General features: G+C 42.1%; 3 protein-coding genes and 1 non-coding gene across 12 annotated transcripts; 1 reads left to right on the top strand and 3 right to left on the bottom strand.

The window, feature by feature from the left end:
• Positions 1 to 20,955: 20,955 nt before the first annotated feature.
• On the bottom strand, positions 20,956 to 21,030 carry Trnat-ugu (transfer RNA threonine (anticodon UGU)). The gene has a single exon. It is a non-coding gene; the product is annotated as a tRNA-Thr (tRNA).
• A 114,969-nt stretch (positions 21,031 to 135,999) lies between these two features.
• LOC126481682 (H(+)/Cl(-) exchange transporter 4) lies at positions 136,000 to 539,511 on the top strand. Of its 9 annotated transcripts, XM_050105618.1 has the most exons (19): positions 136,000 to 136,076; positions 306,575 to 306,603; positions 403,056 to 403,105; positions 470,382 to 470,572; positions 502,471 to 502,568; positions 502,649 to 502,778; positions 504,435 to 504,467; positions 505,418 to 505,444; positions 506,114 to 506,463; positions 514,867 to 515,028; positions 529,494 to 529,641; positions 531,268 to 531,407; positions 531,525 to 531,707; positions 533,447 to 533,661; positions 535,725 to 536,074; positions 536,778 to 536,988; positions 537,161 to 537,324; positions 537,411 to 537,624; positions 538,379 to 539,511. In XM_050105618.1, the coding sequence occupies exons 5-19, from the start codon at positions 502,491 to 502,493 to the stop codon at positions 538,467 to 538,469; spliced, it is 2,496 nt and encodes an 831-aa protein (XP_049961575.1). In that variant the 5' UTR covers positions 136,000 to 136,076; positions 306,575 to 306,603; positions 403,056 to 403,105; positions 470,382 to 470,572; positions 502,471 to 502,490; the 3' UTR covers positions 538,470 to 539,511. The 9 variants fall into 9 exon arrangements, with proteins under 9 accessions (XP_049961575.1, XP_049961576.1, XP_049961577.1 ...); XM_050105619.1 differs by lacking the exons at positions 136,000 to 136,076; positions 403,056 to 403,105; XM_050105620.1 differs by lacking the exons at positions 136,000 to 136,076; positions 306,575 to 306,603; positions 403,056 to 403,105; positions 470,382 to 470,572 and adding an exon at positions 502,160 to 502,317 and having other exon boundaries at positions 506,120 to 506,463.
• Positions 237,404 to 266,989, bottom strand: LOC126481684 (lysozyme c-1-like). Its single transcript, XM_050105626.1, has 2 exons — positions 266,715 to 266,989; positions 237,404 to 238,554 (listed from the first exon to the last, which is right to left on the bottom strand). The coding sequence occupies exons 1-2, from the start codon at positions 266,981 to 266,983 to the stop codon at positions 238,323 to 238,325; spliced, it is 501 nt and encodes a 166-aa protein (XP_049961583.1). The 5' UTR covers positions 266,984 to 266,989; the 3' UTR covers positions 237,404 to 238,322.
• On the bottom strand, positions 307,516 to 319,327 carry LOC126481685 (lysozyme E-like). The gene is made up of 2 exons (XM_050105627.1): positions 319,024 to 319,327; positions 307,516 to 308,153 (listed from the first exon to the last, which is right to left on the bottom strand). The coding sequence occupies exons 1-2, from the start codon at positions 319,284 to 319,286 to the stop codon at positions 307,949 to 307,951; spliced, it is 468 nt and encodes a 155-aa protein (XP_049961584.1). The 5' UTR covers positions 319,287 to 319,327; the 3' UTR covers positions 307,516 to 307,948.
• Positions 539,512 to 545,225: the final 5,714 nt, after the last annotated feature.

The following is a 545,225-nucleotide window of genomic DNA, read 5'->3' as shown; positions in this document are numbered from 1 at the left end:
TCATAAATGAATGAAAAAAAAAATGCTCACCAGCCTAATTAGGCACATTAATTTGGAAATATATGTTTAAGAAAACTGAATATTGATTATTGAAGTTACTTTTGTTGAGATTTCCTTTTGAATAGAAACAGGATACAAACTGACACAGTGCATTCTGAATTGGGTGTAGCAGCAGTTATGAATAATGCACACACCAGTAAATTATAGGAAGTAATTTTGCACCAAGTTCACACTGATGACAGTTACACTCAAGAGCATTACTTAATCAAATACTGAAATGTTACTGCATGTAGTGCAGAACTAAATTTGGACATGAGGGGCTTTTATTTTGACTGGCATGGAAAAAAAAACACAAAGTAAGATGAATAATATCATAAATACACTGTTTAAACTTCTCTTACATATATCAGTTTTCCTTAGTAACAGTAATAGTTCATTTTTTCTTAATAGGTGCGTAACTGAATTCGATAGAAATAAAGTTTACACAGTAACCGATGATTCCGTCGCCATTTCAAGTTTTCCAACACATTCTGGGTGTACCAGTAACGCTAACCATAGCGCAATCATTTTGTCGTCTTTAGTAATAAATTTTCCTGCCGTGCTCCAAAAAACGGTAGGCCTATCTACAAAAGATCAAATCGTGCACCATCTGAAAGAAAAGCCTGTTATTAAGCAAAATGTGGAACCTACACAACAGAGTCCGTGTAAAATAAAGTGTGCAGATATCGTAAATAGTGTTTCTTCTTCAGTAATAGCTCAAAAACACAAATTCGATATCCTACTACAAAACGATGGTCATTGTGAAAAACAAACTTCTGCTGCATACAATAAATTTGCTCCCAAGACCGCAAAGTTAACACAGGTTCATAGTTATCAAAAAAGGTTACCGAATGTGCAAAAACAGAATATATCTACACAGCAAAACTATGTTTCAAAACCTTCTAGCCCCAAAACTGTGATGAACAAAAAAATTTGTGTGCTTGGTGACAGTCATGGACGTGGAATTTCAGCACTATTGAAAGATAAATGTAATTTAATGGTAATAGGTTTTGTGAAGCCAGGAGCGCAGTTTTGTGAGGTAAATAAACTAACAAACTCTACTGATGTATCTCACTTAAGTAATTGTGATTTTGTCGTGCTTCTAGGTGGTTCAAACGATATATATAGGAATGAAACAAAAGGGTTTGCAAAATAAATGAAGGAATGCTTAAACAACCTATTACATACAAATGTACTCATTGTTAACATTCCTCATCGTTATGATTTGCCTTCCTGGTCCTGTGTCAACCAAGAAATTTGCATTGCAAACAAACTGATATCAGAAATATGTTCTACATTTCATAACGTAGAGATAATTGATACATACAATTTAGGAAGAAGATTTCATACAGCTCATGGACTACATTTAAATATGTTACGAACAGACCAAATAGTAGAAAAACTCCGAAATCATATCCTGAAGAAATCAGCCCCAAGTATCAAGATCGCCAAACAACCACAAATTACAAAATGGTTTAGGCCAAAAACAGAAGCTTTGATGGAAGCAGAACTGTGTCAACCACTCAAAACCATCTGTGCTACTGAAAATTGCGTGCAAGAAGCCACACACAAAATTAAAATCTCGGCCAATTTTTTAGGGTAAGTGCTGTGTCAGAAATACCTTTAGAAAAGAAATTAATTAAACCCTTAACTGAAAAGTCACAATGTCCATCATTTCTTGTATTACACCATAATGTCCAGTCATTCAGGAATAAGATTCAAATGCTGGAAGTGTTACTTCAGTCTCAAATAAATCCAGATGTAATATGTATTACCGAACACTGGCTGTCTAAAGAAGAAATTCAGTCAACCTCTATTCCAAGGTACTCATGAACAAGCTTCTATTGTAGGAATTTCTCCACACATGGCGGTACTGCTATATTTGTAAAGGACCAGATAAAATTCAGTGAGGTAGGCCTAAATGAACAGATTGCATTATCTGAAGATAAGGAATTTGAGCTTTCTATGGTTAAGCTGCCTGAACTAAACTATATAATTATAAATGTATACAGAGCACCAAGTAGTAATATTCCAAATTTTATGACCAAATTAGAAGTTCTGCTGAATAGTGTCAGCTCATTAAATATGAGAATAATACTTTGTCGTGATTTTAACATTGATTTATCAAAAAATAGTAATGCTAAACTTGATTTGTTAAACATGACCAAATCCTTTAATATGATCCCCACAATACACTCTCCAGCAAGATCAACAGAGCATACTGATTCAATAATTGAACAAATTTTCATAACTGATACTGGTTGCAAATTCACTGGCGAAGTACTGAGCATGGGATACAGTGACCATGATGCTCAGCTACTGAGCGTTGACATGGAAAATAGTAAAATCAGCCCCAAAAAAGTAATTCAAAGAAGAAACTTTTCAGATGGCAATATTAGGATTTTTAACTTCCTATTAGCTAAGGAAAATTGGGACAGTGTTTACATGCAAACAACTGTTGATAATATGTTCTTAAGCTTCCATAACACCTTCCTTTATTACTTTAATACAGCATTTCCTTTTGAAACAAAAACTTCAAGCAATCAAAATAGAAAGTCGTGGGTAACAAAAGGAATCAAAATTTCTAGTGAGAGAAACAGATTTTTCCAATATTGCTCCAAAAAATACATAGTCACTGAAGAATTTTCTGACTATTGTAAAGCCTACAAAAAAACTTATCTTAGAGTGATTAGACAGGCAAAACTTTTATGGAATGACAATTTCATAAGAAACTCTTCAAACAAAATGAAAGCTATGTGGAAAGTTATTAAAAAAGAAGCTTTTAGTTCAACACCTAAAAAGGAAACCATTTCTCTAACACTTAATGACTCTAAGGTCACAGATCCATACACAGTTGTAAACAACTTCAATGAATATTTCACCTCACTAGCAGAAGATCTCATTCAGGCAAACTGCAAGGTATCGTTCTTCAATTCCACCAATACGTCAAACAGCACTAATGCTACAATGTTTGTTTATGAAACAAACCCTGATGAAATGATGAACATAATAAAATTGTTACACAATAACATCTCTAGTGGCTATGATGAAGTACCTGACCTCATATTAAAGGTGTGTGCTCCCCATATAGTAAAGCCATTATCAACCATTTACAACCAATCATTAAAAACTGGCATTTTTCCAGATGCTCTCAAAATAGCTAAAGTCTCACCATTACTAAAGAAAGGTTCCCCTGATTTAGTATCCAATTATAGACCATTATCCATATTAAGCATCTTTTCAAAAATCCTGGAAAAACTTTATGACAGGCTTATAAATTTCATAAAAAACTAGGCACCAATCAGCATTCAACAACATGGTTTTAGTAAATCTTTATCCACCCAGACAGCAATTTTTGAACTGTTGAACCACATACTGAAATCAATTGACCACCATAATATAGCTGCAGGTATCTTCTTAGATCTCTCTAAAGCCTTTGATGTACTAGATCATAAAATACTGCTTGCTAAATTGGAATGAAGAGGAATAAGAGGTGTGGCTCACAACTGGCTATACCTACAAAACCACAGACAGAAGGTATCACTTCAATACGATATTAATGTACAGAATAAAATAAATAACACAGTTTTCCTCTCGGAGGAAAAACAATAAGATATGGTGTTCCCCAGGGTTCTGTTCTAGGGCAATTACTTTTCCTCATTTACATAGATGATCTTGTTGAACGTATGAGCCCACAAAAAACTATCCTGTTTGCTGATCATACAAGCATAGTGTTGACTGGATCTAGCCCTGAATCCCTTCAGACAATATCTGATAACTCTATGAAAAAGCTTTCTGAGTGGTTTAACAAAAATGGCCTAATTGTTAATAGTGGGAAAACTGTATGTATCAACTTCCATCTAATTCCCACATCCAATCAAAAAGCGATCCAAGTAAAATTAAATAATGATAAAATTGAAAATGTAAATGCAACAAAATTTTTGGGTCTATGGGTCCAACAAAATTTAAAATGGGACACACATATAAACAACTTATCAAAGAAACTCTCATCATTGTGCTATGGACTAAGAATACTAAAATCTACTACAAGTAAATCCACACTAATGCAAGCATACCATGCGCAGTTCCACTCATTGCTCCCCTATGGAATCATCTTTTGGGGAAATTCAACTCACAGCACAAATATATTTAAACTACAAAACAGAGCACTGAGGATAATCTGTGGCCTCAAAAAGCTGGAATCCTGTAAATGTCAATTTATAAAACTTAATGTTCTAAGCATCCCACCCCTATTCATTCAAGAAACAATCCTATTCACCAGGGAATACCTCTCAAGAACAGGCAAATTAATCCAAAACAATGATATACACGCTCATTATACCAAAGGGCAATCTAACATCCACCAAATTTTTTCAAGGACATCATCATACCAAAAATATATAACTCATCTGGGTGTCGTATTACACAATAAAATTCCAGAACAAATAAAAAATGCTCCAGATCCAATATTTAAAAATAAACTAAAGGCATTTCTGACAAAGCACTGTTTCTATTCAGTACAAGAATTCCTGGAAATGAAAAATTATAAAGTTCCTTTGTAAAATACTGTGATTAGAGTAAAACATTCTGTAGGCAAAATAATAACCTAATTTCTACTATACACAACTATGTTTCAGTTTCACTTCCCAAAATTTTTCAACTCGCTTTTTGAATGTACAAGTACACATTCTATTAGTATTAAAACTCAATTGTCTGTGAAATCTCAATGTTAATTTCATGTTTAATGTAGTTTTTAAATGACATTGTCCTTCTGTTGTGTTTCCAGTTGACATTTTCACTATTCTGTAATCTCAGTGATTATTTGTGTAAATTTAAAGTAACACTACATTGCCTACATGTTTCTTAGTTCCCCATGTAAATTGTTTGTATTCTCTGTATGTGAAGTTACTATATTCATCAATGAACAAATTTGTGTACATTTTTTTAAATGGCAGTCCATTGCCTATTTTTTTTCTCCGAACTACATATTTGTTAAGAAAAATGACTTGTCCTATATCATGTGTACTTTGTACAACATGTGATCCACAGGATAAATAAATAAATACAAATACAATACAATACAATACAGAATATGGTGGGGACGCATAATAACTAGTATAGGTTCACTAGTCAACACTCTTTGATTATTACATTAGAAAAAACTAATTCAAAAAGATAATCATTCACTTCACTTGAAGTAGTTCATAGTTTACTTTGCAGACAGTAAAATACAACACTGGGCTTACTTAACTTAAAAAAAGGAACCATTCATGATAGAAATCAAAACCACACTATTTTTGAAAATGAGCATGATTTATTTGCCTTTTTATCACCTGTGAAGCAGGTATTCTAGACAACAATATTTACGCAATCTTGCACTGTAATCCTAAACAACTATATTTTGTAATAAACTAAAGATACTTTAGCAAAAACCTATCCAACTTCAGAATGAGATTTTAACTCTGCAGCGGAGTGTGCGCTGATATGAAACTTCCTGGCAGATTAAAACTGTGTGCCCGACCGAGACCCGAACTCGGGACCTTTGCCTTTCGCGGGTAGAGCACTTGCCTGCGAAAGGCAAAGGTCCCGAGTTCGAGTCTCGGTCGGGCACACAGTTTTAATCTGCCAGGAAACTATCCAACTTCACTTTTGTGGTTTTAGCTTCAACTTTTACTACTCATTTTACATTAGGCAAAAAATTACTTTTAAACTCTTGAATGCAAGAATTGTTCATTTCAATCAGGATACTTGGTGTTTGTAGCACTTAAGTGAGGACCCTGCATAGGTTCGTGATCAGGATAGAAAATATGGTTCTAGACATGAATTTATGTTTTAGTGATTATTATTAAAACAACACACAAATTAACTGGTCCATGCCCATATACATTACTGAATGTATGAAGTTAGTGAAGCAGTGGCGAAGATTGGTGGCAAGTGACATGGCGGCTAACTGTAGTCACAGCTCTTGATGTTCGAATGCTCTATATAATCTCTTTTTGGCGTCAGATTTTCAACATATTAGAGCCATTCCTTTATGCTGAGAATGCCAAATAATAGCCAGATCCACATCCGAAGCAGACCCTTTATAAAGCAGCTTCCTATTGCCTCTCTTAGTACCATCAAAGTATACCATGTTACGGCTAGCCACATACTGCGTGCCATTCACATAAAGGGGCCTCTCAGTTCGACCACCAAAACCACCTTTTACATCGCGCAGTGCCACAGCTTTTACATGTTATAAATACAAGTTCCCTAAGTATGAACCAGCTGTCAATAAACATTTTCTTTTTTTGAACATACACATATTAAAATAATTTATCATTTTAACATATCCTATTGCTTTTTTCATACATACATTACAAAACTCTAATTTTCTTGCCACAGATCAAGGAGTTCAAATAACACAAAATACACACTTCATAATTGCAGATAGACAGTTACATAATATAAACCTACTTCTAATTGATATAAGTGTTACAACCAGAGAGATGTCACAGATTGAGTCCCATAATGTTCAGTTTTGTGACCAATCCTATTTCATACATATCTGGATGATCTGCTAGTTAAGATAAATCGTGCAATTGTTTTCATAAGGTTAAAGAGACAACAACTGAATAAAATTTTAGTAATATTCTTCAAATAATTAATAAACAGTTCTCTGCACATGAACTTTCTCGTAATTTCAGTTCCGTCCAATGAAAAAAACAACTCAACAATTCAGTAAACACATTAATAAGAGTCAGTGAATAGGGCAGAACATATTACATATTGTGTGTACACCATGTTGAAAATCTGAACTTGAAGAAACATGTTGTTGTGCTTCTAAAACAGCTAAGTTCAGCAATATGATTTCTTCATAAGACTACTCGGTTTTGTAACAAAAAATTGGCATATTGATATATTTTCTATAATTCAACTCACTGATGTCTTATGGATTATTTTCTGGAATAACTCATCAGTTAGAAAGAACAGATTCTATAAAAGTGATCAGTTAGAATAATATGTAGTGTTCACCCATACTCATCTTGTGTATGTCTTTTCAAGACATAAAGCATTCTACCTGCACCTTCGCTCTGTTTCACTACTGACATTAGTCATAAATAGTCTATCACAATGAGGAGAATAGTGGTGTCCATGCCTACAATCTATAAGAAGAAATTACCATTGTTATTTGTTACTTAATCTGTCAATGGCTCTGAAAGGTATTCAATGTGCAATCACAAAAATCTTTCACCAAGAGCATAAAATGTCTGACAGATAACAAAGTCAGTTAAAATCAAATCTGAAAACATTTCTTCTGGACCACTTCTTATTTTACAAAGATAAATATTTATCTAACAATAAAAGCATTTCTAATATAGCAGATTGTCATGTAGTTAAATTTGCATTCATTCATGAGTGCCAACAAAGGCTACTATTTTCATTTTTCTTAATGTAACCCTCTTTGGAGTTTTGTAAGTGGCCAACACAAAGAAATCAAACATATAAAGCTTGTAAACTGACGCTTTCCACATTATTTTGATAAGTTTGTGAAGATTTAATGCAAATTATCTATGAGACTTATAAGTAATTAATTATTGGTGTCAGCAACATGACACACAGTCAGTAATGTGTGCAAAGGCAAGTGGATAGATAAAGTGTAAAATAAATTGATACTACATGCCTGTATTTACATATGCATCTATACTCAGCAGTTCACTATGAAAAGCGAGGCAAACAGTACTTCCTACTGTATCACATATTAAGATTTCTTCCCAATCAATAAACATCTAAAGTGTGCAGCTCAAACATAACAGAATGACCTTCTCATGCCAAAAAGATTGGCCATATGAGGCCCAATTCATGCTTTTGACATGACATCCTGAAAGTTGTGGATCAAAGTAGTCAGACTGATGCAGTATTTCTTGACTTCCGAAAAGCATTTGATTCAGTGTCATGCCAATACTTAGTAACAAAACTATGACTGGATTGGGGATTTCTTGGTAGGCAGGATGTAGTACATTGTTTTCAATGCAGTTGTGCCCTATGTGCAGGTAAAGCAGACTATGGGCACTGACAGGATACTGGGAAAATGCAGTCTATCTACAAAGGAAATAACTTACAATTTATTCATGTGACCTATTCTACACTATTGCTCAGATGTGTGGAACCTTTACCAAATAGAACTAACAGGAAATATTCAACATAAACAAAGAAGGCCAGCAGGAATGGTAACATACGGTTGTTTGACTCTGGGAGAGTGTCATGGAAGTACCAAGAAATGTGAATCAGCAAATGTTTGGAGACAGATGCCAATCAATATTAAATGATGGATCTAGGAATATGTTTGGAGCACAGCACTGAATGCCAGGGAAACACAGACTGTGGGAAAATGAGAATGGAAGAAAACTCAAGCATGTGGTGCTACAGAAGATTGTTGAAAATTAGGTAGACTGATAAGGTAAGAAATGAAGATGTTCTCCAGATAATCAGCAAGGAAAGGAATGTATGGAAAACACTAATAAAAAGAAGGAACAGGATGGCATGACATATGTTAAGGCTTCACAGAATAACTTCCATGGTACTAGAAGGAGCTGTGGAGGGTAAAAACTGTAGAGGAAGACAGAGACTGGAATATTTTCAGCAAATTACTGAGGACTTAGGTTGCAAGTGCTGTTCTATTCTGGGAATTGAGGGTCTTGATGATTTTCACCTGTTACAGGCATTGATACAGGCAAGATATCGATCCCGGGGATTCCAAGACTTTCATGACTGTTTTAATTTCAAGTTTGAAGTTGGATAACAAACAACAAAAAATTCTTTTTGTACAGCACAATTGCAAATTACAAATTTTCAATTTTTTTCTTTTGGTTACACTGTGAAACCTTGCTTCTTGACAAATTTAATGAATCTAGGTTAATGGGAAGTGCCCCTGTAGATTTTGATGACTTGAGTTTGCAAATATCAAAATATGAGACACAAATGGCCGTATCTTTAAACTGCAGTGACTTAGAAGCTTCACTTTCTTTACATCCCCAAGAGACCATAGACCATATTTGACATAAATTTCAACTTGATATGTCTACCCATTCCTGAGAAAAGGGGGGTTTTGAACAGTCTTTCAGACAGACGGACAGACAGACAGACAGACAGACAGAAAAATAGGTGGATAATGAAGTGATCCTATAAGAGGTCTGTTTCCACTGATTGATGTAAGGAACACTAACATAATTTAAAGTTTTATCTGTGCAAAACAGGGAAACTTTTTACTCTTAGAAAAAGCTGTTTGCTCTTTGACGTTCAAATTGTATCATATTTGCAAAACTGCTTTTATTGATTTATATATTCTATGTAATATGATTCAATGTAATGAACACAATGCTTATAAATCCTCAATGTTTTTAACCCATACTAATGCTGTTAAATGCAAAAGTAGCTCAGCCTGTTTCATTTTCACAACTCAACTGCTGAACTGGTTTGGATGAAATCTGGTGTGGAAGTATCTTGAACCCTGAGGAAGAACATATGCTACTTGGTGCTCTTCTGCTAACCCTGAAAAATTCATGAAATACTTGAGGATGATGAAAACATCAGATTTGCTTCCTCCTCAGGTGAACCAACATGAAGAAACCATAAATGCCTCATTTATATAATTTTGCAACATATCACCTAAAGAGGATAAAACACACAAGTAAACAGAAACTGTACACAGCTCAGCAGTCATTACCTCCACATCTAATTTTATACTCTGAAAACCACCATGAGATGCATGTAGAGGCTACGTCAGATTCTATCAGTTATTATGGTTTCTTCCTGTTCCATTCATGTATGGAGTACACGAAGAATGATTGAATGAATGCCTCTTTGCGTGCAGAAATTATTCTCATCTTATCTTCATGATCTCTATGTGAGGGATATGTAAGGGGTTGTAGTTCATTCCTAGAGTCATCGTTTAAAGCCGCGTCCTCAAACTTTGTTGATAGACTTTCTCAGGATAGTTTACATCTGCCTTCAAGTCTTCCAACTCAATTCCTTCAGTATCTCTGTGACACTCTCCCACATATTAAACAAACCTGTGACCATTCATGCTGCCCTTCTCTGTATATGTTCAGTATATCCAGTTAGTCTCATCTGGTTTGGGTCTCACATACTTGATGATTATTCTAGAACTGGTCGCACAAGTGATTTGTAAGCAATCTCCTTTGTAGATTGATTGCATTTTCCCAATATTCCACCAATAAACCGAAGTCTATCACCTGCTTTTCCCATGACTGAACCTATGTTATCATTCCATTTCATATCCCTACAAAGTGTTAGACCCAGATATTTGCATGATTTGCCAATCCCAAGTGTGACTCACTGATATTATAGTCATAGGACAGTACATTTTTTTCATTTTGTGAAGTGCAAAATTTTACATTTCTGAACATTTAAAGGAAGCTGCCAGTCTTTGCACCATGTTGGAATCTTATCAAGATCTGGCTGAATATTTATGCAGCTTCTTTCATATAGTAGTTCATTAAAGGTAACTGCATCATCTGCAAAAATTCTGATTTTACTGTTCATAATATCTGCAAGGTCATTAATATACAACATGAACAGCAAAGGCCCCAACACACTTCCCGGGAGCACAACTGAAGTTACTTCTACATCTGACAATGGCTTTCTGTTCAAAATAAAATGTTGTGTCCTCCCTACCAAAAAGTCATCAATCCAGTCACAAATTTCAGTTGATACCTCAAATGATCAAACTTTTGAGAATAAGCATAGGTGTTGTACTGAATCAAATGCTTTCTGGAAATCAAGAAGTACAGCATCTACCCGATTCCCTTCATCCAAAGCTTTCAGCATGTCATTTGAGAAAACTGTGAATTGGGTTTCACATGATTGATGTTTTTAAAATCTATGCTGGGTGGCACTGAGGAGGTCATTCTTTTAAAAATACCCCATGATGTTTGAGCTGCTCAGAATATTTTCTAAGATTCTTCAACAAATCGATGTCAGGGGTATTGGACGGTAGTTTCGTGGATCACTTCTACCACCCTTTTTTCTAGATGGGTGTGGCCTATTCTTTCTCCCAAGAACTGGGCATATTTTCTGTTCAAGAGATCCGTGAGAGATTCTAGTCAGAAGACGCACTAAATCAGCCATAAACCCAGTATAGAATCGGACAGGAATTCCATTGGGCCGTGGAGCACATTACACCATAGATACAACTTAATAAATATCATACAACCCACAACCAAAAGTAGAATGGTATTTTCCTGTAAATCTAGTGTTCAAATGAGTAATATTAAATAAAATGGTGGCTGTGTTGTATTGTATGGCAACTAGCTCCACAGACAATTAAGAGATTAGAAAAATATAGGCTGAGATAAAAGAAATTATTCAGAAGATAGTTAAGGGAGATGAAAATGCAATTGTCATTGGGGACTGGAATTTGATAGTAGGAAAAGAAACAAAAGAAAAAGCTGTAGATGAGTATGGATTGGGGGAAAGGAATGAAAGAGGAAGCTACCCAGTACATTTTTGCACAGAGCATAACTCAATCATCAATAACACTGTTTAAGAATCATGAAAGAAGGTTGTATATGTGGAAGAGACCTGAAGACATCAGTAGTTTTCAGATTGGTTATGTAATGGTAAGACAGAGATTTCCCAACTACATTTTAAACTGTAATATATTTCTAGGGGAAGATGTGGACTCTGACCATAATTTATTGGTAAAGAACTGTAGGTTAAAACTAAAGACATTATAAAAAGGTAGGAAATTAAAACCTGGATAGGCTGAAAGAACCAGAGGTTGCTGAGAGTTTCAGAGGGAGCTATAAGCGACGACTCATGAGGACAGGAGAAAGGAATAGAGTAGAAGATGAATGAAATAGTGAAGGTAGCAGAGGTTAAATAGGTAAAAAGACAAGGTCTAGTAGAAAAGGATGGATATCAGAGAGGACATTGAATTTCATTGATGAAAGAAGAAAATATAAAAATGCATCCAATGAAGTAGGTGAAAGGAAATACAAGCATCTCCTCCCACACAGGCCACGAAGGCTCAAAGGTACCAACTGGCCACCGTGTCATCCTCAGCCCACAGGCATCACTGGACGCGGATATGGAGGGGCATGTGGTCAGCACACTGCTCTCCCGGCTGTAGGTCAGTTTCCGAGACTGGAGCTGCTACTTCTCAATCAAGTAGCTCCTCAGTTTGCCTCACAAGGGCTGAGTGCACACCACTTGCCAACAGCGCTCGGCAGACTGGATGGTCACCCATCCAACTGCTAGCTCAGCCTGACAGCGCTTAACTTTGGTGATCTGACAAAAACTGGTGTTACCACTGCGGCAAGGCTGTTGGCAAATACAAACATCTGAAAAGTGAAATTAACAGGAAGCACGAAATGGCTAAGCAGGAATGGCTAGAGGACAAATGTAAGGATTTAGAAGCATTTCACTAGGGGAAAGATAGATAACATCCACAGGAAAATTAAAAAGGCCTTTGGAGAAAAGAGCAGCAGCTGTGTGAGTATCAAGAGCTCAGATGGAAAACCAGTCCTAAGCAAAGAAGGGAAAGCTGACAAGTCGAAAGCTGACAAGTCGTAGAGGGTCTATACAAGGAAGATGAACTTGAAGGCAATGTTATAGAAATGGAAGATGAGGTAGATGAAGGTGAGATGCGAGGTATGATACTGTGAGAAGAATTCAACAGAGCACTGAAAGATTTAAGCAGAAACAAGGCCCCAGGAAAAGACAACATTTCATCAGAATTACTGACAGCCCTGAGACAGCTAATCATGTCAAAACTCTTCCATCTGGTGTGTAAGACATATGAGACAGGCGGAATGCCCTCATACTTAAAAAAGAATGCAACAATCCCATTTCCAAAGAAAACAGGTGCTGCCAGGTGTGATCTACCAGTTTAATAGGTTATAGGTGCAAAATACTAACACGAATTCTTAACAAAAGGGTGGAAAAACTGGTAGAAGCTGACCTCAGGGAAGATCAGTTCACATTCTAGAGAAACATATACAGAAAGCTTTTGACAATGTTGACCGGAAGATTCTCTTTGAAACTCTGAAGGTAGCAAGGGTACAATACAGGAACCAAAAGGCTATTTACAACTTGTACAGAAACCAGATAGCTGAAGAGTTGAGGGATAAGAAAGGGAAGCAGTGGTTGAGAAGGGAGTGAGGCATGGTTTCAGTCTATTGCTGATACTGTTCAATCTGTACAGTGAACAAGCAATAAAGGGAACAAAAGAAAAATTCAGAGTAGGAATTAGAGTGCAGGGAGAAGAAATAAAAACTTTGAGATTTGCCAATGACATTGTGATTCTGTCAGACCAGCAAAGGACTTGGAAGAGCAGTTGACCAGAATGGACAATACTTGAAAGGAGGATTTTAGACGAATACCAACAAAACCAAAACAAGGCTAACTGAATGTAATCAAATTAAAGCAGGTGATGTCAAGAGAATTAGATAGGAAATGACACACTTAAGGTTGTAGATGATTTATGTTATTTGGGCCAAAATAGAGGCTATAAAATGTAGACTGACAATGGAAAGAAAAAGCATTCCTGAAAAAGAGAAATGTGTTAACATCAAATATAGATTTAAGTTCTGGGAAGTCTTCTCTGAAAGTATTTGTATGGAGTGTAATGATGTATGGAAGTGAAACATGGGTGATAAACAATTTCCACAAGCACATAATGGAAACAGAATTGAGGAGAAAAACAAATTTTTAGCACGACCTGACAAGAAGAAGGTATCAGTTGATAGGATACATTCTGAGACATCAACGGATCATCAATTTAGTATTGGAGGCACTACGAGCTGCAAAAATTGTAGAGGGAGACTAAGAGGTGAATATAGGAAGCAGATGCATAAGTAAGTAAGTAACGGCAGTTACTCGGAGATGAAGAGGCTTGCACAGGACAGAGTAGCATGGAGAACTGCACCAAACCATTCTTCAAACTGAAAATCTCAACTTGTATCTCTCAATAAAGATGCATCACAGAATGGCAGACAATCATCAATAGTTCCATTCACCATGTGGATTTACACAGAAGGCACATGATAACAAATAAAAAACATGTTATTTTAAATTGAATTCAGTCAGCGTATTATACTGCATTAATTGCAAGCAACTCAAGAGTCTCTTAAGCATTTTCTTTTTTAAGTGAGAGTCCAAAACAAGCTCAGAGCAGGAAATTATTGTGAGTTTATGATCTGCGCAAAATCTCATCTATGGCAGACAAGCTTAAGATCTGACTCCACACCATATTATTCGGACAAGGTCTACATATTCATTATCTGAGGCATTCTAACGTGAGAGTGTGTCACAAAGATGCTGAATGAACTGAACTGGCACATACAGTAGATGCAAACTATTCTGAGAAAGTTTTTTACATAGTTTCAAGAATTAGTTTTAAGTGCTGAATCAAGGAATGTACTATAATCCTTTACATATTACTCCCCTAGGGATTGTGAGGACAAAATTAGACTAATTACAGCACTGTAGAGTTATCCGTGTGTGCTCTCTGGTGGCCAGTGAAGCTGGCTATAATAGGTCAGGATGTAAGATAGTTCACCTTCTAGGGTGTAGCTGCAGTGGAAGGTGTAACAATGCAGGTTGAATTAGTCCTTTTATTCCATAGCAATTACAGTAGTGGGGACTGAGTTGGAAAGGCAGTCAGTGGCCTCCATGATATAGGTGGCCATGACCAGTCAAGTGGACCAGTGTCATCTGTAACCCACCGGAAGGACGGTGCCTGCACATCCCCACAGGTGATGGTGGCAGATGGCAAGATGCTGCTATCAGCACAATGGAACTAATGACAGTTCAGAAGTGGCACCATGTGGTGCACGGCAGAGACAAAATGTGTGACCTGAAAGAGCTGGCCTGGCCCCATTGCTCAGTATGGCATGTGCCAAGCCAGGTGGGATCAAACCGTGACATCCAGCATGGATGATGATGGTGGCATGCACTGGCTGATGTACAAAGATAGTGTTTGCTGCTCAAGTGGTGATGGCTGGGCAGCTAGGTCATCCAGAATCAAACACATAGTCTGCCAGGAAGGGGACCAGCAGCAGATGATAGTTGAACAGTGGATGATCCGAAGATGGAAAGGCATCAAGTCAGCAGCATTCAGACTAAGGACAGGCTGCACCCTGCAGCTATTGTCTGTCAGTGACAGCTTGCTGGTACAACTTAGAGAGCAGAGGGGTGTAGGCGTCTCCTTTTGATTAGCAGCTGGTGATGACTGCATAACTGAAAATATCTGTGTCAATTTGGCAGTACATATGCAAGCTGTCTCTGTTGACCCATTGTGGACGCAGGACAGCGACTGGCCAAAATTTAACAAAGGAATTTGCCAAACAGCCATGCAAATTGCAAAGTTATTTTATTTTTACTAACACTTTCAGCAATTCAATATGCCATCTTTAGGCCCCATCTGCACCTCTAAAAAATTACTGATATTGGCATACTGGAGCCATCTGTTTCTGGATGTCCTGAATTCTCGAGCACTTGAAAATTCACAACATCTAGAAACAGATAGCCACAGTACACCCATATCAGTAATTTTTGAGAGGTGTATGTGGGAATTGCCAAAACTGGTAGTGAAAATAAAATAAAACAACTTCTCAATTTGCATGGCTGTCCGGCAGATTTCTTTATTAAATACACACACTGGGTTGGCTAGTGTTTCTGAAATGGCAGCAGTCCTGGTGGTAGGTCTAAATAGGCCTGAGGTGCCACATACAATCACTGGGCAATTATGACAACATTTGCCATACCTTCACCATCATGTCAGCACCTCCACAAGCCCTGTTAGTGCTGTAAATCAATGCCTCCTTTCAGAAGAGCTGACTGACATTCTCTGCATTCTCAGATCACTGAATACTTATTCTTGCATCAGGATACCTCATTACTGAGGCATATTGCAATACTCTCCTTATGACATCATTTTGCTGATTTGGTCACAAGAGCCATTTGATACACCAGGCCGAACCACGGTGTAAAACCTCTCTCCCCTTTGGGAAATGCAGTCCACCAGATTGGCATGCATTTACATTTCTGGAGAAATCTCACAACACATTTCATGGGTGACATATGTCCAGTGACATCATATCCACAACTTCGTGCAGCCCTTGAGATCACATCTTACCCTTCAGTATAAAAAGTCTACTCAACATCATCCAGCTGACTCTATGCTCTGGCTATTTACCACTATGCCATCTCATTTTTTCCTGATGCTCGAGTGCCTTAGTGTTCATCTTCTACACTTACTTCCACACATCCTTTAATGTTCTAGAAAATTTCTGTGGGGTTCCTTGTTTCTTCCTACTTTTAGCTTAATATCCTCAAATAGTGATGGCATGTTCCTTCCATATACTGACTCACATAGAAACACTATCATGCACCTTTGAACTGCATGCTGCCATGACATATGACAGGCACAGTGGCTCCAAATTTCACAATTGAAATTCACCCAGGGATAAGAACTTATCAACTAAATGAGCATTTGCAGAATGTTATGGAAGAAAAGTGTTAATTATAATGGAAACTATAAAGCAGTTTTTATTCATGTGGGGACAAATTCCTTTTGAAGCTACAGTCAATACAAAGTCATTGATGAAACAAGAAAGGCGATCAAAACAGCGAAAAATGTATTTTTGATATCAAGTACAATAGCAAACAGCATCATACATAGAAGATCGACACTGATAAAGATGGAGACGACATGAATTGCAGTGACAGAGAACTGTGTAAGAGTCAGGAACAATATTGGTAGTTCTAAATAAGTTTATAACCACATATTGCTTGACACAGGATGGCCTGCATCTGAACAGGTTAGGATCTACAAAATTCTGCAAGAAGTTTACTGACAGGCGCAGAATAATAAACAGTAAGGGAAACTAAATGTGAGTAATGTGAGTGACATGCTGCCTAAAGGAATAAAAGGTAAAAATCCAGTGAGAAAAGCTACTCTTAAAACAATAAGCAACAGTAAAAAGCACATTTTTGATATATGTAAATATAAATGGCATACATACAAAACACATAAATGGCAGAAAAGCAAAAACTGATTATCTACAATTTTTTATAGCAAGAGCCAGCGATATATCAGTCCTTCGCCCAAATGAATATTGGCTAACAAAAGATGACATAAAAATCCTTAATTAGGTAACTACATTGTAGTCAGTAGTTTTTGTAGTAGTAGAAAAATTCGTGGGTGCTCCTCCATACTTATTAAAAATTCTTTAAGACATAAAGTAACAGATGACTTTAATTTTCTAGGTGATGAGGAAATATTTGCAATTTGCCGTATAGAATTAGGGAGACAAAATATTTTAATAATTCTGATACATAGAATTCCATGTTAAGAAGTTATAGAAGGATATCTGTTTAAACAAAGGAGTCTCTTACATGTATGTCACATGGATGTGGATGGATGATAGTGAGACATGGCCATCCTAGTTGTCAGGATAGTTTTGGCTGAAATTCAGAACCAGATGGTTTTGCACATTCAAAAGGGAAGTTTCATTGGTTCCAAATATGGGGATCAGATGTTTTGCACTCTGCAGTGACAGAGGGCTGCTGCAGTTGGACTGAGGGGCATATTGCCCAAAATGAGGAGGATCTGGGAATAATGCCCAGTCAGGCAAGAGGCCGTTTCAGTGGTTCTGCCAGTCCACTACATACATGTTCCCATGTAACCATTTCCAGCCCTTCCACTGGCTGGTCGAGGGGCACTTCACACGTTCCTAAGTCAGCAATGTCTTTGGAATAGCACCCCCTGTCAGCAGTACCCACCTTGTGAATGTTACCCATGTGAACTGAGTGTGGGTAGGTGTGCACTGAGTTACATCTGGTACTGCAACATCCCACCCTAACCAATGTTTCATCATAAGATGAAGCTCTAGACAATAAAATACAACAAAATAAAATATTGGAAAATTTACCTTCAGTATTTCCATTAATCCCTTGGTCTGACTGCTCACCATGCGCATTCCATGCCCCATCTGTACAAAACCGGTTATGGGTGTTAATTTTAATTTACCAAGTACTATAGACAGTAAAAGTTAAAAGCTCCCTTGGACAGTTGTCTGATATTTAGTATAGGGACTTGATGTAGAGGAGGGAATAATGAATGTGAAGAAATCTTTTAAAGAACTGACAAAAGGGACAAGGGTTACAGCAGTTTTCAGTTTTAATTTTCATGTAACATTATTAAGTAAATTTCATACAAGAGTAGTTTGCCCATGTAAATAAGACAAAAATAGACCGAAAGGGGCTCTTTGTTTTGGTTTGCTTTGTTAATGTGTTGCTGTCAGAGCAAAGGCAGCACCAGGGTGGCAATGAAAGACAGAGCTGAGGCGGCAGCGTGGTGGCAGGCGAAGTGTGTTAGCTGGGCAGCAGTTGCCTGGTGCACGGCAGTGCCTAGGCATAGTAATGGAGGGTTGTGGTCAAGACCAACAATGCTGGTGCTACCCAAAGAACAGTCAACAAGTGTGACAACAGGACTCGCAAAAGACTGCAACACTCAGTGAAGGACCTTTATGAGCAGTGGTGCATAGGAGAAAGTCAGTACGAAATGGGAGGAACTTTACAGCAATAGTGCCACAAACTATTTGTAGGTTTCAGTAAATTACTGAATAGCAGTTGTGTCACTAACAGAATTGCACTCTATCAAAACTACTGTTTGGTAGTTTTGGTACTGAATATAAAGGACGTAGTAAATCACAGGATTGGTAACACTGGTATGAAAAGAAACATAAATGTATGTGTCAGAGGGAAAATGGGTATCAAGAATTGATTGATTGATTGATTGATTGATTGATTGATTGGGAGAGATTATGGAACTAAATGGCAAGGTAATCAGTCCCACAATTCAGAAATTACTTGTGTAACATAGAGGAGTCTGCTAAAAGTGGACTGATTCAGATAGAGGATCAAACTGAAGAAGCTAAAAACTTGCGCAGCAAAAGGTATAAAAGGGTAGGCCAAATCTAAAAACTCGAAAAACAGAGGAACAAAAGGGCAGTCCTTGCAAGGGGGTTGCTCATCGATCCCAGATCCAGACAACATAAAGAGAAGCCCCAACCACAACCACGCTGCCTGTGCTCCAGGAGTAAAGCAAAACCTTGTAATTGAAAATAAAAACCACCTTCACACAGGAAACTGAGGACCAGTTCAACTACCAATGAATCTGGAAGGCTATTCTTAGTACGAAGGGCCAAAAGAAAGGGACAGTCAACCAATATATGGGATACCGTCAGTCGAACTCCACAGCCACATTGTTGGGGTGGCGCACTGTGCAAGGGAAAACAATGGATGAGCCAACTGCAGTAGTCTCCTTGATTGTGTGGAGTTTATGACTGAGATCACCAGTGCACCAGATGTCATTCTACTTTCAGGCAAAGAGAGATTTGATGTGTATCTGTATATCTGTATCTGGAATAATGAAAGGAAATGGGGGTTAAGTATCTGCTTCTCTAGTCAAATGGTCAGCCAGTTCATTTCCTGTGCTGCCAACATGACTTGGGACCCCAAGAACGACAACTGAACAGGAGGCATGGCCAAGGGCAGAGAGAAGGCCATGGATAGCAGAGACTAAAGGGCAAAAAGAGTAGCATTGGCTGCTCATTGAGTCAGTACACATTAAAATGTTGTAGAGAGGAAGGCCTGGGTAACAAACTGGAGGGCCCTGTGAATGGCTAGCAGCTCTGCTGTGAGCACAATACATGATCCCAGCAGTAAATGGTGTTCCACACCAGTAGGAGATGTAAAAGCTTATCCTGCCTTATCTATAATTTAAGAACCATATGTGTAGAAGATGGTAGCACCCTGCAACTCTTCAGAGATGGAAATACAAGATGCCAAATATCATAGGGGCAGCAGAGACCTTAGGGTCGTGGAATAGGTCAGTCCTAATTTGTGGTCTAGGCACCATCCAAGGGGTGGGGGAGGAAATACTTGGGACACATTCCTGTGAGTTGAGATGGAGATCCCAACAGAGGGATGTGAGATGCATTCCAGCCAGCAATCCCACCCAAGGACGGGTATCAGGAGGGAGACACTCCTTGTTTGCAAAGAGGATGGGGTACATGGGATTGCGAAAGAAACCAGGAGTTGGCTCCGTCATACTTGTAGGGGGGAACCCCTCTTCAGTGGGGAGACTGTTGATGGAACTAGTGTGGAAGGCACCGATAGCCAGATGTGCCCTATAATGATGAACAGGGTCATGTAGTTTCAGAGTAGAAGGAGCCGCTGAGCCACAAGCCTGACAACCATAATCCAGTCTGGACAAAACCAGAGTGCAGTACAAATAGAGAAGAGTAGCACGGTCTGCACCCCAAGATGTGTGGGCCAGGAGGCTGAGAGCATTAAGCTTCCACATGCAGGCAGTCTTCAGGTGGAAGATATAGGGCAGCCACATCAGATTTTTATCAAAAAGGAGGCCCAAGAAACAGAACTGTGCTACAACATCCAGGTGCTGGTTGCCTAAATAAAGTTCTGGATCAGGCTGTACTGTGGGTCGACGGCAAAAATGCATAACCCACGTATTGGAGGGAAGAAACTGGAAGCAATGGGAAAAGGCCCATACAGAGGTACGTCAGATAGCATCCTGGAAGTGGTGTTCAGCAGATGCCACCGAGTGGAAGTTGCACCAGATGCAAAAATCATCGGTTGCACCAGATGCAAAAATCATCAACATACAATGCTGGGGTAACCAGAGGCCCAACAGAGGTTACAAGCCCACTGACAGCAGTGAGGAAGAATGTTGCACTATATATATATGACGGTAGTATCTGTTCCCGAAAGAACAGTTTCCGTGGATGACCATGCAGCTTTGCTAGAAATGAAACGATAATTAAATAGACACCCTAGCTGCAAGCAGGCGTTGATACACTTCATTGGGGACATGTTGAAAATGTGTGCCCCGACCGGGACTCGAACCCGGGATCTCCTGCTTACATGGCAGACGCTCTATCCATATGAGCCACCGCGGGCACAGAGGATAGTGCGTCTGCAGGGACTTATCCCTTGCACGTTCCCCGGGGAGCTCAGATGGATAGAGCGTCTGCCATGTAAGCAGGAGATCCCGGGTTCGAGTCCCGGTCGGGGCACACATTTTCAACATGTCCCCAATGAAGTGTATCAACGCCTGCTTGCAGCTAGGGTGTCTATTAAATTATCATTTCAAGAATGTTGCACTTAACACAGAGCCATGTGGAATACTGTTCTCCTGCATCCTAGGGGTGCTGGGTGAAGTGCCGTGGGATAAACACTAACAGATAAAAATTGGAAGGAGGCCACAAAAGCCCCAGTCACAAAGGGTAAATAAAATGTGATGGCACCAAGCCATGTCATATGCCATATGTAGGTCAAAGAAGACTGCAAAGATATGTTGGCATGTAGCAAAAGCCTGTTGGATTGCTGTTTCCAGTCTGAATAAATGGTCAATCGTAGATTGTCCTCCCAAAAAGCACACTGGTGTGGGGACAAAACGCCACAAGATTCGAGTACCCAACATAATCAGAAGCTAACCATCCTCTCGAGCAGTTTACAACATTAAGTTGGTCAGGCTAATTAGTTGGTAGCTGTCAAGGGACACTGGGTTCTCCCCAGAGAAGACAAATGTGAGCCAACTGTGGTTGAAGACCCTGAATAGATGTTGCCTCTGGGTAAGATCCAAGTGTTGAATCATCTTGTTGTAGATGGAATCTGGGCCTGTGGCTGAATCATGTGAAGAGTTGAGAGCCTGTGAGAATTCCCTTTCAGTGAACAGTTCATTATAGGCGTCAGCTTGGCAAGGGTTGAAACAGAGGGGGGTGAGGGGTTCTTCAACTCATCATTTCCACCAGAGAAAGGTAGCAGGATGGTGAGAGGACGTCGATGCTATCACAAAGTGTGTCATGAGGTTTTCTGCAAGGACCAATGGAACAGTACACAGAGCGCCCTGTTGGTAAGACCCTGGATAGTTGGTTTTCACTGTTGCCCAGAGGGGTATTGTAATGGGACACCCTCCTCGAACACTACCTTTTTTTACAGAAATAACCGATACCATGTATTATATTGATTCTTGTTTAGGTGAACATTATCTCGGCTGTTTCATTGAAAGAATTTCTTATGATTTTGTATATGATGTGTTATATTTCAGACTAAAATGTATAAAAAGAAATTAATTTGTTACACTATGTACATGCAGTTAAAATTCTACTTCTTTTGGAAATGTTTGAAACTACAAAATGTCTGACATATTTAAAATTCCTATTATTAATTGCACGATCTGATGATGATTATAAAATTTATTTTTCGACTCATTTTTGTAAACTCTTGGAATAATGTGAGTGCCGCAGAATGTAAGCAGTTGCGGGCACACCTCTGATGGAGACAGGCGCATATATCTGATCGACACTAACAATGTAATTTGGAATAGTAAGTGGAAATTGTAAAAATGGTGTGATATTTAATGTGACAAAGAATAAAATTCAAGAAATATACAGGCAAATCTTCATCAGTTATTTAATCATTAGGAACTCACAAGGTCAAGTCAAAATTTCAGCCGCAAGAATGTTCCCCTGGACGCAAGACTTGGAGCCAACAACTACAAGAGAAAATGAAGATAAGTAAAGTTTTTCTTTTGTACATCTTATGCTTCTCTAAGCTTTGGAAAATAATGAAGCGACTAAGAGAAAATTAATGGTCGTGTGTGGGATTATAGTATGGAGCTTGAACCAAACCTGGGATGAAGAGGCATACATCCCCAGGGAGGAAACAGTGTTCCCAGCATTCCTTTTTACCCTGCTCGATGAGGTAGTGAGCCTTGGCACAGTGACAGTTAAAAGCGATGAGGTTAACCCGTGAAGGGTGTCATTTAAATCATTGCAGCACCGTCGGCAGTCCTGGATAGCGTCTGCTACACCTTGGTCCACCACGGGTGCCAGTTGATGATGTTGGGGACCTGTGGATAGGGGGATAGCAGTGCCACCAGCATGGAGAATATTGTCAGAGATGTCTTGTGTGACCGCATCAATGCAATCCAAGAGAGAGGTGTCAAAGTGCACAGCAGATACATATAAAGGCCAACTGGCTCTGCAAAATGTCCAGTGTGGGGGCCTGTCTGTCTGGTGGTAGCAGGCGAATCATAGAATCACTGGAAAGTGGTCACTGTCACAAAGATCATCATAGGGTGATCAGTGTAGCGAAGTCATGAGAGCAGGGGAGGAAATCATGAGATCAATGGCAGAAAAGGTGCAATGAGTGGCACTGAAGTGTGTAGGAGAACTGTCACTGAGGAGACACGAATCAAAGTCCATAGTAAGTTGGTCAATTAGAAGACCCCTAACGGTTAAAGTGGCACTCTCCCACAGGGGTGGTGTGCACTGAAATCCTCAAGGAGGAGCTACAGGGTCTGGAGTTGCCATATTTAGGTAGACAGTTCAACATAAGGAAGTACCCTACCTGGAGGGAGCAAACTTTGCAAATGGTGATTACTGGGGTCGTTCCCACTTCCAGGTTGGTCATATTTTCGATGAGCCTCAGTATAAGATATATGATCCAGGGGCTTATGCTCTTATATCTTCTTTTCTTTCTTGTAAGCTGGGCAACCTGGCGAGTGGGAAAGTGGTGGTCATGACAATGTACACACACAGGTGGTAGAACACAAGGGCTTCCTTCTTGGAATGGGTGTCCACAGTCACACTACAGGTATGCCGTACAGTAGGGAGACATATGCCCAAACTGCAAGCACCAAATGCAGCTCACAGGTGGAGGGACATAACGGGTTCATGCCACACCTGTAACACAAAACTTTCTCTGGGAGAATTAGAATAAAGGCACTGGTATTGAATCTGTTGTCCTTACGACCTCCCTGCAAACATTGAACAAAATGAAAGCCACATAACCCCAGATGAGTCCGGAGTTGATCAGTTCGAAGGATGAGGTCACTATGCAAAACCACTCCCTGGACAATACTCAGAAATTGGTGAGAGGTAACAGACACCGGTACATCGCCAAGATGACCAAAAGCACAAAGAGCTGCAGACTGGGTGGCAGAAGCTTTTATCAATAGGAAGTCAGACTGCATCTTACTGACAGACTCCACATTGCCAAAGTTGTCCTTAATATTCTCCACAAAAAACATGGCTTTGTGGCTGTAAATGTATCCCCACAATCCTAGTACAGACAAAGTAGCAGGAAAAGTGTTTCATGCCAAGACGGCAAGCCTAGCCCTCCTCCCAGGGTCTAACCAGGGAAAGGATTGCTGCAGGGTCATATGAAGCAGCTTTCAATAATCCATTGCCACTTGAAGAGACAGCTGTTGGAGAAAGGCCAGATTTATGCATCTTGATACGCTTCATGCACCAAGCATCCACCCTGATATCATCCACCCCAATCAGGGTCTCTCCCGATGGGTGACACCCAGCCACAGCTGGGGCCATCTGGCACAGCACCCATTGCTGGGAGTTCCAATGCTCCAGGATGACAAGCAACCACTCTTTGGCACACATGGGGAGGCAACAGCTCAGGTGTCAGCAGTGTGATCCCTGTGTTGTTAGGGGACTCAGCCAGATGGGTACATTACAAAATGGTTCAAATGGCTCTGAGCACTATGGGACTTAACTTCTGAGGTCATCAGTCCCCTAGAACTTAGAACTACTTAAACCTAACTAACCTACGGACATCACACACATCCATGCCCAAGGTGGGATTCGAACCTGCGAACGTAGCAGTCGCGCCTAGAACTGCTCGGCCACTCCAGCCGGCAGTACATAACAGCCCCATAGACTGGCTACATGTGTTTGTGACCTAGTGGGGTGGATGCGGGCTACAGCAGAGATGGAAGAGGGGAAGGAAGGCGGAAGAGAAATCCACGGTGGAGACACTAGGGAGGGAGCTCCTTCTCAAATGGCTCACATTAGAGATAGAAAATTTAGAAGTGAAGACCAAACACAAAAGGGGATCCACAATGCCAAAAGCGATGAAAGAGAACAGGCAAGAGGAGCAAAACCACAAGGAAGGCTGGGAACCAGGTGGATAGCCAGATCAACATAAATATGAACACCAAGAGAGGTGAAAGAGTGAGGATGAGGAGGGAGGGGCACAGGAAGGAAATGTGGCCCAGTAAGGAAGAATGGGCTGCAGTAGCTTGGGGGCCCATGTGCACCACACTCAAATTCATGAAGGAACTGAAAGCCCCCTGGGGGCAGGTGCAGATGAACCCTTTTTGTTATCTGTTTATGTTTTGCGCATAATTGGAGCTGTACATCATTCAGCATTAGTCCATTGTGCAATTTATACCCTCACAAAATATAAACTGAATTTCAGAAGTAATTCTGCTCAATTGCTCATTCTAGTCCTTTACTGTCTCTGACAGAATTACAATCTCACTGGCAAACCTCAAAGTTTTTATTTCTTCTCCCTGGACTTTTAAATTGTACTCCAAATTTTTCTGTTGTTTCCTTTATTGCTTGCTCAATATACAAACTGAAGAACATCAGGGATAGGCTATGGCCCTATCTCACTTAATTCTCCACCGCTGCTCCCCATTCATGCCCTGTTGACTCTTATAACTGCCATCTGGTTTCCATATAAATTGTAAATAGCCTTTTGCTCCCTGCATTTTTTACCTCCACCACCTTTGGAATTTGAAAGAGAGTATTCCAGTCACTATTGTCAAAAGCTTTCTTTAAATCTACAAATGCTATAATCGCAGATTTGCCTTTCCTTAACCTATCTTCTGAAAGAAGTTATAAGGTCAGTATTGCCTCATGTGTTCCTACATTTCTCTGGAATCCAAACTGATCTTCCCCCAGGTCAACTTATACCTATTTTTCCATTCTTCTGTAAAGAATTCATGTTAGTATTTTACAACCGTGTTAGTACTGATACCTCAGTAATATTCACACCTGTCAGCACCTGCTTTCTTTGGAATTGGAACTGTTATATTCTTCTTGAACTCTGATGGTATTTTGCCTGTCTCATCTTGCTCACCACATGGAAGAGTTTTATCATGGCTGGCTCTCCTAAGGCCACCAATAGTCCTAACTGAATGTTGCCTACTCCTGGAGCCCTGTTTCGATTTAAGTCTTTCAGTGCTCTGCCAAATTCTTCACACAGTTTCATATATCCCATTTCATCTTCATCTACATTCGCTTCCATTCCCGTTAATATTGCCCTCAAGTACATCTCCCTGGTATAGAACCTCCAGACACACCTACCACCTTTTTGATTTCCTTTTTTTGCTTATGACTGATTTTCCATTTGAGCTCTTGATATTGATATAGGTGGTTCTCTTTTCTCCAAAGGTCTCTTTAATTTTCCTTTCCCCTGGTGAAAAATGCTTCTATATGCTTACACTTTTCCTCCAGCCATTCATGTTTAGCTATTTTGCACTTCCTGTCAATCTCATTTTTTAGAAATTTGTATCCCTTTTCACCTGCTTCATTTACTGCTTTTTTATGTTTTCTCCTTTCATCAGTGAAACGCATTACCTCTTGTGTTACCCAAGCATTTCAACTAGCCTTTGTGTTTTTACCTACTTGATCCTCTGCTTCCTTCACTATTTCATTTCTCAAAGCTACCCATTCTTTTTCTACTGTATTCCTTTCCCCTGTTCTTGTTGATCCTTCCCCTATGCTCCCTCTGAAATTCTCTGTAACCTCTGGTTCTTTCAGTTTATCCAGATCCCATCTCCTTAAATTTGCTCCTTTTTGCAGTTTCTTTAGTTTTAATCTACAATTCATAACCAAAAAATTGTCCACATCTGCCCCTGGAAGTGTCTTACAATTTAAAATCTGGTTCTGAAATCTCTGTCTTTCCATTATATAATCAATCTGAAACCTTCCAGTGCCTCCAGATCTCTTCCACATATACAATCTTCTTTCACAATTCTTAAACTGAGTGTTAGCTATTATTAACTCATGCTCTGTGCAATATCTACTAGATGGTTTTCTCTTTCATTCCTTTCCCCCAGTCCATATTCACCTACTATTTTTCCTTATCTTCTTTTTCCTACTATCAAATTCCAGCCTCCCTTGACTATTAAATTTTCATCTCCCTTAATTATCTGAATAATTTCTTTTACCTCATCATACATTTCTTCAAAATCTCTTCATGTGTGGAGCTATTTGGCATATACACTTGTACTATGCCAGTGGGTGTGGGCTTCGTGTATATCTTTGCTACAATAATGCATTCCCTATGCTGTTCATAGTAGTTTATCCACATTCCTATTGTTTTTATTCATTATTAAACCTACTCCTGCATTACCCCTATTTCATTTTGTTTTTATAACCCTGTATTCACACAGACAGGCTCAACAAAAAGACCGTCAAACAAGTAAGCTTTCATGCTGCGCGGGATTAGCCGAGCGGTCTAAGGCACTGCAGTCATGGACTGTGAGGCTGGTCCCGGTGGAGGTTTGAGTCCTCCCTTGGGCATGGGTGTGTGTGTTTGTCCTTAGGATAATTTAGGCTAAGTAGTGTGTAAGCTTAGGGACTGCTGACCTTAGCAGTTATGTCCCATAAGGTTTCACACACATTTGAACAACAAGTAAGCGTTCAGCTAAAAAGGTCTTAATCCAAATTAGACAACATATATCCACACACTCACACAAATGCAACTCACATACATGACCACAGTCTTCGGCTGCAGAGGCCAGACTGCAAGCAGCAGTGCATGATGGGAGAAGCGATCTGGGTGGTGAGGGTAAGGAGGAGGCTGGGGTGGACAGGGGGAAGGATAGCAGAGAGGGGTGGGGGGCAGTAAAGCACTGCTTGTGGGAGCCTACAGGGATGAGCTGTAGCAAGGGTAGGGCAGCTAGGTGCAGTCAAAAGGTCAGGAGGAGGGGGCATCAGACAAGGACAGAAGTAAAATGACTGTGGATGCGTTGGTGGAATAGAGGTCTGTGTACTGCTGGAGTGGGAACAGGGAAGGGTATAGGTGGGTGTAGGATAATAATGAATCCAGGAGGATTATGGGAATGTAAGACATACTATAGGGAGAGTTTCCACATTTTCTGTTCAGAAAAGCTGGTGTTCGTAGGAAGGATCCAGATGGCACAGGCCATGAAGCAGTCATTAAAATGAATGACATTGTGTTGGGCAGTGTGCTCAGCAACTGGTTGGTCCAATTGTTTCTCGGTTATAGTTTGTCGATGGCCCTACATGCAGACAGATAGCCTGTTGGTTGTCATGCCCATTTAAAATGCAGCACACTGGTAGTAGCTTACTTTGTAATTCACATTATTGGTTTCACGGGTAGCCCTGCCTCTGATGGGATAGCTGATGCTTGTGACTAGAATGGAGTAGGTGGTGGTGGGGGAACGTACAGGGCAGGTCTTACATCTACATGTATTACAGGAATATGAGCATGAGGCAAGGGATTATGAGCAGGTGTTGTATAGGGATGGACTAGGATATTGTGTATGTTCAGTGGGTGGCAGAATACCAGTTTGGGAGGTGTGGGAAGGATAGGGGGTAGCACGAGTGGTAGTCGAAACTCTGGCATAGAAGGTGATTCAGTTTCTCCAGTCCTGACTGGTACTAATTCATGGGTGGAGTTCCCCTCTGTGGCCAGACAATGGGACTTGCGGAGGGAGGTGGTGGGTGACTCGAGAGATAAGGTACAGGAGTTCTGTTTATGTACAAGGTTGGGAGGATAATTACAGTCTGCAGAGGCCTCAAGTGAGACCCATGGTATATTTTGAGAAGGACTGCTTGTCACTATAGATGCAATGACCGTGGGTGGCTAGGCTGTCTGGAAGGGACTTCTTGGTATGGAATGGGTGGCAGCTGTCGAAATGGAGGTTTTGCTGGTGGTTGGTAGGTTTGATATGGATGGAGGTACTGATGTAGCCACCTTTGAGGTGGAGGTCAACAAAGAGGAAAGTGGATTGTTGGGTTGACGAGAAGGTGTTGAGGTTCTGAAGGAATGTGGGTAGTGTGTCTTCAACCGCGATCCAGATCACGAAGATGTCATCAATGAATCTGAACCAGGTGAGGCATTTGGGATTCTAGGTGGTTAGAAAGGATTCCTTTAGATGGCACCCGAATAGGCTGTCATAGGATGAGTTAGACTTCAGGTGAGGTTCGGGGATGGGCCTAAGGATTTGAGGAGAGACTGGAGATCCTGCTGGATTTCTGGAATGGGGTCACTGTGGCAGGGTTTGTAGGTGGATGAATCTGACAGCTGGTGGATTCCTTCTGCCAGGTAATCCTTATGATACAAAGCAACAGTGGAGGAGCCCCTGTCAGCAGGTGAGATTAGAAGGTTGGGATGAGTTTTTAGGTGGTGGATTGCAGTTCTTTCTGCAGATGTAAGGTTAGCAAAGAGGAAACAGATGAAGTATGGGAAAACAAGATGAAATACGAGGGAGCAGGCCGATAGTGAAAGGCAAAAAGAATTGAAATCAATGTGAAAACACAGTGACATCAAAGAAAAAAATAAATAAAAATATTGTAATGTGGGTTGCAGGTCTGTGGACAGATAAGAGTGAAGAAGGGGGACAGCAGATGTGACTAGATTACGTGAAGTTAGTATGTGCAAAATGAAATAATAAGGGAGAATGAATGGGGGGCGGCGACATGTTGGCAGTATGAAGTATAAGTTTGTGTGGCATTGGACGGTGCGGAAAATAACACTGGAAAATACACGAGAGTGATCAATTTAAAGGTCTAAAATTAACTATATTGGTGGGAGTAATGTGGGACATGAGATCTGCACCAACAATCAGTTGGGGTCTTGCAGCTGTCTCTTGTGTGCAGATGACACAGTTGATACAAAGGTTCCCTCACTGGTTATGAATCACAGCGACTACTTGGGTGAGGTGGGGGGGAGTACGCCTCTGCCAGTTGTCTGACTCTCCCACCTACAAACTCTGCCAGGGTGATACCATCCCAGAAGTCCAAAGTGACTTCCAGGCCCTGCTTAAAGACTTAGGCCCTTCCCAGAAGTTCTCCCCTGAACCATTTCTCTCCTCACCCTCTGACACCCCATGCACCCACCTTCTACATGCTCCCCAAGATCCACAAATGGAAGAGCCCTGGACATCCCATAGTAACTGGTTACTGTGCCCTTACTGAAAGAATTTTGGCCCTCACTGACCAACACCTCCAACAACTTGCCCAACATCTAGCCTCCCACTTCAAAGACACCAACCACTTCCTTCACTGTCTCTCCACCATCCTCACCCCTTTACCTCCTGGATCCCTAGTCATCACAGTTGATGCCACTTCCCTATACATCAACAAAGCACATGCTCATGATCTTCTCGTTATTGAACACTACGTATCCCAATGTTCTTCAGAATCGAAAGCCACCTCATTCCTCATACACCTTGATAACTTTATCTTAACATATACCTATTTGAAGGGAAGGTATACAAAAAAATCTGTGGCAGGAAATCATCGTAGCCTCCAAAACCCCCAAATTCCTAGTCTGGTTGAGGTTCATTGACAATACCTTCATGATCTGGACCCAAGACCAAGCCTATCCTAATTCCTTCACAACCTCAACACCTTCTTCCCCATCTGCTTCACTTGGTCCTTCACAGCCCAGCATGCCACCTTCCTGGACATTGACTTCCTACTCTCTGATGGCTCCATTCACACCTCTGTCCACATTAACCCCATTAATCACTACCAGTATCCGTGTTCTGACAGCTGTTATCCCTTCCATAACAAAAAATTCCCTCCAAAACAGATTGACACACCTACAATGACTAGACTCCCTTGTCCAGTATGCTCAAGACCTCACAAAGGCAGGTACTGTCACCAGACCTAGTCCATAAAAAGATTTCTGTACCATATTCCCACACACCCCCAATCCTCCACCACCCCCAAGAACCAGCTACAAAGGAGTGCCCCCTTTGTTACCCAGTAGCACCCCAAATTAGAACAACTGAACCATATCCTTAGTTAGTGCTTTGATTATCTACCACCATGCTCTGAAATGAGGGACATCCTACCCAGGATCCTTCTCACCCCTCATAAAATGGTGCACCATTGTCCATTCAACCTGTACAACTTCCTAGTCCTTACCTATGCCACTCCCAATTCCAACCCCTTGCCACAGGGATAATTTCCCTGTGGAAGACCCAGATGCAAGACTTGCCCAATACACCCACCCAGCACTTATTCCAATCCTGTCACTGGCTTATCCTACCCCATCAGAGGCCCAGGCACCTGTGAAAGCAGCCATGTCATGTACCAGCTCTCCTGCAATCATTGCACAGCTTTTTACGCTGGTATGATTAGCAACCAGCTTTCTCCCAGGATGAATGGCCACTGCCAAACTGTGACCAAGAACAAAGTAGACCATCCTGGGGCACAACATGTAGTGGAACACAACACCCTAGATTTCAATGGCTACTTCATCCTACCCTCCACTATCAGCTTCTCTGAACTGTGCAGATGGGAGTTCTTACAACACAGTCTCTGCTCCCAAAATTGTCCTGGCCTCAACCTACAGTAAGCTACTGTCCCCTCATGGACCACCCTACAGTCTCTGTCCCCTGTGTCCTATCACCTCCTCCCAATTGACCCCCCCCCCCCCCACTCTCATTGTGCTCCACCCTCTACCAGTGCCACCAGTCTTTTCCCCTCTCAGCTGCTTTCCATTTCTGCTCCCCACATCCCTGCCCTCGCTTCTCTCAGCCTCCTGATGTCATGGCAGACAGCCTTGTTTGGTCACCATCAAGTCCCTCCACACTTTATAAGGCAGTGGTGATTCCTCTCTCCCACCCAAACCCTGATAACCCTCTCTTTTTTCTGCCACCATTCCAGAATGCTGCTACTGCTTGACCTGATACCATTGCAGTCTGGCCACAAAGGCCAGAGAAAGTGGTTATGTATACATGAGATGTGCTTGCTTGTGTGAATGTTTTCTTTTCTGAAGAAGGCTTTTGCTAAGCACATAACAAGCCTTTCATTATACCTTTTTGCAAATCAATGTGTCATCTTTATGGTAAGCAGCAATTTCTCTTTTTGTGATATTGTTTATATTACAACCCAGATTTTCCACTGTTTAAGTTAAACAGTCTTGCATTCACGTTGACAATCTTGTCCTACAGAAGTGACATGCACACTAGAAAAATTGCTTACCACAGCTGCTTTGACTCTACTGTCAGATAACAGAACAATTTTTGGGGGGAATGCAAGTAGTGTAAATAGGATATTATCATTTTAAGACACTATTATTAGAAATATGTGTGATATTTAGCCTAGGGATTTATGTCTCCCTTTATTCAGGGAGCTATGTATTTTAACTATTTCATGTATTTGTATTTATTAATTGTTTATCTTTAAGCATAATAATGCAGAATTACTTATAAAAGCATTTTCAATACATGTCTGGTACAAGAAACAAAGATGATTTCATGCTACTGTCTCATAGATTAAAACTCTACTCCCAGACTCCTCAGTACATGGCTACGAAAATTTATAATTACAGGTGAAAAACTTTCACACTATGGAACTATGTTTTCTAAAAAGAAAATTACATGTCATTCTAGTGCAACAAGGTTTCCTTCAGTCATAGAATTTTTAAATGATGATACAGATTTCTCTGTAGAGCAATGTAATAAACTGGTACAGATGTTTGTAAATTTATATTAATTTCAGTTTGTTTTCACACATTGTATGAATCTCATGTATATTATTTATACTGAGAAGTCTCCTGTACATTAAATCAATGACTTATGTATGTACGTAATGAGATAATAAAATTCTGATTTTGATTCTGTAAACATCCCACTCCCACAATGGACTAACTCTTAGTTTTTGAATAAGGGCACAGTTGTTTAACTCTGACATGAGGCTGGTGCCCTGATCCATGATTATCATTTCAGCAACACCAAACTTCAACAACCAGTTGTTTACATTGCATTGCTTAATTGCATTACTGTACTCCTTGCTGATTCAGAATGGCAATCATTGGGACATCACATGAAAAATTGTCTATAATAGTCATAACATAGTGGTTACCCACTGGCGTCTGTGTAAATGGAACTAAGATATCTGTCCCAATCATATTGAACTGCTGATGACTCAAATCTGCAATTTCTCAAATTCCAGTCCATATCCTGTTTCTGTGTCCTCCATCAACAACATCTGCCTTTTCTACGATCCATCATCATATGCCCTCCATGTCTAGATAACACGTGGTCATGTGTTTCATTCGACATTTCATCCCGCAGTGTTGCAGGCACTACAATTTACATCCCAAGCCTCACTGTGCTACACAAAACCCATCATGAATGGCAAACTGCAGCCGTGTTCTGAGTAGCTCATAGTCTGTGTCAGTAGACTGTGCCTTCTGCCATTCAGCAAGGTTACAAGCAAGTAATAATTCTCATTCTGGAAAGTAATATCACGACACCAACCTTCCTGTTCAGTTCATCTGTGTTACCTGTGAATCACTGCAAAGTTGGATTAGTTTAACTTCAAAGCTCATCGAATCAGCTTGCTCGAAGGGTCTCTTAAACCTAATAATCATTTTAACACTGTGTGGTCCATGACTACTTTGAATCTCTTGCCATACAGATAACACCATTAGTGGATAATATCGTATATAAAACTTAGTATTTCATTTTCCATGGTCAAGTAATTCTTCTCAGCCTTATTTAATTGTTGTGATGTGTTAGTCACTGGGTCTTCTTTACCCTCCACTTCTTGGCTTAGATCACACCCTACTGCCTGGTTGAAAAGCATCACATGAAAAAATAAATTACTTTTCATGATCTCGGGATACCAATACTGGGCTAATTGTTAGTGCCCCCTTCAACTTCTCAAACACAACTCGATATTCAGCTGTCCACTGGAACTTTTCATCTTCCTTCAACAACTATGTCACTAGTCTTTCACTATCAACACATCCCATAACAAATTTTCTATAATAATTAGAGCTAATCCTAAAAATGACTGTAGTGCTCCAGTCATCTGTGGTGCTGGGATATAGCACACTGCATGGTATCAACCTTGCATTGGTTTTTACACCAGCCTGGCAAAACACACATCATGGCAGCTATCTTCTGTTAATGGAAAGTGGAACTTCTTGATTTTTCAACATCAGGTGTGCAGAGTGCACCTCTTCAAAATTTCTTCCAGTTTTCATATAATTTCCTTCATATCCTTTGAAAACATGATAATGTCATTCACATACATGATGTGCTGATGTGGCTTTAAACCTCTTTACACACATCTACCAACTTTTGAAACCAAACATAATTCACTGATAGCGATGATGTACCCAAGGGACTTAAATACAGTCTTTGGCCGATCCTCTGGCACTATTAATTGATGGTAACCATTCGTCAGGTTTATTGTGAAAAAGTATTTGCACTGACTTGAGTTTTCCAGGTCTCTGTAATATTTGCTATCATATATGCAGCCACAAGCATTTTAAGATTTAAATGGTGGTAATCACAACAGAAACTATACTTGCCTGTACTGTATGAGAGCTTTTTGAGTACAATAACAACTGATCCTCCCCAGAGACTATTACTTTCTTCTATTATGCCATCATTCAATTGCCGGTTAAAAAATCCTCCATTACTAGTTGCAAACTATAGAGCACTCTACATGGTTTCCAATACACAGAAGATTAAACCCCAGTCAGAACATCCTATGCTATGTTATGGGTGATACTAGCAATTGTCCAAGAGGATTGAACAAATCCATAAAGTCTACTGATGGCTAGCCTGTCATCTCCTTTCAAATGCTCAATTTTTGTGTGTAATGCAGCTGTACTGATTGTTTGCTTAGTTATGGCTGAGCTCCCCACTTGAACGGACTTCTCTGTCCTCATCTGGAACATTCAAGCTGGCAACTAACAATCCTTTTGCTAAAGTCACTTCATAAGCACTGACATTGTCCACAATGCTAGGAACCTCATGTTCCCCATCTACTTCCTGTGGGTGCACAATGCTCCTCCATACAACACATTGGGATATACTGTATCTAATACGCCACCATCTACCAATGACTCTACCGCAAACAGGAATTAGTCAGTAGGTTTGTATCTACTCCCACCCAAAGCTACTGCCCTGTGCCCTGCAGCGCCTTATATTAAGTTTTAATGATTTTGCATGCAGTTTAGTTTGTTCTATCTTCATGACAGGAGAGTCTTGCAACAGTGCGTCATGGGTAACGGTATCTCCCAGCTTGAACACCTACATAGGACAATACTTGCATACTCTCTCAGAACTGTTTTGCTCCTGTACAAAAACCTAGTATCGCCTAACCTAGCAATGGCACATCATTATTTCCTACCCCACATAATCTACAATGTGGAGGGTCCAATCTCCTCTTACTCAAAAGGTCCACATTCACCGCAGACATGTGAGCCCATGTTTCTAACAATAACTTAAGATTTTCACCACTTATTATGGCAACTAAGAAACATTCTACCTTTGCATACATTTTATAACATTGAAACTTGTTGAGAATACAGTACAGCTAATTTGCAGTCCCTGTTGGTGTTTAACTGCTGATCATTTTGCCACTTCCCATTCTGCTTTTTATTTTTACAATCCTCTTTGTGGTTCACAATGACTCCATACTTATAACACTGTGGTTGGCAAAGCTGCTTCTGAATGTGGCTCACACACCCATATCTGTAACATCATATTTCTGAAGAGAATACACCCCTTTTGTCTTCCATTCCTGTTCCCTGCTATCTTTCCCCAAAAAAAGGATTTTCAGACTGGCGGCAGATGAATCTAATAAAGGCATGTTCATACTGTGCGAAGCTTTACCTTAGCTTACTCCTGCCAATTCCTTGTGTATCTGCATGTTGCTTGCTTTTAGAGCCTCTACTTTATCTACCTAAATTTGAAATGTATATAATAGAGGGAAACATTCCACGTGGGAAAAATATATCTAAAAACAAAGTTGATGTGACTTACCAATCGAAAGCGCTGGCAGGTCGATAGACGCACAAACAAACACAAACATACACACAAAATTCTAGCTTTTGCAACCAACGGTTGCTTCGTCAGGAAAGAGGGAAGGAGAGGGAAATACGAAAGGATGTGGGTTTTACGGGAGAGGGTAAGGAGTCATTCCAATCCCGGGAGTGGAAAGACTTACCTTAGGGGGAAAAAAGGAAGGGTATACACTCGCACACACACACATATCCAACCACACATATACAGACACAAGCAGACATACTTCGAAGTATGTCTGCTTGTGTCTGTATATGTGTGGATGGATATGTGTGTGTGTGTGTGTGTGCGCGAGTGTATACCCTTCCTTTTTTCCCCCTAAGGTAAGTCTTTCCGCTCCCGGGATTGGAATGACTCCTTACCCTCTCCCTTAAAACCCACATCCTTTCGTCTTTCCCTCTCCTTCCCTCTTTCCTGACAAAGCAACCGTTGGTTGCGAAAGCTAGAATTTTGTGTGTATGTTTGTGTGCCTATCGACCTGCCAGCGCTTTCGATTGGTAAGTCACATCAACTTTGTTTTTAGATATAAATTTGAAATGTCATTCACAATGAAACACCATTTGTGTCTGACTCTGTGAAACCTATACTCACAAAAAAAAAAAAACACACACACAGTAACAGAGAACAAAGACAATAATAAAACAGCCACTCGCAGTAGCAACATGCCACTTTTAGTCTTTCTGTCTAATCAACATCCACCTTTACACTATAGTGTTACTACATGTGACACGCAACATAGCATGCTGTGGCCCAACAGACTGCACTTCGAGCATCTTACTGGCCACATTCCAGCACAGTCTTCCTAGTCTTCCCTACTATTTTCTTGGAATTGAGAAAGACAGGCAGGTGGCTCAATCCTTACAAACTGCATCTTCAAAAAGTTCCTGTGACAGTCAGTTTCCTCAAGTGGACTCTTGAACAAAAACAGGAGAGGGCAAAAAATAATAAGTCCACTCACCAAATCCTGTTGTTAGAGCTGACGATGACATCCATGATCCAGCTGTTCATAGCAGCTGCAAACTTCTAACACCACTCATCGAGGTCCCAAAGTACAAGCTCTACAGTGGTAAGTGAAGCTTAGTCCTTTTATTCCATAATAGTTAAGGAATGGAGACAGAGATGGAAATGTGGTCAATGGCCACTGCAACGCAGGCAGCCATGGTTACTAAAGCGTGCTGGTGTTAGCAGTAGCTCACCAGAAGGCCCGTGCACTGCGTGTCCATTCAGAAGACGGTGGCAGCCAGCAAGGTGCTGCTGTCAGCGCACTGGCACTGACATTGATTCATACCACGGTGCCTAGTTACTGACACACCTTGTTATGCCCTCCTTATAACATCTTTTGCTGATTTGTTTGTAAGAGTCATTTGCTATATCAAACCAAACTGTGATATAACAGTGTGCTCACAGTTGCTTTTAAGCAATCATCCATCATGTGCTCCCTATGTGAATTGAACAGGAAGACATAATAACTGGTGCAACGGAGGTACTGTCTTCAATGCACTTTCCAGTGATTTGCAGAGAATGCATGTTGATGTAGAAGTTGATGTAAATGCAGAAAAGACAAGTCACACATTACATTATGGCTGTAACAAATGTGTGATAATTTTCTCTCTTCCAAATAGACTCTATCAATGCAGGACTCACTGTTCATGAATAGCTCAATACCACTTTCTGTCAATATTTACGTAATTCTCAGTTTTTGCTAGAGTTCTGCTTTTTATTGTATTTACTCTTTCTTTCTATTTCTTTATCCTCTTGAATAATTATGAAAGTATTCAGTATGCATTTTATGTAAAAATATATGCACTATGAGAAACCAGTCATCCATGTAACTCAACTTTAAAAAATCATAAAAATAACTGTTAATATCAGTACAGGTTATATTTTCAATATCAATGGGACTTCCTTGGAAAAATCACATCTGACATAGGTGAACCTTTGGTGGATTCTTTCTGCGACAGTCTGTATTTTTTCTCTGAGTCATAGGGAGTCTGTGTTATGTGCTGGTATTGTAATGGACTAATAACAAACATTTCATGTTATTAATGTAACTTTTTCAAGATTTTGGCAAGATATATGCAAAGATTTGTGGTCTTTATGACCATGACAATGAAGTTCATAGTAAAAAGTGTGGAATTTCAAGAAAAGTATTTCAGTAATTTTGTACAAAACCTGGAACAACTTTGAAGTATCTGAATGGAATTTAGCTTCCCCTAGACATTGACATTGCAGGAAGATATGTTGAACTGCTTTTTTCTGTTTTATACTAGTGCTACTGTTACAATTTTCATCTGAGTGCAAAAATGTGATTTACATGTAATATGCAGTGCTAATAATTCATCTTTACAGCTGATTATTAACACTAGCTCAACAATAATGGTGGCTTTATACATGGAACTTTTCTGCAGAAACCTGTGTTCCAGGGCTTAAGTAACATCACCCAAAAACGTTAATCTTCACTGCCACAGCTGGAGGATGATCCACTTGTTGCTGTTGTCTTCAGTTCAAAGACTGGTTTGATGCTGTTTTCTACACTAGTCTATACTGTGCAGGCTTCTTCATCTCTGTGTAGCTACTGCAACTTCCATCCATTTGAACCTGCTTACAGCACTCAAGCCTTGGTCTTCCTCTAAAATATACCTCCCCTAATGCACAAATTTCCACCCATTACCAAAATGAAGATTCTTTGATGCTTCAGATTGTGTCCTATTAACTGATCCCTTCATTTAATCAGGTCATACCATAAATTTCTTTTCTCCCCAATTCAATTCAGTACCTCCACAACAGTTTATTATCTATCCAGCTATCTTCAGCATTCTGCTGTTGAACTACATCTCAAAAGCTGCTATTACATTCTTATCTGGACTGCTTATCCACAATTCACTTCTGTACGATGCTGCACTCCAGGCAGACATGTTCTGGATAGATTTCCTAACACTTAAATTTATATTTGACTTGTGAACCTGGCAATGCTTTACAAATGTTAAATATGCATGAGCATTTGATATGTATCCTAATCTCCTCGTCCCCTCTCTGTCCATCAACCCCTCTCTCTTGCTGTCTGTCTCCTCTTTGCCCCTCTCAATTTCCATTTCCCCCCCCCTCCCTCCCCCCCACCTCCCATCTCTGTCCACCTCCTTCCCAGCCCCCCTTTTGACTTCTTTATTGTTATCGCAAACAAAACCTAGATTGGGAGTTGAAGTCACTTAAAGTGAGTGCGTAAATCAGTTGGGATCACTGGTATACAAAGTATGAGAGAGACTTCTCTAGGTGCTGGATCTGTGAGGAGAGTAGCTTCTACAACAGTATTTCACATAGTTTTAATCTGTGAGTGAATAGGATACAAAGTTTCAGATGATTTAGGTTCTGTAGTAGTATTATAGTCAGAGCTGGTAAGAACAAATATAGCTTTCCTGTTTTATGTTAAATCCGAGGAATAAAACAAAACAGCAGATTTTGTGTGTGTGTGTGTGTGTGTGTGTGTGTGTGTGTGTGTGTGTGTGAGAGAGAGAGAGAGAGAGAGAGAGAGAGAGAGAGAGAGAGACAATTTGTCTAATGGTTTAAATGTCCCACAATCGCAGTTAAAACTGACTCTGAGGAAGAAATCAAACCCATGCATTTTCACAGAACAGCATTTTCTTTCTCAGCAGACAGTAATAAAAAACCTATGCATTGATGTTTAAAAAATACATAGCCAGCATCTGTCAGAATGTTTATTAAATTATGATGTCAAAGTTTTAAATATATTGGTCAAGAACTTTTTGAGATTTTTGCTAACAAGTTTCCCCTTTATAAATTATACTAGCCTCTTCCCCACAGCTTCACTCACAAACTTGTTTGACATATATTATTATTATTATTATTGGTGTTTTGCCCTTAAAGAGCGCATTTGGACTAAACTACATGGCCAGTTCCTTTTGCTGCCTTCCTTGCTGCCCAAACTTACCTCATTCGCTCGCTGTGTTTCTGTTTCCGGTCCTCTGTCCATGCTTCTTGTCGGCTTTGTGTCTTCGGCTTCATCTTGATTGCCTTTTTGGTTGCCCATATTTCTTTCATCTTCTGGCTGTGATCTTGCTTGCATTCTTCGGTCCATTTTATGCCTGTTCGTTTGTCACATTGTATCTCATGTAGTTTACTTTTCTTAATGATGTTTCTGAATTTTATTCTGTCGTTTATTGTGTCTGTTGTTATGTTGAGTTGGTTCAGGTCGTTTTCTACCTCTGCCACCCATTTGTTGTTTCTAGTGGTTACCCAGTCAAAGATCTGTTTGGTCACCCTGTGTGATGGCATTCTGTATAGGTGTCCATAGAATTGTAGTCTGCGTTTTCTAATCATTTCTGTGATTGTCTCCGTATGTTTGTACAGTTCCTCTGTAGGTTTCTTGATCCATATTCCATTGTTGTTAGTTGCGCCAAATATTTTCCTAAGTATTTTCCGTTCTACTTTTTCTAATTGTCTGATACGTATATGCCCTAGGATTAGTGTGGTCTCTGCTGCATATAGTGCCTCGGGGAGCACCACCGTGTCGTAATGGCGTAATTTGGCTTTTTGTGAGATAGACTTCTTGTTGTAATGATTCCACACTACTTTGTATGACTTGTCCAGTTTAGTCATTCTTTCTTCGTTTGAGTCTCTGTTATGTCCACTCATTTGTAGTGTTTCACCGAGGTATTTGAAGTTTGCCGTTTTGTAAATCGTGCCATACTTTATGTTCAGAGATGAGAGTTTCTTTGTGCTCCTAAACTGTGTCTTATTGTAAGAGATTTGTAGTCCAGTTTTGGAAGCAATTTCGTGCAGTTTGGCAGGACGATAGACACACAAACAAACACAAACATACACACAAAATTCAAGCTTTAGCAACAAACTGTTGCTTCATCGGGAAAGAGGAAAGAAGAGGGAAAGAGGGAAGGATGTGGGTTTTAAGGGAGAGGGTAAGGAGTCATTCCAATCCCGGGAGCGGAAAGACTTACCTTAGAGGGAAAAAAGGACGGGTATACACTCGCACACACACACATATCCATCCACATATACAGACACAAGCAGACATATTTCAGGAATGTAAATAAAACTTAATGGGGTCGTTGGCGGGGTGTTGTGAGGGTGGCATGGTATTAGAAGGTGGAAAGTTTAACATGGGTTGAAATGAAAATGAAAAATAAAAATAAAAAAATAAATAAATAAATAAAAAATAAAAATATATGGGGAGAGATAAAGGGGAACTAGAAAGCAACTGGAGATCTGGTATGAAAAAGGGCGAAAAAGTGTTGGTTAAGTTGATCCTGTGGTGAACTTGGGTTGGTAGACAACGATATGCATAAAGGTTAGGTGGTTGTGTTGCCACCAAAACACGTTAAAGGGTGGAGAAATTCGGGAAAATTTCGAAAAAACTACGTGTAAATGTATTAAAAGGAGTGGTGTTGTGGTGAAAGATTACGAAAAGGGGCTAACAATTGTCTGACGAAGAAATAATGACGTTAAAACCTGTGTGGAGCGGCTAAAAATGATCAGTGATGTGCGAAAAACGGAAGTGGAAAAGTTTGTCAGTGTTTTTTTCAAACTGACTGTACATTTATATACCACATATATTGAAAACATATCTAGCCTATGTCATCCGTATGTTTCTTAGAGTATTGTGAAAGAATTTGAAGTAAGTTGGTCAAGAATTTTTCGAGGTTTTTGGAAATAATGTCTTATCTTTATATAGTAGTATACAGGCTGGTGATAATTAAACTTTTGCTACTTGAGAAGACCCTCATGAAAAATGAGTGAGCGCAGGACAATGAAACTTTTAGGAAACATTTCTAAGGGCATGCGGAAGATAAATAATGAATAAACTATTGCAAGAAACATGTTTTAATTTCCACATGAGAGAGTAACATTTGTTAATTGTATACCATGTTTACATTCCACATTATAAAATTTGCTCAGTGTAATGACCAACTGCACCCACGACAGTCTGGAACCACACCAGGGTTTGCTCTACTGCTGCTTTCGAATGGTGGACTATGCAATGTTCAGGCATCACAACACAGCACGTGCACTGCGTGGGCGATCACACATTGTGTCCAGGTGGGAGGAGGCCATTTTGACCCAGTTACGGATTGCACACTGCCGGTTCAGCCACCACCATCTGCTGACGGCTGCGCCGGCGCTGTTCTACCCATGTGGGCAATTGCTCACGGCACACCACATTTTAGCGTCCTGACCAAATTTTAATACACTGTGCATTGATCTTGGCCTGCCATGTACTCTGGGTGAAATTTTAACGGATGACCCAGGAGCAGCTGCTCGCTTTCTTCATTTTATCCACTTGACAAACCTGTCTGAGGACATTTGATTATGCTGTTTTCTTGCCTGTTAAGGTGCCTTTTATAGTGTTGTCCTTTTTAGTTGCTGTTTTAGCATTGTGCCTCGCAGTGCATTCATAATTTAGTCTGACCACTGTAGTTGTGCGGAAAAAAAAGCAGTAGTGACAGCAACATTTTCAATAATTTGTGGCGCAACTGACTGTTGGCCTCTCCCAGGAGCAATTCCCAAATAATCAGTTAATTCGAACTTACAAATCAAGTTCTTCAACACCGATAAAGAAAGAATCTCTCCGTATTCCTTTGATGCATCGATATTTGTGAAGAGTGGCAGCATTATTGCTGTTGTTTCGATAAAACAGCTTTATGAGTAAAGCCCTGCTCACCTTGTCCAGACCCTTGTTGAATATCTGGAGCTGTTGTGCACACAGATGTTTGTGTTTCGGCCCTATGTCATCATATCAGTACCGGTACCTAACAGCAAGTCATGACACTAACATTATCAATGACACAAATCCTGCAGCACAGCACACAGTCTAAATATCATTCCTATAAAGTTGGATACCCATACAGTGAATAGTTTTTCATTTACACTGGCCCAAGTAGTGGAAGTTTATCTACAATTACCCTGTATATTATACATAGCTCACATTTGTCTGAATATTTATTAGAGTAACACATAAAAGTCTGAAGCAACACACTCATGAAATTTGAGATTTTTGGGAGTAATGTTTCCTCTATATATGTATTACATACATTGAACAATATTGTGGAAAGGAAAGTTGCTACTCAGCATATAGTGGAGATGCTGAGTTGCAGACAGGCACAACAAAAAGAGATTGTCACAAATATAGCTTTTGGCCAGTAAGGCCTTTGTCAGAATTAGACGACAAACACACACATACACACTCGTGCAAACACAACTCACAAACACAACTGCCATGTGAGTTGCATTTGCACGAGTGTTTGTCATCTAATTTTGATGAAGGCCTTACTGGCTGAAAGCTACATTTGTGACAGTCTTTTTGCTGTGCCTATCTGCAACTCAGCATCTGCACTATATGGTGAGTAGGGACTTTCCTTTTCACAATATTGTTACATTCCATCCTGGATTTTCCACTGTTACACATGTTTAATAAATATATAGCTTATGTCTGTCTGAATGTGTATGAGAACACCATGTAAAAGTTAGAAGTAAATTGGTTGATAACTTTTTGAGATTTTTAAATATGGCACTAAACAATGACTCAGCTTTATGTGGTTGTATAGATATAAATGTTAACAAATTCCTGTTTATCATAAATGGTTTTTCCGCTATTGCTAGTCTGCAATTAATATCCTCTCCATTTCACCTATCATATGGTTTTTGCTATCCAGATATCAAAACTCACCTAATACTTTGAGTGTCTCAGAATCTAAATTTAAATGCTTGGGCATTGCCTGATTTAACACAATTAAATTCTATTATCCTGATTTTACCTTTGTTGATGTTCAGTTTATAACCACTTTTTGAAACACTATCCTTTCTATTCAGCTGTTATTCTTCCCACCTCTTGTAGGGAAGCAGCACACTCACGCCTTATAAAATTCACATCAGTCTTTCCATTCTGTGCCAGCCTAGTCCACTGTAACTAGCCCTGATGTCATAAATGTTGCGCAATACTTTAAAAATCAAGTAAATAACCTGAAACGTTTCTAGAATGTCAGGAGTGATACTAAATCAATGTGTGTTGAATATCAGTTCAATACCTTTAACCATTTTCGAAATTTGGACATTTTTCTGTAAAAATCATTGGCGCAATAGAATAGAGCTAGAAACTTAAAAATTTATATTTAGATTTTTTTTCATAATAATTTAGTAGAAACAGTATTCTGGATCTCACAAATTAAAATCTTAATTGAAATTCATGATTTTCTGGTTTTTGTCTTAAAAATTAAGGAAGCAAGATAGATTAAGTAGGCGAATAAATAAGGCTAGGATGTTTAAATTTAAGTAGAAGGGAGATCCGCTATAATCATAAAGATGTGAGAAGTTTCAACTGAATAACTATAAAACTATAGCGATAGCGTATCTCCAAAGGGTAAGTTCAGAGCTCGTCTACTGCGTGTAGTGTAATTAAATTAATTCTCTCGCCCAAAATATTTGACTTAGCCACGTCACACTTTTATTATGATTACTTACCTGTGTGCTGATTGCACATTTAAATTGAGAGCTTCATCGGCCATCAGCAAAGGAAGCAATGATTTATTCGATAACTTAAAGTGGTGCATTACTGGTCCAGCAGCTAGCCGGAAGAGTGAATTTGATCAGGCGTTCCCTTACCCGTCCGCACTGCGGCTTTATACATAAGAATGCTGCGCGAGAGAAAAAGGCCCCAGTTCTCTCCAGATGCTGATTAGCGCACCACCTGTGCCGGGAGTCGCGTCGCATCGCGTCGGTATCATTGCTATAAACAGCCTCGGATGCCGTAATAAGTTACTCCGGAAACGCGCAACCATGAAATCATTTTCAAGTGAAGTGTTAATTCTGGGATGACTTTAATAATCTATCTTCAGTTTGCGTATGTCGTATTTTCACGTGCCGCCGCGGGACAGGCATTTTACCATTATTTAGCGTGGCGTCTGATGAACATTATCATCAAATTATGGCGAGCATTCACTTAAACATTTAATTTGAACAGTTATAGTTGCATCAGTGGATTAGACTCTGAACTGCTCTGGTAGTTGGATTGTGTGATTTCTTTTTGGTCTGTGACTTTCAGAATATAGTGAACATTTTAGAGAAAATGGTTTTTGATTATGAATCCCAGACAATCTCCTAGTTCCTCAGAGCTATAAGCTGTAGCTATAAATGTATTTCTCAGATGAAGTGGGCACTAAGAATTCTAATTACAGGCTTCACGTTTTGCTAATCACTTTCTGGTTGCCAATATCGTAGTTAGAGAGCCGGTGTTGAGAACGGCGAACAACAGCAATAAATAAATAAATAATAGGCACATTTAATAACAAAAATATTTCACCTGCCGCCCCACATATGGTGCATCGGCCGGGAAATGCATCTTTTCTACATTACATTCCACATTTATACAAATTATTCCACCCGCCGCCCCACATATGGTGCATCGGCCGGGAAACAAAAAAAACTGAGTAAAAGTGAAAGTGATTATTTTAATATTCGGATTCGGGAGTGAAATGCGACATGCAACTGAGTAATAGAACAGTGAAAGTGTTACGTGTGTATGTGGACGACGCAATTGGATTAACAACGCAGGTGGATTGACGGAGCTGGCACTGAGTCTAGTGGCGCTGCCGGCATCGTGAGAAGCCAGTTTCGCCTCACCGCAGTCGTCCGCCAGAGCAACCGGAGCCGCGCCTGCAGTTGCGGGCCACGCAAACACACAGCAGCCGTCTAAGTGCCGTCTGCAGTTCAACGCGCCGCGTCACATCAGTAATCCTGGTACGCTGCGCCGGCAACGCCATACGTTGTGCAGAAAGAACTAAGTTAAGTGAAAAGCTGTCAAAAATTTTACTAACCTGCACTAAAAGACTGTCGGTGATGGAACCGCCAGAAGAAACTGAGGTTAAACTTAAATCAGAACCTATGTCTGTTGAGGGAACTGTAAATACAGTCAACGGTTCTAGTGTAAATATGCATGAAAATAGTAATGTTGAAGTGAAATATGAAGTATTGTCTCCTGACAGTAGTGTGAAAAGGGGCAATGATTCAATAATAGAGACCCCTGTAGTAAAGCAGAAATCAGAAATTGTTAATTTATTGGATGGTAGTTTCTCTGATGACTTAAAAATGAAACAGTCATCAGAGATGGTAGAGTTTATGAAGGAGAAGTTAGATATGACTGATCGATCAGAAGTTTCATTTAGTTTTGATGATTCTGGTATTGGAGCTAGTTTTTTGTCACCTGAGTGTGATAAAAAACCAGCTAGTGAGCAACCCAAAGATACTGGGGCTATGGATTTAAATGTAATATTACAAGCAATAGCTGCCAGTAATGCTAGAATGACAGCTGAATTAAAGCCTGAAATAAGTGAACAGGTCAAAAGCAGTAATGCTGAATTAAAGTATGAGATTGTGGCCAGCCAAACTAATTTTAATAAACGATTGGAGGTAATGGACAATACCTTCAAGGCAGGTTGCAATAAGTTGAAAGAGGATCTGGACAGTTTGAATTATAAAATTGATTACAATCATGAGGATATTAAGAAAAAGGTTGCTCAACAATTTTCTGAAATGTATAAAAAAGTAAAATCCAAAGTTGCTGAGGTTTGCAAAGACTTCCAAATGGAAGATGCGAAGCTGGAGCACAAGTTAACAGAAAAGATCGAGGCGGAATCTGAACTGTTCTCAGATAGGTTTAAAGATGTTAATATAAAAGTAAACATATGTCAAGCAGAAGTAGAGACAATCAAAACTGATACTACTCATATTGTGCAAAGAGTAGATAATGTTGAAATGAGAGTAGAAAATATTAGTACTAACATTGCTAACATTGCTAACAAGTAGCTTCAGTAACTTCTGGTAATGGTAGTATGCAACAAATTGTAGCTGCAAACACCGCTTTTATCGGGTGTCGGCAGTTCTTGCGGTTCGATCCAGATAAAAATATCCACCTGCTAGATTTCTGGAATGATTTTGAAGATGTGGTTCCATCAACTTGGTCTGAACGAGAGAAAGTCTCATTTATTAGAAGCCATTTAGCCGGTGACGCCATGCGTTGGTCAGCTGATGTTATGTTGAAGTGTAAAACATTAGCGGAATTTAAAACAGCTTTCATTAATGAATATTGGGCTAGCAATAAGCAAAACGAAGTGTTGAGAGAATTTTGGAGTGGAAAACGCTTCAATGTAGGCAAGAAATCTATTAAAGAGTTTGCCAGGTCATGGATCTCGCATTTGTCACATTTGGCTGAAAGGCTAAAACCTGAAATGATAATACTAGGTCTTGAAGCCAAACTGCCATGGTATTGGCAAACTAGAATTATATCTGCCCCTAGAGACAATCTTGATCATTTCATTGAATATTTGGAACTTGTAGAGCGTGTGGCTGCTAATGAGGAGCAAGCATTTAATAACAGAAATGCTAATAACACTAGTAGTAATTTTAAGAACGAGCAGAATGGCAATGTAAACATCAGAACAGTAGGTGGTCGCCATCCTAAGAGAGGTATGAAATGGAGAAATAATTATCAGAACCAACAATGGCATCCAAATGATAATAATTTTGTTCCGAACAAAATTATGCAGGTAAACAACAGTGCGGAAAGCAATGCTGTGCCAGTTAACTATAATGGAAATAAAGGAAACAGTAGTAGGCCGAGGCAGGAAAACTAGTTCCCATCTATGAGGACACTGGCGCTCACCAGGCGGTTATTTTTCCTAAGCCAGTAGTGACAGTAATTGGTAAGACAGATCAGAATACTCTGACTGAACATGTGGATGAGGGGTCGGTAGCATCTAAGGATACAGCAGAAATATTAGATCACTCACAGTATTTAATAGATACCATGTTAGAGACGCTTTCTAAATGGGAAGAGAAAGAGAAGGCGCAGCAGTGTAACTGTAGGTAAGAGCTACAAAATACTGAATTGTCAGGTGAAGAAGCAGAAGAAATTCATGCTTATATTTACGATCAGGATGATGTGCTCTTATCTAAAGTGCCTGTGCAGGATGTTGATACTGTACTAATAGATTTAGGACAGGAGGTAAGTGAGAATGTAGAGGATAGCCTGTTGGGGGTCGATGAACCCAGTAGCTGTGACCAGTTGTCACTTGAGAAGGAACCCGATGATAATAGTGAAAGTGGTTTAGCTGTAACTAGTGTTATGCCCAGTCTGGAGGTGCAGAATCGCTCAGACTACAGTAATTTGGGTCATGTTCAGCAAACTAAATGTAATGAAGTCATGCGGTGTTTCGATTTGAAATTAATAGACCGACTGGAAAAGGCAGCTGAAAATGTAATTCAGGAAACCCCTACACACTTTGACCTAAATGTAATGAAGACAGATGTCTATCACTTTAGTTGGAGACAAATCCAAAAGGAACTATTGGATGAGTTTGAGGAACCACCTGTACAACCTAGAATAAGCCACCCTATAATAATAGTGAATATGTTAATGTACGTTGTCTCTTAGACAGTGGAAGTGAGGTGAGTGCGATATCTCAGTCCTTCTTTGATGCATTACCTGGTAAAGACAAGCTTACAGTAATGAGGGTATCAGGACTAAGAATAATTGGTGCTACTGGCAAGGTGTCAAAAATGGTAAAGCAAGAAGCTTTACTGCCCTTTAACATTAATGGTAATTTAATTGATCATCCATGCTTAATTGTAAACCATCTCAGTCTTGAGGTTTTAATTGGCATAGATTTCTTGTCGAAATATCAGAGTGTTGTTGACTTTGAAAGAAGCCAGTTAAAATTGGTCTTTCCGATAACCAGAGTAATTATGGTACCTTTTATTGATAAACATGTAGTAACTAATGATGAAACTTGGGAGCTGCCTATACGAGTTCTGAAAAATAGGAGATATTGGGACGAAGGTGTTAACCTTAGTAAAAGTAAGCTAAACACATTAGAAAGAAAGAAGCGTCATGATGCAAAAGCTGTACCCACCAGTTTTGAAATAGGTCTGTTATTCCTTTTCAAAACCAAGGAAAAATCAAAGAAAATAAATGCAGAAACAAAGAAATTCATGTTCGTATACCAAGGACCTTTCAGGATCACAGGAAAACCACATGCCAATGCATATAGGCTAGAGTACCCTAAGAGTAAAAAGATATTAGGTCTCAGGAACGTGATCGACCTAAAGAAGTTCATAGGTAGTGAATGAATTCTGTAGGGAGGAGGTTGTTCTGTAACCTCTACACAGTGTGGCAGCTGTGCACTCCCAGCTGTGAGAGATCTTCTTTCTCATTTCAGATCTCACTCACTCTTCATCTTTTCTATCCACCTAAAATTTCGACCTCTTCTTTCCAACACATTAAATTTTCCGTTATGGTTATCAAGCCAATAATAAACTAATGAATTCTATAGCGAGGAGGTTGTTCTGTAACCTCTACAGTGTGGCAGCTGTGCAGTCCCAGCTGTGTGAGATCTTCTTTCCCATTTCAGATCTCACTCACTCTGCATCTTTACTATCCACCAAAGTTTCGACTCCTCTTTGCAATACAAAAATTTTCCGTCATGGCTATTAAGCCATGAGTTCTGTAACCATTCTATCCACCAATTAGTGAAGAAAATACCTAATGTGACAAACCTAACAGTGACATAAACAACAGAGAAGTATGATGTAATTAAGATACAAAGGTATTTGAGTAACAAGTATGTATAGAACCATGGTAATATTTATTATAAGTACAAAGTTGTTGTTTTATTGGAAATGGTCCACCAACAGTAATTTAAAAAGATTTACAAATTTGTGTACAAGCAGGATCTGAAGTGGCAGTGAAACCTATTGTATGCTGTAGAGCTAACTAATTAATAGTAAAAGAGATTGCTTAGTGTTATGAAAAATATGTAGATAAGTTGTAAGAATGAACTCACCTTGTGTAGCAAGGAATGGCAGTATAATAGAATTGAACAGTGTTTGTGGTTGAGACGTGAAGGACACGTCCTTGAAATATTTATAAGGTTGGAGCTGGCTGTTATTTGGTGTAGTGTGTGACAGAACACACCTACACGTATTGAGGTTATGAGTTAGAGGCGTGAATGTGACCATAGGTACCCCTACGTTAGATGAGACAGAGCAGCTCATGGTGTCCTATAGGTTTAAGGAATTTAGCATTACGCTTGTCCATAATTACTTAATGCACTATAGTGGTAGGTCGAGAGAGACTACCTGAGGTTTCAGCATCCGATCGAGTGGAAATGGATTGCCACGTGAGCAAACTGATCAGCTGCAATACACTACAGATATGAAATAAATGTGCTATCCTAGGCGTTAAATGTTAATAGAGTGAGTGTTAAATAAGTACATACACTAGCAACATAATTGAGTAACATAATGGCAGACGTGAAACATTATTTATAGCTCAGCATAAATACACTTCGATGAAGTAAGTACATATTGCAGATGTGAAACTGACACAGCAGCAGAGGACCAATAAGTGGATTTAGTAGTCAACTAAATGTAGTGTGTTTTGAACACACAGAACTGTACTGTTACCACAAGTTACTCACATGTACAAAGAGGCTGAGAAGACAACTGCTAATCAAATATACTCATACTATCTCTAAGAATAAGGTAATCGAAGATGAGTCAGCTAAGTAAATAAAATACAAATGTATCAAGAATTTACCGAGCATTGGTTCAGTGTACCGGCCCAGAAATAGTAAATTGAAATTAAATAGGATTTATGATTGTATGTCTTGAGCATAAATTTTCTCTAGTACGTGACTAACGGCGTTTTGAGCCATTTGTTTATCGATGTTATGACAGTTAAGTAACTGCGAGAGTAAAATTGAAAAAGTTCTGTTAACCTTGTTCCAGTAACATATTGAAAGATAAAATGTATATATCCCCATTTCATTGAGACCTACCCTTAGATATTAAGTGATCAGAGCCTGAGGCACTCTTTTGTTTGTTCTACAGGACAAACCAGATAATGGCAGCCTGGTAGCTATGTGAAAGCGTGGAGTGACTTGGACACAACGCACAGTGACCCCTCCCCTTTCCCCATGTAATTTAGAGTGAACGTGAAGGACGCACACCATTGCAACTTCCCCTCCTCTACCCTTGTGAATGGAAGTGTAGAACGCCAGCCAAAGCGGCTACAACCACGTATGTAAAAATGAAATTGTCATGATTTGTGAAATTTTCTTTCAGGTTTAGAAAAGACTGCTAAAATATAATTATATGTTTATGTATCATGAACAACTGTGTTATTTTCTTTGAATTTGTGTATGTAAAAATGTATTTAATGTATTTAAGGTTTTCATAATTTTACATATTTTATGTGTTTGTCTGTCTAAGGCAATATGTATGCAAAAGTGTTTCATTGATTTTGCTTAAATTTTGAGTGATAATGTTGCTTAAGAGGCAGTGAACATGCCAGCAATTTAAGTAATTGAAGTAGGTAATCAGTTTTCTTGTAATATTTCTATATGTTTACATTTCAATTTTAATTTTCATAGGGAGTTAAGCCTGCTTCCCTTTTTGTAATTAATTTTTTTTCTCCATTTACATTCAAAAAAAAAAAAAATTAAGTAGAGGGTGATGTAGGGAAGCAGCACACTCACGCCTTATAAAATTCACATCAGTCTTTCCATTCTGTGCCAGCCTAGTCCGCTGTAACTAGCTCTGATGTCATAAATGTTGCGCAATACTTTAAAAAAAAGTAAATAACCTGAAACGTTTCTAGAATGTCAGGAGTGATACTAAATCAATATGTGTTGAATATCAGTTCAATAACTTTAACCATTTTCGAAATTTGGACGTTTTTCTGTAAAAATCATTGGCACAACAGAAAAGAGCTAGAAACTAAAAAATTTATATTTAGATTTTTTTTTCATAATAATTTAGTAGAAACAGTATTCTGGATCTCACAAATTAAAATTTTAGTTGAAATTCATGATTTTCTGGTTTTTGTCTTAAAAATTAAGGAAGCAAGACAGATTAAGTAGGCAAATAAATAAGGCTAGGATGTTTAAATTTAAGTAGAAGGGAGATCCGCTATAATCATAAAGATGTCAGAAGTTTCTACTGAATAACTATACAACTATAACGATAGCGCATCTCCAAAGGATAAGTTCAGAGCTCGTCTACTGCGTGTAGTGTAATTAAATTAATTCTCTCGCCCAAAATATTTAACTTAGCCACATCAGACTTTTATTATGATTACTTACCTGTGTGCTGATTGCACATTTAAATTGAGAGCTTCATCGGCCATCAGCAAAGGAAGCAATGATTTATTCGATAACTTAAAGTGGTGCATTAATAGCCCAGCAGCTAGTCGGGAGAGTGGATTTGATCAGGCGTTCCCTTACCCGTCCGCACCGCGGCTTTATATATAAGAATGCTGCGCGAGAGAAAAAGGCCCCAGTTCTCTCCAGATGCTGATTAGCGCACCACCTGTGCCGGGAGTCACGTCGCGTCGCATCGCGTCGGTATCATTGCTATAAACAGCCTCGGATGCCGTAATAAGTTACTCCGGAAACGCGTAACCATGAAATCGTTTTCGAGTGAAGTGTTAATTCTGGGATGACTTTAATGATCTATCTTCAGTTTGCGTATGTCATATTTTCACGTGCCGCCGTGGGATAGACATTCTACCATTATTTAGCGTGGCGTTTGATGAACATTATCATCAAATTATGGCGAGCATTCACTTAAACATTTAATTTGAACAGTTATAGTTGCATCAGCAGATTAGACTCTGAACTGCTCTGGTTGTTGGATTGTGTGGATTCTTTTTGGTCTGTGACTTTCAGAATATAGTGAACATTTTAGAGAAAATGGTTTTTGATTATGAATCCCAGACAATCTCCTAGTTCCTCAGAGCTATAAGCTGTAGCTATAAATGTATTTCTCAGATGAAGTGGGCACTAAGAATTCTAATTACAGGCTTCACGTTTTGCTAATCACTTTCTGCTTGCCAATATTGTAGTTAGAGAGCCAGTGTTGAGAACGGCAAACAACAGCAATAAATAAATAAATAAGTAATAGGCACATTTAATAACAAAAATATTCCACCCGCTGCCCCACATATGGTGCATCGGCCGGGAAATGCATCTTTTCTACATTACATTCCACATTTATACAAATTACTCCACCCGCCGCCCCACACTCTGACAGAATTACAATGTTTTTGTATGTCCATCCTTCTGGTTGGAAGCCTTGGGGACCATGGCCATTCACTATTGTAAGAAAATGAAATGCCTACAGCCATCCTTATGATCTTAGTTATTGTGTAACTACCAGTTTTGGTGCTTCAATGCATGATCTTCAGGCATTATTTGATGTTGAAGGGGTTATCACAAACCATATATACGCAGCATCAGTGGCCAGCATAACTGGTTTATGCAGACTATCTGTAACCATGATGTCAGCACACCAACAATCAACTGCCAACTCGTTGTCAATGTCGTCGGCAAACCTCAAAGTTTTTACTTCATCTCCCTGAACATTAATTCCCCTTGCCACCATGACTTAAATGAGTTTGGTAATATTCACTGCCTTCTTTGGCATTTGAACTATTACATTCTTCTTCAAGTCTGGGGGATTTCGCCTGTTTCATAAATCTTGCGCATCATGGAATAGTTTTTCATGCCTGACTCTCCCAAGGATTTCAATAATTCTTAGGGAATATTGTATAGCCTAGTGGCCTCATTTTAACTTGGGTCTTACACCCCCCTCTCAAATTGTCACAGCATCGTATCTCCCATCTAATCTTATCTCCTTCCTGTTCCCTTCAGTTTCATTTCCCCTGTATATACCTTCCACATTTCAGGTTTCCCTTCTTTGCTTAGTACTGGCTGAGCTCATGACATTCATGCAGAACTTTTCCTTCCTCCAAAGATCATTTTAGTTTTCCTGTAGGCAGCATTTGTCTTTCCCCCAGTCATGTAGACTTCTACAGCTGCACATTTGTCCTCTGGCTCTCCCTGTTTAGACATTTTGTGCTTTTTGTTAATCTCATTTTTAAATGTATTTATTTCCTTTTTGGTGCTTCATCTACTGCATTTTTAGATTTTCTCCTTTGGCTACCAAATTCAATATCTCCTAAATGGACAGATTAAAAATCTATTCGCCAAGCAGAAGCAGGGGAATACACACACAAAAAGATTTAGCTTTTACAAGCTTTTGGAGCCAGTGGCTCCGTTTCTGGCAGAAAAGTTCAAGGGGAAGGAAGAGGGGTGAAGGAAAAGGACTCTAGAGGTTTAGGGAAAGGGGAACAATTTAGAAAGTCATCCAGAACTCTGGGTCAGCGGAGACTTACAGGACAGAATGAGAAGGTCCACTACGTCTCTGAAAGCTTGTAAAAGTTAAATCCTTTTGTGTGGGTGTTCCCTTGCCCCCGCTTGCTGAGTAGATTACATTACATTAACAATAATTGATCATTTTCTTTGCTAAATTCAATATCTTGTGTGTTACCCAAGGATTTTTACAAGGTATTGTCATTTTGCCTATTTGTTACTCTGCTGCTTTCACTATTTAATCTCTGAAACCTACCCATTAATATCCTGTTGCATTTCATCTGCCTGTTTGAGTCAATTTTTGTCTAATTTTTTATTTGAAATTTTCAGCAACCTCTGGTTCTTTCAATTTATCCTATTTAATTTATTAACTTTCTGCAACTTCTTTAGTTTCTTCATCTTCATAAAAAAAATGCAGTAAAACTTCACATATAACCACGGAAATGTTTTTTAATTTAAAATATGATTCCAGAGTCTCTATCTTACCATTATATAATCTATCTAAAACCTCCCAGCTGTAAGCTCCCCCTCTTATCTTCTTGCTGGATAAAATTCTGATTCTCCTCTGAAAGTGTGGACTGTATGAGGATTGAGCACAGAAATTTTAATTTAGGGTATGATCATGTTCTGCCAGGTTGGTTAACAAAGAAGTCATCAAATACAGAACAAAGGCTGTGTTTATTTTAACAGTTCTACCCCATTTGCATAATATACCCATTACAGCCATCATTAAATTCTTTAAAGGCCATGCCACTAATATATTGACAGCCCTACATCTAATCATACTAATACATTCTACACAGTAAATGCACCAGACCAGTGCAGCTTGTTCCAGCTACGAGCAGTGAAACAACCGCCTGAAACTTTCTATATATATATATACGACCTTCTTTCATGATTAATAACAATAATAAAGGGATATATTGCTACTCACCACAAAGAGGAGTCATTGAGTGGCAGGCAGGCACATTGAAAAAAGAATGCTACATATTATTAGCTATCAGACTAAGTCCTTTATCAGACATAGGCAAAACAAAACACGCACACATTTACACATGACACTCACTGATCTGTAGCTCACACACACATGGCCACTGTCACCTCCAGACATTAAGGCCCGACTGCCTTAGAACACAGAGATGACAATGGACATTGTGTGTGTGTGTGTGCGTGTGTGTGTGTGTGTGTGTGTGAATGAGAGCGCGCGTGTGCACCTGGGCACACACATGTCCTAGCTCATAGACTGTTAAAGAATTCAAACGAAAGCTAACAAAGTTTTCATTCTCTTTTGTGTTCCTGATGACGACTCCACACTTCTACCATTCTGTGAGTTGTATAGTTTATCTTGAATTATTTATGTTCAGCCAGAATTTTCCTAACCATATTTACTATTTTCTTATTCTTTGTTAGACCTGCTTCTGTATTACCCCTACTTTATTTTGTATTTATAGTCCTGGACTCGCCTTACTGGAAAGTCCTGTCAGTGCACTTCACTAATTCACCCTATATCTAACTTCAGCCTATCCATTACCCTACTGAAACACTCTAATCTACCACATTAGAGTCTAACATTCCACATTTCAACTTATAGAGTTCTAGGTGTTTTTTCTTGCTGATAACGTTGATCTGAGTTGTTCCTGGCTGGAGATCTGAATGGGGGAGTAATTTACCTCCAGCACATGTTACCCAAGAGGATGCAATGGCATCATCATTAAGCCATACAGTAGAATATAAGACTTTTGGAAAAATAATGGCTGCATTTCACCTTGCTTTTGGTCATTTGTGGTACCAGTGTAGCAAGGCTACGTTCGCTAATGTTACAAGGCCAGATCTGTCAATCAACCAGACTGTTGTCCCAACAGCTACTTCCAGGAACAAAGGTTTGTCTGGCCTCCATTGAAGGTGCACCTATTGTACAGTCACCTGTACAGATTAAGCACTCAAGCCACCCCACTGCATCAAGCTGCATGGGTTGTGGGGCTCATACATCATAGTACGAAAATAGTACCTACTTCATTATGTGTAACAAGTATAAATAACCTGAATTAGTCATCTCTAACTGATAATGTATTATATCTAAAAAGAAAGATGATGAAACTTACCAAACAAAAGCGCTGGCAGGTCGATAGACACACAAACAAACACAAACATACACACCAAATTCTAGCTTTCGCAACCAATGGTTGCCTCGTCAGGAAAGAGGGAAGGAGAGGAAAGACAAAAGGATATGGGTTTTAAGGGAGAGGGTAAGGAGTCATTCCAATCCTGGGAGCGGAAAGACTTACCTTAGGGGGAAAAAAGGACAGGTATACACTCGCACACACACACATATCCATCCACACATACACAGACACAAGCAGACATTTGTAAAGGCAAAGAGTTTGGGCATTTTTTGGGCAGAGATGTCAGTCGGGGCGGATGTACAGAGGCAAAGATGAAGTTGAAAGACAGGTGAGGTATGAGCGGCGGCAAATTGAAATTAGAAATTAGCGGAGATTGAGGCCTGGCGGATAGCGAGAAGAAAGGATATGCTGAAGGGCAAGTTCCCATCTCCGGAGTTCTGACAGGTTGGTGTTAGTGGGAAGTATCCAGATAACCCGGACGGTGTAACACTGTGCCAAGATGTGCTGGCCGTGCACCAAGGCATGTTTAGCCACAGGGTGATCCTCATTACCAACAAACACTGTCTGCCTGTGTCCATTCATGCGAATGGACAGTTTGTTGCTGGTCATTCCCACATAGAACGCTTCACAGTGTAGGCAGGTCAGTTGGTAAATCACGTGGGTGCTTTCACACGTGGCTCTGCCTTTGATCGTGTACACCTTCCGGGTTACAGGACTGGAATAGGTGGTGGTGGTAGGGTGCATGGGACAGGTTTTACACCGGGGGCGGTCCCGGTGTAAAACCTGTCCCATGCACCCTCCCACCACCACCTATTCCAGTCCTGTAACCCGGAAGGTGTACACGATCAAAGGCAGAGCCACGTGTGAAAGCACCCACGTGATTTACCAACTGACCTGCCTACACTGTGAAGCGTTCTATGTGGGAATGACCAGCAACAAACTGTCCATTCGCATGAATGGACACAGGCAGACAGTGTTTGTTGGTAATGAGGATCACCCTGTGGCTAAACATGCCTTGGTGCACGGCCAGCACATCTTGGCACAGTGTTACACCGTCCGGGTTATCTGGATACTTCCCACTAACACCAACCTGTCAGAACTCCGGAGATGGGAACTTGCCCTTCAGCATATCCTTTCTTCTCGCTATCCGCCAGGCCTCAATCTCCGCTAATTTCTAATTTCAATTTGCCGCCGCTCATACCTCACCTGTCTTTCAACTTCATCTTTGCCTCTGTACATCCGCCCCGACTGACATCTCTGCCCAAAAAATGCCCAAACTCTTTGCCTTTACAAATGTCTGCTTGTGTCTGTGTATGTGTGGATGGATATGTGTGTGTGTGTGTGTGTGTGCGCGAGTGTATACCTGTCCTTTTTTCCCCCTAAGGTAAGTCTTTCCGCTCCCGGGATTGGAATTACTCCTTACCCTCTCCCTTAAAACCCATATCCTTTTGTCTTTCCTTCTCCTTCCCTCTTTCCTGACGAGGCAACCATTGGTTGCGAAAGCTAGAATTTTGTGTGTATGTTTGTGTGTCTATCGACCTGCCAGCGCTTTTGTTTGGTAAGTTTCATCATCTTTCTTTTTAGATATATTTTTCCCACGTGGAATGTTTCCCTCTAATATATTCATATCATTGATAATGTATTACAATTATTGACATGATTATTATCAAGCACTGACCAGGAAATACAGAAATTCTCTGTGAAAGCATTTTAGATGACTAGCTGTTGCCACAAGGAAATATATCACTGCACCATGATGTGTGCACCCACCACTTTCTGTTGCCATATACATTTACCTCGTTCATTAACAGTGTTCTATATTATATCAGACTAACTGCTGGAGTGCAATTGAAAAAAGTGTAGTAGTTTTGTTTAATATCCTCAACTGGGGAACAGAATGAGAAGACTTGGTTATCTTGTGCATCAAAGAAAAGAGCAATATGCAGTCACAGTAAGACTGTGACGCTCAACTTTTTGATTACTGGCAACCAACCTACCTGGCATGTTTTTCTGGCACTTGCATGTCAAACACTCACGGTACGAAGTCCCCTTCCAGAAAGGATGACTATAGCTTCATCATCCAGCATTTCTTCTCTGTTCATCATGATGCAAAAAAAAGTGGATGTAAATACCATACTTCATGCTGGTCGGCCAGGCAGTCAAACAAAGGAAAAAGTAATAAGGACAATGGCTTCTCAAGGCATAACACTACAGCCAACAGTTATTTGGAACTATCAACAGTAGACTGACTTGTAGCAGATAAAGGATGTCTCCAATGTGGAACCTCATTTAACTATAGCTCAAATACCACGAGTTTGTGACTAACAGATTGCAGTGATAAGGGTCAGTGTTGCCAGAATGCAGCCAGCCATAATCCACAAGCTCTGCATGTACTTAGAAAACAGCAATATCAATCACAAATGGGTCATTTCATGTCAGTTCAAGTACACAACAGAAAGAGTGCCAAAACTGTAACCTTGCAGGAAGGGGAGGTTTGAAATTTAGACATCTTAGATGTTATTTTAGTGCTTTTCTGCACACTTTAAAAGTGTGAATACAGCATTTGTAAAGGTATAAAATCAAGTTCTACTGTACCACTGCTCAAAATCGTCAGTAGTTGTTGTCTTTTTTTTTTTTTTTTTTCAGAGGTACTGGTTCAGAGTACCAGTGGGTACAATCACAAATTAAGCACTGGTACTGAGTAATCATATGAAATAATTTTGCTCCAGCACATTTCATTTTAGTCTTACAGCTATGCCAATTTTCAGCAAACTTGCATTTTTTGCTACACCCAGGCCATCCTTGTTCACTGGGCTGTTGTTTCTTAAATAACCTTACTACAATCAAAAATCACATAATCATTCTGAATGATATCATACTTTTGAATTCTATGTGATGGTTTTATAAAAAATACTACAAATTTCAGAATATGCATTTGAAGTGAGTAAAAATTTTAGCAATATATTTTTGCCTTTTTTAATTAAAATAATACCTCAAAAAACATGGATTATCAGCATAATGAAAATTTACTACAATGACAAAATATTTTTAAAACAAAGCTAGGACAAGCTGTCAAGAAAAATAATAAAATTGATGGCTTATCCATTCCTTGTGGGAAAAATAATTTTTTAACATTTTGTATGTGTTAAAAGTTAAATGAAAATATAATTGAATTTATACTTTGAAACAAGTACCAATTACTGTACATTTCTTCGAGGATGATGAAATACTTTTTCCAACGGCGCTATCCAAAACTGGCGCTGGGGCAACTGCGGTGAACAGGGGTGAACAATGGCTGCAGTGATGTGTATTGGCCAACAGACATGCAAATGTTGAGCAACTGACTGACCAGATGATGCAAGGGTCTTCCAACAGTGTCTGCTCAATGTCCTTTTAGCAAATGTTGCTGTGTATGGGCCACAGTAGCAGCTGCCTGGTTCATGCACCCATACTGACTGCCGTTCATCAATGCTGAAGACTGAAATTTGCACACCACTGCTGCAACTGGACATCCACTGAATACTGACAGATGGCCTTTCAGATGAATCACATTTTATGCTCCAAGGACAAATGGCTGTTGGTGTGTATGGCACGAAATGTCTGAGGGCTAATATCCTGCAACAATCATCGGAAGGGTCCACGCCAGAGGGCATTCCTTGGGTGATCTCATCATTCTGGAGGGCACAATGGATCAACATATGTATGCTTCTATTCTTGAGGAACATGTCCACCAACCCCATATGCAGTTTGTTTTTCCTTGGCATGATGGCATTTACCAGCAGGACAATGCAACGTGACACAGCTTGCAGCGTAAGTGCACAGTTTGAAGAGTGTCAGGATGAGTTTACTGTACTCCCCTGATCACCAAACTCCCCAGATTTAAACCCAGTCAAGAATCTGTGGGACCACTTATATTGGGCTGTTTGTGCCATGCATCCTCAACTGAGAAACATAGCGCAGTTGGACACAGCAATGGAGTCAGCATGACTCCACATTCCTTTCGGAACTTTCTACAACCTCACAGACTCTTTCCTGCATGTCTTGCAGCAGTCCGCACTGGAAAAAGGTGGTTATTTATGCTTTTGACAGGTGGGCACATTAATGTGACTGGACAGTGTAGTTCAGTTGTTTACTTTTGGAGGATCACAGATGGAAGAAATAAAGTGTTGTGTTGGACAATTCACTTTAATAGAGTTGCACAAATTTACATATGTGTTAAAAAAAAAAAGGAACTGAAAATGTAACTGATCTTACTGAAAATAAAAATCCTTAGAGGAGAAAAGTTAAAATTGCTTCAGAGAGTATGCTGTGCTCCAATAAGGAAACACGTCTTGTGTGAAATATATCACTAGGAACTGTAACTATAGGGTAGTGTTAAAAATACTTAAAAGAGAGTAAAAGTGAAATTTTGTTACAAACAATGTTTGCAATGTAGATGTAAGGTATTTAAGTTCAGTGAAGGTGATTGTGTTGATAGGAGTGACAATGTTTCTGAGACTGCAGGTGCTGGCTTACCACAGGAAGAAATTAATAGTGTACTGAGGAGAAGTATTGGAGAAATTTAATTCATATTTTACAGACACAGGCTGTCCTCCATCAAAACTACATTCTGTAAGTCATCGTAACATCATAAAGAAAGAGAAAATTGGAAAACTTGGAGGAAAATGTGAGGAGCAAAACTGAAATTATTCTTAATGTCATGCTTCTGTCTAGGGAAGACCAAGTACCTTAATGAGCCAAGGATATGGACAAGCTCGTTAACCTCATAGGATATAAAATAGGGCCTGTAAGTGGAATCCGCTGCTTCAGCTCTTGGCCATTCCTGCCTTGATAGGATGGAAACACAGTAAAATAAAGGGAACTTCCAATATCAGTGATTACACAGCACATCAAGCAAGTAAAGTGGGTAAAGAAAAGGGATTCCTTGAAGAACCTAATCATTCATATGAAAAAGGCTGACAACATAAATAATAAATCTTGTGAAAATTTTTATTAAAGTGATGAACAGTCTTGAGTTATGCCAGGTATGAAAGATGCACTAATCATACAAAGAAAACAGTACAAAATAAGATTTATTTTGTCTAATTTTCATGAAGTAGCTCGAATTTCAAACAGGAATATAATGATTGTAAGATGGGTTTTTCTAAATTTTGTGAACTACATACAAAGTGATGTGTTTTAGCTGATGATACACACTTAGGTGTCTCTGCATAACCCACCAAAATGCTATGTTATTACTTCAGGGTGCACATGTTACACGCAGTCATAATGACATCATGAAGCATGTTAAGAACATGAATATGTTAACAACCAAGTAGTGAAAGCATTGCAGCAAATACCCTCCAAAACAAAATCTCATGGCTTTATTTATAACAAAAAATTGATTTCATTGATATTAATATTTTCTCAAATTTTTTCTGATCAGTATGAATACCATTCTTATGTTTCTACATCGGCATGCGTAAGAAATCAGTGAATAAGTGAGTAATGGTATGTAACAATATTGTGAGAAGGAAAGTTGATACCATGTAGCGGACATGGTGAGTTGAAGACAGGCACAACAAAAAGACTCTCACAATTAAAGTTTTCAGCCATTAAGGTCTTCATCAACAATATATATATATACACACACGCACACACACACACACACACACACACACACACGACTGCAGTCTCAGGCAACTGAAACCACACGGTGAGCAGCAGCACCAGTGCATGATCGGAGTCGCGACTGGGTGAGGGTAAGGAGAAGGCTGGGGTGGGGAGGTGAAGGGATAGTATGGTGAGGGTGTCAGACAGTGAAGTGCTGCAGGTTAGACAGAAATAAAAAGACGGGGTATGGTAGTGGAATGACGGCTGTGTAGTGTTGGAATGGGAACAGGCAAAGGGCTGGATGGGTGAGGACAGTGACTAACTAAGGTTGAGGCCAGATGGGTTACAGGAACAATTCAGAAAAGCTGGTGTTGGTGGGAAGGATCCATATGGCACAGGCTGTGAATCAGTCATTGAAATGAAGGCTATCATGAAACTTCCTGGCAGATTAAACCTGCGTGCCGGACCGAGACTCAAACCCGGGACTTTTGCCTTTCGCGGGCAAGTGCTCCACCAACTGAGCTACCCCAGCACGACTCATGCCCCGTCCTCACAGCTTTAAATCCGCCAGTACTTCGTCTCCTACCTTCCAAACTTCACAGAAGCTCTCCTGCGAATCTTGCGGAACTAGCACTCCTGGAAGAAAGGATATTGCGGAGACATGGCTTATCCACAGCCTGGGGATTGTTTCTAGAATGAAATTTTCACTCTACAGCGGAGTGCGTGTTGATATGAAACTTCCTGGCAGATTAAAACTGTGTGCCGGACCGAGACTCGAACTCGGGACCTCTAGAAACAACTTCTGTGAAGTTTGGAAGGTAGGAGACGAGGTACTGGCAGAATTAAAGCTGTGAGGACGGGGCACGAGTCGTGCTTGGGTAGCTCAGTTGGTAGAGCACTTGCCCGCGAAAGGCAAAGGTCCCGAGTTCGAGTCTCGGTCTGGCACACAGTTTTAATCTGCCAGGAAGTTTCATATCAGCGCACACTCTGCTGTAGAGTGAAAATTTCATTCTAAAAGGCTATCATGTTTGGCAGTGTGTTCAGCAACAGGGTGGTCCACTTGTTTCTTGACCAGTTTGTTGGTGGCCATTCATGAGGACAGAGAGATTGTTAACCAACATCCTACATAGAATGCAGCACAGTGCTGGCAGCTTAGCTTGTAGACTACATGACTGGTTTCACAGGCCTTTGATGGGATAGATGATGTTAGTGACCAGACTAGAGTAGGTGGTAGTGGGAGGATGTATGGGACAGGTCTTGCATCTAAATCTATTACAGGGGAATCCCTTACCTAATCGTTCTTACCCCTGTAATAGACCTAGATGCAAGACAGAGAGCCTCCATAGACCACTAGACAACAGATAACAACCACAGAATTTTTTTGATTTCTGTGAAACAAAGTCAGTTTCCACCTCATCAGTAAAAGGAAAGTAGATGTAATTCATTCCATTCTTCAAAAGTGATTCATGGGTGTTCAGACACTCCCTGCTCCCAGATGTTTCTATAACTTCAAGCTACTTGTTTCTAATGGCAGCACTGAAGGGAAGAGAATCTGGTCTGATGAAAAAACTGTGTCTGACATTCAATATGAACAGTGATTACCATTGTATTAATACATTTGAAAATCTGTGCCCTAATTGTCATATTGCTTCCATGTATTACTTGTGGTACTTTGGGATGGTGTCTACAATGCATGAAGATGAGGAAGAGGTTGGTGTACGGTTCCTTCATCCTAAACATCATTTTCTTGGCCAAGTTAATTGATTAACCTACTCCCCATATACTTCCAATGGTTGATTCTCCATGCACAACATCAGCAACAATGTGTCAGTTTTCAAAGGGTTGAAAAAACTCAATGAAGAGGACAATGGCAGAACTGCAAACAAGATTTTAAAATAAATGGATTACTGACTTCTGTCAAGGTAATAGAATTAAATTTCATTTAAGTTTCCAAACTTGTTACACTATTTTAATTATATATATTTAAATATTCAACAAATGCACTCAGTACCAATGATAGGAAAACTATTTAGTGCATTTTAGGGTTTTAGAAAAATAAAAATTAAAGTAAGATTATTTTTCCATTCAAAAGATATCAAACAACACAAAATATGGTAATATGCTTTCACACATGAATTAATATCAAAACATTTTATTTACTGATTTAATAAATTTTAAATTGATATGTAAAATTCATATCTGCATCTAATTTTTAACACATAGGCCTATAAAATAAAAAAGTTTGATTTTCCCCACAAGGAATAAATAGGCTCTCAAAATTTCACTGTTTTCCTTGACAGACCTCATGCTAAGGTTTGGTTTGAAAAAAATATTTATCACTGTAGCACATTTTCCTTGTTGTAATTCACATTTTACTGACATGTCAATTTTGCTTAAAAAAAAAGGGGGGGGGGGGGAATAAAAAATATGTTGAAAATCTTTTTCTGGATTAAAATAGATATAATGAATTCAATGGCATTTTTTAATAAAATCTTCATGTATTTGCTAGTGTGTAACAATTCATAATTATTGCACAGTTTTTGAATAAAGCATAATTTTGTAAGCAAAAGAGCGTAGTGAACTAAGGACCAAGGTGCAGCAGAAAAGCAAATTCGAGGAAGTTTGAAACGGCTATAAAATTAACAAAAAATGATAAAGGAATTAACAATCTAGGAAAAGATAGATTGTTACTTACCATAAAGAAGACTCATGAAGTTGCAGACAGGCACAATTAAAAGACACTTATGTAAAGCTTTCCGCCACAGCCTTCATCAGCAGAAGAGAAACACACACCATTCACATACACAAGCAAGAACACCTTGTGCCCAAGGCTGTGGCCAAAAGCTTTATGGAAGTGTCTTTTAATTGTGCCTGTCTGTAATTTAATGTGTCTTCTTTATGGTAAGTAGCAATCTGTCTCTTCCTACATTGTTGATATCCTACCTAGAATTTCCATTATTTGATAAAGGAATTATGTATACCATGTTTCATCAAAATCTGAGATTGAGTGGGCGTCAAATGCCTTTTTTATTTGTATTGACATTGGACAACCCAAATTTATTTTAATTGACATATAGTGTGTAGTAATTTCTATGTAAGGTGTCACTTTCTTGTGAAGCAAGAGAAAGCTTAACATTATGACTTTGTGGCGTAGAGCACCCTAAATATCGATATTTGTTCTGTGCGTAAGTGTGCTATCTTTGAGGAGAGGGCTTTGGGAGGATGTTGGACGCCAACGGCAGTTAGCCTCTGGACTTGTATCGGTGTAGAAGCTAAGTGTGAATAAATCTGTATCTGAGTGAATTCTAGTTGTTTACCTACAACTATTCCATATCCCCTCACTGGTGACCCCGTTTTTGTGTAATACGCGTCCGAGTTACCGCCCGAAGGTTATTTCCGCGCCTACCGCGTCGGGTCTCTCCGCGATCGTGAGGGCCTTTGTTCAGCTCCAGACAATGGCCTTTCAGCATTCACCGCCGCCCGGATTCCAGCACTCCTGCCGTCGTAGTGAACATGCCGCAAGAATCTTTGGAATCCTTCAGCCAGAACATGCAGTGGAATTCATCGAATGCCGCCAGTTTCTTCCAACCGCCAACAGTCGTGGACTCTGGCTTTGTTAGCCTGGACCTTCCCATGTGTTCTCCACAGAGTGTTGGTCAGAACATTCCTACTCCTGTGTCGAACACACAATTCAATACAGTTCGTGGCATCGAGCGAGGTTTTGCTACTTTGGAAAATCCAGGAGTAAATTCAAACTCGAATCAGTTCCCGCCACGTGTGTATCCTTCCGCGCCGGCTAGTCAACAGGTGTTCAATGCTCGCCGAACAGCAAATATCACACCGAGTGTGCATCCTAGTGGACGTGTGTGGGATCCTTGTGTTGCTTCTAATCAAGTCAACAATTCTGTGCTGGACAGTAATTACTCCGACATCTACAACCAGCCCCACCACTCATGGTCAAGTGAATACTGTGTGCATAACGGACATTCACCGGCGTACTTAAGCACTTGTGGTTTCTCTCCGAGCTACCACGTCAATGAGAATGCACATTCTGACTACGATCCCCACACCGTTCGAGCATCCGTCGCTTCTCAGCTGCCCCCCCCCCCCCCCCCCCCGGTGTCAAGTGAATTTCGCGATTCCCGCATTACAGGACGCCAATAATTCGGACTCGCAATCTTCTGCATGCTCTACTTCCGTCCGAAGTAATAGGCGCACCTCCGCAGTGACTGCAGTGCCGAATCTGCCGAAATTACCGGACTTCAAACCCGCTCACCCGGAGTTCTGGTTTAACCTGGTTGAGCAAACATTCAATGTCTGTGCTTTGGACGACGACGCACGCTTCGCCTGCCTCATGAACAATCTTCACGACCGCGTCGATTTAATTTACGATCTGGTCAAAGCACCCCCCCCCCCCCTAGCAGGGAAGTATGCTGTGGCGAAACAGACGATACTGGAGCGTGTCTCTAAAACCAGGAGAAAAAATTTGCGACAGCTCATCTACGAAGAGCGTCTCGGCGACAGGTCTCTGGCCCAGCTGTGGCGGTGCATCCGTCTTCTCGTCGATGAGCAAGTTATGCCTGATGACACGCTCACAGAAATCTGGACTGAAAAGCTGCCTTTGCCTGTCCAGACTGCAATCTCTGCGTATGAAGATAGGCCAGTAAATGAACGTTTACGCGCCACCGACAGAGCATACTCCGCCAGGCAACGTGAGCTCCGTTCACTGCATTCTGGACGTGACCGCACTAAGACGCTTTCTGACGCCACGCCCTTGTCTGGTGCTGCTAATAACAAGTTTGTTAAACTAGCCGCCCTGCCTGCACCTTCAACTCCCCACAACGACAGTGGAGGAGGAGGAGGATATTAGTGTTTAACGTCCCGTCGACGCAACGACAGTGCATTGGTCTCTGTGGAAGACTCTGGGGCACATACTCCGTCACCTAGCAACTACCCACAGGAGCACAGGCCCACCCAACCTTACTGTTCTTCCACGCGAGATTCGGGGAGTAAGCTCGCAAATGCCAGTCACCGTGTTCTTACCCAAACTCCAACCGCAGGAAGGCTACGGTGCCACCTCCTGCGATGTAAACAACGGGCACCATCCCACGTTGCACTCCGTTTCGGACAATAACAGTAAGTGTGGTCGAGTTTATATTCACGATTTACGATCAGGTGTATGTTTTCTGGTAGACACTGGCGCAGACGTCTCTTTGCTGCCGGTTCGCCTAGCAACCAATAAAGTGCAACCACACAAAACAGTACTTCGTGCAGTGAACTTGTCTACCCTATAGTGTTTGGGTTCCACTTTGTATACAGTGAAACTTTCGCCCGAGTGCAAGCTGGAGTGGACGTTTCTAGTGTCAACAATTGAAGAACCTATTCTCGGAATTGATTTCCTCAAGCACTATCAGTTGTCACTAGATTTTGTGCAAAATACTGTGTTTTACCCCCCCCCCCCCCCCCCTTAACAAACAAACATATTCCTTTTGCTTCGCCGAGTGACAGTTCGGCTAACACCAAACATGTGTGCTGTGCTAAGAAGTGTGTAAACCTATCCTTGGAGCTGCAATCTTGGACAAACAAGTGGCTAGTGGAGTGCGCCAAGTCTTCGAAGTTGCGGATGGAACGTACGGAAATGCTGCGGCATCTCCGCGACATACACCACGAGTTGGCCTTCACACAACAACGCCTCGCGGCACTACTAGCAGAGGACTCGTCGGCTACAGACAAGGTCAGTCCATGCCAATCTGGTGTTCCGGTGCCCGCGCACGTTAACGACAATGTTGTGAACTCTGTAAACTGTGTCAGCATCCCCTTGTGTAATGATAGGGTATGCCCAAGTGCTCATGCTCCTTGCGTTCCGAATGGACAATTAACTTGCCAAGCTCGTGGCAATGAACTACGGCCATCTGCTGTTCGGCCACGCCCACTCGTGCCTACAGCACTCGTAGCGGCACGGCCCGCTACCGAGAACCAGTGTACCAACCTTGCCCATGTTAACACGTGTGCGGCCTTTACGCAGTCTACGATCGGGTGGCACACCTGTACTCCCGTGCCCTCAGCACCACAGCTTGGCCCGTCCGCCACTGCCTGCTCCGCTTCACGGACATCTGACGGTCGTGCCGCGCCACGTATTGCAATAGTCACTAATGGCACAGTTCATCAGTTACGTCTAACCGATGGGCCGCCCATATCGCAATGCCCACACCGCCTCAAGCCGGAATTTATGAAAATTGCAAAAGAACAATTGGACGATCTGTTACAAAAGGAAATAATTGAACCTTCTTCCAGTTGCTGGGCTAGTCCTATCCTGTTTGACCAAAAGAAAGACGGTACTTGGCGTATGGTCGGAGACTATAGGCGTTTAAATGCCCGCACCATCATTGATAAATATCCGGTCCCACACATTGCAGACTTCAATCATGCACTCGCAGGTGCAAAGTACTTCTCTGTTTTGGACTGTAAGCACGCATTTCATCAGATTCCTATGGCTCCGGAGGATATTGAAAAGGCTGCCATAACCACTCCCTTCGGGCTGTTCCAATAATTTATGCCGTTTGGGTTGAAAAACGCCCCCCAAACATGGCAGCGTTTCATCAATCAAACTTTATCCCATCTAGACTTTTGTTTCGTATACATGGACGACATATTGGTTTTTGCTTCTACTTTGGAACAGAGTGAGGAGCATGTTCAAGTCGTGACAGATATTTTAGCAGCCGCTGGTATTGAACTGAACAATAAAAAGACTCAATTGCACCAGTCATCCGTCACATTCCTAAGTTATGTTGTGTCATCGGACGGCCTGATACCACCACAGGACAAGATCAAGCCTGTTCTCGAGATGCTATGCCCTCAGACCTATAGGGAATTACGCAAGTTCATCGGAACAGTTAATCATTACCGGAAACATTTGCCAGCCGCTTCTGCGGTGCAGGCTCCTCTCACAGATGCTCTCGCTGGCCCACAAACTTCTGGCACCCGCCAGGTACCATGGACACCAGACATGGACAAGGCATTTAATGAACTCAAACAGCTGTTGGCCTCCGCTGTCACTATTGCTCACCCACGGGCGGACGCCACAATGTTTATCACTACTGACGCTAGTGACAATGCTATCGGCGCAGTACTGAGTCAGACATACAACGATGTTACGACCCCCCTGCAGTTTTTCTCAAAAACTGCTAAACAACGCGCAGAAGAAATACTCAGCATTCGACAGAGAATTACTTGCAGTTTACGAGGCCATAAGACACTTCAGAACTGATGTTGAGGGACGAGATTTCTATGTGCTCACTGATCACAAGCCGTTGGTTCCTGCCATAAAAAACCCTGCGGCTGATCCGCCCCCACGACGCTTTCGTCACATCGATTACATCTTGCAATTTACAAATGACATTCGCTACATCCGAGGAGCGGACAATGTGGTCGCTGATTTTCTCTCGCGTGTTGGTGCTGACTTAACGGACCTACCTCGGTTGCAATCGGCAGACCCCGATACCATGCAGTTAAATTCAGACCACAGCTCCTCTCTCCAACCGGTATGCTCTACTTTCCCTGGCATATCTGACTTAGAGTGGTGTGATGAATCGACTGGTATGTTGCGGCCATTCATTCCTAAGCCCCTTCAACGCCAGGTCTTTGACAAACTACACACATTAGCACACCCTGGTGTCAAAGCTTCCACCCGTCTGGTAGCTGAACGGTTTGTCTGGAGAGACATGCGCCGTGACTGTCAGTCTTGGGCAAGGGCATGCATGGTGTGTCAACAGAACAAAGTTTCCAGGCACACTTCTCCACCCCTTGGCTGTTTTGCCCAACCGCCAGGCCGGTTTCACCATGTTCATGTCGACCTTTTAGGCCCTTTGCCCCCCTCCGAGGGTTTCCGTTACTTGTTTACAGCTATTGACAGGATGACTCGGTGGGCTGAGGCTGTGCCTATTCCGAACATTACCTCTGAGACAGTAAGTCGAGCATTCTTAGATTCGTGGATCTCTAGATTTGGTTCACCTGTTTACCTCACCACTGACCAGGGGCGACAATTCGAGTCTTCAGTTTTCTCTGACTTATGTAAAATGTGTGGTATTGTCAAAATTCATACTTCTGCATAACACCCCCAAAGCAATGGGCTTGTCGACCTATGGCATCGCACCTTAAAGTCTGCCCTGCGTTGCCATGACTCACTATGGACAGAGGCACTGCCCTTCGTGCTTCTTGGCCTTTGTGCGACTTTCAAGGAAGACCTCAAGGGTTCCGTAGCCGAGTTTGTGTATGGCCAACCTCTGGTTTTGCCTGGAGAATTAGTCACTCTGACCCCACTTCCACGGCCCTGTGAACTCCCTTCACTTCTCGAACGGGTGCGCTTGCACTGCGGCAAAATTCAGCCGCCACCTCCAGCTGCTCATACGCACGCTAGACTCTTGTTAGTACGTGTTTCTCAGAGACGACTCAGTCAAAGCCCCGCTTCAGTCGCCCAACACAGGTCCTCACAAGGTCGTCAAACGCTCTGAGAATAACATGGATCTCCTCATAAAAGACTCTGTAACCACGGTCTCACTCAACCGAGTGAAACCAGCTTTCATTGAGCCTCAGGTGAACCTCCCTGATTCTGCCCCTATTTCTCCCACTCCTGCTTCGAGCGGCCATCCATCTTCCCATACCATGCATTCGGGTATTGATTCCCCACAGCGTGCTTCTCTGCTGAGCACTGCTCCTTCTCCGCGTTCATCTAATTCGAGTGGCCAATCTTTTCGGGGCTTCACTCCTCACAGCCCTCGCAGTCGAACTGCCAACCACTCGGATTCTACCATTGTGTTACCATCTTCGTGTGACAGCTCTTTGTCACGCTGTTCAATCCACGCTGGCTCCTCGTTGCCTTCGGTCACGCTCCCTCGTCTGTCAGCTGATCGCCTGAGGTTGTCTCCCGCGCAGTCCAGTGCACCTGCCACCCCCCTCTTAGCAGATGCTTCCCCCTGCCATGGCTTTCCCACACCTCCCTGCCTCCCTACCACTGCTCGTACAGGTGCCATCCAAGAATTCACAACACATGTGCACCCTGATGACATACATAAATTATCAGTTGTCGTAGATGGCGATACAGTGTGTGTGGTACTTGCGTGTGACAATATTGAGGGAGGAAGTGCAGAATCTGGTGTGGTGCGCCATTTTAAATTGAGCAGAAGTGCTGCGTGTGGCAATTCGCGTGCCTTTTTTAGGCCTTCTGGCAAGGTGATTCTCCGCCTGCCGGCTGACGAAGTGCTACACCTCCACTCCAGGACGGGACGTCATCTTCAGCCGCCGGCGTCGCTTGCTGACTTCACCGTCGACGTACCGGGATTCACCCCCCGGTCTCCTACTAGTCGACTGCTTCCGCCTGACGCAGAAGAACTGTGCGTTACCTTCCTAACTCTCCCCCCCCCCCCCTCCCGTTCACAGGGACGTACTCCATACAACTATTCCATATTCCCTCAACTTGATTAGAAAATCAAAAATATCCCTAGAAATGTGTGAGGTGCCTCAGTAAAATTATTAAAAAAGTCTCTGTATCTGGAGTTTTCACTTTACAAATACTGGCATAGACAGTGAGGGGTATGGAAAGGCACCTGCCTCCCCTACACCCATACAAATCAATTATGATATTTGCAAACTGAACTCACATCTTGCCCTGCCACTCAAGCAGACATCAGTCAGGTATCAGTTTGAAGAGCCCAGAACATTTAAGCGATTTTGAATAGCAGTAAGTATACCTGAGGTATCAACGTTCGATACCACACTTAGGGGTTGCAGTTATCAACCAAGGTCCGTATTAGCATTGTTGGACCCGTGAGTAGCAATCAGTGGCGCTAGCACCGCTCTGCAGCTTGTATCAAGTTTCTAGTGAGCTCTTGTCCACTCTTGCTCGGGACATCAAGTGGTAAAGTAGCCTATCCTTCAGCTGATAGGAAGCAACCTCTAACAAGGCGCTAAGTAATGAATGGCCTAAGTGAGGCCTCAATAGTTATCTGTTTATAATTATATGTATGTGGCCAAGAAGAATCCTGTACAACCAGTTAAGTACAATATATATTATTTTTTAACAACAGCTTCTAATTATTTTAGTCGTTGCAGATCCAGACTATTCAGCCAGCACCTTATCGACGTTACTGACAAACTTGTTGTGATTTATATGTTTCTATTTAGCATTGGCCACAGTCAACATTGGTAATGACTCGTTCGTTATCATCATAACAATACCCACAACTATTAGTCATGAAACTTCTGAAGTACTTCAGTGCCTTCCTCCTTACAGCAGATTAATCTTTGAGTATCATTCTACTTTCAATCATGAAGCTTTTTCTTATGTTACCAGCAAATGTCAAAAAGTAGTAAAATGTGAATATAGAAAGTATTCAAATGTATCTGAAGCTTACCTGCCAGACAGCACAATAATGTGTACAAATCTCATACAAATGATGGTCTCTCATTTAACTAAACGGCAAGTAAGAGGTATTTATTATAAAGTGGTGGCATTAATACACATAAATATTGATAAACACAGTTTTCCAATAGTTTTGAGTTTTATTCCATAAGAACTTCTGCCTCATTTCCTGCACCCCTCCTCCTTCCACAAAACTAATATGAGTTGCCTCCTGTTCCCCCTAGCCCAGATCCTGGGTACATTTTTTTAAAACCTCCAATTTTGCACAGCCTGACCAATTGAACCGCTCTATAATGTATTCAGAAATGCACTTTGTGCTTTCACTATTCCTAGTATTTATTTAACTAAGATTTGGTTGAACAAGGTAAGATGTATGAAATGTGAACCTTTGGAAATAATGAAAGAAATTTAAAATGGTATTCAGGTGTGTTTTTCTACTGAATAGACATATAACAACAAAAGTAAGCTATTTGCCTATTGTTTGTGCTTCACTAAAAATATAAAAAATTAATTGGGGATAAAATGTGAAATCAAAATTTATGAAATTGGGTATTTCTGACAAGTATTCTATTCTATACTGAATTATATCATTTGTACTATTCTATATTGAATGGTATCAAAAAAATGTAAATGGTTTCATACAAAAATTCTGACAGGTAGTTTTTAGACACATAGTAATCACAGCTGGCACATGGGAAGGATACTCCTTAGCAAATTGCAGCAATATTGCATCTACATCCTGTTAACAGGTTACATGAATCGCCAAGAATTATGTTCTCGCCAGCATAAATGGATGGGGAGCTGTTCCATTAAACATAAGCATATAAAGAAAGCTATGTCACTTACCAACTTGACTGTAAATAGCAGTTCTGGAATACGGGTAGCCCCCTTTAGTACGGAAGTGAGCTACTACCTATTCTGCGACAGTCACTCCACCACCTGAATATAAACCGTGGGAACTCACTGAAATCTTGTAAAAGTAAGGCTGGCACGGCACTTGAGGACATTATTTGTCGTTCAGCTGGACCTTCCTGACAGATCTTAACTACATGTTCGAGATAGAAATTTTCATCTACTCCTCATGTGGTGAGTGGTCTACCAACAAAACCATCTGAACATACATATGTGACTCAAAGCTTAATTTTAGTGCAAAGGCTTTTTCATGGTGAAGCAGTGACAGCACATAATGATATTATGACATTAAATAAAAACAATCTCAGTTTCACTTGCAGGCCATTCACTGTATTACTACCAATGCATATTTAATGACATTTCTGTTGTTTTTAACAAATGACATTGTTTCCACCAGGCTGTTGTTTTAAAACAGTCCTTCATTAGATTCAGAACTCTGTAGGTCTTTGTTATGTGGAAATATGTCTTGGAGAAAGTTTTATATTGCCAAAAAGTGCCACTGATCCTCACTGTCCAATGTTTATTGCCTTGCTGGGAAAGAAGTGTACACACAAGCTTAGCCATTACAGTATTGTGAGGTAACAGTTGAAAGTGACTTCTTCTGCATGGGCACCACAGCCTTGATAAATTTAGACAACTCTGTTCTACCCAGTGTTATTTCAAAATAATATTTTATTAAGCACTACTATGAGAACTGTTCATTCTTAAGTGCATAATACTCTGGGTACATCAACCTCAAAAGCAGTATAAAGGGTAGTTTGGAAAGTTTGTGGAATCACCAGCAGATGTCAGTGCTAGTGCAATGAGGTTCCTGTGTAATAACAGGTCATCCTTTATGAATAAACATGTGGTGCATCAGTGCTCTGGGTAAATGTGAGTTGCACAGACATCTCTCTTTTGTTTTTCCCAAGTAGTAAATTGTGAAAATGGAAAAAAATGAGAGACAAGCAGCATTTAAGTACTTTGTAAATAAAGGTATGAAAGCAAAACAAATTCACGGTGATTTTCTCTTTCATATTCAATTTTTGCCAAGAGGGTAATTGAGTTCAAATTTGGTCAGGACAGCTTAGATGATGATCCACTTAGTGGTCAATCAAGACGCATCACAATCCCAGAAATTATTGGAAAAGTGCATAAAATGATAGTGGAGATTCACGGATAGACAGCACAAGAAATTGCTGAAGCTGTAGAGATGTCATCTGAATATGCATATCACATTTTAACAGTGAAATTGTATATGAGAAAATTATCTGCTAGATGGGTGCTGGGACTCTTAATGCAGGATCAGAAACATATCAGAATGAATGCCTGAATAATGTTTAACCTGTTCTCAAAGCAACAAACAAGATTTTTTTTCACAGGTTTGTGACCACAGATGAAACGTGGCTATATCACTATACCAAGACAACAGCAGAAGCAGGGAAAACACGTAAGAAAGCAAAGGCAATATGATCAGCTCAAGAGGTCATGGCATCAGTTATCTGGGATGTGAAAGAGATTCTGTTGACAGATTATCTTCCCATTGGTCAAAAAATTACAGAACTTACAATACTAACCTCCTGGACCAACTACAGCAAAAGATAGGCACAAAACACCAGGCTTGGAAAGGAAGAAAGTCATCTTTCATTGGGACAATGCACATACACACACACACAAAAGTGTTGTTACCAAGGCAAAAATATACACAGTATATACATGCGAATTGGTGCAACACTCATCTTTTTCACCTGATTGAACCCCATCAGAATCTCATCTCTCCTCCAAGCTCAAAATTTGCTTCAGTGGATGGAGATTTTCTTCAAACAAAGAACTGACAGCTTAAATTGATGGGTATTTTGCTCACTTGGAGCAATCTAATTTAGGAGACGGGATCAAGACACTGGAACATTGCTGGACCAAGTGCACTTGTGTACAGGAAGACTACACTCAAAACTAAAAAGCTTCGCTGAGGTAAGTTGTATCTTTCTATTCCACTCTGAGAATTTTTCAGACTACCTTTGTAAAAAAGGAATCACATGCCATGTACAGATACGCATACTGGGGTAGTCAATGAACTCAATCTTGGAACAGTTATCCACAAATCACACTTACAGTGAGGATACCCATTCCGAGGTCATGTACTCTGACAACCATTCTATGTGTAATAATGCATGGAATGTGATACCTGTTTTAACTACTTATGAGGATGATGTATCCACATCTACTACACACTTAAAAATGGACAATGCTCAAAACTAGCTAGTAGTGCTTAATCAAGTATTTTAAAATAACGGCAGATTGAAAACAATATTATTGTTTAAATTTATCAAGGCTTTGGTGGCCACCCAGAAGTTAGTTTCAATTGTTATCTCACTAATATTGTGATGACTATGTTTGTATGTACACTTTATTGCCAGCAAGGCAATACACATTGGATTGTTGGGAATTGCAGTGGAATTTTTAGGGAATTTAAAAATTTCTCCAGGACTGATTCATATAACAAAAACCTACAAGTCATGAAACTACTAAACTGTTACAGTAAATGCATTTGGAATGCATTTTAAGTGACAGGACAAGCAGGTTGAAACAAATAGGCTGCTATTAGCTCGGTCATTCCATGGTAACTCACATTACAAAGTGATGTTTATATTATAAGTTTTGGACAGTTACCAGAAGGAAATGTTTCTATTAAATATTTTTTATGTCTCAAAACATACTTTATACAGAATGCTCAATAAACCTATATCACAATAATTGTTACATTACTATATTTATAAAACCAAATCTTATAATTATTCTTGGTAACTCACGTTACATTTCCAAGAAATGGCTATTGCATATGACAAGGAAAATACAAAAGTCTGCTCTGTTTTATGTGAACATTTCTTGTAAGTTTTACACACAATACCAGAAGATCTTATAACTATTTTAAAAAAAGTTACAAACATTTAACCTCCAATAAAATAAATACTAAAACATAATGAACAGGTAACTCGCGTTACAACATATGGTAACTCATGTTACATTGCCACAGATCACAGTCAAACTTGAAATAACCACAGGAATTTGCAACACTTGGAGGGTTCGCTTTTCTTTAGTGTAATATATCTCATATTTAATTTCAGGCCACTTTCAAAACTTCCCATCTTTCATCATAACATCAACTTTAAACTCACCATTTTCAATTTTAGTAACATTACCAGGAAAATATGAATTGTCATCTACATGTATATCTAGTGATTTTTCTGTTCTGTTAGTGTTTCCCTCTGCAGCTGATGAAGTGGTGTGTCCTACAACTTCATTAATATATAGTTCCAAGTGATGAATTTTAGAAATGCTCAAGAAAGGCTTGCAGTTCTTGATTCAGGCCGAGAGATGTAGTTTTTTGCTTCTTTGGCTAAAGTCTTCTTCACCCATAAGAACTGCTGTCACTTTAGGAGAAGAACTCAACAATGCTTTTACAAAATCTGTTGCACTGTTTACAACACATTTCCTGCTTTTCACACCAGAGCAAACTTGGCATTTGACAGACCCACCAATTCCATCCACTAGCCACTTCCCATGAGAAGTTGGAAAGTACTTCCATGTAATTCTTTTGGCATGACTCTTACTTACAACTCTTATAGCCTCTGCAATATATCTGTTTTCAAACTGGGGAGCAGGACCATCTGACCAGATTGTAACTTCTCTAATATTTTTTTGGTAGTTCTTCAAGATGAACATTCTTCACAGTTGATGTACTACCTAGGCTACATACATAATATGCACCAAAACATCTACCACATAATGTAGGTTTTCTGAACTCATCTCTTGAGTTTCAGTTTTTATCAAGAAAAGTTAGCTAATACAGTGTCTGGCTATGCTAAAAGTCAGATACAGGCGCAAATAAGTATCTAGGATTTGTGCTTGTATGGGGGTGGGGTTTTCAGGTAATTAGTTTCATGGAAGGGGGTTGGTTGAAGGTAACAAGAACAATTTATTACAACATAAGGTTCAAACCTGCTGAAAAAGCTGTGTTTATTAAGTACTGAACTTATTAACGTTATCATTTCATAAAAGATACTTACTAAGTTTGCCTGTAATGTACTTAACTGAGTGGGTATTATTTGTATGATATTTGCACACATTTTCCTGTCAGGTATGTGCCAGTAGCATTGAGATACAAGTGACCAACATACGTTTTTATGTTTACATAGAATTAGTGGTTTTGCCATTGGTTGGTTACACGAGAAAAAACGTACTTAATTTTAGTTACAAGGACACTAGAAGCTTTTAGAACTCAATATCCATTACATGTTCTCGCCTTGCAGGTAAGTCCTCGTCGTTCTACCAACAAATACGTTTCAAAATGGTACTTAGTAATCGTAAACCATCTGCACAGTTTCGATCGAGAAGACACCAAAATACAAAATATGCTATGTAAAAGATTGTACAGGGTTTATTTGACTGAATTGGTGTCTTTGTCTGTGTGGTGAGGCAGGTTGACAACTTTGTATGAGAATTTTTTGTCTTTTTTTCCCCTACACAGGTTGGGGTGGCAGCTGCTTCCCCTGCAAATTTGCCTCATTGCTTCCCCTGCCGCTCGCTGAGCGCAGGTACGCCCGTATTTCATGGGGCATTATCATTCTACCAGATGTAGCGACGCGTCTGTACTAGATTGTTGTTTATCAGGTACACACAGTTTGTTCCTTTAGGTAGCCTACTTGACTAACAATGTTTCATAAAGGTTTCCTTTGTAGCTTTCAATCCACTTTTTATCACGTCTTTGATGTTGCACAAAGATCTGTTATAACAGAATTATTTTGAGTTCATTCTGTCAGAGTAATTGTCAACACTTCCTGCAGAAGGCTCGTTGAAAACTTGCATTCTCAACTTTGAAATAACTTAAGGAAAAAGAATAATTCCCAAGCACTTTTTGCCAAAAGTACAAAGTTACCCATCGCACATTTGTGTCTTGTAATAAACTTGAGTCAAATACTGCACTGTAATAAATTTATTCGGATACGCATTCCAGTCTTGCTACAGAATAATAATTGCCAATAACTTCAGTTTTAGTCAATGACTATGAGAAAATCGCAAAAGGAGACTAACATGAATCAACACCAAAACGAAGCCGACATAATGTTATAAAAAGTTATTTGACTGATATCCTCCTCCAACATGGCACTTTAATATTGTGCGATAATTATGAACATTGAAAATGGTGTTATTCTATTCAAATGCTTGAACTGTCCCTAAGTATGAGTGTCTTCATTAATTCAGCTTGCAATTCCTGAGTCGAACTATATTATTACTACAAATTTAAAAAAAATGTTTACAGACATCACGTAAAGTTAACAGTATGTGCAGCAGATTTACCCGTCATAATGATGCTACAGCAGATCATATTCTACTTACAGCACTGAATTTCATATTGCAGTCAAGTCCTTCTCGTTTGAGTCCACAAATATGTTTCAAAATGGCACTTAGAAGTCTTAAAACATCTGCAAGTTTCAATCGAGAAGATGCCCAAAGACAAAATATTCGGTGTAAAAGATTGTACAGAGTTATTTAACTTTTACATCGACATTTGATTACCATTACAAACAACAAAGATAATTATGCTATAAGTTCCATGACAACTTCAGTTACAAAAAAAATAAAATAAAAAAAAAAATAAAGAAAGAAAGAATCGTAGTATCTTCTAGAGACTCCGCACACGGAGCTACTCAAAACAAACTAGTTGTTGACGAAACTCATTAACGAGTCAGTGACGAGTCACAGTCCACGTAACGGAATGGGGTGTCGCACACGGTGCTACTGATTACTAACCACTCAGTAACCACCTGGAAATCAGTTAGAAACTACTCGACGTGTAGACTCTGAAATGACTGATATCGCTCAGTTTCTGCGTCTGACCCATGGCGATAGTGCTCCGTTCGTTAACGAAAATAAACGATCAGGCGGCGAACATGAAGTTAGAAGAGGAAGTTGAAAAACATGCTGTGTTATAACACTCGAGGAAAGGACGAGACTGAAAAGGCGTGAAGTGAAACTACCAAAAATTTTAATATGCCAGTTCCGAAATCTTTCATTTGAATGTAGCTAAAATTCAAGGGCGTATTTCCATTGCCAGGGCGGGGCTGCTCGTGGCGCACTAAAATAGATTGCCAAATAATTCCTGAGATCATTTGCAGGAGACGTTCTGTTTATTGTCAGGTTTTGCGCTTTCTTTTCTGATGTGTAGCGAAGAGCGCTTGGTGGACCACTGTTTTCATGTTCCAGTCGAGAATGTTTCGCAGTTAAGAACGGTTGCTGCTAAGCTTCCATGTGAGCTCGATTCTTACCAGTTTTTACACTCGCGGTCTTTCCGCGTTATATGCATACAAAGAAGGAATATATATTGGTAGATCGCCTGAAGGGTAGTTGAAATAAATCTGAAATTTATGACATGTCTCTGTTATAATGTCACCAAATTGTTTGAAATCAATTCAAAAATTTTGCGCACACAAGACTAAGAAGTAGAAATAACTATTTGAATAAAAAACCTTAAAAACCGGACTGAAAGGTATTAAATAATCTCTCCTACCCCAGCAGAATACGCCACACAGATTTAAATTTATTGAAACTCTCCCTCTTCTCCCCTCAGTTAGCACCCATCATCAATAATTCTGTTTCGGTAAATGCTGGGGGTGACGTGAACATAATAAACAACATACCAGTACGATACAATTATTTTTATTAGTGACTTGATCAGTTGCATTTTAAGGGGAGCCGGAGGTGCCTATGCTGCCCATGTTAAAATCACTAAGTTTGACGAACATTTATGAATAAACTACCAAATAGAAAAATTTGAATTTTTTTTTTACTTATAGAATGGTTTAGTAATGCAGTTATGGCAGAGGGATTTTGGAGTATCTTTTCTAGTTTCCTTCCAATTATTTTTTTTATTAATGACCCAAATTTTTTTTACAAGTAATTGCTTTATAATTAGACTGAAATGAAACTACTGAACATATTGCCAAATGGCTGTGTTACAATGTAAGTTTGACCACTAGGAGTGCTGTATAAAAATTTCATCTCTCTAGCTTGAGTGGATTTTGAGAAAATGTTCCTTATATTCGAAAAATTCTAATTTATGGGAAATGGCTATCAAAGTTTCTCAATACATTCCTGCACTATAGGATGGATTATCAGGATCTTCTTCTTCATCCTCCAAAAGCTTCCTCTTCTGTCTTCTTTTCTGGCCTGTTGTTCCATCATACTTCATATGCCTTTCTCTTCTTTCTGCTCCTCTTATCCTTTCTCTGTCAATATTTCTTAGTGCTCGTACAGTGTTCACCCCAGCTGTAAATCCTAATGCCTTCAAAACTTCACACTTCACACTGTTCCCTTGGTTGTAGGTTGCTATTGCATCATAAATGCCAAAGTGCAGTGTTTTTATGCTTACAAACACCCTTTTAGGAATCACTTTCCAAATCAAATTGTTTACGCTCTCATTAGGATTCTGCGTCTTTCTGTGTAGACATTTGTGTAACAATTCTGGCTGTGCTAAGTCATGAAAAATTGGTTTTATTGCATTTATCACAGCTGCTGGCAAACCATGTTTGTGATCATAGTCCTTTTTTGCATTATATTTGCACCAGGAATCTTTTGGGCACAGGCTGTGTTGAGGGTATTCATTGGAAGAGGCAGTATGAAGGAACAATGCCCACACTGCTTTTCGCATGCCACTAACATTACTAGTATTTTGCCTTATAGCATACCCATAGTATCTCTGTAGACGTTCAATCACCTCATCAGTAAGCCTGCCTCTCCCTCCTATTGTCTTTCCATCACTGAGCTTACTTGAACCCAAAGTTTGTTTGAGCCTTCAAAGCCGTGCACCCATACGCTTTTGCACATGCCCAATGCATTCTAACTTTTCAACTACAAATTCATTTCCATATGGTTTCAGTTCCTCTATAATCTTGAAACGTTTGGAGTCACCATCCCCAAGGTAGTATTTGTACCTAATGTCGTATCTGGGAACTGAACGTTCAAAAATTTGTTTCACTCCATCCACTTCCATTGCTCCACTTGATCCACTAAAATTTGCCTCACAGGTTTCACTGTGCTCTCCTTTGATTTTATTTTTGCACCTACAATGTTTTGATAATATTGCAACATCTATCACTTTTGCACTATCACCACAAGTAGCAGTTACAACCCCATTCAGGGATTTATGACCCCACTTTTGCCAGGAACCATCTAATGCCACTACCAAATTCCTAGAACCACCGCTCATTTATACAGATTCCTCCACTGCTTCCTTCATGGTTTTCAAAGCCACATCTTCAACAGAGGATCCTACCAGTTCACAGTAGTACCCAAATTTGCTTGGAGGCGATGGCAAGTTCATAATACCACAAAACAGTTTACCAGCAGCAGACCCTTTTCCAATGGATCGAAGACCATACACAAGTCGAACATTCACATCGAACATTCACATCAAACACTCTAGATCGTCCATTTTCACCAAAGAGACTGGCATGTGAATTGTAGAAAGTCACTTGATACTTGCAACATGCACAGATTATCTTCATCTCACTAGCTAAACCAAAGTGCTTTGTTATCTCTAGTTCCACTCCTACACTTGAACACATTTTGCACAGAACACTTTCTTTCAGCACAGAAGATAATAATCCAGTATTCAGTACTTCGTTAATATCATCACTGTCACTAACATATTCACGAAATCTGTCACTTCCACCAGTCAGCTTCTTGCTAGAATATGTCACGGGACTATGGCCGGCCATGTGTTGCTTAGCAGAAGAACGCACTGTTTCAGTAATTGTAGTATCGCAACTTGGTATTAGTGTTAATTTTCTTTTCCCTACGTTCTTCCTCTTCTGGGTCAATTCTAGTGTCCGATACAACCCGTCGGCTTTGACCAATGACGTGATACGTGATGTTATTTTGTTTGTGCCGCAGATTGCTGTCTATGAACGTTAAATGATTTCTCTGGATTTCCACGTTACGCACGTATATTAAAAATTCGATGTAGATTGTTTTGTTTTCATCCCGTAATTTGTTTTCGGCATCTTTTGTTAATGAAAGTAGTGATTTATAAGTACTCGTGATTTATAAGGTCTTGATTTCTGACGCTGTTCGTTATGGATGAGTCAGCTGTTTTTACTGCGAAAATTCTGCTGCAGAAAATGAGTGATCGTAAATCAACTATAAAATTTTTGCAATCATTGGGCATCATTGCTGAATTTTGCAAGTGCAGTGTCTGTGGAAATTATATGGTTTTGACGAAGGTTGCGTCATCACGAACTTCCGACGAATTTATGTGGAGGTGCAGAAAAAATAACATATAGAGATCCATACGCAGGGGGACGTGGTTCGAAAGATCGGGGCTGAATTTAGAAGTAATTGTCATGCTAACCTACTAATTTTGCTAAGAATATTCTTGTAAATCTGTCATGCACGAAGCAGGGGTTTCGTGTGGCACTGTAGTCGACTGGTTTTCGTTTTGTAGAAGAGTCTGCGGGGAATTTATGAAGTATAGGGGGTCAGGGGGGGGGGGGGGGGTCAAGGGTTATAGTTGAAGTAGATGATTATATTTTGGAAAGAGAAAGTACGAAAGGGGGCACGAGGTTGTTCGGCTTTGGAATAGTAGTGTCTGGTCAGATTGTGCTAATGTTGTATTTAGGGTCGTACCAAATCGGACAAAGGAAGTATTGACATCTTTAATAGAGGAATATGTGGAAGAAGGTTCTGTAGTCATGTCAGATGGGTTTGCTTCGTACAAAGGGTTGGGTGAAAGGGGTTATCACAATATTCAGTTTAAAGATTATAAGACGGGGGCATGTACCAAAACTATCAAGGTGTATTTGGGGGCTGCAAAATCTGTTGTCGGGCGGGGAAAGAGAAAGATTTGTGTTGCAAGGCCATTTAAATGAATACTGTTGGAGGAAGAGTATTCCTAAGGGTTATTGTTTATTTCTTGCTTTTATGAAAGTAGTCAGCAAAATGTACAAGCCTCGTTTTGTTAGTTAGGTGTTGATGGGTCTGATACTTTTTTCTTATTTTACGTTGCGTTTTTTTTTTATGTTACTGTATTGTGCAAGTGCTACTTTTTTGGTTTCTCTGGAGGGAGGTTTCTCTGTCGTTTTAATATTTTCTAGTTACAATGGTGGGCCCAGGGGTATTGCTGTGTCTTTGCCGGAGGGTTTATGTTATTGACTCGTGGTTTCATTTTTTTTTACTATTTTACAATTTTGCGTCTGATTGAGAGCCGGTGCTAGGGGAGAACTGATTTGGGTGGTACCTCATTCGAGCCTGGCAGTTTGTGTTTCTTATTATTTTTTTCATTAGTTATTCTGGATTTTGCTTCTTTCGTTACAGTTTGACCTTCTAACATTATTATTTCTTGTTATGTCCATATTTCGTTCTTGTCAGCCTGGATCTTTGACTCGTTTGGAAGTTCATATGCGGTAAGATTCTTTTTATGTAGCCACTTTTATGTTTTCCTTTTCGATGTTTCTACTACACTTCTCTTATTTTTACTGCCACTTCTGGTGTACCGACTTTACTGAGTGTTATTTGGAGCTACTGTAGCTGGTGTGACTTTCGTGTAGTATAGTTATCGGTTGCAAGGTTTGGTCATTTTTGCATTTTATTTCTTTGCGTGTGCAGTAATGTGTGTAAAGATTTTCATTTTTGAAAGTCTCGTCGTATTCTGTAGTTTATTAACAAGATCATTTTTTAAGCACGTTTCTGATATGTTATGAGATTTTTGCGCAACAAACAGTAATATTGGAATCGGTAACTAGAAATGACCTCCTACATAGGTTGCTTCTAGCTACCGCTTCCAGCTATTCGACGGTTCATTATTTAGATATTTTTTGCAGTACGTGTGTAAAATATGATATATGCACTCGTAATTGTCCTCGTGTTCTTATTTATTCCAGTCATCTTCAACTCGATTAAATGAAAATCGCGCGTAAATAATAGTCGCGTTAAATGTATTATTTCGACGGCATGCTACATTCGTTTGTTTAAGAGTATGATCCGTTCCATTCATAGATTGTACATTGCAGCATCTTTTCCTTACGTTTGACGTCATTGGTCAGAGCCGACGGGTGGTATCGGACACTAGAATTTATCCCCTCTTCTTATATACACGGTTACTAAAACGTGGCATCGTAACCAGAACAACGCTTTACACAAGAAGTATAATACTACAGGCGCAACACTAAACTAATTCGAAACGGTAAACAGCTAAGAGACGATGTTCCGCGCTCTTAGCGCTTCATTTGTCACAGAAAACAATGTGGCCAACCCTTGCACACTCACTGTATGCGTAACGTAAGGCCCAGAAAATCCCAAGCAGTTCGCCAGGAAGTCACGAGAGGGTGTTAAATGCATTCAGCGGCCGCTCATTTCCTCTGCAGGCGTGGGGGAAATTGGTGAGAACTCTACTTCTAGGGCGAGTAGAACAATAATTCAAAGTTTACATTAAAGAGAAATGTTCCAATTAATTTCCGGTAGCAAAAAAAAATCGTAATTTTTTGGATTTGACCACCTCCGGCTCCCCTTAAGCGTATTCTGACACTTGTGGGAAGTATCTTTCGCGAAAAATACTTGTCATCATTCGTTCATTTCCTTTGCATTTCTTGAATTAATATAGTTTCACACTATTAATCATCCCCCTAGATATTGTATATCGCATTTAATTTATCTTCAGAATTGCTTCTTACTCAGTCATATGATTTTTCCATTCATATATATTACTCTAACTCATATACACACACTGTAGAGCCAAAGAAACTGGTACACACCTAATGTGTAACGCCTGAAGTAGTGTTGGAGGGAACTGACACCATCAATCCTGTAGGGCTGTCCATAAATCCGAAAGAGTACGAGGGCGTGGAGATCACTGCTGAACAGCACGTTGCAAGGCATTTCAGATATGCCCAATAATGTTTAAACTCAGAAGAGTGTTCCGGGAGCCACTCTGTAGCAGTTCTGGATGTGTGGGGTGTCACATAGTTCTGCTGTAATCGCCCAAGTCCATAGGAATGCACAATGGACATGAATAGATGCAGGTGATGAGACAGGATGCTTATGTGCGTGTCACCTGTCAGAGTCGTATCTAGAGGTATCAGGGGTCCCATATCACTGCAACTGCACACGCCCCACACCATTACAGAGCCTCCACCAGCTTGAACAGTCCTCTGCTGACATTTTGAATCCATGGATTCATGAAGTTGTCTCCATACCCGTATAAGTCCATCTGCTCAACACAAGTTTAAAGGAGACTCGTCTGACCAGGCAACATGTTTCCAATCATCAACAGTCCAATGTCGTTGTTGGCGGGAGCAGGCGAGGCGTAAAGCTTTGTGTCGTGCAGTCATCAAGGGTACATGAGTGGGTCTTCAGCTCCGAAAGCCCATATCGACGATGTTTCGTTGAATATTTCGCATACTGACACTTGTTGATGGCCCAGCATTGAAATCTGCAGCAATTTGGGGGAGGGTTGCACTCCTGTCACGTTGAACAATTCTCTCCAGTCGTTGTTGGTCCCGTTCTTGCAGGATCTTTTTCCGGCCACAGCAATGTCGGAGATTTGTTGTTTTACCGGATTCCTGATATTCACAGTACACTCGTGAAATGGTCGTATGGGAAAATCACCACTTCATCGCAATCTCAGAGATGTTGTGTCCCATCGCTCGTGCACTTCTATAACACCACCTTCAAACTCACTTAAATCTTTATAATGTGCCATTGTAGTAGCAGTAACGTATCTAACAACTGCGCCGCTGGTATCTAGTCGCTTCCTATGGTCCGAATTAGGCGACTGCTGTTCCTTTCTCGATCTTTTCTGGTTGCTGGTGTGGCATCTCTGGTGGATTGTCCTAAAGCTACTTCTTCAGATTTTTGAGGTAGTTGACGGCTTCCATGTCCACATGGGCAGGTATCTTCCTGCCTGACCGCCATTTCTCCTTCATCCAATTTTCTGAGACCCAACAGATGTGTTTCCAGTCGTCAGGGGTGCATAGCGGATTGGCATTGCTAATCCGGAGCTCCTTCCTCGACTCTACTTCATACAAGATGCCACAAGGTCGTATGGTTTGTGCGGAAGGGATGTCCGCTAGGATGAAAGGATACGGGTTGTCCCTATGAGGGTACATCCCATCCCGAAGTGACGCTGCTATCTTCTTAAGAACAGGCTGCACGCTGCGCTCGTCAGGGAGCGGCAGACACTCGCGCAGTTCTTCTTCTTCCGTCTCTGCCTCGTCGTGTGAGGAAGTCTCGGTTAGCGCCTCTTCTTCTTCTGTCCGCCGGGCAGCTTACGCAACGGGAGGAAGAGCGGGCGTCTCCACGACCGTCAGCGTCGTCTCGGCCTGCCGCATTTCTGCAGGGGGCGGGGCTGTGGGCGTCTGGATGGTGGCGTCCACCCCCACTGGGCGCCTCCCAGGGGAGACGGTGGCAGGGACAGACGTCTTCTTGAGAGTTCGCAGGTCGTCACTCAGCTGTTGCGGCTGTGAGCTCTTTCTGCATGGCGGCCCCTCGGCCTCAGAAGCCGCTTGGAAGTCAGCCAGAGCATCATCGATGTCAACTTCACGATGGCGAGGCCCGCTTCCCTCACAAGAGAGGTGGGGGGAAGGGTAGGGTGGGGGGGGGGGGGGGAGGGGCGGCTAGTCGCCAAAGATCGGTGCATGGCGTAGGGCGGCATCATGATGTCTGAAGGCTTTGATGTAGCTGCAGCTGCCTGAGTTGACCTAGTAGATAGTGTCGGAAGTTCCATGCGGCTTTTCGCGGATGATGCTGTAGTATACAGAGAAGTTGCAGCATTAGAAAATTGTAGCGAAATGCAGGAAGATCTGCAGCGGATAGGCACTTGGTGCAGGGAGTGGCAACTGTCCCTTAACATAGACAAATGTAATGTATTGCGAATACATAGAAAGAAGGATCCTTTATTGTATGATTATATGATAGCGGAACAAACACTGGTAGCAGTTACTTCTGTAAAATATCTGGGAGTATGCGTGCGGAACGATTGGAAGTGGAATGATCATATAAAATTAATTGTTGGTAAGGCGGGTACCAGGTTGAGATTCATTGGCAGAGTGCTTAGAAAATGTAGTCCATCAACAAAGGAGGTGGCTTACAAAACTCTCGTTCGACCTATACTTGAGTATTGCTCATCAGTGTGGGATCCGTACCAGATCGGTTTGACGGAGGAGATAGAGAAGATCCAAAGAAGAGCGGCGCGTTTCGTCACAGGGTTATTTGGTAACCGTGATAGCGTTACGGAGATGTTTAATAAACTCAAATGGCAGACTCTGCAAGAGAGGCGCTCTGCATCGCGGTGTAGATTGCTCGCCAGGTTTCGAGAGGGTGCGTTTCTGGATGAGGTATCGAATATATTGCTTCCCCCTACTTATACCTCCCGAGGAGATCACGAATGTAAAATTAGAGAGATTAGAGCGCGCACGGAGGCTTTCGGACAGTCGTTCTTCCCGCGAACCATACGCGACTGGAACAGGAAAGGGAGGTAATGACAGTGGCACGTAAAATGCCCTCCGCCACACACCTTTGGGTGGCTTGCGGAGTATAAATGTAGATGTAGATGTAGTTGGCGGCGTGGACACCGCCGCAATTCAAACTCTTGGCAGCCAGACGACGCGTCTTGGGACAGGCGCCTGTACACGCGCCTGCGCGCACTTCAAACTCGCAACCGTGCCCTTGCGACGTGCCCCATGCGTTGGCACTTACAGCTTTCCCGCAAAGTGTTCTTCGCTTTCCGTTTGCGGCCGCGATCGTTCCCGACGATTTTCATATGAAATTCAAGCGCGGCAGCAAGCTTGCCTCCCTTTCCACATCCGGCTGACGAAGTATGGGTGACGTAGGCGATCGAGTGACGCAGTGATCCGCAGCGCCCGACATATGTTGTCTTATGTAGGCGTTGCCGACCCCAGCGCTATTTCTTTCTTTATTGTATTTCAATGCCCCATATGGAGCGGGCTGGCAGCAGCATAGGCGCCGTTCTTCAGCCGAGAGGCAGACAGTAAGTATACAACACGGAGACGTGTAAAAACAACAGAAAGGAGGAAATACGGTTCAAATGGCTCTGAGCACTATGGGACTCAACATCTGTGGTCATCAGTCCCATAAAACTTAGAACTATTTGAACCTAACTAACCCAAGGACATCACACACATCCATGCCCGAGGCAGGATTCGAACCTGCGACCGTAGCAGCCGCGCGGTTCCGGACTGAGCGCCTAGAACCGCTAGACCACCGCGGCCGGCTAGGAAATACGGCGAAACAGACATATGAAAGGGGAAACATAATAGAAGGTAGCGTAAAAACGGGGGTGACTGGAAAAATGGCGATGAAAAGCTAAAAACTGTACATAAAAAACCGCACACTGTGATGATTAAAAGAAACGCAAGGCGAGGTATGGCCGGAGTATAAAATTAGCGACGGGTGGCGTAGCACATAAGTCACTGACAGCAACACTATGTACAAGTCCACCACACAATTAAAATCACAGATCTTGACGTCATGGGAGAACAGCATGAAACCTAACACTGACGTAGCACACCGATGACGATGAACAAACTAAGAGGATCTGCCAGGGGGATGGAAACGAGGGAGAAGGGAAGAAAGGGGGGAGGAGTGATGCTAGAAAGGTGGAGAAAGGCGGGGAGCGCTCCGAAGGGGGCTGGGGAGGGAAGGACGTAGGAGGGGAACGGTCGAGGAGGGGGTACAGAGACTCATGGGGAGAAGGGGGAAAATCTGCTCTGGGAGGAAGCGAGAGAAAAATGGGGTGCCATGGGGAGGGGGGGGGGCAAGGCCAGGCTACAGTTGGTAGGAAGGGTAGATGTCACAGCAAAGTTCAAAATCCGTGAGGGGAGGTGCTGGAAATTGCCCTGACGAAGGAGATGGAGGGTGTGCACGTGGAGAGAGGGAGGGAGACAGCGATAAAGATACAGCAATAGGTTGGGGGGGTGGGGGTGGAGAGGAAAGAGGAAACCAGGGGGTGGGGGAATCAAGCCTGCGGACAGTTCAAAGGATGCAGATACGTTGGAGGAAAAGGAGGAGGTGGGGGAAGGGGATGAGGTTATACAGGAGTCGTATGGGGGAAGGAAGGCGGATACGGAAGGCAAAGTGGAGCGGATGGCGTTCAAGGATTTGGAGGGCCTTATAAAAGTGGGGGGGAGGGGAGGGGAGATCCAGGTAATGCTGGAATAACAGAGGATCGGATGGATGAGGGATTTGTAGGTGTGGAGAATGGTGAAGGATGCAATCCCCATGACCAGCCAGGCAGGAGTTTCAGGAGGCAGAGGCGGGAATGGGCTTTCTGCTGGATGGTCAGGAGATGAGGGGTCCAGGTGAAGTCACAGTCGAGGGCGAGGCCAAGGTACTCAGGCTGGGGGTGAATTGCTCAGCTCTAGACACATGTCTTATATAGGCAGCTCTAGATACATTTCTTATATAGGCGTTGCCGACCGCAGCACCGTACTCTGCCTGTTTACATATCTCTGTACTTGAATATGCATGATTATACCAGTTTCTTTGGCGCTTCAGTGTATATTTTTGTAATAGTTAAGGCTTCTTTGTTTTCATCAGAATCACGTGCAGTATTATTTGTTTGCATTTAAGTGGTGCAAACGAAAAAAATACATTTATAACTTGCAAACTTTTCAGCCTGTTACAACAATCGAAACATAATAACTTTGACGATGCAATCCAAGGTCAACTCTAAAGGTAGTCTTATGTGTGTTGGAATGTGTGTGCATAATAGCATTAACATGTAAATATGTTTTTCATGTTGTAAGCGTTTGTGTATCATGTAAATGAGACTGGAATGGTTAACCATCCCAGCACTCGCCAAGACGCGGGGGGAGAAACCGTGTAAAAAATTACACTCAGGCTGGCTGGCAAAAGCGGTTCGAAGCGACAGAGAATCAAATCAAGACAGCTCCCGCCTTCCCAAGTCTTAGCACACAGCAATCAGACACACTTTTAAAATAATGCCTTAAAATTAGTCAATTGAATTAGGTTACAACATCTTGTGCCCATATTCTAATAAGCTGTGAGCTCGATGTTACTACGAGCACAAATATATTTCATCTAATTACCTTAGGGGAACGTTATAATTTTCCAACATTGGATCTTTAGATACTTTTGATTGATTTCATAAAACACAAAATACATAGAAGTGCATTGATTTTTAATGAAAGCGGAAGACATTATTTAAACATATTTCAGTTACAAGAGAAGTCTTAACAATTTAACTAAACGGCAGAGATGGTGACACTGCAGATTGTTTATTTAACAGTGTACTTTTGATTCAAGTTTGAAAACACTATCTGCTCCATATTCTTCGATTTCAGCCGGTTCCTCCTCTCAGTACAAACGCGTGTGGCCATCGAGAAAATTCGCTCCGAGGGGCCGAAATGGACGGAACACAAATACTTTAAGGCAGCGCCACGCAAATGTGGCATGGACTCGTGGTACTTCTTCCAAAAAATCAGTGGAACAGGTTTATTCTCTACGCCTAGGTGCTTTTTGGAGAAGTAGAGCTGCATGTCCTCTAGAAAGTTTGTAAGTTTGCTGATATTGACTCATTTTTGTTTTTCTGCGCCATGAAAAAGATCGATATGTTCTTCTTCATAACTTGTGTTTCACTATCTTCTACTGGAGTCACCAAACTGTCAACCCAACTTTGCCATTGCTTGGAGTTTGGCTAATCTCCGCTGTTAGCTTACTCACGACGTTTTGAGAACTTTCAGCTACTCAAAAACCACGCTTCTGAACGAAAGGTCAGCACTAATCGCTTTGGCACAGATGTCGGTCCTGTCTTCTTGATAAAGGACCATCCTTTTTGAAACGGCCTCCAGTAGATGTTCTCTCAACGCAGTGCCTACCTTAGTCGTTGGGGCTGTTGCTGTCACTACTCTTTGGCACCTTTTAACTATTGGAACTACAATGGTGGCTGATTGTGGACTGCTCGCCGGGAAGTTCTTCTGTTATCTCGAAGAGAGGTTCCAGTAGAGGAGGGCAACCTTCTAAAACGCCACACATATCGGCAGTCAAAACTTCGCAGCTAACACATGAAAATGTCATTATTAGTGTGTCTTTGACCAACATTAGGCGCTGCATCATAAGAAACGTAGATTTCCACCTGCTAATCATCTCCAGTTTCGGCTTTAACTGTTTGTTGTTCAGATGAACTTGGCAGTCTACCAGTTTTACTTTGGCTACCGTACTGCTTTTGAAAAACCCGGTGGTCCTGCGATGTTTCTGTGCCATGGAGCTTAGTGCCGCCGATTCAAAGTGGTTGGACACATCTGACACTGCAAAATTTTATGTGTGAGTAGCACATCCCAAATGAGCAACATTCATTTTGCTAAAACTTTCTCTGGCTTCCAGCCGCGTCCAGTGGTTTAAAATCCACGAGCTTTCAGCCGAGCTCTCCTTGGCCATTGTCAAGTGGTGACTGTCGAACGATCGCTGCTTCCGTCCTTATATAGCCGCGCTGTCTTCAGTGACGTCACTGGTGCTCGCTCATTCATTTTCCTCGTTACAACCACCGTAACACGTCCGTTGTCAGCGACAAGAGAAAACACCCATTCAGAGACAATCGTTTTAACGCTCTTGGTAATGTTTTCGAAAGTGTGCCGATCGATGATGCGCACAGTGGCCAAAACAACAAACTGCAGCTTGTACTGGTCAATAAAGTGTGCTGTCACTGTTGACAGCACACTTTTGGTAGCTGGTTACGGGCTTTTGTTGAAGTTTCGAGAACATACCTTCACCGAGGAGTCAAGCAGTATATTGCTCCCTCCTACATATATCTCCCGAAGAGACCATGAGGATAAAATCAGAGAGATTAGAGCCCACACAGAGGCATACCGACAATCTTTCTTTCCACGAACAATAGGAGACTAGAATAGAAGGGAGAACCGATAGAGGTACTCAAAGTACCCTCCGCCACACACCGTCAGGTGGCTTGCGGAGTATGGATGTAGATGTAGATGTAGAAAGCCCTTGTGTAATTATGTTGGTCCACATGCCCTCAGTCAGTGCGACATCTTTGGTTTCAGCCAGTATATTGCCAAAAACCTACCTAATTTCGAGACAACTATTACTCAACGGTTTGTTAGTCAGGGTCTTACTGGGTGACAAAGAATACCGCCGTTCTAGTGTCTTAACTGGGTTCATAAATTTGATATCATCAAGCAAAGAGAACAGAAGGCGACACTCAGCCACAGTATCAACTAGCAGGTTGTCAATCTCTTTAATTTTACTACTACGTAGTTCTTTTAGCTTAATGCTACCAAAAATTGTCGCCTGCTTTGGTTTTTCTCTAGACATTTGTCGGACTACAGTACTGGACGATTAGAGAGTTGGTTTGCTACTGTTGTTTCAGTCATAATACTTTTTGGTATCGGGTTGTACTCTTGACATACCTGCGCTTCATCCGTGAACGTAGCAGTGCCAACAGAGGACAGGGCGGCGCACATCGGGCAGCCAGAGATGGAAGGGGTAGGCATGGTGCCAGTAGCGCATGGGACGAGTTGACTGCCTGTCACATCCTTTGACGTGTTATCATGAGACGCAATGTTTAAGAACTGATGGTACTTCCTTTTCAAGTAGTCCATTTGGTTACTGGATGAGCCGTGAAAACGTATTTCCTTTTTTCCAAATCGTACAGACTGCAACGTCTTATTCAGTTTTTTATGTAAAATTTCCACGCAATGAGCGTTTCGGCATTTTGATCCAGAAGGTCACTATAACGCGGACACGCCATTAATAAACACGGACGAAAAACTGAACTAAAAGCTAGTGCAAAAATCGGAACGACAGTATTACCGACGACAGGCGATAACAGAGTCCGGTCAACAATAATGATTTAACAGCACCAAAGCGATCTATTTTTTGCTTTAAGAACTGAATGCACCGGTAGCCAGGCGAGTCGCTCCCAGGGTGTTAGAAGGGTACGAATGTGGCTACACTGTTACAGACTGTTTGCAGTACTACCTTCAGATAGGCCTAACTGTGAAACTGAAGTACCAATGTGTGGATCTGAGTAGTACTTCTTCATAGCCGCGAAATACTTCACAGATTGTAAAATGTAAACAGCGTTGTGTGCAAGGGTGTAATTTGTACGTATGTAGCTGATGACGTAATTTTCTGTATAAAATATTTACCTTCCACACAAATAAATGGCTGAATAAGTGTTTAAGGGCTAGATTAAAATGAGTTTTAATTTGTAGACATCATACATTTTCTGTAATACGGATGTAAACTGTAACTAAAGGTCGAGCGGTTATAGGCGCTTCAGTCCGCAACCGCGCGACTACTACGGTCGCAGGTTCGAATCCTGCCTCGGTCATGGATGTGTGTGATGTCCTTAGGTTAGTTAGGGTTAAGTAGTTCTGAGTTCTAGGGGACTGATGACCTCAGATGTTAAGTCCCATAGTGCTCAGAGCCATTTGAACCATTTTTTTGTAACTAAAACGAGGCAAAGTTCCTTTCTTCTTCATATATATGGGAACCATTACGCTCTCTTTTGCACCCCTAATTAAGGCTGCAATACAACCAGTTTTCCTCGGATTGGTCCTGGTTTTGAGAGCATCCAGAGGCGCACTGGCGTGATTTTTATACAACTGTTCGGCATAAACCCGATCTTTTTTCATGTCTGAGGAAATTCAGTTGTTCCAGGTGCCGTTAACGCATAGCTAATTAAGCCGAAGTATCGCTGGGGTAGACTTGCTACCCATTAAATTACCGACTCGAGACAAAAGCTTCGAAATCCCCGGACATCTAGGTCAAATCGGATTATTTTGCCGGACACACACAGGCTGTAGACGATAAGTTGTAGACGATGCATCACGAGGAGTGAGGACATGAAAAGGGGAAATGTTTCCACGCTTGCGTTTCAGTGCTGACAACGCCAGCGGACGCGCCTCCTGTAAGCAGATACAAATTATACACGAAAGGATTTGTGAAAGCGCGTTATAGAGACTTTCTTGTTCAAATGTAGTATTCATTTGCAGTAAGGAATATGAATGTAAATTAAGTCAATTCAGTTGTCTGGCGGGCGGTGTGCAGTCGCAGTGCATGCGATCGCCGATTGTCGGCGGCTTCTCATTGCCTCAACAAAGAAATATGGAAAATGCAGGGTATTTCAAAATGACCTGTAGAACTTTTATCACACGAATTTCAAAAACGGGGAGGGACAGAAACGGCATAATGTTCATACACACCTAAGGTGTGTAGCCGCTTAACAGAGTTCAAAGGTGAGCATACGTCCTAGCTCTAAATTCGCGACACATTAAAAATTATGGTATTGCAAAAAAAAGTGTTAATTAATGTCATAAATGCAATTTAATTTTCTACGAAGTGTACTTTAATTTATATTTTATTAATAACTTCTAAGACGAAAGAGTGGCAGCAGACATTAGTATTTATCCGTGCCGTAAATTTTCTTCAGCATGTCTGTATTCCTTAACAGCATTTTAAAACATTCAACTCAATTTTCATCATAATTCACTCTAGTCATTAACACTGCTTTCGTAGTTTCTACAAAAAATTGTGTTTTGTCACTGTTCCATAGATTACTCATCTGAAGAATACCCTCTCAGCAGCCTACAATATACTGATACAGTTACGTTATGGTGCTCTGCCTTTTATGTAGGGCTCATCGAAGTTTTTTGTCTGTACTGGTTCTCATTAAATTTCCTAGTTTTATCTATAATCACTGCGAGTTATCCCGGCAGTCTCCACATATGGCAACGAATTCACTGAATGACATGTCGATTCCTACATGTGCTTTGTAAATATGCTTTATATTCAGAAGGTTCTGTTTGAAAGTGATGATAATGTTTGCATCACTCCAGACTAACTGTTTCAGGATCCTTAAGTATGTCTGATTCAGATAATATATATTGACTTGCATATAGCGGCCAAAGCAGAAATATCTCCGGATTTTTACTTGATTTGCCTCCGAGACATTGTCAGATATGAATACAATGACTGACTTTACTTTTTCAGGTGATGAAATCTCGCTGAATGACTAGGACATTACTCCCTCAATGCACTGCAAATCTCCTGCAATAGCCGTAATTTTGGCTGAAAGAGAGTTTTTGAAAAAGTACACACATGATCAAAGCACCCCTCAGCATGCGTTAACAGTGTTAGAACAAGATTAGCCTTCCCACAACCTGAAAACCCGATGCGAAAGCATGTATATTATTGGGAAGTACTGGGACTTTGGTCTTCTTCCAGTTTCCAAGATCATCATTGCAGGATCAGTTGCTTGCGTCAAGACTCTTGTGTAGAGCTTGTTTCAACCACTTAGTCATGGCGCTAACTGTTTATTTACAGTAGGATGCAGGGTGAAAATTTTATATTCAGACATTGCAGGGAGGTGAAATCTACCCCTGAACATGGCTGGAGATGCTGTAACAAGAATAGTAAGACTAAAATTTTTGCAATATGGAATGATCATGTTTTGTGCAGGTGGGACAGAAATCATACTCATGATCCATATTCAGTACAAGAGTTAGGGAGAAAATTAATGAGGAATTCAATAAAACAGAAAGCTAGCGATGGTATCGATGAGCGCCTGGCAAAAATCATTAATAAGGAGCTGGAGAAGCGATTTGCACAGCATGTTGGCTCATCGAAGTACAACATACATAAGAAACAGTATCCACAGTACAAGACTTAGATACTACCTGAAAATGCCCAGATTAGCTTATGAGATACACTTGGCTGCCGGTTCTAAGAACACGAAGACAAAAAAATTTGCTGAAAAATGATCTTGACAGAGGTGTGATAATTTTCCAACGGAATCAAATCTTCGTTGCTTGTGTGAAAAGGAATAGTTTCGATTGATTGCACTTTCATTATGCTCCAAAATTTTTCGTGTGGTTGTTTACAGTTCGTGAGACTGTATACCCCACTGATTTCTGTCATTTTGAAGAATAACAAGATGTCAACTGACGTTGGTGCTCTGGACGGTGTTGAAAAAGATAGTTCAAACAGAGAACTGTGGTTCGAACCGAAACTTTCGTTATTGATTTTGAGGTAGCAATCCGCAAAGCTGCTCATTCAATCTCTCCTCAGAGAGAAATAATTGGCTGCAGGTTTCGTCTGTCCCAAGCTTGATAAGTTTTCTTTCTTTTTTTCTTCTTTTTATCTTATTCTAGCAACATGCCTTAGCATCGCTCGGTATCTAGAGAATATTCTGTGTGCAATGTTGACTGTTCTCTTCCTGAAAAAAACACAAATTATTTTCTGAAAGTCAGACGCTTAAGGTTTACTCATATCCGTCTGTGAAAGGCGCTCAATACTTAAATCTACTTCTGTCGCATATATTGTTTAACCTTGTATTTTGTTATTAGTCATATCAAACGACAATTTTCTACAGACCGTGAAAATCGTGCACTCTACCAAAATGACCCTCACATTCCATTAGAAAACTTCAGTGGATTAGGACTTCTTGGCAATATAATAGGTGACATTCCTCACAACACCAGGAGATGGTAAAGAATTAAAAATGTGTGTCAGATAGTGCACATTTTCATGGAGTTCCTCAGACAGTATGCTTACGTTCGTTCAAGGATTTTAGAAAGAATATACACTGATCCCAATCCAAACAGCAAGAAATACTTAATATAGAGTAATGAAATTTCCGGAATACATTTCTTTAGGTAACATGTTTCATAAATGTGAAATGCTGGTACACTAATAACCTGTGTAACCGCCAGAATGTTGAATGTAATCATGCAGACATGCATACATTGTGTCGCACACGTGCAGAATGTCAGTTTGTGGGTTGGAGTTCTGTGCCTGTTGCACATGATCGGCCAATACAGGAACTGTTAATGCTGCTTGTGGACGACACTGGAGTTGTGCATCTTCACATTTTCGTGGCGCAATGATTGTTCATAAAATTTCGGATTTGCATAAGTTTATGTGGCTGCATGCTCGAAATTTTATGGAATGATTTTGGAGTTGTCCAGTGATGTGATCAAGTAAGCCAAGACAACATGTCGAAAGTAGTAGAACAAGGGTGGCGTCAGAGCATTTTCTTAGTGTGGGTTGCCTGCATCAGGGGCAGGTATGCACTCAGGGGCAAACCTATTGTTCTCCTTTGATTGCCAGGTACTTAACCTACTGTTCTACTAAAAGGATCCTTCCTTTTGATTGACAGGCACTTAACTTATTGTCCCCCCACCCCCTCCCACCAACCTTCCCCTCAGGAAACCTCCCCCCTCGCTGCTACAGGTACACTTTCATGTCTGAGTTATTGGAATAGCCCCTCTCACTCTTAGCAATTTGATTGACTACTTAATGATGAAATTGATCAATTAATCAACCTCTCCTCTCTGGTAAACGCACCTCAGCTCCCACCCTTCTTCCCGGAAATTGGCGGGAAAAAGACTCAGTTGATCGGTCATTCAGAGGGAAATCGATTGCTGTGTATGGAATATTGTTTAAACAATTTAGGCAATGTGTGGAATATTATTTATTTCAGAAATTTAGGGGATTCAAGGCAGTGTATGGAATATATGGAAATTGGTGGCTCTTTGGTGGAGAGGAAGGATCTCATAACAGGAAATTCAAGGGTATATTGTTTATTTATAAAAAATTCAGTTTGTGGGGGTTGGATTTCTCTAGCTCATCATTCTCTGCTGATTGGAAACGTGTAGGTCTTGTAAGAAATAATTACATGGGGCAAACATGTTGCATAACCTAATGTTCAGCACTGTACTCTGGGTGTCTTACCCTAACGTTCGGCCCTTTGTTGGCATTTAACCTGTTGTACTGTTAAGTGGTCTTCCATGCCACCCATATTTCCGTAAACTATTTTAGCACCTTTGATACTGTTGTAACCGCGAACAAGCAAGATGGACGAATGGGAATGGAAGGACAAGCACAATGACGGACAACCGAGAGAGACACCAAGATCAACAAGAAAGTATTAAGCAATTGGGTCACAAGAGAGAACCTCATGAAATCAAAACAATGTCCACTCGTAAACAGGAAGTAAGCACACGCAACGTAAACACGATGTCTGTAAGCGAAATGTCAACCAACTCAACGCAAATACCAGACTGCTCCACTGACTGAGAGGCAGGCACCTAAATACATGACAGGGCATGTCGATACTGGCCACTGGGACCACGTGCTCCGCAGTGGCGCCCTCACGTTACACTCGTGACCAGGAGTGTCCGCAGTCTAAGCGCACTTTTAAGTTAATGTTGCTAAGCACCATACCTGTTTAACACTTTGGAGCAGGACGAGGATCACCGCGAGACGGATCTGTTGTTTCAACTGGCGAAATTGAGTTTGTTAAAAAAAACAAAAGTGCCTATTGGAGTATCATGGGGGGCGGGGTGGTTATGGCAGCTGATTCTGATGTAGGGTATGTGGTGGAGGCTGAACTCACATACCCTATTAGTTTGCAAGATTCACACGCCAATTTATCACTGTGTCCAGCGCACCTAGTTCCACGAGGAGGCTCCATGCCAAAACTGATGACAACACTGGGTGATAAGCGGAGATACATCATTTATTATCGTAACCTACAGCAGTGTCTCAGCTTGTGTATGGAGCTAGTTAGAATCACCCATGCTATCTCCTTCAAGCAGTCCCCCCACTTGAAGGAGTATATTGATTTGATTATGAGACAGAGAGCTTCCCCAACGTGTGAAATTTTATAAATTAATTAATAATTCAATTTTCGGTGAAAACAATGGAGAATTTGAGGGAACAACGTGAAATTTTTGTTAGAACCAAATGGGATGGGCGTTGTGGCGTAAGAATATGCACTGCCAGACCAAATTTTAAGCGGGTCACCATATTAATAAGAACTTTGTTGCTGTGGAGATGGCGAAGACTACAGTAGAGTTTACGAAACCTATTTATGTGGGGATGTGTATACTAGACCTGTCCAAACTCCAAATGTACCGCTTTCATTATGAGTCTGCGAAAACTCACTTCACAGATCCTAAATTACTTTATAGGGATACAGATAGCTTCAGCTATTAGGTGAAGAACTGTGATCCACATGAGGTAATGATGTTCCACGGTAATGAATTCGAAACGTCCTCATACACAGCCGATAATCCTTATGGTATTATCCCACAGAACAAGAAGGTTATTGGTCTTATGAAGGATGAGGCATATGGATTGTCGATTGTGGAGTTTGTAGGTCTACACTCAAAAATGTATGCATATCGCACATTGGAAGGTGCCACCCAGAGGCGGGCTAAGGGTGTGCATCGTATGGCATTGAGAGCCCTCTCTATCGGAGACTATTTGCGGTGCCTGCGCAGTGGTGTTCGTGGTGTTGCACTGCAGCCACCGGATACGGTATGGCAGACCAGTATTCAATAGAGAGGACAATTGAGGTACACTATGGTGCAGTCTAAAATCGGCCTGTCGCCTCATGAGGATAAAAGAGTCATTTGTGATGATGGGATTGAAACTCTCCCATGCTCACACTACTCACTTGTAGTGAGAGAAAGGGTAGGGGACTCTGATTGAGTGAATGAGGGAGAGAGAGAGAGAGAGAGAGAGAGAGAGAGAGAGAGAGAGAGAGAGAGAGAGATTCTGCATAGTAGTATGACCCTTTTATCGTACTGTAACTAATTTTGTGTGTGTGTGTATGTGTGTTGTGTAAATATTTTTGTGTACTATGTACATTTGTGTATACGAGGGCAGTTCAATAAGTAATGCAACGCATTTTTTTTCTGAAACAGGGGTTGTTTTATTCAGCATTGAAATACACCAAGTTATTCCCCAATCTTTTAGCTACACAACACTATTTTTCAACGTAATCTCCATTCAATGCTACGGCCTTACGCCACCTTGAAATGAGGGCCTGTATGCCTGCACGGTACCATTCCACTGGTCGATGTCGGAGCCAACGTCGTACTGCATCAATAACTTCTTCATCATCCGCGTAGTGCCTCCCATGGATTGCGTCCTTCATTGGGCCAAACATATGGAAATCCAACGGTGCGAGATCGGGGCTGTAGGGTGCATGAGGATGAACAGTCCACTGAAGTTTTGTGAGCTCCTCTCGGGTGCGAAGACTTGTGTGAGGTCTTGCGTTGTCATGAAGAAGGAGAAGTTAGTTCAGAATTTTGTGCCTACGAACACGCTGAAGTCGTTTCTTCAATTTCTGAAGAGTAGCACAATACACTTCAGAGTTGATCGTTTGACCATGGGGAAGGACATCGAACAGAGTAACCCCTTCAGCGTCCCAGAAGACTGTAACCATGACTTTACCGGCTGAGGGTATGGCTTTAAACTTTTTCTTGGTAGGGGAGTGGGTGTGGCGTCACTCCATTGATTGCCGTTTTGCTTCAGGTTCGAAGTGATGAACCCATGTTTCATCGCCTGTAACAATCTTTGACAAGAAATTGTCACCCTCAGCCACATGACGAGCAAGCAATTCCGCACAGATGGTTCTCCTTTGCTCTTTATGGTGTTCGGTTAGACAACGAGGGACCCAGCGGGAACAAACCTTTGAATATCCCAACTGGTGAACACTTGTGACAGCACTACCAACAGAGATGTCAAGTTGAGCACTGAGTTGTTTGATGGTGATCCGTCGATCATCTCGAATGAGTGTGTTCGCACGCTCCGCCATTGCAGGAGTCACAGCTGTGCAGGGCCGGCCCGCACGCGGGAGATCAGACAGTCTTGCTTGACCTTGCGGCGATGATGACACACGCTTTGCCCAACGACTCACCGTGCTTTTGTCCACTGCCAGATCACCGTAGACATTCTGCAAGCGCCTATGAATATCTGAGATGCCCCGGTTTTCCACCAAAAGAAACTCGATCACTGCCCGTTGTTTGCAACGCACATCCATTACAGACGCCATTTTAACAGCTCTGTACAGCGCTGCCACCTGTCGGAAGTCAATGAAACTACACGAGACGATGCGGGAATGTTTGAAAATATTCCACAAGAAATTTCCGGTTTTTTCAACCAAAATTGGCCGAGAAAAAAAATGTGTTGCATTACTTATTGAACTGCCCTCGTACATACATAGAGAGGGAATGTGTGGAAAAGAAAGAACAAAAAAAGAAAAAGAACAAAATTTATACATATACAGGGCTATTACAAATGATTGAAGCGATTTCATAAATTCACTGTAGCTCCATTCATTGACATATGGTCACGACACACTACAGATACGTAGAAAAACTCATAAAGTTTTGTTCGGCTGAAGCCGAACTTCAGGTTTCTGCCGCCAGAGCGTTCAAGAGCGCACAGTGAGACAAAATGGCGACAGGAGCCGAGAAAGCGTATGTCGTGCTTGAAATGCACTCACATCAGTCAGTCATAACAGTGCAACGACACTTCAGGACGAAGTTCAACAAAGATCCACCAACTGCTAACTCCATTCGGCGATGGTATGCGCAGTTTAAAGCTTCTGGATGCCTCTGTAAGGGGAAATCAACGGGTCAGCCTGCAGTGAGCGAAGAACACTTGAACGCGTGCGGGCAAGTTTCATGCGTAGCCCGGGGACATGCTGGAAAATTGGCTCATGCCACAACTGGAGACCGACAGCGCCGACTTCATCTTTCAACAGGATGGTGCTCCACTGCACTTCCATTATGATGTTCGGCATTTCTTAAACAAGAGATTGGAAAACTGATGGATCGGTCGTGGTGGCGATCATGATCATGATCAGCAATTCATGTCATGGCCTCCACGCTCTCCTGACTTAACCCCATGCGATTCCTTTCTGTGGGGTTATGTGAAAGATTCAGTGTTTAAACCTCCTCTACCAAGAAACGTGCCAGAACTGCGAGCTCGCATCAACAATGCTTTCGAACTCATTGATGGAGACATGCTGTGCCGAGTGTGGGAGGAACTTGATTATCGGCTTGATGTCTGCCGAATCACTAAAGGGGCACATATCGAATATTTGTGAATGCCTAAAAAAACTTTTTGAGTTTTTGTATGTGTGTGCAAAGCATTGTGAAAATATCTCAAATAATAAAGTTATTGTAGAGCTGTGAAATCGCTTCAATCATTTGTAATAACCCTGTATATGCATACCATGTGTGTAAAAGAAAGAAAAAGCATAAACAAAACAAAAAATATTAAAAAGCATAAACAGAAAAAATATTTGTACATTGATTTATATGTTCATACGCAATGTATGTGTAGCCTATATATATATATATATATATATATATATATATATATATATATATTGCACCATATGTGTCTTGTAAATACAATAGCTTTTAAGTTTTTCACCTAACCGCTAGCCATCCAAGTCAGAATAGTTTCTAAGTGTATGTAGCTCACAGTCGATCAGAATTGTTATTGTAAAAACCTTTGCTATTGGGGACAGTTGAAATTAGATTCTACGCTTGCACAGTCCATCAGAATTATTGTAAAAGCTATGCTACTGGGGCTGTGGAATTTAGTCATAGTAAAGAATGTATCTCCACATTAGTTTCTAGTGTATATATATATATATATATATATATATATATATATATATATATATATATATATAATTCCTGCCAGTGCTACTGTTAAAAATTCCTCCCAGTGTTACTGTTGTAGTGTGTAAGTTAAAAGTATTTCTGCATTGGAATAGCAGAGACGATTTGTACCTCAAGAATACTATATTGTACCTCAAGAACTATATTGTATTTGTGTGAACTGAATAAACCAAGAAAAAAATTAGTCACAATTCGTCTTTGTTATTGTTGTTGTTATTTACAAAAAAACCTTATCGCCTATTGCATTATATATGTATAGTATATGAAAGCTGTGCAGGTCTCAAATGACATTAGTTTTGCTGAAGATGAGTGCTATTAAGGGGGTGAAGTTTAAGATGGAAGAAAACAAAATATATAGAATGGTTGCACAGAATTACGCCTATCATGCAGCACGAATTGGGTTACGGGAGCAGGAGGCACGTGACTGTGTCTGCTTCAAAAGATATATAGCAAACTTGCCTAAAATTATATTTCCTGTGCTTAAAGAAAACCACAGACATAGCTTGTAGTTAAAACTGTACACTGTCAAAGCGGGACGAGGGTTGAAGAAAAGAACGTAGAGGTTGTGAGGTAAAAATTAATTTATTTCTCAAAGTAATTTTACATTTTCATAAGCAGACACAGAACACTATTTTCACATATCTTCTTCTTCATGTGTCGATGGAGAGAAGGACACCTGTAGAATTCCAGGTCTTGAATAGCAGCAAACTTAAAGATTCGACGCATCCATGAGATCTTGTCCTTCCCCATCATGTAGATTATGGTATCTGCGTGATCGAATAATTTAAGTGCAGTCACCATATCTCTGTAGGGTATGCCAGGATAATCCCAGTGAATTCCATGGCAGAAATGTGTTTACCACTTTGCTCTCTTCCGTGTCTTAGCACACTCACATACTTGAAAGACCTCAGTGATGCAATGCTTGCTTAGAATGTCTCTATCATTCCTGCATCTTCTGTGTACGCCATATCTTTAAATATTATCTGTCTACGCTCATCATCACAGAAACCATGAAGTAAAGAAATAGGTCATTAAAAAAGTAATAGTATCTTACTTGGCTACAGAACGTACATTATTATTATTGATTTTTCAGCTGTACACCCAATACAATAAATTTTAATTGATGGTGACTCATCAGTGTGGTATCGCGGTATCGAGTCATAGTGCTTAAAGCGTGGCTCATACTTTGGAAATAAGTTAGGTGACAAATAAAATATATATGACATACTAATGGTATAAGTTGTGTAGGGAACATGTAATAATCAAAAGCGTTCACGTGGGGACGACTCTTTATCAGTTTCATATAAATATCCAAGAGTACATTACATGTATGTCTTGATTTCACCAGTTCAAACACGCTGTAAGCAGTAACATTCTCTTTCCCTTGAATCCGTAGTTCTCAAGGTTAATTGTCGTAACATATTAAAGAAATAAGAGCTACGGAATATTTTTTCTAATGTGTGGCTACAGCTCTGTTGGTGAACAAGCAGTGTTGCACAGTCACTATCCCCCTTTATTAGCGATAACTGAAGCACGACCATATTTTGCACACTACACTCACTACCTCTCCTTAGAACTACGCCATTACCCTATTCACAGACATCCAGGACATGCTTGAAGTTGAATAACTGAACGACGATGGATCCATAGTGATTATTCAGTTACATAAAGCAGGTGCACTTAAAGACATAAAGAAAAGACTATTGCATGCTTGTAAGAAAGCATCCTTTGCATTCAGACCTATAGAAGGTTTCTACATAACATTATATTCCTCTCTGAAAATTCAGCTCCCACACACATGTTATAGGATCTGAACAGGGCTGTGTCACTAAGTCACTGTTGTTCGCACATGTAACAAACAAAATCTTTGTATGACGAGCTAACAGGCTCTTTTGTTTTTCGTAACAAACTTAATTTCGCCAGTTGAAACAACAGATCCGTCTCGTGGTGGTCCTCCTCCTGCTCTAAAGTGCTAAACAAGTACATTGCTTAGCAACATGAACTTAAAAGTGCGCTTAGACTACAGCAGCATTGCCGATCCTGCACCCACCTGCTCGGTTCAGGAAAATTAACTCCGAATGAACGTACTGTAGTATATTTTTCACTCAGAATGATTTCTTAGTCAGGAGAAAATTGTGTAATCTGGGTGATGGAAGCTATGTATGGAACGCACTGACACAAACCTTGACTTGGTGGTCTGAATATATAAAAGACGCCAATGTGTGTTAGCTGGATTTATAAGTATCGAAAATACCAAAAAGTTTCGTGGAAGTGGTGAAATCGATAAACTGAAAAGACTATAGGGCTTTTTTAAATTGTAAATACACTCCTGGAAATTGAAATAAGAACACCGTGAATTCATTGTCCCAGGAAGGGGAAACTTTATTGACACATTCCTGGGGTCAGATACATCACATGATCACACTGACAGAACCACAGGCACATAGACACAGGCAACAGAGCATGCACAATGTCGGCACTAGTACAGTGTATATCCACCTTTCGCAGCAATGCAGGCTGCTATTCTCCCATGGAGACGATCGTAGAGATGCTGGATGTAGTGCTGTGGAACGGCTTGCCATGCCATTTCCACCTGGCGCCTCAGTTGGACCAGCGTTCGTGCTGGACGTGCAGACCGCGTGAGACGACGCTTCATCCAGTCCCAAACATGCTCAATGGGGGACAGATCCGGAGATCTTGCTGGCCAGGGTAGTTGACTTACACCTTCTAGAGCACGTTGGGTGGCACGGGATACATGCGGACGTGCATTGTCCTGTTGGAACAGCACGTTCCCTTGCCGGTCTAGGAATGGTAGAACGATGGGTTCGATGACGGTTTGGATGTACCGTGCACTATTCAGTGTCCCCTCGACGATCACCAGTGGTGTACGGCCAGTGTAGGAGATCGCTCCCCATACCATGATGCCGGGTGTTGGCCCTGTGTGCCTCGGTCGTGTGCAGTCCTGATTGTGGCGCTCACCTGCACGGCGCCAAACACGCATAAGACCATCATTGGCACCAAGGCAGAAGCGACTCTCATCGCTGAAGACGACACGTCTCCATTCGTCCCTCCATTCACGCCTGTCGCGACACCACTGGAGGCGGGCTGCACGATGTTGGGGCGTGAGCGGAAGACGGCCTAACGGTGTGCGGGACCGTAGCCCAGCTTCATGGAGACGGTTGCGTATGGTCCTCGCCGATACCCCAGGAGCAACAGTGTCCCTAATTTGCTGGGAAGTGGCGGTGCGGTCCCCTACGGCACTGCGTAGGATCCTACGGTCTTGGCGTGCATCCGTGCGTCGCTGCGGTCCGGTTCCAGGTCGACGGGCACGTGCACCTTCCGCCGACCACTGGCGACAACATCGATGTACTGTGGAGACCTCACGCCCCACGTGTTGAGCAATTCGGCGGTACGTCCACCCGGCGTCCCGCATGCCCACTATACGCCCTCGCTCAAAGTCCGTCAACTGCACATACGGTTCACGTCCACGCTGTCGCGGCATGCTACCAGTGTTAAAGACTGCGATGGAGCTCCGTATGCCACGGCAAACTGGCTGACACTGACGGCGGCGGTGCACAAATGCTGCGCAGCTAGCGCCATTCGACGGCCAACACCGCGGTTCCTGGTGTGTCCGCTGTGCCGTGCGTGTGATCATTGCTTGTACAGCCCTCTCGCAGTGTCCGGAGCAAGTATGGTGGGTCTGACACACCGGTGTCAATGTGTTCTTTTTCCCATTTCCAGGAGTGTATATCCTTCATTCATCGACAAATACATAATATATTAATTGTAGTTACACTGGTAAATATGTTCCTGGCTCCCAATATTCTTGTGAGTCTTGCATGTATTTGATGATTGTAACCTCCCCACCGTAATTTTATAAGAATGAATAATAATTTTTATGGATGCTAATCGACACTGCTCTAGGCGTAACCTGCCCACAATGAAATGTACTGACAATGGCAACAAAAATGTGAAATACGCAATCTGACTCGAATGTAAATCCTTCAAAAAAAATTAAAGCCCATTCAGTGATAAGAAAATTCAATTAAACCGAAATATCGGTCTTTGGCCCTGTGTAAAACAATCAGAATTAAAGTCTTACCTCAGAATAAATGGATGTCACATATCTGCTCTTGTTGTTGCGCACCGCTTGGAGGAACTGCATTGCAAATAATAATATTCTCTTTTTTTTTTATTCTAGTGAAATTTTTCTTCAAAAGAAGTGGAATGAAATGGGAAGTGCAACGAGATCTTTACTTCAATAAAAAATTAAATTTTTGAAAAAATGCTTTTGAAATAAAAATTATTATTGGGGAACTTGTTGGAGAATAATTACAATAAATAAATTTTTACATTATCTAATGATTATATTAATTAATGGTATACCTTATTCACCATCTTGACCAGTGTTGCCGACCGCCTACATCACACAACCGCACTGGGCTGCTACTACTGACCGACCGCTCTGCATGACGACAATTAGCGTACTCACGCGACGACTACTGACAGAGTACTGCTCTCAACTAGACAGAGCTACAGACTCGCAACGACTAAACTGACAGACTCGCAACGACTGACTGACTGACTCGCCACGACTACTACTAACAGACTGAGAACCGCTCGCAACACTCGCGCGGTCAAGCGCATACTCTCTGGTCACAGATGCTACAATGCCTCGCCATCGCTGCTGCGTTACATACGTGTTTCATAACCCTCCACTGGGGGGGCAAAAATTTGGCAGCGATGGTGAGTCATTTGGACTTGCCAAGCGCGGCAAAATTTTTCTTTAACTAACAAAATTCTACAACTTACAGAATATTTAAATGTTGTGCACACGCACTAAGTACAAAATATATCAGACAAAGACAAAATGTGAATACTAAACATAGTAGCAAATCAGAAAAAAGTATATACAAATTTTTTGACAGATAAAGTGCACAGGCACTGAAAAAATTCTTTAGCATATTCAGAACAAATAAACAGACTGGCAAAAAATATTATGTTGACAAGTGTACATGCACTGAAAAATGTCTTTAGCATTTTCACAACAAATAAACATAATGGCAAACATCATGTCGACCAGTGACATAAGTGTACTCACACTGGAGTTTAGCGAATCGAAAAATGTATAACCTATGAACATAAATGATGTTACCAAAAAAAATTTTTTCTTTATGTGACAAGAATCAGGATAGGGAAGGGAAGGATTGCATCATGGTTGTAGCACTTTAGATTGCACACAGCTGCTCTGAAAGTCCATACCTTTCCACAGACGTACAACACCAAGTGACACAACTTGAAGTTCTTTTCCCATCAGAATTTATCAGTGTAGCCAAGACACTGAACTGTCGTAGTAATGTTCCATGTTTTCATTTTGGCAGTACATTACGTACACCAAACAGTGGGACCATAATAATGTCTTCATCGCTCATGGTGGTGGACAACATGTCGTGTCAACACCACACTCTTACAAGGCACACCAACGTAGAATTAGTGCAAAACCAAAGACAGTGCTCCATGATCACTAGGATAAACAGGACAAATGGACATTGCAGTAATTCAGGGTAGTCAGCTTATGAGGTGAAGGACATCAAGTCACATAATACTGACAATTACAGACTTAATTAGTAGTTTGTGGCATTCATAGCCCAGTTATTGAACATTTCTGTACCAAGTATGTAGTATTACAGAAAAATGTTCATTGATTGTTTTACATAGAATCAGTAGCCTTCTTTTCCTGGTTACAAAGCATTATGAAATAATCGCATTCTTTTCAGTTACAGAGTATAATTAAGAATCATTAACCTTCTCCTAATTACAGTTAATTAATCATTTGTCATTCCAATAATCATTAGCCTTTTCCTAATTACAGTTAATTAATCATTTGTCATTAATTAATCATTTGTCTAATTACAGTTAATTAATCATTTGTATAATTCCAGTTAATTAATCATATTAATCATTTGTCTAATTACAGTTAATTAATCATTTGTCGTTAATTAATCATTTGTCTAATTACAGTTAATTAATTGATCATTTGTCATTTCAATATAGTAAGAATTATTAGCCTTAATTAATTACAAAGCATTATTAAACAGTACCATAGTTAATTAATTATGTGTCATTCCAATCTATTAAGAATCATTAGTCTTTTCCTAATTACAAAGCATTATGAAACAGTCACATTCATTTCCAATTACAGAGTATAATTAAGAATCATTAGCCTTTTCCTAATTACAAAGCATTATTAAACAGTCACATTCTTTTCTGGTTACAAAGTATCAACATTGGAAACAAGAGCTAATCAATGGCATAATTAATCACAATTCGTGGAGTGACATTAATTATTGGCACTCAGTGGCCAGCAAGTATTGAATAGAATCATCATTCAGTATTATTCAGATTATTACGAAGTCATTATTAAAAATCAGTTAATTACAGTCAAATCATTAATAATCACAGGCATTATACGTAGTATCATTATAATAAACAGTGGCAGTTATCAGCTAGTGACAAAGCATTATTTTGAATATAGTCTCATTAAGAGGTCATTACTCAAGTGACATGCTATTCATAGTTGATCAGTATTATTCAGAATTATCATAAACTAGTGACATTATGTGGGACTGGTAATACATTTTTTTGGTAGCAATGCATTGCGTTGGGATCGATAATTAATTGCTGAAACATAACACTATTTGCTTTTGACCTATTGCAGCAAATGAGGATAAGTAACGTCATTCGTCATGAGTCAGCTGTAGCAAGATTATGTAACAAGGCAGTACATGTGATCACATTTATAAACGATAGACACAAATGGGTAAAAATATAAAAATGCAAGTACTAGAACAGGTATAATAAGTAACAGGTTTAGTAAGTGTCATGAAAAACTTCTCCTGGAAAAAATACAAAAACGGATTATTGACCTGAAAGAAGAAACGCACACTATGCTGAAAAGTAGTGAACTTCGAATTAACAGGTAGTGAAATGTGTATAAAATATGTTCCATAGCTGTCCTTTCCAAAACTTTCCGTCATCCTACTATGCAATATAACACCTGCTGTCAAAGCAAACTGCAACAAATACTTAAATAACTACGTAGCATAAATACATAACTTCAACATTATCCTCATCTGTAAAGAAAAAACTTCATTATCAATCACTTCATTATCCACATTATCATAACTTCATTATTATCATCACCTGTAAAGAAAAACTTCATTATTCATAATACCATTTCCTTCATCATTATTCATCAGTATTCACTATCATCTGCAAAAAATCACTTCATTACTCATTACATAACTATTCCTTATCTCTAGCATATTTCATCACTAAAACTAAGATGTGTAGTTCTCTCTAACAGCCTGCATCAATCACCTTGTATTCTGAAAGAAAAAATTAGTTAAGACTGCTATTCTGTGATGAGTATAGTATATTCTTGTTAATGTTTGTTAATCCTGATCCATTTACTCTTCCTCATAAAGTTATTGCATCTCCTTTCGTTTATCCCGTAGGTGAAATTCCATTTCTGTTGAATTTATTTCTTACACGCATCATTTCTTTCTGAAATTGATGAACAGAGATTAATGTCTTGCATTTAAATCATATACCCACTAAATAATGACTGGTTTATGGTAACATAATTAACCCTACAGCATAACATGACAGAAAACGTAATATGTCAAAAACATTGACAGTGTTCAAAAACAAAAATATACACAGAATAATACAATGCAGTAGCAAAAAAATGTGAAACAGTCACGATGTTGAGATGTCATAAGGCAAAAAAAAATGTCAAAGTCGACTGGTGTGTGTTATATCTTAACTATTTCATAGTGCATACAAACAAAACTGGAGTACAGTCAGATATACAAAAAAAATGGAAAATGTGCACGGTCTGATGTGTAACGACAAGAAAAGCGACCTGCTAACCTTACCTTGCCGGGCACTTGCCAAGAAAAAATACGATAATCATCAATAAGTAGTCACATAAATATAATTGCAGAAATAGTCGTAAATGTGTAAATTCATCTGGAAAAATATGCACGGTCTGATGTGTAACGACAAGAAGAGCGACCTGCTAACCTTACCTTGCCGGGCACTTGCCAAGAAAAAATACGATAATCATCAATAAGTAGTCACATAAATATAATTGCAGAAATAGTCGTAAATGTGTAAATTCATCTGGAAAAATATGCACGGTCTGATGTGTAACGACAAGAAGAGCGACCTGCTAACCTTACCTTGCCGGGCACTTGCCAAGAAAAAATACGATAATCATCAGTAATTAGTCACGTGAAATAATTGCATTAGTAAATGGCATCATAGTGTGTTGAATCATACAGTGGTTTCACTCAATAAACGGTTTAATGTTTGATATATGGTGATTGCCTTTCGATTTTCTAGTTCTCAAAGTTTCGACATGTACAACATTGGGGTGAGGGATGCTGCGAATCCGATATGGACCTGCGTATAGAAGTTCAAATTTACTGCACTCACCCTTTAATTTACTGGATAAATAATGTGTACGTACTAATATTTTCTGTCCAACGTGAAAGTCTCGGCGTCTACAAACCTGTTTTTGCTGTCTTCTCCGGCGCTCTGCGGCACTTTTGATGTTGTTCAGCGCAATGTTAATTATTTCGTGGTGTCGTAGGCGACGACTTTTGGGAAATTCTATTAATTCTTTAATTTTGTTCGGTGGTTCAACGTTTTTCAGTATAACAGTCGGAGATAGCATAGTGGATTCATTTGGAATGGAATCAATTACATCCTGGAATGAGAGTATGTGCGTATCCCAATCAATATGTCCTTTGTGGCAGTATATTCTACACAGTCTACCAATTTCCTTCATTAATCTTTCACAAGGGTTCGAAGAAGCGTGGTACTTGGATATATAAATCGGAGAAATGTTTCTGGCTCGCAACATGCGTGTCCATACACTACTACGAAATTGAGATCCATTATCAGAAATTACTTTCATCACATGCCCTACATGAGATAGAAAACGTTTTACAAATGCTTTCGAAGCAGTTTTAGCAGTAGCTTTGCGTAATGGAGTGAAAGTAACAAATTTTGAAGTGAGCTCAACAGCGACAAATATGTAGCAAAAACCTCTGTTAGTTCTGGGAATCGGACCAAAAATATCTACTGCGGCCATGTGTCTTAATTTAACAGGTATAATGGGATATAAAGGAGGAATATGTGAAGTGGTGTCTGATTTAGCTTTCTGGCAAATTTTACAAGACGCTAAAACTCGTCGTATACGTTTCTCCATGTTGGCAAAATAACAGTTCTGTCTCAGTATAAGAAAACATTTTCTTGCTCCGTAATGTGCGTAACTTAAATGAGTGTACCAAATTAGTTTGTTAACCAGTTCGTCAGGAATGCATAATAACCAATTGTTGCTGTCAGGATGAGAGCGGCGAAACAGAATGTCATTGCGTACAGTGTAGTGGTTTCTAATCGTAACATTATTCTTATCTTGCCAAAGCTGTTTAATTTCTTTCCACACATTGTCTTTGTTTTGTTCTTGTGCTATGTCCTGTAATGACGATGAAATAAAGTTTTCAAATGCAACTTGCTGAATGTACATGACACTGAAATTTGTTTTGCAGAAGTTGGTTGCTACGTCTTGCTGATTGTTGCCGAGAGAACGCGATAGTGCGTCTGCTATAACATTTTGTGTGCCGGGAATATGAACAATCGTAAAATTAAATTCTTGTAAATATAGTTTCCATCTACTTAATCTGTCGTGAGTAAATTTAGCTGAAAGCAAAAATTGTATAGCTCTATGGTCTGTGTAAACGGTGGTATGTCTGCCATAAAGAAAGTGCCGAAATCTCGTAAAAGCCCATACAACGCATAATGTTTCAAGTTCTGTAACAGAATAATTTCGTTCAGCGGGTGACAAAATGCGACTTGCAAATGCGATGTTTTTAATTATAGTAGAACCATCTTCTTCAATTTCCTGGAAAATGTGTACGCCTAAAGCGGTGTTGGAACTGTCAGTGGCAATGGAAAAATTTCTAGTAAGATCTGGGTGCGATAATAGTGGTGCATTCAACAAAGCATGTTTCAGGTTCATGAATTCAGAGTGTGCTTGCTTATCCCAAGACCAAATACTGTTTTTACCTGTTAATTGGCATAGTCTAGGCGTGTCTAAAGCAGAATGATGAATAAATTTGCGAAAAAAGTTAATTAAGCCTAAAAAACTGCGTAATTGCTTCTTCGTCGTAGGAACAGTAATGTCACGTAGAGCTTGAAGTTTTTCTGGATCAGGCGCAATGCCTTCTGCTGAAATTACGTGTCCAAGAAATTTTATGGAAGTTTTGCCAAAATGCGATTTACTGAGGTTAACTGTAAGTCCTTGTGCATGAAAAGTTTGCAGCAGTTGTTCAAGAATCAGATTGTGTTCAGACCAGTTAGCTTCTGCTATAAGAATGTCGTCTACATACGTCGTGATTCTGTCCTTAAGTTCTGTCGGAAGTATTGTGTTCAAACCGCGAATAAAAGCTGCAGAAGAAATAGTTAAGCCGAACGGTAATTTGCAAAATTGATAACAGTCGCCAAAACAGAGAAAAGCTGTATATTTTCTGCAGTTCGGATGAAGTTGAATTTGCCAAAATCCCGATTTCAAATCTAATGTGGAATAAATAGCTGTACCGTGAAATTTCTGTAAAAGTTCCTCTAGTGTCTGTGGTCGATCTGTTTCGTTAATAATAATGTCATTAATGTGACGTGAATCAAGTACAAGGCGAAGTGAGCCATCTTTTTTCTTAACAATATGTAGCGGGTTTATGTACGGACTAACTGCTGGTTCAATAATTCCTTGATCAAGCATATCTTGCAATTCTTTTTTAACTTGTTCTCTATGAATATACGGAATAGGATAATGCTTAGCTTTAAATGTATCGTGCTGTTTGATTTGAAATTCATACATAAATCCGGACATAGTACCAGGAATGTTGTCGAAAACTGGAGCTTGCTGTAAAAGAATTTTGTGTAATTGCGTTCGTTCGTCGTCTGTAATTGCACTACTCTCTTTAACTTTATCGGAAATCATTTGTATTACGTCGTAGTCCATTTCGTCTGGAGCATTATAGTTGTGTACGTACGTATCCGTTAACAATGTGGGATTACAGTCTATGTCACGTGTTGCGGAAATGACCTCTGTGCGGTTAATTGTTTGTTCTTCCGCAGATAATGAGTGCTGAAATTCTAAAGCAAGTTGTACATTTTCATCCTTTAACATTAAATAAGAATTCTGAAAATCAATGACTGCGTCGTGTTGTACCAGAAAATTCGTACCTAAAATAACGTCTGTTGTCAATAAAGGAACAATCCAAAAATTAGAGTGAAACGTGTGACCTGCGATACAAAATGATAAATGTGTCTGTAATTTAACGTCTACTCCTTTACTCGATACTGCTCCTTTCACTTTTGTTTTGCCTAAAGGTAATGTCGGATAAGTATTCTCTTTGTTGCACTCATTAAAAGTCTCCTCATTTATTACTGATATAGGTGATCCGGAATCAATTACTGCTGAGAATTTCGATGAACCAATTTTAATTTCGATAACAGGATGTGAAATGGTTTTCTGAATAACTGGTCTTTCCTGTAAAAGAGTGTCTCTGATGTCGTCAAAAGTAATTACATTTTCGTGAACAACATTTTGCGTGTCTAAGGTAGTGCTTGTATTATTGGAAGATGCGTCCTGTACATTATCTAGTCAGATTCTATCTGACGTGTTATTATTATTAGGAGGATTCTGTGGCATTTCGACTATTTGAACTGTCCTATTACTTCTTCCAGGCGTGTTACGCTCTGGATGGTACCTACTGTCGGGTTCATTCATGAGAATATGTTCTTGCGTATGATTTTGCTGTTGGTATGACCGACTGTTGTTAGATGTTCGCTGAAAATTGTCCTCATTATTTTTACGTCTGTCGTAATAGTCATTCCTATACGGTGCATTACGATAGGAATTGAAATACTGTCTTCTTTGTACATAGTTGTTTCTCTGCTCCCGTGCGTTACTATTTGTTGAACCAGGGACTATACGTCCACGCGGCGAAACATTAAAGCCTGGTTGACCTTGTGTATTCCATTGTTGGTTAGGTATGCTAACCGGCTGGTTTTGATGTTGTTGTTGTGAAACACCTCTATTGTTACCAAAGTGTTGTTCTTGTTGCTGAAAATTTTGACGGTATTGATAATTAGAATTTTGCCTGTTATTAAAGTTTTGGTAGTTGTCGTTCCTAAAACGTCTGTTATCTTTCCGATTGGAATTACGTCCCTGATCATAATTGTAGTACTGTTGTTGACCTTGGTTGTTACTCAAAAAGTTTTTGTTTACAAAAGAATAATCAGATTGCTGTACTTCCAAGAGCTGTAAAAGATCTCTGAATGCTGAAATGTTTTCTTTTTGCTGGCCCGTTAGAAGTGACACTCGTAACGACCGTGGTAATTTAGAGATGCATAGTTGTATAAGTGCGGATTCACTGTACGGTTCACTTAAGTACTGGTTTTGTTGTACCATATGCTCAAAAAATTGCGTTACACTGGGAAAATTTGAGTTTTCATAGTTTGGCAAACTAATTAGTTGGTCTTTAATTCCGCGCTGTGTCGTCTTCGACCAGTACGCTGACAGAAAAGCATTCTGAAATTCCTCTACCGAGTAACACTGTCTCGCGATCGGTCTCATACGAGTTGCCGGTTCGCCTTCCAAAAAACTGCAAATAAATTCAAGTTTATGTGTTACAGGCCAAGTCGGTGGAAGAGCAAAACTAAACTGTTGAATCCAATCCAGTGGGTGAATCTGCGTTCTATCGTTTTTGAAAACCTTAAACTTTCTCACTGACAGAAAATGTTTGTAGTCGAAGTTATCATCTCTGCATGATGGAACAGGTTCAGGATCGTAAGAGTATCTATTGAACTGTGGTTGTTCGGAATCTAAGTCCCGTACTCTCTGCAGATTACCCAAATTATACGCGCTGCGTGAGTCTGACACATGTTCATAAAGTGGCGTCTGTTGTGTATTATTAACAGAAGTGTTTTTCATTTCTGTTACTTCTTGTTGTAAATTTGATAACTTCCTACGTAACGTGTTGTTAGATGAATCGATCTCATTAATTGTCTGCTGTAAATTTTGAAATTCAGGCGTTTGGATAAATGAAACCGGTGCAGTATCGTCTGATTTATTGTCATTAGTATTTTCGATAGCATCAATACGACTGGCCAATTCATCACATTTTTCAGTCAGTATTTTAACCTGATCATCGGTTTTAGAATCAGACGCATTAATCTGTTTTTGCAACTTGCGCGTAGTTTCGCTCAGTTTTTTAACATCAGCTTTGATGACATCGCAATCCTGTGTTAGATCTAGTTGTTCAAATCTATCTGTCACTGTTTGAATATTTACTGTGTGTGTATCTGTTTTTGCTTTAAGATCAGAAATTTCATCCCGTAATTCCGCGTTCAATTGTTCTAAGGTATTAATTTTGTCGGACACTGTAGTAATATTATTGTCTACATACGTCTTCGCTTTCGCGAATATTTTACGTTTGTCCTCTTGTCTTTGTGCAGTGATTGTTTCCATGACTTGTCGTTTTACTTTGTTTTGATCCTGAATAAATCTGCGGAAACGCGTATCACTGTTCTGTATGTGCTGATTAAAGCGCTCGTTAATCTGAGTGTTCTGCTGTTCGAATTTCGCGTCTATCTTTGCGTCCATAGTGCGCGAAAGTTCTACCGTCATTGCTCTAAACTCGTCCCGTAATTGTGTAGCTTTTTCAGAGCACTGTTTGGCGACTCCGCTAATTTCGTCTCTGAGTGTATCTGTCGCGGATGTTTGCATTTCCCTTAATTCTTGCGCAACCGACTTTATTTCTTCGCTATTTTTTTGTGAACAAGCCTCAATTTCCACGCGCAACTGTTCCTTAGTGTCATGGCACTGCGCGGCAACGGCTGTAATTTGTTCACTAAGTTGTTTGAAATTTTCGTCATTATTGTCAAGTTTTTCATTTATGTGTTTGTTATCTTCCCTAAGTTGTTTGACCTGTTCTTTGAGTTGTCTAAAATTTTCGTTCTGTTCACTAAATTGTTGTTTGAGATCTTCACTCTGTTGTTTACTCATTTGTCGCAACAAAGCCATAATTGGATTCGACTCAAGGTCAGCATTTCTATTCTCTGAGCTGTTCAACAGTGGATCTGGAATTGTTTCACTTTCTGTAACCATATGGTCATTTTGAGATTTACAAAAAGGTTTGTCAGTCAAATGTATACTATCAGTCATTGTTTCGGAATTAAATAAATCTGTCGTACTTTCAGAACACTGTCCATTTACATTAGACAAATTTGTCTGTTCATTACTTGGATTTTCTAAATCGGGTGTGCTAAGCTCGGCAGCGCTCATTACAATAGAGCGTTCTGCGTCATCAATTGTCGTCAAATTAACAGACGAGACAATTGAGTTCGTTTGTTCATTATCAAGGTAAAAATCATCACTAGTGGTTGGAATGCACTGATTGGTAGTGAACGCAGGATTGTCATCATTACACTGCGTATCACATGTCCTATCGGTAAAGTCGTTTGAGCCGGTAATTTCGTTCGTAATACCTCGCGATACACTATTCACAGTCTTTCGCGGCATTTTTACAATAGTCAAAATTTTTCACAAAACAAATAAACACAATGCAAAAGCAACACACAAATACAACAAAGCAACAAATTGCCGTTGACCTGTAGAAGGAAAGTCACAAGATTAATAAAAGCGTTGCGCCAAATCCTAATTATATCTAAGCAAACAAGAGCAGATATCTGACTGTTGCTCAAAAGACTCTCAACGAAATACGATCCTGGACTGGGTGTCGCCAAGTGTAACCTCCCCACCGTAATTTTATAAGAATGAATAATAATTTTTATGGATGCTAATCGACACTGCTCTAGGCGTAACCTGCCCACAATGAAATGTACTGACAATGGCAACAAAAATGTGAAATCTGACTCGAATGTAAATCCTTCAAAAAAAATTAAAGTCCATTCAGTGATAAGAAAATTCAATTAAACCGAAATATCGGTCTTTGGCCCTGTGTAAAACAATCAGAATTAAAGTCTTACCTCAGAATAAATGGATGTCACATATCTGCTCTTGTTGTTGCGCACCGCTTGGAGGAACTGCATTGCAAATAATAATATTCTCTTTTTTTTTGATTCTAGTGAAATTTTTCTTCAAAAGAAGTGGAATGAAATGGGAAGTGCAACGAGATCTTTACTTCAATAAAAAATTAAATTTTTGAAAAAATGCTTTTGAAATAAAAATTATTATTGGGGAACTTGTTGGAGAATAATTACAATAAATAAATTTTTACATTATCTAATGATTATATTAATTAATGGTATACCTTATTCACCATCTTGACCAGTGTTGCCGACCGCCTACATCACACAACCGCACTGGGCTGCTACTACTGACCGACCGCTCTGCATGACGACAATTAGCGTACTCACGCGACGACTACTGACAGAGTACTGCTCTCAACTAGACAGAGCTACAGACTCGCAACGACTAAACTGACAGACTCGCAACGACTGACTGACTGACTCGCCACGACTACTACTAACAGACTGAGAACCGCTCGCAACACTCGCGCGGTCAAGCGCATACTCTCTGGTCACAGATGCTACAATGCCTCGCCATCGCTGCTGCGTTACATACGTGTTTCATGATCTGTAGACAACTTTTGCAGGGTTTAACTGTCAGTGCAATGTAGCGAACTGTACAAAATAATTTTGCCGCTGAGAGTTTCGTCTGCAGAAAGCAATGGCGGACTTTGCTCCCACAGTGGCAGCAGCAGCAGTTTGACAGGTAAATTCAGTGATGAATGGGCTGTCCCGTTAGGATCGCTAGGAACAATGCACCCTGTGCTATTTTGGGAAGCATTGGAACATGTCCTTCATCGCTGGACCCACACTGCAGATATGTGTCATCATGCCAGCAATGGTGCCTAGGTGAACTCGTATTTCGACAGGAATTTCTCAGGTGTCAAGTATGAAAGAGATGCCGCCAACTCATCCTTGCAGGACCCAAACTAACACCTCGGCAGCTGACGACCGTGTTGCCATTTCGCGGTGACCGACAGTGTATCCCGACTCTTGGGGACGTATGTGGAGTCGGTAGTATTGGCGTCAGGCATGAAGTGTCGGGATGTGTTTTTTATAAGTGATCTTTTGTTTAAACTATATTTCCTTCGATTTCACTGACCAATACAATGCCATAAACTAAAGAAAACTACCCCATACATGTGCAGAATATCGATTTGATTAATCTGCATAATATTTTAATGTCAATGTGGTGTTAGCGGTATAACAGTTAAGATGAGGGTGTGCGTGAGTGGGTGACACGGAGGAGAACATCAGGTTAAGTGCAGAACAATAGGTTAATTTGCATAATTTTTATGGAAAACGCAGTACAATAGTTTAAAGGAGTGGGTGACAAAGAAGAATGCTCCAGAAAAGGTGTTCAAAAGCATGTGAAATTCGAAAAGTGCACCAGAAAATGGAGAGACGATATAACTAATTACTTAATTTGGTATCTCTGGTACCGGACGCCTCAGGTTTCAAATCCGCGCCAGATGGCATGGAACTCGATGACCTCTAGAGGTCTCTGCAGCAGTCGCACCATACCCCATGGCTGCGGGCACTCCTGGCACCGAGTCTAATGTGAGGGTGCCACTGTGGAGCATGTGGTCCCAGCGGCCAATATCGACATACCCTGTTGTGTATTTAGGCGGCTGCCTCTCACTCAGCGGGGTAGTCTGGTATTCGCATTGAGTTGGTTGACATCTTGCTCACAGACATCGTGTTTACGTTGCGTGTGCTTACTTCCTGTTTATGGGTGGACATTGTTTTGATTTCATGAGGTTCTCTCTTGTGACCCCATTGCTTAATACTTTCTTGTTGATCTTGGTGTCTCTCTCGGTTGTCCGTCATTGTGCTTGTCCTTCCATTCCCATTCATCCATCTTGTTTGTACGCGGCCTGCTCCCATTCGGTCACGCCGTGTTTGCGTTAGTGGCAACCTTGTGACCATTCCTGTTGCAGTTATAACAGTATCAAAGGCAGTACAATAGTTTAAGGAAATGGGGGTGACATGGATGACCACTAACAGTATAATAGGTAAAGTGTCAACAAAGGGCTGAATGTTAGGTTAGGACACCCAGAGTACAGTGCCGAACATTAGGTTATGCGACAAGTTTGCCCCATGTAATTACTTCTTACAAGACCTACATGTTTCCAAACGGCAGAGAATGATGAGCAACAGAAATCCAACCCCCACAAAGTGATTTTTTTATGAATAAACAATATACACTTGAATTTCCTTCCTCTCTACCAAAGAGCCACCAATTTCCATATATTCTATACACTGCCTTGAATCCCATAAATTGCTGAAAGAAATAATATTCCACACATTGTCTAAATTGTTTAAACAATATTCTGTACCCAGCAATCGATTTCCCTCTGAATGACCGATCAACCGAGTCTTTTTCCCGCCACTTTCCAGGGGGGAGGGTGGGAGAGAAGGTGGGTTTACCAGAGGGGAGAGATTAATTAATGGACCACTTTAACTAAGTAGTCAATCAGGGGGGAGGTTTCCTGTGTGAGAGGGGGTTGGGAGGAGGTGGAGAGACAATAGGTTAAGTGCCCGTCAATCAAAAGGAAGGATCTTTTTAGCAGAACAATAGGTTAAGTACCTGTCAATGAAAGGAGACCAATAGGTTTGCCCCTAAGTGCATACCTGTCCCTGATGCAGGCAACCCGCACTAAGAAACTGCACTGACACTGCCCTTGTTCTACTACTGTCGACGTTCCACAGAGCATGTTGGGTTGAACAGCGGTATGTGTGTGAGTGTTATCCTGTTGGTAAACAGCTTATGCTCTTTATGAATGGCAGCACAGCAGATTGAATCACCAGACTGACATACAAATTTGCAGTCAGAGAGAGTGAGATGATCACAAGAGTGCACCTGCTGTAATACAAAATCTCACCCAAGGCCATGACTGTAGTTGTAGGTCTAGTGTGTCTAGGGTGCAGACAGGTCGGTTGCAGGCGCTCACCTGGCTTCCTTCTAACCAATGCACGGCCATCAATAGCACTGAGGCAGATCTAGCTTTCATCAGAAAACACAACAGATCTCTACTACATTCTCCGATGAGCTCTCGCTTGACATAATTGAAGTCGCAAACAGCGATGGTTTAGGGTCAGTGGAGTGAAGGCTACAGGGCGTGTGGCTCGGACCTGTCCTTGATGTACAAATTTTGTAACAGTGGGTTGTGTCGCTGTGGTGCCAACTGCTGCTTTCCAAACACGACAGTCTTCCCACTCGGTACAGCCACGTGGCCACCCAGAGCCCGGTCTTCTTGCGACTGTACCTTCCCTTGACCACTGCTGCCAACTATCATGTATAGCGGCAACCTTGCTGCCAAGTCTTTCTGCACTATCGCAGGAGGAACATCCAGCTTCTCGTAGCCGTATTGCACGACCTCATTCCAACTCGTTGAGCTGTAGTTAATGGCGTCTTCATCGTTCTGAAGGTTTTCTTGACTAACATCAAATCACTACGTCCAGGCCGGCCGGAGTGGCCGAGCGGTTGAAGGCGCTACAGTCTGGAACCGCACGACCGCTACGGTCGCAGGTTCGAATCCTGCCTCGGGCATGGATGTGTGTGATGTCCTCAGGTTAGTTAGGTTTAAGTAGTTCTGAGTTCTAGGGGACTTATGACCACAGCAGTTGAGTCCCATAGTGCTCAGAGCCATTTGAACCAACTACGTCCAGTCTTAAAGGTAACTTTCATGACCGTTATAACACATATTTAAAGCAAACCTGATTTGCATCCTAATAGTGGCACTACTAGCACCACTCTCATGCGACTGGCACGAAATTTGAAATAAACGTCATCTTTCAGATACACAAACACTCCTACCAACTTTCATTTATGTCGCACAACTTCTTCTTGCTGCTGGGATATTTTTGTGTGCGGGTGTTAATTGACTTTCTCTGCTACCTCCTGGATAGGTGATACAATAGCCCTCTCATTTGAAGTCTGTACTGATACAGTATGTTATCGACTGATTCATCAAGGCTGTTTGCCAAAACACAAAGATCTGGATTATCGAGTTTAATTATTTTTTGTTACCTGTCCGTCACCGAATTTTAGCAACAAATTTGAAAAACGTGTCTATTCAACAGATTCAAAAATATAATGTTGGTTTTAATTTCCAATATAGTCACATACGGCCAATAAAAAATTGTTAACGAGCAATTCGACATCAGTTTTGCAATACTGGTATGTCTGTAAATGCTATAGTGCAGTGATTGTAGACTGATAAGGAAAATCTTACAAAAAGTTTGAAAACCAAATTGTTTCAAAATGATTCCATAGCAGTAGGTGCAGTAGGGCCCTATAGGACAATGCGAAAGTTACAAAATTTTCAGGATAGATCTTACTTTCGACAAGAATAAACTGATTAAATATATTTTGCTCTTGCCTTCTGGAGCATCGAGTAAACATGTTTTTCCATCGTTGCTGTTTATGGATGAAATTAAGTTCTTTACTTTCATCAGGTTTCGTGTTAATATCGTTCAGTGACAATTCGTAACAGTCTATATTCGGCATAAAACTTCTGTCCTCACGACATCATATGATAGTGAAAGTCCCACGACGGGATAGCACAAATGGGCCTTACTATTCGCTAACCAGTCAGTCGATTTATCTCTTCTTTTTTTATCGATAAATTCATTATGTGGCTACGTTTTGGTATATAGGATACTGTTTCAGGTAACGCAGAAATAAGAAGATGCGATATTAGCGAATCAAGGCGGCAAAAAGTTTACTCGCAATGTGCTGTTTTGAAATGTACTGCCTTTACTTTTAACAGTTACGTCAAATTGCTATGGTGCTAATTGTAGTCTTACAAAAAAAAAAGTCTACAAAAAGACCTACGGACATATGCTAATATCTTAGGTTTCATCATCAATAAACCATCTTTTGACATTACCTAGCGCATCGTATCCAAAAGAAAAAATGATTGTGGACGAACCATAACCGAAACCAACGAAAGAGGTTCGGCGCAGCGCTGCGCCTCCATTGTGGACGACAAACAGTGCCGCTCTGCGCAACACGTTCTGTGCAGTGTCCCTACACAAAGGAAACGTTCTGTTTGTGCGCGGGTCTGTTTGATCGGCGTTCCTGGTTTTCCATTGTTAGCGCGCACGCGCACATTGGGACATTGCGGCGCAGCTACGAATAGCTGCTCCATTCTGCGCCGTTCTGCGCTGCTTTGTACTACGCGTTTGTGCTCAGTTTCGGAGCTGCGCGGCACGGTACGTGTCGTGTGGTCGCTGGTTGAAAGATAATATGCTCTCGCATTATACTTTGCGGATCTTGAGTAGCGTATTGTAAAAGAGCACGTTGTCCGTATTTATTTACTATTATCACCCTTGCTTATTGTTTACCTAAAGAAGCAAAATGCATACTAAAACATGACCACAGAACGTATCTATTGATTAAAAAAATAAATACGTTAATTGTATAACTGGTTGTTACGCTAAAAGCTCACGAACGGACAGACAGAGACCGACTAAGGAGGAGTTTAGTGTTTAACGTGCCGTCGACAGCAAGGTCATTAAAGACGGAGCATAATCTCGGAATGGGGAAGGGCAGAGAACGAAATTGGCCGTGCCCTTTCGAAGGAACCATCCCGCTATTTGCCTTAAGCGATTAGGTGAAATCAGGAACACCTAACTTTGGATGGTTGCACATGGGTTTGAACCGTCGCCCTCTCGAATGCGAATCCAATGTGCTAACCACGGCGCTACCTCGCTCGGTAGAGAGAGCGAGAGACGTTGGCTTTTATAATGCGTAAGTAAGTTCATTTTTTTACGAGAGACATTGCACTTTGAATTTGGTGATGGACGTTGATCACTTCGGAATGAAATCTTTAGCAACGCACACGCTGAAAACAATGATTTTGATCAGACAAATAACAAAAATTGCATACAAGATTGGAGGTGATTCTTAAAGATAAGATTGTATTATTAGATGATTGTATTGTATTATTGATTATATCATTAGATGGTTGTATTGTATTATAAGATTTTTGAATGCTTAGTCCTTCCTTCTCATTAAAACAAACATCAATTTCAGGCACATAACAAGAGCAGCTACAAGTTACAAACGTGCTTCTCCTCGACAAAATCTCTATACAAAACTGTTAAAGAAGATAGATTTAAAATCCGTTTCAGATGTGTTAATGATTTATTGGCTGGCACGACCGCCAGCCAGTAAATCATCAATACATCCGAAACGGATTTTTATTCTATTTATGTATGTTAGAACTAAGATGCGTGTGCCCAAACAATATTCACGTTTCTTAAAGAAAAAAGGAAAATGAAAAAAAGGAATCTAAATAAATGTCTCGTTAATCAACTTTAGTGTTTTGTGCTCCCTGAATTAGAGATGTGCGGACGACAATGTTTATCTTAATACATAAACCTTGAATTGGTATTGAAATCGGTTTTTGTTTTAATAGTTGGTGGGAAATTCAGACATTAGGCTTTGGACCAATTTACAGGAATACTGGGTGTGTAGACGGGGAATGGCTTCATTCCTGCGTCTCTTTAACTGACTTGAAACATGAATAAGTATGAAATGCATATTTTGATCCAATGAAGAACATAAAAACCATCTTTCTCACCTTCTGTTTGGAGAGAAGAGCCCTGTGCGCTTTGGAGAACGACAGACGCACGCGAGAGCTTTCACTCTTGTTTTAACTCTTTCTTTGAATCCACTCAACCTAACATTTACATTTTTGAGAGTACGTTGAGAAGAATACAAACAGACTGCCACATTCGACTGAATAGTGTCGCGTGTGGTTCCTTCTGAAAAGGGACAAAAAAATCAAAGAGAGACAAATATTCAATCAGGAAAAATTGTGCTGTTGCAAAATGGTGAAACTGGAAGTATGCACTTTTTGATGCGTGTTTCATACAAAATTTAAATGTTTCCTTTAGCTTCAAAATATTTTCTGAATAAAACTATATGCATCTGAAGCTTTTTATTATATAGTTTAATCTATATCTACACTCCTGGAAATTGAAATTAGAACACCGTGAATTCATTGTCCCAGGAAGGGGAAACTTTATTGACACATTCCTGGGGTCAGATACATCACATGATCACACTGACAGAACCACAGGCACATAGACACAGGCAACAGAGCATGCACAATGTCGGCACTAGTACAGTGTATATCCACCTTTCGCAGCAATGCAGGCTGCTATTCTCCCATGGAGACGATCGTAGAGATGCTGGATGTAGTCGTATGGAACGGCTTGCCATGCCATTTCCACCTGGCGCCTCAGTTGGACCAGCGTTCGTGCTGGACGTGCAGACCGTGTGAGACAACGCTTCATCCAGTCCCAAACATGCTCAATGGGGGACAGATCCGGAGATCTTGCTGGCCAGGGTAGTTGACTTACACCTTCTAGAGCACGTTGGGTGGCACGGGATACATGCGGACGTGCATTGTCCTGTTGGAACAGCAAGTTCCCTTGCCGGTCTAGGAATGGTAGAACGATGGGTTCGATGTCGGTTTGGATGTACCGTGCACTATTCAGTGTCCCCTCGACGATCACCAGTGGTGTACGGCCAGTGTAGGAGATCGCTCCCCACACCATGATGCCGGGTGTTGGCCCTGTGTGCCTCGGTCGTATGCAGTCCTGATTGTGGCGCTCACCTGCACGGCGCCAAACACGCATACGACCATCATTGGCACCAAAGCAGAAGCGACTCTCATCGCTGAAGACGACACGTCTCCATTCGTCCCTCCATTCACGCCTGTCGCGACACCACTGGAGGCGGGCTGCACGATGTTGGGGCGTGAGCGGAAGACGGCCTAACGGTGTGCGGGACCGTAGCCCAGCTTCATGGAGACGGTTGCGAATGGTCCTCACCGATACCCCAGGAGCAACAGTGTCCCTAATTTGCTGGGAAGTGGCGGTGCGGTCCCCTACGGCACTGCGTAGGATCCTACGGTCTTGGCGTGCATCCGTGCGTCGCTGCGGTCCGGTCCCGCCGACCACTGGCGACAACATCGATGTACTGTGGAGACCTCACGCCCCACGTGTTGAGCAGTTCGGCGGTACGTCCACCCGGCCTCCCGCATGCCCACTATACGCCCTCGCTCAAAGTCCGTCAACTGCACATACGGTTCACGTCCACGCTGTCGCGGCATGCTACCAGTGTTAAGGACTGCGATGGAGCTCCGTATGCCACGGCAAACTGGCTGACACTGACGGCGGCGGTGCACAAATGCTGCGCAGCTAGCGCCATTCGACGGCCAACACCGCGGTTCCTGGTGTGTCCGCTGTGCCGTGCGTGTGATCATTGCTTGTGCAGCCCTCTCGCAGTGTCCGGAGCAAGTATGGTGGGTCTGACACACCGGTGTCAATGTGTTCTTTTTTCCATTTCCAGGAGTGTATATTCTATCAGTTTCGAAATTTAAGAGAATGTTTAACGGTTTTGTACGTTTTTTAGTAAAATGTAACAAAACTGCTACCCTTGTTGTATGCGGCTGACTGATGGCCGAGAGAAAATTCCTAGTTTGCAGGTTAGTTGCGGAGTTCGTGTATTGGCAGTCAGGATCGTTTTCGCAGTTGGTGCAGTACGTCTACTGAGCAGATAAAAGTTACAGGGTACATATGAGCGGGTTTGAAGTCATCTGGGGTTGTGGATTTGGTGACATTAATGCGATTCTTTAAGTGTCCTCACAAAAATAAATCTACTAGTGTTAAACTGGGCAATCGTGCGGGGCAATCTTGAGGGTCACGGCATCCTAACCATCTTCCAGGATATCTGTTGTTCAGTTCTTACATGACACCACGCGCAGAGTGTGATCATCGTTCTGCATATTCGTTCGCTCCTAATGTACTGGGTGGTTTTAATTAACTTTCCCTATTTAGCACGTTATAACAAGGAAACCAACTACCGTAAGAGTACCAAACTTGGTAGCATTAATATAAGGACATGGAGAAAAGAAATACTGCAGAACCAGATCTATTGAAGCACTTTTAATGTGCTGCTATGGTACATCATACCATTACACACCGGTTCCGCTATTGATGCAGAAGGAGCTCAATATGGCACCCATCAATGTCCAGAAGAGTCTGAAAGCACAGAATTGCACTCTGCACTGCAGAACGAAGCGTGTCCTGTGTATGCTGGCTACCTCTCTTAATAAATTGCGCTTCAGATCAGCACTTGTGTGAATGTTCGCCTGGTAAACCCTGTCCTCCAGGTAGTCCCACAAACGGAAATCACAGGGAGTGAGATCAGGTGATCGTGCTGGCCAAGCATTTGGAAATGATCGGCCGATAATTCGCCCGTTTCCAAATGTGTTTCGGAGAAGCAGGGCGAACTTCACGAGCAGTGTGCGGTGGGTCCCACATTGCATGAAAATTGTTGAGTTCAATGCGTCTCTCTCCTTTAGGACGTTATGACATGCTGGCGAAGCATATCGCAGTATCACTGGCCAGTCACAATACACGTCTACATCCATACTCCGCAAGCCACCTGACGGTGTGTGGCGGAGGGTACTTTGAGTACCTCTATCGGTTCTCCCTTCTATTCCCGTCTCGCATTGTTCGTGGAAAGAAAGACTGTCGGTATGCCTCTGTGTGGGCTCTAATCTCTCTGATTTTATCCTCATGGTCTCTTCGCGAGATATACGTAGGAGAGAGCAATATACTGCTTGACTCCTCGGTGAAGGTATGTTCTCGGAACTTTAACAAAAGCCCGTACCGAGCTACTGAGCGTCTTTCCTGCAGAGTCTTCCACTGGAGTTTATCTATCATCTCCGTAACGCTTTCGCGTTTACTAAATGATCCTGTAACGAAGCGCGCTGCTCTCCGTTGGATCTTCTCTATTTCTTCTATCAACCCTATCTGGTACGGATCCCACACTGGTAAGCAATATTCAAGCAGTGGGCTAACAAGTGTACTGTAACCTACTTCCTTTATTTTCGGATTGCATTTCCTTAGGATTCTTCCAATGAATCTCAGTCTGGCATCTGCTTTACCGACGATCAACTTTATATCATCGTTCCATTTTAAATCACTCCTAATGCCTACTCCTAGATAATTTATGGAATTAACTGCTTCCAGTTGCTGACCTGCTATATTGTAGCTAAATGATAAGGGATCTTTCTTTCTATGTATTCGCAGCACATTACACTTGTCTACATTGAGATTCAATTGCCATTCCCTGCACCATGCGTCAATTCGTTGCAGAACCTCCTGCATTTCAGTACAGTTTTTCATTGTTACAACATCTCTTTTTGATCCTTCCGCAGGATCTTTGTCCCTTGAGCGCCAACCTGTTCAAAAAAGAATGGGCCAATGATGAACGTAGCCGTGAAGCCACACCACATGGTGGCAGGTTCACCATACAGAGGCACATCGTGCACAGTGACTGGAGGTGAAGATCGCCACACTCGGCAATTCTGTGTGTTCGCCTCACCCGTCAGAGAAAAATAAGCTTCGTCTGTCCATAGGATGGTCCAGGGCCAGTCATCGTCAACTTCAGTCCTTGCGAGAAAGTGGAGAGAGAAGTCAACACGTCGTTCTGCGTCCTGTGGTACAAGCTGCTGCGCGATAAAGATCTTGTACGGATAGCATTTGAGAGTGGTTCGAAGCTTCTTCCATACAGTGCACGCGCACTGTCTGACAATCAGGAATTGCGAGCAGCATTGTCTGCCGTACAACAGTGATTTCATCAACCTCCTGAGGTCGAGGCGGTCGTCGGCCTCCTCGCGGATAGACGTCCAGTTGATTCGTCCTTCTTCATCATGCTCCGTATAGCAAGTGGAATAGGAGAACCGTTCCGTAATCCTTCCAGGCGGCGATATTCTCGAAGTGCAGCTGCAGCATTACCGGTACTGTTGTTTTGATAATAGAGTTTCGTCAATAATGCCCTTCTCCTTTTGTCCAAGCTCATGTTGACGCTTGCACTGCGTCTGGTCAGGCACGCAAGACTATGAACCACGATGACTGATCAAGGCACTTGGTGGCCATAGTTGGAACTGGACGGTGACGCCGTGACGCATGAAAATCATCCACCCCATACTCTGGACATTAATGCTACCAAGTTTGGTATTCGTACGGTAATTAGTTTAATTATAACCACCCGGTCTAAACTGACATTTTCAGGGAGAGCACCTAAATTGTTGACCGTAAAACATCGATGCACCTCACCTGTCAGAGTACCTGCGAAGCAGTGAGGACTGGTGATTTCATCCCTAAGGAATCCATACTAGTCATTAATGGACCATATCCTTTAGCGACCGTCATGAAGTACCGTCCTAGGATTTTCTGTAGCACAGTAATATGTATTGAGACGGTTCATTGCATTATAATTATGATTGTGGGTTCATCAGAAAACATAGTATTTTGTAAAGCGTCCAGATGAAAATTATTTGCTGCCCATTAGGTGAAAGTAACTCTCCGATTGAATTCGTTCCTATTCATCTCCAGAGTCAGTGACAAGTGGTACGGGTGAATTTCGTTATTTGTTTATTTATTTACACGTCAAGTTCCGTAGGACCAAATTGAGGAGCAAATCTCCAAGGTCGTGGAACACGTCAGTACATGAGATTACAGCGTAAAAGTAATAACAGATAAAAATAAATGTTTATGAACCCGAAAAAGTCAGTCCATAAGTTTAAGTAAACGCAATCAACAATACAACAAGAATCAGATTATTTCTCAAGGAACTCCTTGATAGAACAGAAGGAGTGACCAATGAGGAAACTCTCCAGTTTCGATTTGAAAGCGCGTGATTTACTGCTAAGATTTTTGAATTCGAGTGGTAGCTTTTCGAAAATGGATGCAGCAGTATCTGCACATCTTTTTGAACAAGAGTTAAGGAAGTCCGATCCAAGTGCAGGTTTGGTTTCTGCCGAGTATTAACCGAGTGAAAGCTGCTTATTGTTGGGAATAAGCTAATATTGTTAGCAAGAAATGACAGCAAGGAATATATATATTGAGAGGCCAACGTCAAAATATCCAGACTCGTGAACTAAGGTCGACAAGGGGTTCGTTAACTTACCCCACTTATTGCCCGAACCGCCCGTTTCTGAGCCAAAAATATCCGTTTAGAACAGGAAGAGTTACCCCAAAATCTAATACCATACGACATAAGCGACTGAAAATAAGCAAAGTAGACTAACTTTCGTGTCGAACGATCACTCACTTCATATACCGTACGAATAGTAAAAATGGCAGCAGTAAGTCTTTGAACAAGATCCTGAACGTGGGCTTTCCACAACAGCTTAATATCTATCTGAACACCTAGAATTTTGAACTGTTCAGTTTCACTAATCATATGCCAATTCTGTGAAATTAAAATGTCAGGTTTTGTTTAATTGTGTGTTAGAAACCGTAAAAACTGAGTCTTTCTGTGATTTAGCGTTAGTTTATTTTCTACAAGCCATGAACTCGAGACCGTGTTCTATTCGCCATACAGATGTAACGCTGATACCAGAGATGGCAGCAACTTCTCGTAACCTGACATGAGAAACATTTCCATATCCTCTCGTCTAGCAGGGTTTCGTCCATCACCATCGTGCTGTCTCAAACTGCTTGTTTCTCGAAATCGTCGTTCAGAACGTAAGAACGTAATGGCCGATGGAGCTGATATGTCACAGCATAATCCATGGCTACTTCATTGGCATCGTATCGGAATCCGCCGACCGCCAGCAACATGTCAAGAAACTAGCTAGATATGTACGCTACATTTATCCAGCTATGACTACCAGATTTCGGAATGCCAACAAGAGGACATTTTCCATATTTTAGGATGAAAAAAGAGGACTTTTCTGTTGCTTAAATTTATTATATAAGAAACAAAAAATAAAAACATTACACACATCTTAAACATCTAAAACACTTTAGAATTAATGTATTTTTCATTAGACTGAATATTTTTTAAAAGTTCATTTTTACACTAATATTTAAAAAATTTCTTCCAATACAAATTTCTAAAATTAAATTTCACCATTACAACCCCTTTGACAGTATCAATAGTGAGTCTATTTCTCTCCATTGTCCACTGCGCCCGTATTAAGGATAACAACCTCTCAACACAAGCATTGTGGGGTGGCAGCGCGAAGAAGAACTGTGTAATTTTAATTAACTCGCTAAACTGTTCCTCGCAACTGCATGACTCAGCATACTTGCACCTTTGGGGCGGTTCTGATTTTCCATCATATGTGGCTGTGAATTTGGAATCTGATCAAAGCATTTGTCATCGTCAATTTTAATATTTTTATTCAACAAACGTTTGATTGATTCTTCCACGTAAGTTCACGATATATCTGAAAAATCAAGCTACTTAAAACAAGAAAATTCACAAAATGGTTCCATACATATATCCAGGTCCTCCAAACATCCTTCATAGTGGACACCAACGTAGCAGTTAAAACCCTTCACCTTCGAAGCATATCTATCATTTACCATTTGAAATAACCTTTCCTTCACACTCAAAGATATAAAATTTTCGTCTTTTCTGTGTTGAAGAACATCACGAACGGAACCCAGGAAATTCATGATATCTATAAGGAAGTTTTCTTCCTTTTCAAAGTTACCAATATAATTATGAAAAATGCCAACTAAAGATTGGAGGTTTGTTTTGTGACAGAAAGAAGGATTTCACAGCGGGAAACATCTCTGTATGTCTCTGAATAGCTGGAAATGTGACAACCATAGAGTCTTGCTATGAATAAGAAGTTGATGGTACTCTATTTCGACAAAATCACAAAATGTCTTTAGAGGCTCAACTTGGACAGTTGTTGTTGTTGTTGTGGTCTTCAGTCCTGAGACTGGTTTGATGCAGCTCTCCATGCTACTCTATCCTGTGCAAGCTTTTTCATCTCCCAGTACCTACTGCAACCTACATCCTTCTGAATCTGCTTAGTGTATTCATCTCTTGGTCTCCCTCTACGATTTTTACCCTCCACGCTGCCCTCCAATACTAAATTGGTGATCCCTTGATGCCTCAGAACATGTCCTACCAACCGATCCCTTCTTCTGGTCAAGTTGTGCCACAAACTTCTCTTCTCCCCAATCCTATTCAATACTTCCTCATTAGTTATGTGATCTACCCATCTAATCTTCAGCATTCTTCTGTAGCACCGCATTTCGAAAGCTTCTATTCTCTTCTTGTCCAAACTATTTATCGTCCATGTTTCACTTCCATACATGGCTACACTCCATACGAATACTTTCAGAAATGACTTCCTGACACTTAAATCAATACTGGATGTTAACAAATTTCTCTTCTTCAGAAACCCTTTCCTTGCCATTGCCAGCCTACATTTTATATCCTCTCTACTTCGACCATCATCAGTTATTTTGCTCCCCAAATAGCAAAACTCCTTTACTACTTTAAGTGCCTATACTTGGACAGTATATATTGAAAAATGGTTGTATATTTTCATTATTAATCCTTTAATTCAGTTTCATGGGGGTCAGTTCCGTGCTTAATGCAGTTATTAAGGACATGAGCAGGGCATCCACTTCAACCAATACCTTGTTAAGTTTAGGTTAGTAAATACGTTGTTTCCATCACCTCTTTTAATACCACCGAACATTGCATTGCAGTTAGCAGCACCAAACTCCACACATTTGTCCTTAATTTCAAACTTGTTAAACGTATCAATGATATGTGTTGAAAAGTTTCTGCAGTTTCATTTGGTCTACTTTCTATACTAAGAAGTTTAGCTTGCAGTCCTCCATTCCTGTGATCAAAGTGATGAAGTATATTCGTTATCATTTTAATATTCCGTTGGCTGCTGGCATCTGTCGAGTCACCAACAAAAGGAATGCAAAAATGGCTCTGAGCACTATGGGACTCAACTTCTAAGGTCATTAGTCCCCTAGAACTTAGAACTACGTAAACCTAACTAACCTAAGGACATCACACACATCCATGCCCGAGGCAGGATTCGAACCTGCGACCGTAGCGGTCGCGCGGTTCCAGACTGCAGCGCCTTTAACCGCTTGGCCACCACGGCCGGCAAAAGGAATGCACTCCAGATCTTTCATGATGCATTCTAGTAAATGAGGTACTAGAACTGAATTCACTATTGCTTCAGTTTTGGTACGTCCACACGAGAATTTTGATGACATGGAAGAGTCATGCAAAATTTCTCTCGACAGTCCACTGGCAGAGTCCATAGATTTAAAACTGATTTTGTGAAAAACAGTACGGTAAGCAAGAGTTCCTTCAGCAGTACTTATTTTTGTGTCCAGTTCAGACAGGGTTTTGTAAAAAAAAAATTACTCACTTTACCTGACGTACTTGCAACTCTAGCACACTTCATATGTTTTTCTGTTTTCGTGTGCACTTCCAGGTCGCTGGCGCCATGATTTGCTACAGATACATAGATACATGGGCAACAAACCGTAGATTCTGCTTCCCCTTGAACTCTTCCAGAACGAAATATCGGATATTTTTCTCGGAGTTTATCCATAAATGCACGATTCCTCCCCTGGCATGATGGGAAATTATCTTACACAAAAGTGAAACGAAGAATGACCAAAACGCGTTGTTCAGCTGTCGCATGAAAAAGTCTTCACTTACAAAACTGAACTATATTTCTGTGTCATCAGCAATATTTTGAAACTCACGAAACTTAACCAATGAGCTAAATACGGAATACGGAAAATAAAGATGCAGCTGGATGATCAACAAGTTCGCTAAAAACACGTGTATCACACAAAAACAAAGAGCACGTATACGTCACAGATATCCTTTGAAGATAGACACTACCTATGGTCGAAGTAGCTATCTCGAAACTAAAACGATGGAAACATAATTTGTACGCAATATAAATCGATGTTTTTGGTTTTCTGAGCGTAACAGACCGATTTTAAGCTGATAACAAATGGTGTAATTCAATGACTGGAGTAAAAAGTACCATAAATTGTTGACGATACGAGATGAATACAAAAATCAAAAGATCTTCATTCCCAATGCTACTCAAAGATGCGGACATTAGCAGAAATGTATGCGAAGGCTGCATTAACCGTCGAAAATGAGGACATGTCAACATAAATGCGGACGTCTGGCAACCGTATTTATCCCACGTCAATGTCCATGGCAGACCTAAACTCGTTTGTTGTGCATTCCATTCTGGAGCGCAAAAGGTACACTATTCAGGCTAATCGAAAAGGACTCCAAACAATGCACCAAGGAAGTTCGTCACTCTGTGGCACCAGCAGTTTTACATCTCGTCCGCACGTCGTTTAGAAGACACACTGAGTTGTGCTTTCAGGAAGGTGGACACTCGTTTGAACACCTTACTTAAATGAACATTCCGCCGCCAGAATACCCATCTGATACAACAAGTTATACAAACATGTTGCATCCACCCCTAAAACGTTGAGTTTTCAAGCTCCCTATCTAAAATTAATAGCTATTTGATTTAATTTGATTTGTAAACGTTGGTTCAAATACATCAGGCACATGGTAGAAAACTACAGTTCAATTTTATAAAATTGTAACTCGTTCCTCTCCTATAAAATTAAACAATGTTCATAATGCTGTAGAACAGTAACCTTTCTTATGTTTTGCTACCGAAATACATCTTTCTTTCACATATTATTTCGTGTAAGTTATAGAGGAAAAGACCTTATATGAAACAGCGTGTACTGCTTAAGTAATTCGATAGTATCTGGTGCTGTTAGTACCGGTTTAGAAAGCGAAATAATTTGGATGATACCAAGTGTTAAACTTGGACCAAAAATAGTAGCAGAGTACTTTTATGGACTCCTTAACCTTAGGACAAGCCGTGGTGGGACATTTCAAGGAAAACGTAGAGAGGGTCACCTGTAAATTTCCTGATCGTTTTATAGTAGTAAAGGGGAGATTTCAATCCACCGGTTACCAAATGGGATATGCAAGTGGTTAGGATGGCTGGTACGGACAGGGATTCGGGTGACGCCTTATCCGAAAATCATCTTGAGCCGTCATTGACAGAACGACTTGTAAGAGGTACATCTTATGTCTTGTATTTACAAAACGGCCAAAACTTTTTAATTAACTAAACGAAGAACAGGAAATAGTGGATGATAAGTCCATTATAGCTTGATATAAATACTATATATCATTTTCTCATTTAATTTCAGTTACCTTATAGAACAAAATGGGACTTCCGTAGAAATTTCATATCGGCAGTTGAGAAATGGTTTGAAACGGTAACTTGACTTTATGACTGTTCCAAGTACATAAAGGAGGAAAAATTCATTTCACAGCTATGACGACCCTAAGGTTTGCTAGTCCAAACCTTCAGGCCTTTATTAAGACACGATTAATGACCATTCCTAGATCCTTCTGCTATGTTACACGTATACACTCTGAGAAATTTATTAACTTGTTTTTATAAATGTTTCAACCTGTCCTTATTTCCCTTTCTTAGTTCCCTTAATTTTCCCATCGACTACGGATTTTCCAGCAGTCATTCTTTGATTCTATTTTTTTTCATATAGGTGAGAATCATTCCTGTTGAAGCATTCATAAAGTATGTAGAGAAGAATTACTTTTAAGTATTTTCCTGGGCAGAGAGGAATTAACACATTTTCTATATTCTTCTCGAACTTTAAAAGAGAACAAGACTGCACCTTCATTCTTCTTTTTTTCTGCTACTGTATTATTCCTAAAATTTTCTTTAAAATCTTATGGTATAGCATATGACGTGCATCAACAATCTTCATCCTTTCCGTGTTTTGCTGTGATAAATTGCAGGTACTTTTTTAAATTGTTAATTTCAATCTGTCTATTTCCATGTGTTGCCACTTTGCTATAGCACTCGGAAATTATCCAACAAGACCTTTTCTCGTACTGTATTTCAGTCAGTGGAGTGATTAAAGTTGTGTCTCTTTGTGGTGGGAAATCTATTAAGCATTTAGGTCCAGCCACGGATACAAAGGCTCTAATTTCAGTGGAGAATCACAGACATCCAATGAAATTAATTTCCTTACCGCTGCCACGTTACGTAAGATCAGGTGCTGCTGCTTTAGTTAAGGAACTGGAGTCCGGACTGGCAAGTCGCGGCCGCTTCTTGTTACGTAACTCGAGTGGGAGGGAGTGAGAGGGACGCCTAGACCCGCCCGATCCTTGCCAACTGTCAGTGGTGCGGCGGGCGGCTTCCAGTACTTCCGTCATCGGAAGACGCTTCCTGGGCTGCACGTCACGTGAGTAAAGTGCTAGTACTATGAGTAGCATTGGGTACTTCTTGTAAATAAATGTCCCTTGAATGAGCTTTTGTTGACGTCAGTTTGTGATGTAAACTAACAGAGGCACGAAGAAGACAACTTACCGGTCCACTTCAACAAGCGGAGGTATCAGGGTGGGTTACAAATTTGAGATCTATGTATTTACATTGTATTCGGATAACGACATGCTACTCAGTGTCGAATAAAGCCGCCTGAACCAACGCTGGCATCAACCGCCATCTGCTGTTAAACGCGTACACTAGGGGCCTCCATCTGTTTTCACAAAACGCCACGGGCGCCGCTGCAGTCACGTGTTCTTGTCCACACAGCTGTCTAAGGGCCGCGGCAATTGTCGAATACAAATTACCGGTACATTCGACATGTTTATGCAGCGCACACGGTGCAGGAAACAGAGATAGGGCGCATTCAGCATCTGTGAACACATGCGCATTCGCGTTCTCTTAAGCAGTAAGTATAAAAACTGTCATGTCAATTTGCAGAATGAAATGTATTTGGTTCCGTTCTTCGACACTATGACAGTACCGGTACAACAGTCAGTCGAAGTGATTGTGCTAGTGTAGAAGTCTGTGGACTGTTTACAAATAATGCCTATTGTCAGTGGGGAAAGATGATTTCAGTTCGCGACAACCAGAACTCTGAAACTAGATGTGCGGTACGATAACGTTACAGTAATCTCTGCCGACGTGAAGAAAAATACCAGTTAGTTTCTACTGTTTCATACAAAAATACTTTATACAGCCTTATTCAGTATACAAACTTGCATGCTGCATCTTATAAGAATGTATTTAAACATTCTTTCATTCTACTTCTCTTGTTTATGTCGAGTGCAGCTGTGGATCCTGTGACTTCGTCGTTTATGTAATAGTTTACGTAATTAAAGGACTAGGATGGTATTTTGTTAACCGATTAAGTAAATAACTGGTGATTGGTAGCTTAACGGATTTTGTGTCGTTAATCAAAACTTTGCTGTTTTCCGAATTGGAAAACATTGATTTTTCGGAATTATCCATGACCTTATGCAGATATTAAGCCTTTGATGTTACGCTACGTTGTATAGATTGAGTTTTACATCATGTGCCATAGCTTAAATAATAGCGAACGTCAGTTTTTTTCTCGGATGTTTTCTGTAAATTAACTGCCCGATTTCGTTTGCATGATGAAGGGAAATAATCAGAACATTCGTGATATTTTTAATGGATACGATTTGTTTACAGAAAAGTGTGTCAGGAGGTAGAGGAAGAGGACGAGTTTGTATGAGAAGAAGCACTTAAAACTCTCATCCACGCCAATTAATGTTTTCGAAACTGTTTTCTTACACTTCCTAAATTACACGAGTTTGAAAAGCCCGAAGTGATCAGGTGTGGGAAATAATTTGATTACAACTATACCTATACTCGGCAAACCACTGTGAAGTGCACGCCCGAGGGTAAGTCCCATAGTACTCCAAAATTGCAGAGACTTGGAATGCCTAGAAAACTTTTGAAGGAGTAAAGACACGTTCATATTTGTGAATAGGGAATTAGCGAATGTTTTTCCTCCAGCCATTGACTGTGTATGAGTGCCTTTGGCATTAAAAGAGGGAGTGGGTTTATCAGTATACACATTAGTCAGTTATGCAGAAAGTACGGTTGTTGCCAAACAGATCAATTTTTGTAATTAAGCGGACATATAAACATTGATAGTCTCTTTCTTCTTTTCTTTTAAATAAAGAAAATGAATAGCTTCGTGCTCAGTACTATTTCGTTTCCTTGACTCCACATAAAGCCATTTCGTCCAGATCAATCAACATATTTAAACGCAAGTAGCAACTTGACAAAGTTACTCCTTTTTTTAAGAACGTTGCTTAGAAAACAAAAAATAGCACTGCTGTTATGCCTAAATGATATTTCGTTTTTTTACTCGGTTACTAATAACAAATAAGAAAAACACCTGTTATAACCGAGACCAAACAAACACCGAAATATATCGGTTATTCAGAACTAAAATACCAGTATCGGTTTTAACCGGTCAGTTTTTCCCATCCCTACTGGTGAGTTGCGAATGGAAGTGAGTTCCTCAGAGTGCTCCCAACAAGAAGCCGAATTTTGACTCTTTTTTTGTGTGAGCATTGTTCATGAGTTTGGTCATTAGTGACTGCGAGATCTTTTGAGTGCCGAGCAATCAGACCCATTCTAACATCGCAACAATCTCCCCTTCATACTCAGTTTTAATATAATTAACCAATCGTGGGAGCTTTAATGCTGGAGGTCAGATACAGACAATTTCTGAATCACAACATCTGTCCTACTTCGAGTTTAAGCCAATCAGGCCTTTTCCACATACACACAAACGAGTTCTATTTTCCCTCTCCAGAATTTATTAATATTATCGTATGGTACCTGTTCATACTGTTTCTTACAAGGGAACCTCCCCATCGCACACCCCTCAGATTTAGTTATAAGTTGGTACAGTGGATAGGCCTTGAAAAACTGAACACAGATCAATCGAGAAAACAGGAAGAAGTTGTGTGGAACTATGAAGAAAATAAGTAAAATATACAAACTAAGTAGTCCATGGGAAAGATAGGCAACAACAAGGAAAGTAAGAGCTCAGGAGCGCCGTGGTCCCGTGGTTAGCGTGAGCAGCTGCGTAATGAGAGGTCCTTGGTTCAAGTCTTCCATCGAGTGAAAAGTTTTATTTTCAGACAGTTATTATCTGTCCGTCCGTCCGTCCGATGCGAGGTAACTGCGCCGAAGTATGGGGACGCTACGCCTAAGCAAACATCGAAACAAAACATATGTTTTGACAGAGCACAGGGAAAACTATGCGACTGTGAAACTGTTACATTCGTTTGTTGCAGTTTATGTGACAAACTCTTATGTTTTCATCACTTTTTTTTGGGAGTGATTATTACATCCACAAGAAAACCTAAATCGGGCAAGGTAGAAGAATCTTTTTACCCATTCGCCAAGTGTACAAGTTAGGTGGGTCGACAACATATTCCTGTCATGTGGCGCACAAGCCGTCACCAGTGTCGCATAGAGTATATCAGGCGTGTTTGCCTGTGGAAGAATCGGTTGACCTATGACCTTGCGATCGAATGTTTTCGGTTCCCATTGGAGAGGCACCTCCTTTCGTCTACTAATCGCACGGTTTTGCGGTGCGGTCGCAAAACACAGACACTAAACTTATTACAGTGAACAGAGACGTCAATGAACGAACGGACAGATCATAACTTTGGGAAAATAAAAAAAAGTAAACTTTTCACTCGAGAGAAGACTTGAACCAAGGACCTCTCGTTCCGCAGCTACTCACGCTAACCACAGGACCACGGCGATCCTGAGTTCACACTTTCCTTGATGTTGCCTACCTTGCGCGTGGACTACTCAGTTTGTATATTTCGCTTATTTTTTTCATAGTTCCACACAACTTCTTCCTGTTTTCTCGATTGATCTGTGTTCAGTTTTTCAAGGCCTATCCACTGTGCCAACTTATAACTAAATCTGAGGGGGGTGCGATGGGGAGGTTCCCTTGTTAGCAGAGTAAACAGCAATTCAATTAGCATGGCGACAGCCTGACGGCTGTGAGTGCCATGGTTTTAAGCACAAAGAAAACAGATGGTTCTCCTCTCACTCCACTTCAGAGATCTTACCTTTGCGCCATCCTGGGCCTAGCGCTCCCAGAGTATGGGCTTCCTGCAGGGCGGAGGACATCAAGATACTGCACGCACCGTCGTTGTTACCTCGCGACGTGTCTCCTGGCGCCAGTGGACGCACCACGTTAAAAACAGTACACAATAGCTTCCCGCCATTTAGAAGGCAAACACGGACGACACCTCTCCAGCGCAGCTAAACCCGCATGCAATATACTGATCTCAAATTTTACCAAATTCCTCCTTACTCTGTCGTAGTGACGGTGCCCGTCCTTCGAAGAGGACTGCGCACGCCTTAGTGACCAGACTCTGGGTCGCTTTCGCCTGTTCTGCTGGCCCCCGCACAACATGTAGTCAGTAGGATTTCCAGCTACACATCTGAAGAAGCCTACAGAATGAGAAATTGGTAGGGAAATTTAGTACGCTACTGGCCATTAAAATTGCTACACCACGAAGATGACGTGCTCCAGACACGAAATTTAACCGACAGGAAGAAGGCGCTGTGATATGCAAATGATTAGCTTTTCAGAGCATTCACACAAGGTTGGCGCTGGTGGCGACACCTACAACGTGCTGACATGAGGAAAGTTTCCAACCGATTTCTCATACACAAACAGCAGTTGACCGGCGTTGCCTGGTGAAACGTTGTTGTGCTGCATCGTGTAAGGAGGAAAAATGCGTACCATCACGTTTCAGACTTTGATAAAGGTCGGATTGTAGCCTATCGTGATTGCGGTTTATCGTGTCGCGACATTGCTGCTCGCGTTGGTCGAGATCCAATGACTGTCAGCAGAATATGGAATCGGTGGGTTCAGGAGGGTAATACGGAACGCCGTGCTGGATCCCAACGGCTTCGTATCACTAGCAGTCGGCATCTTATCCGCATGGCTGTAACGGATCGTGCAGCCACGTCTCAATCCCTGAGTCAACAGATGGGGACGTTTGCAAGACAACAACCATCCGCACGAACAGTTCGACGACGTTTGCAGCAGCATAGACTATCAGCTCGGAGACCATGGTTGCGATTACCCTTGACGCTGCATCACAGACAGGAGCGCCTGCGATGGTGTACTCAACGACGAATCTGGGTGCACGAATGGCAAAACGTCATTTTTTCGGATTAATCCAGGTGCTGTTTACAGCATCATGATGGTTGCATCCGTGTTTGGCGATATCGCGGTGAACGCACATTGGAAGCGTTTATTCGTCATCGCCATACTGGCGTATCACCCGGCGTGATGGTATGGGGTGCCATTGGTTACACGTCTTGGTCACCTCTTGTTCGCATTGACAGCACTTTGAACAGTGGACGTTACATTTCAGATGTGTTACGACCCGTGGCTCAACCCTCTATTCGATCCCTGCGAAACGCTACATTTCAGCAGGATAATGCACGACCGCATGTTGCAGGCCCTGTACGGGCCTTTCTGGATACAGAAAATGTTCGGCTGCTGCCGTGGCCAGCACATTCTCCAGATCTGTCACCAAATGAAAACGTCTGGTCAATGGTGGCCGAGCAACTGGCTCGTCACAGTACGCCAGTCACTACTCTTGGTGAACTGTGGTATCGTGTTGAAGCTGCATGGCCTGCTGTACCTATACACGCCATCCAAGCGCTCTTGACTCAATGCCCAGGCGTATCAAGGTTGTTATTACGGCCAGAGGTGGTTGTTCTGGGTACTGATTTCTCAGGATGTATGCACCCAAATTGCGTGAAAATGTAATCACATGTCAGTTCTAGTATAATATATTTGTCCAATGAATACCCGTTTATCAACTGCATTTCTTCTTGGTGTAGCAATTTTAATAGCCAGTAGTGTAGCTAGATACGGCAATCACTGATGTTAACTTTAACCATACCCCTACTCTCGTTGTCGCTGGGAATTAATTAGATTGGCTGCGTTTATGAATTGATTGAGTTTTATTATTAGAGTACGTGGAAGTTTTGACATAAACGTTCGCATCACAACCTGCATCCAGTAAATCGCTCGAGTTCTATGTTGGGTTGTTCCTATGGAAAGGACACAGCTGATTTCCTTCCGCATCGTCCTGTCCGAGCGGGTGCTTCGGTCTCCAACGAGTCAACGGAAAGCTAAACGCTGATCTTAAGTCCTTCTTTTTCCGTTTCCGAAAGATGATAGACAAAGGAAGTGTGTCAGTATACATTTCCAGTCACCCTTTATATTCCAGTTTGCCGGTATACATCACGATATCTCTGCGTTGTTTTTAGAGAAATCATGTGGCGGCATCGGACCCTTTGTCCATCGTTATCTCATTTCCACCATCAGAAACTACGTGGCTTTTCGGAGTAGTGTACACATTTATCTCAGTGAAGTATTCTAAACAGTAAAACATAACTGACGTACTCTGCTAAGTTCTCTCTCTCTCTCTCTCTCTCTCTCTCTCTCTCTCTCTCTCTCCCCCTCCCTCCCTCTCTCCCCCCCCCCCCCCCTCTCTCTCCCTCTCTCTCCCCCCTTTCCCCCATAAGTTTACACATTTGTAATCAAAGAAAAATTCGGAGTAGGTATTAAAATTCATGGAGAAGAAATAAAAACTTTGAGGTTCACCGATGACGTTGTAATACTGTCAGAGACAGCAAAGGACTTAGGAGAGCAGTTGAACGGAATGGACAGTCTCTTGAAAGGAGGATATAAGATGAACATCAACAAAAGCAAGACGAGGATAATGGAATGTAGTCGAATTAAGTCGGATGATGCTGAGGGAATTAGATTAGGAAATGAGACACTTAAAGTAGTAAATGAGTTTGCTGTTTGGGGACCAAAATAACTGATGATGGTCGAAGTAGAGAGGATATAAAATGTAGACTGGCGATGGCAAGGAAAGCGTATCTGAAGAAGAGAAATTTGTTAACATCGAGTATAGATTTAAGTGTCGGGAAGTCTTTACTGAAAGTATTTGTATGGAGTGTAGCCATGTATGGAAGTGAAACATGGACGATAGCTGGTTTAGACAAGAAGAGAATAGAAGCTTTCGAAATGTGGTGCTGCAGAACCATGCTGAAGATTAGATGGGTAGATCACGTAACTAATGAGGAGGTACTGAATAGAACTGGGGAGAGGAGGAATTTGTGGCACAACTTGACTAGAAGAAGGGATCGGTTGGTAGGACATGTTCTGAGGCATCAAGGGATCACCAGTTTAGTATTGGAGGGCAGCGTGGAGGGTAAAAATCGTAGAGGGAGACCAAGAGATGAATAAACTAAGCAGATTCAGAAGGATGTAGGTTGCAGTAGGTACTGGGAGATGAAGAAGCTTGCACAGGATAGAGTAGCATGGAGGGCTGCAACAAACCAGTCTCTGGACTGAAGACCACAACGACAACAACCACCCTGTAAAATGCCTATCGTGCTGCCATAATCACATCAGGAACCTTTTCACAGGAATCACCTGAGTGCAAATGACAGTTACGCCAATGCACTGCCCTTTTAATACCTTGCGCATGCGATGCTACCGCCATCTTTGTATGTGCATATCGCTATTCCAGTGTATATCGGGGGAACTTCTGCGTACCGGTTTTAACTGGACTAGCCATGGAAACAAATCTGGGAAAGTCATTGCTTCATTTAGCGCTTGAGACTGGTATGCTAGAAGCATGCCCGCAGCTCGTGGTCGTGAGGTAGTGTTCTCGCTTCCCACGCCCGGGTTCCCGGGTTCGATTCCCGGCGGGGTCAGGGATTTTCTCTGCCTCGTGATGGCTGGGTGTTGTGTGATGTCCTTAGGTTAGTTAGGTTTAAGTAGTTCTAAGTTCTAGGGGACTGTTGACCATAGATGTTAAGTCCCATAGTGCTCAGAGCCATTTGAACCATTTTTTTGCTAGAAGCATCTGTCCACAGGGCTGTTCACAGACTCAAACTGAAAACTTACCAACAATAGTGCGTCAACTAACCAGATACTGTTACTCGACGTCAGTAAGTTCTCCAACTAGCTGCTGAAGTACAGTTGTTGGACAAAAATATGGAAACACCCCGAGAAATATACGTTTGAACATAAATACAGGCAATAGCCAAGGTTTTATTTGACCACGAACGGCACCTGTGAAATGTCCTCAACACATTGCGAGTGTCAGTCGTGGTCACAACAGTGTTCTGTTTAGTGAGTGCATTATGTCGAAGCTAAGTGATTTGAAACGTGGGCAAATTGTTGTTGCTCGTATGGTGGGTGCTTCGTCAATCAAGGCAGCCATACAAGGAGAGTGGAAAAACATCATGCGCTGAGTCACAACGCGAACGAAAGTGTGTGCTGAGTGATCGTGACGGTCGATCGTTAAAGAGATTGTGACGAAAAATAAGAGGACGACAGCTGCGGAAGTCACTGCAGAACTGAAGGTCGGACTCGCGAACCCTGTCAGCACCGAAACAACACGAAGAAAAAAACTTTCTAAATCCAAGATCGCATAAATATTTCTTTATTTGCAGTGACTGGTTTCAACAGACTTTGCTGCCAAAGATCTGAAGATGGCAGTAAAGCCTGTCGAAACCAGTTATTGTAATTAAAGAAATATTTACGCGATCTTGGCTTTGGAAAGCTTTTGCCAAGAAAAACAGATCGCTCCTTGTCATTTCTCGACATGAGAAAAATCAGTCAACACGAAGGAAGTTCCACAATCAGGGAACTGCAGCAAGAACTGGAATTCCGAAATCACTCGTCTGGGACACAAATGCCCGCGATATGAAAAGTGGCAACGGAGCCATAAAATATGGGCTACGGAGCAATGGAAGACTGTCATTTCGAGGCATAAATCTTGTTTAAAACTGTTTTCAGCTTAAGGTCGACTGTACATCCAAAAAGTGAAAATGGCAGGTGTGAGGTGATGACTCTGGCAGCCATATCGTTGTATTCAATGGCCTATGGTTACTCTACAAGCTCACATTACTGCCAAGGATTCTGTGACCATTGTGGCTGATCAGGTCGACGCCGTCGTATAATGTTTTTCCCCATTGGTGGAACCCAAGACGACAGGGACCTTGTTCACACAGCTCGCATCGTTCAGGACTCGCTTTGTGGACCCGAGGATGTGCTGTCGTATATTACCTGGCCACCACAGTCGCCAGATTTCAATATTGCTGACCTTTAACGGTCTAATTTGGAAGAATACTGTCTGATAGATTGTCACTTTCGGTATCGTTACCTAAATTCGCCACTATTTTGCTTAAAGAATGGTATAAGACTCTTTTCAAACCCATACAGTACCTGTATTTATCCATTCCGAGACGTGTGGAAGCCATTTTGAATGCCAACGGTTTTCCAACGCCTTGTTATGCATGGTAATGTGTTTTTAGTGTTTCCATAATGTTTGTCGATACCCCATATGTGCATAATGGAGAGATGCTCTTTTTTGTGATGAAACTTGGCTGCATTTGTTGGGGTATGTGATCTCACAGATCAATCGACTTTGGAGTTCTGAAAATGTTCATCTGCTACATCAGAAGCCGCTGCACGATGATGAATCAGGAGTGTGGTGGACGATTAGTTAAGGGAACGTCGGGATGGTCCTATTGGAAAAAGAAAAAAGAAACACCGCAGTATATCTCCTACCAAATTCTTATTGAAACTGAGTTTTTACTCCATTTGTAATGACAAGATCATATATTGGACGTTAAAAGTTTACTCTTGTTTCCTTCGGATCTAGTTGAGTTTTTGTCTCCATAGAAGTTTTTACTTTCATCAGCGTTCACAACCCCTCCGGTAACCGCATGGATATTATGACGAATTTAGACGGAGTAGTTCAGCGATCGTGTTCCATAAAATCTAGTCATAATTTGGAACTGCTCAGAGCCTTTCGTAAGGCCTTACTCCTGATTATTGGGTTATATCCAGTACTTCCGCTGTTTCGCAATAGACGGCAGTAGCGGCAAGTGGGGTTCAGGTGGTTGCTCATAGGTGTAATACAATAAGCTTAGGCATCTATTAACATAATGCCGTAAAGATATCAGTAGATTTGTGACTGCACCATAAGGTTATTCTCGATTAAGTACGTCAACTTACGTACCCATTTCTAACCATTTGCGGGAAGTTTTAATTTTCTGGTTTAACATGAAGAAATCTGCGACTGTGGCTCTTAAAATGCTGGGTAAGACCAATGGTGAGGGAACTATTAGTGGAAGAACGTGCAGAGAATGTGTTCAACGCCTTAAGAACGTTGATTTTGACGTCGAAGACCAGCATGGCGGGGGAATACAGAACGTTTTCGTAGCTACTGAAACAGACGAAGACAGTCACAGGACATCATAATCGAAAGTAATTGATGTGTTCGAGCCCAGTACTGAAACACAAACGGCCACAATACAGCGATAGACAAGAAAAGTCATTTTGCAGCAGGTCAGTGCTCGACCCCCTGTCGCAAAACCCGTCAAAATATACATGGAAGCGTTGAAATGAGAAGTCCTAACCCTCTCGCCGTATTCTCCACAAGTTTCTCTCTCTGACTACAACCTTTTTCGATCAGTGGCGTACAGTCTGGCTGACCAACACTTCCGATCATATGAACAAGTGCAAAATTGAATCGATTCATGGATCCCCACAAAAGACGCCCAGTTCTTCCGCCACAGGATTCGTATGCTATCCGAAAGATGGGAGAACGTAGTGGCCAGCGATGGGCAATGAATCATATTTTTTTTGTAAGTTTTTCACAATAAAGCCCCAAACTTCGAGAAAATACGGCGGAAGCAAAGTTCTAGACCTAGTACAAATTAGGAAATAAGCAGCAAACTGGAAATAATCATCGCTCAAGAGCTCGACAATAAACAAGAATTGCTGACAAGGAGGTGCGGGACGTATGGGACGCAAAACAAAAACCGAAAGTGATGCGCATCAACTCCTACCGAACGTTGTGGAGAGGGGCAACCGAAAAACGCTGCAACAATCCTGCTCTGTGATGCATTTCCATAGTCTAGTGTAGTTCCATAAATTTAACAAGTTTTCTCACGACAGGTACTAATAAGATGATGCTGAAACGTTAGAGCACATGATGTTTCAGTGCAGCTATCATGGCGTAAGTTCTGAAACAAAGATAGACATCATCATCGTCCTCATCACCACAATCGGTGTTCGCCCAAAGGCTGAGTTTCACACGGTGTCCATCCATGCTCTCCTCTCTTCTCTCATCCTATTCAGATCCGCCTCTCTAGAGGCACACCCCTACGTGCGTTTCTTCTATGAGGTGTAGTGTGTGACGTGTTAAGTGACCTAACAAATGAACATTCGAACCGAGAGCTCCAAAAAACACTTGCGTTCTCATCCATCTTCGGAAAGTAAGAATTAAATGCTGCAGGAGCGTAAATAGAGCTTCCATCCAGAACCGACAGTTGTGACCAGAATGCAACATCAGACACTGACACAGACTGACGCGTCATAACTGTCAGAGAACAATAACTCCCATATTTGTTTTCATTGACTATGTATTTTCAATCTACGTGAAATGTTAAGTTCTTTGTTAGTGTAAGGTGGAAATTAATGAATGGTCAGTCCCCTGGAAGATAATACGTATGTAGCATCAATAATATATTTTCACTCTGCAATGGAATGTGCGCTGATCTGAAACTTCCTGGCAGATTAAAACTGTGTGTCGGTCCGGGACTCGACCTTGGGACCTTTACGTTTCGTAGGCAAGTGCTTTACGTACTGAATCACCCAAGCACGACTCACGACCCATCCTTAAAGCTCTACGTTAGTCGGCACTTCTTCTTTCACCTTTCAAAACATAAAGGTTCTCCAACATACTTTATGGGACTAGAGCTCCTAGAAGAAAGGGCATTGCAGCGAATAGCTTAGCCTTGGCCTAGGCAAAGTTCCCAGGTTCGAGTCCCAGTTAAGCACAAAGTTTTAATTACCAGGAACGTTAAGTATGTAGCGTATTTTCCCAAGGGACAAATGAACTGAGACCCAGAAGACATGGTCGTATCGTGCAATACTCAGTTTGCTGATATTCGATTGCATGAGCACGTCAGGGAAGACATACCCGTTCGCAGGTCCTGGTCGACCACGCCGGACCATCATAACGGAGGGTCGCCATATTGTGCACCAAGCGCGTCGTAACCCCCACGGAGATTTGTACCTGTCGTCCGGGAACAAGTAATGGACTCCGTGCAACATTCTGTGTCATCCGTCATCACTGGTCGGAGAGTAGCAGCTTCCCACGTCTAGTATGCCGTTAACACCACAACAACGGCCGCGTTCGGAGTGGCGCTGTGACCGAGAACAATGGACTGCTGATGAATGGCGTCGCATCATCGGCACGTATGGCACATGTGTGATGCTGTCGGTGCTCTCGGACGTCAACTACTTTCCAGTGCCAGTATACAGAATACCGACCAGCATTTACTACAGTTGTGGAGCTGATTGCCTCAGGAGACGATACAAGAATTTCATGAAACCCTTCCCAACCGAATTAGTTCATACGTCCAGTCCAGAGGAGGTGATAAGTAAGCTGATACTGCCAAGGTCTTTGCATATTTGACACGATTTTATGATTTCTGAAATAACGTCACATACCCTCTTAATCCGTAAAGTTTCATTTCCTTTCCTCTTGCCGGCCAGTGTGGCCGTGCGGTTCTAGGCGCTGCAGTCTGGAACCGCGAGACCGCTACGGTCGCAGGTTCGAATCCTGCCTCGGGCATGGATGTATGTGATGTCCTTAGGTTAGTTAGGTTTAACTAGTTCTAAGTTCTAGGGGACTAATGACCTCAGAAGTTGAGTCCCACAGTGCTCAGAGCCATTTGAACCTTTTGAACCTTTCCTCTTCCCCTTCTGAGTGCTTCTCTGGTCAGGTAACGCATTTAGTTTTATTCTAAATGTGAGGTTCACTTTAGCATTAGTTCTGATAATAAAAATAATTTTAATATTAGTCATGATGATGGTCGAAGTAGAGAGGATATAAAATATAGACTGGCAATGGCAAGGAAAGCGTTTCTGAAGAAGAGAAATTTGTTAACTTCGAGTATAGATTTAAGTGTCAGGAAGTCGTTTTTGAAAGTATTTGTATGGAGTGTAGCCACGTTTGGAAGTGAAACATGGACGATAAATAGTTTGGACAAGAAGAGAATAGAAGCTTTTGAAATGTGGTGCTACAGAAGAATGCTGAAGATTAGATGGGTAGATCACATAACTAATGAGGAAGTATTGAATAGAATTGGGGAAAAGAGGAGTTTGTGGCACAACTTGACTAGTAGAAGGGATCGGTTGGTAGGACATGTTCTGAGGCATCAAGAGATCATCAATTTAGTATTTGAGGGCAGCATGGAGAGTAAAAATCGTAGAGGGAGACCAAGAGATGAATACACTATGCAGATCCAGAAAGATGTAGGCTGCAGGAAGTACTGGGAGATGAAGAAGCTTGTACAGGAGAGAGTAGCATGGAGAGCTGCATCAAACCAGTCTCAGGACTGAAGACCACAACAACAACAACAACAACAACAACAACAACAAGCTGTAAAATAATGCAAACGTTTAAATCTTAATACTAATTTAACAACAGCAACGAAGAAAAGAAAATCGGTTGTGATTTTACTGAAAATTTGTTGCGTGCACCTACAAACACCGGTCACCAAAAGGGACAGAGGTATGAAATATATTCAGTATTTCGTTTCGGGAGTAAATCTCTCATGTTTTTAAATCAGCAGTCACAGTTGTGAGAAATGAGAGAGATACCACATATTGTCGAAATTTCCAGTTACACACAGTGCCCAAACTAACAGGAATGATACAGGAGCGAAATACACACACATATATTTCATAAAGCAATCATGTGTCGGGAACCCATGTTATTGGAGTGTTCTGATCACTGTTACATTACAACAGGTGTTCAGAATGAGCTCGATTAAACTCAGCGCAGAGCTGGTATCGAAGCAGGAGGAGTGCCAGGTTCGCTGGAAATTGCGTGGTGTCTGGCAACTAATTACCGCATCCGAGTCAATAGGGGTAGAATGCACCTCGGCTTTCATGTAGCCCCAGGGAAATAAATCTAATGGGGTGAGGTCCAGGTATCTTGCAGGCAAATTTACAGGTCCCATTGTTGACGCCAGTGCTACAGGCTGTTTACTGACTCACGTAACAACATCCCACCATACTTTACGGGCCATAAGACACGCTTTTCTCTTCGAAGAATTGCTTCCAAAATTCAGGTGCGTCGTACTCTGGAAATTAATTTAAAAATGTCCAGTGTTTGAGTTAAAATTTCCGCCAGTCTCAAAAGTGGCTGTAAAGGGTGGTCCATTGATAGTGACCAGGCCAAACATCTCACGAAATAAGCATCAAACGAAAAAAACTACAAAGAACGAAACTCGTGTAGCTTGAAGGGGGAAACCAGATGGCGCTATGGCTGGCCCGCTAGATGGCGCTGCCATAGGTCAAACGGATATCAACTGCGCTTTTTTAAATAGGAACCCCAATTTTTTATTACATATTCGTATAGTACGTAAAGAAATATGAATGTTCTAGTTGGACCACTTTTTTCGCTTTGTGATAGATGGTGTTGTAATAGTCACAAACGAATAAGTACGTGGTATCACGTAACATTCTGCCAGTGTGGACGGTATTTGCTTTGTGATATATTTCCCGTGTTAAAATGGACCGTTTACCGATTGCGGAAAAGGTCGATATCGTGTTGATGTACGGCTATAGTGATCAAAATGCCCAACGCGCGTGTGCTATGTATGCTGCTCGGTATCCTGGACGACATAATACAAGTGTCCGGACCGATTGCCGGATAGTTACGTTATTTAAGGAAACAGGAAGTGTTCAGCCACATGTGAAACGTCAACCATGACCTGCAATAAATGATGATGCCCAAGTAGGTGTTTTAGCTGCTGTCGCGGCTAATCCGCACATCAGTAGCAGACAAATTGCGCGAGAATCGGGAATCTCAAAAACGTCGGTGTTGAGAATGCTACATCAACATCGATTGCACCCGTACCATATTTCTATGCACCAGGAATTGCATGGGACGACTTTGAACGTCGTGTACAGTTCTGCCACTGGGCAAAAGAGAAATTACGGGACGATGTCAGATTTTTTGCACGCGTTCTAGTTAGCGACGAAGCGTCATTCACCAATAGCGGTAACGTAAACCGGTATAATATGCACTATTGCGCAACGGAAAATCCACGATGGCTGCGAAAAATGGAACATCAGCGACCTTGGCGGGTTAGTGTATGATGCGGCATTATGGGAGGAAGGATAATTGGCCCCCATTTTATCGATGGCAATCTAAATGGTGCAATGTATGTCGATTTTCTACGTAATGTTCTACCGATGTTATTACAAGATGTTTCACTGCATGGCCCGCACGTTCACCGGATCTGACGTCCCCGGGTTTCTTTTTGTGAGGAAAGTTGAAGGATATTTGCTATTGTGATCCACCGACAACGCCTGACATCAGGCGACAGCACATTGTCAATGCATGTGCGAACATTACGGAAGGCGAACTACTCGCTGTTGAGAGGAATGTCGTTACACGTATTGCCAAATGTATTGAGATTGACGGACATAATTTTGAGCATTTATTACATCAATGTGGTATTTACAGGTAACCACGCTGTAACAGCATGTGTTCTAAGAAAGGATAAGTTCACAAAGGTACATGTATCACATTTGAACATCCGAAATAAAATGTCCAAACGTACCTACGTTCTGTATTTTAATTTAAAACACCTGTTACCAACTGTTCGTCTAAAATTGTGAGCCATATGTTTGTGGCTATTACAGCGCCAATTATCACAAAGCGAAAAAAGTGGTCCAACTAAAACATTCATATTTATTTACGTACTACATGAATATGTAATAAAAATGGGGGTTCCTATTTTAAAAAATGCAGTTGATATCCGTTTGACCTATGTGAGCGCCATCTAGCGAGCCAACGGTGCTAGTGATCTTAAACTGAAAATGATTCGTGTTAGCGGTAACAGTACCTTCGTTAGTAGCTAGTTTCGTAGCGGAAAAAATAAAAAGTCTTCGTATGATGCGGACTATAAATCGAAAGTAATAGCATATGCAGAAGAACATGGAAACAGAGCATCTGAGCAGCAGAAAAGCAACAGAAAAAAACAGTTTGGATTGGTGGGCTAGTAAAGAAGAACTGAAAAAAAATGAGGAAGACTAATTGTGCAGATAGAAGACTGAAAAATGGCCAAAATTAGAAGATGAAGTGTTGAAATGGATTCAATGGCTCTGAACACTATAGGACTTAACTTCTAAGGTCATCAGTCCCCTAGAACTTAGAACTATTTAAACCTAACTAACCTAAAGACATCACACACATCCATGCCCGAGGCAGGATTCGAACCTGCGACCGTAGCGGTCGCGCGGTTCCAGACTGTAGCGCCTAGAACAGCTCGGCCACCCCGGCGGGCGAAATGGATTCAATCCCACCATCAAAATGGCATTGGAATTAATACAAAAATGATTTGAATACACGCTCGTAAGCTAACGCTACAGTGAAACTTGACAGACTTCAAGGGTGGAGTTGGCTGGATCTATAGTTGATTGGTGCTACGGGTATATGAAGCTTCATGTACTTAGCATGCGGACCAAACCCAAAATATTACAGAAATGCCACAAGAGTACGAAGAGAAAATAGCATCTTTCCATCGCTTTATTATTCAACATTGAAAGAAAACCAGTGTGTAATTAAGCCAAACAGCGAGTATGGACAAAATTATCCTGAAATTTGATGTGCTGAGTAACAGAACTGCTGCCATGAAATGTGCTAAAATTGTAACTATAAAAACAAGTGGACATGAAAAAAACGCACTACACTGTTGTCCTTTCATGTTGAGAAGACGGTACTAAACTTAATGCAGTGATCATTTTCAAGCGCAAAACAATGCCGAAACCTTCTGAAATACCGCCAAGTGTTGTTCACGCACATGACAAGGGTTGGACGGACAAGACTGGTATGAAATTATGGGTTAACAGAGGGTGAGAGAGACGGAAAGGTGCTTTATTGAAGAAGATTTCTCTTCTTGTGCTAGATCAGTTTAATAGTCATTTGAAAAATTCTGTGAAAGAGAAATTGAGAAAGGGAAATACAGAAAATGGTTCGTTCAAATGGCTCTGACTACTATGGGACTTAACATCTATGGTCATCAGTCCCCTAGAACTTAGAACTACTTAAACCTAACTAACCTAAGGACATCACACAACACCCAGTCATCACGAGGCAGAGAAAATCCCTGACCCTGCCGGGAATTGAACCCGGGAACCCGGGCGTGGGAAGTGAGAACGCTACCGCACGACCACGAGTTGCGGACGGAAGTACATAACTTGCAGTTATTCCTGAATGACTTACTTCATAATTGCAACCTCTTTATGTCTCGACAAATAAATCATTTAAAGTGTGTATGAGGTGGGAATGGAAAAAATGGTAATGGATAAAACCCAACATGAATTCACGCGGAAAGGGGCTTTAAAACGACCTACAATCAAACAAGTATGTCTGTGGGTAAAACAGTCGTGTTCTAGAGTGAGAGAAGACATTACTGTTAAATCTTTGAAGAAGTGCAGCATTAGTAACGCTTTCGATGGCAGTGAAGACCATATATTTGAGGAGTTTTTTATCCCGCCTGGATAGGCGGCGCGTGGATCTGTTCCTGTGAACTGCTTCTGCAAAATAAGCCGAGAGTGAAGGAAGCGAGTAGGAGCAGGAAAACGTGAAATACTTCGGTACTGCGATATGTTAAATCTCTTTTACTGGTGTATGAACATATACAAACAATAGTATTACTTAATTTTGCGTACAGATGAGCGCGTAGGTGCGAAGCCGTTCATGTATCAAAGCTGTTACTAGTAGTTGGACAAACTATCATTGAAGTAACATAGGCAAAGTCTGTCATGACTAGTCCCCTATGAAGTAGAAGCTAAGTTGCTCGGTCGTCTGCTCTTGATCAGCTGGGCTCAATCTGGAGCGGCGCTCGTAGAGCTGCACAGCGCCGGCTAGAGGGCGCTGTCGTCGGTGTCGGTGTCGGCATCGTAGCTATCGATACCACAAAAAGGACAACAATGACAACGAAGAAGAAGAAGGAGAAGAAGCAGAAGAAGAAGTAAGTTCAAATGACAAATTTCAGGGATTTTAAAGATCAGTTCGGTTTCATAAACTGAGACTATTTTTTTAGTCTGGCTTTGTAGTCTAATAATAAAAATGGTGTTAATGTTACTTTAAAAAAAACTAAGATGCGTCTTATAGTCCGTTGTGTCTTATAGTCCATAAAATGCGATACCTATCTCAAACGAACATTTGGTGTAACAACGTTAAGCACAATGACTTGTACCTGCTCCATTCGTGTATTACCTACGCATACTCAGTACATGCACAATACGTTTCCGACACATGATTGCCTTACGAAATATATTTGTTTTTGTCTCCTGTATCATCCCTGTTAGTTTGAGTACTGAATTTTTGATCACTCTGTATTAATCTAAATTACCATTCCATGATCGCTGACAAAAAAACATCAGCGCCTAGAATCTACATTATGACTTTTACTTATTCATGATTGTTTTCGATATCGTACCAGTAGAAGATGATAGTATTATCGAAACTAGGTGTAAGTAAATAAAGTCACACTGCAGCTTCTTGGCGGTCATGTCCTTTTTGTCCGAGTATTTCGAAATTATGGGGCACCAACTGCACAAAATATTCCCATATTCGATCGTAACACTTTCTGCCATATGCAGCGCAAGATTAATCCCACCATCCGTAAATGTTATCTGCGGAAATCACTTTGGTTTCCTATCATCCCGTTCACTGCCTGAGGTGCTGTCTTTTACTTGACAGTTGATCTTGATGCTTTCCCTGTCTGTATGACTTAAGGCTACGTGAAATGATTTTCTTCGACCTTTTTGCTTAGCAATAACCTGAGCTTCGTTTGAACTACCTTGCCACAGTTGTACTTAGTACCTAGTGAAAATCCCGTAATCGCAATGGACTACTTATTGAAGTAAGTCACTGATATAGTCTGAAACTGCAAGTCTCTGAGGTTTACGCTCCGTGTGGCTGGTGAACAGGTAAGTTAACGACGGGACTTAAAACTCTAACGTGCCTTATTCCTTCTTACCAGTCGATTATTGGTTTTAGTCATTTTCACCAACCAAACCCCACTACGAATGTGAAAAAAGCAGGTACTCCTTCGTTCAAATTGTATGTTAAATTGCGGAAACCCATATAACTTGTGTCTTGTCTTCGCACAGAACAACACAAGCGGAGGGCTAACTGTTTACAGTAGGATTATGGCTCATTCTGCAATCAGTGTTAATAATCTCTCCTTCTTTTCAAATGAAGCTATACAGTTCCAGAGACCTTTTCAAGTCTCAAACATTTATGATGCAGACCGATGAGATGAATCAAAATTTTTACCAAGGTCGGAATTCGAATCACGGCCTTGGTACAAGTTTTCATTTGTCACTTCAGTCTGCATATATATATATACTGTCTACTTTCACTGCAACAGTTCGGCCGGAAGAAGTACTTCACTCACTCAGTCCTACAAAAATCTTCACTCCATCATTCTAAGGTCTTCTAGTTCATAAACTCTGCGCAGAGTGTCTTAGGTCTTAAGAATGAAAATTATACCCTTGTAATAGGGTACTAAAACAGATACTTTGAGATAAGAAATTGATGAAATTTGATAGCCCAGAGAAGTAGCAAGTGTGACTGCCTCCTGGGCAAAATGCGATGGGGAGTTGTCCTGTAGCAAAAACTCTCCACTGGACAACTTACCGCTACGCTTCGTCTTGGTAGCCTCCTCTAACAACGTCAGGAGATAGAGCAGTATGCTCCTGTGATGGATTGCTCCTTACGTGTTAACATCACACCATGATACGGCCAAAAAACTTTCGGCATCACGTTGTCCGATGATGGTTGTGTCTTCGCCTTTTTTCGATGGTGTGGGATTCACAAGTTTTCACTGCTTTCTTTGCTCCTTTATCTCGGGGTCATACACCCAGCACTCGTCCTTGGTTATCAGGCGGTCAAAGGAGTCATTTGGACTGAACTGACAGCTGCGAGACTTTCGCTCCTACCTGCTGTAGTGTTTCCTTCCCTCGGAGTTCTGCCGTGAAAATATAAAATAGAAAATCTGATTGGGTTTTGAATTTTGATGGAATAAGTTACGGATAAGGCGGACTTCGTATTATTGATTGAGATAGTGCTGTAATTTGACCGTGCATGGCAGACCGGGTCGGCAACACTACAAAAAGCGACTGTACGGAAATAGCATCAGACATTAGTTGAAATTTACCTTATAATTTTGTTAGAAACGCAGTACTAATTACAATATAGTTTTCGTGGCTGTCCTCCTAATTCTCTTGTAGGATGACCCGTCTTTCACTGTTCTCCGTCTGTTGAAAACTTCTTCAAGTTGTCACTGTCAGGATCAATTTACAAAATCGGCGATAACCATTTCGAATCACTATTGAAACAAATTCGTTTTGTAATACAATTTTAATTTCCACTTAAAAGCATATTTAACACAGCGCCGAAAAATACACATCTTTCGTATGAAGACAACAGAGAGAGATAGTGTAATCAATTAGCTGTAAAAAACAAAACCTACGCAAAAGTAAAAAAAAAGAACAAAATTATTTACAAAAATCGGTCGCTGGCGCAGCGCTCTTCTGCGTGCGCGATCGTGAATTATGTCTTTGTATTGGCGGAGGCGCGGTAGTCAAAGTACCATTACACTGCGTTCGCAGAAATTTTCTGATTGAGTGTGAACAGTTGTGTAAAGCAGGCAACATCATTCGCAATATGTTGTGCAAGTTGTTGAAAAATTATGCATGACTTATTTTCACTTTTTTCTCTATCTTTAAAGAAATAACCCGCACTGACTGTAGAGTATCTTTTATTAAAAGTCACGACCCGTTTCGCGTGGCTAGAAGACGCATTCTCAGGTGACGTGCAGAAATAACAAAGAAAAATTATTTTGCAAAGAATCCTTAACATTGGTGTAAAGAATAAAGGGATACTGAAAAGTAGTATGTAGAACTATGCTTGAAGAGTACTCACAAAGTATGATTTCGTCCATTATAAATGGTGGTGTCAGAGCCTGCGACTGTGAAAACAATAGGTTTGTTTATAAATAACTTTTCAGCTACCAATTACTATTTTGTTTTATTCATATTTTACACCACGCGTTTCGGGAAACTGGTCCCATTTTCAAGTGTATTTGCTCTTTGTACTATGCCATTTTTACGAAATGTTTTCCGTGTACGAGATTCTGCTTTGTTTTGTTGACTTTACTGCAGTATACAGGGTAGTCCATTGAACGTGACCGGGCCAAATATATCACGAAATAAGCGTCAAACGAAAAAGCTAAAAAAACGAAACTTGTCTAGCTTGAAGGGGGAAACCAGATGGCGCTATGGTTAGCCAGCTAAATGGCGCTGCCATAGGTCAAACGGATATAAACTGCGTATTTTTAAATAGGAACCCCCATTTTTTATTACATATTCGTGTAGTACGTAAAGAAATATGAATGTTTTAGTGGGACCACTTTTTTCGCTTTGTGATAGATGGCACTGTAATAGTCACAAACAGATGGCTCACAATTTTAGACGAACAGTTTTTAACAGGTAAGTTTTTTAAATTAAAATACAGAACGTAGGTACGTTTGAAAATTTTATTTCGGTTGTTCCAATGTGATACTTGTACCTTTGTGAACTTATCATTTCTGAGAACGCATGCTGTTACAGCGTGATTACCTGTAAATACCACATTAATGCAATAAATGCTCAAAATGATGTCCGTCAACCTCAGTGGATTTGGCAATACATGTAACGACATTCCTCTCAACAGCGAGTAGTTCGCGTTCCGTAATGTTCGCACATGCATTGATAATGCGCTGACACATGTTGCCAGGCGTTGTGGGTGGATCACGATAGCAGATATCCTTCAACTTTCCCCACAGAAAGACATCGGGGACGTCAGATCGGGTAAACCTGCGGGCCATGGTATGGTGCTCCGACGACCAATCCACCTGTCATGAAATATGCTATTCACTACCGCTTCAACCGCACACGAGCTATGTACCGGACATCCATCATTTTGGAAGTACATCGCCATTCTGTCATGCAGTGTAATATCTTGTAGTAATATCGGTAGAACATTACGTAGGAAATCAGCGTACATTGTACCATTTAGATTGCCTTCGATAAAATAGGGTCCAATTATCCTTGCTGCCATAATGCCGCACCATACATTAACCCACCAAGGTCGCTGATGTTCCACTTTTCGCAGCCATCGTGGATTTCCTGTTGCCCAATAGCGCATATTATAGCGGTTTACGTTACCTGTGATGGTGAATGATGCTTCGTCGCTAAATAGAACGAGTGCAAAAAATCTGTCATCGTCCCGTAATTTCTCTTGTGCCCATTGGCAGAACTATACACGACGTTCAAAGTCGTCCCATGCAATTCCTGGTGCATAGAAATATGGTACGGGTGCAATCGATGTTGATGTAGCATTCTCAACACAGACGTTTTTGAGATTCCCGATTCTCGCGCAATTTGTCTGCTACTGATGTGCGGATTAGCCGCGACAACAGCTAAAACACCTACTTGGGCATCATTATTTGTTGCAGGTCGTGGTTGACGTTTCACATGTGGCTGAACACTTCCGGTTTCCTTAAATAGCGTAACTATCCGGCGATCGGTCCGGTCACTTGGATGATGTCGTCCAGGATACCGAGCAGCATACGTAGCACACGCGCGTTGGGCATTTTGATCACAGTAGCCATACATTAACGCGATATCGACCTTTTCCGCAATCGGTAAACGGTCCATTTTAACACGGGAAATATATCACAAAGCAAATACCGTCCACACTGGCAGACTGTCCGCCCCAGTAGCTGAGTGGTCAGCGTGACAGACTGTCAATCCTAAGGGCCCGGGTTCGATTCCCGGCTGGGTCGGAAATTTTCTCCGCTCAGGGACTGGGTGTTGTGTTGTCCTAATCATCATCATTTCATCCCCATCGACGCGCAGGTCGCCGAAGTGGCGTCAAATTGAAAGACCTGCACCAGGCGAACGGTCTACCCGACGGGAGGCCCTAGCCACACGACATTTCCATTTTTCCACACTGGCAGAATGTTACGTGATACCACGTACTTATACGTTTGTGACTATTACAACGCCATCTATCACAAAGCGAAAAAAGTGGTCCAACTAGAACATTCATATTTCTTTACGTACTACACGAATATGTAATAAAAATGGGGGTTCCTATTTTAAAAAAACGCAGTTGATATCCGTTTGACCTATGGCAGCGCCATCTAGCGGGCCAACCATAGCGCCACCTGGTTTCCCCCTTCAAGCTAGACAAGTTTCGTTCTTTGTAGTTTTTTCGTTTGATGCTTATTTCGTGAGATATTTGGCCAGGTCACTATCAATGGACCTCCCTGTTTAAAGAAACCCGCAATTTGTAGTTAGTATCGACTTTGACACCTAGTTAGCAGCGAAATTTGGAAGAACTTGTACTTAACAGTTTTCTTGACTCTGCACAAATGGGCCATAAGAAAACTGAAAGTACAAGTTCTTCTAAATTTCGCCACTACTACATATAATAATCGATAACTAACTGAAAATTGCGCGTTTTTTTAATGTATTGCAGTAGAATCAACGAGACAAAGCAGAACCTCGTACATCGAAAATATTATGTGAAAACGGCATAGTACAAAGAGAATACACATTTTAAAAGTGGAATCATTTCCCGAAACGTCTCGTATAAAATATGAATTAAATGAAGTAGTGGCACCAGTTGCCGCGCCTTTACCGTTGTGTCCCTCCCTCTCTCCATCTCCACACCCTCCATCTCCTTTCCCAACACAACTTCCACCGTCTACCACTCCCGGATGATGAGCTTCACCCTGACATCTACCCTTCCTACCAACTCTAACCCCCTCTTCCTGCCTCCTCCTCAGGACTCCCTCTCCTCCCCGTCCCTCCTTCTGAGCGGATTCCCCCTCCTACTCCCCGTCCATCTCTTGTGCCTTCTTTCAGTGTCTCTGCGCTCCCTCCTGCCCTGTCTTCCCTTTTCCTCTCCCGCCCCATGTGTCTCCTGCCTCTTCGTGAACCCACAGTTGCCCCTCCTCTCTTCATCCCGCCGCTTCCCCAGCTGCCCCGTGCTCTCCGCTCCTTTTCCATCCTCTCTGACCTTTCCCTCGGCAGGTCCCGCCTGGTAGTTTTATTCCTCGTCGTGTGTGCTCCAAGTGGGTTTTAAGTGTGTTGTTTCGGAGTGTTTTTAATACTGTGGCCAACTTTTAACCTGTTCATGCGCATTCAGTGTCTTCTCTGTGTTTAAGAATCGCCAACTGTGTTTTTTAACTTTCTGGTGACTTTTTTAACTGTTCCCAATGAACTTCTCCATGACAGTGTATTTTTACCTCCATTTTCTCCCCTTACTCTGTTTTATGTTCCCCTTTTTTATCTCCTTATGTATGTATTAATTTATTCTTGTTTTAGTTACCATGTCACTCGGCTGAAGAGCGGCGGATTGTGCTGCTGACAGCCCTCCCCTGCCCATATGGGGCAGGGGCATGAAATCACAATAAAGAAAAAAAAAAAAAAAAGTAGTGGCTGGTAGCAGAAAAGTTGTTTATAAACAAACCTTTTAGGCATCGGCGGAAGGTAAGTGTCTTAGAGTCACTCCCCATCATTCATATCAAGTGGTAAACCAATAGTGCGCCAAAAACGTTGGTCCATGTTTACAATGAAGGGGATAGCATAACCTATAAAAATAAAACCTGGATAAAAACTGAACGGGCCACACCAAGCTGTAAATTAGTAAAGGATCGAGACAGTTTCAAAGTATGAACCCAGTAAAAGAGAAGAGCCTTTACCGCGCCGTCAACAGGATGGTGGTTGAATGGTGGCAGGCGACGCAGTACTGACCGCTCAACAATGGGGCGTCAGAGGCGACGGGAACAAAACCGTCTCTATAGAGCGCTTGAAGGGTGCGGGCGCATGTGTTAAACTGCTTTAAAAATATCTAAGAAGATTGAGTCCCATTTATAAAAATAATGGAAGTGGGCAATTAAAATGCAACATAATAATGAAACATGAGTGATATTATAAATTTCCTCTTCCACAAATACAATTTAGAAAATACTGAAAGCAGATAGTTAAAAAGTAAAACATTAGTAAAGCCCGAGTGGTAGTACAAATTCCTTCTCTCACAACCACAGTACCATAGCGGTGCACAGACGCAAAGGACTGAGATGCTAAACGCTTGTGATAATAAAATAGTGGGCTATGGGAGCGATGCCTATCGGTATAGATAGTCAAAAGTTGACAAACGACCCTCGCGTCGCAGATCTGTCTGCGCAATCAATGTAGAATCAGGGAATCTTTTTTAGAGTGCAATAAATCTCGATTTCTTCTCAAATTTGCTTTCGAAATGTGGTATCCGCATATTCTTTCGGATGTGGGTGATAAAATGACAGGTTTCGCGCAAATGCGCCCTTAGAGCTGACGTTGAGCTGGAATCGTTGACGTGCTGTCTAAAGCTGGTGCCGAAGTTTCTTCCAACCCGATCAATATATTTAGCATTACAGTTATCGCAAATGATACTGTATATCCATTATAACTTAAATTTATCTCGTGTAAAAGCCAGAGTTGTACTTTTCGCAGTCAAAAATTTGCCGATTCTACTGGAAATATTACCATAGAATGGTATTCTATGGAATTTATTGTCAGCAAATGATCTTCTAATTGCAGAGGCAAGGCTCCGGAAGTCAGTGGGGCATGAGTAGTATTACACTTCGCATTGAACTTCTGTAATACATTTTTATTAATTTTACTAACAAAATCACGGATTTTGTTCAAATTATGGAAATTTAGCTGCAGCTGCCCGCAATTTAAAATAAATTTCTCACTATCGCGTCGTCTGTGAGTCTCTATTTCTCCTGCGATTCCCGGTTCTTCACAGAGAGATAGCCTGATCTGTCAGTTTGGTTTTCGTCATTTAGACTTGTTTGACTATACTGGGAGAGTATGCGCCACCTAACCAGTATGTCATATGGTGACGCATTGTTCTCGTACAATTCCACCAATTCAGAGCATGTCGATGCACCGTTATTCTCTTACAAGTGCAGAAAACGAGTTGCTGTTCAATATTCCACTGTCTTAATGGGTTGCGTCATTTTGTTCTGGCTCCTATAGCGAGTACTCGTACAGTAGATAATTACGTATCTGGAGACCAACAAAAATTAATTTTGTGAAAGGAACCATTAGTAGGCTGTTGTAGGATTAAACGCAGACGGAGGTTATCAGCTTGTGTATAATGTATTGGATCATAACTTTGTTTTGCAAATAAGGATAGATTCGAACTTGAAACTTCCTGGCAGAATAAAACCGCGTGCCGCACCGAAACTCGAACTCGAGACCTTTGCCTTTCGCCGGCAAGTGCTATACCAACTGAGCTACCCAAGCATGACTCACGACCAGTCTGGAAAGGATAGATTTATTTTACGTCCATAAAGGCAACATCTCCATGTCATGTATGCTGCGTATTTCAGTTTTATTATTAGTAACACTGCACTTATGTGATTTCTGTTTTATTGATGACTTTATCATGGTTACGTTTTATACAGGTTGCCACCAGTTGTAATTTAGCTACGGTACATATCAAACACCGTGGTATACTAAACTGTCCACAGAAATTGTTTCATACATTGTCTATGATTTCATTAATCCTTTATTACAGACTACTCAGTTTTTAACATGTACGTCTTAGATACTTGATGCACTGGTTATGTTTCATGCACCGGTGTGGAACAGTAATATTTAGAAGCGTGTAGACCACTGAGAATTGTATACCGGTGATTAGAAAAAAAACGTGCTTTGTAAATATGATGTAATGTATACAGTCTTACATTCCCATATCTTATGAATGTATGTGCGATATGTCCACGTGTCATTCGTATCTAAATTTTCTTCCACAGCTACGTCTCTCACTTTCTTCTTAAATAAAGAAATGTACATTGCCCTATTTCAACTATAGGCTCTTCCTACAGTTACACTACACCGAGAAATAAAAGGAATATGTGTAAGTGTAAAGCAGACATCGTATGCGTTTACGGTTTTATTGAGCTGATGTAATTCTATGCTATGGTTGTATGTATTGCATTGTTGATAAAGAGTGTGCCAATGTCCACCCCTCTCTGATCCCTATGGTCCTTAACAAAACTAAGATTATGTACATTATTTTATCGCCATGCCGTGTCATTTTTACAACTGTTCGTAATGTTTATTACTTGAAATGCAAACTTTGATTTTTACCATCAGTTGCTTTAAATACGTGTATTTTATGCATACCACTTTGACACCGTAACACATAGTTTATCAATGTATTTGACGTTGTAACATATGTTTCACAAAATCGGTTTTTGACATAAGATTTAATTGCACTTACTGGCACGCCAGCAATGCATGTAATGTACGCAGAGGTACAGTCATTTATCTTATCTTTGCGTTTTTTTTTTTGCTAGAAATTAGAATAGCTGATTTCTGCCACAGTCTGAATCTGGAAGTCTTGTGGTTTACAAAATGATTATTTGCTCCTAGTACGATATTTTCGATCTCAGACTACTATGCAGATGTACACTGAAGAGCCAAAGAAACTGGCACACCTGCCTAATATCGTGTAGGCCCCCGCTAGGTCGTAGAAGTGCCGCAGCGAGACGTAGCATGGACTCGATTGTCTGAAGTAGTGCTGGAGGGAATTGACACCACGAATCTAGCAGGACCGTCCACAAATCCGTAAGAGTACGAGAGGGTGGAGATCTGTTCTGAACAGCATGTTGCAAGGCATCCCAGATATGATCAATATGCCTGGGGTGTTTGGTGGCCAGCGGAAGTGTTTAAACTCAGAAGATCATTCCTGCAGCCACTCTGTAGCAATTCTACACGTGTGGGGTATTGCATTGTCCTGCTGAAACTGTCCACGTCCGTTGGGATGCACAATGGACACGAATGGATGCAGGTGGTCAGACAGGACGCTTACGTACATGTCACCCGTCAGAGACGTATCTAGGTGTATCAGGGGTCCCATATCACTGCAACTGTACACGCCCCTCACCATCACAGAGCCTCCATCAGCTTGAACAGACTCCTGCTACATACAGGATACATGGATTCACGAGGTTGTCTATGCCCTTACACGTCCATCCGCTCGATGCAATTTGAAACGAGATTAGTCAGACCAGGCAACACGTTTCCTGTCATCAACAGTCCAAAGTCGGTGTTGAATGGTCCAGGCGAGGAATAAAGGTTTGTGTCGTGCAGTCATCAAGCGTACACAAGGGACTTCGGCTCCGTCAGCCCATATGGATGATGTTTCGTTGAATGGTTCGCACGCTGACACTTTTCATGGCCCAGCATTGAAATCTGCAGCAATTTGGGGAAGGGTTGCACTTCCGGCATGTTGAAAGATTCTCTTCATTCGTTGTTGGTCCCGTTGTTGCAGGATGTTTTTCCGGCCGCAGCGATGTTTGATATCTGATGTTTTACCGGATTCCTGATATTCAGGGTACACTCGAGAAATGGTCGTACGGGAAAATGCCCATTTCATCGCTGTCTCGGAGATGCTGTGTCCCATCGCTCGTGCGCCGACTATAGCACCACGTCCAGACTCACTTGAATCTTGATAACCTACCATTGTAGCTGCATTAACCGATCAAACAACTGCGCCAGACACTTGTTGTCTTGTATAGACGTTGGGGATCGCAGGCCGTATTCTGCTGTTTACATATATCTGTATTTGAATAGGCATGCCTATACCAGTTTCCTTGGCGAGTTAGTATATTATTCCACATACTGATGAACATATGGAACGCTTTTTTCATAAGTAAGAAAGATCGCCTCTATAGAATGTAAATACAACTACATTTATGGTTAATGATATTCCACTGCGTATATATTTTAATGAAATACACGTCAATGCTCATATATTTCTGTAGGCGCTGGAAAATGACCTATAGTCGAAATTGGTCAGTCGCACAACGAATAAAGGATAACTATACAGTCTACTATGGGCAATGTTTTCTTCCGCAAAATTCTTGCAGACTGTGGACCCACATATAAACAAATAAAAGTAAATTACATAAATCTGTATTTTCCGGATGATAATTAAACCTTTATGATTACCTTTCTTAACAATCGCGAAAATTTCTTTCACCTGGATCTGAATCAACTACCTCCAGTTTGAGTACCACCGTGCAGTCGTGCGTTAGCGACTGCGCGTACGCAGGTGGTTTTTTGGTCGGTGAAATAAACAAAGTTTTAAAAATTCCCGAAGCTTATTACTCTCATAGTAAATCATTCATAGTAAAGTATAGCTAAGGATGGTCACCATGAGATAAGTAAGGAGTCAATGCGATTCTTCTTAGGAAGTTGTTCTCAAGATTACAAGTCGCAGAGGAATTTGGTGTACGGAACTGGATGTGGTGTTTTTTTTTTCAAAATTTAGGGACTGCCCATAATTCTCTGCAAAATATCGTTTACCATCTGCTCTGTTCTGTCTAATGGGATTTATTATAACCCTAATATCGTCTGCAAAACGTACCAATTCCGCTTGTTCAGTGTTAAGTGGCAGGTCATTACCATATTCAAGGAATAGATGTGGACCCAAAATTGAACTGCTTGGAACTCCATTTGTGATTTTATTGTTTTTTCTGTGATTTGCTCATAATTTATCTAAATCTGAGGGTAAACTGGAACTGAAAACTGTAAAGAGATGCAGCTGCAAGAACGTTATTCTAAGAAACTTTTGTAAGAAGCCACAAGGAGGAGGAAGTACTGTACAGGTGTCAGCTACTCTGACCGATTTGTGAACGAGTGACGGAAGTTAATGAGGAGATGCAAGCAATGAAACAGTAGTAGACCCTGAAATCGCAGCGATGAGGCATCATCAGCAGAACTGGTCGAAGGAACAAAGTCAGAAGAGTGGCTTCTGGGTGTACATGTGTGTGACCTGCTGGTGAGTTGGTTAAGGCTGACATACTTCAGCAAACGTGAAATTTCATACGGTGATAAGCAGACGACGGTTGTCTATTCAGTAAACACTTGTTCATTAAAGACGTCTCTCACAAACTTCCCATTCGATCTGTTCTTCTACATTCTTCAGCTGTGTGATTTCTTACCAACTAATGACGAACAATGCTCTGAAGTTTCCGACAAGAACTCCACGGATAACCTCTGCCCTTCTGTACCCACGTGTGGGAGTTACGCAAAGACGAGATGGATTCCAGTGGAAATGATATTGTGTTTTATGTTGTAGCTTGTAGGCTGTGGAAATGAGGCTCTCCGCAGAATCGGTATGGGAATGCGGAAAACACCGATAAGAAGACGGGGTTGGACGATAGTAGATGTGTTAAGACATCAGCGAATAACATCCACGGTAATAGAGTGAACTGCAGAGAATAAAAACTGTAGAGAAATTGGAGTGCATTCAGCAAATGATTCAGAACGTGGGTGCAAGTGCTGCTCTGAGATGAAGATATTGAACCAGGAGAGGAAGTTTTGGCGGTTCGCATCGAACCAATCGGAGACTAATACACACAAAAAACATTATTTAATAAAAACTACCTCTCCTGGAGTGTGGCATAGCAAAGAGAAGCGAAAAGTAACTTACCAGTGACACTGCCATAATAGCTAAAAGCTAAGGCCAAACAAAAAAATCAGAGATCTCTTTCTGGGTAAGATCTCAAACGCGTTGCAGAGCACGGTACAGCCTCATCACAGGATATCTGGCATACCACATTCCCGAAACATATTATGGGAAGCGCCAATTCACATATTTAAAAAACTGTAACTGAACTGGAAGTCTCTTTCACAGCAACAACACAACTCTTCGCATAAAGGACGTGTTTGCTCCTAAAATAAGATACCAATTAGGAGGCAAGTGTACATCCGGACACCGCGACGTACTGAGGAATTGACCAGTAGGTGTAGTGAGAGGCGGACCTGCCAGTGTGAAAGAAGACGGAGAGTACTGTATTGTCAGTAGAGGAGCAGGAACAGCAGACTGAGTCGATCAGAAGAGTACTGTGACTTCGAAGGTGGACTCCTCATCGGATGTCACCTTAGCAATGAATCCATCAAGGACATTTCAACCTTTCTCAAGCTGCCCTGGTCGATTGTTGGTGACGTGATTGTGAAGTTGAAACGCAGTGGAACAACTACACCTAGACCAACATCAAGCTGACCTGATGTACTGACGGACAGGGACCGTCGAGCATTGTGAAGAGTAGCTGTAAAAAATTGTTTGGAATCAGCGGAAGGAAGCGCTACCAGCAGTGCAGCTAGCACAGGACTGTACAAAGAGAATTAGAAAGAATGGGGGTACAACGGCCAATCAGCTCCTCCTAAGCCACACATTTTAGTAGTCAGTGCTAAGCGACGCTTGAGGTGATGTAAAAGCAACGCCACTGGACAGTGGGTGACAGAAAACGAGTGATTTGGAATGATGTGTCACATTATATGACGCGGCAATCCGATGAAAGGGTTTGGGTTTGACGAATGCCTCGAGAACATTACCTGTCATCATTTGTAGCGTCAATAGTGATGTACAGAGGAGGTGGTGTTACTGTATGGAGATGTTTTTACTGGTTAGGGTGCGGTCCCCTTACTGCTCTGAAGACAACGCTAAATGCAGGACGATACGAACACATTTTACAGCAACGGAACAGTTGAGAGGGGGGGGGGGGGGACAACGATTCTTTGCATCTGCATGACACTACACCCTGTCACAAAGCAGGAGCTCTAAGGCAATGGTCTGTGGACAATAACATTCCTAAATCGGACGGGCTCACTTTGGCTTCCGGCCTGAACCCAACGGCACGCCTTTGGGATGAGTTAGAACGTCCGTCACTACCTTCGCTGGTTTCGGCTGTTGAAGAAGAATGAGCTGACATTCCTCCACAGACATTCAGACTCATCTTCGAAAGAGTCAGCAACAGGGTTCAAGCCTTCATAAAGGCGAAGGGTGGACTCGCCCTAGTTTAAAGTCTATTAATAGGTGTCCGGATACTTTTGGTCAGATATTGTATGATGCATTGGGCGCCGACGGAGACGTAGAATACTTCACTCTGCCTTTGTCTCACTCCATAGGCTCCAGCTGCGGCCATTGGCAACGTTGGAGCATGCTCACTAGTTGACTGTTCCTCCTTCAGCCCCCCCCCCCCTCCCCCCGGCAATCCCTAACCCCCAATCCCCAACCCCCTACCGAATATTTATATATTCTGGAAACCATCCAATCGCTCGTTAAAATGACATTTGTTGTGTCTGCTGTACGTCAACCATGATGAAACTTTTTTTTTTTGCTTCATCAGTCTCCTGACTAGTTTGATGCGGCCCGCTGCGAATTTCTCTTCTGTGCCAGTCTCTTCGTCTCAGAAGAGCACTTGCAACCTACGTCCCCAATTATTTGCTGGATTTATTCCAATATATATTTAGCTCCCTCTAGTACAACGGAAGTTATTCCATGATGTCTTAAGAGATGGGTCTATATCTGCTCCTGGGTGTGTGTTACAATCCAATGTCTGATTTTGGAATATCTGCCTGACCATGATATATTCTAACTGAAATCTTCCCGTATCTGCTGGTCTTTTCCTAGTATACCTCCTCTTCTTTTGATTCTTGAACAGAGTTTTCGGTATCACTAGCTGAAATTTACTGCAGTACCCAATTAGTCTTTCTCCCCTCTCATTCCTGCATTCTCCCGTAACCCTATTCTTCTACCGATTCCACTAGAGCCGCATTCCAATTCCCCATGACTATTACATTTTCATCTCTTTTTATGTACTGAATTACCCGTTCAATATCCTCATACACCTTCTCTGTCTCTTCATTTTCGGCTTACGACGTCGGCATATATACCTGAACTATTGTTGTCGCTGTTCGTTTTCTGTCGATTATGATGAAAACACTCCTATCACTGAACTGTTCACAGTAAGTCACTCACTTGCATACCTTCCTATTCATAACGAATCCTACTCTCGTTGTACTATTTTCTGCTGTTGTCGATATTACTCCTCTGACAATAAATCCTTCTTTACTCTTCGCATTTCGCTTCACTGACCCCCACTAAATCTAGATTGAGCTCCCGCATTTCCCTTTTCTAGCTTCCCTAACACGATCAAACTTCTGGTACTCCACCCCCTGCCTCGTAGAACATTATCCTTTCGTTGGTTATTCAGTCTTTTTCTCATGGTTACCTCCCCCCTTGGCAGCTCCTCCCGGAGATCCGAATGGGGCATTAGTCTGGATTCTTTTTGCCAATGGACAGGTCATCATGACACTTTTTCAGTGACAGGCCACATGTGCTGCGGATACACCATATGGGACGTCAATGCAGTGCCTTCCACTGACTCCTGCATCCTCATGCCGTTGATCATTGTTGATTCCATTGTCACCTGCCCTTTAGGGGTAGTTTCCAAGGGCTACAGAGTGCCCTGAACTTCTGTCCGTTCCTCCGCCGTCTTTGACAAGGCTCTTGGCAGAATGACGCTGTATCTTATGCCACAAATCTTCGGTTGTCATTACTCATGAGTTTTATTCAAAATTTAAAAGATGGCGGGATTCTAACCCGGAACCGACGACGTTTTGATTACCAAGCAAAGACGCTACCCCCAGTCCAGGGGTGCACCGAATATTTATTTATATACTCGAAAACTATCGCAGTCGTTCGTTAACACTTACTGTTTTTGCGATATTTGCCCATAATGAAACTTATAGCTACTAGATAGCGTCACCATACCAGCACTTACATGGGAGTCAACGGTAATACACATACCTCAAAGTGTACACAATAGATAGTGGCAGCAAATTGACTCTACTGACTGGCACATCCTGTAGTACTAGGATTTTAAGCTTATAAGCACAAACAGTGGGTGACGCTTGCGAAAACTTGACCGCACAATCATTTGCTGTCGTCAAAAAAGATGGCAACTCTGAAATTATGGGAAATCTACATCTACATCTACATCTACATACATACTCCGCAATCCACCATACGGTGCGTGGTACCTCGTACCACAACTAGCATCTTCTCTCCCTGTTCTACTCCCAACCAGAACGAGGGAAAAATGACTGCCTATATGCCTCTGTACGAGCCTTAATCTCTCTTATCTTATCTTTGTGGTCTTTCCGCGAAATGTAAGTTGGCGGCAGTAAAATTGTACTGCAGTCAGCCTCAAATGCTGGTTCTCTAAATTTCCTCAGTAGCGATTCACGAAAAGAACGCCTCCTTTCCTCTACAGATCCCCCCCTCCCGAGTTCCTGAAGCATTTCCGCAACACTCGCGTGATGATCAAACCTGCCAGTAACAAATCTAGCAGCCCTCCTCTGAATTGCTTCTATGTCCTCCCTCAATCCGACCTGATAGGGATCCCAAACGCTCCAGCAGTACTCAAGAATAGGTCGTATTAGTGTCTTAAAAATGGTTCAAATGGCTCTGAGCACTATGGGACTCAACATCTGTGGTCATCAGTCCCCTAGAACTTAGAACTACTTAAACCTAAATAACCTAAGAACATCACACACATCCATGCCCGAGGCAGGATTCGAACCTGCGACCGTAGCGGTCACGCGGTTCTAGACTGACGCGCCTAGAACCGCACGGCCACGCCGGCCGGCAGTAGTGTTTTATAAGCGGTCTCCTTTACAGATGAACCACATCTTCCCAAAATTCTACCAATGAACCCAAGACGACTATCCGGCTTCCCCACAACTGCCATTACATGCTTGTCCCACTTCATATCGCTCTGCAATGTTACGCCCAAATATTTAATCGACGTGACTGTGTCAAGCGCTACACTACTAATGGAGTATTCAAACATTACAGGACTCTTTTTCCTATTCGTCTATATTTAGAGTTAGCTGCCAATCACAAATCCTGCCCAAGTCATCTTTTATCCTCCTACAGCCACTCAACGACGACACCTTGCCGTACACCACAGCATCATCAGCAAACAGCCGCATATTGCTATCCACCCTATCCAAAAGATCATTTATGTAGATAGAAAACAACAGCGGACCTACCACACTTCCCTGGGGCACTCCAGATGATACCCTCACCTCCGATGAACACTCACCATCGAGGACAACGTACTGTGTTCTATTACTTAAGAAGTCTTCGAGCCACTCACATACTTGGGAACCAATCCCATATGCTCGTACCTTAGTTAGGAGTCTGCAGTGGGGCACCGAGTCAAACGCTTTCCGGAAGTCAAGGAATGTGGCGTTCATCTATATGGTTCGCAAGATATCATGTGAAAAAAGGGCGAGTTGCATTTCGCAGGAGCGATGCTTTCTAAAGCCGTGCTGATGCATGGACAGCAACTTCTCTGTCTGAAGCATTAAAGGAACCGTTGTGAAGAAAAGGAAATTGAAGATTGGATGATTTTTTTTAAGAGTTCCGCAAAGGCTGAAGCCGTGGATTCCTGGATTAGTAGCATCGCAGTTGAGATCGCTCCCCTAATTCTGGCCGACAGAAAATCCTGCGCAGAAGTCGGGCGCGCGCCACGTCACTGTCGCTCCTGGAGCAGTCTCACGGCCCGCCACTGCCACCGACGGATGCTCGGACAAGGCGGAGCGCGTGCACGTCCTGGCGTGACGGACCAACTAGAGAGACTTCAGCTGATGCGCCAGTCCTAGGTCACCAGCCGTGGTCGCAGGGCAGCCGCTTCCGAGAGCTGCACGAGACAGGGCAGCGCTTGGCTACTGGCGCCGCCACCAACCGGCTGTCCACCGGCTGCGGTCAGTAGGCTGGAGACTGGAGGGGATCTGCGGCTTTCTCTCCAGTAGGTGCGTCTGCGCGAAAGCCCCGCTCGCGCTTCAGTCCTTTCCCCTCACCGGCGCGTTCGGCCGTCTGAAGACGACGCGTCACCCAGGTAAAGATGGCGAGTCACTTACTATGCGGCAGCATGCGGCTCTGTTCTACCCTTTCTTCATCCGTTAACAATTTCTAGTTGCCAGGTTGTAGTATAAGACCACGTTCAAATGGTTCAAATAGCTCTGAGCACTATGGGACTTAACTGCAGTGGTCATCAGTCCCCTAGAACTTAGAACTACTTAAACCTAACTAACCTAAGGACATCACACACATCCATGCCCGAGGCAGGAGTCGAACCTGCGACCGTAGCGGTCGCGCGGTTACAGATTGTAGCGCCTAGAACCGCTCGGCCACTCCGGCCGGCCAAAACCACGTTCCCTCTCTGTCTGTCCAGGTAGACTTCATCTCTCTCGACTTCTGCATCTATATCCATATTCTACAAGCCACCTTTCTGTGTGTGGCAGAGGGCACTTGTGGTACTGCTGTCTTTTTCCTCAATCGTGTTCCACTGGGGACGTGTGGGGTCTAACTTCTCACTGTCTCCCATCTGATAGCATTCCTGGGCGTTGTGACTTATGGAGGGCGTAGTTTCTGCAAAGTGTCTTCATAGTGCTGCACATTTTGGTTCCACGCTCGAGGAACTCAACGAACAAAGGGCCCCTACAGTAGCAGAAGAAGGCCATCGTGACCTTACCGGAACTTGTGTGACCAGCTTTGGATTTCGTGGGCGAGGGGATGCGGGATGTCTCCACTGCTCTCGGGCTGCCGGAATTCTGTCGGATGGAATCATCTTGTTGCACGACAAAACCCACCCCCGCACTGCCAATAGGCAAAGGCTACGATTCAGCAATTTGGTTGGGAAGTAGTGCAGCATCCTTTGTACAGCTGGGTCTTCCACTGTGTGGTTTTCATATTTTTGGTGACCTGAAGAAACGCATGCGTGTGCATCGGTTTCAGTCGGACGAGGAAGCGCAAGAGTGGGTGCGGTTGCGGATCAGTTAGGAGCCGACCGCTTTCTGCAAAACGGGAATAAATTTCTTAATGAGTGTGGTGATTAGTTTTGAGTGAACCCATTTCGTGGTCCTGTTGTGGCAGGTGTTCGGCTTTTATTTGACTGCTTCTCATACTGTAAGAATGAGATCCACTTTGTCCAGATAATCTGTTTCACTCTCGACTTCTATATCTAGGATTTCATTTGTACTTCACAAGCCTCGTTGTGTTGCGGAGGGTGCTTTCTTCTCGTTGTGGTCATTTCACGAGACGTACGCTGATGAGCCGGAACATTTTGACCAGTGCCTACTGCGAGACTGATTCCCACTTGATAGAGATGCGGCCACATCACGCGGTCAGAAAAGTAAAGAAGCGGAACGGACGCGAACGAGGAATAATTCTAGCGATATGGGCAGCAAAGAGAAAATCCACTGACATGCAGATTGTTATGCCTCGGCGCCTGAGAACGAGCATGTTGGAGACGAAAACGCTGGTCGGCTGTCAGCGTGCTTCTGTCGTGACCTTTTATGGAAAGTAGTTAAGGATGATGAAACTACGAGCAGGGGAGGAGGTGTTGTTGGATGCCTACGCCTAACCACGGACCATGGACATCTGAAGCTTCACTTGTCGAGATTGGATCATAGCTCAATGGAAATATGTCGCCTGTCGGATGAATCACGTTTCGCGTTACACCTGGTCGATGGTCGTGTCCGGATATGCCGTCATACAGGCGAATGTCTGCTCGAAGCATGCAAAGCGCCACGCACTCAAGCAATTCTCTGAACGTAATTTCTCGGAACTTCAGTATTAAATCTTTCCGTGACGCACAAAGCCTTTCTTGTTGAGTCTGCCACTGCATAACGCTCTCGCACCGATTAAATAACCCCGTGGTGAGAAGCGCCGTTTTTCGTCTGATCTTCTTTCTTTTATTAATCCAAACCGGTGAGGGTTCCAGACTGGTGAGCAGTACATAAGTGTCGGTCGAGCAAGTGTTACGTAACACACTTCTTTCGTGATGAATGGCCTTTTTCTTTTTTAAAGATTCTTCTTATGAACACAGCCTCTGCTTTCCGTACAATTTTTGTGTGGTTTTTTCGCTTTAGATCTCTCCGGATTGTTGCTCTTCGGTATTTTACGGCAGTTACTGTTTCCAGTGGTTTGTCACCGATAGTGTACCCGATCTATAGTGAATTTCATTACTTACATATGCACTATACGTAACGTTCGTTTTCGTTCAGGATCAACTGCCAGTCGCTGCATCAACCAAAAATCTTCTGCAGATCTTCCTGAAATTCGCTAAAGACGGTGGCATTCCGCTTCCTATCAGATTTTGTTTGACTTCAGTGGACCAGCGTTTCCACTAAGTTTCTTCCTTTCAACATCCTTTTCAACCAATTTTTCGCCGTTCTTGTTTGATTCAGCGTCTGTACAAGTCAAATAATTGCAATATTGGTGTTTTATGACTTCGCATGATGGTTACTTCTCTTCTGTTTCTTGATGGATCGTTTCATTCTGGATCTTAACTTTTTTTGTTTTTTTATCACTAACCCAAGGAATTTCAGATTCCGAATTCACCTACTATTTCTTGATAAGACAGGCTTGAAAAATATTTATAGCTATTGCTAAGAAATATAGCTGATAAAATGTTTTCCAGTTTCCCGACGGGATTTGAAGTACCCTAACCAGATGGTAAAAATGAGCTGCAACAGTTCTAGTAGCGGTCTTCAGGGACGACTTGGTATCTCGAGTTGAGAAACTACCAAGATAATGGAAGTGGTTAATGCTTCCTAGCTTCTCTCCATTAAGGTCCATGTCTATATATATATTCCTTGTCTGCTGACTGGTTGACTTTTAGGTCAAATTGCTTCAATTAGTGATTCCATGTACTTAACTTCTGTTGCACTTCTTTTAATGTTCTTTCCCAAATCATATGAAAAGGCATATGCGTTGAATTCATTATTTTTTGTTTCACTGTCTGTCTATGGTAGATTTCTCCTTACCAGAAAGTCCAACAATTTGTCTCTTGGCAATCTGTCGTAGGCCTTCACTAAATCTAGGAAGACAAATGCAGTATATATTCCTTTCTCCCGGTGTTTTTTCCATTACCATCGTAACAAGAAAAAGGGCCGCGTTATTGTTCTGTTATCTCTAAACCCATACAGTTCGTCCTCAACCTGTGATACAATGACGGTTCTCGAACGGTGTTCTACTATTTTCTTCATCGCCTTATGTCCGCGGAACAGAAACATGACTCCTCTGAAGTTAAAAATTCTTCCAAGTCGTCTTTGTAACGCTGCTGCAGTATTTTAGCACATTTCAGTAGTTCAGTGGTGTCTCATCCAGAAAAATTACTTAGGAGCTCAAAATTTTTATAAAACTCTTCCAAGGCTTTTTTTCTTTTCTTCAGTTCACGTATCAATCTGTCTGTAATAACCAGACATGTATTCACTTGAAAATCTTCCTTTCCTTCAAATGTAGTACTTGATCGAGCACTGCTGTTTCGTCCACTTTCAGTTAACTGTTTTTTTTCCCCTTTTTGTTGTGTTTTGTGCGTATTAATCCTAGTCTTTTCGATGTCACCGTTTTCACATTCTCTAGAATGTGTTCAAACAAAGAATCGTACAACTTTATTACAGTTCCTATATCGGTATCAACACATTGCAACAATTAATTTGTAGCATAAAATCTCTTCAATATCGCTGACCAAAAAGTTGTCATTGTCGTAGTTTCCAGATTTTGCAGACTGCTAAGCAATGCAGTCGCATAAAATCTTAGTGAAGATTTCCAAAGCTGAAGTAATTTCTACCCAGTTAAAAATGAGACTACTGCAGGCATCATGACGCCATGACCAGAGCGTTTCTGAAGGTCATTTGGCGGAGACTGAACTATTTAATTTTGACTGCAGAGTATTCCAACGGCTCGTCGAAGCAGAGAAGCCGGCCGAAGTGGCCGCGCGGTTCTGGCGCTGCAGTCTGGAACCGCGAGACCGCTACGGTCGCAGGTTCGAATCCTGCCTCGAGCATGGATGTGTGTGATGTCCTTAGATTAGTTAGGTTTAACTAGTTCTAAGTTCTAGGGGACTAATGACCTCAGCAGTTGAGTCCCATAGTGCTCAGAGCCATTTGAACTATTTTTTTGAAGCAGAGAACAAAGTGTAAATTTGATGCAACAAATGGAAAAATGCAGCCTGTTGAGGACAAAAGTCTGCCGCATACTATCCTACTAAGTTAAGGGCGTGAGCTGCACACGGAATACACGCAACAAGAGGGTTTGTTTAATAATAGCTTGTAGACCAGAGTAAGTACCAACCATATTGCTTGCATCGTCATATGACTGACCCCTGCATGAGTGAAAGTCTAAATCATATTTACTTAATAAATTAATTGATGAGTCAACTTATTCTTCTGATTTGTAAATATTTCAACAGGAAATCTATCATTTGGGAAATATCTTATAAGACAACTGATCAACGTGCGCAATATAGGGGTTGGGGACCAATATTTAGGTTCCTCGATTTCATCTGCAATGTACAGGGTTATTACAAATGATTGAAGCGATTTTACAGCTCTACAATAACTTTGTTATTTGAGATATTTTCACAATGCTTTGCACACACATACAAAAACTCAAAAAGTTTTTTTAGGCATTCACAAATGTTCCATATGTGCCCCTTTAGTGATTCGGCAGATATCAAGCCGATAATCAAGTTCCTCCCACACTCGGCGCAGCATGTCCCCATCAATGAGTTCGAAAGCATCGTTGATGCGAGCTCGCAGTTCTGGCACGTTTCTTGGTAGAGGAGGTTTGAACATTGAATCTTTCACATAACCCCACAGAAAGAAATTGCATGGGGTTAAGTCGAGAGAGCGTGGAGGCCATGACATGAATAGCTGATCATGATCTCCACCACGACCGATCCATCGGTTTTCCAATCTCCTGTTTAAGCAATGCCGAACATCATGATGGAAGTGCGGTGGAGCACCATCCTGTGGTACGTTTAGCTCCCTGCTTGCTTTATTCGTCGACTTCCGCGAGCTACGCGTGAAACTTGCCCGCATGCGTTCAACCGTTTCTTCGCTCACTGCAGGCCGACCCGTTGATTTCCCCTTACAGAGGCATCAAGAAGCTTTAAACTGCGCATACCATCGCCGAATGGAGTTAGCAGTTGGTGGATCTTTGTTGAACTTCGTCCTGAAGTGTCGTTGCACTGTTATGACTGACTGATGTGAGTGCATTTCAAGCACGACATACGCTTTCTCGGCTCCTGTCGCCATTTTGTCTCACTGCGCTCTCGAGCTCTCTGGCGGCAGAAACCTGAAGTGCGGCTTCAGCCGAACAAAACTTTGTGAGTTTTTCGACATATCTGTAGTGTGTCGTGACCATATGTCAATGAATGGAGCTACAGTGAATTTATGAAATCGCTTCAATCATTTGTAATAGACCTGTACTTCCCCACCCTTAATGTCAGAAGCGATATAAACTCTTCACACGTTTGAAAAGAAAGATATAATGTGTTCCCTTTCCAATTGTTTCCATAAAGTTCTATACGTACAGCTAGAGAAGCATCGAATTCTGCTATTAGCTGTAGTGCCATCTCGCACTGTCCCCAGTGCGTTGACCCAGACCCATAGTTGTGACCCCTGAAAGATGACCTTACAAGGAAAAGTTTTTGACCACCGCAGCAACTCGTTTTAACACCTCCCTCCAATATTTTGCTTCTGTCGCTAAGTTGAGATATCAGTTTCTTATGTATTCTCCCCACGATTCGCACTGTAGCTTTTAAAGTTAACACACATCTTCTATATTGAGCAGAATTTTCAGGACTCACCGTTTTTCACTAAATTCCTTACTGGATTTTGCAAACTGTGATGTTCCATTAAACAGTAAACGTGGGACCCAAAATACTCTGCTCTTGCTTTCAGAATATGTTAAACATAGTCTTTGTTGTTTCTCTCTGTTGCTCATGATTCTGAAAAATAAACCTTTGTTTACGTACCTCGGGAAATCAGTATACTGCCTGTACGAATTACTTAATCACAGTCAATATTATGTGTCATACAATCTTGTTTAGTGATATGACCAGAACGAATTCATTTATTATCCAGTTCGCAGGATCGTCGGACACTGAATCATCACCAGCATTCGCTTTACATGCGTCATTTGGGTCAACTGGAAAGATTTCTAATATCGGAAATACCGTACTCAGATAAACCACACGATGCACTATTTTCAATACTTTTCGCCACATTATTCTTTCTGATGTTTCTAGACTCGAGCTCGATTTGGAACTAGTTGGCTGTGTTAGATTTTTAAACAATACATGGATTTTTGCACTCTTACAGTTTCCTCTTTTTTTTAATTGCCTATCTTTCGCGAGTTTCCGGTACCGATAACAACGTACTCTTCTCCGACTGTCACTCATTTTAATTAATACTAAAATGTAAATAACATTCTAAACACTAATTAGCTGCACTCTTTGCAGTTTCAAATTAAACTGGGCTGACAGACAAGCGGCCGGCTGTTAGAATGACTGGCAGTATTTTCTTAGAATATGAAGTTTGAATGAGCATTGATGATGTCGACGCCGGCTGCCCCTATGACAGCGTTAGCAGCGTCTCCTACCACAAAGCTTAACTGCGAGCAACGCAGTTTGCGTTATTAACGTCTACCATACGAGACGGCATGACACTGAAGAGAGTGAATAATAATCAATTTGTCAAGCCATAACGCCATTTTGAAAACAAAACCTGTCCTGTGTTTGAGCAGACAGTTCATGAAACTGGAACTGATTGTTGTCAATGTTATTCAGTTCCATCTTATTGTAAGTTAGGATCCCATTCTCTTTTCAAGAGTTGTGAATAAAATAAAAAAAGAAAAAGAAGTCACCTCTTAACATCCGTTAACCCTTAAAATCCGCCGCCCTAGGCAGGTACCCAGTCGGCCTAGGCCTAAATACAAAACATGAAATCTTGTAGTGCACAAGGCTTGACCGTACCATTAGAAATAATGCATAAAGGTAAATCAATAAATGAAACAGAATATTCAGATTAATTAGGTCCTTAACTGGAAGTCTTGTTCTACAAGATCTTCTGAAACGTTTCAGCTCTTGAAAATGTCACTACGTTGTGTAAATTTTCCTATGGAAGCATAATTTCCAGACGGCTCCCTTGACTACCCTCACAGTTTCGATTGCTTTCGCAGTAAAGGATTATACATCACTGCGATAAGTCAAAACCGATAATTCACAATGATTGTGATCTTTTCGTTCAAACATACTGAAAGCTTAGTTACGAAAAATATTTAGTTTACCAAAAGCACTCTAGCCCAGTTTAAATCTTCTTCTTCTTATTATTATTATTGTTATTATTTTGCTGCTCATGCAGTCATCGTATTCAGCTTCTCTAAATATAAAAATTCGGCTAGTTCAGTAACTCTATTATTAATTTGCACTTTTCTCTTTGTAGTGACTGAATTATTTATTATTTGTGTCTAGTTGTAATTGAGTTCCGTACCTAATTTCCATTCGGTGTTGAATTTTATCTGTAGTAAGAAGCAAACGCTACAGTGTCACATGCAAAATGAAAGTCGTTTACATGTGTTCCATTAAAACAAACTACTTTCTCATTTTCTTAGTTGAAGGATATGTAATCTTTATGCAGGACACCTGTGAATAGTGTGGTGTCACCGCCAGACACCACACTTGCTAGATGGTAGCCTTTAAATCGGCCGCGGTCCGGTCTTATACGTCGGACCCGCGTGTCGCCACTGTCAGTGATAGCAGACCGAGCGCCGCCACACGGCAGGTCTAGAGAGACTTCCTAGCACTCGCCCCAGTTGTACAGCCGACTTTGCTAGCGACGCTACACTGACCAATACGCTCTCATTTGCCGAGACGATAGTTAGCATAGCCTTCAGCTACATTTGCTACGACCTAGCAAGGCGCCGTATTCAATTGATGTTTATTATGTGAAGCATGTATCATCAAGAGAGATGTTCTACAATTGTGGATTAAAGTTAAGTATTACATCATCTACGTACTTTATTTGCAATTCTCAAGACATTGTCCTGTTCCAGACCTCACGCCAGTCAGCGTGTAATTAAACGCATGCATTTCGGCCTCCTCTAGCAACACAGTGTTGGTTGGCTCTTCTGCCAAAACTACAAATACGAGTAGTTTTGGGGATATGGAATGTCCTTGAATAATTCCTTCTCAATTTTTAATTTCTTACTACCGTGACACAGTATAATGGAAACTGTACTGCTGGCTCAAATATTCTTCACTGCTTTATCATCACTGCCTTTTTTTCTCAAGAACAGTAATGAAAAGAAGCTTTTCACGAAGTATGAGCACAGGTACAGAAAAAAAACTGTTTTTGTATCGTATGCATCAGTTATACCAACGGATTCAGTATACATTTAAACAAAAAATACTCGCTATATAAACATTAAACGACCCAGACTACATACAAAGTGGGAAGACTTATACAGTGGAATGACTCGTCGCATGCTTAATGTAGACTGTCGATACAACCGGGGAAACGTCTGTTACGTCACTCATTTACAAAGTGGCTAATTCTCCGAATATCACGACAGTCACACACACTGTCAATTTAAAAGCCCCACTTGTGGATGTTATGTTTACACAGACCATCTCCACTCTGGTATCTGTTAAGCTGCACCCACCTCTCCCTAAGTTGATGAAAGCCCAGTATCTGTTAAGCTGTACCCTCACTTACCTAGGTTGATGGAAAGCTGGAATGTCAACAGCTGTGTTATCAATACGTTCGTGTTTCGGGGTTGCCGTACCTTGCCACTCACTCCCCCAAACAGCTTCGCTGCTGAAGGCAGTGGAGAGCATCTGCACTCCTTCATACGCTGGTCTTCTGGATCTGAGGCATTTTCCAGGCGGCAAGGGTTAATCTTCATGGAGAGAGACTGATTAATTTTTACAAACTTTTTAGCAATGGTTGTAAAGAACCGCAGCCAACATGAGGGTGTGGATCTGAACCACTAATGGTTTTTATAGCTGCTCCACAACAGCACTGCGGAGCCAGTGTGGTGCGCAACACGCTGCTGTAGCGTATACCAATACAAGGGATGCTCTACGGAGAACCGACGTATTTGCTCCCCTTGCACAGCCTGCCAGCTTCCTCGTCAGGTTCATTCATGTTCGTAGCTTCTTAAATGTATTGGAAAGGTGTTTATAATACGTTAGCTTTCTGTCTAATGTGACACCAAGGTATTTTGGCCTATCGTTGTACTTCACTATGCCTAGAGGACCAAACCGTGGGCTGATCTTTGCTGATGATAGACAATTACAGATGTGGAAAAGACATATTTCTGTTTTAGTAACATTAGATTTAAGTTGCCATGTGGTTACAGATTCTTAGAGTTTAGTGAGGCTGTATTGTTAAGTGTAGTTGTCATTCAGAAAGGTCTTCAGTCTGATATGAAATTGCAAGGTCTCCTCTACACTGAAATTTCCAGCACGTCAAGTTCGGCAGATTGAATAATACTGGAAAAAGAACGGAACCTTGAGGCAAACCATTGTATAGGGCGTGCCGTCTGCTGTTCTTCTCACCTCGGTGTACTTTAAACAGCTGACTGCTCAATATGTTGCTTAAGAGATTACCTAGAGTTTTACGAGGCATTGTTTTCAGAAACTGAAAGATTAGACCCTCGCACCACCTTGTACCATTAGCCGCTGACAGGTCAACTGAAACTACCTAAGTCTGAGTGTCTTCTGGTAGTCAGTTTCTATGTGAGTAGTCAAGGCGATCACTTGCTCACAGTAGCCTCTACGACGTCTAAAAGTAGCTTGTTCAGATGGTACCATAGAGTTGATTCGATCCTGTACTTGGTTTAAGATCATTCTCTCCAAGAGTTTGTAAGCGCAGCAGAGTAGAATTATTGGACGAAAGTGTTCTGCAGCTGTTCCTTCTTTCCCTGCCTTTTTGACAGCAATAATTATAGTTCTGCTGGTAATATTTCTGTGCGAATAATTTTATTACAAATGCGAACTAGCCGTGTTCACGTTGTAGGTCCACCGTACGCCAAGAATACAGGATAGAGACCATCTGCACCTGCAGCTTTTATACGTTTCGTGTGACTAAGAGCTTTCCTCTGTTCTGAAAAAAAAGAAAGAAGCTGCTAATGGTGAAACACAGCTTACTCTCTTCACACATGATATGTTGCAAATAGTAACTCCATATGAACAAGTAGATTCCCTCTTTCTGAACTTCCAAGCTAATAGATTGTCTACTGACGACAAACATATGATCGTGCAGAATATTCTGACAAATATGAGACTGCCTAGAAGAATCTGCGACTGACGAATTCAGTACGTTATATTGGACAGTGAATGTATAACGGAAACGAAAGTAACATTGGGCGTGCCAAGAGGTAGGGTAACAGGACCGCTAATGTTCTCCGTACACACAAAAAATTGACGACAGGGTGAGCAGCAGTCTAAGGCGCTCGCTGATGATGATGATGATGATGATGATGACCACTATAGAAAAGTACCGCGTTTGATGATTAGGAAAGAATGCATAGAAATTTGTTTGTTTGGCTGTACTGAACAGCCGACTGACGTGATACGATGGTTAACGGATTTGTCCCGCATTCTGTTGGAATGGAGCTTAAATCACTGTCGCTAATCAAAGTTTACATTTTCCTTACAGTCTCTAAATCGGTGAACCTGAATTCCAAGACGTATTCTTTGTAAAGGATACCGGTACTTTTCTTCTCCGTCCTTTTTCTGTCAGAGGCTCAGCCCCGTCTCTAATGATCTCGTTGCCCGAGTGACGTTAAAACATTATCTCCTTTCATTCTTGAAGTGGAAGGCATCTGTCGTTGAAGGAAAATGGTTCAAATGACTCTGAGCACTATGGGACGTAACTTCTGAGGTCATCAGTCCCCTAGAACTTAGAACTACTTAAACCTAGCTAACCTAAGGACATGACACACATCCATGCCCGAGGCAGGATTCGAACCTGCGACCGTAGCGGTCGCGCGGTTCCAGACTGTAGCACCTAGAACCGCAGGGCCACCCCGGCCAGCTGTCGTTGAAGGAGACAAATGCGTTAATGCTTCCAAAATGTGGTTTTATCGAGTCGTAACATAAGTGGTAAACTTCTAGAGGCCTTCAAATTGGTCATTGTCTAGGAATGATACTACAACACGAAATGGAACTAACACGTAAAAGCAGTAGTAAGGGAAGCGAATGGAAAATTTAATAATTGTTAGGAGAGCTCTGAGAAGGAGCAGTGCAGCTACAAAGGGGTCCAAATACAAGAGGCTAATCTGACGGATACTAGTAATCTGCCCTGTTCCGCCAGTTCGGAGAGTCATTATTCCACGAAGGTTGTCAACATTTATTCCCCCTCCTCCATTCACCTCGCGTAGCAGACATAATGTTAGACAGATCAAGGGCACGTACCAAGGTATACAGTCGTCATTATTATCTTGCTTCATATGCGATTGTATTAGGACAAAAAGTGGCATAGCTTTGGAAGGTTTGTGGTAAAGCAAGTGAGATCAATTAGACAATATTTCTTCCGAATTTCTAAAATCGTTGCGGAAAGTAGCAACTAGACGATTATTCAAGTTAGTATATAAAATCTATGACATTGGAGACGTATCATCGTAATTTCGGAAGAATATCATCCATACAGTCCCGAAAATTGCAAACACATTTAATGAGAACTATCGTCCAACAGCTCTGCATCAAAGTTACTGATACGATTGATATACAGAAGAAAGGAAAAGAAAACTGGGGTTATTTTAGATGATGATGAGTTTCGCTTTATGACTGGTAAAGGCATCAGAGATACAGTTCTGGCGTTGCGCTCGGCAGTGCAGGTAAGTCTTAAGAGAAACGTATCTTTCATAGGACTTATCGACGTGAAGTGCTCGACAAGGTAAAATGGTACAAGAGGTTTGAGATTCTCAGAATAACAGATTTAAGGGAAAGAAAAGAATCTGGAGGGAACAATAAGAATGGAAGACTGAGAGAGAAGTGCTCGGATTAAATTAGGTGTAAGACAGCGATACGCGTTTCCCATACCACTGTTCAACCCGTAGATCGAAGAAGCAATGACGCCAATAACACAAATGTTCAGGAGTAGGATTAAAATTCAGGATCAAACGTTGTCGATGATAGGATTTGCTGATGATATCGCTATCCTCGGTGGAAGTGAGGTAAGATTACAAGGATCTGTTGAAAGGAATGAACAGTCTAATGATCGTGGAATACGGATTGAGAGTGTTATATTCACCAAATGATCTTGTTTTAAAATATAAATATATGACAAGGAGTGGAGACCCTACCGCCGAAAACAGTCGGTAGAGGTGGTTTCCTAGCACGCAGCAACTCTATACGCTCGTCAAAGCGACAAGTAGGGTTAGGCAACGACTGTATCGAAATGATGGCAACACAGATTAGCAACAGTCTACAATAATTTATTGACAGTACACAACCAGCCGCTGTGGCCAGCGGTTCTAGGCGCTTCAGTCCGGGACCGCGCTGCTGCCACGGTCGCAGGTTCGAATCCTGCCTCGGGCATGGATGTGTGTCATGTCCTTAGGTTAGTTAGGTTTAAGTAGTTCTAAGTCTAGGGGACTGATGACCTCAGATGTTAAGTCCCATAGTGCTTAGAGCCATTTGAACCATGCGTTACGAGTGATTTTCTGTCAAGCTGCGCGATGAGAGCAAACGTTTTACGAATGTAAACCAAGTTTGTTTTTCTATACAAACTTAACAACAACCACGTCATTGTAAAAATGCGGCGTTTATAACGTAAGCAAGAAGACGAGGAAAATATTGCTTCCTCTGTTTTTGCGATGAATATCACACCGGTACGTGTAAATCCACAACTGTAAAATAATAAAAGTAACTAATTTTAAATAACGAAGTTCTCTTCTTGGAAATTTATTTTCAACCCAAATATTCCTTTGCCTTTTCTTTTCAAGCCTTTTATTAAAATATTAATAACACACTGAACATTATTTCTGTTTATTTGCTGTTCAGGTAAGGTAAAGACTGGAAAGTAAGAAAACGTTTCTGCATAGAAATTCGGACCCACGACCTGTGGATTACAATTCTGTACTGCTTCCGCTGCGTTAACCGCTGCCTGGAAACTAGCTAACATAAATGGCTCATGCCTCATCCGGCCCGCAACAAAAATACTATTTTCTCTAAACGCATGGCCATCTGAAGCTCTCACTTCTGTAACTTTCGCTTCTGGCGAAGCCCTGCATGTACCATAATTTAGGACAAAATCGGCGATGACGAATAGTTGCCGTCTCTGTGGCCATTGCACCTGATTGCTAGGCAACTCGGCGCTCTTCAGTGTATGACTGTGTGTCGTATCTTCCGGGAACACAGCAAAGAGTAAACCAAAGAAAGACGAAAATAATGAGGAGGAGCGGAAATGAGATTACAGATAAAAACTGGCGACCACGCAGTAGACGAAGTAAAGAAATTCTGTTACCTTGGAAGCAAAATAACGCACGACGCAAAAAGCGAAGAGAGGACAAGGTTGTTCACTGCCTCTACAAGTTAGATATGTAGGGAGAGAGCTAAAGGATATACGAGGATTTCAGCCCGAAAACCGGTTCTTGCAGTTCTTTAGGATCTGTGTTTGGGAGATCATTCCTCGCGTACCAAACAGTTCACATTTTTCGGCACTTCTGCTACTGTGTCCCGTGAGCCGAACAACACTCTGGCCACTTGTGCTGTCTGTTGTACGTGCACAGTGTCCCCTATTAGTCTATGCTGATACTGATCCCACTCGCTGGAGCAACATTCTAGTTCAACCAGTAGCCTTCCACTGAAATGACGCACAGATACTGCTCTCGAGTAGATGTACTCAAAACGGTTTCCAGACACAAATTTCTAAACCTGTGAAAATAAGTAGCACTCTAAGGAATACGTGCTGAAAGCTTCTTCGTGGATTGTCCTGAAGAAAGATGGCTTTTCCGTAGCAGTCCTTTCCTGTTTATGTACATTTTTGTCCAGTTGGTGTGATAGATTTTTGTTGTATTCACCATATTTTTTTTTACCCTTTCGAAGCTCATTGATAGGATTCATTTGTTCTGCATTTCCCAGACCGCAACTTTTCTGGCAGTTGAAATGAAATCGATTCCACCTCTTTGGGTGCTATCGCTTCCACCCATTGGCAGTTTCGTTTATGGTGTGAAGAGTTAAATCCACGTAGTAACAAATAATTGCCAAAAGCGATTCACCATTTTTTAAATTCTCCAGACGTTACTGAGAAATGCATTTTATCATTTACTTTTGATCAGTATTAAACAAACGTTGTACCTATTTTCTACAAAGCTTCCTAATGGTTGAATCTTCATCCGGAACGTATTGTACAGTTTCTACTGACAAGCGTATGATGTCAAATAGAACATACTTCTTTAACGGCAGGCCTTGTAATTCCATATTGTGAATTTGCGTTTGTGTTTGCCGTTTTGGGATTTTCAGTAAAAATACCGCACGTTTGCATTCAAGCACACATTTCTTAACTGCTGAAAACTGGATAGCAGACACCTTATAAACGTTTAATGACTCTCATCTGAAGTTAAGCCTCCAATAATGACAAAACTTTTTGCCAAATCAAGTTGTCAGGCTACTTAAATTGTTGCGCAAAAAGTACCAAAATAACTTTATCGAAAGTTTGCTGATATCAACACCACCTTTGTACCACCAGTGAACTTCTGAGCTAGCCTTCGTATTGAAACTTTGGTGTCATACAAATAACGTTACAAGAGATGCGAAACTGAAATATTTTTGCAAGGTTTAAATTCACAGCTTTAGCTCCAAGATATAGAAATGTTGTTGCTGACGGGTTTATGAGACGGCTGACTGGCTCGTTATATTTTACACCATATGTGTGAGGGGACACTTACTGTGAAACTGTGAAACGTCGCTATCATACGCTAGTCAGTAGGTACTGAAGCGTAAGACGAAAGAGGCTGAGGATCAAATAGATGAAGCAGCTCTGTGGCCTCCAATATAAGAGGGAAAATGCTAAAGTACCATTTTAAGAATAATTTCATTCATTGTCAATGTATAAACATACATCTATGTCTGCCTACTTATCAAAACTGTATGTATCGTGCTACATCATATGCAGATAGAGTAACGAAGATGTCGAGATGTGTGAATATGGAATGGACTAATAGTATATAGTGAAGCGTGTGAAAATTGAATTTGATCGGATATCCCTTCTTCTCTAGGAAGTCACACGTTACCTTCTTCTTCGTTGTCCTGCATCTATGCAGGTTATAAAAGTATGTGCTCGATCTGTATGTTCTACATAATTATAACAAATGACAATATAAGATTAGCCTAAAAAGAATGAAGATTAAGATTTAACATCTCGTCGACGACGAGGACATTAGCGTCGTAGCACAACCTTGGACTTGAGAAGGATGGGGTAGGAAACAGACCATGGCCTATTCAAAGGAAACATCCTGGCAATCGCCTTAAGCGGTAACACCTAAATCTGGATTGACGGACGGAAATTTGAACCACTGACCCTCCGGATACTAGTCCAGTGTCTTAACTCTGCACCACGTCGCTCGTTTTATTCTGTTCTGCTCTGAGACCCCGCAATTCTGAATCCATACGATGCAAATCGATATAGTTAAGCGAATAATTATGCAATAATCTTTGCATGTAAATCGTTGAAGGTGCCTAAAAAAAATCAAGTAAAACGTGTGGTTAATATTACTGTTTGTATTACATTCATTGCATCTGCGGTTAGTTGTTGATGGCTTTTGTTGTTGTTGTGGTCTTCAGTCCGAAGACTGGTTTGAAGCAGCTCCCCATGCTACTCTATCCTGTGCAAGCCTGTACATTTCCGAATAACTACTGCAACATCCTTTTGAACCTGTTTACTGTATTTATCTCTTGGTCTAGCTCTACACTTGTTAGCCACCACACATCCATCTAATACTAAATTGGTGATCTCTTGATGTCTCAGAACGTGTCCTATCAACTGATCCCTTCTTTTAGTCACGTTGTACCACACAGTAATTTTTCCCCAGTTCTTCTCATTAGTTACACAAGCTACCCACATAATCTTCAACATTCTTCTGTAGCACCACATTTCAAAAGCTTCTATTCTCTTCTTGTTTGAACTGCGTATGGGCCACCTTTCAGTTCCGTATAAGGCTACGCTCCAAATGTCTTCAAAAAAGATACCTTAAACTTAAATCTATATTCGATGCTGACAAATTTCTCTTATTCAGAAACGCTTTTCCTGCTGTCGCCAGTCTATATTTTATATCCTGTTTACTTCGGCCATCATCAGTTATTTTATTATCCAAATAGCAAAACTTACCTACTACTTTTAGTGTTTCGTTTCCTAAACTAATTCCCTCAGCGTCACCTTTTTTTTAATTTACCTACATTCCATTCACCATTGTTTTTGTTTTATTAATTTTAAGATTATATTCTCCTTACAAGACACTTTCTGGTCTTCCAGTTCTTCCTAGTACTTTCCTGTTATTGACGGAATTGATCATTGGCAAACCTCAGAGTTTTTATTTCTTCCCCCTGAAATTTGATGCCTTCTCCAAGTAATTTTTCTTTGGTGTCCTGTACTGCTTGCTCGATATACAGATTGAATAACATCTTCGATAGGCTTTCAACCCTATCTCACTCCCTTCTCAACCACTGCTTTTTTCGTGCGTCTCGACTCTTATAACTGCCGTCTGGTTTCTGCACAAGTCGTAAATAGCCTTTCGCTGCCTGTATTTTACCCCTACTACCTCCAGAATTTCAAAGAGTGTATTCCAGTCAACATTGTCAAAAGTTTTCTCTAAGTCTACAAATTCTATAGGGGAACTCGGGGCAGAACAGGATAGCGGGGCACAATGGGAAATTGCTTCTTTCTAGGATGGACAGTGTTGCAACCTGTTGTATGGGCATGTAACTATTTCTCCGAATGGAAGGGAAGTGAGGGCAGCCATTCTGATTTAGTTTGGAATGCGAGATCTAAGTGAAATGTCCGTCACGTTACCGCTTGCGTTCTAACGTTTGGTGAATTTCAACGCCAGGTAAGCTGTTTATTGTTAATTGTATACCCTAAAATGACACATTCCCTTAAAGTGCTTGGCATTTGTTATACTTTAGTTATTTAATGCGTTTAAATACGTCAGTTATTACACTACATAAAAGATGTTAACCTCAAAACTGCTCTTGGGGCGGAACGGGACGGGGCAGAATAGAATACTGTCCCGTTCTGCCCCGTCATATTTTGATGCAAGCAGAAAGCAAACCCAGCCTGGATGTTGAAACACGTCTGTATTCAGTAGCAGCGATGACGAGGCATGACAGAATCTCTGACCAGAGAGTTATTTATCGTGGATAGTCTGCGCTTGACCGCGCGAGAGTTCAGTTCAGTCGTGAGACAGTTGTGGTACGTAGCGAGTCGCGAGAGCATGTAGTTCGTTCGTGCTAGTAGCGCGCGAGAGATAGTCGGAGTTGTGTGTGAGGAGTCGGCGGGCGTCGACATGGGTCTCTGGTCAAGATTCGGGACGAGGTATATATTTTAAATAAGGTAATGAAGCAGCAATGCGCACATCTAATAATGAAATGTATGTTAACTGTAATTAATTTGTTCAAGAATTGCCCCAATAATAATTTTGTTCTCAAAACAATCCTTTTAGGAAAATAATCATTACAATTGAAACAATATTTCCTTTGCTTTTCCTCCCACAATCAATTTATCAGGTTGATGTTAACGTTAATTTTGTGGGGACTTAATATTTTTGCACATTGTTATTATCATTGAGTTTTATTACTGTGGGAAGCTAACATTTGGGTCTATTTGCATTTTTATTCAATTCATATCATTTAATAATAATTACGAGGAGATTACACTTAACAGAATAAATATTCACATTTAAAAATTATCTTTCATTTTTGCGGGAAGGTTACACATAGCACGATGCCCATTCACATTTTAAATATTTTCATTCATTTTTGCGGGGAGGTTACACTAGGTTCTATTCCCATTAACATTTAAATATTGTCTTTTCAAAATTCTCCGGGGACGTTACAATGTTCATGGATGCCAAACTCTCGCAACCAGCTATGTTCGCCGAACTACGCAGCTTTCCAGATGTCGCCCGAGGCTGTCATTCCAATCCCACTAATGTGTCAAAATACTCGGCAGACTACAAGACGAAAAGGAAAAACCGTCGTATTAACAGATTCTCCTTATAAGAAGGAACTGAAGAATGCTGTCGTACGTAAAGTAGGCCTACAGAAAGGAGGAGGGTGCACAAATAGAAACACTGTCAGGACAGAGACGTCAGGTGCAATGCACTTAAGGCAAAAATATCAAACTGTACACCCAAAAAAACCAAAACAGAGGACATCAAAGACCTTAATAAAATAAAAGGAAGAAGATGATGGAGAAGAGAGAATCAGAGAGAGAGTGTCTCTACTGTGGGGACTTCTACTCCGTTTTTAATGAGGGCTGGGTCGCATGCCAGAGTGGGCACACAATTCATGTGCTGGCATAGGCAGTGAAGATGAAGAGGAAATACTGATCTGTGACTATTGTCGAAAGGGCTAATAGTTAGTGGTTTGGTGGTTATTAAGCATTGTACATTTTTCAGAATGACATTAAAATATTCTCGTTTTTGAAGAACGACTTTTTAATTGTTTAAAATTACACATTCCTCAGTCTGAATTGCCTGTTATACAACATTTTGTCATAGTTTAATACGATATTCGTAATTCAAATTCAACGTTTATGCAATAATTTAACAAAAAATTCCCTTATCCCATTCTGCCCCGTGGGTGGGGCGGAACGGGAAATATGCAAGACTTTCTTTTAAAAATTGTAAAAAATGCAAATGTATTATTTTAAGTAATTTTAAAGTAAGGTGTATTAGGTTACACTACAAGGTGTTTTTTATTACTTTAAGAAGTGTTTCCTTGTGTTGCCTTATTTTAAAGAAATTGTTAAACATTAAGTATCCCGTTCCGCCCCGAGTTCCCCTAACTGTATGTTTGCCTTTCCTTAACCTATCCCCTAAGAGAAGCTTGTCAGTAGTGCCTGGCGTGTTGTTACATTTCTCCGGAATCCAAACTGATCTTTCCCCAGGGTCGGCTCCTATCATTTATTTTTAGACAACATAGTTGTATGGGGATAAACAGCGATAAATTTACTTATAATCAATTGTTCAAAATGACAGTCACAATCGCATTATTTATTTTGCGGCCAACCGGTTTCAACCCACGATGGGGTCATCTTCAGGGCAATTTACACTGCCCTGAAGATGACCCCATCGCGGGTTGAAACCGGTTGGCGGCAAAATAAATAATGCGATTGTAATTGGCGGCTCCTATCAGTTTTTCCATTCTTCTCCAAAGAATTTACTAGTATTTTAGTATTTTATAGCCGCGAATTATTAATCTAATAGTCCGGTAATATTCACACCAATAATATTCACACCTGCTTTCTTTGGAATTGGAATTATTACATTCTTCTTGAACACTGAGGGTATTTCGACTATCCCATGTATCTTGTACGCAAGATGGGACAATTCTGTCACGGTTGGCTCTTCCAAATATATGTGCAGTTCTGATGAAATGCCGCCTATTCCAGGGGCCTTGTTTCGGCTTTGGTCTTACAGTGCTCCGTCAGATTCTTCTCGCAGTATCATATGTCCCACCTCATCTTCATCTATTCCTCTGGCCTTTCTATAATATTCCCTTCAATTCTCTTGTATGATTATATACTTCTCACGTCTTTCAGCTTTCCCTTCTTTGCTTAGTACTAGTTTTTTCACATGAGCTCATGCTATTCGTACATCTGCTTCTCTTTTCTCCAAAGGTTCTTTAAACTTGCTGTAGGCGGTATCTATCTTCTGCTAGTGATATATACTTCTATACCCTTAAATCTGTCTCCTAGCCATTCCTGCTTAGCCATTTGATCCTCTGCTGCCTTCACTATTTCGTCTCTCAAAGTTACCCATTCGTCTTATACCGGTTAGCACACTGGACTCGCATTCGGGAGGACGACGGTTCAATCCCGTCTCCGGCCATCCTGATTTAGGTTTTCCGTGATTTCCCTAAATCGTTTCAGCCAAATGCCGGGATGGTTCCTTTGAAAGGGCACGGCCGATTTCCTTCCCAATCCTTCCCTAACCCGAGCTTGCGCTCCGTCTCAATGACCTCGTTGTCGACGGGACGTTAAACGCTAACCACCACCACCGTTTTATACTGTATTCCTTTCCTCTCTTGAAGTTGCCTAATGCCCCATCTGAACCTCGCAACAACCTCTGGTTCTTTCAAGTTATCCAGGTCCTATCTCCTTAATTACCCACATTTTTGCAATTTTCTGAGTTTTGATCTACCGTAGATAACCAATAAATTATGTCCAGAGGCCACATTTGTCGCTGGAAATGTTTTACAGTTTAAAATCTGCTCCCGAAATCTCTGTCGTACCATTATATGCCAGTCTGAAACATTCCGGTGTTTCCAAGTCTCTTTCACGTTTACAAGCTTTATTCATGATTGTTAAACGAAGTGTCAGCGATGAGTAAATTATGCTCTGTGCAAAATCCTGCCAGGTGGCTTCCTCTTTCATTCCTTTCCCCTAGTCCATATTCACTTACTATTTTCCTTCTCTTTCTTTTTCTGGTTTCAAATTCCAGCCCCCATCCCATTTAAATACTCGTTTCCCTTAACTATAAGAATAGTGCCTTTTATACATTTCTTCAATCTCTTCGTGATCAGCGGAGCTAGTTGGCATATGAACTCGTACTGCTGTGGTGTATGTTGGATTTGTGTCTACCTTGGCTACGTTAATGCGTTGGCTGTGTTGTTCATAGTATCTTAGCTGCATTCCTATTTTCTTATTCGTTGTTAGACCTACTCCTGCATTCTCCTATTTGATTTTGTATTTATAACCGTGTATTCACCTGTCCGTAAATCCTGTTCATCCCGCCACCGGGCAGTAACCGGGTCGTGATTAAATTTAAACACATTCCTATAAAACATTAAGAGAAGTACATTCTTCTTTCGTTATTGTATTTTCTGCGCTTTCTCTAAACGACTGGCGCGGATTGTTCTTCATGGCCATGGCTGATTTTCTTCCCTGTCGTTGCCTGTCCAAGCCGGTACCCCACCTGTGATGACCTCCACAGTGGCTGCTGAAGCGTGCAGCATGCTTGTGGTAGTCGGAGCCTGCCGTAGTCCTTGAAACTCGACACGTGGTGCGCCGGTTCTGAGAGCACTGTAGGTCAGGGCGGAAGCGAATGTCATCACAATACGTTCTCCATTAAAAATGACTTGCGGACTGTCTCCTACTGCAAAGTTCTTCCGTTCTGTAGCCCCGTGCTACTAAACGTTGTCAAATATTAAAATATGTGCCAAATCATGACTCGAATCATGACCTACAGTGGTATGGAAAGGAGATGGGACTTGAAGGGAATGGGACCGCAGGTTGGTTAACAAAAGAAATGTAAAGCAACGACCGTGGCACCGTAAGATGCAGTCACCTCGCTATTGCGACAATGATGATGATGATTATGATGATTTTGCTTTGTGGCGCGCTCAACGGCGTGGTTATCAGTCTCACCACTTTCTTCAATAATGATGAAATGGTGAGGACAAAACAAAGACCCAGTCCGCGAGCGGAGAAAATCTCCGATCCGGCGGGGAATCGAACCCGGGCCACCTGATCGAGAGGAAGCAACGCTAACCACTAGGTCATGAGCTGCAGACTGTTGAGACAAGAGTTTTGTTGTCACTGAGAGGAAGAGTGAGTGAAGTTGAGGGACAACATGCTGCAGTCGTTTAGGACCCATCAGTGCGGCTGTTGCGTACCTCGCTTCAGCCATCCGAAGATGTATATGTAATACTTCGACGGACACAAAAATGGTTCAAATGGCTCTGAGCACTGTGCGACTTAATTTCTGAGGTCATCAGTCCCCTAGAACTTAGAACTAATTAAACCTAACTAACCTAAGGACATCACACACATCCATGCCCGAGGCAGGATTCGAACCTGCGACCGTAGCGGTCGCTCGGTTCCAGACTGTAGCGCCTAGAACCGCACGGCCACTCCTGACTGACACAGAACGGACTTGTAACGCATGCAGACCTGTCAACAAATAACATCCTAGGTAACATACGTTGCTGCCAATTAAAACAGCAACAATGTGAGGGAGGCAAGCAACAAACGTCAAACTGGCGTGCTTGAATATGCAAATGATTAGCATTTCACTGTAGCCAAAAACTAGGTAGGATTAACGCCATCTACTTTCTGTGCATAAGGAAAGATGACGCAGCGATTTCTCATTCAGAAAGCGCATGCGTGTGTTGGATGTTTGTGAGATGATCGTGTTATGCCTCATGTAAGAAGTAGAAAGTCTTTGCATGTCTTGAAATTCAACAGTGGCAGAGACTGTTGCTCGTCTTGGTCACGGTATCATGGCTCGAGTCAGGAAATTGACTTGCTTGCCGTAAGACAAGTATCCACGCGCATAGTGTGACGGTGTCTGGTGTATGCCAGCTGTCGGCTCGGTGACCACTGACGCTTCCCTTGATTCAGCACCAGAGAGGCGCATTAACAACAAACGATACTGGAAACAGCCACATCTCGGTTCTACGTCAGCATCACGATGTGTGGAGGCTCTAGGGGAAACTAACGTTGCCAGACTGCATTTGTCATCGTCATACGGACGCTGCACATGGCGTACCATTGAGTACATTACAAGGTTATCCCTGGTTCAGTTAGGCTGAAGTTAGGACGACACACTTTGCATTGAAACTTCCTGGCAGATTAAAACTGTGTGCAGGACCGAGGCTCGAACTCGAGACCTTTATCTTTCGCGGGCAAGTTTGGAAGGTACTGAAGGAAGTGAAGTTGTGTGGACGGGTCGTGAATCATGCTTGGGTAGCTCAGTCGGTAGAAACACTTGCCCGCGAAAAGCAAAGGTCCCGAGTTCGAGTCTCAGTCTGGCAGACAGTTTCAATCTGCCAGGAGGTTTCATACAAGCGCACACTCCGGTTGTAACCCTGCGCGTGACACAGTACACGTTAAAGCCTGTGCTATGGTAAGTGAGCGGGGTTCACCTTATGAGAAATGAATTTCGTATAGATATCGACCACGTGTACCTGAATGGTGGCAAATCAGACTTATACCCACTCTGTAATAAGAATGATGCGTCAAGCAAGTTCGAAATGCAACTACACGTCAGGATGGACCAAAAGCAAACCCAGAAGATGCTACTAATGTGATAATAATACGGTCGCCAGCCAAATTAGGCATTAACTGAGTTTCTTCCCTGTACAAGTTGGTATATATTCATGCAAAACAACAAGTAGTAACACTGCATAATATAGTAGAATTTTAGAACCAGAAAATCTATTGAACTGATAGTTTCACGTTCTGTACTGATATGGAAAAACCATGAATACATAACACTACACTATAATGTAGACTACAAAACTTTATACTGTCTATTAATCTGATTAAAATCGGGCATAGGTTACCCTAGAAATATCACTTTCGTGCCACACACAAAATGTCAATTTTGATAAAGATAAAACACGGATAAATTTTGGCTTTTATATTGACTTTATCTTTTGCTGGTCAAACCAATTTGGTACACTTCAGAATTCAAATGAATAAAAGGGGGGGGGGGGGGGGGGAGCCTGAAACCGTTATGATCTCTGTTAAAAAAATATGATTACTGAATTTATTATGCGTTCAAGATTTCCAGTATATAAGTTACTACTCTTTTCATGTTATTTACTGCTCATTTAAATACCTTTATGTCTCGAAATAATAAACTTCATTACTATATCAATATTAAAGTTATCTTTCAACTTCGTTAGACCTTCGTTATTCGTTTACTGGTTCATTAACAAAACATTTCTTTAAACACCATTCTGACATAGCTAGTTCTGCAAATAATTATTATTAACACAAATTTTAATTTTCATTTTCGGACACTCGGATTGCACAACATTTGGAAAGGAGCCTGTTTAGGTTAGTTGTGAGGATAATTAAATGATGGGAAAGTTCTGGTAAAATTTAGGTTATTATTGCACAGTTCACTCTCTGATCCATACGAATACAGTACTAAAAGTTTCAACCGGCTAGTATCGATGCAGCGGTTGTCGGGCGGCAAGATGGCGAGGCACAGAGCACACATACAACCACAGCTATGGCTCTTGACGTATCGGCACTTTAATTCTTCTTAGCGTCGTAATACTTTTCCATTTAGTGCCTATAGAGTTTTGCCATGCTGTGTGGGCGTTGGAACGGCATACCCGAGGTTCAGTGAAGCTATGTCTTCCAGGAGAGCCTCCTCGCTCCAGAAGGTGTTGCTCAAACCAGCGCCAAACTCCAACTAACTAATGAGCCCGTTGTGCCGTGCAGTGCCCGTGCGCATTTTCCCGCGCTCGCCTGCCATCCACCTGTTACCGCTCCCTTACAGACAGGGTATTCACCTGAGGTTTTGCATTCTACATATCCTAACACATTGCCTACGTATGGACCAGACGCACAGTTACAATTTTAAACATCTTACAACAGTTCCAAAATTTGTTACATTTCAATTCTATCACAATATTACTTGAGATTTGACATAAACATTAATATTCACATTGAAACTTGTTTACAGTTTTCTTAACACAATGGCATGAAACAAAAAAGAAATGAAATCAGAACATCAATTATACAAGTTTATCGAAAAATCAGAAGAAAAAAAATATTATTTATATGTACGATAGTATAGCGTCATTGTTGTTACACGGTGCAGAGTGAAATTTTCATTTTGACCACTTTGCATTTCTCACGTCACTGTTCAAGTTGTCCGTGACGTTATCTTTGAACAAGAGACTGCAAGACGGCATGGGGCCGTGCTGCCATGGCATGTCTCGATACAGCGAGTTGTCGAGTCTTGCTCTGACCAGTACGTTATCTAGATTTTTCATCCATTGAAAACATGTGGTTATGGGTTTCTGAGTCAGCGAGTACGACTGATGAACAGTCGTACAGCTGAAACAGCATAGAATTACATAGCCATATCTGCCATCAAAGTTCAGCTGATGCTCAGTAGGATTGGAGCCGGTCGTACTGACAGAGAAAGCAACTCAGGGTACTAAATTTCGCAACCGATGGTGTACCCGCAGATAATCTACAAATTTAATCACGTATTCTTCCTACTGTACATTGTTATTTGTTATCCTTCCTGGTGATCCAGTTTTAATGGCATTTGTTCATACAGTTGTAGAATAAGGTCACTGTTTTCTTCTGCCGACACAATGTCGTGTTTCTGTACATGGGTTTTTTCTATGTATGCGGTATTTTTTGATGGAAGCAGTTTGAATGTCTTTTGTATCGTTACAAGAGCACAGTAGTCGATTCGTCGGCTGATTTGGTGATATCGAGCTGATGCGTTGTGTCCTGTATTTTAAATTTGTTGTAGGTATGCGTCACGACATTTGCTATATGGGGACGTGGCGTTATCATGAAGGAGCAGTACCATTCCACAACGGTGTTTTTCGACAGACATGCTGTCCCATACATATTCTTTATTCTCCTATAGATGTCTACCGCCGTTTGTCTTTCGGCAGCAAAGAAAAGAATAACAACATGTTCGTACTGTTTACACGCATTTGGTAATAACTGGGCCATAGTCCACGTTTCGGCATTTACCACACGCTCGTCAGAAAGACACGAATGCCACACTAATTCGTTGCCTACATGCCGGTGTTTATGTACCCGGATCGGAGTAGCGCTACGTTGCATATACGCTGCAGCAACGCCCCCTAACAGAAACTTCTTGATCGCCCATTATAGCTAGCTATTCTTACTTATCATGCTTGCTAAGAAAAACTCGAGAAAGAATTTCGCCTTATGCAAGAGACCGTCTGAGTAGTTCTGTTTTACCCACATATATTTCAATGTAGTTCTGGTTTACCCAAACGTATTTCAATGTTTTCTGTACTATCTTCAGTGGGCGGGTGACAAATTATACAACTGATGACAGATGCAAAACTAGCAACGTAAATAACTGATAGCATCATGTGAGAAAGAACATAAATGAAACGACTGAAGATAGCACAGGAAGTACTGAAACATGTTTGGGTAAAACAAAACCAAACGGCGGCTTGCATAGGTGGGTTTTTCCTTCACGTTTTACGAGGTTTTAGCGCGTTTGTTAGGCTGGATGGCTCAGATTTTTTTGGGTTACACTGTAGAAAATAATGCAAACGGTCACAAGTTTTCATGAAATTGTTGTATTATGCCATTACTAGTTTCTGGTCTGAGCCCAACGTCAGATGGTAGCAATGACTACTTTTACATTTGTGTCTTCCTGAAAAGCCCTCCTGTACATATTGTAGGACAAAGATTTGATTTTCTTCTACAGTCCATACTGAACTTGTGTTTAGTTCAATCATTGATTAGTATGAATTATAGAAAAAAATCTAACCTCTGTCCTATAAAATGAAAAGGAGGGCTTTTTATGAAGACACATATGTACAAGAGGTCAACGCCACTATCTGACAATGGACTCAGTACCAAAACCAGTAATGGTATAATAAAATCATTTCAAGAAAACTTGTGGCTGGTTGCAATATTTTCTATAGGGTAATTTACGAAAACAGCCTAGCTGTTCTGCAACGAAAATGGATAAATTAATGGTTTTTTTGTGTGTGAGGAGTGACCCAAATTATTCTGACTTTCTTTTAGTTATTCTTGTTTATGCTTTCTTATTTTAACAGTAATTGTTATACTGATGTGTTATTTTGGTTTCTTCCGTTTAACCTGGTCCTATATGTCACCTACATTAGTTAGTTTTCCCCTCCGATCGTTTCTAACACACTTGATGCATTTCATCTTTAGTTTTACTCTTTGCTTGTGGTCCATTACCCTTCTTGCAGTGTGAGGCTAATCTCTACTTATGACGTATCATAACACTAGAGTTTTCTCTCTTGAATTTTCTTGTCCATTTCAATAAATTTTTTACACTCTTACATTTTAACAACGAATATCTTCTTCCGTAGCTCAGTGGTAGCGTGTATGGCTGCTATGGGGAGACCCGGCCTATGTTCCCAGTACTAGCAGGGAATCTATCCTTTCTGGGAGTGATGCAGTCAGTCTCGTGGAGCTAATTAAGGTGCTACTGGATTGGGAAGTAACGGCTCCAAAGTCAAGAAAGCAGACAACTACCGAAGTGGCTGTGTCCTGACCCCACGCTCCTCCATACGCAACCAAATTACGCTATTGTCAGAGGATGACTCGGTGATAGCTCGGTTCCGATTTGCCTGTCTGAGCCAGAATGCTTGCTTTCTTTAATTTAAAAAACAACGAAAGTGAGCACATGCAGTGTCTAAGAAGTTTTTACGATGACCATTACTGTAATCAGCATACATTATGTTCTAAATTTGATGCTTGCACTTGCTCACTTTCCGAACTGCAATGTCAGCCGCTAAACAATCAGATGTAAACACATCAAAAAAAGTTTTGCATCACCTCGGTTCCGAGAGTTCCTGAACCTGTACAGAAAATTGGAATAGAGATCAACATAAAAATCATTTCCACCCTTTGTATTGCTCATGAAAACCACACATTGCATGTTGCACCAGCACACAGCGAGACCTTCAGAGGTGGTGGTCCAGATTGCTGTACACAGCGGTACCACTAATACCCAGTAGCACGTCCTCTTGCACTGATGCATGCCCGTATCCATCGTGGCATACAATCCACAAGTTCATCAAGGCACTGTTGGTCCACATTGTCCCCCCCCCCCCCCCCCCCTCAACGGTGATTCGGCATAGGTCCCACAGAGTGGTTGGTGGGTCACGTCGTCCATAAACAGCCCTTTTCAATCTATCCCATGCATGTTCTATAGGGTTCATGTCTGGAGAACATGCTGGCCACTCTAGTCGAGCGATGTCGTTATCCTGAAGGAAGTCATTCACAAGATGTGCAAGATGAGGGCACGAATTGTCGTCCATGAAGACGAATGCCTCCCCAGTATGCTGCCGATGTGGTTGCACTATCGGTCGGAGGATGGCATTCACGTATCGTATAGCGGTTACTGCACCTTCCATGACCACCAGCGGCGTACGTCGGTCCCACATAATGCCACCCCAAAACATGATGCCAATCCTTGAGCGGTCCATTCTGCATGTTGTTGGGCCCATCTGTATCGCACTGCATGATGTCGTGGTTGCAAAGATGGACCTCGCCATGGATGTCGGGAGTGAAGTTGCGCATCATGCAGCCTATTGCACAGTTTGAGTCGTAACACGACGTCCTGTGGCTGCACGAAAAGTATTATTCAACATGGTGGCGTTGCTGTCAGGGTTCCTGGGAGCCATAATCCGTAGGTAGAGGTCATCCACTGCAGTAGTAGCTCTTGGACGGCCTGAGCGAGGCATGTCATCGACAGTTCCTGTCTCTCTGTATCTCCTCCATGTCTGAACAACATCGCTTTGATTCACTCCGAGACGCCTGGACACTTTCCTTTTTGAGAGCCCTTCCTGACACAAAGTAACAATGCGGACGCGATCGAACCGCGGTATTGACCGTCTAGGCATGGTTGCACTTCAGCCAACGCGAGCCGTGTACCTCCTTCCTGGTGGAACGACTGGAACTGATCGGCTGTCGGACCCCCTCCGTCTAATAGGCGCTGCTCATGCATGGTTGTATACATCTTTGGGCGGGCTTAGTGACATGTCTGAACAGTCAAAGGGACTGTGTCTGTGATACAATTTCCACAGTCAGCGTCTATCTACAGGAGTTCTGGGAACCGGGGTGATTTCAAAACTTTTTTGATGTGTGTATTATGACATGTTGGTACCACTGCACCTGGGAATGGCCTGTATGGCCAAAATTGGCCAATCGCGTGAAATACGTGTAAACAGCGGTCGAGGTGAAAGATTCACGACAAGTATAAGGACCATATTTACAGTTTTAGTTTTCGTGTACTTTAGTGTAAATGTGTGTGTGTGTGTGTGTGTGCGCGCGAGAGAGAGAGAGAGAGAGAGAGAAAGAGAGAGAAAGATTGAGTGGGGGGAATGAGGTACCCGCACTTTATGCCAGTGTCTCTGCCACACCTCAAGGAGTAAGGATATGTGTTACTGACAGTGCTGATTCGTCCATCGGATGATGACGTAAAGCACGGCGGTTCCTCTGATGTTAGTCGAGAGGAGAAGGCTGTATACCGGCACCCAGTTTCACCCGCTTCCATTGCTTGATCCATAACAACATTATCGCAGTACTACGCCCTACAAGCACTCACCACTGTCTCCACTCGACACAGGTACGTACTTCACACTACACAACTGGTCGGAGGAAGACAACTCCACTGGGACTTGTACAGGTCGTCCCCCCCCCCCCCCCGCCCCGCTCTTCGAATCCCCCCCCCCCCCCCACCCCGTCACCGCAGTTCTTCACCTCCGCCGCTTTCTCCTTCGTAAGGGCTGATTAACTGAGTACAAGTCTGCCATGATTTGTGTATGTTACTCACAGATTTTATACTGTATTTTATCTGTGGAGGAGTACTTGTATGAGTGGAACTTCCTGGCAGATGAAAACTCTTTGCCGTACCTGGATTAGATTCTAGAACTTTGCCTTTCACAGGCAATGCTCTGACCTACTGATCTATCAATGTACGACTCACACATTAAGCTTGCAGCTTCAAGTGCGGTAGCAGCATTCTTCTACTTTCCAAGCTTTCCATTTGTATGTACTTTGCGGGGGCTTGTCTAGTATTTATTTTCAAAGCTTTACAGAACTTTGTTTAAATATTGTGAAATTAAGATAGCTGAAAGCTTAATTAACCTTTGTTGTCAGAAATTGTGCGGCATCCCTATCACATTTGGTGAACTGGCAGTGTGATAAATGGAAACTGCACGTGACATTTACGTGAAGAGTTCGCCGCTCATCAGTCATCGATTATTATGCTGTAAAACGCCTTGCGAAGTCGTGGGTGATGTATGACGAGGAAGCTAAAAGCGGAGATAAAGATCAATGCCATCCACTTTTCCTGTGTTAGCAAGAGGTCAGGGCGGTCGCAGCCTTCAACTTATTTAGATGTGTGCTGTCTTCCTGAGCGGACTTTCGTTTTGGGCGACACATAGCGGAAAAGATTCGTTTTCTTCAGCTAGTTCGGAACGACTCATCGCAATCATTTTACGAACAATTCTCTTTCTGTGCCATTTATTTTTTTTATTGTGATAAGCGGTTTCGGCCTAATTAGGCAATCTAAAATATGTCGGGGACGCCGGCCGCGGTGGCCGTGCGGTTCTGGCGCTGCAGTCCGGAACCGCGGGACTGCTACGGTCGCAGGTTCGAATCCTGCCTCGGGCATGGGTGTGTGTGATGTCCTTAGGTTAGTTAGGTTTAAGTAGTTCTAAGTTCTAGGGGACTTATGACCTAAGCTGTTGAGTCCCATAGTGCTCAGAGCCATTTGAACCATTTTATGTCGGGGACGGCAGCTATCATCAGCAACAGATGACACACGCCACGAAGTTTTGGGCTGAGTATTGGCGGTAACCACCATTCTCTTCATTCTTCAGATCTGAAGATGGCCTAATTCAGCCGCAACGAGTCATTAGAGTAAAAAGTACACGGTATAGACTGTTGGGTTTGTAAGATTTAAAAAAAAAGACGCTGTGCTGCGCTTCTGCATCATAGTAATCCTACTCGGCGTAGAGTATTTTTGCTGTCATCGAATAACTGTATCCTATACAAATGCGGTACTGTCTTGTGTGCAAATATATGCTTCTCCCTAACGAAATACACTGACGGAAAAAATGCAGCACTACGAAGGAGTTGTGCGACATAAATGAAACTCTGTATGCGTGTTTAAACATCTTAAAGATGACGTCTATTCAAATTTCGTGCCAGTCGCATATGAGTGACGTTAGTAGCGCCAATATGAGGATGCAAATGAGATTTACCTTAAATAGCGGTGGAATAGTCGTGAGCGTTAATTATCTTTGAGACTGTACGTGGTGAGTTGCTGTTAGTCAAGAGTGCCCACTGTGCGGCTGGTCCCAGCGGAGGTTCGAGTCCTCCCTTGGGCATGAGTGTGTGTGTTTGTCCTTAGGATAATTTAGGTTAAGTAGTGTGTAAGATTAGGGACTGATGATCTTAGCAGTTAAGTCCCATAAGATTTCACACACATTTGAACATTTTAAAGAATGCCTGCATCGGCAAAGACACCATGATCAACACCTCACTGAATTTGAACGAGGTTGTGTAATAGGGCTATGAGATGCTGGATGTTCCTTCTGCGATACTGCAAAAAAGACTTGACAGGAATGTAGCCACTGTACATGATTGCTGGTATCTGTGGTCACGCGAAAGAACCAACGGAAGAAGATCGAGAATGTATCGTCGCAAAAAGACTTGGGTCCGGAAGGCCACGTGACAGTACCGACAGAGTAGACAGTCGTGTTCGGTGTATGGCTCCGACTCATCGTACTGCACTGCAACAGCAATTTGAGCAGCAGTTGGCACCACAGTGACACAATGAAATGTTACAAATCGATTGCTTCAAGAAACGCATCGAGCCAGACGCCTTGTAACGTGCATTCCAGTGACCCATAACCTAGATGCGACTTCGGTGATGTCAAGCGAGAGCTCATTGGAGGACGAGGTGGCAGACGTGTTTTCTGATGAGATCTGGCAGTGCCCCGGTGCCAGTGATAGCCTTCTGTTGGTTAGGAGAAGGCCAGTTGAGGGCCGCAACCAGCCTCTCTGCGTGCTAAACACACTAGTTCTACACCAGGCGTTATGGTCTGGCATGCGATTTCGTATGACTGCAGGAGCCCTCTCGTTGTTTTCCCAAGCACCCTGTTCGCAAAAACTATACGTCAGTCTGGACTGCGTGCTGGACACACTGAAACTACACTTGGAGCTATGGTCTGGGGTGCGATTTCGTATGACAGCAGAAGCACTGCCTCGTTTAACCCACGCACGCTGACTGCAAATCTCTACGTCAAGTCTGGCGATGCGACATGTTGTGCTGCCTTTCATGAACAACATTCCAGCTGGTATTTTCCACATGGATAACGCTTACCGACGGTGGAGTGTCGACATGTTTCCTTGACCTGCTCAATCACCAGATCTGTCCCCAGTCGAACACGTATGGGACATCATCGGACGACAACTCCCGTGTCATCTACAAACAGCATGAACCCTCCCAGCAATGATCGACCGAGTGCACCAGACTGACATCCGGCACCTGTACAACACAATGCACCCAAGTTCGCATTCAGCATTACGCCGATTACACCGTTTATTAAAGTATCAGCATTTCACATCTGTAATGGCTTGTCCCCGGTTACATTTGCCTGTAGTCCTGAAATGTTAGTCGCTTAAATATGTTTGTTGCCTGGACAAATGTATTCCCGAAATTTCGTTACTCTACATTAATTATTTTGTTATTTTTTCCGACAGTCTGTATCTGATTCCATGTGAACTGTGGATGGCCACATAAAAAAAAAGACGTTTGCGGTCACGTGAATCAACGGTTGTGACACTGGAAGAGCTGGATTCAAAGTCTCAGTTGCCATTATTTACTTATTATATGTTCTACATGGCAACGGCCTTGCCGCAGTGGATACACCGGTTCCCGTAAGATAACCAAAGTTAAGCACTGTCGGGTGCTTGGATGGGTGACCATCCAGCCGCCATGCGCTGTTGCCATTTTTCGGGGTGCACTCAGCCTCGTGATGCCAATTGAGGAGCTACTCGACCGAATAGTAGCGGCTCCGGTCAAAGAAAACCACCATAACGGCCGGGAGAGCGGTGTGCTGACCACACGCACCTCCTATCCGCATCCTCAGCTGAGGATGACACGGCGGTCGGATGGTCCCGATGGGCCACTTGTGGCCTGAAGACGGAGTGCTTTTATATGTTCTACATACATACATCATTTTCTTGCGAATGCTGGAAATTTTCCTTGAACAGCCTGCTGTAGCTTCTTCCTCTCATTTCGGCCCGGGCTACTCTGACCGCCGTGTCATCCTGTGCCAATGGCGTCATTCGGACACGATACGGAGGGTACGGGGGCAGTAAACCGCTCTCCCGGCCGTTGTCGGCTTTCGTCATCCTAGAGCCTCTACTTCTGATTCAGGTAGTTCCTCCCACCAAGGAAAAAATCCCTGACAGTAGTGGGAATCAAACCCAGGCCCTCCAAATGGCAGTCTAACATGCTGACCACCGAGCTACGGAGGCGGACGACTGAGCCACTGCCCTGTTCCTAAAGACCTCGCCATCGGCGGAAACTAAACCGTAACGTGGCTTCCATAGAATGTAAAACGAAGTAATCTTCTAGTTTTTATGAAGATGAATTAATGGTAAGTCGTCTGTTATGCATGGACCAGTAATATTGATTTTTTCCTCAATGTAAATGATTTTTCGTTTTCAGTACTAAGAAACAGGGGAAGGGCTTGTACCTTTGGAATGTTTTTATTTTATTTTATTTTATTTTTGGACGTTTATAGCAGACACAATAATAAGGTATCTGATGTGCTTACATAACCATTTCATTACTTGTCTTATTTCCCATAAAATGAATCACAATACATAATCAATTTATTAAAAGTCTGTACCATAGAGATAATTCGCCAAAATGTTGTATTTGGCTCAAGGTACACTGTGGAATTGATCAAGAGCCACAAATTAAAATAAGTGGACAAGTCATATATTATGAATAGAGTGGGGTTAAAGGCGCAGCAGTCTGGAACCGCAAGACCGCTACGGTCGCAGGTTCGAATCCTGCCTCGGGCATGGATGTTTGTGATGTCCTTAGGTTAGTTAGGTTTAACTAGTTCTAAGTTCTAGGGGACTAATGACCTCAGCAGTTGAGTCCCATAGTGCTCAGAGCCATTTGAACCATTATGAAAAGACTTCATTGAAAGTAAACACAGGGCTAATAAACTGAACATCCAGAAAGACGCATATAAAAGTAATTTTTCTGGTTAACAAATTAGGCCTAAAAATTTATGTTAACAAAAATTTAAAAGCAACAAATTATTGTTATTTCCTTTAGCTTGTGTAGCATATATTGTTAATTTCTATTGCCGTATTTTAAATGTGTATTACAAAGTACCTTGCACCATGATCACTGTGCAATATCACCAACTGGCTGAAGGCACCGTTTTCCTCTCATCTCAATAAATGGTTAACATAACCTACAGTAATAAAATACTGGGGGAATTTACAGCATGCCGTGCGGTTAAAGGCGCTGCAGTCTGGAACCGCAAGACCGCTACGGTCGCAGGTTCGAATCCTGCCTCGGGCATGGATGTTTGTGATGTCCTTAGGTTAGTTAGGTTTAACTAGTTCTAAGTTCTAGGGGACTAATGACCACAGCAGTTGAGTCCCATAGTGCTCAGAGCCATTTGAACCATTTGAATTTACAGCATGGTTATTAAGATCGATTTTTTGTGCACCTATAGCTGGAATAACATTGCAGTAACAACAAAAAACTTACTTTTAGGTGAAAAAAGAATGATATATAAAGAAAATTGAAATGATTGCTCCTTGCTTTTGTGACAACAGTTGTCTACCCTCACATTGTAGTAGTCAGTCTGACGTGTGAAAAAGACTAATATGTATAAGACTGGCTGAAGGTACATGCCATCTCAAGGTACAAACCTCTCCCTTGTAATGACGAAAAACGGTCATTCCAGAAAGGTGCACCGCAAGAACACTGGTTAGTTGGTTGATTCGAGGGAGGGGATCAAACAACGAGGCCATCGGTCCCATCGGATTAGGGTGGGGGGGGGGGAGTTGGGGGGGTTGGGGGGGGGGAAAGAAGTCGAGTCGGCCGTGCCCTGAAGTGATATAGGGAAATCACGGAAAATCCAAATCAGGATGTCCGGTCACGTGTCTGAACCGTCGTCCTCCCGAATGCGAGTCAAGAACACTGCACATGGCGTAAAACTTGAAAAGCGTCACGGACGTTATGCTGTGAGAGAAAATATATAAAATAATTTCAGCTTATATTAATGAATCATAATTATTTTACAAAGTATAGGTTTAGTTCGCCGATAGATCTACATCTGCGTTCATACTGAGCAAGGTACCATACTGCGCGTGGCTTGACAACTGTGAGAACTATGATGGAAATTGTGAAAACAAAGCGAAGTATCCCACAAATTAGCTTCCGTTGACAACTAACATGACTACTGTTTCAGTGTCATCTAGCGTACGTGAATCTGATCATTACTGACGGCAGAGCCCCTCTCTTAGCAAAAACGATTTTTCACTACTTCCTCTGAAGTTGAATGGCTCACCATAGACTCGTTTTACCCTTCAAAGTACGTGGAGTCGTGGCTGGTTCGTGGACGGCACTACACTATGAACACTAACAGTAAGGAAAGAGAGGAAGGACGTACAACGAAATCCTTTCAAAGCTTTAAATAGTTACATGAACTGCAAGTTGAAACATTTAGGATTTTTCCCTTATTCAGTACCATGTAATTCAGATTTACGTGCCCAGAATGAGATTTTCACTCTGCAGCGGAGTGTGCGCTGATATGAAACTTCCTGGCAGATTAAAACTGTGTGCCGGACCGAGACTCGAACTCGGGACCTTTGCCGTTCGCGGGCAATTGCTCTACCAACTGAGCTACCCAAGCACGACTCACGCCCCGTCCTCACTGCTTTACTTCTGCCAGTACCTCGTCTCCTACCTCCCAAACTTAACAGGTTCGCAGGAGAGCTTCTGTTAAGTTTGGAAGGTAGGAGACGAGGTACTGGCAGAAGTAAAGCAGTGAGGACGGGGCGTGAGTCGTGCTTGGGTAGCTCAGTTGGTAGAGCACTTGCCCGCGAAAGGAAAAGGTCCTGAGTTCGAGTCTCGGTCCGGCACACAGTTTTAATCTGCCAGGAAGTTTCAAGTTTCAAATTTACGTGTGATCACCTTGCTGTAATTTGCTTTTTGTAACAAATAGTGAATTGAAAAATGATGTGTAACTTAATTAATAAAACATGTCATAAAAGTTGGTTGGTGCATTCGAGAGTATTATATTTTACCAGTACGAATGTTGTATTCACACTTTTAAAATGCCCAGAGAAGCGTTAATACAACGTTTTAAGAAGTCTAAGTTTCAAAAACAGCCCGGGAAGGTCACAGCATCGGTGTCTCGTTTTTACAAATCATATAAATTGGTACACCCTTTCAGAGGTTTCCAGTTCACTCAAGAATTATTTCTGCAAGAGTACATATGGAGTGCAAGAAATGATCATATTTACAGATCAATAGCACATGCTGTTCTGAGGTACCAGGTATCGACTCTTGCTGAAACACTCATATTAGCACATGGTGATACCTCCTCGGGCTGCGATGCAGCTGCTGACTTTGACATCCAGTCGCACGTACAGATGGCGAATACTGTCCTGGGATACGCTATGCCATGCTTGCTCCACCTGTTCACGAAGTTCTGTAGCAGTTGTTGTTTGTTGTTTGGCGAGTCGCGCGAGTTCCTGCTCGTCCCATCATATGCCACACGTAGTCGACTGGAGACAAGTCCGGAGATTTTGCTGGCCAGGGCAGTTGCTGCGCGTCTTGCGCAACACTCTGAGCTGCAAGGGCAGTGCGTGGGCGAGAATTATCCTGTTGAAACAACACATCACTTTCCTGCTGGAAGAATGGAAGAGAACGGGTCTAAGAGCATTCTGAACGTACCGAGCGCTGTTTAGCGTCCCCTGCAGAAACACCAAAGGTGAACGATAGTTGTAGCTTATTGCACCCGAGACCGTAAGGCCTGGGGTGGGGTAGTGTGTCTTGGACGAGTGCTACGAGACACCGCCCACCAGTCAACATCGTATGCACAAACGACTTTCACTTGCATGCTGGTCGAACCTCCTCTCATCGCTGAAGACCAAGGCGCGCCATTCCTTCTTCCAAATGAACCTCTGATGGCACCAATCGAACCGCGCACGTCAGTGCTGTGGTGTGAGTGGAAGACGGGCTAGAGGTGTGTGTGCTGTGGTAGCTGTACGAAATGCCACTGCCGCCCTTGCAAAACGATGATCCTAGCGCGGGCGTCTCTTCTGTTCTGCGTGAATCTCGTCTACGGGTGTGCGAATATTCACGTGACCACTGGTACCAGCATCGTTGCACAACCAACGCAGCACGTCCAGCTCGTGTGGCAATTATCTGAAAGGGTCATCGTCCACTCTTAAGGCCACAATTTGACCCCTTTCAAACTCGTTAACGAGTGCGTCTCCAAGGCATAGTTTCCTGCTTGCTTCCAGCTTGCACCGCAATGAGCCTTCTCGCTTTGAGCATTTCCTATTAAAGGGTACACTCAAATGGTCCTGTGGAAGCTACGCCACTATACCATCAGATGGCGGACGATGTTGAAACTATCATCAGTACATCTGATCTCCCCGAAGGTGACATATGCCACTTAAAATCGACGTCGTCTTTCCAGGTATACTATTTCTTTTCCTGGCTTTCTTGTAGATAACTGTGAAAAATAGTGCTTACGTGGTTTACATTTGTCGTCCTATAACTACATACGCCTATAAATCTTTCGTGTGTTCAGTAAAATAAGGCATAAAGTTTACTGCTAGTTTATGGAGTGTGTTTTTGTGTGTGAAGTTCCCGGTTATTTCACTGAATTTGCTTAAAGATGTACAGTCTGACCACGAATGAAAAGTGTGCCAGTCGTGACTTATGTCGTACATTGTGAGTTGTGGAGCAAGTGGTTTCACTGGGCATGTTAGATAGTGGGGAATCTAGCGGAGTCATCCCCTGCACCTAAGGATATGCAGTAGGAATAGATTAATACTGGGGCAGGAAGTGAGAATACGTGTGCTTCAGACACAGTTAGTGGATGTTGTACAGGAACTGGAAAGCCTATGGTTCAAATGGTTCAAATGGCTCTGAGCACTATGGGACTTAACATCTGTGGTCATCAGTCCCCTAGAACTTAGAACTACTTAAACCTAACTAACCTAAGGACATCACACACATCCATGCCCGAGGCAGCATTCGAACCTGCGACCGTAGCAGTCGCGCGGTTCCGGACTGAGCGCCTAGAACCGCTAGACCACCGCGGCCGGCGAAAGCCTATGGAGGGAGAGAGTGGAGAAGTGGAAATTGGAAGTTAGCTGTTGGCAGTTGACAATTGGCGTAAGTTAGGAAGAAATGCGCTTCGACTGATTCATTTTGAGTTTTGATAGTAGATTCAGTCAGCTGTCAGAGTCATGTTGACAGTAGCCTACAGTAAATAAAGAAGCAGGTAATATTCAGCAGACACCTAACGTTGATAGTAAGCTGACGTTAGATAGGAAAATTAAGAAAAAGAGCGTTCTGCTGATAGATAGCTGTCATGGAAGAATATTCCCACGGTTGCAGGAAACATCTGGTAAGATTACCAAACCACCAGCATTTTTAAACTAGATGTTAAGCTCAATAAGGTAACAGAAGAATATTCACGTCTTCTTCATGCATGTGTACAACTGCATAGAATATATCAAGTGACAGCTGTTAGAGTACATGTGTAAAGACTTGGTGGCTGCGAGACGAGTGAAGTATATGCCTGTTCGAACCTGCAAGGCAGACAGTTACGTAACTGCAATCAGCATTGGACGAGAATGATGTCATGCCCCACCTTCCTTTCCATAGAAAGCACTGTGACTGGCTCTTTCATTTTTGTGACAGTGTAAAATGTTGATTATGAGCTGTAGTCGGGAGATCTAAATATGTGCAGCACAATTGGCTTAGAAGCCCACTGATTATCATATGTGCCGACCGGTGTTGCCGAGCGGTTCTAGGCGCTACAGTCTGGAACAGCGTGACCGCTACGGTCGCAGGTTCGAATCCTGCCTCGGGCATGGATGTGTGTGATGTCCATAGGTTTGTTAGGTTTAAGTAGTTCTAAGTTCTAGGGAACTGATGACGTCAGATGTTAAGTCCCATAGTGCTCAGAGCTATTTGAACCATTTGATTATCGTATGTCCAAGAATGGTGTGTGACTTAAGAAGTAGCTTAAAACACCAAAATACTGAGCTGTTATTGGGACAGCTCAATATGTGTTCTAGCTTGTAAGCTCTCTGGTTGGCCTAAAAATATGAATGTGGCCTAGGAAAATGGTGTGAAAGGGATATAGCGTAGGATTGAGGGAGGGAAGTGGGGAGGAGGATGACAGGAGACGGTAGTGGAAGGTTAGGGGGTGGGATTGGGCAGTGGGAAAGGGTGGGATAGTGGGGAAGCTGGTGAGAGGTCAAGATAAAAGGCCAAATTTGGTCCAGAATGTCTGCTGTCCTCTTCGAAGTCTCTGAACAGAACAGGAAAAGTATACATTCCATAAAAAAAAGAAAGTCGACGTTATAATTCTCCAGCTATAGAAAGGAATTATTATGTGAGAATATTTGGCTCATTGTCGGCTATAACATAGCGAAAGCCTCGCACAGTGTTTTTACACATCCTGGACATACTGTGTTTGGGGTGGCTTCTGTTTGCTACTTGGCCCTTCTGAATGTTTGCTGCATTGGGAGATGAATTGGAATATTACATGAGGGTCGTTCAGTAAGAAATGCCACACATTTTTTTGAAAGCAGGTTGGTTTTATTCGGGATTCCATGATACCATATTATTCCCCACTCTTTTGGCTACAAAACCCTATTTTTCTATATAATCTCTGTTCAATGTAACAGCCTTGCACAAACTTTCTGGGCCTGTGTGCCCACATGATACCGCTTTATTGGTCGGCGTCGGAGCCAACGTCTTGCTGCATCGATAACCTCTGCACTACGCACGTACTGCTTCCAGCGGAGTGCATCCTTTATGGGGCCAAACAGAGGGCAGTCAGAAGGTGCAAGATCCGGGCTGTAGGGTGGACGAGGAAGACCAGTTTTGTGAGCTTCTCTCGGATGCGAAACTTGTGTGAGGCCTTGGGTTGTCATGAAGAAGGAGAAATTCGTTTGCCTATTTGTAACGACGAACACGCTGAAGTCCTTTCTTCACTTTCCTGAGGGTTGCTCAATTCACTTCAGAGTTGATCCTTACACCATGAGGGAGGACATGAAACAGAATAACCTCTTCGGAGCACCAGATGGCCGTCGCCATGATTTTACCGGCAGAGGATACAACTCTGAACTTTTTCTTCCGAGGAGAGGCACTGTGACACCACTCCATGGCTTACCATTTTTCCGGTTCGAAGTGTTGAGCCCATGTTTCATCGCTTGTGACGACATTCGACAAAAGACTGTGACGGTGAGCCTCGTAACGTGCAAGTTCTTCCGCGCAGATTGTCCTTCGTTGCTCTTTATTGTCTTCTATGAGAAATAATATAAATGAGAACAGAGAGGAACTGAACATCAGGATTGATGGTCACGAAGTAGATGAAGTTAAGGATTTCTGCTTCTTAGGTAGTAAAACAACCAATGACGGACGGAGCAAAGAGGACATCAAAAGCAGACTAGCTATGGCAAAAAATTCATTCCTGGCCAAGAGAAGTGGACTAATATCAAATATTGGCCCTCATTTGAGGAAGAAATTTCTGAGAATGTACGTCTGGAGTATACGGAAGTGATACAAGGACTGTGGAAAAACCGGAACAGAAGAGAATCGGAGCATTTGAGATGTGGTGCTACAGGTGAATGTTGAAAATTAGGTGGACTGATAAGGTAAAGAATGAGGAGGTTCTGCGCAGAATCGGAGAGGAAAGGAATATGTGGAAAACACTGATAAGGAGAAGGGACAGGGTGATGGGACATCTGTTAAGACATGAGGGAATAACTTCTATGGCAGTAGAGGGAGCTGTAGAGGGCAAAAACTGTAGAGGAAGACAGAGATTGGAATACATCCAGCAAATAATTGGGGACTTAGGTTGCAAGTGCTACTCAGAGATGCAGACGTTAGCACAGGAGAGGAATTCGTGGCGGGCCGAATCAAAGCAGTCAGAAGACTGATTGAAAAAAAAAGAAAAAAAGGGTTGTTGGCAAGGAACCCAAGGGATACATACCCTTGAATTCCCCAATTGGTGGATGACCGTGACAGCACTATCAACAAAGACATACAACTGAATGACGAGGTACTTGAATGTGATCCATCGATCATCTCGAATGAGAGTGTCCGCACGTTCCAACATTGCAGGAGTGCGGCCGGACGGCGTGCGGGAGATCGGACAGGTTTGCGCGACCTTGTTGCGATGATGACCGACGCCCCGCCCAACGACTCACCATGGTTATGTTCACTGCCAGGTCTCCGTAGACATTCTCCAGGTGCCTATGAACATCTGCGACGCTCTGGTTTTCCGCCAAAACAAACTCAGTGACAGCTTCTGGTAGGAAAGCACCTCCATTACAGACGCCATTTTGAAGCCGCCACCTATAGGAACTTCACAAAACTCTAGGGACTGACGGGGGAATATTCCACGATCTTTCACAACAAATTCTGAAATTTTTCAACAGAAATTGCCAGAGAAAAAAATGTGTTGCTTTACTTATTGAGAGTCCCTCGTACGTAAATTTCGGTTAGGAACAAAAGACAGTCCAGTCTCTAGGAGTCAGTCTGTTAATAACAGTGCACATGTCTAGACCTACAGATATGTGGATTTACATCACAATCTGCACATACAATTGTGTTTATTTGAGCTTTTGTACATTATGGTTGGTATGTTCCTGCACAATTTGTTTTCAATCATCATGTGTAATACACGTTAGTAATAATGTTGCGGACTGGCTGCGTGCACTCATTGTTTCGAGGAAGGTCCTGAGAAATAAAGCTCAGCGAACTCTTCGGAAGAACGCAGCTGGTCTGTGTCAGCTTTTGAATTTAAGAACAAAGGACCCTCCCTCTCCCGTTTGTGTACTATGTGTACAAAGTAAATGTTTTAGCACGTAGATAAGCATCGGTGCTGATCCTTGATGCGACGGGCCGTGGTGCCACTTCTCGCGGGAGGTGAGTGTACGGGGAGCCGTCAATTGCAGCCGTGGCCCGTGACCTCAGCGAAGGCTCAACCTCGCCTTGAAGCTTCCCGCGGGTGCCGGGACCTTCGCGGTCATCAAGAGCCGGCAGTGGGCGGTCTGCCGCCCGGTGCGTGCCTTCACAGGAACGCGCGCGCTCGTACGGGAGAACCTGCAGGCGCTGCACCTGCTCTACACTTCTTTCCCACACGCAGCCTGATTTTGTAAGGGTCCACACGTACTAGAAAGATGTAGCAGTTGTGATAACAACGCAGTTACTGCTTTAAACAGTCTGCCAGTAACGAAAATTACAAATATAGAAACAAGTCGTCGCGGATTCGAAACCAGCTCAAAGGCATTCGATTGTGTGAACCACAACATCCTTTTAAATAAATTAGAATTCTATGGTGTCACGGGCAGTGCTGCAAAATGGTTCAAGTCATACCTCGCTAACAGGAAACAAAGGGTGTCAGTGCAAGGGACTAGTGAATTAAGTCATCAGTCATCATCAAAATGGGAAGAAATTACATGTGGTGTCCCACAAGGATCCATCTTAGGGCCATTGCTTTTTCTTGTAGATTAATGATCTCTTATCAGTTAAGTATTGCAATAAATAGTATGTTGAGTGTAGTTCTAGAACTATCTGATAATGATATTTTCATGGATATTAATAAATGGTTTATAGCCAACTCACTGACATTAAACTTCGAAAAGTCTCACTATATGCAATTCAGAACCTGTAAGAGGTTTCCACCCAGCATATGCATAAAATATGAAGAAGAGCAGATAGAAGAGATTGTCAGTCTTAAATTCCTGGGATTACAACTTGATAATAAATTCAGTTGGGAGGAGCACACCACAGAACTGCAGAAACGCCTTAACAAATCTGTATTTGCAATTCGAGTGTTAGCAGACATAGGCGACATAAAAATGAAAAAGCTTGCATACTTTGCCTACTTTCATTCCATAATGTCATATGGTATAATATTTTGGGATAACTCTTCATGTCAAACAAAAGTTTTCAGAGTCCAAAAGCGTGTAATACGTATTATTTGTGGAGTAAATTCACGGTCGTCCTGTAGAAACCTCTTCAAAGAACTGGGTATACTAACTACTGCCTCTCAGTACATTTACTCCTTAATGAAATTTGTCCTAAATAATATATCTCTTTTTCCAACAAACAGCTCAGTTCATACATACAGTACCAGGAACAAAATTGATCTGCACAAGAACTTAAAAGCACTTACTTTAGTTCAAAAAGGGATCCACTACTCAGGAACACTCATCTTCAACAATTTTAACATAAAAATTTAGTTACAAATAAAGATCAGTTTAAATGGAGCCTGAAAGACTTACTAGTGGCCAACAACTTCTACTCCATTGACGATTTTTTTAAAAATAGAAACAAATGATGTATATATTCATACTATTAGTGTTGGCCGGCCGCGGTGGCCGTGCGGTTCTAGGCGCTCCAGCCCGGAGCCGCGCTGCTGCTACGGTCGCAGGTTCGAATCCTGCCTCGGGCATGGGTGTGTGTGATGTCCTTAGGTTAGTTAGGTTTAAGTAGTTCTAAGTTCTAGGGGACTAATGACCACAGTAGTTGAGTCCCATAGTGCTCAGAGCCATTTGAACCAACTATCAGTGTTGTTATTTCAGCTTAAAAAAAAAAAATTTACATGTTCCACATCCACGAGGATCTCCTCAGCACGGATCTATGGAACGAAAAAATAATCTAATCTAATCTAGAACTTAACGGGTTAACGATTCATCATTGTATATGAGTGAGCATTCGCCCCTCTATCAGTAAAAGTTTATCGTAGGTCACTTAAACGGCGCGGCACCCCCCCCCCCCCCCCCCCCCCCCCCCCGTTGGAGGTTGGAGTCCTCCCTCGGGAATGGCTGTGTGTGTCGTCCTTAGCGTAATTTAGTTTAAGTTAGTTTAAATAGTGTGTGAGCTTAGGGACCGATGACCTCAGCAGTTTAGTCCCGTAAGACCTTACCACAAATTTCCAGTTCACTGAAAAGTTACACGTAACGGGAAAAAGGAGCGATTCGTTCAAAACCGATTCGTTGCGTTGTAGACTTATCACACTGTTGCTCATGTCCATTAAAATTTCGGAGCATTGTATGTTATCAAGTACTGTAACATATCCTTATGATGGTAAGATACAGGGTGGCTGTAATTAAACGCCGGCCGGAGTGGCCGTGCGGTTCTGGGCGCTAGAGTCCGGAACCGAGCGACCGCTACGGTCGCAGGTTCGAATCCTGCCTCGAGCATGGATGTGTGTGATGTCCTTAGGTTAGTTAGGTTTAATTAGTTCTAAGTTCTAGGCGACTGATGACCTCAGAAGTTAAGTCGCATAGTGCTCAGAGCCATTTGAACCATTTTTTTGCAATTAAACTTCCGATACTTGAGAGGGCCACTGTGAAAAACGAGTTTTCACAGTACAGCGAAACTTCGTGAAAGCATTTGTAAGGAGACGCGGAAGAGAAATGACGAATAAACCATTGAAAGAAACAAATTTTCACTTCCAAATGAGAGGACAATTTTTGTTAATAGAGTTGTATGTTTAGCTTCCAGGTTTCAAACGTTGTGAAATGTGACGATCATCTGTATCCACTACACCCTGGAACCGCTCTAGAGATTCCTCTACTGCTGCCCGAATTTTCGAACGGTGGACCATGTAATGTTCAGCTGTCACGTCACAGCTCATGCACTGCTTGAAGATGGCACATTGCATCTATCATTCTCAGTCATGACAGTAGTAACGTGTTCAACAATTTGTTGCACGACTGACAAAAAATGGTTCAAATGGCTCTGAGCACTATGGGACTTAACTGCTGTGGTCATCAGTCCCCTAGAACTTAGAACTACTTAAACCTAACTAACCTAAGGACACCACACACATCCATGCCCGAGGCAGGATTCGAACCTGCGACCGTAGCGGTCACGCGGTTCCAGACTGTAGCGCCTAGAACCGCTTGGCCACTCCGGCCGGCCACAACTGACAGTCAGGGTCTCTCAGGAGTAATTTTCAAATAGCCAGTTAATTTGATCTTCTGAAGCTGTTCTTCTGTTGTGGTGTAGAGGGCCTCTCCATATTCCTTTACAGCGTCGATTCTGTCGAAGCGCAGTAGCGCTATTGCTGTTGTTTTACGAGTAAAGTCCTGCTCACCTTGCACAAGCCCATGTTGACTGTCTGCAACTCTAATCCAAACTGATGCTTCTATTTCAACCCTACGACGCCGCACTAGTACCGTCTCTTAATGCCATGTCCTGACACTAGCATTGCTACTAACAACGAAAAGTGCAGCGCACAATCTGAAACATCACTCCTATAACGTTGGGTACCCATACGGTAAATAGTTTTTCAGCTACACTGGCTCAAGTATGTGAAGTGTGAATCTTCCTGGCAGATTAAAACTGTGTGCCGGACCGAGACTCGAACTCGGGACCTTTGCCTTTCGCGGGCAAGTGCTCTACCATCTAAGCTACCCAAGCACGACTCACGCCCCGTTCTTACAGCTTTACTTCTGCCAGTACCTCGTCTCCTACCTTCCAAACTTTACAGAAACTCTCCTGCGAACCTTGCAGAACTAGCACTCCTGAAAGAAAGGATATTGCGGAGACATGGCTTAGCCACAGCCTAGGGGATGTTTCCAGAATGAGAAGCATCCTTTTTTTTCAGGAGTGCTAGTTCTGCAAGGTTTGCAGAAGAGCTTTTGTAAAGTTTGGAAGGTAGTAAAGCTGTGAGGACGGAGCGTGAGTCGTGCTTGGGTAGCTCAGATGGTAGAACACTTGCCCGCGAAAGGAAAAGGTCCAGAGTTCTAGTCTCGGTCCGGCACACAGTTTTAATCTGCCAGGAAGTTTCATATCAGCGCACACTCCGCTGCAGAGTGAAAATCTCATATGTGAAATGTAATTATAACCACCCTGCATTCGCATGGCAGTCGTGGGATACCGACCAACACGAGAAGCATTATTGCGGAACGATAAACCGCTCTTTCACGATTCTGGTGCTGTTGAATTTTGGCACGAATTGATTGACGTTTCTCTGTCTACAGTGCGCTGAGGTCATCAGTCCTCTGACAGGTTTGATGCGGTGCCTGCCACGGACTCCTCTTTTTGTGTGAAGTGTAGCGCTTGCACCCAACATTCTCAATTATTTGCTGGGTATATTCCACTCTCTGTTTCCCTCCTTCATTTTATACTCTCTACCACAGGACATGCTTCACCACCATTCACTGCTGCTCCTAACGTACATTCTCAGAAATTTCGTTCTCAAATTGAGGCCGATGTTTGATACCATTAGACTCTTTTGGCCAGAAGTGAACTCTTTCTGTGCTAGTCTGATTTTCATACACTCCCCACTTTGAACATCTTACATTATTTTGCTTACAAGGGAGCGGCATTCTTTCATTTCATCTACTCTATTTGGCCCCAATTTCGATGTTAAATTTATCTCTAATCTCATTCCTGCTTCTCCTCATTATTTTCATCTTTCTTTGCTTAACTCTCAAACCATTTTCTACTAATTAGACCATTCCATCCAACAGGTCCTCTAACTCTTTTTCACTTTTACTAAGGATAGCAGTGCCACCAGCAAATCTTATCACTGATGTCCTTTCACCCTTAATTTTAATCCCACTCTTGAACATTTCTCTTATTTCTGTCATTGAATCTTCGATGTATAGATTGAACAGCGACAATGAAAAACTGCATCCCTGTCTTACACCCTTTTTAATCCGACCACTTTGTTCTTGGTCTTTCATTCTTTTCGATCCCTTTGATCTTGTACATATTTTATATTACCCATCTATTCCTATAGCATACTCCTATTTTTCTCAAAATTTCGAAAATCTTGTACCATTTTACATTGTAGAATCATTTTGTAGCCGACAAATCCTATGAATGTCTGCTGAATGTTCTTAAATTTTGATTCCATTATCAAGCGCAACTTCAGAACTGCCATTGTGGTCCTTTACCTTTTCTAAAGCTAAATTGATCGTCATCTATTCTTTTGTGTTTTATTCTTGTCAGCAACACGAATGCATGAGATATTAAGCTGATTTTAGGATAGCTCTTCAGCTCTTGCTGTCTTCGGAATTGTGTGGATGATGTTTCTCCGAAAGTTTGATGATACGTCGCCAATCTCATAGATTCTACACAAAAACCTGAATATTCGTTTGGTTGTCACTTTCCTCAATGGTTTCAGAAATTCGGATGAATGTCATCTAAGAATGGCTCTGAGCACTATGGGACTTAACATCTGAGGTCATCAGCCCCCTAGAACTTAGAACTGCTTAAACCTAACTACCTAAGGACATGACACACATCCATGCCCAAGGCAGGATTCGAACCTGCGACCGTAGCAGTCGCGCGGTACCGGACTGAAGCGCCTAGAACCGCTCGGCCACAACGGCCGGCAATGTCACCTACCCCTTCCGCATTACTTGAACTCTAGTCTACCAGAGCTCTTTTAAATTCAAACTCTAATACTGGATCCCCTATCTCCTCCATATCGACTCCAATTTCTGCTTCTATCCCGTCATCAGAGACCTTCAACGTACTCGTCCCAGCTATCCACTCTCTGTTACGCGTTTAACAGTGGAGTTCCCATTGCACTCTTAATGTTGATGTCCTTGCTTTTAATTTCGCCGAAGATCGTATACACTATTCTATGTGCAGAATCACTCTTCCCGACGATAATCTCTTTTTCGATTTCTTCACATTATTCCTGCAGCTTTTCACCTTGGCTTCCGTACATTTCCGATTTATTTTATTCTCAAGTGACTTATTTTACTGTAATCATGTTTTTCCCCAAGGTCTGTTTGCAGTTACTTTCCTTACACCTACACCTGTTGTTGTGTGTACAAATTCTCTGATTGCCGTTTTTGAAGATGTCCAGTCTTCCTTAACTAACCTATCTACTGTGGAATTCATTATCAAGTATCTACAGCCTTAGAGAACTTCAAACGCATCTCACCATTCTCCAGCAGTTCAGCATTCTATTTTTTCCACATTTATTCTTAACCGTTAGTCTACTCTTCATCATTACTAAATCGTGGTCTGAGTCTCTCTGCTCCTGGGTACGCCTTTCAAAACAGTATATGATTTCGAAATTTATGTCGACCATGACGTAATTCAGTAATCTTGCCACGTCTCCAAGCCTTTTCCAAGTATATCTCCCCCTCACGTGATTTTTGAACAGTGCTTCTGCTATTACTAACCGATATTTGTTGAAGAAATCAGTTAGTCTTTCTCCTCTACGGTTGCTACTACGAAGCCCATATTCTCCTGTAACCATCTTTTCTGTTCCTTCCCCTACTACAGCGTTCCAATCCTCCATGACTACTACATTACCAACTCCCTATGTACACTGAATTGCCCGATCAATATCCTCATTAATTTTGCTATCTCTTCATCTTCTGCAGCATGTATTCCTGAACTTTTGATGGAGTTGATTTGCTGTCCTCATTATATGAGGCTAAACACGATCTTCTTACAAACAAACAACATTCAAATGCGATTTTTGATTGAGTAACCCAGTGAATAATGTTTCCTTTGTGCGGTTTCACAAAAGTGCTAATCTAGCACGTCTTCGTGGCATAGGAGCTTTAATAACCATCATAAATAACATTATTGTAATATATAATAAAATTAACATCAATTAACTATAGCTAACCTCTGGAAAGTTATAGACCGTATTCTCCGACAGCATTTCGTCGAACGGGTTTCTTATAGTCCCTGATATTAAAACTAACAAATGATATAGAAATGGTCCCGGCGGAGGTTCGAGTCCTCCCTCGGGCATGAGTGTATGTATTTGTCCTTAGGATAATTTAGGTTAAGTAGTGTGTATGCTTAGGGACTGATGACCTTAGCAGTTAAGTCCCATAGGATTTGACACACATTTGAACATTTTTAATATAGAAATCGGAATTATCTGCAAACATTTCGAATGCTTGGATAGTAATTAGACGCTGTGTCTAACGATAATGGTATCTGGCTTAATATACCTGCAATAGCAAGATAATCACACTGCGTACGCCGCAAGGTCGGCTCTTGAAGTACTGATACGGTTTCCGGAATGATTACATATCCGTGATAATATATTGAGATTCAGCATCCTTATCTTGCGTGATACGGAGTGGTTGCTGAGAAAAACTCTTGCTCAGTCAACTACTATTTAGTTGTGCGGGTGTTCGAGATTAGGCGTATAAGTACCAAAAGTTCCTCACTTTCACAGGGGCGACAGAAAAGTAGTTTTACGCTGAGGGTCATATTCTTGGACGTAAGTAATGAACAACGTGAACTTTCTACTGTACATGGTATTTGTCGCTATCCCACCGCAAATTCGCTTGTATTGCCCGCAAACTGTAATAGCAGAGTGTTATCCTTTTATATATTTCAACACTTCTTACCAGTTACGCAATAAATCTTTGCCATTAAACAGAGTTTCTTAGAGGACTGGAGCATGAATAACCAGTGACAAGTCTCCGTCTCTTTAAGATATATCGCCAAGTAAGCTGTTATGGCTGACGAAATTGTGGCTACATGTGTGAAATACATTGTGGTCAGTAATTTTCAGTAATTAATGAAAATATGGCTAACTCGCACTATGAACCAGTAGCTTATCTTTAGAGAAGTCTTTATGTAGGTATGGCTGGTTGCAGTGTTTTTCTTTTCTTTCAAGCTTGTATACTTTAAACAGGGTGTTACAAAATATTCCAAACTTTGAGAGGTGGTAGTATGGACCAAAGCAAGACAAAAATGTAAGATAAACATGGGCTTTAAAAAGCGTTCTTTAGGAGCTATGAGCACTTTTTCAGTTGCGCTACTGTGCAATACATCTCTTCTACTGCAAGCTCTTTGCTATTACGAACGACCTACAGAATGCAGTAAACAAACGAGAAAACATTCTTCTGTTCTTGTCCAGGGATGAATTACGCAGTAAATATCTGTCAGTGTTTTACTGTAAACTATGTTCACAATCTGGTTACGTGAAGCGCATAAACATTACTTCTGATGGAACCAGTACGTGTACTGAGGTTTGCGAAATAATTTTACTTACCAGCATAATAGAAGCGTACTATTCTACTCGGGAAATGGCAGACGTGATCTTCTGTTATGGTCTGGCAAACAGGAACAACCTCTAGAGCCCGTGTCGTGTATGCTGCAAAAATCCAGACTACAGACTACGATCTGCACAGTTATTCAGCCGTCTTTTCCAGTCACTAGCAGACTCTGGCTCCGTAGCTCCAAAAAAGACGGGTCGTGGCACCAGTTGAGGAGGAGGGGGTATTACAGCGAGTGGAAGAATATTCTGGAACTAGTGTTTGTAGAATTTCGGCACCTATCTGGGTTCGCCAGCTTTAGTATGGGCGATCCTGCATGAAAAGTTGTTATACCAGTATTATGTACAGCGCGTCCAAGCCTTTCGGTCACGAGATCAGCTTGCCAGAATGCAGCTTCTGGGAATGGTGTTACAAAGGTGTGGTGAATATCAACTTTTGACAACAAAATTACTGTTCGCATACAAGACAGACGCGAGATGGGACTATCAATTTTCATAACCAGCGTGTGTGGGCTGCTCCAAATTCACATACAGATGAAGAAGCAAGGCATCGGCGCAGATTTTAAATTAAATTATGGGCAGGTATTATTGGCCATAGACTAACGGGACCTTACATGGGCCTGCTACCAAACAGGTGACTGATGCGAAGTATTGTTAAGTTCCTATCGCACGACTTGCCTCTCCTGCTAGACTAAATACCTTTCCAAGAGCGACTGAAAATATGGTTCACGCATGATTGGGCACCAGCCGATATTCTCCGACACGTCCGAGAACACCTCACACAGACATTTACTCGGCAATGGATTGGTCGGGTTCCAGTATATCGTCCAGCTCTTTCCCCCAATCTTAATCCCTTGAATTTTTAGTTGTGGGAAGAGCTGAAATAGACTTGAAGTGCGACATGAAGTTGCGCAAGAGTCCTGCGACTATGGCGTAAACATAAATAGACATGCCACTGCTGAATAGGTCGCTAGAATAACTGGTCACTTGCCGTTCAAAAAGATCTTATTTGTTGACACGTTTTGGGTACAGCCCTTCATTGGGACCAGTTGAGTTATTATGTTGACAGCTGACACACGTTATAACATTAACTGCCCAACTGAACATTTAGTCCTAACACAGGAAAAGCCAAATATAACACTATACTGCGTCATGTGTTATATCTTCATACAGTGTGTTACGAATTATGGTATTACGACGCACTTAATGTTACCCGCTGGGAGGATTTTAGTAAATAGACCTTGAGTTACCTAATGGATTTGGCTTATCGAGCCTGAATTTAGTGTTACAGAAGAAACCAGAAAGCTAAAGATTGAAATTTGGGAAATGTTTTAAGTAACAAATATTGCTTAAATTAAATAAAAACAGTTGCCAGCCTAATTAGGCATTGTAATGTGAAACATCACTTTTATATAATCTGTATAGAGTTATGATAAAGGAAAGCTACTATTACTTCTTTCCCAAAGAAGTGCGATGAACTCTACTATAATCGGATGAGTGGTACAGTGATGTTAGCAGTTATAAATAGTATATGCAAGTTCTCACAGAAACAGTTAACAGCTTATTTCTTCTCAATGGTAATTACTTTGTTATATATGAATTACGTGATCACCAAAGGTTATGAAAGTCAATATAAAACCAGAAATGGATAAGGACTTAGTCCTATTTCAACAATAACTTTCCAAATAGTAAAAATATAATTAAGTCACTTGCAATAGGACTTTTACACTCATTAAGAGGTAGTATTGTTCCTATTTTTTTTATGGATAAGGGTAATTACAGTAACTGTATCTTCAATAAGCAAAATTGTTAGTGGGGAGGCTCTCAAATCGGATTTCCAATTTTCGTCTCACAAAGTACACAAAACTCAAAATTTACTTCAGCTGCAATTAATACGCGTATATTCATTATTCAAGCAGGTTTATTCATTTTAAGCAACTCAAAATTGGGGACCCTTAAACTGTCCAATACTATAAAGCAATCTACACACATTTTCCTGAGACAATTCGTAAGATGCAAATTTTGGTATTATTCTTTCACTAATTTCACTCACCTTGCATGGATTTTAAAACAGTTAATGCTGGCAACTTCCTCTGTATGATTTTAAGTATGACTTTAAGTGCATTTACACTCTAACTAACTTCAAAACAACGCGCTGTCTTATTGCCTTTAACACAACCAGTAATTTTCACTAACAGAACTTAATGCAGCAAATATTTAAAGCACAAACGCTTTGAAATAAAACAAATCAATCACTGTGGAGGTTTTCATAAATACAACGCTAACTTTCCCCCTTAACTTCAATTGAAACCACGGTATATCGACATATCTTTTTGCGTTCAGAAGTGTACAAATAGTCAACCATTTATTTTCATTAAATTTTCGTCGTCGTCGTCGGCTGATACTCGTGTCCGAGTTTTCATTTCTCTCCTGAGATTTCCTTTGTCACGGTTCAGGCGTGGAAGTGTCGTTGATGGCTTAGCAATCCAATCCTAGCGTGGAACAGGCGGCCACAGACATTACAGCTGATGGAAGGTGGAGGACGTGGCTGAGCCTGGAGGAGTTTACGTCTCTGGCGTTTGTCATTCTCCATTCTTCGACGTTCCAGCTCAAAGTTTTGAAGAGCATTTGAGGTAACTGAGCGCCAGCGACTTCGGTCTTCTGCTATTGTGGACCAGTTACTCGGATCGATGTTCAAGTTTTTCAGATTTTTCTTGTACTGATCCTTATAACGTTTGAGAGGGGCACCTCGTGGCCTTTTACCTGTGCTCACTTCGCTGTACAGCATTTGGCGTGGAAGTCTGTCATTTTTCATCCGCTGGACATGTCCGACCCATCTGAGTTGATGCCCAATGATAAGAGCTTCCATGCTATGCATTTTTGCTCTCTCTAGAACAGCCGTGTTGGATTACATTTTAACACACAGGATACTCGTATGTCAGTATTTATGTGGAGTGAATCCTAAGAAGTATCATGGGGGGAACCAAATCAAGGAACGGACACAAGTTTCACATAATTTACCTGATTATTGCAAATTAAGAAACACTTAAATGTACTGGTTCATGCTTTGACAAAATTCAGACCTCTTATAACTGCCGAAGTGATTGCACAATATCGGTGGCGAGTACATAACGGCTACTGGTCCCTCCTCTGGATGTAATTGGCTCTATTATCTTCTTCTTGGCGATGACATTTCCAACATTATAGCCTTTTCCGTTAATAGAGCACCATTTTATAGCCGTACACACATCCGAGGCCTTTCCATATTAATCCAGGTACTGGATGCCATCCTCGGTACTTGAGAAGTTCACTCTATTGCTGCTCGGACAAAACTATCCAGTAGCTAGCTGTCTGAGCTCTCTCACTTGGTGCCCAGACAGAGCACCACATCCACCTTTTCCTAGCGCGCCAACTCACTTCCGTTGCAGATGGGAAGTACTGTTGCTTTTCATTTCATACAATGCAAGTACCTAGGTATGAACAAGCATATACATAGTTGCAAGCAAACATATTTAATAAAATCCCAACATTTAAACACATTAATAAGCCAAAATAAAATAAACATAATTAAATACTACTTTTCTCCAATTAATACAAAGAATTTAAGTGGTAAAGAGAAAACATTTTATACAACTTTCCACTTTATTACAATAGGTCAAAGACATTACATAGTAAAAAATACATACTTGACGTTAAACATAATCAATCAGTACAAAATATTCACAGTATTAATTATGGTGTTACAACATGACTCCATACTTTGTACAAAGACCTTTTTTTCATGTTCTGGTGATGGGCTGTGTCCGAAACGCTTCAGTAAATAAGAATTTTTGAACAGCAAGTGGTTATCCCAGTGACTTGTTCAGCAGTGGCTTAAGTCTCATCCAGGACACTTGAAATCTTGGTGTATGCTAGCTCTCTTAATGTTGTATAAACACTACACGAATCACTGCAATGCCTGCCACCGCATTCGTGACCACTTTGGAGTTTTTCAGGGAATGCAGGAGTCCTAAGGCGTCTGACAGAAACGTGCCTTACTATGAATGGACACCTTATTGAGCACCTCCTTTAGCGATGGCTCACAAGTGTAGGTCGTATGTAACAGCAAGCAGATTATATTAGAAGCCCTGCTGTTTCACAGTAACAGAATAACGTGTTCTCTTCTGTTTACTAATTTGCTGCTGTATTCTGTTGGTCGTTCGTAATATCAAACACGTTGCAGTAGAGGAGATGTGTTTCACAGTACCGAAAATGAACAACTGGTCGTAGCTTTTAAAATGCGCATTTTAGGGCCCATGTTCAATGGACATTTTTGCCGTGATTTGGTCCATACTTATACTTCTCAAAATATGGAAAGCAAAGTGCTTCCAGTAGAAGACATGAACAAATGCTCGTAGTTCTTAAGGTGTGCATTTTAGAGTCCATTTTTACTGGACATATTTTTCTTGTTTCGATCCATACCATCACCTTTCAAAACGTGGAATATTTTTAACAACCTGTATAGACAAAATTATAGCGATGTATTACTCGCCATCAGGATGATATTACGATATATTGCGAGAGTGTTCAGAGAATAGTAATGCTACTTCTTACAGAAAAAACAAATGAAATATTCCAAATGTCTGCTCGGCGGAAAGGAAAAATTGTATGCCTTTTGGACTGTTATAGAGTTTCTAGACAAACTGATAACTGACAAGGCAAGATATGATCTCAAAAATATAACACATTTATGGCTATTTTTTTACACTCCATGTACGGAGATAAAGAAGACTTTCTGTTAGTGCACTACTGGCCATTAAAATTGCTACACCACGAAGATGACGTGCCACAGACGCGAAATTTGACCGAGAGGAAGAAGATGCTGTGATATGCAAATGATTAGCTTTTCAGAGCATTCACACAAGGTTGGCGGCGGTGGCGACACCAACAATGTGCTGACATGAGGATAGTTTCCAACCGATTTCTCATACACAAATAGCAGTTGATCGGCGTTGCCTGGTGAAACGTTGTTGTGATTCCTCGTATAAGGAGGAGAAATGCTTACCATCACGTTTCCGACTTTGATAAAGGTCGGATTGTAGCCTATCGCATTTGTGGTTTATCGTATCGTGACATTGCTGCTCGCGTTGGTCGAGATTCAATGACTGTTAGCAGTATATGGAATCGGTGGGTTCAGGAGGGTAATACGGAACGCCCAACGGCCTCATATCACTAGCAGTCGAGATTACAGGCATCTTATCCGCATGGCTGTAACGGATCGTGCAGCCACGTCTCGATCCCCGAGTGAGCAGATGGCGACGTTTGCAAGACAACAACCTTCTGCACGAACAGTTCGACGAAGTTTGCAGCAGTATGGACTATCAGCTCGGAGACCATGGCTGCAGTTACCCTTGACGCTGCATCACAGACAGGAGCGCCTGCGATGGTGTACTCAACGACGAACCTGTGTGCACCAATGGCAAAACGTCATTTTTTCGCATGTGGCCTCATCTATGAATGGGATAGAAGACACAAATCCCGGAATCGTGGTTGCCTGGTCAAGAAACGAGTGACAAAACTGCTCCCGATTTGGAAAGTCTGTCGCTAGTAAGCTCTGCACACGCTGTGAGTGATAAGGGTAGCAACAACTGACATGTAAATGCTCCACATGATCGTGTGACTTACCCTGTATAGGCGCGCCAACTGCCTGGTATTGATACTGCGGTCGCCTTCCACGTTTTCCTCGAAGTCTGGTGTCCGAACGTTTCGGGTACGTCCTTCATGATTTCCTGCTTCCTGAAACCACCCTGTCTCAGGCAAACGGCGAAACACTGTTGCAAATAGCGATTGGTGTGGTTGAAGACAGCGGGGATAGGTCTCCTGATACAACTTTGCTGTCCGACGCCCGTTACCAGTTACCTTTCCGTAAGTAAACACCACGTCGGCAACCTCTCGATTCGAATACGGAACCATTGTGTAGAACGCTGCATCACACCCACTACAAGGTGAGTTAGCAAGAGAAGTGAATCGGACACAACATTAGCAATTACTATGGCAGCAGAGGGCGCTAGAGCATGACGTATGAGGAACAGTTCCACCCTCTAGGAAGAAACCATGCATACTGTAACTGTGGCTGCATGGTACAGCGCGTATTAGATCGAATAAGAGATCTCTAGCATGGAAAGTATGCATTTCCGGACGTAAGTTCATTAGACCTTTTTTCCCGTATCTTCTCATCAATCAATCCTCAGGGTTCGTACACGGTGGAAAAAATCGTCATACATAATACACGTGTTAAACATTTGTCGAGTTACATAGTGAATATTTGGTATCATTCACAGTCTTGAACAATACGTATTGTTAGAAAGATGTAGTGAATAACACTGGTGGCACTGTACGGTATTACACTACAGGTATGTCGTGTGCGTTACGTTCTTTTTGTTGAAATTCGTTACGCATTTGAAAACATATTGTTATTTGAAAAGTATAAGCCATAGTTGCTTTTTGGAGTGCAGCGTTTATAAGAAAGACGACACACACAACGGTGAGCTTTCGAATACCTGATGCAAAATTGTCAACGATTGCGATAAGACTTTTCATCCCTGTAGCGGTTGATTAAAGTTTGCACCAAGAGTAATAGTCAGAATAAAGACGCAACTTTTCAGGCGGGCTTCCATTTTATATGGCGAGACGGTCGAAATGAAAAATGTGACTATCGGTGAGAAACTCTGCAAACCTATTCTGTTCCTGATGCAGAGGAGGGACACAGAGAGATTAACAGAGGCCACAAGCAAGTGAAGCAGTTTAGATTCTTTGTCTACTTGCCGTTCAGTTACTACCGGATAAAAAAGTGTTTTGCATGGACTGACTTGGTGTGTGCCAGGTAACGTCAGCACAGAAGCCCCGCTGTTTGCACTCTGCCTGTGCTCAGCCTTCGCAAAATAAAAGACCACGTGTGCGGCGTAAGACTTGTAATGCGTTAAACGCTGTCTCACCTTAAGCATTTCAGACATAACAGTTTGCTGTTTACCATATTTCCTTAACTCCATACAGACGGTAAGGATCGTTAAGGATTCTACTTATACGAGAAAAAACGATAAAATAATCCATAAGTGGCGAGCTATCCCGTGTTTCGACACACCTGGCTTGGTTTGTCGCAGTGGACAGTGCCTTTTCTCAGTAGCGCTGCGGTACATCGGGTGTCTGCTTTGATAAAGTGGCAATATTTTTTTGCGAGCTGTCACGTTAGCGTCGAAAGATGGCGGTGTATAAACACAGTAGGTGTTGCTGGCGCTATTCTGATGGCTATAATCGTTCGATCATAAGGTAGTTCTGAGTAGACGCGCAATACCGTACTCATGAGAGGACGTTTCACAGCATGGAGTAATAGCGAAGAATTAACCACTGCTTGTGCTGCTTAAAGGTACTTTACTGTTACTGTTGGTTAAAATCAGGGAATACTAGCTGTCATCATGTTAAAAACTGTCTTTGTTGTAGACTTACATTAATGAATACGGCTCATCGGCAGAGCAAAAGTCGACATGTTTCAGACAACATTCATCAGCAAAGCTAACTTTGTGCAGGTGGTGCTCCACAACTTCTATTTAAAAAGGGACAATAGGACAGTTTTAATGGCGTTATAATCTTTTGTCAACGTAATTAGTCATACTGGATTGCTAAAGGGAATTGTGGTTGGAATATGCAATAAAGCAGTAAAGACTATAAGTATTGGAAGTATATCTGAATGAACAGCATAGTCCAGTTATAATACGAAGTTTGTGACCTTTTACAATAAACCGACTAGGAACTTCACGCCACTCTCCCTCCAGCCCTTGCCGGCAGCGTCCTGATAGTGAACATCACTGGCTCCCAGTCGAGTGACACCGCACCTTTGCGCGTCAGCGATCTCGGTTGTTTTAAGGGAATACTGCCTCAAGACAATACCTTTTTCTTCGTAGAGATGAGAGTGCCTAGCATTAACATTTACATATGATCTTCGTCTTTAAGAATATATAAAAGTCTTTAAAAACATTAAAATGTGTTAAATTGGGTATCCTTTGCAGGCTAAAATAACACTATCTGCGAGTTTTTATTCAAGATGAAAGCCTTTTTTCTTGTTTCTTGCATTAATAAAACTGATGTCTTCCATTGCTGATGATGTTAATGAATGAGTTGGGTCTGTGGCAATAATGAGAAAACCTTCTAACGTTACGAGTGTGTAGGCAACCTAGCAATGGTACTGAGGAGAGCTGAATTTACTTGCTTGGCTGGGTGTGAGCCGGGGGACGATGACGCCGCGCAGCCACCCCAGGACAGCCTAGGTGCAGAGACAAGGAGCGCGTCGCCGGAAATGGGTAAATCTTAAGGCTGGCAGTTTGAACGGCTGTAACTCACATGATCTTTGTGCAAGAGGTGCACCAGAATTGGGATAGTGTCAGACAAGCTGAAATATGGCTTCTTACAGCTCTTTGAGAATCTATAATAGTTCACAGTCAAGTATTAATGCAAATGTGAATACATCTGCGATCTCAGACAAAACAATATTTTCATTATGGCTACCAAGTCGTTCGCTACGCATTTCTTGAATAAAAATCTCTCGGTGTACATGCCGCGTCAATTCAGCATAAAACTCCAAGCTTTCGACCACTACCTCCATGGCCGTCGTCAGGGCTAAAACTGACTGCGGTAAACTATTTTTTTTCCTTTATTGAATTTTAATTCCCCCCGAAGGGAGCGGGCTGGCAGCAGCTTAGTATGCCGCTCTTCAGCCAACAGACTTTGTTAGAAAGATGAAGAGAATAAATAAGAAAAACAGGCGATAATATCGGAGACTTAAAGAGTACCATGGCGAAAAGAAATCGTGGAACTTAAAACAAAGAACAGAGGGATGATGACGCTAAGAAAATACATACAAAGCATACAGGTAAAACAATAGACAGACAATTAAAAAAAAGAAACACGGCGACAGTCTGGTTTCTGTTCGCAAAAGACATAAAATTCACACCCAGCGACAGCATGGTTTCTGTTCGCAATACGAGAAAGACGAACAACACTGAACAGTCACTGGAACACTGCACTAAAAAGTTAGCAAATGTGACATACCACAGCCGAGAGCAGGTGGGGGGGGGGGGGGGAACTGGACAGATGATGGGAAAAGTAAAAAAGGGGGGAGCCGGGAAAGGAGCTGATGGAGGATGAGGACCCATAAGAGGGGTGGGGGGCGCTGGGCAGATGCGACAGGGAGTGGGGTAGGCAGAGGAGGCGAATACAAAAGGACTCGGGGGGGGGGGGAGAAGGGAGGTAGGGAGAGGTTTAGTGGGGAGGAAACAGGATGGAAGGGGGGAAGAGGGAGCCCAGGGAAAGGACAGAGGAAAGGAGGGGGAGTGAGGATCAGAGTTGATAGGAGAGATAAATGGTGAGAGGGCATCATCCGGGAGGGGGAGTTGATGGAAGCCACCTTGGGAAAGGAGATGTAGGGTGTAGAAATGGAGGGTAGGGGGGACACAATGGTGAAGACGTGGCAGGGGGCGGGGATGGGAGAGGAGAGGAGCAACCAGGGGGTGAAGGGGTTCAAGACGGCGGGAGGTGTAGAGGATGCGGATATGTTCAAGGAATAGGAGCAGATGAGGGAAAGGAATGAGATCATAGAGGATCCGCGTGGGGGACGGGAGGCGTATACAGAAGGCGAGGTGGAGTGCATGACACTCAAGGACCTGGAGGGACTTATAGAATTTGGGGGGGGGGGGCAGATATCCAGGCAGGACTGTCATAACAGAGGATGGGATGGATTAAGGATTTGTAGGTGTGGAGGATGGTAGAGGGGTGCAACCCCCATATCCGGCCAGAGAGGAGTTTGAGGAGTCAGAGGCGGTTGTGGGCTTTGGATTGGATGGAGCGGAGATGAGGGATCCAGGTGAGATGACGGTCAATGGTGAGGCCAAGGTAGGTGAGGGTGGGGGTGAGGCGGACAGGACGGGCGCAGACAGTAAGGGAGAAATCCAGGAGCCAGAAGGAGCGAGTGGTACGACCTACGATGATTGCCTGGGTCTTGGAAGGGTTGAGTTTCAGGAGCCACTGGTTACACCATGCAGCAAATAGGTCAAGGTGATTCTGGAGAAGGCGTTGGGACCGTTGGAGGGTAGGAGCGAGAGCGAGGAATGTGGTGTCATCAACATATTGCAAGAGGTGTACTGGAGGGGGGGGGGGGGTTGGGGCATATCTGCCGTGTACAGGAGGGAGAGGAGGCGGTAAACTAGCGAGGCTCCGACTTTTATATACAAAGGACGGCTTCTGATTGGCTGGAATACGTCACAGCAACAGCGATATGGCGCGTAGTGAATTGGTGCCCTCTGCTTCCATAGATGTAGTTTCTATCCCGCGTTGCTTGCAGCGCCATCCCTTGAATCATGAGGTAAAGTGCGGGATGTTTTCCTCTGCGATTTTTCTTTATCCAGTCCACTCTTCCAGGTGTTGCTAAGTCCATATCCGTTGTCTCTGTTAAAGTTATTATCGCCAAGTCTAATTTCACAATGAAACTCTGAATTTCAACTAACAATATCCCAGATGTTGGCATTGCTCTCATCCCAGAAAGCCACCCATCTACATATATTTCATTTATTGACTTATGACGTCTTTTATATCTCAGACATTACAATAGAACTTAATAATTAAATTGTTCATTTAAATTTTATTTTGTACTTCTGTGTATTTTATTAATTCGCAATTCTAGGCAACACATAGACTATTTGACTGCAGGATCACAGCTACAGGTTATTATTTCCATCGAATTAGCTTGGGGTATTAAAGCAGACGTGAGCGGTCCGACCCTATGTCTACATCGAGCAACTCTTTTTAAACAGAGCCGTTCATAACCCAAGTATCTAAAGTATGAATAACCGCAGGTAAAGACGGAACTGGTTCGCTCATACAGGATGCTGTCTGAAAGAGCAGTAGATCGGTTGGTAGAGGTGGACCTATTAATTGGCCCTCTAGGTCGCCTGATATGACGTCGCCGAATCTCTTTCTGTCAGGACATTTAAAAGATAACGTGTACCAGCAGCTGCCAACAGGCCCTGAAGACATGATCGACCGCATCAGAAGTGCCTATGCTGGCATTCCTGCAGAAATGCTTCTTCCTGTCTACGGTCATTTGAAAAGCTGATCACTAAGTGTATTGAAATTGACGGCGTCTGAACACTTACCCTAACTGGAAAAGTAACCGTAACATACATTAGCAACCTACAGCGTGGACAAGTCTCACTACATAAAGAGCTTCATGACTCCGATTTCAATAGCTGGTTAGTGTTTTGTGAATGGGCACGTCAACAAATGCAAAGGACCCCCACGTTCTTTGCCAAGGTACTAATTCCCGATGAGTCTACATCCACAAACCATGGTAGCTTTAACCAGCATGAGAAATATTACTAAAAACTCCGACTGAACAGGCCTCGCAAGGCCCAACGCTACTGGCCGACCGCGGTGTCATCCTCGGCCGATAGGCATCACTGGATGCGGATAAGGAGGGGCACGTGGTCAGCACACTGCTCTCCTGGCCGTTGTCAGTTCTCGTGATCGGAGACGCTATTTATCAATTAAGTAGTTCCTCAGTTGGCTTTACAAGGGCTGAGTGCATCACGCTTGCCAACAGCGCTCGGCAAGCTAGACGGTCACCTATCCAACAGCTAGACTACTGGCCATTAACATTGCTACACCACGAAGGTTACGTGCTACAGACGCGAAATTTAACCGACAGGAAGAACATGTTGTGATATGCAAATTATTAGCTTTTCAGAGCATTCGCACAAGGTTGGCGCCGGTGGCGACACCTACGACGTGCTGACATGAAGAAAGTTGCCAACTGATTTCTCATACAAAAACAGCAGTTGGCCGGCGTTGCCTGGTGAAACGTTGTTGTGATGCCTCGTGTAAGGAGGAGAAATGCGTACCATCACGTTTCCGACTTTGATAAAGGTCGGATTGTAGCCTATCGCGATTGCGGTTTATCGTATCGCAACATTGCTGCTCGCAATGGTCGAGATCCATGGACTGTTAGCAGAATATGGAATCGGTGGGTTCAGGAGGGTAATACGGAACGCCGTGCTGGATCCCAACGGCCTCATATCACTAGCAGTCGAGATTACAGTCAACAAATGGAGACGTTTGCAAGACAACAACCATCTGCATGAACAGTTGGACGACGTTTGCAGCAGCATAGACTATCAGCTCGGAGACCATGGCCGCGGTTACCCTTGACGTTGCATCATGGACAGGAGCGCCTGCGACGGTGTACTCAACGACGAACCTGGGGAGCACGAATCTCAAAATGTCATTTTTTCGGATGAATCCAGGTTCTGTTTACAGCATCATGGTGGTCGCATCCGTGTTTGGCGACATGAAGGTGAACGCACATTGGAAGCGTGTATTCGTCATCGCCATACTGGCGTATCACCCGGCGTGATGGTATGGAGTGCCATTGGTTACACGTCTCGGTCACCTCTTGTTCGCATTGACGGCACTTTGAACAGTGGACTTTACATTTCTGATGTGTTACTACCCGTGGCTCTACCCTTCATTCGATCTCTGCGAAACCCTACATTTCGGCAGGATAATGCACGACCGCATGTTGCAGGTCCTGTACGGGCCTTTCTGGATACAGAAAATGTTCGACCGTGGCCCTGGCCAGCACGTTCTCCAGATCTCTCACCAATTGAAAACGTCTGGTCAATGGTAGCCGAGCAACTGGCTCGTCACAATACGCCACTCACTACTCTGATGAACTGTGGCATCGTGTCGAAGCTGCATGGGCAGCTGTACCTGTACACGCCATCCAAGCTCTGTTTGACTCAAGACCCAGGCGTATCAAGGCCGTTATTACGGTCAGAGATGGCTGTTCTGTGTACTGATTTCTCAGGATCTATGCACCCAAATTGCGTGAAAATGTAATCACATGTCAGTTCTAGTATAATATACTTGTCCAATGAATACCCGTTTATCATCTGAATTTCTTCTTGGTGTAGCAATTTTAACGGCCAGTAGTGTAAACAAGTCCGACAGCGATAACTTCGGTGAACCGTAGACAACCCCCTCTGGTTACAGCAACTTGACCGTCAACGTCCTTGATCGGTTAACGCATGGTGTGGCATCATGGGGAACAAACACATTGACTCGTATTTCACCGACAGCGCTTTGAAAGAACGCCAATATCGTTTTTGGAATAGGAACTACCGGTACTACTGCATGTTGCTGCTCTGGACGAGCCGGCCGGTGTGGCCGAGCGGTCCTAGGCGCTACAGTCTGGAACCGTGCGACCGCAACGGTCGCAGGTTCGAATCCTGCCTCGGGCATGGATGTGTGTGATGTCCTTCAGTTAGTTAGGTTTGAGTAGTTCTAAGTTCTAGGGGACTGATGACCACAGTAGTTAAGTCCCATAGTGCTCAGAGTCATTTGAACCATTTGCTCTGGACGTTTGACGACGTATATGGTTTCTGGATGACGGTTTCCAAGCGCACTATGCAATTGAAGCTCGGGAGGTATTAGATCGTGTTTACAATGGCGGTAGATCGGCAGAGGTTGACCTACTAATTGGCCCTCTAGGTCCCCTGATCTGACGTCGCCGAATTTCTTTCTGTCAGGACATTTAAAAGATTACGTGTATCAACAGGTACCAACAGTCCGTGAAGATATGATCGGCCGCATCAGAAATGCCTATGCTGACATTCCTGCAGATATGCTTCTTTCCTGTGTACGGTCATTTGAAAAGCAGATCACTAAGTGTATTGAAATTGACGGCGTCTGAACACTTACTCTATTGGAAAAGTAGAGTGGCGTTCACTTCGAGCCACGGCCACAGTAGCATGTTGGGTAGTCCCCTGTTTTATATGTCGGAGGAATATAACGTTTCCAGCGGGATTTAGAATTAGAAGTCATGAAATAATGCACTGACCTACCCTCGCAGAATGGAGCTGGGGTCGCATATGCCATTGAATATTCAAGAACCATTGAGTAACATGTCATAAATTACGATTGTATACCCATTTCTATTTCTCCGATTACAGCGCCATTTGTGGCGAAACGAAGAAAATGTTTCAGACAGAAGTTATGTAGATTTTGCAGTAGAATAGTAACCTTAAATAAAAGAAACGGGAGTTCCCATTGAAGGTTTCAAATTTGGCCCTCGCCATCCACGTACGGGATGGAGAAGGGGGTCGAATTTGGTTGTGCTGAATGTGCCCCTCTGAGACAAACGAAAAGGGAACATAACTTTTTTTGATCCGATGTGTAGTTTTCAAGTTATTTGAGTGTCTTCAGTTAAAATGAACACCCTGTATATAAGAAAAAATTATTTTAAATTATTAACAATGACTTTTTGTGGATAGTGTATCCATCTTAAGGTGCCGTGGCTGTTACAACATCTACACTTGTCTTGCATTTGATTCCTAGGATCAGTGTGGCAACAATAATTAACTCCAGTTTAAATTGTGAGCGTCCTTAAATGATGTGAATTTGAACTGTATCACAATGCCACAATTATATAATTGTTTGTATTTTTGGAGCCATTTAACGCTGACACATTGATGCAAGGAATCACGTAACAAGACGCATGCTGCTGCTGTAGGAGCCAAATCCCATAAAGATCTATCCAGAGATACGACATTGTGCAGAATTGAAAATTATTTTTCTGAATTGTCACTGGCATGGTTATTTCAAACCTAAAGAATAATGTGTGTGTGTGTGAAATCCTATGGGACTTAACTGCTAAGGTCATCAGTCCCTAAGCTTACACACTACCTAACCTAAATTATCCTAAGGACAAACAAAAACACCCACGCCCGAGGGAGGACTCGAACCTCCGCAGGGACCAGCCGCACAGTCTGTGACTGCAGCGCATAAGACCGCTCGGCTGATCCCGTGCGGCCCTAAAGAGTAATATTTAGCTTGATGATAAATAGGTTGTGTAGGGCCAGTAAGACGTAAGTATTCACATTTGTACAACAGAACTCTACAGGAAAGATTTATTTCTGACTCACAGATCCATTTACTAAGAGCACTGCACTCAATACGAACCAAAACAGCTGTGTAATAGTGACATACAAGCTTGTGTTCTTTGATTGTTCCTGATTTTTCTAAACAATTTTTCCAGTTTTATATCACAAAATCCAAATTATTTGATTTCTATTAAAATTTTTCATTTTTCTTTTTGTTTTTTGCTTTTAGATCCCTGCGTATTTGGACAAGGCGGCCTGTTGTACGTTTTCGTTTCTTTTTATTTTCAACCTAATACTAGGAGGACTGTGTGGGGCAAAAGAAGTTACAACTGGGAACATTTTGGGAGGGGATTACTCATTCCGGCATTTGTCCGACAACCAAGGAAAACTTTTAGGGATCATTGATCGGAACTGGGGCAATGGATTTATTTGCTGCTGGAGCAATGTTATCCATTGATTCTGACAAATACTGAAAACACGTGTATGTTGTTAGCATTTAAATAAATTGTTATTTAAGCTCACATGCCATTGTTGCTGCGTAACATGTGCGGGATATTTTAAGTATGTCATTGTTATCATTAAAGCCATTCCTTTCGCCGTGGTGCTACTGCTATCTGATGATTCGGTCCACAATTCAATGTGTTGAGATACAATCCCCAATTCAATGTGCTGAGACAGAAGACAGTAACAGAAATTAACGAAGGACTGGGACAAGATGTGATCTGTCCCCATTATTGTCTTTGGCTGATATGAATCAAATAACAACAAATGGGAAGTAACAAAGACAGCTGTTACAAAAATTGTTAAAATACAAAAAAGAGCAATTTTATTGGCAGCGATGTATTCATTTATGTAAGTAAAGATGATTAACAAATATCTGTTTGCAGATTACAAAATATTTACGCGTAGTAGGTATAGTACGATAATTTTTGAACGTAAAACTAAACAATGTTTTCAACTGATAAAATACTTACGAAGATTACAATATCAATAAACATTAAAAATGAGGAAATGCTTAATAGATTTTATACCTTTAGATGATAATTTTCACAAGTTACAGTCAAAAATAGGCATAGAGAATAGTTTCAGAAAGTGAAATAAATTAAATGGTATATGAAAAATAATTTCGGGTAAATAAATGAGAAAATAAATATAAACCATATTAAAAAATTTCATACCGAAACTAGTTCTTCTGTATGGAAAAGGTAGTTAGACTCATCACCAAAATGATAATACAGGTATAGACAGCGAATAGATAAGTTTTACGTAACTTAACGTGGTGTAACTCTGAGCGGCAGAATCAGAAAGAACATAAAAAAATATGTGCGGGAGAAATGATTCGTGAAGTCTAAGTTTACCAATAGAAATGGCATAGAATGTCCTTTGGAGGCTGTAGAACAGATTGGCTTTTGAACTTTTCCATAGATGACCCAAAAGGAGAGATTCAGAAATTCCACATCGGAGATAGACTGCACACCTTGTGTGGCAGAATGGAAACTCATTAAATACTGCCAATAGCTGATGATGTTGATTGGTGATCATTATATGTAAACCGTATCTGCCCAAAACGACTCCTTTCCAGATGAGAGAGCGAGGGGTGAGGGGGTGCGAGGGCGGGGGTGGGGGTTTAAGGTGACGAAGAGGGGGACACAAAGACGCCCCATAAAATTCATCTTAGATTATCAGATTTAAAAACTGATGTCACTGAAGTAGTGCGCACTGGTGAGGGGCACGTGGCGTCCAGTGGACTGAGCGCCCGACCGTCAGACGACGTTGGCGTTGACCGGCTTCTCGAAGCAGTCGTCGACGTAGTGGTCGGCGCGGCCGCGGCTGCAGAAGCGCTGGTAGACCACCCAGGCGTTGAAGCCGTCCCCGGAGAGCCGCTGGTGCTCGCGGTAGACGCGCAGCGCGCACTCCACGTCGTCCGAGATGTCGTTGTCCACCAGCTTGTCGCAGGACAGGCCGCACGCGGTGCCGCGCCCTGGCGGCGAACACCTGCGCACCACACAGCGAGCGGTTACCAGCCTTCCAAAGACTCTGATGTGCACAGGTACACGTGACCTTGAGTGTTTGGTAGTCGGAGGGACTATTCACACTATGCAACTCTTGTTCTGCCAGTCACGGAGGGCATGTCAAGCTGTGCAGGCAAATGCTCGGATGAATCCCCCACGGTACACAAAAAAGGTCGGTATACTCTTGCAGAAGCAATGAAAACAGCATGCTAATTTTAAAAGAACACCAAACCTCCAAGATTGGCAGTGTTTTACATGAGCTCGATATTCAGCGCGGACCTAACTGTGAGATCCTGGTAATCCATCAAGGAAAGTGGGACTGCAGCCGGACACAACAAGACCAGCGGCTGTATTCGAATCTTGCGTCATTGATTCTTTTTAACACATGCTACCAGTTTCTACACCACATCTTCAGGCCCCGAACGTAACCTGCCATCCACAACCGTCTGACCTTGCTGGGCTTATTGTTACCACGGAAGGTACGGAATCCAGTCAATTTTGGCCCTCTGCAAGCGATTCTGTTCATTGCACAAGAAAACGGTTGTGGATGGCAGGTACGTTCGGGGCCTGAAGATGACGCCATGTGGTGCCGAAACTGGTAGCATGTGTTAAAACGAATAAACGGCGTTAGATTCGAATACAGCCGCTGATTTTGTTATTATTATTCAAGACTCAATGTGAGATGATTCTAACAGCTTCCCCAACGAAAATCTGTCTCCAAATATGACAGAAAATCCGAAGATATTCTGGTCATATTTTAAGTACACTAGCGGCAACAAACAGACAAAACTTTCCAGAATGAGATTTTCACTCTGCAGCTGATATGAAACTTCCTGGCAGATTAAAACTGTGTGCCCGACCGAGACTCGAATTCGGGACCTTTGCCTTTCGCGGGCAAGTGCTCTACCATCTGAGCTACCGAAGCACGACTCACGCCCGGTCCTCACAGCTGTACTTCTGCCAGTATCTCGTCTCCTACCTTCCAAACTTTACAGAAGCCCTCCTGCGAACCTTGCAAAACTAGCACTGCTGAAAGAATGGATAATGCGGAGACTTGGCTTAGCCACAGCCTGGGGGATGTTTCCACACAGTTTTAATGTGCCAGGAAGTTTCAGACAAAACTTTCACTGCACGATACAAATGGTAATATTCCCGACAACAGCGCCACTAAAGCGGAGTTATTAAACACAGTTCTCCAAAATTCCTTCATCACAACAAACGAAGGAAATGTTCCAGGAGTTAAATCAACAACTGTCAACTTGCGTAACTTAGAAGTAGATATCCTCGGCGTAGCGAAGCCGCTCAAAGCAATAAAGGCAAAACTTCCGGTCCAGATAGCATACCAGTTAGGTACTGATACAATTGCTAATACAACTGCTCACTCGACGAAATATCCATATCAAAAGACTGGAACGTTGCACAGGTCACACCAATGATCAAGAAAGGAAATATGAGTAGTCCGCTGAATTACAGACCCATATTACTGACGTTAGTTTGCTGTGGGATTTTGGAACATACACTGTGTTCGAACATTGTGGTAGGGGTCTGTTGACACACAACAGGCACGGTTTCAAAAGACATCTTACGCCCCGTTTTGAGGAGTCGGGCCTTCATCTTCTGTTGGATACAGCGGTACACATGTGTACTACTGCTTGGGGCAGTCAGTGTGAGTATTTGCTTAGTTCATTCGTAATTTTTGTCACCACCTGAGGCATATCTGAACAAACAATATCAGCTTCATTCACGAGATGTCTTCATTGTTTCTGACACTTAACTTTTATTGACTGCAAGTGCCTAATTGGTGGCTAATAATTTATATACTTCTACTGTATCTTAAAGCGTTAGTTTGCAAGAAAAACAAAATTAACACGTAAAGAATACGTAGAATAATGCAGAATCAATGTTCTGATCTGCCTGTCACCGTGACGCTAGAATTTTGAACTGATACAGTAGTACTGTCATGGATTTTTTCATTGATTTGAAACACGTCATTTTGTTCTTCCATAGAAAATTGCAACATCTGATTTAATAGGCTCACTTGGGCGAAGAATCAGAAAGTATTTTCTTTGCTTCTAGTGTCACTAAAAACAGTAGTAGAATTTCATTAATAAGTTTCCTGATCAAGCTGTTGTATTAGGCGATGACTTCAACTTTCCAGGTATAGACTGCTATCAAAACTAATGCCAGAGACAGGGATTCGTGTGACATTATTCTGAGTGTCTTGTCCGAAAATTACTTCGAGCAGATACTTAAAGAACCAACTAGTGAAGGCAATGTCTGAGACTTCTTAGCAACAAACGAGACTGAACTTTCCGGATCAGTTAACTTAGAGGAGAGTATCAGTGATTATAAGGCTGCGATAGCATCTGTGACTAAGAATATAACAAGGAATGTTAAGAAAGGTAGGACAATATTTTTGCTGAGCAAGAGTGACAGGATACAAATTGCAGAGTTCAAATGCTTCAAATGGCTCTAAGCACTATGGGACTTAACATCTGAGGTCATCAGTCCCCTAGACTTAGAACTACTTAAACCTAACTAACCTAAGGACATCTCACACATCCATGCCTGAGGCAGGATTCAAACCTGCGACCGTAGCAGCGGCGCGGTTCCGGACTGAAGGGCCTAGAACCGCTCGGTCACAGCGGCCGGCAATTGCAATGATGGCGATAAAGATGTGAAGCATAAATGGAAAAAATTCAAAAGCATCGTTCAATACGCCTTAGACAAGTATGTTCCGAGCAACATCTTAAGGGGTGGGAAAGACCCCCTTCCCCCCCCCCCCCCTCCCCCTGAAGTTTAATAGCCATGTTAGTAAAACTGCTACGTAAACGAAGAGAGCTTCATTACAGATTCAAGAGAAGTCAAAATTTATCTGACAAGCAAAAGCGAAAGTGATCGTAAGGTGAGCAATGAGAGAAGCGTTCAGTGACTTTGAAAGTAAAATTTTGTCAGCCGATCTGAGTAAATACCTTAAGAGTTTTTAGTGTTACGTAAAATCAGTATGTAGTTCGAAATCGTCTATGAAGTAACTCAGTGACCATAACGGCGCCGAAACAGACAATCACAAAATTTGAAGGCCGACATACTGAATACGGTCTTGCGAAATCGTTTCACCGCGGTAGATCGTAACATTGTACGACCTTCGAAATGGTAGATATTTGGAAAACTGATCCCGGAATAGATAAACTACAGTCTCTTTGTAGTGGAAAGGCATCAGGGCCAGATGAGATACGTGTAGGATCGTACAGAGATAATGCGAGAGAACTTGCTTCTCGTCTAGCAGCAGTTTATTGTAGGTAACTGGAACAACGAACTGTATGTAGCGACTGGAAGAAAGCGTAGGTCATTCCAGTTTTCAAGAAGGATGTTAGGACAGACGGTTATAATTACACGGCCATGTCACTGGCGCCGATCTGTTGTAGAATTATGAAACATGTTTTATGCTCAAGAATTGTGACGTTTTTGGAGAACGAAAATCTCCTCTATGAAAATCAGCATGGATTCCGCAAAATTCTGCTCGCTCTGTTCATCCATGGGATCCACGTCGCCGTAGACATCGGCGCTCAGGTTAACACGCCATGGTTCTTGACTCCAGGAAGGCATTTCAAATTGTCCCACACTTCAGTAAATAAAAAGCATGGGTTACCGCGTGTCGGGTCAGATTTGCGACAGGTTTCAAGACTTCTTTTCAGATAGAACTCAACACGTCGCTGTTAACTGGACAAAACCGACTTATGTAAATACAATTTCGGGAGTAGTCCAAGGAAGTGTTACTGAATCGTTACAGTTTACAAATATAAATGATCTAGTAGAATTTCATCCATAAAGATTTTGGGAATTGGCACGCAAGCTTTCTGCTCTCAGTTTGTCATTAGTATGTATTCTACTTTCAGCGATATGTGTGATATCCGACGTTTTCCTACTGTTCGGGTTTCTCTTGCGATAGTATTTCCCTATGCCGTACATGCTACAATGACGCATTGTGCGAGTAACAGATGCCTAATGTCAGTATGTATATGTGCACCACAGCACTTTATGATTACGGTCAGGTAGTCGAACATGCGTTTCTCCATTGTTATGTAGGCTGCAAGATGATGATAGTGTTGATTGACAATAGTAGAAAGAAAATTTGTTGTTCATTCAGCATCTTCTAGCAGATAACAGTGTCGTTCTTAATATATTACAAGGTGTGAAGCAACACTTGCGTGAAATGTTTAGTACAAGTGTACCTGCACCCAGAGAACGGCACTCTTTGCGTACGGTTTGTCGTAAGCCGTCTTTCTCTTACGCTCCTCATCAGTGTCTGAACAGAGAGCCTTACCATACATCGGCGGTGATCCGGAACAGTCGTAACTTACGTCAAACAATATCGTGCGCCAAGCGACCATCAGATGGACTCCTCTCCAATGCTGCCACCGTGACAGCAATGGCCTTTAGAATCGCCATGGCCGTCCTTCTGACTCTGCCAACAGTGGTCGGCCGTGTTAGAAGCGTCAACTGAATGCTAACTACTGGCGATTCTGATGCCACACGGTGCGAACCGAACGTTCTATGGTCCACTGTATCCTTTGAATTTAACTCCAGGAAGTGAAAGTTGCATTAATACAGTGATCCTATTTGACTTCCCACTCCTGCGTGCGACTGTTCCCCGCGGAAATAGAAACAATGAGTTCGCTTTCGTACTTTACTATATGTATTATTTTACCTGTTCTTCGTGGGCTTTAACGTGCCAGCATATATTTCGTTGTGGATGGCGCGTAAGGACTTATTGAACATCACAATTAGTTGTTCTCTGTAGACTTAACGCTAAGTTCAGCGTTCCAAACCCGTCGAAGTACATTTCGAGCTTACTTGCCACGGTCTAAGAAACTTAACGTTTCTTGACTTTCCACCTCCCCTCCACAGCGGACCACATCGTCAAGTGCTTACGGAATTCCTCAGACTGTATTTTTCGAGTACTCACTGGACTCTGACCAGTACCTGGAACTCAGGTGTTTACGCCCGTTGGCTGCACCTGAAAAGATGGTGCTAATACTCGCAATCCTGTGTGTTCAGTTTTATATGCAAGTTCGGTTACCGCAGTCTGAGTCAGACATCGTCCGTTATTGACATGTCCGAAACGTAAGGAGCCAAATGTTTGTTACACCACGAATGCTGATACTTGACAATTTTGTTTTATGTTCTTACAAAAAATCTTAAATAAAAATAAAAAAGCCAGTGAGGTCACTAGCTTCACGAGCGTTTCTCATTGCAGACGTCGACATATTCTCTGGCAGCATATTCAGATTTCTTTGTTTTCACATCAGTCACTGCGACGTTATTCGGCAGACTGTTAGAAGTAAAATCTCAGCACAGTATCCGCGATAAGCCAGCTCATGATGGTGACGCCGGAGGAGGTCGTCGAAAACTTGAGTTGTAACTTAGTTTTAACGCACCAAGGAAACCAATAGATTTTGTTCAGGGTATTTAGCGGCAGTGAGCCACTAACTATAACGCGCTAATCATCAATAAATTGATACATTGAGTTCTCCGGCGGGCAATGTGAGAGAAATATTAAAATAATGATACGGGACAGAAAGACTTATCAATGCCACAAGATGATGATTTCCTACGCGACTTTTATGAAATGTGGTGGGAATGGACTGAGCAAATAGCCAAAGAAACTGAAGAAACAAGGGAGAAGGAAATTTTTTAAGGAATTCCCAGTGATAGAGGTTAGTCAAGATGAATACGGAATAGAAAATGGGATGCCATGACGAAACAGGCGGGTGCGAAATTTCACGACAGCACACATGAAATAGATATATTAAAATGCTCAGTCGAAAAAATTCGCCGGCCGCTGTGGCCGAGCGGTTCTAGGCGCTTCAGTCCCGAACCGCGCTACCACTGCGGTCGCAGGTTCGAATTGTGCCTCAGGCATGGATGTGTGTGATGTCCTTAGGTTATTTAGGTGTACGTAGTTCTAAGTCTAGGGGACTGATGACCTAAGATGTTAAGTCCCGTAGTGCTTAGCGGCATTTGAACCATTTTTGAAAAAATTCGTGCTTGAAGATACTGCCAATGTCTGATTGCCCCACACTCACAAATGATATGTATTAAAAGATGTATTGAAAGGTATGTCGACACAGAAAAGAAGTTAAAACTACTCAGAGGAAACAAGACAACAAATCCAAACGGAATTCCTATGATACTTCTCACTGAATGCGTCGCAGAATCATCAGCTTTCCTACTTTATATTTATGGAGACCGTCTCGCATAGTGAACAGACACACTTGGCTGGTAAAGAGCGCAGGAAACTCCTGTTTACACAAAGATCCGTGGAGTTAACAATATTGCTAACGGCCGTCTGCAAAATGATCCTAGATTATAACTCGGATAATATGATATTTTCTAGAAGACAATAAGCTTATTTTAATGCGACAAAACTTTCGTAATTCAAACGCGATAGCATGTTAACAGTAGGTAGTATCCGTTTTCACATGTTTTCGAAAAGCGTTTGGATTATAGTATATTGTGTTAAGATCACACGGAGTACCTTCAGGTATGCGATTGTCTTGATGGAGTTTATCGAACTGTAAGCGTGATAGACCTAGCCGACTGAGAATGCTCAGCAGAAACGACACTGAGTACCACTGTGCCCCAAGGAAGTGTTACAGGACCAATAACGTCCTCAATAGACATGGATGGTTCGTCAGGTAGGGCCATCAGCACTGTAAGGTTGTTCGGTGACGATGCTGTTGTCTGCGGTCTGCAGCCTGTAGTCGAAAGGAAGTGCAGAATTAGGTGTACACCTTTTCCACTTCGTAAAACGAATGACAACTCTCCTTAAACGCGAATAAATACAACGTCTATAACAGAGAGAAAGAATCCGACAGTACACGATTTTAAGGTAAGTCATCAGTTTCTTGAGCTCGTCACATAATATGAGTACACTAGCTATATAGCACTCCGTCTTCAGGCCACAAGTGGCCCATCGGGACCATCCGACCGCCGTGTCATCCTCAGATGAGGATGCGGATAAGAAGGGCGTGCGGTCAGCACACCGCTCTCTCGGTCGTTATGATGGTTTTCTTTGACCGGAGTCTCTACTATTCGGTCGAGTAACTCCTCAATTGGCATCACGAGGCTGAGTGCACCAGAAAAATGGCAGCAGCGCATGGCGGCCCAGATGGTCAACCATGCAAGTGCCGGCCACACCGAAAGCGCTTAACGTCGGCGATCTGACGGGAACCGGTGCATCCACTGCGGCAAGGCCGTTGCCAATATGAGTACACTGCCTGATCAAAAGTATACGGACATGAGTTAATGGGTATTAACATGGGGTGTGGCTACCCTTCACTTTTACGATGGTTTGAACTCTATCCATGCAGTGTCTCAATGTTTGAAGAATGGCCCATACTTTCTCAACAGCAGAAACCAGAGAAGTTAGTTGGCGCTGGTGTCTGGAACGTAGCTGACTCATCCCAAGGGTGTTCCGTTGGATTGGGTTCAGAACGCAGCTATGGGCAAAGTCACTGCCTCACAGATGCTGCTTTATGACAGGGTGCAGTTTCATGCTGATACAATCAGTCATCGTCTCTGAACTGTATCTGTACTGTACGCAGCACACAACGGTGCAGAATGAGTTCACATCCTTTCGTATTTAGCGAATTCTTAAGCACAATAGGAGAAGCAAACCCTAATCGCGAAAACGTCTCCGCAGCGTAACACCGCCTCCCCCGTAATTCACTGTTGGCAGTACAGACGATGGCAGGTAACGTTCTCCGTGCCTTCGTCAAACCCAAACCCTTCCATTGGGTTTCTAAAGGGTATAACGTGGTTCGTCACTCCAAATCACTCATTTCCTATCACCCACTGTTCAGTGTCGTCACTCTTTACACTGCCCCAAGCTTCGCTTTGCATTTACGGAAATGCGTGGCTTATCAGGAGCTGATTGACCCTTGTACCCCCATTCCTTTTGAATCCCTACGCACATTAGTTGTAGTAGCTGGACTGCTGGTAGCAGTTTGGAACTCACGACTGATTCCTTCTGCTGATTTCATGTGATACAACCACTCTGCGTAGTGTTCGACGGTCCCTGTCCGTCAGTACCCGAGGTCTGCCTGCTCTTGATTTAGCTTCTTCGTTCCTTCGCTGTTACACTTAGATCAGCAAAAGTCACCTGGACAGCAGTAGAAACGTTGAAATGTCCCTGGTGGATTTGTTACTTGGGTGGTATCCACGTTGGAAGTCACTAAGCCCTGCTGACCGACCCATTCTGCAGTTCTGCCTCTCTACTGGGGACACAATACCTGCCGCTTTCTCTTACACAGGCTGCTTCACATCTCGTGACATCTACATCTACATCTACATATATATTCCTCAATCCACCATACGGTGCGTGGCGGAGGGTACCTCGTACCACAACTAGCATCTTCTCTCCTTGTTCCACTCCCAAACAGAACGAGGGAATGCCTAGATGCCTCTGTACGAGTCGTAATCTCTCTTATCTTATCTTTGTGGTCTTTCCGCGAAATTTAAGTTGGCGACAGTAAAACTGTACTGCAGTCAGCCTCAAATGCTGGTTCTCTAAATTTCCTCAGCAGCGATTCACGAAAAGAACGCCTCCTTTCCTCTAGAGACTCCCACCCAAGTTCCTGAAGCATTTCCGCAACACTCGCGTGATGATCAAACCTACCAGTAACAAATCTAGCAGCCCGCCTCTGAACTGCCTCTATGTCCTCCCTCAATCCGACCTGACAGGGATCCCCAACGCTCGAGCAGTACTCAAGAATTGGTTGTATTAGTGTTTTATAAGCGGTCTCCTTTATAGATGAACCACATCTTCCCAAAATTCTATCAATGAACCGAAGACGACTATCCGCCTTCCCCACAACTGCCATTACATGCCTGTCCCACTTCATATCGCTCTGCAATGTTACGCCCAAATGTTTAATCGACGTGACTGTATCAAGCGCTACACTAGTAATGGAGTATTCAAACATTACAGGATTCTTTTTCTTATTCATCTGCATTAATTTACATTTATCCATATTTAGAGTTAGCTGCCATTATTTACACCAATCACAAATCCTGTCCAAGTCATCTTGTATCCTCCTACAGTCACTCAACGACATCTAGTGGTCATTTCCGCATTAGACAGTGGTGCCCGGATATTTTTCATGAGTGTAAGTATTTAGGGGTAATATAGCACGAGTCGAATTGAAGTGGGACCATCATGTAAGGTATTGGGGAAGTGAAATTGGGTTTGTAGAAAGGGATCTGGAAAAATGCAGTGCATTTGTAAAGGAGATCACATACAGGACGCTAGTGGGAGCAATTCTACTTGTGCATTAATGCAGTGTCTGTACTTGATAATGTGTGCATAGTTCGCTGCAATGTTACAATGTTACTTCGGCCCTGCATGATTGTTCGAAAGAACAGACACTGCTGACGATAGGTGGGAGTATTAAATCGCAATAGCCATATAATTTACCGGATACATCAAAATTTGTGCCTGGCTGGGACTCGAACTCGGATTTTCCGGTTGTCGCGAGCGGTCATCTAAACAACATTGGCTATCCGAACACGGTTCCAGGATCCACCCAAATCTCAACATTTCCGAGCCTCCGCTTGTCAGTTATGTGATTCCCGCACAGGAAGAGAGTTATTATTATTTTTTCGCCAATTTACCTTGGCTTTGGCACGAAATTGCATCGACACAGTCAAATACAGACAAAGCCAAGGCAAGAATCACATAATATTGTGAGCGCTATGGGAAGCAGTCGCTACGACGTATGGAGACTGAGTCGGAACTGGAAGCGCGCTCGGATAGCCGAAGCAGTTGGGGCGATCGCTCGCGACAAGCAGAAAATCCGATTTCGAGTCCCGGTCTGGCACAAATTTTCATTTGTCTCCAATAAATTGCATACTTGTCGTGGTACCATATTCGCAATTTACGTATACATTTTATGAATTCCCATTGTTCAAGCATCTGGATATTGTAACAGGAGACAGGCTGCTTGGATCGTAACAAGTCGATATAGCCCAGACGAAAGTGTAACGGAGATGCTTGGGGAACATACATGAGAGTCGCTTTTGAAAGAAGACGACGGTCCTCGCGAAACCGTACTGGGTAAATTTAGAAAGAACCGATTTTCGGGGAAGACACTGCGACAGTTCTGCTGTCTTTATCGCTTATCTGGAGTAGGGATTATAAGAATAAGATAAGAGATTAGGGTGCGTTTAGAGGTACACTGAAAGTCACTTCTTCTTCCCTTTATAAAGGGCGTGGATAGGACGTAAATTAGCTAATGTCGATACGGAATATCTTCGGCCACGCACAGCAAGTCGGTTGTCGAATTTACATGTAGATGTTGCGGACTGTAGCTCGTGATGTATGGAGCAACCGAGACCTGACATTCATCCAGCTGTGGATGAAACATGCGACATCACCACCCACCTGGAAAGTAACCCAGCAATTTATTATGCCATGGAAGGCTGCATGCCTGCCATCTACGAAACGGACTGTCGTAGCGGGACTGCACCGCACCTCATCGGTAATTTCGCAACGCAGCACGCGAGAAAGCCGCAAGATCTTATGTGGTGAGACGGCTCTGGTTATACCGGAAAATGACGCACTCTAAGCTCTTACGATTAGGGCTAAGCGGAATATCCAAGAAAGGCGCTCTGCATCGCGGTGTAGCTTGCTCGTCAGGTTTCGAGAGGGTGCGTTTCTGGATGAGGTATCGAATATATTGCTTCCCCCTAATTATACCTCCCGAGGAGATCACGAATGTAAAATTAGAGAGATTAGAGCGCGCACGGAGGCTTTGAGACAGTCGTTCTTCCCGCGAACCATACGCGACTGGAACAGGAAAGGGAGGTAATGACAGTGGTACGTAAAGTGCCCTCCGCCACACACCGTTGGGTGGCTTGCGGAGTATAAATGTAGATGTAGAATATGCCATCATTGTATCCCGTTTCTTTTGATGGTTCACACATGTATCTCGAGGTTTCACTCCTACACCATGCTGCTGGAATTGATAAAGAACAGAAATGATATCTTTGAATATCTATCAGCTTCAACATCGTGATATGGTAACCCATAGTTCGATTAGGAAGTTATCCTTGCTTTCTCTCTCAGATGATGGGATGGCCACTGCTGAACTCAAAATCATCTCGTGATAAAGGCGTAAAAGACGTGATCGAAGTAGCCGCGGTGATCAATGCAGTTGGCCTTCATTCCTGAGGAAAGGGTTCAAATACTCGTCTAGTCATTCTTGCCATTCCTGGAATTCTTAAATAGATGTTCTGTTCTTTCTCGCCAGCCGGTGTGGCCGAGCGGTTCTGGGCGCTTCAGTCTGGAACCGCGCGACCGCTACGGTCGCAGGTTCGAATCCTGCCTCGAGCATGGATGGTGTGATGTCTTTAGGTTAGTTAGGTTTAAGTAGTTCTAAGTTCTAGGGAACTGATGACCTCTGTTGTTAAGTCACATAGTGCTCAGATCCATTTGAACCATTTTTGTTCTTTCTCAACATTCCCCGAACCAGTTCGAGTCTTCCATTCTCATTCTCTACTGCCTAAGTTAAGTGATCATTCCTTTTCATATCAGTTCTTCGTGTTACCATGGATGTTTACAGACGCGATAGGCTTCAGATATCGTAATCTGATAGACTTCTTTCTCTTGTTTAGTAGCTACGTTGATCTGTTGGTGAGGAGGGCCGTGCAATTCGTCTCTAATGACCTCGTCGTCTATGGGACGTTAAACCCTAATCTGCTACCCCAGTTTTGACACAATTCTACATGGCCTTTGTTGGATCCGGAGCTACATTATTCATTTTTCAGAGGAAAATAATCCACCAAACAGCTACAAATTTTTTCTCCGAATTTTATTTTTAGCCAGTTTCGGAAACGCTAAATGCTGTATGACGCCCTAGTATGACCACGCACCACACACAAGAGAACCGCCGTTAATCTCTCGGACCTTTTCACGTGTTGTGGTGGGCGCGCAGCCACGATCGCATCATACAGCATTGTGAATGGAAACAAATTTTCCAAAACCGGTTCACAAATAAAATAAGGGAAAAAACTGAAATTATTTGGTTGACACTCTCTTACTCTACAGAACTGTCTCAGTCCTTATACTGTCATCAGTGGATGATACAATCGAACAGACGAAAGCGCCCTATAATTGATTAAAAGTGGGTGCATCATGGAGTACGTACCAGGTACCTTCCCATCCGCGGTCAATGCTGGTACCGACTGAGTAGTCAAGTGTGGAGTCCCAGTCCGAAGCCCTGTTTTAATACATCCGTAGAAAGCTAAAATATAACTTTTAGCACCCTAATGCCCGTGGAGTGTTCGCCAAACCATTGACATATAACTGGAGAGCAATGAAGAGGTGCCTTCCCTTATTGGGAGTACAGGTCGCGTACGGTGTACTGTAAGCGAACGAACAGGTGTTGGATATCGGAGCCCAGTATCGTTCGATGGCGTTAGACGTATCAGGGGCCCTATATCATCCCATGTACATATCTACCAATCAATCACACGAAAATACCCCCACCACCTCACTGTACCATGGTTCAAATGGCTCTGAGCACTATGCGACTTAACTTCTGAGGTCGTCAGTGGCCTAGAGCTCAGAACTAATTAAACCTAACTAACCTAAGGACATCACACACATCCATGCCCGAGGCAGGATTCAAACCTGCGACCGTAGCGGTCGCTCGGCTCCGGTCTGTAGCGCCTAGAACCGCACGGTCACTCCGGCCGGCTCACTGTACCATGCCCTACTGGCAAGCTTCTCACGGTACTTCCGTCACACTCGTATCAAGCTACTTCCGTCACATTCGTATCCTACAGTCGAAATGTGTTAACCTGCTGCCGCGCTTTAGCCGCGCATTCTTAGGCGTCTTGCCACGGTTCGCGCGGCTGCCCCCGTCGGAGGTTCGAGTCCTCCCTCGGGCACGGGTGTGTGTGTTGTCCTTAGCGTAAGTTAATTAAGTTAGAGTAAGCAGTGTATAAGCCTAGGGACCGATGACTCCAGCAGTTTAGTCCCATAGAACTTTCCACAAATTTCCAAATTTTTTTTGCTCACCTGTGCCGCGTCTTATCGGTCCATGTTGCGTTTGTCCATATTACGAGGCGTTACTCGTACACCCGTGCTAATATCTGAGCCCCGAGACGGGAGGTGAGCAGAGATACATGACTTTCCCGTACCCAACAGTCAGAGGGTGGTTCTGAGTGGTGCAGGTGCCATTAGTGGTTGTTGTTGGTGGCGGTGTCCAACATTATTGTCAGTGATTTGCTATACTGTGACCTGTTAATCCATTACTACAGGCGACATCGACTCCCATCACAAACACGACAGTTTGATTATAACACATAATTTACGGACAGCACCTGAGGCTTTTCTGCACGCGAGGGCCGGTCTCCGGCGAAAGAGATTTTTTCCAACCCCGACGTAATGGGTCAGCCTCTCCCCCTAATTGTCCTAAATGGGTTATGGCTGGGGCCTCCATTGCTGGCGTAAATGTTCCTGACCTCCCATTATGCCCGGTATCTTCTAACACGCGTTGGGTGGGAACTTCTGAAGGTCTTGGCACGAAATAGCACCTTACAGAAGCGCTGTTAGTGAGAGCAGAAAATGGCCAACGAAAATGCCTGCATTCTGCTCAGGATTCTGTTTAGGCGGAAGGACAAAATGTTAAATAATATCGTGGAACGATTTGGAGCTCGCAGAATCGGAAACAGCCCTGATGGGCGAGGTTGGGTTTTTCAAGCATTTAACGTACGTCGAGAGTTAGTGATACTTTGTGAGCAACAAAGTTGCTTTTCAAATACGCAAAGACTGCAAGAAGCGGAAGTGCGTGTTTCTTATTGGATTTGCCATTTAGTTCAAATGGTTCAAATGACTCTGAGCACTATGGGACTTAACATCTGAGGTCATAAACCCCATAGAACTTATAACTACTTAAACCTAAGTAACCTAAGTACATCACACACATCCACGCCCGAGGCAGGAATCGAACCTTTGACCGTATCGGTCGCGAGGTTCCAGACTGAAGCGCCTAGAACCACTCGGCCACAGCGCCCAGCCTGCCATTTAGTGACACGTGCAAGTACTCGATGAAAAGAGGCATCTTAGCAAAAGCGAAGTAGCTGCCTGGACGATGATGTATTTGTGAACGAGACGGACTTAATGAGATTTAATAGAAGCCAACAAATCGAATTTGTTTCCTTGGAAATCTGAGTGTCATGTTTTTGAGAGACTGTTTTTTCCTTATGGACTTATTCCTGTTTCGCTATGTGAATACCGACGGAAGCTGTTAGTATCCAATTGGCGCAGGAACTGTAAGTGGTGTAGATGTACCAGTCCAGTGCTTGGATCTCAGAATCTTTCTGAACATAGTTGGATTCCTATAGGAGTCTAATAGGAGTAGTGAGAAGTTTAACTCTGTCTCGCTGCTCAAAGCGAGAATGGTGATCCTCATCGGTCTGTGCACGACTATGCGCGGAACCAGTATGCTTCAAAACGCTCCGCGCGAAAATGCGATTTTCAGGAGGTTGTATCTCGGCTTCTGTTGGTCACAGAGGTTAAAGGCCAAGTGTTCCGGATAGCCCTCGGCCTAGCGACCCGTTTGTATACTCAACGGAAGAACAGGAGTATAGTACCTATCCTAAAGTACAGGATCAAAATTTAAACGTTATATAGTATCTCCAGCCAGCGTCCGCAGCTCGTGGTTAGCGTTGCTGCCTCTGGATCACGGGGTCCGGGTTCGATTCCGGCCGGGTTGGGATTTTCTCTGTCCGGGGGCTGGCTGTTTGTGTTGTCCTCATTATTATCATCATTTGTGACACTGGCTACATTGGTCTGTATAACAATTGGGACTTCGTAGGGCGCTGATGACCACCAGTTAAGCGCCCCACAAAACAAACATCATCGTCTAGCCCAGTCAAATTGATCAAATCGGTTGGTTCTTTCACGTTAGTGGTGCTTTAGATGCCTTATAATCATTTGGTCTGTTCCTGAAAAAACCCAAAGAAAAAAACATAATTTTTGTGTTCCAAAAGTACGAATTGTGGGGATGGCCTCTTCTATAACTTCTATTCATGGCGAATCGTTGAAATTTTTGCTATCTGTTCTTAAGGTAATGTTATCGGGTAACTTCGAAACTTTTTTGATGTTATTATCCGTTACCGAGATCCATAGCTTCAAAATTACTGTGCTAATGCGGAAGTACGCAAAAACCGAGTTCTTGTCACTTCGCACCATGGACCGCAATTATCGAAATAACTAACCATAGAAAATGGCTCAAATTTTAACTGTACATTCGCCGTTTTCCACTTTTTGAAAATCCTTATGTGTTATGAAGGTACTTCCGAAAAGCCTTGCCGGCCGCGGTGACCGAGCGGTTCTAGGCGCTTCAGTCCGGAACCGCGCTACTGCAACGGTCGCAGGATGTGTGTGATGTCCTTAGGTTAGTTATGTTTAAGTAGTTCTAAGTTCTAGGGGACTGATGACCTCAGATGTTAAGTCCCATAGTGCTCTGAGCCATTTGAACGAAAAGCCATGATGTTTGGGTACGAAAAGGAACAGTTCTGTAATTCCTGTTCTTGGTAAATCGTTGAAAATTTTGCTATATGTTGTTAAGATGATATTCTGGGGGAATACTGAATTTTTTCCACATCATTATCCGTTACCTAGATACAGAGGTTCGAAGTTACTGTACTTGTGCACCTACCATCCTGTGGGAGTGTAAATACAGTTTTAACTGACGTAGTGAACACATCGCAAGGGTTCTGGGGTAATGTGAAGGTCTCTGAGGTCACCATTCTATTATTCTAGTCGCCATTTTTTCATCGATAAAACTTTATGGCACACTTTCTCTGAATGATGGGCACTTCATGGCTATGCAGGCTGTCTTGACCTAGAAATTGTTTGGTGCTGCCACCTGACGGCGGAACCACCTTACAAAAAATTATTGTGTCATACGAAATTATTTTTAGTTGTAAACGAACAGAGTGGTGACATGAAGGACATTTGGACGGCCTTTGAAAATAACACTGCCAAATCCGTTAATAAATATGCCGACTCCACGCCGATGCGGAACAAAGGCACAAGAAGAAGAAGAAGCAGTAAGTCGCTTAATTTGTCTCATGCGCCACACAGGCGCCTTAGTGCGTGGACTCGGCCCGTGGTCCTGGTTTCGACTTTTCCCGACGTCGAGGAACCTCGGGGCGGGACGAAAGGAGCGTTTCATGCTGGCAACCATTTCCCTCAATCGAGGAACTCGTGGTACACCCTTGACGCGGCGGGACGTGTTAAGTCCAGAGGCCGCACGACCTCGGTGAGTGGGTATCTCAAACCAGCAAGTCATGATGTGGATGATCAAAATTCTCAAACTGCTCACGGTATTCCAGGAATGCTGAGATGGCACTTTATATAATAACTTTTATCTTAATAATATGAACATTTATTTATGTGTTTGGAGAGAGAGAGAGAGAGAGAGAGAGAGAGAGAGAGAGATTGATTTTTGATTGAGATTTTTACTTGTAACTGGTACCTGAATTTTGGTTGCTGCCTCCTGAATGATCAGCTTCTGCACCAGTTGGTGACGTATTACAATTTGGAGGAAGTTATTGTTCTTTAAGGTTTAAAATATGACTCTGTTAGTTTCTTGGCCGTATTGCGGATAGCGTTGAGCCCAAGTTTTCTTAGCTTTTCATACCCAAGGGACCACTGCTGTAAGTAAATAAGATCAAACAGCAATCTGCTATTCGTGAGAAAAGGAGATTGCTTGGCACACAAACTTCCTTCAAACTACACGTCCTGCTACATCAAAATTGGTCTGTGGAGTTCAGCACAATACTATTGTACAAGAACATAATCCAATTACTGTAATTAAGAAATTATGAGGGGTTGATACTTATTGAATGAAAACTGTCTTACAATTCTGTCGATTGATAGACGGCGACGACAATGAAGTTCACCTCCTCTTCCAAAAACAAGATATTTCTATTCTTCTCTTCCAGAAAATTTGTATACATAAATATTTCGCAACTCTTCCACATACTTTACTCGTTTTTATCACTAAAATATTAATTTTCATTAAATGTAACAATACGTTCTGAACGACGGCCTAGCAACACGTCCTCTTTCCACAAGATAAAGATTAACTGTCCTCTTTTTTTAATAAATCAATTATCTTTTTTTTAGAGTCCATGCTTAAAGATTCACAACTACTGTAGTTGCTGGGATTGCGCGCTAAAGAGTTTCTTGCTGTCCAGCTGCGCTTCACTTCACTTCAAGTACTTTTTGAATCACATTTACATTTACGGTATTTACATATATCAGTGAGCTTCTCAGAATAAAATCAGGCGCAAATTAATTTTAAAAACAGCAATGAGGCACACATAACATTACAATTTAGAAGTCGATTATATTTTCGCAACCGATATACCATTCAAAATGGACCAGACGCGATGTGGCCACACTGTTGTAGGTCGCATATGACATGCATCAAAATAAACGTCTTGGAATGGACAAGCTTTCAAATGGTTAAAATGGCTCTGAGCACTATGGGACTTAACATACTGAAGTCATCAGTCCCCTAGAACTTAGAACTACTTGAACCTAACTAACCTAGGGACATCACACACATGCATGATCGAGGCAGGATTCGAACTTGCGACCATAGCATTCGCATGGTTCCAGACTGAAGCGCCTAGAACCGCTCGGTCACACCGGCCGGCGACAAGCTTTCAGTTGTGTGATCCGCAGCGTAGCTCAGTGTTGGCACTTCAAGAGTCAAGTTACTGTGCCGTTCGTTGCTTCATGCATTAGGAATGTATGTACGAGCACATGTGAGAGGAACCGGGCTTTGTTTCAGCAGTCGGCAGGCTGCTGTTGCATCAGCGCACGATTTGCATGCGCCTCTCTTACGAAGCTGGGTCTACCCCGAACGCCTTCCGAGGTCACGGCGCGTCCCCATTTCCACTCCCCAGCAGGTTCCCGTCTGCCGCAGCCGTGTCATCGTCGTTTTACAATTTGTTACCTTCTTTCACATCCTGTCTGCAAACGCCATCAGTACAGCTTTCGCGTAGACCTTCAGTGGCTACAGTCAGGACAAGGGCTTCTTGCTTGTGACATTTAGAGTAAGAAAAACGGTCGTCATCCAGGTCACTCTCTGCTGTCTTCTGTTAACGCTGAAATCAGAAATGACGTACATAATAGCAGGAACACGCTCCTCACCTTGCTTCCAGGTTCTTCAAATGGGAAGTGAACAACCTGCTTTGTGATGTCATAAAAACTGGTAGCAGCATTCTTCGTCCCAGAAAGTGTTGTTTCCTTTTTCAGCACGTTTTCCACATCTTTGCTGTAGTGTTTGGCTATTATAAATATCATGCAAAGACTAGCTATCGTTAAATTGGACGAATTTCAGAGAATATGAAGACAGACGTCTGTGCCGTTCGACTAAGTTTCGTTCATTCATGGTTCTGGGCGTTTTCTGTTTGTTCCGTAACGAATGGTTCTGAGCACTAAGGGACTTAACATCTGAGGTCATCAGTCCCCTAGAACTTAGAACTACTTAAACCTAACTAACCTAAGGACATCACACACGTCCATGCCCGAGGCAGGATTCGAACCTGCGACCGAAGCGGCCGCGCGGTTACAGACTGAAGCGCCTAGAACCGCTCGGCCACAGCGGCCGGAAAATGACTTCCGTAACGGTCACGCATGGCTCCAAGAGTGAGATTAGTAAATTCTGGTGATGTGTTGCAGCGTAAATAGGCCTTCCTATGATTCCATTATTGTTTTCCTTTATCGTAGTAGCCGTGTTGCAGTGGCCTTCAGTCCGAAGAATGGTTTTATGCATCATTTCATGGTGGTCGAAACTGTGCAAGACTTTTCATCTCTGTGTCAACTACTACAGCTCACGTGAATTTGAATCTGCTTACCACAATCAAGCACTGGTCTCCTCCCACAACTTTTCCCCCACACGCTTTCGTCCATTACCAAACTGACTTTTCCTTGTTGCATTATGATGCGTCCCGTCAACCGATCTCTACTTTTGGTGAAGCCCTGTGATAAATTTCTTTTCCCTCTATTTCGGTTCAGTACCCCTTCACTGGATATCCGTTTGCCTGTCTGATCTCCAACATTGTTTTCTAGGACCACATGTCAAATGCTTCTATTTCCTTCTTGTATGAACTGTTTATCGTCTACGTTTTACTTCCGTATAAAGCTGGTCCCGGTGGAGGTCCGAGTCCTCCCTCGGGCATGGGTGCGTGTGTTTGTCCTTAGGATAATTTAGGTTAAGTAGTGTGTAAGCTTAGGGACTGATGACCTTAGCAGTTAAGTCCCATAAGATTTCATACACATTTTTTTTCGTATAAATCTACATTCCAAACAATCTCGTAAAGACTTTCTGCGATTTAAATTTATATTCGATGTTAAAAATTTCTCTTTTTCAGAAACGCTTTTATTCATACTATCAGGCACCATTTTACGATGGACGTTCAATAAGTAATACAACACATTTTTTTTTTTTTAAAGCAGATTGGGTTTATTCAGGATTCCAATACTACATATTATTCCCCAATATTTTGTCTACAAAACCCCATTTTTCGACATAATCTCCGTTCGATGTGACGGCCTTACGCCACCCTACTGGGAGGGTCCCCATGCCCGCATGGTACCGCTCTACTGGTCGGCGACGGAGCCAACGTCTTGCTCCACCGATAACCTCCCCAGCATCCACGTACTGCTTTCCACGAAGTGCAGCTTTCATTTGGCCAAAGGAATGCAAGTCGGAAGGTGGAAGATCCGGACTGTAAGATGAATGAGGAAGAACAGTCCAATGAAGTTTTGTGAGCTTCTCTCGGGTGCACGGACTTGTGTGAGGCTTTGCTTTGTCATGGGTTGCCGTTTCGTTTCCGGTTCGACGTGATGAACGCATGTTTCCTTGCCTGTGACTATTTTCGACAAAAAATCGTCACGGTCAGTCTCGCAACGCGCAAGCAACCCCGCACAAATGGTCGTTTGTTGCTCTTTGTGGTCTTCTGTTAGGCGTCGAGCAACGCAGCGGAGAAACACACACCTTTGGGTACCCCAAATGGTGGACGAGTGAGTGAGCATTACCGACAGACGCGTCCAGTTAAGCAGGAAGTGTTTGACTGTGATACGTCGAACGCCTCGAATGGGAGTGCCCGCACGCTCCAACACTGCAGGAGTCACGGCGTGACTGTGTGCGGCCGGCCGACACGCGGGAAATTGGACAGGTTTGCACAACCTTCTTGCGGTGGTGTCAGAAGCCTCGCTGAACGACTTACTGTGCTTTTGTTCACTACTAGGACTCCGTAGACATTCTGCAGGTGCTTACAAATATCTGCGATGCTCCGGCTTTCTGCCTGGAACACACCTCCGTTACAGACACCATTTGGAAGCACACGTATAGCGCCATCACCTATCGGAAAGTCATGAAACTATAGAGGCTGAAGGTGGAATATCCTAAGGTGTTCCACAACAAATTACGCTTTTTTCCAACCCAAATTGGCCGAGGAAAATAATGTGTTGCATCACTTATCGAACGCCCCTTGTATATTTTCTCTACTTCAGCCACCAGCAGCCATTTTGCTGCCGGAATAACAAAACTCATCGTTACTTTGAGAGTCTCGTTTTTAATCTAATTCACTATCAACTGACCTAATTCAGCTACATTTCATTGCCCTTGTTTTATTTATGTTTATTTTCATCATATAAACTCTTTCAAAGATTCTATCCATTTCGTTCAACTGATCTAATTCCTTTGTCATGACTGACAGAATTACAATGTCTTCGGCTAATGTCAATTTTTTTTTATTCTTCTACTTGAACTTTAATTACATTCCCAAGTAACTCCTAGGTTCCCATCACTCCTTACTTAGTCCAAACAGTGAACAACTTCGAGGATGGGCTACTCAGTTCCTTCTTAACTTCTACCGATCTTCAAATCATTTGGTTTTTGTAAATACAGTCTGGTTTCTGTACAAGTTGCAGATAATTTTTTCGCTCTCTATAGTTTATCTCAACTACCTTCAGAATTGCCCGTCCGGTTGGCCGTGCGGTCTAACAAACGGCTTTCCGGGCGGGAAGGAGCGCCTGGTCCCCGGCACGAATCCGCCCGGCGGATTTGTGTCGAGGTCCGGTGAACCCGCCAGTCTGTGGATGGTGTTTAGGCGGTTTTCCATCTGCCTCGTCGAATGCGGGCTGGTTCCCCTTATTGCGCCTCAGTTACACTATGTTGGCGATTCCAGCGCAAACAAGTTCTCCACGTACGCGTACACCACCATTACTCTACCACACATACATAGCGATTGCACTCGTCTGGTGTGAGACGTTCCCTGGGGGGTCCACCGGGGGCCGAACCGCACAATAACCCTGGGTTCGGTGTGGAGCGGCGGAGGGCTGAAGTGGACTGTGGTAGTCGTCGTGGGGTTGCGGACCACTGTGGCTGCGGCGGGGACAGAGCCTCTCCGTCGTTTCTAGGTCCCCGGTTACCATACAATACAATACCTTCAGTATTTGAGAAATTGTATTCCAGTCAACATTATCGTAAAATCTCTCTAAACCTATGCAAATGCTATGTGTATCGGTTTATCAAATCTTTAATGGTGGTAGAAAAATGCGTAGATGTATCTGTCATAGTCTGCTGTGATGTGTATGTGCCATCGGTGATTCAGTTTAAGCAATGATTACTGATTCGATGTTATAAAGAAGGGCTGTCTAGGTGCTGTAATTAATAGTCATAAAATGTTTTAGTCACGTTTTGAATTGTCCAAGAGAAACAGTTTCTGTATAGCTGTAGTGTGGGTATACGAATTCTGAAGTTCTGGCGTAATACAGAATATGTCAGGCATTAACAAGTGTCTGGAATCGTCATCTGTAGTCAAAAGTTAAGCCAGTCTTTACTTTCATGCGTAACTGCTGTCAACAAGGGATCTCAGATCGATTCCATATTCCTAGATTTCCAGAAGGCTTTTGATACCGTTCCTCACAAGCGACTATTAGTCAAATTGCGTGCATATGGAGTATCGTCTCAGTTGTGTGACTGGATTCGTGATTTCCTGTCAGATAGGTCACAGTTCATAGTGATAGACGGTAAATCATCGAGTAGAACAGAAGTGATATCTGGCGTTCCGCAAGGTAGTGTCATAGGCCCTTTCGAATAAATACCTAGGAACTACAGTTACGAGCAACTTAAATTGGAAAGGCCACATAGAAAATATTGTGAGGAAGGCGAAACAAAGACTGCGCTTTGTTGGCAGAACACTTAGAAGATGCGACAAACCCACTAAAGAGTCAGCCTACATTACACTTGTCCGTCCTCTCCTGTAATATTACTGCACTGTGTGGGATCCTTACCAGGTAGGATAGAGGGAGAACATCGAAAAAGTGCAAAGAATGGCAGCTCGTTTCGTGTTATCGCGTAATAGGGGTGAGAGTGTCACTGATATGATATGCGAGTTGGGGTGGCAGTCACTGAAACAAAGGCGATTTCCTTGCGGCGAGATGTATTTACGAATTTTCAATCACCAACTTTCTCTTCCGAATGCGAAAATATTTTGTTGACACCAACGTACGTACGGAGAAATGATCATCATAATAAAATAAATCAGATCTCGAACGGAAAGATTTAGGTGTTCCTTTTCCCACGCGCCATTCGAGAGTGGAATGGTAGAGAAGTAGTATGAAAATGGTTCGATGTACCCTCTGCCAGGCACTGAAGTGTGAATTGCAAAGTAACCATGTAGATGTAGACGATATAGTTACACAGGATAGGGATAGAATTCAAATATAAATATTGACACTAGGAGCCAATATCAAAACCAGAAAGAAGAAATGCTGCTGAAGTGTATGGTACGTGAGTTATTATATTATACTTATGGAGCTCAGTTTATATTTTTTATTTTGAATTTATTGTGATGGTTATCTCTTGTTTCAGTCTCTTTCATATGTGAATGGTTTTCAGTGTCCGTATTGTGAAATGTCGTAGATGTGTCCTCTACCTGCAGTTTGTACCGCTGGGAAAACAATGGACCCAGGAACGAAAGTGCTAATCATTCACTCCCTTAATAACATGTCAGTCTCAGACGCCAAAGCGATTACTTGCAGTCCCGAAGAACAGTTACTTGAAATATGAAGGAGATTTGATCCTCGGGACAAAACTACAGCAAATGTTAGACCAATGAATTAAGCTGTAAGTAATTTAATGAACAACGAAGAGGTAGAACTGCTGTGATTGTATTACAAAATACGAACTCTTTCGCTCCGCTCGCTTATTGTGTATGCTGCTTTATTAAGAGCATGTAAACGCTTTTGGACATAATTGTCTTTCGGTAAAGAACTTATTCGTTGTATGCTTCACCTAATGAGTAATATATGGCGTGTCTCATAATTCATACTACAGGTTTGTAATGGTTGTGTAGGGGACTTCGTTGATGCAGTTTTGATAAGTAACACAATCCGGAAATGAACCGTTTGAACGTGAAATAAGTTTGAAGACAGGATGACTTTAAAATCTCGGGGTCGCGGGTACCCACTCAGCGGGGACGATGAACTTGCCTCTGTGCTTTACAGGAGCCCGTGGCATGGGCAGTGTTTGAAGTGCTCTTCGTCGGGTTCTCTTTTTCGTCACGAAAGACGTGCTTTTTAAAGTAGAAAGTGCGGCGAGTCCGTGGAGCACCATAGTCAACCCTTCTGGTTACTAAAGTATCGGTTTCTCGGAGCCATTGTTGTGGTCGGACAAAAATGGTATGTGCTGTCACCATGATTACAATAAGCATTGACGACCGTGCCCTCTTCAAAGTTCAAGTGAAGCATGAGACCTGAAAGTCAAAGGATCATTCGCGGACGTGTGTTCCTCGTAAGAACTGTATCTACTAATTCCTCTATGCCCCAAGAAGCCTGTAATAGAAATTGAGAAAACACACTTTATTGGTAAAGGGTTCGTAATGGCTATTGTTATTAAACTAATAACCGAAAAGCACTGAGTTCATAGAAGGCAAATATTGCCATTTGAACTTTTAGAAAATACGACAGTCACGTCCACAGAATAAATTTCTATGCGCGACTTGCCGCCATAATCGTCACCATCATTTGTTTTAGACGATCCCTGGTTTTGTTTCTGTTTCTGTTAAACACGAGAATGAAGACCCACAGAACATTACCAGTTATTCGCATGTTAGAGGTAGTTAATGTAACTACCTCGTAACGCCCACGGAGAGATTGGAGAGACCATAATCGGCTGTTACTGAAATGCGGTGATTGCGTGCTCATTGCGATAAATTACTTGGCAGGTAATTGACAGAATGAGAGAAACAGAACTAACGCGGGTAAATGAGATTACATCAAATAATAACTGCCGCCTTGTTTACGAGATAAACGCGTAAAATATTATTAGGCTCGTTATCGTTCGATAAGCGAAAAAATCAGACTGATTAAATGGTCTTCATTTTATTATACAGTGATCTGTTTCGACGGTTCTAGCCTCATCAACGGATATACCAGACACATACACATCGAATGGACGTGCAATATATTTATCCCAGGAAAGTGTGTTACGAAGATCGACTGCCCTTCAGTAACGTGCGCTGTCAAAAGAGGCATCCACAGCCACAGCTGGCTGAAGAACTGATTCTGATGTAAGGCTGCTCTATCATAGTGAAATATGAAGAATTTAAGAGGCACGATAAGGGCTATTGATATCTTCATTGGCAAATATGTAATGTTCTAGAAATATCAAATATCTTCAACAAATTATACGACCACATACCTAAAGCGGTCGCAATAGCTGTATGTCATGCTATCCTGCACTATTAACAGACACATACAGATCTAATGGCTGCAGCTAAGAAGTCCGACATTGTTGTACGTCGGCTACATAAAAGGTCACGCTTTTCTATCGATGTATCGGCCTCTTGCGATGGGAAGAATGATGATATGGAGGACCAATCGGCGATTTTTGAAAGAAAAAAGGAATAAGAAGTCTGTTGTAGTTTAGAATACAAATTTCTGGTTGCGAAGATGAAGAAATCCACTGATGGTCAAGGAGCGATGCGTATGAATCGTTAACTGAGCAGCTAAGTGGATGTAATGAAGAAAGTATGTTCGGTAGGGGAAGAGAGCCTAAACTAGGCGATCGAGGAACCTGTTATCAACTACACCGAGGCGCTAAAATGCGTCGATGTGTTATCAGAGTATGCAGAATAAAATCTGACTGTGCCGACGTTCTTTGTGCTCTCTGAACTGAGAACAGTTGTCAGGGAAAAAGTGAATGAAACACAGAAACGGAAAAAAGTCTATAATTTTGCGAAAGTGAACTGAAAGCAAATGATACGACTTACAATCTTTTCAAGTGCAGTTTTGAGGGCTTTCAAATGTAACTTGCAGCATGTTTTGAAAGTAGGAGTATCGTGTGTCATGTATGAAACCAGGGACCTAGACACGACAGAGAGGCTTTGTTCCGTCGTAGCCCTCAGTAGTTCACAACCCCACATCAGACCAGCAGTCCACCCACCCCACCGCCGCCCCACAACGAACCCAGGGTTATTGTGCGCTTCGGCCCCTCAATCACTGCCAGTTTGACGAGAAGTCATACGTGGTGATTCCCCACACCATGACGCCTAGAGTAACACCGTTGTGCTCCTGCAAAATATTGGAAGAATGGAACCTCTCCACCTCCTGCCATGTGCACACCCTGGCACAGTGGTTACCACACTGCAGTCGCGTTCGGGAGGGCGACGGTTCAAACCCGCTTCCGGCCATGCTGATTTAGGTTTTCCGTGAATTCCCTAACTCGCTTCAGGCAAATGCCGCTATGGTTCCTGTGAAAGTGTACGGCTGACTTCCTTCCCCATGCTTTCGTAATCACATGAGACCGACGACCTCATTGTTTGGCCCCCTCCCTCAAATCAACCAACCAGCCAACCAACCTGATCTCCGTGGATGTCAGCGTCAATAAAATTCAGCAACAGCCGTGTAACTTAAGATATTCTTTTTATCTTATTGTGAAAGCTACCAGTTTCAGTATTTCATTATGCCAGCTCCAGGCCGCATACGCATCTATCCACGCCTGAAGATGGCGTCATGAAATGCTGAAACTGCTAGCCTTCACAATAAAAGAAAGTAATATCTTAAGTTACACGGCTGTTGATGAATTTTATTGACATTGACGATTACTTAACCAGCCGATGTCCACTGTCCATGATGGATCGATAGAGACTGGTTTCCGTAGTGTCTGTAGTTGGTAGTTGACGGTTGCAAACATATCATCGCTGTTACAGTAGTCTACGGAAACCAGTTCATAGGTGTCCACGGTCGCAGGTTCGAATCCTGCCTCGAGCACGGGTGTGTGCAATGTCCTTAGGTTAGTTAGGTTCAAATGGCTCTGAGCACTATGGGACTTAACATCTATGGCCATCAGCCCCCTAGAACTTAGAACTATTGAAACCTAACTAACCTAAGGACATCACACAACACCCAGTCATCACGAGGCAGAGAAAATCCCTGGCCCCGCCGGGAATCGAACCCGGGCGTGGAAAGCGAGAACGCTACCGCACGACCACGAGCTGCGGACCCAAGTTAGTTAGGTTGAACTAGTTCTAAGTTCTAGGGGACTGGTGACCTCAGATGTTAAGTCCCATGGCTCAGAGACATTTGAACCATTGAAGCATAGATGTCCACGGAAACCAGTTCATAGATGTTGGCCACTGATGGGATCGTGTATACGATTGGGGTTCACCCCCTCAGCGTCAGTTACAGAATGAAGATGATGTACTGAATCACCAAAACTGGTAGCTAAAGCGTAAGTAACATCGAAAGGCCGGCTGCACGTGTTCCATTTTATTACATAGAATGTTTTGGATTCTCACCTCAGGAGAAAACTAAACAATAAAACTGGAGCCAAGTAGTCAGAAGTTCGAAGACAACAGCATTCTCATCGAATGAAAAATTATTGGGAAAAGTGGAAGTTTATTTAGAAGTAATCGAACCCGGTACGTTGTCCTCGATGGTGAGTGTTCATCAGAGGTGAGGGTATCATGTAGAGTGCCCTAGGGAAGTGTGGTAGGTCCGCTGTTGTTTTCTATCTGCATAAATGATCTTTTGGATAGGGTGGATAGCAATGTGCGGCTGTTTGCTGATGATGCTGTGGTGTACGGCAAGGTGTCGTCGTTGAGTGACTGTAGGAGGATACAAGATGACTTGGACAGGATTTGTGATTGGTGTAAAGAATGACAGCTAACTCAAAAATATATAGACATTTGTAAATGAATGGGAAAGAGAATCCTGTAATGTTCGAATACTCCATTAGTAGTGTAGCGCTTGACACAGTCACGTCGATTAAATATTTGGGCGTAACATTGCAGACGATATGAAGTGGGACAAGCATGTAATGGCAGTTGTGGGGAAGGCGGATAGTCGTCTTCGGTTCATTGGTAGAATTTTGGGAAGATGTGGTTCATCTGAAAAGGAGACCACTTATAAAACACTAATACGACCTATTCTGGAGAACTTCTCGAGCGTTTGGCATAGCTGTCAGGTCGGGTTGAGGGAGGACATAGAAGCAATTCAGAGGCGGGCTGCTAGATTTGTTACTGGTAGGTTTGGTCATCACGCGAGTGTTACGGAAATGCTTCAGGAACTCGGGTGGGAGTCTCTAGAGGAAAGGAGGCGTTCTTTTCCTGAATCGCTACTGAGGAAATTTAGAGAACCAGCATTTGAGTCTGACTGCAGTACAGTTTTACTGCCGCCAACTTACATTTAGCGGAAAGACCACAAAGATAAGAGAGATTAGGACTCGTACAGAGGCATACAGGCAGTCATTTTTCCCTCGTTCTGTTTGGGAGTGAAACAGGGAGAGAAGATATACTTGTGGTACGAGGTACCCTCCGCCACGCACCGTATGGTGGATTGCGGAGTATGTATGTAGGTGTAGATGAAGTAGTTGTTCACGTGGTCCACGGAAGACCCAAAACCCGTACAAAAATTGGGAAGCTGGCAGTAACAGTATGTCTTTGTTGTGTACCCTCGCCCCGTTATGGGTAAAATGTTTCCACTTTTGGGCTGATTGGGAAGGGGGCCTGATGCGGGCGGTGCAGCGCAGTGCGGCTCACCAGTAGGCGTCGGACATCTGGAAGAGGCCGTGGTCGAGGCTGCCGCCGCTGAGCCTGCCCACGGCGGACGTGTTGAAGAGCGACTCGAAGCGCGCGATGCACACCCAGGTGGGCACCTGGGCCGCGGGCAGGCCGTGCCGGTAGCGCAGCTCCTGCGCCAGCTCGCACCGCTCGAACGTCTTGGCGCGCACCAGCGCCAGCCACGCGCCGGCCGCCAGCGCCGTCGAAATCAGCGCCGGCAGCGCCAGAGTCTGAGGAGGTCGTCGCATCGCGTCGGAGGATGCTGGGAGACTGGTGTGGCGAGCGCGGCGCCGGGCCCAGCGAGCGGCCGCCGCAGGTGGGGGCGCCGTGGGAAGACGCGCCAGCCGCCGTGGCAGCGGCGGGGGAGGGAGCCGCGGGCGGCTACCGGCAATCGGCACTCCTCGCCGACGCCAAACTGGGCAAAGTCCGCCCGCGCACGGCTCGGCTGAATCACGAGCCCCTAAACAAACACTGTCCAGTAACCGCTCTGAGCGGATACCCTTGTCTGTCTCTTCCCCAGTCTCGTACCAGCTACACTGATTTCAGGATTCGGGTCATTTCTTTTACACTACTGGCCATTAAACTGATACACCAAGAAGAAATTCAGATGACAAACGCGTATTCATTGGACAAATATATTATATTACAACTGACATGTGATTACATTTTCACGCAATTTGGGTGCATAGATCCTGAGAAATCAGTACCCAGAACAACCACCTCTGGCCATAATAACGGCCTTGATACGCCTGGGCATTTAGTCAGGCAGAGCTGGAATACTCTCTTTCAAATTCTGAAGGTGGCAGGGGTAAAATACAGGGAGCGAAAGGCTATTTACAATTTGTACAGAAACCAGATGGCAGTTATAAGAGTCGAGGGGCATGAAAGGGAAGCAGTGGTTGGGAAAGGAGTGAGACAGGGTTGTAGCCTCTCCCCGATGTTATTCAATCTGTATATTGAGCAAGCAGTAAAGGAAACAAAAGAAAAATTCGGAGTAGGTATTAATATTCATGGAGAAGAAGTAAAAACTTTGAGGTTTGCCGATGACATTGTAATTCTGTCAGAGACAGCAAAGGACTTGGAAGAGCAGTTGAACGGAATGGACAGTGTCTTGAAAGGAGGATATAAGATGAACATCAACAAAAGCAAAACGAGGATAATGGAATGTAGTCAAATTAAATCGGGTGATGCTGAGGGGATTAGATTAGGTAATGAGACACTTAAAGTAGTAAAGGAGTTTTGCTATTTGGGGAGCAAAATAACTGATGATGGTCGAAGTAGAGAGGATATAAAATGTAGACTGGCAATGGCAAGGAAATCGTTTCTGAAGAAGAGAAATTTGCTAACATCGAGTATAGATTTAATTGTCAGGAAGTCGTTTCTGAAAGTATTTGTATGGAGTGTAGCCATGTATGGAAGTGAAACATGGACGATAACCAGTTTGGACAAGAAGAGAATAGAAGCTTTCGAAATGTGGTGCTACAGAAGAATGCTGAAGATAAGGAGGGTAGATCACGTAACTAATGAGGAGGTATTGAATAGGATTGGGGAGAAGAGAAGTTTGTGGCACAACTTGACTAGAAGAAGGGATCGGTTGGTAGGACATGTTTTGAGGCATCAAGGGATCACAAATTTAGCATTGGAGGGCAGCGTGGAGGGTAAAAATCGTAGAGGGAGACCAAGAGATCAATACACTAAGCAGATTCAGAAGGATGTAGGTTGCAGTAGGTACTGGGAGATGAAGAAGCTTGCACAGGATAGAGTAGCATGGAGAGCTGCATCAAACCAGTCTCAGGACTGAAGACCACAACAACAACAGAGCTCGGATGGCGTGTGCAGGTACAGCTGCCCACGCAGCTTCAACACGATACCGCAGGTCATCAAGAGTAGTGACTCGCGTATTGTGACGAGCTAGTTGCTCGGCCACCATCGACCAGACGTTTCCACTTGGGGAGACATCTGGAGAATGTGCTAGCCAGGGCAGCAGTCGAACATTTTCTGTATCCAGAAAGGCCCGTACAGGACCTGCAACATGCGGTCGTGCATTATCCTGCTGAAATGTAGGGTTTCGCAGGGATCGAATGAAGGGTAGAACCACGGGTCGTAACACATCTGAAATGTAACGTCCACTGTTCAAAGTGCCGTCAATGGAAACAAGAGGTGACCGGGATGTGTAACCAATAGCACCCCATACCATCACGCCGGGTGATACGCCAGTATGGCGATGACGAATACACCCTTCCAATGTGCGTTCACCGCGATATCGCCAAACACGGATGCGACCATCATGATGCTGTAAACAGAACCTGCATTCATCCGAAAAGATGACGTTTTGCCATTGGTGCACCCAGGTTCGTCGTGGAGTACACCATCGCAGGCGCTCCTGTCTGTGATGCAACGTCAAGGGTAACCGCAGCCAAGGTTCCGAGCTGATAGTCCATGCTGCTGCAAACGTCGTCGAACTGTTCGTGCAGATGGTTGTTGTCTTGGAAACGTCCCCACCTGTTGACTCAGGAATCGAGTCGTGGCTGCACGATCCGTTACAGCCATGCAGATAAGATGCCTGTCATCTCGACTGCTAGTGATACGAGGCCGTTGGGATCCAGCACGGCGTTCCGTATTACCCTCCTGAACCCACCGATTCCATATTCTGCTAACAGTAATTGGATCTCGATCAACGCGAGCAGCAATGTCGCGATACGATAAACCGCAATCGCGATAGGCGACAATCCGACCTTTATCAAAGTCGGAAACGTGATGGTACGCATTTATCCTCCTTACACAAGGCATCACAACAACGTTCCACCAGGCTACGCCGGTCAACTGCTGTTTGTGCATGAGAAATCGGTTGGAAACTTTCCTCGTGTCAGCACGTTTTAGCTGTTGCCACCAGTGCCAACGTTGTGTGAATGCTCTGAAAAGCTAATCATTTGCTTATCACAGCATGTTCTTCCTGTCGGTTAAATTTCGCGTCTGTAGCACGTCATCTCCGTGGTGTAGCAATTTTAATGGCCAGTAGTGTCCTTTAATTCGGTGGCCGAATGTCCTTGTTGTTGCCACCGTCGACGGTTTACCGAAGGGAAGAATCGTGTACGCCATATGTCTGTGAATTTTATACTCTTCGTATTTTAACTTTTTGTGTATCGTGTTGCGAAATCCCACGGCATGTGGTTGTGTAATCGTACCGAAATGATGGAAATGCATAGACTCCGTCTCAGACCGCTTAATAACCGTTACAAAATTTTAACTGCCCAACGGAATCGCTATCTCAGAAATGGTCCTTGGGGAATTGCTATAAAATCCTATTGAATGAGTATTTTTACTCAATCATCAGATAATAATAATAATAATAATAATGATAAACTGAAGAAAACTACAAGTTACTTCAAATGAAACACAAATGAAATTAAACTGATGGTTTATTACATTGAAAGTAATGACACAGCAACAGATTCAGTGACATGAATATTATAAAAAGTGATTGCATGCAATAAAGGTATTGAAGGAACTGGGGGGACGACTTTCATATCCAAGCTGCATGTTCAGTTACTGATACGAATAGAAGGCACCAAACGTTTGAGTTACTCCAGTGGCTGACTGAATAATAAATTACGAGGAGGTACCCGAAAGAAAGCAGGAATAACATTGCCGTGGACGGAGCTTGCGTAGTACGCATTTCTACCGCTAGGCGTGTATAGCGCAACTCATTGCCAAGTTCAGTGCCGCCTGTATTGTTGACGTGGCCTGTTCTCTCTGTCTGCAGTGATTGCTTTTGCTAGCGCTGTGTTGTTCTTGTTTCGTTTCCTGTGGTGACAACTTTAAGTGAACAACGCGCGGCTGTGAAATTTTCTTTTCTACTCGGTTAAAATGCTGCTGAAATTGTTTTTAATGTTGAAAACAGCTTACCAAGATGACGCTATGGGAAAAACTCATGACAAATCTTGTTCTGGACATCCATAAAATGACCGAAAATATTTAACAAATTCGAGAGCTTGTGCTCACAGACCGTCAAACCTTTTATATGGATGTTTTAAGGAAACTGTGCCACAGTTTCGTCAAAAAAAGATGTGATTCGTGGCAGACAGGAGACTGGCTCTTCCATCACGACAATGCACCTGCACACACAGCCATCTCTATTAGACAGTTTTTGGCTAAAAATGGCATGGTGCCTTTGCCCCATGCACCTTACTACTTGACCTAGCTCCGTGTGACTTATTTCCACACATGAAAAGGGGCATGAAAGAACACCGATTTGATAACATTGAAGAAGTCAAAAAAAAACGAGGAAGGAGCTGCCGGCCATTTCTAAAGATATTTGCAAAAAATGTTTCGAACTGTGAAGCACTGGTGGGACAAATGTGTTAGTTGTAATGGAGAATATTTTGAAGGGGATAAGGCTGTTTTATAAACACTTCGTAAATCTACAGCTTTAAAAAATATTCGGCTTTTTATGGGTACCCCTCGTAAAATGATGCTATCACTGGAACCGGGATTAACAGTGCTGTGGCAACGGTATGTCCCCTTTGCAAACGCCCACACATACTCTCACCAGTCTGCTGTCTGACGTCAGTAGGCGACGGGCGAATCAGAGCGTTGTTTACACATTTCCGGAAGCCTACCGAAGTGAAGGGAGCCCCACGAGGCATCTCCTCCCACCGCCTTTCTCCAGACATTCGGAGACTTGTGATTTCTCGCCATAAATGTTGAGACTACCGCCCACAGCCTTCTACAGAGCCCAACCGTGCCTTATTCCGCGAACACCGTCTTAGCTTGATTGATTGGCCAGTTCCGTGAGCCCTCTCAGGTGGCTCCTTGACATGGGTATGCCGGAACAAACCCTCTGAATGCCGTGTGGTCTTCCCTTTCACTTGCTCTCAGCTGAGTGCGAATGGAGCTGTTTTCAAGCATTCTTAGAATGAAACTGACAATCACTGCAGTTTCATAAAATACGTTCCACAGCTTTAAATAAGGTCATGAGACTTTTTGCATGATAAAACGTACTGTCCTGCCTATCACCAGTCGTAACAAGGGGCAGATGAATTTAGCATATAAATGGAAGGAGGCAAGCCAGACGGCTTCTAACCTTAGAGTGTTTTCTGAGGGGAAAAAAATGGTTCAAATGGCTCTGAGCACTATGGGACTCAACTGCTGAGGTCATTAGTCCCCTAGAACTTAGAACTAGTTCAACCTAGCTAACCTAAGGACATCACAAACATCCATGCCCGAGGCAGGATTCGAACCTGCGACCGTAGCGGTCTTGCGATTCCAGACTGCAGCGCCTTTAACCGCTCGGCCACTTCGGCCGGCTTTCTGAGGGGAGATTGAGGGGGGGGGGGGAGATTGAGGATTAGCACGCTACAACATCTGCACGCTGGCTGATCGCTGTACGAGACCAACGATTGGCCATCTTCTGCTGGATCAGAACCAGGTCCGGCACTCCTCTCTAGCGATGGAATAAACCAGTTAATTAAAACCGATACCACTATTTGAGTTCCAAAGAACCTGTATTTTTTGTTATTTGTTTGGTCTAGTATAATAACAGGCTTTTCTAAATTTTTTTCTAATAACTGGTAAAAAACTGGCTTATCAAACTACTAAAACATTTGGTTTTTAAATAAAAGTTTTTTAAAAAACGAGTAATTTATATTCGTAAGATTTCCATTGCTTTGAAATATTAGGAAAAACTGTCATTGCTATTTTAATATGTTATTCTTAAAAAATCGGTTTCACCAAGATCGCTAGTAAATCTTTTTACTGATTGCTGGTTGCGACAGATCTGTGCACTGGAGTAACTAAAACATTTGGTGGGTTGCATTCGTATCAGTGATTGAATGTGCAGCTAGGATACGGTAGTCGTCCTCCCAATTGCTTCATACCTCTATTGCAATAAATTTTTCGAATATTCATGTCGCAGATTCTATTGCTTTTAATGAAATAAAACATCAATAAATTTCTTAAACTTCCTTATCCGATGATGCATGGAGAGCTGCATCAAACCAGTCTCCGGACTGAAGACCACAACAATAACATCCGATGATGACAACACAGGTAAATAAACTTATTGAACTTTCAGATCCGATGATGGCAGTACAGATCTGTCGAAACGGCTACTCAATAAAAATATTTATAAACGATCTCGGCGAACCTGATCTTATAAGAACAATGTAACGATTCAGATTACCCCAAACAGTTGACACAGTGTCAAAGGTACTTAGCTATTTTAATAACAACGATAACAGTTAGAACCTAGCAACAAAGACGCGATATAGCACTGCGGTGACAATGCCGTACCTACCACATTGTTAAGTGGCCTATTAGACAGGAGACGTGTATGTGGAATGTGCAAGAATGGCCCCTAAACTACTTACACCGGTCAGCCAGAACATTATCACCACCGCCCTACTATCTACATAAATCCGTCCAGGCGATAGCAGCGTCACCTGGCAAGGAATCTTTGCTTTTCAGACACACGCACTGTGCACAGTGAGAGCGGTGTCCGTGTGTAGAATGGAGAAGGCGCGCGATCTGTCTGCCTGACCGAGGGCAGACTGTGATTAACCGGAAGCTGCACTACTTGTCGGGTGTTCGAAGAGTGCTATGGCGAATGTCTTCAACACGTGGCGAAACCAAGGTGAAACCACGCCCAGACGTCATGGGGTTGGGCAGCCGCCCCTCATTACAGATATCTGACGTCGTAGGCAGGGCACAGTGGTAAAACAGGACAGGCGGCGACCTGTGGGGGAGAGTACTAGGGTGTATGAACACACAGTGCACCGATGGGTCTAACGATGGGCCACCGCATCCGCAATACTGCAACATCGGCAGCTACGACTTAAATGGGCACGTGACCATCGGCAATGGACGTTGGCGCAGTGGCAGAGCATTGCATGGTCTGATGAATCTCGATACCTTCTTCGTCATGTTGATGGGAGGGTGCGAATCCGCCCTCCTCCAGGGGAACAGCTCCTTGACACCTGTATTGGGGGACGGAGACAAGCTGGCGGCGGCTGCGTTATGCTCTGGGGAGCATTCACGTGGGCGTCCATGGATCCAGCGGAACTCGTGCAAGACACCACGCGGCTAAGGAGTATCGCACACTGGTTGCAGACCACAAATACACCTTCATGACGATCATGTTTCCCGACGGCAGTGGCATTTTTCAACAAGATATTCCGCCATGACACAATGTCTGGAGTATGATGGGGTGGTTCGAGAAAGACAGTGACATGTTCCAGTTGATGTTCTGGTCCCACAACACGCCAGATCTGAACGCGATGGAACACATCTGGGATGTGATCGAACTTGGCGTCAGAGCTCATCATTATGGGAATTAGGCGGCTTGTGCGTGCAGAGGTGGTGCCAATTCCCTCCAGCGACTTACCAAGGCCTCATTGCTTCCGTGGCACGACGTGTCGCTGCTGTTATCCGTGCCACAGATGTGCATACCTGCTATTATGTACGTGGTCGTAATGTTCTGGCTGATCAGTGAGTACCGTAATTTCTCACTGTCTTCCTCGGGCATCGGTTGTATTGTAAAATGTATCCATGGCTAGTTAGGAAGTATTTTAGGAACCGCGTTAGAAACGAAGTTCAATGTTCTGTTTCCTTTGAAAATTTAAAAAGAGGAGGAGGCACAACAAATTTACGACATCTTGTAAAGAGAAAAGGCCCACAATGTTCCTTTGGAGAGAAGTAAATTTGATTGATATACATGTAGTTTTATTGACATGCTATAAGCTTGGGATGATAACGGAAGTATTAATTTTGCTGATGCTTCAGGGCGAATAACTGATGCCATCCAAAAGTGATGATGCAGGAAAATCAAGTAGTGACCTGTCGCTTTGTCCGTCGCCGCGCCCATCTCCTACACCTTGGTCGTCTTTGCTGGAGACAATGAGACAGATTTCTGCTACAGTCTCCACACATGTCGATCGAGATCTCCTACTCCTTTATTATTATAATTATTAAATCTGCGTTCAGAGTCTACACTTATTACTTGGAAATAGTATCAATAAAAACCCGAACGTCAGTTATTTCAGAAACAGATTATTCTGGAGCGGCTGTAACAGTCAGGTTAAACTAGAGACGAAAAAAAAAAAAAAAAAAAAACAATAAACAGAGTAACCGTAAACAGCTTTTTTCCAAGGAGAACTGCTGTTCCAACTCCTTCACTTCTCGCATGCTAACGCTCTGCGCAGTATAGTATACGAACAGGTCTCTGTCCCGAAGCAAAATACTGGTAAATAACATTTAAGAAAAGCAGCAGCTTTAGGCTTTCGATCAGATAGTATAATTTACTTGCTACTGTCCTGTTTGTGGAAAGTACATGTGGTCCAGGAGGCTGTGCCATATTAATGGTAACTCGAAACCTATCTACGCACTCTTACAACAATTAAGCAACTATAGTTGTTCTTCTATAACACATTATCACCTCTAATACGGTGTAGGAAAGCTTTTGGGTAAAGATGATGGAGGTGGACAGCGATCACGCATTTTTCTCTCTAAAGTAGACCACAAAGGTTCAACAATATAGAGATCTGCCGGCTGTGGTGGCCAAGGTAGACGCGACAGTTCATCCTCGTCCTCACAAAACCAGCTCCAAAAGAAGCGAACTATGTTAACAGAGCCCTGTCGTCTTGAAACACAGCATCACTATTCGGGAACAAACATTGTACTGTGAGGTGGACGTGGTCAGCCAAAGTGGTCACATAATTCTTAGCGGAAATGTGACCTTTCATTGTAATTGTGTGGCTTATGGGTTACCATCACATGACTTCCCAATTCATCACTGAACCCTCGCCATGTTTCACTCTTGGGACGTAATCTCGACCAGAAGTTGAAAACAGTGTGAACCAAGACTTATCCGACCTAACGACTTTCTTCCATTGCTCCGTAGTTCAGGTTTTATGGTTTCGGTTGTTACGTGGATTTGTATCACTGGTGAGTGAGTGTGGAATTCCAGTTCGCGCCGCAATTCCCTACTTATTGACCTCCCTTCGTGTTGTTTTGGTGCTGGCGGATTCGCTGGTGCGGCTTTCAGCTCTGTAGTGACTTTTGCACCTATCGTCGTCTTGCTTTTCGTCACAATACTCTTCACTGACCGTGCGTCACGATCACTCAACACATACTTTTGTCCGCGTCGTGACTTAACGGATGATGTTTTTCCGCTTTCCCTGTATGCGGTATAAATCTTCCATACTGTGCCTCACGAAATATCAAACACTTCTGATAGCTTGCATAAAAAGTTCTCGATTTACTTGCCACGTCAAATTCGGATAAAATCCGAAGCTTTCGACGATTGCCTCCACCGTCGTCGTCAGGGGCTTATCATCAAAAGCTTGGGGTTTTACTCTAATTCGACGCGGCAAGAAAACCGAGAACTTTTTATGCAAGCCACTTCGGCTACATTGGCTGTGGAAGCGCCGCCCATACGAACAGCAGCAAATTATCGACGTCCGATTCACTTGGCTCTGACATAATACCTTGAAAACTACACAGAACGCTGTTCCGACCACGACTGACACTTGCAATTTATTGTGGACACTGAACATGTGTCATTCGTGGTCACATACAGCAGCGCCACCTGCAGGCTTGGCTGTCACCGGCATTTATGTTGCAGCATGCATTTCTCGTGGTGTTTACGTATTCTGTCCAAACCCTGTAGTATGAGCGTAGGAGACGCAGCCTTGTACTCGTACCGAAGCGTAAACAAGGCAATGATGTGGTAGTCAGAAAACCAACAGAGCCTTAATTAATAAACATCCACAGTCACAGTGAAACAAGAAATCCACAAGCTAGTAGCATTACCAGTAGAGTTACATCACTCATTGACGTGGCACCAACTTAACCGGTCAGCACAGACGACTCGCGTACGGACTCGTACATATCATTTCGGGAAATCAGTAAAGAAAATGATAAAAAAACGGAAGACTACAAATTAAAGTCTCGTCGACGGCGAGGTAATTAGAGACCGAGCACAAATTTGGATTGGGAGAAGTTTGTGGAGGGAAATCGGTGTAGGGGTATTCGATGATGTGCTTCTATCAGCATGCTTCTGAATGCCCTATTCCTTCCTAAGGTCAGCTTGGCTTGGAAGCGCCGCCCATACGAGCAGCAGCAATTTACCGACGTCCGATTCATTTAGCTCTGACATAATACTGTGACAACTACACAGAACGCTGTTCCGACCAGTTCGCTCGTTTGCGGCTAATTTTTGCCTGTAAGATTGCATCATCCTTCTAGGGAGCGTTTGCTCCGGCAGGTACTGAAATTTGAAGTGTACTTTCGGTGCATTTTAAAATATTTTGCTCATTTGCAGTTGTCAGTTTTTTGTGGGACAATCTACTGTGGAAACTTATCACTAAGAAAGTAAGGTTTGACTATACCAAAGCGAACAGCGATAGTAATATATCGTGTTCACTAACAATCAATTCGGAGGCGTCTCTTCACGGAGTTAGCCATTATAACTGGACAGTTATGTCCAAGCTACAATACTAGAAGAAACAATAGCGTTTGTTAATCATTACTAAAGTTATCAAGGGCTGAGAAATGAGTTAAATATGCAGCCATTTGAATCTTTGATTTTTTCCCCCAACAACATAAAACGTCTGACAAGTACCAAAGCAAATTTTAAATGTAATCGGAAATTATGCCTTCCGGGCTAATTCTACTCCATAAAGAAATATTTAACAAAACTTGCAACAGAAGTAATGACAAAGATTAGTCCCTTATTTATATTGAATTTAAGACAGTGTGCAAGTTACTGTTCTGTAAATTGCCAACTTGTATCCATAGACACAAATCATTTGTACATAGACTGTAAACTGAATTGTTCTATAATGTGTTGAAAATTGTGCAAATGAACCATACGATATGTAAGTAACAGACAATACTTTCACCATTTGAGCTGTGAGGACGAAAATGTCTCTCTATTGTTTCTCATACTGCCCTTAAGAGCATGGAAAAGAACAGAGTGTGAGGAGACGATATCCTCCTGCTATCAATTATAAATATTTTCTTTCCAAACATTTATTTATTTATTCTTTCACGTCATGGGTAAGCGGTATAGACCTCCAAGCCAGTGGAAGCATAAATAACGTATCTGGCGCGCTGTTGTAGATACATTGTTGCAGCGCTTAAGAAGATAGTCGGTGTGCGAACTCGAAGGCCGCCGTTACTGGGTGTCCGCAGAGCGTGGACGTATTACACTGAAGCGCCAAAGAAACTGGCATAGGCATGCGTATTCAAATACAGAGACATGTAAACGGGCAGAATACGGCGCTGCGGTCGGCAACGCCTATGTAAGACAATAAGTGTCTGGTGCAGTTGTTAGACCGGTTACTGCTGTTACAATGGCAGGTTATCAAGATTTAAGTTAGTCTGGTGTTAGAGTCAGCGCACGAGCGATTGGACACAGCGATGAAGTGGCGTTTTTCCCGTACGACCACTTCACGAGTGTACAGTGAATATCAGGAATACGGTAAAACACCAAATCTTCGACATCGCTGCCGCCCGAACTGGAGCAACGACGACTGAAAAGAATCGTACACCGTGACAGAAGTGCAACCGTTCCGCAAAAGTGCTGGGCCATCAACAAGTGTCAAGCGTGCGAACCATTCAACGGAACAGCATCGACATGGGATTTCGGAGCCGAAGTCCCACTCGTGTACCCTTGATGACCGCACGACACAAAGCTTTACGCCCCGCCTGGGCCCGTTAACACCGACATTGGACTGTTGACGAATGGAAACATGTTGCCTGGTCTTACGAGTCTCGTTTGAAACTGCGTCGAGCTGATGGACGTGTACTAGTATCGGGACAACCTCATGAATGCATGGACCCTGCATTTCAGCAGGGGACTGTTCAAGCTGGTGTATGTAATGGTTTGGGACGTGTGCAGTTGGAGTGATATGGGACCACTGATACGCCTAGATACGACTCTGACAGTGACAGGTACATAAGCATCCTGTCTCATCGCCGGCCGCTGTGGCTGAGCGGTTCTAGGCGCTTCAGTCCGGAACTGCGCTGCTGCTACGGTCGCAGGTTCGAATCCTGCCTCGGGCATGGATGTGTGTGATGTTCTTAGGTTAGTTAGGTTTAAGTAGTTCTAAGTCTAGGGGACTGATGACCTCAGATGTTAAGTCCCTTGCTTAGAGCCATTTGAACCTGTCTAATCACCTGCATCCATTCATGTTCATTGCGCATTCCGACGGACTTGGGAAATTCCAGCCGGACAATGCGACACCCCAAACGTCCAGAATTGCTACAAAGTGGCTCCAGGAACACTCTTCTGAGTTTAAACACTTCCACTACCAACCTAACTCCCCAGACATGAACATTATTGAGTATGTCGGGGATACCTTGCAACGTGCTGTTCAGAAGAGATCTCCACCCTTTTCTGAGGCTCATGTTGGAGGCAGAAGTGTGTAAAAGTTTGACAACACAGGTAGAATGGAACGAAATACATTTACTCTCTGTAATTAAGTATAAATTACCAGTACGAAAGTTTAGAGAATAATTGTGATACACTGTCGACTGTTCCATGTGATGTGTTTAGCGTCTTTCTGGGAACAATAATTAGTCTAATCAGTATTTTTATGTGAACTGTGTTTTAACATTGTAAGATATTACCTGTTTAACCACCCCCAAATAATAAATCTGAGTGACAACAATGATTGACAATTATATGCAATGATGGGGCGGCTGGGGTAGCCGAACGGTTCTAGGCGCTACAGTATGGAACCGCGCGACCGCTACGGTCGCAGGTTCGAATCCTGCCTCGGGCATGGATGTGTGTGATGTCCTTAGGTTAGTTGGGTTTAAGTAGTTCTAAGTTCTAGGGGATGACCTCAGAAGTTAAGTCCCATAGTGCTCAGAGACATTTTTTTGCAATGATGAGTAGACAAAGTCAAACCTTTAATCAGAATGATTATAAACTCGAATATTAGTAAAGGGATATCTTATAATGCGACGAGTGACAACGGAATAACGGATAGGACAGAATAGCGGTACAGCATAAGGGAGACGACTTATAAGGGGGCGGTAGTATTTGCTTCATCTTAAGAAGAGGATCTTAATATGTAAGCCACACAGTTCTCTAGAAGTCAAGTCACGCTAGCTCATATTTACACACTCTTCCAAAAATGGGTTATCCCCACCATGACGCAAACTTTAAGGTCACCAAACATTACGAAATCTGACACTGCAACTTATACCCAGTCCTGTAGCGGTAATCGCCAAATACGAGTATAACACAACGGCCAGGGTTTTAAATACAATATATGCGGCCCATTCTGTCGTGACCACCAACGTACTCGAACAAGTATAAGTATTGCAGTTCTTGCCCGCAACGCCTGTGCTAGTGATCAGGGTCTCTGTCTTAACGTCACGGGATCACGTGCTCGATTCCCGGTCTGAACGGGGATTTTATTTGCTCAGTGACTGTATTTTTTGTGTTATCCTAATCACTTCATCTCAGCTTCATCGGCGAGCGAAGTCTGATTACTGTAGAGGCCCAGAGTAATTTTGGATTCAGTGCAGTACAGCAGAGGTTGCACTCCTGCGTACGTTTTTAATGCGTTGTTTAAGGACATTTTAACTGAGCAGAACAACTTTACGGATGGGTCGAAACAGGGGCACTCCGGTGGTCGCTCTGTTGCTTTCCTTGATCATGTTCTCAGTGTCCGACTGCCTCAAGACTTTACTGTCTTCGACGCAAAATTATATGCGATCTTGTGGACACTGGAGCAGATGAGACGTGGCTCGAGTCCTAAATTCCTTATCTGTTCCGATTCTCTAAGTGCGCTTCACTCTCAACAACGCTTGTGCCCACAGATAAAGTAGTCCAGAATATCCAGGACGCCCTCCTCGAACTGCAATGGCTGGAGAGGGAAGGAAGTGTCTGTCTGCTGGGTGCCAGGGCACATGGGTATTGCGGGGAAGCAAAGGGCAGATGCACGAGCCTATTCGGAAAGTAAGGTCCGATCTGTCGCAAAATGGAAACCACTGTGAAAATCCAAAATAAAAATGTTTTATTTGCAACAGTGAGCTACATCTTCCAGCTGCTTCTCTACATAGTTACCCCTCCGATTTAGACATTTGTCGTAGCGTTGTACCAACTTCCCAACATCCTCGTCATATAAGGCAGCCACCTGAGCTTCCTGCCAATTCACTGCGCTGGTTTAGAGCTCGATGTCTGTGCCAGAACATTGTCTTCATAGCCAGCGCTCCATGTGAACAGAGATGAAACTCAAGGAGAGTCGATTACGGGCTCTGTTGTGTGTGATCAAACACTTCCCATCCTAAACTCTGCAGGATCATCTTCATTGCCTCTGCAGAGTGCAGCTGAGAATTGTCATGCATAAGGAAACGTATGACAGCTATGTTATGTGGGCTGCATGACATCAGGCGACATCTCACATCCGGCCCTCATACTTGGCAGGTAACATTAAGGTTCTAAGCATCTTTACGTGTTCACTGTGTGCTCAGAACAGAAAGTGCATAGCTTCAACGGATTTTCACTGTAGTTTTCATTTCGCACCCCATCGGACCTTACTTTCCGAATAGCCCTCGTAGCAACCAAGGAGTCATATCGTGATCCCCTTTATGTACCATCGCCCCGCTTTTGAGATACAGTCTTTCGTCGATGGGGGGCTGAATGGCGGGAAGTGACAGACAATAAGCTGCGTCTAGTAAAGCCCACAATGCGACCTTGGGGATCCACCTTCCAGCAAGGCCGATGGGGCGACATCTTCCTTAATCATCTTCTGATAAGCCACATCACTATGAAGCACGGCTTCTTGCTCCGGCGAAGGAAATCTCCAGTCTGTGGTGATTGCGGCATACATTTTATTAGACTGTGTTTCATTTTCAGACCAGCGGTAGCGGCAGATCTGCCGTGAGACCTGCCTTCTATTTTAATTGACTTTCCAACGAATGTGGTTAGAGTTTGTAAGTTTTGTGAATTGTCCAACGTTTTTCTCAAGATTTTAGGGAGACGTTCAGCCATGTTTTTTGTAAGTGCTCAGTTAGTCACATTTACTTGTCTTTTAATCCATGTTAAAAAGCCTTTCATGGTTTCTCCATTAACTTAAGGTGTATGAGAGTGGTTGTGTGAGTGAATGCGAATAAGGTGGGAGTGAATGCACGAGTGTCTGTTGTTGATTTCATCCTCGCTGTCTACAACCATTTTAGCGATTTTATCCATATTCGTTTATTTTAAAATGTGTCAGGAGGCTGATTATCTCGCCGTTGAGCGCCCATAAAGTCAAAACACACGCGCACACACTCACACACAACGCACGACTCGCCGGAGTGGCGTTAAGGAGAAACACCTGCACCAGGCGGCCGAACAACCGTGCATTGGCTTTCCCGGCCAATAATGCCATTCATTACAATTATTTAAAAAAATACTAAATTATCTCTAGGGTAGTATCGCGAAAAGTAGAGTTTATTTAGTTTGTAAATAGGCAAATACAGTCACGGAGTCAGGCATCAGATGCTGCCAGCAAAAAAATTCAATTTACGTCAGTGTTTCAAATATCGCAGAGGTGTTCACTGTTATGATGATTAATTTGGATATTTCACAGCAAAGGTTTACTCAATGCAAAATTATGCATATAGGAAAGTTTACCGAATCAGTTTTACAACCTACAAAATCACTAAACTCTCCCGCAGTTCTGTAGTAAAATCAGTCTTGGGCGTCAGACAAATACCATGCGCGTACGCAACAGAGGAAAGTAAAAGATTTTCAGAAACCGACCACGTATGCTGCCCCGCCACAATACAGACACGTACCAATTCAGCTTATGTATACAGAAAGGCGGAACATGCATGGATACCGACTGGTAGCAGGAGCACCCAGATCGTTTGTAGTAAAATCACAAAACTGTTTCACCATTCTCTGCGAAACTAATGTAAGTAGCCCCTCTTTCTTCCTCAGCAAAGATCATGCTTACGCTTTCACAAATACCACGTTACAACATGGCGATGCCTGTTACAATGAGACCCACAGCAGCAACGACAACCGTGAAAAGGCTGAGAAATGCTGGAATGCTGAGAAATGCGCCACCGCAGATACACAGCCAGCTGTTACCAATGTAAACTCAGCATTAAGTGAGACCTAGTGGAGGACGGACGTCGGAAGTTGTGAAACATTGCCGTTTAATAAAATTGACGGAAATATTGTTTGAATGGTCACTGTATGAAACGTCCCCTTTGAACAATTATACATGACTGTGCTTAAACTGACACACAATATTTTTAGCGCAACGCAATCTGACTTTCAGTAATCCCTACAAAAGAATGGCCCTGACTAACATTAACCTATACCTTTCACAAATCACTTACCTCACAAAAATCTTCGTTACTCGAACTACTGCAATACAGCGAACGCCACTACTGCCAGCTAGATAAAAGATTCAAACTACGGAAGGCACTAACTACTGATAGGCACAGTTAGCAAATGAAAGATTTTAATAGAGAACAAACAATGTATTTAGCTTAATAGTGTTGAAAACTCATAATATACATAGCAGGTCATGACATCCAGTCTTACAAATTTCAAAACTCCGCCATCTCTCTCCCCACATCCACCACTGCTGGCGGCTCACCTCCAACTGCGCAACGCTACGCGCTGTTAACATCCAGCTGCCCACACTACAATGGCGAGTATTACAACAATGCCAACCAGCCACAGACTGCACACAGCACAGCCAGTGATTTTCATGCAGAGCGCTACGTAACGTTGCCAATAAGAAAACATAAACAGCCTACTTACAACTGTGACACTGGAGTACACAAAGTGTAACTATTCTGTCGCTGACTGTGACGTACATTTATGTCAAAATGGGATGTAGAAATGACATTTTACTAACGGAAGGTGCCGTACGGGAAGCACTGTTAGAAGAACTGAACTGTGAAAGTGACGTAAGTGACTTACCTGATGAAAGTGATTCTGAAGCTGATGCTCTTGAAGCAGTTATGGACAATGGAAAAACTGATCAGGCTGCCCAAGGCGTCAGACAGCGACGAGGAAAATGCAGCCGTCCATGGTAAGAATGGTCACTGTTGCAACACAGCTGTCCCTCATAGAAGAGGCCAACCAATTGCCGATAACATCGTTAATTCATATTACAAGAGTGTGGAAATAATGAAGGAATGGCTCTATGAATAACGGACCATCTGAGAATACCCGCGTGATATGTGCGTTTCAGTAAGTGAATAACATCTTCGTCTGATTAAACCGCAAATAAAGTCTTTCGATCTGGACCACTTTCATTTTTCCTAAAGTTTGGATACATTAATACTAATACTGATCGAAAATGTACACGACAGAGATGAAACAGAATGCGTTTAGTGCATGATAGTCCAATTTCATTGAAAAATATTCTGTATTCGGGTAATGTCTCCAGCAAATAATTGACAGTCTGCAGTGTCATGTCGCTCATTGTCAAAAAAGAAAAAAAAAATGAAAACAAAAATGAAAACAGTAGTTAGATACAACGCGATAATACAATGAGTCAAATGAACTGTACAGTTTCAGGCTGAGACTCCCAACATTAATCAAAAGTACTTTACGGTGTTTGTGTTACGCCGAAAATTGGCTGTTAGGTATTATCAGACAGTTGACGGTTCTTGATAGCTACGAAACAATTTTTAATTAAGTGCAGCTACGATTTGAAGTGACAATTTAAGGGTGCATGGAACAGTTGTTCGGATTACTAGTTTTGTAAGCAAATAAGTTTAGAGTCAAACAGAATCTGTCGGGTGAAGCAGTTTCTGTTTGTATAAAAGGAGTGCAAAGTGTTTGCAATTGTACAGGAAATCTCTTAAATCGGCGGCGTTTCAGTTACGTCGCGATGTGTAGAACGTTGCCAGAGACGCCTTCCATTCGTAACGAAATTAAGCGTCCAGACTTGTTGACGCAATACCACTACATTGTATCAGAGGCCAGCCAAATATTATGTTCCCCACCTCGACATTTGCGCACTTCATCGATTGGATAATGGCGGACGCGTCCGATTCTTCTGTTAGCTGCGTACTGACTCCTCGCGTTTTCTCTATTGTACTGCTCGTCTCTTGTCTCAACAACACTGGCCCACGCACTAAGACAACAGCAGTTACAGGGTGACATCAGGTTTAGCTCCTATTTGCATAGTCCAAGCTGAAACTCTGCGCGGTGGCTGATGGGAGCAACTATAAATTGCAGCATTACAGTAGCCCATATCGCCTTCCGCACCTATTGTCAACTTGGACTGCACGAATAGTAGCTGAACTTGATGTCACACTGTAGCTGTTTTAAAAACTACGAATGAATTACGCAAGTACACAATAAGTAACAATGCATATTAAAATGTACAACGCTACACACTCCCGATGTAGAGAGAAATACATTTTTGCTTACTTAATATCCGAAGACACACATTGTTAGCCATTGTCGGCGGGTATGTTACCACTCTGTGTCATAGAGAGATGTAATGAAAATGCGTCATTAAATATCGAATTTCCAGCAAGGTTATATGTACTTATGTGTACTACATACTGTCTCTTTTGACCAAAGAGCATGGGCGACGACCTCCCAAATTTCTGTGGGTGCATATCAATGGCGGAACGTGATATGTGTTTCCAGGGCGGTCTCGATATATTTTTTAAAGCAATAACATTTTATTTCCAGAATGAGATTTTCACTCTGCAGCGGAGTGTGCGCTGATATGAAACTTCCTGGCAGATTAAAACTGTGTGCCCGACCGAGACTCGAACTCGGGACCTTTGCCTTTCGCGGGCAAGTGCTCTACCAACTGAGCTACCGAAGCACGACTCACGCCCGGTACTCACAGCTTTACTTCTGCCAGTACCTCGTCTCCTACCTTCCAAACTTTACAGAAGCTCTCCTGCGAACCTTGCAGAACTAGCACTCCTGAAAGAAAGGATATTGCGGAGACATGGCTTAGCCACAGCCTGGGGGATGTTTCCAGAATGAGATTTTCACTCTGCAGCGGAGTGTGCGCTGATATGAAACTTCCTGGCAGATTAAAACTGTGTGCCCGACCGAGACTCGAACTCGGGACCTTTGCCTTTCGCGGGCAAGTGCTCTACCAACTGAGCTACCGAAGCACGACTCACGCCCGGTACTCACAGCTTTACTTCTGCCAGTACCTCGTCTCCTACCTTCCAAACTTTACAGAAGCTCTCCTGCGAACCTTGCAGAACTAGCACTCCTGAAAGAAAGGATATTGCGGAGACATGGCTTAGCCACAGCCTGGGGGATGTTTCCAGAATGAGATTTTCACTCTGCAGCGGAGTGTGCGCTGATATGAAACTTCCTGGCAGATTAAAACTGTGTGCCCGACCGAGACTCGAACTCGGGACCTTTGCCTTTCGCGGGCAAGTGCTCTACCAACTGAGCTACCGAAGCACGACTCACGCCCGGTACTCACAGCTTTACTTCTGCCAGTACCTCGTCTCCTACCTTCCAAACTTTACAGAAGCTCTCCTGCGAACCTTGCAGAACTAGCACTCCTGAAAGAAAGGATATTGCGGAGACATGGCTTAGCCACAGCCTGGGGGATGTTTCCAGAATGAGATTTTCACTCTGCAGCGGAGTGTGCGCTGATATGAAACTTCCTGGCAGATTAAAACTGTGTGCCCGACCGAGACTCGAACTCGGGACCTTTGCCTTTCGCGGGCAAGTGCTCTTGCCCGCGAAAGGCAAAGGTCCCGAGTTCGAGTCTCGGTCGGGCACACAGTTTTAATCTGCCAGGAAGTTTCAACATTTTATTTGTTTGTTGCTGATGTACTGCAGGAACTGGCAGAAGGCTCATTCTCGATACATTTATTTTTTTGACTAAACGTGCTTGTCACTAAGTTCAGTGTCAGTAATACCCACCTGTGATGACGATACAAACGTATGACGAATTTATCTATAGCGACTAGCAAACGAACTGCTCGTTTTCGAAAGCAATAAAGAAGCAATACTCAATATTGTTTTGCGGCTTTCCACACTCATCCAGTTATCGTGTGACGTTTGGAAACTGCGAAAATTTTTGCTTGCGGAAGAGCGTTTGCTCCACGCATCCGATCAGTAGACCCCCTTCTTCGTGCTGTTAACACGGAACACCACTTTCTTCTGAAAATGAGAACTTCCTGTTCTACTCTCTAAGCACCCGCGTCCTTCCAAGCCATTGTTGCTTGGAGAACAAACGGAACGATTACAGTTCAGATTACATGCAGATAACATCACTCAAATCGTAAACCACGCCGCTCTATCTGATTAAAACAAAAAAAAAAAAAAAAAAAAAAAAAAAAAAACAGCTACAGTACTGAGGTAGTCGGGCACAATCAGCTTCCTTGTGTTTCGGCTTATTCTTTGTTAGTGCTCAACGTCGGCAAGTAGTTATTTTAAAACAATTGTTGATGAACGGAATGGGCGTATTGTAGTGTGTCATTTGTAAAGAAGCATAAAAAAAATGGTTCAAATGGCTCTGAGCACTATGGGACTCAACTTCTGAGGTCATTAGTCCCCTAGAACTTAGAACTAGTTAAACCTAACTAACCTAAGAACATCACACATATCCATGCCCGAGGCAGGATTCGAACCTGCGACCGTAGCGGTCTCGCGGTTCCAGACTGCAGCGCCGGCGAAGCATCAAAACAAGCCGAAAAGACGTGATCCTATTCACAATACATTTTCACTGTTATTGCGGGGACTGCGTTTCACTTGGCCAGTATAACTGTCCACGTCGTGTTGTGCCGACTCCACTGTAGCTTGAATGGATTTTTAAGTTTGTTTTATATGCCCGACTTCTAAATTCACCGCACAAGTCTCCAGGGTTGAGCAGTTATTGCCCGATGACGACACGCAATACAGTTTGTTAAAGCGGAGTTCGCCGTATTAATTATGTTTTTAGATTTAATTTTATTACTCGTACAGAGACTCAACGTTCCTTTGTTTAACAGCACGTCGTCAAAATAAGTATGAAATGCTAATGTCTTTGCAATACATAATGTCGACTATTGAGTTAAAGTTCGTACCTATTTTGCCATTTTAGAGAAGAGACACCTTAAGCGCTTCTGCTTCTATAGTCTCCGTATCAAATGTTCACTAATTTCAATTTACTTCCTATCTCAGTTCAGTATTTAACGCAAATTATATATCAATGTCATTTCAGATATATTACGTCGGTTCCACACTAACGGAATAACACGTAATTGTCATTGAACATCACTTTTATTAATAATCCTTTTTCTTATGACGTAAATGTTAACGAATGATCACTATCTAGGAGGAAAGAGGGATTGATCCTAATCATGCGATAATAGCCTTTAATGAGCCCGCAATCGTTAATTAAATAAGAAGTCACGTTCAAGGATGATACGCGAACAACTTTCGTTACGTCCGTTTTCACGTATCTGTCAAAACTAATCCTGTCGCTCACAATTAAAATTAACACTGACCTTAACCCCTTTTGTCGGAACATCGAATCGTAACTATCACGTGAAAGTTTATTGTAGTCCTTTCAGATAGGCGCACAATCGAACAGCAGAAAGGAACACAAACGACTTTTTTTTTGCCAACCGAACAACGCAATGACGTTACATTACGACAATGTCCGCCCAATGAACATCTCTTTGACTTTATCTTTTCTACTCTGCTTAATTAAATTATTCCTAATTACAATTTATTCAGCTATTTAACGAAAACATCTAACAAAAAATAAAATAAATTTATCCTAACGTAAAAGATCCGTTATACCAGACAGGTAAGGAAGAGGGGGCGGCGGGGGGGGGGGGGGTATGTTACTTCGATGCCTATGCAACTTTTGAAACGAACACTTAAGTTGTAGAGGTTAGAAATTTTAATTTTCGTCTAAAGTTTTAACTACTTATTATTTTTTGATAATGGCAAGTGAGAAATGTTTATTTTTTTTTATTGTTATCAAACTAAAAATCTTATGGGTGCGCTGCACCCACATGATTATTTATGTGGGTGCTCGTGCCTCGGAGCATCCACGTAGTCGGCGCGCATGCCAAAGAGATGCATCTAATAGGTAAATGATTTTGGGAACAGTGACGCAAAAGATGGAAGAGTTACTTTCGTCTGTCCTCGAGGCTTCCTTGGCGTCGCACGAAGTTATACTTTCGACCGAGGTCTGAACCCACCAGCTCTTGGCAATGTGCAGCGCGCGGGAGCGGTGCCACGACCTCGTACTGCTCCGTGAAGTTAATCGGAAACGTTTTTGGCGGACCCGGATTAATTGTCTACTAACTACGCTGTCCAGTCATATTATATAAGCATCGGCAGCCTCCCCTTGAGCTCTGAGACTTGGTTAAAGTTCTCCCTACTCCAGTGCTCCATTATCAACATCAAAGCCACGTAGTAATACAGCTATTGTCGGAAACATTTTTACTATAAAGAAATTTCCAAAAATTCTTCAAAATAATCTTAAAAAGCTCTTCAAAAATTGATTTGAAAATGAGTGAAAAGTCTTCAAGTGACATTAACAGTATGCAGGTTACTTTATAAGGCAACACAACAGGTTTCACGCCATTACAAGATAGTCTACAAGCGATATTAGCTTTTCGCTTCATAAGGCTAGAGAGAATGTACGACGTCCCAACATTCAAATTGTAAACCGATAAATTGTGTAACCTCTTAAAAGGTTGATCATCGAATACTAAACTTGGAATTTATGCGCCATAAGGTGAGCGTCGAAAGTCTCATACTCAAATAAAATATGAGTGGTGTAATACAACACATTTTTTTCCGAAAACGGGTTAGTTTTAGTCAGAATTCCAGTAATCTATGTTATTCCTCACTCTTGGCTACAAAACCCTATTTTTCAACATAATCTCCGTTCAGTGCGACGGTCCTAAGCCGCCTTACTAGGAGAGCGTATATGCCCGCATGGTAACATTCTCTAGGTCGACGTCGGAGCCAACGTCGTGCCACATCAATCACCTCCTATCATTACAGTACTACTTCCCACGGAGTACATCCTTCATTGGGCCAAACAGATGGAAGTCGGAATGTGCGAAATCTGGACTGTAGGGTGGATGGGTTAGAACAGTCCAATGATGTTTTGTGAGCTACTCTCATGTGCGTAGACCTCTGGGAGGCCTTGCTTTGTTCAAAAATGGCTCTATGGGCCTTAACATCTATGGTCATCAGTCCCCTAGAACTTAGAACTACTTAAACCTAACTAACCTAAGGACATCACACAACACCCAGTCATCACGAGGCAGGGAAAATCCCTGACCCCACCGGGAATCGAACCCGGGAACCCGGGCGTGGGAAGCGAGAACGCTACCGCACGACCACGAGCTGCGGACGCCTTGCTTTGTCATGGAAAAGAAATCCGTTTGTGACGACAAACACGCTGAAGTCGTTTCTTCACTTTCCTGAGGGTATCACAATACACAGTACCATGAGGGAGTACATCAAACAGAATAAGCTCTTCAGAGTCCCAGAAGCCCGTCGCCAAGACTTAACCGGCTGAGACTGCGGCTTTGAACTTTTTCTTCAGAGGAGAGGTGGTGTGGAACTCCTCCATGGATTCCCGTTTTCTTATTGGTTCGAAATGATGAACCTATGTTTCATCGCCTGTGACATTGTTTGACAAAAAATTGTCTCAATCAGCCTCGTAATGCGCAAGCAATTCCATACAGATGGTCTTTCGCTGCTCTTTATGGTCTTGTGTTAGGCGACGAGAAACCCATCGAGTACACAGCTTTGCGTACCCCAACTGGTGGACAAGTGTGTCAGCACTACCAACAGAGACGTCCAGCTGGGTAACCAGATGTTCGATTGTGATCGGTCGATCACCTCGAACGAGAGTGTCCGCACGTTCCAACACTGCAGGAATCGCCGGCCGTGGTGGCCAAGCGGTTAAAGGCGCTACAGTCTGGAACCGCGCGGCCGCTACGGTCGCAGGTTCGAATCCTGCCTCGGACATGGATGTGTGTGATGTCCTTAGGTTAGTTAGGTTTAAGTAGTTCTAAGTTCTAGGGGACTGATGACCTTAGAAGTTAAGTCCCATAGTGCTCAGAGCCAACCATTTTGAACTGCAGGAATCACAGCTGTGTAGGGCCGGCCAATACGCGGGAGATCGGACAGGTTTGCGGGACCTTGTTGCCATGAGCAGACATCCTCGCTCAACAACTCGCCGTTCTTTTGTTCACTGCCAGGTCTCCGTAGACGTCTGCAAGCGCCTATGAATGTCTGCGATGTTCTGATTCTCTGGCAAAAGAAACTCAATGACGGCTCTGAGCTTGGAACGCACCTCCTCTGTAGACGCCATTTTAAAGACTGCTAACAGAGCCACCGCCTATCGGAATTTCATGAAACTATAGGGGCTGAAGCGGAAATATTCCACTATGTTCCACAACAAATTCTGCATTTTTACAACCGAAGTTGGCTAAGAAAGGAAGTATTACATTACTTACTCGTACCAAAGCTGAGTCCTTATTAAACTTAGACCTATAATGCAGTCCACATTGAAACAGGTATGCGGTTAGCACATACAAGATCTCCGCCAACTAGATAAAACATAGTTTCATGTAGACCACGAGTAAAACTGTTCGAAGACAGTGGCGAGGAAACTGAGACAGTGGCGAAAGTGACCTTAGCGAAGTTTTATTGGCGACCTTCACGAACTACGGTTTTATCCACCTGGCGGAGATCTTGTAGTGCTAACTGCATACCTGTTTTAATGTGGACTGCATTCTAGGTCTAAGTTTAATAAGGAGTCGATTTTTTAGCTCCTGAGTCTATTGTAACACAGCAGAGTTTTGACGGTTTAGACGGCCACCTTACAGTGCATAAATTCCAAGATAAGCCATTCGATGATCAGCCTTTCAAAAGGTTACGCAATTAATCGGTTTACGTCTTTAACGTTGAGACATCTTACATTCTATCAAGCCTTATGCAGTGAAAAATATTATTAGCTGAAGATGCACATATAATGGAGTAAAATATGTTGTATTTCCTAATAAAAGATCCTGCATACAGCTATTGTCGCTTTGAAGAATAGTCATTCAGTTTCAAAACAGTTTTTGAAGGATTTCTCAAGCTTATTCTGGAGAATTTTTGGTAATTTCTTTATAGTGACAATGTGTAATCTAACCTGTGCTTGACACCACTGTAAAATAGTCTGTAATTTCAGAAAAATTTCGACGTCCCACTTCTGGGCTGGAGCTTGTCCGCCTTTAAAAGCTCATAGACAGTCTCTGTGGCAACTCTCGTCGATAAAAACTACTGCAGCAAAACAAGAATTCATTGTAAAACCACATGTAAATAAAGTCACCCAAAACATCACTCTCAAATTTTCTCGGAGACAAATGAAACTCATTGCTGTCAGTGTACCTTATCCACGACCTTCACTTTTATCTAACACCACCTCCACACTCAGCTCTGAGACCCCTCTGTCCGAACAAGTTGCCGCTTAATAATTCACAACAGTCGCTGGGAAAAGCGGGAAAATGCCAAGGCAGAATACCAAGTCTGCGTCCGGGAACTCACTTCGGATTCTCTGTCTTCCGTACTGCACTCGGTAGTCTGTTTGCTCATAAATAGTCACCTACCCACGACTTCAGAAGCACGCAGCGAAAGCAACACCCTCGCCCCAGAGGAAACACGTCTACATCCCACAAGGCCCACCAGCTGAATCTCAATTTTGCGAGCTCTAAAACCGCTCCATGAAATTATTCAACGTTTCAGCCTTTCGGTCAATCACATTCATTGGCCGCATACAAACAGCGTCATTGGTCATTCTCTGTTCGCGCTAATAGCACTTCTCTACGGTGCGAGGCCTTTTAGAGAGTTGCTTGCGAATGCTGGAAAACACAGACCGCCATGGGAATTACTCGCCAGTGAGATGCACCTAGTCGGCTCCGACCACCACAGTTTAGGAGGATTACGGAAGTCCGGCCCATTATCCTCATCCGAACAGAAACTTCTTACCCCCTGCGAGCGGAAACTTACCGAGGCAGCTACAAAGCAAAACAATGTTAACACACATAGAAAGGGAGGAAATGACACGTTACAGAATCGTCAGTTTTCTGCAGGATACACACAGTAAAGATACAAAGCAGATGAAACATTTATGAAGTACCAAAACTCTTGTTACTATTTGCAGGAACGAAACAACAAGAGAGACCTAAACGTCGTGGAAGACGTGGATGAAGGGCATACGACCGCTATTTTTTTTCCAACCTCTGGTCAGTGATGAAATTAAAACCACAGCGAAAATCCGGTGAAACTTCCCTCAGATGTGTTGCGCAGTGTCTCTAGTATGCCCGTCTATAGCGTCACGTCGCACTTTTCAATTCTGAGTGCCCAGTGATCACGTAAAGATGCCTAGAAAATAAGCGTCTCCCGCAGCAGGTGAAGTTTTGCTGAGAATTTTCGCCTGATCTCACAGCCCGCATAAGGTAACTGCCAGGCGTTTCGTTCTTCATGACAACGCTCGGACACACACTGCATTTGCAATGACGACGCTTCTGCGGCGTCTTCAGTGGGGAGTGTTTGATCACACACCACACAGCCCGGACTTGGTTCCTTCTGACATCCATCTCTCCGCTCACATGAACCGCTGGCCATGAGGATAGTATTATGGCACAGACAGCGACCTGCAGACCTATGAGAGAAGTGTAAGTCGCCGCGGCGAACATGTAGAGAAGTAGCTGGAAGGTGTAACTAAATGTTGCAAATAAAACATTTTTTGATTTTCACGGGAGGTTGAAAAAGAACCCTCATATTCTGTTTATGTCGACGACCTCTGCTGAGGTACTGCAATCGATTACAGATCTGACAGTTCTCTGCTTCAGACACTCTTACAGTCTATGCCTTAACTTTTATAATCAGATATAAGTAAATAATTCTTAAACACATGAGACAGTTCTGAACGTGTTGCCACGACATGGCGGACGATAGAGCCGACATGGTTCTTTAGACGCTATGAAGTCACATGCTCAAGAGTCCAATGTTCTTCGTCCAGGTAGTACAGAGATCAGTGCCCTTAAAAATTGCTTAAAGTCCAAATTATACCGTTGTAGAATGTCATACGCAGGCTGTAGCCGTCACATTATCCTATGTGATTGCGTGCATGCTACGAACATGGTGCCCTTCCTCCCCCCCCCCCTCCCCCCTCCCCCCGATAAAATCAATGATACCGACAATCGGACTTTTTTGTAACATATTGCAAGGCTTGAGGTGTATAGCGGAGAAAGAAACAGCTAAGTTTCGACCAATGAGTGAGCTGCTTTTGTGTGAGGGACGTACATCTGGTTGTTCGCTGCCGACCACACAACACATCCTCTCGTACTTGACAGCGCACAGACTGATAGGAGATAAGTAACCCAGACGGTGCAACGCGACTTCCCTTGCCACAGCAGATGCTGTGCTCGTTAGACGTTTTATGGTTGCTATGCTTCTGTCTGATCTTCATATTGTTCGCTCTTGAATATTCATGAAGTATTTTATCTTTTGACATGAATGTATTAATTGTTTCAATATTAATTTCTGGCTCTGGGAGGCATAATATTTATTTCCACGCTCCACACCTTAGCTGGGCGAAGATAGAGTAGCTGACTCGTGACGTCGTGAAGTAGAGTGAGGTACTAGCAACAACGGCAAGACCACCTATCGAGATAATGCGCCAAGTGATTAGCTGTTGTGATAGAAACCGGAGGCATTACCTTCGGACCAGCACGGCAAAACTCACATTTTCATTCGGTAATTATTACTAAAGTATGTTTCAGATTTCATTTACAATAGTAAGGGAAAGCCCTCAATTACCACGCAGTCAAAACTTTAGTTTTTATGTTAGAATAATTGGGTAACGAGACACAGCCAAATCACTTCGCGTATGATCGCCTTCGCGCACAGCAAAGCGGTCCGTTCTACCCAGGAACGTCGTAGTGGAAGGGTCGAATAGTAAAGAAGCTAGGATTTCAGTGCGCGTCTAAAATCGCGACGCTGTGAACAAGGCATAGAGTAATTGAGCTTAGGAAGCGTAACCGGAACTGCGAAATAACAACGATACTTTCCATCATGTTCATTACTGTTGAAGGATTATGTCTGTAAATAATAAGAATGACTCATGACTTGTGTGAATGTTGTAGGCGAACATTTTTTTACGACAGAATTTCTGTGAAGATGTTTTGGCTTTATGCGATCAAATCTGAGTAAAAAAAGAAGAGTCGACGGAACTGCTACAAACTTCTGGCTTTTAAGTGCAGTAGCAGTGAGCCTTAGCCACTCATAGTGGTTCCATCACAGCCTCACCGCAAGAGCAGTGGACACACGGTCTACGTGCTGCCTCTGTGCTGGGACGAGAACATCACCTGACGGCGCCAGGTTCTTGAACATTTTTTTTAAATTTTAGTGTTTTGCTCTGATACGACAAGACACAGCTAGGCCCCTGTAAACGTGCTGCTGCTCCAGTACAAGCGAAGATAGTTACGTGCAAGGAAACCTTATTGTTGAGTAGCGACGACAGTATATACGAATTAAGCATGTGCTTATAACAGGTGGTCGTCGTAGCCTACTACACGCGCTCGATTGCTTCTACTGAGGTAATTTGACTGCCCTAGCCATCTGCAATAGCAGGAGCATTGTGATATCTGCTGTAAGTAACGAGATACAGAGCACCGTATAGCAGGTGTGATGGTTCCAGAATGAGATTTTCACTCTGCAGCGGAGTGTGCGCTGATATGAAACTACCTGGCAGATTAAAACTGTGTGCCGGACCGAGACTCGAACTCGGGACCTTTGCCTTTCGCGGGCTCTACCATGCTAAGCCATGTCTCCGCAATATCCTTTCTTTCAGGAGTGCTAGTTTTGCAAGGTTCGCAGGAGAGCTTCTTTAAAGTTTGGAAGGTAAGAGACGAGGTACTGGCAGAAGTAAAGCTTTGAGGACGGGGCGTCAGTCATGCTTGGGTAGCTTAGTTGGTAGAGCACTTGCCCGCGAAAGGCAAAGGTCCCGAGTTCGACTCTCGGTCAGGCACACAGTTTTAATCTGCCAGGAAGTTTCAGGTGTGATGGTGTACATAAACAAAGCAGTCTATCACGAAGTTCATTATGTCACCCTTAACAATGGGTACAAATTTCAATAAGTATTCTCTAATTTGAAGTGTAGACTAAACAGAGAACTGGAACTGTGTCTTACAGTTACTTAGTGCGTAAATGTATGTGCACTGCCAAACAAGGGTAGTTGGCGCCCAAGGCAAACTTCGACTACTCATCCACCTCATAACATGCCAGCTCCCCATTTTTTGTTTAATCCTTTTTGATACTTTATTGTTAATTTGTGTTGATTTCAATGAACGAATAAAGTGAAAAAGTTGGATTGTTTGCAACAATACCGTGATTTGTTTTCCACAGTTGGCTATCAATGGAAAGCCGTAACAACTAAAACAACGAACGCAAAATATACACTTTACACTTCCGTTGTGTTGACTCATTTGGCCTAACTGGAATGGCTCCACCTTGTAGCTAACAGCAAGAAACAAGCGCATTCTTACCATGGAGAAGCAGATATGGAACTGTCGCTCAACAAGAGCCCGTCCCTAATCTCCTCGTGCTTTCCTTTCATACATATCTACCTCCTTTAAATTTTACAGCCTTCCAATCTTTTCCCTTCTAATTCTTCTTCTTCTTCTTCCTCCTCCTCCTTGCACCCCTCCCCCTCGTCCTGTTACATTTCCCCCTCCCTCACATTTTTGCAAAACTGCCTCACGGAAATGGTGCCTAGGGGGCGTGCTCTGCAGCCGTTCTCTAAACACGCTATTGTATGTATATAGTGTGCCTGATATCACTCATAAAACTTTGGACAGCATTATCTTGTCAGAGAGCTATATGCCGTGTTAGTCTAAACTTTACTGAAATTTAGGCTATGAGCCAAAGACCCCCCCCCCCCCCCTGCCCCCAAACCTCTAGAGGTTACCCAGTTATACGCCTTGTACTTGCAGTCCATCTTTTGTGTCTGAAAATCAGAACATAACTAGAGTTTCTTTGGAAAAGAGATTGTAGTCTTCTTGCTATCATAAGTAACAATGAAAAGCAATGTAGGAGTATATCTTTCGCAAGAGTGTCTTGGATTCGATATTTGGCGCTACTTTATATATTTTTAAATAGTAACCACAGCTCGTTAAAAAATCCTACGTCTACATCTTCTTCGTGGGTACTCTGTAAATCACACTTAAGTGCCTGGCAGAGTGTTCATCGAACCACCTTCACAATAATTCGCTACTATTCTGCTCTCGAACAGTACTCCGAAAAAATGAACTCGTGCATCTTTCCGTGCGAGCTCTGATTTCCCTTATTTCATTATGATAATCGTTTCTCTCTATGTAGGTCAGCGTCTAGAAAATATTTTCGCATTCGGAGGAGACAGTTGGTGATTGAAATTTCGCGAGAAGATCCCGTCGCAACGAGAAACGTTATGTTTTAATGACGTCCACACCAAATCCTGTATCATGTCCGTGACACTCTCTCCCCTACTTCTCGATAGTACAAAACGTGCTGCTCTTCTTTGAATTTTCTCGATATACTCCCTTAGTACTAACTGGTAAGGATCTCTCACCGCGCAGTAGTACTCCAAAAGAGGACGGAGAAGCGCAGTGTAGGCAGTCTCTTTATTAGAGAGTTTTTTCGTAATTGTAATTCCTAGGTATTTAATTGAATTTATTGTCTTTAGATTTGACTTATTAATCGTGTAACCGAAGTTTAACGGATTACTTTTAGAACTCGTGTGGATGACTTCACACTTTTTATTATTTAAGATCAGCCGCCAATCTTCGCACTACACGATAAATGACAACGTCATCCGCAAAAAACCTAAGACGGCTACTGAGATTGTCACCTAAATCGTTTGTATAGATAAGGAACAGCTGATGCCCTATATCATTACCTTGAGGAACGCCAGAAATTACTTCTGTTGTACTCGATGACTTTCCGTCACTACTAACTGCGACCTCTCTCACTGGAAATCACGGATTCAGTCGAATAACTGAGACGATATTGCATAAGCACGCAATCTGATTACAAGCCGCTTGTGAAGCACAGCCTTCTGGAAATTTAGAAATACGGAATCAATTTAAAATCCCTTGTCAATAGCACTCAACACTTCGTGTGAGTGTAGAGCTGATTGTGTTTTACAAGAACAATATTTTCAAGATCCGTGTGACTGTGTGTCAATAGGCCATTCTGTTCTAGGTAATTTATAATGTTCGCACGCAATATATGTTCCAAAATTGTGGTGCATATCTACGTTTATGATATGGGCCTGTAATTTACTGGATTACCTAATATTGCCTTTCTTGAATATTTGTGTCACGTGTGCAACTTTATGATCTTTGGGTACGGATCTTTCGTCGAGCGAGCAGTTGTATATGACTGTTAGGCATGGAGCTATTGCATCGGCATACTCTGAAAGGAACCTATCGGAATACAGTCTGGACTACAAGACTTGCTTTTATTAAGCGATTTGACTTGCTACACTACTCCGAGGATACCTGTTTCTAAGTTACTCATGTTGGCAGTCGTTCTTGGTTCGAATACTGGGATATTCACATCGTTTTCTTTGGTGAAGGAATTTCGGAAGGCTGTTTTCAGTAACTCTGCTTTAGCAGCGCTGTTCCATTGCTACCAAGCAGAGAAGACATTTATTGTGCCTTGCCACTAGGATACTTTACACACTACAAGACTCTTTTTGGATTTTCTGCAGGGTTCCGAGACAAAGTTTGGTTGTGAAAACTATTATAAGCCTCTCGCATTGAAATCCGCGCTAAATTTCGAGCTTCTGTAAAAGATCGCCCACCGTGGGCCAATCGCCAAATTTAATCGTTCGTTTAAATTTGGCGTGTTTTTTCGTTGTTTCTGCAACTTGTTTTGCGTACCAACGAGGATCAGCTCAAGTAACTTATTTGGTATAACTCTCTCAATTGCTGTCGATACTATATCTTTGGATTCAAGCCACATCTGGTCTACCTTTACGTGATTAATTTGGAAGGATCGGAGATTATCTCTCAGGAAGGCGACAGATGAATTTTTATCTCCTTTTTTGAATAGGAGATTTTATTTTTATTTTTGGAGGATTTGAGAGTTACGGTATTCAGTGTCGTTACGACAACCCCGTGTTCACTAATCCGCGTATCCGTTTTGATCCTCGTTATTAGTTTAGTGTTATTTGTTACTAAGAGGTCAGGTGTGTTTTCCTAGCCGTTTACTATTCGAGTTGATTCATGAACTAACTACTCGAAATAATTTTCAGAGAATGCGTTTAGAACACATTCGGATGATGTTTTACGCGTATGTATTTTCGCCAGCGTATCGAGGATAAAGGATCCAATTATTATATTCCGGTTGCCAAAAATGTTCTTTACCAGTACTATCTCATAGGAACTATCAACTTCAATTTTGCTACAAGATAAACTACTGCTAACAGCAACAAACACGCCACCGACAACTTTGTTTAGCCCATCCTTTCTGAACACCGTTAGACCCTTCGCAAAAATTTCGGCTGATCTTATCTCCGGCTTTAGCCAGATTTCAGTGCCTATAACGATTTGGGAATCAGTGCTGTTAGCGCATGGAGCTCTGGTACTTTCCCAACGTAGCCGCAATGATTGAAAGCTGTTATACCGATGGTTCCTAGATCTACGTACTTCCCATGTTCGACCTGCATCCTCTGAGACTGAAACCCTTTTTGTGTTGCCCTGAGACCCTCTAACCTAAAAAACTGCCCAGTCCACGTCACGCAGCCCCTGATACCCGTGTAGCTGCTTCCTGCATGTAGTGGACTGCTGACCTATTATAAAGCGGATCCCGAAACACCACCACCTATAGCGCAGGCGAGGAATATGCAGCCTACACGGTCGCAGAACCTCCTCAGCCTCTGTTTCAGACCCTCCACTCGACTCCGTACCAGAAGTCCGCAATCAGTCCTGTCGACTATGCTGCAAATCGTGAACTCTGCTTTCATCTCGCAGGCAAGATTGGCAGCCTTTACCACTTCTGATAGTCGCTCGAAACCAGAGAGCATCTCTTCCGATCCAAATCAAAACATACTATTGGTACTTACGTGAGCTACCATCTGCATTTGGCTGCACCCTGTGCTCTTCATGGCATCCAGAAGGACCTTTTCCACATCCGGAATGACTCCACCCGCTGTGCACAGGGGGTGTGCATTGGCTTTCTTCCACTCCTTGGCAGCCATGTCTCTAAGGATCCCCGTAACGCGCCTAACATTGGAGTTCACAACTACCAATAATCCTAACCTCTGTGACTATCCGGATCTTGGACGCTGAGAGGTTTTCTCTGAAACAGGACAAGAGACTGCATCTGGGTGAGGGTCAGCGTCAGTCAAGACAGCACTTAGAATCTGTTTGTCAGCCTAACCGGGGAGGCCTTACATTCGGCCCCCTGGAAAGTCTTTCATCGCCTACCACGCCACAAGGCGACCTCCCACGTGACCACGAGTGAGGGGTCAACTTGGGTGAGTCCCCACGGCCGACCCATAAAAGTGATGCCCATCCACTGCAGCCTCAGGCTGTGTAACCGCAGCCATCACAGTCTGTAGCTGAGAGCGAAGTGTTACCAACTCAGCTAGCATCCGCACACAGCAATCACAGTCCCTATCCATACTAGAGGCCGCACAAAACTGCACAAGACAGACAGAAAAGGAGTATCGACAAGCTCTATGGAACTCTACTGTAGACACTGACAAAATTGCAAGCACTGTGTCTAATAAATTTTAACACGCAGAGATTAAAAAACTAAACCATCAAAGCACTCAGGTGAGGCTAAACAATTCGCTCCTGATTAGGAACTTGTAGTTAACACGTTACAAAATCGTTTTATGGTATGACACGAACGTAAACGAGAGAACCGTGCTTTTTTTTCGTTTTAAGTTCATCAGTCTCCTGTTCCTGTGCCAACTTCTTCATCTCAGAGTAGCACTTGCAGTCTACGTCCTCAATATTAAATTAACGCACAGAACTTCGAGAACCTAAACTACCGAAACACACAGATGAAACTATATAATTCTCTCCTGGTTAAGAACTCGTAAAATGTGTAAGTAGGCTGTTTAAGTTTTTATGTTGGTAACGCCACGTAGCGCTCTGTGTGAAAATCACTGACTCTGCTGTGGGTTTGCTCTGTTGTGGCCCATTACATGTCTGCATGTCAAGAGTCAGCACTGTCTTTCCGTTGGAAGGACAACACTACTTCTTCAAGACTGCATGGAAATCCACTACTTCCGTGTGCATTTTCTTCTACTGCTCAGACTTTGTGCAATGTAATTACTACTGTGATGAATGATCAGGACTATCTTTATGAGAATAATTTTTGCTTTTGACCAACATTGTATCAATAACTGTGTGCATTAGATATATTTGTCATCGTTAATATAAAAAAATAGCAAATAATTATTGGGCACTGCCCAAAACAATTTGTAAAATTTTTTGTGGCGAGCATGGGGGCTATGTAAGTAGGTTGTTTAGGTTTTTATGTTGGTAACGCCACGTAGCACTCTGTATGAAAGTCACTGACTGTGCTGTGTACAGTCTGTGGCTGGTTGGACTCATTGTTGGGATATTCGCTTGTGTAGTGTTGGGCAGTTGGATGTGAACAACGCGTTGCGTTGTGCAGTTGGAGATGAGCCGCCAGCAGTGGTGGATGTGGAGACAGAGTTTTGAGCGGACGATCTGGACGTGTGTCCGTCAGAAAAAGGAAATTTGTTTAAATGGGTGTCACAAAATTATATATGCTTTTGAACGCTTTTAAGTTAAATACATTGTTTGTTCTCTATCAAAATCTTTCATTTGCTAACTATGCCTATTTGTTAGTGGCTGCAGTAGTTTGAATCTTTTATTTAGCTGGCAGTATTGGCGCTCGCTGTATTGCAGTAGTTCGAGTAACGAAGATTTTTGTAATGTAAGTGGTTCATGAAGGGTATAGGTTATTGTTAGTCAGGGCCATTCTTTTGTGGGGATTGTTGAAAGTCAGACTGCGTTTCGCTAAAAATATTGTGTGTCAGCTAAAAATATTGTGTGTCAGTTTAGTGATGATCATAATAAGTAAAGAGAGCAATGTCTGAGTACGTTCAGTTTTACTCAGCTGTCTTTGTATCAAATAACGTAGAAGTTTACCAGCACAGTCATTCATAATTTTTCTAAGGGGACATTTCAAATGTCACAAAATTGGTTACTTCCCTGTTGCTGATTGTGTCTCTGCCGACTGCTGCTGCCTGAGAAGTGAGAATAGTTCTCTCGAACACGGGCAGGTGCACCGCGTAGTAATGAGTGCGTAATTAGTACTCAGTGACAGCATTAGTTGGGATTCAGTCGGCGGTAGCTATCGTGGTCTGCAGCCGAGAGTAACACAGAGCGTCAGACACCAGAAGGACGACCACCGCTCCAGCGAAGGTCTCCAGCCGCATGCGGAACGACTTGGGAGAGAGGCGTCCCGTGTAGTACGCAGTATATGACGTGCAGTTTATCACGTTATTTACTGCCACCTTCGGCCAGTCCTGACTCAAAATAGCGCCTCTCATCCGCCCGGTACAAAACGTTAGGAGCGTTATTGCTCAACAGGCGAAGCCAAGTTCCGTGACGACACTCTAACAGCGAAACTCTTTGTGTGTTCCGACGCTTATATTTAAGGGAACAGTATTTCAGATCGATTGATACCGGCCACAGTATTTTCTCCTTCCATTTCGTGTTTTAAATTCGTAAATTTCTTCCAGGGGATTTTTTTTATTTGTTGATCTCCACGTAAAGAGGTAGAGTGGGCTGCGTGAAATATAGCTCTTTATCGAACTTACATATTCCTCAGAGTTTCTGCGATCTAATTTGGAAATGTAAGTAACATTCAACACCACGGTGTGATGTTTATACACTCCCTTACAATGGATGGACGTCAACGGTACTCCGTCACACACCATTGGCGGGTAGAATAGCAGTTCTCTGTGACAGGTAGAACGGACACTGCAGAGTGCATTAGTGATGTTCGTGTTTAGTGTTGTTGCTAGGTCTGGTAGGGTATAGAAGGAGCTTGAGTAACGTCAGATTTTGACTGCACGCTGTTGAAGGAAATGTTTTCTGTGAAACAGCGTTATCGACAGCTGACAAACTTTTAAAGGGGTCTCATTGTGTATCTCCATCTTTCCACCTGGACAAATCGTGCAGTTCCCAGATTCGTGGCGCATTAGGATGATGAGGGAAATCTAGTCCCACAACGGTACGTCACGGACATCCTGCATCCTCACGTGTCATTGCCCAGGCGAGAATATCATGGTCCCTGTGGCCGAGCGGTTCTAGGCGCTTCAGTCCGGAACCGCGCTGCTGCTACGGTCGCAAGTTCGAATCCTGCCTCGGGCATGCATGTGTGTGATGTCCTTAGGTTAGTTAGGTTTAAGTAGTTGTAAGTTCTAGGGGACTGATGACTCAGATGTGCTCAGAGCCATTTGAACCATTTTTGAGCAATAACGTGGTGTCATTTTTCAGTAGGACAGTGTCATGTACACGTGGCATGTGTCTCTATGAACTGTCTTTGAGGTAGTCCAACGGCCAGCAAAAATCTTCAGATCTGTCGCTGATAGAACATATGTAGGTTCAGTCTGGACATCTGCTTCGGGTCACTGACTCTATCTAGGATATCTAGGACCAGTCACAACAGCTGTGGACCATCTTGCTTCCGGCGATAATGCAATAGCTTTTTGACCCCCTTCTTAATCGAATCAGTGCATGAATCAAGGTCACAGAGGGTACAACGTCGTATTGATAAGTGAGCTCATACCGCCCAGTTCTTCGTAAATTTGACTCTGTTTTCTAATCACTGATGTGACATACCCTCTCATCTTCTGAAGCTTCATTTCGTTTCCTCGCCCCCTCCTGTATGCTTCACTTATTTGTCAGACAGTGTGCTACTGAAAGCGTCCTACTGTACGCGTTTTTCGGAGTCTGACTTTCACAACCTTTACGGTCTTAACACAAATGATCATATAAATATTGTTTTCCAGTGGATCAGGACATGGCAAAGCGTATGAAATTACAGTTAATGATTGGCTGTAGTGCCAACTTTTATCCAAGGATGACACCTTCTTCTCTTTGTTTCGGTCCACCTAAATTGAATTATTTGAATTACTTTTGGAACATCTTTCCGTATCTGAGTACTGTTGTAGTTTATTTTGTCGCCAGCAACTTGATTTGTATACCTTCGTAATTTTTCTTCTTTTTGAGGTTGAATGTGTGTATGTTGTTTTGTGAAATGGCTTATAAATTTTTATGTAAACACTGCTCTGTGATTTTTGAGAAATGGTGCGTTGACACAATAACAAAATAGCAATAGTTAAGTCTTGTGCTTCACCTTGTCAACATATTGCCTAATTTGTTAATCTGATACTTTCCTGCCTTCTATAATTTTGATTCATCTGATGTATAACGTTGAGCTAGATACAAATTATCAGCTATTGTGCCTGTTCATTTTCCAGAAATGATGAATACCTGTAAGTTATCGCTTTCTGAAATTAGTGCGATCTATTCGTTTTGTAAATAAAAAATGTTTTTCTTTCTGCAATGTGTTTTATTTCTTCCAGAGGCTTTTCGCCTTCTATTTTAACGCATCCTCACTGGAATCTAGAATGATACTGTTTGTTTTGGCGAGCGATATTTGTAGATTATAAAACTGTTCATACTTTGTTTTTTACGTTAATAAGTGGTTAGTTACACCCCTTCGCGGTTTTGGTTGGCACTGCGTTTCCTCTAATCTATTCACATGCTGGAGGTCGCACTGTAATTTCACTCTCGAAACTACTTTGTGGGGTAGATACGCATCTATTATCACACTTCTCATAGTGATTTAAAGACTCGTAAGAAAAGTGAACTGACATTCTTGTCTGACACGCGGATGTCTTTTATGATAGCTCTTCTTCTTCTTTTGTACTTTTTCTTCTTCATTCTTTTGTGCCTTTGTCCTGCATCGGCGCGGGTCGACAAAGATATTAACGGATTTGGCATGATTAGTTTAAGGGATGTCCAAATACCAATTCTGTCCCGTTGCCTCTTGGGATTTAATATATGTATCCAACAGTTTTCGTGCAGTGTTATTCATGTGAGACTGACCGAATGTTTTCAAGTCGCGTAACTGAGGTGTGGCTTAAGTACCAGCACGGCACTCACCAAATTGGGTGTGGGGAAACTGTCTAAAAACCACACCGACCGTCATCGTTGATCCGCCGGGCGGATTCTGTCCTGGCCAGCGTACCTCCCCGTCCCGGAAGCGGCGCTTTAACACTCGCGGCTATCCCGGTGGGTCTCTGTTGAGATTAATTTATGAGAAAAATAGTGTCCTGTGTGTACTGACCCACCCGTTTCCATTTGAACTTGCTTCGTTGTTACACAAAACTCCTATCTCTTAAAAGAATCGGTCTTGTTGGCATAGGGTGACAGCTATTGAACTATACGAAATGAAATCGTCATAACTTCTGAACGGTTTGCGTTAGGAATTTCAAACGGCACGGTTGGCCGCGGGGCACGATGGGAATTAGTATGCGTATGCGCATGCGCCCTGTTGTTGTCGGCCATTTGCACGTGAAAATGTCACGGTACCAGCGTGCCTGAGTGTATAGCGCTTGTGAAGGCCTTTTTATGCAAGCGCTAACAGCACACCTACGACTCAGAGGAAGTTTGCGACCGAGTTCAAGATGTAGACAACCGGTCCAAGTGTGCTAACAATGAAGAATTTGATTCGCAGGTTTGAGAGACCGGATAGTGGTCGTGATGACAGTGTTGGCAATGTCGGTCGTCCAAAAAGGGTGAAAAAGCCTGAAAACATCGAGGAGACACGCCCTGGGTTTCAAACCAGTCCCAGGAAATTGACCAGACGAGCTCCGCAACAGGTGGGAATCGACCGTGAGACACTGTGACAAATTTCTGTTGGAGACGTGCATCTCTTCCCACACAGAATTCAAATCCATCAGCCATCAAGTCCCAGGGCCATGGAAGAGCGGTTGTGTTTCGCCAACACTATTGTCCACAGAATTGACGAACAGGACTTTGATGTAAATATGGTTTGGTTTAGTGACGACTTTTATTTAGATGCGTTCGTCAAGAAGCAAAATTGGCGCATTTGTGAGACTGAGAATCTACATTTCGCGATCGAGAAGTCTCTCCACATTTAACGGGTGACAGTGTGATGTCGAGTCACGGAACAATCAGTGCGAGGTTCCTTGATAGCACGGTGGCTACCGAATGGTATGTGAAGGTTTTAGAAGATGCTTTCATCCCTACTATCCAGGGTGACCCTGATTTCGACAAGATGTGGTTCATGCAAGACAAAGCTCGAACGCATTGAAGCATGAGAATGTTTGATGTCCTGGAGGAGCACTCTGGGGACAGCATTTGGTTCTAGGGTACCCAGATGCCACTGTCATGGGCATCAATTGGGCGCCATATACTCCGGATCTGAACACATGTGAATCCTTTTTGTGGGGCTATATTAAAGACAACGTGTACAGCAATAGCCCAAAAAGCTGGAAACAGCCATTCAGGTCATCGACAGCATCGATGTTCCGACACTTAAGCGGGTCACGCAGAATTTAGCTACTCGTCTGCGCCACATCTCCGGCAATGATAGCGGGCATATCGAACGTGTCGTAACCTAAATCAGAATACCTGTGGTGACGTTTAATTGTTGAAGAAAGTGTTTGTACGGCATAGTTTGTAACTAATTTATGTTTTTTTCATGTAGTCAGTAATTTCATCCTGTATCAGAGAGTCTTTATTATTGTAAGACTGTTTGTCAACATGGTTTGCCTGACACTTATCTTTCTCTTTTTCAGGAAACGTCTGAAGTCGACGAACACTCACAGTAAGTAAACCTGAGTATTATGGGTCAATCGTGTACAATTTATGGTAGAAATGGAATCAAAATCTAATAGATACACGATTAAGATTTTCTGTTGTATGCTATTATTCAGTAGGAAGACGAGTTTAATAGAAAATAGTACTTGTATTACACTACTGTAGGTTTGTAGATCGTCGCATACCAGTTTCACCTGAAGTCATAGCAGTCATCTGTTCCAAAAACAATACTTTTCTCCTTTCTTCAGTTTTGTTTCGCGAACTTCTTCGCGAAATTACTTTTCTTGCTTGGGTGTTGCAGTTTCTCAGTTCACATCATTTTAAAGAGAATTTTTGGATCGTATCTTGTTTACATGAAGTCCTTGCTTCTCCTTAGCAAAATAAAAGGTCCTTCAAGTAAGGTAAAAATGGCCCGCCCGGTTGGTCGTGTGGTCTAACGCACGGCTTTCCGGAGTGGGAAGGAGCGCCTGGTCTCCGGCACGAATCCGCCCGGCGGACTTGTGTCGAGGTCCGGTGACCCGGCCAGTCTGTGGATGGTTTTTAGGCGGTTTTCCATCTGCCACGGCGAATGCGGGCTGGTTCCCCTTATTCCGCCTCAGCTACACTATGTCGGCGATTGCTGCGCAAACAAGTTCTCCACGTACGCGTACACCACCATTACTCTGCCACGCAAACATAGGGGTTACACTCGTCTGGTGTGAGACGTTCCCTGGGGGGGGGGGGGGGATCGCACAATAACCCTGGATTCGGTGAGGGGCGGTGGAGGGGAGAAGTGGACTGCGGTAGTCGTCGTGTAGTTGTGGACCACTGCTGCTGCGGCGGGGACGGAGCCTCTCCGTCGTTTCTAGGCTCCCGGTTAACATACAAACACATACAATACAAAAGGTAAAAATTGTGTCGAAGTTTGTATTAACTCAGGTTTGGCATACAAGACAGTAACTATTTATTTGATCATATACAAGCCGCAAATGACGTGACATGAAACTTATACAACTCATAAGCAGTATGGAACGAAGCATATACACATGATGAATGACATAAAAAATTTAGTCTATGCTACTAAAAATTGCACTTCAGTATCGTGGATGACGCAGTGAATGACATCTCAGTGCTGTTACGCTATTTTGCTGTGACTATATGACTGTGACGGTGTGTTTTATGTTGCTACACCAAAATAACATGTTTTTCGTGTATGAATATAAGAATCAAGAGAATATTTATGTACTTAACGATGAATGTTTATGCAAATGAAGAACCACAGTTGTTCTCTGGAAAAAGTGCTTCTGTTGCAAACTCGAGACCACCTGGTTAGGAGACCCGTCGTTGCCCGCCATGCGCTGACGCTGCGCCGCTCAGAAGCAGCCGTTGAGGAAGTGCCCGGCGCGGCCGCCGCTGCAGTGCTGGCGGTAGACGGTCCACGCGTTGAACCCGTCGCCGGAGAGCCGCTGGTGCTCGGCGTGGATGCGGCGCGCGCACGTCACGTCATCCGAAATGTCGTCGTCCTGCAGCCGGTCACAGGAGATGCCGCACGCCCAGCCGTGGCCCGGCGGCGAACACCTGCGCACACCGACCACGTCGCACTTCAAATGTCTGTCCTCTGAATTTTCTCAACAGTGTTCCTCAAAACGAGGTCGCCTTCCCTCCAGGGGCTCCCCATTTGAGTTCCCGAAACATCTCCGCAACACTTGCGTGTTGTTCGAACCTACTGATCTAGCAGCCCGCATAGCATCTTACACTGAACTGCCAAAGAATCTGGTACAGGCATACGTATTCTAATACAGAGATATGTAAACAGGCAGAATACGACGCTGCGGTCGGCAACACATATACTCTACTGGCCATTAAAATTGCTACACCACGAAGATGACGTGCTACAGACGCGAAATTTAACCAACAGGAAGAAGATGCTGTGATATGCAAATGATTAGCTTTTCAGAGCATTCACACAAGGTTGGCGCCGGTGGCGACACCTTCAACGTGCTGACATGAGGGAAGTTTCCAACCGATTTTTCATACACAAACAGCAGTTGACCGGCGTTGCCTGGAGAAACGTTATTGTGATGCCTCGTGTAAGGAGGAGAAATGCGTACCATCACGTTTCCGACTTTGATAAAGGTCGGATTGTAGACTATCGCGATTGCGGTTTATCATATCGTGACATTGCTGCTCACGTTGGTCGAGATCCAATGACTGTTAGCAGAATATGGAATCGGTGGGTTCAGGAGGCTAATATGGAACGCCGTGCTGGATCCCAACGGCCTCGTATCACTAGCAGTCGAGATGACAGGCACCTTATCCGCATGGCTGTGACGGATCTCGATCCCTGAGTCAACAGATGGGGGACGTTTGCAAGACAACAACCATCTGCACGAACAGTTCGACGACGTTTGCAGCAGCATGGACTATCAGCTCGGAGACCATGGCTGCCGTTACCCTTGACGCTGCATCACAGACAGGAGCGCCTGCGATGGTGTACTCAACGACGAACCTGGGTGCACGAATGGCAAAACGTCATTTTTTCGGGTGAATCCAGGTTCTGTTTAAATCATTATCATGGTCGCATCCGTGTTTGGCGACATCGCGGTGAACGCACATTGGAAGCGTGTATTCGTCATCGCCATACTGGCGTATCACCCGGCGTGATGGTATGGGGTGCCATTGGTTACACGTCTCCGTCACCTCTTGTTCGAATTGACGGCACTTTGAACAGTGGACGTTACATTTCAGATGTGTTACGACCCGTGGCTCTACCCTTCATTCGATCTCTGCGAAACCCTACATTTCAGCAGGATAATGCACGACCGCATGTTGCAGGTCCTGTACGGGCCTTACTGGATACAGAAAATGTTCGACTGCTGCACTGGCCAGCACATTCTCCAGATATCTCACCAATTGAAAACGTCTGGTCAATGGTGGCCGAGCAACTGGCTCGTCACAATACGCCAGTCACTACTCTTGATGAACTGTGGTATCGTGTTGAAGCTGCATGGGCAGCTGTACCTGTAAACGCCATCCAAGCTCTGTTTGACTCAATGCCCAGGCGTATCAAGGCTGTTATTACGGCCAGAGGTGGTTGTTCTGGGTACTGATTTATCAGGATCTATGCACCCAAATTGCGTGAAAATATAATCACATGTCAGTTCTAGTATATTTGTCCATGAATACCAGTTTATCATCCGCATTTCTTCTTGGTGTAGCAATTTTAATGGCCGGTAGTGTATAAGACAAGTGTCTGGCGCACCTGTTAGATCGGTTACTGCTACTACACTGGCGGGTTATCAAGGTTTAAGTGAGACTGAATGTGGTGTTATAGTCGGTGCACGAGCGACGGGACACAGCATCTCCGAGGTAGCGATGAAGTGGGGATTTTTCTCTATGACTATTTCGCGAGTGTACCGTGAATATCAGGAATCCGGTAAAACATGAAATCTCCGACAGCACTGCGGCCGGAAAAAGATGCTGGAAGAACGGGACCAACGACGACTGAAGGCAACCCTTCCGCAAATTGCCGCAGATTTCAGCGCTGGGCCATCAACAAGTGTCAGCGTGCGAACTATTCAACGAAACACCACCGATATGAGCTTTCGGAGCCAAAGGCCCACTCGTGTATCCTTGATTACTGCACGACACAAAGCTTTACGCCTCGCCTGGGCCCGTAAACACCGACATTGGATTATTGATGTCTGGAAATATATTGCCTGATCGGACGAGTCTCGTTTCATATTGTATCGAGTGGATGGACGTGTACGGGTGTGGAGACAACCTCATGAATCCATGGACCCTGCATGTCATCAGGGGACTGTTACGGCTGGTGGATGCTCTGTAATGGTGAGGGGCGTGTGCAGTTGGTATGATATGGGACCGCTGATACGTCTAGATACGATTCTGACGGGTGACACGTACGTAAGCATCATGTCTGATCACCTGCGTCCATTCATGTCCATTGTGCATCGCAACGGCCTTGGACAATTCCAGCAGGACAATGCTGCACCCTACACGTCCAGAATTCTACAGAGTGGCTCAGTTCAAACACTTACGCTGGCCATCAAACTCCCCAGAGATGATCGTATCTGGCATGCCTTGCAACGTGGTGTTCAGAAGAGATCTCCAATCCCTCGTACTCTGACGGATTTATGGACAGTCCTGCAGGATTCATAGTGTCAGTTCCCTCCAGCACTACTTCAGACATTAGTCGAGTCCATGTCACGTCGTGTTGTGGCACTTCTGCGTGCTCGCGGGGCCCGTACACGATATTAGAGACATGTACCTGTTTCTTTGGCTCTTCAGTGTATACGTGCTCTGCTTTACACACGAACTACATTTTCCTGAAATTCTCCCAATAAGCCGAAGTTGACCATTCGCCTTCCCCACAACAATCCTTACACTCCCGTTCCATTTCATATCGCTTTGCAGTGTATGTAATGGGCGTGGCTGTCTGAAGCAGCACAGTGCCAATGCTGTATCCGAACATTACGCGTTTATTTTTCCTGCTCTTCTACATTGACTTACATTTTTTCTACATTAAGAGCTAGCTGCCGTTCATCTCACCAACCAGTAATTTGGTCTAAGTCATCTTGTATCCTCCTACAGTCATCGATAACATCTTCCCTTCGCCACAGGATTACCAAGAAACAGCCGCAGATTACTGCTCACCCTGTCAGCCAGGTCCATTTATACTCATGGTGAGTAACAGCAGTCCTAGCACACATCCCTGGGGCACTCCTGACGAGACCCTTGTCTCTGATGAACACTCGCCGACTGCGTTCTGTTGCTCAAGAAGTCTTCAAACCACTCACATATCTGGGAACCTATTCCGTATGCTCGTACCTTCGTCAGCAGTCCGCAATGGGGCATCGTGTCAAAAGCTTTTCGGAAATTTAGAAATATTGAATCTGCCCGTTGCCCTTCATTAATAGTTGGTAGTATATCATGTGGGAAAATGGAAAGCTTAGTTTCGCGCGAGCGATGCTTTCTAAAATCGTTCTTATTCGTGGACAGAACTAAGAATATATTCAGTAGTTGTGCAGAAAACCTGTGTTAATGATATCGGTCTGTAATTTTGGGGTTCCGTTCTTTTACCCTTCTTATATACAAAAGTCACCCATGCTTTTTCCCAGTCGTTGGAACTTTGCGCTGGGCAGAGATCCGCGATAAACGCAAGCTGAGTATGATTGTTCTGCGAGACTTATGCAGGAGGAGGTAATATGTTGCCCAAATCTTCTGGTACACTACACTCTCTGAAATTCAACAGTAAATCTCCCAGTGATGCACAAAGTCTCCCTTCTAGCGTCCGCCATTGGAGTCTGTTGAATCTCTCCGTAATGCTCTCGCTCCAGTATACGATCTTGTTACGAAATTCGCCAGTCTAAATTTTATCGTCTCTCTCGTTTCTATTAATCCTACTTATGAAGATTCTCGGACTGATGAACAAAAGAATCGGTCCAACAAGCGTTTTCTCAACCACTCGTTTCGTGAATGAATAACATTCATTAAGACTCTCCTAATGAATCTCAGCCTGGGATCTGTTTTTCCCATCGTTAGCCTTATGAGGTTATTCCACTATGGGTCTCTCCGTTTATCGCCAGTAGTGTAATCGAACATAAGTGGATCTATTCGCCTATTTTTTACGCGATACGTGACATTTATTTACGTTCAGGGTCAACTGACAGTCCCTGCACAATCATCGATCTTCTGCGGGTCTTCCTGACATTTTGCTATAGTCTTAAGGCGTTTGATTCTTCCTCTGGAACAGGGTTTCCCAAACTGTGTTCCGCGGAACATTGGTGTTCCGCCGCAAGTGAGTAAGTGCTCCACGAAAAACTGAAAATAACATTGTGTTTCTTTCTTCAGTTTGGACGTTTTGAATATGCTAATTAGTTTTTAAAAATTTTACTATGATTTCCATGTTGTTGGTCATGATTTTAAATTGAAGTAATCACTGACTAAAACAAGTTTATCTCCTTTTTTGAAAATTTCATTAACGTTCAAAATAGACTAGGTATTCCATAAAAGTACCAGGATTGTCAAAATGTTCCCCTGCTCTAGGCAAATATCAGCATTGTCGGCGAACAGCCTCACGGAACCTTCAACGTTGCCTATTACATTATTAATATATATTCTACTCCCTTGGCATACTCCTAAAATCACTTTTAAATCCGATTGGTAACATTTCTCTATTTATAAATTTTTACTCGCATTTATAACTTCGCTTTTCTGTACGGAATGTAAAACTGCGTTCAGAATTCTGAGGAACGAGAAGTCCCAGGTAAATGTTACCAATATATTGCGAGGTAGTAAGGTGGTAGTGAGGCTGCTATCTTAGACCTCCTTACCGGCCGTTTTCTGTAGGGTTTATATCACCTAAAGCTTTCGACCGTGTCAGTCACCATATTTTATAAACTATTTATCAAAGGCAAGGGAACACCAAGCACTTAATACAAGTTACGAAAGCCTAGGTGAAGAAACAAACTTCATAATAAAGACTGAAGCTATAACAATTAATAGAGCAATGAGTCAAGGGCCTTGTATATCGCCCACAGCTTTTACTACCTATATTGACAACATTCTTAGACAGTGGAAAACTAACGTCAACTGAAGCATTAAAATTGGATCAGATAAGTGGACATAGCCAGCAATGTTCGTTAACGACTTAACAGTTTTAGAAGAGTGAGGAGGCTCTGCAAATGGCAAAATATTGCCCAGACCAAAGATCTACCTCTTAAAATTTCGATATTTCTCATAGAAAGATTAAGATTAGGGGTTTTGAAAGACAAGATACTGCTCTTTCCGAAATAGTCCTAAAAGCTCACGCTTTGAACGCGTTTCGTATTATAACTTCTTAGGTACCAGCGACGCGCAAGTCGCCGACGTGGCGTCAACTAAAAAGACTTGCACCAGGCGACCGGTCTACCCGACGGGAGGCCCTTGTCACACGACGTTTCATTTCATTTCAACTTGAAAAAAAGACATTAAATATGCATCAGATGATGTGTGGTACAATAGACAAAACAATAGGCAACGAAGTGCGGAAGAAACAAAAATAAAATTTGATAAAGTGATGGCTAAACCTGGTTTTCCATACGGCCCAGAGTCGAGAACATTACGAAAACAAGGCGAAACGCCTATACTGGCCACAGAAATGAAATTTATGAGTTGCGCGAAAGATTTCTGTTTGAGGGATTAGATACGGAATGAAGTTATCAGGGTTGAATTTGTAAATTTATTTATTTGACGAATGTATACAACGAAACAGAGTAAAATAGCTAGAACTTGTCGATAATACCTCGCCTCGGACATGGATGTGTGTGATGTCCTTAGGTTAGTTAGGTTTAAGTAGTTCTAAGTCTAGGGGACTGATGACCTCAGTCCCATAGTGTTCAGAGCCATTTGAACCATTTGGATGAGGTTTGTGCACAGCCGATAAACAACGACTGCTGTTTTTCGTCTACTGCGTTTAATTTTCTTAATGATACAATTAGATATACATCACAGATAATGGTTATTTTACTGACACCCTCACGTAGGCATTACACACGATTATTTGCTTTTGCCGAGCGGCTTTGCGCCATTTATTCGCGTCTGGAAACTATATCTACGCGAATTTGAACTATTATTTTCCTTCATTCTGCATGATTCAATGACTAACATAGTTTCGATGAATTTTGCATGTACTTCAACTTTTGCCATTGTGGTTCCGCATAGAAATTTCATTCTTGGTACTTTATTCGTCAGAACCTGTAATGAGTTGGCCATGCTACTTTACATTATTTTATCCTATATTGATGTGAAATGTGGATGTAAGAAGCATTATCTGATTTTTACAGCATCATATATATGTCCATGAGATAAAATCTGTTCTGTGAATCAAACGTTAATTACATATTTATTTAAATTGTTTGGTGTATAATTATTAGTCCTTCTTTGCCTTTTCAATGATATCAAGTGTATCATGCATTCCTATGACGAACTACATCTGTTTGCTGGCAGACTACGTAGCTACTTGTCACCTAAACTAAATTTTGTGCTTTGTAGGGATTAAACTTCGATTATCTTTTACATAAATTAGTGGCAGTATAATGCTATTGTAATCTAATTTATCAAAATTTGTTTCGTTTGTGACTCACTCTGTATGTTTTATTTTTATGCAGGGTTCCTTGATAATGGGGCTATGACTCCGAAACTAGTAACTGTGCAACCTGTGTTTCCACAACAAATACGTAACTGTACTTCTGACGCAACTTGCCTGAACTTGCAGATCGTCAGCTGCCGAGCCAGACGTAACACGCATTTATACTGTGCGCATCTGTTTTGTATATGAACACTTGCACAAATAGTGGAGAACGTAACGACTCCTGGGACTGAGTTACGCAGTATTATTAGATACGAACCTAATTCAGAGAGTATTATGTGAGACAAATGACTTTGACCTTTCACATCGATTTAAGAAATTAACCATTTCTCCGCCATAATGCGTGAAATAGGAAAGTGGGGTCGTCGTGGTAGAGCTCTGACGGTTGTACAGGTTGTAGTGTTTTCCTAGAGTCGTCCGTGCAAAATTCCTGTTGTTCGACACGCACAGGGAAACCACGAATCGCTCTACGAGTTTTGCTCAATAGGGAGACCACTGCCAGCAATAGACGAGGGTCTGGATTTGTTTTCCCGTCGGGCTTGCAGTGATAACCTGCCACGAATGATCAACACGAAGTATACGAGATCTGACAAATGAGAAACTTAGCAGCTCGCATCACAAAGGATGTACTTCACGCATACATTAATCCGCGACTGTTTCTAGACTCTAGGTTGTGCCATTACGGAATGAAAAGTTTAACCTAAATCGATCTACTTAGCGGCAGCGGACGAATAGTTTTCGACATACTCTTTCTAATACTGCAAACGACGTAGACCCTGTACAGTTTCGGTAAGATCCGCATTACAGAAATTTTTCAACTATATACTGTAGACACTGGCGACTGACGGCGACGAACATAAATGGGAAATATTTTGTAAGAACACAACTTTGCAGCATAAAGCACTATCTTTTGTGTCAGACCACTTACATGACGTTTTCGGCTAAGTGAAAGAACACAGTTATAACAAACTGCTAGCCGCGCGGTCTAGGGCGCCTTGTCACGGTTCGCGTGACTCCCCCCGTCGGAGGGCCAAGTCCACCCTCGGGCATGAGTGTGTGTGTTGTCCTTAGAGTAAGTTAGTTTAATTAGTGTGTAAGCCAAGGGACCAATGACCTCAGCAGTTTGGTCCCACAGAACATTGCCACAAATTTACAAATTTACGAAACAAACTGGCCGGCCGCTGTGGTCGAGCGGTTCTGTGCCCTTCAGTCCGGAACCACGCCGCTGCTACGGTCGCAGGTTCGAATCCTGCCTCGGGCATGGATGTGTGTGATGTCCTTAGGTTAATTAGGTTTAAGTAGTTCTCAGTCTAGGGGACTGATGACCTCAGATGTTAAGTCCCATATTGCTTAGAGCCATTTGAACCAAAACTAATTGCTCGTCCACAGTTATGTCATGACAAATAATATAAAGGCTACTTCAGCTACAATTTGGACTGTACGAAATACTGAAGCGTTAGCTACCTCCATAGATCGCTGCCGATTTCATAGGTGTTTGTTAAGGAGCTCAATCTTTTCTGATGGCCTGGAGCAGCCATGCAGACAGCAGAGAAAGCAAGTTCTCAACAGGAAAAGACAGTCAGAGAGAGGAGCGTTGCGCGCGCGCTCGTGTGTGTGTGTGTGTGTGTGTGTGTGTGTGTGTGTAGGGAGGCTTATACCACGTTGGTTCGAGGGCGTGCTGAAAAGTAATGCCTCCGAATTTTTTATAGGAAAACCCTTAAACCTTTTTAAATAAAACAAATGTTATTAAAATTATACGTATTTACTTTTCATGTCATTTTTCAACAAAGTCACCCTGATGACGAAAGCATTTCTCTCAGTGAGAGACCCGTTTCTTGATACTATCACTGTAGAATGTTTGAACTGGGTTGACGAAGCCATAATTTCACTTCTGTTTGCGCCGCTTCATCACTGTCAGTGTTAAGTGCTCGAAGGATTTCGTTAAGTTTTGGAAATACACGAAAATCGGAGGTGGCTAATGGCAGCGATGATAGATGACAGTGAACGCAGGGCATCGGACTGCTGCAAATGTCGCAGCGTTCGTGTGTGGTCTGGCATTATCATGATGAAGGAGAGGGTGCTCATTCGAAACTAGATTACAGCTCGCTATTTCCCACGCACCAACGTAGTTAGGTCACACTCCGTTATGTTACACATTACAATTTTAGCCCTCTAGCGACAAAGGGCTAAAAATACGTGGAAATGAAGAATAAAGATGTACAATGTTAGTAATGTTTGTTATATTTAAAAAGCTTTAAGAGTTTTCATATAAAAATTCGGTGGCATTACTTCTCAGCACGGTGTCGTACAACAATTGTACTGTGTGTTTTGTACCGATCATCAGGGTGAGTGGACGTGCCACACGGAAACAACAAACACACGTTTCGTGGAAGTGCGTTGTTGAAGTGTTTATTTTTAATAATCATACTTGTCGCTACAAACTGTATAGTTTTCCAAAAACAATATTACGCGATGTAATTAATTATTTCCCTTGTTTCACATTCTGTTGTAATGTCCCTCCTCTGAGAAGTCATAGGTTGTTCCCATGAAGGGACCGAAATGCTTTCATCACAAACTTTGAGACAATTCAGACGGCATTCGTTATAAAGGGCCCTACAGTGTTGCGCGCGGTACTGATCTTGACAGATTTACAATGTTGACAGTGGTTGGCACTACAAAAGATTAGCGATCTGAAGTCTTCTGGTTGACGCCGACGTTTACGAATCACAATTACGGAATGCAGCTGTGAGGAAAAGCTGGGCGCCTAGTAAGGTGCCTGTGCTGAGTAAGCTATGCTAGCTTTCTGAGCTTCCCGCAGACCGTCTGTAAAACTGGCGTAGCTGAAATGCACGCATAGTTCTAATACGCACTGTTTACCCACGTGAGGACTGAGGGTGCATCATGAATAAAAACAAAACACGTCTGCGGCAAAATCTTCACATTCAAAATGGTTCAAATGGCTCTGAGCACTATGGGACTCAACTGCTGAGGTCATTAGTCCCCTAGAACTTAGAACTAGTTAAACCTAACTAACCTAAGGACTTCACAAACATCCATGCCCGAGGCAGGATTCGAACCTGCGACCGTAGCGGTCTTGCGGTTCCAGACTGCAGCGCCTTTAACCGCACGGCCACTTCGGCCGGCTCTTCACATTCACACTACACTTAAAAAGAAAAATAATGTTAATTATTATTGGAACAGCTTCTGTGGAATATGTCTATCCCGGCAAGATGTCGAATGAGTGAATGCGTCTCCATATTAAAATTGTATTAGTAAAAGACTGTTGCTCAACCGACACTGTTACGTGTAAGGAATTACCGGCGGCAAACAACAAGAAATGTATTTGGAAGATACATGAACGAGTTACTAAGAAGTATCAACGGATGTAAAGGTACAGACTGGAGTCAGAAATGTTGCTACCGGAAATGAACTAAATATATGCAACGTAAGTCAGAAGAAAATAAGAGATGCAAGAAATGCCTATCTGGGGTATGGAGATGGGATTTGTAAATAGTATAAGGAGTATAAGGAATGAAAAATAACAGACAGAATATATCGGAAATGAACTTAACACAAGCCGATTGAGCTGCCCCTATCACTGGTTTTTATGCAACATGCAACACCTTCAAACACCAGACGCAAGAGCCGGCCGGAGTGGCCGAGCGGTTCTATGCGCTACAGTCTGGAACCGAGCGACCGCTACGGTCGCAGGCATGGATGTGTGTGATGTCCTTGGGTTAGTTAGGTTTAAGTAGTTCTAAGTTCTAGGGGACCGATGACCTCAGCAGTAAAGTCCCGTAGTTCTCAGAGCCAACAGGATAATTGAGCTGCCCCTACCACTGGGTTTTATGCAACCTGCAACACCTTCAAACACCACACGCAAGATTTTCCTATTCTCTCGCTCTCTACGCGCAAACTGTTAGTTTTACACAAAAAATAAACAGAACCTTTTTGAAGGAAATTTAATCTAGTTAAATTTTGTAGTGAGACGCGTTTTCGCTACAGGCCATAGTTTTCGAATTATTCAAGAAAAATTTACAAAAGTGACCTTCAGACGTGGTTTTCTTGGATCGAAACTATAGCCGTCAAGAAAAAATGGAGAATGTCTACAGTGAATGGATCCTGAAAGGTAACGAGTAAAAATAAGTAAATACGAAAGAAAAGAAACCGAGGCCCTAGGAGTGGAGGAGAAGTAACATGCAGAAAACAGCTTTAAATGGGGAGCGAAAAAGAAGAAGAAGAAGATGAAGAAGAAGAGGTGTGCCTTCTGTATCTGTAGATGACTGATGCCGGACTCACCAGTACTTGTCGGAGATCTGGAAGATGCCGTGGTCGAGACTGCCGTCGCCGTTGAGGCGGCCGACAGCCGCGGTGTCGAAGTTGGACTCGTAGTTGGCGATGCAGACCCAGGTGGCGAGCTGGTCCCAGGGCAGGCCGTGGCGGTAGCGCAGCTCCCTGGCCAGCTCGCAGCGGCCGAACCTCCTGGCGTGCGCCGGCGTGGCCGCCGCCATCAGCAGCAGCAGCGCCACGGCTGCCGGTAGTCGGCTCTGTGAGGCGGCCATGGTGGAGGAGGAGGAGGAGCACGGGGCGAGTGCAGACAGCAGACGGCTCGCCGCCGCCGCTTTTATGCGGATGCGCGGCGGGGCCTGCGTGGGAGGGGGGGGGGGGGGGGAGGGCATGCGGGCAGCCACTTCCACGACACCTCATTGGTCCAAAACACGGTCACTGCTGCGGTTGACAAACGACCGAGGAAGCGGCCGGCGCGCAGAAACCCCCGTGTTACGAGGAAGAGGCCTCTGAACCGTACTCTGCTTGTGCACCAGTCTTCAGGAAGCCCCCTCTGTTATTGACACTGGCAAGATATTGCTCCCAGGGATTCAAAGATTTTAGAGAGAGAGCTTTAATTTCAATAACATAAATGTGACATAAAGTCATGCAGGCGGCAGGCGACACTGTTACAAAAGTCAGTAGTTCTCCATCGAGACTGACTGGGTCGCAATGTTAAAAGTCTAATATCAGGCAAGGAATGACGTTTTTGCTTATAGGGTGCGTTTCAGAATTTACGCATCATCCGATATCGAGGATCGATTACAGCACATAGATATGGCGTTTCAAGTTGTATCTGAAACAAACAATCATCAGGTTACCCTCCATTCGGAAGGCTGTTGCACGCAGCGACTGTTATATTGACTTTTGAAATTTTATTGGCAGATCTAGATTTCAGCTACAAACTAGCCATTCTCAATGCACTATCATTTTTGATCAATGCATGTAATGCGTTTTACCTTTACTTCTACTGTGATCGTTACTTCTTGCTAAATTTCAATATTGTAGATCAATGGGCAGTACCCTATAGATCTCGATGAATGAGTATGCAAGTATCAAAATATGTGACATAAATAGTCAAACGTTTTTATTGCAGTTACTTAGAAGCTAACGTTAATACTCCCAAACTCACTCATACTTACTCCCCTACACCTACTTTGGATTCTAGTGTGACGACTGCATGCCGGAGTTATGGCTTGAAGAAGGTACTGTGTACTGTGTTGGTCGGGTTTCATCCACAGTTCATTGGACTGTGGATGAAACCCGACCAACAGGCATTACATGCATTGATCAAAAATGATAGTGCATTGAGAATGGCTAGTTTCTAGCTGAAATATAGATCTGCCAATAAAATTTCAAAAGGACCACTGATAGCTGAAATCTATTATTTACGAGTGAAACAAACTAGTCTGCAAATATTTGTTTCACATACAACTCTAAGCGCCATATCTACGTGTGTATTCCCTCCTGGACATCTGATGACTGATAATTCCGAAACGCTTCATATGAGCAATAAAGTCATTCCTTGCCAGATGTCTGACTTTTACCATTGTTACTCAGTCAGCCTGAATGAAAAACTTCTGATTGTTTTCATTTCAAGTTTGACGTCGGTTACGAAATGATAAAAGAAATATTTCTTTCGTCTGATATAATTACCAATTAACGATTTTCGGATTTCTTTCCTTTACTTGTGCTGTGAACGTTACATCTTGCCAAATTTCGTTATTGTAGATCTGTGGGAAGTACCCTATAGATCTCGATTAGTGAGTACGCAAGTACCAAAACATGTGATATAAATGGTCATACCTTTTTATTGCATTGACTTAGAAGCTGAAGGACCATAGACCTTAGTATATGACATAAATTTTCAACTTGATTCGTCTACCCGTTTCTGAGAAAAATGCGTAGGCAGCTGGAGCCTCTCCTGGTATCACCCTATGCTTCTTTCATATGCCAAGCTCATTCTGCATTTGTTGGTACCTTTTGGTTCCGTGCCTAAATCGGTAAAAATGGAAACCTTGGAAAACCGTTTTATTTATTTGTCTGTCTATTCGTCCGTCAGACAGTTTAAAAACAGTCCGACAGTTAAAAACCCTTGTCCTCACGAATGGGTACACGTATCAAGTCGAAGTTTATGTCAAGTACTGAGATCAGTAGTCCCTTGGCGATGTAAAAAATTGAAGCTTCGATGTCAGTGCAGTCAAAAGATAAGGCCATTTGCATCACATATGTTAATACTCCCAAACTCACTCATACTTTCTTCCGTGCACCTACTTGGGATTCTAGTGTGACGACTGCATGCCGGGGTCATGGCATGAAGAAGGTACTGTGTACTTCCCGTTGGCCTAGTATCATGAAATTTAACAAATAAGTAGATTTCACAGTACAAGCAAAGGGAAAAAATCCGAAAACTGTAAATCTGTAATTGTATCACACCAATAAATTTTTGTCATTTGTTATCATACTGTCTGTCCGTCCGTCTGTTACGACCCATTTTTCTCAGCAACAGGTAGACGCATCAAGTTCAAATTTATGTCACATACTAAGGTCTATGGTTCCTTGGCTGTATAATAAACGTTAGCTTCTAAGTCAATGCAATAAAAACGTTTGACCATCTATGTCACATGTTTTGGTACTTGCATACTCATTCATCGAGATCTATAGGGTACTGCCCATTTATCTACAATAATGAAATTTAGCAGGAAGTAACGATCACAGTACAATTAAAGGTAAAAAATCCGAAAATTGTTAATTGGCAATTATATCACACGAAAAAATATTTCTTTTTTCATTTGTTATCCGATGTCAGATTTGAAATTAAAACAATATGATGTCTTTCATTCAAGCTGACAGAGTCGCAATGATAAAAGTCAGACATCTGGCAAGGAATGACTTTATTGCTCATATGAAGCGTTTCCGAATTTTATCAATAATGAGATATCCAGAGGGGAATACACACGTAGATATGGCGCTTCAAGTTGCATGCGAAACAAATATTCGCAGATATTTTGTTTCAACTTGTAACGCCGTATCTACGTGCTGTAATTGCTCTTGCATATCTGATGATGGATAAATTCCGAGACGCATAATACAAGCAATACAATCATCCCAGAATGGGATTTTCACTCTGCAGCGGAGTGTGCGCTGGTGAGTCTCGGACTGGCACACAGTTTTAATCTGCCAGGAAGTTTCATATCATCGCACGAGAGTGAAAATCCCATTCTTGAAACATCCCCCAGGCTGTGGCTAAGCCATGTCTCCGCAGTATCCTTTCTTTCAGGAATGCTGGTTGTGCAAGTTTCTCAGGAGAGCTTCTGTAAAGTTTGCAAGGTAGGAGACGAGGTACTGGCAGAAGTAAGGCTGTGAGTACGGGGCGTGAGTCGTGCTTGGGTAGCTCAGATGGTAGAGCATTTGCCTGCGAAAGGCAAAGGTCCCGAGTTAGAGTCTCGGTCTGACACACATTTTAAATATGCCAGAAAGTTTCAATACAGACATTCTTTGCCTGATGCTTGACTTCTTAACATTGCGACCGAGTCAGCCTCAATGGAGAACTACTGCTTTTGTAATAGTGTCGCCTGCTGCCTGCATGACTTTATGTCACATTTATGTTACTGAAATTGAACCTCCCTCGAAAATCTTGTAATCCCTGGGACCGATATCTTGCTGGTATTAATAACAGGCAAAAATGGTCGAAATTCTTCATTACCGAAGTGAATGACCTGTCTGTATACATAGTTAAGTTTGCATGGACCCCGCCCCCCCAGTACGTGAGTCCTGCTCGCACGTGGCCAGCTTTTGTCTATTCAGCTACCTGTCTTTTTGGGAACTGTATATTCAGATCTTCAATCTTAGCAACATAGCCGTAAATTTGCTATCTTTTCCTCGAAATAGTATTTCCACTATTACACTGTATTATTTTTTATTTTCATTCTGTCAAAGCGACTTCTTTCGAGGTCACAGAAACGTTCCCGAGCACTGTTCCTTAAAAATAACATACAAACAGCAAGTTCAAATGGTTCAAATGGCTCTGAGCACTATGGGACTCAACTGCTGAGGTCATTAGTCCCCTAGAACTTAGAACTAGTTAAACCTAACTAACCTAAGGACATCACAAACATCCATGCCCGAGGCAGGATTCGAACCTGCGACCGTAGCGGTCTGCGGTTCCAGACTGCAGCGCCTTTAACCGCACGGCCACTTCGGCCGGCACAAACAGCAAGTCTCGGCATAAAGATAGGAATGTTGGTAAATTGAATTATAGCAGTATTACTCTGCCATTAATTTATGAAACATACAATAGAACACCAATACTTACAACGCATAAAATGTAATTCACAGTATTAATGTGCAATCTGCTAAGCAAATAGTTATAGTTCGTCATAGGAATAAAACAGTCTAGCTATTTGCTTAATAGATTAGATAGGTATCTGCAACCTAACTACATTTTATTATCTGTAGGAATTAATGTCCCACTGTATATTACATAAGTTGATGACAGCATAGTGTTTTTATAATGTAATTTACCAAAATTTGTATCTTTGTGCTGAGATTCACTCTCTAAATATTATTTCTATTCAGGAAAGGGTGGAATGGCGATGCGATACCGAAACTAGTCCGGCCATCCTCATATAGATTTTCCGTGATTTCCCTAAATCGCCTCAGGCAAATGCCGGGATGGTTCCTTAGAAAGGGCGCGGCCGATTTCCTTCCCAATCCTTCCCTAATCCGAGCTTGTGCTCCGTCTCTAATGACCTCGTTGTCGACGGGACGTTAAACAGTAATCTCCTCCTCCTCCTCCTCCTCCTCCTCCTCCGAAACTAGTCGCAAAGAAAGTCTTATAAATAAAAGCAATAAAAATGTAGCTGTCTGACTACTATTTGCAGATAAAACTTTACCATCTTCACACACAAAAGTTTTCCTCTTAAAAGAATTTAAAAGACGTCGATAAATTCGTTAAACGAAGGCAAGATTTTTCGGCTAAGGCTATAATTTAATTCGTACCTCCTGTTGGTGACTCCGTGTTTTATACACGACGGACTTGCAAGAAGTCCTAACAAAATTACAGTTTCAATGAGAAAACGTCGCTTTAAACCTGATCCTGTTCGACGCGTCTCAGGTGCATTCTGGTCGCAGCCGCCAGAGATGGCGGTCATGTGTGTGTGTGTGTTGTACTTCATCCTTTTCTGAAGAAGGCTTTGGTCGAAAGCTTAGTGTGTAACTGTCTTTTCGTAGTGCCTGTATACATCTCAAAATGTTATCTTTACAGTGAGTAGCAATCTGTCGTTTTCGTAATTGTCGCTTTAAATTGACGTATTTAAATTACTTAACTAATTATCTGATTCAACTGTAGCATTGTTACACTACGACAGTGACATGATAAGAATTAAAATCATGTTCCGGAACCAGTCACGATTCTTGTATGTTATTTGTTGACATGCGTTTGTTAACGACGCGTTTCGAGCCACTGGTGCTCGTCATCAGGCGTCGGAAGGTTATTTTTATATCGTTTTGATTGTCAAAGCCAGCGGCTTCAATGCACAGGTGCGAAAAATAACTGCCTGACATTGTGATTGGTTGTGGGACATACATGGTGATGTTAATCCAGTTATATTCTTTTTGGTTTGAATATTTGTAGTGGTTGTTTTATTTTAATAATGCTGACAGAATCAGCTGCAGACGGAAGTGCGTCTTGTCATGGTAAGCGCTGAGGGTGGACGTCGCATGTGGTTTGTACTTAGACATGAACGTCGAGTTAATCCATTACTTACGTGACAGAATCTGGACTCTAACAGCACAAGTGTTGTTTGGTTTACCATCCGAGTCGAGGGAACCGGCTGAGTCCCACTATGAATGTCTGTAGTGTAATTTGGCAACTGTTTTCTCTATAGATTCGTGGCCCGAATCTCTGTCTGCTCTTCCGATCTCTTTGACAAACCCGTCGGCAGAACGAGGGCTTCTACTTATACCGAGTCTTCGGTCACTATTGCAGATATTTTTATTCAAAATTTACACATTTTCTGGAATCTAGCGCGATATGGTCTGATTAATTGTCAATGACAGTTCTCCTAGAGCACAAATAGCTGTTCAAAATCATGTCCCCACTTGTTGAAACCGAGCGATGAGATCCAGTGGGTAAGGCACGAGACTTTTATGAGAGAGCCTTTTGGAGAAACTTATGGTCGGCATATATAATTCTTTTCCTGCGTAGCACTAAAGGGACTGCAAAGATTAGCTCCCCCACTTGAATGTACTTTGTCATCACTGTTTAAGAGAATGTGGAGAGATTTGGAAATGGACGCACGAATTCTATGCACACTTTGATCATTCAAATTCCCGTAATAGACCAGTTTCTGGTAACAGAAATTCCTTTCACCACCTGAATTCGAAGTGGCCCCAACTCTTCGAGCGGCTCCACACTGTGAAGAGGAATGAAGGGTGAAGCGCAGTTAAATTTTGGCCATTTTTTTTATCCTCATAGTAAAATTTATAATGAAACAAAAACAGAGACTATGTTATGTCGTTAATTCGCGCTTTCCGTTCTTCAAGATCAAGCAGGAATTAATGACCTCTATGTCATAAAATCGAGCATTTGTTGTTGTTGCTGCTATCTTTAGTTCGAAGACTGTTTTGATGCAGCTCTCCACGTAATTCATTTTCAGGTAGGCTTTTCTTGCTATTTCCAGTCTGCGTTTTATATCCCCTCTACTTCGGTCATCATCAGTTATTTTGCTGCCGAAATAGCAGAACTCACCTACCACATATCGTGTCACATTTTCTAAACTAATCCTCCGTCACCTGATTTAATTCTATTACAGTCCACCGTCCTTTTTTTACTTTAACTGGTATAAATTTGTTTACCTCTTTTCAAGACATTGTCCATGCCGCTCAACTGATCTTCCATGTCCATTGCCGTCTCTGGCAAATTTGAGATGTCACCGCCAAACCTAAGAGTTTTTATTCATTCTCCCTGAGCGTTAATTCATTTCCCAAATTTCTTCGCGGTTTTCTTTGTTGCTTGCTCAAGTTACACGCTGAACAGCGCCAGGATCGCCTAATACTTTGTCACACTCGCTTCTCCAGTGTTGCTTCCCTTTAACATCCTTCGACCCATAACTGCAATGCGGTTTCAGTAAAAATTGTAAATAGTCTTTCAGTCCTAGTATTTTATCGCACCTGTCTTTAGAATTTTAAAGAGTATACTCCAGTCAACATTGTCAAAACCTTACTCTAAATCTACAGTTACTATAAACGTAAGTTTACCTTTCTTCATTTTATCTTTCAAGATAATTCGTAGGGTTCATATTTCCCCGTGTGTTCCTGCATTCCTCCGAAACCCAATCTGGTCTTCCCCGGGGACAGCTTCTGCCAGTCTTTCCATTCTACTGTAAGTAATTCGTATTAATATTTTTCAACCACACGTTTTACGTAAAAAAGTTAAGTTGTAGCTGTGTCTCGAAGTGAATATCAGCAAAGGTGAAACAAAGATAATGGAATGTAGTTTAATTAAATCATGCGATACTAAGGGAACTAGATTTGGAAATGAGACCTAAAAAGGGTAGACAAGTTTGGCTATTTGGGCAACACAATAACTGAAGATGGCTGAAGTAGACACGATAAGAAATGCAGACTGGTAATAGAAAGAAAAGTGTTTCTTGAAAAGAGAAATTTGTTAAGATGGAATATAAATTTAAGTGTTATCAAATATTTTCTGAAGGAGTTCGTCTAGAGTGTAGCCGTGTACGGAAGTGATACGTCGATTGCAAACTGTCCAAACGTGAACAGAACAGTAACTTTTGAAATTCGCGTTCCAAAAGAATGCTGATGTTTGGGTCGGTCGAGCGTATATCCAATGAAGAGGTACCGAACTGAAATGGGGAGAAAGGAAGTTTATTTCATGACTTGATCAAAAGAAGGGCTCAGTGGACAGAAGAAATCCTGAGGCATCAAGATATACATTTGGTGATAGAGGGAATTGTGGAGGGTAAAAATTGTAGAAGCAGACCAAGGTCTGACTACAGTAAGCAGTTTCAAATGGGAGTAGGTTGCATAGTTTTGAAGTGGCTTGCACAGGGTAGACGTGCATGAGTTGCATTGAACCAGTCTTCGAACTAAAGGACACATCAATACAATATTCCATATTCCCGATACATTGAGGGCGAAATAGCGACCAATGCAATACTGAAGTAGTACTCATATATATTTTAGTCTACAGTCACACTTTATCTATTTTGCCGACTGGCTTTCTCCTGACTATTCCCTGGCTCGCAGTCGAGACACTGGCTTCCCAACTAGGTGTGTTAAATACTCTTTTGTTCACTCCTGGAAATGGAAAAAAGAACACATTGACACCGGTGTGTCAGACCCACCATACTTGCTCCGGACACTGCGAGAGGGCTGTACAAGCAATGATCACACGCACGGCACAGCGGACACACCAGGAACCGCGGTGTTGGTCGTCGAATGGCGCTAGCTGCGCAGCATTTGTGCACCGCCGCCGTCAGTGTCAGCCAGTTTGCCGTGGCATACGGAGCTCCATCGCAGTCTTTAACACTGGTAGCATGCCGCGACAGCGTGGACGTGAACCGTATGTGCAGTTGACGGACTTTGAGCGAGGGCGTATAGTGGGCATGCGGGAGGCCGGGTGGACGTACCGCCGAATTGCTCAACACGTGGGGCGTGAGGTCTCCACAGTACATCGATGTTGTCGCCAGTGGTCGGCGGAAGGTGCACGTGCCCGTCGACCTGGGACCGGACCGCAGCGACGTACGGATGCACGCCAAGACCGTAGGATCCTACGTATTGCCGTAGGGGACCGCACCGCCACTTCCCAGCAAATTAGGGACACTGTTGCTCCTGGGGTATCGGCGAGGACCATTCGCAACCGTCTCCATGAAGCTGTGCTACGGTCCCGCACACCGTTAGGCCGTCTTCCTCTCACGCCCCAACATCGTGCAGCCCGCCTCCAGTGGTGTTGCGACAGGCGTGAATGGAGGGACGAATGGAGATGTGTCGTCTTCAGCGATGAGAGTCGCTTCTGCCTTGGTGCCAATGATGGTCGTATGCGTGTTTGGCGCCGTGCAGGTGAGCGCCACAATCAGAACTGCATACGACCGAGGCACACAGGGCCAACACCCGGCATCATGGTGTGGGGAGGGATCTCCTACACTGGCCGTACACCACTGGTGATCGTCGAGGGGACACTGAATAGTGCACGGTACATCCAAACCGTCATCGAACCCATCGTTCTACCATTCCTAGACCGGCAAGGGAACTTGCTGTTCCAACAGGACAATGCACGTCCGCATGTATCCCGTGCCACCCAACGTGCTCTAGAAGGTGTAAGTCAACTACCCTGGCCAGCAAGATCTCCGGATCTGTCCCCCATTGAGCATGTTTGGGACTGGATGAAGCGTCGTCTCACGCGGTCTGCACGTCCAGCACGAACGCTGGTTCAACTGAGGCGCCAGGTGGAAATGTGGAAATGGCATGGCAAGCCGTTCCACAGGACTACATCCAGTATCTCTACGATCGTCTCCATGGGAGAACAGCAGCCTGCATTGCTGCGAAAGGTGGATATACACTGTACTAGTGCCGACATTGTGCATGCTCTGTTGCCTGTGTCTATGTGCCTGTGGTTCTGTCAGTGTGATCATGTGATGTATCTGACCCCAGGAATGTGTCAATAAAGTTTCCCCTTCCTGGGACAATGAATTGACGGTGTTCTTATTTCAATTTCCAGGAGTGTATTTGATGTACCTACTTGGGAAACTAGTGTGACGACTGCATGCCGGGGTTATGGCCTGAAGAAGGTACTGTGTACCGAAATCGGTAGCCAGTTGGTAAAATAATTAAATTGCGACTACAGTCTAAAACATATAATTCGTCAGCAATGCAATATTCATTACAATAGCTTTTGGAAACAGTCTGAAGATGAAAATTTGCGAAAAAGATTAGTTTGGTAGGTTCTTTGGTAGAAAAGTTTGCGACGTGCAGAAACAATTTCAAATGGTTAAAATGGCTCTAAGCACTGTGGGACTTAATATCAGAGGTCATCAGCCCCTAGACTTAGAACTAGTTAAACCTAACTAACCTAAGGACATCACACACATCCGTGCCCGAGGCAGGATTCGAACTTGCGACCGTAGCAGCTGCGCGGTTCCAGACTGAAGGACCCAGAACCGCTCGGTCACAGCGGCCGGCAGAAACAGTTTCCTGGCTGGCACTATACCTCCTCGTGAACTCACGATACGAGTCAAAAGCGTCGCGTTAAGGCTTCTTACCACCCAACCTACATTGAAGACGAAAGAAATTAAATAAAAATAAGTAAAAGTCTGCGAAGCTCTTTTTCATTCACGACAAATTGCTGTTTTTGGATTCCTTCAGTTCCAGAAAAGACTCATCGTTAATTTTCTCCATGCACATGAGTGCAACCTATTCTTTTACACTAGTTATTTCGTGCTGTTTCAGAGTTAAATCCTAGAGGTGTATGGTATACTGCTCAATTAATTTGTCTCAGAAGGTCAAAGTTGGGAAGGGAGGGGGGGGGGGGGGGGGGGGAGACCACAATACAATGAAATAAAGACGTGTTAAAACGGATAAACTGAGAGGCTTCGCTTATCATAGAAAACATGACGGAACGTAGAAGCAATATAAATGTAAAAAGAAACAACTAGCAGTATCACAATAAATACTTTTTGTGCGGCTCCAGCTTTCCTTAGGCTGCCACTTGTAATATTTCTTGTGGAGGAAAAGCTACGAGTATCGCAGGTAGCTTCTAGTGAAAACTTTACATGCGACAGAGGCAGTGTGTTTGGTTGTGGTGTAAATTACAGCAAAAGAGTAAACGTGTGCATCTTTCCAGTTGTCACCGGTGTGGATTCACTGTTGGTCTCCAGATTCGAGGAAATGTGACGTCATGAGTAAAGGAAGAGAACAATCATCCTGTTCCTTGTATGCCGAAAGATGGGACGGACCTTGCATCAGTAGTGGACTCAAGGAAGTGTAAAGAAAGTTTCTCGCCTGTGGTCGCCACTGGTGGCTAGAACTAGGTCTGCTCTATGGCGGATACTGTCACGGTCGCGACTACATCCGTACTAAGATTCTGGATGCTCCCAGTTGTCATGCTGATTTGTTGCAAGTGTGCCGGCGTTGTTTAAGGTATACGCCGTGCTCCCATTTTATCGGAACGCCCAAACCTTCGTTGGAGTAACACGGTTAAATTCGAATTTAGTGTCATGTTGATCTGGACCACCATGTGTTACCGAAGTCGCTAACAAACTAGTCACATGCGACAAAACTCGACCAGGGGTGATTCGAATCTACGATGGCGTGCTGCAAAGAAATTCCCGTGAAATTTTCATGTGAAAACTCTCTAAGCTTGTTAAAGCTTTTTAAATAAAACTTTCTACATCTCTGTTTTTCTTCTCTGCTCCTTTGCCGCCGGAGAGCTCCGACTTATAGTGTGTAGGATGGCGGTATGTAACGTATCTATTGTCGCTGACTAACAAACGGCGTGTTATAATCGAGTTTCGAATTCGAAGAGTTCGTCCACCCGCGAAGCACTCTCTCTTTCAGCACGACAATTCCAGATCGCATAGTAACGCTGGGCACCAACAACAATTTGACGCCTTGGATTCACTGTCGTCGATCGTCCTCCATACAGTCCCAGCTTGGCCCCATCCGATTTTCATCTGTTTCAAAAACTTAAAGAACATTTTCGAGGACTTGGCTTTGATAGTGACGAATCGGTGCAAACGGAGGTGAGGTTTTGGTTCAGTCAACAAAGTCAAGGATTATATGAAGATGGTATCTGTTCTTTCCGACATTTCCGAAAGAACAGATATCATCTTCATATAATCTTTGACTTTGTTGACATCATCTTCATATAGGTAAGGCTTACCGGCCAATGATCTTCTTCAGTGCGGATGCGCTCACATTGCTCAAATTCTTACGGGAATCGGTTGATTGACTGCCGCGAGTAATGAGTATAGTGGGCAGGGGCACTAAAAATGTAGTGTATGGACAGCAAATTGGAAATGTGGGTCTCACGGGGAGCGTGCCAGGGATAAGTCCCTGCAGTCGCACTATCCTTCGTGTCCTCGATGGCTTAGTCGGATAGAGCGTCTTCCATGTAAGCAGCCGATCCTGGGTTCGAGCCCCGGTCGGGGCACACATTTTCAGCTGTCCCCGTTGATATTTATCAATGCGTGTAAGCCGCTAATGATCTGGATTTCACTGTAATTTCAAGTCGAAGATTCTACAGGGACGGTATCAACAAACTGATCTGTCAAATGGTTCAAATGGCTCTGATCACTATGGGACTTAACATCTGAGGTCATCAGTTCCCTAGACTTAGAACTACTTAAACCTAACTAACCTAAGGACGTCACACACATCCACGCCCGAGGCAGGATTCGAGCCTGCGACCGTAGCAGCAGCGCGGTTCCGGACTGAAGCGCCTAGAACCTCTCGGCCACACGGCCGGCACTGGTCTGTCGTTGGGAGAAGTTGTGTTCGTCACCAGGGTGACTACGTTGAGAAATAAATATGTAGACATGAAGAATAAAGATGTAGAATATTAACAACGTTTGTTTAACTCTAAAAGCTTTAAGAGTTTTCCAATTAAAAATTCGGAAGCATTACTTTTCAGCACGGCGTCGTACAACAACCGTGCTGTGCTTGAATGCGTAAGCGATCCAGCCAAGGAGTGACGCGCGAGTACAAAATCAAAAAGTATTTCACTCGGTCAACAGTTTCGCAGCAAAGACGATGCAGCGTTTTATGCAATATTTTAGTTATGGATGGAGCTACGCATGGGCAAATCGGTTTTTGCAACATGAACTGCTGGTTAGTTGGCAATGCTGGCCGAAAGAAATACACTGTGCAACACAATTAAAGGTTCACTTTTCCGAAAGACAGTAATTCTCTCCCACGGTGACATATAAGTTTGAAATTTGGCTCAAACTTGTATGCAACCTTCCTCTGTAATGGTGCAAAATCATGGCGCCCTGCGACGTCGCACTTCGGCTCACCGATGCTTCAAACAGTAACACGTCCACACATGCAAAAGAAGTTCATGTGAGCTGTAAGGCTGGATAATGATACAGTGGCACCGGATTTCACTACTATTCTGCCCAATGCCACAGTGGACACGTCACACGATTGAAAGGGCGTCACACCTCGTCTTACTCACATTTTACCCATTATTTTGACGCCTATGCAGTGGTCAGGACATCAACATCTAGCGTTGAAATCGTACGGGTTTCTTGTGGGTTGCCGAGGAAAACATTTCAGACAGACCACCTCTCAGAACCGGCTCGGAAAGGCCTCTGGGGGTAGTATAAAGGATCTCAAAGAAACTACCTTTTATACTGGGGCGTTGAACCGACATTGCTGCTTCACGCTGGGCATTTCAACGGTACTCTAAGAACATCGTTTGGTTGCAACCCAATTGGACGTGACCTGACCCCTTTGGAGTCAGTGTAATGCGACCGCCGTTTTTTTCTACCAGCTAAAGACCGTTCAAAACCATTCGACGAGATTTGAACGTGATCCAGAGTACCAAATGGTGTTTATGTCTTTTCAGCTCTCCTATTTCGAGACCTCCTGCGGCGTGATCACGGGGGAGGGGGGTCCCTCTAACACCATGCCCCCTTTATGTTCGGCAACACCCCCGGTGCATTCCGTGCTGCTTGGTTGAGCACTTTAAAAATGTGCCTGCCAGAAATTTCGACACTAATTCAGCCTCGTGTCTGCTCTTGTGCCTGAAAGTAGGCAAACACCACGTAAGGGGTTGCCTAAGTTCTGGGCGCCAGATCAGGTGCAAGACAGAATTTGATGTCGAAGTTTGTGATAGGGACATTTCTAAAGTGCTCAACAAAGGTGCTTGGGTACCTCTGAGGATAAGAACCTTCAACATCGCAGCGCGTCAGCAATCGTTGGTTAATATATTGAAAACTTACACCATTAAGTTAAGTAGTGGTTTTAGACTTTGTACATATGTACTGTTTGTGTTTTCCTTTTTTTCGTTTATAAATGTATAGCTACGGTGTTCTTTTAATCATTGACAAAGGTCTTCTTAGGCACTTGTGGGTTTTATTGTTCTGAAGAAGGTGTAGTTATCTACGCCGAAACCTAGGTTAACACTGGGTGCTTTTTTCGCAATCAAGGCGGGTTCACGTTTTTTAATATAAACCTCTGAGGATGTTGCCTAACTGTGTGAGGGAGATCTGAGAAGGACGTTTTGCCGTTTTATTCACGGCCATGTTCACGTGTTAATGTTTCACCCCCACAGGAAGGTTCGAAACAGGACAGCTGAAAAACATAAGCACCTCTGATGCTTTGGATCACTTTCAGATTTTGTCTGGATACTAGAGCAAAAATTGCGATCGCAATGCACTCCAAAGGAGTCAGATCACATTCAGTAGGGTTGCAGCCCCACGATGTCTTGGAGTACCGTTGAAACACCCAGGGGGTGGCAGCAGTGTGAAACGTTGTAAAGAATGTCGTCCTGGTGCTTATCGCACTGCGAACTGTCGTTTTCGACCGCGAAATGCGTGGGAATCAACGCCCCAACAGAAGGGCCACACCATGAAGCCTTTTAGTGTCGACTCTGAGAGGTGGTGCGTCTGAAATGTTTTTCTCGGCCACCCATGAGAAAACCGCGTGATTTCAACACTGGATATCGAGATTCTGACCTCCATCACAGAGGCGTCAAAAGAAGTGGTCAAATGTGGGTAAAATGGGGCGTGACGCCCTCTCCATCGTGTGGCACGCCCACGGTGGCATTGGGCAGAATTGTAATGAAATTTGCTGCCAGTATGACATCATTAACCAGCCTTACAGCTCACGTGAACTTATGAGCTGTAGCCTTCTTTTGCTGTTGAAGCGCTGCCGATTCCGAGGGTGACGTTGCAGGGCGCCAGGCTTTTGCACCATTACAGAGAAAGGTTGTAGGCACCCTTGAGCCAAATTTAAAACTCATGTGTAGCAATTGGAGATTGTTACGTGGTTTCGAAAAAGTTATCCCCTAATTTTGTTGCGCTGTGTAGTTAAGAGACGCGTGGAGAGAGTTTCTCAAGAACCACATGCTTAAAATAGCCACAAACATGCTCGCTGGGCAAAACATTAGATTCCACCCCCCCCCCCTTTAAAAGAGGAGACTGGTTGGTTTGTAGCTCTGTGGATGTAGAACTGGTACCAGGCAGTCACGTGGCCCTCCATCGGTGAAGTAAGTCATGGCATTGAAGCGGTGAGTGTGCGTGCTTGTCACTTGTATGTAATCAGCGCATTAAGATGGATCGGTGAGGAGAAGTGGCCGAACGGTAGAAAGGAGCTATAGTGCTTCAACTCATGACCAGACCGCGAATGAACTTCACCCAATTGTTGATATATCAGCACGGACTGCCCAACGTGTCTGCAAGAAATGGTGTACCACTCTCAGCCGTTTAACACGGCGTAAGAACAGTGATCGTGAAAAGATTCTAATATGATTCAAATGGCTCTGAGCACTGTGGGACTTAACATCTGAGGTCATCAGTCCCCTAGAACTTAGAACTACTTAAACCTAACTAACCTAATGACATCACACACAGCCATGCCCGAGGTAGGACTCGAACCTGCGACCATAGCAGTCGCGGGGTTCCGGACTGAAGCGCCTAGAACCGCTCGGCCTCCGCGGCCGATGAAACGATTCTCACCAACAGGTACTGGAAACTAGTGTGACGCCTCGTCGATGACAATCGGTTTCAAACCCGACGTGCTGCTGTTATCAATGCTGATCCGTCCTTGTCAGCTTTTGAGCGAATATTGTGTTCGAGAATGCATGCAATACACATACAGCTGCACCTCTTTAGTGGGCCAAACAACACAGCATCCGGACAATAGTTGTCAGGAGGTGGATTGTGCGGTCCGATAAGTTGCGATTTGGATCTGTTCAAATGCTTCGAGTGTGCCGACGTTAGAATGACGTCTTTCACCAGCACTGTGTGGAGAATGATGTCCAGACTAGAGATAGTTCTGTGATGATTTGGACCCAGTTAGCCAGGCTACCGTGAACATGACCCAAGGTTCTAAGTCAGTGGTCGTCAAACTTTTTTTCCCAAGAGCGAATAGTGACATTATGGAGCGGCACCCCTGGCCGCATACGCACTCATTATTAACTGTCAACCTACATAAATTAATATGCTGTGAGCCCCCAATAGGCGCCATAAACTCGCCGCCGGCCCCCAAGTAGAAATGGTTAAAAGTCGTCATTCGGAACACTTCGTGTCGACTGTCCTTTGTGTCAGTTTGCTGCCATCCTCAACGACCCCTGTGCATTCACGAATTCAAGTTACTTCCGTTTGAAATTTACCAGTGCAACTGGTCGGTACGAGACGCGCTCGCCCGACGGTTGTCAGTACTGGAAGACAAACAACAAAACATTCCCACTCTCACATCCTCTAACCCTGCAGTGGGCGCACTTCTTACCACTCTCCTAATGAGGTAAGCGGCCAACTTTACACAGCTCACAGCCGAATTCAACAACGTCAGTTAGATTGAAGCAGATGTTGTATTTTTGTTTTTTAGTGAGCAGGTAGGCTACGCTCTTAAGAAGCCCTTATAGTCAGTTAACGTTTTTGGGTTCTGCTGTTAGTTGCTAGATGCACATTATTACAAAGCACGGCTGAAAACTACGGATCGCACGAATACTATTCGAGATGCATGCGGTCCTTGGGCTGCAGTTCGACGACCGCTATTCTAAGTGATCAAAGATTGCCGGTTCTACTAAATCTTCGTTGTTAATGTACTGCGGACCTTCCCGTCTTCCCAGGTGTCAAAAGCCAGATTTACAAGTCTGCCCACAAACACTCGGTCACTTATCTTACGTCGACTGGCCCACTAACGCACCCGATGTTAATCCCATTGTAAATAGGACTATTTGGAACAGCTGATGAAACGAAACCGTCAACATCCCTGCAATTTGCCTGGTCCCTACGGGATCTAGGTATCAATTAATGGCTTCAGATGGATATGGTATAGGTGGAGAAACTTTCCTTGGCGAACTGAGGATATTATTGAAGCTAGAAGCGGTATGATGTCTCCTGGCATTGACTGATTCTTATCTGCTGTATTTTTCTACAGATGCTAGCAGTTATATTGCCACAGTGGGTATAAGGCATTCTATGTGGTTCCAACACGATATATGTCCCTCCCATTCCGCACAGATCATCACAGACTCATCTAACAGATCCGAGATTGTTGGATCTGGCTTTCGGGGACCACAAAATGTGCTGCTCGCTCACCATTGCTTCTTATTAACAATAAATCGTCAGTTTTGAAGGCAGCCTTGAACAATACTTATCTGACCATTTAAGTGCAACGTTCCTGTTCACTTCATGTAATGTAAGTTGCTCAAAAATGGCATTAAAATATTCTGTGTAGCCAAAATATATTTTCCATGTACTGGTTTCTACACTCTCTGCAGATAAGTTACTTTCCGAGTTATTTTTCGTCTAATTATCAACAATGGTTCCGCAGGGCACTTTGTCACCAGCGGACCATTGTCTACAGTGACGTTTAAAGCTCATTTTGGAGTTTCCAGCGCAGTGTTTCGTAGACTACATTTTTACGCCGTGCATAAGAAGCAATAAACTTTACTTTACGTGATTTAATATCCTTTGACGTTTCAAGCTATCTTTGACTGTCTTCAGTTCCTTTGTTACAGTTCACGTGGAAGCCATTACTGGTCGGGTATCCACGAAGAAGTAGTAATCGGAAACTATCTTAGCGAAGGAACCACACCCAATATTCTCCTAAAATCACAAGAGAAAACTCAGCAACCTAAATTGGAACACTTGAATTAAGTTTTAAATCCTCCATCTTCTCAATAAGAGGTCTGTGTATTAATCATCTTTTAAGCAAATCACAGTTTGGTTTCCGAAGTGGCAAAAATACGGAGTCAGTCATAGTAGAATTCACGAAAGTTGTACTTGATGCTCTTGATAAAGATGAGTGTGTCACAGGCATATTTTGGATCTTTCTAGGGCTTTTGATACAGTCGACCACAAGATTCTATTAAATAAATTAGAAGCATTAGGAATAAGAGCGGTAGCTAATAACTGGTTTCGATCATACCTAGCAGGCAGGGTACAAAGAGAAGAGAAAACACATACTTCAAATAGATCCAAACATTTAGTAAAACACTTATCAGAACCAAAATACATTAATATAGGGGTTCCACAAGGTAGCATATTAGGACCAATACTATTCCTGATATACATCAATGACTTTCCCACTACTTTTACTCATGGTGAAAAAGTTCTCTTCGCTGATAACAGCAATATTATAGCCACTGAGGAAGGAAGAGAAATCCTTGCCGAGAAAGCAAATGAAGCTCTCAAGGAAATTTATGATTGCTCAATAAGCAATAAAGTGATATTGAACATAAAGAGAACTAATGCCATGAATTTCAGTTTGAAGAGGAAAAAGACAATGTTAAATTACATGTAGATGGCACCTCTGTAGACTGTGTAACAAATTCAAAATTTCTAGGGATGAATATTGATTCTCCATGGAAGTGGTGTGAACACGCAAAGGTACTTGCAAACAGACTGTCATCAGCATGTTATGACCTTAGAATCCTATCATCAGTGTGTAACATGCAGTGTCTTTTAGTTTCATATTATTCATATGTACACTCAGTTCTTAGCTATGGCATTCTTTTTTCGGGAACAAACGCACAAAATATGAACACAATTTTCAAACTCCAGAAAAGAGCCATAAGAATAATAACAAAAATACTAGTCGAGCTCATTGTAAAGATATGTTCATAACCCTGGAGATTTTTACTTCTCCATGTGAATACATTTACCAGTCAGTGCTACACATCAGAAATAACATTGGTAATTACTGCACTAACAGCTCTGTCCATGATCATGCAATAATAGATGGACTCAACTTACATTTACCAAGAAAACATAAACATAAAACTCAAAACAAAATTTTCTACCAAGGAATAAAACTGTACAATAAATTGCCAAAAGAGATTAAAGAAATTGCAAAACTACACTTATTTAAAAAGGCAGCTAAAAAGTAATGTTATGCAATACATTTTATACATTGAAGGATTACTTAGATAAAACAGAGTAGGGGATTGATAAAAAATGTTGTACAGATAAATAATAATAATAACAGCCACCATTCACATACACCTTCACTTTATGTTTTTTCCTTTTTTTCCTTTCTAGAAATACTTACCCTCAAGCTATGCATAGCACAATACTAACACCTCTTCCTCTTTCTGAGCTCATCTCACTCATTATGGAGGGATGCTGACTCAGTTTTTCAGGATAGCAAATGGGAAGTTGCGGTACAGAAAATGACCCAGAGACCACCAGTGTGTGTGTGTGTGTGTGTGTGTGTGTGTGTGTAGTGAGTGAAGTGTTATGAAACAATGTGTGTATAGTGTGTGCAGTGACTCATAGTGAGATATGAGTGAACTATGTGGCATTACATTATTTAATAAGTTATTTGTAAAAAAATATTGTATACCAGGAGTAAATCTAATGATTATGTATAACCAGAAGTCTGTAAATATACGTGTATACGAATTATCTTATTTTAAATTGGTCTAAACTTGTAAATACTTTGACATGTTCTATTTCCTAGTAAAAAGAGATCTACGGATGAATAAAGCTACTACTACTACTAACCACTGCACAACCTGCCTCTGTCAATTGAAGGCCGCTTCCAGCTGTTCGAAAATTCTGAATTGCTATTCAACAATGGGAACTGAGTCATAACGACAGTATCACAAAATTTGCTATATTTCTTTATTTACATTGTTGCACTGAAACTAAAAATATTTCTAAAGCGATGCTGGACTTAATGATGGACATAACTGCACACAAGCGAGCTGCGGTTTATGTCCACGGAATTTCAAACTTCAGTAATTCAGCTATATGTAGACCTGCCGGCTACATCTTGCTCTCGTTATATACATGATAATTAACCGTCAAACGGAGTTGTGGCTTCTTTGTGTCATAAGCGGTATGGTAGGGTCCAAAAGAATACCACTTTGTTTTAGCCATGAAAAGAAATTTATTTTACTTTCATCACAAATATTTATAGATAAATTTCATCTTTGCATATATTATAATACAAGATATCACTTTAACACAAAAAACTCAAAATGATGGCAAAAGGAATGATGTAACTCTATCTAACAGTGAAGTGGAATGACATTCAGACTAGTTCAATGTGCTATAAATAACATGAAACAGTACGAGATTGCCGTAAAATGAAGATATCAGGTGTGAAAAATTACTAGGATATAATCTACTTCAAATACGAATTGATACACTTATAGACTCTTTAAATGTCACTAAACCTTCTCCCTGTATTCATTTCATTCTTTATTATCTGATTAACTATAGTCACCAGCTTTGTTCTGAAACAGTTTCATGTACACTGTTGTAAAAAGGGTATTTTCATCTTGGAAATCATTTGCGTCGCTACCTTCATCTTCTTTTAACGTTTTCCTCATAAAGTCCGGAAAATTAGGATCAAGAACTAACGTACGTGAACGTGATTCTGAAGCCGTGGGAGCGCTGAAAATTAATGAAAACACTAATTAAGCCTAAAAATAAAATGTTATTTAGTTGCTAAGTAAATTTTGAACATATGGAAACAGAAACATTGACTTTACAACTGTACACTGTGAAAGCGGACGACTCTACAACGCTTCTAGTTTGTCTGCATCTCGGTTATCAACTACCGACAAGATATGTGGAGCTGACAACAATAGAATGACCAACAGAGGAAATGGCGAGGGTGTACAATTTCAGTATATGGAAAAGGACACCACAACTCCGATGTTCGTGGCGACCGTTCACCGCGACCATATCATTTACGGTTTCGACGCGGTTCCGTAAACGGCATCTTATCTTAGTCCTTAAGAATCCGATCTAGTGAACTACGTGTTGTTTTGCAAAGGAGTGTACGTGTATACATCTGTGGGAAAAAATCAGTTTCTAAATAATCCCTGAATTTCATGGTTAACACCTTCAGCGGTCTTTTATTTTGCACAGTGCTACTAGTTTGGTTAAAGACCATTTTCAAGCTTAGTCTAAACAAGAAAATACAAAACGTTAGATATTGTACAATTTGACAACTTAGCGTATTGTTATGAGCATTGTACTTACAGGTGTAAATGGCAAGAATGTTATACCATGAAGTAAACGATTATAAGTTGCGGTTGCAGGCCAGCCATAGTCAATAAGTAACTGTCACCAGACGCTTTAGCTTACCAGATATCTGACCAGTTTTGTGACTGGACTGAGGACTTCCTCGCAGAGGGAACTCAACACATCGTTCAAAACGGAACAAAATCGATAGATGTAAAGGTTTTTTAGGTGCAGTCAAGTGTGTGTTTAGGGCCGTTACTACATAAAATATTTGTTAGTAATGTAGTGGATAACGGTGGAGAGTACGAGAGGCTACTTGCGGATGTTTCTGTCGTCTGTGCGTAGATTACATCATCAGGAGAAGACCTGCAGAGGTTCAACGATTGATGCAAAAACTGAGAGTTGATCCTGAGTGTAAATAAATATAACGTATCACCAATAAATAGGTGGAGAGAACCACCACTATTCGACTACATTATTGGTGACAAGTCACTGGAAATAATAACCATCGTAAAATGCCTAGGACTAACTATTCGGAGCAGCTAGAAGTGGAATAACAACAATAGTTGGAAAAGAAGATCCCAGGCTGAAACTGGAAGAATCTTCAGAAAATGTGATTATTGATGAAGGAAGTGTCTTACAATACACTTCTTCGACTGATTCTTGAGGAGACTCAGGGGATTAGAGGGGACTCAGGAACTGGATAAGTAGCCGTTAGTGTAACTTGGGCTAATGGAGTAGGCAGAGAAGATTCAGAACAATGGCGGGTTTTGTTACGTATTCCTTAATCGGTGCAAGAGTATTACGGAGACGCTAAGCAAATTCCAGTGGCAGACGCTATAAGACATGCTTTGTGTTTCGCGGTCATGTTTACTGTTGAAATTCCTAGACTGTAACTCTAAAAAAAGTCTAGCACAATACACTTCAGAGTTGATCGTTGCACAGTGAAGGTCAGAGTTGATCGTTGCCCCATGAGGAATCGCATCAAACCGAATCATCTCTCCAGAGCCCCTGAAGACCATCGCCATGAATTTACCGGTTGGGGGTGCGGCTTTAGACCTGTTTTTTGTGTAACTTTGAACTTTTTTTTTCTTTTTAGGAGAGGTGGTGTTGTGCCACTCCATGGATTACCGTTTTGTTTCCGGTTCGATGTGGTGAATCCATGTTTCATCGCCTGTGGCGACGTTCGACAAAAGGTTGTCATGATCAGCCTCGTAACGTCCTTTTGTTGGCGGAAGGGAACCCAGTGGGCACACACCTTTGAGTACCCTAACTGGTGGACGAGTGTGTCGGCATTACCAACAGCGAGCAGCGAGGTGTTTGATAATGACCTGTCGATTACCTCCAATGAGAGTGCCCACATGTTCCAACATTGCAGGTGTCACGGCTGCATGTTGCAGGCCGGCAGCAACAAATACACAAACAGCGAGTAAAAGCAAAGGGAACAACAGTTAGGATACCTGCAAAGTTATAAAACGAAACAGGGCCTGTTATTAGATCATAACTCTTTACGGACAAGCTCATAAAACTGGAAATCTGTGATGTCAAATTGTTGTTCTTGTTGTTTTGGTGTTCAGTCCAGAGACTGGTTTGATGCAGCTTTCCATGCTACTCTATCCTGTGCAAACTTCTTCATCTCCCAGTACCTACTGCAACCTACATCCTTCTGAATCTGCTTAGTGTATTCATCTCTTGGTCTCCCTCTACGATTTTTACCCTCCACGCTGCCCTCCAGTACTAAATTGGTGATCCCTTGATGCCTCAGAACATGTCCTACCAACCGATCCCTTCTTCTAGTCAAGTTGTACCACAAATTTCTCTTCTCCCCAATTCTAATGAGTACCTCCTCGTTAGTTATGTGATCTACCCATCTAATCTTCAGCATTCTTTTGTAGCACCACATTTCGAAAGCTTCAGTTCTCCCCTTGTCTAAACTATTTATATCATCCACATTTCACTTCCATATGTCGCTACACTCCATACAAATACTTTCAGAAACGGCTTCCTGACACTTAAATCAATACTCGATGTTAACAAATTTCTCTTCTTCAGAAACACTTTCCTTGTCATTGCCAGTCTATATTTTATATCCTCTCTACTTCGACCATCATTAGTTATTTTGCTCCCCAAATATCAAAACTCATCTACTACTTTATGTGTCTCATTTCCTAATCTAATTCCCTCAGCATAACCTGCTTCATTCGACTACATTTCATTATCCTCGATTTGCTTTCGTTGATGTTTATCTCATATCCTCCATTCAAGACACTTTCCATTTCATTCAACTGCTCTTCCAGGTCCTTTGCTGTGTCTGACAGAATTACAATGTCATCGGCGAACCCCAAAGTTTTTATATCTTCTCCATGTATTTTAATTCCTACTCCAAATTTTTCTTTTGTTTCCTTTACTGCTTGCTCAATATACAGATTGAATAACATCGGGGACTGGCTACAACCCTGTCTCACTCCCTTCCCAACCACTTCTTCCCTTTCATGCCCCTCGACTCTTATAACTGCCATCTGGTTTCCGTACAAATTGTAAATAACCTGTCGTTCACTGTATTTTACCCCCGCCACCTTCAGAGTTTGAAAGAGAGTACTCCAGTCAGCATTGTGATGTCAATTACGACCAAATATTATTAACATTTAAACCACAGGCTGCAATGTAATTTAACAAAGGGCACAACTTGAGAGAACAGTAACGGCTGCATGTAAGTCAATTACAGTTTTCCTAATCTTTGACAAGAACGTTACAAATTTGCCCCTCTATATTTAAACAACCGTAAAAGTAAGCCACGAAAGCCTGAATTTTAGAATTTAAAAAAAAGTAACAAATATGAAACGTCGGGACCAGGCGCTGCCTCTATATCTCCAGCGAGAAACAACTCCCGAAGGCATAGCTCAGAATTCAGTGAGTGGAAAACCAAATTTAATATTTGGCGTTGCGGGCTTTTTACTCCCCCGCCCCCCTTTTTTTGGGATCAGTATCAGGGAATTCTACCCCTTCGCAAGACTGGTCACAGTTAATAACGTGCGGCCAGAATGTTGGACGGAGATAAATCCCTTAAGCACGAGGTTTAAGCCACTTAGTGCAGATTATATGGTTTCAAACATAATAAATAAAACTCAACAGGACGATGACATGACAAAATGAAAAATAACCAGAAACAATCTGCTGCATCTAATGATTTTACTTCACAACCATATTAAGTGAAGTAAATTAGCCTATTACACAAATGTTCTGACATTTACTTTTGACAAAATTGGTTTACATAACTAAAGATACATATTTTGACAATGACGAGCTCTACTCAAGTCTAATGATTTTTTATACGTAAGTAAGAGAACAAATCAGGCAGCCCGTACATTAATTTAACTTTTAGCCCTGCTATTTTTCTGATACTTGTACTTTTTTATGCGTTAACCTTTTGCAGTTGTAACACTTAATTACGGCCTAACGCCGAAATCTAGATTTGTGGAATAAAACGCGTTGCACAGTCAAATGGCGGTTATGTCTTTGAAAAAAAAAAAGTTGCACTTAGGCACAACGCCTACGAATACAGTCAACTGTCGCCAAAAAAAGGTGCCCAAAGCCAGTGCCTTTATAGCCTCCGACATTAAAAGAAAGAGGGAGGGGCTGCCACATTAAATAAGAATTAAGAGTTTACAAGAGAAGTAGGTTCCCATACTAATTTTAAAAAATCTTGGCCAAGTTTAAAAACATATTACACTGTTCTAACAAGAGGTAGCAACCTGACAAAGAATAACTGGCCGGTTAGGCCCTTACAATGAGACAAACAGCAGTTGCATGAAACTGTTTATAGATGACAGTAACATAACTCTGCGAGCGGCGACCTCCTCGGCGTAGATGGTTCAGGCCGGAGTGGTGTGTAAAATCACAACTGGAAAGGCACTATGGTCAAAGATTCCAATAAGGGGGCAAACCACACTGCCCGTGACGCTGGAACAGACTAAAGGCGCGTGTAAGTCCGGGCCACAGCTGCACGCTCATGACTGCCGCAGTTACACCGCTCTGCGAGATGCCTGAAGCAGAGTATTTGTGTTATAGTACACACGCACTGTGGGTATCACAAAACAAGATGGTAGCAGAGAAAAATAATTCCAGAAACACTGCATGGACTAAGAAACCTAAGCAGCCAGAAATTTGCAACTCAACTCGGCTCCTCTCCAATTTAAAAGGTACCGGGGACGATACAGACTGGGCAGTGACACTTTTATACGGCCGGAACAGTCATGCTCACGTGCGAAAGTTTGATCTACTCTTTCAGACAAGAAGTGCGTTTCTTGGGGCCAAAATCCACACTAGGCGAATAAGCAACAACGGGGCTTAATTCTGCGGCCATGAATCAGCTACGTTGCGCAACTACTTTACCACGCGGTAGTTTAACCAATTCAAGAAGATCTGTGTGAGCTCTACACTAAGAAAGGCCCTGACCCTAGAAAACTGTTGTACACATACAAACTTCCCAATGCCCGGAGTCAGTATCCTCGCCCCAAATTCGTGCCACATGACGCCACATGACCCCCTTGACTGTGAGAAAGGAGAACGTCGCTACACAAGCACCACCCGTCCCAGATCCTGCCCCTCGCCCAACGACTCACTCTGCTTTTTTTCGCTGCCAGGTCTCCTAAAGATCCTGCAAGCGCCTAAGAACCTCTGTTACAGACGCTATTTGGAAGGTTAATGTACCGCCGCCATTTGTCGGAACTTCATGAAACTATAGGGGCTGAAGCGGGTATATTCCACAGTGTCCCACAATAAATTCTGCATCTTTTCAACTGAAACCGGCAGAGAAAAAAATGTGTTGCATTGCTTTTTGGACGCTCCTCATATATGTAGAAGTTGGTATAAGCAGCTGCACGATACGGTTGTAGAAGGTATACAGATACGAAAAGCATGGAGTGCATGTCACTTTGGGATTTGGAGGGAGCATTAAAACTTTGGAGGAGCGGAGAACTACGCAACGTTTGTATAGGTAGGATGAGGGCCTTGTGTGTATGGATGATTGTCGTGGGATTTAGTTCCTGTGTTCAGCCGTTTAGTGTCAATCGTTTAGCATTTTCTGCTGTTAGACTATCACTGAAACTTAGTGGCAAATTAAAATTGTGTGCCGGGTTGAGACTCGAACCGGGACCTCTCGTGCCGCAGGCAAGTACTCTACCAACTGAAATTACTCCATTACGACTGAGACCCATCCTCACAACCTTACTTCTGCCAGTACATCACCAGTAGAGCCCGCGAAAGGCAAAGGTTGCAAGTTCGAGTCTCTGTCCAGCTCAGAGTTTTAATCTGCCAGGAGGTTTCATATCGGTAGACACTCCGTCGCAGAGTGAAAACTCATTCTATAAACAATCTGTTAAATATACAGAATTAAAAAATGAAAAATTATTGTTCATTTTTCCCAACGACTCAATTTCTTCAGAGCCGGGTTGTCGTAGTACTTCCAGGGAGCCGGCGAATGCACCCATGGGGCAGTCTCGAACGGTATGTGGCGCCACCTACTCCAATTTCCAGGCGGTCACTGGATTGAAAGCGCTAGCTAACAAGGTCAGTGGTCAATCCCCTGGTCAGTTGAGGAGATTTCAAACGGCTTGTAGAAAGTTACTGATTGATATCTTGTATTCTGACTCTTCAGTGCTCTTGTCCATAACCGAACTCTAGATGGATACGGAAAGTGTTGAGCCACACCGCTGAGCTGTACTCACTTTATCAATAAACTAAAGGCAAACTTGTTCTTCCCAGAATTTGCGGAAAATAGCTGCAAAAATGAAGAGCTGCAATAACTTTTGCAAAAGACAGCTGGAACCTCTTGGGCATTCGATCCGAAGACGGTGCCAGTAGCTAAGTGACCTATCAAAGATGACGCCCAAGTACTTCTAATTGGTGTTTTGTCGTAATAAATTTTCTCTGAGTATTACCTACGGACAGTAGTCTGCTTATTTGTTGCTGGAGGTGCTGTCTTCAGTAGCTTTGTTTTTAGTTTCTACCTCCTAAAACACATAATGTACTATTTCTTCTTCCTCTGACAAACCCGTCCGTTGGGTCAGTAGACAGTCGTCATCAACGTATAGATACGTGCGAGACACTGTTTCTGGCAGGTCGCTCGTAAAGAACTGAACAGGGCAGGGGCGTGAGCTGAATCATGAGGCAAGTCATTTTCCGGTTTTCAGGATTTACTCTGTGTACGTTTGTTGTAGAAACAGACTGTTATTCAACATATTGTCAATTAAGTATATGAGTAGATGATCTTTATGCAGGGTAGTGTCTTGTGTTTCATTATAAGTCTCTTTCTAGAGACTGACAAGGGGACTATCAGACCTGTTAATCACGGATTCTGATGAGTTCGGCCGCGCAGGGTAGCCGTGCTGTCTTGGGCGCCTTGTCACGGTTCGCGCGGCTACCCCCGTCGGAGGTTGGAGTCCTCCCTTGGGCATGGGTGTGTCTGTTGTCCTTAGCTTAAGTTAGATTAAGTATTGTGCAAGCCTAGGGACCGATGACCTCAGCAGTTTGGTCCCATAGCACTTTCCACAAATTTCAAATTTTTTTTTGATGAGTTTTGGATACGTTGTAGAAGGACCTTTCCTGAGTGCCTGGCTAGTGACTTTTCATGCGACAGCGCCTAATTTCCTAGAAGACTGGTGTTGAAATTTTATGCGTACCTCCTGTACCATTAAAGTTACTCATATATCGAGCAAGAGAGCATAGCGCAGCGAATAATGTTCGTAACTACCTTTCCGGTAATATTGGTTCAAAAACTACTGGTGTAATTTTTTTCTTTTTCTTTTCAATTTCGTCGTACAGGGTATCATTAAACAGTATATCTTGTAAAGTATTATTGAAAAATAGTTTTATTTTCCGTAAACATTTCATTAACAAACCAGACATTACAGCACACTTTCTTTAAATGTGCATTTCGTTTACGATTTGTAGTTAAAATTGCAAATATTTAAATATCTCCAAAGAGATCGCAACGATGGATGAAACATTAACAGCTGCGGAAGAATTCAAGATACAGGCGAAATTATTCATCCCTAGTTTTGAGTTGGGTTATGCAATTAATACCGATCAAACTGCCTGCCAGTAGCAATAGACATACAGCAGATTCACTGTGGAACAAGGAGCAAAAACCGATTTGAACAATATTCGTCATACCGTTACTGCAGAATGAACCACAACTGCGTCAGGAGGATATTCCTTTAAGTTTTCTTATCTGTGCACGAGTCATCCAGGAAATTTGGTCTGACTGTTCCAAAAAGAGTTGATGAGTTGACTCATAAATGAAAAGCAAGTAATTGTGAACTGCACGAAATGGGAGTTTGTATAATCTGATATTTTCCGTACGTTATTTATTCGTGAGAAGGGTGGACTGATCAGACACTTCACGATCAAGTCTTAGTGGATGGAAGAAAAGCATACGGCTGCACCATAATAATTACCCCACAAAAATTTACTCCACTTCACGATCGCTGTGATGTTTATTTTTAGAGGAAGGTTAAATTTTTCAAGGAAAACTTCAAAATGCTCCTGACTTGCTAAGGACTAGCAGAGAAATCCCTTCGTAGGAAGATTCCATAAAAATACGTCCCTTAATTATTGATCAATTTAGTGAACGTGCTTTCACAGAAATGATCAAATACGAGGGGTTCGCATCGAAGTTGATCGAAGGAAGAACAATCATTTTAAACGGAACTGTGTTTCCCGGTAACCCTTCTGAAAGATCTGTGTGCCTGCAAGACAGCAGCTTCCATTAAATATGCGTAGTGCTCTACGAATTTGTTTTTTGGTTGCTTCTGCAACACATAGCATCCAGAAGTTTTAACTACAACATCAAACGATGCAAGCGATGCCGAGTAAGACAGTTCTGTAAACTATTCCCTAAGAAATGGAAAACAGAACTGAAGGAAGTTTGCTGCAATGACTGACTCATTAACGACATTACTGCGGTGAAAATGACTATTTTTGAATAATTTTGCATGAGATGAACTACTTAGTGATATTCTGTACAATTAAACTGAGAAAAAAAGAAATTACACCCGCTGAATTTGGACCAGTACTGCCAGTAAGGGAACCATGGACCTTAGCTGATGGACAGTGCTCGCTTGGACGATCTTTGAGTAACGTTGCGGGCATAGGCGGTACGTATAAAATGTCAACATCGATTTTCTCGGAAACTGCAGGCAGTCGCATGACAAGCTGCCGGCTATGGACTCAGAACAGGTCCTCTACAACAGTGTATCCCAACCTGAGGGGTAAAATGAATTTTTGTGAGGGATAAAAACTAAACGATCAGATTCTGTTTCAGTTACGAAAGTAAATTATTTTAAAAAGATCATTACTATTATCTCAATTTTGTAGGACTCTAATAGTGATTATGTAAGGTACCAATAATTACTTTTTCTCAGTTAGTAGCATTAATGCGGTTGAGGTTACAGTTCCTCACATAGTCCACCGATTACACACATATGTTGTATTTTGTCCCGTGCATCGCCGATGATAGATGTAACAAATGCTAAATATCTCAAGAAAGGTCTTCTCCAAGTTGTAGATAGTACCTGCGTTAGTACATAAATTGCTTCATTACTCGCTTCGAAACAAATAAATGAATTAATTGACAGAACAACATAGCAATAACTACGTAATGGCTACTACAGTGCTCTACATAGTTTTGTTATTGTTATTAGATTGGTTAGACATAAAGCATTAACAACCTGAAGCCGTTCAATTTCTGCCAGTTCAGAAGTAAGGAGTGCAGCAATGAAGTGATTTACGGACAGTAAAATAAATGACGTGTGACTAGGGCCTCCCGTCGGGTAGACCGTTCGCCGGGTGCAAGTCTTTCGATTTGACGCCACTTTGGCAACGTGCGCGTCGATGGGGATGAAAAATGATGATGATTAGGACAACACAACACCCAGCCCCTATGCGGAGAAAATCTCCGACTGAGCCGGGAATCGAACCCAGGCTTTTTTTTTTTTTTTTTTTTTTTTTTTTTTTTTTTTTTTTTTTTTTTTTTTTTGCTGTTTGTTCTTTATGGTTCGTTGTATTTCCCCGTAGCGGACGTCACAGGACATCCGTCGAAGCTCGTTGTTGATCTTTTCACTCAGTTTTTTTTATTACAGAGAGCGGCCAGCTCTCTGACTGAACACGCTGAGCTCCCATGCCGGCTAACAAGGGTGTACCCTCACTGTGGATAGTTAGCTTTCTTTTCTGAGAAGGAGTTGTGGGTAACACTTGCCATGGAGCACGAATTCCTTCGTCATTTATTCTAGCACACGCACACAAACTAAATATCATTTATCTTTCATCATTTTAAAAATAAGTGTTCCAAGCAAAGTCTTTAATTCTGCTGTTTAGTTGTGTGCTTAAGTTGACAATAATGTGGGGGAGGGGGGGGGGCAGCAGATGGCATGCGGGGAAGGGTTGGGAGCGGGGTAGTAACTGATGTCTGATTGCATTCAGGGGTAATGCTCTAAGAAAGGTTGGGGACCACTGCATTACAACGTATCTGAGACTCATCAAAATCTTTGATTAAAAGGTCTGGTGCTCCCCTTGTGCGTCGTTTGCTGCCGGCAGATACAGGAAGACAGCAAGACTATCGTGTTTCTCCTTAAAGCTAGTCTCGATTTAGAAGGAGAAGACCTGATTGCTGCAGCTACGACTGGGACAGAACTCAGCTTGTTATGGTACTTTTAGTACCTTATTGGCTGTGTTTCATATGCTAAAACCACATCCTCGTTCCCAGAACGATGCGGTTGTATATCATGGCCGCGATTGGGGCGGCGCATACATGTTAATCGCGCGCGCGTTTTGTGATGTTTAGTCTGGGGAACGTCCCAGCCGCAGCCGCTATACACCAGTCTGGGAGCGCCATAAACGACGGACGACGATTAGGCGCCGGGCTGCCGCAAGGCGGCTGCCGCGGTCCTCGACTCTTGTTTACTGTGGACGGCCGCGAGGACGCCCGGTGCGGCGCTTTTGCTGTGTCACGAGTCGCGGAGGCAGCGCCAGTGGCGGCTCTCCTAAAGCCATAAAACTCACACACACACGTGATCGTGGAAATGCTGACAGTCCTGCGGTTAGCACGCAGATCCGGGATCCCAGCAGGTGGTTGAAAATTGTGGCGAAAGGCGAAAGGCTGTCGCCGGCGTTGGCTGTACGGCGGGTAGATTTCTATGGTGTGAGCAAATGCTGTATTGTGACCTGTTGTATATACGCTGAAGAGCCAGAGAAACTGGTACACCTGTGTCATACCGCGTAGGGCCCCCGCGAGCACGCAGAAGTGCCAAAACACTACGTGGTATGGACTCGACTAATGTCTGAAGTAGTTTTGGAGGGAATTAACACCATGAATCCTGCAGGGCTATCCATAAGTCGATAAGAGTGCGAGGGGGTGGAGATCTCTTCTGAATAGCATGTTGCAAGGCATCCCACATATGCTCACTAATGTTCATGTCTGGGGAGTTTGGGGCCACCGAAAGCGTTTAAACTCAAAAGAGTGCTTCTAGACCCACTCTGTCGCAAATTTGGACGTGCGGGGTGTCGCATATTCCTGCTGTAATTGACCAAGTCCGTCGGAATGCACAATGGATATGAATGGATGCAGGTGATCAGACAGGATGCTTACGTACGTGTCACGTGTCAGAGTCCCATATCACTCCAACTGTACACTCCCCACACCATTACAGAGCTCCATCAGCTTGAACAGTCCCCTGCTGACATGCGGGGTCCATGGATTCTGAGGTTGTCTCCATTCACCGTCACGCCCATCCGCTCGATACAATTTGAAACAAGATTTGTCCGACCAGGCAGCATGTTTCCAGTCCGGTGTCGGTGTTGACGGGTCCAGGCAAAGCGTAAAGCTTTGTGTCGTGCAGTCATCAAGGGTACAAGTGTGGGCCTTCGGCTCCGAAAGCCCATATCGATGATGTTTCTTTGAATGTTTCGCACGCTGACACTTGTTGATGGCCCATCATTGAAATCTACAGCAATTTGCGGAAGGGTTGCACTTCCGTCACGTTGAACGATTCTCTTCAGTCGTCGTTGCTCCCGTTCTTGCAAGATCTTTTTTCCGGCTGCAGCGATGTCGGATATTTGATGTTTTACACTCTAGAAATGGTCGTACGGGAAAATCCCCACTTCATCGCTACCTCCGAGATGCTGTGTCCCATCGCTCGTGCGCCGCCTACAACATCATGTTCAACTCAAATCTTGATAACCTGCCATTGTAGCAGCAGTAACCGATCTAACAACTGCGCCAGACACTTGTTGTCTTATACAGGCGTTGTCGACCGCAGCACCGTATTCTGCCTGTTTGCATATCTCTGTATTTGAATACGCATGCCTTTGGCGCTTCAGTATAGCTTACAGCGCAGCGCGCTGGCGTGGGAGTGGCGGAGTAGAGCCAGTTGGATTAACGACCGTTGCTCTGATACACCGGCCTGCCTAAGTGTGGCTACTAAGAGGTTATCCGCGCTCGTTCAAACTAATGCTGGATGGTCTTCAATCTTCGCCCCTGAAAATACGATAAACAAGCAGTTAAAGTAATGTAACACACATGACAAAATTAACGCGATTCGTAGACACACGATGAGTTCCTTCCGTAGGTTAACTGACGACTGTGGCGACGGGAACGGCGTTCAGCTACGAAGTTAAAATGGAGCCATGGGAAAGAGCGAACTTACAGAATTTCTTGACATATTGGAATTCAGGCTGAGTTTTAATTACTTTGCATTTGATGGGCAAGTGTGCCAACAGTAGCATAGCTTGGCAATAGGTAGTTCCCTCTCTGAATTATCAGCAGACATACTGGTTGGTTATATTTAAATGCTATATTCTCTTTTCTCTTTGAGGTTTTGGACGGATTAAATAAAAGGATGGAAACGCTAGGTGTTTTCTTTGATTTAACGAAGGCATTTGACTGTGTTGACCACAAAAATTTACTGCAGAAGTTGGACCATTATGGACTAAGGGGAGTAGCTTACAATTGGTTCGCCTCTTACTTTAAGAACAGAAAGCAGAAGGTAATTCTCCGCAATATTGAGAGTGGTAGTGATGTTCAGTCCCAATGGGGCACTGTTAAGTGGGGCTTTCCCCAAGGGTCGGCGCTGGGGCCACTGCTGTTTCTTATTTATATAAATGATGATATGCCTTCTAGTATTACAGGTGATTCAAAAATATTTCTGTTTGCTGATGACACCAGCTTGGTAGTGAAGGATCTTGTGTGTAATATTGAAGCATTATCATATAATGTAGTTCATGAAATAAGTTCGTGGCTTGTGGAAAATAATTTGACGCTAAATCACAGTAAGATTCATTTTTTACAGTTTCTAACTCACAATTCAACAAGAACAGATAGTTTGATCAGACAGAATGGGCATATTATAAGCGAGACGGAACAGTTCAAGTTCCTAGGCGTTCGGATAGATAGTAAGCTGTTGTGGAAAGCCCATGTTCAGGATCTTGTTCAGAAACTAAATGCTGCTTTACTTACCATTAGAACAGTATCTGAAATAAGTGACAGTTCAACACGAAAAGTTGTCTACTTCGCATATTTTCATACGCTTATGTCGTATGGTATTATTTTTTGGGGTAATTCTTCTGATTCAAAAAGGGTATTTTTGGCTCAAAAACGGGCTGTTCGAGCTATATGTGGTGTAAGTTCGAGAACCTCTTGTCGACCGCTATTCAATAGTCTGGGAATTCTGACATTGCCCTCATAGTATATATTTTCTTTGATGTCGTTTGTTGTTAGCAATATTAGCTTATTCCCAAGAGTTAGCAGCTTTCACTCAGTTAATACTAGGCAGAAATCAAATCTGCATGTGGAATGCACTTCCTTGACTCTTGTGCAGAAAGGAGTGCACTATTCTGCTGCATCCATTTTCAATAAGCTACCACAAGAACTCAAAAATCTTAGCAGTATCCCAAACACTTTCAAGTCTAAACTGAAGAATTTCCTCATGGCTCACTCCTTCTATTCTGTCGAGGAGCTCCTGGAAGTGCTGAAAAATTAAGCAAATTCCAGTGTTACATTGTTGATTTTCTTTATTTAAACTTACGAACTGTCGCCTGAATACGTTTCTTATATTTCATTTTATCTGTTTCTACTATCTTGTTATAATTTCATGCATTGACTCGTTCCATGACCATGGAGACTTCTCCATAATTTGGTCCCACGGAACAATAAATAAATAAATAAATAAATAAAATAAAATAATGTGCAGCTTCTCGTAGAGGTTCCTCTGTGTAATTGCCGTATGGCAGCGAAACTTGATAGATAAGCCACTGCATTAATACGGAAAAAATTAATTCCAATTTTGGCCACCAGCTGCAGATCTGGCGCTGTGAATGCAAGAGGAAGGTATAGAAACGTCTCCATACGCAGTGGATTAAAAGTGAGACATGGGTAGAGAAGGCCAAACGTGTGAGAAAGCAGCATTCCTCTTTATTTTGTATGTTTCCCAGCTTTTTGATGTTTTTGTCTGTAGAAACTTCAAATAAACTATTTGTGTTTCTTTAATGGCTTCTTTAATTTCTGTATTCCCATCCGTTTTCTTCCTTTTACCAAGTACTTCTGAGGCTGCTTCAGTGATGCAGGTTTTTATATTATTTCATTCTGTATCTATGTCTTTATTGACTGGTAGTGTAGCCAAGCTTTTCCTGGAGTCTGTACTGTTAAAGTTTCCTAATAATGTATTCCGACAGGAGATGTTATTTGAACATCTCTTGTTGTGGCTTCTTCTGGAGTTACTTTGTTTTCTTCCATTCTGAAAGTAACCTCATCTTACTGTCTGTCACGTTCTCTATAAACACGTTTATCTGGCATAAGATTCTTCATTTTATCAATAATTAGTATGTAGTCAATCACAGACTTTAATTTTCCTGCACTCCGTGTAACCTTGTGAGTATCTTTCTCTCTGTGAAATGTGTTAGTAATTTTAAAATTGTTGAAGATGGCAAACTGCCATAGTCCATGTCCATTATTATTAAGGGTTTTTTCTCCAAATAATACTGCTATTCCTGGTATGGGTAGATTTCTGACTCTTGCATTAAAATCACCAGCGATGACAACATGGTCTGTCTTGTTGATTTTATTCACTTCTTTGTGAATATCAGTACCATCTATCCGTCCCTCCTGTAGGCCGTAGACACCTATAACTTATCGATGACCTCTTGGACTTTGAATCTGATGGACATTATTCTTTCATTTATGAAACAGTATTCACGCTACTGTAAACCATCCAGTAGTCTGTCAGATCTTGAGTTCCCCTTAGTTTTTCTTATTATCTGTTATTACTGCAGGGTCTACTTTATTGTCTTTGAGTACCTGATTTAATTCGTTTTCTTTGTTGGTCAATCCTCTAATATTCCACGTTGCCAGAAAAAAACATAATCCCTGATGCCGAATCTTCTGTACTGAATGATTTTCGGTTACCACTAGTTGATCCAGTCCTGTATCCGAGGCTGTTTGTGACTTCAACAACGGGAGTTATACATCCTCAGACAAGTAAGAGGAGCCGATGGTTTTAAGGTAAGCTTGGTTTGACAAATTCTCGAAAAATACAAAAGCGAAAAAGAACACATAAAGAAGAAAAAACTTTATTGCATTGAAATATTACTGCTGTATTACAGAGAAGTTATCGCACGACTTTCCTAAATTTTACAAAATACCATTTTCGATAGCAGGCCAGTTAAAGTTTAGACTAAGACATGAAATTGAAACAGAAGCATTATGCACCTGGTGTGTATAGATCACAATGTTGAACATGAGACCATTTTTATGTAGGTCAAACTGGTAGTTACAAGGAAAATATCAGCCCAAACAAAAAGACTGCTTTGGCCATTATTTGCAGAGCACAAAACATACAGAGGGTGGCACTGAGTGTACTACGAAAATTTTACATGTAGCATCTACAGTAATGAAGTTATACATACTTGAAGATTGGGGAAATATACATGGTAATTCAGTTGCCCCTACCAATGGGTTTTAAGCAACCAACAATGCCTTGAAAAATCATGCACAAGATTTTCATATTCTCTCACTCGCTATGTGCAAACTATTAGTCCTGCAGAAAAAAAATGAACAGGACCTTTTTGCAGGAAATTTAATGTAGTCAAACTTTGTACTGGGAATGTTTTCGCTGGATGCCACAGTTTTCGAATTATTCAAGAAAAACGCATTTGACGGTCCCTCTTGTACATTTTTCTTGAATAACACTAAAATATGGCTCTAGCGAAAACTTATCACAGTACAAAATTTAACTACATTTTATTTCAAACGAAGAAAGTCCTGTTCATTTTTTGTATAGGATTAATAATTTCCACATAGCGGGCGAGAGGATATGAAAATCTTGCTTGTGGTATTGGCAACCGTTGCAGATTGCATAAACCTAATCGATAGGGACTCCTGAATCACCCTGTAGAAACGGAAAGTAAATGAGCCGGACAAATTGATGAACGAATAGTCCGAATTTAAAATCAATATTTTTTTGCTCTTTCTAAAAATAATTTGTGATTCACTAAAGCAGTTAACTTAAGACATATCAGTATGTTACAAAATAGTACGATAATATCTCAGATCTATATTAATATAGTTTCTATATATTTAGTTGTAACATTATAATCAGAGACAGAGCATATGGGCACATAATAAACAACTGATTTTTTATAAATAAACAACCAAAGAAGCAATCCATGAGAAATGATTGAACGAGAGTTTTGTAAGCTGCCACGTTTGTGGATTAATTATTTTTCCCAGAATTTTAGCAATTTATCTTAGTCTGGTGCTCGCAAATGCGGCCAGTCTACTTTACGTCGCTTACTAGTATCACACAGGGTTGACGGAGGTGGTACTAAACACACAATTCTGCGTTAACAATAACTGTACACAACTCGGCAAATGACGCTCTATCGTGGCTTCTGTAAAGTTTGGAAAGTAGGGGACGAGGTACTGGCAGAAGTAAGGCTGTGAGGGCGAGACGTGAGTCGTGCTTGGGTAGCTCACTTGGTAGAACACTTGCCCGCGAAAGGCAAAGGTCCCGAGTTCAAGTCTCGGTCCGGCACACAGTGTTAATCTGCCAGGAAGTTTCATATCAGCGCACACTCCGCTGCAGAGTGAAAATCTCATTCTGGAGACTCTCTATAGTGTCATAAAACCTACATGGCAGTTGTTATAACCAGGAATAACACAAAAAATATATCACCGTCTACGTTTATTGACCAACACTGATACAGAATAATTCTATTACCAAGGCGGGTACCAGGTTGAGATTCATTGGGAGAGTGCTTAGAAAATGTAGTCCATCAACAAAGGAGGTGGCTTACAAAACACTCGTTCGACCTATACTTGAGTATTGCTCATCAGTGTGGGATCCGTACCAGATCGGTTTGACGGAGGAGATAGAGAAGATCCAAAGAAGAGCGGCGCGTTTCGTCACAGGGTTATTTGGTAACCGTGATAGCGTTACGGAGATGTTTAATAAACTCAAGTGGCAGACTCTGCAAGAGAGGCGCTCTGCATCGCGGTGTAGCTTGCTCGCCAGGTTTCGAGAGGGTGCGTTTCTGGATGAGGTATCGAATATATTGCTTCCCCCTAGTTATACCTTCCGAGGAGATCACGAATGTAAAATTAGAGAGATTAGAGCGCGCACGGAGGCTTTCAGACAGTCGTTCTTCCCGCGAACCATACGCGACTGGAACAGGAAAGGGAGGTAATGACAGTGGCACGTAAAGTGCCCTCCGCCACACACCGTTGGGTGGCTTGCGGAGTATAAATGTAGATGTAGATGTAGAAGCGCTAAGTTGTAGATGAACACTTTATGGAAATAATATAAATTGGTCGTGGTTATACCATTGCCCAGGAAGTGCAAGTGAAATGTAGAATCCGGAGGAAATCACGTCCGTTGACATACTAAGCCGAGTGAACGTTGAAGTCCAAGTTTTAGTATAGCATTCGGATTCTAATTCCACAGCGCAGCCAAATCAACATCAAACATAGGTCCACCGCAACGTAGCACTTCCTAGTTATGGAGTAGAACATATCACAATGAGAACTGGTCTGTAGACGTCAGTAGTGGCCTTAAATAAGGCTCCATGGTTAATGGAACCGGCGGCTGGGGTCGCTGTATATTCTGGGCGACCAATCGCTGTTATGGGTGGGCGATTGCTGTGAATTGAAGCGCGCCCGCGCGAATGCGGTCTGCGATTCTAGCAGCGAGCCGCGCACGGAGAAGTGCGGCCAACGGTGCGTTTCTCGGCAGTGCGTAATGGAGTGCGCCGCTGCTCGGTGCCGAGATTTAATAGTGCTGGATACCACACCCCTTCCCCCTTGGGGAAGCGAGGAAGCATCTCCTACGAATGAACGTCACGTCCATGGGATCCTCCTTCGAGTCCTCAACGTCGTGGTGACTCGGGGCACAGGTTCGTACGGACGAAAACGCCCTGGAGGGGGCGAAGGTTATGTGGTGTGGACGTGGGCAGCGGAGCAGGTGGTGCCAGCGGCATGTCTTCGTCTTCACCGGAGTTACTCGTGTTGGGTGACAGGGCGACATCTTGTAGTGCGGAAAGGGCAGCCTCTAGGGCTGGGCGTAAGTCGCTCTTGTTGGGGTGTGGCGTTGGTCAGCGGGCTGTGGGCAAAAGGCATGTATAAGTCTGGTGTTACTCCGGCTGGATGGCTTGGGGAAGGATGGGAACTATAGTTCAATTCTTTTATCTTGGCGGCTCGCGCATGCCCGCCTAGACGCTGGAGATTGCTGCGTTGCCAGTTGCACACGACGCACGCGCCAATAGAAGCAGCGCCATAGTATAGCATAGTTCGCAAGCTTACGTGTAGGCGGGAGCGAGCAGTTCATGAAGTAAAGCCACCACGGCCGCATTAACCCTTTCGCTGCTACAAAGACGTGCTCCCTGCATTCCGCGCTGTGGGCGATTTTGTCACTGCACTGCTCGCCTGTGCAGACACATTGTGTTCCGACTGCTTTGTCACTCTTTTATCATTCGATTCCACAAAAACTATTTGGCTCAAAAATTAGATTTTTATCTATCTTCTTGACTGATACCTTCCCCCCATAAATGACTTAATTTTGTTTCGATGTTCAACGCAGTTATTATGCAGCATTAAATATAGTAAACCTTTGCACGAAATTTTGAAGAGTTTGCAGAGGTAAAAGTCCATAGAGTATACTTTCCGTATGGTCGATTTTAGTTGCCACAATGTTGAGAATGAAATGTGGACAAGATACCTATATATTTCATTTAATTTAAGTACCACATAAGTGTCGTATGTAATATTGAGAAATATTCCACCTTTCGCGACTGTAACAAAAGTTTTACTTACACTGGGCACGTTTGGCTTTATTTTAAAGCACTTCAATCAATCAAAAGGAAGTAGACAAAATATATTAATCAAAACTGTGGACTTACAAAAATATTAGGACTTGAATATACCGTCTGTCAGTGAAGCGCTCAGAGCTATGTCAAATATAATTTTGTGTGTGGCACACACAAACAGCATTTATTTGCTAAAACACTGATGAGCCAACACAAACGTTGAATATTGTGCTACCGCAGCACAAAACTACGAAAGGTGACTTGGCAATGGAGGACACAAAATACAGTCCTCTTATGATGCTTCAAAAGAGAGAAACGCATCTGGTCTAAATAAGTCGCTTATTACAGTTGCAGAAGAGGGATATATTTCAATACCATTGGTAAAACTGCGACTGTGGAACAAAAACAAGAAATAGAACATGAATACCATTGTGTATGTGCCATACCTTTCACCGATGGAAGTGCTTTAAAATAAAGCCAAACGCGCCGTGTGTATATAAAACTTTTATTACAGTCGCGAAAGACGGAATATTTCTCAATATTACATACGACACCTATGTGGTACTTAAATTAAATGAGATATTGTTATACAGTAAAGATTATATGAAATTTAGGTATCTTGTCCACATTTCATTCTCAACATTGTGGCAACTAAAATCGACCATACGGAAAGTATACGCTATGGACTTTTACCTCTGCAAACTCTTCAAAATTTCGTGCAATGGTTTACTACATTTAATGCTGCACGTCAAAACAAAATTAAGTCATTTATGGGGGGAAGGTATCAGGCAAGAAGACGTGTAAAAATCAAATTTTTTGGCCAAATAGTTTTTGTGAAATCGAATGATAAGTGTGTCAAAGCAGTGGGAACACCATGTGTCTGCACAGGCGAGAAGTGCAGTGATGACAAAATCGCACACAGCGCGGAATGCGGGGAGCACGTGTCTGCAGCAGCGAAAAAATTAATGAAGAGGCAAAGCACTAGAAATTTCATTCAAACGAATAAAATTCGTGAAGTAAGGCACTCCAATATTGTTTTTAAATAAAGAAAATTTTAAGCACCACACAAGGTTTGAACTCACTACCTTTCACTTGGCAGCCCAACACCTTAACCGTTCCGCAACCTCAGCTCATTGATCAGTGTAACTCCATAACGACTCTAACACTTCACGCAGCTACTTATAAACACTGTTGGTATGACTATGAATTACTCACGCTTCGTCGAAGTACAATAGGAAATAAACAATTACTGCTGTTCTTTATTGCGAAAAAGCAGTTCGTGAGATTGAAACAAACACCTTTCCTTGCTATAGCCTGAATTAGGAGTCTTATTGCTTGTTTGGTTTAATTAATTAATAGGATATGAAGCAATTGGTATAAAGAATGCTTTTTCCAAACTTTCTGTAAAAGAAAGTCTGCTATCAAGACATTGCTTTTGTTATATTACTTTATTTATGAATGAACGTTTCCAAAACTGAACACACTCGTCCGTGCTCTGCACTGCTGTCGAGATCTGGCAACGTCGTTCTCTGTTCATTGGCTGACTGTGTTTTGTGACGTCAGATGCGCAGAACGAACCTAAACTCGGCCGCCAAGATATATGACGCGCACTTTAGGTGACTGGTAATGGTGGTGCAGAGAGGGGAACGGAAAAATTGTTGGGAACCTAGTCTAGGACGAAGTTGATTGGCATGTATCAGAATCTCCCGGTCTGGAACCTGCACCCTGAAGACCTACCAGGCCCAGTGCTGGACGACTGCTCCCAGAATGCAGGCTGGTTGCCCACATTAAGGTCCCAGAGCGGAACTTGGAAGCAGGCAGTGGTGATGCTGGCTGTAGGTTCAGCATGACCAGGCTCAAGAGGGTCCAGGGCTGCCTCTTTGGAGAAGTTTGGTTGGACTTTGGTCTCTGATGGGTATGGACCTGTAACTGCTCAAGAAAAAGAGTTAGTGATGCACCAGTGGAGTGATCATGGAGTTATTTCTTTATCTGGGTTTTGAAAGTGCGGTCCATCCTCTCGGCTTTTCCATTAGATTGGCAAGGGGGCGTTGGAATGTGGCGAATGCCATACTGAGCACAGAAAGTACGAAACTCCTCACTACGGAATTGTGGACCATTGTCATTTACGAGCACTTCCGGCAGGTCTTCAATCGCAAAATTTTTTTCTAAGCCTGTGATGGTGTTGGCAGTTGGTGTGGTATTTCATCGGACAATGTACGGAAATCTGGAGTACGCATCAACCACTATCAAGAACATGGTGTTAAACAGTGGCCCAGCTAAATCAATATGTACCCGCTCTCAAGAGCGAGCACATGGCAGCCAAGAAGCAAATGAATATCGTGGGGCTGTCTGCTGGTTTTAGCAGAACGGACGCGTTCGGTTGAGTCGTTCAATATCCTGGTTCATGTCCGGCCAGTAAGTGAACCTGCGAGACAGGATTTTAGTTTATGATGCCCCCCAGTGATCTTGATGCAATAGTTGTACGACGAGCTGATGTAAAGAATAAGGAATGGCTACTCTGGTGTGTCCCTCATCGGAAACGAGTAGAATTACTCCGTCGATCAACATGATCTGATAGCGAGCATTAAAGAACTGGCAGAATGCCCCGGAAGCGTTCAGCGTTCGGGCCATCCATGAAGTATGTGACTCTAGAGTTGGAGAACCTCGTCGCTACCGGGTGCGTCTGCGACCCGGGAGCTGATAATGGGAGAAGAATCTACGGTGACTTCTGCTTCTTCATCGATGTGAAAACTCAGAATTTCTTCTTTGTCGAACTCTGGTTAGGGTCTCCATGGAAGGTAGGAGAGGGCATCAATGTTGGCATACTCAGTCGTATTGCGGAAGTGAATCTCATACTGGTAGCGCGCCAAAAATAAAACCAGGCGCTGGAGGCGGTGAGCAGTTAGGTCTAGAATCTTTGCTGCTGGATTGAAGAAGGAGACCAGCGGTTTATGGGCTGTGACGAGCCATAAACAAAAACATGGAATTTATTTAATGCGAAGATGATGGCCAGTGCTTCTTTTTCCATTTGGGAGTACTTGCGTTGCGTGTCAGGCAATCAGAATCACCGACACCTGTATCAGATGCGTCCTTTGCAATAACTGCTTTCTTCGTTGGATCAAAACGTGCGAGGCACGGGACCGTCAACAACTGGGATATAAATCTGTGGAAAGCACGGTTGTAAGCTGGTGTCCGTTGGAAAGGCACCCCTTTTTTACATAACTGGAACCGATTCTGTTGCTGCTGCTAGTGAGAACTTTCGGTAATATGATATCTTCCCCAGAAAGGAATGAGATTGCTTAAGCTTTGTTGGTCTGGCAAGTTTGATTATGGCTTCAATATGTTTATCCAGTGGACGAATGCCTGAATTGGAAATGATGTGGCCGAGGTAATCAATTTCCGGCTGGGAAAAACAACATTTTTCTTTTCTGCATTTGAGGTCAGCCTCCGTTAAGACGCCGAATAAAGATTTCAGATTGCGAAGGTGTTCTTCGGTGGTTCTCCCTGCTACAATGATATCGTCTAAATAGTTAATGCATCTATCCACTCGGAGTACTAAACGTTCCAAAAAAGTTTGAAAGTGGCGGGGACATTTGCTGTACCAAACATTAAGCGTTTCAAACCATAAAGCTAGTGCGGCGTGTTAAGTGTAAGAAACTGTTGAGATTATGCATCATGGGGAAGTTGGAGGTATGTATCCGCTAGGTCCATTTAAGAGACGAAGTTACCACCTTTTAATTTTGTTTCCACCTTTCAATTTTGACGGTAATTCTTCCGGCTTAGAATAGGATATGTCCCAACCTCTGATTGGGCGTTGACAGTTTCGTTAAAATCGCCGCACAGGCGGATCTTCCCTAATGGCTTTCGCAGTATGAAAAAATGGCTCTGAGCACTATGGGACTTAACATCTGAGGTCATCAGTCCCCTAGAACTTAGAACTACTTTAGCCTAACTAACTTAAGGACATCACACTCATCCATGCGCGAGGCAGGATTCGAACATGCGACATTAGCGGTCGCGCGGTTCCAGACTGAAGCGCCAGAACCGCTTGGCCACAACGGCCGGCCTTCGCAGTATGCAGTTGGGCGATCCAATTCTTCCTTTTCTTGGTCTCTCAGAGCTAACGGACCGGCACTGACTCGAAAGTACCGAGGTATTATTTCTCAGCACAATGTGTGCATCAAAATCCTTTGCGGTGCCGAGTTCCGGGGTGAACAGGTCCTCATAATCCTGGGAAAGTGTCTCTAGGTCTGAGTACGGAATATCTTCGGATATCAAATTCACAAAATCATCTACTGAAAATCCGAATTTGTGAAAACAGTCCATTCAAACAAGTTCTCAGTGAATCACTGTTAATGACTAAGAAGGTAATGTGGCGGGTGACATATGATATGTCGTTGGCAGTTCGACTTGACCGTGTACCGGGATGATATGTTTATTATACGACACTGCCGGACGGAGTGGCCGAGCGGTTAAAGGCGCTACAGTCTGGAACCGCACGACCGCTACGGTCGCAGGTTCGAATCCTGCCTCGGGCACGGCTGTGTGTGATGTCCTTAGGTTAGTTAGGTTTAAGTAGTTCTAAGTTCTAGGAGACTTATGACCACAGCAGTTGAGTCCCATAGTGCTCAGAGCCATTTATACGACACTAGACGTATGTTTATTTCTTGCAAGGGAGGAGCTAAAAGTTTCAGATAGGTACTGTAATTCAGAATACTCGCGGCTGTGCCGGTGTCTACTTGTAATGGAACTAGTTTCTCTGCAATTTGCACTTCTACGAAAAGCTTATTGGAGGTCTCTTCATGGTCTGTAGTGGCTACCAGATTGACATCCACCTGCTGGGCAGGAGGCTGTCTTGCCTGACGGGACTAACGACATACAGGAGCTAAATGGCCGTTGGAAGATCAGTGTTGGCAACAGGCCCATCTGTCAGGACAGTCTTCATGTCAATGTTTTTTAAAACAATCCGGGCAAGAGGGGCAGTCGTTTCGGTACCCAAGAACAAAAAATGTTGAAATGTGTGTGAATTCTTAAGGGACCAAACTGCTGAGGTCATCGGTCCCTAGACTTACACATTGCCTAAACTAACTTATACTAAGAACAACACACACAACCATGCCGGAGGGAGGTCTCGAACCTCCGGCGGGAGGGGCCGCGCAATCTGTAACATGGCGCCTCAAACCGCACGGCTACTCCGGGCGGCTACCCAAGAACAGTTAGATCGGCTCGAGCGGGGTGGAGGACGTTGTTGGTTAAAGCTACGGCGTCCCGCCTGTACTGTTGCTACGTCCAAATCGCCATTATTGTGGCCATTGGCTGCTGGCCCGGATGTGTTTACATTAACGGCTGCTACGTCGATTCACGGCTCCAGTTTCTTGCCCGCTGCTCGGGTCACTTCGAAGCTTTGTGCTTGCCTGATGAGGGGTCTTTGAGTTGCAGTGCGTCGTGCTGAAAATCCCTGTCGGGACGTCCACCGCAGCGTAGCACTCCCGCGTTGTGGCGTAGTAATTAACACTATGAGAACTGGCTTGTAGACGTCAGTAGTGGCGTTAAATAATGCTCCATAGTTAACGGAGCCAGTGACTGGTGTCGCTGTATAGTCTGGGCCGCCAGACCCTGAATGTTGGGTGGCCAATCGCTGTGGTTGCGTGCGCGCGAAAGCGATCTACGATGCTAGCAGCGGCCACGCACTGAGAAGTGCGGCCTACGATGCATTTCTCGGCCGCGCGCAATGGAGCGCCCTGCTGCTCGGTGTGGGGATTTAGTGGTGGTAGGTACCACAGCAATGAAATTTTAGTAAAAAGGAACACCATTACATAAGTACAAATAATGTCACATCATCAACGGAGAACCTGTTCGTCTTGCCTGCGTTTCTCTAAGGAGACTAAGTACCACGGCACCATGACATATGCACAGGTCCGATTAGCTTGAACTTGTCTTTTGCTCAGACTTTGAAAGTATGACAAGGGCGAGGCTCTAATTTAGCACTGAGCGCTACAAGTCCAACACAACGCTTCAATCTTGACATCTCTTTGTGAAACTGGGAAGCAAATCTGTTGCTTACTCTGCGGCATCTTTTCGCTAATCACAACGCATAACTTACGAAAAGATGTACTATAGACCAATATTCCATAAGATCCTACACAGACCACCTGTAAATAGGCTGTTTAGGTCTTTATGTTGGTAACGCCACGTAGCGCTCTGTACGAAAATCACTGACTGTGCTGTGTGCAGTCTGTGGCTGGTTGACATTGTTGAAATATTCGTTATTGTACTGTTGGGCTGTTGGATGTGAACAGCGCGTAGCGTTGGGCAGTAGGAGGTGAGCCGCCAGCAATGGTGTATCTGGAAAGAGAGCTGACAGAGTTTTGAGAGCGGACGATCTGGACGCGTGTCCGCCAGAAAAAGGAAGTTTGTAAAGATTGATGTCATGCATTGATATATACAATGACTTTTGAATGCTATTAAGGTGAATACATTGTTTGTTCTCTATCAAAATCTTTCATTTGCTAACTATGCCTATCAGTAGTTAGTGAATTCAGTAGTTAGAATCTTTTATTTAGCTGGCAGCATTGGCGCTCGCTGTATTGCAGTAGTTCAAGTAACGAAGATTTTTGTGAGGTAAATGATTCATTAAAGGTATAGGCTATTGTTAGTCAGGGCCATTCTTTTGTAGGGATTATTGAAAGTCAGATTGCGTTGCGCTAAAAATATTGTTTCAGTTTAGTGATGATCAGAATAAGTAAAGAGAGAAATGTCTGAATACGTTCAGTTTTGCTCAGCTCTTTGAAAATCAAATAACGGAAGAGGTTTACCAGCACAGTAATACATAATTTTCTAAGGGGACGTTTCACACCTTACAGCTTTTCTTCCGAAAGGTATCAGGTAAATAAAATGTAAATTTCCGTGAGAAAAATAAACGACACATTGCCTTAAACGCAAGTAAGGCTTTAACTGACTTGTTTTGTCCTCCACGTGGGTGGTATGATTCAGCCGAGGTAATTCTGTCGTAAGGTATGGAGTGACGCCGTAAAGTTGAGATGTTTATTACACTCCGTAGATAAATCAGCCAAGCAAGAGGGATTCCCTGAGTTGGTAATATCTTGGGCAAATACTGTTGTCTTTAATGGTCGATACTACACAAAACCTGTTCGTGGTGGGGATTCCCCTCCTCAGTTCTCATGTGGTTTTCCTATCTTCACAGAACACAGCGGCGGGCGTATGCTCCGTCGTAAGCAACAGCACCATGTCACCAAAAGCTGCGCAAAAAGACGACCGAACGTCTAATGTTCTGTCTCTCGCTTGTGAAGAACGGTATTAAAAACCGTCAAGTAATCTAGCAGTATGGAATGAATTTGAGATCCGCTGTCTGACGTAACTTATGAAGTGGCGCCGTAAAGTTGTGAGATTTATTACACTCCGTAGATAAGTCAGAAAGCAAGTGGGCCTCGTAAACGCGAAATGATGGTTTCCGAATCTGTGTTGGCTGCGAGAGAGTATACCGTTTTCTTCGAGATATCTCGTAATGATTACGCAGAGTATATTTACCACATTCGTACTGCCAGTCGATGTTAATAAGATGGGGCTATAAGTACGGGGCTGCTATTTGTTCCTTTCTGTGTACTGGTGTGACCTGCGTGTAACTTTCTAGTCTTTAGCAACGGATCTTTCATCGAGTGAATTACTGTATATGACAGCTAGTTAGGTTCACGTGTCCGGTTAATGATAACACTATTCAAAACGCATCGGTACTAGCTGAACGTTAAAAGATTTAAACCAGGTAAATATGCAACTGACTATTCCAAGGCAGTTATGTGCATACAAATAAAGGAAACACTGAAACTTCCTGGCAGATTAAAACTGTGTGCCGGACCGAGACTCGAACTCGGGACCTTTGCCTTTCGCGGACAAGTGCTCTACCATCTGACCTACCCAAGCACGACTCGCGCCCCGTTCTCACAGCTGTACTCCTGCGAAGTGTGGAAGGTAGGAGACGAGGTACTGGCAGAAGTAAAGCTGTGAGGACGGGGCGTGAGTCGTGCTTGGGTAGCTCAGATTGTAGAGCACTTACCCGTGAAAGGCAAAGGTCCCGAGTTAGAGTCTCGGTCCGGCACACAGTTTTAATCTGCCAGGAAGTTCACATCAGCGCACACTCCGCTGCAGAGTGAAAATTTCATTCTGGAAAGGAAACACTGATTAAATCATTGAAGAGTAAAGAGTCGCGGAGTGTGATTAGTGTTGTGCTGGCAAGGAGAAGGTTGCAGCAGACACGACCAATCGATTTGGCACATTTTCGACAGGTTACTTGCGTGCTATTCTCCCCCCTCCCCCCCCCCCCCCCCCCCCAGCCCCTCTACATTTATACTCCACAAGGCTGCTTTGAGTATCCGTGTGACCGTGTGAGCTCGAATACTTCTAATGTTATCATCATGATATTTTAGCGAGATATACACTACTGGCCATTAAAATTGCTACACCAAGAAGAAATGCAGATGGTAAACGGGTATTCATTGGACAAATATATTATACTAGAACTGACATGTGATTACATTTTCACTCAATTTGGGTGCATAGATCCTGAGAAATCAGTACCCAGAACAACCACCTCTGGCCGTAATAACGGCCTTGATACGCCTGGGCATTGAGTCAAACAGAGCTTGAATGGCGTGTCCAGGTACAACTGCCCAAGCAGCTTCAACACGATACCACAGTTCATCAAGAGTAGTGACTGGCGTATTGTGACGAGCCAGTTGCTCGGCCACCATTGTCCAGACGTGTTCAATTGGTGAGAGATCTGGAGAATATGCTGGTCAGGGCAGCAGTCGAACATTTTCTGTATCCAGAAAGGCCCATACAGGACCTGCAACATGCGGTCGTGCATTATTCTGCTGAAATTTAGGGTTCCGCAGGGATCGAATGAAGGCTAGAGCCACGGGTCGTAACACATCTGAAATGTAACGTCCACTCTTCAAAGTGCCGTCAATGCGAACAAGAGGTGACCGCGACGTGTAACCAATGGCACCCCATACCATCACGCCAGGTGATACGCCAGTATAGCGCTGACGAATACACCCTTCCAATGCGCGTTCACCGCGATGTCCCCAAACATGCATGCGACCATCATGATGCTGTAAACAGAACCTGGATTCATCCGAAAAAATGACGTTTTGCCATTCGTGCACACAGGTTCGTCGTTGAGTACACCATCGCAGGCTCTCCTGTCTGTGATGCAGCGTCAAGGGTAACTGCAGCCATGGTCTTCGAGCTGATAGTCCATGCTGCTGCAAACGTCGTCGAACTGTTCGTGTAGATGGTTGTTGTCTTCCAATCGTCGCCATCTGTCGACTCAGGGATCGAGAAGTGGCTGCACGATCCGTTACAGCCATGCGGATAAGATGCCTGTCATCTCGACTGCTAGTGATACGAGGCCGTTGGGATCCAGTACGGCGTTCCGTATTACCCTCCTGAACCCACCGATTCCATATTCTGGTAACAGTCATTGGATCTCGACCAACGCGAGCAACAATGTCGCGATACGACAAACCGCAGTCGCGATAGGCTACAATCCGACGTTTATCAAAGGCGGAAACGCGATGGTACGCATTTCTCCTCCTTACACGAGGCATCACAACAACGTTTCGCCAGGCAACGCCGGTCAACTGCTGTTTGTGTAAGTGAAATCGGTCGGAAACTTTCCTCATGTCAGCACGTTGAAGGTGTCGCCACCGGCACCAACCTTGTGTGAATGCTCTGAAAAGCTAATCATTTCCATATCACAGCATCTTCTTCCTGTCGGTTAAATTTCGCGTCTTTAGTACTTCATCTTGGTGGTGTAGCAATTTTAATGGCCAGTAGTGCAGATAGAATGAGGGAATATACTCGCTGATTCTTCACGGAACTTTTAACAGTAAACCACACCGTGATAGAGAAGGCTTCCCTTGCGGCGGCTGCCACTGGAGTTAGCTGAGCATCTCCATGACGGTTACTAAACGAACCCGCAATGAAACGTACTGCTCTTCTTTACATCTTCTCTATTTACTGTATCAATCGAATCTGGTATGTATTCCAGACTAGAGAGCTCTCCTGTGCTTCTTTTCTATTTCCTCTGTCAATCCTTTCTGGTAAGAGTCCTACACTGACGAGCAGTGTTTAAGTATTAATCGAACAAGGGTTTTTGTAAGCTACAGCCTTCGTTGGTGGGCTACACCTCCCGAGGAGTCTTCGAATAAATCGCTCTGTACACACAATCCTAGGTATTTGATGGATGTGACTACCTCCAGTGAGTGTTCTTCAGTCATGTAATCATACAATAATGGGTTTTATTGCCTGTTTGTGCCCAATACCACACTTTTTTTTTACGGTGAGGGTCAATTGCCAATACATGCACCAAGCTTTGATCTTGTGCACGTCGTCCTGCATAAATTTTGCCATCGTTGACGCTAAATTGGACTAATGCTACGTACCTCTGTCGTAAATTACACTAAATACTACAAATCTCCATGTCACTGGCATTACAGACTGGAACGTATATCATAGATGACCAAGACTTCTGCAACGTTGAAAGAGATAAGGAAACATCAAGACGAGGACCAATTAGAAGGTCGACAGATGAGTAGATGACTTAGAAAAGCGGTATGACTATATGTAGCTGAAGGCTATGGGATCAAAACCTTTAGCAGCGGGTGTTAAATGGCTCTCCCAGATGGAACGGACATGATTCAGGGTTCAAATGGTTCAAATGGCTCTGAGCACTATGGGACTTGACTGCTGTGGTCATCAGTCCCCTAGAACTCAGAACTACTTAAAACTAACTAACCTAAGGACATCACACACATCCATGCCCGAGGCAGGATTCGAACCTGCGACCGTAGCGGTCTCGCGGTTCCAAACTGTAGCGCCTAGAACCGCGCGGCCACTCCGGCTGGCCATGATTCAGGGACATGACAGGAACGACCATTGAAAGGAAAAAAAGAGTCCATCAAACATGGGATCCAAGATTCATACCCTAAGAGCCAAGAGTCCCTCATCCTCGATATTGTGAAACAAATCTTCTCCACTGTAAGCTCTCTACGTTGCACACCTTGGAAAGAGGCAGTATGGACCAAAGTAAGTTATCGAGAAAGTCCATTGAAAACTAAAGGGATTCAAAATCATGTAAGACGATAAAAGAAATTTATATCGATGCCTTATTAAGTCCAGTGCGTTCTGCAGGGTGACGCAAATAAAAGTGGCCCGGACAGGTGGGGATACCATTTGTGGCACCACTAACGGAAGAGGAAAAGACCTACAGTTACATCCACCAAGATGGAGCAACTGCCCATACAACCGACCGAACCTTGGAGCACCTTTGCACAATCTTCATGCCTCACAGAGTTTTCAGCAGAGGTCAGTCTGGTCGCGGCCCTAGCTGGACACCCAGGTCATCTGATCTGTCAGTGTGGGATCACTTTGTGTGGGGAGCCCTCAAGTCTAAGGTGTATCACATCAGTCTTCATAGTTTTCAAGAACTGCAGCATAATGTTTCGGATGAGAGTGAAAAACTCCAGCAATCCAGCTTCGATCCGCCTTCAACAACTTAGTGACCTGCGCCCAAAAGTACCAAGAGATGTATGCTTGTCACTTTCAACATCTATTATGGTCGGGTTAGTACTCTATTTCCGTTCCTCTGCTGTGTTTCTTCGTACCTGGAACTCTGTTCTCTGCGCCACTTTTATTTGCCCGCCCTATACTAAAAACATTATAATAATTTAAGAAAATATTTAAAATGTCAAGAAATTGCACATCATGATAGAAATTAATAATGTAGATCACAATATTAGAACTGTATTGGATACTGTGAAATGGGGAACAGAACAACCAGTCAGTGCACAAGATACTATCGAAATTAAACTGAATGACAATGTTATGGTTCTTACTTCACTAGTTTTGAGTGTTTTTTAACCGTCACTTTATAAATCGAGCAGCAAAAATAGCAGTAAACGATTCTGTAGAAGAAACAATAGCATATATTAAAAATTACATTCTACAAAACTAAAAGCAACTCAGAGTAACGCTGACATCCTTCAATAAAATTTATACAATTATAGAAGTTATCAAAAACAAAAGCTCATTTGGTGTTGATTGTACTTTAAACAGAACTCTGAAAACTTTTTCTAACTCAGTAACTAATATCCTTAGTGATATATGAAATGCATCACTGGCACAGGGATTTTTTTTTCCAGGAAGATAAATATTCCATACTTAAACCTCTTTACAAGCAAGGTGACAACAGAATACTTAAATGCTTATCGTACATTTTCTTCACTGATATCTTTTTCCAAAACGTTCGAAAAGGTAAAATATTCAAGAGTAACTTCTCCTTTAAATAGAAACAATTTACTTCGAATATCACAGTTAGGATCCCAGAAGGATTGCTAGATTGAGATTGTGTTTTATACATTCAAACGCCAAATATTACAAGCCTTAATGAATAAAAAAACGCCAGTTGGTATATTTTGCTATATTTTGGAGGTGTTTGCTTTGTTGATCATGGTTCTGTCGTTAAAAAAGTTAGTTTTATGGTATTGATGACTTTACAGACAACTTGTTGGAATTATACTTAACAAACAGAATGTACTATTTTCGTTTTATAATTCAGTGTTGGAAGGAGAAAAAATTTTAGTGAGTGAGAAGAAATCACGAAGAGAATCTCACATGGTTCATTCCCGTTCCTTTTTTTGAATCATCAGTCTTCTGACTGGTTTGTTGCGGCCCGCCACGAATTTCTCTTCTGTGCCAACCTTTTCATCGCAAAGTAGCACTTGCAACATACGTCCTCAATTATCTGCTGGATGTTTTCCAATCTCTGTCTTCCTCTAGAGTTTTTGCACTCTACAGCTCTCTCTAGTACCATGGAATTCAGTCCCTGATGCCTTTACAGATGCCCTATCATCCTGTCCCTTCTCCTTGTCAGTGTTTTCCACATATTCCTTTCCTCTTCTGTTCCTTATAAATATGAATAAATTTCCAGTTATACTCATCAAGCACACTGGGACTTTTTGCAGATAATACTAGTATTGTAGTAAATTCGATTAGATACAAAGTTAACGGAAGAAATTTTTAATTATGTTTTTCAAGCCATTCTCTGAAAATGGTCGCTCCCTAAATTTTGAAAAAAAAAGGACTGTATTTGGTTCTGTACAAGAAGAAGTCATACGAACAATTGGGGCACATGAACATGAATTAGTAAAGAGGGTATAATGCTATAAATTTTTTGTTGTACATATTGCAAGATGGGGGATCTGAATATAAACGTAGGTAGACGTTAGGCCAACCGAATGATAGAATTGATCTCAAAATGTAGTTGAATACATATAGCTGATATGAAGCTCCTGTGATAAATATTAAACATCAAATGAATTATCAACTAGGTTTACGAGTTTAGTTTTACGACTTGCGCAAAAAAGTAAATTGGGAAGCTGGATTTGATTCTGCTATTATCCTCAATAAAATGAAGGCATAAAATTTAGTAATATTTATTTGAAGCGTTTCTGTTTCGAATAAGAGCATGAAATTTGGAGATGGAGGGCACTGTACTATGATTACACAGTTTTAAATCAATATTACTAGTTGAGCTGTGTAAATAATTCGCACTCTATCCTGATCAGTCACCGAAAGGTGATATAGTAACGGATAAATAAGTAAATGCTAGTATTTATTAATACAAGGTATTATATTTTGAATAGCAATAACATGTATTAGTCTCACTGCAAAAAACTGATGTATCATTACATACTATATGTTTAAAAGAAAGACGTAAAAAAGCAGATTATGTCTTTGTCAGATTAATTTTAGTTTTTAAAACTCTTTTACTTTATAAAACTTCTTCGAAACTGATGTTATCAGTTATAATGTTATCGACGTTTACTTTTTGGCTGTATGTGTCTTTAGCACAAACATAAATATCACTGAAAGTGCGAACTCGTCAAAAACCCACGTCTATGCGAAAAACAGATTCTGGTAAAATATAATCCTGTTCTTTGAAGCTTCTGACTTTGTGCTTTATTAATGGTCGTAGCGAAGGCAGCTTTTATTGGGCAGTTATTTTTCGCGCAGTACACAGCGCTTGCTCAAAGAAACTGAACAATTCCAGCAGCTGCAGCTGTCCTGCATAATAGTTAAATTTGACTGTCAATAGACGGCGCCTTCTAAGTTCTTTACATCAACGTGCACGACTGAAGTCGCTGGATAGGCTGCCCGTGCGTAAAGAATCTACACAAATGCAACAGCAGTCGTGCATTAACAGACTGTTAATAGATGGCACATTCTATATTGTTTTTATAAAAATATTTTCAAAACAAAGTTTTCTATCGAAAACAGTAGCTTTAAACGATGTAAGTATTTTTCGTCATTAGAGGTGAACGAAATCTTGAAAGTAATAGCTCATTTATTAATTTGGATTAAGTAATAAGTAACGCAAATACAAATGGCGATCAATAAGTGACATTACACATTTTTCTCCCTTAAAACAGGTTGGTTTTGGTCAGGGTTCCAATACACCATATTATTCCACACTCTTTTGTCTGGAAAAACCTGTTTTCCCACATAAACTCCGTTCGATGCCACAATCTTACACCACCTTATTGGGAGTGACTGCGTACCCGCATCGTACCACCCTGCTGGTCGATGTCGGAGCAAACGCCCTGCCGCATCAATAACCTCCCCATCATCCAAGTACTGCTTCCTCTGGAATGTATCCTACATTCGGCCAAACGCATGGAACTCGGAAGGAACGAGATCAAAGCTGTAGAGTGGATGCGAAGGAACACTCCAAAGACGTTTCGTGAGTTGCTCTCTGGTGCGCAAGCTTGTGTGAGTCCGTGGGTTGTTACGGAGAAGAAGTTCGGTTGCACTTCCGTGGCGACGAAGACGCTGAAGTCGTTTCTTCAATTTCCTGAGGATAGCACAGTGTACTTCCGAGTTGATAGTTACACCATGAGGAAGGACATAAAACAGAATAGCCTCAAGAGTTCCAGAGGGCCGTCGCCATGGAGGGTGCATATTTGAACTTTTTCTTCGGCGGAGAGATGGTGTGGCGCCACTCATGGCTTACCATTTTGTTTCGGGTTCGAAATGATGAAGCGGTGTTTCGTCGCATATGACGATGTTCGACAAAAAATTGACACGATTAGCCTTGTGACGTACAGGCAATTCCGCACAGGTGGTCCTTCGTTGCTCTTTACGGTCTTGTGTTAGGCGGCGAGGAATCCATCGACCACACGCCCTTGAGTCCCCCACTAGTAGACGAGGTGTTTGTGATCCGTCGAACACCTCGAAGGAGGGTGTCCGCACGTTCCAACACTGCTCGAGTCACAGCAGTGTGCGGCCGGCCGGCACACGCGGTAAGTTGCACAGGTTTGCGCTACCTTGTTGCGGTGATGACAGACACCTCGCCCCGACTCACTATACTTTTGTTCATTGCCAGGTTGGCGTAGATATACCGCAAGCGCCTATGAATATCTGCGATCTTCTGCTTTTCCGCCAAAAGAAACTCATTGTCAACTCCCTGCTTGGAACCCTCCTCCGTTAACGCCGACTTCACGGAACTGTAGAGGCTGAAGCTGGAATATTCCACGCTCTCCTACAACAAATTCCGCAGTTTTTTCAACCGAAATTGTCTAAGAAAAAAAGTGTTGCGTTACATATTGAACGCCCCTCGTATTAAAGCGGAACGACGTATAAATGCAACACTTCATTAGAACGAAAGGATGTGAGATAAAATTTTATTATTTATTAAATACAGTACCAACTACTTAACCTTACATAGACGACAATGCTGACAGGGGAACTTGAAATGGAAAACTACGCTGAATACGTTACAAAACGTACTTTTGCGATCTAGCAGAATTTACAAAAAAGTTATCATTTAGTGAATCATGCTTTCTGCGGACACTTCGTTCCCATGTGGTGTGTTCTCATACCAAATTTTTCAATATGGCTCACTGAAGCAAGACAATGGTGTCAGTATTTTCACCATTCCTCCAAGAAAAACCGACCAAATGTGCCTTTGTGTAACGGCCAACACTTCAGCTTTTGCAGAGTTAGTCTTTGGTAGGGCGTGTAGAACCGATAGTTGAAGGTCAGTCAACTAGGAAGTGTCTGCAGACGAAGCAGACAGTGGCACAGAGAGAAGCTTTACTTGAGATGGCAGATCGTGTTTCGAAACGGATGAATTGTTACCACGAAGGTGAGTCTCTTTGACACCTCCCACTGCTTATGAAAACTTGAAATGGAAAAAGTATATTATTAAGATGCTCAAACGATTAAGCTCAGCTACTTTTGAAATGGAAGAAGTATATTATTAAGATGCTCAAACGATTAAGCTCAGCTACTTTAGAACTTCTTGTAACTGCTAGTCTTGGAAACAAACGAAACAATCTCTAAACATACTTTGCGTATTTACACATAATAACATGTTATGAAATACTTTTCTCGGGTAACTCATCATTAAACAGCCAAGTATTGACTGCACGAAAGCCATCTCGTGCATACGTCTTTAATGAGTTAGGCATTTTAACTGTTCCTTCACAATACAATTATACATTCGCTAGTGACATAAACAGCTGATCACAATTTCAGAGGAATAGCAGTATCCATACTAACTATGCTAGAAGAAAAAATAAGCTTTAGTATCCATTGTTAACTCTATCAGAGACTCATAGAGGATTTCAGTACTCATCAACAACGTTTTTTGATCATTTGCTCATCAGCACAAAATTTCTGACAAACACCAAAGCAAATATTAAATCTAACCTAAAATCATTTCTCATGGATCTTACGTTACATGGACCGTGGGTGTACAGCGTTGCTAGTACCATGGGTGACAAACCCCGTAGTGTGACTACGTAGGTGCCGCAAGATCAAAAGTATCGTACCGTGCGACATGTCATTGTTGCGAATTGAGAACCCCAGCGCTAGCCGAACTGGGTTCAAAAGGATTAAGTTCTTCGAAAAGCCACTCTCGCCATTATGAAAGGGAATGGAAACTGAGTATAAAAAAACGAAAAATTGCAAGAACGAACGGTGAGGGGAGGATGGGCATCAAATTAATGGCGGGCCGCATGCGGTCCTCGGGCCGTGGTATGAGCATCTCTGCCACACATGAATTTTTATTTAAAAACTGGTAGCCAGTAAAAAAAGTTTTAAAATTAAGTTCTTTGAGAATGACTGTTCATGAATTTTAAAACTAATCATATGTACGATTCCGGTAAACTGACCTGTTCCACACTATTTAGATAAAAAGAATCGTATAAATGATGTATTCAACACGTAAGTAAAGAACTATCTTGTCGAGTTGGACATCAGATAAGCGTACAGTCAAGCAATCTGGATGGCAGTGCGTTAAGTTAATAGGCTTTTTATTAATAAAGAGAATAAATTTCCTGTATGAGTCCGCAATCATTTTGATTATTCTGTGAGTAAAACCATCTAGCTGGCTTAATATATGTCTTTATCTGTTACGTCATTTCGACTACTGCCATCATGAGAAAAAAACAAGGTTCCGTGCCAATATCAATGGACCTATGCCTAACGGGGTGTCAACGTGCTTTAAAAATTCTAAATTTTGATCTGATGATGGCAGTAGCCGAAACGGTATTACAGATAAAGACATTTATTAAGCGACCTACACGGTTTCATTTACAAACTAATAAAAGTTTCTCAAGAGCCAAGTATCTTGAGAGACTTTTTTGTTATAAGAACATAAACAGAATATTGACAGAGAATAAAAAATCAGAAACACGAAAGTAATGAGGAATAATGGAATTGTGATTAATGATATACCTAATATAAAAAATGGAGACCTGTCCTGGAAGCAGAATAACGCATGACGTACGAATCTGATGTAAGATGCAGATTAGCTCAGCCAAAAAGGGGTATTCCTCAATAACATAAGTCTACTAGTTTCAAACATGCCCTTAATATGAGGAAGAAATAACTGAGAATGTACGTTTGGAGAACAGCATTGAACGGAAGTGAATTATGGACTATGGGGATATCTAGAAACACGACGAAGTTTTCGGTAATGGTGAAAATTAAGTGGGTGATAGGACACGTAAAACATCAGGCAGCAACATCGTGGCGCCCGTAAACCACAAAAACTGTAGAAGTCAGAGGTCGAAACATCTCTAACAAATAATCGAGGACTGTAAGTGTTACTCGGAAGTGAAGAGGTGAGCACGGGAGAGGCATGGCGTGCGTCGTAAAACCCGTCAGGATAGTGATGAGCAAAAAAAAAATTAGTGATAGGTTTTTGTCACATCATAAACAATAAGGCAAGTAACTTCGCTGATCCGTGAGAAAATACAGGGTGGATATTTTACACGCAATTTTCGTATCGTAGCACGTTGCTTATAATTAGCTTCTCCAACATTTTTGTTAAACCGTGTTTGCAAAGAGCAGCAGAACAGATCCTAAAGCGCTATTGAAAATTTTAGTCAACCACAAGTACACCTCCGCAATATTTCTTGCCGGTAATATTTTGGGCAACATCCTCCAAAACCAAGAATGCTAATGAGCGATGGACAGACTACCTGAATTCACACAGCTCATTGCTAAGAACACAACCGTTCTCCAAAGAACCAATTGAATACGTGAGACAAAATAGAGGGCGTCCCTTTGAAACCCTCCACATTTCAAAGATCCAGGAAAAGAAAAGTGCAGTAGATATAATAATGAAATTGCGCCGTATGTTAGATCATCTCATAGATACGTCTGATGTCAACTACTACCGCCCAATGTCTCTTCTGATTGCCTTATCCAAAATTCTTGAAAAAGTAATGTATTGTAGAGTAGCTTCACACCTTTGTAAAAATAAAGTTTTAACAAAATGTCAGTTTGGTTTTCAGAAAGGTTTCTCAACGGAAAATGGTATATATACTTTCACTAATGAAACATTAAATGCTCCGAGTAACCGGAAATTACCCGTTGGGATTTTTTGTGATCTCTCAAAGGCTTTTGATTGTGTAAATCATGGAATACTCCTATATAAGCTCAATTACTGTGGTATGAATGGGACAGCGCTCAAATGGTTTAAATCATACCTAACTGGAAGAGTGCAGAAAGTTGAAATAAGCAACTCACATAATATGCAAAAAAATTGGTGATTTCTCACACTGGGGAACAATTAAGAATGGGGTGCCGCAAGGTTCGGTCTTGGGTCCTCTGCTGTTCTTAATATACATTAATGACTTGCCATTCTACATTCACGAAGATGCAAAGCTGGTACTTTTTGCCGATGATACAAGTATAGCTATCACACCCAACAGTCAAGAATTAAATAGTGAAATTGTAAACGATGTTTTTCAGAGAATCATTAAGTGGTTCTCTGCAAATGGGCTCTCATTAAACATTGACAAAACACAGTATATACAGTTCCATGGAATGACACCATTAATAAATATACACTTCGATCAGAAATCGGTAGCTAAGGTAGAACATTCAAAATTTCTAGGTGTATGCATTGATGAGGGGTTCAACTGAAAAAAAACACACACTGAAGATCTGCTGAAACATTTGAGTTCAGCTACTTATGCTATTAGGGTCATTGCAAATTTTGGCGATATACATCTCGGTAAATTAGCTTACCACGCCTATTTTCATTCTCTGCTTTCGTATGGCATCATATTCTGGGGTAACTCATCATTGAGTAAAAGAGTGTTCGTTGCACAAAAGCGTGTAATCAGAATAATTGCTGGAGCTCATCCAAGATCATCCTGCAGACACTTATTTAAAGAGCTAGAGATCTTCACTGTAGCCTCACAATATATATATATATATATATATATATATATATATATATATATTCACTTATGAAATTTGTTATTAACAATCCGAACGAGTTCTAAAGTAATAGCTGTGTGCATGGCTACAACACTAGGAGAAAGGAGGATCTTCACTATTCAAGGTAAAATCTAATTTTGGCTCAGAATGGGGTAAATTATGCTACCACAAAAGTCTTTGGTCACTTACCTAATAGCATCAAAAGTCTAACAGATAGCCATATAGCATTTAAAAGGAAATTAAAAGAATTTCTTAATGGCATATTTTGTGTAATGTAATATCTTGTATAGACTCCTTTTATTAACCTGACACGTTCCACATCATTACGAAGTGTCGTATTCATGATCTATGGAACAAGTACTAATCTAATCTAGACTCTACATTCCAGCGTCAAACGTGCCAACTATTGTCGCCAGAGTGCAGCATGATAGTCTGAAGTGGAAATGGCGACTCCACAGCTACACCCGCAAGCAATAGTGTGGTTTGCAAAAACAAAATCGCCGATTACTGTGCAAAAAAAAATTATCATAGGTAGTTGAATGTGATTCATCTGATGTGAAAACAATTACGGAATGGTATCGTAAGTTTGTGGCAATGTTGTGAAAGATTCTGTCTGTACACGTCGTAGTGTTTTGGAGAGACATTCCAGGACATCAGACAAGCGCTTCTCAGAAGCCCACGTAACTCAATTCTGCAGGCATCTATGCAACTTAATGTACGCCGAGCAACACTGCATCGCGTAGTACAACACCGCTTTAGTTTGCATGCTTACAGAGTGCAAATTCCGCAACATCCTATGCCGAAGGACAAACCTTCCTGGCAACAGTTTGCTACGGATATTGCTGCAGTGTATTGGCTTCCTGTAAAGACATTTATTCTTAGATGAGGCAGTCTTTCATGTATCAGGCATAATGTCTAGATTTGGGCTCCCCAACATCCGCAGGCTATCACTGAAACTGTTCGTGATAGCCCTAAATTGAACGTATGGTGCGAGCTAATGCACGAGATGACTATTGGATCGATCTTCTTTGCAGAAAACTCAGGGAATGGGTCAGTGTATCTGGACATGTTGGAGCAGTTTGTACATTCTCAGACACAAAACTTGTAACTCAATGTCATCTTTCAACAAGATGGAGCTCCACCGCATTGGTCAAGGGCTAATCGGGAGTTCGTGTATACGAGATTTCAAAAACACTGAATATGGCGCGAAGGACGCATTGCCTACCCACCACGTTCCGCCGGCATTATTCCCCTAGATTTCTTCTGGTGGGGATTCGTGAAGATCGCGAGTGTGTGATCAAACAGGACGATATCGATATGTTAATACGTCATATCATTGACGCAGTTGCAACACTGATAAACGAGTTAGGAAGAACATGGCAAGGAACTGAATACAGACGCGATATTCTTCGTGGTACAAATGGTTGCAATGTGAGAGATTTGAAAGTGCTCTCAGTACTCTCTGGAATCTTTGCCAAGAGTTGACAATCGGATTTTCTGACGATGTCCTTGAAGCAGATACGTACACACCAGATTTGGCAAGAGCAAGAATTGCAAAATTTCGGTGTTCAGAAATAGACAGTACTCGAAGGAAGCGGTTAATAATAATATGACATATACCACCGCCTTGTGAGGAAGTTCCCTGATGCTTCTTCCGTCGGGGGATGTGTGGGCTGCTGCGTCCCTGTTTGCAGCTTAGTGCATTGCGCATACGACTTCCTGTTTATGACGGATAACACACTTCCTGATCTTCAGTCGGTGGTACACTGCAAGTAATGTACTGACTATGTGTACATGTGATAATCATTTGATTGCTATCGAAAACTGGGTTCAATAATGGTACTCTGCCATCTCAGGTAGATTTTTTTTAAGTCATCAGTCCTCTGACTGGTTTGATGCGGCCCGCCACGAATTTCTCTCCTGTGCAAATCTCTTCATCTCAGAGTAGCACTTACAAACTGTGTCCTAATTATTGGCTGGATGTAGTCCAGTCTCTGTCTTCCTCTACAGTTGTTGCCCTCTACAGCTCCCTCTAGTTCCACTGGAGTCATTCCCTCATGTCATAACAGATGTGCTACCATTCTGTCCCTTCTCCTTGTCAGTGTTTTCCACACATTCCTTTCCTCTCCGATTCTGCGCAGAACCTCCCCATTCCTTACCTTCTCTGTCCATCTAATTTTCAGCATCCGTCTGTAGCACCATATCTCAAATGCTTCGATTCTCTTCTGTTCCGGTTTTCCCACAGTCCATGTTTCACTACCATACAATACCTTGCTCCGAACGTGCATTCTCAAAAAAATGTTTTCCTCAAATTAAGGCCTATGTTTGATACTAGTAGACTTCTCTTGGCCAGGAATGCCCTTTTTACTATTGCTAGTCTGCTTTTGATGTCCTCTTTGCTCCGTCCGTTATTGGTTATTTTGCTGCCTTGATAGTAGAATTCCTCAACTTCATCTACTTCGCGACCATCAATCTTGATGTTAAATTTCTCGCTGTTCTAATTTCTGCTACTTCTTATCACTTTCGTTCTTCGAAGCGCTCTCATTCCACATTCTGTACTCTGTTTATTCCATGTAGCAGAGCATGTAATTCTTCTTCACTCTCACTAATGATAGCAATGTCATCAGCGAATCTTATCGTTGATATCCTTTCACCTTGAATTTTAATCCTACTGATCCTTTCTTTCATTCCCATCATTGCTTCTTCGATGTGCAGATTGAACAGTAGGGACGAAAGACCACATCCCTGTCTTACACCCATTTTAATTCGAGCAGTTTGTTCTTGGTTGTCCACTCTTATTATTCCTTCTTGGATCTTGTACATATTGTATACTACACGTCTCTCCCTATAGAACAACCCTGTTTTTCTCAGAATTTCGAACATCTTGCACCATTACGCATTGTCGAACGCTTTTTCCAGGTCGACAAATCCTATGAACTTGTCTTGATTTTTCTTACTTCTATTATCAGCTTCTACGTCAGAATTGCCTCTCTGGTGCCTTTACCTTTCCTAAAGCCAGGCTGATCGTCATCTAATACCTCCACAATTTTCTTTTCGATTCTTTTGTATATTATTCCTTTGACCAACTTGGATGTATGAGCTGTTAGCTTACTGTGCGATAATTCTCGCACTTTTCAGCTCTTGCAGTTTTCGAAATTGTGTGGATAAAATTTTTCTGGAAGTCAGATGGCACGTCGCCAGACTCATACATTCTATAAACCAACGCCAGTAGCCGTTTTTTTGCAACTACCTCCAATGATTTTGGAAATTCTAATGGAATGTTATCTATCCCTTCTGCCTCATTTGATCTTAAGTGCCGGCCGGAGTGGCCAAGCGGTTCTAGGCGCTTCAGTCTGGAACTGCGCGACCGCTACGGTCGCAGTTTCGAATCCTGCCTCGGGCATGGATGTTTGTGATGTCCTTAGGTTAGTTAGGTTTAAGTAGTTCTAAGTTCTAGGGGACTGATGACCTCAGTCCCATAGTGCTCAGAGCCATTTGAACCATTTGATTTTAAGTCCTCCAAAGCTCTTTTAAATTTTGGTCCTAGTACTGGATCCCCTATCTCTTCTAAATCGACTCCTGTTTCTTCTTCTATCACATCAGACAAATCTTGCCCTTCATGGAGGCCTTCAGTTTACTCTTTCCGCCTGTTCGCTCTCTCTTCTGCATTTAACAGTGGAATTGCCGTTGCACTGATAATGTTACCACCCCTGCTTTTAATTTCACCGAAGGTAATTATGACTTTCCTGTATGAAGAGTCAGTCCTTCCAACACCTATTTCTTTCTCGATTTCTTCACATTTTTCATGGAGGCATTTCAGCATAGCTTCCCTGCACTTCCTATTTGTTTGATTCCTCAGTGACTTGTTTCTCTGTATTGCTGGATTTCCCTGAACATTTTTTATTTCCTGTTTTCATCGATCAACTGACCTATTTCTTCTGTTACTCATGGTTTCTTCGCAGTTGCCTTCTTTGTACCTATGTTTTTCTTTCCAATTTCTGTGACTGCACTTTTTACAGATATCCATTCCTCTTCAACTGTACTGCCCACTGAGCTATTCCTTATTACCACATCTATACCCTTAGAGAACTTCAAGCGTATCTCGTCATTCCATAGTATTTCTGTACCCTACTTGTTTGCCTATTGAGTCTTCCTGAGTAATCTCTTAAACTGCAGCCCACTCTTCATCACTACTACATTGTGATTTGAGTTCATATCTGCTCTTGGGTACACTTGCGATTTAATATGTGATTTCGGAATCTCTGTCTGAACATGATGTAATCTAACTGAAATCTTCCCGTATCATCCGGCCTTTTCCAAGTGTACCTCCTCCTCCTGTGATTCTTGAACAGAGTATTCGCTATTACTAGCAGAAATTTATTACATAACTTGATGAATCTTCCACCTCTCTCATTTCTTGTCCCAGGCCAATATTCTCATGTGACCTTTTCTTTTATTCCTTCTCCTACAACTGCATTCCAGTCCCTCATGACTATTAGATTTTCGTCTCCCTTGACGAACTGTATTACCTTTTCAATATCGTCATACACACTTCCTCTATCTCTTCATCTTCAGCTTACGACGTCGGTATGTATACCTGAACTGTCGTTGTCGGTATTGGTTTGATGTCGATTCTGATGAGAACAACCCTATCACTGAACTGTTCGCAGTAACACACTCTCTGTTCTACCTTCCTATTCATAACGAATTCTACTTTCGTTATAACGTTTTCTACTGCTGTTGATATTACCCTACACTCGTCTGACCAGAAATCCGTGTATTCTTTCCATTTCACTTCACTGACCCCTACTATAGCTAGATTGACCCTCTGAGTTACCCTTTTCAGATTTTCTAGCTTCCCTCCACCTTCAAGCTTCTGGCATTCCACACCCCGAGTCGTAGAACGTTACCCTTTCGCCGGCTATTGAATCTTTTTCTCATGGTCACGTCCCCCTTGGCAGTCCCCTCCCAGAGATCCGAATGGGGGACTATTCCGGCATCTTTTGCGAATGGAGAGATCATCATGACACTTATCAGTTACAGACAGCATGTCCTGTGGATACACATTATGTGTCTTTAATGCAAATGGCTTCCATTGGCTTCTGCATCCTCACGCCATTGACCACTGCTGATTCCTCCGCGTATAGGGCAGTTTCACAACCCAAGGACAAGAGAGAGACAGAAAGCGCCCTGAACCCCTGTCCGTTCCTCCACCTTCTATGAAAAGGCAGTTGGCAGAATGAAGGTGCCTTCTTACGCCGAAAGTCTTCGGCCGCCATTACTGTATTTTTCGTTGGCGGGTTTCGAACCCGGGACCGACGAGGTTCTGATTATTGATCAAAGACGCTACCACTAGCCACGAGTCTATAATCAAGTGTAGTTATAGAGTGCTGTTTCATGCCATCCATCGCACCAAACTACATCCGTCTCCGTAGCCCAGAGATAGCCAATCGATTACTGGTGGCGGAAGGAATTTTCATAACCAGTAAGTGGACAGCAAGAGGGAGAGAAATAGTAGCGTTAAAATGTATGATCAACGTGTATAGAGCATGTTCATCAATATTCTGGGTTATATCATGAACCCCCCCCCCCCTTCAATGTCTCGTGAAGTGAGGGCATTTGACATTATCGATGGAAATTCGCTTGCTGATTGGAAAATAGTAAGCGCGGCGACGTCGTTGGTGCTACTAGCGAGTCTCATGATCTTCTTTCTTTCTGGTACCACCAACAGCAAAAAAAAAAAAAAAAAAAAAAAAAAAAAAAAAAAAAAAAAAAAAATTATGGTTGCATCTTTGCCCCGAAGCACACGACTTTTCGCAGTTCTTGTGCCAGACAGACACATTTGAACAGGTCGCCCGTAAGTACTCTTTCCTTCGAGGACTGCTAGTACAGTAAGGTACGCACGAGAGCGACTGGAAGGCAGGAGAGACGTACTGGCGAAAGTAAAGTTGCTAGGGCAGATGACTCAGACGGTAAGAGCATTGCCCCTGGAGGGAAAGGTTTCTGGCTCGAGTCAAGATCCGGCACACAGTTCTAATCTACCAGGAAGTCGCAAAACAGCCTAATCACAAAGAACGTCTCGAACAGTGCTGTTTGGCTGCGGGATAAATGAATTAAATAACAAATGCTTTCGGTATTGAAGGATTAGATTTTGATGTCTCGCTCTTTTTTAACGCATCAGTTTCGTGCAGTTTGAGTTATCTTGAAATAGAGCAGTAGGTGGGAAAGTATACCATTTTATGTTAAATACTCGTATAGTTTCAAGAAGTTGCTGTGTTGAGTAATTTCCGGCCGGCCGAAGTGTCCGTGCGGTTAAAGGCGCTGCAGTCTGGAACCGCAAGACCGCTACGGTCGCAGGTTCGAATCCTGCCTCGGGCAATGATGTTTGTGATGTCCTTAGGTTAGTTAGGTTTAACTAGTTATAAGTTCTAGGGGACTAATGACCTCAGCAGTTGAGTCCCATAGTGCTCAGAGCCATTTGCACCATTTTTTTGAGTAATTTCCTTTAAACAATGCGGAAGTGACACTCCAACAGTTACACCATTTTTTTTCAATAAGAGTAGTTTTTTATTTCTGATCAAAACAGAAGTTTCACTCTTCGGAAATGCCTCGAAATGCAAGCAGTTTAAATGTTTATTATTTTTCTTTTTTTCACGTTGATGTTTGCTCCATGGTTGGTTGGTTGCTTCAGGGAAGGGGACAAAACAGCGAGTTCATCGGTCCCATCTGGTTAGGGAAGGATGGAGAAGAAAATCGGCCGTGCCCTTTCAAAGAAACCATCCCGGCTTTTGCCTGAAGCGATTTAGGGAAATTACGGAAGACCTAAACCAGGATGGCCGGACGCGAGTTTGAACCGTCGTCTTCCCGAATGCGAGTCAAGTGTGCTAACCACTGCGACACCTCGCTCAGTTTTGTTCCCTGGTTGCCTCAAGCGCCGATTTGTCTCTAAATGTTGCGTATTTTATTAGTTGTTTACCTCTGCGTATCGTACATTTCTTGAACAAGTGACGTCAGAAAATTACAATGAAGATTGTTCCTACAGTTAACGTTGTACCATCCAAGAATCGTGAGCAGGTATTCCACATAACATGTGTTGTTGTTTTTAGCTTTTCCGCTAAGCAAACAACTAAACAGTCTTTCGTCTAATTCCATTTAAAAAATGCTTCAAATGGCTCTGAGCACTATGCGACTTAACTTCTGAGGTCATCAGTGGCCTAGAACGTAGAACTAATTAAACCTAACTAACCTAAGGACATCACACACATCCATGCCCGAGGCAGGATTCGAACCTGCGACCGTTGCGGTCGCTCGGCTCCAGACTGTAGCGCCTAGAACCGCACGGCCACTCCAGCCAGCCCTACTTCCATTTAATTCTCGGTTTCGACCAATCAATGTTCTTCACTTGTACAAGATCTGCGGTCCTCATTTTAGTTTTGTTCGCCGTCTTGCTACACAAACCGATTCTCACACTCCAACGAGCGTCAACCCATAGATCATATCTACTGACCATGTTTCTTTTCACAAAACTAGTGCATCCTCTGTTTTGTATCACAAGTCTCCATTTGCTAATTTCCTTTTCCAAGTAATCTGGAGACCTATAAAATGATTCGCATTTCAAACAGGTTCAGACTTTCGTTTTCATCGTACAAGAGAAAATATTAGCATGCTTAATTTTTGTTGAACACGTCTACATCTGGAAACTAGATTACATGGATTTTGGGTATGCCACAAGAATTCTCGTTCGTCGACAAGGAGGCACTTTGAGCAGCTTCTGCACGTGATGTAATCCTTCGCGCAAGCTACTATCGCTCGGCCAGGTACACAATACTACTACGCTATTTCCATGTAACGTTACGTAAACGTCTCAGCTGACCTGTAGTCTCTGTAATTCCTTGAATATTAATTAATCTCTGTTCTGTCATTTGATTTGGCCTTTCTGACGGTTTCATGTATGACATCTCTAGACACAGCGCTGCGAGTTTGTGAAGCATTTTTTTTTTTTCTCCAGACATTGTGGTTTCGAATACTTGGGTTCGGGCCTCGCATAATGCACTGTATTCGATTTTAAATGTGCAGTTACTTTTTGTGTGTCTGTCCTTAATAATTGCTGAGTTAACTGACAAGTTAATTTACTAACGGATTTTTTTTCTTTCCTCTTCATTTTTTCCTACAGCCTTCGAAAAGGATGCACTGTCAATTGTTTACCATTTCTTTTTTTCTTAGAATATTAATTGTTTTTCTACCTTCAGGCTACATCCCTCTTGTTTTCTTACCGTATTTCTTATGGAGCTTGTTGCCGGTCCTCATTTTGCATCATATATTTCCAGTTCTTTCCAAACCTTGGCGTTTGCTTTTTCTTTCCTTGAAGTGGTTAAAGATATATATGTTTAGCCAATTGTCATTCATTCTGTATAAATGCCCGAACATCGATAATATTTCTGTTTCTGTTGTTTTTCCTCTATGTGCTGATAACATACATAATTTCTTTTAGCATCCAGGTTCATTCTGCTAAACTTGTTTCATAAGTCTAATTCGTCTAATTTATAACTGAGTGTTAAGCATTCACTTTCACAGAGTCATTCTGGTTTATTACTATTTCGTAATATATTGTTTTTCTGCTTCTGGCTGACAGTTTACATTCTTGATTATTCCATATATTCTGCTTTATGGATCCTTTCACGTATGGAAGGTATTCTGAACCGTTTTCTTCGATTATTTGGTCTATGCCTAAATGTGTGGCCCTGTAGACGTTAACTGTTTGTGTGACAAAAAGTTTTGTTGCATTTTTATGGTAATAAGAAACTTAGTTTTATCGTACACCTTCCCTACTTGCTGTCTTTTTTCATCTTTGCATCTGTGATATTTAAAGAAAGTATTTACAACCATTCACATTGCCAAGGCGGTGCAGTTTACAGCTACATTTTATTGCCCGTTTTATTCGTGGTATTTGATATTACGTTTATAGTTCATTCTACATTCTCACAACCGAAACTCCCCATCGCACCCCCCTCAGATTTAGTGGTAAGGTGGCAACAGGACACAGTGGATAGCCCGTCATAAACTAACACAGATCAAGCATGAAAACGGAAGAAGGTCTAATGGACTATGAAAAAAAAAGGAAAATAGAAACACTGATAGCAGCCGGAAGGAAGTCGCTTTCGAATGGGGACCGCAAACGTTTGATGACAAGGCGACAAGTCAACCGCATCCTCCACTGGAAAACACGTCTGCTGTGTGACGGTACGTGCGTCATGTGATAGAAAACTCTTTTCGACGAACCTAGTTTGTACAACTGGTAAATGAGTGAGATATACGTCCTTGCCCGATATACGTGTTCGTATGAATGCGAATGTGATCACTCCCAAAAAAACGATGAAAACATAATAGTTTGTCAAGTAAGCTGCAATAAATGAACGCAACAGTTTCAAAATCACACAGTTTCTCTGTGCTCGGTCAAAACAGATGTTTTTAACGCTTCTTAAGTTGCGTTCCGGTTTGGAAGTCTTGACTTCATCCGTTTATTTGTTCAAATGGTTCAAATGGCTCTGAGCACTATGGGACTTAACATCGGAGGTCATCAGTCCCCTAGAACTTAGAACTACTTAAACCTAACTAAACTAACAACATCACACACATCCATGCCCGAGGCAGGATTCAAACCCGCGACCGTAGCGGTCGCGCGGTTCCAGACTGAAGCGCCTAGAACCGCTCGCTCACTGCGGCCAGCCCCGTTTATTTGTTGTTTTCATTTCTGTGAGACATCTGTTTGGTAACTCGCCTGCTCTCACAATTCATTACATTTAATTGCGACGGTAATGCATTCTTACCACGTGACCCGTTGCCTACATCCGGTGTATAGTATGACAACTGCAGAGAGAGAGAGAACAAACATTTCAATGACCGAGCGGACAGTTCATAATGTCGTGGAAAAAAAAGGCACTATTGAGTTTTGAACACAGATCGCCCACAAGGCAGTCTGTTACCATAACCACTTACCCACGATGCCGTTAGTGATTGTAATTGCTCTTTAATGCACTTCTTGTTGTGAAAACGTTCACTTTTTTTTACGGTCCATTACACCTTCGTCCTGTTTTCATGCCTGATCTGTATCAGTTTACCGACCGAGGTGGCGCAGTGGTTAGCACACTGGACTCGCATTCGGGAGGACGACGGTTCAATCCCGTCTCCGGCCATCCTGATTTAGGTTTTCCATGATTTCCCTAAATCGCTTCAGGCAAATGCCGGGATGGTTCCTCTGAAAGGGCACGGCCGATTTCCTTCCCCCTCCTTCCCTCACCCGAGCTTGCGCTCCGTCTCTAATGACCTCGTTGTCGACGGGACGTTAAACACTAATATCCTCCTCCTCCTCTGTATCAGTTTTTGACGGTGTGTCCACTGGACCCCCTTACCACTAAATCTGAGGGGGAGCGATGGGGAGTTTCCCTTGCCAGAACATTCGCTAACACTGTTATAGGACAGTAGGACAGTAGGCATCTTGCCTGTCTCCTGTACGTATGTTTTTTAAGGATTCTGAGATTTCAATCACAGACTTTACGTTTTAAACTGTGTAAGTGTTTCTACAGGGTGTTTCAAAAATGACCGGTTTATTTGAAACGGCAATAAAAACTAAACGAGCAGCGATAGAAATACACCGTTTGTTGCAATATGCTTGGGACAACAGTACATTTTCAGGCAGACAAACTTTCGAAATTACAGTAGTTACAATTTTCAACAACAGATGGCGCTGCGGTCTGGAAAACTCTATAGTACGATATTTTCCACATATCCACCATGCGTAGCAATAATATGGCGTAGTCTCTGAATGAAATTACCCGAAACCTTTGACAACGTGTCTGGCGGAATGGCTTCACATGCAGATGAGATGTACTGCTTCAGCTGTTCAATTGTTTCTGGATTCTGGCGGTACACCTGGTCTTTCAAGTGTCCCCACAGAAAAAAGTCACAGGGGTTCATGTCTGGCGAATAGGGAGGCCAATCCACGCCGCCTCCTGTATGTTTCGGATAGCCCAAAGCAATCACACGATCATCGAAATATTCATTCAGGAAATTAAAGACGTCGGCCGTGCGATGTGGCCGGGCACCATCTTGCATAAACCACGAGGTGTTCGCAGTGTCGTCTAAGGCAGTTTGTACCGCCACAAATTCACGAAGAATGTCCAGATAGCGTGATGCAGTAATCGTTACGGATCTGAAAAATGGGCCAATGATTCCTTTGGAAGAAATGGCAGCCCAGACCAGTACTTTTTGAGGATGCAGGGACGATGGGACTGCAACATGGGGCTTTTCGGTTCCCCATATGTGCCAGTTCTGTTTATTGACGAAGCCGTCCAGGTAGAAATAAGCTTCGTCAGTAAACCAAATGCTGCCCACATGCATATCGCCGTCATCAATTCTGTGCACTATATCGTTAGCAAATGTCTCTCGTGCAGCAATGGTAGCGGCGCTGAGGGGTTGCCGCGTTTGAATTTTGTGTGGATAGAGGTGTAAACTCTGGCGCATGAGACGATACGTGGACGTTGGCGTCATTTGGACCGCAGCTGCAACACGGCGAACGGAAACCCGAGGCCACTGTTGGATCACCTACTGCACCAGCTGCGCGTTGCCCTCTGTGGTTGCCGTACGCGGTCGCCCTACCTTTCCAGCACGTTCATCTGTCACGTTCCAGTCCGTTGAAATTTTTCAAAAAGATCCTTTATTGTATCGCTTTTCGGTCCTTTGGTTACATTAAACCTCCTTTGAAAACTTCGTCTTGTTGCAACAACACTGTGTTCTAGGCGGTGGAATTCCAACACCAGAAAAATCCTCTGTTCTAAGGAATAAACCATGTTGTCCACAGCACACTTGCACGTTGTGGACAGCACACGCTTACAGCAGAAAGACGACGTACAGAATGGCGCACCCACAGACTGCGTTGTCTTCTATATCTTTCACATCACTTGCAGCGCCATCTGTTGTTGAAAATTGTAACTACTGTAATTTCGAAAGTTTGTCCGCCTGAAAATGTACTGTTGTCCCAAGCATATTGCAACAAACGGTGTATTTCTATCGCTGCTCGTTTAGTTTTTATTGCCGTTTCAAATATACCGGTCATTTTTGAAACAGCCTGTAGTAACCAACTTATATTTAGCGCAAGCTTCTCTCTATGAAGAGAGCAGCTTGTCTTCAGGTAGCCCATAAGAAATCGAGAAGAGTCTTTAGAAATCTGTAGTTGGTGATGTATTATAGATTTCAATTTAAATATTTTGTCTGAGCAGGACCTGCGTTTTCGGAAGCCTTCATTGATTTTCTGTAGATCAACTGTCTGTAGTTTCTTCAACTCCATTCATCATAATTTTTGAAAACTATTTTAAAGACAATATGCAGAAGAAGTGTTTATCTGTTTCATTAATCTCTCGACTGCTTACTGCCGTGTTCCGCGGAGTTTTCAGGTTCAATTTTTATTCATCTGGTTTAATTTCCGAAGACAGGTATGAAGTTATTACCCTGTCAGCGCAGGTCGCTGCGTCACACAACAAAGTTATAGGCCTACAATCAGAGCATTTTATTTGAAGTGTATTTGTATAGTTTCACACGCAATTGATTCTGTGGCACTGTTAACAAGTCGGAGCTTTGTATATAGTGAGTAATGATGTGCTTGCATCGAAGCAGTCACGAATGTAAATCTTCTCAATGTTGAGAATTATAGCGCACTTCACACACTGTCGTGGAGCTATTCTCCTCTTCCGAGGCTCATATAAAAATTCTGTATCATAGAGCGCTTTTCACCAAACTTTTGTGGCCTCCTCGAGATACGAAAATTCAATATATACCATTATCACCTTGGAAAGTTTCAATTTTTAATGTGTTTCCAACAGAGCTGAGTGAGTTAAGAAATTATTGCAAATATTTATTTCAAACAGGAGGCGTTAATGCGTCTTAACAAGAACTACATCACAAAATGCAGCCGACCGTACGATGTACACCAAAATGTTGTTTTGACTAGGTCGGGTGCTTCATCGACACACCAAACCCCATCTTAACGCAATGAATGTGACGTGCATCTTCAAGAACTTGAATAAAGCAATGAAGTTTATTAACTGCTGTCTGAGCCTGGTTTATGTCTCTTGGAGTTAGTAATGCCTTCACAGGCAACGCCGTCTGTAATGGCTGACAACACACAAAGCCGGCTGTTATTGTGTCCACTGCCTAATAGGAAGCGAGGAAAAACAAACAGTTGGCATGTATGTTTGTGTCTACACATGAGACAATACCGAAAACCAAAGACGCGGGAATTCTTACGTCTGTCCGCATTCTCACACATTCCCTACGTGTGTCAGCACTGTTCGCGGCATATGCCATTAGTTCCGTGATTAAAGGATATAGCCGCTCGTACAAGGTTCTTAAAAAAACTGCAAGCTATAAATGAGACTTAATTTGCATCTGAATTAAGGTAAGTGACCGTCGGATTATTTCAAGCACAGGGGTATTCCAAATTCGTGAGAGATTAAAACTGTGTGTCGGACCAGAACTTTAAGACGGAACCTTGTCGCTAGTCGTGCGTCGGTAACTCACATGGTAAGAGCATCAGATATGAAGTCCAGATCCTAAAGCATGGTCACCAACGACGTACAACACTTACAAGGGAACCTACCCCCCATCGCACCCCTCCCCCCCCCCCTTCCTCCAAATTTGGTGGTAAGATGACCCAGTGATAGGCGCGTCAAAAACTGAATACGGATCAAGCATGAAAGCCGGCCGGGGTGGCCGAGCGGTTCTAGGCGCTAGAGTCTGGAACCGCGCGACCACTACGATCGCAGGTTCGAATCCTGCCTCGGGCTTGGGTGTGTGTGATGTCCTTAGGTTAGTTAGGTTTAAGTAGTTCTAAGTTCTAGGGGACTGATGACCTCAGACGTTAAGTCCCATAGTGCTCAGAGCCATTTTTGAACCATGAAAACAGGAAAAGCTGTATTGAACTGCGAAAATGAAGCAAAATAGACACAATAAACGGTCCTAGTTCATCATATACAATAACCAATGCATTTGAACAGTAACGCCGTCGTGGTTGTGTATGCACGGTGTTGGATTGGGAAGGAGGAGGTCTGGGTTCAAATCTCCCTTGTACCTCATGCATTTTTTTTTCCACAAAACTATGAACTATCCAACCGGCAATTGACGTGTCTGTTCGCTGTATTCAAAGTTGTGTCTGTGCCGTGGTGTAATGTCCGTCTGCAACAGCGAGGTGTAGGGAAGGGACCTCCAGACGTACGCACCTCCTGCTTGTTCTACACAAGTATCACATCGTTTTGGAAATATTGAATCTTGAATTCATTTGTTGTAAAATAGTTCGCACCTGTTTATTTGTTGTTTTCACTTGTGTAAGAGGTCTATGCGGCAGCGCGCCTGTTCTCACTTTTCATCACATTTACTTGCGACGGTAATATATTCTTACCCCATGACATATTCTACAAGCTATGTCTAGTACGACAATTGCCAAGACTACAGAAGGAGAAGAGACACGTCAACGGCCGGAAGGACAGTTAATAAGTTTGGGAAAAAAGAGGCACGAAGGAAGTTTGAACAGGGATCTCCCGGTCCGCAGATCGACACCGTGACCACACAACCACGAAGCGGCGGCTCTAGCAACATGCTCGACGTTGCATCTCTTGTGCTTGGACCGCTCACTGTATCTATTTTGCTTCTTTTTCAAAATTCAGTACACTTTCTTCTTGTTTTCATGCTTGATCTGTGTTCACATTGCGATGGGCTATCCACTGGGCCATTTAATCACTAAGTCTGATGGGGGTGCCGTGCGGAGTTTCCCTAGTTACCACTGAAAGCTCATTTGTAATGAATGTCATCGGCCGGTGTAGCCGAGCGGTTCTAGGCGCTTCAGTCTGGAACGGCGCGATCGCTACGGTCGCAGGTTCGAATCCTGCCTCGGGCATGGATGTGTATGCTGTCCTTAGGTTAGTTAAGTTTAACTAGTTCTAAGTTCTAGAGGACTGGTGACCTCAGATGTTAAGTCCCATAGTGCTCATAGCCATTTTTTATAATCAACATCAACGTAAAAACACAACTACCTCCATGAACAGAGAGTGTTGCTATTTATACGGACATCCTATAGTCCAAAATGTGCATTACAACCATAATAAATTTCGAGAACCTTCTAGAAATGATAAATACTACATAACAAATATTTGGTGGTCACTGGCTTTGAAACGGTGACGCGCAGCTAGCGACGCTCACCACTACCACTCCACTTGGAGTACGGTAAAGCCCGAGGAAATACGCTTACTTAGCCTTCCATAGGCAGACCTACTGAATCTGTGTAGACACTGCGAATCTGGATTTAGTAAAACTGGAGTGAAGTATTAAATAACTCACATTTTTGTATTTGCTTCTTCACAATTATATCATAAATCGCAAAAAAGATTATTTTATCTGTTTACAGCGGCAGCGGACAGTTTTCCAGTCTGCTCGATAACATGGCAGAGATTAGACCTTAACGTCCAGTCAACAGCGCGGTCATTACAGGCGGTCCGCCCCCGGTAGCTGAGTGGTCAGCGCGACAAAATGTCAATTGTAAGAGCCTGGGTTCGATTCCCGGATGGGTCGGAGATTTCCTCCGCTCAGGGAGTGGGTGTTGTGTTGTCCTAATCACCATCATTTCATCTTCATCGACGCGCAAGTCAAATCGAAAGACTTGCACCCTGTTAATGGTCTACCCCACGGAAGGCCCTAGTCACACGACATTTTACAATATAGGCGGAGCATCAGCTAGGATTACAATAGGATGATGACGAAATCGGCGTTCCCCTTTTCAAAGGAACCCGCCCGGCATTTACCTGGAACGATTTGTGGAAATTAGTATTGCTGGAATTTGAACCGTCATTCTCACGAATGCGAGTCCAGTGTGGTAACTACTGCGCCACCTCGCTGGGTGCGAAACTGACGATCCTGGTTTTCACATTACACTCATATGTCTTCTTTGCCCTCTTTTGATGACAAATGAACCTGCAGCGGCAGTAGAAATGTGAATGGTCAAGTGAGCTTCTAATCTGCACCAAATTACATCATTTTACGTCGGAGCCGGGAGAAGTGTAATGAGACGAGGACTGCAAAGTCTCTGGCTCGAGTCACGGCTCAAGAGACATTTTTAAGCTAAGAGGAAGTTTCTAAACTGCCATATTGCGCTGCAGAGTGAAAGATTCTTAAAGGGAATTTCTCGGAGTGTAATTTTCTCGGTCCGTCATTACTGAATAAACATTTTCTCGGTTTTGTCTCCGCGTCAGTTTTTCTGTGCGAATATGATCAAAATTTGGAAGACTTTCTCTGTCGCCATCGCCGACCAGTGTGGCCGAGCGGTTCTAGGCACTACAGTCTGGAACTGCGCGACCGCTACGGTCGCAGGTTCGAATCCTGCCTCGGGCATGGACGTGTGTGATGTCCATAGGTCTGTTAGGTTTAAGTAGTTCTAAGTTCTAGGGGACTGATGACCTCAGCAGTTAAGTCCCATAGTACTCAGAGCCATTTTTTTCTGTCGCCATCGTGAGGTCGTACTAATAGGCCATGTGGTAATTTCGAATGTAGTTGGCCTATTTATATAACGGAGACGTCACCATGTAACAGAACTTCCATATGCTGCCAGAGATTGCATGTCTGTGATCGGTGATCATTTGTGGCGGTACTAAGAGGACCGTGCCTATTCGTTTACGTCCAGATTTGTATTACATGCAGGGCTTGGCCAGAAATGAGAAAGACAGAAGTGGGAGCTACAGATAGCAAAGGGCTGAGAAAAAATAGCATTCTTGTCGCGGGCGGACGAGTCATGAGACATTTACGTCAGCATAGTTTCCAGGCAGCGGTTGGCGCAGCGGAACGAGTACAGAATAGTAGTCCGAGTGTCGTGCAGCCGAGTCACTATAGGGAAACATTTTTATTTTCAGTTTCCACATTACTAACATTGCAAATATATAGAAATAATGCCCAATATCTTCTGTTTATTAATACTTTCATAAAAGGCATGAAAAGGAAAGTCAGACACTGCAAACACTTTTCTCTGTTTCGAAATACTCTGAAGAATGTCTTGAACACTTCATTTAGAGATGGTGCTCCATTGCAGTTTGTGACACAACGCTGACACAGCCGACTGGTAGAATGCACGTCTGTTGTTTACACTTATTAGTTCAAACTGCTACTGTAGTCAGCGCACTGATGTCGCTTGTACGCCGAGAATAAAATCATTCTCGGAGCTTTTCGGACGGGCGGTGTATCACAATATCCTGAAATTCTTCGGTATAGAATTCAAATTGTTACTTTTAAGAATATTTAAAGGTAAACTGTGGGCCTTTTTGTTGGAACATATAGTGTTGTGTATGTATGATCCACGGGATGTACCGCATCCGTAAATAGACATGTAACAATCAAACTGCTGCCACCAAGCGAACAGTATCGCTGTTTACACGCGACGGGAAGGTTTAACGTGCAGTTGTGAATGGTAGGACGATGTTGGACGTTGACTACGGTATACTTTGTAGTAATTAAAATTTGATCTGAAAGGCTTCTCAGAGTAAAACAAGGCAACTCATCGGTGCTTGAGAATAGCCAGTGCATCATTGTACATGTGTGTTGGTGAACGCAAGGGGTAACAGTTATTGAACTATATGAAATAAAATCGACATAACTTCTGAACCGTTTGATTTAGGACGTTCAAACTACATTGTTGGCAGCGGAGCATGATGAGAATTAGTATGCGCATTGTTGTTTGGTTTAGCGACGAAGCTCACTTTCATTTGGATGGGTTCGCCAATGAGTAAAATTAGCGCATTTGGGAGACTGAGAGCCCGCATTTCGCTATCGAGAAGCCTCTTCACCCTCAACGGGTGACTGTGTGGTGTGCAATATATAATCGGTGCGATATTCCTTGATGGCACGGTGACTACCGAACGGTACGTGGAGATTTTGAAAGACGATTTCATCCCCATTATCCAAAGTGCGACCGATTTAGACAAGATATGGTTCATGCAAGACGGATCTCGACCCCATCGAAGCAGGAGAGTGTTTGATGTCCTCGAGGAGCACCCTGGGGACCGCATTCTGACTGTGGTGTATCCAGGGGCCACTAGCATGGACCTCGATTGGCCGCCTTATTCTCTGGGTCTGAACACATGTGATTCCTTTTCGTCGAGCTGTATCAAAGACAAGGTATAAAATGGAAATGTCGTGTGGCTAAGGCCTCCCGTCTTGTAGACCGTTCGCCTGGTGCAGGTCTTTCGACTTGACGCCACTTCGGCTACCTGCGCGTCGATGGGGATGAAATGATGATGATTAGGACAGCACAACACCCAGTCCCTGAGCGGAGAAAATCTCCGACCCAGCCAGGAATCGAACCCGGGCCCGTAGGATTGACAGTCTGTCACGCTGACTACTCAGCTACCGGGGCGGACAAGGTGTTCAGCAATGACCCAAAACGATTGCTAAGCTGAAAACAGCCGTTCAGGGGGTCATCGACAGTGGGTCACGCAGAATTTTGCTATTCGTCTGCGCAACATTATCGCCAATGATGGCAGGCATACCAAACGTGTCGTAACCTAAATTCGAATATCTATAGTTACGTTTACACGTTGAATAAAGTGTGTGCACCTCGTAGTTTGTAACTAATTTGCGTTTAATTTCGTATAGTTCAATAATTGTCGCCCTGTAGATACCAAGTTAGTCTTCACGTGTCAATTTAAAATGTTTAATTAACTGCAGCCAGAAAATTCTTAATTTGAAGTCAACCATCGGTCAGAGGCTGCTGAGTTCCACTAAAATTGTGATGTCTTTCATAGACGTCAAAAAGGCAGCGGACTCTGTGGACAGAGAGACTGTGGCTGGGTTCAGACCAAAATTGACGATCAGAACCACACATTAAAAGCAACAACCTCCAAGGTGAAGTTCGTGGGGGAACTATCACGGCTTTTGAAATCAAGACAGGGGTGAGAAATTGTGACCAACTACCACCGTTACTACTCAACTGTGTTCTAGAAAAAAAGTGAGAATTTGCAAATCAGAATAAAAATAAAATATTAAGCCCTATCTGCTTAGGGAAAAAATCGGAAGGAATTAAAAACGGCCTGGCCTTTGTGGATGACTTTGCGATACTCTTGGAAAGCACAGAAGAAGCGGCCATCCAGATCAACCTCCTGGGAACTATCACCATGGGACTGAGGATCTTGATAAAAAAGACCAAATTCAAGATGCATGACAAATATCAACCAAAATCCTTGAAACAGAGATAGTCCAGATTACAAGAGTAAAGAAATTCAAGCACGTCGATGGGACCATACAATAAAATGAACTAGAAAAAGCTGCGGTAGGCTATTGGATCTCAAAAATGGAGAGAGCAAATAGCCTGACTAAACACGTTTACAACAAAAAGTGCGCCTCGTGGATTGCCAAACTCAGACACTGTAATTTTGTGACCAAAATAGAATTCCTGAATGCCAGTGAATGCCTCTCGATGAACCACAAGCAACAGAAAATTGAGATCCTGAAGAATCCTGTGGAAAAGTTTGGGTAAAACCCAGACTGAGGCAAGCTGGAACAACAAAGAAATCTACCATAATGTGGTGAAGATGTCAGAGACCAAGAGGAAAAGAAACTGATATCCTTGGAAAACTGTACCGGTGGACAAAAATAGACTATTCAAACAAGTATTTGATTACCACCGGAACACGGAACTCGAAAAGACCTCGAGGGGTCGAACACCCAGGTAGCTCTTATGCTAGAACAGGTCATGTTTAGAAACAGAGTACAAAGTCTGAGAGAGAGAAAAACAAAAGTAACAGCATAGCGTCGGCATGAAACAGCATTGTAAACCGTTTAAATTCTGTACATAGATCAAACTGAAGTTTTAGCATATTTCTAAGTGGTCTGTTCGTGAATAATACTACTAATAATGATAGATTCAGTAATGAATATATGGAATGTAAGAAACTGCAGTCTTATTAACACTGTGTTAACCGCTTTCCTCGTTACGTTTATGTAGAATGTAAGTCGTGACATCTAACAGAAATGTATGCATTGATACAGAAACAAATCGAGCAGCTTCATTCACCCTTTGGACTCTGGCACTTCCTAACACGATAGTTCCTTTTTGCATTTATGTCTCGTGGACCACTTTTTCTGTGGCGATTCCATATAATTCCTTTATATTCTATTATATGAAATTCTAAATTTGTAGAATCCTATGTGTATGGTTCTGACTCGAATAAATGAATAAATCTTCGTAGTATATTCAAGGCTTGGCTAAGAATGCACCGCCTTTGTATTGTAGTAATACCACATTTATCAGGCAGATTGCACTGTGCCGGAATTGTCGCCTACGAGTGTCCATGTATCTAGCCCCTGATAAGAAAGGCATCATCCCGACTCAGCACAAGAGGAAACGGAGAAAAAAATTAAATATAGATGCAAAAAATTGCTAATAATTCGTGGAGAGGCGCAATAGATCTCAATCTAACCTCTCAGAAGTTAACAGGTTCTTGAAAACACTATATGAGCAATTCAGAACGCAATTAGCACTCTCATACGCGATCGAATGGGTAAATAAGCTTTCCAACACTATGATATTATAACGATCTCACGGATCTTTTTGCGTTAAGCTCATAAATAATTTTAGAGCTCATCAACACACCACAAACGTAAGTACCGTACAAATTACTATTAAAGAAAATTATACGGGACAGTCGTACTGTATCACGTAATATTGACGCAACTTAACTCGTTTCTCAGATAATAACGATGTTGTACTTGATACTAAATTATTTAGTTAATTATTACTATTTCTTAATTAGAACACTTGCGCATCCGAAAATGTATAAAAACTTCTGCAGTTAATTATTTTTATAAAGCAGTCGTCGTCTCAGGCCAGAGGTGTTTGGTTACTGAAAAATGTAAATTTCGTGTGACTAGGGCCTCCTGTCGGGTAGTGCGTTCACCGGGTGCAAGTCTTTCGATTTGACGCCACTTCTGCGACTTGCGCGTCGATGGGGATTAGATGATGATGATTATAACAGCGTAACATCCAGTCCCTGAGCGGAGGGAATCTCCGACGCAGCCGGGAATCGAACCCGGGCCCTTGCGATTGACATTCTGTCACGCTGACCACTCAGCTACCGAGGGCGTAAATTGGTTACTATGGAAAGAAACAACAGTTATTTACATCCTCCGATTAGCGATACCTCTGCTAATATAGTCTTTTGTACTAAATCAGAATTATTTCGCAAGTAAATCTTTGCGTATTGGTTTATATTTGTCAATATTTGTTAAATGTAACTCGAATGTTACCTTTCAAGGCATTACGTAAATAGTAAATTTGGCGTCGTTACGCTTTGATAAAATACTTCTCTGCTTTCTTTTTAAAGACTCGTCATACATTTATTTATGTTATATCGCTGACTTGAGCGTGCTTGCTCTACTTGTTATACGCCAGATCACTAAACCTTCAACGGTCTTTTTTTTTCAGGGTTCAAAATTGGATTTCACTTTATTTAGGGTAGTGGGTAAAATGATAATACAGGGATTTGCTTTTAATTTTAAAGAGAGTTTATTTAAAATGAATCAGCTCCTTACATCAGGAGACGTTGATGTGAGCGAATGACCACAAATGTAATGCTTACTCTGAACGAGAAAAAAAAGAAAAAAACACACACACAACTGGAAACCTACTGCCACCGCCACTTTCAAACTCAACTTAAAATCAGGTTTTCAAAACTCAATCACTTCAGGTGTTGGCTTCTTCCGTAGCCACTACAATTCTAATTGAATTTCACTCGTCACTTACTACTAGAATAGTGGTAGCAGTTGGATTTTCCGTTTTCAAGTAGTTCAACTAGGGCAAGGGATCCTCGATAATTGCGTCACTAGCAATGAGCACGAGCTAAATAGGCTGGTAATCACAATTAACTTTCGGTCCGTTTGTTCCTGTACTTGATCCTACAATCAAGAAAAACTCGAGAACGACGCTCGATTATTAAATAATGCACAGTATACGACAAGTTACTACCTCGTAGTAACACTATCCTCCACAAATCTATACAGACAGCTAACACTCAACTACCTTAGAGTGTGCTTATTCCAAAAAATTCCAACAATACGCAACACCCAAATCCTTTGGCGTGTGCAACAATCACAGGTAACAAAACGATACCTCGTCAGATACTATGGCTGACATTAAAAGTTTCATTTACGGTCGTATCTATGATACACAGATACCAGTCTTCAAACTAACACAGCGTACCAACAGCGCTACACTAAGCCCGTCGCTCAAAGATCGCTTGACCACAAGTCAAGTACAAAACAAAATTACGAGAAGCTACATTCCATTAAAATTCATCAAACAGTTCCACTGACCGCGCCCTAGCATCTTTACTACATCATCTAATCTTGCATTTAAAAATCTAAATCCACCCCTTACAAGCTTCCGAAATCTTTCCAGCAAAATTCACGGAAAATCTCCAACTGTCTTGATAGTCGATACCAAATTCTCATAGCAAAGTATCGATAATGGCACACGTAAACGTGTCTCGACCCACACGCAGTAACACGACAGTCGCCTTACCGACTCAAACTCACGAACTCTTCGGCCCCTTCTTTCCGCAAAATCACAGCTGGTCCATAAATCTAGACAAACGTAGGGAACTACCATCATTCTTTAACAATCAATATATAATTTCCTGTGGCTGTCGTTCCGTTGTATAGCGGCCAGCTCGTCCAGGATGATCTCTGGGGGCCGGCCGCGGTGGCCGTGCGGTTCTAGGCGCTCCAGTCCGGAGCCGCGCTGTTGCTACGGTCGCAGGTTCGAATCCTGCCTCGGGCGTGGGTGTATGTGATGTCCTTAGGTTAGTTAGGTTTAAGTAGTTCTAAGTTCTAGGGGACTGATGACCACAGCAGTTGAGTCCCATTGTGCTCAGAGCCATTTGAACCATTTTTTTGATCTCTGGGGCGCGTTGCTGCTGTCAGCCACAGCCGCGTAGATGGTCTTCGCCGCTTCTGGGTGAACACTTATACAGCTGGTTACAATACTGACTTTTCTAGAACATATACACACACACATTGATTTCGTTACAACAAATAAAGCATTTTTACGCGCTTTATCTACTTTACAATTGTTTGCTGCTGTCATAACTTTAACGATCGCGTTTTTTACGTAATGCCACAATTTAAGTTGTTTAAAAAGTATTGTGTTCCCGTTGTTGCAAAATGTACACTGCCATAGTCTCCCTTATTATTATAATAATAATAATAATTATTATTATTATTTTCGATTATTCCCATTTAAAGAGAGCGTTTGAAAACCTTTATGATGATTGTTTATGTTTTTTTCTGAGCCCAAATTTTCTTCATGTGTTCACTGTGTTGTTTCTTTCGCTCCGCTGTCCATTTGCATCGTGGTCTCTTCTGTGTTGTGGTGTCAAATTAATGTTTTTTGATGATGATCCTAAATTCAGTTCTATTTTCTGCATCGTTTACTGTTATGTGTGCCTGTCTGAGGTCCTCTTCAACTTCTTTTATCCATTTTAATTTTCCCCTGCCTGAGTTGATTACTTTAAGAATTCGCTTTGAAATTCTGTTTTCCTTCGCCCTGTGAATACGTCCGTAGAACTGCATTCTTCTTTTCCTTATTGTATCCGTAATCTTGTCTGTGTATTTATATACTTCTGATGTTGGTCTCCTCTTCCAGATTCCTTGCTCTTGTATCGGGCCAAAAATTTTCCTTAGAATTTTCCTTTCTTGTTTTTCTATTTCTTTGATTTTAGTTTGCCCACCTATTTGTGTTGTTTCAGATGCATACAGTGCCTCCGGAAGTACGACAGTGTTGTAGTGCCTCAATTTTGCGTTAATGAATATGGACTTTCTGTTGTAATAGTTCCACTTGAGTTTATATGCTTTTTGTAGTTTTTTTATTCTTTCCTCGTTGGCCTTTTTGTTGATCCCTGATGGCTGGATGATTTCTCCCAGGTACTTAAAATGTGGTACTTGTACGATTTTCCCATGGGTTGTCACAATAGGCAATTTGTCTTATGGCAGTCTTTCTATGTACTGGGTTTTCTCATACGAGATTTGCAGGCCAGTTCTTGGTGCAATTTCGTCTAACTTCTCTATGGCGTTAGTGGCTTCTTTTCTATTATTTGTGAGGATTCCAAGGTCATCTGCAAAAGCTAAACACTTCACATTGAATCTATTATCTTTTCCAATGCCAATTTTGATTCCTTTGACTTCTTTTTCCCATGTCCTGATAGTTTTTTCAAGAATGATATTAAAGAGTCTCCCTTATTATTATTATTATTATTATTATTATTATTATTAATTCGTAGCGTAATTTATTAAATTTTGGGGATACAATGAGTAATCTACGCATCAGCATTTGTCAAACTTTCTAATTCATTGTACTACAGTAAAGTTAAAGAAATTAATAAATAAAAAGTCGTTAAAGCACTTCTCGACAAACGGCAAAGGCCCAAAGTTCGAGTATCGGTCCGGCATACAGGCCAGGAAGCGACACCAATAATTTGTTTCAGTTTTGTTCTTTTTCTGTTTCTGTTTCTATTTTCTTACCTGTTTTGGTAACATATTTGTGTCTGAATCTCAAGCGTTTCCTTATTTAATTACTTGATGTCTTGTTTGCAGGTGTTTTGCCCAACTGTACTCATTCCGTGTACGCTATCTTCAAGAGTAAGGTAAATAAATAAGTTGATTTGCTGATCTTCAGCATTCCATTAATTCTTTACACATTTCGACAAACATTCGCCAAAATGCCTTCTACCTAACAGTAACTTACGAATACTCTCTGAACCAGGGCCGGCCATGGCATGCCATACGGCTTGCGAGCCATGTTTGTGGACTGTGTGTGGACTGTGTGTGGGCCGAGACTTGGCCTGCGTCGGCGTTGTTCCGTCCTTCCCTGAAGTACTCGGTATAGCGCTATATTTCACTTAGCATCGCGGTGAGGCATTTTGCGGTCGGCACAACTCTCTTCATTTCGGCAAAATCGTGACGTCACCACCGTTTACTCTTCGCTATTGGTTCCTGGTATGATATTCACTGGTCCAGAGCCGGTTTGCACAAAATGAGGGAATCTAGATATTTATCGGCGCATGCCTTTAAAACTACATGTGAATGACAGAAGAGAGGGATGAGAATTCTCATCATCTATTACGAAGTCGCTTAATCGATGGGTAATGCAAATTTTCTGTGAAACGACATTGCAATAGCATGCAGGCAAAATTTAAGGATTTAGTTGACTCTGAAAAAGCAAACCATTACAGCGATCGCTAGACGGGATTCATCGTTCTGAACATCAGGAGTCACGTTGAGCTAAATGTACAGGCAAGGAGCACGTGGAGAAATTGGTGGTACGAATAATAAAATTTCTGGTGTCGCGTGGATTACTCCACTGCGGCAACAGTGGAACTGAACGAAGAGTATGGAGACTTTGTATGTATAACACTGCAAACTACGTTGGTTAAGTCAAGAGGCGTGCCTGGAGCGGCTTTTCGAATTAAAAACCATTGTTGTTGAATTTTTGAAGGAAAAAGGAGCGCGGAAACAAAAATTTGAACATCTGGAAATGGACTGCAGACCTTGCATTTTAACTGGACTTGATTCCACACTGCCCACAGTGTGACACTGCAAAGTATGAAACAACTAATTTCTGATTAACTTCTCGTGGTTGGGATTCACAGTCATATAATATTTCTTAATAGACATCATAGTCGCCGTTGACTGTATTAAGTATTTGTTGTTACTATTGCAATTTCGGCCTTATGGCCATTTTCAAGTAACACTGCAAAGTTACATTCTGTCAGAATATAAGACTATCTGACATGAGTACATGTCGTCGTCAAAATGCAGCGTTTTGACTGTGAAAGTCCCACAAGATCCGATGAGTACGACATTTATTGCGTCGTAATATGTTGTTAAATATATACTGAACTGTCGATGTTACCATCGTTCTTATAATCTATCACACATACAATTTCAGGTGCACTGACAACATGTGGAGCTAAGTCAGTTGGCGCGAAAAGACATTTACTAAATGTGTATTCTACATTATTATAGGCTTATCGTAATTTGTTTTCAGACTGCTTTCAAATCAGTATAAGTCCCTCAACATAAACATGTGTAATGCGCCTAAAGTGACGTAAAGATCCTTTATCTATTGACTTTATAATTTAGGTTCAGTCACTAGAATTAGGAACAAGGACCAAGTATTTCGTAGTATCTATCTGGAGCGACCGACTACTTACATCTTTCCACGACAAATGAATCAATAAATAGAATAAATCTAGTCGTGGGAAAGGTAGGCACCAGATTCAGACTTCCAGGAGGAATCCTTAGGCTCCTTGCGGTAACCTCGTTCGGTAAGTTCTTGATCAGGCTACCTTTCGTTTGTCTGACAACCGTCTCCTACCAAGATGGATTTATGATGACGATAGAGCAAATGCAGAGAGAAGCTGCGCTTTTCGTTACGGGTTTGATTAATCCGCTCGAAAATGTCGCAAAAATAATCAAAGGTACTACAAGAAAGGCACTATTCATTGCGGAGAGTCTTAATATTTTGAGAGCGCTCGTTCCAGTATCAGCCGAGAAAAATAATTAATGTCCTAATTTGTCTCTCTCGTGATGACCACGTAAGTAAAATTGAGAACATTCTTACTCGTGCACAGGAGTATGGAAAATCCGGTTTCCCTGCATCTTCCACAAATGAAATAGGAAGGCAGTGAAAATGATTGTGGATCACTATGTTCCTAAGCACACATCTGTCCGTCGCTTGCAGAGTAGATGCTGCTTTCCTCCCTTGTAAACTGTACCACTGTCCACAGCCTCACACAATTGACAGATGGAGCGGTGGTCTAGCGGTTCTAGGCGCTCAGTCTGGAACCGCGCGACTGCTACGGTCGCAGGTTCGAATCCTGCCACGGGCATGGATGTGTGTGATGTCCTTAGGTTAGTTAGGTTTAAGTAGTTCTAAGTTCTAGGGGGCTGATGACCACACATGTTAAGTCCCATAGTGCTCAGAGCCATTTGAACCATTTTTTTTGACAGATGGAGTAATTGGACGTAAAGGCGGTGGCGCTACCGGAAATTTCATCGGCAACAGGTTTATGGTATTCTGTTAGCTACGACCTCAGAATTTCTAAAATTAGCTTATGTTTCAGGCGCCACCTTTCTTGAAACTGGTCTTTATGCATGTGGCCTCTTTCCTTGTGTCCATCAGGTACTTTTGTTGACATGTATCAGCTAATTGCGCCTCCTGACCCACTCTGTCGTGTCTCATCACCGACAACCGACTGCTCGTTACTTAACGAGCTAAAATCTAGCGCACCTCTGTCGCCACCCTTCATTATGGTAATTACTCATAACAGTGGGCCAGATTTTTCGGGCGTGGACCGAGGAAATCACGGTCCCCTTTTAACCGGCACTTCTTCTGGACAGAAATTTAACCCCCCACCCCTCATTTTAGCTATAATGAGGCTGTGATGGCAGTTTACGAAGAAACAGAACCTTTTGACAGAATGCCTCCGCATTTCTGTGTCTTAAGCGAGATGTATCCGGGTTCACCGGTTTCGCGACTGCAGAAACCGCATGTCCTACTCTAGATGCAAACGAGTTTTGTTGGATATCTTGATCCCAAACGGACTGGATGCTGGGGATTCACAGGTGTCACATTTCAGAAACCGCTTCTCGTGAACTTTGTGCCCTGAGCAGTCTCGCTATTACTTCATTACTCGCTAATAAATCCCTCACAATCTCTTAAACGAATCTGTGCCAACGTTTCACTGCCTGTTTATGAGCATAAACAAATAGCCAAAGAACTTTTCAAAATTTATAACTGTACGTGGAGAAAGCTTTTTACTATTACTAGCACATGTTACAATTATATGCTATTAATATCGTCACCATCGTCATACATAAATCTTTCAGAAGTCTATGTTTATCTGAGCTTTGTTCTACACGATTTTTTATTTAACGCTGTCTTCTTTAACAGCTGGTAGGATATTCCTTCTCTCAAAACCATCTTGCTCCAAATTTCTGTACCTCTCCATCTTACTCCTTCTGTCTTCCTGCAATGGTAGCTCTTTAGAATGTATTCATTCCAATTTGCCTTCCTTTTTGTTATATACTTCAATAGATTTCGTGTTTCCTCTACTGTTTCAAACATTCCATCATTCCTGACTCTGTTGTCCCAGTTAACTTTTTCTCTTTTTTCTCTACAGCCAGATTTTAAAGTTTTCTAAATGTTTCTCATATTTCTTCCTTGATGTCCAATTTTGTGAGCCATATGTAACTTCAACCCAAGTAAAACATTCTGAAAATCTATTTCATAGATAAATTCCTACTGTTTTTGTCGTCAGTAAACCTTGTGTATTTTTTTTTAAATAATTCCTCTCCATAAACTGTCTCTATTTCTTCAATAAAGTTTCCAGCTGCACTAAGCACGCTTTCTAAGTGTGTCAAGTTGTTCACTCATTCGAATTTCTTTCGTTGTTATGTTGTATTTACTGGGCTGTGGGTCTTTGCTATTTTGAACACTTTAGTCTCTAATATGTTGAAACAGATTCCAAATTTTTCTCCTGTTTTTGTTATTGCCTTCATCATTTCCTGTAATCTTTTTTGATTTTCCACTGGGACCACATAATAATCTGCGTGTTTAATAATTTAATAGCTATTTAATATGCAGACTACCATGCGGCGCTACAGAAATTGAATTTCTACTTGAGTAGGATACAGGGCTCAGCTTTTGCACGAAACATGTGAGCGACGAGGAAGTACAGTTCACCGAAGAAGAGTGACACAAAATCCTTATATAAAATTATTCACACCAGAAGAGCCATCAAGATTTGCCTTTATTACAAAACTCGAACCAGTTATGAATCCTCGCTGAGGGAACTTTGGAGGAACGGAATGAGGGACAAAATCTTCGTCGGGTGTTTTTCGTTGCCCAGTATTTAGTTCATTTCTATGAGGATAGCAATGAAGTCTGTTAAGCGATACAGAAAACGTTCGAAATTTTCAACGGATTATTTAATATAAACGAAATGTATGCGCAGTTTCGAATACGAGCAAGAATCAGCTGTGTAAGGGAATGACGACAATGAAAATTTGTGCCGGACCTGGAATCGAACACAGATTTCCCGCTTTATGCGAGCGGTCACCTTAACCACATTGGCTATCTATGCACGACTCATGGCCAGGCTCAAACCTCCCTATCTCATCGTTGCTGCGTCACAACCTGTACTTGTACCTGTACAGGAGAAGATAATTTAATTCGCTGCCTGGTATCGGTGGTTAAATACGACACTGCAGTGCCTTTGTTGTTAAGAAGAACGATTCAATATTTCTTCAGACATGCATGCTGTTGCGGCCGCTAGGAACCATCTCTTTATCTTTTCAGTTTCGTTAAAATATTTTAAGTGTGAGACAGCCAAACACGTTGACGAAGTTACCGTGTTTTTATTAACGTGAATAAAGTCGTATTTAAGAACAACCATGAGCCATTGATGAAAAAAGCCCTTATTCGCTAATAGTTTCCATCAATTATCACCATTGCAGCATTATTTATACCATTCTGAATCGAATCGCTCTTATTACGCATGAAAGAAAGAAATAAAAATCAATTCAGCGTTCCTGAAACGCCCATTGTAGCATAACGCCTTATTGCTGTCAACAATAAAAGTTATTAATACGGTTAAATAACCTTAGTTCACTGTCTATAATGATGATGCATCCTCCTATGTGGAGTTCACGCTGCAATTAATGTATATCTTGTAGTTCAGCAGAAACAAATGTATGCAGCTCTCGACGGCTTCAAGTCCTCCTTTTCGCTACAATGAACTTACCAAAGCTATAGCATTTGAATAAGCTGGCATACTCATGTTTTGATCGTAGCTACGTAGAGCCCGTTCGAAAGAGAAATTTTCTTCAACCGTTTGTACGGAAATGCAGACGCACCGTATAGTCAGAGCACGGAGGGAAAGGAACAGCCTCTTGGAACAGTGCTGGAAGCGGAGCGAGAAGCATTCACGCACGAAGTTCTCCAAGGAAGGCGGTAGCAACGCTGCGTGTAGTATCTGCGTAAAATTTCACGGCGTTTGTTAATTCTCGCCGGAATTGTCGGCTCCGTCCGCCGCTTCCAGGAAGTCGGGCAGGCAACTAGCGTTACTTGCATTCGCGTGCTGATTGGACCTCGAGATCACGGAACTGGGCGAGATACTGGGTTTTTCTGGTATGTGGGGAGCTTCCAGATACGCCTCTGGAAACTGTCCGTCAGGCTATGCACTCTTTGGTTTTGTAGTCACAGTTAAGCAGATGAGAGGGCGACTGTCTCAGGGAAACTGCACACCCAGAGGGCACTTATTTTCAGACGCGAGTCTTCTGTCCATGAGTTTAAGAGATAGGCTTTACACATGTATTTGATCGATCTTATTCCCTTATTCACGAGAGTGGCGTGCCCTGAGTCGATATTTTCTGACCAGCCTCCATTTTATTAGTCAATGTGCTGATAGCAAAAACCCGCGATTGCTGATGTCCTTAACTCGCGATAGTGTGCCAGTGATCGAAAAGCCAGTACTCATGTCCAGTACCGGTGGCGGAAGAAATTTTCGCCGCGTATTAGCGTTAACATGATCAATTGTTAGTGTACGGTTCCTGATTAACAGCCTGTGACAGTATCACAGATTAAACTCCAAACAAGTTCTTAGTGTCTCTTAGAAGGAGACTATAGGCGTTGTTGGCAGTAACCAATCTACATCTACATCATATTCCGCAAGTCACCTAATGGTGTGTGGTGGAGGGTACTTTTATAACAGTAACTGATCCTGACAACTCTGTTCTACTCGCCAATAGCGCGTGGGAAGAATGATTGTCAGTAAGCCTCTGAATTGGTTGTAATTTCTCGAATTTTCTCCTCGTGGCCATTACGCGGGATGTATGTGGGGGAAATAATATGTTGTCCGACTCTTCCCGGATAATGCCGTCTCGAAATTTCAAGAGTAAATCTCTCCATGATGCATAACGCCTTTATTGTAACGTCTGCTAATGGAGGTTTTTGAGCTTCTTCGTAGCGCTCTCGCGCCGGCTAAACGATGGCGTGACGAAACGCGCAGCTGTTCGTTGGATCTTCTCTATGTCTTCTATCAGTCCTATCTGGTAGGGATCCCAAATAGATGAACAATACTCAAGAACTGGTCGAACAAGCTTCATAAGCCACTTCCTTCGTAGATGAGTTACGTTTCCTTAAGATCCTTCCTATGAATCTGAGTCTGGCATCTGCTTTTCCCACTATTGTTTTATGTGGTAATTCCACTTAAGGTCGCTCCTAGATATTTTGCTATATATACTGTTGCCAGCGGTTTGTCATCAATAGTGTAGCTGTACAGCAGTGCATTTCTTTTACTATGTATGGGCAATATGTTACATTTATTTACGTTCAGAGTCAGTTGTCAAAGCTCCCACCATTCATCAATTCTCTGGAGGTCATTCTGCAAATCGTCACCATCTTCTGATGTTGCTACTTTGTTATAGGCAATCAGAGAATCTACGGACAGCCTTCAAGAGCATCCGACGCTTTCTACTAGATCATTTATGTATAATGTAAACAGTAACAGCACTATCACATTTCCTTGGGGCACTCCGGAAATTAGCTTTTCATCTGTAGATTTTGTTCCGTTAAGAGGGACAAGTTGAGTTCTGTCTGCAAAGAAATCTTGAATTCAGTCGCAAATCTGCTCCGATACTCGAGAATCTCGTTTTTTTTTTTTTCAGTAAACGCAGTATGTGACTGTGTCAGATGCCTTTCTGAAGTCGTAGTTGATGGGACACATATGTCTTTAAAATAATACGCAGTTCTGAGCTTTGGGACGTCCATACCTCTTATCTGTCTTGTGTTACGATGTAGCGAGATAGTTTCAGAACTAGAAGAAAATTACAAGGTATCACGGGATGGATATATATATATGGCTGTGAGGTATCAAATGGAGCAACCTGTGTTACGTGGCACTGTGCGCCTGTTTCACGCAAATCAGATCAAATCATCATCCTCTCCATTCCAAGAATGACTGAAGTAACTGTGTTTTGTTGTGCATCATAGACGTTGTTTTGAAACATTACTACACACCTGGTTAATTCAGCTAGTTTGTTGATGATTTGTATGTAGTGGGACGTATTTGCCCTAGAAAATTTCACATCGTCTAGAAAACGTTGGTGTGTCGTATGTCAAAGCCATATTTAGATACTTGTGAATTTGTGTGCGATATTTCATGTTTTTCATTAGGATGAACAAGAATAAATGTATTTCAGTACTGACTTGTTATTCTATCCGTAATTGCCATCCCGATAAAAGCATTTTAAAATTAAAAAATCCTAGGTTCAGAGGAAAACATGGATGTAGTTAGCTTCGTGGGACACATCTGTCCCACTTTACCGATTTTCAAAATCGGTGATCTTAAAAATTTCGTGGCAGTGCAAGTGTATATTTGTCGCAAAAGGGAACAGTTCTTGACCTTTTAGTTTTTGAAAATATTGCTATTTGGACAGCAAAATAACTGATGATGGCCGAATCAGAGAGAATATAAAATGTAAACTGGCAATGGGAAGAAAAGCGTTTCTGAAGAAGAGAAATTTCACATCGAATAGAGATTTGAGTGTCGGGAAGTCTTTTCTGAAAATATTTTGGTGGAGTGCAGCCATGTATAGAAGTGAAACATCGACGATAAAAAGTTTAGGTAAGAAGGGAATGGAAGCTTTCGAAATGTGGTGCTACAGAAGAATGCTGAAGATTAGATGGGTAGATCTCGTAAGGAAGAACTGAATAAAAATGGGGAGCAATGAAATTTGTGACACAACCTGACTAGAAGAAGGGATTCGTTGGTAGGACACATTCTGAGACATCAAGGAATTACCAATTTAGTTCTCGAGGTAAGTGCGGGGGCTAAAAATCAAAGAGTGAGCCCGAGAGATGAATACCGTAAGCAGACTCAGAAGGATGTAGCGACGGTATTGCAGTGCCTGTGTTGTTCTGATTACAATGCAAAGTTCCTTTGGTCATGCATGCATGTCCAAAGGAAGAGGCACGGCAGCGACCGAAGCCGTTACCAAACGTATCAAATGAATTCGCAGTGGCGAATAAGGACAACCATCAGCTGTAGAATGCAATGACGGCAGTGAAGACTTGTGCCCTACCGGGACTCGAACCCGGATTCCCTGCTCATCGCGAGCGGTCGCCTCACCATTTGGCTATCCGCGCACGACTCATGGCCAAGCCCAAACTTCCATATCTCGCCAACCATCTGCCGATATCGGGCAAACGACTTTCGAATACAGCGCCTGACCTGTACGAGTACAGGTCGCAGACGCTTGATTGACGACGTATGGAAGTTTGTTTCTTCCCGTGAGTCGTGTACGGTAAGGCAAATGGTAAGGCAGCCGCTCGCGATAAGCGGGAAATCGGTGTTCGGGTCACAGTCCTGCACAAATTTTCATTGTCGTCATTCCATTCTACAGCTGATGGTAGTCCTTATTTGCAATTGCGAATCCATTTGATGTATAAGAAGGATGTAGGCTGCAGTAGTTACTCGGAGATGAAGAGGATCGTACAGGACAGAATAGAATGGAGAGCTGCATCAAGCAAGTCTTCGGACTTAGAACCACAATAACAACATACAAAATAAATTTTAACTATCAAAGGGTTAAACACCTCAAGAAGAGCTTTCAGGGCACCAAATGCAATGGCAGTTTAAAACGCGTGTAACTGAAGACGAAATTTTCGCCTTCCGAAATACAAGAAAATCATACCTACATATTTAGAAAAAGAATATCCTGCTATAGTTAGATAATTCACGCTTGAACGTTTGCCAGGAGGCTAATCGAAAATGTACGCAAATATACTGTAACACGTAAAACATCTCCATATTCACCTAGTATACGAACAGAACTAATCCGTTGCATTGCAAACAGAATACCACTGAAAGTTTTAAGCTGCACTGTTGTAAGACGTGTATATGTTTATTGTCAAACCACAATTTATGAAAAATGATTCAAATGGCTCTGAGCACTATGGGACTTAACATCTATGGTCATCAGTCCCCTAGAACTTAGAACTACTTAAACCTAACTAACCTAAGGACAGCACACAACACCCAGCCATCACGAGGCAGAGAAAATCCCTGACCCCGCCGGGAATCGAACCCGGGAACACGGGCGTGGGAAGCGAGAACGCTACCGCACGACCACGAGATGCGGGCACAATTTATGAAAGATGTTTATATTTTATTAATAGGATTAAGTAGGAATAATTAATATTGGTCATGTTGGAAATATTTGTGGTAGCAGGGAAATTCTGCACCAAAGTATTGTTGGCAGGAGAGACCGCACATTGATATAATTTTAATAAGGGCGGGAGAGACCGCGTATGGGTACATTTTAAGAAAAGAGCGGGAAAGACGGCGCAGTGATACATTTTGTAATGGTAGCAGGGATTGTCTGCAGCAGAAAGCATTGTTGGCGGGAGAGACCGCACTTGGCGTTCGTAGGAAGTCAGTAGTAAACGAGAAGTGAAGCGAGTCGGTAGCAGATCTGAAGCGAGAGGTTGAGAGGAGCGGTGTATCTGCCAGCCACCAGCTATGATTTGCAAGAGATTATAAACGGATGTACAGCTAACTATTATTATAAGAGGAACTAATATTATTGAATAGCCGGCCGCGGTGGCCGTGCGGTTCTAGGCGCTCCAGTCCGGAGCCGCGCTGCTGCTACGGTCGCAGGTTCGAATCCTGCCTCGGGCATGGGTGTGTGTGATGTCCTTAGGTTAGTTAGGTTTAAGTAGTTCTAAGTTCTAGGGGGCTGATGACCACAGCAGTTGAGTCCCATAGTGCTCAGAGCCATTTGAACCATTTTTTTTGAATTATTTTTTGGAGAAACTCAATACTACTAAAGGTATGTTTGCGCAGTGCTAGTTGAAAGATTATTGTGAAAAGTAAGTCCCATTTGAACGTTTGTAAAATCATTTCATTCAGAATATAATTAATTTTTGCCAGCAATATTGCATTACTGATTATAATCCATCCCAAAAACAACAACGTAGAACTTTGCAAAATTTTATTGTTGTCAAGAAAAAGTTTGCCTACGAATTAAGTAACTTCAGTCAAATTAATTAAAGAATAACGTCAGCTTTGCTGTTAAAGAAGAACGTCAGCTTTGGTAATAAATGCAGCCACTTATTATGACAGCCTACCAGCAGCTAATAGAGTACAGTAAAACAGAGTAAGTATATTAATCTCGCAGTTCGATGTAGCAGTCAGATGGCGATCCAGTAACGTAAAAAAGGTAAGGAACAGTTTTGGGTTATTGCAGGTAACGACTGAGGGCCACGACGACGACACATTCTATGTTTCGTCGAAACAATCAGAAAATCACTTTTAATAAGCAGCATTTAAATTTGTATGCGAAGATTGAGAAAGAGAATTAATTTCAAAGGGAATATTTCATTTATTATTACTAAGCAAGAGATAGAAATCCTAAGGGAATGTTTCATAGGTTATTGAAGAAGGGAAGGTTGCGTAACAAAAGAGATATAGAGGAGGCGGGAAGGTTTCACTGTTTTGGAGGGATCGGTACTGTGCTGTACTAATCAACAGTCATCAAGTTTATATTCACTGGACGAGCAGGAGAGCACTGTTAACATACTCATACGTCTCCCCCTATCATTCTTGCGAAACCCACATACACCTACAATTCGAAAGATACACTTCCCGAGTTACTGAATTACGCTCCACATCTTATTATTCAGAGCTTCTGTAGTCAGAAATATTCGTTTGTAGTGCTTTGAATATCTGAGAACTAACGTTTGCGGGGAAACGGTGTAGGCTTTTTTAATCAAATGACTTACACGACAACTTCCTTTTTTTTATCAGATGACTCACAAGACAACTTCCTTTCCCTGTGAGGCCACATAAATATCTTCTGTTGACGAGTCTTTTCAATAGAATGAAGGTTTGCCCCGTAAGATTATTTGTCGCCTGAGACACCGTTACAGCAATTTCAACGGTCAAATATCGTATAGAATTTCACCTGTATTCGTAGGCGAATGAGACGAGCCTGCTTACTAATTTTAAAAATTTCCAGGCAGGCGCTTAACAACTGGAGGCATCTTAGAAATATTGCTGTCTCATATGCTAACAAATACAAAACCTTCGAAGGTACCTACACCAAAGCAGTTTTGAAAACACAGTAAGCAATACTTGTTCGTCGATTAACGGTAATTTCGCTTTGTACATAACCTAGCTGAAAACCTGAAAGAAAAAAAAATGGTTCAAATGGCTCTGAGCACTATGCGACTTAACTTCTGAGGTCTTCAGTCGCCTAGAACTTAGAACTAATTAAACCTAACTAACCTAAGGACATCACACACATCCATGCCCGAGGCAGGATTCGAACCTGCAACCGGAGCGGTCGCCCGGCTCCAGACTGTAGCGCCTAGAACCGCACGGCTACTCCGGCCGGCCTGTAAACTTCCCGACAGGTTAAAATGATAGGCCAATCCTGGACCAGGACCCGAAAATTGACCATTGGCTGGCAATGCTCCTATGACTGAGTTCTCCTACTATATCTCACTAGTTCCTCTCACCGCTCCAATTCTGCTCTTACCTTTGTCGGTAAGAAGATCCACTGCGTAGTGCCGGATTCGATTCCCGCTCCGGCACACAGTTATAATCCGTGATGAACACTCCAGTGTTTCTATCTGGACATGCTGGAAAACTGGCTCATGCCACAACTGGAGACCGACAGCGCCGACTTCATCTTTCAACAGTATGGTGCTCCACCGCACTTCCATCATGATGTTCGGCATTTCTTAAACAGGAGATTGGAAAGCCGATGGATCGGTCGTGGTGGAGATCATGATCAGCAATTCATGTCATGGCCTCCACGCTCTCCCGACTTAACCCCATGCGATTTCTTTCTGTGGGGTTATGTGAAAGATTCATTGTTTAAACCTCCTCTACCAAGAAACGTGCCGGAACTGCGAGCTCGCATCAACGATGCTTTCGAACTCATTGATGGGGACATGCTGCGCCGAGTGTGGGAGGAACTTGATTATCGGCTTGATGTCTGCCGAATCACTAAAGGGGCACATATCGAACATTTGTGAATGCCTAAAAAAACTTTTTGAGTTTTTGTATGTGTGTGCAAAGCATTGTGAAAATATCTCAAATAATAAAGTTATTGTAGAGCTGTGAAATCGCTCCAGTCATTTGTAATAACCCTGTATATAGCTTCTGACTGAATTCCTCTAAAAGTCTCATTTAATTATTACGAGAAGAAAAGACATTAAGCCAAAAAATTGAAAATATTGAAACCGACGATACTTGAAAGGCTTTCTTGGTAGTGCCACATTTTAGATCCTGTATTTTGCACCCATCATAATAATCCCCGCAGACTTTGCAGCACAAAACATTTCCTGCTTTGCTTATTTTAGTTTGTGTTTTCTGTATAACCATGCTTTTAGCAAGTCTCGCGATTCACAACGGATGTTTAGTGCACAGACTTAGTGCAAGCATTTGTTCCATTGTCTCCTGTTGTATCTTCGCATCCTTGTTCGTGTACACACTCGTGGAATTAAGGTGTAATGATACAGAATGTTCAAACGAAACTGCAGCATTCACTAGGCAAAAACTAGATTTATAGTGCAACTACAGTTCCTTTACTTGCCCAATTGTCCAGAATCTATATCCAGTATAGTCCCAGCAGAATGTAAAAATATGAGTGATTAACTGCAGACTCTGGAAATTTACATGAGGTAAATGGCAGATGATGCTTGTGTTCGTAGAGGTACATTTTTAAAGTACGTTTATGTTAAGTAAAGTGTATATTTTACCCATACTTTTCAAGAATGGATCGAACGAAACCTTATGTTACGGCTCCATGGATGGCTTGTTTAATTCAGTCTTGTGCACATGACGCTTATTTGCACAGTAAAAAATAAGTCGTACCGAGTTAAGAAAAACTGGTCCTAGATGCCTTGTAGATACTGTTCCGTAAAATGGCTGCAGACTTCCTTATGTAGTTATGTCCCTAGTGAGATGTGAACCAACCAGTTTCGAAGCAAGCTGGCCTTCTTTGTAGAAGCCTACGGTTAGTCCAGTTCGACTGGCGTGGCACACATATGATTAACACTGCGATGTAACTCGCGAGAACTTTTGATGTGAATGGTTCTGTCGTTAAATTACCGCGATACGGAAAGAGCTTACTATACTAGCGAGTTAATTTATACAGTATTTTCATTTTTGTCTTTTTACTTCGCTTGTATTTTAGATGAATAATCCATTAATTTTAGAATCAAAGGTACTATCTCAAAATTATAAAATTAATGATACTCCACATTACGGATTTGAAGATTTAATAATAAAACACTGCATCAGGTACGTTTTTTCTCTTCCATAGTACGACAGGTTTCTGGAATTTATTCACATTATCAAGGGTAACTATTTACAATAGTATTTTATGTGATTACTGAGTCTTTTTTACAAGCTAGCGTTAGAGAATAGTAATTTTTGTCTGTCTACGTACAAGTACTGAGTCTCATCATTATGTAGGAATTCACGCGCAAACCATTCCTCACAATGTTTGTTTACATGAAACAATAATATGGTGCGAAGGTATTACGAGAGTATAGTTCCCCAAAGAGTTTGTATACAGTCAGAGGTCTTCCATTTCTCGTGGATTACATTATTTACATCAGACTGTCACTTGTCACCTCTATCAGTAACACCACTGATTACTTACGGTTATCAGTTATGCTTTGTGCCCTATTTTCTACAGTTTTGTTGCAAATATTGAGAGCAATGCGTGAAGTAACCTAGAAATTTAAGAATTTACTCTAGTTACAATATACAGGATAAACATTCGAAGAAATTAACCGATTCACTACCTATCACGTCACTGAGAATGTTTCTCCTTACTTTTTCTGGTGTACAAAAATTTAAAATTCATCCATTAAACCCATTGTATGTAATTTCTGGAAGTGATGGAGTACCTAAGATCTTCTGTGTTTGTGAAAAGGTCTCCAGCGTTTTTCATGTGTCTCTATGACTGATTTTGTGAATTTGTTATGTGTGTAACAGTTGATGTGTTCAGTGTATCTAGAAAGAAAATTCTTGACAGTCTTTCCTATGTAGTTCAAACGCCTCTGAGCACTATGGGACTTAACTTCTAAGGTCATCAGTCCCCTAGAACTTAGAACTACTTAAACCTAACTAACCTAAGGACATCACACACATCCATGCCCGAGGCAGGATTCGAACCTGCGACCGTTGCGGTCCCGCGGTTCCAGACTGCAGCGCCTTTAACCGCTTGGCCACCCCGGCCGGCCCTATGTAGTTATTTGAGCAAGTTTTACGTGTTTTTTGTGTATTCCAGAATCTAAGAATTCATTTTCTTTATTGTTTAAAACGTGGACTAACGTCTATTGTACGAGGGTTGGAACTTAAATAGTGGCAACTATTTATTCACAACCGATGCAAAAGAGTTACGAGTTTGCACCTGTTACTGTTCTGCAAAGTAGTCACCAGCGTTGTGTAAAACCCGTTAGCAGCGATGTGGAAGGCGTAGTATACCGTCAGCTGAGTCTGTTATGTTGATGGAGCGAATGGAGCGGTCTACTGCCTGTCGAATCTCTGGAACAGTTCTGAAGCGAATGCCACGAAGTGGTTCCTTCATCTTCTGAATCAGATCAAAGTCACAAGGTCTTAAGTGGTATTACTCGTCGTTTTTGGAGCATCACCTGCGACCAGCTTTGCGAAAGAAGCAACGACACTTTCTGCACAACCCACCCATCATTTTGCACGACAATGCGCGGGCGCATACAGCGCAAGCCCTGGCTGCTCTGTTCGGTCGGTGGGACTGGGAAGTACTGTACCATCCACTATACTCCCCAGACTTAAGTTATAATGGTGAGTTTGGACCGAGAATCTGAGAATCTCTTTTGAAGCCCCAAAACTACTTGTGACAGCGTCAAAATCTTGTAAACAAACGCCTGACCAGATCAAACGGTATTTGAAAGACGTTGTCTTTCCAGTGAGGTAGGAATCTCTGTATTATTGTTAGATTCTTTTGGCAGTCAGTGTGAAATGATGAAACATGTAGAGCATCGTACCGGAGGACAAGAAACTTGCTCATTTTCTGATCTAAAAGGGCTAGACGGCGCAGGTACCGCCATGGGACGCACACGGCTTTCGATTCTGGAAGAACTTTGAGAGATTTTCAAATCTAGATCTGTTGACTGATTATGACGTCAATCTCCACTTCAGAAACGATACAATGAAGCTGCAGTCATTAGTACATAGGCAATTCTCTTCGTTAAGGTTGACCAGTCTACTGAAATGTGCCTCTTACAAATTAGGATATTTAGAGGATCACACGTGACAATTTGAAATCCTGCTGAATTTTATTTAATATTGTCTGCTTCGTGGTGTGTATTACATTAAGAAATTTCGTTCATTTTATGTGCATGGTATAAAAAACGTTAGCTTTTATGCATTGCTGTAATTATGTTCTGTCATAATAATGAGTTACTTATTATTTTCAATTAACAAAATATATGTATGTGAAACAGTAAACTAAGAAAAAAAATATGAATGTAAAATGTTAAGTAACAAATGAAAACATAAAACAAATGTAAATAAAATAAAAAAAATTAGGATAGTAATGAATGTTCAGATATTTTAATTAGGCCAGCTTGTTTTCCGAAACTGGTATTTCAGAAATCTGCTTTATGACACAGGGATGTATGTGGCCTGGGAGTTCTTTAATTTCCATTGCAACAAAAGTATTAATTCTTCAAAATTAGTTAAAGGCGATGGGATTTTTACAAAAGTTGATTATGCAGTTTTCAAGAACATTAATTACACATCAGCTTTTATATGAGAAACTTTTTTTTTCTAATCGTTTCGAAGATATTCCTTCTCAACCTAAAAAGCCAAATGACCGTTGGGTTGTGTTTTACCACTTAAAAGTGAAATTGGACACGAACAAAAAAATACTTATTGCACAATTTTGTCCCTTCTACACACCCTCCAAGTTTCATCAACATCGTTTATTGACACCTGGGAACGTTCCCTTGTTAGTACTTCTTGGAACATTGCAGTTCGCGGGGTAGTTAGGTCTGTCTTCAAGCGTCTGCTGTATCAGAATTTTCAGCATGGTCCATGACGCGCTATCCTGAGGGAAACAAAGCTGTGATCATGCGCGCTGCCCTTCTTTGTACGCGTTCAATATCCCCTGTTAGTTCTATTTGGTATGGGTCCCACACACTTGAACAATATGCTTGGATGGCGCGCCCGGGTGTTTTACAAGCAGTCTGCTCTGTAGACTGTATTTTTTCAGTATCTTATCAATAAACAAAAATTTGCCACCTGACTGAGCCATTACGATAGTTACTTTCCATATATGATAGTTACTTTCCATATCCTCAGAGTTAAACGTAGATATTTTCGAGAGTTGAGTTGTTCCAAGTTTGAATCTTTGACATATTTGTCATGGGATACCATTCCGCTGGATAATGTCGTGCCACACCCCAAACGCACTTGCTTTGCACTGCGTTAACTGTTTATTGTAGGCTTTTAAGTCTATCAGATGATGAGACTCCTTGCTGCAAAATAATGTTTGTAGCAACCTTTTTAGTGGTATGTAAAAAATGTGCTGTGTTTATTTTTCAAGTAGTTACCAAATTTTGTCTTAATACTGTGATAATTAAAAAGGAAGAATTTTTGTGCTGCTGAAAACAATAGTTCCATCGGTGTCTATATTTTTTTTCCTATGACAGCACCTAAAAAAAGCTTCCTGTCAATAAAACTTCATCACCTACTGTTCATTTCCTTCCGAAAATCAATAAACCGCATTTTTTACGCATGCATACTCTGACAGTCCAGACTTGTACACCACCAAAAAATAAATAAAGAAAGGTGAGCGTTTAACTTTCCCTCGATGAGGAAGTCGTTAAAAACGAAGCGTAAGCTCGGATTGTGGAAGAGCTGGATCGGAGAGGTACCGTTTCATTCTTTCAAAGGAATCATCCCAGCCTTAGGCGATTTAGGAAAACCATGGAAAGCCTGAATCTGGATGAGCAGATAAGGAACTGAATTCCCGTCCTCCCGAATGCGAGTCCCATGTCTTAAACCTGTGTCAAACAGAGCAAGATTTGCTGCAAGTTTACACGATGGCTTGTTGACAGCTCCGAAGAAGGTACTGTTGAGTGCTACACTGCTAGCTTACAGGGACTCCCGCCTGTTTTCCAGCAAGGGTGCTGTATTCTTTGTCAGATTCTCCGAATGGTACTTGTGCTCTCGAACCAGGTTTATTGCCGGCGTCTGACAGCCTCGCTGCGAGCGCGGCCGCGCTTGGGAGGCGCTCGGGTGTGTCCTAACCTCTAAAGTGCCGCGCACGTCTCCACAACAGCGTAATGAAAGCATTACTGATTTCACCGTCCATCGACAGAATTATGAAGCAATAAAGATAAAAATTCTAAATGCTATATTTGTGTTCCTTTAGTGTCACAATAAACATATGTTGATAAAAATTACATTAAATTATTTTATATTTAGGTGTTTGTCACGCTAGGCATTTGAGGATTCAGTAGTTTTTGTTTTTTATAAAAGTCCATAAAGCAGTCTCTTTTCTTCTCGATCACAAATTAACAGTAAACTTCTGGCAGATAATTGATGGACGTCCTTTGCAGTTTGGCATCTTGCATCCACCCCTCTTCTCAGGCGCAAGTGCCGGCCGCGGTGGTCTAGCGGTTCTAGGCGCTCAGTCCGGAGCCGCGCGACTGCTACGGTCGCAGGTTCGAATCCTGCCTCGGGCATGGATGTGTGTGATGTCCTTAGGTTAGTTAGGTTTACGTAGTTCTAAGTTCTAGGGGACTGATGACCACAGATGTTGAGTCCCATAGTGCTCAGAGCCATTTGAACCATTTTCAGGCGCAAGTGGCCAATGTCCAAAATTGTCCTGATGAACAACATTCTGGGAAACCGGCTTCGATGTATGCCCTATTTTCTTCTTTGCATATTCTGTATCTGCACTTGAAGGTCTTCGCCTCTTTCTCTCACTATGCACTTGTTCACAGGGCGCAGTTATTTCAACTGACAAAAAGGCCGCTCTTCATTTATGGGTAGACCAAGAGAGTCACACTCCCTCCTATGCAGTACCCATACATTTACTACCATCGTATAAAGGAATTGACGAAATAGTCGATGGTAATACTTCTTTGTTCTGATGTTGATTCCCTATAATGCAATTAGTGAATAGCCACTCCCCCCATAAACTTGATGTGGAGGAAAGTAACTGATGGGACAGTCAGCTTCAAGCCTTTCTTTGGCCTTCTTATCCAATCGGTTCGCCTTACTCGTTGGTATCACTAAAGGAGGAGGCATCACGAGCGATAACACTCCTCTTCTTTCTTATAATATACTGCAGCATTCACTAGCTGAAAAAATAAACAGTTTACTTGCGAAAGCTTAACTTGACAAATTTGTTACGTTTAAAAAAATAGGCCCACAAATTCTAGGAATCATGTCTACGATCATCATTTTTTTATCGAGATATACCTTAAAATTACTTTAATCGCGTACTATTTATTTACAGTGATAACTTTCGTTTTTCAAGATTACATTTTCACGCAATTTGGATGCATAGAGCCTGAGAAATCAGTACCCAGAACAACCAACCATCTCTGGTCGTAATAACGGCCTTGATACGCCTGGACATTGAGTCAAACAGAGCTTGGATGGCGTGTACAGGTACAGCTGCCCATGCAGCTTCTACACGATACCACAGTTCACCAAGAGTAGTGACTGGTGTATTGTGACGAGCCAGTTGCTCGGCCACCATTGACCAGACATTTTCAATTGGTGAGAGATCTGGAGAAAGTGCTCGCCAGGGCAGCAGTCGAACATTTCGCAGGGATCGAATGAAGGGTAGAGCCACGGGTCGAAACACATCTGAAATGTAACGTCCACTGTTCAAAGTGCCGTCAATGCGAACAAGATGTCACCGAGACGGCACCCCATACCGACACGCCGGCTGATACGCCAGTATGGCGATGACGTATACCCGTTTCCAATGTGCGTTCACCGCGATGTCGCCAAACACGGATGCGACCATCATGATGCTGTAAACAGAACCTGGATTCATCCGAAAAAATGACGTTTTGCCATTCGTGCACACAGGTTCGTCGTTGAGTATACCATCTCAGGCGCTCCTATCTGTGATGCAGCGTCAAGGGTAACCGCAGCCATGGTCTCCGAGCTGGCAGTCCATCCTGCTGCAAACGTCGTCGAACTGTTCGTGCAGATGGTTGTTGTCTTGCAAACGTCCCCATCTGTTGACTCAGGGATCGAGATCCGTTACAGCCATGCGGATAAGATGCCTGTCATCTCGACTGCTAGTGATACGAGGCCGTTGGGATCCAGCACGGCGTTCCATATTATCCTCCTGAACCCACCGATTCCATATTCAGCTAACAGTCATTGGATTTCGACCAACGTGAGCAGCAATGTCGCGATATGATAAACCGCAATCGCGATAGGCTACAATCCGACCTTTATCAAAGTTGGAAACGTGATGGTACGCATTTCTCCTCCTTACACGAGGCATCACAACAACATTTCGACAGGCAACGCCGGTCAACTGCTATTTGTGTCTGCGAAATCGGTTGGAAACTTTCCTCGTGTCTGCACGTTGTAGGTGTCGCCACCGGCGCCAACCTTGTGTGAATGCTCTGAAAAGCTAATCATTTGCATATCACAGCATCTTCTTCCCGTCGGTTAAATTTCGCTTCTGTAGCACGTCATCTTCGTGGTGTAGCAATTTGAATGGCCAGTAGTGTAGTATGACTTCAGGTTGCGGCTGATAGTGACTGAGGGAACTCTGATGGCATAACGGTATGCCGGGCACATCCTGCGTCTTCAAGTGTTAGTGCATATGCAACAGCATTGTGGTGCTATTTTTCGACAGGACAAATGCCCATCGACACGTGGCACAAGTCTCTATGAACAGTTTGTATGATATTGAGGTACTCTCGTGGCCAGCAAGACTCCAGATCTCTCCCGTAGAACATGTGTATGACCAGTTCGGACGTGAACTTCATCAGAGCCAGCCTGGCTCGGAAGAGGATACGAAGGTGCTATAACATACTCAATAAAAATTTTCTGGGTTTGTGACCGCAAACCCAGAAAAAATTTATTGAATGCGACAATGGCCGCGGAAGCCTAAATTTACATGTTCTATAACAACTTTCCCACCTGAGTCATGGCATGCATCCAGGACATGGAAGGTACAACATCATACTGACAAGTGGGATCGTACTGCCAAGTTCTTTGTGAATTTAACTAGATTTTTAATCACTGAAATAATATGACATACTTTCTCTACTCGCCGAGTTTCGTTTCGTTTCCTCCTCACCCTCTAGGTGCATAACTTTTTATGTCAAGCAGTGTATATAAAATGTTTTAATATAATAATAATAGTACATTGCTTTAGCATAATTTCCAAGAAATTGCAATTCAGAGAAAAGAAGCGTTCAAAAAGCACTCATCTAAACATTTGAGGAGTAACTTATGTGTTTCTTGCAACAGATTCAAGAACTGTAATAGTAAAAAATTCCACAACATTCGCCCCATCCAAATTTAGACAGTGAAGTGCTCATTCACCATTAACAGCATTTCAAGCTTCCATCGACTGTGAACAGAGACTATGGCTATGAACGAGTATAAGTGATGCTAACACTGTTTCTTTCAGTAATTTACTCCTACGTTCAGGTAGTTTGCCGTTAGCTCGCATCTCGTGGTCGCGCGGTAGCGTTCTCGCTTCCCACGCCCGGGTTCCCGGGTTCGATTCCCGGCGGGGTCAGGGATTTTCTCTGCCTCGTGATGGCTGGGTGTTGTGTGCTGTCCTTAGGTTAGTTAGGTTTAAGTAGTTCTAAGTTCTAGGGGACTGATGACCATAGATGTTAAGTCCCATAGTGCTCAGAGCCATTTGAACCATTAGTTTGCCGTTACGCTCATTGTTACACGGGGATGGGGGGGGACGGGGGGGGGGGACTCTTCCCCTTTCTGCTTTGCCTTCGTCAACTTCCTGTGGACTCTCTAACCTTCTCGGATTTGCTGGCAGCAGATATATACAGTCACTCTGTGAACAGGTGCCTATGCGTGGTTGAGATGTCCTTCACAGGATGGCAGAAGTCAAGCCCATCCACGTGGGCAAACAACAGTAAAATATCCCTTGTTAGACATAGCTTGTAAGTGTATGGAATTCCTTGCCATTTTCGAGACTCCTGCTGTGGAGGGAGATGATGGTTGAAGTGATCGCTATAGCAAAAATCTGCTAATACCAGTATTGGTGGTCCCTGTTTTGATCACAACCGAGGTAGAGTCTTCCCACATGTCGCTCAGGGGCCTGAAGATGGCGTAGCAAAACGCTGAAACTGGTTGCCAAATAAAGTAAGGTTGGAAACTAGACGGCTGAAAGGTGTTTAATTTGACATCCTGGGTGCCGCTGTGTCGCGGGGGCGCGTGGCTGTTAACAGCTGCTGCCCGCACGCTTCTGGCGCCATACGGTAGGACAGCGCAGCCGCTAAAAGTGGGTGGCGCCTACCGCCTTACGCACTGTGCCCGCAGGTGGCCGGGTCGGGACTATTAATCACGCGACACCAGCTGCATGCGTAACAGCACGCGCACCACGGTAGCCATCGCTGTTGTGACCGAAATTTTGCAGTAGGCTATAACAAGTGTAAATCCTGTCACAGTTACCGACAACCATGCTCGACATTAAGCGAGTATCCCAAGGGTTTATTTTATTTGCTGTTATACGAGGGCTGTCCAGAAAGTAAGTTACGATTGAGCGGGAAAGGAAATTCACAGTGAAAATCAGAAATGTTTCATTTGTAACAGTTAGCTACACCTTTCAGCTACTTCTCTACGTAGTCGCCGTTCCGACTCAGACATTCGTCGTAGCGTTGTACCAACTTTACAATACCCTCATCATAGAAGGCAGCCGCCAGTGCTTTCCGCCAATTCTCTAAGCTGGCCTAAAGCTCGTTGTCTGTGCCAAAATGTTGTCTTCATAGCCAGCGGTTCGTTTGAGCAGAGATGAAACTCAGTGGGAGACAATTACGGGCTGTATTGTGGGTAACCAAATATTTCCAATTGAAACGATGCAGGGACATCTTCATTGCCCCTGCAGAATGAGGGTGAGAATTGTCTTGAAGAAGAAACCGCGCGACAGTTATGTTGGTTGCATAGCTTCAGGGGAAAATTCTCACCAGGCCCTCGTACTTGGCGGGAGACACTATTTTCTACAACATCTTTACGCGGTCACTAAGAGCTCAGGAAGGAAAAGAGCGACATAATTCTACCTAGAGTCATACTAGAGACACTGCCCAACACATCTTTGCAAAGCTTTATCGGATTTTCATAGTCGTTTCCATTTCGCGACCGATCGTAACTTACTTTTCGCGGATGATGCTGTAGTATACAGAGAAGTTGCAGCATTAGAAAATTGTAGCGAAATGCAGGAAGATCTGCAGCGGATAGGCACTTGGTGCAGGGAGTGGCAACTGACCCTTAACATAGACAAACGTAATGTATTGCGATTACATAGAAAGAAGGATCCTTTATTGTATGATTATATGATAGCGGAACAAACACTGGTAGCAGTTACTTCTGTAAAATATCTGGGAGTATGCGTGCGGAACGATTTGAAGTGGAATGATCATATAAAATTAATTGTTGGTAAGGCGGGTACCAGGTTTAGGTTCATTGAGAGAGTCCTTAGAAAATGTAGTCCATCACCAAAGGTGGTGGCATACAAAACACTCGTTCGACCTAGAGTATTGCTCATCAGTGTGGGATCCGTACCAGATCGAGTTGACGGAGGAGATAGAGAAGATCCAAAGAAGAGCGGCGCGTTTCGTCACAGGGTTATTTGGTAACCGTGATAGCGTTACGGAGATGTTTAGCAAACTCAAGTGGCAGACTCTGCAAGAGAGGCGCTCTGCATCGCGGTGTAGGTTGCTGTCCAGGTTTCGAGAGGGTGCGTTTCTGGATGAGGTATCGAATATATTGCTTCCCCCTAATTATACCTTCCGAGGAGATCACGAATGTAAAATTAGAGAGATTCGAGCGCGCACGGAGGCTTTCAGACAATCGTTCTTCCCGCGAACCATACGCGACTGGAACAGAAAAGGGAGGTAATGACAGTGGCACGTGGAAGTGCTCTCCGCCACACACCGTTGGGTGGCTTCCGGAGTATAAATGTACATGTAGATGTAGACTTTCTGGACAGCCCTCGTATATTGTTTTATTTGGTGTTCTTCACTCAAACCTGCGATCTGGAGGCTAACAGAGGTCTTATTTGTCACTCTTACCCTTCATACAAGCCCACAACACAAAATATTAGTCCCCCTCCCCCCGTTGAGAGAGTACACTGGTCATTTCGTAGCACTGTAGTTGGTATGGAACTGATACCAGGCAATCATGTGTCCTTTCGTTGCTAATGGAAGTCGCGCCGGTTAAGCGGTGTGTGTGTGTGTGTGTGTGTGTGTGTGTGTGTGTGTGTGTGTGTGTGTGGTAGTTGCTTGTATGTAATGAGTGCAGTTAGATTGGTTGATGTGGGATCGTGACAGAATCGTAGAAAGACACTTCCGTGTTTGGACTTGCCCAGATTACGCCGTGAATGAAGTTACCCGATTAGCTGGCGTATCATCAACCCGGGCTGTCCGCGCGTCTACAGGTAAAATGTACCATCCGCAGCCACGAAACAGAGGGTCAAAAAGAGAACCTAGCTTCCAGAGACCAGAGTGGTACGCCTTATCAATGACAATCGGTTTCAAACCCAACAGGAATTGCTGCTTTCCATCAATACACGTCGATTTTCAAAGTTTCCGAGCGATAATAATTTGGTGTGTGGTACCTTGTTTCTTGTCTGACGTAGACTGAAGTGTCTCCTATCCACTGGCCCGCTAGATCACCCTGTCTCCCTTAGAGGATGTCTGGGCTATTGGAACAGTGTCTGACACGTGGCAATCAACATCCCTACAATTTCGTTGCTCTACCGTATCTAATCATCCAAACACTTTTATGTGTCTTGACCGCAGTATTTATTCGTTTCTTATGCATAACTTCTTGATCACAGTACTTATTCACTTATTATGCTTATCAAGTGAATAAATTCGGTGGTTAAGACATATAAAAGTGTTTGAGTGCAATCAGTGGCCGCACCACCTCGTTATGTATTTATGCAGTTTATAGTTGTCTAATAATCAAATAGTTGATTCAATTGGACATGGCGTACGTGAAGAAACTTGTCTACATTTTTCCTCGCTGAATTCAGGCCGTATTCTGGTCGTTTCTCCTACTGTTTTCTGCCTCTGCTGTTCCTTTTACCGCCAAGTGATGTGTTCCAGTGTTCCGTAGTACATGTTACATTAAGCTGTGTCTTCTTCTGGGAAAGGGCTTCCATAGACTGTGTTCTTTTTAATGCCTCTTCATTTCGAACCTCATCTCTCCACTTACTTTTTTAAGTTATTCGGTAGCGGTACACTTAAAATTCTTCTAGTTTCTCCTTCGGAACTACAACGGCCCACGTTTTACTTCTATGTTCCTGAAAGTGTACCTCTGTACTCCAGAGGTATCCTTTCAGGATCACTTCATTTCCACGTGAATATCTCAAATAAAACTATATGGTTCCATCGACTATTCAAGTCTCAAACATCTTGATGGATAAATGCAAACTGAAGTGACGAATGAAAATTTGTACCAAGGACGGGTCTCCGGTTCACTAGGGAGCTGGCTAACCACTATGCCACCCTGGCACAGTGGATTTGCATAACTGCACACAATACCCTAGCAGGCTCCCCTCATCAATCCAAATTCCTATTCGGCGCGTCAGCCCTCTTAGTATTCTCCTTAAACTCGGACAGCTTTGCAGACGTTCCCCAACTGTGTTGGAGCAGCGTCTCAGCGTCGAACCAACCAGGGGATTCTGCCCAAACTTGGGTGCTTTAATCAAATGAAATTATATGGTTCCAGAGAGTTTTTAAGGCTCAAACATCAATGATGTACATATGCAGGCTGAATCGACGAATGAAAATTTGTACTAAGGCCGGCATTCGAACTCTGCTCTTCTCACTAGGCAGATGCACTGACCACTACGTCACCCAGGCACAGTGGCTTTGCACAGCTGCCCAGACTACCCTAGCATCTTGATGTTGCAGTTTGATTTACCCGATATTTCACAACTTCCATAACAGTTTTTCACAAGCGTCTGTCGCAGATTTCGTTGCTCGCCTTTGGAACTCAATTGTGAACGGAACACACGTACGTTGTCTTACTTTCTTCCTGTCCTCTAGGTCAGGTGAATTCTTTAGTTCTTCCTCTACTGATGTCGTACTCAAATTTTTTTGTTACGTAAGTTGTTATTTTCCTTTCTAATACTCTTTATTACCTTCACGTTTCCATTAAAAAAAAGGAAAAGAAAAAAAAATACCTGAAAAGCTGCTGTTCGTTCCACCCAACAGTTTTTCTTGCGCTTTCTTACATCCAGGCAGAAGGACTATGTCATATCATTGGTATCTTTTCCCCTTGCCCTTTTATCACCGAGTGAGGTGGCACAGTGGTTAGCACCCTTGACGCATTCGGGAGGACGACGGTTCAATCCCGCGTCCGGCCATCCTGATTTAGGTTTTCCGTGATTTCCCTAAATCGCTCCAGGCAAATGCCGGGATGATTCCTTTGAAAGGGCACGACCGACTTCCTTCCCTAATCCGATGAGACCGATGACCTCGCTGTTTGGTCTCTTCCCACAAACAACCCAACCCAATCCCTTTTATCCTTCTTCGAAAGTTTTCTTCCAATTCACTTCACTGGTGCAAAAACTAAAAAACGGTTGTGATAAGCTCCAACCTTACCGTTCACCCTTTTGAAGACGAAATTGTCGTCCCTGACCTTTGTCATTTACTTTGTACAATGCGGTTTTGTAGATACGTGTTGTAAATTATGCAACAGTTTACTTTAGCCGTAACGTACGGATTGTGAGCATCATTTTCCAGCTTGCATCATCGAAGGCTTTATCCTGGTCCACAAACGCGAGGAAGATACACTTATTTTTTTTCTTCAGCATGGCTTGCGTTGTTAAGCGCGACGTCAAAAATGCTTGTTTGGTACTTTTTCTTTTCCTAAAATTAAAATGATGCTACTCCAATACACCTTAACTTAGACAGTTTAAAAATGACCTGTGCACTCACTGTTATCAGTATTTCACTAAGCACTACAGTTGTGCCGCTCGCTGTGGTCGAGCGGTTCTAGGCGCTTCAGTCCGAAACCACGCGGCTGTTACGGTCGCAGGTTCGAATCCTGCCTCGGGCATGGATGTGTGTGATGTCCTTAGGTTAGTTAGGTTTAAGTAGTTCTAAGTCTAGGGGACTGATGACCTCAAAAGTTAAGTCCCATAGTGCTTAGAGCCATTTGAACTACAGTCGTAAACACTGATCTGCAAACTATGGCGGCACAAGCGTATAAATGAGGGTAATGCTGTTCGGTTTCGCCTACGTCCGGGAGCGATTTTATCTTTCTGTCTTCCTTTACTCAACTCTCTGTGGTTTACCGATTCTGCCTGTCATGAGGCGTATCGGATTGGTCGTTGACAGCAGGCAGGTAAGGTTGTGTACGCCCTTACCTGGCTGAAATGTTACCGCCCAGACCATCCATGTAATCAGGCACTCAGACAAGTAACTGAAAGGTATCCTGTGTTAAAAGTAGCTTTTAACTTCTAGAAATCCTTGCCATTATTCAGACTCTTAGTTACATTACCCTCCAGTTTTTAGCTACGAGATTTGAATATATATATATATATAAATTTTCACATCTGGAGGGTAATGTAACTAAGAGTCTGAATAATGGCAAGGATTTCTAGAAGTTAAAAGCTCCAACTACAGGTAGATGGTAGGAAACAGCTGTCGCGGGAACGCGTGCTGTGTACTGCTGCGACGTCTTGCGTTCCCGAGACAGCTGTTTCCTACCATCTACCTGTAGTTGGAGTGGTTCCCAACGAAGGGTAAGTAGTCCCTGAAGGGTATAACGAAATTTTTTGAGGGATAAAAGCAAAAAGGGTTCAATTGTATTTCAGTTCTGAATCTGAATTTTAATGGAAGAGAGAGCCGGCCTGTGTGGCCGAACGGTTCTAGGCGCTTCAGTCTGGAACCACGTACCGTTACGGTCGCAGGTTCGAATCCTGCCTCGGGCATGGATGTGTGTGATGTCCTTAGGTTAGTTATGTTTAAGTAGTTCCAAGTTCTAGGGGACTGCTGTTGTTGTTGTGGTCTTCAGTCCTGAGACTGGTTTGATGCAGCTCTCCATGCTACTCTATCCTGTGCAAGCTTTTTCATCTCCCAGTACCTACTGCACCTACATCCTTCTGAATGTGCTTAGTGTATTCATCTCTTGGTGTCCCTCTACGATTTTTACCCTCCACGCTGCCCTCCAATACTAAATTGGTGATCCCTTGATGCCTCAGAACATGTCCTACCAACCGATCCCTTCTTCTGGTCAAGTTGTGCCACAAACTTCTCTTCTCCCCAATCCTATTCAATACTTCCTCATTAGTTATGTGATCTACCCATCTAATCTTCAGCATTCTTCTGTAGCACCACATTTCGAAAGCTTCTATTCTCTTCTTGTCCAAACTATTTATCGTCCATGTTTCACTTCCATACATGGCTACACTCCATACGAATACTTTCAGAAATGACTTCCTGACACTTAAATCAATACTGGATGTTAACAAATTTCTCTTCTTCAGAAACGCTTTCCTTGACATTGCCAGCCTACATTTTATATCCTCTCTACTTCGACCATCATCAGTTATATTGCTCCCCAAATAGCAAAACTCCTTTACTACTTTAAGTGCCTCATTTCCTAATCTAATTCCCTCAGCATCACCCGACTTAATTAGACTACATTCCATTATCCTTGTTTTGCTTTTGTTGATGTTCATCTTATATCCTCCTTTCAAGACACTGTCCATTCCATTCAACTGCTCTTCCAAGTCCTTTGCTGTCTCTGACAGAATTACAATGTCATCGGCGAACCTCAAAGTTTTTATTTCTTCTCCATGAATTTTAATACCTACTCCGAATTTTTCTTTTGTTTCCTTTACTGCTTGCTCAATATACAGATTGAACAACATCGGGGAGAGGCTACAACCCTGTCTCACTCCCTTCCCAACCACTGCTTCCCTTTCATGCCCCTCAACTCTTATAACTGCCATCTGGTTTCTGTACAAATTGTAAATAGCCTTTCGCTCCCTGTATTTTACCCCTGCCACCTTTAGAATTTGAAAGAGAGTATTCCAGTCAACATTGTCAAAAGCTTTCTCTAAGTCTACAAATGCTAGAAACGTACGTTTGCCTTTCCTTAATCTTTCTTCTAAGATAAGTCGTAAGGTCAGTATTGCCTCACGTGTTCCAGTGTTTCTACGGAATCCAAACTGATCTTCCCCGAGGTTGGCTTCTACTACTTTTTCCATTCGTCTGTAAAGAATTCGTGTTAGTATTTTGCAGCTGTGACTTATTAAACTGATAGTTCGGTAATTTTCATATCTGTCAACACCTGCTTTCTTTGGGATTGGAATTATTATATTCTTCTTGAAGTCTGAGGGTATTTCGCCTGTTTCATACATCTTGCTCACCAGATGGTAGAGTTTTGTCAGGACTGGCTCTCCCACGGCCGTCAGTAGTTCCAATGGAATATTGTCTACTCCGGGGGCCTTGTTTCGACTCAGGTCTTTCAGTGCTCTGTCAAACTCTTCACGCAGTATCATATTTCCCATTTCATCTTCATCTACATCCTCTTCCATTTCCATAATATTGTCCTCAAGTACATCGCCCTTGTATAGACCCTCTATATACTCCTTCCACCTTTCTGCTTTCCCTTCTTTGCTTAGAACTGTGTTTCCATCTGAGCTCTTGATATTCATACAAGTCGTTCTCTTATCTCCAAAGGTCTCTTTAATTTTCCTGTAGGCGGTATCTATCTTACCCCTAGTGAGATAGGCCTCTACATCCTTACATTTGTCCTCTAGCCATCCCTGCTTAGCCATTTTGCACTTCCTGTCGATCTCATTTTTGCGACGTTTGTATTCCTTTTTGCCTGCTTCACTTACTGTATTTTTATATTTTCTCCTTTCATCAATTAAATTCAATATTTCTTCTGTTACCCAAGGATTTCTACTAGCCCTCGTCTTTTTACCTACTTGATCCTCTGCTGCCTTCACTACTTCATCCCTCAAAGCTACCCATTCTTCTTCTACTGTATTTATTTCCCCCATTCCTGTCAATTGCTCCCTTACGCTCTCCCTGAATCTCTGTACAACCTCTGGTTCTTTTAGTTTGTCCAGGTCCCATCTCCTTAAATTCCCACCTTTTTGCAGTTTCTTCAGTTTTAATCTACAGGTCATAACCAATAGATTGTGGTCAGAGTCCACATCTGCCCCTGGAAATGTCTTACAATTTAAAACCTGGTTCCTAAATCTCTGTCTTACCATTATATAATCTATCTGATACCTTTCAGTATCTCCAGGGTTCTTCCATGTATACAACCTTCTTTCAAGATTCTTAAACCAAGTGTTAGTTATGATTATGTTGTGCTCTGTGCAAAATTCTACCACGCGGCTTCCTCTTTCATTTCTTAGCCCCAATCCATATTCACCCACTATGTTTCCTTCTCTCCCTTTTCCTACACTCGAATTCCAGTCACCCATGACTATTAAATTTTCGTCTCCCTTCACAATCTGAATAATTTCTTTTATTTCATCATACATTTCTTCAATTTCTTCATCATCTGCAGAGCTAGTTGGCATATAAACTTGTACTACTGTAGTAGGTGTGGGCTTCGTATCTATCTTGGCCACAATAATGCGTTCACTATGCTGTTTGTAGTAGCTTACCCGCATTCCTATTTTCCTATTCATTATTAAACCTACTCCTGCATTACCCCTATTTGATTTTGTGTTTATAACCCTGTAGTCACCTGACCAGAAGTCTTGTTCCTCCTGCCACCGAACTTCACTAATTCCCACAATATCTATCTTTAACCTATCCATTTCCCTTTTTAAATTTTCTAACCTACCTGCCTGATTAAGGGATCTGACATTCCACGCTCCGATCCGTAGAACGCCAGTTTTCTTTCTCCTGATAACGACATCCTCTTGAGTAGTCCCCGCCCGGAGATCCGAATGGGGGACTATTTTACCTCCGGAATATTTTACCCAAGAGGACTCCATCACCATGTAATCATACAGTAAAGCTGCATGCCCTCGGGAAAAATTACGGCTGTAGTTTCCCCTTGCTTTCAGCCGTTCGCAGTAGCAGCACAGCAAGGCCGTTTTGGTTATTGTTACAAGGCCAGATCAGTCAATCATCCAGACTGTTGCCCTTGCAACTACTGAAAAGGCTGCTGCCCCTCTTCAGGAACCACACGTTTGTCTGGCCTCTCAACAGATATCCCTCCGTTGTGGTTGCACCTACGGTACGGCTATCTGTATCGCTGAGGCACGCAAGCCTCCCCACCAACGGCAAGGTCCATGGTTCATGGGGGGGGGGGGGGGGGGGGGGCGTTCTAGGGGACTGATGACCTTATATGTTAAGTCCCATAATGCTCAGAGCCATCTGAACCATTTTGGAAGAAAGAAGTGGTAGGGTTGGTGTGAGTTGTGATTAATCACTACTCATAAACATATTTTATTCCACACAAATATATCAAATATCCAAATGGAGCACTAATGACTCCGTGGCTGAGAGCTCAGATTTAATATGCCAAAAAACCAATTGAACATAAATTAGTTTAAAGTGCGCTCCATAACATTAACGAGGAGAACACGGCAAGTGGCATAACCCGATTTCCCAGAAACTTCGCTCAGTAGAGGAGGCGCCAAAATAAGATAAAATAAACAAAAACAACAATCGCATTTCGAACATGGGACGAAAAGTGAGAGGCTGCGACGCTAGCCTTATGTCACCAGTTGTGCTCAGCTTGTCGCCGTTAAAGGCGTCTAAATTACTTCGAAAGCTTTGACGGGCGCTCTCTCAGAAATGGTTGAGTATTTATGGATAAGCTAAGGCACGTGTTCACTTATTTTGGCTTATCTTTCACCGAGAGAAGTTTCTAAGAAATCGGATTATGGCACCGTGTTCTCCTCGTAAATAAAACACATTTAATGTTAATAGTCATTAGCTGACTAATATTAAACAAAAAAGAACAACTTTATATTAATTTGACAAATCACTGAGAACATAACTTGGACTTAACAGCGATTTAAAATTAATTAAAATTTACCACAAGGTAATCGTTTAAGCTGTTACTCAAATTACTCCACCAACCACAGTTCTAACACATCAATTAAAACGTCATTAAATGCACAAGCTAAGCCCTGGCCACAACTAGAAATCAGAATAATTAGAACTGTAATGCAATCCCTAATTACACGTAAAATCTTTCGATTTCGGCAGTTTATGAGAAATGCCGATCATTCACGGTATCCAGACAATACAGTAATCCAAAGGTCCAAAGGGTTAGCCTCCTACAGCCCGTTGCCATTATGATCTGTCCCCCGAGCCATCATCCCCTCACGGGCGCAACTGACGATTCATCCCATTCAAAGCCCCGTTTTCCACAGCACACTCCCAGAGGCGACCTCTGTGAGCGCCACCACATGACGATACTTATCGGCGTACCGTACTTGCCTGCCGCTGCGCGCACGTCGTGTTGGTGCGGCATTGAAGTTGCCGCAGAGTCGTGGCATCTAGTGAAAGCACAAAAGACCATTACTATTACCACAGTTTTGTAGGATTACGGTAATGCGATGCTCAGTGCAGTGGATGTTACAGCTTGTGAAACGAATGTATGAACAACATCTTCCTCACATAATCTACCCGCTGCGCACCTACTTTGCACGTGCATCTATCGCAGGAAAACTGAGAAACATATATGAAAATGCTGAATATCTCATGAAAATGTCTTCTCAGAATTGTAAGTAGACAGTTGTAGGTAGACTTGTAGGTAATTCCTGCTGTGGACTAGGAAATGATTCATTACTCACTTCCAAACAGATAAACGAACGCAATTGTAACTACGACTTGTATAGTGTTGTTGACAGTGTTATTATTACTGTTATTATTACTACCATTAGTGGCAGCGGTCAGGCACGAAGCATTGGCCTCCTGAAGCCTTTTCCCTGGTTCGATTCCCGGCGGGGTCAGGGATTTTCTCTGCCTCGTGATGACTGGGGGTTGTGTGCTGTCCTTAGGTTCGTTAGGTTTAAGTAGTTCTAAGTTCTAGGGGACTGATGACCATAGATGTTAAGTCCCATAGTGCTCAGAGCCATTTGAACCATTTTTTTTTAGCCTGAAGCCTTCCAATTTCTGCCAGTTCATATGTAAGGAGTCGAGCAATCAAGTGATTTACAAATAGGAATTTAAGTGCACACATTTTAACTTGGTTAATATTAAAAGGGGATGCAGACTCTGGGTGAAGTAAGTTTCTTTAGGGAGAGGAGGCTCGCAGTGGAAGCTTGTTTTGTAACAAGTGTCTACCCTTACTGTAGATAGCTTTCTTTTCGGAGAATAAAGTATAGGTAGCACTTGCGATGCTCCGAGAATTGCTTTATCCTTCATTCTAGCATACACACGCGTACTACGAGAACACAGAACAGGGAAAAGAAATGTGACCTTCAAGATTTATAGGTATGATTTTCGACTGCGGTAACAATGAAAACCAAAACTAGCAATAGAATGGATTTGGAGCACGACTTAGGATGTTTAGTAAGTAAGACTAAACAAAATATGAGAAATAGCTTAAATCTTTTATATTTCAGTCTCATTTGTGTCGGACTCGTTCCGTTTTAGAACATCTTCAGACCTACTGTAGTTGCAGAGTAACCAGTCAGTTAAACGTACTACATTCAGTCTCCGCAATTCATACTAGTGGCTCAGCACAGCACATTTTACCGACGAAGTGTAGGTGCTCTGTTCTAAAATTGAACTAAATCGATAAACACTATGACTAAAGATGCTACTTTAGACTGGAATGAAAAATATTAAAATAATAGTTGTCGCTAATATAATACTGGGTGTCCCACCTAACTCTGGCACTCCATATATTTCCGAAACTAAGCACTATGTGACAAACGGAACTAGCCAGGGATGCAATTATGTCAAGGGCCTCACACAATGGGCAGGAAAGCACAATCCCAACAAGTAAACAAACATCACTCTCAACACAAAGTTAAGTTTTTTAAAGGCACAGGTATATTTTTTCTACCGAAATGAAAACTAGAGATACAATTAGTCACGGCAGACTAGCTGTCACTACTCTAAACCTCATATCTTTTGAAATACGTAGACTTTAAAGAAAGATAACGGTGCCACAATTTCTGTTGTTAGGCGGGCAAGGGTTGGCTACAGCAGACATGCAGAAAGTGCAGGCAACTCGCATTACGGCAGTACAGCAGAAACTGTGGCACCGTTTCCGTTATTTAAAGCCTAAATGTTCCAGAAGCACAGTGAAACCAAGCCCGCCGTCACTAACTGTACGTCTAGTTTTCATTTCGGTAGGTATTGAAATTGAAGTTTGTTTACTTGTAGTGATTGTGCATTCCTGCCCATTGTTTGAGCCTCCGACATAAGTGCATTGCTGGCCAGTTGCATTTTTCACAGTTTGTTTCTTTTCGAAAATGTATGAAGTGTCAAAATTGGGACATCGTGTGTACCCCCACCTGACACCACGTCAGGCTTTCATAAATAGAGGTTGTTGGAAACAAGCAAACTAATCAGTTCATTGCGTCATTAGTTACTGGTTTTAGAAAATACCTACAAAATCTAAATGTTATTTACTTTTCAGTATTTTAAAAATAAAAGGGTTCAAAGAAAATTCTTCTCATCGTAAGGTATGGTTAGCTGCTAATGATAGTAAGGGGAGGGTTGGGGTACTAGCTACTGTTGACAGCAAATGGCCACGAAAGCCTTAACAGTTTTGTAGTACTAACTGATTTATGATTCCACTCAGTGGTAATGTCTCAGAAATGTTGAGGACCTCTGCGCTATTGGTTACCATCGGTAGAGGACTGTCTATGCTGCCCTCGTAAAGCGAGTATCAGACCGCCGCTGGTTGTCACGAAATTGGCGCTCATTACGCCACTAACAGTGCAGCTGCCGTGAGGCAACGGCGCCGTCCCATATTCTGGTGGCAGCAGCGGGCTCTCCCTACTGCAGTTACGCAGCGCCATCCAGATAAAAGTAGCAGTTCACGGTCCGGGCGCGCGAATATCCGGGCTCGCAAAAAGCCGCCGGGAGCGTACTCGGTCCAAGGACAAGCGCTATGGCGAAATCTCCTTTCATTCATGACGCTCTCCGCTTTGTAACCGGAACGGTGGCGACCCTGCGATTCATTGCCTGACGGAGGAAAGCGCGATCCAACCAACAGTACCTCGACAGCCTCATGTACTACGTCCAGTCATTCTGAACTCGATACAGGTGAGTAAACATAAATGACATATGAAATGTTTGCAGAATACCTTCATTATTTACAGCTATACAAAAAGCAGGAAGTACTGTGAAGGTAAACAATGTGGCGAGCAGTCTTGCGACCTCGGCCATTTTCGTTCTGAAGCTGGGATTGTATTATACCATGAGCCCTCCCCGGCTTCGCGCGGGTGGCACTAACTACCTGCGACCAGACGAGGTGCCTGGCTGGCTTAGCGATAATTATGCTCACGGGCCAATGCGTAGAGTCAGGTTTAAAATTCGGAGAATAATGTTAGACAACTGGTTATTAACTCCAAATTCTAGTATAGGTTGAACGATTTAAAGAACGCTCGCCAGGAAAGTTCTCAGGAAACACGAGTTAATCGGAAAGTATTATCCTAGTTCAGTCAATTAGAAAGAAAAAGTTTTAATTTATACACGCAGAATCAGTCTGTCTGTTAGTGGAAACCCTATTAAGACCCCTGAGATTAGCTTTCATATATAGACAGAAAAACACGGAGGGTGACTTTAAATTATAATATGTAGCGGTATCTGTTTCGTTCCATAGACTCATAGCGAGGAGATTCTTCTGAATGCAGACTGCTTCAGAAAAACGTCACACAATACTGTACATACCTTACACAAGATTTAATATGTGTACAATTTTAGGGTAGAGCGACTCAAGCAAGTGGAATAAGGAAACGAAAATTATTAACAGAGTAATACAAGAGTAGCGCTTATGAAGAGCCATTTGGTATCTGCAGTAGGGTGAAGGTCTCTTCCAAGCGTCTCCATACATAATAGTATTCAACCATGTTGCCCTCTCATTGTTTCTAAAGTCGCGTGCCCACCTTCTTATGGGGCTTCGCCTCCTTCTTGCCCTGGAATTCAGCAAACAACTGTCATATCCTTGGTGTATCTACCATTCTTTCGCCCGGCTGCATGTCCCTCCCACCTGCAGTTCATTTCGTCACAGTCATAATTACGTCTTTCACTCTAGCGCAGAATTTGTGAGAATTGACATTCTAAGACAAAAAAAAGAGGAAACAAGGAAAGACAAAAAAAAGGCGCATCCTGAAGGAATTATCCAAATGGGACGGCAGTCGGTATGTGACGTACATGTACAGGCAAACAAATGATTACAATTTCAGAAAAATTGAATGATTTGTTCAAGAGAAAGAGCTTCACGAATTGAGCAAGTCAGTAATGCACTGGTACACCTTTGGCCCTTATGCAAGCAATTATTCGGTTTGGCATTGATTGATGGAGGTGTTCCATGATATCCTGAGGGATACCGTGCCAAATTCTTTTCAATTGGCCCAAATGCCGAACTAGTAGCAGGGCCCTGCTCATAATGCTCTGAACGTTCTCATTTTGGGAGATATCCGGCGACCTTCCTGGCCAAGGTAGACTTTGGCAAGTATGAAGACAACTAGTACAAACTCTCGCCGTGTGCAGCCGTCATTATCTTGCTGAAATGTAAGCCCAAAATGACTTGTCACGAAGGGCCACAAACGGGGCCTAGAATATCGTCAACGTATAGGTGTGTTGTAAGGGTGCCGCGAATAACGGGATTGCTATGAAAAGAAATAGGACCCCAGACCATCATTCCCGTTGTTGGGCCGTATGGTGGGTGACAGTCAAGTTGGTTTCGCACCGTTATCCGGGGCGTCTCCAGGTACGTCTTCGACATCGAATTACTTCGACTGGGTTAGAATTGTTTTCAGTGATGAGTGCCGCTTCGAACTGAGGGCCGATGACAGGGAAGACGTGTTGGACATCCCAGACAGCAGTGGGATACCAACCTGACATCCATCAGTGAAACTTGAGTATTAGCAAAAACACGTATACATTCAGTAGGTAGTACTTCAAGACAACCGTCAGAAAGTGTCAACTAATGTCTCATGACTCATCTGCAGCCGCCACCAAGAGGGGGAAAACTGGACATCGCACAAGTGACGTTAGCCATCATTCACTGGATTTAAAGACAGATCAGGGCAAGTGAACATCGGACTACACTGCCACGCACAATCTTCGTACTGCTTTGGCAGCACTGTCTTTAATATTATCTACTTTGCTATCGCGCAGAGAAGGCACTGATTGTGTCTTGCCGCTGCATACTTCACATACGACCAAAACCTCTTTGGATTTTCTGCCTGGTTTCGAGATAAAGTTTCGTTGTGGAAACTATTATAAGCAACTACTGAAGTCCGAGCTAAATTTCGAGCTTCTGTAATAGATCACCAATCTTAGGGATTTTGCATCTGTTTAAATATGGCGTGTTTGTTTCGTTGTTTCTGCAACAGTGTTCTGACCCAGTTTGTGTCTCAAGGAGGACCAACTCCGTCGTTTGTTAATTTATTTGGTATAGGTCTCTCAATTTCTTCCGGTATCATTTCTTTGAGTTCAAGCCACACTTGTATTGTTAATTTGGATGGAGTGGAGATTGTCCCTCAGGAAGTCGTCAAGCGAATTTTATTTGATTTTTTGAAGAGGCATATTTTTCGTTCATTTTTGGAGGACTTGGGGGTTACAATATTCATTCTCGCTACGACAACCCTGTGTTAACTAACCCCTGAAACCATTTTGATGCTCGTTATTAACTCAGGGTTATTTGTTGCTAAGAGGTCAAGTGTGTGTTCACAATCCTACAGTATTTACAGAATAAGTAATTTCAAGGACTTCTGCAGAAAAACTTCTGGCTTGGCCGGGGGTTTGAATATGTTCCTAGCTTAGCATTTTCTTGGTAAAAGATGAAGCCTACATATTCTGTTAATTTGGGACCATCCGTAAAAACTTTGATAGATGTGTAGACCCCGATCCAGGTCTATCTTCTGATGATATCAGTTTCTTACTTTCTTCCACCTCCCCCACTCCTCCTCCACATGTAATTAGCAGTCACTCCAACATTTAATGTACCTTTCATGTACCTCAGTTGCCTAGGATGTAATGATAACAACAATAAAACGTATAAAGTTTTTTAACAGACATTGAATCTCAATGTAGACAAGTGTAATGTGCTGCGAATACGTAGAAAGAAAGATCCCTTACCATTTAGTTACAATATAGCAGGTCAGCAACTGGAAGCAGTTAATTCCATAAATTATCTGTGAGTACGCATTAGGAGTGATTTAAAATGGAATGATCATATAAAGTTGTTCGTCGGTAAAGCAGATCCCAGACTGAGATTCATTGGAAGAATCCTAAGGAAATGCAATACGAAAACAAAGGAAGTAGGTTACAGTACTCTTGTTTGCCCACTGCTTGAATACTGCTCAGCAGTGTGGGATCCGTACCAGATAGGGTTGATAGAAGAGATAGAGAAGATCCAACGGAGAGCAGCGTGCTTCGTTGCAGGATCATTTAGTAATCGCGAAAGCGTTACGGAGATGATAGATAAACTCCAGTGGAAGAGTCTGCAGGAGAGACACTGAGTAGCTCGGTACGGGCTTTTGTTGGAGCTTCGAGAACATACCTTCACCGAGGAGTCAAGCAGTATATTGCTCCCTCCTACGTATATCTCGCGAAGAGACCAGGAGGATAAAATCAGAGAGATTAGAGCCCACACAGAGGCATACCGACAGTCCTTCTTTCCACGAACAATACGAGACTGGAATAGAAGGGAGAACCGATAGAGGTACTCAAGGTACCCTCCGCTTGCGGAGTATGGATGTAGATGTAGATGTAGAACGCAATAATAACAATTTCATTGTATTAGTGTTTAGTACATCACTTTAGCATAGCATACGAGAAGTATATGTTATGCGACATAAAATCAAAGTGTGACCTGCTCATTATGAGTGTTCAGCAAGCGCCATACATGCGAACACAGGTCTGCAGACGATGGCTATGTAATGTCAGTTTTCCTGTTATAATTTTCTTGCTGTTGATGGCCTGTCCCTCTCTGTCTTGCCTCACTCGGCTTCTGGTTTGCTGGTTCTACCTGTGGAGTTACGAGCCTTGTCGGATTTGTTGTTGACAGTAGGTACCGCCAGCCCATGAGTGTGCACCTTCTCCTGGCTGGAGCGTTCTCTGCAGGCAGTTAAGCTGCAAGTGCATCCACACACACACGCGCGCCCTCAAACAAGCAACTGAACTTTATAGCTTGTAATTTTCTACAATTCCCTGCAATTTTTGCAATTTCTTGCTATACTGAGGCTTGACGCCTGTGATGTCGGCAACCGAGATTACACAAGTGCTTCGAAGATGCCTAACACACAGGGGACTTTCTTCAGAAGACAGACAGCAGCGGTCCGACGACCCACCAGGAGGTAGCCCAAGCGCCGCTAGAGGCCACGGGCCGCAAGGACCTATTCTCATCAACAAGACACTTGTTCAGAAATAGGCCCAACTATATCCTAACGCTGAGCCGTTTTTGGGGCAGCTCTCGGACGGGACAAGACGAGCTTACTACGAGTGAGTTTCCTGGGCCAGGCGCTGATTCCGTGAGGGGTCCGTCAACCAGGATTCTCACTCGAGAGCCGGCTCCAAGAATTCCCCGACCTTCACGACTAACTTCGCGACCTCAGGAGCTGCCATCTAGAGGGTTCCTGGCCTCCTCGCCGAAGAAGACATGTACTCTGTTGTCGTGTCAGACTTGTGGACTTGTAAATTTATTGCTGTTTCAGTTTCAAGCGGCTACACGCCGGACTTGACAGTTTTGCTCCCTACAGGACTTTTACTTTCACAAGGTGTGTAACAATCTAACCGGCCTTCACCGGCCAGAAGTATTATTGTTCTAAGAAGTTTCTTTGCGTGGGCATCCATCGCAGCAAGCACAGAAATATTTGATTTGTACATAAAAACCGTCTTTTCTTGCTGCACTATACTTTATTTCTCCCAGAAGCGTCTCGCCATTGTCACTTTAAGGCCTCATCGGTGGGATCTAGAATGATACAGTTTTGTTTTGATGTGCGTTATTTGTAGATTAGAAACAGCTCACATCTCGTTTTTTATATAAATAAGTGGTTACTACTTACAGTTCTTGGCGTGTTTGGTTGGCATCTGCGTTTCCTCTCACCTGGTCTCATGGTGGAGATCGAACTACAGCTCTGTATACGGAACATAAGCATGTTTTTATGTTCTGAACTTTTTTCTTCCTACTTTTCATCTCCTTTGCCCTTATTGTTGTGAACCTCTGTCAGACTTCTGTCAATAATTACAGATATTTGATCGAAAACTGTGATTCCATTACGCGTCTCATCCTGTTTAATTTCTTTACGTTCATGTTACCAACCTAACGAAGCATACGCTGAAAACCAATGTATTTTCATTTCTGTTACGTTTATATTTCTCTCTCTCTCTCTCTCTCTCTCTCTCTCTCTCTCTCTCTGTGTGTGTGTGTGTGTGTGTGTGTGTGTGTGTGTGTATGTGTGGTGTGTGTGTGTGTGTGTGTGTGTGTGTGTGTGTGTGTGTGTATGTGTGTGTAGAGAGAGGGAGACAGAGAGAGAGGTGGAGAACAAGGTGTTATTCAATGCAGGTTGTAGAATGTTGAATATGAGTGTGACATTTGTCGTAGATTGATTTCAAATTTTGGTGTTCTTTTTGGTCTAAATATTTTGTGGAGAGTTGGGGGACAAGTGTTTGATTTATGATAGTGTTCTCGTGGATGTTCTGTAAATGTGGAATGATTTGTCTCATACTTTCAGGCTCTCGTGTGTTTTTTGTATCTGACATCAGATATTCTGCCTGTTAGTCCTATGTATCTGTCATCACATACAGTGCTGCCCTGTAGTTGATATATACTTGCTTTTTGGTGTAGGTTTCTGTTTCTTGTCAATTTTGGGGTGTATTTTTGGACAGAATTGTCTGTTATTTATGCTATGTTTATTCGCGCCTTGCATCCTCAACCGAGAAACCTAGCACAGGTGGCCACACTAACATGACTGGACTGGGTATTATCGCCCAAGTGCGGGAGTGGAGCAGTGTTTCGAAGAGCCCCGTATAAAATAACTCAGGAAGGAAAGGAAGAGTATTACAGTTTAGCGTCGCCTCCAAACCGACGACTTTAAGGGGCGGAAGCATTAGCTAGGATTCGAGAGTGATGGGAAAGCAAATCGACTTTTACTTTAAGTAAGTCACCTCCCGCCGACGCGCAGCTCCTCCTCAGCGCAGTTAAGATGAAACTGGATCTTGAGACGCCATGGGGCTGACGTGGTACTCGGAAAAACCACGGAAATTTAAATCAAGGTGCCCAGGAGAGAATTTAAACCTGACAGCGGACTAGGCAGGTTCACAGATACTGTAACAGGTAATTTTCCTCTGTTCAGCCGCACGATATTTCGAAGGCCGATCCGGTCGTCATCTTCAGGAGCTGCGAACTGTGTTGTCATGGTTACTCGCTGTCTGACCTCCAACCAGACAGAAGTATTGTTGGTGCTGCGCCGCTGTTTACATCCCAGGCGTCGTAAACGCATAACAACGTAGCTCAAAGCATCCGAAGAAGACGCCTAGGACGATCGTCGAAATATCGTGCGAAAAAATGGAACTAACAGCTGTGCTTGAACACACGAAAGCATGCCGATAATCATTCACACCGAGAAAACATAGGAAACCCTTAAGTTTGTTAATTTTTGTAAACAAGTTCTCGCACATTTCTGTTGATTGCTTACATTTTGTCGACATTAAATTCACATTAGCTTAATTGCCGTTATAAGCTCACATTTTAATCTTTTCTTCTCTTGGGATACAAAGTGTTCGATGTGGCAAGGTAAAGAGATCATCAACCTGAAGGTCGGTTTGAACACGACAGTGCTGTACCAGGCATCGTCTTGTAGGAAGTGAAATCGCCTCGGCTTCCTCCTCCTCCGTCTCCTCCTCCTCCTCCCACGAAAGCATCAGCACTCGACGTGACTGGACCATCCAAGCAGCTGACAACAGAGTCAGGGGGTCAGGTGTAGATTACGTTCTAGCTGGAAGCCACGTTAATCACGTGATAAAGTCACGGAGTAACGACGGCGCAGATAACCCTCGCTGTGACGTAAGCGGCGGGATTTGCAGAAGACGCACCACAAGAGCCTTACCGCTCGTTAGATGGCTATTGTCATCACTGGCGTTTCAAGAGACCAGCTACTGCGTGTTTTCCAGTCAGAGACAGAAGTTTTCAGTTATATCCCATAAGCCACAGTCTGCCGACATTCTAGTAGTTACAGGTAATAGGATAACTCAGTGCTTCTTTAGGTAATTACCAATACACCTCCACACCGATTCTTTAAAGAATCGAACTCCCATATATAAAACGTCATGTTTCCCGAACTATGTATTGTGCAATGATATAATTTTGCATGTTCGTTCAATGTGAATACAGTCTGCAAAATGTGTTGCAAACAGATTCTCAAATATTGAATAAATGTAGCCTGGGAAATTCGCGAGTCGTGTGTTATGCTACCTCAAAAAGATGGTTCAAATGGCTCGGAGCACTATGGGACTGAATATCTTAGGTCATAAGTCCCCTAGAACTTAGAACTACTTAAACCTAACTAACCTAAGGACATCACACACACCCATGCCCGAGGCAGGATTCGAACCTGCGACCGTAGCAGTCCCGCGGTTCCGGACTGCAGCGCCAGAACCGCACGGCCACCGCGGCCGGCCTATGCTACCTCAATACAGATACAGTTTCTGACTGTAATACCTGACTTACGTGTAAAACCTTTAACATAAGATTACAGTTCTTAAAGAGTAAATTATGACAGCGTTTTAAATATCTAAATTCGATCAACAACTGTATGAAATATTAAACATCAGATTTTCATTATCCCTGGATGTTGTTAGATAGGTAGCTCGCAAATCAAAGCTACGAGCTACCTATCTAACAACATCCAGGGACAATAAAAATCTGATTTTTAATATTTCATACAGTTGTTGATCGAATTTAGATATTTAAAACGCTGTCATAATTTACTCTTTAAGAACTGTAATCTTATGTTAAAAGTTTTGCACGTAAGTCAGGTATTACAGTTAGAAACTGTATCTGTATTGAGGTAACATAGCTCACGACTCGCGAATTTCCCAGGCTACATTCATTCAATGTTTGAGAATTTGAGTTAAATCAATTAGCAACTTCCAACAAACTTTAGACTCAATTTCAAACTTGAAAGAAACTTTCTCTCGCTGACACCACACCTCTTCCCCCCTCACCCACCCCCAAAAAATTATATGTATATATATATATATATATAATGAAAGGAAAAGGGTTAATCGCTTACTACATTTTTACTGTTCTAGCAGTAAAACCTCATCATCAGATATGACGTTTCAGTATATGAGCATTGTTTACTGCTATCGATTTACTAACATACAGGATATTACGAGTATGATTGCAGATATTTCTATTGGTAACTGAGAGCAATGTACTGAACAACATTACATCAAAATTAACTTAATCTGCAAACTATTAATTATAGCTATTATGAATAGTATGTTTTTAGGTCGGTTAATACCTCAAAGTACATGTGGCAGAAGCACTATATTGTTTGTTTTACGGTGGGCAGCGGGCTGTGTGGACCCATGGACGCTAAACGGAATGTCTGTAGTGACAGGCGTAGTCCATTTCACGGCACCGTTACCACTGTGCAGAAAACATCAGGTTGTAAATTAATTGATGTGTTTCCGAGAAGACTGTTAGACTCAGAGAAAAAAACATCTAACGCGCTGAAGTAAGTACATATTAAGATATCATTTATCACAATATCTGTACTATACCCCTTGCACCCTGTAGATCTACTAATACAGATCAGGCGACAAGCCCAAAGGACCAGCGTTCAGCTCCTGTACGCCTAAGGATTTTATTCAATAGGTTTTTGCACCTCTGGCAATGATCTGTTAATGTGAAAAATACCAAGCTGCAGCACGAATGGAAAAGAAGGTAGGAAGATTAGGGTTTAACATCTTGTCGACAACGAGGTTATTAGACCCAGAGTATATGCTCGTTTAAGCGAGGATCGGTTAGGATATCCGCCGTCTTTTTTTTTTTTTCAACGGATCTGTTCTGGCATTTAATTTAATCGAGTTAGGGAAACCGCAGGAAACCTGGAAGAGGTTGGCTGGACGTGGATTTAGGACACTGTCCTCCCAAACACAAGTTGATTTTCTTACCACTACCACCTCTCTCGCCGAGTTGCAATACGTTCAAATTTACGACCCGCTATAACCAACTTGTTAGCCAGTTTATAGGTCGAAGGTAGAGGAAGGAATATCAACTACGAAACTTCCTGGCAGATTAAAACTGTGTGCCCGACCGAGACTCGAACTCGGGACCTTTGCCTTTCGTGGGCAAGTGCTCTACCATCTGAGCTACCGAAGCACGACTCACGCCCGGTACTCACAACTTTACTTCTGCCAGTACCTCGTCTCCTACCTTCCAAACTTTACAGAAGCTCTCCTGCGCAGGAGAGCTTCTGTAAAGTTTGGAAGGTAGGAGACGAGGTACTGGCAGAAGTAAAGCTTTGCCCACGAAAGGCAAAGGTCCCGAGTTCGAGTCTCGGTCGGGCACACAGTTTTAATCTGCCAGGAAGTTTCATATCAGCGCACACTCCGCTGCAGAGTAAAAATCTCATTATGGAAATATCAACTACAACAGGATCTTTCCAACTAAAGCTCTGCAGTGTTTAAAACTATTCGGGTTGAGCTATGCGTTTATTGATTATAGTAACATTGTATGTATATAAAATCAAAAGTTTTCAGACACCCTTATGTAATGCGGAATAACCACCAGAAGACACGAGAGGTTGCCCCAGCCAAGTATAAATGGAGATGACGGTATTGCGTTGTCACTAGAGAATCAGTAACAACAAAATGTGTCGGTCGAGAGAGGTCAGTGACTTTGAATGTGGACTATTCATTTGATGTCAATTGAGTAACAAATCGATCAGGGACTTCTCAACCTTTCCGAAGGTGTGCAGATTAATTATTAGTGATTGTGAAGTGAAAAAGTGAAGGAACAACCACAGCTAAATAAAGACCACGCGGACCTCATGTACTTAACGTTCAGGGACCGCCACGCATTCCGGGGGATGGATGTAAAATTGCACGAAATCAGCAGAAGTCCCAAAGTGTTACTAACAACCTACCTATCACAATGACTGTGCGGAGGGAGTTAAAAAGAATGGGATTCAATGGTCGAGCTTATAAAAGCCACACATTTCTGTAATCAGTGCTAAGCGACGCTTGAGGTGATGTAAAGGCCACAGGGCAGTGGGTGACTGAAAACGAGTTATTTGGAGTGGCTACACCCTGTGGTAATCCGAGGTGACGGTTTGGATTTGGCAAATGCTTGGAGAACGTGTAGTGACAACAATGAAGTATGGAGACGATGGTATTACGGTATGGAAGTGTGGTCCCCTTATTGCACTAAATCGAAAGTATATGAATACATCTTACAGCATTATGTGCTACGTACAGTAGAGGAACAGTTAGGGGACGATGTTTTATCAGCATGATAAAGCACTCTGTCATAAAGCTACAGCTGTGAGCAACTGTTTGTGGACAGTAACATTATTGAAATCAACTGGCCTACTCAGAGTCCCGATATGAACGAGTGACACATCTTTGGTATGAGATAGATCCTCGACCACACTCCAAATTTCAGCGTTCAACGTGTCGTCTCTGGTTTCGGCTCTTGGGGAAGAACGGGCTGCCAGTCTTCCACAGACATGAAAGTGACCCCGGCAGAGTCCATAACCTCATAAAGGCGAAGTGTGCACACACTCCATGTTAATGACGACTGCTTGGTGTCCGGATGCTATCAGATGATGTTCATCCTTTCTGGACAACATTGTCCCAGAAATAAATTAACGATAGTTCCAATCTCCTGGTTACAACCAAGGTTTTCTGGAGGTTTTCCTTGATTAGGGTATCAGGCGAACGTCAGGACTGGGAAGTCCCTAATAACTGTTACCTTGTGGGAATCCTCTGCCCCACTCCCAGCCTGCTGGAAGATTTGGCTGAAGTGAATAAACTTCTCCAAAAGAGCCTCAACTCCCAAATGACGTTACGAAGAGATGGGGAGTAGGGTGTCCATTGTCGTACTATAGTTGCATGTTAAAGTAGAGAAAACTGGTAATGGGATGAAGCGACATGCCAGCGGTTTAGCAGAATGTGGAGATTCGCGCATAAGCGGAGACTTGGTTGTGCAGAATTTATACCCGTAACATAACATGGAGTCCCTGAAGGCACCCATGTCACAGTACAGCATGCCGCGATATTGCCCAAGAATATACGATAGGAATCGTAGAAGTCTTCCCCCTTCGTCGCAGCCGGCCAGTGTGACCGAGCGGTTCTAGGCGCTTCAGTCTGGCACCGCGCGACCGCTACGGTCGCAGGTTCGAATCCTGCCTCGGGCATGGATGTGTGTGATGTTCTTAGGTTAGTTAGGTTTAAGTAGTTCTAAGTTCTGGGCGACTGATGGTCTCAGATATTAAGTCCCATAATGCTCAGAGACATTTTGAACCCTTCGTCGCAGTTCCCATTCGACAATGTCTTTGCTGTGGAATTTGAATGAAGCAACTTCTCTTTAGCAACATCAATGTAATTATCTGCTATTTGACATCCACTGCTGGACAAAGGCTTCTTCTAGACTTCTCCACTCATTACAGTCCTGCGTTTTACGCATTCAGATCGTTCCTGTGTGTTTTCTAATGTCAGCTACCTGCTTTTCATTAGATAATCATCTCCGTCGTTTCTCGCCTCTTATAATATTGCGAAGGACTTCCATGGTGCATTTATCATCCATTAGCCTGGCCACACGTTGCGCACATCTTCGTTTATTTCTATTTCAGTTCAGATTACGTAATTCGCTCCAGCCAGCCAGTTGGTTCATTTTTTTTCTCTATCTCCGTGTAATTATCCTCACATACCTCTCCACTGCTTGCTGAGAACTCTCAGTTTATTAATCTTTTGCTCATCCCTGCCTTAACTCTAAATTTGTAAGACACACCAATTGTAAACTTTCCATTTCATACGCGTCGGAAACTTAGTTATGAAAAAACTGTTATGTTTATCAAAAGCACTCCAAAACACTTTCGATTGTTCCCGTTCTTTTCTGTTCAACGATTATTTGTTTCAGTCTGCCTCAGATACCAAAAGCGAACAACTGATTCTACGCCTACATTGTTAGTTTGTACTTTTTCCTTTTCGATGTTTTTATTGTATGCTGTTTTAGTTTAGTCTTGCTCTAATTTATTCATTCTCATAATAAATTGTTTTCAGAAAAACTTAGGATGTTAATATATGTCCCATTAATACGTATCGTTTCTTCTCTTTCCAATTTAGAGATCTGAAAGCTTCGTGTATCACTACTGGAAAATGGTTTTCACCATATTGATGAAATCTAATGAGAGCTACAGCATTAAAGTATATTTTCTAAGGCATATTATCTAGATTTGAGTCAGTGCCGTGTTTCTCAAGCTCTGTTAAAACAGATATTGTCAAAACTGAGTCAAAAGCTTCCTCAACATCTGTGAGCTTCAGTGGAAGTTGTAATTCAGACTCATTGTTCCTTCTTTATAATGTTGTTCTCGGCTTGAGTCTTGTCCATTATTCTAGACGTACCTTTAAAGACAGAAAACACGGGACTTAATCGAAACCCGCTATTTTTTTACTATGTTGGTGATAATTTTAGTCAATATCTTACATGTTACGGAGAGGAGGCTGACACCTCTATAATTGTTGTGTCTTATTTGCCTCCTTTCTTGTGAATCGAATAATTACAGTTTTCGGGCAACGTGTTGCAACTTTGGCAATTTTTGCTTTATATAAGAATAAAAAGTAACCGTTTAAATTGCAGTTTCTTTTCTTTCTTCTTGTCAGTTTGTGTTGTCACAATCATTATCCGGCCAAAATTAATTTACGCCGACAGATTACTATCTTTTGGTAATCATCACAACTACTTCACACGTGGTCTGGATAAGTTACGTTGGTCAGATGATGGTTATGGTAACCAAAACCGGTCACCATCAACAGAAAAAAAATCAAGTGCGGTTTAGACAATTACTTTTTATTCTTTTTTCAATGACAGCGTTTTTGCAGTTTTGGAAAATTTTGTCCTTCTTATACAGACGATCTCTAAATAATTCTGCAGTTTTCACCCGTTCAACTACTTCTATTGATATACAATATATAAAGCTTTGCATCACCTCGATTCCGAGAGTTCCACAACCTGTACAGAACATTGGAATACAGCTCAAAATAACCATCATTTCCGCCCTTTTCATTTCTCATGAAAACCACACATTGCATGTTGTACCACCATACAGCGAGACCTTCAGAGGTGGTGGTCCAGATTGCTGTACACACCGGTACCTTTAATACCCAGTATCTCGTCCTCTTGCTTTGATACACGCCTGTATTCGTCGTGGCATACTATCCACAAGTTCATCAAGGTCCTGTTGGTCCAGACTGTTCCACTCCTCAACGGAGATTCGGCGCAGGTCCCTCAGAGTGCTTAGTGGACCACTTCGTCCATAAACAGCCCTTTACAATCTATCCCAGGCATATTCGATAGTGTTCATGTCTGGAGAACATGCTGACCACTCTAGTCAAGCTATGTCGTTATCCTGAACGAAGTCATTCACAAGATGTGCACGATGGGAGCGCGAATTGTCGTCCATGAAGACGAATGCTTCGCCAATATGCTGCCGATATGGTTGCACTATCGGTCGGAGGATGGCATTCACGTATCGTACAGCCGTTACGGCGCCTTCCATGACCACCAGCGTCGTACGTCGGCCCCACATAATGCCACCCAAAACATCAGTGAACCTCCTGTTGCTGCATTCGCTGGACAGCGTGTCTAAGGCGTTCAGCCTGACCGGGTTGCCTCCAAACACTTCTCTGACGATTTTCTGGTTGAAGGCATATGCGACACTCATCGGTGAAGAGAACACGATGCCAGTCCTGAGCAGTCCATTCGGCATGGTGTTCGGCCCATCTGTACCGCTGCATGGTGTCGTGGTTTACAAAGATGGACCTCGCTATGGCCGTCGGGGGTGAAGTTGCGCATCATGCAGCCTATTGCGCACAGTATGAGTCGTAACACGACGTCCTGTGGCTGCACGAAATGCATTACTCAACATGATGGCGCTGCTGTCATGTTTCCTCCGAGCCATAATCCGTAGGTAGCGGTCATCCATTGCAGTTGTAGCCCTTGGGCGGCCTGAGCGAGGCATGTCATCTCCTCCGTGTCCGAACAACATCGCTTTGGTTCACTCCGAGACGCCTGGACACTTCTCTTGTTGAGAGCCCTTCCAGGCACAAAGTAACAATGCTGACACTATTGAACCTGTTTATTGACCGTCTAGGCATGGTTGAACTACAGACAACACGAGCCGTGTACCTCCTTCTTTGTGGAATGATTAGAACTGATCGGCTGTCGGACCCCCTCCGTCTAATAGGCGCTGATCATTCATGGTTGTTTACATCTTTGGGCGGGTTTAGTGACATCACTGAACAGTCAAAGGGACTGTGTCTGTGATACAGAATCCACAGTCAACAACTTTCTTCAGGAGTTCTGGGAACCGGGGTGATGCAAAACTTAATATATATATATATGTGTGTGTGTGTGTGTGTGTGTGTGTGTGTGTGTGTGTGTGTGTGTGTGTGTGTGCGCGCGCGCGCGCGCGCGTTCACTGCATGGTTAGGGCGCAGTTTCATTCTTGAGCAACTTCGTTGTATTAGGGGCACTTGACAACAGTAAGTTTTGGAGTTCGTGTCTTATATAGAGAGCTATGCACCGGTCTCGCCTTTAAACAGCGTTAGTAGAAATGTTCTTAAAACACGCCCTCGAGGAAGAAAGCACAGATCGTACCAGTCTACGAAAAGGGTCACGAGATCGAATGCAGAACTGTAGGCTCACTTCAGTGACGACAGTTTCCTGTGGAACTGTCGAAAATATTTTGTGCTCGAGCAGGTGACTTTTCTGGAGGTCGAACAATTACGCATGTTTCAACATCGGTTTCCGCACGCACTGTTCGTGTCAAATCCAATTTGCTCTTTCTGTCCATGAGATTGAGAGGGCAGTAGATAGTGGAGAGCGTCTTGATTTACAGAAAGCCTTCGGCAGATTTCGTCCTGTCCTCCAGTAACAAAGGTGAAGGCGATACTATTCGAAAAGAGATGCAATTCGAATGAGGACTTGTTAGCAAACAAGACTCATTGTCTCCGTACTTTCATCTTATGATAGATCAAAATGGTTGAAATGGCTCTAAGCACTATGGGACTTAACATCTGAGGTCATCTGTCCCCTAGACTTAGAACTACTTAAACCTAACTAACCTAAGGACATCTCACACATCTATGCCCGAGGCAGGATTCGAACCTGCGACCGTAGCAGCCACGTGGTTCCGGACTGAAACGCCTACAACCGCTCGGCCACAGCGGCCGGCTATGATAGATCATTGGACAACTGTTACTATATCTTTATGCAGAAGGAGTGACACTTTCAGCTGTTTTTATAAATCAAATTTTATTTTCAGTCCTTTTTGATTATATATTACACCATCCTCAGACCGTTCTAAGATGCCACGTGAATAAGTGGATACCAAGTAATCACCGTTACACATCTCACATAGGGTACAAAAAATTAATGTCCCCTGTGCCACCATTCACAGCGTAGCGAAAATAGCGTTCGATGTATCTCAAGTCAGTGTAATAGTTCACCGCTACTAGCTATACGTGGCAGATAACGTCTATATCACCCTGAGGCTGTTCGCAGATGGTAGATGGACAGAGATGCTGTGGTGGAAAGTTTTTCTTTCACTTACACTTCACTTTTCTTGCTTTCCTTCAGTTCTACATTTTGAGTTAATAAAGCTGTAGCTGTTTAATATTACACAATCTGCATTATACTGAAAGAAATATAGAATGTATAGAATACGAAGAACAACCCCTCTTAGAATCAGAAGACGGCGGAGTTAATCGTAACAGCAATAAATAAACGACACACAATAAACATAGGTGACGTTGTTAGAAACTAGTGAACAAATGTAGAGACTTTCGGATCGTCAGCGCCTGTTGCGAAGGCTAGAAACTCGTCATAAATCTAGCCACGGGGAAGAGATTTAATGGAATTACTGGACACAGTTTTCCAAAATTCCTTTACCAAAGAAGTCGAAGTAAGTATTTCAGAATTCGAATCAATAACAGCTGCCAACATCGGTAACTTAGTAGATATCCTCGGAGTAGCGAAGCAGCATAAAACACTTAATAAAGGCAAGGCCTCAGGTCCAAACTCTATACCAGTCAGGTTCCTCTCAGAGTATGTTGATACAATAGCTCCATACTTAACAATCGCATGCAACCACCCACTCGCCGAAAGAATCGTACCTAAAGACTGGAAAGTTGCCCAAGTCACACCATTACCGAAGAAAAGAAATAGGACTCATCCGCCGAATTACAGACCCATGTCGCTAATGTCCATTTGCAGTAGGATTTTGGAACATTTCCTATGTTCGAACATTATGGATTACTTTGAAGAGAACGATTTATTGACAGACAACATGCATTCAGAAAATATCGTTCTCGTGAAACCGAACTAGCCCTTCATTCACACCAAGTAATGGTTGCTATCGACAGGAGGACATAAACTTGATTCCATATTTTTAGATTTTCAGAAGCCTTTGGAAACCGTTCCTTACAAGCGACTTCTAATCAAATTGCTTGCCTATGGATTATCGTCTTAGCTGTGCGGCTGGATTCGTGGTTTCCTGTCAGAAAGGTCACAGTTAGTTGTAATTCACGAGAAGTCATCGAGCAAAACAGGAGTAATATCTGGCGTTCCCCAAGGTAGTATTATAGGGCCTCTTCTGTTCCTGATCTATATAAGCGATTTATGAGACAATCTGACGAATCCTCTTAGATTGTTTGAAGATGATACCGTCATTTACAGTCTTTTAAAGTCATCAGATGATGAAAACAAATTGCAAAACGATTTCGACAAGATATCTGTATTGTGCAAAAAGCGCCAATTGACTATAAATAATGAAAAATGCGAACTTATCCACGTAGGTACTAAAAGGAATCCATAAAAATCGGTTACATAATAAAACACCTAAATGTAAAGTCCGTAAATTCAACTAAATACTTAGGGATTACAATTACGAATAACTTAACTTGGAACGATCACAAACCAAACACTGCACTTTATTAGTAGAACACTTACAAAATGCGACAGATCTACTAAACAGAATGCTTACACTACGCTTGTACGCTCTCTTCTGGAGTATTGCTGTGTGGTGTGAGACCCTCATCAGATAGAATTGACGAAGGACATCGAAAACGTTTAAAGAAGGGCTACTCGTTTTGTATTATCGTGAAATTGGGGACAGAGTGTCTAGGATATGATACGCGAATTAGGTTGGCAATCATAAGCAAAAATGCGTTTTTCGTTGCGGCAGTATCTTTGCATGAAATTTCAATCACCGACTTTCTCCTCAGAGTGTGGCAACATTCGCCACTCGCTTACATTGTGAGAGATGATTATCGTCTTAAATTAAAAGTAATCGGAGCTCTCCCGGAAAGATTTAAATATTCGTTTTTCCCGCGCACTGTTCAAGAATGGAACGGTAGAGAAATAGCTTGAATGTGGTTCAACGAACCCTCTGCCAGGCACTTCATTGGGAATTGCAGAGTAATCATGTAGATGTAGACGATACTAAAGAACTACTCAACTAGAAAAATAGTGAGAGTGTATATGAATAAATAACGTTACAGAGAAAAGTTCTCAACTACTGCGACGAATTCCTGTACAGAAAAGGAGTGTGCCACAAGGAAACCTTTCAACTTAGATTTGGAGAATTTGACTTTACCACTTAAATTTTTGGCCAGCTCTGCTGGAGCTCTATTGGAAATCGAACTTCCTGCAAAATGCTTAAGGAACTGTTACCACGCACATATCATTTTTTCGTCTAGCTTCACTGAATGAATGTTACAGTTTCTTCAAAATGAGTCAACATTGCCAGCAACGAAATCCATGACGGAATATATATTTTGCAAAGAGATGACAGATTTTGAATTCTGAGACAACTCCACAACAGCTTACACGAAGTTCACGTACTGACAGTGCAGATCTTCCTTGGAGCCTTTCTCTGGGCTCAAAATATTATTGGCGAGTACAGAGTTGCCCAGAAATATGATACCATCAGAGGTAACGGAGTAAAGGTAAGGAAAGTCAACAAGCAGGAGCGTTTCAGTGTCACCAGACAGTGGATATTATTTATATTGAAGTACCAGCAGCCACTTTCTGTACAAGATCTTGAACGTGATAATCCCAGGAAAGCTTTTCATCTAGCTTTAGTTCTGGCAGTTGAAAGTGGTAGATTTAATTGACTGGCACAGTGATATTTCACAGTTACAAGAGATCCGTGAGAGAAATTCGTATGGTAGGAGATGTATGAAGTGGTAAAGTGCCGGGCTAATATTTATTCAGGCATATTTTTAAACGAATTTATTGACAAGAAATACTTGCTCGACATTTACAAGAAATCAGGTTACTAACACCCCACCCCCTTTTTTTTTTAAAAAAAAAAAAAAAAAAAGGGCGGGAACAGTTACAATACCCTTGATTAAATATTAACCCTGATCCATTGTTGATGACAAATAGCGGTGATACAATGATGTCAATTTTAAGCTTAAGACAGTTACGACGTCAATTAGAAGTTTCAGCTGAAACTAGGTAACTACTTGACATTTAAATTTAAATCCCCCAACCTAAATCTATTTCAAAAATTTGTAATGATAATTTGTCTTGAATTCAATTTTCGAAACAGTCTTCAGATAAAATCAGTTTAGCAGCAGAACTTAAAATACACAATAACAGTTACAGCGGGACCCCTACTTAAAAGTTTTACGCACCCGATTTCACTCGTGGCACAGTTTAGGATTTACACAAGAGGTGTACGGAATTACCAGAAATTTCAAAATAAGTTTAGGCGAAGAGCGCCTTCAGATGAACCCCAAATAAGAAGACACGCATTATTCAATTACAAAAAGTGATTACTTAATCCGAGGATTGATCTGCAGAATTAGAATTCATCCACTTCTACCTCATTGGGTTTGCAGTGCCGCAAGCTTTCAATCATATTTAATTTCACACTTTAGTCCTGCGTACATTTATAGGCGATGCGTTATACACATCATTAAAGTGGCATGATAAAACCTGAAACATACATCATTTACCAGCGGTGCCACACATACACACAACACAAATGACGCCTACAAGGGCAAGCTCAATGACAACCTTTACGTAATGAACAGATAAAATAAACAGATCACCATCTATTGGATAGTATAACGAGTCGTCTTCGCGTGGAGTGAACAACCAGTGTGCAGCGACAGTGCAGTGAAGGCTCTACAGACCTTTCAGCTTTACTTTGACCGACAATCACTTCTGGACAACGGATACGGGATGCGGTAGCGTAAACACTGCTCACTGTCAACACTTGAATCTGAAATAGGTGGTTATTTTCAGACAAATGACCCTCAACTCCAGTGAGGCCATGCTGTCACTCCGTGTCCAGACAAGACATTTTCCGACACAAACACGGGTCTGTTCCCAGCACCGGCCCCGCTCACCACCTTCCTCGTGCCTCTGCTAACCTAAAACCTCCTCACTGACCCGCACGCATCACCTAGCGGACCACGTTCACACGACAAGTTACTCACTTGCAAAAAAAATCTGTACCACCGCCGACTCCACCAGAGCGGTACAAAGTCGAGAAAATACAAAATAACTCTCTGCAGGGTTCCGCGCATGACCCAATCATGTTGATTGCATTTTTTCTGCAGTTAAACATTTATCTGTTCTCTGAAAGCAATGTGTTGATGTTACTAATTACCCTATTAGCTACATTATTTACAATAGGGTTCACATATTTTTCAGTAACGCTTATATCCAGAATGAAATTTTCACTCTGCAGCGGAGTATACGCTGATATGAAACTTCCTGGAGGATTAAAACTGTGCGCCGGATCGAGACTCGAACTCGGGACCTTTGCCTTTCGCGGCCAAGTGCTCTACCATCTCTACCATGACTCACGACCTGCCCACACGGCTTCAATTCTGCCACTACCTCGTCTCCTACCTTCCAAACTTCACAGAAGCTCTTCTGTGACGGGTCGTGAGTCCTGCTTGGGTAGCTCACATGGTAGAGCACTTGCCCGCGAAAGGCAAAGGTCCCGAGTTCGAGTCTCGATCCGGCACACAGTTTTAATCCGCCAGGAAGTTTTACATCAGCGCACACTCCGCTGCAGAGTGAAAATCTTATTGTGGAAACATCCCCCAGCCTGTGGCTAAGCCATGTCTCCGCAATATCCTTTTATCCAGGAGTGCTAGTTCTGCATGGCTCGCAGAAGAGCTTCTGTGAAATTTGGAAGAGGAGACGAGGTACTGGCAGAAGTGAAGCTGTGGGGGCGGGCTGTGAGTCGTGCTTGGGTAGCTGAGATGGTAGAGCACTTGCCTCGAAAGGCAAAGGTCTACATCTACATCTACATTTATATTCCGCAAATCACCCAACTGTGTGTGGCGGAGGGCACTTTACGTGCCACGGTCATTACCTCCCTTTCCTGCTCCACTCGCGTATGGTTCGCGGGAAGAACGACTGCCGGAAAGCCTCCGTGAGCGCTCGAATCTCTCTAATTTTACTTTCGTGATCTTCTCGGGAGGTATAGGTAGGGGGAAGCAATATATTCGATACCTCATCCAGAAACGCACCCTCTCGAAACCTGGACAGCAAGCTACACCGCTATGCAGAGTTCGAGTCTCGATCCGGCGCACAGTTTTAATGCACCAGGAAGTTTCAATACTTATATCATTCGCAAAGAGGGAAACGATTGAATCATCCGTCATATTTGGTGGCAGATAATTGATACCACATCAGCAAAAAACAGCAGACCAGAATAGAACCTTGTGGGATCCCCCCACCCCCTACTTAACATGACCTCTGTCAGATTCAAATCTACACATTCTCCACCACACTATAGCTTACGCAATAGGGATGTAGCGGGTGATCAAAAAGTCAGTATAAATTTGAAAACTGAATAAATCACGGTTGGTTGATTGGTTTTTGGGGGAGGAGACCAGACAGCGAGGTCATCGGTCTCATCGTATGAGGGGCGGATGGGGAAGGAAGTCGGCCGTGCCCTTTGAAAGGAACCATCCCGGCATTTGCCTGGAGCGATTTAGGGAAATCACGGAAAACCTAAATCAGGATGGCCGGACGCGGGATTGAACCGTCGTCCTCCCGAATGCGAGTCCAGTGTGCTAACTACTGCGCCACCTCGCTCGGTAAATCACGGAGTAATGTAGATAGAGAGGTACAAATTGACACACATGCTTGGAATGACATGGGGTTTATTAGAACCAAAAGTTCAAAAAATTTCCGACAGACGGCGCTTCATCTGATCAGAATAGCAATAATTAGCATAACAAAGTAAGACAAAGCAAAGATGACGTTCTTTACAGGAAATGCTCAATATGTCCACCATCATTCCTCAACAATAGCTGTAGTCGAGGAATAATGTTGTGAACAGCACTGTAAAGCATGTCCGGAATTATGGTGAGGCATTGGCGTCGAATGTTGTCTTTCAGCATCGCTAGAGATGTTGGTGGATCACGATACTTGCGACTTCAGGTAACCCAAAAGCCAACAATCGCACGGACTGAGGTCTGGTGACCTGGGAGGCCAAGCATGACGAAAGTGGCGGCTGAGCACACGATCATCACCAAACGACGCGCGCAAGAGATCTTTCACGCGTCTAGCAATATGCGGTGGAGCGCCGTCCTGCATTTTGGTTCTAATAAAACCCCATGTCATCGCAAGCAAGTGTGTCAATTTTTACCTCTCTATCTACGTTATTCCGTGGTTTATTAAGTTTTCACATTTATACTGACTTTTTGATCACCCGGTATACAGGGTGTTACAAAAAGGTACGGCTAAACTTTCAGGAAATATTCGTCACACACAAATAAAGAAAAGATGTTATGTGGACATGTGTCCGGAAACGCTTAATTTCCATGTTAGAGCTCATTTTAGTTTCGTCAGTATGTACTGTGCTTCCTCGATTCACCGCCATGATTTCGTACGGGATACTCTACCTGTGCTGCTAAAACATGTGCCTTTACAAGTACGACACAACATGTGGTTCATGCACGATGGAGCTCCTGCACATTTCAGTCGAAGTGTTCGTACGCTTCTCAACAACAGATTCGGTGACCGATGGATTGGTAGAGGCGGAGCAATTCCATGGCCTCCACACTCTCCTGACCTCAACCCTCTTGACTTTCATTTATGGGGGCATTTGAAAGCTCTTGTCTTCGCAACCCCGGTACCAAATGTAGAGACTCTTCGTGCTCGTATTGTGGACGGCTGTGACACAAAACGCCATTCTCCAGGGCTGCATCAGCGCATCAGGGATTCCATGCGACGGAGGGTGGATGCATGTATCCTCGCTAACGGAGGACATTTTGAACATTTCCTGTAACAAAGTGTTTGAAGTCACGCTGGTACGTTCTGTTGCTGTGTGTTTCCATTCCATGATTAATGTGATTTGAAGAGAAGTAATAAAATGAGCTCTAACATGGAAATTAAGCGTTTCCGGACACATGTCCACCTAACATATTTTCTTTCTTTGTGTGTGAGGAATGTTTCCTGAAAGTTTGGCCGTACCTTTTTGTAACACCCTGTATGCAGGAAATACTATGAGTCCCCAGTTGGTCGAAGATGTTTTAATTTCAGCCTTTCAGTCTAGTTGGACACGCGGATACTACCTGTCAGCCTCCTTCGCTACTCCTGCAATACGTTTCTGTTGTGCTGCACAGTGGGAGCGGTCCCGACACGTCGCAGCCCGCTCGCGCTATCAGAACACGCCGCCCGCTGACGCCTCGCCGCAGGCCTGCCTGTCACCGTGATAAGGCGGCTAACTCACGCCCTTCCGTCTCCCTGCTCGCACTACGTGAACAAGCGTACGCAGGGCCCCGGGCGACAGCTCTGCTCCTACAAAGTGTGGTTACCACTCATTACAGAGCCAGCTGCAGCTGAAATACGATCTGCTCTGTATGAACGTGATGTGGTCTATCGGGGGGACCCTACCTCAGCACTTCCACCTTACGTTAAAAGATAAACAAACCAGCAGTTGAACAGGACAAAATTCCTACGTTATCTCCTTTAGATTTATTTGCTGAAGTTTTGCATTGTACCGAACGGAGATAAAAAAAGAATCTCCATCAGTGCCCCAGTTTGCTCCATAGACAACGATTCTGGCGCGCGCTTTGTAATTACAAAAGGCTGTCAAGTACGAGTAAGATTCGCGTACTGAGGGTTCCGTACAAACTTAATTACGTATATAGACGGTTCATCTAATCCGGGAATCAAGAATCTCGATCATTTTTGTCTGCTGTCGACATTGATAGTGGCAAAATATCGGTCCCGGGGATTCCAAGATTTTCAAGAATGTTTTAAGAATGAGACTTTCACTCTGCAGCGGAGTGTGCGCTGATATGAAACTTCCTGGCAGATTATAACTGTGTGCCGGACCGAGACTCGAACTCGGGACCTTTGCCTATCGCGGGCAAGTGCTCTACCAACCTTTTTTTTTAATCTCATTTTGTTCGTTGTATCTGCTCGGGGCGGACGTCGCAATACACCCGTTTCAGTTCGTCGTTAATCCATTAACTCAGTTTTTTTTATTACAGAGCGCAGCTAACCCTCTGACCGTGCCGGCACCAACTGAGCTACCCAAGCACGACTCGCGCCCCGTCCTCACAGCTTTACTTCCGAAAAGGTCCCGAGTTCGAGTCTCCGTCCGGTACACAGTTTTAATCTGCCAGGAAGTTTCAAGAATGTTTTAGTTTCAATATCATAAATGTGACATAAAGTCATGGAGGTGGCAGGAGACCTTATTATAATAATCTGGAGTTCTTCATTCAGGTTGACTGAGCCTAATGGTAAAAGGCAAACGCCGGCCAGAGTCGCCGAGCGATTCTAGGCGCTAAAGTCTGGAACCGCGCGACCGCTACGGTCGCAGGTTCGAATCCTGCCTCGGGCATGGATGTGTGTGATGTCCTTAGGTTAGTTAGGTTTAAGTAGTTCTAAGTTCTAGGGGACTGATGACCACAGCAGTTAAGTCTCATAGTGCTCAGGGCCATTTGAACCATTTTTAAAAGGCAAACAACAGGTAATGAATGACTTTACTGCTCATATGACTAGTCTGCGAATGTTTGTTTCAGATACAAGTTGAAACACTGTATTTACGTGCAGTAATCGCACCTCGATATCTGATGATGGATAAATTCGGAAACGCGTCATATGAGCAATAAAGTCATTCCTTGCCTGATGTTTGACTTTTACCACTGCAACCCAATCAATCTGAATGCAGAACTACAGACTGCCTCACTTCAAGTTTGACGTCGGATAATAATTGCCAAAAGAAATACATTTTTCGTGTCATGTAATTACAAATTACAAACTTTTGGACTTTTTTCCTTTACTTGTTCTCCGAAACCTTGTTTCTTGCCAAATTTCATGATTCTAGGCCAAAGGGAAATACTATATAGGTTTTGACGAGTGACAAGTTTGTTTGGGTGGCCATCCTCCGCAGGAAGCACAGAAATATTTGTTTTGTAAATAAAAGCGCCTTTCCTTGCTCTAACTTAATTTCGGGAATAAAGTGGTAGTGCGACCTCCAGACCAGATGAGAGGAAACGCAGATTGCAAGAAACTGTTCAAATGGTTCAAATGGCTTTGAGCACGATGGCACTTAACATCTGAGGTCATCAGTCCCCTAGAACTTAGAACTAATTAAACCTAACTAACCTAAGGACGTCACACACACCCATGCCCGAGGTAGGATTCGAACCTGCGACCGTAGCAGTCACGCGGTTCCGAACTGAAGCGCCTAGAACCACTCGGCCACTGCGGCCGGCCAAGAAACTGTAAGTATTTAGTTATTTACATAAAAAACGCGACGTGAACTGTTTGATAAACCAAAAGTAACAAAAATGTATCCTTATAGATCCCACTGAAAATGTCTTAGAGCAAGAAAAAGGCGAAACGCTTCTGGGAAGAATATGTTGCAGCAAGAAAAGACGGTTTTATTTACAAAACAATTGTTTGATGAGTGAGTTTACGAATATTAAAATATGTGACATAAATGGCCGTATGTTTTGAGTGCATTGGCTTAGAAGCTTAAATTTTCTACACGGCCATGGGATCATGGACCTCAGTGTGTGACATCAATTTTAACTTGATGCGGCAACCCGTTCCTGAGAAACAGAGTTTTTAACAGTGGGACAGGCAGATAGATAGATAGACGAACAACAAAGAGATCCTATAAGTGTTCCGTTTTTACTGACTGAGGCACGAAACCCTAAATGATGCTGAGTCGGGAAAGCATGACGCATAGAAAAATAAAAAGAAATTATATCAGTAATTCTAGGAATATTTTCAGTAACTTTTGACATCGGAATTTATACAACTCTGGAGTACCACAAAGTAACAGGTAAATTACTTCTTTATCGTATTTTTTACTTTGCCAAAAATCGCAAATGATGATGATTTGCATGTAGGACGCTCTACTGCAGCGTCATGGTCGCTCCTGCTTTCACAGACAAGACTATGTATAAGTATCTTTAATAAAAGGGCCTCTAATTTGGATCTTCTTATTCTCTCTCTCCCACCCACTCCCCCTCCCTCCCTCTCTCTCTCCCTCTCTCTCTCTCTCTCTCTCTCTCTCTCTCTCTCTCTCTCTCTTACACACACACACACACACACACACACACACACGCACACACACACGCGCGCGCGCGCGCGCGCTCACTTGATCGTACGCATGCAAGCATTAACTTATTCCCTTATAACCAGGCTCTCGTGAAATGCATCTTAGAATAAAGATTAGTTGCACTTAAAAACTTGTGTGATATAACTGATCAGCACAGGGCGAGGCGGCTAAGACATTCGACCCCAAATACACTGGTGTGCAAGTAGCTTTCGCATGATGTGTCACTGTCAACTAACATAGCTCGATGAAACCTGGACCATACATAGAAAGAACTGCGGCAGTATAGTACAGAAGATAACTGAAAGAGATACGTAATGGGACAAACAGAAACAACATTTTTATTCAAAGACAATAATCACATTGAAGTCACCGCGATTTACGGTGGTCTCCTGCACATTGCAAAATTTGGGACTTGGTTCTTGATAGTGTGTGTGATGACCACAGACTATGCTGTGCAAGGACCTCCCATGATGGTCACAATTTTGCTAAGGGGTTCTTGTAGTAGGGCGTTACATTGCTCCACTAGCGCGGTTGACAGCTGACAGATGCTCGTTGGTGTATGTGGACGTGCTACAATACGTCTACCTAAACCATCCCAAAGGTGTTCGGTGAGACTGAAGTCGGAGGAATGGGCAGAGCTTTAAATTCTCCGAATATCCTCTCGTTCCCAGAGCACCTCTACCTGAGCTATTCGATGCGATCGCGCTTTCTCATCCATAAAAATGAAGTCAGGACTGAATGCACTTCTGAAAAGACGCACATGAAGAAGTAGTACAGTGCCCAATGACGCTGACCTGTAGTCGTGCCATGTTAAAAGATCTGGAAGTCAGCACGCCCATGAAACATTATGCCTCCCGACACCGTAACATCTCGACCACCAAACGACCATGTTCGACAATTCTTGGCATACCCTCATAAGGCGAGAGGTGTGGAAACAAATGGGGCCGGCCGTGGTGGCCGAGCGGTTCGAGGCGCTTCAGTCTGGAACCGCGCGACCTCTACGGTCGCAGGTTCGAATCCTGCCTCGGGCATGGTTGTGTGTGATGTCCTTATGTTAGTTAGGTTTAAGTAGTTCTAAGTTCTAGGGGACTGATGACCTCAGATGTTAAGTCCCATAGTGCTCAGAGCCAGAAACAAATGCACCCAGAAATATTGTCGAACATGATCGTTTTGGTGGTCCAGGTGTTATGGTGTGGGGAGGCAAAATATTGCATGACCTCCAAATCTCTCAACACGGCACACTCAATGGTCAACATTACTGTAATAGCGTACTCTTTCCCTCGTGCATTCGGCAATGACTTCATTTTTGTGGATGACAACGGGCGACAGCATCGAACCGCGCAGGTAGACGAGCTCTCGGAACGATAGGATATTCGGCGAATTGGCTGGACTGCCCATTCCGCGGACTTAACCCCACCGAGCACACGTGGGATCCTTTGGGAAGATGCATCACGTCCAGACTCACCAACGACTATGCAGCAGTTGTCAAGTTCGATGATGGAAAATGGGCTACCACAAGAATTCCTTCCCAGCCTCATGGCCGGCTTGAGAGTACGTTGCAGAGCATGCACTGCCGTTTGTGGTGATCACATACCCTATTAAGAACCATGTCCCGCCTTTTATAATGTCCAGGGGGCCATTATAAACCGCGTTGACTCCATTATATCTGCATCTAAGTGATAACTCTGCTATTCACAATAAAGTTCATGGCAGAGGGTTCAATGAACCACCTTCAAGATGTCTCTCTACCGTTCCACTCTCAAACTGCACGCAGGAAAAACGAGCACTTAAATTTTTCTGTGCGAGCCCTGATTTCTCTTATTTTATCGTGATGATCATTTCTTCCTATGTAGGTGGGTGGCAACAGAATGTTTTCGCAATCGGAGGAGAAAACTGGTGATTGAAATGTCATGGGAAGATCCCGTCGCAACGAAAAACGCCTTTGTTTTAATGATAGCCACTCCAATTCACGTATCATGTCTGTGGCACTATCTCCCCTATTTCGTGATAATACAAAACGAGCTGCCCTTCTTTGTACTTTTTCGGTGTCATCCGTCAGTCCCACCTGACGCGGATCCCACACCGCACAGCAATACTCCAGAATAGGGCGGACAAGCGTGGTATAAGCAGTCTCTTTAGTAGATCTGTTGAACCTTCTAAGTACGCTGCCAATGAATCGCAGTCTTTGGTTTGCTCTACCCACAATATTATCTATGTGATCGTTCCAATTTAGGTTATTTGTAATTGTAATCCCTAAGTACAATTACAAATAACCTAAATTGAAACGATCACATAGATAATTGTAATCCCTAAATCCCCACCCCCCATGAACCATGGACCTTGCCGTTGGTGGGGAGGCTTGCGTGCCTCAACGATACAGATAGCCGTACCGTAGGTGCAACCACAACGGAGGGGTATCTGTTGAGAGGCCAGACAAACGTGTGGTTCCTGAAGAGGGGCAGCAACCTTTTCAGTAGTTGCAGGGGCAACAGTCTGGATGATTGACTGATCTGGCCTTGTAACATTAACCAAAACGGCCTTGCTGTTGTGGTACTGCAAACGGCTGAAAGCAAGGGGAAACTACAGCCCTAATTTTTCCCGAGGACATGCAGCTTTACTGTATGATTAAATGGTGATGGCGTCCTCTTGGGTAAAATATTCCGGAGGTAAAATAGTCCCCCATTCGGATCTCCGGGCGGGGACTACTCAGGAGGACGTCGTTATCAGGAGAAAGAAATCTGGCATCTACGGATCGGAGCATGGATTGTCAGATCCCTTAATCGGGCAGGTAGGTTAGAAAATTTAAAAAGGGAAATGGATAGGTTAAAGTTGGATATAGTGGGAATTAGTGAAGTTCGGTGGTAGGAGGAACAAGACTTCTGGTCAGGTGAATACAACGTTATAAATACAAAATCAAATAGGGGTAATGCAGGAGTAGGTTCAATAATAAATAAAAAAATAGGAGTGCGGGTAAACTACTACAAACAGCATAGTGAACGTATTATAGTGGCCAAGATAGACACGAAGCCCATGCCTACTACAGTTTATATGCCAACTAGCTCTGCAGATGATGAAGAAATTGAAGAAATGTATGATGAGTTAAAAGAAATTATTCAGGTAGTGAAGGGAGACGAAAATTTAATAATCATGGGTGACTGGAATTCGAGTGTAGGAAAAGGGAGAGAAGGAAACATAGTAGGTGAATATGGATTGGGGCTAAGAAATGAAAGAGGAAGCCGTCTGTTAGAATTTTGCGCAGAGCACAACTTAATCATAGCTAACACTTGGTTCAAGAATCATAAAAGAAGGTTGTATACATGGAAGAATCCTGGAGATACTAAAAGGTATCAGATAGATTATATAATGGTAAGACAGAGATTTAGGAACCAGGTTTTAAATTGTAAGACATTTCCAGGGGCAGATGTGGACTCTGGCCACAATCTATTGGTTATGAACTGTAGATTAAAACTGAAGAAATTGCAAAAAGGTGGGGATTTAAGATGGGACCTGGATAAACTAACTAAACCAGAGGTTGTACAGAGTTTCAGGGAGAGCATAAGGGAACAATTGACAGGAATGGGGGCAAGAAATACAGTAGAAGAAGAATGGGTAGCTCTGAGGGATGAAGTAGTGAAGGCAGCAGAGGATCAAGTAGGTAAAAAGACGAGGGCTAGTACAAATCCTTGGGTAACAGAAGAAATATTGAATTTAATTGATGAAAGGAGAAAATATAAAAATGCAGTAAATGAAGCAGGCAAAAAGGAATACAAACGTCTCAAAAATGAGATCGACAGGAAGTGCAAAATGGCTAAGCAGGCATGGCTAGAGGGCAAATGTAAGGATGTAGAGGCTTATCTCACTAGGGGTAAGGTAGATACAGCCTACAGGAAAATTAAAGAGACCTTTGGAGAAAAGAGAGCCATTTGTATGAATATCAAGAGCTCAGATGGAAACCCAGTTCTAAGCAAAGAGGGGAAAGCAGAAAGGTGGAAGGAGTATACAGAGGGTCTATATAAAGGCGATGTACTTGAGGACAATATTATGGAAATGGAAGAGGATGTAAATGAATATGAAATGGGAGACAAGATACTGCGTGAAGAGTTTGACAGAGCACTGAGAGACCTGAGTCGAAACAAGGCCCCGGGAGTAGACAACATTCCATTGGAACTACTGACGGCCTTGGGAGAGCCAGTCCTGACAAAACTCTACCATCTGGTGAGCAAGATGCACGAGACAGGCGAAATACCCTCAGACTTCAAGAAGAATATAATAATTCCAATCCCAAAGAAAGCAGGTGTTGACAGATGTGAAAATTACCGAACAATCAGTTTAATAAGCCACAGCTGCAAAATACTAACACGAATTCTTTGCAGACGAATGGAAAAACTAGTAGAAGCCAACCTCGGGGAAGATCAGTTTGGATTCCGTAGAAATACTGAAACACGTGAGGCAATACTGACCTTACGACTTATCTTAGAAGAAAGATTAAGGAAAGGCAAACCTACACTTCTAGCATTTGTAGACTTAGAGAAAGCTTTTGACAATGTTGACTGGAATACTCTCTTTCAAATTCTAAAGCTGGCAGGGGTAAAATACAGGGAGCGAAAGGCTATTTACAATTTGTACAGAAACCAGATGGCAGTTATAAGAGTCGAGGGACATGAAAGGGAAGCAGTGGTTGGGAAGGGAGTGAGACAGGGTTGTAGCCTCTCCCCAATGTTATTCAATCTGTATATTGAGCAAGCAGTAAAGGAAACAAAAGAAAAATTCGGAGTAGGTATTAAAATCCATGGAGAAGAAATAAAAACTTTGAGGTTCGCCGATGACATTGTAATTCTGTCAGAGACAGCAACGGACTTGGAAGAGCAGTTGAACGGAATGGATGGTGTCTTGAAGGGAGGATATAAGATGAACATCAACAAAAGCAAAACGAGGATAATGGAATGTAGTCGAATTAAGTCGGGTGATGTTGAGGGTATTAGATTAGGAAATGAGACACTTAAAGTAGTAAAGGAGTTTTGCTATTTGGGGAGCAAAATAACTGATGATGGTCGAAGTAGAGAGGATATCAAATGTAGACTGGCAATGGCAAGGAAAGAGTTTCTGAAGAAGAGAAATTTGTTAACATTGAGTATAGATTTATGTGTCAGGAAGTCGTTTCTGAAAGTATTTGTATGGAGTGTAGCCATGTATGGCAGTGAAACATGGACAATAAATAGTTTGGACAAGAAGAGAATAGAAGCTTTCGAAATGTGGTGCTACAGAAGAATGTTGAAGATTAGGTGGGTAGATCACGTAACTAATGAGGAGGTATTGAATAGGATTGGGGAGAAGAGAAGTTTGTGGCACAACTTGACTATAAGAAGGGATCGGTTGGTAGGACATGTCCTGAGGCATCAAGGGATCACAAATTTAGCACTGGAGGGCAGCATGGAAAGTAAAAATCGTAGAGGGAGACCAAGAGATGAATACACTATGCAGATTCAGAAGGATGTAGGTTGCAGTAGGTACTGGAAGATGAAGGAGCTTGCACAGGATAGATTAGCATGGAGAGCTGCATCAAACCAGTCTCAGGACTGAAGACCACAACAACAACAATCCCTAAGTATTTAGTTGAATTTACAGCCTCAGATTTGTGTGACTTATCGCATAATCGAAATTTAGCTGATTTCTTTTTTTTCGTCGTGTTTATCACCACGTTGAATGACGATAGATTTCAAGAAGTTTATCCAAAGAATGGCATCGAGCAAAACCGAAGTATTGCCAAGGATTAGAACAAGGAAATGGTAGGCGTGGAATGGGGTGACACCAGTTGCGAAGTTACCACATGACCAGCAGCAGACTGAAACAATCTATCAGAAGATTTTTCGCCATTTATTGGACGTTATATACTTTAATACATACGTTCTGTACGGAAAACACCGCTGTGAATTCGTAATTAATCTCTGGAGAAGAGTGGACATGTCCTCTTCACAACAAGGGTTATCAATTGAACGCCTGCCTCGAACATCAAAAGAGACTCGTCTTATAGTAAGTTATTTTACAGAATTTTTGTCAGGCACAACGAAGAAATGGCCATAAAGGAAGGGTAGAGTAAGCAGGAGAAGAGGCCATCGAAACGAGTTATTGTGTGCAAAATGTGAATTCCTCTCTGTACAGCACCATGCTTTGAAATATTCCACACAGAAAACGACCTGTAATTATGTGAAAATAAAATTTCGTCCTCTCCTTTAATACTGTCTATTGGATCCTAATCCACTTTAGTTTTGGTCCATAAACTAAAACCAATATAGAAACGTTTTCATAGGTCAGCATGTTACGTGGCACGATTGTGTCAGCCAGCGATGGAGGAAATTACCCACTGAGCCAGAGAAGCACGTACGAAAAATACCCACTTACGAGGTTAATTTCGAATCAGCTGATGTGACACGTCAAAGCTTTGCGGTCACGGAGTGTGCTCGCATTGCTAAGTTTATTCGAGAGTTTTCCGCTTCAGGCAGGGCCATAAATCGAGTCCTGGTGTGACACACAGTTGAGTCTGTGAGGAACTTCTAAAATATTGATTTGTTTTGTACGTGTTGTGTCCTTTAGCGAGAGTGTAGATACTACGGATCCTTCTTCGACCCGCAGGTTGTGTAAGGGGGAGCGGCGCTGCAGCTGGTGGTTCCATTGCCTCGGCGACAGTCACCTGTTGTCGGGAGGATTAGCAGCACAGCGCAGCTGGTGCTGCCACGACCAGTCAGCGGAAGCGGCGGACTCTGGTGGCAGCCCGCGTCATTTCGTCGTGTTTGGCTCCGTCAGCCGCGCATGCTGCACCGCAGGTGAGCAAACAGTACTTTACCTGTGCTTGTGTGTGTGTGTGTGTGTGTGTGTGTGTGTGTGTGTGTGAGGGATGGCGGGGTGGGGGGCGGGGGGTGCGCTGCACTGGCTGGCTGCACTCTGATCCCAGCTGTTCACACCGGATCGAACACGACATCTCAGTTAGTACCTGCAATCAGATACGAAAGAACACCATCAAGTGAAGTAGTATTTGTTAATGCAGACAAGACAAGGCATTTCACTTGCCAGTATCGAGCTGCTCTGGTAGGTAAATTTGAGTTTTCTAGAGGATGTCTGGGATGCATTATACAGACAACCTGTCACTCACTCCAAGAATTCTTCTAGGATTCCACATGGTTTGTTCTCAAGAATGAGAGCGACAGCTAATCGCGCTCTTGAACTAGCACATAGAGAATGCCGTACGCCGCTGCCAAGCAAGTGCCGCAGGAAGGAGTAATCACTGCCCCTGGCAATTGTTTTGTTGTTGGAGTAGAACGGCGCGCGTTCGGTCTCGTCAGGACCATTGATTATGAAAAGCTATAGTCCGCTTCACTAACGGTGGCGGCAGTTCGCATAGGTCGAGACGCGGACTGCATTGTTACCATTTCCAAGCGACAGTTGACGCACGCACAATACGTGCTTTGCATGTGAAGAAAGCTGTATCCTCCAGATTTTTTCTCACTCGTTATGTAGAGTCTTGTCAGTTACCACCGCCATCAGAGACGACAACTCCAACAAATTCAGCAAAAGTTTACTACATTCACGATCACTTTTAATGCTTGCATTTCACAACAAAGCACCCATTGAATGCTCATTGGCTGTCGAGGAACACGAGACGTAGGTACATGGAACAAGCCTAAACTCCACCTCCATCGTTTGTAACCCCAGCTATAGTTGATTGTGAGGTCACAGCTCCAAAATTTGGAAAGCTAAGAAAGGCTGAAAAAGCAGAGTATCAAACATATGCCCTTCAATACCTACAACTTGTGGTCTGTGACATAACTCTCTCTGTTTCGTTTTGTTGTTTTATGTAACGTTTTTGTTCTTGTGGGTGAAAAAATACGCTACACTGGTGTAAGATTCTACAATATTTATTACCGCGTTTTTTATTAGATCACTTTCTTGACAGTCTGCCTGTTCAGTACAAATCTTGTAACTGATTTTAAACTAACTTCCCAATGACCTATAGAACTGGATGAAAGTGCAATATTAATTCACTGTCTTGTTTGGTATGTGGCGGAAGGTCTTTGTGTATCACTGCCATTTCCCCCTTTTCCTGTTTCAGTCGCAAATGGTTCGCGGGAAGAACTATTGTTGGTAAGCCCCGATATCAACTCAAATCTCTCTAATTTTTGTCTTCACGGTCTCTTAGCGAGTTGTATGTAGCAGGTAGCACTATATTGTTAGAATCAAGTGAAGAGAAACTGAAATAAACCGTAAATTTACCACTTGTGTCTGTTGTAATCTCATCAAAATCTTAGAAATCGATTCAAAAATTTCAAAGACAAAAAGCTGAAAATAATTACTTAAATAAAAATAAATTTTTAATATATCACGGTAATTTCTCCTAGCCCCATAGAGACTCCTAGCCCCGCACAGATACTCCTGAAAACTTGAGATAGTCAATTTTTAATAGGTGTGAACATACTCGTAAGATTTAAAATGAAACACATGGGGTTCCTGCAGTGGATAACACAGGGGAGGTGAACAATTCGTGCATCAAAAAGTAAGTTGTGTAATATGAGGGTTATTCAATAAGTAATGCCCCACATTTTTATTTCAGAACTTATTTATTCTTAAGAGTAAGAAATTGATGACAATGTACATCAACATGTCTTGTCCATGTCCTATTTTTCTACGTAGTCTCCATCACGTTCTATAGGCGTACACCAATGCTGTGGAAGAGCACTTATTATCCCTGCTGGTAAAAGCTGTTGCCCTTTATTGTAACCATCTTTTCACTGTGTGACTGACACTTTCGTCACCTTCAAAGTGTGTTCCCCATAGAGAATCTGTAAGGGGCCCATAGAGATGGAAGTCCAATGGTGCCAGGTCTGGATTGTAGGGTGGATCGGACAATGACGTCCAACCCAATTTGGCGGTGTGTTCCTTGGTTCACAGATTTGTGTGTGGGCGTGCATTGTCGTGCTGGAGAGAGATTTCGGCTGGATTCTTGTCCGATCGAACAAGTTGGAAACGGTTCTTGAGTTTATTCAGAGTCTTCACGTATGCCTCTGAATTCATGGTTGACACTCTTGGGATCACATTCTCGAGAATGACGCCATCACAGTTCCACAAGACTGTCACCATGACTTTTCTGGCAGAGAGGGTTGTCTTGAATTTCTTCTTTTGTGGTGAATGAGGATGATGCCTCTCTGTGGACTGCATTTTTGTTTCCGGCGCAAAGTGTTGCAACCAGCTTTCGCCTCCGTAACCATCTGTGACAGAAAGGCCTCCCCGTCAGTCTCAAAATGCTCCAACCATTCACATGAAATGGCCTTTCTTTGAATCTTGTGGTCCACTGTGAGCATTCGTGGAACCCATCATGAGCACCTCTTTCAATATCCGACAGTCTCGATCATTGCAAACGCACTTCCAATGCTGACAGACAACTGTAGAGCCAATTGTTGAGTTGTGATGTGCCGGTCGGAACGAATATGACATCCGAACGATTCAGCATGTCTGTGACAGGATGTTCCGAGCGTGGCCGACCATGGAGCTCTGTTTCTGCATGTAACTTTCTTTTCCCATCGCCCAGCTGTACTCCTATCAACTGCAGCACCGCCATACACTGCACAAAAACGTTTATGGATGTTCAGCACGGTTTGTTTTTCTGCACACTAGAATTCAATAACAGCACGCTGTTTGCAACGTGAGTCGTGTGTAGACGCCATTTTGACGCTGTACTACGGCTCTGCCATCTCCCAGAACGATTCGAAACACCGGTGAGCAGAATAAACATCAAATGTGAAGCACCAACAAGGACATTGGTCTTTATATATTAATGGCTTTTTTAAAAAAGATGTGGGGCAGTACTTATTCAACGACCCTCGTAGTAAGGAGGTGAACAACCAATGCATCAGTTATGCATTGCATGTGTCACATGTTATTCTTTTAAAATCTTACAAGTATTATCACAGCTATTAAAAATTCATAGTTACAAATTTTTATAACTGTCTGTATGGGGTTATGAATCTATAAGGGGCTAGGAGAAATTTATTTAAAAAAAGTGGTATATTTGAATTTCATTTTTATTTAAATAATTATTATTTTGCTAACTGGTTTTGGGCTGTTATGCAATCGTCAGGTAAAAAAAATATGTGCGCTGTGAAATTTTTTGTAGGATCAAAGATTTTAAAGTAGTGCAAGTATAGAGTGTTGCAGTTGGTTGCCAAAGATGACAGTGGTGTTACAGCTGGAAACTGTTTTGTAAAATAATAAATATTATATATTGTTATACCACTGTAGTGAGTTCTTTCATTCATAATGGATAAGAATTGTAGGGGATATTTGAAGTTTTATTTCTGTAGCCACCTCATTTTCAGATACCTTAAAATAAATGTGAAAGACAGACCTAATAATGTTAATTACTGAATCTTCTCCTCAAAAGAATTATAACAATGTTCACACCGGCTACAGAAGCCTACATTGTTATATGCATAGTTACATTTTTAAGTTTGGTCACTTCATATCTTTTTTGACAGAGAGAGAAGCTGAAAGTATCGAACAAAGCAACCAAAGTTTTTTTAACTGCTGGTCGCAGTTGTAGCAATAAAAAAGAAAGTATATGAGAATCTACATATGATACTCTTCAAATCACTGTGAAGTTAAGAGTGCATGGAGTGCTGGAAGAATGCTAGTTTAAATATCTCTATGCTTGCTGTAACCAATGTTATATTGTCTTCACCGTACCTACAGGAGTGATGTCTAGAGGTTTCACGAATATCTCTAATTTCTTCATTCGATGCTGGTTTCTAAAATACTTTTATGTAGGCTTCCATGGAATAATTGGCGTTTATCTTCAAGCGCCTTGTAGTTCTAGTTTTTTCTGTGATGCTTTCCCTTGAATCAAGTGCTGCTCTTCATTGTATTGGGTATCCCTTGTTAGCGCTATTTGGCATGGGTCACACATTTGAACAATATTCTTGTGTAGGTCACACAAGTGTTTTGTAATCAATTTCCTTTGTAGACTTATTGCATTTTCCCAGTATCCTACCAATGAATCAAAGTCCATCACCTGTTTTGCCTACTTCTGGGCCTGTGTTATCTTTCTGTTTCATATCCCCACAAATTGTTTCACCCAAATACTTGTAAGAGTTAACTGATTCCAATGTTGAGTCATTGACTTTGTAGTCATAAGATATAAAATTCCTGCATTGTGTGATCTGTACGACTTTACTTTTATGAACATTGTAGGTAAGTTATCAGTCTTTGCACCAGTTTGTTATCTTGTCAAGAAGTGACTGAATATTTATGCAGCTGTTTTTCATATTGTACTTCATTATAGATAACTTCCTCATCTACTAGAAGCCTGTTGTACTATTAATATTATCTGATAGGTCTTGACCATATGATCTTGAAGACTAGGAGTTCCCAACTGAGGAAGTTCGGCAGTCGAGCTGCAGGTATTTTCAGTTGACGCCACATTGAGTGACTTGCATGTCGATGATGATGAAGAAAACACGACACCCAATCCCTGAGTGGAGAAAACCTCTGACCAGGATGGGAAACGAACCCGGGCCCACTTCATGGCAGCCAGACTTGCTGACCACTCAGCTAAGGGAGTGGACTGCTAGGTCATTAATATACAATATGGACAGGATGGGCCACAACCCACTTACCTAGGATATCCCCGAAGTTACTTCTGTTTCTGTCGATGACTATATAACCAAGCTAACATGTTGCATTCTCCCAAACAAGAAATTTCCTGTCCAGACACAAACTTCATAAGATGCCTCACATAATCATACTTAAATTAATAAATATAGCTGTGGTACCAAGCCAAATGTCCGCTCAGTTGTTGAGTGTTCAGAGCATCTGACTGCCGTATGGAGAACCTGGGCATGATTCCCAGTCCTGTCAGGGATTTTGCCTTCGTGGGGACTGGTACAGGATGCACTCAGCCTCATGAGGCCAACTTAGGTGTTACGCAGCCGATTAATAGCGGCGCCAAGCTCAAGAAATCCGGTATCCACCAGGAGATCCGTGTGCTTAGCATATGCCCCTCTATATTACATCCAGTGACGCTGTTGGCAGAGAAACTCAGCAGTGCATCGGGCCTGATTGGCCCATCAAGGACTAGACCCCAGAATCTCACCTCCACCTGCTGTGTCAAATGCTTTTTGGAAGTCAATAAATTCTACATCCACTTTATTGTCTTGAACCATGGCATTCAAGGTTTCATGTGCGAGCTTAGGACACCTAATGGAATGAAGCTGTTGATACATGATGATATGGCAGAGTGTCATCATTTCGTTCTCTGAGCCCGAGCCCACAGTTTCGTAGTTTTACTGTAAATGCTACCTTCTCCTGCGTTGCCTATTTTTTTCTAATAAATATGTTTTCTAACAACGAAGTAATCTGAAAGGAAGTTAGTTTAAGAATTTTGATCTTTCTTGATAGACTTCATTATGAAATCCCTAATTTCGTAGTTAAGAATAAACTTCACAAATCCAATCAAACTGTTTAACTGCTGCTCAGACTATCACGATCACCATCAACTTGTCTAATGTTGGAATTCTTTTCTGCTTGCGTCGTACTTGGTGTGTACACACGTTAATGTCCATTAGTGGCCAAATAATTCGTTGCTGTATTTCACCCTCACCACACGATGTAAATTTCAGTGACATTTGGTGTCACTCCAGGTAAAGAGTATGCCTTAATACCGCAAAAAGACAGGTTTTTTCCCATGTCGTTTCCGGTTATTGTTCCTTCAACAAGGCGTTGAGCTATTCTTTCATTGAGGATGTTCAACTGATCGACCTTTTTTTTTAATGACTATTGTTGACAGGACGGTAATTGAGATCGGCAGTTGACAGTGGCGAGTATTCAATGGACGCTAGGTAAGCGCTACTTACCCAGCACAGACTGGAAACAGTGATGAAACAAACAGAAAAATTAAAGTGCAAAAGCATTTCTTATGTGGATTGACAAATGCGATATTTGCAATATTTTTGCATTAACACTGCCGATTTTTCATGATTCTCAGCAAACTTTGTATTTCACTATGATTTACAATTCTACTGAGGACCGATGTTGTCCAAACAGTCTGTACAAGCGGCCACTGATATCCCAGGATTCCTGCTCTCACCAGTCGCCATTCTCAGTCGGGTGACTGTGGGCTGTGATGTAAAGTTCTGAGAGCAAGAAGTTGTATTTTGTTTGCTAGTTCTATGGAAAACATGCTTGAGGATGAGGCAAATAACGACTAATGACGTGGTAAAGCAGGGCTACTTTGTACCCACAGAACAACTAATGACGTGGTAAAGCAGAGCTACCTTGTATCCACAGGGGTAACTTTGCTCCAACTTTGCAAAAAAGATCCAGTCCTGTGTGTAATTGGAAGTTAGAACCTCGTTGACATGCGGGTTACAGCACTGAAAATGTAAGAGATTGCCTGGAATATATAAGAAATGGAACACTTGCTTGAAATGTAAGAAAACTGCTTCTAAACCAGTGCCAGGTACTGGTAAACAACATACGAAGAGAAAAATAAGGCAATACTTGATAATTCTAGTCATGAAGACCTATTACAAGAACCATGCAGAAGAAATCAGTTAGAATTGGTAGCAGCATCAAGAGAGATGTTGATGCCATCTGTTGATAAGTGGAAATGGCCTCTAAATAAAGATGTAATTTTTTACAGTTGCGAGGATGTAGTTGGATGTATAAACCCCTCAAAACCTTTTAGCAAAGAGGTGTTTTTTCAATGCTAGAGTTGGTCAATGAAGATGAATTTGTTCAAAATATTTTCCTAATGTAGACACTGACATTTTAACAAATGAAAATACCTAATGAAACACTATATTAGTTCATGTTCGTTAATTTTTCAACGTATTAAATAATAAAAATTACGTTGCACTGACCATTAATTATTTTTTACCCTTAATACAAGAAAATACATAAATGTTGGTTTACTACGGTCCTATACGGTAACACAATAAATTGTAAAGAGGGTAACACTGCCCCAAAATATTACCCTGCCTTAAAATAATTTTTATGCTAACATGTGGTACAAAGAAATCCACTCCAGGGACAACTTCACTCCACTTTTTAACACATTATAAAATCTAAAAATATATATTTGGTGTATTTGACTGCTACTCAATGGTTTTACATTGTTTTAGAATAGGTTAACATCATTGTCAAAATGTCATTTTACAAAACTGCTGGCATTACACGATTTTGTGATATATTGTACACACTGGTACGTTATCCTAAAGCCATAGACAGCCCTAAAAGTGTAAGATACACTGAAGAGCCAAAGAAACTGGTACACATACCTACAAATATCGTGTAGGGCCCCTGTGAGCACGCAGAAGTGCCATAACATGACGTGGCATGGACTCGAATAATGTCTGAAATATTGCTGGAAGGAACTGACATCATGAATCCTGCAGGGCTGTCCATAAATCCGTTTGAGTACGAGGGGGTGGAGATCTCTTCTGAACAGCATGTTGCAAGGCATTCCAGATATGCTCAGTAATGTTCATGTTTGGGGAGTTTGGTGGCCAGTGGAAGTGTTTAAACTCAGAATTGTGTTCCTGGATGTGTGGGGTGTCGCACTGTTCTGCTGGAATTGTCCAAGTCCGTCGTGATGCACAATGGACATGAACAGCTGCCAGTGATCAGACAGGATGCTTACGTACGTGTCACCAGTCAGAGTCCCATATCACTCCAACTGCACATGCCCCACACCATTACAGAACAATTTGAAACGAGACTTGTCCGACCAGGCAACATGTTTCCAGTCGTCAACATTCCAATGTCGGTGTTGACGGGCCCAGGCGAGGCGTAAAGCTTTGTGTCGTACAGTCATCAAGGGTATGCGAGTGGGCCTTCAGCTCTGAAAGCCCATATCGATGATGTTTCATTTAATGATTCGCACGCTGACACTTGTTGATGGCCCAGCATTGAAATCTCCAGCAGTTTGCTGAAGGGTTGCACTTCTGTCACGGTGAACGATTCTCTTCAGTCGTCATTGGTCCCATTCTTGCAGGATCTTTTTCTGGCCACAGCGATGTAGGAGATCTGATGTTTTATCGGGTTCCTGATTTTCACGGTACACTCGTGAAATGGTCGTATGGGAAAATCCCCACTTCATCGCTACCTCAGAGATGCCGTGTCCTATAGCTCGTGCGACCACTATAAAACCACGTTCAAACTCACTTAAATCTTGATAACCCGCCATTGTAGCAGCAGCAACCGATCTAACAACGGCGCCAGACACTTCTTCTCTTATATAGCCGTTACCGACCGCAGCACCGTATTTTGCCTGTTTATATACACTCCTGGAAATTGAAATAAGAACACCGTGAATTCATTGTCCCAGGAAGGGGAAACTTTATTGACACATTCCTGGGGTCAGATACATCACATGATCACACTGACAGAACCACAGGCACATAGACACAGGCAACAGAGCATGCACAATGTCGGCACTAGTACAGTGTATATCCATCTTTCGCAGCAATGCAGGCTGCTATTCTCCCATGGAGACGATCGTAGAGATGCTGGATGTAGTCCTGTGGAACGGCTTGCCATGCCATTTCCACCTGGCGCCTCAGTTGGACCAGCGTTCGTGCTGGACGTGCAGACCGCGTGAGACGACGCTTCATCCAGTCCCAAACATGCTCAATGGGGGACAGATCCGGAGATCTTGCTGGCCAGGGTAGTTGACTTACACTTTCTAGAGCACGTTTGGTGGCACGGGATACATGCGGACGTGCATTGTCCTGTTGGAACAGCAAGTTCCCTTGCCGGTCTAGGAATGGTAGAACGATGGGTTCGATGACGGTTTGGATGTACCGTGCACTATTCAGTGTCCCCTCGACGATCACCAGTGGTGTACGGCCAGTGTAGGAGATCGCTCCCCACACCATGATGCCGGGTGTTGGCCCTGTGTGCCTCGGTCGTATGCAGTCCTGATTGTGGCGCTCACCTGCACGGCGCCAAACACGCATACGACCATCATTGGCACCAAGGCAGAAGCGACTCTCATCGCTGAAGACGACACGTCTCCATTCGTCCCTCCATTCACGCCTGTCACGACACCACTGGAGGCGGGCTGCACGATGTTGGGGCGTGAGCGGAAGACGGCCTAACGGTGTGCGGGACCGTAGCCCAGCTTCATGGAGACGGTTGCGAATGGTCCTCGCCGATACCCCAGGAGCAACAGTGTCCCTAATTTGCTGGGAAGTGGCGGTGCGGTCCCCTACGGCACTGCGTAGGATCCTACGGTCTTGGCGTGCATCCGTGCGTCGCTGCGGTCCGGTCCCAGGTCGACGGGCACGTGCACCTTCCGCCGACCACTGGCGACAACATCGATGTACTGTGGAGACCTCACGCCCCACGTGTTGAGCAATTCGGCGGTACGTCCACCCGGCCTCCCGCATGCCCACTATACGCCCTCGCTCAAAGTTCGTCAACTGCACATACGGTTCACGTCCACGCTGTCGCGGCATGCTACCAGTGTTAAAGACTGCGATGGAGCTCCGTATGCCACAGCAAACTGGCTGACACTGACGGCGGCGGTGCACAAATGCTGCACAGCTAGCGCCATTCGACGGCCAACACCGCGGTTCCTGGTGTGTCCGCTGTGCCGTGCGTGTGATCATTGCTTGTACAGCCCTCTCGCAGTGTCTGGAGCAAGTATGGTGGGTCTGACACACCGGTGTCAATGTGTTCTTTTTTCCATTTCCAGGAGTGTATGTCGGCATTTGAAAACGTATGCCTATACCAGTTTCTTTGGCTCTTCAGTGTAAATATCGATGTCGTATGCTACAGCTGACGGAAAGGTAAGCAAGCCAAGGTCAGTGTGTATCATAATGGTGAACAGAGGAAGTATGGAAACCCAAGCAGGACAATAGTGGAGTGGCGCTGAAGTCTGTGGGGGTTTTGCTGCACAACTTTGCCACCTGCAGTGTCCAAGATATCAGGAACATAATGTACCAGGGTACACAAACGCCAGAATTATACATCACAACTAAGGTGCAATCTGGAATATGGCGTTTTGATACACAGTTTCACAGCAGCAACGAGAGGCTAACAGGATGTCATAATATGCAAAAGCTTATGAATGATAAATCCCTTTGGAATAGTGTTGGTTATTGCGTCAAGGCTTATGTTCACAAGGCCATCAAAAGTCACAGTCTGGGTCTGGGCCATTTATTCTCCACAGTCAATGAAAATACGTTCAGGAAGAATCGAATGGGTTTCACGGAGGCTGACTAGAAGACAGTTCGTAATTTACTACATCAGAATCTCAGGTGAAAAAATAAGGACAATCAAATGCTTAACTGATGTGATTTGTTTTTTTTATCAACCCTAAATATGGCGCTCAGAAGACGTTGTGAATCACACTGGCAATTATGTTGAATATGTACATTTCCTTAGTGAATTTGGCAAAAAGCTGAAACATCCATTAGAATACTCTTTAGTGTTTACAGGAGTGTCAGATCTAACAGAGAATGAAGTAATAGCTTTCGCTTCAAACACTGTGATTAATAAAATAAGAAGGGTGCAGGTAAATCCAGTTTTGTCATGTCATGTCATGAAAAATTTCTCTCGTGTCTCCTAATTATTTCACTAAGTCACAGCCAAAGACCAAGCCCATAAAATATTTTTAAAATCCATGAACAGCTCTGGTGACAAAACATCCATGGTACTATGTGCAACATGTAATACACGACTATGGGTGCAATGAAATACTGATCGCTCAGATCAATGATGGGGCTGAAGTTTCTGCTGATAGTAATTTGAATAGATTGCAGTCTACAGCAAAAAACACGTTTCCTACTCCAATGTTCATGCACTGTTTCGCTCATCGACTGAATTTAGTGTTATCACAAGCAATGTCAAAGATAAAAAGTTTTTATCACTCTGATTGGCCATGCTACATTTTCTTCCAAGCCAACCAGTAAGGGCTCTAACACAAGATGTAATAAAGTTGTAGCTTGATGTGGCTGCTACGCTCGTGAGTTCTCTGTCTCGTTAAAGCCGTATGCAGGGTGACAATTATTGAACAATATGAAATAAAATTGTCAGACCTTCTTAATACTTTACATTAGGACGTTCAAATTGCGCGGCTGGCCGCGAGACATGATGGGAACTAGTATGTGCATGTGGATGGTTTGTTTTAGCGACGAAGCCCACTGTTATTTGGATGGGTTCGTCAAAAAGCAAAATTTGCGGGACTGAGAACCCGCATTTCACCATCGAGAAGTCTCTTTACTCTCAACAGGTGACTATGTGGTGTGCAATCTCCAGTCATGGAATAATCGATATAATATTCCTTGATGGCACGGTGACTACCAAAGAGTATGTGAAGGTTTTGGAAGATGATCGTCAATACAGTTCTGGTGCGAGGCAATTTTGTCACCATGGGAAAAATTCATCACCAGCTGTAGGTCAACTCCCAAACCTAAGTATTAGATCAGCTGCTTCAAGTGGCTACTTTCTCAGGCATAGGATTGGTTCCTGTTGATGCTATTGGCAGATGGGACATCACAAGGCATGGCCTGCATCTCAGTAGGAAAGGAAAGGTTAAATTGGCTGGCATGATAGCAAAATCTTTAAGGGGGGGCCTGAAACTCATGGTGGTACCTCTCTTTTAGGCTAAGATCTGCGTCTAATGATTTAACATTGAATGAAATTAAGCTTAATGAGAAGCTCAGACAGGCAGGTACTAGAGATGTTAGAATATCACAAGATTCTCATAAAAGTATAGTGACAAATAATCTTGGTATTTCACTAGATTGTCAGAAAGTCAAAGTGAAAAATGATGTTAGTATATTGCATCAGAATACCAAGGGATTATAAAACAAAGTAGATGAGCTTCCTGTTTGTTTAGAAGATATAGAAACTGAGGGTTGACTAGATGTACTATGCCTGTCTGAACATCATATAGTCACAGATATGGAAAAGGTAAATGTAGGTGGATAAAAGCTTTCAGCACATGTAAATAGAGTCATTATGGAGAGAGTAGGAGTTGCCTCATATATCAAAATTTATCAGTATGAAAAATTTAGAAACTAAAATATTTTGTGTAGAGCAACATACAGAAGCATGTGCATGTGAAAGTAAAGTAAATAATGGTACTTTTATAATTGTAGCTGTGTATAAGTTCTCATTGGGACATTTTCAGCTATTTTTGAAAAACTTGGATTCTTTGTAGTGCTATCCGTCAGATAGAGGGAAGCAAATTATTGTTTGTGGGGATTTCAATGTAGATTTACCGAAAGAGTCTGATAGAAAGCTTGACCCTGAAGTATTACTTGGTCCTTTCAGTTTGATGTCATTTACTGATTTTCCTACTCGAATAGCACTGGAAAGCAGCACATTGATAGATAATATTTTTATAGACCAAGACAAATTTAATCAAATAAAAACTTTTCCCATTAAGAGTGGTCTGTCTGATCATGATGCACAACTAGTTACAGTACATGACATAGTTCCATACAGTAATGCAAAACATCCAAAATAGCATGTTGAATTAACAATTTAATAATTGCCAATTTTAAGGAAAGCTTGCAGCAGTTAGGATGGAATGAGGTGTATGGAGAACCTGGTGCTAATTTAAAATTTGACTTATTTCTGAGACCTTTGTGAGTATATTTGAAAGCAGTTTTCCTAAGAAAACAGTTAAACACAATGTTAAGAACCATATAAAAGTCCATCGCTTGCTAAAGGAATAAAAATATATTGTAAACATAGCTAGAAGGAGCAATGACCCAGAAACAGTCAAACATTATAAAAACTACTGCACTGTATTAATAAAAGTTATTAAAAAGTCTAGAATTATGTGCATTATGTTTGAGATAGTAAGATTAAAACAATTCAGAATATTGTTAAAAGAGAACCAGGGCAACCGAGAGCACACAAATACTGCATTTCTATCAAACATAATGAAAAGTGTTTAACAAAAAGTCAGAAGCAGAAAATATTATTAATAATCATTTGTTAAGGGGGGTAGGACGTGAAACGGGCCGACTTGGAGCAGGAGAGGCACCACAGGACATTTTAATTTACACTGTCTATACTTTTGCAAATAAATCCATAAAACTTTGTTAGCATGACCAGGAAGGATTCAGGATACACACTCACAGCAGAGGAAGTTCAAAAACATAACAAAACAATTTTTTTACATTTGAATTTTCATCATTTTTTCGCTTGGTATTGGCTGCATTTGTTGCTGTAGATGCACTTTCATTCATAAGTAAGCGAGATTCTTCGATGAATTTTGCACAGCATACAAACCATACTTACAGGTGTATGAAACTCTAGAATTTCCCAAATATGTTAAAAACTGTGGTAAAAATTGAGATAATTAACTATAAAATTCGAGTTTTCTCTAAACACGAAGCTTAAAACGTAACAGCTCATTCATTTTTCCATAGATTAAATAAATTCTAGAGTTTCATACACCTGTAAGTATGGTTTGTAAGCTGTGCAAAATTCATTGAAGAATCTCTCTTACTTATGAAGAAAAGTGTACCTACAGCAACAAATGCAGCCAACAGTAAGTGAAACAAATCATGAAATTTTACTTTTAAAAAATATAATTTTTTCATGTTTTTGAACATCCATTGCTACGAGTGTGAATCCTGAATCCTTCCTGGTCATGCTGACAAAGTTTTATGAATTTATTTGTAAAAGTATAGACAGTGCAAATTAAAATGTCCTGTGGTGCCTCTCCTTCTCGAAGTCGGCCCATTTGACGTCCTGCCCCCCTTAAATGTTATAGAGAAGAGGTAATAACTATGCAACTTGATAAAATTGAAATTCAACCCATCTCTCTATACTGATATTAGGAAAATAGTAAATTCACTCAAAAATAAAGACTTGCATGGTTCAAATGGTTCAAATGGCTCTGAGCACTATGGGACTTAACATCTATGGTTATCAGTCCCCTAGAACTTAGAACGACTTAAACCTAACTAACCTAGGGACAGCACACAACACCCAGCCATCACGAGGCAGAGAAAATCCCTGACCCCGCCGGGAATCAAACCCGGGAACCCGGGCGTGGGAAGCGAGAATGCTACCGCACGACCACGAGATGCGGGCAAAGACTTGCATGGAATTGGTGGCATTTACAGTAGGGTACTAAAAGCTTGCTCCCAACAGATAAGTAGGATTCTCAGCCATATATGTAGTAGCTCACAGAAACAGGGCATTTTCCCATACAGACTGAAATATGCTGTTGTTAAACCATTGCATAAAAAAGGGGACAGGGATAACAACTCCTGTCGAATCTCACGTCTGACACCTTTATCCAAAATTGTTGAAAAAGTAAGGTATTCAAAAGTAACTTCACATATTTGTAAAAATGAAGTACTAATAAAATGTCAGTTTCGTTTTGAGAATGGTTTTTCAACAGAAAATACTATACATGCTTTCACTGATCATATATTAAATGCTCTAAATAACTGATAATCACTCATTGGGATATTTTGTGATCTCTGAAGGCTTTTGACTGTGTGAAACCTGAAATTCTTCTAGATCGTTCTAGTATTGTGCTATGAGTTGAAAAGTGCACAAATGGTTTAATTCATATTTAACTGGAAGAATGCAGGAAGTTCAAATTAACAGCACAGATCATCTTCAAAAATCAGTAGAGTCGTAGACCTGTGGAGGTATCAAGAATGGTGTCGCATTGGTATTGATAATGACTTGCCACTCTATAGTCATGAAGATACAACATTCTTTTTGCTGATGATAAAAGTATAACAATCACATCCAACCAACAAGAATTAACTGAGGAAACTGTAAACAATGTCATTCAGATAATTATTAAGTGGTAGTCTGAAAAAGGACTCTCACTAAATTTTGAGAAAACACATGTGTACAATTCTGTACAGTAAATGGCAAACATCATTGATAAACACAGACTAAGAACCGAAGACTGTTGCTAAGGCAGAATATTCAAAATTTCTGGGGGTGTCCATTGATGAAAAATTGAACTGGAAGAAACACATTGATAAGCTGCTGAAACAGTTAGGTTCAGCTACATATGCTATTAGGGTTATTGGAAATTTTGGTGATAAACGTATCAGTAAATTAGCCTACTATGCCTATTTTCATTCACTGCATTCATATAGCATAATATTTTGGGGAAATTCTTCATTAAGAGAAAAAATATCCATTGCACAATAGCATGTAATCAGATTAATAGCTGGAGCATATCCAAGATCACCTTGTAGACATTTATTTAAGGAACTCAGGATATTCACAGTAACTTTGCAATACAAATAATCTCTTATGAATACATCTACTGCGAAGGTACTGAGAACGAAATTTGCTATTAATAACCCATCCCAATTCAAAACTAATAGTGAAGTGAATAGCTACAACACAACTTAACTATTCTGGGTTAAATACGACATTGGCACAGAAAGTGCTGAATTATGCTGTCACAAAAATCTTTGGTGATTTGCGAAATAGCATTAAAAGTCTGACAGATAGCCTACCAACATTTAAAAACAAATTAAAATTAATTTCTAAATGAGAACTTCTTCTACTCAGTAAATGAATTTTTAGATATGAAGTAGTAACTTAATATATATATTGTGTAATGAAAACTTATGTTAACCTGACATGTTCCACATCATTACAAAATGTCGTATTCATGATCTGCGGAAAAATTATTAATGTAATGTTAACAAAATAGTTTAGACTTGGGTCATCAGCTCAGCCTTGACCCATGAGACAAGGATCAATATAAGTCTGAACCTACATACTGCTAGTATCTCTATAGCAGACTGATTACATTTTGTTAATTCCAAAGTCCTATCACTGAACCGGAAACATTCATCACTTTCAACTCCACTTAACACCCAAATATAATACTATAATGTCATAAAAACTGTTGGCAGAGAAAAATTCTCAGGATTTGTGTTCAAAACAAGAAAATCCAACAGTCACAAAAAATCAAACACATCAGTTCTTATGGAAATTATATAGTCCATTTTATTTTAAAGAAACGTCCTACTCCCTGTTATTTACGCTGTTATGCTGCCTTCTATTACTAACATCAGTATCTTCTAAGCCTCCACAAACTCTACTTGGAGCTACAAAACTGCCGATCAGTCATCACAACTGGATGCTGTAACTGTAAGGTCTTCCAACTCTGCACTACATTGCAATATTATCCTTCAAAGATCAGAAAGTGCACAGGAACATAACTTATATATATATATATATATATATATATATATATATATATATATATATATATCTGTGTAATTAAGATGTGTTTTATATATATATATCTGTGTGTGTGTGTAATTAAGCTGTGTTTGTGTCAGTGTGAGTATAAGAGAGAGAGAGAGAGAGAGAGAGAGAGAGTGAGAAAGGGGGGAGAGAAAAGAGAGAGCAGCTAAAAGAAAAGGCACAATAGTAAACATAACTAGCTCTTTACTCACACAAAGTGTGTAGTGCTATCGACAAGAGATTTCAAACAAATTCTGTTTTTCTATGTCCCTCACTAGTGGTAATCAAATTGTGTGTTTGTGGAATATCATCTCAGTTACATGACTGAATTTGTGATTTCCTGTCAGAGAGGTAATAGTTCGTGGAAACTGATGGGAAGTCATCAAGTAAAACGGAAGTGATTTCTGGCATTCTCTGAGATAGTGTTACAGGCCCTCTGCTGTTCCTTAACCACATAAACGATTTAGGAGACAACCTGAGCAGAAGTCTAAGGTTGTTTGCGGATGATGCTGTCGTTTATCGTCCAGTAGTTATCAGAAGACCAAAACAAACTGCAAAACGATTTAGAAAAGATATCTGTATGGTGCAAAAATTGGCAATTGATCCTAAATAATGAAAAGTGTAAGGTCATCCACATGAGTGCAAAAGGTATCCGTTAAACTTTGGTTCACAATAAATTCAACTAAATACCTAGAAATTACAATTAAAAACAACTTAAATTGGAAAGAACACACAGAAAATGTTGTGAAGAAGGCGAGCAAAGACTGCGTTTTATTGGCAGAACACTTGGAAGATGTAACAGATCTACTAGAGAAACTGCCTACATTTTCCTTGTCTCCCTCTTTTGGAGTACTGCTGTGTGGTGTGGGATCTTTACCAGGTAGGATTAATGGAGTACATCGAGACAGTTCAGAGAAGAGCAGCACGTTTTGTATTATCGATAAATAGGGAAGAGTGTGTCATAGACACAATACGGGATTTGGAGTGGACATCATTAAAACAAAGGCATTTTCCGTTGTGGCAGGATTTTCTCACGAAATTTTGATCACCACCTTTCTCCTTCGACTACGAAAATATTTTGCTGACACAAACCTACATATTGAGAAACGATCTTCATAATAAAACAAGGGAAATCAGAGCTCACACAGAAAGATATAGATATTCGTTTCTACATGCACTGTTAGCGAGTGGAATAATAGATAATTATTGTGAAGGTGGTTCGATGAACCCTCTGCCAGGCAATTTCGTGCGATTTGCAGGGTGGCCATGCAGATGCAGATGTAGATGTTAAACAAATACCACTTGATATTGTTTATTATTTTACTATGGTTGGAGAAAAGGAGCAAGGAAGAGGGAGAGCCGTAGTGAGAGACAGAGATGCAGAGAGAAAAATTGAGAATGGGAGGAGAAATTTTTAAGTTCAGTTTTTTTTACTATCACCCTGGCAGCTTGTTTTAGTGGCTGCATCCATTTTCTAACGTAAGATCGATATTTCAGTACATTCTGCAGAAGAAAAATATTTTGATTACAGTACAGCCTTTATGCAGGAACACCATGGCCATTGTTACTCTCATACTTGATTGTGTAGCTTGGCTAAACATTCTCCTAAATTTCGTGGTCATTTTGTTTCTAGGGAATTTCTTCATTGAAATGATAAAAAATATGTGTTTTCAGATCACAAGTTCACTCCCCAAATCATTATGTCACGAGGAAATTGAAATGAAAGAATGTCTTCAATGATCACATGAGTCCATAAATCCATGTCAAGTAATTTTTTTTTCTCATTGATCAGTATTCCAAAATGTGCAAAGTTATATTTAAATTTTTAGAAGGTAAAGAGAGGCGATTTTAGCAACAAACTTGTGGTTGCAATAGGACTTACATTTTCATTTAAACAAGTAAACTTGAACAGTAACTAAACGAGTCCTTTCAAACGCATTTTTAAAATTTTTGTAAACTCTGTACCTCATGTATGTTAGTATCCAGCTGCTATCACCACTTTTCAGACGTTCAGTGAGAACTGTAATCCGACTCAAGACAGCAGACATTCTGGAACACCCTCTCACCCTCTTCCAGCCAGTCAACTAAGCATTCTTTACATAGGAGGCATAGCCAGTTATAAGCGAGTGTCAGATGTCTCACATTTCCTGAATCAATGACTCACTTCCTATGTCTGATGTCTGATGTCACACTGGACCGATTTTTCTACTGCTGTTGCCAAATAGTCTGAATTTTCTGACGTTCTGTCTACAGTGGTCCAATTTTTATGGTATTGAGTCACTTTTCTATAAAGAGAGTACACTGTACATCGAATTATTAATATTCTGGTAGCTGAACTTGATGGATCTATCACAAAATACAAATATTTACCCTCTCTGTGCAGTTCAGTTTTACATTACATGACAAAATGTGAAGTACCCAGAAGGGAAGGATAAAAACAAATAAAACTTCACAGTTTGAGTGTGTACACGTATGTGATGTCACTTCAGTGATTACAATATTGAGTCGGATTTGCAAAGAATTTGGCAATATGAGCCCAATTATCAGTATGACATTGCACCTCCTCTGGCCTGGATCCAATCACTCATTCTTGTGGGACGGCTATCGTGAAGTTGTTGCATCCTCTCCTGAGGCTAGCTAGCTCAATGTTTTTAATTGGTACTAGCACTTAGCAGAGTTAATGTCTGAGCTGATCCCATGAATACTTTATCATGGACTAATCTGGAAAGTCCATGCTGTACCATTGAGCTTTCACATTTCCCTCAATAACTACCTCCCATGACCTGAACTCATACACAATGGGTCCTCACACCATGACACCAGGTGTAACATTACTGTGCCTATCCATAACAATGGAAGGATGTTGCTGCCATACTCGTGAAAGATAATCATCCAGGATAGTATAAGATCACAATTCATCACTGTACACAGTGTGACACAAGTCATCATCATTCAGAGTTTCCTGTTCAGATCACCATCCCACTTTTTTTTACCAGCCAGTATATGTTATTATTTATCTACAGTGTACACCTTATCTTTGGTCAGTCTTGAACACCTAAATTGTTTTTCATTTTCAAATATTTGACCTCTTTTATTGATGAAAACCCGTAGGATAAATATCCAAGTCCTCATGGAAGCTTTGCAACTTGTCACAAAAACAAGGGAAACAATAAAATAGTGATTAAGAAGACACTAAACCACAAATTCTTCTACTATAACATGAATGTGGAGAGAATATAACATGTAGATTTGTTCATCTTCGAATATTTTCCAAGTATTCTGTGTCATCTATGTTTGCATGAAACTGTAAGTATAGGAATACTTTATGTTTATAAAATTTGTCTTTTATGTTATGTTAGTATATTTATGATGCTTAATTAATACCATTAGAGTAAAACACTATGTTTGCATACTAGAATTACCACACTACATCTACATTACAAATTCATTTGTTTAACTTTGCATATTGTTCAATACTGCATTTTATTATTTTAAATACTTTATTACAATGCAAACAGATTTTCTAATCTTCTATTACACTGTCTTCTTTCACTGTGTAGTGTTCTTTACATTACCTTTCATTGTTAGTAGATGACCTCAATCGCCCCAACCAATACCAGTATCGAAATTATCTTCCAGAGTCTCCTTCACGTTGCAAATACAGATACAAATACAAACGTTTTATTCCACTGTTGAGCATATATACATGCAATTCGCATCATTGGTGTTAACATAATAATAATAATAATAATAATAATATAAACTTCGACATGACAAATGTTATTAACTAGAATATTATAATCCAAGATGGATACAATACAAATTTGTGCAAATGTCAGTAACAACAAGATGTTTCCTAATAGAGCAATTATGAGATAAATGAACTACATAGTTCAGTGAATGACAAATAAATAATCAAACAGATAATTAACAATAAGTACATGAAACAGTAATAAAATAGTTGCACAGTGTGGCATATGTATAGTTTGCAGTTAATTTATAGTTCATTCTCATAAGGAGAATGGGTCATTTGTCACTTACTCTAGGAACTCTTGAGCAGAGTAAATTACTTTACTTTTGATTCACTTCGAAAGACTGGTTTTAAATTTATTTGCTGGCATTGTGTAGGCATTTTCAGCTAATTTGTTGAAGTAGACAGGACCAAGATATTTGTAGCTGTTATGTGTCTTTGCAAGCCTAGCATATGGCATATTAATTGTATGTCCACTTCTTATGTTATGGCCATGAACTGTCCTCCTTAAGTCAAATTTACTCGGATTCTCTGTAATGAAGCCAAGGCAGTTGTAAATATACAGCCCACTCCTTCCTCTCTCCAGTAGCCCAGAACAAGCTGAGTCCTTTTCCCGCCATTTTCCCCCCTCCAGACCGCCATCTTGGATTATGTCGTGGAAGGGACAACAGCGCCCTCTGGTAGTAGTACTGTATACCAGGTCAGTTGGACACTGGACCTCATGGTGGACAGACTGGATGGAGGTACTGCCTGTAACCATTTAAATAAAGACTGCCTGAATAATAAAGTACACTCCTTCCTCTCTCCAGCAGCCCAGAACAGGCTGAGTCCTTTTCTGCCATTTTCTCGCACCGCAGACTGCCACCTTGGATTACATCATGGGAGGGATGATAGCACCCTCTGGTGGCAGTATTGTGGTATTGTGTACTAGGTCAGTTGGACTCTGGACCCCATGGTGAACGCACCAGATGGAGGCACTGTCTCAAATTGTTTAAATAATGACTGTTTAAATGAAGACATACCTACATCCTATCCCACACAGGCTGAGTCCTTTTCCTGCCGATTCCTAGGAAGAGGTGGCAATCGGATGACTTAGGTTAGTTGAGGTAGCCCAAGTGACCTTTTCTCCCACCATTTTCTTAGGTTAGTGGAGGTAGCTCTGGTTCGTTGCGTTCCCGTGATTTTCTGGGTGAGGGGTGAGGAGGTGGGAGGGGAGTATGTTAGGTTAGTGGAGGTAGCCCCATTGACATTTTCCCACCAAAATTTTATCTTCCTGCCATGATTTCATTGTGAAATTGCCATATCTATCGCCACCATATTGGATTCACCATCTTGAATAAATTTGGCAACAATAGAGAGTGGATCAATGCTCTCTTTGTCACAATACTTACATATCGGCCAAGACAGTGGCACAAGCGTTTTTGCAATGTGGATTGCTCATTTCAGTTACCCCCTCCATGTGACCACAGACCAAGACTGCCAATTTGAATCGACCTTAGTTTTAGAACTGGCAAAGCTGTGTGGGTTCCTCCAACACCGCATGAGAGCCTACCACCCTGAGAGTAATGGCATGGTCGAGTGTTGGCACAGGACCTTGGAGGCTGCCTTGAGCTGGACTTCAGCCTTACCAGTGGTGTTGTTGGGATTACAGTCCACTTGCAAATGAGATTTAGAAACTTCCACAACAGAGTTGGTTTATGGGGAAGGCCTATGGCTGCCAGCTGAATCTTTTGCTTCACTATTGGAAGCAATGGCGAGAGAAATGCCAATGTTCTGCAGCAAGTGCAAGAACACATTTCTGAACTTTGTCTGGCACTGCTTTCTCAGTGTGGAGAGGACACTCAGTCTGTACACAAAGACCGGGGGCACTGTTCCCATGCTTCTTTATGGACAGATGCATTTCTACTACCCGTGCAACCTTCTTACTCTGGGCCTTATAAAGTATTAGCAAGAGAAAGCCACGTGATGCAGACATAGTTTCACAGAAAGCAGAAAGCCATCTCCATAGACTTAGTGAAACCTGCCCATATGCTGTTTCCCAGTGAAGAGGCAGGACATCAATGACAGATGGAGATGGCCCCTGTACCACTGGAATGGCAGGAGGAAGAGACGACACAGGTAGCAACGAATCCAGCAGCCTTGGAGGAGGAGCCACAGATGCCTCTGGAACCTTATAAAGCTAGCAGACACATAGCATACAAGTATCCCTATGCCACCAGAGCTCTGCTCTACCATAGAGGGGCTGTGTGGAAATCACCATCACCAGATTGAGCACACAGTGGCCATTGTTTATTCTGTGTAAGAAAGCATAGACTATTGTTTATTCTTTATTTTAATTATTTTCTTTGTTTTTTTAATGGCTCCTTGTATGGAGTTAATTCAGCCTTTTGCTCGTAAAGTTATAGCCTTCCTGAAACATTATTTCTCGAAAATTACATGGATACTGAGGAGCCCTATAACATCATACAATACTTACAAGGGAACAAATAGGGCTTGTTTACCCCTTAGTCATTATATTTTTTCTTACGTCAGTGGTAACACCATAAACATCTGTATTTTTCTACTTCATTAGTGCTGAGTTTTTTGCTTAAAATTTTATTTAGCGAAAATTGGTTCATCAACTTATGTTATTACTTATAAACAGCTCTGTTCTGTTACTGTAAAACCTCAATAATTTGTAACTTTCAGGTATACGACGTTGCTTATAGAAAAACACTCAATGGGGAAAATATCCAAGTCATAGTGGAAAATTTGCAGTTTACCTCTAAAATTTGCAGTATCCTTGACATCGATCTATTGTGGAATCTTAGAACATATTCTGCACTCAAACATAACGAGGTATCTCGAACAAAATGACTTCCTCAATGCCAACTATCACGAATTTCGAAAACATCAATCATGTGAAACCCAAATTGTACTTTTCCCACATGACATACTGAAAGTTTTGGGTCAAGGCAGACAGGTAGATGCAGTATTTCTTGATTTCTGAAAAGCATTTGACTCAGTACCACACCTACACTTATTGTCAAAAGTACAATCACTTGGAGTATCAATTGAAATTTGTGACTGGATTCAGTACTTTTTGGTAGTGAGGACACTGCATGTTATCTTTGATGGAGAGTCATCGTCAGATGCAGAAGTAACGTCGAGTGTGCTCCAGGGAAGTGTGTTGGGACCCTTGCTGTTCATGTTGTATATTAATGACCTTGCAAACAATATGATTAGTAAATTCAGATAATTTACAGATGATGCAGTTATCTATAATGAAGTACTATCTGAAAGAAGCTGCATAAATATTCAGTCAGATCTTGATAAGATTTCAGCGTCGTGCTCTAATTGTTCAGAAATGTAAAATTTTGCGCTTCAGAAAACGAAAAACATAGTACCCTATGACTATAGTATCAATGAGTCACTGTTCGTATTGGTCAATTCATATAAATATCTGGATATAACACTTTGTAGGGAATCATCACATAGGTTCAGCCATGGGTAAAGCAGGCGAAAGACTTTGGTTTATTGGTAGAATATTGGCGAAATGCAATCAGTCTACAAAGATGACTGCTAACAAATCATTCATGTGACCAGGATGAGAATATGAGAGTGTCACAAAGATACTGAAAGAGCTGAACTGGAAGACTCTTGAAGATAGACGTAAACTGTCTCGAGAAAGTCTATTAACTGAGTCTCAGGAACCAGCTTTAAATATACTAAAAAAACCCTATGTATCGCTCACACAGGATAGTGAGTATAAGATTAGAAGAATTGCTGCATGCATAGGGGCATTCAACCAACCATTCCTTCTGCTCTCCATAGGTGAATGGAACAAGAAGAAACTCTAATAATTTATACACTGGAACATGCCCCTGCCATGCATCTCACGATGGTTTGCAGATTGTTGAAGTAGATGCAGATGTAAAACAAACCCAATAATCAAATCAAAATTAACTCTCATACTACCAGAATTTTTTTGTTACATTGAGTACCACTGGGGTCTATATGACCCCAAGTAATTGATATGGGCTGCGCAGGATTAGCCGAGCAGTCTAAGGCACTGCAGTCATGGACTGTATGGTTGGTCCCGGCGGAGGTTCAAGTCCTCCCTCGGGCATGGGTGGGTGTGTTTGTCCTTAGGATAATTTAGTTTAAGTAGTGTGTAAGGTTAGGTACTGACGACCTTAGCAGTTAAGTCCCATAAGATTTCACACACATTTTTAGTTAACACGGGATATATTGGCAGTATTTTTTTTATTTTAATGAATTGACAGAAAAGCATACATTACTGATTGCAACCAGGTAAACTATGTACATAAACACCACAGATCTTGTCTTCATCCTTGATCTTACAGATCCTTACATTTCAAACAAAGCAACCCTTTACATTTAAAACAAAAAATCTCTGAATGTTGTTTACAGACAAAAGTAAAGCATCTTCTGCACATTTCTGAGTGTTTTCTATCCACTGAACATTCGCATAGGGAGCACCGTCCACGTTTAGCCACCTTTTGCACTTCTGCTGAAGGAGGAGGACGAGGAAGAGAAGCTTTGCTGTGCTGACTTCCGTTTTTCTGTACTAGACTTGTTCCCAGTTCTTGAAGAAACTCTCTTCTTTTGTAGTTGGTTTTTTATTTCAGTCAGGCCTTTAGTCTAGCCAAATTATGAAAGAATTTAGGGCACTAATATCCAAAATATTATTAAAAAAACCATGGGCCATCTTCTTGTTATACGTTTTGTGGTGAAGGTCATGACTAAGTTGTCCATTGTGTCTGCACCTCATTTAGTTGCATTATGGTGTAGTATTATAATAGGTTTTGCTCCTTTGCCATCACCCATTTCTTCTCTGAAATGCACAGTACTCGGCAACGTCACTGTTGTTGTTGTTGTGGTCTTCAGTCCTGAGACTGGTTTGATGCAGCTCTCCATGCTACTCTATCCTGTGCAAGCTTCTTCATCTCCCAGTACCTACTGCAACCTACATCCTTCTGAATCTGCTTAGTGTATTCATCTCTTGGTCTCCCCCTATGATTTTTACCCTCCACGCTGCCCTCAAATACTAAATTGGTGATCCCTTGATGCCTCAGAACATGTCCTACCAACCGATCCCTTCTTCTGGTCAAATTGTGCCACAAACTTCTCTTCTCCCCAATCCTATTCAATACTTCCTCATTAGTTATGTGATCTACCCATCTAATCTTCAGCATTCTTCTGTAGCACCACATTTCAAAAGCTTCTATTCTCTTCTTGTCCAAACTATTTACCGTCCATGTTTCACTTCCATACATGGCTATACTCCATACAAATACTTTCAGAAATAACTTCCTGACACTTAAATCTATACTCGATGTTAACAAATTTCTCTTCTTCAGAAACGCTTTCCTTGCCATTGCCAGTCAACATTTTATATCCTCCCTACTTCGTCCATCATCAGTTATTTTGCTCCCCAAATAGCAAAACTCCTTTACTACTTTAAGTGTCTCATTTCCTAATCTAATGCCCTCAGCATCACCCGACTTAACTCGACTACATTCCATTATCCTCGTTTTGCTTTTGTTGATGTTCATCTTATATCCTCCCTTCAAGACACCATCCATTCCGTTCAACTGCTCTTCCAAGTCCTTTGCTGTCTCTGACAGAATTACAATGTCATCGGCGAACCTCAAAGTTTTTATTTCTTCTCCATGGATTTTAACCTACTCCAAATTTTTCTTTTGTTTCCTTTACTGCTTGCTCAATATAGAGATTGAACAACATCGGGAAGAGGCTACAACCCTGTCTTAATCCCTTCTCAACCACTGCTTCCCTTTCATGTCCCTCAACTCTTATAACTGCCATCTGGTTTCTGTACAAGTTGTAAATAGCCTTTCGCTCCCTGTATTTTACCCTTGCCACCTTTAGAATTTGAAAGAGAGTATTCCAGTCAACATTGTCAAAAGCTTTCTCTAAGTCTACAAATGCTAGAAACGTAGGCTTGCCTTTCCTTAATCTTTCTTCTAAGATAAGTCGTAAGGTCAGTATTGCCTCATGTGTTCCAGTATTTCTACGGAATCCAAACTGATCTTCCCCGAGGTCAGCTTCTACTAGTTTTTCCATTCGTCTGTAAAGAATTCGTGTTAGTACTTTGCAGTTGTGGCGTATTAAACTGATTGTTCGGTAATTTTCACATCTGTCAACACCTGCTTTCTTTGGGATTGGAATTATTATATTCTTCTTGAAGTCTGAGGGTATTTCGCCTGTTTCATACATCTTGCTCACCAGATGGTAGAGTTTTGTCAGGACTGGCTCTCCCAAGGCCGTCAGTAGTTCCAATGGAATGTTGTCTACTCCGGGGGCCTTGTTTCGACTCAGGTCCTTCAGTGCTCTGTCAAACTCTTCACGCAGTATCGTATCTCCCATTTCATCTTCATCTACATCCTCCTCCATTTCCATAATATTGTCCTCAAGTGCATCGCCCTTGTATAGACCCTCTATATACTCCTTCCACCTTTCTGCTTTCCCTTCTTTGCTTAGAACTGGGTTTCCATCTGAGCTCTTGATGTTCATACATGTGGTTCTCTTATCTCCAAAGGTCTCTTTAATTTTCCTGTAGGCAGTATCTATCTTACCCCTAGTGAGATAAGCCTCTACATCCTTACATTTGTCCTCTAGCCATCCCTGCTTAGCCATTTTGCACTTCCTGTCGATCTCATTTTTGAGACGTTTGTATTCCTTTTTGCCTGCTTCATTTACTGCATTTTTATATTTTCTCCTTTCATCAATTAAATTCAATATTTCTTCTGTTACCCAAGGATTTCTACTAACCCTCTTCTTTTTACCTACTTGATCGTCTGTCGCCTTCACTACTTCGTCCCTCAGAGCTACCCATTCTTCTTCTACTGTATTTCTTTCCCCCATTGCTTTCAATTGTTCCCTTATGCTCTCCCTGAAACTCTGTACAACCTCTGGTTCTTTCAGTTTATCCAGGTCCCATCTCCTTAAAGTCCCACCTTTTTGCAGTTTCTTCAGTTTTAATCTACAGGTCATAACCAATAGATTGTGGTCAGAGTCCACATCTGCCCCTGGAAATGTCTTACAATTTAAAACCTGGTTCCTAAATCTCTGTCTTACCATTATATAATCTATCTGATACCTTTTAGTATCTCCAGGATTCTTCCATGTATACAACCTTCTATCATGATTCTTAAACCAAGTGTTAGCTATGATTAAGTTGTGCTCTGTGCAAAATTCTATCAGGCGGCTTCCTCTTTCATTTCTTAGCCCCAATCCATATTCACCTACTACGTTTCCTTCTCTCCCTTTTCCTACACTCGAATTCCAGTCACCCATGACTATTAAATTTTCGTCTCCCTTCACTATCTGAATAATTTCTTTTATTTCATCATACATTTCTTCAATTTCTTCGTCCTCTGCAGAGCTAGTTGGCATATAAACTTGTACTACTGTAGTAGGTGTGGGCTTCGTATCTATCTTGGCCACAATAATCCGTTCACTCTGCTGTTTGTAGTAGCTTACCCGAATTCCTATTTTCCTATTCATTATTAAACCTACTCCTGCATTACCCCTATTTGACTTTGTGTTTATAACCCTGTAGTCACCTGACCAGAAGTCTTGTTCCTCCTGCCACCGAACTTCACTAATTCCCACAATATCTATCTTTAACCTATCCATTTCCCTTTTTAAATTTTCTAACCTACCTGCCCGATTAAGGGATCTGACATTCCACACTCTGATCCGTAGAATGCCAGTTTTCTTTCTCCTGATAACGACATCCTCTTGAGTAGTCCCCGCCCGGAGATCCGAATGGGGGACTATTTTACCTCCGGAATATTTTACCCAAGAGGACGCCATCATCATTTGATCATACAGTAAAGCTGCATGCCCTCGGGAAAAATTACGGCCGTAGTTTCCCCTTGCTTTCAGCCGTTCGCAGTACCAGCACAGCAAGGCCGTTTTGGTTATTATTACAAGGCCAGATCAATCAATCATCCAGACTGTTGCCCTTGCAACTACTGAAAAGGCTGCTGCCCCTCTTCAGGAACCACACGTTTGTCTGGCCTCTCAACAGATACCCCTCCGTTGTGGTTGTACCTACGGTACGGCTATCTGTATCGCTGAGGCACGCAAGCCTCCCCACCAACGGCAAGGTCCATGGTTCATGGGGGGGGCAACATCACTATCTTACCTTTTTTGGGCAATGGGGGACTATTGTAGCAGATACCTGGAATCTGAATAGACATGAAGCTGCAGTTCTTCCCCTTGCTTCGATATATTCTGCAGATAGTTCACAACGACTTTTTCTTAGACTTCCTAGCAGAGTCATTTATTTTCGTTCTAGTTCCTTTGCCAACTCCAAACTTGTAAAGAAATTATCTGTTGTGATATTTCTACCACTCCTGGATAAATGTTCTGTCAATTCTAACACTGCTCTTTTTCCCTGATTTATTTCTCTAGGCTGGCCTTCACCCTTTCCTGTGTACACCTGCAGGTGTGTGACATAGTAATTAGTGCTATCACATGCAGCCCATATCTTTATATCATACTTTCCATGTTTTGAGGGGATGTACTAGCGAAATTGACACCTACCCCTAAAAGTTACCAGTTGTTCATCAACTGTAATTTTCTCGTGTGGTTCGTATGCATCATGTAATGTGCTTACTCACTGTTCAAATAAATCCCTTATAGGAGCCAATTTATCAGAACTACAATTCTGTCGCCGGTGCTGAGCATCATAAAACCGAATACAGCATGATATTTCTGTAAAGCAGTTCCTAGCCATAGAACTATTGAAAATAGATCGGCCATGCTCTTCATTCCGTAAATTCAATACACCCTCATTGTTACCTTTGCACACTCCCGGAAGAATAAGCAGTCCAAGAATGCATTCAGATTCCTCTCTATAAAGATCTGTCCATTTCTTACCGAAAGTAATGCTATCTTCTTTGTTCATCCTTTTCGAAATAATCTGGAGAATGCTGGGCTTCATAAAAAATTCAAATGCTGACTGCACAGTATTTACGTTTCTTACAGTATGCCTCATGTGAGCTGGAGCCATCTTCATTATGAGGCCTGGAACTTAAATAGTGGCAACTATATATTCACAACCGATACAAAAGAGTTACATGTGTGCACTTGTTACTGTCCTTCAAATTAGTCACTAACGTTGTGTAGAATCCATTTCTAGAAATGTGGGAGGAATAGTATGCCGTTAGCAGAGCCTGTTCTGTTGATGGTGCGAATGGAGCGGTCTAAAATCATGGTGATTCTCGTGTACGACTGTGATGGTGTTATCCTAATGCATTACGTTCCTCCACGGCAGACCGTCAGTGCACAGTATTACTGTTCATTTTTGGAGCATCACCTTTAACCAGCATTGCGAAAGAAGCGGTGACACTTTCTGCGCAACCCACCCATCATTTTGCACGAGAATGCGCTGGCGCATACAGCGCGAGCTGTGGCTGCTCTGTTCGGTTGGTGGGACTGGGAAGTACTGTACCATCCACCATACTCTCCGGACTTAAGTCCTTGTGACTTTGATTTGATTCTGAAGATAAAAGAACCACTTCGTGGTATTCGCTTCAGAACTGTTCCAGAGGTTCGACAGGCAGTAGACTGCTCCATTCACACGATCAACAGAACAGGCTCTGCTAACGGTATACTACGCCCTCCACATCGCTGGCAACGGGTGCTACACAATGCTGATGACTACTTTGAAAGACAGTAACAGGAGCAAACATGTGAATCTTTTGTATCGGTTGTGAATAAATAGTTGCCACTATTTAAGTTCTAACCCTCGTATTTCGTGCTGGCTGTCTCCCATGTAATCTAACAGGACTTTTCCCCATATTTCATTTCCATTTCTCGACCTGAAAAAATGGGATTACTATTTTACATATGTACTTACATATTATTATTATTATTATTATTAGTAGTAGTACAATCTTTGAAGTTTTTGCAAACGTATGGTAGATTATACATACAGTACTTACTTGAAAACATTCTAATTTGAGATGTCAGCAGCTTCAGGAAGTACAGTTTCCAAATCCCCAACATCTTCATCAGAATCTTCAGTTGATTCACTACCTCCAGAAATAATAGCATCAATCTCTTCATCGTTATCAGATGGTATATCCCCTAATGTCTCTTCTTCATTCAAAAGTGCTTGTATTTCAGCACTACTCAATTGTTTTCTAGTCATAATGCAATTCTTGTGCACGTTGAGAAACACTAGCAACAACTGAGACAATACACAGCAACGGCTGAGGCAAGAAGTGGCAACAATAGGTGTAAATAATAAGTGGGAAATGTTAGTTTCATTATTGCAGGTGTTTCGTATAATGTCTGTTCAATATAACATTCGCCATTCTGTTTTCATAATTTTATATTCAAGTAACAAAAGAAAAATTTAGATTTGGGTCATGCTGACCCCAGTGGTATTCAGTACCACTCAGTACCCATAAAGAAATTTTAATATGTTGCAAGTGTAAAACTGAACAATGTGTCATTACGTAACAGCAACTTAGAGAGATAAAGCCATTAATTTTGAAAATAATGGTTTTGAAAACAAGGGGGTATATATTTCAAATGTGTTTATGGGGTCATATTGACCCCAGTGGTTCTAGGAGGGTTAAGGAGGTACAAAAGCGCAGAATCCACTGCTATAACATGAGTTTGCGCAGCCGGTTCTTGAAACTTGGTTAATAGACTTCCTTGGGATAGTTTACGTCTTTCTTCAAGAGTTTCCTGTTCAGCTTCTTTCAGCAACTTCGTGACATTCTCCCATGGTTTAAACTACTTCCGATTTCAGCAGACGACAAAACCGTCATAACTGTGTTCGCGAGAAATCTTGACGTGACGGTCCATTGAATACGAATCCCGCTAATTGAAATTCACGTTTCGACGTGACGTAGCGGTCAACGTGAATTGGCCTTAACATAAAAATTATGTTTTTGAGGTTAAAAAAACTGCTCCCTCTTTAGAATGATTACAGTCAATCACACCAGACAACTCTGCAAAAGTGAAAAATGCACAGCGATTTGTTTACTGATTTGAAGCGTGTTCTTGCAATGCTACAGCTAGCGGGGTTGAACAAATGAAGTGAGCTCAATATTGAACTTACTGACAGAATACCGATTTTATATATTCAATATAACTGAATTAAAACAAAAAAAAAAAATGACACTGACACATTGGAAGGTTCAAAATACCTTCATGTTGCCACATCTTCTGCAAGTGGATTAGTAAAATACTTTGCCTCTCTACTATATGATTCGTTGTACTTCTATTCCGGGAATTTTCTCATTATACACCGGAAAAAATTATGGACAATTTTTAAAAATAATTTTAAAATCTTATTTATTGTTGCCATTTGTTTTACTTTATTTGAAAACAGTATCACTATTCAGTCATATATGTGACCTACGTGGGAAACATATGATCGCGTAACGAGACAGTTTGCCTGGGGCAAAAGGTGGTGATTTGTAGAAGTTTATAAAGCATATTGACGAAAAGAATAGTGAATTTGATACCATAAATTTCATTGATTGAATAGGAACAAAAAAAACATCTAAGATGGTAAGGAAGACTTAAACAGGAGAAAGTTTATTTTCATTTGTAAGAAATGTGATGCGTCGTCTGCATGTCAGACGTCGCCATGATGCTTTTGTCAAGTCTGATGTCATTGCGTATACTTGATACATTTCGCTAATTTCTTCGTATCTTTCACAGAGTTCATTGCAGTTTAAGCCATGGAAAAGGCGCCTTTAAGAGGCAATGCGGCCATACCAATGAGTTTTCCCACTTCTTATCATGCGGTTGATGACCAAGTACGTAACCTCAATTCTTTCATTAATGACAGTTCTATGTTTATTGTGTGTACGTATTTATCCCCTTGTTTTGTGTGTAGCAACAACTCGTAAACGGACAACAGTTTCGATCTGCATCAATTAGTTCAGATGATGAGATGATTGACATTACAACGACAGGAACTGTAACTGAACGCTCCATTCATCAAGATGAATTGGCAGCATCACACTGTAAGCATCTATTTTCCTTTTTCGTATGTATAAATTATTTACATGTTGAATATCATTTCGCTTCACATAGCTATGGCTTACGCTACCTCTTCTTTTCCTGCTTCTTGCTATTTCTATGTTCGCCTGTTTATGTACAGTACATATTGCATTTTGTTTTGAACGCAGTATCTTCGTTTATTCTGTGCCACAAATCTAATTTTGCATGAGAAGCTGCTTGAAGATAAAATTATTCTGGTCTACTGGCCTGTTTCCTTTTTTTTGGTTAGTGTGGGTATGTGTGTGCTGTTGTTTTTAAATTAGTCTGATAAATAAAACGTGTTGGATCAGTTTTTCCTCCAGAAAAGTCTTGGCGAGTTTATGCTTCTTAAATAATGTGCAGCCATTTGTATACAGTTTAGTCATTCATTCATTCAGAAATAGTTTACAGAAGGTAGGCTGTAGATCACCTGTGAATCTGTGCGAAAAAAATGTTAGTGTTCTGCTTGGGTATTGTGACTTCATTACATTCATGTCAGTTTTTTTTTTTTGCGGGGGGGGGGGGGGGGTAAATATGTGCAGCATACATCATTTAATGTTTCATATGAATGAGAAACTGAATATATACTGCCAGCAAGTTCCAGATAAAATGGATAGGAAAATGATTTTCTGGACGATTTCCTCTGTCTTACAGTCTCCTGAAAGAATCTTAAATTTCAAATGCCCAGTATTATGAGGAGGTGTATTTAATGTTGTCGAAAGCTTCTCATAACTATCATGTCTGTGTACCAGTAGGACTGTATTTTTGCATAGATTTATTAAGTTGGACTTTGTTTTGGAAAGATTTAATCATTAAGCATATTATAAAAATTCGAGAAAACTATGTATTTTACTCTGTTAGCACCCTACATATAGTTGTTAGTCACTTGTTTTCTATGATATTCATTTTAAAGTTGTTCATATCCATTAATGTACTGAAATGTACATGGTTATAAAATGGCTACAATACTACTAAATGCCCTGAATTGTAAATACCCAATGAAGCAGATATTTCTCTTGTATATGGTATTTTCCCCAAGCTTTTTTTGTATGGAATATTAAACGTCATGAAGATTATTATTATTATAAGATTATATCTGATGTAGCCAGGTTACCAATAGCTTCTTCTTCCAAAAACCTGTAATTGTTTGATAGTATTTACCTCACTCATTGTCTCATTATGCTGCAAATTTGTGTCTTGGATTTTTCTGTATTTACATTATAAAAGAAATCACTACAGGAGATTTCTTCAGCTGTTTATGAGCCCAAAAGCCTAAAAATATACTTTTGCAAAAGTGAAAATAATATGAGCCGGTAGTATGCATTTTATTTTGAGCAGTAAGTGTATTTTGGTTTATGGGTGTGTATCCAGGGAAACGGTTTTGTTTTTTCAGTAGTTGAAAGTTCTTATGTATAAACCTTACTGGATTTACATTTTTTAGGATCAGTGGTGGTAAAAGCAAACACTATGCTGTAATAGTATGGGTTCCCATATAATTTTCGGAGGATAAGTGGTTACTTCACTTGCTTTCTGACACTTAGAAGTATTTATTTACATTTTTTGCATCTGTTTTGTTTGAATTGCATGTTATTTTCTGTTTCAATCCTTATTTTGTGTTTCCCTTTTTTTCCTTTTTCAAGTATCTGCGATTAAATACTCGGGTCATCCAGATGGTAAGTGTTTTATCAAGACTTGTAAAGTATTTTCATTACTTAATTTATAAGCAATTCACATCTACACCTAGAAGACAGTTTGTATTAACAGTTTAATATAGTAATTTTTGTAGTGTGTATTATTATTTAATTCACTTGAAGGTCCAGCACGGATACCCCTATGTTAGTGTATAACCTCTGCATATGATTCTATTCAGGGAACTGAAGAAAAGCTATTGGCACAGAGTATCACTACAGAAAACATTTTGCGTGGTGTGTGTGTGTGTGTGTGTGTGTGTGTGTGTGTGTGTGTGTGTGTGTGTGTGTGTGTGTGTAAGATGTATATTTGACAATGCATTTCTGTATGAATAAAGATAAAGCAAGGGCCTGGAAATTTTGTAAGAGCAGGTAATAAAATGGCAATACTGTTGTTTGTGTAGGAGTTAAAATTGTCTTCTGAAAGACAAAATCGAAGCATCAGTCAATATGATTAAAACTAACAAGTTTTTAAGAATATTTGAAATCAAACTATAATCATAGAAACCCTAACTAACAATCTTTTTTGATAAATCATTCAGGTTGGCTTGATTTTCATAGTGACAGAACAAAACTGAAAAAAATATGTTGAGAAGTGCTTGTGACTAACTGTATAAATATATTTGAAGTTAAATCATGCCAAATCATAAGATATGGCCCACCCACAGCACACACTCTACTCAAAATGTTCTTCTAATCATGCATCTTAATGCATATTCAGTGTTAGAGGTTGGGTTGTGGATTTTGGGGCTAAACTGTAACAAAACATCTTAATATGCTTTAATATTTTTGTGACAAAAGTTACATTACTAACTAGAATAGCTATCGTTTATGCAGCTTAACTATTGGAGTGCCTTTTTTTTGTTCTATTAGATTAGTTGTGTGATATGTTGCCTCTTAATATTGTGTTAGAAATTAGCCTTTGTTTTTTAAAGGTGCAGTCACGTTCGTGGAACCTCAAGGTGAGTGTTGAGTGAAATTACTGATGGGGAGTATTCTTGGAAATGTCTTGCTGTGTCTGATTTGCATTCAGCATTCTCTGCTTTTGGTAAAAGGCATGTTATTTTAAAAACGTGAAGCTATTGTTTATGGCAAGCTTTACTTTCACAAGGATCTTTTCCTTATACCTCTCATTTGCTTGCAGATCCCTGATTACTGTTGAATTGCTTTTCTGTTAACAATAAAAGGTTGATGATTCTGATTTGCTTGCAAATCTCTCATTACTGTTGAATTGCTTTGCTATTAACAATAAAAGGCTGATGATGTTGAAATCTGTGGTGGCATATGCTTTTGTTCATGTTTATTTAGTTAGACAATATGTAATTAATAACTTCATAATTTTCATTTTCTACAAGAATAAGCTTCATTCATTTTGTCAGTGCATTTTTTATTCCAGTGATTAGTGACATGTCTTGGCTCATGTTCTTATTAAAACAAGAAATGAATAGATTTAGTTTCTAGGTTGCAATGAAAAAAGTTCATTTTGGAAAATGTGATTGTTGCAACATGGAAATCAGTAATAATACTGCAGTATAGTAAAACCGTGACAATAAAGCAATTATTTATGTTACAGTGGAAGAATTTTTATGTATTGTCTCAGGTGACATAATTATTAAACATGGTGTTCTTAGTTGCAGGTGATGCCGATGACATCCCAGGCATTGGCCAGTATGATGATTTCCACACGATTGACTGGCAGCGAGACATTGCACGTGACAGAATGCGTCACCGGTACATTGTGAAAAAGAAGCAAGATTCAATATGTGACTTAATAAAAGGAGCACATGATGCATGGTCAGGTTGGGTCTGTGTGCTGCTTGTAGGTGTATTTACAGGTGTGGTAGCCGGTGTGATAGATATCGGAGCAAGCTGGATGTCAGATCTGAAATACGGAATTTGCCCCCAGGCATTTTGGCTCAATCGTGAACAGTGTTGTTGGTCATCTAATGAGACAACATTTGATAATGGCAACTGCTCACAGGTAATTTTTCAAAGTTGTAGACAGCTAGCTACTTTTTGCGTTTGATGTTAACATTACATGCAATGTAAGATCTGATCTGTATATGAGTTGTTACTGGGCTACTCATTAAGACTACAGTGGTATGTTACTATTATATCTTTATTTGTTGCTATGCTCCCTACTTTCCATCTTAACAAATATCCAGTGAGAATCCAGAAACTAATAAAACAGCACAAATGAATGCTGTTTGTCTGTTGTTTCATATAGTATCCAGTTTCAATGCCATGGTGTTTCTCATTCCAGACAAAATATTTATTAAAGTGTAATTTTTTGTGCGCCTTTTTTGGTAGCTCTTGTGTGTTCATGCTCTATTGTGCTTGCCAGGGCAATTTTATGGCAGCATGAGGGAGGGTGTTTTGGCCATTCTAAAGGTGACAGGCTGGTCTTGTGCTAATCATCCTAAATGTGTAGTGGTCAGAGATTACTAAGCAGGCTTGGTGGTTTGTGACTTCAGATAACAGATGTTGCGTATGGTACCTGTTGGAAAGAAAGTTTTGAGAGTCCTAGTAGGTAGGAGCATCTTACGGATGTGCTTTTATCAGGAATATGAAATAGCAAATCGAGATTCCTGGTTTGTGTTCCCAAGTATGATTAGTTGAAAGGGTAGATATAACTATTTCGTGGAGCACTTTGGAGCTCACGAAACTGAGGAATCTGGTGGCAGCCCATGTTGGGTTTAGATGGCAGTCATGGGCCCTCTGTGGCAGAGCTTTTGTTGTACAGTTCTTATTTAAGAGAATAAAGATTCTTACGTATAGGTGAAGTTACTTTTACAGTATAGAAAAATTTACAAACCATTCAAACCCTTTATGGGCGTAAAATTTTGCTGAGGAACTCCCCCCCTCCCCCCCCCTCCTCCACACACACACACACACACACACACACACACACTCCCTCCCTCTCTCTCTCTCTCTCTCTCTCTCTCTCTCTCTCTCTCTGTTTTTTTCCAGTTCATGAGTGTGGAATTGTTCATTAGGAAATTTCAGTGTGGTATTACTGTGTGACTAGCGGATTCATTTTACAGTCTAGTGATAAGATGTTTGTCTTTCAGAGAGTAGTTAGATACAGGGCTTTAATAATTAACTTTGAAGTTGTGAGAAGTTTAACTATATCCCACAGATAAAAGTGAACCTGGTGACCTTTATTTAGACTGGCTACCCAGTGTGTTAGTGCAAAGAATTCATCTGTGTCTGCCGATAGAAGTTCCTGATTAAATCTGCAGAGCTTTAAGTTATGAAATTTGCTTATGCACTGCATATTGTTAAGAGTGCAACAAGCAGATTCCATATTCCTGGATTTCCGGAAAACATTTGGTGCGGTGCCCCACTGCACACTGTTAATGAATACATGAGCATACAGACTAAGTCTCCAGATATGTGTGTGTCTCAAAGATCTCTTAAGCACCAGAATGCAGTACATTGTCCTCGAATGTGAGTGTTCATTACACATAAGGGTATCATCAGGAGTGCCCCATGGAAGTGTGTAGGAATGATCTTATTATCTACATACATAAATGATCTGATGCTCAGGATGAGCAGCAGTTTGTGACAGTTTGCTGGATGATCCTGTGTGGTACCATTGTTGAGTGACTGTAGGAAGTTAAAAGATGACGTTGGCAAAATTTCTAGTTGGTGTAATGAATGGCAGCTTGCTCCAAATGTAGAAAAAATTTAAGTAGTTGCAGATTCCTGGGAAGAACAACCCATATTGTTTGAATATGCCATTAGTAGTGTGTAGCTTGACATGGTTACATTGATTAAATATGTAGGCATAATGTTGTAAACCAACCGATATGAGCTGGAATGAACACAGAAAGACAGTAGTAGGAAAGGTGACTGATTGACTTGGGTTTATTTGGGGAATTTTAGCAAAGTGTGGTTTATCTGTAAAGGGGACAGCTTACAGAACACTAGTGTGACCTATTATCAAGTACAACTAGTGTTTGGGATCCCCACCAGGTCAGATTACAGGAATACATTGGAGCAATTCAGAAGAGCATTGCTAGATTTGTTACTGAAATCAGTTATCATGTGAGTGTTACAGATGCTTCATGAGCTAAAATTGGAATCCCTTCAAAGAAGATAACATTCCTTTTTAGAGCACTATTGAAAATTAAAAAAAAAAAAAAAAAAAAAAAAAAAAAAAACTGGCATTTGAAGCTGCTTGCAGAACGAATCTACTGTTGACAACTTATGTTACACCTTAGTACCATGAAGATAAGAGAAATTAGGGCTCATATGGAGCTGTACAGACCGTAAGTAATTTTTCCCTCAATCTGTTTGCGAGTGTAACAGGAAAGGAAATGACCAGTAGTGTTACAAGGTACCCTCCAGCGTACACCATACAGTGGCTTGTGGAGTATGTATGTAAATATAGATAGTATGCAAGGGTTCTGGCTGTGGACTCAAAGCATGATTGTGTGCTGTGCAATGGAGGGAAAGAGAGTTTCAAGTGGTTCCAATCTGATAGGTGCAATATTCAGTTTAATGAAATGTGTTAAGAGACATGTCAAAACACAAAAAGTACCATATTTACTCGAATCTAAGCCACACCTGAAATTTGAGACTCGAAATTCAAGGGGGGAGAAATGTTTTAGGCCGCACCTCCAAATCGAAACAAAGTTGGTCCATAGTAATATGAGACACAATTTAGGTCGAATGAATGACGATACAGCTACAGTAGTTCGGTTCGAGTTTTACGCTTAGCAGTTAAGCTTTACCAGGTAGCCATTGCTATGCGTCAGGCGCTCCGTCCGTATTTATACGGGTACCCTTCCTTTTTCACGTGCTTCGTCTGGTTTGAATTGATTGCTTATTTTTGTTATAGGTGTTTACGTCACTCTAAGCTGAAAATACATTATTGTACTGGCATGCATTGTTTGTCGCATTCTGATAATGAGTGTTTACGACCTGGCATGGCTTGCTTTTGTGCATGCTACCACCGCTTAAAATTAAAAAAAAAAGAGGAATCGTCTCATTAGCGAAACAATGGCAAGAGACTGCTATTTGTTTTCTTTGCTGCTTTCTTTGATAATGATCAACAAGAACCAAATAATAGACTGCATATGATACAAGATGTTCTGAACGAGAGTTTAGCGAAAAGTTTTCTCCGTTTGAAAATCTTTGCAGACGCCTCTTTCGTACATTACATTCTGCACAGAAATTAGTCGTCTTAGATTTAAAAATCTAGTCAATTGCCATGCTTCATTTCTGACTGTATCACTATTAGGCATAAGAATAATATGAATATAGACATGACATGATATGTATATTCTTCCGCGTTTGCTGTTGTCTGACTCTAGTTTCGTAGTTTATTAGGCCGACACGATTTAAATGAGATAGCAGCAAACACGAAAGAATACATGGCAAAATGTTTATATTCGTATTATTCTTATGGTGAAGAGAATACTGCATGTGATTCATAATTCATAAAAGTCCCTATTTGCAACCATCTCTTTTCACAGGTAGGAAAAAAATTCAGAACATTGAGTTGACCATGTTGACAAACATCCCAAACAGTCTTGCCAGTCGTATTTTCGTAGTACATTGAAATGCTGCCACATTCGAAGATGAACAATATGGAATTTGTATTTACTTCTTTGGATAAAGTATGAAAATGCAATGGTCGAAACTCGGGGCAGAGAAAAAAGCTCGTCTTCCACCTTTTTTTTAATTTATTTACTGACGCAGAGGTTTTGGCTCCAGTATTTATCTTGTGCTTGCAAAGCATGCCTATGTAGCGCTACATATATTCGACGGCAGAAGTTAGTTGTGGCGGCACTTACCAATATTTTTTAGAACTTCCGCTTACTTTGCCCTCGATTCTAAGCCGCAGGCGGTTTTCTGGATTACAAAAACTGCAAAAAAGTGTGGCTTAGATTCAATTAAATACGGTAACCAGTGCTGCAGCAGTGACAAGAGTGGCCATAGCAGTGAGTCAAGGTGATGTGTGCTGATGCATGGTCTGTGCCAAGTCAAGCAGGGAAGATAGGGGACCAGTATTTATTGTCACCAGAGTCGTCTGTTTGTTTTATACTCAAAACCACCGTCAAACGGAGAAGGGTGCTGCATCCATAGTCTGTTCTGTTAAAGCTTCCTTGTGGTAGTGTACCTGCTGCAACCTACATTCATTTGAACCTGTGTACTGTAGTCACACCTTGGTCATACCTCAGAATTTTTACTCTCCACATTTCTCTCCCTAACCAATAAATAATTCCTTGATGCTTCAGAATGTGTTATATCAGTGAATATCTTCTTTTAGACAAGATGTACTATGAACTGCTAGCTCAATTTGATTCAATAGTAATGCTATCTACGCAGCTAATCTTCAACATGCTTCTATAGTAACACATTTCAAAAGCTTAGACAGTCTTAATTTATGAACTGTTTATTATTCACCTTTTACATCCATACAAGGCTGCACTCAAGACAAATATCTACAGAAAAATTTCCTGACATTTAAAATTATCTACATCTATGTGATTACTCTGCTTACTCACAATAAAGTGCCTCGCAGAGGGTTCAATGAACCACCTTCAAGCTGGTCCTCTTCTGTTCCAATCTTGAATGGCACACGGGAATAACGAGCACCTAAATTCTTCAGTGCTTGCCCTGATGTATCTTATTGTGACAATCATTGCTCCATATGTATGTGGGTGCCAACAGAATGTTTTTACAATCGGAGGAGAAAACTGGTGTTTGAAATTTCATGAGAAGATCCCGTCACAACGAAAAATGCCTTTGTTTTAGTGACTGCCACTCCAGTTCACGTATCATGTCTGTGGCACTATCTCCCCTATTTCGCAACAATACAAAATGACCTTATTCAATGTTAACCAATTCCTCTTTCCCAGAAACATTTTCCTTGCTATTGCTAGTTTGCATTTTATATTGTCTCTACTTTAACCATTTTATGTTATTTTTCCGCCCAAATAGCAGAACTCATTGACTACTAGCATCTCATTTCCAAATCCAGTTCCCTCAGCATCCCTGAATTTAATTGGACTACAGTCCATTACTTGCACTGGTATACTGTGTAACTTTAAATCTAACTCACTGCTATTTTCATCTAGTTTTTTACTCGGACTTTACATGAGCACCCCTAATATTGATCTAAAGTCATAACATGACTTTTATTTATCTCGTTATATGAAGATGAATCTAGCCTTGATCTAAGCCCACTCTCATCATAAAGTTCATTTTGAATTGTTACATTTTTCCTCGATTAATTTTACCTCTTCTTTCGTATCTTCAATCATATGATCATCATTAGCCTTACTCTTGATTTTTATCACCTGTCCTTCATTATTAAGCACAGTATTCTCTCTCATCATCTCTCATTTTGGTAAATGTTTTATTACACTCAGTAACCAGAATACTTTACCTTTTAATTGTCCCAGTCCCAGTGCCAGTTGCTGCTACAGCCTGTAGCTGCCATCTGCTTTCTGCTTCTGCTCGTAACTCCCACATCAGCTCATTGCACTTCCACATTAGTCTGCAGTGTTTACTACTGAATTCCAAAATTCCAGGGTGGGACTCCTTATTGGCTTATGGTTGTTCCAGAATGGCACAACTTCCTCATCCTTAATAGACTGAATTCCTCTCCCTGTGGTGGCATAGGTTTGTTGCTACACTGTCCTTTTATCATCATTCATTTGAAGAGACAGTCCTGTTTAGTTTATTTCATTTGTGCCACGTGGAATGTTTACACTGTTCACTGCCACAGCAACCTCCAGTTCATGCTTCCCAAAGTCACTCTTTACCTGTTCACAAGTTCATAGATTTTTTTGTCCACCAGTATGCTTGTCACTGTTCCAAACACACATGTGAATTCATTAACATAACACTTGTACTGCGATGTGCTCCTCACCTGCACGTGCACCACACTACAAAGCGGCGTCCTAATTTAGTAGTCTCAATCACTTCTTCAGCAACACTTCTATCTGTTGACTTGAAGCTGAAAATCTTAGTCAGCATTTGATGCTGTTTGCTCAAAAAAATGTACTCATCACCACAATTTAGTGATTCAAATGCAGTTGTGTAATTGTTTTATTAATTCCAGTTATGTGTTTCACACGGTTAGCACACCATCATATTAGTTGTATGCTGAAAGTGTTAAGTATGGGATCCAGTTGTTGTGTAAAACAGTGGTGGACACACTAGTCATAAACTAAAAGTTAATGTAGGGGAGTACAGAGCAGAAGGAAGAGCCAGTGCAGTGGTAGGTACACATTTATAACCAGAAAAATGTTGGATGGTTTTAAACTTGTACTTATTGCTGCAGCTGCTCTTCCTTCTGCTATGAGTTCCCCTACATAACTTGTAGTTTATGATGGGGGTGTTTTCCACTGCTATTTTACATGACAAATGGGTCCCATACTCAATGTTTTCAGCGTTCAACCATTGTAATGACCTGTTAACCACATGAAATAAAGTAATAAAACAATTACATAATTGTAACAGGGACTGTTCACTCATTTGACTCGTTCATCTACTGTTGCTGCATCTGTCATAATGGAATGGAATACCACAATTTAGGTTGCACTTTTTCACGCTATATTACCTTCAAAGTTATACTGTTTGGACAATGAACAGTTTCCTTACATTGTGAAAAATATTAGCTTGTACAGTCAGGTCAGCTCTCACAAATAACAAAAAGCTCAGTGCCAGAAGTACTCATACAAATTGCAAAATGATCAAAATGCACATTAAAGAAGCACTGTCCAACAATCAGTGGTAGTTCTACCAAGTCATGAGACTAAGTTATAAAGTGTGGCACAAAACACTGTTCATGTTTCCCTAAAACATCACAGGCCACATACAGTACTGGCTTACAGAAATCTGTCAGAAGTACACTGCAATAGTTAACCTTCTTCAGTCATTAAGTCACAATGCTCAACAATAGCTTGTTCGAATGACAATGACAGTTGTCTTGAATGAACCACAATGCAATTCATTCGAAATATTCATAAACTTGACTTGCAAAAATCACTTGAAAAATCTTAAATGTTGGCATTATTCAGTTTTTGCAGTGCAGGTGCGACGTATTTCCACAAACAAACTGTTTATCATTATAACATGAGCATATATCAAGAGCATAGATGTTGCATGCTTGTTAACTCAACCAGTACCAGACACAGGCTGCTGACTGGGTGACATTGGAGAGCTTTAGGACTGGCATATGAACAAAGTGTTATTTCAGAAACTACACAATTACCTGGAAATGGCTGGTATCTTAGCCATTTTGGTTTTCAGCATGGACCATGAATATTCTCAAAATTTTAGTTTACAAAAAATGTGGTTGTCTAGGAATTTAGAAAAATTTATTGAATCAGTTTATGCATCCATGTTGGGAATACCGTACTTAAGCAATCCTGTTGGAAGAACATCCGTAACTGAGCATTATAGCAGAGATTGAAAATACCGCTTCAGTTGTAAATTTATTTTCACACGACCAGTTTCGGACTGTTATAAGCCCATCCTCAGGTGTCGTACTGGAAATAGTAAAAGACGGGAAATAATTGTCGCACACCATAACACACAAAAAACAATGAAAAATATTTTTCCCTAAAATTTTTTTAAAAACTTTTAAAAACATTTCGAAACCGCCGGTCGGGCTAGGTGCTGTGAAACCTACGTTAATGTGCAAGTGGCACCCAACAGTACTACGGACGACTGCCTGGGTAGGGAAATATACAAATGATGTCACGACACTTACGCTGTGCTGTGGTTCCTGAGCGCCGCATGTACCAGTCGCGGTGTGCTGCCTATGAGTGCAGAACAGGGAGTAGTGGATGTGAACGAGGCGGCAAATTGGTAAACCGGAGTAGCAAAAGTGCTGTCATCTATTGACGGATAGAAGAACACAGGGACACTAGCCTGGCCGTTCACAAAAGATATATTATTTATGACACATTTCATTAAAGAATAAATATTCTGGGAAGTAGTAGTTTGTATTTCCTGTTGCTTGAAAGGGCCTGTGCTGGCTGTTCTATAGTTCACACAGATAATTTGTGCTGTATATTTTTGGAATCAGAAAATTTCATCTAGGGTTGATGAGCTACACTAAAAAGTGATCACAAATTAAATTGCAGAATCAAAGGAAGCATAGTAATCGGTATTTTATTTGTATATACCCTACATCTGGCCATATCTGCAAAGCATATAAATATTTATGTTGTATAGCAGTTATGTGGCATGCTAATCCCAATGTAATTCATTCACTATCACATAATTTATGTTTACTTCATTCTGTTACCCCTATTTAATAGCCTTATTGTCATTAAAATACTTTGATACTAATTTGTACCTGCATGTTTTGGAGAATTGGTGGTTGTTGTTCTTATGGGTATGTATTTCATTTTAGTGGTGGACATGGCCAGAAGTTTTCAGTCAGTCAAGAGAAGGGGTGGGCCCATATATAATTTCCTACCTTTTCTACATTGTGTGGGCTCTCATTTTTGCTGCACTTGCTGCATCTTTGGTACGGATGTTTGCCCCTTACGCCTGTGGCTCAGGTATACCAGAGGTATGTCAAATTTAGCATTCACATGTAACTGAGAATATGCATTTATAACATTAACATAAAATAATTAGTAGTATAGACATTATTTTAATGTGCTATTGCTTCAGATGTAGAAGAGTGTTTAAAGATCACCTCCTGAACTCTTCTTTATTTATTTATTCATGCTCTCTGTCTCCGTTTTTTAAAATAATTTTGACATTCACAATTATAATACCAGAAGGAAAAAAATGTTAGTTAAACTTGGGCACAATAGTTTTTTACAGGCAGAAATAAAATCCAGGTGATAAGTTATGAAGTAGCAATTGTACCGGTTGGAGGTCCACTGTGGGCTGTAATTATTGCAAGGCAGCAAAAGTTGGTAGCTACTCTAATGTGTTAATGTAGAAAAAATTTATGCTGAAAAAATTTAGTTCCAATTTTGGCCACCCAGTACAAATCTGGCACTGTGAATCATCTTGTCGGCATCTCCAGTGCTCATTTTGAACAAATTATGTAAGCGATGTTTAATAATGAAATCCATATTATGCCTTCCTGTCTGGAACCGAGCGACCGCTACAGTCACAGGTTCGAATCGTGCCTCGGGCATGGATGTGTGTGATGTCCTTATGTTAGTTAGGTTTAATTAGTTCTAAGTTCTAGGCAACTGATGACCTCAGAAGTTAAGTCGCATGGTGCTCAGGGCCATTTTATTATGCCTTCCTCACATGTTTGACCTTTCTGACCACCTCCCATTCCTAATCCATTATAAATGGAAACATTTCTAGACATCTTTCTTGCATGCACAGTGCTAGATTTGCACCTGGTGGACAAAATTGGAACCTTTTTTTTTCCAGTGTAAATTGGTTCCACATCAAAGCATTAGAATTTCTGCCAAATTTTTCTGCCATAAGAGAACTGCAACCTACACTGGACCTCTGTGTGATACTGAACTTGAATGAATTATAACCACTTAATATGTGACCATCTTGTGCTGAGGAACGTGATTTTAAATTAAGTGGTCAGACCTGCCATGGGCCAGAATGTTGGTGGCCAATGATTTGGACAGACTGCTGGCAGTTTAGTATGCCATCATAAAAAGTTATGCTTTGTTGCAATGGAGTTTAAAGTCTTCAGTGCCGTTGTTCTGGTGAGATAAAATCTGTAGTGACTGGACCAGAATAAAAATATCTCGCTTGCTGTATGTGAGAAGTTTTGCAACTAGGTCTTTCACACTGAGAAGACTCTTATGTCAATGAGCTAGGAACAAGAATTTATTACATACAGGGTGCCCAAAATGTTTTGTAGTTTGGACACTGGAACATCCCTTTGTGAATGGAAGTATGAATTTTGGACAAGACACTCCTTCTTTCAGGGTATAATGAATGTTAATTGAAGCCATATTGAGTATTTAGTTCAGTTGTTATAGTCCGTGGATGTTTTGGGTAATGGGGTAGGTACTTTTTTGTGATTAGTTGATCAGAATGGGTGGTGTATTAAGAGCCCTGGAGATCTTCATATGGATTTTGGGAGTAGTACTTGTTGTAAAGGCCTTTCACCAAGCTATCGTCAAACTGAGAAAGTTAGCATCAGTCCTTGTTGCTGCAATAATTCTCTCACTTCTGATTTTTTGTTTTGTTGACATTATTTCATTGCATATGTCCAGAAAAATGCAATAATACAAAGGAACAGGTTTGGAAGAGTATTAATTTGATAGCAGCAGTTTGTCACAAGCCTTAGCAAAGTTGGAGATTCAGCTTCACTATAAAATGCACACAGCTTTATAAACCAGATTTAATGTTTTTAGCTAGTAGAAGGAGCAGCTAAAGTGTACTGTCACAGAGAAAAGTTTGCTTTTAAATAGCCTTATGAATGTGAATATGAGTAAACTGAAGCTACAGTAAGTGCTGCAGTATATTTTATAGCTTGATTTTCTTGTTTTTATGTAAATATTCTGAATTTTAATTCCATTAGGTCAAGATATTTTTCAGTATAACTAGGGAAACAGTATATCATTATTAATGACAGCCTACTTTCATGGCTCAGTTATTATATGATATATTGTTAAAATTCAAAATACATTGCCTATATTACATTGAATAAATATTTAAGTAATTCAGTAGTACCTACAGGTTTTACAAATTTGATTAAATTTTTGCCAGTTCTTTCAAATTTGAGAGCAGGCACTTAAGTAGAACATTTATTATAGTTATATCCCAGCTTTCTATTGAACATATAGTTATTACTATGTTCTGTGACACCAGAAGAACAGGGGTCATACCATATTTGCTCAAGAACTGTACATACAGGGCTGTGTGAGCAGGGGAATGGTCGTGATGGAAAAACTAGTTACCTGACTGCCACAAATCGAGCCACTTCCAAAACACACTGTTGCACAGTCTTCTCAAAACTTCCAAGCAAAGAGCCTGGTTAACAGTCTAACACTATGGAACAAACTCTGAATGGACGACTCTTCTCTCATCAAAAAAACAAATCGGCATTGTTTCAATGTTTGATTTCACCTGACAGTATTTCTTGTGGCAAGGTGAATGTGATGTCTTCGACTGGCTTGATTGTTGCTTTGATTCAGGATTGTAATCATAGCACCAAGTTTTGTCACTGTGAATTTTTGAAGAAAAGTTCGAATTATTTGTTAATGATTGTACTAATGTTTTAAACGTTTTCATGTGTTCGGGCCATGTAGGGACAATGAAAATGAGGTCTGTCATCATTTAATTTTTGAAGAACTATTTTTAAAATGGGAAAACCACTCAAACACCTGAGTTTCCTCCATAGCATCACCCTTGTACACTGTTTAACAATAGTTTCTGTTCCACTTTTCCAAGCAAAAGGCAGTGTTTCACCACCGCATGCTGTTCATGAAAATCAACCCCTGCAAAAACGACAATCGCACAAAACTGTTGTCAATATAAACTCTGCTGAAACTAGTCCTGACCACCTTCAGTGATGACACTTGGTTACTGGCTCTGGAATTTTCACTCTGTCTGCTCATAGCAGCTAAACAAGGTACTACAAAAGCTCTGCCCACCAAAATATTGGCTTGATTTGGTTTCTTTAGAGTCCCCCCTCATACAGAATCCATTCGTGTCGCAGTGTTTATAGGGGATGCTGCCCAGGATCCTACAAAATGCATCAATAATTTGACCGTGTCACTAAATAAAACATGTTGGATGATGTGACTCCACCAATTTTTTTACTGGGATGGTATAGCCCAGCAGTTGTTTGAGAGTGGGGAAATAATCAAGAACTGAGATGAATATGCTCAAGAACTGAGACGAATATCAGGTGGAAATTAGGAAATATTTGGTGATGGCAAGCAGCAGGTCCGTGCAGCCATAAAACACCTGAAAAACAGTCTTCCAAAGGTGTTATTGTGACAGACAATGCTCATGCAGGGTATGTCTAGCCAAACATTTGATGAGTTTGTATGTGTCCTCATTCACCTTAAGTGAAAAAGGGAGGTGTTCATATGATGCTTCTGCTCCGATTGTCATTAGCTTAACAAGTCACGAAAATGATTGTATGCTCATTGTCACAAACTGATTACACTTTGGGCTCTTTGTAGGGTCCAAAGTATTTCTCCAATATCGGTATTATGACCAGCTATTGACAAGCCAAGGCTGATGAGGCTTACTGGGATAAACATTGATGTCATAGCACCTAATAGATAGGGATAGCAGAAAATCATTTTATTTTATGGCAAAATTTGGTGTTAATTTTCACCAATTTTGGTGCTATTTTTTGCAAAATTTGGTTTTCACCAAATTGGGTGTTTTTTAACCAGTTGAGTGTTTTTTGCCAGGTTGGGCATTTTTTTTGCCAGTTTTGTTCATGGCTGCTTGTGTAGGGCTCTAATTAGTTCAGTGTTCCTTATGGCTGTGCCTCCATTTCCTCCAGCTGATGATATGGTACACCCTCTTTTATTGGTTTGACAAATGCTTCTAGTGGGTTTTACTTTAGCAGTTATGTGAAGGAAGGGAAGTGGCTTCAAGGTTTCAAGACAGCATAAAATAATGTTGTAGACACATAATATATCACCTGAGGATGTGCCTAAATTGGGATGAACCTGGTTGTGGTTCCGGTAAAAAGCTTTCTACAGCCAGAGCACTGTTTTGAGTTTTCTGCCATCTTATAAAAATGCCATGGCCTTGAGGAAAGTAGTGGTTACAATGCAGTTTCAGCATTCAGTAAGTTTCAACTGCAAATACTGGCAAATTGCTGTTATCAGATTTATAACTTTTTCATACACTTAAATAGCAAATTTTGCAGTATTTAATAAGCCTGCCAATTTGACATTTTTTTGCATAATTGTTTTGGGAAAGTTCCTGTTTCTACACACAGGATCCAAAAGTTCAAAGTAAAGTTTTTTGTTCTGTGCACCACTGGAGCCACCTTTGAAGACACAATGAACAACCTGCTTTGTTGTCTGAAATGGATAATGTCTTTGCTACTTGAATGACATTGTTTTTTCAAAGACATTTGAAGACCATCTGAGCTACTTGACAGTTGTGCTGGAGTGTGTTCATGATGCAGGTTTTCAATTGAATCTGAGAAAATGTTCTTTGTAGCTCAAGAAATAAAAATCTTGGGGCACCAAGGTAAAAGAAATAGAATCCTTCCATAGGAAGAAGCAGTAAAAGTCTTAAGATTTTCCAACTTCTTAGTACATTGGTGATGTGAGAGGTGTTTTTGGGCTGTGTTCATGTTAAAATGCCAAAACTTCAGTTACAAGGGCACTACAAAAACCTGGTGCAAGGGCATGACAATTTGTGGAGCGAAGAGTGCAGCATATCTTTTTGTATCCTGAAGGAAGTGCCTAAATGTGGTGCTTTTCAATTAGAATGGCAACACGAAACTACACACTAATGCTGGTGGGAAGGGGATACTCTTATGTGCAGTTCTAGTACTTTCCAGGTATACACCAGAAGTGTGATTGCTTATGCCTCCACAATATTCTCCATAGTCTGAGAAGTAGTATTGTATTACTGAGAATGAATGCCTTGCAGTCGTTCAAGCAGTCAATATTTTTTTTATATGCCACATCATTCACTGAAGTGACTAAAATTCTTTATGCTGGCCATCAAGGCAGAACCACTTTGGCCAATTGACAAGGTGAGCAGTGAAGCTTCAGGAATATGACATAACAGTAGTTTGTAAAGTTGATGCAACCACAAATATACTGAAGGCCTTTTTGTGGAATCCATTGGAGTAACATTACAGTCTTGGTGGTATTCCACGAAGAGAGGGAAGATCCAGTGTTACAGAAGACAACAGAGATGTTAGAGAAAGAAACAGCTGTCAAAGGAGATTTAAGTTTTATAGTCAAAACTTTATATGAAAGGAATTATTACCCAATGCAACAGAAATGATTGCTTATTATCTCAATTTATTTATGGCCAGTAGTGTTTAGGTATTTTTGTGATGCACTTGGGTATGAAGACTCTTGGTAGTCAGAAGTACTGTTGACCAGGTCTCTACCAATATGTCAGACAACTTGTAAGCCACTACTGGAGATGAAAACGAAGCAAGCATGTGCCAACAAATCTCATCAGTTCTTCCTGCTGCAATTCAATTTTGTCAGGTTGGAGTTGACTTCTTGGGTGGTGCCAAAAATCAAAAAATGGGAGTAAATAATGCTGTGCAGTGGCTGCATCACTTTTAAATTCTCACCTTCACTGTACCAACTGCTGAAGCTCTGGGAATCTGTAGGTTTCTTGCAGAAGACATAATTTTGAAGCATGAACCACCATCTCTGGTTGTGTAAAAGTTGTAGCACGGGATTTGGGTGTAGTGGGGTTTGGTGGTAGATGTCAAAGTGTGTGTGTTTATATTAAATAACCCTTTATTAAACAATAACATAATTTGCACAAAAAACACAACACAAAATAAAATATATGTAATTAGCTATTTAATCAAAGCACAGCACTGAATCCTATATTTTTAAGTGGAGTGTGTTGTTGTTGCTTTGCAAGTAAGCAATGAAGTGTAAATTGTTTGTTTCAGTAGCCTTAAGCGTATTTTTCCTGTGCAACCTGAAACACACACATCTGGATGGGAAGTGGTAATGTTTTCCCACTCTTAAAGCACTTACCATTGTATCTTGTATTGTTCCCCTTTCTGTCACATGTGTTAACAGGGTATTTCTGCAATTATCATAGTTAGCTTTCTGGAGTAAACATGCTGCTAAGCGCTGAAGATTCTACAAAAACTGTTGCTTTGGCAGAGGATGGTCACAGCGTACATTGCAATCCAGAAGTGTTGAGAATTATGCCTTCCACAATTTCCAGAATGTAAGAAGGTACAGCGAAACTGGAAGAGCTATGCAAGGAAAATAGGATTAGGCCCAAGAAGAGCAACATCGGTGAGAATTACCACTTCTTAACAACTTCTTTTTCCACAACCATTGCTGTTGAAGCACAAAATCGACTCTACCAATGAGAGAGGGGAATGTTAGTGAAAGAACCATGTGATAGGACAGGAAGAAGCTATCTTCAATCCAGAAAACCTGCTACCGGACCAGAACTCATGACAGAGCGTCAAACAACTCAACTCAGTTTTGCAAGGAATATCGCAGCTGGAGAATAAGAATGGGAGCAAGCGTTGTTCACCGATGAATCATCATTTGGCCTGTGATCACTCTGATAGAGAGGTGGTCTGGAGAAAATCTGGAAATAGGTCATTCCTTTGTGTATCCTCATTCAAGACGCGTTTTCAGGATCTGATGGTGTTAGCAGGAACCAATATGACTGCAAGGGCAGATTTCATCTCTGTGGAACCTTAAGTTATTAGTATGTGGAGCAGATCCTTGTGGAGCATGTTGGGCCTTTCTCTCCATTTATTTGTGATGGTTTTACACTAATTCATGGCATGACATGCCCACATGTTGTGAGAACTGTGCAAGAGTTGTTGGATGAAGTGGAGATTCATGCAATGGCTAGATCTGCCTGGAGCCCTGGTTTGAATCCTACTGAGTATGTGTGTCACCAGCTTAGGAGAAGAGTTCATAAGCATTATTTATGGACTCTACAGGATCTAAAATAGGTTCTCCTGAAAGAATGGGAGGTGATTCCGTAACAGAACATTCCAGCATCAATCAGAAGCATGCCTGAAGGGTAGGATGTAATACTTTTGTAGACAGGGAGTGGTCTGTGAAGTGAAAGGAAGTGCAAAAACCAAGGCAGAGATGCATTACCTTCCCTCAAAATTTGCCTGAAGTGTATGTCTATTTGTATTACTTCCACATCTCTGGTTTCATTTTTTGTAATTTTTTTCCCATAATTGCACCCCTTGCTGGCACCATACCACAAAATTTGATCATAAAATTGCAGATTAGTGTCATAAAAGGGACTGGCTTTTGAAATAAATTTAAAGTACATTTTTTAAGAAATTTAACTGTTTTTTTATGCTGACTATGGACATGTGATCAAGAATCTAGCTTGGCCCAAGTGACTTTGGTTGGGCACCTACTAAGACCACTAGTATCACCTTGTAATAAACTTTACAAATTGGCAAAGGGAATCACACTGAATAACACAATGAACAAAGTTGTACATTCTGCTATTATTGACCATCACTTTGTACTAAACTAATCACAAAGGTAAGTAAAACAATACAGGGCTTACAACAACAGACAAAAAATGTAGTACAGTACACAATAGCTTCTTACTAATATACAATATTTTCACTATAAAATATAACACTCTTATACACCATGGCTTTGCTCTAGAATTTCGTGATTCACTTGACAAAAATCTCAGGCCTTGCCGTGCTCGGATACCACCACCACAACAAACATAAGCTGATTTATCTTATTGTGGCACAAACCACAACACTCTAATTTACTCAACCAAATACTATCAGTGCTTGCCCCTAACAGATGTAGCTCACAAAAGCACCCTTCACTTTGTGACCTGCACTGTTTCACTGTAAATGACTTCTCCACTGTTCATCCTATCCAGTTGTGAGCTGCTGCTCAGAAATGTCCATGTACAGCTGGCCGTGCCCCGTGTTTAGCATTGAAACTGATGGAATATCATGCTGCTAAGTTTCACAGCACTTTGTCTTCCTCAGCCTCTCTTGCATGCTGGCCGTCAATGAACTCGCTCCCTCCACTGTCACCAGCTGATGACTGTGGTCTTTCTTCGGTCAGCCATGCTGAATATTAAGACAAACATGGCCAATGTACATCCGGGCCCGGAGCCAAACCTGTTATTTGCCAAACACTATTCACAGCAGTCCTTGGCTCTGGCACTAGTTCAAGTAGTTGCTTCAGCATCATCCCACAGACTAGCCTCCGACCACAGCAACCTCGTGGGCCAACTAACCCCTAGTTCAAGTAGTTGCTTCAGCATCATCCCACAGACTAGCCTCCGACCACAGCAACCTCGTGGGCCAACTAACCCCTAGTTCAAGTAGTTGCTTCAGCATCATCCCACAGACTAGCCTCCGACCACAGCAACCTCATGGGCCAACTAATGTGGTTAATGCTCCGTAATGGGGACCGGTGCTGCCCCTGAACTTGTCTGGAGCTGCCCCCAGCCTCCGGCTGTGCTCAAAGTCAGTGTTGCCACTGGCACTCCAAAATGGAGATTACTTTTCACTGAATTGCTCTGCCTCCACAAAGCTTGGAGGACCAGTGCTGCTGTCCACACACTGCCACACCCACTCTTTAGCCAGAATTTAACACCTGACTCTCACAGGCACAACAGGTGGGATGGGTGGATAAAAAATCCTGCTGCAAAATTTCAGTTACATGGTGCAAAATATTCCAGTCAAAATTAGTGTCAGAAGATGCAACACAGTCCACAGGATAACTGCATACCACCTACAGCTAAATAGTGTCAAACAAGTTAACTTTTTTGTTTTTGTCTTACTTTTGTATTAAGACATTAACAAACATGCTCTCATTGTATGCCAAAGATGAACAGATATTGGGATGCTATACCGCCTATCATGTCATTCAGATACAGTACTGCAAAACAGTCCACTTCAGGGGTTTTCCTGTTCCATGGTAGAGAGGCCAAAACTACACTGGATATGTTCTATTTCAGCCTGATGATGCTCCAGAGAATTGCATAATATAGTTTCACCAGAACTGTAGAAGTAAACAGCTGGTGCACACATGGTCCTTATGATGCCTAGGATAAGGACAATGAATAATTTAAACTCCTAACACCAGCCTGTAAGACACTACTCAGGGGGATCTAGTATTGATTTTTACACTTGTGAGAAATGTAGTGCTTCCAAAAATTGTCATTGGTGTACCACTTGAGCATGTGCTGCATCTTACATCTCTAGTTGGACATCACTTACGAAGCAGAGGATGATTTTCCTACATTGAGAATACAAAAATGTGGAGAAGTCATTCATGCCCTATGCATGAAGCCCTATCATATAATCATGAGGTGCAGATCAATTATCTTTTGATATAAATAACATGAAGACCATGTTGATGGAAGTATGTTCATTGAAACCTTGCAATGATGAGGATGTGACAACATGACCAGAATGTGAGGCTCTACCAGTTGCCATATGAAGGACCAGACCACTGACTAGTCCCAGATCCAGGAAGCTGTTGTGATGGGGTGGTCAGTGTGGACCCCCCATTAATCGCCAAAAGGCCATCTTTTAGCCCAGAATGGTGTGTGCAGGACAGTGGGTTGCATAACACCAGAAAATTGGCAGTTGTTCAATCAGTAGAGCTTAGTTAGAAATTTATATTTAGTTATTCAGTAAAACTCTTTACAGTGAGTGAAGGCAGTGGCTCGATGGCATTCATTGACCTGCACACAGTAGTGTCTACCTCAGCGTAGCATAAGGCAGTGTGCTTGGTTGCAGCAGCGAGTGGTCACTGAACATGAGTCCTCACACAGTGAGGTGGCACCCTCAGTGTGCTGCTTTGTGGAGTTGACGTCTGGCATTTGGCAGGCTGCAGGTACACGAAGGCCGTCTAACTGGCCGCACCTGCAGATGAACTGGCGCATAGCGTGCTTGTATCAAACCTGAGGCCCCTTGGAGAGGTATGGAGACCAGATGAAGTCACCCTGGAAGTGGCCTCTCTTGTTGGCTCTAGTCGAGCTCCAGAATCATCAGATCTAGCACCTGATTGTAGATGGGCAGCCATTGGATGAAGTGGCAGGAGGTAGGTAAAGCTGGTTGGCCCACATGGGATCTTCAGCTGGTGTGGAGTATGTGTCAGCATCGGTAGTAGTCGAAGACTATCTACTGCAAGATGAGCAATGAGTATTTATAATGGCTCTGTCCAGCTTTGTTTATGATGATGCCCTGCTTTCAGTTGTGTAGGGGACCAAGGCAGCACAGCATCAAGCCGTGGCGTGCGGTGACTTAGCTTGCCACTGTGGAGGACTAGTCTTGCACCATGCTGCTACAACAGTATTCCATCCCAACAGCAGGGTTTCACATGAAGCTAGCTCTCCCTCTTCACCATGTGTTGTGAAGTCTACATGGAGGGATGTTGTCACAACACTATAGTCCAGTCCAAAACAGTGGGCCACTTTAATGTGGGGAGGGGGTAAAATACTCCATACTGTGCGTCATCTACCATGGCTTAATGGACATGATCACTGGCTGACTACATGTGGGTTACTGGTTGTATTCTCATCTCCTGTGATTATTTATCATTTAATATTGATGGTTACCTTGACAGTTTTATGTGACAATAGCAGTCATTCTTGGACAGTGTAGCATCCATAGCTCTGTCGTGATAGGATAGACTGCAATTTGACGACACATTCAGCTGCAGAGAGGCACAACAAAAAGATTGTTACACATTCAGATTTTGCCCAAAGCCTCCTTCAGAAAGGAAACACACATACGACAGCTGCCTGCAGCCAGAATTATGGCCACAGATAGCAGTAATGTGTGCATGAAGTGTGCTTGTATGTATGAATGTGTGTGTTTTCTTTCAGAAGAAGGCTTTGGCTGATAGTTCAGTGTGTAATAGTCGTTCCATTGTGCCTGTCTGCAACTCAATGTGTCACCTTTTATGAGGAGTAGCAATCTATCCTTCTACATCTGTATTCTGCAAACCTCCATGAAGTGTGTGAGGTAATGGGCGAGTTGTGGCACCCTGGAAATATTCTAAGTTCGGAGTTGGCATGGCCGTGCTGGGGCCTCTCAGTGGGCCGCGGCTATTTGGCGGCCACGTGGTGCCAGATGTTAGCTGGGGTCCATGGACTGCATGGCTGGGAATTCCATGGTGATGCAGTGTCGATGAAGGAGACATGCCGGGAGTGCCAAAGATGGTGGACTTCGTGAAACCTCAATGGCAGACATTTCACAGTTCGTATGGAAATTAATAGTAGCCAGATGAATCATGATACCTCAAAAAGAAACATATACATTATCATTATTTGCATGATGATTGTGCGGGTGTAATCAATTTTCAGTATCTATGTTAGTTTAAAGTTTAGCATCTGACGATAAATTATACATGTAACACCCAGCAACGAATTTCCAAAAGCTAAATGGTTCATTCAATTTTGTCGGTCAGCATGTCTGCAGAAAGCTATTAGTGTAAACCTAAATTGGTATAAATTACAAGCATGTAACTTGAATAGTAAATGAGTGGCCGATTACTATTGATTGCATCAGGCCATAAGTACTCCATAGTTACATGGAAAAAATGGTAGCAGCATGCTTATAAGTGTATTTATTCATCTATGTCTTTGTTTATATCCGATATATACTATTCATGAAGAAATTGGTCAAATATTTACTATGTTTTAGAAAGCACACACACACATTAGGCTACTGGCCTACTTTTACTTGCTATTCCTTTGATATATATTTATTTGATTTGTTTATGTATTTAATAATCTGTGTTAGAGCGTGTTTATGATCCAACTGTAGGAATATTTATTTAATTTCAAGTTATTTAAATGTAAATCTAGTATTTCATTTCATTATGTTTGTGTGGGTGCATTGGCTTGAAGACATGGTGCGAGCGCTGTAGCCAGTCACAGCGCTCGCGAACGGGAAGACTGGATGAATGCGGGAGAAGTTCTGGGCAGTATGGCACAGGACACGGGGGGAGTCCGGGACAGTACGGTGCGAGGGACGCACAGTCGTGGGAAAGACTTGGCGTGGAGCAGTTTGCGTGTGGTCACGGGAGATAGAAACATTTCGTAGTGCCAACTTGTGTACTTGTGAGATTTTTGTGGCTTCTGCAGTGAAGACGTAGTATGCATTTGGAAATGAATATCTCACGAGCTATGTTGTTGTTCATAACTGATTACGTGAAGTAGGAATCTATTGTTTCCCTGTTATTCAACTTGTGTTTTATTTAATTGCTGGACCATTGACACGAATAAGTGTTTTGCAGAAATATACCACATTCTCAAAAGTACTTCTGCTGTTGTACTCATCATTTAAAGTCATTAAGAAAGTACCTGCAGATTTTATTTAATTGCAATCTTTCATTTATAAACATCTTTGTTACCTTCTAAATTCACAATTGCTGAGTGATAGGAACCTTCAGCCATTCGATTCATGTGTATATTGTATAGTGTGGACTCAGCAGTATTTGGCCTGTAATGCGGCAACTACGTATCCCAGCCCCTAGACAACAAAAACATCCAAAACTTTTAATATTTCAACTCTGAGTCTGTGGGTGCGTAGTTGAGGGCCACACCACACATCATAATATGATTTTATTTGAAAGCCTGCCAGTGCATGGCAGAGGGTATGTTCCATTGTACCAGTTACTAGGTTTTTTCAAATTCCATTCACGTATGAAGCACAGGAAGAATGATTGTTTGAATGCACCTGTGCATGCCGTAATTATTCTAATCTTATCCTCATGTTTCCTGTGTGAGCTATATGTAGGGGGTTGTAGTATATTCGTAGAGTCATCATTTAAAGCTGATTCTTGAAACCTTAACAGACTTTCTAGGGTAGTTTATGTCTATCTTAAAGAGCCTCCCAGTTCAGTTCCTCCAGTATCTCTGTGACACGTCCCACAGATCAAACCTGCCTTGACCGTTTGTGCTTCCCTTCCCTGTGTACATTCAGTATCTCCCTTTAATCCTATTTGTTAAGGGTCTCTCACATTTGAGCAATATTCTAGACCCAGTAGCATGAGTGATTTCTATGCAATCTCCTTTGTAGACTGATTGCACTTTCCCAGTATTCTATCAATAAACTGAAGTCTAAAACCTGCTTTTCCAATGAATGAGTCTATGTGATCATTCTGTAATATTGTTGATATTCTTCCTCTTGTTGAGCATAACTTATATTGACTCAGAACTCATTCCTTCCCTTTACTTCTTATCAAAACAGTGGGTTACAATTATTGTGTGAACAAGTACTGGAGTCGAAGAAAAAGAAATGAAATATAGTGACCTTAAATGATAAAATTACACCTTTGTTTTTTTTCTCAATTTTGCTTGCAGGAACACAGGAACTGTTGAAGTAAAATTGCCAGTGGGCCTAAATTCAGTAATTAAAGAGAATTTCCTACTGGTTAGGAACTTCCTTATACAGCTTTCATTTATAATATAAATAACCAAAGTAATTTAAGAAAAAGTATATTGTATATTTGTTTGCAAATCTGCATATGCTCCTCATGATTGAGAAACCTACTTTATGCTTATATTTATAGCAATTTTAAGTTACAGGTTGTGGTTTGTCTACAGTCAAAAAGAATACTTCTGCTGTATCTTTTTTATGCAAATGCTTGTTGAAACAGAACATATCCAAATCAGATTCATAGATATTCACTTCTGTATGGACATAGATGGAGATAAAATTTAAAAATAAACATCCAAATAACTCTTGACCTTGGTACTGTAAAAGGCATGTCAAGATGTAGAAACAAAACAAGAGGGTGATTCAAAATTTTTAACTTACCATCTGAGCTAGTCTCACAATATTTAATGTTGTACCCTGAAATATTACCATGTTGCAACCTAAGACACCAGATGTCCACAATAACAAGCAGTTCTACTGAGGACACTGGTCTTGGGGACACATTTATAGGTGGTCTGACCAAAGCCAGCTGATTACGAAAGCAAATGTACGTTGTTACTTACACAGACATGACTGTGGTGCACTGGTTAATTTTATGCCTCACCAGCTTCCCTGAAAGGCTGGCTAAATGTGTTAACCGTAGCAAAGGAAGAATGGAAACAAAAACCACCTACAGTGATCAGAATTCCTATCCTCATGATTAAATGGAGTAACAGGGACAAAAGGAGATTCTAGATGTTACTAATTATATGGTTGGGGGTCTTTGAAACACACAGTCGTGGATTCCAGGACACTTTATACCAAACAGTATGTGTGTATAAAAGTAGAAAAAACAAGCTGTTCTGTCCAGTGTTCCATCAAATTATAACAACATTCTGTACAGATAAATTATGGAATCTTTCATATATTGACATTGTTTGGCAGAAATTGAACTGCAACTGGCAATGGTTCAAATTTAACACACACTTTTTTTCTGTTTTCAGATAAAAACAATTCTGAGTGGGTTTATCATTAGAGGATACTTAGGAAAGTGGACATTGATAATAAAGTCTGTAGGTATAATGCTTGCTGTATCGGCAGGCCTTAGCTTGGGAAAAGAAGGTCCTATGGTGCATATTGCCTGCTGTATAGGTGAGTATGAACAAGTTTGTAGTTTCTTCACTTTGTGTAAAATAATAAATTCACCGAGAATTTCATGTTTCCTCATATGGATCAAAACTCTATTCCCAAAATCCACAGGAAAAGGCAATGGAAATCCATAATCAGATGAAAGGTAGGAACTTCCACTCTATGGGTTTGGAATTGATAAAAGGAAAATAAACTTCCATCCCCTTTCAGAAACAGTGTTATTCACAGAAAGATTTTAAATGATGATAGCATTACCTTCTTAAAAGCTGTAAAGCTCGTAATGGGCACGCTGTAAGCAATGTTTGAATATGGCTTGCTTAAGAGGAACTACTGTTCCCCTTCTGTGATTAAAAATATCAAATTATACAGAGTCGTCATTTCTACTCCAGTGTATGATATGTTCATATGGTATTATTGGTCAGGAGACGCCATCTGAGATTGTTTGGCCGCCTGGCACAAGTATTTCTATTTGACACCAAATTAGCAATTTGCACTTCAGTGAATATGAGACAAAAGGAATGTGACAACACAAAATATCCAGCCCTGAGCAAAGACATTGTTTGACCAGGCCAGGAATCAAACCCAGGGCCCCACAATCTAGGGCAAGTGATGCTAATCATTAGACCACGAGCTGCAGAGTTCTGCTGCATAAGCCATCATCACAGTTGTATATTGGTTAACCCTTTGGCTACTGTGAGTTGGATGTGATGGCCATGCCTCAGGTTTCGCGTTGTCGTCTCTCTTGCCGTGTCCGAGAAGCTAGTACTTGAGGCACACAGGACGGTACTTACCCTGTCTCCTTATTCTGAGTTTTGGATAGTTTTGACATAATTAAGAATATTTATTTACACTGTTTATGTTCGCTTATGTTCCTTTGTGGTAGGCAAGGAAACATTTAAAACTGTGATATTTTGTACCTTCTCATCATAAAAGCCTCAATGAGGCTATTTACAGTTGATTTGGTTTTTAATGCATTTTAAATCATGTAAAGTAATGTGTTTGATTTTATTCTTTACAATACACCTTTGTTTGGAAAGAAATTTGATTTACAGCAAAATATTATATGCAACAAGTTCTGCATATAGCACTGAAATCAAAGTGGTGACATGGTTGTGTACTGTCAATTTAATGTCATATATAGGATTTAAAGCTAATGATAAAGTGTGCTGAGAGTTGACACACAGCTCTTCAAACAAACAGGAACCTTTCTTCAGCTAAGTGACGAAAAAGTGTGAATCGCAAACCCCCCCCCACACACACACACACCACTTGAAATATGTGATCTCCAATGTTCTAACAGTCACAGGAAGTTGTTCTACAAAAATTCTGGTGCTGACACCTAGGCATTATTAAAAATTACTTTAGTTTGGTGCACTTTTAGTAAGGTGAAACACTTTTTAAGACATCATGTCCTTTCGAGAGATTTGTTAATTAAGCATTGAAGGCCAAAAGTCACTCAGGTAGTGGTGTATGTACGTGGAATAAATAATTTCTTCGGATGTTTCCTATAGTTTATTTAGTGAGGATACATCTTCCATTAGTGATGTAAAAGTTTTTTTAAAGTAATGATCTGCTATGACTGAAATTAAGAAGCATCTTGGTTTAAATTAGTATTTGTTTTTTTCACAGGTAATATATTCTCCTACCTTTTTCCAAAATATGGAAAAAATGAAGCTAAGAAAAGAGAAATACTGTCGGCAGCAGCAGCTGCTGGTGTGTCTGTTGCCTTTGGAGCTCCAATTGGAGGGGTCCTATTCAGTTTAGAAGAGGTGGGATTTTTGCAAGAGAATTTCATTATTCGATCAGTTATAAAAAAGTAAAATACTTCACAAATATGCGAGAGAAAATAAATATAATATGTAGATTAATATTATTGCCTTCTTCAGGTCAGTTACTACTTTCCACTCAAGACACTGTGGAGATCATTCTTCTGTGCTCTTGTGGCAGCGTTTGTGCTGCGCTCCATAAACCCTTTTGGAAATGAGCACTCTGTGCTGTTTTTCGTGGAGTACAATAAACCATGGATATTTTTTGAGCTGGTTCCTTTTATTGGACTTGGGATAATAGGAGTAAGTAGACTTGTCATAGTTCTTTTGTTTAAAATACTTGTGCACATTAAATTTTGGTACCCTAAATTTGTTGGCAGCTACTTATAGTTACACTGTAAACTCGTTTTCTAAAACTGTTTTGATTCTACTACACTTCTCTCAAGAATCTATATGCCTATAAATAATCGCATTTATTAAAATCTATTTTAGTGAGTTACTAATATCTTTTGGTCATGTATAAGAGATAGTGACAATCGTGTAATTACTATAACTTGCGTGTGATCTTCAGTTCTGATGTAACACCCAAAGAATCTAAGTGTCATTTTCATTTGTGACCACTTATTTAATGAGTGTCTGCCCTTGTTTTTGCTTTTGTTGTTGTTGTTGTTGTTGTTTTTGTCATTGTTGATACAGAGGCATTTCAAATAATGAAAGATGTTGCCTATTTGATCATAATTACCTGTAGACTTATCAGATATTCTCAAAGAATGTAAACATGCTGATTTTGGACAGCATTATGAGAAGTTTTGTTTAATGTAAGGAAGGATACTAGACAGGATGTGCTAGGAGGAATGGTCAGTATTCAGGGAGATGACAGGAACAGTCATTCAAAGCAAAAAAGGCTAGTAAACATGGCCTCTAAAATGCATACTTTAAGAGCTCTGAGTACTTTCTCACTTTCTCAGTAGAAGAGATGTTTCACAGTAGCGAAGATGAAAAAGTGCTCATATTTTTCAGATATGCAGTTCAGAACATATGTTTGGCATCGAATGATTGTTCCTGTCGTATCCCTGAATACTGACCATTCCTCTCACGGCCATGTATACGAGTGTAAAATGAATTTAAAGATTTTACAATTTTATACTCGGTTCATGTTAGTGACTTGTTCTCTCTCTCTCTCTCTCTCTCTCTCTCTCTCTCTCTCTATATATATATATATATATATATATATATATATATATATGCACTTCTGCCTCGACTGACATCTCTGCCCAAACTCTTTGTCTTTAAATATGTCAGCTTGTGTCTGTATATGTGTGGATGGATATGTGTGTGTGTGCGAGTGTATACCCGTCCTTTTTTCCCCCTAAGGTAAGTCTTTCCGCTCCCGGGATTGGAATGACTCCTTACCCTCTCCCTTAAAACCCACTTCCTTTCGTCTTTCCCTCTCCTTCCCTCTTTCCTGATGAGGCAACAGTTTGTTGCGAAAGCTTGAATTTTGTGTGTATGTTTGTGTTTGTTTGTGTCTGTCGACCTGCCAGCACTTTCATTTGGTAAGTCACATCATCTTTGTTTTTAGATATATATTTCCTATGTGGAATGTTTCCCTCTATTATATATATATATATATATAATGTCCAGTAAGGAAGCCTAACCTCAAGGTATGCTGTGCATTCATGGGGTGTAGGGCTGCTGTAGCAAAGCAGCCTTTGGCAGGCCCCTGTTGTATGTGGCTTATTTAGACATGCATGTTCTGATTGAGTGGCCTACGTAATTTTGTTGCCTTTTTCGGGATATAAATGAGCCCTGACATTCTTCTTTTCAAATTGGGCCACTGGTAAAAACTAGCTTCAAACCACCTAAGATTGGAGTCTGTGAACTTTCCTTCAAATAGTAATTCAAGAACCACTGGTAGCAAGTGAAAAAATTGAAAATTTATTTTTGCTGTTGTAATGCCCACTGGTTCTTTCAAATTTATTAAAATTTTTAATGTGTCTTGTAATTATCTGTAAAACTTACACTGATATTTCTTGTTACAGGGTGTAATAGCTACAATATTCATAAAAGCGAATCTATATTGGTGCCGCTATCGCAAAGTTTCAAAGTTGGGTCAATATCCTGTTACTGAGGTACTGGTTGTTGCAGTGATCACAGCAGTTATTGCGTACCCTAACCCATATACACGCATGAATACAAGTCAGTTAATTTATTTGCTGTTCAGCCAGTGTGGTGTTTCAAATTCTGACAACTTGTGGTAATTATTATTACTATTATTATTATTATTATTATTATTATTATTATTTCTTCTTCTGTTAATTTTTTCCTTTGCTTTGGATTGCATGGTACATTTTTTCAGACATTGTGAATTTTCTTAGCTGACATAATGATTAATAAAATATTTGAGCATTAAGTACACTTTTTAATTAGTGTAAACTTCTTGTAAGTTACATTTGTATTTGTAATTACTTTGATATTCTTTATGTTGAATGAAAGATGCAGAAGTTCCTTTCGTAAACAGAAGGAAAATGTTGGTGTGGCCTGTGGGAACATCTAACTGTACATCTCAAACATTTGGCAAAACAGTTTCTTTCAGTGTAGTAAGGGGTGGGGAGGGATGAAAAGAGGAAGAGAAAAAGTGACCGTGTCACGTCAGAATCCAGGGTATGCAGGAGGGAGTTGTTTCAATAAAAACTGTCAAGTGTCCATTTTCCTGCTCCAGTGTCCATTATACATACTTTTTCTCTCTGCTGCTTTAAGGTCTTAAATGTCAAGAATGTTTGTTTATTAGCCAGCATTATTAAGTATACTTATTCCATTTTACTTATACACATGTAACATTAAAACTTGTATAGCATATGAATAGCTGATCGGAAAAGACAAACACATTTAAAGTGAAGTCCTACTTACTGTCATGCACTTGACTCTCTTTCTCTTCTAAACATTGGCAGCAGACAAGAGATTACTGTCAATTAATAGGAGTTAAAGATACATCACTGAGCATAGTTAGAAACTATAAATTGCTATTTTGGATAAAATAGCAATTGAGCCTTGTCATTGTAAACTGCTAAAACCAGTAAATTGCAAATGTTCTGACACACTTCCTGTGGACTTCTTCAGAGCGGGTCACCATTGTACCTTGGTGTCTTCCTTTATATACTGTCAGTTTTGGTTATCTGATGGTTACCAATGATATATATCTGAGATGTCGTTGGACAATAAAAAGAGGTGGTTGTGAAGGGGTGGGTGTATGGTACGCTGTTGTGTGTGCTTCTCTGGCAGCTGATTGGAAGGTGACTCTAGTATATGAGTGGTAGAGGGTAGTGTATCAGGTGCTGGTTGCCTGTGCCACTCTGGTAACTGATTGGTAGGCACTCTGTCATTGGTGATTGGAAGGAAATAGCAAATTGGCAGCTTAATTATCTCAATTGCCTGTATAGTTTTCCTTTGCGGCATCCACAGCTTCCGAGAAAGTGTGCAAGATTCTTGAAAATTTATAGTTCAGCCACATTTCTGGTGGTGTTCTGCTGCACCTGACTATTGAAATAATTTAATGCACCAACAACACGAACAGGGAACTGCTGGCAGCCAGAATGTAGGTAACTTGTGGCCATCCTCACTGTTAAAATTGTTAGGGTGTTTAATTATTTCAATAATCAGTTGTAGCAGAACAACACCAGAAATTTGGCCTTCCTATCAATTTTCAAGAAACTCGGGTGCTTGCTTGGCAGCTGTAGATGCACAATGGAAAATAAGGGAGGCTACTGAAATAATTAAGCTGCTGATTTACTGTTGCCTTCCAATCACCAATGAGAGTTTGCCTAACAGTCACTTACCAGAATGTGGATCAGGCAACAGACAGCTAGTATGCCACCTCATACCAATCAGCCACCAAGGTAGCACAGGCATTAGCTTACTGTACAGCCAAAATTCTATAACGGCCCGTTCAAACTGTCCAGTGACATCTCAGATATAGGATGTGTAGACACCGGCAAACCGAAAATGACAGTATGTAAAGAAAGAAATTCCCCAGCATACAGCAGTGAAATGGCCTGAAGAGGACTGCAGAAAGTTGGTCAATAGTCAGAAATGTAGTCGTTTTAGTAGTTTACAATGATGTGGTTAAACACCCAAAATTATTTTACCCAAAATTATTTTACCCAAAATTATTTTACCCAAAATTATTTTACCCAAAATGGCACAGATCATGGAATCCTATGAATTGATATGTTTTGGAGTAAGTAATTTAGACTCCTTATAGACATTGCTTCCACAAAAAATTGTAACAGCATAATTGCCCTGTTCCTTGCTTTCTTGCAGTGATTACAACCGCAATTTCACTGATGTTACTTCAGCCATTGAAAAGGCAGCTGCAGGACCAGGTGTCTACAAAGCAATATGGCTGCTAGTGCTGGCTTTGATCTTCAAGCTGATTGCAACAATCTTCACATTTGGCTTCAAAGCTCCATGCGGTTTGTTCATTCCCAGCTTGTGTCTTGGAGCAATTATGGGCAGGATAGTAGGTGTTGGTGTGGAACAGTTAGCGTATCATTATCCACATGTGTGGATGTTCAGTGGAGAATGTTCCACAGGAGATGATTGCATTACTCCTGGGCTCTATGCCATGGTGGGAGCAGCTGCTGTTTTAGGCGGAGTGACACGAATGACAGGTGAGAAGCATAGTTGCTAGAATGTAGTTAATAACCTCATCAAAAAAGTATTGACATGAAAACTTAAAAAGACTGTATAAACTTGGGTATTTAATGACTAATTGTGTGTAGACAGACGTGGTGTATTTCTGCAATAAGAGATCAGTATATAACTTTAGAAATGATTTACTGAGGTGAAATGCAAAAGAGAGTACCTTGTTGTAATAATTTTTTCCTCTTATGTTTAACTGGACAAAAATTGCAGATTTTAGTTAATTTCATAAGTGAAACCTTTGTTGTCGTCCAGTGAAATAACTGAGGAGAAATGAATTATTCACTGGGAACTGAAATCTCTGCCCAATAATGCTACATTTGCTTTAAAAACTACTAGAGACCCATATCAGATTGAAAATTTCCATTGTATCAAAATGTGCCACATTAAAAAAGAACTAAATTTTCAATAAAATGGTACAAAGAAAAGGTGTTTCATCACACATGATAGGAAGTATAAAAGTGATTAAATATGCTCCCTAAAAACTGCACATGTATTTTCTAATATTTGCCCCAATACAAAACTGATTAATAGTGAATTGGTAGTACTGTTAATGGCACAAATAAAATTTACTATAAAAAATTTTTTGTTTTTTTTTCTAGTGGTGCAATCTCATTTTTCTTCCAAACTCTGTTTATATGTACTCACTCCTGTGATTTTGCTTCTTTCCAGTATCTCTTGTGGTAATAATGTTTGAACTGACTGGTGGAGTACGCTACATTGTACCTCTTATGGCAGCTGCTATGGCCAGCAAGTGGGTTGGTGATGCATTAGGCCGGCAGGGCATATACGATGCCCACATAGAGCTAAACGGCTACCCATTTCTGGACAGCAAAGAAGAATTTGCACACACATCATTAGCGGCAGATGTAATGCAACCAAAGTGAGAAGCACAGCATAAGAAATATTTGATACTGAATTTGAAATAATTGATAAAAATTGACGTTTCTTAATAAATACAGTGAACTTTGGTATGCCAGACATACTTAAAGTGACCTTACAATGTTGTTTGTCATCTGTTGATGTGGTCATTCCATTAATGCTTTATTTTCCAGGCGAAATGAAACACTGAGTGTCTTAACTCAGGATTCTATGACTGTAGAAGATGTTGAAAGTCTTCTCAGAGAAACAGAACACAATGGTTTCCCTGTAGTCGTATCAAGAGAATCGCAGTACTTGGTAGGATTTGTGCTAAGGAGGGATCTTAACCTTGCCATTTGTAAGTCTACGTCTTTTTGTGTTCAACTGTTTCATACTTCCAGAAATTAGAGCATTGTGCCTCATTTATTTGTTCTCTTTGTGCAGCAAATGCTAAAAGAACTCAAGAAGGCATTTGTGCTCAGTCTCTTGTACTGTTTACAAGTCAGACTCCAGTCCAGACAACGGGGCCTCCACCATTGAAGCTGAAGAAGATACTTGATATGGCACCAATCACCATTACGGATCAGACTCCGATGGAGACTGTTGTTGACATGTTCCGCAAACTCGGATTGAGACAGACGCTTGTCACACACAATGGGTAAAGTCATAACTGTTATCTTTAACTGGAAATAAAATTGTTGTACACCCAGATTGTCAGTTTTAGTTTCTACATTCAGTGCACCCTGTTGACCAAAAGGTACCTCTATTTGACATGTTAGTGACAGCACTCAAAGTAAAAAAGTGAAAAATCTGCAGGAAGTAGTTCATAAAACCTGAAAACACACACACACACACACACACACACACACACACACACACACACACACACACACACACACACATGTTATCATGTGTAAAAGATATGATTACAATTGACAAACCCTGTTAAAATTTAAGATACATGTTGCAACTGAATTACAGGTAGAGGAATTGCAGAACCATTCATTCCAAAGACCTTTGCTCAGTATTCAGCACACAGGAAATTTTAACACTAGAAATGTGCGTATGTTACCAGTGTAAAAAATCTGCAGCAGAGCAGACCATAAACATCATAAAGAGAATCTTATCAAATTGGAAGGGAGTGGAACGTTTCACACTCATTCTGAACAGATTCACTGTCTCACATTGCCTCTAAACACACACATCCCCATAGTGCTTCCAAAGAAGACAATTTGGATTAAAAATAAACTGATCTATAAGTGCAAAAACTATGTTCAATATTTTATAGTGCCAGCAACACATTCTTTATACGTATCTTCAGTGTTTTGTAATTGGGTTTGAATATTACATATGATGACTTTGTTTATTAGTACTAACTATTGGTTTTTCTCTTCCTCTCTATCTCCCTGCAGACGGTTGCTTGGTGTCATCACAAAGAAGGATGTACTGAGGCATCTAAAACAAATGGATAATGAAGACCCTAGCTCAGTGTTATTTAATTAGTTCATTTTTATAAGGAAAGGGAGACTATGTTGTTAACATACCAATTTCAGAACCTCAGAATAGTGATATGTTACTACCTATTTTACAGGTAGGCAGCTATGTGATGTAAGTTAATTTATTTTAACTTTGTGATGGGACTTACGAAAGAAGCTTATACACTTATCCATTATTTTATACACACACACTGTGGCTTTTTGTTGCTTGTGAACTTATTGTGTTAACCTTTTATTGTGATTTTTTTTTCACGTTAATGTACCAGTCTGCAGATTTTTTAGATGTGAAGTATTTTCCTTATGCCTGGATTGTAGATAAGAAACAATGTGGCAGCTGGACATTTAATGCCATTGTAAAAGTATTTACAGTCTAATATTTTTTCAAGAAACATTTATATGTAAGGTATTACTTCGCTTCTGTAAATATTGTATACTACAATTTTGCATTGAAATATTACACATACTCAACACATTTTGTGCTGCCAGTGAAGTGTAGATATTTTGTAACATCAGGCAAAAACTGTATGTTTTTTAAAAAGTGAACCTTAAGCATTTCACAGTGTATTGAATGGGCCTTCAGTAAATCTGTTTACACAATATTATTCTCCGCATCAGTGAAAGACTATTTCTCGAGTCTCAGTGCTATAATTTTTAATAAGTCATTTTAACATTTATTATTTTAAAATATAGATTAAGATTCATTGAGAAATTATTTTTTTATTAGTGTTACTTAAATGCTACAAATCAAGGAACATTTTAAACTCTTATTGTCACAAGAGTGAGTTACGTCAAGCTGTTGTTGTATTGATATAAATGAGTATATCAGTCAATCATCATATTTGTTATGAAAAGTAATAATGTATATAATTTAGCTGTAACTCTATGCATGCAATTCTGTGGAAAGATAGCTGAACTTGGATAATGAATTTTTTGAAAAACTTACAGTTGTTTTAAGCCTGTCAGTCAATGAATGTGGAACTAGTCAAAATTTCACTAACTGTTCTGTAAGGATTGTATTTCCAGCAATATACTTTGTTGAAATTTTTAAATCTTGTTTATAACTTTTCTTATTCAGTTATTATTAAAACAAAAGGAGAAACATAAATACAACGTTGAAGTTATTAATGGAGCCAGCTTTAAACGTAATAATAAGAGCATGTCCTTTCGGCATTGAATAATATGTGAAGTGCATAATTGGCAGAATTTAGTTTTTGTATAGATATTCTTTGAAGGTCCGTACAGTCAAACCAAGCACCAAAGTGCAGCTGGTTAAATTTTGATTGCAGTTGAACATGATCAAAGACAACTGGTTAAGACAAGAAATAGAACTGGTTAAATGTTCTGATAATGAAATTTAGCCAATGAGTGAAATGGCACGACTGATACCGAACTACAAATACAAACGGGTAATAATAGGACACACGGAGAAGTCTTAGCAGAGCATAGTATCAAGGAAGATCACAACTTTGACTTTCAAAACACAAAGCTGCTGTGCTGAGCAACTGTCTATTGGGACAGAACTATAAATAATCCATTGGCATAATATTCATGAGAATCTCGTTAGTATGAATGAAGAATACCAGCAGGGTGCAGCATAGAATCCATTCATAGTGATAATATGATGAGAGCATACCCAGCCCCGCCCAGCATGCAAGACACATCTGGATTGCCCAGACAGAGATGTGAATAGTGCACTCACTACCCCGTGCCCATGCAACTCGCGCCTGTTCATGCCCACCTGCCAGATAGCACTCAACCTACTGTAACCAAGTGGAGGGGTGCCACACTGCTAGTGAAGTCTTTCATGTGCACCTGTCGATGACAATGCTTCTGCTGTTTGCTAAGTGGCCTCCTTTACTTCTAAATTACTTACATGCTGTCAGACTTAACTTGCTATATTAAAAACAGTTTGTAAGTTCTAGCAACTTGTTCTCCCATAAATTAATAAGTTTTCTACTGCAACAAAGAATAACTGCAATAAACGAATTGTCCCTGGCAAACTTCCCTCAGTATCATGTTCATCATCTCATTTCCCACCTGCAGTCTCATATTTTTGCTAAGATGTATGTAAGTCAATGAAAGAATCTGAGCGTATGTGAATGGCATATTTGTGGAAAATTTCATTTCAGGTTAATCTTGTGCTTTACCACATCAGAAAACATTCTGTTGGTTCCTGCTGAAGATATGACAAGAAACCAATGTAGTATCCTTGCTTAAACCTATTAACATAAACAGAAACACATTTGCAATGTGGTTGTGGAGAGCAGCTTATTTGTTTAAAAAGATACTTGTTATAATAAACACCGAAGTTGGATTGTGTCACCATACTCGATTTTAATCGCAATTCTTTTTATTGCAAGCAAGCTACCAATAGTATACTGCCAAGTGTAACTTAAACTATTAATATTGTTAAGATGGAACTAGTTACTCCAAATGTTTGTCACTTCATAGTTCATGAAGCAAGTTTTGAAGCTTCCTCCCATCTACACACCATAGATGTTTTCAAGCCATTCAAAAGGATTAAAAAAGTAGCTGGTGCTACTAAAGGAAACAGATTTATATCAGTGCTTACTCACCATAAATTTTGTTGTTTTGAAATTACAGAAATAAAATATTGTTATGACTTCTGCACCACATGTTAGCAGCAGACACAGTGGCTGCGCCAAAGACTGAGATGGCGTGGAGTTTTACAATTATTTATCGAACTTTCTTTACAATTTCTCCCTCGTTGTCGCTGCCCAGCCCTGCGGATCCCTCCGCCTGGCTGCTGCTGTGTAGATTCTACAACAATGTGCACAATGCGCGCTGCTGATCGCACTCGGGAGCCTCAGGCCACCAGTGCTCCGCTGAAGCCAGGATGGCCTGTGGTTGAGATGAACTCGGCGCCCCAGTACGGCATGCCCACGGAACCGCATCGCCGTGAGGTCAACTGCTGGCGCCTACTGCACCGGTGGCTGGGAAGTAGTCAGTCGCGATGTCCGCGAGGTCCTGTCATGAACGGACCACGCGGCGTGGGCCTGGGTTGCCGTGAAGTCTGGGCGTCAGTCCCCGCCGTCGCTTGTGACCAGGACCGCGCTGCGGCCGGTCCTGCTGGAAGTTCTCGCTGTAGTTAGTCAGCCATGGTGCCGACCGAACTCGGGCCGACCTCCAGAACTGAAGTTGACATCTGGCGTCGAACGGATGACTCCTGCGAACTGGAACAGACTTCCAGAATAGTCACCTACAAAGATAGAATATTCGGACATGGACCACGTCCGTCCTCAGATCCGAGCTGCTTCCTAATGGCTTCTGTCTGTTGCTGCCTGCGCTCCACTATTTATATCCAGCAGGAGGACGTTTTTTACTCTTGGTGGTAGCTTTTGTTATTACTCCCGCAGTATATTGCAGCGTAACTTAGCGTGGTGGCCTCACTTCCTCTTACTCTGCACTCTCCAGGCTTCACTCGGCGCTCAGTCTGTGTGTGTCCTTGCGTCAGTCTGTTTGTAGACTGCTGCTGTCAGCAAGGCTGTCTGTGCCTGCCTACTTCACAACACCTCAGTCACCAGCGTACCTCTGTTTTGCCATTCACTGCATGAAGCAACGCTTACTACATGTGGCCGCAACAATATATATAACAAACAAAATAATCAATATAATAGAAGGAAACATTCCACGTGGGAAAAATTCTATATAAAAACAAAGATGAGGTGACTTACCGAACGAAAGCGCTGGCAGGTCGATAGACACACAAACAAACACAAACATACACACAAAATTCAAGCTTTCGCAACAAACTGTTGCCTCATCAGGAAAGAGGGAAGGAGACGGGAAGACGAAAGGAAGTGGGTTTTAAGGGAGAGGGTAAGGAGTCATTCCAATCCCGGGAGCGGAAAGACTTACCTTAGGGGGGAAAAAAGGACAGGTATACACTCGCACACACGCACATATATGTGCGTATGAATTTTGTGTGTATGTTTGTGTTTGTTTGTGTGTGTATCGACCTGCCAGCGCTTTCGTTCGGTAAGTCACCTCATCTTTGTTTTTATATATAAACAAAATAATCAGTTTTTGGCAATATAATGTAGTTGATTCAATTAAAAAATGCATCTAAACAAAAGTTTTAAGTGTGCAAGCTTTTGAATCCAGTGGCTCCTTCTGGCAGAAGGGCTGAAGGGAAGGAAGTGGGGAGAATGAAAAGGACTGGAGAGGTTAAAGAAATGGGCTAGTGTTTGTAAAAGTTTGCCAGAACCCTGTGTCGGGGGAGACTAATCGGACGGGATGAGAAGGAAAGACTTGATTGGTGGGGACTGCAACAGATGATATTTGGAAACCTGAGCGATTAAATGTGGAAGACAGCGTAATATGAGACAGAGATTACAGCTGAAACATCGTGCATGAATTAATAAGAATGAGAAGCTAAGTGCATTGTATGTAATAGAAATGGGAGGGGATGGAGAAAAATAGACCGGTCAGAAAATGAAAGGTGTAGGAAACTAAAATGGAGTCCAGAAAGAAGTAGTTACTGTGAATAAATGCTGACATGGAAGAAATTAATGTAAATTAACGCCAGAACAAAGGACATGTAGCAGTAGTTCCCACCTGCTGTGTTCTGAGAAACTTCTGTCCGGGGGAAGAATCCAGATGGCGCATGTGGTGAAACAGGCATTGAGGTCACGACTGTCACATTGTAAAGCATGCTCTGCAACAGGATATTGATTGTTGCTGGTAGCTTGCTCTGCCTATATCCTAACTGATAACTTGGTGGTAGTCACGTCAAAGGCTGAATAGTGTTTACATAACAGCCAGTATACAACTTATAATTTCACAGGTGGCTCTCCCTTTGATATTGTGTGTTTTGCCAGTTACAGGTGGTTGTAGGAGGGTGGTGGTTAGGGCAAATCTTGCAGTGGGGACGGTCACAGGAATGGGAGCCATAGAGTAGGTAGGTTGGTGCAGGAGCAGCATGGGGTTTGACAAGGATATTGTGGAGATGGGAGAGCGAGAAAAAGCTGTTCTAGGTGTAAAGGGAAAAAGGACAGACAGAATGGACGTAATTCAGGGTTTGATTTTAGGAAGTCATGGTCTTGTCCAAGTAGCTAATAATACATTAAAGACCAGGATAATACTGATTGACACATAGCGTGCTCTTAAGTTATTTTTGGAGGGATCAGCAGTGCCAGGAGTGAATGTGACAAGCCAGGAAATCTTCTGAACTAGGCCGGTGGGATAATTACTGCCAGTGAAGGCTGGGGTGAAAATAGCAGTGTATTGCTGTAAAGAGTCTGCATCTGAACAAATACATTTGCCTAAATGCCAAGGCTGCATGAGAGGGAACGTCTGACATGGAAAGGATGCAACTGTCAAAATGTAAGTACTGTTGTTTGTTAGTATGTTTAATGTGGTCAGAAGTGTGTAGCTATCCTTTAGTGAGGATGTGATCAACATCAAGGAAAGTGGTGGGGATTCGGAATAGGACCATGTGAAGTTTAAATGGGAGAATGTATTTAGAGATTTCAGGAATTTTAACAGGTAAGCGTCACCAAGAGTCCATATTCCAAAGATGTCATCAACGTATGTAAACCAATCATGGACTGTAGCTCCCTAAAAGTGACCCATGGAAAGGTTGGCATTGGAACTAGACATCCTAGTTCCCATGGCCATACCCCTGATCTGTTTTTATGTCTGCCACTCGAAGATGAAGTAGTTGTTAAGTATAAAGTTGATGGAGGTGATCAGGAAGGATGTCATAGGTTTTGAATCAGGTGGGTGCTGACTGACGAAATGTTCAGCAGCAGACAGAACATTTACGTGGAGGCTGTTGGTATAGAGGAATGTGGCATCAATAGTGACAAGCAAGGTGTGTGATGGGAGGGGGACAGGTATGGATTTGAAACATCTAGGAAATGGGTGACATCTTTAACACTAGGAGGACCAGCATTGCCTCGTTTTGAGGTTTTCTGAACTTTGTCTTCTTTGTTTTCAGTTTTACTTCTTATAGGTCAGTAGTGCATTATGCTTACCATACAAATGTGTTAAGCTTAAAAGTTTCTCTAGGAAGTATATTTAATTAAATAAAAAAATCAAAGTAAAGAATATAAAAAAATTGAAAATCCCGTATGGAATGTAACAATACCATGAAAAGGAAAGTTGCTACTCACCATATAGCGGGGATGCCGAGTTGCAGATAGCACAGCAAAAACTGTCACAACGCTCATGCAAACGCAACTCTCACCCATGACTGCAGTTTCGGGCAACTAAGTGTGGCTTCAGTTGCCTGAGACTGCTGCAGTTGTGTGTGTGTGTGTTTCCTTTTCACAATAAAGTAAAGAATACATTGTTAATACAAAATCAATTCAAACTAAACCTACAATTTCAAATAAACATATAATTACACATTAAAATCTTTTATCTTCATGAGTTGTACTCAGTCAAAGCCCCAACCAGGTCGTAAACATATATTTAATATGAAAAATAAAGAAAAATGGAAACGAATTTCTGTAGCAATAGTAAGAAATTTTTTTTTTTTTTAATCCGACATCTTTATAGTCAGTCACTATCTTTGTCGAAACACTCTGCACACGCATACTGAACACTTCCAGCAAATGGACCACATATGAATTTCCTGCACTGCACATGCAGATTTTTAGTTCTGTTCAAACTTTCATATCCTCTTATCTGGCAGACAGTCGCCAAAACTGTTGGCACATTTATCCCATTCTGCACGGGTACCTTATGTATTTCAGTGATTGTAATGAATGTATGAACAGGTCCTTTCTTTGATTGT

Source organism: Schistocerca serialis, chromosome 5, assembly GCF_023864345.2.
Source record: "Schistocerca serialis cubense isolate TAMUIC-IGC-003099 chromosome 5, iqSchSeri2.2, whole genome shotgun sequence".
In the NCBI taxonomy this organism is placed as follows: Eukaryota; Metazoa; Arthropoda; class Insecta; order Orthoptera; family Acrididae; genus Schistocerca; species Schistocerca serialis.
Note: the sequence above shows the minus strand (reverse complement) of the source record. Positions and strands in the feature narration are given on the sequence as shown.

Coding starts and splice junctions, on each gene's coding strand:
- LOC126481684 (XM_050105626.1), bottom strand. CDS start 266,983: ATGCGACGACCTCCTCAGACTCTGGCGCTGCCGGCGCTGATTTCGACG. Junction 238,555..266,714: donor CAGATGTCCGACGCCTACTG/GTGAGCCGCACT, acceptor TGTGGTGCGCAG/GTGTTCGCCGCCAGGGCGCG.
- LOC126481685 (XM_050105627.1), bottom strand. CDS start 319,286: ATGGCCGCCTCACAGAGCCGACTACCGGCAGCCGTGGCGCTGCTGCTG. Junction 308,154..319,023: donor CAGATCTCCGACAAGTACTG/GTGAGTCCGGCA, acceptor CGGTGTGCGCAG/GTGTTCGCCGCCGGGCCACG.
- LOC126481682 (XM_050105618.1), top strand. CDS start 502,491: ATGGAAAAGGCGCCTTTAAGAGGCAATGCGGCCATACCAATGAGTTTT. Junction 515,029..529,493: donor GTGGCTCAGGTATACCAGAG/GTATGTCAAATT, acceptor TTCTGTTTTCAG/ATAAAAACAATTCTGAGTGG. Junction 531,708..533,446: donor TTGGACTTGGGATAATAGGA/GTAAGTAGACTT, acceptor TTCTTGTTACAG/GGTGTAATAGCTACAATATT.